The following is a 562,289-nucleotide window of genomic DNA, read 5'->3' on the forward strand; positions in this document are numbered from 1 at the left end:
TACCAACTGTTATTTTTCGAGAAAACTGAGAATGTATAGGTGGCGACATTGCATGCGCAACGGCACCGTTGCAGGGCCTACCGACGCCATCGATTGAAAAATGATTGAGCTAATAACTTTTTTTGCTCAGAGCAACCTTAATGGCATAAGCCTCGACGACTTTACTTCTTTTCTTGCTGGACGTGTGTAGAATCTCCATCCTGTCTTTTTTTTTTTCTGTTTGTCCGAATGGCGCTATTCCTACCTTATCACCAGGATCGGCCGATGGTGAGCGGTGGATGCTAAAAAAGGAATTGAATCACGCTAAAGGAATCACTACACTGTACCGGCCCTGGCTTGCACTTGTACCAATACTGCAGCGCAAATTTAAGTCTGTGTAATCAACTATCTTACTGCCAATTTATTCTCTATTTTAACATAACCGAGTTTTTAACTTTTCGAGGCTACTTCGATAATAAAACAGACAAGACTTACCAGTATCGCCTGAATTGCGAAGCAGTGGCAGCAATAGGCAATGCTGGAGAACCGCCGCCTACGCTCTTTCTTTTCCTTTGCTTCACTTCATGGCTCGAAATGTGCTTTTGGACTAATAGTTGAATGGTGCAGCATGCCAGTTGATGTTGAGGGCGCACGAGGTCACGGGTCCAATTCCCGGCCGCGGCGGCCGCATTTCGATGGAGGCGGAATGCAAAAACACCCATGTACTTGGATTTAAGGTGTGCGTTAAAGAATCTCGGGTGGTCTAAATTAATGCAGACTTACTCCCTACGGCGTACCTCAGAAGCATATCGTTGTTTTGGCACGTAAAACCCTATAATTTAAGTTGAATTTATTATTATTTCACGCCATCTCTTCGCTTTGGATCTCTAGAATACGAGAGAGATTTATTTAAGTAGGCAGTTCTGTTTCACTGCACGCGACGTTGAAAAAAACTTGTTTCTAACCTTCGATACAGTGAAACTCATGCCGCTGCAACACGTTTTTTTTTTCTTTTGCACAGTTCTCAATGAATGCAACTAGATTATACGAGGTCGTCGCCTTAGGTTTAGGTATGCCATTCAGATGTGTTTTGCATGAATAACAGACGGATACGCAGAATGCATTGTCGGTTCCGCGGCTTGTGTGTGGGCAATTAATCTTTTCCTTGTTTCCCGCACTTCTAAAACTTAAGAAGGCAAGTGCAACCTGCGAATACTACAGCCGCGCACATCCGTTCTTTATATGCAAAAATGCTCGTGCTAGGCGCATGCTTTTGAGAGTATGCTGAAGGAACCGCGCCTCAATGCGACACAATACATACTTGAAGGTATGTGTTCGCACCACCATGTTTTATTCTTTGAATGTAGAGTACATACCGTCGAACTCCGAAAAAAAAAAGACGAAATCAATTTCGGAACCGCGGTGTTCGTTATGACCAATATTCGCTGTAAAATTACAAACACTGGCACGAGTACTTAAATTTTGGGAGATTGTTTCATACCTCAAAGGGCCAAACGTATGCTCCAGATTAGCTTACTTACTTATTATCCGACTTTGTGAATCGCATGATTCAATCATACGAATGAGGGCATTTCTGAATTACATTTTCAGATGGTTTGGCCTCTTGCTGCAATTTTGGACTGCAAGCAAAGAAGAGTGCAACTACCTCTCATAGCTCTCATATTGGTGGTATGCATTTACGAAATAAAATATTTTCCCAGGAAGAGGGCCAGAATTGCACACAAGCAAAATAACTACCTTTCTGAGAAACCCTTTTTATGGTAAAATTCTAGCTTTATGTTTTTAGCAGAATGAAGCAAAGTGAGAGAGCACCTTAATTATGGTCCACAGTAGTAAAGCTGGAGAATAGGAATATGAACACGTGAAAACTGATGACATGCGTTTCACTATTTTCCTTGTTTCGACGCCTGGTGCTGCCGCATAGCGCGATAAACAGCTTCGACAGAACAGCTGCTCGATATTTTCGATGGTAGCAATTAGAGTGCGTGCTTTGGGCATTTATGTTTTAATCAAAACATGGTACTCGTCTTATTGCGGGGATCTGTCGGTTTTGGCTAGCGCTGCTAAAGAAATGTGTGGCACTCATGAGGATGTGACGTCAGCGTCGCACAGTCACACCATTGTTTCATACCAAAGGAGCCTGTTGCCAACCCCAATAAAGGTTTACGATAAAAAGAAGCTGGCGACGCCGTGCAGTAGTTACCGAACGATATTAGTTGTCAGCCTGCGCGCACGAGACGATGCTACGAGTAAGAGTGTGCGGTCGTGAGAAAGGGAGAGACATTCGGCGATATTGGCGGCAGCCAGAGCATGGTTCCTCCGACCGAGATTCGTTGCACAATGGACCATTCGACCCCAGCAACGGCTGCTCATTGTATTGGACAAGTTGGATTCTCGAAAGAGCTAGGAAAAGCAGGACGAAAGGGCTCAGAAAAAACGCACTACGCGAAAGAAAGCGTGACAGCAATGGAAGCTAGGAAATGTTGAATGGGAGAAAGGGGAGAGGTGGATGAACTTTGCAAGTCGTCGCTGCCCTCCGGCGCTGTCTGTGAGCGCGGACGGCCATTTTCTCGCGGGAAAGACCGTAGCGTCATTTCGCACAAAGCGAGAATTCCTCTGGCGCGGTGTATCCGTCGAAGACGCGTCGACGTGACCCGAACAGTTATTCTACTTGTGAGCACAACATATTTTGCCTCAGTCTAGATACTTTATTCACAAAGTGGGGGACTGTTCTTGTGCCACAGACGTAGGAAAACATTTCTCTTATTCTACACTTTAGTGGTATGATGCGCAAGGAAGGCCAGTTTCTTGTTAGCACGATTTGCTTTCCCTGTTTATTTAAGGCATAAGGTGGCTTATATTACAAAAAAATGAATGTTTTCAAAGGGATGTGAATGCCTTATACAGAATGTCCCATAGGTGAACAACGGAGGATTGTTTGTATTCCCAAATCCTCTTGAAGACCGCAAGAAACCGAGGGTCCTGACAATCACAGTACTTGCTCAGCGTATCTTGCTGGTTGAGCTTGTTGACGTTATGCAGAAAGGTTCTTGTAAGTCCAGCAGGCACTCGCAAATATCACGCAAATGAATTCAGAGGTCGCAAGGGGGCTCCACGAAAAACAAAAACAAAAAAGGAAATCGAACACAAAGCATGTCTTGATACAACTCCAATGTGAGGGGGAGGCCAAGGACACGAAAATTAGAAAGTCAAACGGGCGCTTCGCGCTTTGTTTATCCCGGGTAAACAGATGGGCGCACGAAGCAAGGAACATAAATTGTGCTTTTGAACTGAATCTCCTTTCTTTTTTAACAATGCCGGGAAAAGGGTGGGAAGCGTAAATTCACCTTCGCCTGCTCCACTTTTCCACTTGAATTCCCAGATAAAAAAAAATTAAACAAGGGGCCGTTCTCCGCGCATATCTGACGGAAGCTGCTACGAAGCACACGATAAGAAATATGTTAAAATTATTTTTGTCCTACGGCCTAACAAAACAATTCTACTAACTCTACTGTTTACGACACTATGTGAACTGTTGGTTGTACTGCAAAAAACAAAGCTAATGACCGTAAATTTAGTTCTAACATAACTATAGACTCTCAAACTTTGTCGCGGCGACTCCGGTTAAGCCTACAATGTTGATGCGAATTCAAACGCGGCAAAATCGCATCGTTTTTGATAGAATCAAGATGTTGCTTGTGTGGCGAACTTGTATACCTTGTGTGGTTGGAAGCCGTGGAGTCAGATGCAGCAGGCCAAAGTTGGACTGAATTATGCTGGTCATGGGAAATTCTGTATTGCACTGGGGGTTATTGTGAAGGTTCCAATATGCGGGCTTCATTCGGAAATTCCCGACGAACGGATAATATTCGACTGCGAGCGCGTTACGTGCCGATACACAAACACTTTCGCAGCGCATTTTATCGGCAAAGTAAAAAGAAATAACAATGAAAATAAAACTAACTTGACGACAAAAATCGTCTTCAATGTACTTAAGCTGTCATATACAAGCTCCATTCGAATGGAAACCCTCACTTCTTGTCACGGGAAAGATACTTGATCCTCAACTCGTGAGCAATAGAGGAGGAGTCGTATTGCGCTAGAGCCATTGCGTCTCCATTAAGTGGTGTTACTCTCCTGTGACCTCTTCTACATTGTAATTGGTAGCGCTTGTGATCCTTTGCAATATTAAATGATAAGAACTAACCCAACAAACTGACCATGGTTTTGAAGCCGGATGCCTGTGGAACCTTTGCCAATGGACTTTTCCTGCTAACTTAGGAGAAAGTTGACGTTAATTTGTTTGAAACAGTTGTGTTGCCACGGACGGCGAAAATCATCCATGCAGTGTGTTTCAAATGTCGCGATATGACGTCACAATCCCGGATACAACACCAACGTACCAACCCGCACTGCGATGTTACCTCTTCATCTTCATGTTCAGGTAAACAAGAGCGGTTGTTTTTAATGCAATTAGCATTATTTGTCTACTTCAGCCGTTTTGAGCCTCCCTGCCTGCCTGCCTGCCTGCCTGCCTGCCTATCTATCTATCTATCTATCTATCTATCTATCTATCTATCTATCTATCTATCTATCTATCTATCTATCTATCTATCTATCTATCTATCTATCTATCTATCTATCTGTCTATCTGTCTGTCTGTCTGTCTGTCTGTCTGTCTGTCTGTCTGTCTGCTGTCTTCTGTCTGTCTGTCTGTCTGTCTGTCTGTCTGTCTGTCTGTCTGCTGTCTGTCTGGTCTGTCTGTCTGTCTCTTTCTGTCTGTCTGTCTGTCTGTCTGTCTGTCTGGTCTGTCTGTCTGTCTGTCTGTCTGTCTGGTCTGTCTGTCTGTCTGTCTGTCTGTCTGTCTGTCTGTCTGTCTGTCTGTCTGTCTGTCTGTCTGTCTGTCTGTCTGTCTGTCTGTCCTGTCTGTCTGTCTGTCTGTCTGTCTGTCTGTCTGTCTGTCTGTCTGTCTGTCTGTCTGTCTGTCTGTCTGTCTGTCTGTCTGTCTGTCTGTCTGTCTGTCTGTCTGTCTGTCTGTCTGTCTGTCTGTCTGTCTGTCTGTCTGTCTGTCTGTCTGTCTGTCTGTCTGTCTGCTGTCTGTCTGTCTGTCTGTCTGTCTGTCTGTCTGTCTGTCTGTCTGTCTATCTATCTATCTATCTATCTATCTATCTATCTATCTATCTATATATCTATCTATCTATCTTCTTACGCCGACCAAAGAGACAGAAAGAAAGAAGAACGGCAGGGAGGTTAACCAGAAGGAGAAAGAGAGAAAATGATAAATGAAAGGCAGGGAGGTTAACCATGGAATGAGCCCAGCTTGCTACCCCACACTGGGGAAAGAAGAAAGGGGAGGGAAATATTAGGAGAAGAAGAGGAAGTCCACTGTGGATATCGTTGACGTGGTAACAGTTTTCTGCTCTATATCACTGACAGTGACTCAGTCTGGATCGACGACGGTCACTTAATCCTGTAGTATCGTAGCTACAAAATGCCACAAAAGCGCTGCTGCGATTAAAAAAAAATACGAAAGAAATCTGCGGTTTCCTACCCTGCCCGTGGGCTGGGAAAAAAGGAGGTTAGAGAGAAGGCAGGAGAGAGAGAGAGAAAAAAAAAAAAGCCGGGTACTCATCGGCAGTACCATTGCCCCGTACAATTTTACGACATCAAGGTTTTAGAAAAAAGTAAAGACAAGCTGACGCTCGAAATTTTAGAAGCCATGGCAATTGACAGAAGTGGGCAATTATACATCAGTACACCATCGATACTACTAACAGAAAAAGAAAAAAAAAGCTATTTGCGCAAAGACAATATTTCGCTCTAAGAGACGGATAATCGGCATGACAAAAGGAAGAAGCATTGGCTGTCTTGTGCTATAAAAGGTGTGGGGAACCAAGAATAAACATTTAGTTGCTAGTCCAGCGTGTGTCGTAGACCCTTTCTGTCCGTGTCAGTACGTTCTGCTGGAAACCATTTGTGCTATGTGCAACCAACGAGCTCAGACAAACACTATTCTGATCGTCAGTGTCCAAGCACGTCACTGAAAGATTAAATCACTGGGAGGACCGGCTGACTTAAAAAGCAAATTTCATCGACGCTTTCTGCGCCACCGGGATATTCCTTGTAGAAGCTTCAGCGTGCGCGATCTGTCTGCAGTGTGCATCTTAAGTGAAGTGTTTCACTTCAATGGGCGTGTCTCACGCCGTTTCTGTTCGTTGTTGCTCAGAGTGACCGGCCAAGGTCGGCCGCGGACACAAAGGCACGGTGGCGCCGCTCTGTCTAGATAGAACGACGTCTACTCCCGTCGTTTGCAGTCTCCAGCATTTCGTAGGCGCGTGCAAGTTTGCACTCGCCATCTGACGCTACTAGCGAAGACGCCTGAACAGCGCCTGAAGGAAACAGTGAAATTTAGTTACAGCCAGGCGACCATAAATCAACTACGCCCGTTAGCCCAATGCCACCCACAATGACATGAAAACCAAATATTTTGTTACGCTGTGCACTAGCTGGCAAGATTTTAGACGCTTCCAGAAAAATGCACGCGCGTCCATTGCGCTCGGCGCTATGTGTCAGTCTTGTCGAGATTACCCGCGCCGATTAGATAATTTTAAGCTCCATAGAGCCTGATACCCTCATTTTTGTGAGCAAGGCCGGCAGACAGCCCCTACAAGCTATTAAAAACATAAACAGTGCTTCAAAGCCACAAACATTTGCAATCATAACCGACCGTTTACAGCACAGCGAAAGCTTGCGATGCGCGTCTTTGAGTCCATAAAACCCCTGTCACCCCAGGTTCGGCGACGCGCTTGCGGCGCTCGTTTGGCCACCTCTCCTATCTTACCACTGTGGTCGTGGTCGTGTCATCGTCCTTATTTCAGTTTCGTTATCCGGTTGTCGTCATACTCGCGTCGTCATCCCATTGTGCTCATGTCGCCGTCGTCACGATCTCGTCATTATACCATCGTCATAATTTAAGAATCGTTATCTCATTGTCGTCATGTCGCAGTCTTCATACCGCGTTTGTTGGTCCGTCGACGTCACTCCTTCCACGTGATTCGATCGTCGTCACTGCGTCGGCGTCATGCCGCCATGCTCTTGGGCGACCTTAGTCGCCACGTGTCATAGCAAAGTGGTACGATAGCGCAGTGTGTCGCATATAGCAAAAGAAACGGGTGTCTCAGAATGAATAATACAGATGTTTAAAAAAAAAACGTTGCTTTAGGAATACGGTGTGCCGCTACATTGCTCGAATGATAATCGCATTACCGTCGACAGTCAGCGTGAAATGAGCGTTGCAATATTTTTTTTTCATGCAAACGGCGGCCAGTTATTGGTAAAGAATTCTTTGGTTATTTTTTTTAATTTCACCGGTGAGTACGAACTACTAATGCGATGTTTGAGCGCATCTGTTTAGGTGCTTTGAATTCGCGATATATTGTGGCAAAGAATTTGATTCTGAACGACAGGGTCCTCTCGGCGGCGGCACTGAGCCTCTGTTCGGGCAGCTCGTTTAGCTGCAGCGGCAGACGAAAGCATATCCACCGGTTGCGTCGCTCATTGTTCAGAAAGAAAACGTCAACACGGGAACGCGTGGCTCGCGCGGAGCCAACGCCAGCGCTTTCGGTGGATGCTATCGGTGTACGCGCTCGCCGAATGCCTAATCACCGCCGTTGAGCACGTCTCGTGCGGCACTCCGCTTCCCTCCTCACCTTTTCGCCATACTCTCCTCCTCCGCTTTCCTCCTCGTGCTCTCTTCGCTATCGCCGTCTTTCCTCCCCCACTGCGCTCCGCGCTCGCTCTTTCATCCTTCGCTGTGCTCGTTCGCTCGGTTACGCCGAGGGACGCCGACGCCGGCGCTCAACGCAGTATAGAGCGCCTAGGAGCTGCGCTCTAAGAATCCGAGGGCACCTAAGCACTTCTTATGAGTTGTGAACGTGAAATCATTAATGTCCAATTAAACGCCGCTAAGTGGTCCTTCGAGTTTTGCGCTGCGAGTAATGTACCATAGCGGTACGTGCTGCCCGCGCCAGCAATCAGCAAACGCCGCACGCCACAGACGCCATGCGCGACGAGAGACCGAGGAAGCAGCAGCGGCCACCGAGGCGAGCGAGACGGCAGCACCCGCACGCGCGCGTCACGCAGCTGACTCGCCGACGACAACCCGACTCGCCCCGCGGCGTCGCGTTGCTGTATCTGCTCCGTCGAGGCGCGCTCGTGACGTGGCGTGGCAGCCAATGGAAATTTAGGTGCCTTTTCGCTGCTACAGACGCCGGCTTTTTTGCTCAATGGGCCATTTGATGCTTTCGCATCAAAATTTAAATACATTTTGCGCGTCCCACGCGGAGCAGCACTACAACGCATAACTGGTTCCTCATGCTTAGAGTGATGTTCCGAGGATGGTTATAAGGTTTGAGGATGAATGGAAGTACCAACCCCTTAACTATACGCCTCTGCCACGGTGGTTGACTTAGCTCAAGTCAACTGTATCAAGGCAAAAAGGGGAGCAGGGGAATGCTTGCCGACTCCCATTGAGAAAACACGAGGGGAGAGGTCGCTCGCCGCTCCCCCACTTCCCTTCGCTGCCGGTCAGGGCGCGCAGTCTGCCTTACGAAATGACTCCCAAGGCCCAGAGCACCGGGTGTAGTCGCGACCTGACATCTGGGACCAATTACCTATGTTTCTTTTTCTCCTTCCGTGATTTCTGCAGATTGCCAAGCGTCGGGTAATTAGGTTTCCGCGAAGCCGGCTGTCCGCAGCGGCGGACCCAATTAGCCGCTCTGTGATTGACGCATGACAGTGCGAGGAGGGGGCTCAGCTACCTTAGGTCACCCGCTGTCCACTCGGGACGTCTACGCTATACGAAAGGGATAAGGCGTCACGGGCGAATGCTCGTCGAGTGTTACCCCAGCGCTGACCGAGAGGTCCTATAGAGAATGCGTGACTCGGCGCCCGGAGGCTCGCTTCTGAGCTCCTTCGCACGCTTCACGTGTGTACTATATGCTGCAATGGGAAGCGCGAACGAAACTGCATTTCCCTACCAAGGAGCATTGATGCGTTTCAGGCTCAGATAGCAAGGCCGAGGGTGACTGCACTTTAAGGGCATAGTGTTTCGGCGCGTATATCGCGCGTGGGGGCGGTGCCCTCTGTCACAGAAAAATTTTTACACATATGTAAAAAAATTACACGTACCTGTGAAATTATTTTTAAACACTAGTATTAAAAGGAATATACGGGGTGTTCGTTTTCAAGTTGCACGGAATTTAGGAAAATTTCTTGTGGCAGATAGCATAATTATTGTCCCTGAGCTGGATTATTCCAAGAGGGAGACATTATACTAGCACGAGAAATCGAAGCACACATTCAACACATTCAACAAATTAACGAAAAATTCACTTGTTAACTTTTCATTTAATTACTTTAGGGCACATATTGCAATTTACGAATTGTAGCCGGTGAGGTTGCAAGACGTATCCACTTGAAATTAATCTACATGCTGACACCAGTTTCGAGATATTATTTCCCAAAGTATAGGACGAAAAACATGGGCGTTCCAGTTACGTTTGTGCTTCAGTGAATACAATAGCTTTTTGTTAAAATAATACGGTGAAACAACAGTGCATTTTTACGGTCAGTTTGATGGCGCATATCTCCAAATTGGTGTTATCGTGGAAAATCATTCCAAGTGGATATGTATCGCAATGTCACCGGCTACAATTCCGAAATTATAATATCTGCTGTACAGATTTGATTAAGAAGAGAATTATTCAAAACATTTATTTTGGTTTCTTGTGCAAGTAATGTCAGCCTCTATGAATAATACAGTTCAAGGACTAGAAGCATGTTATCTGCAACTGGTGATATTTACAAACTCCAGAAAACTTAAACTATGCGCGCGCGCGCATGTGTGTGTGTGTGTGTGTGTGTGTGTGTGTGTGTGTGTGTGTGTGTGTGTGTGTGTGTGTGTGTGCGTGCGTGCGTGCGTGCGTGCGTGCGTGTGCGTGTGCGTGTGCGTGTGCGTGTGCGTGTGTGTGTGTGTGTGTGTGTGTGTGTGTGTGTGTGTGTGTGTGTGTGTGCAGACAGGCAGACCGCGTACGCGGAGTCGGTCACCAACGAACTCTTCTGAACAATTCCAAGACATCGTGAAAGAGCATAATAATCGAATGCTCAAAATATTAAGTAACCCGTTGCGTAATGGTGTGATATTTCTTATGCCATCCATCTACATTTATCACAATTGTCATAAGTGCCACAGTAATCTGGGCTGCTAGCGGGGTGTACCCGTAGATGCGTTGCCTGGCCTCATCCCCTTGGTTTGACCCGGTGTTGCAGCGCCCAATGGCACGGCTGGCCCCAGTGCCCGGGACGGCTCGCACTGCGACCTGTGCGGGTGCACACGGCCCGCGGTGCGCTGTGACAAGTGCAATCGGCAGGTGTTCTGCCTGTCGTGCGACGACATGTATCACCGGCACCCACGCCGCAAGAGCCACCTGCGGCGTGCCGTGGACAGCGTGGCCAGCGGACGCCCGGCCGCCGTCAAGCCGCCGCCCTCTGCGCAGCAACGCGTCGAGGGCGACCCTTCGCACATGCCGGTGCCGCCACCCAGGAAGAAGAAGTCGCTGTTCAGTGCCTTCGGCCGCGGCACCGCTGGCAGCCATCCAGCCGACGATCACGAGGTGAGCGCGCCTGTTCTCCCCTAAAGGGCTTCCTCTCGCTCACCGTTAGCATGGTCAAGTCCAGCTAGTGAAGTACATCCAGTAACCACGCGTGTACTCACGCTATTAGTTGCTCCGTTCTGCACTCCCCCTCCGGCTCTGTCACTTGTAATGTGACAACAGTATAGGCTATAATTTCTCCTTTTGGTGGTACCTAACAGAAGATATGGGTCGATCCCGAAGGCAGTGCAGTCTAACACAGCGTTACAAAGCGCTAGCTGCCACGAGAGAAGAATACGAGAAACTGCAGCACGTGACACATGCTCCAGATGTTCCAAAGAGCGACACGAGAGAAGCATGCGTGCGTTCCTGACCTAATGGTTAGAGCATTGGGCTGGTGGACTAGAAGACGTTTGATTCCACGATCAATCGCGGGTTTTAATGCGATAGCGTTAAGGGCCCCGTGCCGCAGAAAATCCGGCATCCGCGTAATCGCCTGCGTCGTTGGCGGAAATAATCATGCCGAACCACATCATCCCGAACCACTCCGACCGGGCAGGCCCTTGGTATGGCGCAATGCTTTAGTGAACAAAAATTGAATTTCTCAAAGTAAGATACGTCAGAATAATCGTAAAGTACGACTTAACCGCAACCTACAGAGGTGACAGCGTCGGATTGTAATTTGAATATACGGGAAAAAAGCCTGATAAGCAGCCAGGGATCTTTGAATGCTATCGCGTTCCACTCTTAAAGGCGAAGCTTAAGCGTCCTCCAATTTTTTTTAACATTGTAGGCGGACTTGACCCACTTTGGGAGTAGTTGCCAGAAAACGTGAGGTGTATTGAGCGAGTGCGCCATATTTTGCATGAAATCGCGCAAGTTTCTAAGAGATACGAGGCTTTGATTTATAAATGAGTGTGCAAGGTCGCCCGTGACGCGCGCGCACTCAGCTCTCGATACATCGCAATGTAAGTGTGCGACAGTTCTGGAATAGTTTTATTGCCTTAGCAATTACATGGACACCTCAGGCGAATTTTCGGTGTTGCCGTGATTTTCCGGATATGTATATAAATATTGAATAAATAAATAAAAATGCCAGCCGGCGGGATTCGATCACGGTACCACCAGCACAGAAGCCCGGTACTCTAACCATTACTCTATCGTAGAACATCCCTAAGGATTTGCCGCATGCAAGCCAGCGCGTGGAGACGCTTGGCGCGTTTGCCGAAAGCCGTCTGTCTCACCTCGTGCACCGTCCAAGTGCGACGCCTGCAACACCATTGGCGGCGCTATCCATGACGCCAGCGTTGTCAGATGTTTCGTAGCTGACAGGGCACTGTTATCCAACAGGATTTACCTTAAGTGCAGCGTCACGCCAAGGTGTCGCATCCGCATATACTTTGAACACCATCCGAGGAGTCTAAGCGCAACGCAGTACCTTTCTATCGCTATAGATGCTTCGTCCTTCCAGCGAAACTGACACTTTTTTATTCCATTCTATCTTGCAAGTCTCCTTCCTCCCCTTTCTTCTTCTCCATTAAATGCGGAACGCATTGACTCTCATCCGGTCATGTACATTTGCATGATACAAGGGGCAACAGCTTGCGAAGGCGCTTACGGTTCGTGCGGTGAGACTGCCGAAATCGCAGAGATGTGTTCGCCTGATATATGGATCGCGTATATACCGCGCTTTCTTCGTAACGATGAATATGAATCCATTGTCCAATTAAAATTTTTTTCCGGTGAATCATATTGTATTATTATGCTCTGTGCAGAGACACCCAGCATTGCCCAAGAAGGAGTTCTCGTGGACTGACAAGTTTGGCAGCATCAAGCGCTTCATGGCGAGCCGGCCGTTGCCCCCGGTTCCACCGGAGGACGAAGGCATGCCGCCGTCGCCGCGATACCATCGCTCTCACGTTCCGCTCAATTACGGTAAGACACTGGGCCGATGAGGCGTGGCTAAAGAGCATGAAGAAATAGGGCGATGAAGCGACAGTCTGTTTTTTCTGCTCTTCAACGAGTGAACTGCGACAAGTTCTGGTTTCTTGCACATCGAGGCAAGTTGTTGTAACGCAGATTGCGAAATAGCGAAAGGCGGAGAGTGTGGCACCCCTGGAGTTCCGCGGCCGCTGGTTGAGCTCTGGGGCAAAATGGCGACCGCATATTCGTGGAAAGGCACACTCGTAGTTATAAGACAATTATTATTCTCGTTGTAAATGAAGTCATACATTAATGTGGGTGAACACCAACGATTTAGAACACGAACTGAATACCATTAGTAAGTATCGAATATGAAATCCAATATTCAATATTCAGGCACAGACTCACAAGTTTACCGCAGCAATACTTATTTGGGTGTAATTATGTACCACTCCTGCACTGACATATAGTGCAAAAAAAAAGCAACCATCAGTGAAAAAGGATAAATTATTCACATAATATCTCTAATTTCCATTAAACATATTTGCACAAATTGCCTCTCAACAATTTCAAAATCTGGTTTCAAGGAAGCGTTTTAAGAAAGATTGGCTGCTGTATGACTAGCTTTCCAAAAACGCAAATTAAGTAGTTGCCAAAAAACAAAAGCAGAAAAACAATAAAACATCAAAAGCAAACATCAGAATTTGTACAAAAAAAAAAAAAAAAAAAAGGCACGGAAGGACTTTTGTGCCGTAGACAGACGTACAAGGACCGGTTGTAAGGAAAAAAAATCATAGGTTGTAACGTAAAAGGTGTAGCTGCAACATAAATAGGCTGCCAACAACACAAAATGACAGACTAGAAGCAAAAGTCAGAGGTTGTCATGTAGGCTTCCGCCGCGAAACCGAACACAGTTAAAGCTTGCATTACTAATTTTGTTTCTGCATTAGTCTGAAACCTTTTGTCTTTGTTCACTTCTGATAATTTGCGATACTTTGTTTAGCAGACGAAGAACAGGAAGCAGACTTTCAAATTCGGTTGTTGCCAAATATTTGGCTGGTTCGCAATATTCAAAAATGCCGAATAGTTCCTTTTGGAATACGAATACTAATAGTTACTGTGTACTATTCGATTCATATTCGAAACTTCAAATATTCGCCCACCCATAAAAATATACACTGTTTTAGAGACGAGAGAGAAAGAGGCAGACAGATATAAAGAGGCTGGAGAAGTTCACCTGGTCACGCAACTTCCACCTTGCAACTGCTATAGCGTGGACGACTCGTATGAGGCTACATGTGCAGAAAACACGAGAAAAAAGTACACAAGCTTGCTCGCTGTACATTTAATTATATACATAATGTTTGGTTAGGTCAGTGGTCCCGAAGGAAGGTCAAAGGCAAATAGATGAAAGCAACTGTAGCTATAGCGCCTCTCTCGACTATATTGCATTTCCTGTTGTCGGTCTTGCTACGTTTTCAGCCCGAAGAGCTTCTGCGGACGTGCTTCTAGTCACGTATTGTTATTATTGCGATAGCAATTATATGGACACTCAAAAGCAGATTTCTGCCGTCGGCGTCGCCGTCGCCGTCGGCGTCGCCGTCGCCGTCGCCGTCGCCGTCGCCGTCGCCGTGAGGTTCCGTATGACGTCATTTGGAGATGAAATCGTCGCCGCGCGCCGAACGCTGTATGTGCGAGTGAAAGGGCGCGAGGGGCGCGTCTTTCACGGGGAGTGAACGCACGGCGGAGAACAAACGCGCGTTCTGCGCCGTGCTCGCTTAAGGGCTGCAGAAGTAGGCGTCTCTTTTCTCCTTTACAATCACCATATATGTAGAGCAAACGCGCCTTCTTCGGACGCGCGAGAGGCCGTGGGGGAGGGGGAGGGAAGGGAGGCGACGTTTAGCTGCGGCACCAAGTGCCTATTTATATCAGAGGCTCCAGCAACAGTCACCAACGCCGCACGCATTTTGAGCTAACGCGGGCAAAACGCCGATGGCGTCGACAACAGTTCTGCGTGTTGTTGCTACCAAAGCCGCTCACCTTACTTCGTATGACATTGCTGTGTTGCTATCGCATTCATTGCTTCGCCCTTAGGGCGAAACTGTGACATTTTTTTTGTGAACATCAAGCCTTTATCCGCCAAAACTTTAGTGGGTCACGTTAAGCGCACAAGTGCTGTTGATGCTGCGGTGACACCAGTGCATTTGCACACTTTATTCAAAAGTGAGATTTATATAATGCACTACTAGGAAAGTGGTGCTTGGACTAATTGAGAATGGCCCAAGAGGATACTAAACTAACGAGTAATGCAGGCTGTGACAAAGTAGATGGTTCAAGCAGAGAAATTCTCGGTAACTTAAGCAGCAAGCCACGGAAATGAACTCTTGCACTAACGTGGCGGGAGCTTGTTTCGTGTTTATGGAAGGAGGCTTGCGAAAGAAAAGAAAACAAAGCAAAAATAATCAAGAAAGAAATGCACCACACAACATGACGTTGCTAAGTGGAAGCTGCCACTGTTACTATCTGTTCCCTCGGGAAGCAATAAAATCTATCTCACGTCTGCGTCGCAGCTAAGTCCTTGGTCGGCGTTTTGATTACGCCCATTTATTGTGAGTTGGGGACGGCAGGAGCAGCTTTGCTTACATTCAGAGAGTAACTAAGGAGATGAGAGTTCTAGCCGTGAATATTTGCCGAGTCGTACCCGGCAGGTAGCCCATCAACTGACAGTAAAAGAAGCAATTGCGCAGGCCATATAAGCCGGGGGGGGGGGGGGGGGGGGGGGGGGGGGGAAGGAAACAACTGCAAAAAAAAAAAAAAAAAAATGTGACAGAAATGTAGAGTTGTGAAAGCACAGCGAATAGTGGGGAGAAGGGGGCGGGAAGGTAAACGCCGCTGGTGGTTTCAGGTTTGCTTCCCGAATAGTAGGCTAAACCCCGCGAGCACTCATCGAATAAATTCCTTTCTTGTTGCGCTATTTCGAGCAAAAATCTTCGACTTAGTTCTTATCCGGGAGACGTTGCAGAATGAATTTGCATCTTCGTATGGTCAGACAAGGCCAGCAAGAATTTTTGATTATTGCGAAATAATATCAATTATAATTATCCATGGAAACATATAAACAACACTCAGGCGGAACGAGAAGCAGACTAGCAATTGTCTCCTGAAACGAACACCGCACCCTCCCGCTTGAAGATGAGGAAAGAAAGCAGGAAAAGAGACAGGCGGAAGAGACCGTACAGCACAGCACAGCGCACCGCGTAACGCATAAACAGAGTACGAGCACTACAGACTGTAGAGATGGATGTGGAAAAGCCTCTTGTATATAGAGAAGAATTCTTTGACAGCTTCATGGAGCGGGGCCGGGAGGGGGGGAGGGGGGGAAGGCACGTACTTAGTTGAAGCTTGACCTTTTGGGACTAACAAATCAGTGAGCGTTGTTCGTGAATGGTCAAACATGTGGAACTCGCTCAGCAGTACAGAGAGACAAGTGTTGAAAGCGGGGCATTATAAAACCAAGTGCCCAAGCATTTCACTTCTTCAAAGGACCCGAGACTCAGTAAGCGAATAAATTATTTCATAGAGAAATAAAGACGGAATGGTCGCCGACGAATGTTTTTTTAACTATATGATACATAGGAGATGTTGTCGCCTTTAATTGGCGCCGGCTACTCCTTTTTACATGGAGATATGAGAAAAATAAAAAAATAAGAAAATAAAGAAAAATTAGGATAAGAATTTACATCAACGCATTAAAACTAAAAGTCAACTCCAAATCACAATTGCATATAGTCCAGACATATAAGTGCACTAATGACATCATCAACATAGAAAGCTTATAGTTCCCATAATCTCATAGTTCGCACGGTATCAGCCTAAGAGGCCAGCGTAGTCCATGCCTCCAGAGAGGTAATGTCACGTCCCTTGTGGTTCTGTCTTACTGCCGCGAGACCGTGGCAGTCCCACACTAGGTATACTTACCATCGGACGGGCACCGGTGTCACACGTACTGCACGCTACAGGTGATGACGCTTCATCTGGCTGGAAGGTATTACTAGGTTTAGCTAGAGTATTTACGCCCTATATTTTCTGCGCCTATGCGTAGTCGACTGTTTGTAAGATGAATTCAACTTTGTAATCAACCGATCGAGTACAACTGCATGGGAAGATGAACTTTGGGTGGGGAACCAGGGCCCGTACTCACAAAAAAGTTTTGACGCCGAACTATTTTTAAGAGCAAATTCTCGCCTCTCCTAATCCTGAACATATTGTTAGAAAAGGCAGCTGGCCAATTAAAAAAAAAAAGCAGTTACGGACGAAAAGGCTTTGAATTCGACCACAGGTACTCTAGCCACTGCAACAAGGCAGTTCCGTTCAAGTGAATAAATAATGGGAGCCCGGTTATAGGAGCCCGCCGCACGTGCAGCAAGGAAACTTGTGCGCGCGCTTCGCAGAGAACTAGAGCCTTGCGTCGCACGCACTGGAACACTGCGGTCAGTGGAAATGCAGATGCGATGAGAGGCACCACTCTATATTTTACGTTTGCTTCGTGGAGGACTACATCCTGACGTTGCACGCGTTGGAACGCCATGGTCGACAGTGAAAAGGCATATTGCTTTGTGTGTGCAGCCAGATTCCTCGTGTGACGAATAATAAACGTCAAACACTTGTCAGAGGAAGTGCCAGTTAGTTAGCAGTCGCTACACATCGTAATATGGTGCCAACACTTTGTGAATGATATGAACGCATTGTCAATTACTTGCGTAAGCACATTTATGCGAGAAAATATGTGTAGTTCCTCTCGGCTACCGCCACTACATTTCGGTCGCTCTCAAAAGCGATCAGTCTCTTATTTTTTTTTTTTTTTTTGGTTGAAGAGAACAAGCTGAGCCTGTTGGTACAGTCTAAGGAAGTAAATTATACATCTTAGTAATAAAACTATCAACAGTGATCGAACAAAGAATGCCACTGGAGGCACTCGGTTTCTGCCAGGGTCCTTATCTTCGCCATGGCAGCAACTGAATGAATGATAATACGTCTAGCACTCTGTTCGTGTCAGAAGGCTTCAAAGCATTACATAAGAAAGAGCGCACGTGTACGTATACGCGCTTATCCATGCGCACAGTTGGGATCAGAGCATGAGTCTATAAACCTTGCAGTGTACTGACTTTTGGGTTGCAGTAAAACTAGCAGGACGCGCACATAGTGTGCAATCGATAATCTTTCGCTGTTGTCCCGATTAAGTGATTTAACGTATCACACGTGTAATCACTTAATCGCTTAAGACCTTAGCGACACGGCTGGAGATATGAAGACACAAAGGTGCAGAAACATTTGAAATGCGCAACTTTTTAAACACTGTCGCTGTTTTGCCACTATAATGCAGGTATAAGCCAACTTAGCGCGTTTCGAAAGAACCTGTTGCTGGATGGGACTGCAGGCGTCGTATTTTGTTCACACGTTTAAAAATAACAGACGTCTTAGCTTTAGCAGAGCAGAGGAAAAAGAGAGGTGGGGGCTGCCGCTGTACCGAAGAGAAAAAATGGCTTAGCTGTGCTTTTGTCTTCTTTCCATTCATTCTACCCAAGTATACTACTGCGGAGCACTTCCACGCAGTCGCACACCAGGCCTCTTGCACGGCTGTCGTAGTTCATTTTCATTAAGGCCACCATCTTTCTTCCGAATTCAATCAGCAAAGCTAGGCATCGCATTCGGTCTGACAATGAACACGTGCAATTTAACTACGGATGCTGACAAGAAGAGTGTTTTCAAACACCGGTATTTCGTCCGCCACAACTCTTGGTTTTCTGTCCTACGAGTTTTGACTCTTGAAAATATGGGCGCTCTTCAAAGAAAAAAAGAACAAAAAAGAACGAAAAAAAGGAAGAAAAACAAACAAAACAAAAACAAACGCTGTTTCGCTCTACTAAAGCGAATTAATGAATTTGAGTAATGTATGAAGTCAGGAGTTGGACGGAAACCCGTCTGGTCGGGAATATGCACGACAACAATTGAAACGGACGCCGACCACGAAAGTTTAAAAATATATAATAAGACGTTTCGGCTCCCGCACGGGAGCCTTGTTCACAACGAAACGCCTTATTATATATTTTTTAAACTTTCGTGGTCGGTGTCCGTTTCAGTTGATGTCTTGAGTAATATGTAGGACAGCTCCTTCAAAAGGCTTTGACGAACACCCCTTTTCTTTGTAACAAGTGCCAATGAACGCGTAATCTTCCCGCGTATTCATTTTTCGTATCGGCAACTTTTCACCACTGGTGGTCAGTACAGCCGTCGCCAAACGCGGAATAGAAGAGGGGGGGGGGGATATGGGGAAAGGCGAAGAGCATGCCGACAACAGTGCGGAATTGCGGGCCCGTATCAAGGTCTCTGCGAAGAGGGAAGCCGGCCAGTGTAGCACGAGGGCTTGTCAAAGCCGGCCTAGCGGGCGCTCGGAGGAGCGTGCCTAAGCTCAAGGGGAAGAGGATCAGCACGTCAAAATAACTCGGCCTCTCTCATCAGCCGTGGGCCCATAGGCGCGCCACTTAGCGCACGTCCGAGGTGGCACACGCGTGGGCGCCTTCATCAGAGCGAATGCAATTGGTACGCGTCGACGGAGCAGCTCAGGAGACCGCGGTTGTAGACTCCGCGCGCCCACGCACCAAGTCTTCATCCGCGTCCTTCCGCGAGGGAGCGGGAGAGCTAGGGCGTACGTTCAGGCACCGCGCTGCAATCGTTAGGCGCTTTGCAACGTGCCTTTCATTGAATCCGTGCCAAGAAGTTCGACGGAAATACTGCGCAGCCGGCTGTGGCCACACGTTGCTCCGGGGCCGAGGGCAGGGAGCGGTGGGCGGCGCTTCGCGCTTGACGCTGGGGAAGCGATGGCAGCTGCGACCTGCTCACCCGGAAAAAGCGAGCGGTCCGTGGCCGCCCCAATTAGAGATACGTCGTAAACTGCCACTCCGCCGAGTACCTTGTTTTATAAGTCAAGACACCTCGTCTTACCCGTTTGTTAGCGTTTATTCTTTACCCGCCGTGAATGGCTCAGTTAGCTATGGCGTTGCGCTGCTGAGCACGAGGTCGCGGGATCGAATCCCGGCCGCGGCGGCCGCATTTCGATGGATGCGCAATGCAATAACGCCCGTGTGCTTGCGTTATAGCGCACGTTAAAGAACCCAAGGTGGTCAAAATTAATCCGGAGCTCTCCACTACGGCGTGCCTCATAATGAGAACAGGTTTTGGCACGTAAAACCCCAGAAAGAAGAAGAAGCATTTATTCTTTCCGCGCACTTCAGTAGTATACTGACCCCCAGCATACGCTTTGGCGCGGCGTTACACCGCTGTCTCGACGCAAGCTGTTGTTTGAGCGCGCTTAGCGAACGCTTATGCCGAGGTATTATTGTCGCTTCATCGCGTGCAATATTGTCACTTTATGTGAACACACTTGTTCGTACTGTAACAGAAGTAGCAGCTAATGCTTAACAAACAGGATACACGACAATAGCGATTGCAACAGGGTCAATAGTAACGTCAGCAGCTATACTAACATAATAATCAACTACAAAGTTTGCAAGAGCAACGAAAGCGGAAACGTTCAGCACAAATTGGCAGCTTTTAAAAGATTCTCCAATATGACAATCGATCGCATTGTCATAATACACATAGGCGTATTATATATAATAATTTTTTAAGTCACAAGTTGCTCCGGGTCACTATAAGCACCTTTAACTTTTTCTAGGACCGTGTACCTAGATTTAGCTGCACGTTAAAGATCCCCCCATAATTTTCTACCTTTTCACAGCGTAAGCTGCTATGGGCTCATTCCGATAGCCGTTTCGGTTCGCGATGGTGTCCGCCGCCGCTGCCGCCGCCGCCGTTGGGGACCGTAACCGCTATCGCCGGAAAAGCGAGAAAAGTACCCGGTTCCCGCCGGGATCGAACCCGCGCCCGGTACGTGGGAGCTAGATACTCTACCACTGAGCCACGCAAGCGCTTGCTATCGTTTTGGCACGTAAAACCCCAGAAAGAAAAAGCTATCGTGCAGCGGAAAAATACGCTATAAATGCTCCCCAGGCACCCGCACAGGCGCAGACGACCCGAGCCTTCACCAGTATGGTTGCGCCATCCAGTTAAGGTGCCTGCGAACGCAGCGTGCGCATGCGCAGACAACGAGTTGCGATTCAGACGAGGCGCGCATTCAACGCGATTCCGATGTGAGGTGCGCGCCACGTACGTATTCTGGATACCTCTTCGGTACACGTTATGGCGTCTCCTCGCAAGGTACGAACCACTGCTGCAGAAGCGAATCGTAGAGCTACGTGCGCGGCTACAACCAGGCATCATCGGGCTTAGCAGACTGCTGTGCAGAGATCATTACAAGCCGCAGCTCACCGTCGACGCTGGGCGGACAGTTCAGATCGTTCTCGTCAAAACGAGGCGAAGAGACTGTCGCGAAGACCCTGGTGTGCATGGTGCTGAAATTGCAGCTACTCTTGAGCCGCTCCGCCAGCTTACGCTGTGACTGTGCTGCGCGTGCCGCGCAGGCCTGTGACTTTTTTCTATAGGATGTAGGCTGCATTGTGTGACACGAACACACAAGCAACCGCTGTGAACGCATCAGCCTGAAAGCTCCGGTCGCAGCGCGCCCTTCAGATAATTGTTTAGCCTCCTTCGCATCTGAAACGAAATAGATAATCAATTTCGCTTTCGTAGTGATGTGCAGTCGGGATTCGTCAGTACACTTGCCGAAAGAGCCCGGACGGCGTACTTTGGGCTGGAGGGGTGGCATCAACGGATAACGCATGGTTTGGGATATAGCTTGCAGGTGTATGCGCCGCCAGCGCCGGCACTGATGGGACTGTCATCTTTATCGCCTTGCCGGTCACAGTGGCTGTATTCGCGTGCGATTGCCGGCGAAGGTGCGGCAGGGCCGAGGAGCAAAAGCGGAGGTGGTGGAGGTAACACGTCTCGGCGTGCGCTGCCCTGAAAGTTTCGTTTCTTACGCCTTGTATGAGCTTCTATAGAACGCGTTCTATAGCTCGCTGACCACCGCAATGACGGCCGATACCACTCGCGACCTAGGGCTATATAACGTAAAATTATTCCAAACTGTTTTGATTCCAATTTGTGCAATCAGCCTCCACGATTGGTCAAAACATTTTCGGGCCACTCCCAACTTCGCCTGTCTGTCATGCGACGTCACGAAAACCGCGATAACTACCCATCTGATATACGTGTACACACTGATTATGCATGATTAAACCACACAAAAAGGAAAATATTCATTCCTGATTCGACGCCTTCTCAACATTAGCCAGAAAACATTGGTCCAATGTTTTCTGGCTACGCACACTTCGCCTGTCTGTCACGCGACCTCACAAAACCGGGAAAACTCACCATGTAAAAGTGACATGTACGCGAAAAAAACGCATTAATATGCCGAACAGAACTGAAAGTTTTTCTGTATAGCCACAGACTACCCCGTTCCGAAAGGAATAGAACATGGCTGCCCACCGATCGCTCAGGCCCTCGCTACTGGCACCTGCCGGTGAGCATGTATTTATTTGCGCATGATAAACCTTTTTGCGTGGCAGTAAAACGTTATCGAGCCTTTTCGGCATGCATTCGACAGCGCTCTGCCAACTCTTCCTTGATGAGGATCCGTTTTAGCGGCATTCTTATCCTTCCATTGCACGCCGCCGCGATTTTCGATCAGCCACCGCAAGCTAAGTAAGGCGAAGCGGACCAATCGGAGAAGCCGGCACCACCCTCTTCATGCGGTTATCTATTTTCGCTGTGCTGGCTCGGTCCCATCGGAACCCTCTCCAATAGAGCGTGCTCCTCGCCTCTTGTCAGCCAATTAGATAAGAAATACCGCTGAGTGTAGACAATGTTATTGGTTTTGACAGTGAACAAAGGTGACCTCCTATAAACGAGGAGAGTGTTTGATTGGGTTGTTCCGACAACGCTGCGGGTCACCGCCCGATGCTTGCGTCGGTGGTCACGTAAATTTGACGTCAGGAGTTTGGAATCAAAACAGTTTGGAATCATTTTACGTCATAGCGCCCCTGGCAGCTGCAGCTCATCATAGTGCGCTTATTTTTGACAACACGATTAACGTGGGCCTAAATGAATCGGGTTTGTCGGTGTCGTAGGTGCGAATAGCAAACGAAACACAGTACTTGCAAGCCAGCTGAGCCGCCTCGCTGAGAAGGCCGCCGGCGCTTGATGTCCGTCTGCGAGACGAAATGCCGTCGGAGCATTGCTCCCGATCACGCCAGTGATTTAGTAATGGACGCTGCTTTACGAAACACGCGCAAATTTGAGATATTTTTCTATTCAGAACAATTTAATGTGAAAAACAAGCTGTAGCCGATTTCTACGTCGCCGTGAGCGGCAATAGAAGCAATCACCTCGGTGACGGTTCAGGCGAGGTACCGGCCCTACGGCGACGCCATTTGTGTAGGCCCACGCAATCTGAGCTGTTGGCCGCGACCGTCCGATCGCTCCAACTCTGTACTAACACTGTACATTTTATTTCGCGCTAGAAATTTAACTGACACGTTTAGGCGCGTTTATGACATCCACACTGCAATTAACACAGCTGTGACCGTGCTGCCTGCGTATGTGAACGTGTAATAGGATATCTACACTGCAGGTGGCTGAATTCTTTAGATAAAAATAAAATTGAATGTGACGTGTGTGTGGGGCATCTGCTCGCTCGACCTACATTCAAGGCTAATCCTAATCTAGCTTTCCCACAGTGCGGCAAGAAATTGTAATGACACGCTAATAACGATCCTAAGATCATATATAGGTTGTCTAATGCACGCCACTCAAAATAAAAGAGAAGCTTAATTATTACGAAATGTTTTGCACGTAATGGCTGATCTGGTATCAGAATCCAATTTTCGCTTTTTACCGCGGCAACCCATTGCTTGCGACGGTTTTCATCAACAGGAAACCTATGAAAACTTTAGCCTCTTGCGTATTTCGACGCAACTCAGTTCGTCGACATACTGCGTTTCCTTCGTTGTAAAATCATAGAATAAAGACCCCACAGATGGTACCGCACAACCACCCGCGAAACCCAGTTGCTGCTGTGGTAGGCGCGAGTCCGCGCGACACGGGCGGCGGCTCGGCGGCGGAGTGCCTACCATGCGAAAATAAATTCCGACGACAGCTCCACCGCATTTTCGTGATGTAGCGCCGTGGTGTAGGTCCGTATATATAGTCACCGCCAGGCTGCTGCATTTTGATGGGGGCGAGACGCAAAAACGCCCGTGTACCAGGCATTGGGTGCACGTCAAAGAATCCCCGGTGGCCAGATGTAATACGGAGTCTCCCACTACGGCGTGCCTCAATCATTTCGGGGTTTTGGCACGTAAAACCCCAGAATATAATTAATCTAGAAGTAGCTGTCGGCTGTGCCTTATTCTCCAAGACTCGCGAGCAGCCGGCTCCACAATCTCAAATTACCGTGTATGGTGGTTCACCTAGCTAGTAGCTGACATTATCTGCATGCACAGTAACATTTCATTTAACATGATGCTTTTAAAAAGCCTGAACAACGTATTTCTTTATTCCCGCCTGGCAGACTCACCGAGTCTGGTATATGTTACTCATTCCCTCGGGCATGTCGCGTAAATGTGGCAGTCGAGTGGTCGAAATTCATGTGCGGAAATCTTGGACATTGCCCCTTTGGCTGTCTGTCGAACTTCACCGCCGTGCACGAGCGCAACTCTATGGGCAACAATAAAAGATGATATTTCAGAAGGCCGTCCTCGAGAGGGTACGCTCTTTTATTACCATGCATATTTATGGCACTTAGTCTTGACGTCCTTGCTGCGTTTAGCAACGTTTTCGTCAGGATTAAAACACTGCTATAAAGCAGCAGGAAATTAGAAATAAGTGCCGCAAGTACGCATGTTATTAGAAGGACGTAGCCTTTCGACGTTGCTAACTGAAAGTTGTTGACAATAGGGCGGCTCTTCGAGATATAATTTTAAAAATCGCTGCCCATTGAGTTACGCTGCAGCATTGCGGTCAAGTTCAACAAAAGGCCGCAGGGGCAATGCCCAAAATTCCTGGGTATGCCTTTCCACAATTGTAATGCGATAGCCGTTATGCGCTCTTCCATGGCTCGAAATTATGTGCAGCATTATGAACGTAACTGATATCCCCATGCTACAAAAAAAAAAAGAAAAAAAAAAGAACAACAAAAGGCAGGATGCATTGATATACTGTACCTACTTCACAGATTCAATGAAGTGTACAAGTTAGAACCACTAGAGCCAAAATGGCAGTCGGACATTAGTCATTCTAACATGGTGTACTGATGTAGCGGTGGTGATGCAGTTATTGGACAGTTTTAGCAGAGCGTTCACGGTCCGCTCCACTCAGACCGGATTATCCTAACGATTTGAGCGCAGCTGCTCAGCGGAACGCTGCGGTTCGCTTCGTGTGTGGCGCGCGCTGCCCAAGCTCGAGTCCAAGCGGCTCTTTACATAGTGATTCCCACCGGGAGCTGTCAGGTGACGGTCAAACCATTTGCGCGCTGATAAGACAGAGAAACAAGGCGCTGGGTTGCTGCTGCTGCCACGGTATTGGGAAAAATGAGCTCGGACACGAATTTAGATGGCAAGGATTGTTTACCGGGCTAAAGTATTTATTATCAAGTTATCATATAGAGGACGTAGTGCATGACAAAGTCGAATGGATAGCCGACGGCCCTGTCCTTGTCTCTGAGATCGCCGTCATCAGTGGTTCGCGGCTTGTTGCAGTGAACGTGGACCCACACCCGCCCGCCGTGCCTCAGCGGCCGCCCCCGCGCATCGGCTTCCCGCCGCCGCCGCCTCAACAAAAACAGCAGCAACAGCCGCAACAACACAGCCGAGACCGCCGGGAGATGGCGCACATGGGCGTTGCTGGCGCCAGGAACGATCGAATGGTGAGTGGCGCGTGATTGACCGCGATTCCCGCAGACACTGGCCTTGCCTGTACAAGAAGAAGCGAAAGGCTCTCAGGAAAAAGTGCGAACGCGCCTAGCGCTCCTGCTTGATCTGATTTGTCCAGTCCTCTTTTTTTTTTTCGTGAGTGCAGCTATATCGCCACAGTTGCCTCCGAGAGCGAGCCGCAAAGCCAAATCTGAGGCGTCGTCGTTTGCCTGTCTCTATGCTGCAAAGTGATACTGAGATTCGAGAAATCTGTGCATGCGAATGCTTTAGTATGAGCGAATTATCCCTTATCAGAAGGATAACCTGCACTGGTAGGAGACCTGCACTCCTCCAGGAGTACTCCTGAGGAGTGCAGGTCTACGATATTTGCTCCTGCAGCTCGTCGTCCGATACGTGAGAGGCGTTAATGTCTATGCCTCGGTATCTTTCGGGAAGGGCGACAATAAGCCACATTACTAATGCGAAAAAATCTACGTCGCACGGTCCTTGCATAGCGTTATTGTTTAGTCTACGGAACTCTGCCTCCACGACACGCTCTAGAATTCGCAGAGGTATACAACTGAGTACGTACAGGGTTATGAAGGGCGTTAGGATAATTATCCTGTGGCGTCTGTATCAGTCGTTTTCTTTGCTCGGGATCAGAACTTAATACCACCACACTTTAATACGATTGCCCGTGCAGTAAAGTTACCGACCCATGATTACGCCCATACATGTCAAAGGTTTTTTTCAGGTGTACAAATTGCAACCACTAGAACCAAGATGTCCTTCAGACATTAAACATTCGATGTAGTTTATTCCTAAAATTCTTTATGCCTCATCAGGCAACCATGCTTGCATGGTTCAAGGTATTTCTATTTCTAGGCCGCCATTCGTCGCCCGAGCTCTGCAGTCACCGGCAAGCTAGAGTGATATAGTTCTTAGACGTTGCGGCTCGCTCCGTCTCCGGCGCGCGCTATTCAAGCTTGTTGGCCTTTCCTTATTATTTGTACAGTCAAATTAAAGGAACAGTTGATTTCCCGTATTCTTTCCCTGGCTTCATTGTCTGCTGGCTTCAAGTTGTTTAAACTAATGAAAAAAGTCGAGCTTCTCGGTTTTTCTTATTGCTCTTGGGAGAATACTAGTTTAGTACCGGTGCGTGTTGCAGGCCTTGAGGGAAGAACCTTCATAGCCGAGATATACTACTGTATCAGGTAAGAACATGGGTTTAAAGTATAGGGAATTGTATATGTATGCTCGCGTTTGCTGTTATTTGATATTTTCCATAATTATTTACTCACTTAAATTTTTTTTTCACTTGCAAAGTACGTATGAATTTTTATAGCTTCCTGTTATTTATGCATATCCGCCGCGGTGGGGTAGTGGCTTTGGCTTTGCGCTCGTACGTCCGAGGGCGCGGGATCGAATCCCGCCCGGCCGTGGTGGCCGCATTTCAAATACGGGCTTCTTTCATGCTCGGAAAAACACTTGTATGTAGCACGTATTTAGCAACGGAAAGCTGTATCGGGAGTTTTTCATGTTGCTCTACAACTTTCTCATTGACACTTTGATAATCAGGACAGTACTTCTCGAGTTAGATAATTAATTACAATTAATTAAATCTCAGTAACGAAAAAATTACTGGCGGCTACTTCACTGTACTGGAAACAATACGCACTAGGTTGGCTTCGCGTAACGCCGTTCCTCTTTTTTTAAATCGTGCTGCGTGATAGCTGGGACACCCTGTATATATATGAATGCGATATAGACGCACACAATAATGACAAGCCGGAGATGCTAGTCTGCCTGATTGCCTTGCATGCTACTCCAGGTGTTGGGTGAGAAATATAATACGCACAGTGATCGCACGAACATACAGATGGCACCGTCTCCATAGAAACGCCCATACACAAAAACGTTATTCAAAACGTTTTGTTCAGGCCTGTAGATTTTAGAAAAACCAACAGCGCTTTCATAGCGCGGAACGCGCGGGCGTTGCTTGCAGCTTGTCCTGCTGTCCAATGTCCTTGTCTCATGTCCTGTAAGCTCGAGTCGCACGGCAAGTGTAGCACGCGGCCTTCAGAAATTGTCTCTCCGGCCAAGTAACTGCTGCAGTCACATAGAACTTGTAAGGTAAGCCCCCAGAAGCGTTATACACGGAGTACGTTGGCGAATCTGTCCGTTGAATTTGACACTTATAATGTAGTTCGTGTAGGCCACGAACGGTGCCAAGGCATGCTTTTTTTTACTTACTGAGGCCTCGCGGTATGCGAAACTCACAAGTCTTGCCGATTTTTTAGAACGGTCGGTACCTGATGGCTTGCGCCACACCAGACAAACCGCTGCCAGCGCCAAGAGACTGTGGATACCAGAGTCGCCGCGTCTTTTCTCGAGAGTGATATCTCGATCGATACTGTCAAAATGTCGTGTACTTGAACATTTCTTTGTACCCAGTGGGCGGGTAATCACTGTAACACAAGGGGCATGCAGTCGCGTTCGAACGATAGACGGATACGGAGGGAGAGGAGACGGATACGCTTTGCAGCTGTTAAACTTTTGGTGAAGCAGTCCTACATATGTGCATCAACATGGAAGTGACGCACGCAACTCAATTCGTGTGACTGTTCTCAGACGACGCTCGACGACTGGGACGACGTCGGCTCGGCCTCGGGCAGCAGTCACGGCAGCGACGACAGCTGGGGTCCCGAGGCTTACCGGCATCCCGGAGCCGAACAGCGGGACGGGCCGGCCTTCCGGAAAGTTGGCCCTCCCGGCGCACACCAAACGTTTGGGACGCTCCGCAAGCACAGCTCGCCGCACGCCTTCGCTTCAAACAAGGGGTGAGCATCCCGGACTCCGTAGCTGTCGTTTACACGTGCGAATGCGACGGCATATAACGTTCACCTCCTGTGAAAATAGGAGTCGTGGTCGCATATACGGAAAGTGACTGAGCGCGTCTTACAAGCTTCAGGTAGCGGTATTTATAGCCACTTGGATTCATAAGCAAATAGTTTATAAGCTTTCCAAAGCTCTGTCTGTGAAGTGTCTGTGAACACTAGAAGACAGTTTTCTACAGTCCAAACGTCAGATTACGAGGAATGTGATGTACATTATCCATTTTCCATTTATTTATTTATTTATTTATTTATTTATTTATTTATTTATTTATTTATTTATTTATTTATTTATTTATTTATTTATTTATTTATTTATTTATTTATTTTAAATTGGATTTGAGTGCTTCGTGTTTGGCTTCGAACTGAAATATTTCACTTCACCAATCATCACCTTTCATTCATTATATAGCAATTTATAGTTGTGAAGAAGCTGGCGACATATGATGCTTGTTACCAATATTCCAAATAAATAAATAAATAAATAAATAAATAAATAAATAAATAAATAAATATAAATAAATAAATCACGGCCAAATTAGTTATCCGAAACCAGCACAGAAAAGAAGGAACTAGAGGGCGCAGACTGCACACGCGGAAAATGTGACAACTACCAACTCTGCCAAGTTAGAGTTATTGCTGCTGTGCACGATGCAGAATAGTAGACTCGTGTAATAATTGCCCTGACGCAAAAAGGTCTGGAATTCGGAGATAATAAGCTTACTGGGGCGGGAGGTAATGAGATTTTTATCTTTCCTATGCGACGATGTACGAATCAACAGCAATTTCGGACCGCGTCGAGCGAGCTTGTGTTCGCCTGCGCTTGTTTCATAAAGTCCCCCATTTTATCTTACTGCTTTGTTGTGATATACTGTGCCCTTCGTATCCGCTTGCATTTGATGCAGGCAAGTGTTTTGACACTTCGAATAATAATAATAATAATAATAATAATAATAATAATAATAATAATAATAATAATAATAATAATAATAATAATAATAATAATAATAATAATAATAATAATAATAATAATAGCGACGATACTCGGGAACTATTGTCCTTTTTTTTTCACTTAAGGCGGCGCAATAGAGGTCGGGGTAACATAACCCAGACTTTGACACATATTCCAACGCTTCTGCCCAGACAGCCCTTCTTTAACTCCTCAATTTCGCTGACCACTGCGTCATGATCTGGTAAAATAAGAAACTGCACTACTACACGAGCTTGAATTTTGACATCGCCGCACTCTGTGAGCCGGCGGCAAATCCACGTAGCTGATCCCTATAGGTACGGGAATCTGCGGCAGAACTCGAGCGCACGTCCTCTTCTGTGGGCTCGAAATCTTACGCGAAATAGTAACGATAAACCACTTTATCTTCAGTGGTTAGCACGCTTTGGAGCACACGGAAAGAGCAAGAGTCGCAAGAACGAGACTTCAAATCGCCAAAAGTTACCGCGCGGATCGTCGCCTTGAGAACAAAGCTGGAACAACTTGTACTTAAAGCGTTCGGAAACCGCTCTTTCGTGTTGGAGCAAACTAGTCACTACGAATGTGTGGAACCGAAAAGGTAGACAATTGCAGTATTAGAATAGCCCTTCTCGTTGTACAAAACTGCCGCTGAGCGCATAAGCAGGCATTTTTTTGGTAACAGTTAACACACACACACACACACACACACACACACACACACACACACACACACACACACACACACACACACACCACACACACACACACACACACACACACACACACACACACACACACACACCACACACACACACACACACACACACACACACACACACACACACACACACACACACACACACACCACACACACTCTCTCTCTCTCTCTCTCTCTCTCTTTGTGTAACACTCTGTGGTCGGTGGACAGAAGTTGTATGACAATCGCCAATAAACCAAACACTGGGGAGCCCTCCAATTTGACAATAGGAATGAGCCGAATGAGTTTAGCTTCACGGTGCTCTTTCGACCAGGGATCGGTTTGCCCGGAGGTCGGGTAGACATTAAAGGCTCTTCCTCGACTGCTATCAGCTCCTTCTGAACCCATCTTTTGAGTTCCTCTCCCGTGAGTCGGAGAAGCGCTCATCCAGAGAAACATAAACTGGCGCAGCAAGCTTACTAGAATAAGAACTTCAAAGATTGCATTAGTGGCGTTGTAGGAACTTTTGTGGGCAATTTACTGCCCTTGCAAGTGCGAAAACATTGTCGTAAACAGCTTGTACCCTCCAGGGTCAAGCTGTTACGTCAGAAACCTATTAGACTCCAGTTGCAGTTGCTCTTTCATTCGCTTTATTGAATTAATCTGAACTCGTCGTAAGCATGAAAGTTCCAGAACAAAGTTACCCGCTGTTGCTTCTAAACCTCTGAAATTAACGCCTGTAATCTCAAGCGCAAACCGACAAGCGAGCAGTATAGATCATGCGGTGACGCTTTCAAATTGTTGACACTTATGTTCAGCCGAGAAAAAAAAAAAAAAAGCTGAAAATGCCGACAAAAGCCTGCGCGTCCTTCTCGTATAGTCACTCTCCCCGCCAGAAGAGCCGACGTCACCGGTGTGTAACGAAGGCAGAGAAAAAAAAAAAAAAAAAAAGAGAGAGAGAGAGAGAGCGGGGATGTACACGTCACGTGAATCTTGGACTCCGGTATGGAAGGCGAATGTCGCTTGCGGGCTCTGGTCGAGAGAATGGGAGGGAGTCTCTGTGGTCTGATTGGTAGCTTGCCTGTTGGTACCATTGCCTCGCAACATTTCTTTTGTTTTTATCTTCGCCATTGATTCGCCTATTGATATGAAAATCAAAGAAGTATATTTATTCCCTCTGTAATGATGACGGCTGCTCCTTTCCAGGTAATAGTACAATAATCAGAAATACATTGAAAGGTAAGGAGGAACGTCACAGAACGAAGTTAACTGCACAGGTGGACATTTTTTGTGACCGACAATTTCATTTTGGGGAAAATTTCTTCTGACAAACAATGTAAATTTGGTGAAAATTTCTTCTGACAAACAATTTAAGAGTGCAAATAAAGTCCGCATATAGTCCTAGACACGCAGGAACCTACAGAGACAAAAGGCAAGGACAAGTTGCACAAATTGCTAAAAAAAAAAAATCCTTGCGTTAGATCGCTCCCTGAATTGTGCTTTGCAACTTCCAATGTATAACCAAAATGGTGACGAGGCCTGGTGAGGGTGATGATGAGGCCTGGTTAATCGAGACCCGATGAAGTCCGGCGAATCGAACGCGTGCTGCCCATTTCCAGCTCTTAACGATTGCTCGCATTCGCTCCCTGGCTGAAGCGTACAGGAGTCATTTTCCTCTTTCGGCTACTGCACATCGTTCTGCGTAGCCATCGGGAACCCTACCGGTTTAATGCTCACACTTCCGTCAGATTTTTTTTTTGTTTTTATCATAATCTGAAAGCTGCGGTTATGTACATACTTCAAAGGCAGCCTGCTAAAACGACATGAAAGCAAACCCCCTGCACTATGTATGATCTCTTCGAATATTTCCTTGACGCAGTACTTTCTTCGCAATTCTTCTTTTATACGCAGAATTCGACAACCGTCGAATGCCCTTACTTTAAGCCTTGCAAACATTTTTACTAAAATTAAGCTGCAAAACACAGTACCACTGTATGACTGTTGTGCAAGTTAGGTTTGCAGGATCTACTTCTTCGCCCGCATTGCAGTTCGTTTCATATGTAAATATTTACAAGAGAAGGCATTCTGGCGCCTGATTAGAGCTCGCGGTCGCTAGAAGTTCTCGTTGCCAATCTCCACAACCAGAGAGTCTGAGAACAGGCAGTGTCCGATTGATTACACCCCGATGCTGGGATAAACATGCAGCAAGTTTGTTAATATGCTAATAGATGAGCAAGGAGCTGTAAGCATAGCAAGTTATCTAAGCGTGTCAAGCTGCTATAACAGAAATTTGCCGATGACGACTATTCAAGCATATCGTATGCAGCCAGTGCAAATACCAAAGGACATGTTTTGATTTCCCGAAGTATCTATTCAAATTTAAATGAGGACGTAGTCACTGTGCCAGAAGGCTTGATCTCTGAAAAAAAAAAAAAAACAAGACAGGGTAAAGTAAGGTGAATGATTCTTCGGTGGCTACAATAATGGTGGCGTATATGTAAAGAAACACACGCGGAAAAAGGTCACTTGTTTCTATATGGCAATAAATTTCATTAAGGTTTAGAAGGTTCATGATTCCACGCGGCGCTTTCACGCCCCTCCGAGTTGAGTTCAAAGCGCTCGCCATGGTCAGTAATCGCTTCTGCTTGCCATCTTGCGCAGCGGCGACTCGTCCACGTTAAACCGCCAGAGCAGCAGCATGACGGACCTCCACGGGGGGCACCCCGGTTCGGTAGCAGCGATGCTGCCCCCCGGGCCGGGCTACCCAACGCCGGGGCCCGCGTTCCGTGCACCGTTCGGCTACCCTCCGATGGCCTATCCTATGGCGTCGGCCACTCCACTTGGCTTCTACCGGCCGCCCGGCGCCTTCCTGGGTGGCTCCACGGGGTCTTGGAGTAACGTCAACTCTGCCGCCGAGGACGGCAAGGAGACGGACGACGACAAGTCTCAGCGCCATTCCACACTCGACTGCCGCCGCATCAAGCGCAGCCAGAGCTGCATGCACGACCCCATGATGCACCCCGGTGAATTTCATGACCTTCTTATTTATCGCCGAGATTGCTTTGGGGATGCGAGGCACCGGAGCCTAAGCAGTGCACGTGCAGTGCGGAGCTTCAACGTGCACACTAGAATACGGCGTTTTAGGATTGCGTTCCTATCGTAAGAAGCCCACGAATACATGCAAACTTGCCGCGCGACTGGCCACTCGAGGAACTTTGCGTGTATTCGCGGGCTTCTTTCATGCTTGGAAAAACACTTCTATCGAGCACGTATTGAGCAACATAAAGCTGTATCGGGAGTTTTCCATGCTGCTCCACAACATTCTCATTGACACTTTTTTTCTAATTATATTATTTGAGAAGTTCATTAAATAATTAACACTAATAATGTAATTAGGCGGAATGCAAAAATAATCTGAGTATCTCCAAGCAACGGCAAACAACATTACCTTGGTTCTGTCCAGCGACGTAGCATTTGCATATTTATAAAGTTTGGCTGAAGTTACGTGGGACACCCTATATATTTCATACAACGAAAAGACGCAACACACCAAGAAAAAGAGACTCGAAAAAGTTTTTTATTAGGACACCCTATATACTTGCTTTGACAGGGCACCTTGCGAATGAGAACGCGTCTCATGGATATGCTCAGCATATTGCGTGACATGAAGCACAAGACGCATTCAAAAGCAGTGATGTTACTGCTCGCGAGAAGAGGAACTTAGAGAGACCATGACATTTGATACGCATAGTGTAGAAATGTCTCAGGCTCCGCCCATGTGGGCTGGACTCGAACCATTCTGCCTATCATGGAAAGCTAATTACCGATTTGGAATAAAAACAGATTGGAATAGTTTTACATTATACCGGCCCAGGACATCAAATAATAACTGAATGACTGTCACGTGGATGCTCTCAGTCGAATATTAGGCTGGTTCTTATACATTGGTAAGGTTGCTTTTGAAGTATAGGACTGACGAAATTGTAAAGCTTTGTAACCATCTTCTAAACATGAGTGCCACGTGCCAAGCGAAATATGACGATGGCGGAAGTTATAGCTGAGGAAGTCAATCTGCGGTATCTTTTTCGTTAAAGTTATTTGCCCTTTTCAACATATTATTACGGTGTATGCGAGCTTCGACAGTGTATTTATAAACGCTGTGGCAGACAGCGTAACGCGCACACGCTTTGTAAACGCAGTCGGTCTTCTTCTCTTCGGCGTCCCGCACAGACCACACTGTGACAACATACACCACCGAAATCCAACTTTTTCCATGAAGTTCAAACCTTAGAAAAATAGGAAGAGACGCCGTTGGGGCGAGGCCATATTAAACGCGTCCGCATGTAAGATATACTAATGATTTAGAATGAAACTGCCACGAGCTTCGATGGCTTTTATAGATTCGTAGTTTTCTACGCAGTCACTATATAATGTGTCTCACGTAACCTGAGCCAAACTTTAAAACCTTCAGGCAATACAATACACGCAAAGTGCCTCGAGCGGCCAGTCGCTCGAGCCACTTTGCGTGTATTCGCGGGCTTCTTTCACGCTCGGAAAAGCACGTATTGTAGCAACAGAAAGCTGTATAGGGAGTTTTTCATGTTGCTGTACAATTTTCTCATTGATACTTTTGATCTAACTATGTAATATTTGATTCGTTGATTAATTAATTAAGACTAATTATTTCATTAGGCGGAATGCAAAAATCATTTGCGTGTCCCCAAGCGACGGCAAACGACAATGCTTTGGTTCTGTGCAGCTACGTGGCATTTGCATATTTTTAATGTTTGGCTCAACTTACGTGGGGCACCCTATATATCTCCTTTTTTATACCGGACACTGTTAAAAGCGGATTACAAATTTTCGTGCCCGCACAAGCCGATTATGAGGAGACTTCACAAGCAACACATCTGGACTAGGCGTATAAGCGGATTTCTGGTCTCCAGCAAAACGTTATAATCGGCATTTTAATGACGTGACGTAGAATCGACAGCCGTATTTCTGAAAACGGCAACAAAACAAGCGCAGCCCCACTTTGCTAGGCTCTGGCACTGCGACTAATTCCACATATATGGTGTGATGATTTTTAACTTTTACGGAATTCTTAAAAATCGCCTGTTGCAGATAGGCCAATTCTAGTCCCTAAGTTGGATTATTGAGAGAGGCGGACATTACTTACTGCGAAAAATCGAAACATATATTCAGCTGATTAAAGAAATCAGTGATTAACTTTTTAAATAATTACTTTACAGCACATTGCAATTTACGAATTGTAGCCGATGAGTTTTGCGAGGCGTATCCACTTGGAATGAATTTACAGAATGACACCAGTTCATAAAACTCGCCGTAAAAAATGCAATGTTGTTCCATTTACTTTTTTGACAAAACGCTCTTTTATGCATTGAAACACACAAGTAACTCGAACGCCCACGTATTTCGGCACACACTTTGGGAAATAATTTCTCGACATTGTCCTCATCCTGGAGATTTATTTCAATTGTATACGTCTTGCTAACTCACCGGCGATAGTTCGTAAATTGCAACATGTGCCGTAAGTGTATTAAGAATTTAATTAGGACATTTTTGTTAATTAGTTGAATATGTGTGTTGATTTCGTGTGCAAGTAATATCCGCCTCTTTGAATAATCCAGTTCAAGAAGAAGAATGCGGCTATCTGCTACAGGCGATCTTTAAAAATTGCGGAAAACTTAGAAACGATCCCCCCCCCCCCGCATAAAAATGCTGCGGCCCATTTGAAGGTTTTTTTTTTTTCTGCGACGTCATGCACTCTTGTTCTCGTTTTGTTGTTCTCCTTCTTACCTCGCTTGTTGTCAACAGCTTCACGCGACTATTTTGGTTTTCTGTTATTTTCTGAGATACGCACTGACGCCGCATAATTCAGAATCCATCTCTTTAGAAATTCACCGCGCTGTGCATTTATCCCGTCGCAAGAAAATGCGAAGAACTCAACTCGCGCTTTTAATTGCGATAAGAAATTACATGGAGACTTCAGGCGAATTTTCGCTGTCGTCGTCGCTGTCGGCGCTGCCGTGGGGTTCCCTATATACAGTCTAAGTGCGATGAGACCCTATCGCGCTTCGCACGACCTATGCTGCGGGTGCGAGGGAAAGGGAATTACTGTGAGGGTGAGACGAGAAGGATGGTGGCTTGAGGCGCACCTAATATTGAAGGTCACTTGATAAAGCACGCGCAAGGCGCGGGAGGTGAGCGGCCGTGGTTAGCCCGGCCTTTGCTTCGCATGGCCGTCCGCGTGTGTGGCTGAGCGCATACACTGCCGGTGCCCCGTCTTGGGGGTAATCTTCCGCGGGTGCAAAGCTTGGGCGATACGAGATGACTGGTAGCTGCATGTGTGGTGTCTTCCCGCGAGCCTAGTGCTGGATGTCACGTAATTTCAAGTTTTCGAGACACGTTGAGGCGAGAGGGAGCAGAAGTGCTCGCTCACAACGCGCACGTCAGAGTTGTGACAGCGAATGTTCGCGGTCATCAAGTGAGATCTGAGGGGCTATTCTGTATGAGTCCACCTAGTGGACTGTCCACTTCGGCTGTCGCCATTGGCTGCCGCTTCACGAGCGCGAAGGTGCCAGCCAGCCTCCTTCGCACTCGTGAAGCGGCAGCCAATGGTGACAGCCGAAGTGGACAGTGGACCCTTACAGAAAACCCCCACTGTTCATGTTTGCCTGTGCGCGCGTTACACTGTGCTGGTACATCTTATTAGTAAGCGAAAGTTTACTACAATTTATACGGCCGATAACACTATGAACCTTACTTTGTGTAGTTGTGCAATACTTTGTTATCGCTATCAATGCTTGCCCTTTCGGGTGAAACTGCGACTTCTTTAGTGTTGCGTTCGGCTTGAGCGTGCGATGTTGCTCATTTGGCGCACTGCGATCGGCGTTGCAGCTCCCTTCTACCCTTTCGGCTACCCGGCCTACCCCCCAATGTTCCCACCGTGGATGCGGCCTCCCTCGCCGTCCCTATCACAGCAATCGCTGCCAATGGGCGACGAGTCAGGCGAGCGGCTGCACCGGCCACACCACCGCAAGCACAAGAAGAGCCTGAGTAAGGCCGCGTCTCGGCGCCAGTCCTCGCAGGACCTGTCCTCCGAGGAGGAGAATGACCGGGACAGCCCGTCTCTGGACGAGCGCTCTTCCAGAGGTGCGCCCTGCGGCCTCCCCCCTTTTGTTTTCTTCGGTTATGCATGGGTTGCTTTGGATAGATTCAGGTAGAAAGTCCCTCGGCTACCCCATTTTCTTACGTTTCTAAAGCGAAAATAATAATAAAATAATGAAACTAGGGCTGTTCGCATAGTGAAATTTTCGAATGGAATTGAACGCGAATATTTGAGAGAAACGGCCAATGAATAACGAATGATATCTCTTGAAATTTTTGTTCATTTCTCCATGCACATTAAATATAAAGTTTGCGCGGAGTCTATTTGATAAAAAAAGAAAGAAATAAGGCTTATATGCAACGGCACATGCATATAATGTGATTACGTAACTACAGGCCTGGTCAACTGAAATGCTCGTAAATGATAAACAAGTGCTTTCAATTATCTGGAGCACCATGCATGGCAGTGACAGTAATGACACCAGGAAACATGTTACCAGGTGCACGCAGAAAGGGAGAAGTGAAATACTACAGCACCGCACATTGTTTTAAAGGGATGTAAACATGGTGGGACAGGCCAAATAATTAAATCGGAATAAATTCGTATACAGGCTGCCTAAAAGCGAGCCCTTCTTATTGAGTGACTGAAAATTATTGGGCACAAGTTGTCTGCCCCGTGTGTTCGCTCAGGAATTGGTGCCCCTGTGCGACAACCACAGCTGTGTTGCAAAGGTATCGTTCGGAACAGTCCTCACATCCATCGTTGTGTCTCCCTCGAGACTCCAATAAGTGTTTTTATTCCTTATATATAGTCGAAAGAAACGAATATTCGACAAGTCCGACTAGCGAATTCTCAAATCGAATGCGAACCAAATAGCAGGATCTATTCGATTCGTATTCAAAATTTTGAACATTCGCACACCCCTAGACAGAATAAAACAAAATAAAATAAATTATTTAAACTAACTAACTAACTAACTAACTAACTAACTAATTAACTAACTAAATAAATAAATAAAAATAACAACCAAACTTATAAAGTTAACGCCGCAACGGACACTTGACGTCGGCCCATGCCGCTAACCGAGCAATATATTCTTTTTGTAGTCCTAATCTGTTTGTGCAAGAGTCGACCGCGTACTAATTGGATGTTAGGTCAGACACACAGCTCAATTCAAGTTCAGTACACAGTAAGGAGTACTGATGATTCACTTTGCACATTAATAAAGCACCAATTAATTAAAGCTCTAATTATCATAAACGCTGATCTAACGCTGTATCCACTAGAAGAAATGAAATCGAGGGCCCGATTTTTTATTAGTCATATCATAAGAAGCCAACAGAGACACCAAGAACAGGAGAGGGGAAATTACTTGTACGTATTAATTGAATTAAAAAATGATAAATAATGGAAATGAAAGTGGACGGAAAAACGACTGGCTGCAGGTGGGGCACGAACCCACGTCTTTAACCGACGTCTAAAAGCAGAGACTTTCTCCAAAGAGGAGAAAGTCTCTCCGACTTTCTCCTCTTTGGTGACGAATTTCCTTCTTTTTCACCTTGTTCTTTGGGCAGATCGTGGGAGTCATTCGAGTGAGAAGGCAAAAAGCCGAGGCCGAACACCTTCCAGTCGAGACCGAGAGGAGGTGAAGGCACCGGACAAGGCCGAGACCCACGAGACCGCCACCGAGAGGGAACATTCCGAAGCCATCAGGCAGCAGCAGGCCCGCCTCCTCGCGGTTGTGAACCAGACTGACAAGCAGCAGCGGGCCCAGACATCCGATGAACAGTCCGGGCTTGAAAAAGCGGCGCCCTATGCCGGCCCAGAGTCGCAGCCCAAATGGGATCCAACTAAGCCTTGGCGCTGCCAGCACTGTACTTTCATCAACGAGGCCGGTTCGCGCATTTGTCTCATCTGCTGCAAGACAACGTTTCGCGAACAGTCTCCGGCTCCTGTCTCCGACGACGAGGAGCGCCAGAAGAAGAGAGCTGGCTTTCAGGACACGCTGGCAGACAAGGAGATCGAGCTGCCTGGCACCAAGATCGACGCCGATCCCCCGAAGAGCGAGTTAGTCCCTGCTGAACCCAAGCCCGAGGTCAAGCTGTGTCCCGGCACCGACGACGACAACCAGGTGAACTTCACGGACGAGTTTATTAAGGAGCAGCAAGAGGTGGAGAAGGTGAGCGGGACGTGTCGTGGCCCGCAGCTGTCGCAAAAGAGTATGGTCAAGAATCATCTTTATTAGCATAATTAGTAGCAGCAGGTAGCAGTAGCAGCAGTACCAGCAGTAGCAGCAGTAGTATCATCATCATCTACATCATCATCATCATTATCATCATCATCATCATCAGCAGCAGCAGCAGTAGCAGTATTAGTATTAGCAGTAGCAGTAGCAGTAGCAGTAGCAGTAGTAGTAGTAGTACTAGTCGCGCTCGGTCGACGCGGGATGGCTTTTCTTAGTAATGAGCCAGGAGTCGCAGAAATAGACTGGCAGTTAAAGGGCCGGCGGTCAATTTTGGAAGGCTCTATAGGCCTTCAAAAATCGATGGGAACTGGCTATACACAGATTGGCACTTGACATTCTTTTAACAGCGGAGCAGTTTAAGCCGGACGTAATGTGTCAACCGCGAACAGAAAATGGGGGCCGATCCTGGCGGTGTGCCGAAAAGGTCGATCCAAGCGCAATGGCACATACCCATGTGAAACAGCGAAGATGAGCCTGGCTAAGTTTAGCTAAGCATGGTTGGGACTACTTAAACTTAGTCAGTTGTCGATAGCCAATCGATAGCCAATAAATAGCTAATCAATAATTGATCAATAATCAATAAAATTCTGGAAGATGCTGTGGATGACTTGGTAATGCTTAGCCTCACCCAAATACGTGGCCAGTACCTTGCGATAGCCAATCAATAGTCAATCAATAGCTAATTGATAATCGATCAATAATCAAGAAATTCCGGAAAATGCTGGGGATGACCTGGTAGTGCTTAGCCTAGCCCAAATACGTGGCCAGTACCTTGCGATAGGCAATCAATAGGTAATCAATAATCGATCAATAATTAATAAATTCTGGAAAACCATACCCGCAAGGCCAGGACCAGCTAGGTGCCGATTAGCTCCGCTGTTTCTTTAGCCTTGCGCCTTTAGTGCAAGCTACGCAATTTTTTTTACAAAATGCGGATCTGTTGTTTATTCGCTACAGGTGCACTAAAAACAACTGTAAATCAATTGTTCAAGGAGGCTGCAAAAGGTTATAAAGAATCGACAGACTTCAGCTATTCTGGTGGCTGTGAACTCATTTACTGCGACAGCAGTTACTCTATTGATAGCTTTCACGTGACGTCGCGCACCCACCTCATCACCGTGTTGGGGCACCAACATGGCGACTACGAGCACTTCAGTCCAATCCCTCTTATTGAAAGCTCTCACGTGACGTTACGGACCCAGCTTATCATCGTGTCGGTGCACCAACATGGCGGCTACAATGACTTCAGTGCAAGCCATCTATAGCAAAGCCCCCAACTTTGCAAAGCCTTGCAGCAGTTTCGTGCAAAGTCGCCTAAATGTATGCCACTGTGCGATGACAATGGCGACGACGACAGAACGACATCGATGGTAGTACGACGACGTCGATGGCCTACGACGACTTCGAAGGCACGACAGTGATGGCCGTGGTGTAAGGACGTCGGCGTAACGGAAAGGACGTGTAGACGGACAAACGGACACAGCAAACACAGCTTTGACCTCTTAACTGCTGTCGTAGTAAAATTGTCCCAAGGCGCGAGTAAAGACTTCAGACAAAAAATATGCAGACAAACAAAACGAATGATCATCTGCTGCTCATCTGGACATTGCGTTTCAAGAACTTGACACAGAATAGAGAAATCTGAGTACTATGTTGTCATCGAATATTTGTCCTCCAGTCTGCAAGACTACTATGTAAGCACTGTCCTGCTTACGGAAAATTAAGTATATCTGGCAGTTTTGTTAGCGCTTGCGTATTAATACAGAATTGCTTCCCCGATTGCAAGCTATCTACGGTTGTTGCAAAGCAGCCAGGATGTCTGATAGCATTAGTATCTGAACTTGGTCTACAGAAGAGGTCTAATTATACCTGCTGATTTATTTCTGAGAACGAAAATCACATGGAAATTATGAACGCAGAAAAAGCAGCGAGTTCCGCGATAACAAAGTTGACATTGTTTGCCATTCAACTTTCTTCAGCATTATGGCCCACAATTCACTGCGCTTTCAAGCTCGAACCACTTGATCAAGCAAGCATAACTGTCGCCACCTCGTGCTGTAGATGCTCTTACAGCGAATATATTATCGCGACTAGATGAGGGGGGGGGGGGGGATAACCGCTCCATACGTTGATGAAATGTACGCAAATAATGATTTGCTAGTGCAATGACATTCATAGGGAATATTGGTCATGTATAGCGTGATAGGTAAACAAAGTTCGGAGTGTGTGTGTGTGTGTGTGTGTGTGTGTGTGTGTGTGTGTGTGTGTGTGTGTGTGTGTGTGTGTGTGTGTGTGTGTGTGTGTGTGTGTGTGTGTGTGTGTGTGTGTGTGTGTGTGTGTGTGTGTGTGTGTGTGTGTGTGTGTGTGTGAATGAATTAGTCGCGTCACTGGAGATTACCAAATTTATGTTGATTGTGCTTTGGATTGTTTTGGGGCATCGAAATAGAATGTATAGGCTAGGAGGCACATGCTGAAAAAATTCGAAAGTTGTGGGCGTATTGAAAACGCTGTAGATAATTTCCAGAGTGCTGTCGGAGTCCTTAAAACACTCCTTCGAGCAGTCAATTAAATTTTAAAACTATTCGTGTAAGCAAACCGCTCGACGTTCCTTGCTTAATGCTTTGCAAATATATGCGTGAAATCTTCCACGTCTGGAATCACATGTTGAATGTGCCTGTGTAGGTTCAAATGTATGAATTTTGGAGCGTTAATCGTAAGCGGTTGTTCGGCCAACGCTGGCGCGCACGCGACAGCTGTAGTTCGCGGTGTCGCGTCTAGACAGTGAGTGAGAAGAGTACAGGAGCACCGCGTACTTGCCAATTAAAGAAATGCACCATTAGAGAGTATTCAGGAGACTGCGGCTAACTCACAGTGGTGGCTCAGTGGCTATGGTGTTCCTCATCTGACCATTCGGTCGTGGGTGTGATTTCTAACTATGGTGGCCGCATGACGATTGGGTCGGTATGCAAAAACACTCGTGCATCTTGCCATGGGAGCAGGCTAATGAACCCTAAGTGGTAGAAATTTAGCCAGAGATACCTAATGCGGCGTAATTCAAAGCCCCATGGGCTGCTTCTGAACGTTAAGCCCATGATTTTTAGAGATTGTGCGTACTTTAATTTTGCAAAAAAATTTTGTAGATACTCATTGCTTTCAAAACACTTGCAGATTACTATAACTCACGTTATTTACCTGTGTTGTACAAATGATACCGAAGGTTTGAATTGTGTGGTCAATTGGTTGAATGTAACGGATGAATAAGCATCTGTCCTCGATGACGTGGTAAGTACTCGTTTTTATTGCTTATAAGTGCTGGCTTTCCGCAATTTGACTGAATTTAAGATGCCAGAAAAGGGAGTGCATACGCGGGGGGGGGGGGGGGGGGGTCGGCTGTATTCATGGTAGGTACGAGGAAGTAACGTAATTGCACTACTCACGTTTCAGTTTGACGTGTTCCGTGTTAATATACAGATAGTCTTAAACAGGAACGTCCACACTGGTCCACATACAAAGAACATCGGAGATCTTGTTTTTACTATCGACACGGTATTGATGTTTTATTTATTCTCTCAAACGACACGCAGGAAATTCGCCGGCGCCTCGAAATCCAGATGCGAATAGACGAAGAAAACCGCCGTATTGAGAGCGCCGGTGTGGTGGAAGAAAGCCGAACAGTGCAGCATTTCCAAGGCGACAACGCAGAGACGGAAAGCTCCAGCATGACACCACAGCAAGCCATGGCACTCGGTGCCGAAGCAGGGTCGTCGCCTTCTGCCAACGCAAATGCGATCGCCACAGGTGTGCAAGCAGCTAGTTACCAATCAAACGTCCAGCAGTGTCACTCGTCGAGCCAAACCATGTCAATGGGCAGCGAGCACAGTCCGGCCACGAGTGACTCTTTGCCGCCGGACACGGCATCGGCAGTGACTATGCAAAGTGTGAGACCTAAAGTTTTGTATAAGGCGTCAGTAGCTACAGACACTGAGGACTTCACGGACCCTTCAACGTCATCGCCGCTGTCGGATGCCCAGCAAGACAGGCAGGAGCGCCGCCGGGTCTTTGCCGAGGCCAAGGCGCAGTCCCTGGATCATTCCCGGCCGGCATTCCTGCAACCAAAGGGCGCACAAGTGGTCCCCAGGGGCACGCGCATCGGTAACCTGATCAGGTGCGCAGTGTAGGCGCTTCTGGCTGCCGTCCTGATTTTGCGTATATTGAACTAATTTCGCACTGAACCATTAACAACTGCTTAACTGCTCAGTTTTCTCGCTTCCGGAAAGCTAAGTGCTTCTGCACTAACTATGCTACGCGAGACAAAATTTAATGCTGAAATAACTACAAACGTTTCGTATTACTTGTCTGCAATTTCGTTTTAAGATCTTTCCTTATAAGAGGATGACTCCTTCCTAGTACAGCAGTTCATAGTACATGAACTTCCCGTAAACAGCTTGAACAACAGGGCGACAAGTACTGAATGTTACGCGTACAAAGTTAGTAAAGTGTATGCATGTATTTTTGGCTTAGCATAGGGGAAAAAAACGCCGGTCCTCTAAGACCAAGTTATATCAAAAGCACAAGCCACATATGAGTGACGAACGAACAGTAAATAGCGGCAACCCCGATATTATGGCGATATATATAAGCGCGATAGTCGCGTTTCAAAGAGAGAAAGCACTGTACGGGTTCACTGCAATATTAGGGCAGAGCAATGGCCTGCTGCTGAAACTGCGCTCGCACGCCTCGTGCAAGGACCCTATCGAAGACGTCTCTGCAAAACACGGAGCCCGAGGGCCGCCTGTACCGCAGCCACAGTCGGTCCTCCCTGCACAGCGATATGTCGGACGCGTCGCCGGTGCGCAGGGGCATCGCTAGGCACGGCTCGCTGGCGGAGTTCGACCGCCCGTTTGGCCTGGAGAGCAACAGGAAGGACGACGACGCGTCTTCACTCGTCGGCGCCACATCCAGTAGCTACATCTCGGAGGTACGTGCTCGGCCGGTTTTTTCTTTGGCGTGCGGGAGTTGGAACTGTGGTTACCACTATCCGCTTTGAGAAGGTCTACTTAATCTGTCATTCTGTTTGAATTTCGGAACGGATCACATAAAAATCTAACCACATCAGGTCTTCCTTTTGCTGAATTGTCTACAAAGAATCACCATCGCTATTGGCAGCCAGGCCACAAGCCAACATGATTGATGCTTTGCAGACTTATTGCGCAGCTTCATGCACAGAAACAGACAACTTCACGTATGCGTATACGCAAGTAGAGTAGTGCAGCACCTGAGTGAAGGAACTCGCGTGGTTATTCGGCGCTATATAAATGGAACTTATTGTGGAATGTCCAGAAGTGGCTAGTGGCCACGAAAGCTTCGCCTAACTGCTGCATGCGTAAGCACATTGCGGCGTTTCATCACTGCTGGACGTAACCACTTTTGAAGCGAATACTCCAACTTGTGCCCAGCTTGTGCCTGTGACTATAGGTGGCATAAGCAGAGCAATAAAGTAAAAGTAGCGGCTGCGTATGTTTTCTTTGTTCAAATGAGCCAGTGCTTCAAAGAGCAACTTGGTTTTCCTGTCTCGCTGTCTCTCTATTTTGACGGGTTTGAAATAATCTCAGATAGACAACACAGAGATGAATATTCCTGAAAATTGCCTTCTTTAATTTGCTCCCATAATAGCTGTGTCAAATTATCTGCAAATGAGCTGTAGATGCGCCATAAAAACTCCGACAGGAACAATTTAAAAGCGTCAATATAATTGCGAATGAGTTGTGTATGTCACGAAACTACGTCCGACGGCTTCCGATGCAGAAATGATAGTTTACTGCGGCGTTTCTTTGCGATGATGTCAACATGTCTTTCTAAAATAATTCCTCCATTACCCGCTTCAACTGAAGATGCTAGCAACGGTATCCGGCAGGATTTTAGCGCTGGAAACCATCTAGTATGAGCATTCGTACGGCATCATGTGTATATGTGGCGTGTGCTGCTGTTGATGATATCCGTATGCAGGGCAGGAAGCAGGACTACTACCTCAGCCTGGAGGAGCTGGTGCAGCAACGCAAGCAGGAGCAGATGCGTACGCAGGGACTCGAGTTGGTCCGCCTCATTCGGGTGCGTCGACATAAAGAGAAAAACCTTGCTAATTTCCAAAGAATATTTTCGGCAACATTTGACTGCGCTTCATAACAAAACGTCTAAAATTCGATATACTGAATTTGCTGCTTTTCTTGCTACTTTAATTTTCTTTCGCTACTGTGTGAAACAGAGTAGCCCTCAAAATTGAAAGATATGTCCTTCCTTTACTGTATATATTTCAGCAAATAAATACACACCAACAAAATGTTCCAAAGAATACAGAGACTTAATTGATCAGTAGTGAACGAACAAGGGAAGCATCAGGCTGGAGCCAACGTTACGACAAGAAGACTTGCGCCGTCAAGTCCGCTAGTCGGAACATTGGCTCCAGCCTTTCATATCGCTTGTTCATCGTCTGTTGATCCCTTCAATAAATAAAATATACTTCTAGCAAAGTTGTACAGTCCTTTACCCAAAACAGCGGCTATCTTCATGAGGTTGCTTTTCAAATGCAATGGCAGTATGCGCATTCGTACTTGTGCAATTCGAATCCATTCGAACCGCAAGCAGCGTTTACTTCCTCATTACCGTGCAGCTGTGGATACGCGAAGGCGAGCTTTCTGGTTCTTTTTTTTTTTCGTTCCCCCGCCCGGCCGGAGCTGCCGGTGCCGCAGATGCGCGGAGACCAGAGCCATCTGGTAGTGATGCAAGTCACCCAGCGGCGGTGACGCGCGCCTCTTCCGCTGTGATTGGTTGGCCTATTTGGCGATAGAGCAGCCACGCAGCTCCCACGGTCACGAATACCCGGCGATGTTCGTAAAGAAAAGCTTCACTTTTAAAACAGAAGACGTCTAACACGACAACGTCTAGGCGAACCTCTTATGAGTACTTGTAAATTGAACTTAGTTCAGTCAGTGCAGCTGTGATCCTCAGTGTTTTGCAAGTGGACTAGCGAAGGAAGAGAGCGGCCTGATGAAAGCTCGTCTTATCAAGAATATCAAGAATGATTGTGGCGTGAACGTTTTAAAAATTACATCGTTAGCGAACAACTATAATGTAAGTTAAAAAAATCTATAAAATGAACCGACAAAATGTTGCGAAGAGGCGGTAGTCAAAATGTATTTTAGTTTACTTTTCGACATATCTTTAGTGCTTTTCGGCGCCTCTGATATGAATTGCTCAATAGAATAGCTTGCATTCACCTTGACTGCTTTGGAGAGTGTCTGAAGACACTCAGCAACTATTAAGAAAAGCCAGTTTCACTACTTGTGGTCTCCGTACTATAGCCCTGCGTGGCCAAGCTACTAGCAAATCAGAAGCTTCTTGCTACACCGTATTCCCACGCTGTGAGCGTCAAGTCATAGGACTGGTGACGTCATCCATGTGTCCATTCTGTCACGCTCATGGTTATATGAAACATTCCTCGTTAGACTGCTCAGAGTTCGCGGGAAGGTGTTTCACCTCTTTCTAAGGTCCCTTAGTGATGTCGACTTCTTCAGCGAGAGGTGACATTTAGCATTACTTCCTAGAGTATTGCTTTCTAAGGCGTTTAGCCATAGAAACCCTTAGGCTAAACTGGCTTAGGCGTTTAGCCTTGGTAGAGTGGAATAAGCATCCGTACGTCTGCTCCGTCTTGGCTTTTGCGATCCTTCTGGACCTTTTCGATCTCTCTTGATAGCGTTAGTGATACGGCAAGTGATACGGCGTGTGACATAGTCGTATAAGGCGTTGGTAGTTGCCCACACACATTTACACGAGTCTATTCAGTGGAGGAATCGCGGCCATGTCGTCGCAAGGCTGCACATCCTCCTGTATCGAATACCATTCTTCTACTGCTTATCCCTTTTAACACTGTTCGCTTTTTTATTTTCCATCCCTGTCGTTAATTACGCAAGAATCCACACTAACTACATGGTAAAGCACGCAATTATTTCATGCCTTAAGGGGTTTCAAAAAGGTTTCCGTTTGTGTCTGTTCCGCCCAGGAAGCCGAACAGCGCGGCTTCACAGCCGACGACCTGCAGGTGGCAATGAACCACTGCGGCAATGACAACCCCATCAACTGGTTGCGGGACAACTGGCAGAACATGACGGAGACTGTCGTGACGCTGGCCACAAACTACGGCCACGACCGACGAGAAAATACCATCGGAATTGTGTCCGTCAGCGAGGCCCAGAACGCACTGCGTCGCCAGAAGGGCAACATTTGGGCTGCCGTCACCGAGTGCGTCGAGAACCGCCAGAGAATGGTATTACGCGTCATCTGCACTCTTCTCCCTTTGCCATTCGCTATCTTGGCGTCTGGAACGCCTCTAGTCTCTGCAGCAATGCCCATTAGCTACTAAACTTTCGATATAAAGTAGCTGCGGAGCGACAGCGGGGATTTAAAAGCGTGGTAGCGTTTCACTAAGGTTCGAGCGAGTTCCTGCCTCACAGAGATATGGTGAATATCGTTTTGAGTTGCTCTGTTATGAATGGGTTGCTGTAGAGAGACTGAGGTAGAAAATACTTCGGCTGATTCTACCTATTGTTTTATACAGCGTAAGGAGTTAATCAAGAAAGCGCTAATAAAGATAATGCTGCTAAACACCAGCATGCTACGAGAGAGCGTTCTATTAACGTCTAACTTCTGTACACGCCACTACCCCAAATGCGAGATACACTTTAGATTCTTTAATCTTTAGCGCAGGAGTCTTCAATGTGTTTAACATGGATAGTATGTCCAGATATACATACATCTCACTCAAAGTTTAGCCCGTAATACAGAACGAAAATGCCATCCCTGCATACATCGCTATGCAAACCCACTTATCACAAACACCGATCTATATATATTTTAAAAATATGCTTGGATATTGCTGCAGCAGATACCATGGCCATGGTCCAAGAGAGAGAGAGAGAGACGGGAAATAGAAGAAAAAAAGACATAACAAGATTAACTACTCTGCTCTCGGGGAAGGGGAAAGGGTAGAAAAGAAGAGGAAAAAAGATAATATATTAAGCGAACCTGTCCGCACAAGCGCAAGGAAGGCACTTGACAACGACTGCAGTTTTTCTTTCAGTCAGTATGCTAAAAAAAGCAAAAAAAAAGGGGAAGGAAAATACACCAGTGCGTTTAAAGCAACTCCAGGCTGACCTCGGCTGGCACCAGGGTTCATGAATTCCCTTTTCGTAACGCGGCAACTGTCAAGCTTGTCGAGCGTGGAAACGAGGACAATCACAGAGGAGGTGCGAAACCGCCTTTCTGCGCTCGATGGAAGTATTTTGTGTAAGGTTAAAGGGGCGCCTCTCCTGTCTTCGCAGTTTACTCACTAGTGTATTTTTTTCAACGTTTTCGATTTCATGGCCACAGCAGCCCTCAGGAAAAATAGAGCAACGTATCCCATACAGAGAGCTATTTGCATAGGCCGCTTTTTGTCTAAGCCCCGTCTCTTCGAGCTGATGCCTAGCGGCAATGTTGCCTGCCGGGCGCACCTGTTTCGCCAGCTATCTACTGCACAAAGGAAATGCGCTATTGAAGGGTTCCGAGTGATTTCTGGTCGGCCGAGGTACCTTAATGTTCACATAAACCTCTGCATTCGGGTGCTGTAATGTAATCGCTTTGTGGCCCCCACGATTGCGTTATAACGTAATCGGGGGGGGGGGGGGGGAATTGGGCACAAAGCGATTCGTATAAATACGACTGATGTACAGTGCACAATAGCGGTGGATTCCAATGCCTTGTCTGCAGAAATCTGAATCCGAGATTTTGCTTTTAGCATTAGGACGTCATGGTCACCGGACCATTGCGGTGGATACGGTGACGGACTGATAGCAGCAATCAGTACCGATGTTTGCATTTGGACTAACATTCAATGTTCAATGTAGCGCAATTATCAACGCTGCAATGAAAGAGGTACCTCGTTGGCAGCGTAATGACAGAGCAGAAAGTGCGCATTTTCTTGCAACAGTTGAACGAACATAATTCCTTTTAAAAACGAAAGCGCCACTTTGATCTCCGGTTTATCAGTTGAAGTGGGTGGGCATTAAGGGAATGTCTTGCAGTCATCTGCGCACAAGCAGTCTTGCTTTTCGAGGTCTGTCAGTATGCCTTGCGGACAGTTCCTGCGTCGCTTTCAGTTTCTGAAGAGACGATCCGCTTAGCATGGTATATCAAGATACTCGTACTGAATGAGGTTCGCTAGGAAAACACGGTTAACATTGCTGAAAGAGAAAATCGAGCGGGGCAAGTTCATCAATTTTTACTGAATACTTGGTATCCTTGCTTGTAAGTCGTTGGCCTCATTTTGAATGATTCTTGGGACTCGAAAGACGAGAGTCGTATATAAGTGACGCGTACGTTAGTTGAATGTGCAAGTCGATATAGAAATTATGGGGAGAAAGCGGAGCGGGCAGGTATTTTTCTTCCTTTCTTTCTCTTTTACCGTGAGTTTGGTTAATTTCGTCTCTGCAACGTGTTGCTGATAGCGTTAAAATTTTTTTCATCGCTTTGAAACGCGGATGTTTCAGTAAAGGCCCCCCAAAAACTATTTCCAGGGACTTCTATGACGCAGAATTTAGCAAGCTTAAATGTTACGTGGATTTTGTAGCGTAAGTAGACGGTATTTGTTTAGAAACGCTCTCGCAGGTAAATTACCAGCTAACAACTTTGAGTCCAACACTTACCCACCAGAGAAAACAAAAAAAGCGAAGGCGCGCGGACCGAAAAGAAAAAAAGTTAAGTGTTGCATGTCTTTGTCGTTGCTCTTCGTCAGTGTTTCATCTTCAGGAAAGGGCATAAAACCCCAGTAGGCCTATGAAAGCACAGCAATTTACTACTTTCGGTAAAAGTTACTATGGTGAGAAGACTTGTACGTAATCAATTACTTTTTGGTAATTTTGAAATTTAACGGTTACTTTGTTTACTCGGTATCGCTCACTGCAATATCATTACTTTTCCCGGTAATCAACTACATGCGAGCAGTTACATTTTTTACGAAACAAACTATAACAGGTGACGCAGCTTTGAGCACTTAAATTTGAGAACTCAAGATTATGAGGCCCAGTGGGCATTTTTGTTATTTAAAAATAATTTATTTAATAGAGGTACCGCCCAGAGTGGTTTCGCGCGCATTTTCATACACATAGTATAGAACCACATTACAGGAAATTGATAACACACTGCACAAACGCATGGATTGCTTGTGTGCTCTTCTCCAGATATGCTTCACAGAATGTCTTCCATTGCTCGCTCACTAATTTGTCTATGCGACGCTGAAGTTTCTTCTGAATGCGTCATGCGTCTTTGAAATCATACGTTGATGTAGTGCGTCTGTATCGTCGTTAAGCACGCCGTCAAATCACACGAAATCTTTCAAGTTCAATGTTGAGATCCGTTCGGTTTGATGACAGCGATAATGAATACTTGGCACTTTTCATTGCTTCTGCGATGGTATCGTCAATGTTGCCGGCGAAATCTCCCCGACACGCTTCTTTCATGAGCGACGTAAACACAGTTCATTCAGCTCCCTTCAAGAAGCCACTCACTTAAAGAGCAATGGACTCACTCGGTATTTTTTTTTTTTTTTTTTTACAGAAAAAGTTTTGAAGTGCGTAGGGAGTGATCTTAACCGCAAGTAAGTTAACCACAGTAATGATCCAAGTAACATTAGTATATTTAATCTGGATCTCGGTTTGTACTAACGTCTGGATGTTCGTCTGAGCTACGACGAAATTAGCGATAAGCTGTTTTACTGTTAAAAACAAAGCTGAGGTTTTCTCAACGAATGTTGCCAATATTTCCCATATCACCGAATATACCAAATAAAAGTAAGCTTCGTTTGCTTTCGACGTGCTATTACGAGTGCCGTATGTTCAACTTGCAAAAGTTTTGCGAATAGCGGATTTACGCAGTAACGCACGAGCACGCATTCCCTCGGGGGTATTTAAAACATCTCCGTGCACCGACATGATCAACACACAACATCCCTGTTTTGATTTGATTATTAGTTCTTCAAGAAAAACAAAAAGGGAAGGGTGAGGGAGGCTTCATGCAAGCTTTGTAGCTCCCTATAGGCAGGGAGCTATAGAATAACCAGGATTGCACACGGTCTGAGGTCATGCACAAGGCAGGAGAAAGAGGGCTTGTTAAAGGGAGGAGAACGAAAAACAACTATTCAAAGGCTGTCGCACTAGTTCAAGAGCGAGAGAAATGCAGTGAAGTTGACTAGACAGAAGTATTGGAGTGGACAGTTTCCTATTTTACGTGGAGGCTGAAGTTTGTGTCACTGGGTTGAAGAGCGCCAACCGCCTAGTTCACGATATGCGATGTTGATCTGGCGTTGAGAATGGTGAAAGAGAGGTGGGGGGAGGAGGAGAAGAATTCATTTAATTTTATCATCACAAAAAGACACTACACAACAAAACTGTTGGACAAATAATCCACCTCTATTAGGTTTAATTAGATTATATTAACACTGTTAGTTGAGCATTGAAATTCCATTGTTTCATTTAATCTCCACGGTGCGAAAAAAAAGTCTGAATAAGAATGAAATGAAATTTCTTGGGCCGCGATTTTGTAGCGATGTCTTTTCTGATGCTATTCCTTGTCGCGCTTTTCTCGCTTCGTTAGGGGTAAAAGCGACGCTCCGCCCGCGTTATCAGCCGGCAGTATACGGTGCATGATAATAGTGGCATAGAATTTAGCAGGACGCATCGCTACAAAAACCGCTGCCTTTGTATTGCTAAGGCTGTGTTATTTTTATGGCAACTTGCATTCATGTAGACTCGCGTGCGAAACTGTGCATCACTTGTCAAATTGGTTAGCACAAAGAATTCAGCGGAAGGTGCGAATGTGTTGAAGTGATCAGCCGCGGTGAAACAAAGGAAGCCTCCTCTCAGAGCCAACATTTCGACCAGACACCTGGCCTCAACTATATATAGCTTCGCCAAGGCATTGAGCGAGACAAGTACCTTTGTCGAAACGTTAACTCCAGATGGAAACTTCCTTTGTTCATCCAGTGTTGGTCAGTTGTTAAACTTATTGTTATATGGCCGGTTAACTAGAGGTATTCGAATGGCGCAATTTTCGAATAGAAGAGACTGCGAATGTCCGAGAAAATGTACTTTCGAATATCGGATCCAATACCGAATGCTTTCGCATTTATGAACAAAGCGAAACATAAAGATTGTGGGGAGTCCATTTGATTTAAAAAAAATGTTTATTTACATCATTTTATACATTCGATACCACTCAGAAGTAAACGTCCGGTAACCTGATTTTGTCAATGAGAAACAGCTGTAAGGTGATCGCATCGCGCCATGACAACGATGGTAATGAAATGCAGGAACAGCACGTCATAAGATACACGTAGAGTGCTGTGTTCGTCGAAGGAGCAAAGCGTAATACTGCAGCACCGCTCATCGTTTTAAAGGCATGAAAACATGACGAGGTTGTTCAAATAATAAGTGGCTTTGCCTAAACCGATAAAACAAATTCGTAAGCTGCCCAAAGGTGATGCATCCTTATTAAACGTGTGTAAATTATCTAGCTGAGGCTGGTTATACTTCAGGCGCTTGCTCCGCTTCTGGTACCTCTGCACTACCCAAGTGCAAGGTGGCAAACCGAATTCTCCGTTCAGGTTAACCTCCCTGCCTTTCTCCTTTCGTGCCTCTCTCTCTTTAACCTTGGCGCCAATGTCCAATGTTTTGACCATTCCTAAGATGCAGCTCCGGGCCACATATTTCTTCAAGGCATCACTTCAACGCATCACCTAGCCTGTTAGCACACGCCCTACGATGATGCCTTGGCTAATGGGAAAGTTGTGCTGTGTATCCTAACAATTCTGTTTCATAGATCTGTATTGTACCGTGCATTCTTTGATTGCGATATAGACACTCCAAGCAAATTTCTGCCGTCACCGTCGTCGTCGCCGTGAGGTTCCCTATAAAGTGCAACCGTGATAAAATCGTCGCCACGTGTCGTATGCTGTAGGTTATGTGCGAGTGAAAGCGCGTGAGGGAGGCGCGCTTTCACGGAGAGCGAACGCGCGGCGGTGAGCAAACGCGACTTCTTCCGTCGTGCGAAAGGACGTGGGTGGATGGGAGGGAGGAAGGGAGGGAAGGCGACGTTCATCTGCGGCACCAAATGCGTATCTTGCGACCGCGCGCAAGGGGAACTGGCGACTCAATCTCCCACGCGAAAGGAGGAAAGCGGGAAGGCAGCGCGGGAGGGAGGGGGCGCCGCTTCTACTCTGCCAGCAACTGCGTACTTGTACTTTGCGCGGCTGAGGGCTGTCGCGCGCACCGTATCTTGAAAGCGATCTCCACACGGCTGTTACATTTGTATGCACTGTGCTTTCGCCGCTCAGTTTCCGTTGAAGCGTTCAACCGCACGAACCTTCGGTCGCTGCTGCCGCCTCGCTTGCTCACGCCAGCGTTTTGACAGCGTGTTTCCGCGGTCATAGAGTGAGATGTGATCATGTTTACTTGTGCGCGCATGACACCATGCTTGTTAATTTAGGTAGTGAGGGAATGTTTACAAGTTTACTCGGCCGATAAAACTAATATCCTTACTTCGTATAGCTGTCTACTAATTTGCTATCGATGTTTCGCCTTTCGGGAGATACTGCGCCATTTTGTCCAGGTTTTTCAGGTCTTCGTTGCGAACTAGTTGCTCAATGTTGCAAAAATATTCCACCCAAAGTGTATAAAACAGCTGTCGGTATGTCTGTAAAACCATTCTTGATAACAAATTTATTTTTAACATTTACCCGAAGTCATAGAATGAGGAAAAGTCGACGAACTTTTGGAAACACGTTTTTAGAAATTACGCATTTCCAGAAGTTCGTTGTCTTTTTTTTCTGCACAGACTGATTGAGGCTCGAAAAAAAATTAAGGTAGCTTGCACTGGAAGCGCAATGCTAAAGAGACAGCGGAGCTGATGGGCACCAAGCTAGTCCTGGCTTTTGTTCTAGGCTAAGCACTACCAAGTCAACCCCAGCATTTTCCAAAATTTATTGATTATTGATCGATTATTGATTAGCTATTGATTGGCTATCGATTGACTATCGCAAAGTATTGACCACGTATTTGGGCTAGGCTAAGGACTACGAAGTCATCCCCAGCATTTCCCGGAATTTATTGATTATTGATCGATTATCGACTAGCTATTAATTGGCTATCAATTGGCTATCGCAAGGCCACATATTTGGGCTAGGCTAAGCACTACCAAGTCGTCCCCAGCATTTTCCGGATTAGCTATTGATTGGCTATTGATTGGTTATCGATGACTGACTAAGCTTAAGTAGTCCCAACCATGCTTATCTAGACTTAGCCAGGCTCCGCTAGATCACAGGGGTATGTACCATTGCGCTTGGACCCTTTCTGCACTACCGCCAGGATTGGCCCACATTTTTTGGATTCAGCAGACACATTACTCCCCGCTTAAACAGCTCCGCTGTTAAAAAAGGGCCTGGATACTTATCTGGACACTATTGCGGTAAATAGGCACATACATGTTTCGGGCGGTTGTTGTACGTTAAGTTTACACAGACGTTTTCAGTGTAACCAAGGGTAGTCACGGTGGTGGAAGTGCTACATTTCTTTCGTCGCGGGAAATTTTGACGGCGTGCTAATTATAGATTGTCGGCAGCACAAGTAAACGACGCAAGCAGTAAACTTCGTATACGATCATCTGGAGGACGCATATGTTTTACAACTTGGATTCCACTTTGCGCAGGCTACCTGCACACCGTCCTTGATCACGTGAACGCACGTGACAGGTTGCTTGTAACTCCTCTAAGTCGTAGGACATGTTCAGTAAGGATAATTTTCGTTTGAAGCATTGTAGACTTATGATTTTGGCTGATTCAGTTTAAGTGAATGAAAAGTGGAACTACATAGTTGATAAAGAACCGACATCAAATTAATCGCGTGAGGGTGCTCTTAGCATGGCGTTGTATAGCAGTAATTTATTGGTACTGGTGGCGCCTTTGCCTGTTGCATTCCTCTCTTCATTATTTTGATCTTCTACAGTTCTGTAAAGAACGTGTTTTCTGACACATCGATATATAATAACTCGAGCCTTGCCATTAGCAGTGCATGCACTGCAAAAGCTGTCAGGTTACTGTTAAGATTTTTGATCCATTGTGACACCCCCTGCACGCGTGTGCGCGGTTACGAAAATCGAAGCATTGATCCCTGGAGGCGTTGCACTATCCTTAGTCTAAAATACCTAATTATGGCAAATTTTGGTGCGGCATGTATTGAATTCATTGCAGTTTGGCCAACATTGCAGCATACTGAGTTCAATGCAGACGTGGGCACGTGAGCATTAAACATAATCGTGTTATATTGACCTCCTTTGTTTTCATGACAATGTGAGCTATGCGAATATGCTAAATAAGATGGACTTACAACACAGTACAAGAAATTGAAAGTTCTCTAGGCTCCGACAAACACTATACCACTGCTATATGCGTTGTTATCGATAATGTACTGATGCATCTTGCTGCAACGAAACGTGAGAACAATATAGACTGAGCTAGGGAGCGCATTTCCACTTCTTCGTCTGCAGTTGTGCCCAAAATTGGCTTTGTTCATCCACAGACGCTTGATTGTCGGGCTAGAGCACTTTTATTGCCCGGTTACGCTGCGATCACATCGCAATTTCAAGTAATAAATTTCAGCACGTGTTTTTTTTTTTTTTTGTTCATACACCTTCGCATTTCATTTCGTCATTACTGTACACAATGCGCAAATGATTCCAAGTGAGCAGCACGGCCGCACAGATAAAATTACAAGAAGAGGCACCGAATTTCTCTAAAATTATAACTGTACAACACTTTTGAGTAAAGGACGGCAACGTGCGGCAAATATCAGCTCCCTGAGTAATATATATATATATTATATATATATATATATATATATATATATATATATACTCGAAGCAAACCTATAGTGCGTATTGTTTCCAGTACAGTGGAGTAGCCGCCAGTAAATTTTTTCATTACTGATATTTAATTAGCTAATTGTAATTAATTATCTAACTCGAGAAGTACTGTCCCAATTATTAAAGTGTCAATGAGAAAATTGTGAAAGGAGCCAGCGAATACACGCAGACGCCCGCGAATACACGCAAAGTGCCTCGAGCGGCTAGTCGTGCGGCAATTCTGCGTGTATTCGCAGGCTTATTTCACACTCGGAAAAACACACTTATGTAGCACGTATTGAGCAACAGAAAGCTGTATCGGAATTTTTTCATGTTGCTCTACAATTTTCTCATTGACACTTTGATAATTAGGGCAGTAGTTCTCGAGTTAGATAATTAATTACAATTAGCTAATTAAATCTCAGCAACGAAAAAAGTACTGGCGGCTACTCCACTGCACTGGAAACAATAGGCACTAGGTTTGCTTCGCGTAACGCCGTTCCTCTTTTTTTAAATCGTGCTGCGTGATAGCTGGGACACCCTGTAAGTGTTTTTTCCGAGCATGAAAGAAGCCCGCCAATACACCCAAAGTGCCTCGAGCGGCTAGCCGTGCGGCATTTCTGCGTGTATTCGCGGGCGTATTTCACACTCGGAAAAACACACTTATATGTAGGACGTCTTGAGCAACAGAAAGCTGTATCGGGAGTTTTTCATGCTGCTTTACAATTTTCTCATTGACACTTTGACAATTAGGACAGTACTTCTCGAGTTAGATAATTAATTACAATTAATTAATTAAATTTCAGTAATGAAAAAATTACTGGCGGCTACTCCACTGTACTGGAAACAATACGCACTAGGCTGGCTTCGCGTGACGCCGTTCCCCTTTTTTAAAATCGTGCTGCGTGTTAGTTGGGACACCCTGTATATATATATATATATATATATATATATATATATATATATATATACATAAATTTGTCTGGGAGAAAGGTGGCGACGTCGGCCAGAGGAGCATGTCGTTGGCCTGCTGTGCTACATTGCATGGGGTAAAAAGATGCACACAACATGAACGACAGGCGATAGATAATGGATAGTAAGCTGTTGAAGATTAAATGAACGGGTGATGCCATATCTTATGTACTATCGACCAAAAAGTTTACGGACCACGGGATCTCAGAAAACGCTAAATATCCGAGCAACCTTTAAAAGTAGCCAGTGAGACCATACATCACAATCTTGTTCGCATATACCAGTAGAGTATGGAAATGGGAATACCAGGCTGCGTTTGGAGGCTGCGGAGATATTCAGCTTTTTGTCAGATACCTTGGTCCGTAAACTTTTTTGGTTGGTAGTACAGTACGCAGCGTAGTCTACTGCACTATTTAGTATAGAAAGTGGTTCATGATATTGGAGAAAATCCAGTGGTATCTCCACATGATTATTTATTCGCGCTGCTGATTTCGTCAAAAGTGTGTTTAAACCAGCACCTATATACTGCAGGATATTAAGAAGATGTCGCGGTTTCGCACGAAAAGCTGCACTGATAGTGATAGCAAAGTATTCAGACAGTTATTCGAAGTAAATCTCGTAGTTTTATAGACCGTATAAATTGCGATAAACATTGGATTACTGACTAAAGAAGCATGCTGTAACACGTGCCCAGACAAAAATAAAGAGATCTCACTGGATGACCGCGAGCATTCGCCGCCACAACACTGACGGGATGATGAGCGCCCGTCTAAAAGCGAACATTTCGTGCTGCCGCTCGCTTGACCATTTCACCTGCGCCGCGTCTCTAAAACTCCCATTACACGACCCCCAACACTAGGCACGCGGCAAGACAGCGCACATGAAGCCACCAGTAACCTCGGAGCAAGAACCGCCTATGCGCTCGGCCACGCGGACAGCCACGGGCAGCCATGCTTGGGCAAACGACGTGTCTTTTTGCGAAATGAAGCATGTCTATCGCTAATTTTGAAGAGCCGGTATTTTCAGGTGGGCACTGCTAAGGCTTCTACAAGTTTGCTTTGCCTCGGATGATTATTGCTTTCAACCTGGCGATAAAACTAAGCACCACAATGTGGGTAAATACAGCAAAACTTCTGTTAGTTTTTCTCGCTTTCGTAAAATGTATACTGATGAATTTTCATGGTATGACCAAGAGGCTGCTTTAATGAAGTTTGTGTTACTGTTGCAACGGCTTTTGGAAAGTTATTATCAGAGCTGAACTTCAACATTCCTTTGAAAATCGCCGGTTGGTATGCTGCATTATGCTCGCACATTGCACGCCTGGAGAGTTCTTGTTTTCCTTTACACTTTATTTTTAAAAAAACGTTATGCAGATTCAACACTGCAAATACAGATAAAAATATTTCGCGTGGCACCCTTACTTGATCGCTCACTGTAAGCATTTTTGTGCCGGCTGTTGTTTTGTATGCTGTTGTTTCTTAGTCATGAACGAATCACGTAAGCGACATGCCCGGGTAGCCACAGACATAGCGCAAGCAATTTTTTATTTGTGAATGTTGTTCCAATGCATTTCATTTCACCTGTTCGCAGTTCATGGAGCTGAGCTCGAGAGGGAACTTCACTCGGCAAGAGATACTGGCGGCGTTAACGGACAACCAGGGCAACATGGACATGGCGTACGCGCAGCTGACGAAGGCCACGCTCAAGCCGTTCCTCATGCGCATCTGGGGACCCGGCACGGGAGTCGACAACGACGAAGGTCGCCGACCGTCACCGCTCGGCGACAAGCGGGAGGAGAGCGTCACGGACCGAGTCAAGGACTGGCTCGAGTCCCTGGACGCCGCGTCACAGCTGCCGTCCAGTAACGCGTCCTCGCTCGAAGAGAAGCGGGCCAAGCGCCACTCGTTCCACGGCTACCGGAGCGACCAGCCGTTCTGCAGCGGCCACCGCGACCGCTCCAGCTCGCCGGCTTCGTCCTTCTCGAGTCACCGGGAAACCTCGGAAGTGAGCAGCGTCTCATCGGCCACGCACGGCACCAGCTCTCGCCTCGAGGCTATTCTCCGTCGCCGAGAAGCACAAAAAGAATTTGAAAAGGGTCGCAAGTCAAAGAAGGAAGTTCCCGCCGACGGCAGCAAGAGGCGATGGACGTTGGCTTCGGTTTTCAGTGCGAAGAAGCCCAGTCAGAACGCCAAAAAGGACGACTTCACGGGGGCAGGTTCCTCGGCTCAAAAGTCATCTTCACAGACGACGCTGGCATCTGACACGACGCAGCTTGACAGCAGTAGCAGCGGTGGGGCCACCGTATCAATGGAAACGCTGACCTCAATCGAAGCGACAGGTGCAAAGCCAAAAACGTTTCTGGGCCGTTTTGCGTCATTTAAGAATGAGAGTAGAAAGAAAGACACCAGGACTGTCGAAGCTGTCGACTCCGGTGCTACAAACACTTTAGTGAAAGGCTCCCCTATTGGTGAGAGGGCTGCAGAAAGATTGAAGGAGGACTCAAACAGCAAAACTGTGACACCCAAGGAAACAAACATAATTGAAAATCAGTCACCAAACGACTCTGAAACATTCGAAAAGGCAGACGCTACCGAAAAAAGCGCACCTTTTGCTGCAAACCGTAATGCAATTGAAAACATAAAGCAGTCTATTCACGCCGCGAAAATTTCATTCATGTCGGCAACCTCAGGACCTGCTGTCCAGCAGTTGCCAGAAGCTGCCCATGAACTTTCAACTAATGGGCCCCTGGTTGAAAACTCTGGACCCACGCAATTAGAGCTAACCCCGTTGACTGCACAAGAAGCTGATAAACCTCAAGAAAACCATTCCAGTGAGCTAGCTGTAGGCGGCAAAGTTAAAAGCGAAGTTGTAGGTATTACTTCTGAGTCCGTAGAGTCGTCAAGCGCTGATATAAATGAAAATGGGCAAGACGACCAGACGAAGCCCTCTAGTTCAAGAAAAAGCAACGACTCTTTACCGGCAAAGCAACCTAGTGCACCTACAAAGACGCAAATGGTTAGCAAAGATACCGCTTCTAGTGCGAAGGCTTCATTGCCTCTTAGCCCACCAGAAACAGTCGTCGTTAACGGAGCAGATGGGCAGCCTGTGGCCAAAGAGACGACGGCGGAAGTTTCAGAAGTATTGGTCAAAGCGGTAGCTACTCCTACAGTCGTGGTACACTGCGCTGAGAACACAGCCACAATTTTGACAGCTGGTAATTCTGACAGCAGCAGCCAGGCTGCATCCTCCGAGTGTATACCTCTGAAAGACGGCGAGCTGATCGGCGAACATGGAGGCGTGAAAGCGGCCGAAAACGTTTCAGGTGGAGAGCCGGCAAAGTGAGGCCAGTGCCGATGTTGCGAGCACAGCGATCACCGGAGGTGAGGGCTCAGCCACCACGATCACCCGAAAGCTAGGAAATCGCCTCGCGGACGCGGCAACTGTCAGGAAGCGCGAGCGCCCGCTCACGAATGGAACGGCCGAGAACGCCGAGCACGACACGCTGAGGCCGCCGCTGGCTGCGGGCAAGGGTGGCCCGCTCCGTCGGCCATCGGTGAGGCGGACCAGCCGCGAGGGCGCCGATGACTGTGTGGTCAGGGACCGTGACGGCAATGCCCTTATTGTGAAGCCCCAGAAGCCGATCGAGCGTCGCGGCAGCGTCAACGCCAGATCCGGCATGCAGATATCCAAGGCGGTGGCAGCAAACATCGCCAAACTGCGGTCAGTTCCGCCGCCAAGAAAGCGCAAGCAGGTGGTGCAGCCCAGGCCGGCCGGGAAGCTTCCCACGGAGAAACAGAAACAATACAAGGTATACCGCAGTGTCCGCCGCTTGTTTTTGTACTAAGATAGTTGAAACGTATTACGATAGTAAATAAATAAATAAATAAATAAATAAATAAATAAATAAATAAATAAATAAATAAATAAATAAATAAATAAATAAATAAATGTTTGTTTAAATGCATAAAAGTCGATTATGCATATCAATTTTTTCTGCAAGTAATGTCCGCCTCTTCGAGTAGACCAGCTCATGAACTAGAATTTAACCTTTAAGGCAACCTTTAAGAATTTTTGAAAGTGTTCGCTGAAACACCCTGTATATATATATGCACAAAGTTACAATGTGAAAAAAATAAAGAGATACAGAAAAATAAAAAGAGAAAAAGAAAAGACAAAGAAGCTTTGTTCATTTGCCTTTTATAAGTTTCGAGGAGGTTCTTTTTGCAGAAGCTGATTTTGAACTAATATTCTCAAAGAGATTATTTGTTCTTTGTTCTTATTTTCAGGCAATCTGGTGTAAGCATTCAGCTTTGTTCGACAGCAGCGATAAAAAAATGTGGTTGGTCCAGCTGCGTTACTTTTATGAATGAGCAAAATGGGGAAAAAGGGAATAAACTACATATAAGAGAATGCCTCATTTTATTCGCTGAAGTTTTTCAGTTAGTTCTCCTGGAACTAAAAAAAAAAACGCTGGTAGGTAATATAAAGTGTTCGCGAAACACCGACAGGTATTACTAAAGTGCATCCAATAGCGGCAACTCTACTACAATAACAATGAAACTGGCGAGCGTTGCAGCTGTAATAATGTTTTATTTCTGTGTTTTGTTAATTGTTTACACTGCTTTCAAGCCTGTGCGATTCGGTCGCGTCCCTCACTTTCTCGCCCCCTCTTGAAATGTTGACATGCGTGGCCCTTGATTGACACATTCGTGACACTTTAACCGCAGGCCAAAGCCGAGGAACTCGTCCAGGAAGGTCGTTGTCCGACCATGGTGCACGCGCATTTAGTGGCCGAGCTGATCGACATGAGCTTCGACGAAGAGGACGCCATCCTGGCTGCCGAACAGTGCGAAAGCATCTACCAGGCAGTCAACTTCTTGCAGCAGGAGTGTGAGCTATGCGCGGCCACCTACTCCATCAGTCAGGTCAGCAAATACAAAAAAAAGAAAAAAAGTATCCTCTACAGCCTATACCGAGCGATGAGAGGAACACTAGATTTTTTTTTTGTACTACTGAATTTTTCATCGCAGCATCTTGGTGTTTCAGAATCTTGAAATGGGCGCATGAGGGTGAGGAAGTGAGTGGCACATCGGCGATCTCATAGATAACGAATGTGACAAGTTACGCTGCAGCGTAAATTAAATACGCATGGTTTGTGACAATTTGCATAACCTCGAGTGCCTCCTCTTCTGTCTACTCCAATCTTCGATCAATAAAAAAAGCAGAAAACAGAGTAATATTCACGACATGGTGAACTTTTGTGGTGTTTGAGCCTAATTTTTAGCTCTCATACAGCTAGCCTTCAGTAAGTATATAAACTGGAACTACTGCAGGTGCACTCGCGTAGGGAAGCACAGAACCTGGTGCGGAATTCACTAAGCTGCGCTGTTCGTACGCAATTTCTTAGCCAAAAAGTTCTTACGCTGAGATAAGGGTGCAACCAAAGTGGCAGCACATTTAACTTACGGCGTCGTGTGAGAGCGAGGAGGGAGCAAAGCTCAGATAAACGACAACAAACGAAAGATGTGTGGTCAACTGATAGCATGATCGCACATGATGCATACGTAGTCGAGGCTATATTCATACGGCAAATCACTGCACACCCCTATTCGACAGCTTCCTTTTCCGGGCGTCTGCTACAGCGCCGACAAGCGCAACCGCGCTCGCCCGTTCACCGCACCGCCGTCAAAATAATTGCAGTGGAAGTGTCACGCATTCTACTCACATTTCTTCGTGGGACACGGCTGACGGTCACATGGTGATATATCTGGCACAGAAAGAGACGCTCAGTCGCAGCAATTTCCGGCCAGATGTGCCAGGCTCACCCCACCTGTATACATCGCCACCACCACCACCACCCTATTACAAAGTTACTAAATGTCGTTATTTGATACTGATTACGGAAATGAAAAAAGAACCTCTATAATATATAGGGTGTCCCAACTATCATGCACCAAGATTAAAAAATATGCAAATGCCACGTAGCTGGACAGAACCAAGGTAGTGTTGTTTGCCGTCGCTTGGAGATACTCAGATTATTTTTTTTGCATTGCGCCTAATTACATAATTAGTCTTCATTAATCAACTTCTCAAATATTACAATTAGATGAAAATTACCAATGAGAAAATTGTAGAGCAACATGAAAAACTCCCGATGCAGCTTTCTGTGCCTCAATACGTGCTATATAAACGTATTTTTCAGAGCATACGAAAAGCACAAACACACACATTACTCACACCACACTATACGCATTATATTAACAGGGACCCAGACTCCCCCGCTTGTAAGCAGTGCGAGGCCTATCCATCAAATAAACACATCTTGTGGGAGTGCCCTGAAAACGCCATCTTGAAAAAGACAATACTTTCCAAATTACCACACAACCAGCGTCCTGGCAGCTGGGAGGAGTGGCCCCCACGAAGGTTTGAAAAACTATGGTGGCCGCTTCTGGTGCAGCACGTCAAGAACGTTCTGGGCCAGGAGGCATGAGCATACCAGGAGGCCCGGACTTGGGCTTTAGTTCCTTCGGGGCTAATAAATGTTATTTCTCAGGCTTGCTCTCTCTCAGAGCATGAAAGAAGCTAGCGATTACACGCAAGATTGCCGCGCGACTGGCGCGCGACTGGCCGCTCGAGGCACTTTGCGTGGTGACCTGCCCTAGCTGATTTCAAGTTATGCCTGCAAATTTCCTGATTTCATTACCTCACCTAATTTTCCGCCGTCCTCGGCAGCGCTTCCTTTCCCCCCCAGCACCCACTCTATTTCTAATGGACCACCTATTTCCTGCCCTATAAGTTATGCGGCCTGCCTAGATATTTATTTTCATTTTAATTTCAACTACCACTACTCCTGTTTGCGCTTTGATACACACCTTTCTCTTCCTCTCTCTTAGCGTTACGCTTAAAATTTTTCGTTCCGTCACTTGTTTGAGCGGTCCTTATTCTCCTTCTTCATTGTTAACCTCGAAGTTTCTGCCTCGTATGTAGTACTTGAAGAACAGAATGATTGTACACTTTTTTTTTTCAACGACAGCGGTGAGCTCTCGGTCACGATTTGGTAATGCCGGCCGTGTGCACTGCGACCCAGTTTCATTCTTCTGTAAATTTCCGTCCGATGATAACGGTTCCCTGTGAGTAATTGACGAAGATAATCTTACGCCTGTACATACTCTAGAGCCTAACTGCAATGTGTCCCAAGCATTGCTGAACTGGACAATGCCATCGGCAAGCTGAAGGTTGTTGACATATTCGCCGTTGATCATCGCCCTCGATCCTCCTCAGTCTAATAGCTTGAATACTTCATCTAAGTATTCATTGCGGGACATATGAATACAGCACTGTGTGAGGATCGAGCATAACTGGAAAGATTGTGCCTCATTGTCTGACCATTTTCTCGATAAAAAATTTTCCACTTTTCTTGCGGCTATTTAAAACATGTGAAGCGAGGCCCGGTATTTTGTAGCGATGCCTTTCCGATGCTAATGCCTTTTCGCGCTTTTTGTGCTTGGTCAGTAGTCAGAGCGGCGGTCCGCTCACGTTATCAACGGGATCAGCCAGCCGTGAGCGGTGGATGATAAGTCTAGTATAGAATAAGGCATAAGGCATCGCTACAAAATACCGGCTCAGAACTATCACTGAGGCAGAGTCGAAGCCTGAGAAGTTGCGGATACTTGCACTGTATGTAGGTAAATATGGAAATTATACATAAATGAAATAATTATTGAGTTGTCAGTCGTATGCCTCAAGCACCACGGCCCTGATGTGAAGTTCGTCCCCAGCGTTGCTGAACAGGACAATGTCATCGGCAAGCTGAAGGTTGTTGACATATTCGCCGTTGTTCATCGCCCACGATCCTTCTCAGTCTAATAGCTTGAATACTTCTCAAATTGTTGCTGCTGCGCGCCTGCTGTTGTGCAGCAGGCGCGGAGCACCGTAAGACTGTAGGATCCTTACGATATACACTTACACCGCTAATTACATTCAAATGTCGTAGCTTTGTCCAAACCCACTGAATTAAGTGATCTAAGTGTGCGCAGCCGGGAGAGCGCACAAGGCAGCATAATGCGAGCGACGTAAATGCTGATTTTCCTGATACGACGCGTTTTAGTGACCGCGCTCAGCGTCGGGCACGCTTCACGTTGTTCACTTCGCGATACCGGGCCACTGTGACCGGCTTTTTCGTGCCGTCATCTTGACCTGACTACTGCGCAGCAGGCGCGGAGCACCGTAAGACTGTTGCCGGCTTTACGAAAATTCTTGCGCTTGATTCACAAACGCCTTTGAAGGGTTTCTTACGTGAGAAGAAGTGAGAGGAGGAAACTATAGAAAGAACATCGCACGAAGCGACTGAAAGACGCGAGTGACGTCATTTCTCCAAGGACTGATGTTAGTCTGGGGTTTAGAATATAAGCATATCCGGCCAATCATAGGAAGACGATGGCTGTGGTTTGCTGTCACTTTTTTTTTTGCCATCTGTTTTTACCATTGGCTGTTGACTGTACTGGCCTTGTGCATGCAAAACAAAAACGTAGTGGCGTCTTTATGAGCGTTATGCTGCGCGCTTTTTTTTTTTTTTTACAGAAAACGAAGTGTCTCTAGTGATGCTCGTCAGTGTGGGTATATAAATATAAACTTGTGCGTGTGTGTGTGTGTGTGTGTGTGTGTGTGTGTGTGTGTGTGTGTGTGTGTGTGTGTGTGTGTGTGTGTGTGTGTGTGTGTGTGTGTGTGTGTGTGTGTGTGTGTGTGTGTGTGTGTGTGTGTGTGTGTGTGTTGACCCATGCGACAATTGTTCGCTTCGTTCGTGAGGTGTACTTTATTTCACAGCATCATTCTTGCTCAAACAGTCCACATGATTTTCGTATCAATAGTGGTAGTGATTTTATTCGCCATTTCATTTTTTATGTCATCAATTGACGTCCCGCTTCATATCATAGACATGACTGTCATCCGTCGTACGTATATGTTGGTTCACACCGTAGGCCACAGAATGAGCAAAACCGTGGGCACAGACACTACGTCGCTTCGGCTTAGTGCTGAATTAAAACTACGAGCAATATAATAGAAGGCTGAGGCTAACAGCATGGAAGACGACAGCGAATTGTGCAACAGCAACAAGTTTTGGTAATAAGAAGGCGTTTTTTTCAATTTTCATCTAGCATGGAGAATGATAGCCTCAAAGCGTCGGAAAAAAATCATCGTCCGAAGCCCTATGAGCAAGAGAAAGCTCAAACTTGAAGAAAAAAAATACGATAGAAGTGCTAAAACACATGAATGACAAACTTGATGGTTTTCAGGGACGGACACTACACCTCTATTGCCAAAACCCCAATAGAGTGTCATGACGAGTATGAAAATTCAAGCTACAGCGCGTATACAGAAACACAGCCTATCAGACAGGCAGAAGTTCGCCGCACAGCATTAATGTTACCGCCTTCCACAGCAGCGCACACTCAATACAATTATGCACTAAAACAGCTCAAGGCACTCTGAGATGCCAAATCAGAGCCCGCCACAAAGATATAAGCACGCGCCATCTTCGGCTATCAGTTGTGGCTTCGGGCCAATCAGCCACAACAGCGTGTTCGAGCGCTTACCTGCGTCATCTCCAGCGGCGCAGATAGACATAATGATGTTCGTAAGACTGCTTCACCTCTACCGTAGAAATTTATTCTTGAGTCGTCATCTGCGACGGCTGTTTAGGTTTTGTGAATCGACTTAAGCTTACTATTGACGGAAGTGCTGAAGTTCGCACCTGTGTTACCCTTACATATACGCACTTTTTCGACTGTAGCGCTCGTCTTTGCAGCGGCGGGCATCGCCAGCTTGCTGATCTTACGAACAGTTTTAGCTTTGTGAATACGCTTTTTTCGTAAGATTTTTCTTACGCCAAAATTAGTGAGTAAATTCGCTTAGTGAATACCGCCCCAGTTTTTGTTTTCTCAATGCAAAAGCATTATATGACTCATGAAGCGGAAAATCCGGCGGAGTGGCCGGAGATGCTGCAAAAAGTCATGTGGTCACAGCCAATCAACGGGAAGCTCGCGCCACGTTGCCGCTGGGTTCCTTGAAGCTCCCCCAGATGGCGCTCACCTCCGCTCACTTCCGCGCATCGAAACTAAATAGACAACCACGAATCATCAGAAAGAAAGTGAGAAAAATAGAGACTGTGAATTGGAAAAGAATGGAAACAAAAAGGACCATGGAGATTTACCAGAATGAGAAGAAAGAAATTAGAAGGGAACATCTGTACGATAACACAAAGGGCAGTGCCTTGTTATTTGAGGCTGAAGCCGTTTGCCTAAGGACCAAAACATACCGGAGCAAGTAGATGAGGCATGTGTATGCTGCAGTAAAGGTCCGGAGACCACTCAGCCCATCCTAATGGAACGCGAAGGGATTCACCGAGCGAGAACCGTAGGTAACGTACAACTTCCAGAAGCGCTTGGGTTTAAAGTGGAAGGAAACATCAACCGATCTGCCGTAGAGATAAGCAAGAGACGATTAGAGTATTGGTGGAAAAAAAGCAGGGAAGAGATTGATACGACCTGATTTCTTAATATCATAGGTAGCGGTACGATGTAGATTTTTTGGGGAAAAAAGAAAAAGATTAATGAGCAGTATACAGAGGTGCTGGATGAAGAACATGTATGGTATGCCTGATTGAATCAGGCAGGCTGGGTGACTATTTGTCGCCGCCCCGTTTCAAAGGGGATGCCAATAAATCATCATCATCATCATCATCATCATCATCATCGTCACCGTTGCAGAAACATTGGTGAGGGGAATTATTCGTGTTTTTTTTTCTTGAAAATAGGTAGGGCATTAGGCAATATAATAACAAGAGCTTGGTGGCGCAACCCAGCACCCCTTTCCAAAGGGGACGCTGCAAGCGTTTCCCGGTAAAGATTACGGTTGCATAAGCTGCAGTTGCCGGGAAGCGGCAACTGGGTGGCCAGCGCCGCGCGGCGCTGCCAGTTGGTGTGGGGATTTCGGTGAATTCTGTCGTGCGCTCCGATGGAAGAACCTGTGACTTAGACTTCTCAGTCAGTAGCTACGCCCGGCTCCTTTGGACGCCCACGCAAGTTCTCGGACGAGGCCGAGGCGTCATCGTAAAGACGACACAAGGCTTCGCATTAATCCATGTAGGGATACCTAAGTGGCCTTGAATTTTTAAAACCTGAACTTGTAATGCGGTAGGTAAGCTTCTCCCTCACATCGTTTTGAGCCTCTTCAATAAGAAGAAAATTCAAGTTTCCTATGCTGGGGTCAAACCTCGGCCTCCCAGTCCCCAACAGCCCGATGGTCGAAGCATTCAGACATATTCGCACTAATGCATCTTTCGTGTCACCACCAACTAGCTCTTTGAGACGAGTGGTGCGTGCGCCAATCACACAGCACGAGCGAGAGCACGTGCGCACAAGCCAGCTTCTATTCGGCCGCAGTTTAAACACTGTCTTTCGCGTGCGTTACGTTGCATGTCAGCAAGTTACTTGCACTGCTTTCCCCATGTGAAAGCAGCGCCAGAGCACTCAGAATAGCGAGCGGAAGAAGTAAAATTCAAGGGACGGGTTCCAAATTCGCGATGACGCTTCGGAACGCTAATCGCGAGGCTAGGGTTGCACTCGAATTCGACAGCGCTAGGGTCACCAACCTTCGGACTTGACAAATCTGAGCGTTTAACACTCAGACAAGCGTCTCTTGGCGTTAGGAAGATTGTTTCATATTTTTCACTGCCCTAGCGGCTGGGGTACGTTCGAAAAAAAAAAAACTAATATGAAAGGGGAGAGGGGGAATGGAAAAAGGAGGTATAATTATATCCTTTCGATGATCCCGGCTTCACGGGCCAAATCCCGCAGTGAATGCAGGACCCGGGTAGCCTCCAGTCCAGGACACATCCACACACACACACACACACACACACACACACACACACACACACACACACACACACACACACACACACACACACACACACACACACACACACACACACACACACACAACACACACACACACACACACACACACACACACACACACACACACACACACACACACACACACACACACACACACACACACACACACACACACACACACACACACACACACACACACACACACGCATATATATATATATATATATATATATATATATATATATATATATGTAGCGACGAATACGAACGCCATAGCGGATCACGCTCTCCAGCCCTTTCTAGTGGGTCGATCCCTCCTGCGCTTTCCTCGAGAAACGCCGCTCGTGCTGAGAGCTCGGCCCTTTAATCAACGGACGGCCCAAAGGGCTGGTGCCGAATAAACGCATTTCCAAGTGGTGGAGCGTGCTTCTGCCTACAGCGTAAATCTTGGAGCTTCGATCCCGTACCCTACGCTCAACCATGCCTGAAGACGCATCCCAGCAAGCGCCTCCTAAGTCTGTCATGTGCTCTGGTGTGCCTCGCCACAGGTACCCTGCCATTTTCAACGGCGCGGACAAAACTAATGTGGAGGACTGGCTGACAAAGTATGAGAGGGTAAGCGCTCACAACAAATGGGACGCCCCCGCAAAGCTGAGCAATGTGATCTTCTATCTCGCGGGTGTAGCCAGTATCTGGTACAGGAACCATGAGACCGATTTTCCGACGTGGTCCTTGTTCTTTGGTGGCGGTGTTTGGTCGCCCTGCGGTGACTAGTTCAGCAGAATCGCGTTTGCGTGAACGTGCACAGCAGCCGGGTGAATCATTTACCAGCTACATTGAAGATGTTCTGGACTTGTGCAAAAGAGTCAACGTGACGATGTCGGAATCAGACAAAATACGAAATGTCATGAAAGGAATCGAAGACGATGCGTTCAACATGCTACTTGCGAAAAATCCTCAGTCCGTGTCAGACATCGTTACTCTCTGCCAAAGCTACGAGGAGCTACGAAGGCAGCACTCATTGACACGTCGCCCTTCATCGCGTAACGAACACATTGCTGGTTTGACCACCATCTCCGACCAGTCCGCACTGCTTACAGAAATGAAAGCGTTCGTTCGGGAGGAAGTTGCACGCCAGCTCTCCTTCCTGACCTTCGCTCAGCCGCCCCATGTGCAACAGCCCGCAACGAATGTTATGCCCACGCTCCGTCGCGTGATCGAGCAGGAAATCGCCGAGGTCTTGCCAGACTAGTATCAACATCTTCCTGCGACCGCTCCACTCAGCTACGCTGTTGTCGTCGCGACACCTCAACAGGTCCCGACGGTTGCACCTCTCAGCTACGGGTAAGTGGTCGCGAGAACTCAACCATGCACTCTCTCCGAGTGTGCCTCTCGGATATGCCAACGTCACGGCTAGGCCCCGACCGCAGCCCGCCATGACGTCAGACCAGCAGCCGCCCTGTACTACGCGACCTCTTACATGGATGGGACCTACGCCAGCGAACCGGTGGCGTACTTCCGACAACCGGCCGATATGCTTTATTATTAAGTACGATTATTTGTACTTAATAATTGAATTAAAGAAATGATAAATTAATGGAAATGGATGAAAAAACAACTGTCCATTGTCATTAATTTATCATTTCTTTAATTCAATTATTAAGTACAAGTAATTTTCCCCTATGTTGTCCTTGGTGTTATTGTTTGTTGGCTCATTATGATATGCTTATTAAAAATCGGGCCCCTCGGTTCCCTTTCTTCTATATATATATATATATATATATATATATATATATATATATATATATATATATGAACGAGAAGAGCCCGATTTTTATTAATGTCTGTGATTTTTATAATTTTTGTTCATTTATCATTTTCTTTAATTGAATTAGTGAGTACAAGTGATTTCCCCTATGTTGTCCTTGGTTTCATTGTTTGTTGGCTTCCTATGAAATGATTATATATAAACGTAAACCGCAAGAATACGCAAAGTATGTACATGGCGGATGCGCCATGCGGTGTGAATGATGTATGATGGCAGTGAGTGTTCAAGACACTGTTGCCCTAGGCTACCATTCTGGCATAATGCACCACCAACATTCTGAGCAGTTTAGCTCACAGGACGGAAATGCAACATATCATGTCTTTTCGTTCACTACTTTATTTAATAATTATTCCTTAGACAATAACTGAATGTTGTTAATGAAGCAATAATCTTTATTTGTATACAGTAAGTTATTCCACAACTTGGATATTGCGCAGGTTGAGATAGATTTTCCGTAATAAGTGTGAACTGTTGAAAGTAAAAAAATGTGTTAGCATAAAATCTGTTACAATTGATAGTAAGGAAATGATTAGAGTAATACATGAACCGTGGAAAGTGTGGAAAGTTGGTTTCTTATTTTATCATCTATTAAAACGATAAAAAATTAAATCGATATTTAAGATAATGCTACATCGAAGGGAATAGGTTTGGGCATGTTGGTTATTCATCGTAATACAATAGCGCAGTAAGGACGAGGGACAAATCGAGACTGGACAAGCGCTTGTCCTGTCTCTATTTGTCCCTCGTCTTAACTGTGCTATGTTAGTTGTATTACGCTACATCGAAGAACGGCCCTAGTGTTGAAATCGCAGTAGCAATCGTGGATAAATTATAAGAAACGCTTGATTTTGTATAAGCTGTATATAGAGATGAAAGATGACATGCACTTCCCCAAGACAGAATGTCGTAGTTGAAGTAGCTGTAGAGGAATGCAAAATACACTGATACATTGGCGTGGTGAGAAACACCGGACGTGCCTTATTTAATACGTGAATACCAAATGCATTCATTAAGATACTCAAGATTACAGTCTAGATACACCTAAGATTGGAGTCTAGATAAACACTAAGGAACGGCACAAAAGTTAAGAAAGGAATACAATGAGAATCCGAATTATAATTACAGATATATCGTCAGTGTATTTTTGATGCGAATTACACACCGTGAATTTGTTAGGGTTAGTCAGCAAATGGTTGTCGTACGCCACTTTGTTACTCTGGCAATAACAATATTAAGTTTCGATGTAAAATATTTCAGGAAGCAGATAGATTATCAAGAGGAAGAAGAAATAGAGGATATGAAGAGAAGGATGTTAGGGATGTTAATTATTCGGAAAGGGTCCGGTTGGACATATTACACAGGGTAACGAGCAGGACGGAATAGGAAGACGAGAGAAAAATATGGTTCTCAGAGCACATGCGTATACAACGAGAATGTCGCATGGTCAAGGGCGTTCGCACAGGCTAGTAGATATTGAAAAAAGAATCGGGGTAGCTTGCACTAGTGGCGCAAGGCTAAAGACACAGCGGAGCTGATCGGTTCCTAGCGGGTCCTGGCTATACGAAGTGATGCTAAGTTATATGAAGTAATGCCAAGTGATGCTAAGTTATGCGAAGTGTGTAAGCCTTTCCTCGTGGTCCGTGGCATCGGGGAACGCCGGGCGAAGCACTTGCAGTCCGAGCACACGTAGGGTAAGTGAGGCGAAAGCTATGCAGAGTGTACGGGCGGTGCGCAGCAGACGACACGCCTGGATGACGTCACGGCACATGCGCAGTAGCGCGCAGCTGGTGGGAGCTCGGCCGAGCCGCCGCAAGAGGTGCCTGCTGCATTCACGGACACCGCGAGCATTCGGCGCTAATGCGGGTAAACGGAGAAGCACCTCTGCGCGTTGCCTCGTTGGTGCTGCTACAATTTGTTTTTCTCTCTCTCTCGCTTTCACTTTCTCTTTCTCTCTCCCGAGCATAGCGCGCGACGCGCGCACTTTCTCTCGCTCTCATTTTCTCTTTCTCTCTCCCAAACATATTCACTGCGTTGCTAGCCAACGCAGTGGCAGGCGGCACACATTACGGGCCGGCTTAAACAGCTCCGCTGTTAAAAAAGGACACCTACTAAAGCTATCAAAGCCTTGTGCTCTGATGAATGACACCAGAGCACCGCCTTGAAGAACACACGGCGTAATCTCATGTTGAGTTGTGTAACCATCATGTTTTGACACATAGATAAATCTCGAGCGAAAACAATCATAAACAATGTTTACGCTCGGTCGCGCAGTCCTATAGGTATCGAGATGCCTTCTCGCACGTCATCTCAGGCTCCCACACGATGACGGTAATTTGCCGAGCTTGATTCCCGGGAATAGCCGCCCCGGCGGCAACGTGAGGGCCGTGGCTAGCGTAGCGGAGCTATTTTTCGTGCAAACGGTGCTTCTGCCTTCCGGAGTCGAGTCGCATGCGCGAACACAGTTTCCCGGGACGCGCCCTGATGGGCTTTCCCGTGATCGCCATCCAAGTACCCCCTCACCAATCTCCGAACTTGAAACTGCTGAGCGCTTGCTCGCAGGCGGCAGATGTTTCGTAAGCCCGCTACTATACTTGGACGTCGAACCTTTGCTCCCGAGACTTCTCCAGCGCAATGGTTCGCTACCTGGCGCAGCCCAGTAACGCGATAGCTATATGGGTGCTGGAAAAACAGTTCTGTTGGAAAACCTCAAGGGGGTTGAGGAAGGGTAATGAAAGAGAAAATATGTCATCCTCCTGAGAGTAGCGCGAAGCTAGAAAGGAAAGTTTAACAGGTTTGCCAGAAAAGCTTCGCAGTTGAAGAAAACTTCGTCTTGGTCCTATGATTCAATCCTTTCCAGGGCGGTCGCTTTACTATCTGAGCTAATCAGGAGGCTAGCCGATCACAAAGGGTGGCTGAATCAATCGACAATTCGAAGCGCAGGGACATAGAATATGGCGAATCAGTTATGCGGTAATTGGCAAGGTGGAGGAAGTTTAATGAAAAATAAACTGTACACTATTCTTCCATTTGTCGTATGCTATGTTTGGGCGCTTAGAGTTGTCGATCTATTCAGCCTCTCTCTACGATCTGCTATCCTCCTGGTTAGCTTTAATGGTAGAGCGACCACCACGGAAAGGCGTTGGTCCTGGGTTTGATCCCAGGACCAGGACGATTATTGCTTCAGTTGTGAAGCTTTCTGAGAAACCAGTGTGAGTTTGCTTCGTAGCTTCGTACTGTTTTTAGCTGAATGACATTTTCCCCTTTCACGTTTATTAGAAGGGAACATGTCAAACAGCGTAGACGGCAGGGCAGTGACATACGAGCAGGACAAGTGCGCTCGGGATATCACTGACCGCACGTATATCACTGTCTCGTAGTGTGCGCTGTTCGCTATATTGAATGTAAACGAACTATCCCAGGTTAAAACTCTTCTGAGGGTTTATAGCCACCAAGTATTTCGATAACTTGCCTAACTTCCTTTTCATCATCTCCTCCTACCTGACTTTTTTTATTGAAATGAAAATAAAAAGAAAGAGATGTAGTCACTCTATAATGGTGACGGCTACTCGTTTTCGCATTGCAGAAGTAACAATATAAAAAATATAGGTAGTGAGAAAGTGAAAAGAAACAACGTAACAGGGCCAGAAATTCCACAGCACACAGTCCTATACACCCGAAAACATACAGGTATAAAAGGCAAAGGCAAGTCGCACCACAATGAGTTTGTGACTTCACTATCGGAATCAAATGACAAATTTTCCACCCGGCCTTAAACACATTTGTCTGCCACAAATTACATAAATTTTGAAAAGATGCTGGCACGCTTTTTTTCCCCAGATGCCTTAAAATTTTACGGAAACGCGCGTTCATAGGGGACTCTACGAGATGTGCCTATGGCGCCGCCGCACATCGTATCACTTTAAATGGTTCAATAACGTCACTTCAGGATGCATGCATTATAGTTTATGGCCGCTTTCAATGCAAAGACACTTGCAGGGATAATTTCGGAAACTCGGCGGCATCGCTTGCTTCGGCTTTGAGCACGGTTTGTTCAAGAACGGCGGGTGCTTTCGGTGCTCAAACTTCAAAGGGCACAATGGAGGTCAGTCAATCCTGCGCCATGCCTCTGACCTGCATATTTTCTTGCTTCTTTTTGATACACTAAATTCGGAGACAACCTAATAGTGCAGTGGCAAATATAACTTAGTCCAACTTACTGACAGCTAGTGTATGTAAATGCATCAGCCCATTACGTTCACTCATTTCCATGACGTCACAGTGAAGGCAAAATGCAGAGATCGTGGATCTAGCTTTTAATGAATCCTTAGCTTCTCGCCGATAATAATTAGTATTATTTGTATCTTCTTGTTGCAGATGGTTTCCTTGCTCAACTGCGTACACAAGGCGTGCAAAGAGTGCCTCACAGCTTATTTTACCATCCAAATACGGGACAGAAATATCATGGAACTTCTTTGCCCATTTTGCAATGAGCCTGACTTGAGTGACGAAGACGTAGAGCTGAATTACTTTAATAACCTAGATATTCTGGTAAGTATACTGATTAGATTTACTTTTTAAGATATCCCATTTCCTATAGTTGAAGCAATAAAACAATTTTCTCACACAAACACCTAATAAAATATGGACGGCTTTGTTCGCATCCATTAACTGCAGCCGACAGCATACGACAATGTGAAGAAATTTAGATATGTTGAATATTTTGGTACCGCCAGTTCACCCTGGGCGTTGGTATTCCCTAACTTCATGTTTTTTTACTGTATTTACAGTTCGATGCCTCAAGGTTGCGCCAGCTACTCTTAATTTCTGACATGATAATTGTGATCGAAACAATGGTCATGACAGAGCAGCGATTAGAAAATGCACTGACATCATCCTTGAAGTTCACGTACTCAAAGCATCAATGTTCATTAAATATAAATTAAACAATAATTAAATATATTTAATTAAATCTAATTCATTAAACATATACATAGTGCAGCCTCATTGAGGCTGCAGTATGTATAAATAAAAAAATAAAGGTTCTCAGGCAGATGCTCTTGTTGCAAAATAGTTGGTCGTTTCGGCATTTCAACTCGACCACGCCTTCAAGGCCCTTGGTGTCTAGTGGGACCAATACGGCTAATTTATCGGTGATGTCGGTAATTATATTAAACAAGACACTCTGCTTTGTGAGGAAGGCTACTACGACAACGTAAGCGCGGTATATTTCACGAACGCCGCATTTGCACAGATGTCGCCCCTATTAGGCAGGTAAAACATGTCGAAAAAGCTCAACCAATGCGTCCAAAGACTAGACGCCTTAAACAGGATGAAAGAACATGATACATTGTTGCAGTTTGCACATGCCATCGGCAGACACATTCATGGAAGTCACTCAGTGAGAAAGCTCGAAAGCTCTCTTGGAATTGACTTTCTGCTAAATATGGAGGTAGGAAACCCAGGAGAGGCCCCGGCCAGCACGGACGTATTAGAGAAAGTGTGGCGGAAGTCACGTGCTGTTTTTCGCAAAGGAGCACTGGGACGGGTACTCCAAATGTCAACGTTGCCATCGCAACCACGCTCCTGAAGCTTCCGCTGCTGCTCTCGGTCTCTTAAGTGAGATAAGATTTTTCCGCCGGTGTCTTTCTCGCAGCACCTTTTCCTCGCGAGAAAAGCTGAGTTTGGAGTGTGGTGTGTAAGCTTGAAAGTAGTGTTTTGGGTCTGTGAGTGTGAGTGTCAGCCAGAAACAGATACAGTCAAGCGATCACGGCGCGGGTCTTCGTCGTATTCTTCAACGTGCCACGGAAAAACACAGGACCGCGTCCGCTTCACTAAAACAGGAGCTCCGTAGGCTTTGTTTTGACGCGCGTCGGCAGCACACACTTCCGGCGGCTCGTAGCAAGCAAGTTCAAAGTTCGCGTCCATCTGCTTCGGCGAGCTGCAGTCTCGTCAGAACCTCTGATTGGAGGCGCAAAAGGAGATGGCACACCAACATGGCTGCACTTCCGGCTTCAAAAACGTGACGTCAGGGCCTCTCCTGTTTTGTTTCTTTCCTCCATGCTGCTAATGAACCGCCAGTGCTGGGCCGAGTCCCATTTTCTTGAAATATGCGACAATTTCTAAAAAAAATGATTTCGGGGCTATACTGATCTATTTCCTACTTCTCGAATTTGGGAAATATAGGTTCGAAAACATAATTCCTGCTTAAACTTAGATTTCGATTGTCCAGTTTAGGTTTAATTTTTTTTTTCACAGTTAAAGGGCTTGGTGGACAACGAAGTCTACGACCTGTTTCAACAAAAGCTACGAGACCGAGCGCTAATGAAGGATCCAAACTTCCGGTGGTGTTCACAGGTTTGTAATTTTTGAACTCTAGCAAAAACTTACCAACAACTTTCGCTGTGTGGTTTCTCTCGCGGACCTGCTCCGCAATTCGTGATTGAAAAAAAAAAGACCTGAAAAGGAACGGGCGCTCGAAACTACGCCTCGCTGGGTTGTTTGTACTCTTTGGACTCCCAAGCAGGGAAGTTTCATCCCATTGAGGCGAACTTCCGCACGTTGGCACCCTGGTTGACGCACGTGAGTGTTTTAAGGGATCATGAAAGCCCCTTTCTCGCTTTTACATGTTTAAGCGCTGCTCAGCGCTTCATCTCTGCTGTTGAGGGATGTCCTCTCGTTCGTTGTAAAAGATGAAAGCCGCCTTTGGCAGGTTTCCTGTTCCAATAGAAGAGAGTGTGTTCAATAGCTCAGTGGCTAGAGAGGCACACACATCAGTGACAACATCGAAGTCACTGCATGTACGGCGCTGAACCAATCAATTACCTCCAGCGCTCTTGCCATGGACGAGATAAAAGAAAAAAGGCTCATGCGCAGGTAGTTGTAGCGACTTTGCATTTGATGAAGTTTCTTTGATGCAACTTTAATAGCGCTTCTTTCACAGTCTGCAGCATTGCATGGCACACAAGTAACGCAATGGCTACCGCAGCACGAAATAGTTACGTCGCTTTTTGAGGTTGACGCGGCATTGCCAACAAAATGTTTCCATTTCTTTCTAAAGGTATATTTTGTCTTTGCAGTGTTCTTCTGGTTTCATCACGTACCCTGATCAGATACGTCTTGTGTGCCCCGACTGCAAGGCAGTCACCTGCGCCTCTTGTCGCAAGCCTGTAAGTTCTTTGCAGAGGCGTTGTCCATGAAACATGCTGCATAACATTCATTAAAAAAAACTTTCAAGTTTCAATAACTGCGCTTTTTTGTTTGCGTGCAACTGTTACGGCATGCAAAGTTATTGTGGCATGCATACCTTGCCATGACGAGTGCAAATTGCTTCATCTTTTTCAGTGGCAAAAACAACATGAAGGCATCAGCTGCGAGCAGTTTCAACAGTGGCAACAAAACAATGACCCCGAAAGTCAGGCTGAGGGAATAACTCGCTACTTGGCTGAAAACGGAATCGGTACGTCGATCATCCTATACACAAAGACTTTAGCGGCACGTGTGTCATTTAATATGGCAACTTCACACAGCAACATGGCGTAGTGACTTGTCGTTTTTTTTTCTTTAAACCTTACGGTTTATTTGCATTCGCTGTCGTAATAATGGAATGCGAGCTGCGAGCCTTGGTGAGCAATATGTCAGTCGGAACAGCTAACTTTTGACTGGTTATTTGGCTATTGAGCTAATCTGACAAGTCTAAGCATGATGGATATTTGCTGTTATAAAATAGCAGAGCCGTCATATGTAAACTTCTCTCACTAAACCACCTGTTGTTTAATTGGTCAGAGGTAAAATAAAAAAGCGTATGTTGATGCCAACAGCTGAAGCCTAAAGGCCCGTTCACTGTCATTCATAGCAGTTACAACCTGGCAGTCGTACTCTCAGCGTACTTTTAAACCACCAAGGTGTATTAATATCCTTGTTGCCAGTCCACCACCACCACGGCCAACATTATCACGATCATCACAGTAATGATCATCACCATGTTCATTATAAGAACCGGGTACAACCAACTTAATATTAAGCATGTTTACCAATTTCTAACGCTGCGTATGCTATTTCCAACTTGCGCAAAAGACAGCAGTTTACCGTGACGTATTCTTGCACATTTGCAGATTGTCCAAACTGCAAGTTTCGGTATGCACTAGCCCGCGGCGGCTGCATGCACTTCAAGTGCTATCAGTGTGGCTTCGACTTCTGTTGCGGGTGCAATTTGCCTTTTAAAATGGGCGAGGTAAGCGAAGCAGGCGGTGCAAGCTACGTGCCTCGCCGATAGTCTGACATAATTTCACGCACCGAATGCTTCTTGCCATCTCTAGAAATGCGGCCGGTCTCCGAACTGCTCCAAACTAGGCCTACATGCCCACCACCCTAGAAACTGCCTTTTCTACCTCCGTGACAAGAATATTGAAGACTTGCAAAGGCTTTTAGAGGTGAGTATTCGTGAGAATTGGTTTCTTGGTTGAGTATATGGCCTTTGCCGGTGTAGCATTTGCATGGCGTTCAGCTATTCACTAATATTTTGTTTAACTGTCGCTTCTGAAGCAGAAAAATTATCCGAACTCTCTTGCCGCCGTAGTCACAACACATTTCAACGCACAATACGCCAACCATGCAAACTATGCAAAGAATAAATATACGGGCAAACGGGCGAACCCATTGACAGAGAGATAAGAAACAAATGAAGTGTTCATCTATATTCGCTTTTATGCATTAATCTTACTTTATAGAGTAGTTGAAGGTAAAGTAAGCCTTGTCGTAGCCGTGAATCGAACACATCTTTAATTTAATGATGACCGATGCACCAGAGGTTCTTCCTAAATTGCCTCGATTATACTTTGTAGCCACAATGTGAGCTGTAACGGAAGTACCTTGGTAGAAGAAGAAAAACATACAAGAACAAGAATTTGGGCGACTTTGTAAGACTATATGGTTGCCTAAATACTATAAAAAGCGCAAAAAAAGAAAAAAAAGCTAGCCTAGCTTGCACTGGAGGCGCAATGCTAAAGAGACAGTGGAGCTGACGGCCACCTAGCTAGTCCTGCCTTTTGGGCTAGGCTAAGCACTGCCAAGTCATCCCCAGCATTTTCCGGAATTTAATAATTATTGATCAATTATCGATTAGCTAATGACTGGCTATCTATTGGATATCGATGATTGACTAAGCTTAAGTAGTCCCAACCATGCTTAGCTAGACTTAGCCAGGCTCAGCTTCACTAGTTCACAGGGGTATGTGCCATTGCGCTTGGACCCTTTCTGCACTACCGCCAGGATCGGCCCACATTTTTTTTGTGTGGAGGACTAACGGAATAACGGCCGGCTTAAACAGCTCCGCTGTTAAAACACAAAACAAGAAGTAGGTCGGAAGAGCACTAACTTCAAACTGACGCTCACTGCAGAAGAAAAACATTTAAGATGCTGTCAAAGAACAACACAAAAGAAACTAAATGTCATTACAAAGTTATTTAAAGATTCGGAGGCATTTCAATGACCCCTTTTCCGTACCGAATTCAGCATCTGTCGTAGATATATTGAAAGATCAGAACCCTGTCTGGAGGCTGTAGGGCTTTAAAGATATATGTCGAGGAGTTGTATCATTCACTGCCACAGGACATTCTGATGCAGAGTGCCAATGAATGCATTTCTAAACAAAACGACGATGCTGCATTTAGAACCAGTTGGGGTGTATATCGGTTGATGATCTTTTAGAGTTGCTGACTTTCTATCTTTGCAGTACATTTACTTGCTTGGATAGCTAAGTTGTTCATCCAATGTCTGGTGTTTGCATCGGGCTACATTATCGTTGCATTAATTAAATTATCTTTAGCTAAGGTTGGCATAGCCCTAGAAAAGAAGCTCTGTGGCCCCACACACAAACTTGCTTGTTACGTAGATGACCACTTATTTTTTATTTTAAATATCATGAACTTGGAGTGGAACGTTGTGGATATGCTCGCGGTGTTTAGAAGCCAAGGCCTCCGCCTAGAGCGGAGTAGAGTGGCGGGCTAGTTTGTTCTGCATCTTGAAAACGGCAGAGCGTGACACATACACGACAGAGAGAGACGGCACACGGACAAGGCGCTGATAACCAGCAAAGTACAGTCGAAGGCCCAGTACATGGTGAACCTCGCTTTAACTTTTTTTCGAGACAATAAAAGAGCTTGAGACTAATTTCTTCACCTTTAGCCCGTGTTCTGAAGTACGCGCGTTTGTTGGATATTGAGTCGGCGTCAAAAATTTATGGGGCGTGACGTCGGACGAAGCTGAATATTTTCGCAGCCTGGGCATGCAGCCTGAAATTTAGATCTGCAGCCTGGACTAGCACATTCGATGAACACACTACTTTGTTATTTCACTGTTTGCAGGAAAAAACTATGCAGCAATCGGACTTTATCGCGAAATCCGCGCCCTGCAAATTTTTGACGCTGATTGTACATGCCATGGTCGGTTAAAGCCCTCCTAGGCATCCGTTCCGGCGATTGTAAACTTGGCAAGAGTAGCATCGTCTTTTCCTGCGAGCAATTCGTACACGAACATTTTGATCGCTTGCGCTAGCGAGAGGTGCCTCACAGCAGTCAAGGCAGCAGCGGAAAAAATGACGAAGGAAAGGGGTGGGTAAATAAGGTCGCCTTGCGGTAATCCCGTCGTTCATGGATTATCGCATCGACTAAGAAATGTTCCTTCCCGAGATAATGTGAACGCAGAGCTTTCGGCCCCGCACAAGCGGAGAGTGATTTACTCCGTATTATACAAGAGCCTGAGAATAAAGGCACACCTGCCTACTCCCTAATCCTTCGCAAGTTTTACGAATGAAGGTTAGTTCTACAATTTTACGAATGTTGCATCAGATTTTACTGAAAATTAGTGAAAAGTAGTGAAAATTAGTAGTGAAATTAGTGAAACGGCTTCAGTGTATCTTTCTTCTGCAATAAAAGTGATTCTGAAGTCCGCGCTCATACGGGCTACTTGCTGCCTCGTGTTACGTACCGTCTGTGTTGCGCTGTTTAGTCAGCCATAAAGTAGAAAAGGTCTCAAGTGATAATGTTTCTCAGTTATTATGTATGCGTACGTAATGCTAAAGAAGGATTTTGGTCTGCGTGGTGCATTTTGTTTAAAGTTTTCTTTCATATGCTACTCTTTCTTTCTGCCTATGCAAATTACATACAAGAGTGGTCCAAGCGTTAATCTGTGCGGTATCGCAAGGCATGAACTCATCGAGCCTCATGTACATCCAAGAAATAAAAATAAAATGAGGTTATTACATGCATCTCATTTAATACAAATGTTTCTGACATTCCTGCAGTATAACAAGCAGGTATATGCTTAAAATTATATATAAGCAAAGGGAAGTTGACTTCATGGTCTGCGATACGTATGCGTATTCCTTGTGTCTTAATGTTTCTTTCAACGAAAATGAAAACGAAAACTGCATTTGAAATTGTTACGTCAATGTTTACAAAAATTTTAAACTGAAGGTACAATATATGTAAAACGGTAACATGCGGACAAACAACGTAAAAATGAACAAACAACGTAAAAATAAGCACTTATAACGAAAAGGGTCGAAACAATCAGAGGTCTACGATCGAAGCAATACAGAAACACAGTAAAAGACGGGGCTTTTTACGCAACCAACGTGTCTAAGAAGCCAGTGAATGGCACGTTAAAGTACAAAACGGCAACCCTATTTTTATGAATATGTAAAAGATATGGTACCTCGATGCGGCGCCGGCTAATTTCTCGTTCGTGTGCCTGTTGCTCTTTGTCGCATCTTAATCTGTGCGACAAATAATACTTTGCAGGAAAGCAAGATAGTTTTTAATCGGGACTCACCTGCTCACTGGGTTAAGACATCCCGTTGCCAAGTTCCTGAGCAAAAAGAGACCAGGGATGGCTTCAAGGACGACGTGTGTGGTCGAACAGTGGAAGAAGGCACGGCAGGACTGTGCAGGTGGGCCAAATAAGAACGAATCTCACCCCCCGTGGTGGCTTACAGGCTATGGTGTTGCGCTGCTAAGCACAAGGTCGCGCGATCAAATCCCGGCCTCGGTGGTCGCATTTCGATATGGGCGAATTGCAGAAACGCCCGTGTTCGGTGCGTTGGGGGCACGTCAAAGATCCCCTGGTACTCAATATTAATCCAGAGTCCCCCACTACGGCGTGCCTCACGATCAAATCGTGGTTTTGGCACGTAAAACCCCACAATGCATTAATTCATTCAACGAACGAATCTCTGAGGCTACGCTTTATGGGCCTTTTTCGCCTGATGACGTCCTCCGCAGAAGAGTTTCGCGTTTTTTCTCTCGAATGTGCTATCAGCATCGTGCGTGGTTACGTTTTCAGGTTTGTCTTGACAATTTTTAACAGTGGCTTAATGCAGACTGCAAAATGTACACTTGGGTGTACTGTATGCTTAGAAACCGGCTGCCTGAGCATTTAGACGTTTAACTTCCATGTAATTATTCAAAACAAGTGTCCTGATCAGTTGTTTTCTGTTCGCGTTTCGAGTAATGCTGATAGTACCTGTACGCTTAACGGAACGGATTAGGTGAAGTGATAATTCGACTAATCTTCTAGCGTATAACGAATAAACTAAGCAAGCCCTTCGAAGGGCGTTTGCTCCTTCTGTCGCTTCTTGCCCTAATCAGATCACGTTACTAAGTTTTTTTATCCGTTTTTGTAATGTGTGTAATCCGCTTAACCAGTACCGAGCAATTAGTCTGGAACGTGTTCACATACGAGATAGAGAAAGACAGAAAGAGGGCCGTACACATAATTGTGCGGCGAATAAAATGTTTGAGGGAATGCAGAGCGCCAACAAAACGCAATAAATTAAGTTGCTAGGTTATTTGAAGAAGGAGATTTATTTTAAAAAAAAAACGTGAAGACGGTAGGAGCCACTGTGCTCTAGTCACCTAGTCAACGTTGGGACAAGGGCAGCAAAAGGAAAATACGAAAATGAAGATTACGAGAGAAAAGTAGATGCGTATGAATAATAATTTTAAAAATTCTGGAAGCACGTACAGAAAGCACAGGCTCTCAAAAAAAAAAAAAAAAAGCCGCAATCACTTTTATGGTCTGACACGCAGAGTATTTCGGTCACGGACCCAAAGGAAGTCTTTCAGAAAGTGACTGGTTTTCGATTCATCCCGAAATTGCAGTTACTGATTATTCCTATCGCAAGCACTGTGATCAAACGGATCACGCACAAAACACGTGATAAAAATAGCCTCCGGCACACTCCGGACTGTCTGCATGGCGAATAATATGACCATAGCCTTGAGTAAAGGCTACGCCAAATTTCAGTTAGAAGACATGCGTGGCTTTTCTGGATGTTGTGAAGTGTCGCGACATGAAGTCGGCAATGACGGTGATCTAGCTGAATCCAGTAACTTGCTGTAGTGACGGGTATGATGTGGTATAACAGAGCGTTAGCATCTGTCTTGGAAAATGGGATCGAAATTGAAATTGCGGAAGGCCAACTTTGTTCCCACGTCGTCGATCACATTTGCAACTCACTGAATTGTTATATCGTGCCCATTTCGCAAGGTGGGCTCATAAAATTTGGCCACTTCGATAATAAAATCAATAATATGTAGTGCTGGGTTAGCGCCAAAAAGACCGTTTGAGGTGGTTCCTGAGATATCAAATGAACTGCTTTTTGGATGGCAGCTACCTCCGCAGAAGCTTCGATGAAAAGACAAGGCTGGGATAGCGAAAGCAGCTGCGGAGGTAGCTGAGGATGCCGATCCATCAGTGCAGATATGCACTATAGAGGCATACGATACAGAGATCGGGCACAGCATAAGTTTATACGGAGCACATAATGTTTTGCTTAATTTTTTGTTGAGACTAGAAATTGAAAAGCACAGCAGTGGTCATGAGAGCAACCATGCTGACGTGTTTGAAACTTTAGCCAGGGCAAAACACGCAGGGGTAAATTGTTCGTGACGAGAGATAGCTCATGAAAAAATGCAGCCTGGATGCGTACAGACTCCATTTTCAGACCTATGAACAGCCATGTGAAGCTGAATATAAGCGTGGGGTAGTTGGTTATGCAATAGTCTTCTCTCCGTTTCTTCACGAAAGCATAAAAAATACAATTGTGAATTAAAAGGTGCTATATTTTGGTATTCTTCATTAGTTGCAATCCTGCAGCACAACCATACCATATGTTTAATTTTGGCTACATTAAACAACAAGCCCGATTTAATGCACTTTGAGGTCTCGATGGAACGGTGTAGGTGGGATGAATACTCGCCCTTACCATTCAAAATTTCTAGCATCATAAACTGCAGGAATAAGTCACAACTTCAGGCGCGGTAAACTATTACGAACAGCGGCAATAAAAACAAGAGGCCAGAAATAAAGTAAAAAGATTGCCCTCAGTTTTCGCCCGTAATTCGATATGTGAACATGTCAGGTTTATATTTCCCGCGCAATTCAGGCACAGCTGTTTTGTTGCTATTGTGAGGTTAACCGCAGTCGTGGTGGCATCTTGTCAGTAGTCCTCAGGAAGTTCAAAGTCACATAAAATTGTCTTTCGAATTTGAAGCATTTCAGAAGTATTAAATTCTGTTGCGACTTTTGTACTGTGCGCAAGAAGTACTCAGACCTTCTATTGCTGCCTCTTGGTGGGTGTTACAAAATTTTCCATGTTTGTAGCACGAATTCTATTCAATCGATCAGCATTCGTTCGCGTAAAGATTTGTAAAGAACGATAAAAGATACCAACGTGAAGAGAAGACTGGTGTGTGTTATTCAGGATTTAGGTACTAGATAATGTGCAGTTAATACAAGTCGTGTGCCAAAATTTGGCACAGCTGTTAAAAAAAAAACATACCTCATCGTAACCGTATGCAGACTGCAACTTTTCTATTATTTACATGTATTTGCGCGTCCATTTCTAATACAAGCTTGTGTCCCATGACTCGAGCTGGTGTGCACCTCGACTGCCACCTGATTTTCGTCATAACTGCCGAGAAAGTTTGAGTGGAGGACTGCTACACGCGCATCAAACAGGGTCATTCTGAAACCCAGCTGGCGCTTTGCTGCGTTCGTCTAACTACGGCAAGTCCCGCTACGTGTTTATCACATGGCTTTCGCTGAAAAACACTCACGAGGAGGAAGGCGAGACGGGTGCAACTCATTACAAGCGCCGTTCCACCATTCTCTTACCTCTCCACAGAATGCATTACGTGGAATACCTCGGGCAGCTGATCTTCAAGAATCACGTTGACCCCTTACCCATATTCGACGTGGACGAGTTGGAGCTGGTGCTAAAGCGCGCAAATATCCGGCTGCCATCGCGCTACAAGCTGTCGGATCGGGAATACCAGGACGCTCTCATCAAGGTAATGCACCGACAGTCGTAGCAGTAGAAGTGTAGCCCGTGGCCGCAGCAAAGTGCTCGTATAGCATCGGGGTCCCGCTGCTATCGGTCCCTGTATACGAACGGCTGCTAGCACAGGGCGGGCACCCACCGGCGCCCTTCGTGCGAAGGCAGCGTGGGTCGTTATACTTCCCCACCTCCTGAGAAGCTCGTACTTTATTATCGCCTCACTAGTGCTCGGGAAAGAAAGCACGACTCATAGAATCTGATGTTCAGCAAAGCGCGGATATTGACATTTGGGAAAGGGGACGCGGTTTTCTGCCGAACTAATTAAGACCTGAGTAAATTTCTATACCGTCAGCATGTAGACTGCAGGAGGACTTGTTGGGCTAGTTGGTTGGTTAATGACGTATTGTAGCGCGAAGTCACAAAGCTATTAGATGCGTTTCACATAAAAGAAAAGAAAGTAGTGCTTGTGTAATCCAGACTTCTGTTGTTTTGTACAATGTGGAACACACCTTATTTAGATCTTTCAAATGATCTTGCTAGTTTTGATCATCGCCCTCAGTAGTCTTTTCGAGGTGGCTGATGTGCCTGCTCTTTGGGAACAGTATATACCGGCTGTTAAAAATTAAGCTTTATGGATTTCTTAAAATTAGGCGCTGGGAGGCACTCGAAGACCACCTGTGCAATTAAGTTATGTGGCCAGGGGGACACAAAGTCAGATGATAATTATTGCTGTCAGCAGCCGAATTAACTAAAATTGAATAATTAACTTTTTATTGACTGAAGTAAGTGTGTATGTTTGTATTCAAAAGTTAGAGGCAGTCGTGTTTCTGCACAGTCTCATACCGTTCTGGAAGGCTGCTGAAAAGTTACGCCTCACATTTTGAGAGCAATATATCTCCAAGTTTCACCCCAATTACTCCTTCATACAGTGTAATTATTATGTGTTCCTTTCAGGTCATCGACGCCGATGTGCCACTAGAAAAAAGTGCCGGCTGAAGCCAATGACGCAAGGTTATATCAAAATCCAACGTCTTGGGGCCGAGGTGCAACACTTTAAGAAAATGAACTCTCAGTGTCCTGAAAAAAAAAGAACTTTCATTTTCCTTGCTTTCCTTTTTTTTTGAACATGACTGTTTCCCTCAGGATAATTTATCTTCCTCATACAAAAGCTGCATTCTGGCGTCAGTCGTCTAATTAAATTTTGGTGCTCAACATTGTTCAAAACCATGTGCTGGTGGCAACACAATTGTCTGGATTGCTTGTAAGCCTCTATGATAATTTCTCTCTCTGAAGGCACCACAATGCTCTATAGATGAATCACACTTGATTTTGGAGGCCACGATTTTGTATCAAGTGGCAGCCAAGCGAAGCCGAGCGATATCCGTGAAGAGCAGGAGTAACATCTATGACAAGCACCGTAACTCCGGAATCTTGAAAGTGGAGGAGGAAAATGAAAAGAAAAATGAACAAGATTCTACTTCTTTCGCAAGATTAGCGCCAAGGTCAGAAATCTCCGGAACAGTATCGAGGAGAATACTAACTGAAGCGCGAAATGCGTGTAGTAAAATTCTTTGGCACACGTTGAAGTCGTAAAAGAACACCGACGAAAAAAATCTTTGAAATTTCTATACAAGAACAACTGTAAAAAAGAAACATGGTGGCTGAATGCTGCAATTTCTTATGGTATTAAATATAAGTTCAACATACCCTGTTGGCATATCTATATATAGCAGGCACGTACTACTGGAAATCAATGGTCAAGAATATATCCTTTTGTCGTGCCAAAGTTTGAGGAATAGTTTTAGTGAACGATACGGGAGCGCGAGAAAGAGGGAGAGAGAAAAAATAAGAGATAAACGGCAAGAGGTAAACCAGATTAACTGTTTAGTTGGCTACTCTACTCTGGGGGGAACGGTAAAGGAAATACAATATCAGAAGAAAAAGAAAAGAAACTGTCCGCATAAACGTGATGAAAGCGACTGACAACGATTACAGTCTTTTACACAGTTCCGATGCCTTTAAAAACAGACCGTTGATTTTTCAAAGCAAGTCCGGCTGGTGTGGAATGGTACTATAGGTTCAAGAATAATACTTTCCGTAAGTTGACGGTTGTGAAGTTTGTCGAGAGTAGCACTGAGCGCTGGTGATTTGTGCACTGGAACGAGAACACTCACAAATAAGGTGCGCAATCGTCTCTTGGCACTCAGAAACTTCACATTTGGGACTTCTGATCATTCCAATTAGGAAGGATTAGGCATTTGTAATTGCTACTCGAGTATTGTCGGTGGGATGGTTGGTTCCAATTCGTGGTCAAGAAAACGAGTAGAAAAAAAACGGTGGTTTTGAAATTCAAACATTTATTCTGAAATGCACGACTTATTTGTAAGTTGAGAAATCGGTGAGCAGTCACTGCGCATGAAAAGTTATCAAACCGTATTTGAGACTCAACGGAAGTGCTGCAAGAAAACAAAAAAGCAAAAACAGTGCCTTTGAGATATTGGCTCCTTCGTGAGAGGCTCTGTCCTGTCGAGAATGGCGGCGTTATCACAGATCGTCTCATGAGAAAGGGGTAAGTAAGTCGTATGTTAATTGTCCACGGTATGGTTCAGTTACACAAGTTGGATGTTTTTACGGGCGGAGGATTTCGCATAGATGCTGTACAATGCATTGCAAGAAAAGCCACTCGCTTATGAAGAACAAAAAAATGCTGTTAGCGGAATTTCATACGATGAGGTCACCTCTGATTAGGAGCTGTCCACGACAAACTAGAAGAAAAATAATAGCGCCAGCTCTTCTTACGCAAACCAGTTATACCGGCTTTTATTTGATTTAGTATGCCAGCAGCAATAGTCGCAGCTTTCTACCGCTCAAAGCTTGGCATTCCGTATTATGCTTTGCAATAGGGCCAGGGCGATGAAAGCTGTATTTATCAAGAACTTCACTGCTGCAAGGCAAGCGCCTGAGCCAAAAATACCACAAGAGTTCGCAAGGCTTGCACGGGCTGTCAATGTGTGTCAATAAAAATGCAAAGGCCAGATTATGACATACGGCTATGAACTGTTCGTTTGCTTAAGGAGTGGGTGGTTCACGCGATATCCGAGCGTGCGATGTGTGCCCCAGTATGGGCGTTGTTCATGTCCCCGCACCAATCAATGTGGCAACGCAGCGCACCATGGATAAGAACTTAATTATAAAGGAGCATGGCCATTGCGCAAAGTGCCTTGCTTTTTGTACAAGGTCGTGACAGCAATACGGCAATAAAAACAGTTCCTGCTGCGTGCGGGCCAGATCAGTAAATCTCTGCTGTCCAGGAACATCTCCTGAGGAAAGCTGCGCCTGTAGAAAGAACGATGCTAAAGCCAGCTACAGTGCAACGCTGAAGTGTTTGTAAGGAAGCTAACAAGGTGTGTGCACTTGCCTGCATTAGCGCTGTGCACGCTGTGAATGTCGTTAAACGGGCAAAGAGCAACATTTATTGTGCTTACAGTAATCAAATATTCTTTCAAGGGCCTATGTAGTGGTACATTTGTTCTGCGGAAAAAGGTTCATCGCTAGCGATGCAAATGAACATAAAACTTTCCATTCTTCAGTTTTGCGCTTATGCCACCGGGCCAATGCGTCAGTTTGAGGCCACAGATTTCAAGCAATTATTGCGTGTTAAAGCCATTATTGTGTAGAAGTAGTGAAAGCCTGCTAGACTGAGTCTTCAGGAGGAGGAGGAGGAGGCTTACCAGAAATTGTAAGACAAACACCACTTCAGAGATATCCGGCTTTATGGTCTATTACAATATAGACTGACGTTCCAACAGTTTCCGAAAACCTTGCGCAGTTCAGAATGGTCTTGCCTGCAACGACAATGCATTCTTTTTTGCAGTATTTGGGGATGGATACCTCAAAAGTGGCGCTAGTTATAGTATTAGTATTTCTGCAACAGACATGACTTCACTAGTGCTCGGCTTCAATTTTGTAGTTGGAACATGTGCCCTAAAGTGAATAATTAAAATACTAATTGGGGAATGTTTTTAATTAACCATCTGAACAATAGTCGGACAATTAACGTCCGCCTATATTATAGTAATCCACCCGAACAGATCGAATTGCGGTATACACCTCGTGCGACTTCTAGGTATTAATTTTCAAAGTGTCCGACGAAATGCATGGGCGTTCCAGTTAACTTTTTGAGGAAAACGCTGTTTTATGCATTGAAGCACAAAGTTAACTGGAACGCCCATACATTTCGTCGGACACTTTGAAAATTGATATCTCGAAACTGGTTCAGTCCTGAGGGTTCGTTCCAAGTGGATACGCCTTGCGAACCCGGCGGCTATAATTCGTAGATTGAAAGATTTGCCGTAAAATAATTAATTAAAAAGGTAATTAGCGTAATTATGTTAATTATTCAATTAGGAGTGCATACTAGTCGCTTTTCTTGGTGTAGTTGGTTTTTCTATTGTTTGCGATTATTTTTTGTAGACTTAATATTCTTGAACACGTACCAAGGCAGCGCGAAAAAGAAGGCCGAAGAAATGTACACCCTTGCAATTTTTTAAAAATATCACACGAGCGTCGACCGGACGGCGTGTCAGCGGCCTTGTAGCAGCCAGGGATGGCGGGATTAGCAACTTTATGTGCGGTCGTGCAAGGCGAATTCTAGTGCGAATGTATTCTGCTGCGCTGTTCGCTTCAGGAGTGACCCTCACCGCTACAAGACCACTGAAAAGCCGTGCGGTCGACGCTCGCGTGATAATGATAAAAGATCACAAGGGTGTACGTACACAGGATGGGCGCAAACTTCCAACTGTATTTCAGAACATGAAAGCGAGCCTATATGAATACACATCAGGTCAACACCTGCCACACAAGTTTGATAAAGACTAAAAGCGCATCCGTGTTATCACTATCACAGACACACACCCCATCGTAAGCTTGTATAGCAAATGAATCGCGTCACTAGCATGCGCAGATAAGCAGACATGTTCCACTTCAAGTAGAAGTCCTATTCGGGTTTCCTAACCCTTCTTGGGTCCATGCAGGAAGAGTATGCAAGATCTTGAGGTGTGAAGCGTGGAGGCTGAACGATCATGTCGACTATAGTTGTGGTCTATTGCTATCCAGCTGGAAGCAAAACTTGGGCCTTTTCTCCAGTTCTTTATTCAAGTCCACTGGAACTGCAGCACCAACAAAGACCTTTAGTTAATGCTCTTGGCTATTATGGAATTTCTTGGGTGGCAATCAGAACCTTGCCATGTGCCATAGGAACTCTGTCGAACATTCAATCGACTTCCTGAGTTTGGTAAGACGAAGCGCCGCATAGTACGAATCAACATCGTCAAATACCAAAACATGAAGCCCCCCCTTCGAAAAACATTAGAGAAGCTGCCGCGCTTGCCTTCGTACTCATGTGCAACGGTCCAGAGAAATTATAGATTGCATGGTAGAGAGGAGGTAGAAAATTGGTAAAGCCAATGCCCTCACCAAAACAGGGGAATAAAAACTTTGCAACTTTACGCTTGCCGTGGCTTGTATACATGAGAGGATCACGAGAGAGGGAAACGGCGCCATCAGAAAGCATGGTAAGTTTGTGGTCTCATGATAAAGGGAACGCTACTACTAGACATGGCTGGAAAAATTGTGATTAAAGGTACGGTCCAGCACGTTTCTGTTATTTCTGAAAAATAAACACCATGCAAGTTTGTCCAAGCGGACAACTGATGCAGGGCGTGTAAACGCATTGAAGAACCGCAGTGTCAGCCGCAGTGGCAAACCAACACTTCAGCCACAATTCGATGTCCCGCGTAAGGCAATAACAATGCTAATCTTCTCGCAGCATACGAAATATGGCGCACAACTAACACGTCTCGCTGTGCGTTCTGTGCACCACGCAGACAAACGCAAGTGGTGAACGCAGGGTAACATTTACCACCACCTCACGACTGTCGTATGCCGTCAACAACACCGCCAAATATCGTCAATCAAATATCGGCAAACCGCACATGCAGAAAGCTTCGATTACATCGATTCCCACAGTGCGTGGGATCTGCATAATTTGTATTTCTTACAAGCCCTCTAATTAATACCGTTTTCCGCTTCGCTTTAAAGCAGTTTTTGTGACGGTCTGTGTTTTTCAAGTAGTTTGCTGTGACAATAAGATTACTTTTGCTAACACATTTTTTTTTTTTTTTGACAGCTGACCTGCACTGATTTATTTTTTGCTAGGCTGACCACCAGTCAGTGCACGCTGTCGGTTCAGATAGCTCTGCGTCCATTATTGTGGCCTGACAATAAAGAACTTGACTGGTTTTTTGACCCACCCGCCGCGGTGGCCCAGTCAGCTAAGGCGTTGCGCTGCTGAGCACGAGATCGCGGGATCGAATCCCGGCCGCGGCGGCCGCATCTCGATGGAGGCGAAATGCAAAAACGCCCCTGTGCTTGCGTTGTAGGGCACGTTAAAGAACCCCAGGTGGTCAATATTAAGCCGGAGCCCTCCACTACGGCGTGCCTCATAAACAGAACTGGTTTTGACACGTAAGACCCCAGGAAGAAGACTGGTTAATTGAGTGACCGATTGATTGAAGATTAAACATTAGTGTATGTCCCTGTCAGCATCGACACAAGCAGTGAAGAGAGTTTATAGAGAAGGCTATTCACATAATTTTCATGAGTCACACCTGAATATTTAGACAAATTTAGCCATCCTTAAACTTTGCGCAGCGCTAGCATTTGTGCGTATTGACGCAGCTAAAGGCGTTCCCATGACAAAAAACTGCGTGACGGCGCCCAAGCAACGATCAATACAGTATCAATTGAAGCTTCTGAAGTAGTAGAAAACTTGAAGTTTAGCTTCAACAGGCACGGAATGATACGCATAATTAAACAGTTTGTCGCCTTCAGCGTTTCCTGCGATACCAACAATTTTACTTAGGGCCCTGAAAACAAACTGCGGCCAGCTATTTTCTGTAAAATGTAACATATTTTAATTACTTTTGGGTCACTCAAACAAAAGTACCATAAACATGTCATTGTATGCTGGCGATTGTGTTTGATATCATGCGATTAATTTTGCCAACACCTAAGTGATCCATTGGCCCATTTTTGTGTCTGGTGCAAGGCTTCTGTATTTTCGCGCATTGTACTCTCCCACTCCTACTATAGTCCAGTCATGGGCAGCAGTATGTGTAAGTACATAAAAATAAATAAAGAGCCAACTTACAGTCTCCTTAGAATCGACCACACAGAAGATTTCCATGTGCTCAAACGAAGTCAGTGGTCAAAAGTAACACATGACGCTCTGCGTCCATTCATCATGTTGAATGTGAAAGACAGCAGCTGTGACGCATCTAGAGTGAGGAAATAACAAATGCGGACATCAATCCTGACAAAGTTGTTTATCCGCCAGTGTTTTTGCTTTCACTGTCACTTCAATGTAGGTGAAACAAATTTAACAAGTTCGCAAAACGATGCAAGGAGCACTCTTCTTCTCCAATCTGGCACTATCTGATTTTATTGGTTGTGGAGAGAAAAAAACACATACTATGGATGATGTAAGTGTACTTTCCACCGCGCATGGTGCAAGCGCATGGTCTAAGAGTAAAGTGAGTGGCGCAAACATAAAATTGTAGTTTCCATAAACTCCTCCATCTCATCTCTCCAGAGAGAGAAGAAATATGGCAATAAACATATATACAACGTCGAAGGGCACTTCCGACACTTCAACCATTCCACAAGGCTTTTAAAACGCTCTGCCGTCACTTACGGTCGTGCGTAAAATAAGATAAGCTTGTCGTATAGAAGTATTTTTTTTTCTTGGCTATGGTCGTTATTTTTAAAACTCCTTTCTGACAGAAAGCAGGAATCAGATGGAAAGGCAATGAATTCTTCTCGACCGTAGAAGAGAGGAAGAAAAATATACAAGAAGAAGATGGCGCATTTACTAAGGAAAACCACATGCAACCTTGAAAAACAAGAAGGCCAAGTAGGCAACGCTTTAATACAAATATTGAAAAAAGCAATAAGCTTCGACAAAAGTGGAAAGCAAACGACGAAAGAGTCGCAGTTTTTTGTGATAGCAAATTTTTAGACAAGTACGCGAAGAATTGTAGTTTTATAGGTCGTATAAACCTGTAGACATTCGCTTACTAACTAAATTCACAAGTATGGTGTCACGCGCGCACAGACAAACATGAACACATCTCCCTCGAAGACCGCGGACACTCGCTGTTAAAACACTGGCGTGTGGAAGAGCGGTGGCAGCAGCGAGCAAATGGACTTTCGTGCTGCTTCTCGCTTCAACGCGAACTAAGCGGCGAGAACACATCGCACACGATGTAATCCCTCGGCGCGTCTATAGACTCTACCCACAGCAAATCGATTTCAAGGTAGGGCCCGTGCGGCCGCGCTCCGCCACCTTCAGTGATTCTTGGGGTACTTTTATAGTTTGTTTTTCAACGTACACCGTAACTAGAACACCTGATAGTTCCGCATTACATTGTGCCCTTGCATGTCGTGATGGAGCCATGAGTTCGACGAACTAGCTTTTCACTGGCAAAATCTCGCACGAATGAACGTTTTAAGCGCACAATGTACTGCAGTGGCGGTACACGCAGAGAAGCTGTTGCGTAGGTAAATGGCTCCGCAAGGCCGCGCAAAGAAGGGATAGGCGGTTAAAGTTCGTGTGATCTCAAACGACAAATTAGTACACGCTCGTTAAATGGTTATTTAAATTTATGGCGCCTTGGAACTATAAATAAATCATCTCAATGCTTCTCTCTGTCTCGCTCTCTCTATTTGTTTTACATCCCGGATCATATTAGCTAGAAAAACCTGTATACCAGGTTTCCTACGAAACTTGAGCCAACCTCTAAAAATATCCAAATGCCACGTAGCTGGACAAAACCAAGGTAATGTTGTTTGCCGTCGCTCGGAGATACTCAGATTATTTTTCGCATTTCGCCTGACTAATCATGTAATTAAGCGGAATGCAAGAAATAACCTGAGTATCTCCAAGCAACGGTAAACAACATTACCTTGGTTCTGTCCAGCCAAGTGGCATTTGCATATTTATAAAGTTTGGCTCAACTTACGTGGGACACCCTATATAGTTGCTTCGACATTGCACCTTGTCAATGAGAAAATTTCTCCTCGATATGCTCAGCATAATGCGGGACATGAAGCACGAGATGCATTCAAAAGCAGCGATATTACTGCTCGCGAGAAGAGGAACTTAGAGAGACCATGAAATTTGATACGCATTGTGTAAAAAGGATACCCATAGTGTAGAAATGTCTGTGGTGCCCTCCCATATGGGCTGAACTTGAACCATTCTGGCCTATCATGGAGAGCTAACGGCCGATTTGGAATAAAAACAGATTGGAATAGTGTTACATTATCCGGCTCAGGACATCCAAAAATAACTGAATGACTGCCTCGTGGATGCTCTCAGCGGAATATTCGGCTGGTTGTTATGCATTAGTAATATTGGTTTTGAAGTTAGACTGACGAAATTGTGAAACTTTGTAACCATATATTAAACATGAGTGCCACGTGCTAAGCGAAATACGATGATGGCGGAAGTTATGGTTGAGGAAGTCAATCTGCGGTATCTTTCTCGCTTATGTTGTTTGCCCTTTTCAACATATTAGTACGGTGTATGCGAGCTTCGCTAGTGCATTTATAAACGCTGTGGCAGACAGCGTAACGCGCACTCGCTTTGTAAACGCAGTCCGTCTTCTTCTCTTCGGCGTCCCGGCAGAGACCACACCGTGACAATATATACCCCCGAAATCCAACTTCTTCCAAGAACGTCAAACGTTTAAAAATATCGTCGGCTTTTTCCCCCAGGAAGAGACGCCGTTGGTGCGAGGTTTCTGGTCATATTAAACGCGTTCGCATGTAAGAGGGACTAATAATTTAGCATGAAACTGCCACCAGCTTCGATGGCTTTTATGGATTGGTAGTTATCTATGCAGTCACTATACAGGGTGTCCCGCGTAACTTGAGCCAGACTTTAGAAATATGCACGCAATGTAATACACGCAAAGTGCCTCGAGCGACCAGTCGCGCGGCTATTTTCGTGTATTCGTGGGCTTCTCTCATGCTTGGAAAAACACTTTTATGTAGTGAACGATAAGAAAGCGAACCGATGGGCCCGATTTTTGTTATACATATCATAAGAAGCCAACAAACAATGACACCAAAGGTTGGTACAAAACAAACCTAGGTCCGCCCCTAGGTTTGTGAGTGGTGGCGCTGGCTAGGGTTAGTTCTAGTTGTAAAACATAAATACCTCAGAAAGCGGTTGGGAAAACGGCTCCGCGGTAGCTCAATAGTGAGAGCATCGCACGCGTAATGCGAAGAGGTGGGTTCGTTCCCCACCTGCGGACAGTAGTTCTTCATCCGTTTTCATTTCCATTAATTTATCATTTTCTTTAATTCAATTAGTAAGTACGAGTAATTTCCAATATGTTGTTCTTGGTGTCATTGTTTCTTGGCTTCTTATGATACTTTTATGTAGCACGTATGGAGCAACAGAAAGTTGCATCGGAAGTTTTAAATGCGTAAGCATTTCTATGCCTACCCAACGAGGAACCTGTCCGTCCGTCACGTAAGACGTTTGCAATGGCTCACACCCCCGGAAGCAATGGCTCATACTCTAGTAAGCGAGCAAAACAATGCAATGGCTCATACTTCTGTAAGACTGAGGCTATAAAAGCGCTCAGCGAAGTGAAACGAACAGCGCATGCATTCATTGAGATCACCCATACAATACAAAGAACAGCACACGTTTCAATAAAGAACAAGTTCAAAGCAAACATCCCAACCATCAATAAAGCATTGCATACCCCCCACCCCTCAACAGTTGTAGTGGTGGGTTCGCAACAGCTTCGCGGGACATCCCCTTTCGCAGGTTGATAACTACCGATAACGGTTGATAAGGATCGGATCGAGTTCGATAAGGATGATAACGACCCATAAGGGTTGACAAGGGTCGGATGTAGTCCGATAAGGTTCATAACGACTGATAAAGCTTGCTAAGTGTTTATGCTGGTCGGATCAAGTTTGATAAGATTGATAATGACACGGCGCTGCGTGAAGATGAGCAAGTGGCACAATGCTTACACATACTTAGACAACCCCAGTGGAGTTTCTGCGTGATTTTTTTATGTTGCTCTACAATTTTCTCATTAACACTTTTAATATAATTATAACATTTGAGAAGTTGGTTAATCAATTAGGACGTATTACGTAATTACGCAGAATGCAAAAAAATAATCTGAGTACTGTCCAAACAACGGCACACAATATTAACTTTGTTCTGTCCAGCTACGGGGCATTTGCATATCTTTAAAGTATGGCTCAAGTTACGTGGGGCACCCGGTATAGTATATTTTATGGAGTTGTTACACTTACCACAATTGACTAAAAGCAGTTCGGCATTACTATTAATTATCTGCTCTACAATGGTATTGCATGGACAAGTCGGTATTGAATTTCCCATAAAATAAAATAAAATAAACTGAAAATAAAAGAAAGCAATAAAGAAGAACAAGAGAAAGAAAGTATACTTAGATATATGACACAACGTTTATTGCAAGGGAGATGAGGTTAATGCCATATAAGGTGAAGTACTACGTATATGTGAGTGATTTATTTGGATCAAATTGTAAACGTTGGCAACTATTGTGTCGCCATCTTTCTCCACAAACAATAAATTGTTCAGTAATAAAAAGGCGATAACATATGAGGGGATATGAACAACATTCACGCAATAAAGCACATTTTGTAAACACGCTTAAAGTCAATATAGAAAAGAGGCGAGTCAACAGTCGTTGACATCGAAGAAAGACAAGATCTACCAGGCCGCATTAGTGTACCATGTGCTTTGTTGGTACACGTTTTTCCATTTTTTGTCATTCGGGAGGGAAGAGAGGCTCCCGCCAGAAGACCTCGTCTTTCTTTCTTCTATGTCGACCTCTGTTCAGTCACCTTAAAATCAGCTACCCTGCTTTAGTGCCATCTTACGCTTGCATATAGTCCTTTGCTTAACCTTCACTTTTATTTACTTACTTTCTTTGTTAGACTGCACTACCTTCGGGATCTGCCCACATTTGTATACTGCACTAACTCCGGGATCAACCCGTATTTTTCGTTGAGTAAAGCCACGCTTCCGGTTTTAGGCGCGCCCAGTTTTAACGAGCACATCTGCGTTCCATTTAGGTCTGTTTTCACTAACTACGCGTTATTAATGCTCCGTGCATAGCTCTACACTAACTTAGTGCGTCCTTTTTTGTTCCATGTGTCACTCTGACGCCTTTTTTCATGGTTCTACGTTCACTAGAAGGCCTCAAATCGTCTAATTTACGAGACGGGAGACACCAGATATCCAGCTCCCACGAATCCCAAATCGATCTGAACCCAGCAAAGATATTGTCTTCAATAACAACCACGGCACGTTCTGCGCTTTCTGCGCATAAACAAAAGCCAATCAAGCAAATGAATCGAAAATTACAAAATAAGTAAACAAACGCACAAAGACATATTATGTGTATCAATTTTAGTAAAGGACAATGACATGCGAAGTGGAAATGCAGAAATACACAGACGTGCAATATCATCGCATATAAAGAATGTTATTAACGATTTTAGAGCTGATCCTTGTAATGACGCGTTATCCCATGGGCCAAGCAATTTTTCTAGGCCGAAAGGATGATCATCAAGGTGATTCATTGCTGTCCTCAAAGCACATATTTTCTGTTCAAACTTGGGACAAATTATGAGAACTAGTTCTACGTTTTCCTATGAATAACATCACGTGCAAGAAGGCATACCTAAACAGCGTATCAATTTCTTTATTATTCAAATCAGGTCCTCTCCTTATAAGCCCCTGTATATAACCACATCTGTTCCAATTCTTTATATAGCCATATCTACGTCATTCTACTATATATATATATAGCCTTCTATGTCCTTTGCTTAGGTGTCTGCCATATTCGTATGTTTTTTTACAGAGATATGACTCTTTTAAATATATATCTGTGCAACATAAGTATATGGCAAGCGCATATAAATTTTATAGAAAGGAACTTCTAGTTCATGCTGCAGCTTCTTTTCTGGGTGTATGGGAAAATTGTAACATAGACATACTAAATGGTAAACGAATTCCGCGAGGCATTCTTGCATACATTTATTTTTTCCGCCATGAGCATCCTGTTGAGGCCGAAGTGTATACATGCATGAATAGATGTAAGCATCTTATTGTGGTCTTTCTTCCTCGAAATGGACTTTGTGCATGCACGCTACAAGGGAGCTAATGGAAAAACTCATTAACATGAATGCACAACCACAGGATTTTTAAATCACACGTGTTGAATTTCACCTCCGCTGTGCAGGCGCTGCTGAGATAGCAAAATAGCAACGGTTACACCTTTTTTTTTTTTCGACGCCTTTGTTGCTGCCAGCGTGTTCTCTTAGAATGCGCAGTTTTTGGATACGTAAGTTCGTGCGTCCTGAAATAAAAAAAAAATGTATCACTGCTCAGTAAAGACTTAAAAAGCACCATCTACAACCATTGTAGTCACCTACAGTACCTACAACATATTGATGACCTTAGTTTTCACCTGCAGCTGGTAGTGGGCTTGAATTCATTCTTTGAAGAAACCAGCCTAGGATACAACCCCCAAGAAACATCAAATATTCGCAACAAGAGAGAGGTTTACAGGAAGAAGAAGATGGCTTGAAGTGATTAACAGTGGTACAGAAGGAATGTCGCTAAAGCCAAAACTTCGACAAGGAGACTTGTCTTCGTCAGGGCAGCATCTGCTTTCCTTCGCAGCGCTTGTGTACGCATAGCTCACTCTCCTCCACTGTCAATGGGAGAGGAGGAGTGTGAATAAGATGGTGCGCCGAGTAAAGGGAAGTCAAATTGTTCAAAAAGAAAGGGGAGAAAGAAAAAGGAGGGGCGTTGTTTACTTCAAGTTGAAGTTGAATATTTACTGAAGTTTAGTGCATATGCATAAGGGTGTACATATAACATGCCGAAAGAGGCACCTGAGTGAAACACTGCAGTGGGGCCTGTAATAGTAATTAACATTGAAAGAATAAGAATGCTACTAAACAGGAAAAAATAAACAGATAACAGTAACAAAAATTATTAGAGTAAAATACCGGCAGTTGATACATTTATACAAATAATAATTGCAACATTAGTGCCTAACATAAGAATAATTCATTACCACAAAACAACAAAGCTCAGGTTATTTCACAAGTTACATATTTTATATATAAAATGTCGGTTTTCTGCTGTACAACTTTTTCAGTTGTACTTGGGTATCCGTTCTTGCCATTTTGTTGTTTTGAAATCTCCGTGTGAATAGGGTATTTTTGCGCTTTTTTTGAATCAACTTGGTGTTTCTTTTATGTATTTTCCTTGTACCGCGTCTCTTGTACCGTTACTCTGGTTTATTATTTTGCATTGTATTTCAGTTAATATGCCCCCCTCACCCAATGCTCTTCGGGGCCTCTAAGGAATAAATAAATAAATAAATAAATAAATAAATAAATAAATAAATAAATAAATAAATAAATAAATAAATAAATAAATAAATAAATAAATAAATAAATAAATAAATAAATACAATCATGCTATGTTTTGACGTTTGAATGACAACACATAAACAGGATATTTATTATGATAAGGTGAATGAGTGCACAGTTTAATTAATACAAAGCTAACTCGTTGGTTGCCATAGGTAGCGCGGCTCTTTGGAAGTAAAAATTGTTCAATAAAAATAAATACATGTAACAATTGAAATAGTAAATTTTTGCATGAGAGCCAATTTTAAACGGTTATGGTCTTTAACGGCTCGTTATGCAAATATATAAACCCTAATTTTCACAAGATTAGTCATGCAGAGTAGCTTGAGCTTATGGTACAGATCAGTAACATGAGATCGGCGATTACTCCTAGTAGGGATTTGGATGACTTGATTTTGGACGTGCTGCAAGGGAGAAAGATGGAACTGATAGTGTTATCCCAGGAAGTTATGCAATAGTTTAGATAGCTATGAATAAAGGCGTAGTATAGAATAGTCAATGTATGCAAATCAAAATAACATTTAGCTTTGAGGCGCACCATAATTACGCTAAAAGTTTTTCTTTGCAATTCTTGGATATTCAAGTTAAATTTTCAGTGGAAATCGAGCTCGAAACCAAAGGACGAGCAACACTTGGAGTGATAAATAAGCATAACAACAAAAAGTGGCAAACGTTTGTGTCATGTATAGGTTTAATATTAAAGATTGTGAGCTTGGTTGCTTAGACAATCACACGAAGATAAAAGAGTGGTATCGTCGTCATAGAAGATGCATTCCGTTGTTGCAGTTATGCAATTCAGTAGGTTGTTAATGTACCACATGATCATTTTTATTTTTTACTGAATTTTAAAAAATTCATCTATGACAGATAGCATACGTCTATTCCTTGAGCGGGAATATTCAAAGAGGTGGATATTATTTGTACCAGAAATCGAAACACACATTCAACTAATTAACTGAAGTTCACCATTTAACCTCCTAATTAATTACTTTACGGCACATATTGAAATTTACCAATTGTATCCAATGAGTATACAAGACGTATCCATTGAGAATGAGATTTCAAGATGACACCTGTTTCGAGATATTCATTGCCAAATTGTGCGACCATGGGCGTTCTGGTTACTTTTACGCTTTAAGGCATAAAAGAGCGTTTTTTTTAAAAAATAAATGGAACAACAGTGGATTTATACCGCACTTTGATGGCGCATATCTCAAAACCGTGTCATCCTCGAAATTGGTTCCTAGTGGATATGCTTTGCAATCTAACCGGCTACAATTCGTAAATTGTGATATGTGCCTTAAACTAATTAATTAAGAAGTTCAATTAGGAAATTTGCGTCAATTATTTCATTATGTGTTTCAGTTTCTCGTGCAAGTAACCTTGGCCTCTTTGAATATTCCAGATAAAGGAATGGAATTATGCTATCTGCCGCAAGGTATTTTTAAAAATTTTGTAAAACATAAAAATAATCACCCCGTATAGTAAAAATAGTGAACTTAGAATATAGCCTTGTGGGACACCGATGTTAATTATTTCTTTGAGAAAACTAATGCCGGAGATGGATACTAGTTGCTAGCGATCAGAGTCCGCAATACGCAATACCGCAATACGCAAGTTTAGTGTCGAGAATGTCATGATTAAGTGGTATCAAAAGCTTTAATAAAATAATAAAAAAGGGAACGAACGTATTTGCCTTGGTCAATTTCTATTTTGTATTTATCGATGAAGTAAATAAGAGCAAGGCTAGTCGAATAACAATGATATATGAAACAAGCAAAATTTTTCGAGATAGCTAGACAGGAGAACGTGGATAAGTTTTTTCTATTACTTTACTAAAAAAGAGCAGTGCAGAAATAGACATGTAGTCAGAAATTATTCATTATTCACCTTTTTAAAACACACGGCTAACTTTACTCGCCTATAATTCACGGGCAAATAGACCTTTCTCGAAAATCAATTGAACTATAAATGCGAACATATTCGCAATAACATCAGCAAACATGTTTATGTAATTTGCTTGAATGTTGTCCACACCTGCGCTCGAAGGTTTTATGTTGATGATACTCCTTACCTCTTCAGGTGTTGCAGGAAAAAATAATGATTGACCCGCAATGACTAAGTTGGTCTGGGGGAGCAGTTGAAACAGGTACAGTGAAGGAGTAGGTACTGAACGCGTTGGCAACGTCCACTGGAGTAGACATTTCTGATCCTTCATGAGCAATGTTATTTATAGTATGACTTATGGTCTTATTTAGTAAAGAATTGATCAAGCTCCATTGATTTTTTTATTCCAGAACCCGAACGAGTAATTTACTTACGATATAGCTCTTTTTCGAGCTTGTTACCAGTTTGCTCAAAGTGCTACACTCAGGGTACTGCTTATAGCGATCTTTTTGGAGTAGATTAAATGGTTGCTTTATTCTTTTCGTATTCACATAAGTTATCTCCCTTACGTAAGCTGTTTAGTAACCCTAGTGTTAACCATGAATTCCGTGAAAAGGATTAACTTTTATGGCACTGTACACATGTTGAGGATGAGTGTCGCAATTGGATATGTTTGCGATATCAATTCTACAAATTTAGCACGATCAAACATGTTCTTAACAACAGCCGTGTTATTAGGGCAAGAAAAGACGAGAAAGAAAGAAAGCAAGGAGAGGAATGACATGCAGGTCAACCAGACTAGCGTCTGGTTTGCTACCCTACATGGGGGTAAGGGGGAATAGAATGATAAAAATGCTGCGAGAGGGAGCACTGAGTGCACTGAGTGCACGTGAACACTTCAACTACTGAACTAGTGCGCGAATTGCTTTTGTGCCAGCGATGGATATGGCCAGGGTCCGAGTATACTTGACTGGGAGAATGATTTCGAGTTCAGTCCGTTTAATGTTGTCCGGATAGAGAGGCGTTGAACTATAGTGGGCACAGATACACAAGAGGTGTTCGATGGTTTCCCCGCACCTACAGCAGTCGCAGTTTGGGCTGTCGGGCATTCTCATAGAGTAGAAGTAAGCGTTCGTAAACGCCACTCGCAGCCCCAAGCAGAAAAGCAACGTTGCTTCGCCGCGGGAAAGGCTAGATAGCAGTTGTAATGTATAGTGGGGCGTCCAGCTTACGCAGGCGGCCATTAAAGACACTTGGTGAACTCAAGAAAACTTGCGTATTCTTGCAGGCAAGCAGACGAAGTTCCTTGGCAGCGTCCGTCCTCGCCGAAGGTATTTGAAGCGTCTGTGTGTCTTCGAGGGCAAACCGGGGAGCCCTGTCAGTAAAGTTGCTGCTTACGAGACCACAGTGAGCCGGAAGCCACTGAATGATTATGTTGTGCCCTGTTTCCAGAGCATGATGGTGTACTTACGTAATGTTGGATACCATCGCCTCATTTGTTATGTGACGTAAAGCAGGCTTGAGGCTGTGAAGGGCCACTTTAGAGTCACGAAATATGACCAATATCTGCCGACTCAAATGTAGTCATGTGTGACACTGAAATTTACTGTGACCTGCTTCGCTGGAACGCTGAAAATGGCTGCTGTGATGGTAGATGAGGTCCAATCGTTGGTATATACATACGTATATGTATGCGGTCTTGGTATGTCTGGTGCTGTATTAGCAGCGTCAGTTGCTTGAGAGCCAGGGATGGATCATTGGCCTTTTTTGTAATTCCGAAAATATCTAGGTTCACTTAAGACTGTTGTAGGCACCATTGAGGAGAGTGTATGCCGTCAGCTTGAACGCCTGCGATGAAGCCTTAATCTCATTAACGCATGGACTGTTGTGAAAGCAGAGAGCTATATTGAAATGATCCGTAATATGGCTTTGAAGAATGAATGCAGAGGGAGGAGAAAGGAGGTTGGACAGAGCATGCTCAATAAGTATTCCTGAACCGCTAATAGAGCAACAAGTAGGACGAGAGAGGAGGGATTGGAGGCTGCAACCTTGGAAACAGATTACATACTGGGGAAGGAAAAAAAGAAGAGACATCAAGTAAATTAATGTTAATGTCACCGATGAGGACAACGCAACGGACTTGTTTTCTTCGGCAATAATATCAGAACAGTATCAAGTTCACCCCGAATAGCTGGAATTGGGGATGGTGATCAATAAATGGAAATAAAGTCAGCATTATTATTATCTACGCCTAAGACAGAGTGATCAACTTCGATTCACACTGACTCACAGTGGCAGGTGTTTAGGTGAAGATCTAGCCTTCACTTGCATCTAATGCCAGACATAATATATACATATATGGCTGACCCACAATGTTGTGATCAAGTGCCGTTACAATATTCAGCATTATATGATGGAAATCAGTAGAGATTCTCATCAGAATCACTAAGCCATGTCTATGAAACATATATTATTGAAAAAGAATGTAGGCAAGAAGACAACAGCACTTGATATTCGTGAAAACGCTTGCGGAGACTACGTGCATTAAAGTGAATCACTGCATGACATCTATTCGAAAAAAATAGATTGAATATCATTAATGGAAATGTAAGACATAATGATACAAAAGAAATAAGAGTAAAATATAGAACAAGAAGCCTAGCCGATTAAGCAAGCACCCTCAAGTAGGATTTGCTATTTATACGAAAAACCGTGCAGTCTGTAGGCTGCCTCGCTATTATGACACAATCATCAGTCCAGAAAAAAAAAGGAAAAAAATATATTTTAATTTCTTGAGTTGCAAAGCCTGGTTAAACAGTTGCTTGTTCAGGAAGTGAGGTGGTCATTGACGAAAACAGGTTTGCCACGTGCATTACTGAGACTGATGTCATATGCATGTAGAAATTCTCTTCGGGCTTTGCTGATAAAGTAAAGCTGAATTCCACTGGCAGATCTGAAGCGCTCCCGGATCAAAACTTTCTGCTCTTTTTGGAGCAAGTGTGTTTGAATTGCAGATCGGGAGCTGACTTTGATCCGAGATCGCTCCGCGGAGCAGTCTAGAACGCTTCACCAAAATTGGCGGATTGCAACGTAAGTCTGGGTGACGCAGTTCCTCCAGCAGCCATTGACTGGGTCGTCTGTGTAGCAGACAGCATAAAGAAGGCAGCGCAGACAATACCAAGGCACACGCACAATTTATTGTTCTTTCGTAGCAATGGATGGAAGAGGAATTAAGCTGCATGTTCTTAGAAGAAACTGAATGCTGGGTGAATTGGTATTCCACATTGACGAAAAATGGCGCGAAAACGTTCGCGTCGTGTTCTGCCCTAGTATCGTGTTTCTTTCTCGTCCCTTGATATGGCCCATATGCTTTGGGAATGTGAAGGCCATGAGCCAGAAGCACCAAGAGGAAGGCAGAAGACATCAGGACCCTCTGAAGGCGGGCGCCTCACAGAGAGATGGCAAGCCGCCCTCCTCAGCGAGGCACCCGAAGACCAGGAGTGGGCCGTCCAGCGGGCCATGGCTATTGCCGAGGATCTCGAGAGATTTTTCTCCGGCGATGGACCCCTGGCAGCCTAGCCCCGGGCACCAACAGCCATAACCGTTGGACATATAAAGTTTATTCCTATCCTATCCTTCTCGTCCCTTGTTCTTTCACGCTATCTTTCGTCAGTAAGCTGTTCGGGAAGAAAGAAAACGTTAGCGCGATAAAGTTGACATACTTTTCCTTCTTGAGAAAATTGCGGCTCGCAAAGCAGCTTCTCAGGTTCAAGGGGTGAGGGAATTGCCTCAGACGACGACAGAGTTGCGCTTGCAAGTACTCGCAATATTACAATCTTTTCCGTTCGCCGAAGCAAGTCCCAACTAGTGAACCTTACAGCGGAGGCGGTTCTTTATATGAAGGTAAGAGAGACACAGCGCAAACGTTATCAGAGTTCGCATTCGAGTTCTTATGCACAAAAATAACTAAAGTTCTGCACGCAAACATAGCACAAGAATGCAGTAGGAACCTTTGTCATCCGCAAGAACAGAAAAGTGTCACTTCGGCGCGAGAAATGCCGGTGCTTCCGTATGCGGTTGTGCCCGTGCCATGCTCTGTTTTGGAACTCGAATGTTCTAGACGTGGATTCGGAGCGAGTGCTTTCCGCCGGAGGACGGCGCTCTGTGGCAGAGCTTCCAGACCACTCTGGATCTACCATTGAAACTCAGCATACGTCTTCAATGCTCGGGAGTGAAATCGAACCAGCAAGTTCTTTTTTGCATCCGAACCAGACGGAACACGGTAAACGATATCCACGTCACTATCAGAAACACGGATTCAATTTTAGAGGCAATAGTTTGAAGAATAGCTGCGCAGTTTTCGCTATGAGGGAACGTAACCCCTCTTGATTTCTACGTTGTTTTTTCGTGAGTATTGTTCCATGTCATTGATTCGTTTTTGCATGGATTCATTACGTGGACTCAGGAATTTGTTGATTGCATTTAATTGTTCATTTTCAAATCTGAAGGATCAATTGTCTTCTTTAAAAAATTAAGACTTTGTTTCAACCCTTAATCTCGTTCTTTAGGCTTTAATAATCAAGGTAGGCCGAGAAAGAAGCTTGGAAACAACAGTTGTCGTTGCCTGGTCGAGAACGTTGTCAAGTCTGTCTTTAAAAGCATTCTCTACCCGCCGTGGTTGCTTAGTGGCTATGCTGCGGGGCTGCTAATGAATCCCGGCCACGGCGGCCGCATTTCGATGGGGGTGAAATGCGAAAACACGTGTGTACTTAGATTTCGGTGCACGTTAAAGAACCCTAGGTGGTATCAATTATTACGAAATCCCCCCCTATGGCGTGTCTCATAATCAGATAGTGCTTGTGGCACGTAAAACCCCGTAATTGTTTTAAAGCATTCTCTAGCTGTTCCACGCGCTTTGACAGTTCGGCAGCAGTTGACATGATAAAACAGAATAAAAACACTGAAAGCAGCAGCATTGGCGGCAGATGATGTAAACTAAATAAATCTCCAACCGAATATTCAGTCAGAGCAAGTATCCGCAACACTTCTGAAGCCATGACAGCACAGTCAGATATGTAAACCCTGCCGCACTGCTGTTGAATGAAGACGAGTTGCTTCTGGAATGTTTATATAGCCATGCTGCTAGCGGTAAGCGCAAGTATGAATCCAAAGGTAGCAGTTGGCAGTCGGTAATCGCGCCAGAAGTACCTCGACGCAAGTTGTCGCCGATAAGGCTGGCTACTTGTGAGCGCTGGTGCACCAGCAGGCACAGCAAGCCGATAGTACAAACTATGAAGCCAAGAGGGCAAAGTTATTAATGCACACACTGCCGCACTGCTGCTGGTGATGAAATGCTTGTTATATTAGCTATAGAGAAGCAACATGTAGGGGTACTGCTCTTGATATAGAAGCAGAGCTCACAATAACTGAAACGGATCCACGCATTCAAGCAGGCGCTGACAATACGGTGGGCCCAGTATACTCGCAAAACAGGAAATAAAATTGTATGCTATTCGAACACGCAAAAAAAAAGAAAAAAGAAATAGAAACCGAAAACCGGTAGAAGAACCTGAGCTTCATTAAGACGTGTTAAGTTGGGAGTACAAGTACGAATAGAGATCTTTCCGAGAGCTGAGGGAGCGAGAAACACGATTGGCCAAACATAAATAAACAAATGAATAAGTTTATACTGATTTAAATAGTAAATTAGTGAAGCACGGCTTGTGATGTAAAAAATAAATATAATGGCGTAATAAATTGGGACGTTGGGTACGATCAGCTCTTGTCTAACCAGGTCTAACCAGGTCTGTCTAAACAATTAAGGGCTGCTGGTTGAATTCGTGCAATTGGTGTAACAAATGGATTCAAGCGCTCCCTTAGAAACATTTATGCCTGTTGGTTACAATGTATTGATCTTGTGGACGAGATACGACTCTGTATATTTTCTGTATTTGGGTGAACGAAAGTGTGAATGGAGGATGTGAAGTGTGAGTTCAATGAAATTGACACCTGGTAGGTTAAAATGTTGTGCGACTATTTTTGACGCTTTCTTAACCGTCTCCGTACGATGTCCGTTTGATCTAACATTGATTGACTGCTCTGTTTCGCCAATGTTTTGGTTATGGAAGAACGAACATTTCAGGAAATTAATGACATTAGAACTAGTGCAGGTAAAACTGCATTCAATTTCGGGCACATAATCACTTTCAGTGCACTTAATTTTCAAGTAAACTTTAAAATATTTACAGGTCTTACACCTGGGAGCAAACGATTCTGCGATTTCAAGGCAGAGCAAACTCTGCCTTGAAATCGCAGAAGATCAACCGTTTCTGGGGAACTTCCGGATTGATCAATTGAAGTGCTGCCCACAGGGCTGCAAGTTCGACAGCCGTCGTTGATGCCAAGTGCGAGCCTATAAATAGCGCATGGTATACCATGCACTGTAGCACCGATTGCACAGAGTCGCCCCAAGAGTTTCCGCCGACTAGTTTGAATACATGGGCTATTGCAGTCAACCGCTTCTTCAAAATAAAATGTGTGGTGTCCGAGACAAATCAGGGTCGATGATGACTCCAATGATATGGTTCTTTTTTTTATAAACGATTACTTGTACATTTTTGCGTATAACATATGGAATCATTGCTTTGCGTTTAAATGTGACTAAGCGGAACTTTTCTGAAGATAGTTCTAGTCCCTTCTTGTGCAAGTAAGAAGGCGTTTGTGTGACCGCCTTTTGCCGTCTCGCTCATATCTGCAGAATGTGTAAAGCCAGACGCCCAGATGCAGATGTCATCTGCATTGATGGATATCTGGGCCGTCCTGGCAATGATCCTACAAGGCCTAACAGTGCTACCTTGAAGAGCATGGCGCTTAACACTCCGCCTTGCGGCACACCTTTACTGATTAGACAGTGCGATGTCATTCCAACCTCGGCAAGCCCGAAGGAGGATCTGTCCTCCAAATAGCTGTGAATCCAGCGCAATGGATGGCCACCAATGCCCACATCAGTCAAAGCATTGGGGATTGCTTGATGGGCTGTATTATCATATGCGCCTTTGACATCAAGGAACATCATCACCGTTATTTGTTTCATGCTCTTTTGATGTTGAACAGATGTTACTAAATCAAGCACATTATCAATGAATGATCGACCATGCCGGAAGCCCACCATTGCATGCGGATATACCTTATTGTGTTCTAAGTACGATTCAACGCGCGTCAACACCATCGCTTTCATCAACGCAAGTGGCAAGACAGATGGGACGGTACGACGCCAAGTCTTATGAAGATTGAGAAGGTACTAGGCGAGTGACCTTCCACTCACAAGGAATCAATCCTTCGCGCCTGAAGGCTTTCTGGCCAAGGTTTGCAAGTGTATGTGACTCCTTCGGGCCCAGGCGATGACGACATCCTACAGGTGGCCAGCATAGCTTCCAGCTCCTCCAAAGAAAACATGGGATCCATGCGAGAGTCCTAGGATGCCGAAATATCGCTTGATATTGATACAGGCAGTGATGGCAAGTCAGTAATTCTTCCACAGAAGTTCTCAGCAACGTCGATATCACGTCGTACTTGATGCAGGGCAAGGGACTTAAAACGGTGGCGTGGTTGCGGAGGCGATTGTAGGCCACGCAGAGTTATCCATATATGGGACAGTGGCGTACGAGGATCCAAGGACTCGCAAAAATATTCCCACTTTTGTGATTGTGACGTATTGATGTGGCGCTGGATTTTCTTTTGGATCCGCCTCGCCTCCCTCAGATGGTGAATACATTTGGTGCGCCTGTATCTTCTTTCTGCTCCCCGGCGGATCACTCGAAGCCTTTATAATTCACCTTCATATTGTGTATACATCGGAGAAGGCCTAAAAGTGACCATAGCCTCTTGTAGTGCATTTCGAATCAGATTCTCCAGGAGTGACGGGTAGCCTTCTCGACATTCGCGCTCCATAACTGACCTGACCTTCATCCAGTCCGTTCTACAGAGGGTAGTAGATAGAGACTTGGCTACTCCCTTGATCTTCAAATAGGGAGTAACTTGATCACTTCCGTGGGTTTCTGCGTCTGCAAACCACTTTATACTGCTTTGAAGACATCCAGACCAAAGTCACGTCCAGACAGCTGCTGTAGGTCAGTCCCTGTACAAATGTCGGCTGCTGTCACTGAGACAACAAAGCTCTGGTTCCGAGGCCACTACTACTAGTTATAGTTTTCTTCCCTTGCAATCCATCTTCAAGCTCATCCCCCAAAGCACGTCATGGGCATTAAAATTTCCATTAAGAATCTAATTGGGCCAGGTGTTGCGGAAACAAAGCACCCAGTCATTGGGTGTCAAAACGGCTGCTTGGAGAAATACGAGTATATGCAGTGTAAAGAGTGAATGTAAGTTTCTTTGCTTTTACAGTTAAACGCACGTATTGGTGGTCGTCGAAAGGCAACCCTGGATGTAGCACGTGAGTTCACAATGGACATAAACGACGACCTTGCTGAGGACACTACACGTCACGGACGAGAAATCATCATTGCCTGATAGCCGGGTGGTAATTTGAAGGTTTGGCTCGCAGACGACGATGATGATAAATTATTTTTTTATCGTCTCTTCTTTTCTCATCTTTTCTGCCCTTAGCCCCTCCCCCTGAGCAGACTAGCCAACCGGACCCGTAATATGGTTACACTCTCTGCCTTTCAGTTGTTCTGTTCTCTTGCTTTCTCTTTTTGAGATATAGTGAACAAACCAAGTAATCTCCATTATAAAGCTTGAGATTAGAAACAGTGAGCAATGAGGCTTACCTGAAACGTCTATAACCACTTCTTTAATGTAGCCTCGGTCTGTCATCGAATTTGCACCTGCAAATAACTACCACGTGGCGCATTTATGCAGACGCTTGTTTTTCCCACTTTCGTTGCTCACAAACCAGCGGAGCATGGCATTCTGATGCAGCCACAGTGAAACACTTAATGAGTACACCACAGAAAAGTAACCCACTGCGAAGAAAACTGTAGGCACAGAGTGGCCTGTGTGTGATGACATGCACAAACGTCCTTAATTATGGGGTTAAAATTTAATTATGAGGTTTTACGTACCAAAAACACGATCTGATTATGAGGCACGCCGTAGTGGGGGACTCCGGAAAATTTGGACCACCTGGGGTTCTTTAACGTGCACCTAAATCTAATTACACGGGTGTTTTCGCATTTCGCTCCCATCGAAATGCGACCGCCGTGGCCGGGATTCGATCCCGCGACCTTGTGCTTAGCAGCCCAACACCATAGCCACTAAGCAACCACGGAGGCTCACAAACGTCCTTGGAGAGGACGAAAAAAAAAACAACTGACTTCGAAGCTGGTCTCGATCGCTTTCCCAGGCGCGGTAGAAAACGCGAGGAAAGCTAAGGAAGCAGGCCCGGGCTGGTCGGGTGCGCCATTCATAAGGAACAAAAGGAGCAAGTAGGAGGCCCCCTCCGACGAGAGCGACAAGACCCTGTCGGCTTGTGATAAAAGCCACCCCCCCCCCCCCCCCCCCAGAAAAAAAAAAAAAAAAATAGGAGCGAGAACACGTGGTACGCAAGAACACCGCGTACCGGATGGGCGAAAGAGCTCTCGGAAATATGCGCCTGTGGACAAGGAACAAAATCGCGACACTTTGGCCTTTCGTGTTTTCTTGCGTATAAATATTTCCATCGTGTGGCTACCTTCGTATGCAGGCACACAGAGGCTGGAATACGCGTGTTGTGGAAGCAATTTCCTGAAAAATGTAAAATATTTCACTGGAATTATGTTCACATAACAAAGACACCAAGGTTTTTTTTTCCCTACTCTTTCTTGGAAACAACGTGGACACATTGCTGAACGATGAATGCAGAGGGAATGCAAGGACTACGCACCAACCCTCTTGAGCCTACAAAAAAGAATTAAAAAAAAACAAAGAAAATTTATGACCATAAGAGCAGCACAACCAACCAATATGACCTGATCTTGTGGTATACTGCGTGTTTTAAAAGCTTACCATTGAAATTGGAGCAGGACTCTCTGATTTGGTCTTTTCCATTATATGTTTCTCACAGAGAGAGCAATTTACACTCGAACTACATGCCTGCAGCGTGTATGACCGTCCTCGCCTTTATGGTGCCTGCACCGACCTTAAGTGCGCCTCCTCATTCCAAATAACGTGGAGAAAGCTAACATGTCGTCGGTTGCTCTCAAACAGGCCACAGTATTAGTTTTACATGAGGTGTATAATGGTCGCCTACATGTTTACATCGATCGCTCAATCACGCCTAGTGCTAGGTTCAGCTGCCGCGGTTGTGTTTCCAGTAAGATCAGTAAAAATACAAATCAAAGGATCTCAGTAACATCAATTTCAGACAAGGAAAACCCTTCTTAGTGCGCAAAACGTTAAAGGAAAGACAAAAAAAAAGGAAAAGAAAACTGCAACAACAGGACAGAGCGCACACTAGCGGGCGCTCTGTTCCTGTTGCTTTTGTTATTCTTTCAATGTTTTCACTACAAAGAAACATTACTTGTGTGGAGTAATGTTTCACCAATCAGTCCAAGCAGCCACCCTTTTTCAGTAACATCAACGACAGCTGTGAAATTCGTAGCCCTCCGTGCATCTCTTCATTTCATTAATCAAGAGTCACCTAATCCATGGTCCATGTTCTGTGACTCCAAAGCAGCTCTCCAGAGTTTACTCATCGCACTATGTCACAGATCTTGATAATTAAGACAGTGATTCTCGAGGTATTTAGTTAATTACAATTACCTAAGTAAATCTCAGTAACAAAAAATTACTGGCGGCTACTCCACTGTATTGGAAATAATATACGCAAGGTTTTCTTCGAGTAACGCAGTTGCTCTTTTTTTAAATCTTGGTGCATGATAGTTGGGACGCCCTGTATATGCATATACTCTCTCGCTTTTAGTTTTGCATCATTGCAGTGTGATTATTATCCAGTGTATATAAAAAGCCAATAATGCAAATAAGGGCACAAACGAGAAGACGATGCCCCACGAAACACGCAAAGGAATGTGCTGTACATATACTGTATGGTAATATATTGCCGCATATGGACGCTTACATGCTATATAAGCAGCAAAAATATAATAAACGTACCTTAAGGCGTCATATACGGGATAATATGCTGCCAGATGTGGAATCTAACCTCACATAAGGAGCAAGGAATATAATGAACGTAAAAGGTAAGGCGTCATATATGGTTATACAATGCTAGACCTGAAACACTAAAAGTCATATAAGGAGCATGCAATATGAGAAAAACGTCGTATAAGGAGTTATATGTGGTCATATACTATGGCGCAATACGTATAAGTATGGCGCTGGCCATACCTGATCTTATATACGTATACCTTCATAACCTGATACAGGACACTATATCTGGTCTCATAGTTCATATAAGGTTCATATATAAACATATACGGGTCAGATATGGCCCGTATTTGAAATGTCTCTCAGGGAGGGGCTCAATTGCAAGTAGTGCTTTGTCCTGCGTCTAAGTGTCTTTTATTAAAGCGAAGCTCCTTTGCCTATCCTCCCGCGTATGGTGTGGCTGCTGCTGTTGTCTGATGCTGGGGTCGGTTGGTATTCGGCAGGAACGTTGGAATTGTTGGAATGTTATATACGTACGAAGGTTATATGTGCGCTGAATGCAAGTACCAATAAACGGGCTCATATGACCACTTTATGCTGACCGACAAAGTAGTGCCAGTAAGCGCACCTCTGTACTGCGTAAAATAAAAAAAAAAGTGTCTACATAAAAAGTTGTACATATAATGTCCGCTGACCAACCGCTGACGGTCACAAAAGACATGCGTTTCAGATTGCTTAAAGCTCTCTTCGTCTAAATTTTGCAAAAGAAAGGAAGATAGGTTAATCTCCACGGCGTTATACGCGGTGAGCCGACTCTGGTTCAGAGCTGAACCAGCCAGACGCTGGTTCAGAGTTGAACCTGTCTAGTATCGGCAACTCGTATTAGTGCTAACGGTTGACAGTGGCTGCCATTTATCACGAAAGATGCAATTTACCTATCACTTTATTCAAACTGCACTTGTTTTTCACAAAAACAAGTTATAAGTTACAAAAGGTGTTTAGAGCTTCGCGTTCGCCCAATGGTCCTGTAGGTAGGACCAATTCGCTCGCCTGCAGGTAATTTTTCATAGGAGAAAAACGTTCGTAACATCTCCACATTAATAAAAAGTCATTGCGACTGCTTCTCAGGTCGCAATCGCAGCGTTTGATAAAACAGCTACTCTGCTGCCTAATCTGCACATGTTTTGAGGTGCTCAGTTTTGGTCGTGTGCTGTCGCCATTGAAATCAGTTATCGCTGTCGCTGGCGTCCGTATACCGCAAGTAGAAGAGATTTTTCAGTAGAAAAATTACGTTTCAAGAAATTTCCAGATGTTTCGCGAATGAGCTGCTGCCTGCATAGATAACTCGGATGGTAGGTTTTACATCGCGCGAAGAAAAAGAAGGCGCTTGAAAATCAGTTGTCGGCCCCTTTATTATTGGGATTAACAAAATAAGTGTAATAGATACCTTGTATGCCTAAGCGCAACTGAGCGTTGGCTATGAAAGGCAGAAACGTGGAATGGTCTATGCTCTCTGGTGACGATGCAGCTGAGTAGTTCAGGGCATGTGGGGGTATCATGAAGGAGTTTGAATAGAAACAGAAGTTCTGCGGAAAGCACGACGGGAGCCAAATTATGGCCGCGACAACAATGTAAGAATGCTAGAAGAAAAATCAATGTTGCTGTTAGAAAATCGATGACTGCATATGCTGCTGTATATACATGAAACCTGTTCTATTATGTCACCGTTTCATTTGAAGAGATGATTACCGACCACCAGCGCATGTTCAAGTTGAAAAAAGGGAGATGGTTGTGCGCAACTTAAGGAAAGTAGTTGGATAATGGAATTCTCTCGTGAGTTTGCAAACTGAAGAGAAAGAGCGCAGACCCTACATTTGATTTATAGCTAAGCGTCGCTGACGGTCCGCTCATCTAATATTTGATGCGCTCAACTCTGCAGAGCACTGCGTTGATTTCGGTTTTTTCATGAGTGCGTCTTCCAGCAAGGCGCGCGACGCACAGTCAGCTTTGCTGCAAAACGACGAAGGGGCCTCGCGGACGCACCGTCACGCCCCACTCAATCGATTCGGCTTTGGATTGAAGGCAGCGTTGTACCTTCCGCTGCCGGCATAAGCATAGTGCGTATGCGCACTGACATCCCCACTAAACAAACGAAGATTCTGGGGTTTCAGTTTCAGTTTATTATTCGTTCATACATTTTGTTACAATAAATAACATACTAGTACATCCAAGGGTACCATGATCAGAGACTGCAACCGCACCCTTGATCCATTGTTACAATAACAAAAGCAGAATACAGAGCAAAAAGCATGAAAATAGAATAAGCAAATAATAAAAATCTAGGGAGAACACAAAGAACGCGAAGAAAAAAAAAAATTAGATACACAAATCAAGTTTGCAAAACAACATTAAAAGAAAGTTCATCGGAGAGCAGATAAGCATATGGTAAATTATTCCACACTTTAAGGGCGGCAGAAGAGGATGCCATTTTTGCGTAATTATTATGACATAGAGGTAACATAAAATTACCTTGTGATGCAAACCATGTGTTATTGGGATTAACAAGGAGTTAAGAGAGTTTGAATTCGTAGGAAACTTGTTTTGTTAGTGAATAGAAGAATATTGCCGCTAAACGGTCGTTGAATAAATCTGTAACTTCTAGAATCCGGCTTGTCCGTAATTGTGGGGAGGCATTAGAGGAAAATTGGCTTCGGGTTATAACGCGAATGGCCCGACATTGCATGTGGTGAATTGAGGAAAGATGACAGTGATAAGTATGACCCCAGGAATCAAGACTATAAATGATATGACTATAAATGAAAGCGAGGTATAATGATAATAGTGCTTCCTTAAAAAATGAATGCACGTGATTTGAGCAGTGTTCTTATGACAAATGCAGCTTTTTGTTTAACGAACGCAATGTGATGAGACAACCTGAGGTGGGAACCTAATTTAATGTCGAGGAAAGACACATAATCGGAGAGAGGAATGTCACTGTCTATTAAGGGTCATTGCCGGAGAGCAAGGTAGTGAGCTCTGCGATGACATAAACATAATGAATTGCGTTTTTTTTTCGGGATTTATAAGTAGAAAATTGCCACTTACACCATTCACAATTTTAGACAGGTCATTATTTACTTTCAGAAATAACGAAAGTAACGATTTATCTGATATGGCGACGGTCGTATCATTGGCATAAATAATAGGTAGTGTATAACTAAGGCATTCAGGTAAATCATTCATATAAATGCAAAATAACTGTGGATCTGAAATAGAGCCTTCCGGCAATCCTGTGTTAATAATTTGGCTTTCAGAGAAAGCACCACTAGCACGCACTGTTAGTTCTCGATTGAATGGGTAGAATTTTAACACTCTTAGTGCTGGACCAACTATTCCAATAGACGTAAGTTTGGTAAACAAAATGTTATGGTTGATTGTATTAGAACTTAAGCTTCAGTAAAGTCTAAGAAAACCGAGTCAACAAAGTAACCGAGATCAAGTGAATGTCCAATATAATCTGTCAGTGTTAGCAAAGCCAAGTTAGTCGGACTTCCTGAACGAAAACCAAACTGACAAGGTTTCAGCAAGCAAAAGTTTTTTCAGGTAGTTGTTAATACGCTTGAGTAATAGCTTTTCAACGACTTTATTAATCGAAAATAAAATACAGAAAGGACAATGATTGAAGACCTGAGTTTCATGGCCATTTTTTTTATGAACAGGGATAGACCTTCGCTTTCTTGAGACAACTAGAAAAATGTATCACAAATCAACGTACGATTGACTTAAACTGCTGAGAACGTCTGAAATAGTCGGAGCAGCAAGCTTTAAATGAAATGTGGAAATTCCATCTAGACCAGGACTTGTGCTCTTTAAGCTTGAAATATCGGCAAGAAATCTCGTCAGCGGTTACAGGAAACAGAAACCGCCGTGGTTGCTTTGTGGCTATAGTGTGGGGCTGCTAAGCACGAGGTCGCGGTATCAAATCCCGGCCACGGCGGCCGCATTTAGATAGGGGCGAAATGCGAAAACACCAGCGTGCTTAGATTTAGGTGCACGTTAAAGAACCCCAGGTGGTCCAAACTATTCCGGAGTGCCTTAAAAAATGCACGGGATTTGAGCATTGTTCTTATGACAAATGCAGCTAATTTAATCTAATTTAATGTTGAGGAAAGACACATAATTAGATCGTTGTTATGGCACGCAAAACCCCATAATCTATTTTTTTTTGCTTGGCGAAACAGAATCACCCCCATTACAGTGTTTTCCAAAAGTTGCATTGAACGAGTTTCATTCGTTTATAGTGCTCTTATGATTTGTGCATGTATGTCAATGTTTTATTTCCCACCCAGGGGCGTAGCCAGGTTGGGGGGGGGGGGGGGGGGGCTGATGGGGCTTCAGCCCCTCCTCCCAATAAAATTTTTTTCCCGGCGCCGACCAATACAACCACCGGCGCCGGGAATCATTCTGGATTTGTCTACAATGTCTTTTTTTCACGCTCGAAAAGACATTTCGGCACGAACATTGCGAACTTGGGCTGGATTTCGTGGCAACGCTTGTGCGCCTGGAGTCACGTAACGCAAGGAGCCCCATCCGAGCACAAAATTTCAAGGATTTTTCGATAGCGAGCGGGCGCGTCGGGGCATCTCGCAGCGGCCGTGGAATCTACGGAGTGCATGGATTTCAATTCTGAAACTTTGTGGCTATAAAGTTCTCATAAATTTTTGACGCGAAAGGTGCACTGACATTTCCAATGGCGTGCTTTAAATTTTCAATTCTGGAACTTTATGAGTTAATGTTCTTATAAACTTGGGCCAACAAGCGCGCACTGGAGCCCTCGTATTCACGCCGTTCCAGAAATGGAAGCACGCGCTCGCAATCTTCCATACACGAAAATACTGAATATCACCGTGACTGTCAGCTGGCAGCTGATAAATTTCTCCAAACATTTTCAGGAAGCGCACCTAATGTGACCGGTCAGCTGGACCAGGGCAGGCAAAGTAAAATGAGAGAAAACAGAAGAAAGTTAGCGGCCTATTATTGAGACACTTCTTTTTTGCGGGCAACAAAGTATGGATCTCCGTGGCCATAGGGACAGTGGTCCTATGGATTAAATCAAAGACCCGGCTGGAAATACTAGTATTTTCAATGCACTTCTTCGCATGCGAGCTGATTGTGGAGATACATATCTGAAGAACCATTTGGAAAGTTGCCCCATGAATGCCTCGCATTTAAGCCCAGATGTACAAAACCAAATTATAGAAATTTGTGGTGAAATTATCAAAGATGCAAAAGTAAACGCTGCAGCTACTTCTCCGTACTTGCTGAAGAAACGACGTATATTGCTGGAATCGAACAGCTTACTGTTTGTGCAAGGTACCTAAAGGAGGATGCCAACGACATCGAAGAAGTGTTTTTAGGTTTTAACACCGGAATAGATGCCCTCTCTTATTGCGACTGCATGTTCTATGTAAATGTGTACAAACTGCTGAAGATTCTAGTCACCCTTCTCGTGGACACTGCCAGCGCAGAGCAAATTTTTTCAAACATGAGTTTACTAAAAAACTACTTGCTCTCTACAATGTCTGAGGAACGCATGGTTAGGCTGGATCTTTTATACGGCCACAGAGACGTCGGCATCAACGTGTGCGAAGTCATCGACCGTTTCGCTAAACTTTCGCGCCGAGTAAGTTTGTCATTTAGACAGCAAAGCAGCAAAAATCAATTCAAGTAAAAAACTCTGAGCCTTCAGGTCCATAAACTCGTAATTATGAAAACGTATGACTGGTCATTAGCTTTTAAAACTGCAGACATTTTCACCATTTATTTTAACGGTTAGCATCATAATCAAAAGTATCACTGCGAATAGCGAAAATTGCGAGGACATCAATAAGCAATCTTGACCGACCTTGCTCATTGAAAGCCTGGCCTACGCGGTGTTTCCCAACAAACACACTCGGATATTGGGCAGTTCAACTTGCCGCATCATCTGTGGCTTTCGTTTGAACTTTTCTTTCCTTTTTAGCTACCTGCTTTTACCTCTTTTTTGAAGCAAAGCAATAGCCTCCTTTGATTTTGGGTGCATAATAATTGTTGCCGCTATGCAGGCAGCTAAAATGCACATTTTCGTACTGATTTCTGCACCTTCCTCTATTATTCTACCCATATGGTGCTGTCGCGACCGCAGCATGGCCCAAGTACATATCACGATTTCTGCGATCATAGTATTGTTCTTGCCTGGATCGTCTGGCTTTTTATGCGTAAAGTTTACTATCTGTGACTGAGCAACATGTTTATTTGTCTTGTTTGACGCAATATATACAGTGACGTTTGCTTAGATACATAGATTTATGACAGACTTATACGTACATTTAAATATCTTGTTGCGAGGTTTTGTGTATACAAGCAGCGAACTTTGTTTCCAGCGACACTTTTTTGCCCTTTATGAAGTTGTATCTTCGCACTTGTTGCATTCCATTCTATTTTCGCATTTCTAATGTATACTTTGCAGAACTCCTGCTTTTTATTTGTACTCACTGTTGCGACTATAATTTCGATGCAATTACTCACAATACACGACCGGTAACAGCTGCTCCTGTGCAATCCATTGCCAAGAAGGACAGCGTCATTGAGGTTTTTCCCTGGTCGTTGCCTATGTACAAAAATGTAAACAAGGTTCTTGAATGACATAGATTCATCAAAATATTTGTCCTCAACTTGTTAATTTCATGGCCTTTACGCTTTTCATATCAGCTGCATGCACTGTGTTGCTGGTTTTGAACTGATATAGCTCTAAATTTCGCGTGATAATTTCTGTACTTATTAAATAGACAAAACAAAACGCGGGAGCATTGATATCAGTTATTTCAGCCACAATCTTGGGAACATACGAATATATTTTTTATGAAAAAAAAATAAATACTTTACTTGTATTCACAGTGCGTAGCATTCAATAATTCGTTTGCAGCATCTAATATACAATGGCATTGGCAATGGCAATGCAGTTATTATTCACGTATTTGATCCCTCGACAAATTCTATAAGAAGGAGGCCGCGCTGCAACCTGAGCCCCCCCCCCCGAACAAAATTTCTGGCTACGCCACTGGTCCCACCTTGTAGTTTGTATGTAAGGTGCATATGTTCTAATGGCTTCCATGATATCTACTTCATTTTTGTACCTCGTCACTTGGGCGTTAGCCCTGACGGGCCTTCCAGTATTTACAAACAAACAACTGAATGAATGAATGAATGAATGAATGAGTTCAAAGAAAGGCGCAAAGGCTTCGTGAGAACGAAATGTAGAGTAGCTGTTTAATGAAAACTGGAGCAGCAGGCACTGAAAAACTGGAGACGCAGGTATTCGGCACGCCTAGCCTGCTACTAGGCTAGATGCCAACGGCTAGAAATGAAACGTTTTCCCTAAAGCTCTGCGGTTAACAATACCGCATATTCGCATGGCGATTGAAACACTTGTCGAATGTACCGCAAGAAATACTTACGTACAGGTATGAGCGTCCAGCTTCGTGTGCAAGGTTCGCTTATGCAGACACACTTGTGGTTTGGAGAAGAGCTTTTGATAATACTGTGCCCAAGCTCATGTTTGAAAAAAAAATGACAAAAAAAAAAACAGTGCTATAAAAAAAAACAGATAGAACAGCCTGCCATCAAAGTGTGCCAGAAAATTCACTACGCAAAATATAGGCGGACTGAGTTGTGTTCTCAAAAAGTAAAGAACCCTGTTTATTTCTCGTTACACCGAAGTGCGCTTACAAGGTCAGCTAATGGGTTTTAAGTGAGAAAGCCTTGTTTATGTAACCATAACGAGAAAAGGAGGTCGCATGCTGTTTCAAGCAGCAGCAATACGAGAAAGATTTCAACCGTTAGAATCATAAATAAGGGAAGCAGAGTGAATTGTAGGCGTTTCGTTTAGCATAGGCTAGTGTGGATGGCTGCCCTTCAAATTTATTGGCAGTAAAAATGTCGAGACTCAAAACAACGTGTACGAGAGGAAGAGCTATGCTTCCGACGTCGTGCATTACGCGAAAATTTATTCCTCTACTTGCGAAAAGGATGGGCTCTGGTGAAACAACTACCACGCGCACTCACGTGATAAACTAGCAGGCATTTCCCAAAAAGCTGTCGGCTGCGTGCAAACTGACGTTCCGCAGGCAGGTTTCGCAGCGCGTTTTTACTCTCGTTCAACAACAGCGAGGCCAAGTGTTGCAACATACTTTCTTACTCAAGCCGGAAATCTTGACGGCCTAGAAAATGCTTTTAACCTCTTACGCTCACTTTCGTTGTGTTTTTCCGGTGTTTTTTTTCTTTGTCCGGGTAATTGCATTACTTTACTTGAAATTGACGTTGCGAGAGCTTTTTGTTTACGGGCTGTTCGTTTTCTTTTTATCATTTCTGCACCTAACTAAAGAAGAAAGACAATATCAATCATGGCAGCTTCCTGCTTACCATCTGAGTGTCGACAATGGTAGCTTCAAGATAAAGAGTAATTAACATTTAGATGTCTTATTACTTGACTTCTTATTTATCTAACTTAGAGATAGAGAGAGATACATGCTGTATTGCAGGGGCGGTGCCAGAGGGGGGCACAGGGGCAGCCCCCCCAGAATTCTCGCCCCCCCCCCCCCCAAGAGCACCGAAAAGCTGACCCGAGGTAGGCGGTATGAGACAAAATGTCACTTTTGATGTCTTACAACTTGAAGGCAGATGCATGAGAGCAGCGCTGCTTACAAAGGACGGCTTTGTTTAAGCATAACAATTTATTATACAATATTTCTGATCACAAGTAATTACCCTCTCGCTTGTGATAGAATAGACGCTTAAAATACAGCGCGAACTAACGCAATAAGATAAAAATGGTTCCAACGGTTCTAAATAGATTTAAAAATAGGCTACCCTTCTTCGTTGTTCGGTCTGCTTGCGTGAACCGGCAAGTTCGTGCCTCGGATGCAATACGCTCTTTTTCAGGAGCCTTCCGCTCATACACCTCTTCGGCAGAGAATAAGCTTCGTCCTGCTGAGGTCGCATAACCACGAGTGCTGTGTAACCGAACGAAGGCAGCGCACGTATACCACGCGGGATACACGTGTCGTCTTTATGCGGTGCATAAGAAGGCAGAACACAAGCACAGCAAACAGTGTCGGCTGGAAACCATAGATGTTCACATATGGAGACGGTTTCAATACCTTGTTATGCGAACTCCGCTCGGCTACTGGGCAGAGACCGCAGTTTGTGCGGGCACCTTGACCATGCGGAGATCCCAGTCACATCGCTGAAGTGCATAAATTAACGTTCCACGAACTGCACAAGCTAGGTGTTTTCGCCGTGACGATACCGGAATCGTCATCACCTTGCGAGCGCACGTTTTGGTGCCTTCGAAGATTAAAGACTTATCCTCGCAGCAAGATGACGAATAACCGTCTGAGCGACCTAGCTGGGCTTGCGGTCGAACTATCTCTTGCCAATAAGATATATATTCAGCGTATTCTCGACATGTTTGATGCTGCGCTGAGTAATCGATGTATACGTCTGCACTAGTATGCCGGTATAATAATATCCCATCGTATCTCTGCGGCGCTTTCGCGGGAAAATTGTGCGGGCACGGGCGTAGGACCCAAACATATACCAGTATCAGAACACCCGCTTCACCATCGAATAAATCTCGGCTATGTTTTGTCTTTTACTGCCACAGCGCAGGCACTAACATCTGTGGTTGTGCCGAAACCTTCGAGCACTTCATCTGTCCCTATCCTCACTTTGAAAGACACTCCATAGGGTGCTGTCCGAGGCGACGTCTGTCCCATAGCTAGTGTAGTGAACAGTGCTAATATTTGCGTTTGTGAAACCTGCTGTAGTGCATAGCCAAAATTGACACTGGCTGGCATGCCTACGGCGTCCTCTATTTTTGCAGTTCTCTCCTCTTTTCTATTTGCTTTTGTTACTTCCAGTATATCTCCTTGTTATTATTTTCTTATTTCCAGCGTTTAGAATCACCAGCCGGCGCCACAAGGGTTTTTAATTTTTTTTTTTTGTAATCTAGCGCGTCTTTACCAAAGTTGGAACTGATATGCACATTGCTTAGTGGTGTTCTCTCTCCTGTATTGAAATTACTCTTTTAAAGCTATATCGTGATCTAGATAACTGATGTTATTTTGTTGCTGCTGGGTACCTGTTTTTTTTTTTTTTTTTCATTACCTAATACTGTGTTTTATGTGTGTGCTGCACGATGTACTTTAAAAATTTCATTTTCTTATCAGGAGCACTGCTATGTAAATGTGCTAATCTTTAATTTATATGTTACTGCGTTGCTGGAATTGCTGATTCAGGCTGATGTATTTAGACCTCCTTTAGCTCATTCAAGCTGTTGTTAAATGATTTTAGACATCGAGCAATATGTATCCGCATCACAACCCTGTTGTGCTCTCGGACGAGTGTGTTGAACATACCTAAATAAATGTTCGCTTTTTTTTCACCTGATTTCATTCTTAAATGGCGCAAAGAAAGCACGCCGGATAACTACAAAGTTCAGATAGTTCATTTAAAAAAATATAAGAAAATAAGAAACACGTTCAGAAATAGTGCGAGAAATTGTAATGCACAGAAGCGTTGGCTGAGCAATGATTGACATCTTTTGAACATGCGCAGCCTGGATATTTACTATGTTGCACTTATCTAAGCAGAACACCGTGTATGTTTATTGGAGTCTTGAGCGACTGAACGAAGCGTAGGTGCCATGTAACAAGATTTATCTCAGACTTCCGATTGATTGATTGGAACATTTATGAAATAAGAGGAAAGTAGAATGGAGTTATACATAATCAAAACACAACGCATAAGTTCCCCGCCTGCCTGCCCCCCCCCCCCCCCCCCCCCCCCCCCCCAATAAAAAAATCCCTGGCGCCGCCCCTGCTTTAATGATGTGCCGGAAGTGCTAGTCTGGCTGATCACCCGTCATGCTACTCCAGGTGCTGGATGATTAATATGTCTGCAATGATAACATAAATTCATATTCATGAAACGAGACACACACCACAACAACACCACACACACCACACACACACACACACACACACACAACACACACACACACACCACACACACACACACACACACACAACACACACACACACACGCACACGAACACACATATATATTTACAAAGTCTAAAGGCTTGTGGCCCGCAAGAACATCAGCAGCGCTTTCGTGGGGTGTAATGCGCAGGCGGTTCCTTGCCGCCTTCAGACACTGTCCCTCTGACGCGTGGCGGCAGCAGTCGCACAGATCATGTTGCCGATCTTCAGGGGCGTTGCAGGCAGTACATGGGCGAGTACGTCAATTGAATCTTGCACTTGAAGTAGCTCGTGTAGGCCAAGTTGAGTCTGATGCGGTGACTGAGGCAGGTTTGGTCTTGCTTATTGAGGCCTAGCGGCATATAAAAGTCGTAAGATAGATCAATTTTCTATAGGGGTCTGTACTTATGGCTTGCATCAGTCCAGAGAAATAGCTGTAAATGCCAAGCGTGTGCAGTTGCCAGTGTCACGGCGTCTTTTCTCGAGAGAGGTATCTGGACCATATCTTTCAAAGTGCCGCATCTAACATAGATGGATGTTGCATGCAGTTCGAGACCCAATGGCGGGGTTATAGAGGGTCTTCAAAGATGAAGGCAAAGTAATTTTAATAAAAAGCTATGCAAAATCTTCTTGCCCAGGTGGTTTCTGCGCTTTGGCGGATACAATTTTCGCCAAACTAGAGTCATCAAAGGCATAATTAACAAAAAATTCTTGATTAACTTTCTTGCTATGAAGATTACGGTATATATTTATATAATTGAAACGTCAAGTCAATTGCGTTTGACGACAACTCTACTTCAATTCTCCTGGAGATATTCGGTTCCGAGATATTCATAAACAATTTTGACACCCTGTCAGCTAATTTCGCATCCAGGGGCATGGATCTCTGCACATCGTCAAGCCGTGATGGAACGTCAACGTGAGGAAAAGTGAAAAAGTCAGTCGATGCTTGTTTTCGCCAGCCGACATCAAGAGCGCAGCAATGATCAGCTTCGCCCAGCTTGCAAATAATATGCGACATGTATTTATCTACGTCACAATAGGAGCTTAACGTTGTGTCGAGATCCATGCCATTGAATGCGAAATTAGCTAAATGGGTGTAAAGTTTGATTGTGAATATCTCGGAAGAGAAGCGCTCTAGGAGCATAAACAATGTGAAATCGTCTTCAAATACGATTGTCCTAAATTTTCAGATATAGACATATCACAATTGCGATAGCAAGATGATTAATTAAGAAGTTTTTGATAATTATGTTTTTGGTGATTCTAACTTGCTTAGAAAAATTTTGTCCGCTCAAGCGGATAAACCACCTGTCCACGCAGATTTTGCGTAGATAGCATAGCGTTTATAATAAAATCACTGTTAAACTTTGAAGACCCAGCATATCCAGACGATGAATTTCTGAATACAGAACGTTTTGGGGGAGCGAATCGAAGTTATTTCACCTTTACAGGTTCGCTGAAATAGCGTAGACTGTTCAGCCTAGCGACAGCAACGAGGCAGTGCCTTCCGCACACCTACCCTCCTTCCAAACCAGTTCCCCTCGCACATCTTCCGCCCCAGTGCATGACATTAGCAGTGACATGGTCATTCTTCCCCAGTGATGAGGTTTGCCAACTGCGAGAGGAGAACGAATGCCTTCGCAAGGACCATTCCCGAGGCGTCAAAAAACAGGCCCGAAACATCAGACCCGAAGGACAGCGATTCGTTGCCTGCGCGACGAGATGCCGCGCCGTGCGGGCCATGCGATGGAAGCCGCATGTCCACTCCACAACGCCATCTACTTTCGCCGCATCGTCCCCTAGGGTCTATGAAGATATAGCAGCTGAATGACTCGCAATGGTTTGCCGCTTCCTCTGCTGCAATAGTCCTCGAGACGGAAAATAAAAACAAAGGCCCTGCATCAATTTCAACATTTCATCAACATTTCAACGAAGTTTCTCCCCTCTGATGCCGGCGCCTTAGAACGAAGTATGACTCAAGCAGGATACTGGTTTGAGCTACTTGGTGAATCACACTTCAGGGAACAGACGGCGCACACAGAAATGTGTTCAATGTCCGCGTCGTTTTCTACGCCATTAATTTCCTGAAGTATGACTCTTATTCCTCGTTTCCACCTCACACAATAAGTGGAGGCTATATGGGCGGCCTGTTCAAGCCATTCCGTGCGCTACTGCACGCTTCTGAGCTAGCCCCCGAAGTTCAATGTAGTGGGCAGTTTGGACATCCACTAAAACGTTCATGGTCTTAAACACCAAAATTTACTTTGATGTTGTTGTTTTTTGTCTTGCTTCCATATCACTGTTATTTGCAAAATTTGGTTGTGTGGTGAAGTTCTAAACGCAGATTTCCTCTCATCGTGCTACATCTTCTGCAGTGGACGGGAATTCAGTGGATGTAAACAAAACGTTGCCTGGATGGTGATTACTGTTGATAGTTCACTGAAAGGTGTTCGGCGCAGGGACATTAAAAATATACAGAATTCGCTTTGGCTAGAAATCAGTGTAGGGTGCCGTTAAAATTTTTTAATTGGATCTTTCGATGTACTGTGTGTGTGTGTGTGTGTATTGACTACGCGTCAACACAAACCAACTTACATCGAAATACAATTACTTCAGAGAAAACAAATAAAACACCTTGTTAGACTAGAACGAGAAGAAAGGGAATCGAGGGGCCCGATTTCTATTAATCACATCATAAGAAGCCAACAAACATTAACACCAAGGACAACATAGGGGAAATTACTTGTACTTTACTAATTGAATAATAGAAATGATAAATTAATGGAAATCAAAATGGATGAAAAAACAACTGTCCGCAGGTGGGGAACGAACCCACGTCTTCGCATTACGCGTGCGATGCTCTTACCATTGAGCTACCGCGGAACCGTTTTCCCACCCACTTTTTGGGGTATTTATGTTTTACAACTAGAACTAACCCTGAGAGTGTTCGCCAGCGCCACCACTCCAAACCTAGGGGCGGATGTGGAAGCTTGTGACGCCTGCGGCAGAAAGGATGCTCCACATATGCACCCCCTAGACGTGAACCAACTCGCCCAGCAACATATTCTACTCACCTCGTTAGACCTACTGGTCTTTAATTTCCTCCAGCAGCCTAACTTGATCGGCAATAGCTGAAAGAACGTGTTAGACATCTGCCTGTAAAATGTTCGAGTTCTACGTATGTGTGTAAAGTTCTGATCTTTCTCTTGTGCGTCCCAAGAAGTCTCATCCATCACTAAAGATAACTGACTCTGTGTAAGCCATGGTGTAGAGCTCCTCAAGTGGTATCAGCAAATTCCTTCAGTTTTCAAGCGTCGTTACTGCGTTAATTTATGCGATTTCTCGTCTTCCATCGCATGGTCACTGCTTAACGACAAAGCCGATGTTGATGAGCAAGTAGATAAGCTCACGTAGCTTGCTTCGAGTGGCATGTGCAGATACATCCATCAGTACAGGAGTAAACATTCTAAATATCCCCATTAGTTCTCATCTCAACTTAAAACCGCATAAAGCATAAAGATCGTGCACACTGAAAAGCTATAGTGGAGGAAACAATTCCAATTTGTTTCGGGCTCTCTCTAAACGCCTCTATTAACGGGATAACGACTCGTATATTGCATTCCTGGAGAAGAGTGCCATTGACCAGCCGGCGGACTTATGGAAGTATGATGCTCTCAACTGAGCTTTAGTTGGCTCATACTTTCCTGGAAATTACCAGCAATTTATTTTTACAACACGGATGGAAAACGACAGGTTGTTGGACTACCAACTGAATATTTAATGACGTTCAAGCGGTATATATGAGGACCGATGGTGCTAAATTTATCTATAAGGACGATAGTGATACATGTCTCTACATAACCTGTTGTCCAATCTTGCTGCGGAGATATTCCTTTTTCTTCTTTAAATGGGTGATGGATAGAGCGCTGACACATGTTTCAGTGTTTTCTTCAATGGTGAAGACTTCCGGTATCTCCCGTGCCGTTTTATCACGGTTCTTATATAAGGAAAACATTTTTAGTGCAAGCAGGCGAGAATGGTAGGAAGACGGGAACAACACAATCCACGTCCTCCTTCAGTCCTGGTCTGCTGGCACTAAAAATGTTTTCGAAGTTAGAGTACCAACATGCATAACATACAGCAGTGCTACATCTTATATAAGACATGTGTGCCATTAAACTGTGGGCTGTATACACATTGTATCCGCAGTATCCGTAGTGACACAGCCGTAATTTATCACACCACGTCCTCAGGATGAGACTACATAAGTGCATGCCTTCGCCCGCGCTACTGTCGACAGGGAAGTGGTTCGGGCCCACTCTCACGCGTTAGCACATCCTAGTGCTCCGTGTGTCTGTGTGTCTACAAGTTTTCTAAATTAGCTTACCAAAATATGGAACGACCCAAAATAATTAACTTCTGTGCAGCAATAGAAGCAACCTGAAGAGTAAGCATGTTCTCTCATTCTCTGGCGGTCTCTGGTTGGTTTGCGGCTGAAGATTTACTCTGTGTCTACATAGAGACAATATGTACTCTTATTCTCAGTTATAACTGCGAGTTTATGCAAGTCATAATATAAACGAGAAAGGCATTCCAAGTGATAACAAACGTGAAGGGAGACTATTTAGAAAATCTATAGGTGGTGGCTGTGTCAGACAAATTGTTGGGTCTACTGAAATAGATTATACACTCAATTACTAAGATTCGCGTTTTTTGAAGACTGATTTATTTATTTATTTATTGGTTAGGCTTTTTGACGCGTATAGGTGCCAATGCAACTAGTTGCATAGGTTTAGTGAGAGTACTATGAAGCTCAATCAATGCACGTTTAATCTCCCATAGAGACACTGGTCCCAATGGGATGGTTGGTTTTTTCCGTCCGTCCGTCCGTCCGTCCGTCCGTCCGTCCGTCCGTTTGTTTGTTTGTTTGTTTGTTTGTTTGTTTGTTTGTATATTGCGTATTGTCTTGTGTTTTGTGTATGTTGTGTATCTGTGACGTGGACTGTGCATACCAGATCATCACATCCATCTGAAGTAGCATGCTGGCATGCCGCTAGGCAAACCTCTCCAGGATTTATTAAAGAGTATACAGGGATCAGCACGAAGTTCAGCAAACAAAATGGTATACGTTAATTTGAAAACTGATAAGATCTATACACGAATTATAGTGAAGCCATATAATATGCATACAGTGCAAAGTAGAAAAACATGCATATAATGTATAGAGAATTTACTATACGAAGGACAGGCATGAACCCCCTGTGGCAGGAAGTGAAAACGCAGAGTGTCTGGAATACGGAAGTTTATGTAACCATATCGAGTAATGACATAACGGCTGCGTCCGAGAGGTGGGGAAGCGAGATGAGAGACTACAGAAGGGACAATGCAAAAAAAAAAAAAAAGATCAACATTTTTTTTTTTTTTTTTTACCTCGCGTGGGATCCTGTTGTTGGCTCTTTTGTAAAGACTATGAGCCTATTGAGCCGAATATGAGAATATGGACAGGAGAAATATAAGCTGATTTAGATAAAGATTTCTGAACGATGCAACGATACAGAAGTAGGATTTATCGATAATTGTTGCACTTTTCAAGCACTATCAGTAAACATCAGTGATTCGCCTTTCCTATATTGAGAGTCAGGAAAACTTGAACATGAAGATATTGACGACCCCATAGAAACAAAAAAGAAACTGCGTTGAGGAAAATGAAGAAAACATAAACTGTTTGCATAAAGCAACAGCTAAAAGCACGACCAGTGATTCTTAGGTTACTATAACCTAATTATTGCGAACATCAATCTGAAACGCGCAACAATTATGCAGACTATATGAGCGTTTTAGTGAGCTGCCCTTACTCTAAAACCCCTTCACTCCTCAAGCTGCCGGACAAAAAAGTTGTCCGGATGGCCACGTTCAGCCCATCACTTATCTCAACTGCCCCGCCTTTTCGTGCTTCCTCGACTGCACCATCTTATGCCTGGAGTACCCGGCGTGGTTGCTTAGTGGTTACGGTGTTGGGCTACTATAAGCACGAGGTCGCGGGATCGAATCCCGGCCATGGCGGCCGCATTTCGATGGGGGCGAAATGCGAAAACACCCGTGTACTTCGATTAAGGTGCACGTTAAAGAACCCCAGGTGGTCAAAATTAATCCGGAGCCCTCCACTACGGCGTGCCTCATAATCAGATCGTGGTTTTGGCACGTAAAACACCATAATTCATTGTTTTATGCCTGGAGTGTTCGAACAGATGCATTCATTACTGCCAGGCTGCTTCTCATTATCTTAGATCCACCAGGCGCGAGAGCCCATTCTCCACTCCGGCGACTGCGCGTCGTTATGCGCAGCCAAAAGAATCATGCCGGCTCCGACCGGCGCACCAAAGAAAAATTTAGGAGGGAGCATGGCGTCAGGAAATCAACATTCGCAAGGAAACCTACTCTGACGCTGTTCCATCCCTGCCTTCCCTCGCCAAATGCGCACATGGCGCATTGAGAATCCTGGGAATAGGACGCCGTGCCCACATCACGACGTTGTTTGCTTAATAGTAGATTTTAGTACCGCTGGCTACCGGAGATACCGCTGCACCCCAGCCCGTGCCCCGCGTGTTCTTTTCGCCACATTTCAAGGCCTTCAGTTCACGGCCTTGATAACTGGAAACAATGTCGCCGTTGTAACGGCAGCGCTTGCTCCAAAGCGCCCGCATGATTATCCGCGCGTGACAACTTCCGAGTGGCGCAGCCGACGAGCAGACGACGAACCCAGCGCATGCAGCCGCGCGGGGTGAAGAGACACTACCGCTTGCTACTACGTGAGCAGTCACGGGCTTGGGCGCTTTTCCCATGAATTCTTCTTATTTTCTATGACTAGGCTTCAAAATTGTAACGTCTTGCTCCCTTGCAGCCTCTTTCCGTCCTCTAAGGGCGCACCTATGAACCGGAGCTTTCAAATTGGTTCATTTCGCCCCTCATCAGAGCCTAATAAATGTGACTCCGTAGTGAGAATAACAGGAAATGGCTCCGTTTTGGCGGCTGGACTAGACCCGTCACAACAAGGTCACAAAGGCAGCGACAAAGTAGACAGCGCAGGAGAACTCGCACAGGGGATTACACAAATTATATGTGATGATGATCATCATCATCCTATATTTATGTCCAGTGCAGGACGAAGGCCTCTCGCTGCGATCTCCAATTACCCCTGTCTTGCGCTAGCGGATTCCAACTTGCGCGTGTAAATTTCCTAACTTGATCACTCCACCTAGTTTCCTCCCGTCCTGGACTGCGCTTTCCTTCTCTTGGTATCCATTCTGTAACATTAATGGTCCACCGGTTATCCATCCTACGCATTGCATGGCCTGTCCAGCTCCATTTTCCCTCTTAATGTCAACTAGAATATCGTCTATCCCCGTTTGCTCTCTGATCCACACCACTGTCTTCTTTTATACATATATCGATATATATATATACTCGTTTATTAGATTATATATACCCCATCCCCATATCAAACTTCTCTGATCATATATATATATATATATATATATATATATATATAGGATTCTTCGATAAGATACAAAACCTTTCATTCGTTAACTCAAACTTCATTAGTATGCTGGCTAGTCAATTCAGTAGCTGCAGACCATAACGAGTGCGTGACGATGGAGTAATAAAATGTGCTGTATGTTTTGCTACGCCAGAGGTGGGAATAATTATTCAATTCGCTGAAGTGGCGGTTATTTTGAATTATTTAGTATTGTAATGAGGGTGAGGGTGGGGGGGAGGGGGAGCGTTAACAGGCGATGCTCATAAAGAGTCGCAATTTCTTTAAACTAAACCGATAATGCGAATGTGGACGAGTTTTACACGGTAACCCCCGTGGATCGCAAATCAATTTATTGTAATATATATGGCTAAATTGTCCAATGACTTCTTATCGCAAGTAACCCAAAAACAAACTGTAGTAATGCAAATGCGGAAAACTACCGGATGTTCAAAATTAGGCTTTACGGAATCTTTAAAAATAGCCTGTGGCAGGTAGCATAAGTCTTATCGTTGAGCTGGGTTATTCGAAGAGGCGGACATTGGTAGCACGAGAAATCGAAACACATATTCAACTTATTGCCAAGAAGTTTACTAATAAACTTCTTAGTTAATTACTTTACGGCATATATTGCAATTTACGAATTGTAGCCGGTCAGTTTGCAAGACACATCCCCTTGAAATGAATTTCGAGGATGACACCAGTTTCGAGACATTTCCCGCAGTGTGGGACGAAATACATGGGCGTTACATCCAGTTACTTTTGTGCGTAAATGTATAAAACAGCGCTTTGGTAAAAAAGTAAGCGGAACAACAGTGCATTTTTATGGCGAGTTTGATGGTGCATATCTCCAAACTGGTGTCATTCTGGAAATTCATTCCAAGTGGATGCGCCTGACAAGCTCACCGGCTAAAATTCGTAAATTGCAATATGTGTCGTAAAGTAAGTAACTAAGAAGTTAATAAGTCAATTTTTGTTAATTAGTTGAATATGTGTTTCGATTTCTCGTTTCAAACACGCCTCATTGAATAACGCAGCTCAATGATAAGAATTACGCTACCTGCCACAGGCGATTTTAAAAAATTCCGTAAAACACAAAAATGAACACCCTGTATATAGAACTGTATAAATATAGAGAAACTACATTCTTCCTTTTTGATTGTTTTATTTGGTATTGTTTTACTCAGTACTCATTTTTCAAATCTTTCAAGAACAAGCCAATGCCTCCACTTATGAAATTCCTTCTGGTGGAAATAAATGAAAAAAAGAGCATTGTATAACGCTACGTTTGCAGCTAGTGTGCCCAAGACTTCGCAAAGCTTATTTCTTATGTAATTGGTTGGTGTTCTCGGGATGTATACTCATGAAGCATAACACACGGTGTCCTTGCAGACACAGGATGTTGCACGTAACGATTGTTTCGAACGGACGGGTGGATGGACACGATCAATGGGCTTCTCAGCTCATAACTATGGCTGGCAATAAATTTGAGCCGTTGCTTTACGTCTCCACTGCATAGAATTCTGTGATCTAGCGAAGCCGCTGAACACGCAGAGACGGAGCTGGGGAGATAGCGTGGTAACTTGGTTCTAACGAGCCTCGTCACAATGGTACACCTGCACCTAATTGACAGAAGAGGACCAATGAACGAGCAGGCGGGTGGATGGAAGGACGAGCATGTTTAGCCCGCTTTCTAGTAATACGAGGAAAAAAAAAAGACCGCTCTCAATTAGTAAAGCCCTTCTCGCCAGCTATTTCACATCGAGATGGGAAGTGCATTCGTTGCCCTCCCGCTGCGACTCCTTCTGTATTCAGGGCTCCCAAATCCCCAGCAGCTGCGGCCCGCCGCGAAAACGATTCAGCCAGCTTGAGCAAGACCGTCTCTGCACGCTGCATTGACGACCATGAGTACAGCCTAGCATGGTGGTTTCAAACATTGAGGTGCGGAAAGGTAAGGGCTCCCTTTCTCTCAGTCGATCTCACGTTTCTAAAGCTATCCTACTTCCTAAAGCTAAACCCTAGATTAGCTAAAGTTATCCTATTTCGTTGCCTACTACCCCGGGTTTCGCGTCCTTCACTGCTATATCGCCCAGTAAACCGATTTATATAGATCGGAATTGACCCACAAAATAGTACCAGCGAGCGCACACGAATGAGCATCACATGTGACTTTTAAGACGGAGCATTCTTGGCGAGTTCAACCCGAGTGTTCTGTAACGACTGTCTGGATAATATCCTACCGCGGTCGTGTGTCGATGCCGAAGATAGCACAGTCTAAAAATGTGGGCCAATCTCGAAGGTAGTGTAGTATAAAATGTGGGCTGTTCCCATGGGTATGTGCCAGAGGGTATGTTCCCAGTGGCGTCACTAGGGAGATGGGGAGGGTCCGCCACCCCACTCGTGGCGAGCCACCACCCGGGGTGCCACTGAACCTGTACTGACGCCACTGTATGTGCCACCGGGTATGCATGGTCCGCTCTTCAGCGAACCACTTTGACGCTAACTCGGGTATGTATCACTGGGTATGTGCCACTCCTCAATGAACCTCTTTTATGACGGCGTGTGTGTGCCACTATGTCTGTGTTACTCGGTATGCGCCGGTGTTCAATGAACCGCTTTGACGCCAACTTGGAACACTGGGTGTATCACAACAACAAACAACACCATGCGCTATACACTACGCATCAGTTCACAGCACGTACCAAAGGATTAACCGTTCGTTGCAGAACAGGTAAATGATTCATCAGAACCATTCTCTGCCAAACCATGGGGAATGCTCCCACATTACGTAGATGTAAAGTGAAATTGTGTCTGTTTAACTGTTTCGGTATTCCTTCAGCCACAACAACCTGCCAACTCAACGCATAGCAAGCGACATTAGGCGATTGGCTTATGAGCTGAAATTTTCTTCTGTCAACTCGACAACGTTTCTTTATTGCGGTAGCAATTATACGGATACTCGGAGCACGTTCGCACCGTTGGCGCTGCCGCCATTGTAGCCGCCGCCGTCGCCACCGTGCTGTCACGGTATCGACGGCGCATGCGCGGCCCGCGCGCGGATGGCTAGAATGTCTTCAGAGACGCGCAGTACGTTTTATTGTAAAACCGACGCAGCCAAGTCGACGCACCATCACGCTCTGCTCAATCAGCTCGGCAGCGGAGCCAGGACCACGTTCTGGCTTCCACTGCTGGCATGAGTGTTGTGCCCCCACCTGTGCGCATACCACACCGCGATGCACATGTGGTCTGAGCGCAACGGACAGTAATCGTAAAGCTAAACCTGTTCAATCCTTTCATTGGACGCTGACAAACGGCGACGGTTTATCTCTGGTCTTATTGACCCTTTTCGCGGAGCAGTTTGTTTTAGAGAAACGAGATGGCGCTCACGGCGGCGCGCCATACCTCTCCTCAGCGACCGCGCACGAATACGAAACCATTACCGCTTTTACCTTGCTTCTGTGCGATCAGCTGTCGGAAATGCAACTGAGTTTTCCTTAACACACTGTGCTTTTATTATTATTGTTTTTTTTTGTTTCTTCTATCACCTTTCATTCCCTTTACCCCTTTCCCCAGTACAGGGTAGCAAGCCGGTATTTACACTGGCTAACCTCCTTGTCTTTCCTTCCCTTTCTTTCTCTCTCTCTCTCTGTGCTCCAATCATGCTAGATTGAAACATGTGGATTGAAGACGTGTGCAGTAGTTGGCTGCAAAAATGGTGACTGGCATGTTAAGGAATAGAATGAATCTGTGTGGCCAAGTTCGCGGACCGCGGCTGCAATTGTCCGAACGTGTTACCGGCACTTCGTGATGTACGGCTTTCCTCGAGGATACAGAAATTTGCTCATCCGTCAGCCTTGCATCGCTAACCTTCAAAGAAAGGGCTTCATCCCCAGAACGTCGGCAAGAGTGAGTACCACTCGTTAATGACAAAGGGAGTAGCGCCGCTTCCTGTCATAGTAAGTTTCGCGCACGTTATCTATACACATCTGTCCCAAATGGCAGGAAAACTTACGCCCACTCTATCGCCAACGTATGAAGAATAAGTTAATGGGCGCACACTTGAATATATGCGCACTGTATACGCACAATAAATGACGGACTACACCTATGGCGCACGAATGGTCGAAGCTGAATGTTTCGTGATGGTCCACAAGAGTAAGCGAGTTACTAGCTGTAATATATATTTGCTACAAGGTACCCAATGTACAAAACAGATACGTTTCAAGCCTCGTGCGCAGCAAGAACAAATCTATCGGAAGTGAGCACACCCGCGAGCGATTAGGCAGAAAATAATCAGAAAATAATCAGATAGTGGCCGCACCGAGGAACTTCACTGAGTCAGAAGCTGACAAGCCACTGCTTCAAAATATTTGGCGAATAAAGAACAAAGAGCAAAACACACTAATCCTGATTGAATTCATAATCGGAAAACTTGGATAGCTTGCAATAAAAAATTAAATTATGGGGTTTTACGTGCCAAAACCAGTTCTGATTATGAGGCACGCCGTAGTGGGGGACTCCGGAAATTTGGACCACCTGGGGTTCTTTAACGTGCACCTCAATCTAAGTACACGGGTGTTTTCGCATTTCGCCCCCATCGAAATGCGGCCGCCGTGGCCGGGATTCGATCCCGCGACCTCGTGCACAGCAGCCCAACACCATAGCCACTGAGCAACCACGGCGGGTAGCTTGGAATACATATATAGCCCCGCTTTTAGAACAAGCACCATATACGCTGCTTGCGCTGTTTGTACATAGCTTAATCAGCTCCGAAAGCGCTTTTGCATGTTCTCTGAAGCTGTGATCAAAGCTTCGTGTCTTCCACCTAGTCACCGTCTACGGTATCTCCGAAAACAGACGTTTTCAAAGCCGCGCCGGCGTCATACGCTTCCATTGTAAACAAGGAGGCAACGGAGGCAGTTGAGGCAAGCAATGGACGCGTCACCACGTGATCAAACATGGCAACGCCCACGGGATCGCCGCGAAAAGGGTCGATATCGTGAACCATCGAGGTGCGATGCCTCTAGGGCCGCTACCGGAGTTCATCATCGCGCTAGCGTTGTGAGACGCCTGGTATCTGCGCCTAAAGCCCATCAATGTAAAAAGTAGCGTCACGCTTTGAAGAATGCCACCTCCTCCTCGCACGCACTGTCTGAGGTCGTCGCCACGTCGGTATTGGCCTAATGGCATCACGTGGGCCGTCGCACTGCCTGGCGCTGGCTATGTTTGTTTACGATCGCACTCCATCGCCATTTTCGCCTGATAAGCGTCTACCGACTGGCGAGGAGCACATGTTGGCGCCGTTGCTCTTCCTTGTTGCTTTGGTTTCGCAACCCCTGGAACTATGTCTTGCGGCAAGTGCGACGTCGCTTCACGGCAATTTCCATCACCATGACATGCTGCGCCTTCGGATGCCAAATTAGGTGCAGCAAAGGCAAGAAGCTTAATCGTTTTGTACGCCAACAGGCTTGAATTCGCGGGCACGCGAAACTGCGTGTGAAAACGTGATTACGAAACTTTTACGATTCAGCTCAATCCTTTTGACATTGGAGGCTCGAGCATGAAAACTCATCTTAGAAAAGCAGCTCTGCCTTTTGTGGTTACTTACTAGCTTTCTTTAGAGTGAATAGCTTTGTTTTCCTCTTTTGTTCTTTTTCGTCGTTGGCGGCCACCCGGTGGATTTGCGATACAAAGACACCGATGAAAAGCGTGCGTGCTCTCCCGAAACCGAATTACGGGGTGCGTTCGTCGCCGAACGACAGCATCATAGGTCTTTGAGACGTACGTGGTTATTCGCGTGCGTTTTAAAGTGTGTGAAGGTTACGATGCGGGGGTGGAGCACTCGAAAAGAAAACATGCGGTTGCCCGCTCGTTCACTGGCTGGTTTAGTCCTCGTTAATTTAGTCGTTTGCTTGTTCGTTTAGTCGTTCGCTTGCTTGTTCGTTCAACTATTAGTTCGTACGGCCACTATGTGTCTAAGACGCACTTGCTGTAGGACACTAAGGCTGGTGCGTCCGTGCCCTCCGCCAGCCTTTGAGCGTCATAGCTTATACGCGCCGCGAATTAAAGTGGCAAGGACGGAGCGAATGATTTAGCTTACTGAGGGTTTGTTGGAAGCCAGGATGTTGGCATTCGATCGTAAACGTGTTATTTACAACCATTCGCAACAACATCTTGCGACACGCCCTTGACAAATGTAGTGCACGCGATACATTAGGAATCGTCATGGTACGGCGTTAGCGCTCGTTTAGATATTTATAAAAATAGTTATCAAAACAGGAAAAAAAAATCTGCCGTCACTGAATTTGTATATATTGTCACGTAGTAGTTGCGGTGAACAGTCGCAAAACTGTGAATGACGAAACGGACTTTTTATTGGGCGAACCTGTACCCACAAAAGCAAGTTGCACTCGAAGCACAAGGATAGCGGCGAACACAGTCGGCGATCGTCGAAATCTGATGAGCGGCGAAACGCGTCGGCTTTTCTACATGAGTCATCGAAGGTTCCAGAGTAATCCCTGGTGCCCTCATGTCTTCCAGAAAGTACTAGACAGTTCGCGTCGCTCATACAATCAGATGTCATAAGCGTCGCTGACAACAGACAACGGATATAAGCATCGACAACGTTCGAGAAACTTCCGATACATGCAGGCAGGACGCGATAATGTTAAACATTTGTTAGCCGATGAAAAGCGGTCACCAGTGAAAGATAAAAAAGCGCACGTGTCAATATATATATATATATATATATATATATATATATATATTGTAGTGAAGACGAATGCCCGGCGCTGCAGCCACATCGCCAGTCATCCGGGAAGCGCGAGCTCGAGATTGCCTGGGCTGCTCCGGTTGAGACACGCTGCGAACGCTGCCTGCTGCTCTCTTGGAATCGTTACTTACGTGTTTGCAATCGTGTTTGCATTAGATTCTGGTGGAGGTGTTGCGGTTTCCCCCAACCTGGAATTACGCACCCGAACTCTGCCGTCCGACATGCCTGACGACCCCAACCCGACATCTCCACCGGTTACTACAGCCATCGTATGTGCCGGTGCCCAGCGTCAGCGGGATCCTGACATCTTCAGCGGTACCCATGAGAAAGACGTTGAAGATTGGCTGGAATCATATGAACGCGCCAGCAACACTAACAAATGGGACGACACCCACAAGCTCAACAACGCGATGATCTATCTATCGGGCGTCGCCAAGCTGTGGTTTCGAAACCACGAAGCCGATCTCCACACTTGGGCTCGCTTGAAAACCAGCATCGCAGACGTTTTCGGCCGCCCTGGCGTGCGCAAGCTTCGCGCTGAACAACGCCTGCGCAGCCGATCCCAGCAAACTGGTGAAACGTTCACCAGCTACATAAAGGGCATCGTCGACCTCTTCTGCCGGCGTGTCAACCCGACGATGGCGGAGGTGGACAACGTACGTCATATCATGAAGGACATTTCCGACGATGCCTTTCATATGCTGCTGTCAAAAAGCCCTGACACAGTTTCTCAGGTCATTGAGCTTTGCCAGAGTTTCGACGAGATCTGCAGGCAGCGTCTTCTCACACGGCACCCACCTGTGTCCGATGAAAGCCTCGCGAGCGTGGCCGTGGCTCCTGACATGGACTCCCTGCTTTGCCAGATTAAAGAGTTCGTCCGTGCTGAGGTCGCTCGCCAGCTTTCGCTGCTGTCCTCAGCCACGTCACCACCCTCACCTTTGCCGGCCAACCTTCGCCAGGTCATCCAAGAGCAAGTTTGCGCAGCTCTCCCTTCTGTCCGCGAGACTCCACCGGTGCCGACTCCCGTTGCTTTTCCCGAGGTGACTGCACCTCTTACCTATGCCGAGGCTCTCGCACGGCCACCACCTCAGACTTTTGCGCCATTCCCATCAGCCGTGCCACTGCGTCCAGCCCCTCACTTCGTTCAGCCGCGGTACCCATACAGCAGTGGACAATGGCGCACTCCTGACAATCGCCCAATATGTTTTGCGTGTGGTCTACCTGGCCACATTCCACGATTTTGCCGTCGCCGCCCAACATCCTACCACCGTAGCTTCGACACCGAACCATACGGTTCACCATACACGTCGTCCTCCGTGCCTCAGAACCCTGGCCAGATGTCTTCTTACTCGGACCACCGCCCTCTTGTTGACCGCCGTTCGCCATCGCCCCGACGTCGCTCGCTTTCGCCGATGCGTCGTCGTCCTTCTACGCCGGAACGGGAAAACTATTCGCGTCTGTTCCAGAGGCGAGAACTGCGTCACCCACGAACAGACCAAGGCCTCTCCTTTCTCCGACTAATGTTATTGATGTATATGTGGACGGCGTCGCTGCACTCACCCTCGTTGACACTGGTGCCGCAGTTTCAGTTATTAGTGCCACACATTGCCGTTTGCTCAGGAAAGTTACGACGCCACTGTCAAACGTATCCCTTCGTACTGCCAGCGCAGACCCCATTACGCCTGCAGCTGCGTGTACTGCTCGTGTGGTGATCAACGGCCTCCTCTACATCGTCGAATTTTTAGTGATGTGTTCTTTTTCCCACGATCTTATTTTGGGCTGGGACTTCCTTTCCGATAATAAGGCCGTCATCGACTGTTCTCGTGCTGAGGTGGAATTTCAAACGCTGTGCGACGCCCCGCTCCTTGACGCTCGTGAACCTGAAGATAAAGTTTTTGTTGCCGAAGACGTTACAATTCCATCGCACTCTTCTGCCCTAGCCACAGTGTCATGCAACATTGTTGCTGATGCCAGCGCACTTTTTACGCCATCCGCCATTTTCGCTCGTCGCAAATGTTCCCCGCTGCCTTTCGCTGTTTTGGACGTTCGTGCCGGCGTCAGCAGACTGCTCGTCTCCAACCGATTGTCCTGTCCTCTCACTTTGCTTCGTGGGCAGTGCGTTGGCCGCGTCCAGTGTGTCATCATTGACATGCCAACTGGTTCCATCGCCACTCATGAGGTCGCCGGAATGACCTGTAACCCCACGCAGGAGCCGACTTCGCCCGATGTTCTGCATAGCTCCATCGCGGACACGTTGACTATTTCCCAACGCGCCCAGCTTCTACTCCTTCTCGACAAGTTCCGTTCGTCGTTCGACTGCCAGCATGTTCCCTTGGGCCGCACGTCAACTGTTTGTCATCGCATCGACACGGGTACTAGTGCACCACTGCGACAAAGACCCTATCGTGTATCAGCGACAGAGCGCCGTGTCATCGATGACAAAGTAGCTGACATGCTGAAGCGCGGCATCGTTCAGCCTTCGGATAGCTCCTGGGCATCTCCCGTTGTTCTTGTTAAGAAGAAAGACGGATCGATTCGATTCTGTGTCGATTACCGTCGTCTTAACAAAATAACTCGTAAAGATGTTTACCTTCTTCCGAGAATTGACGACGCCCTTGACTGTCTCCAAGGCCCCGGAGTTCTTCTCTTCTATCGACTTACGTAGCGGCTATTGGCAAGTCCCCATGGCACCCGAAGACCAACCTAAAATGGCCTTTGTAACACCAGATGGTGTATATGAATTTCGTGTCATGCCTTTCGGGCTTTGCAACACCCCAGAAACATTTGAGCGTATGATGGACAACCTTTTGCGTGGTCTCAAGGGGAAAACGTGCCTGTGCTACTTAGATGATGTGGTTATTTTTTCGCCCGATTTTCCCACCCATCTTTGTAGGCTGGAGGAAGTGTTACAGTGCCTAACTGCCGCCGGCCTTCAGCTCAACATGAAGAAATGCCACTTTGGCGCAAGTCAGCCCACCATCCTTGGCCATGTCGTATCTAAACACGGTATTTTTCCTGACGCCGCCAAGCTCCGTGCAGTTGCCGATTTTCCCAAACCTTCCTCCGTACGAGAACTTCACAGCTTCCTTGGCCTCCGTTCTTACTTTCGCGGCTTCATTCGGAATTTTGCGTCCATCACCGCTCCCTTGAATCAGCTTCTACGAAGCGACTTGAACAATTAGGCCTGGTCCCCTGCCTGTGACGATGCCTTCCAAGAGTTGCGTCGTCTATTAACATCGCCGACTGCGTCACTTCGACCCGAGTGCTCCGATCGAAGTACACACCGACGCCAGCGGTGTTGCGCTCGGCGCTGTGCTCGCGCAGCGCAAATCTGGGTTCGACGAGTACGTCGTTGCATACGCAAGCAGCACCCTCACTCACCAAAGCAGAGACGAATTATTCCGTTACGGAGAAGGAATGCTTGGCCATAATCTGGGCACTTGGTAAATTTCGACCCTACCTCTATGGCCGCCCCTTTGACGTAATTACAGACCACCATGCACTTTGTTGGCTGTCCACATTGAAGGACCCCTCAGGTCGATTAGCTCGCTGGGCTTTGCGGTTGCAAGATTTCGACGTGCGCGTTGTCTACAGGTCTGGCCGCCGCCACACCGACGCCGACGCGCTTTCCCGTTCGCCCGTGTCAACCGAAAGCGATGCCTGACTCCTTGCCGTTGACCAAGTACTTTCGTTCCCAGCAGGCTGCGACATGGCTTCGGAGCAACACAAGGATGCCTGGATTAGTGCTCCTATCCGCTTCCTTTCAAACCCGTCGACTGTTCCTCCACCTTCTCGAGCTTTGCGCCGTCAAGCTTCGCACTTCGAAATGCGGGATGGACTTCTCTATCGCCGGAATTGCGTTTCTGACGTCCGCAAGTGGTTGCTCGCCATACCGCGACATCTTCGTGGTGAAATATGTTCTGCCTTCCACACTCACCCGCAGTGTACACACGCGGGTGTCTTCAAGACGTACACCCGGCTTCGTTCCCGGTTTTATTGGCGTGGCATGTACACCTTTGTGTGCAAGTACATTCGGTCGTGCGCTCAGTGCCAACGCCGCAAGGTTCCTGCTCAGCATGTCTCTGGTCCACTCCAGCTAATCCCGTGTCCTGCCAGGCCCTTCGATCGCATTGGGATTGACCTGTATGGACCCCTTCCGAGCACGGCTTTCGGCAACCGCTGGATAGTCGTCGTCATCGACCACTTGACGCGATACGCAGAAACAGCCGCTCTGCCTGCTGCCACAGCTCCTGATATCGCATCCTTCCTACTGAAAAACTTTATTCTCCGTCACGGTGCACCTCGCGAACTTTTGAGCGATAGAGGACGTGTGTTGCTCTCCGAAGTGGTAAACACGCTCCTTACTGAATGTCGCATCGTTCATCGCACCACCACCGCCTACCACCCTCAAACTAATGGTCTGACGGAAAGATTTAACCGCACCCTTGGCGACATGCTCTCCAGATACGTCGCCTCTGATCACACTGATTGGGACCTCATTCTGCCATTCATCACGTTCGCCTACAACACTGCACCACAGGTGACCACAAACTTCTCCCCATTCTTCCTCTTGTATGGCCGCGAACCTTCGACTACCCTCGACACCATTCTTCCGTACAGAGTCCAGACCCGATTCATCCGAATGTACACCCATCTGTGAAGTTGCCCGCCGCGCCAAGGAATGCCGTCAACTCGCCCGTTCCTTTACAGCCGTCGACCAATGGCAACAAAAATCTCGACGTGACGATGATCACCCGCATTGTCACTTTATTCCGGACTCCCTTGTGTGGCTTTGGGTTCCTGCCGTTCCTGCTGGCCTCTCATCCAAGCTTGTATCCAAATATCAAGGACCCTACCGTGTTGTAGCGCAGACATCGCCTGTGAACTATATTGTCGAGCCTGTCACGCCACCTACGGACCAACGCTGTCGTCGTCGTGAAACCGTCCACGTACAACGCCTGAAGCCGTATTACGACCCCATGATTCTATGTTCACCATGAGTCGCCAGGATGGCTCCTTTTCCGATGGGGGGTGATTGTAGTGAAGACGAATACCCGGCGCTGCAGCCACATCGCCATTCATCCGGGAAGCGCGAGCTCGAGATTGCCTGAGCTGCTCTGGTTGAGACACGCTGCGAACGCTGCCCGCTGCTCTCTTGTCCTGTGTTCGCATTAGAGTACATATATATATATATATATATATATATATATATATATATACCCCCGCATAGAAATCCTATGGTATACACGAAGTTACTCGGAGCTAGAACGCCAACGCCAACGCTTAAAACGCACGGCATTGCTAAGCGTGCATTCACTCTGCGATAGGTCGTCTGCTACGCTCAACTGAGCGGTGTAGGCGGCGCCACGGTCGAGGAAGGAGCGCGCAAGAGAGGAGGAATGAGGAGGTGGGAAGGCGGAGGAGGAGAGAGTCGCTACTTTTTATATTGAGGGGTTTTATCTGCATGCACCAGGGCGCTGTACCTGCTGCGCAGCAGCAGTTGTCTTGCGGTGTTGCGCGGCGCCAACATGGCATCTTGGTGTATTGTTAGGACCCTGTCCGAGGAGCTCGAGAGCAACGCTGAACCTTGATATCGCTTTCGGCTTCGGGCGAAACAGTCAATTTATTTTTTCGAGGCATTCGTGAAGTGAGAAGCAACAATACCGGCCCTTACTAGCATTGAATGACCTGACCCAAACGGAAGTACGGACTTGTTCACCTTGACCAAATGTTCAGTGCACGTGATACCTAAAAACTCCAGTTGCACAATACTCTTTCCAGTACTGTCATCCGTATTCGCAGTAATCGTAGATGAACACGTTGCACGTAAGACGTAGCTTGAACACCTCATTTATATGTTCGTTCCTTTTATTATTCTGACGTCGTGGTCTTCTGTTATGCACATATTGTCGCGAAGAACGTATGCCGCGGCCGACCTTGAAGAATCCCGAAACGGGTTTGAACGAGTGTGTGCACGTGTAGCGCGGTCGCTCCACGCGCCGCTGTATCGGGGGGGGGGGGTTCATTAGGCATGGCCAAATGTGTTGTTCAAGGTCTATTGTCGCGACCATGTCTGCATGGTCGCGAAAACTCTGGCCCCTATTGGAGCACGACGGCTTGCCTCATTGGCTTGAATAGGCGATTGGTGCAGAAGCCTGCGTCTCCCACGGGTGCGCGGGCCCCTTGAATGCTGTAGAAACACATTTAAGGGAGCGGTTTTGAGTCGTTTTGGCGAGAGCAAGGACACAGCAGGCCACGGCGCCACTTCACCACTTGAGACCAGGCCCGTCAGGCAGGCCGTCGACGATCGGTATGACATCGTTTCATGTATAAATATGTCTGTGTACAGTTTTGAGGAACCAAGTTAATTCCAAGTTAAATAAATGTAGTTTCTTCAAATGTTACTTCTTGTTGTCGTCGTACCTGCCGATCTGCACCTGCCGCTGCCAGAGCTCATCCCCCTTCATCGTCGTCTCCCTGGTGAGCTGATGCGTCCGAAAACTAACTGCTGCGTCACTTCGCTACAATATCGTGACATTGTTTCGTTTTTGACCTGTTCCTAACTGTTCGGTCAACAATTTAAGTCGGTCAAAATTAGTCATGAATCTGCCCACTGAGGCTCAGTCTCAAGCGTGAGGCGGCGTCAGAATGAGACTATGTGAGTCCAAGTGAAGGTGAGTACCTCTGAGTCAGTCCAGGTGAACCCTTATGGGTGTCAGTACGACTCTGAGCAAGTTATGAATTAAAAAGAAAAAAAAAACACATTTAGCAAGTGAAACTGCCATGACGTTCCTTAATTTTCACTGACGTATGCCTACATCAGTTCCACACTTCCTCGACACTGGTGCGACTATCGGCTCATAATCCAAGATGACGACAAATCTCAGTTTGGATTAGTTGGGCAAACAAGCATGGGTAGCAGCTCCACGCTTTAATAGTGACGAATCACGGAGCAGAAATTAGCTAAGCAGCAAGAGCGCTGTAGAGAAATCTGGCCCTTCATTACAGCCAAACCGACTTCTGCATGCTTCACAAAGCGCGGCTTGGCCCCCGGCTCCTCTGTCCTTTCGAACAATGCGTTCTCCGCTGACGCTGGAGCTGTCGAAGGGAAAGCGACAGGGAATAATGGGATGAACGCGGAGTAAGCTCTCGGGGCAGCGATGACACGGAGAGAGGCACGTGGAGAAGATTATATATCACCAGCTTCATATAGCGGTCTGAAGCGATCCCAGAGAGAAAAATACTCATAACGCTGCCTTTATTGAAATACCACCTCCCGCTAAGGCAGGGCAAAGAACCTGTACGGTAGAAATGCTCTACGAAGTGGCACGCCTTTGTCTGCAGCCGCAGGAAAACAGGGCGGCGCATTGTGCCCCGATTAACGCGAGAATCCGTGAAATACGAGCTGCGGGCGTCCGTAGTGTTGACGCGTTCAAACACGTTTTCGTTCTCAGTGGGTGACCCTGAGGCGGTGTTATTACGGCGGGATACAGTCCGTACGACGCGCATTTCCTGTGTTTTCATCGCCTGCACTCCTGGAGCGAAGATTATTACGCGGATAACAATCATTCTTTAGTGCTCAACGAAATTAAATCGCATAGAAAAGGCGAACGCGAAAAGAACAACTGGAGACTATACTGATGACATACACAGGAAAGAAGCTCAGCTCACTGATAACAGTGCGTTTTGTATTTTGTTGCTTCTTGAACAGGGTTACGGACTTATGACGTGACCTCATATTTACGGCGTTGCTGGACCATTAGTGGCACTGTATAACATCAAGTGCGATAGTACAGGCGCCACTTTCTGCCGATATTGAGCTGCGAGAGAGAGAGAGAGTTTGCGTCCCAAATATGGAAATGTCCGGTTTGTACTTAAGCTACGAGCCATGCGTTATACTTAAAGTTACTGGAACCTAGTAACTACCGCAACCCTTGGAGCGCGCGTAAGAAACACTGTGCTGGTGTTGCCAGATTTGGTCCAACGCGTCTCACCGAAGAAAGCAGCGATGCTGTGTAGCTTCGCTTTTCGCGCTTATATTATCGCATATCTTTGCCTTCCTTCGCCCTTTAATTAAAAGATGAGATTCTGCATCTACGATGCATGCCGAAATGTTTTACAGGTGAGTGGAATGGTAAACTGAGAATCTTACGAAGCGAGACGGGGGGGGGGGGGGGGGGGGTGATAAGACTGCCGCTCAAACTTCACTCATATATCGCACTCGCTACTTCTCCCGAACTCTCCGGTAAGTGATGTCTTCGTTGCAACAAAATATACCTGGTAGGTACTACTTTGCTTTACCACGGCCGCTGGATTTTAAAAAAAAGCACCTTTTTTTTTTATCCAGCGGCCGTGGCTTTACACTGTGGTCAAATACGACGCATTGTTATTGTTCTAAGCATTTATATTTCACCGCGGGGAGAAGATGTGCATCATGCGCTCGTCAAGAACATGACCTGGCTCGTTGCCCACTCGTAGATGTATACTCCATGAGCAATGGAAAACGCTCCGCGTTTTTTGTACTTGCGCCGGTGAATCATAAATAATAGTCGCAGTAGGTGCTATGAATTACACGCCCGATCAAAACCGAACACGAAACCGAACGGCTGTAGCACAGGAAAGGCATGCGTAATGTGAACAATGAGGGTCGTTCGCCTTGCTTTGGGTCAGAGTAAACAACAAAACAATTAATATCCGTGAAACTCGAGAACTAAAAACATTCACCGATGATTACGATACTCCCTAATGCGAAATTTGAGCGCAGCTTTATACCTGTTTTTATTTCGAGATATATTGAGGCAACGAACTTGAGAGAGACATGTAGCAGAGTCGGCAATCGTCAAAAATCTGATCTGCGGGTCAAGCGCGTCGGCTTTTATACATGACTCGTCAAAGGTTCCACTGTAATCGCTGGTGCCATTTGGCTTCCAGAAAGTACTACGCAGTTCGCGTCGCGCATACAATCAGATCACAAAACAATCGCAAACCATGACAATCGAAACAAGCGCAAACGAGGCCAAACCGAGCAAACCAAAGAAGCGCGAGCGAAAGCTGACGCGAGCAGACGATAGTGCGAAGCAAGCGGTCCGGCTGAGACACGTCCGGGTCCGCATGAAACCAGTTTCTCGTAGGGTGCCTCGATGCGTTGGCATCGATGCATCGAGGCACCCTAGTTTCTCGCGCGCACGTCACTGAAGGAGCCGCTCTCATTGGTCGCCGCCGTTCGCGTCTCGCTCATTTAACTTTTGCTGTTGAGCTCGTTCGCTTGGTTACGCCGTTGCCGACGTTCGCCCCAGGAACGGGCCATTGAGAGCTGCGCGCTAAACACACACACACACACGCACACGCACACACATACGCGCGCGCGCGCGCGCGCGCGACAAAGGTTCACAGCCCTCCGATTCCCACGCTATACAGGCAAGACTTAAACAACTTAAAGTAACCTCAACTCACTTTTCACACTCATTAAATTTTTCGGCGTTTTCGAGCTTCAAGTACATCTTGTCATGCCACCGAAATCGACTGACTCCAGCAGTGCTCCGGCAATGAAAGAGAGAGGGTGACCCCCCGTTGAATCTACAGACCAGATGCGTGCGTGGTTGCAGGGACACTAAACAAAAATATTAAGTCGGAATAGACTAAAAGATTAGACGTCTGTAATAACGAATTCGTCATTCGTGGCGAGAACAGAGTTTTGTACGCGAGAAAATGACAAAAATGGAAATTTTCAGGGGAGCCACCTATTTTGGACTATGGCTCCTCTATGCGACGACAGCACTGGCTGATTCACACTGAGCGGCAGAGGGGGAGGTCACGGGGGGATTGCGTCAACTAGTCCGTTTTGGTGTGGGCCATTCAAATTGAGTAGCAGCAGCGGGACCTTTGGTGACAGTTTTCTTCGCAACAAAGTCATATGTTGGCACATAGAAAACGTCGATAGACTTTTTTCTTTATATTTTCCTTTATTGTCCCTTTAAGGAAATAAATTTCGAGAAAAAGAGCGCAGCAACAGGACAACTGAAAGACAAAACAACACAGGCGCTGAGTCCGTGTGCAGCAAGCACGCGAAATTGGGGAGGCGTACAACTTCAAAAAGAAAGCTTCTACATGTATTAGCACATCTTCGGTTTTCATTATTTGACAAGGACATTACATGTCTCCGACAACTAGATTTATTTGGTTCCCGCGCATCTTGTCACCCGCCGCCTCCTTTTTACCACTGTCACCTTCACTTTTGTTGTTTGTCCTTTTCAGTGCTAGCCGTTTACAACAGTTGTTTGATTGTGATAGCAATTAAATGGACACTCCAAAGCGGATTTCTGCCGTCGCCGTTGCCGTGAGGTTCCGTATGGCGTCAACGGCGATGAAATCGTCGCCGCGCTCCGGACGCTGTATGTGCGAGTGAAAGTGCGCGAGGGACGCGCGCTTTCACGGGGACCAAACGCACGTCGGAGAGCTAAGGCGCGTTCTGCGCCGTGCTCCCTGAAGGGCTGCAGAATTAAGCGTCTCTTTCCTCCTTTACAATCACCATATATATAGAGAGCAAACGCGAATTCTTCCGTCGCGCAAAGGCCGTGGGGGACCAGAGGAAGGGGAGGCGACGTTTAGCTGTGGTACCAAATGCGTATTTGTATTAAAACGTTGCGAGGCAAGAAGGTGTTAAACACTTCCGATGCTTCTCGACGAGTGTCCCGTTCTGATCTCGTCGAAAACCTCCGAGCCGCCCCCAGAGGCACCAGCAACAGTCACCAACACACACACACACACACACACACACACACACACACACACACACACACACACACACACACACACACACACACACACACACACACACACACACACACACACACACACACACACACACACACACACACACACACACACACACACACACACACACACACACACACACACACACACACACACACACACACACACACACACACACACACACACACACACACACACACACACACACACACACACACACACACACACACACACACACACACACACACACACACACACACACACACACACACACACACACACACACACACACACACACACACACACACACACACACACACACACACACACACACACACACACACACACACACGCACACACGCACGCAAATATATATATATATATATATATATACAGGGTGTCCCAGCTATCACGCAGCACGATTTAAAAAAAAAGAGGAACAGCATTACGCCAAGCCAACCTAGTACGTATTGTTTCCAGTGCAGTGGAGTAGCCGCCAGTAATTTTTCATTGCTGAGATTTATTTAGCTAATTGTAATTAATTACAATTAGCTAAACCCAAACTCCCGATACAGCTTTCTGTTGCTCAGTACGTGCTACAAAAAAGTGTTTTTCCGAGCGTGAAAGAAGCTTGGGAATACACGCAAGATACCTCGAGCGACCAGTCGCGCGGCAATTCTGCGTGTATTCGCGGGCTCCATTCACACTGGGAAAAACACATTTATGTGGCACGTATTGAGCAACAGAAAGCTGTATCGGGAGTTTTTCATGTTGCTCTACAATTTTCTCATTGACACTTTGATAATTAGGACAGTACTTCTCGAGTTATATAATTAATTACCATTAGCTAATTAAATCTCGGCAATGAAAAATTACTGGCGGCTACTCCACTGCACTGGAAACAATACGCACTAGGTTTGCGTCGCGTAACACCATTTCTCTTTTTTTAAATCATGCTGCGTGATAGCTGGGACACCCTGTATATATATATATATATATATATATATATATATATATATATATGTTTATTTAGAACTCCAAGGATTCTTTAGTGTGACGTACGTTTTCTCTACTTGGTACAGGTACTTTGAGTGATTGATGTACCTTTTCGACAGAAGACAACTAAACTAGAAAAAAACCCAACCTCGATAGCTGCTTTTTGGGTGCACTGTCGCCTAACCACAAAATAATTGAACTCTGTCAACCATACAGCGAAGTATAAGATAGTGCAAAAGCCCGTAATGTGATAGGCGCGTTCATTCAAACACTTGCGGAAAGAACTTATGAGAGCGTCTGAGTTTCAGCCCTTTGAAATAACGGAACTTACATCAGTGCGTCGTTAGAATTTAGTTGCAGGCTGTGCAGCACAAAACATCCTTTGTGAGGGCAACGCCTATGATACAGGCCTGTGTCGTTGCCAAATTATAATACGGTAGTGCTACCGTGGTCCCTCAACCTCAGCGGGCGAGGTGCACGCAGCTTGAATGCAGCATATAGGCGCAACTAAATGAAATTAAATGTGTTGTCAGAGCCTCGGGCCCTGTGGCCTTCGAAAACAAATCACAGTACGCCTGCGCGCTTCGGGGCTACACTCATAGGTCGGCAAACTCACTCATGAGTCAATTCACTCAGACTCAGACCAACCTGTGAGTCTCAGTCTGAGTGAGCCTCTGGCTGAGGATAATTTTGGTGAGTGTGAGACCAAGCGACCCCTAAGCAAAAAATATAATTTTGTGAGCGAATCTGAGTGAGTTTCGTTTATTTTGCCGAGCTTTGCTTACAGTGTATTCAGTTTCGTTCATAATATTAAAGGCACCTAAGGTACAGCGGTCCGCGTATCCACGGTAGAAAGTTCGCTCAAATACATTCGTAGGTGAGGCTGAGAAACGTGATTTTCTCATACTTTTGATTCTACTTAACGTCGAACAGTTATCGATCCGCATGAACCGGTTCAAACCGGTTGGAACCGTTATGGTTTTGCTTCGGAGCAGAACCTGAACCTAACTGGAAACAATGCAGAATGCTGAACCTGAACCTGAACCGAACCCGAAACTTTTTGGTTTCTACACCCTGCTTCTCGGGGCTAATAACTCGTCAGGCTACCATCAGCTTTAACATATCCGTCCCTAACATTCGACGTAAATTACATTCGCATTAAATGCATTGCGGTTGACCGTAGTTGAGGAACTCTCTAGTGACATCTGACATACGAGAAACGACCGCGTAACGGCCGTGTGATTGATGTACCAACCACGTCAGACATTTGCTCCACGCTCCTGTTTGCACTCGTCACCCCGCTTAATGCCGTCCCGCGTGGCTGCAGTCCATTCATTTCTACATGTAGCGAGCTGCATTTTCCCTGATCTCCTTGCCCCACCATTTGCGAAACTATCCGGAGACCCCCCCCCCCCCCCCCCCCCTTTCCACAAAATTCAGTACGCTGAGTGAACAAAAGCTTCGAGGTCAGCTGACTGTCGTGTCACGTACCTGTCGGCATAAAAACAAACCCCGACGTATCATTTTTCAAGTTGCTTACCGCCCTCCTTAACGTCCTCCATCTGGTTGTCGCAGCCAAATCAAACACTCCACAAATAAAGAAAATAAGTTGGAGGTCCACTATTCGCAAACAAAGTGTAAAGGTGCTGTATGCGCTGCCGAAGATAAATGCTGTACTCAAGTACAAAGAACAGCGGAAAGGAAGAAAATCGAACGCAACGAAGAACAACACCGGAATTTCTCGGAATAAACCAACAAATGTGAGTGATTGGGGACAATATACGCTGTGACGTCAAATATGCATATACGCCCTAGCCCGCCCAGTTCTTCGAAGCCCACTGATGTTTTAGGCAGCGTATCCGAACAAGTACTCAATGGTGGTCCAGACTGAGCCACTCGCATTCTGTAGTTTTGTTACACCCTGGTGGGCTGGAATGTAACTGCGATGAGCGTCGCTTTTATGAGCAATGTTATTGCGATGACCATTGGTCTTTTTTTTTTTTGAGCTACCGATAAGGCATAAACACCCACGGCCGGGGCCTCTATTTCCTATCTTAGATTTCTGTTTTGTTACTACATTCTTCCTTCTCTTTACGTTGAGAGTTTATGTACCATCTTTGTTTAGGACAATACGCGGTCCAAAACTTTTTTTGTTTTTATTTTTTATTGGGCAAGTACACCCTGCCGCGTAACTCAAATGCAGAGATAAGGACATGTTTGCTGGATGAAATCCAACAGCTACCGGTACACAAGGGACCATGCATTCATTAAACGAGAATGTAAAGTGGGCGAACAGAGGCTAGCATAGTGCTCTGCGTTTTTATTTTAATAACTTTAAAATTAGATATTGTGTGCATGGAGGCTTTATTATCTCACAAAAATTGCAACAAGAGCACATTTGGCCCACGTTGTTGAAGAAAGCACTTCACATATTGACTTGCCCTGCTCAACCATAAAAAGAAAAAAAAAAGAAAAGAAACAGCATTATACGCGCTCCTCGCCATTGGAGAAGCGGGCTTCTGCACTGGTTGTCTGTCCCGTCGAAACAGGTAAACAAAGACACAAGTGCATTAAACGATGCGGTCCAAGAAGGCAATATTACTGGGGGAAAATGTGGCAAGCGCAAAATCCTCTTTTCAAGCTGCTAGAGTAAAATGCGGGTAACTGTGTTTCAAGTTACGATTAGCATGCCGGACCGATGGATGGGTGGCAAGAAAGCTAACTGTCATAGAAGTTGAACGAAAGGTAAAAGGCACGAAGTGCCCAGCGAGAGCGATAGCACAGCGAAAGAAATTCAACAAGAGGGGACACACGGCAAAAACGGGCAACAGGAAACACGCCACGCTATAGTATTGATGCCGAACGTTAGCTGCCGCGAGCATCGAAAAAAAAGAAAGTGAAATTAAGTTAACAGACATTGTTTTATTCTCTTAATTCTTTGCCGCGAAAACTAAAACGTTTTGCGCATAAATGATATTAAACTTTGCGACTCATTTTTCTTGCGTTACCTAGCGACAGGCCAATGACGCGCCAGATGCATGTGTTATCCGCCAGACACTCCACCGAAGCGAGCGAGGACGAATGCGCGTTTGAGCGCTCGCCCGCGGAGACCCGTCTGTTTCCTTTTTATTTTTATTTTTTTTTTCAACGTAGCCTGGTTTCTTGGGCTCCCGGCGTATTCTTGTGTTCCTTCTGCACTGGGACCAGACACCACTGCACTATTAGACTATGGCAAGTTGAGAAATTTTGTTTCACAGTCTACGACGCAATTAGGCTTAGAGCACGGGACCGAGACTTAGACGCAGTTAGCAAAAGACAGCTCGGCAGTCCTGGCGCAGTTATTTTGAGTTAATGAATCGTGCTGGGGCATGTTTCGGATGCTTCCTAGGGGATTATTGTAACTTTTTTCGCTTCTGTTGAGGCACACTGTCCGCACAGGGCGCTGTAATGCAGTTAGCGAGAACCAACTTGGTCGTGGTGCATAATCCAGTGCATCTTGCTAGAAGTTTTTGCCGCTTTCGCTGACGCCTGACATTACTGAAAAGTAATTTCGTTACTTTTTGAGGCACGCTGGCCGCACAACGCGCTGTGACGCAGTTAGCTATAAGCAGCTCGGCCGTGGCGACAAAGTAGTTTGGCGTGTAATGAATGTTAGAGGGACAAGTTTGTGACGTTTTTTGTGGCCCCGCAACAACATAGAGACCTACACCATGTTTGTAAACAGTGGTAGGCACCGTCGATATATTTTAGCCTCTATATCGACGTCGCGTAGCCTCCGCCCACTTTCGGCGCCCCGCTTGCACGCGAGGATGGCGTTTTTTTTTTAATGGAATGGGGGTGGAGGGTGCTAAAACCACGAGTTCATTATGAAGCACATGCATGGAAGTGGGGGCGCTGGATTAATTTTGACTACGAGAGGTTCTTTAAAGTGTACCCAGGGAAACGTTCTTGCATTTCGCCCCCATCGGAATACGGCCGAACGAGACGGTAGGCTTAGCTCGCTGACCGCCGCAGTGACGGCCGACAGCGCTTGCGATCTGGCCTGCAGCTCATCATAGTGCGCTTATGTTTGACAACACGATTAACGTGGGCTTAAATTAATTGGTGCGAATAGCCAACGAATAGCAAATGGTGCCTTTGGTGCGATTAGCAAACGAAACGTAGTATACGCGTATATACTTGCAAGCCAGGTGTGCCGCCTCGCTGAGACGGCCGCTGCTTGGGTTTCCGTCCGCGAGACAGGGCGCTGCTTTACGAAACACGCGTAAATTCGAGATACTTTTTCTATTAAGAACTATTTCATGTTAAAACAAGCTGCAGCCGATTTCTACGTCGCCGTGCGCGGCGACAGAAGTGATCGCCTCGGTGATGGTAGCGGCGAGGTATATACCGTCTCGACGGCGACGCCGGCTGTGTCAGACCGCGCAGTCTGACCTGTAGGCCGCAGCCGTCCGATCGCTCCAACTCTGCACTAATCCTGTACATTTTATATCGCGCTCGAAATTTAATTGACGCATTTAGGCGTGTTTATGACATCCGTACTCCAATTAACGCAGCTGTGACTGTGCAGCCTGCGTATGTGAACGTGTGATATCTACACTGCAAGTGGCACAATTCTTTGAGATGAAAATAAATTTGAATGTGACGTGCTTTGTGGGGCATCTGCTCGCTCGACCTACGTTCAAGGCTAATCATAATCTAGCTTTCCCCACAGTGCGGCATGAAATTGTAATGACGCGCTAATAAAGATCCTAAGATCATAGGTTGGCTCATGCACACTCAAAATAAAAGAGAAGCTTAACGGTTAACGGTTACGAAATGTTTTGCGCGCAATGCATGATCTGGTATGAGAATCCAACTTTCGCTTTTTAGCGCCTAAAGCCCCTATATATAAAAAGTAGAGCCTTCTTAGATCTTGCCGCCACCGCGCTCACCCCGGCGTTTTCTCCTCGCCGCCTCCTGTCGCCCCAGCATCCTCCGCTCCCATATCGGCCAATCCGTGTCACGTGGAAGCAGGCGTTGCGCTTTTGTATATTTTTTTCTTTCCAGCGCGCTCCGACCGCCATTCTCGGGCGTGCGCGACGATAGTGTTGTACGCACAAACGGATCAAACGTGTTAGGGACAAGAACTTCGCTGTGATGGCATGCTGCTGCGCCTTAAGTTACCGCAACCGACAAGGCGAGGGCAAAGTGCTTTTTTTTTTTTTTTGTTTACCATCCGGCGACCGACCCTCCTACGTGTACCGAGCGAGATAAACTTAAGAGAGTTCAGAATATAGCAGCACGGTATGTAATAGGCAACTATGAGAGAAACTTTAGCATTACTACTGAAAAACAAACATTAAAATGGGACACTCTAGAAAAAAGAAGTCAGACATTACGCTTGAAACTTTTTCACGATATATTTTATGGCCAAATTGGAATAGACCGCAATAAGTATATTCTTCAGCCACATTATATATCCAGATGAACAGATCACGAGCTCAAGGTTAGGGAATACAGTTGTAGAACTAAGCTTTTCAAAAGCACTTTTTTCCCCAATACCATTTTAGAATGGAATCGACTGCCTGCTGCCGTGGTTGGTATACTTAATAATGAACTTTTTGCAAATGATCTTTGAAATGTTGTTCTTTATTTTACAATATATAGTGAATGTAAAGTTTGCTATCATTACATAGTGCTTTATTATTTCGTTGTATGATGCCGTTTCTTGCCTTTTTTTGTATTCTATAGTATAGTGCTGTTTGTTGTATGCCATAAGCTGTTTACATTGTTGTATGTAACCCCCCCCCCCCCCCCCCCACTGTAATGCTTAAATGGCGCTGTTAGTATGAGAGTAAATAAATAAATAAAAAGGGATTATCCACCTAGGAGGACATAACTTCTGCAACGCATGTCATGATCGAAATGACAAAGTGCTTCCTGCAAAATCATCGCACAAGAAATAATTTTGTTGTTGTTCATTTGCAGTGCCGAGAATCGTGCGAGCTATACTACGTATAAGAAACTTTGTGGCGTTATCGTTGCGCCGTCGTTATTGGTATGACGCCTACGGTGGTTTCGAAGTTGTTTTCCGCCAACCACCCGATCATTGGCGTATCTTCCATTATGGTTATGTGCCGTCTTTGAGGCTTATCATTACCATTGTGAAGACGCCTCGTTTGTGTCGCCGAGGCTGTTTTCGCGACCATGACGACTAAGAATTGCACAACGAAACACCGCTACCTTCGTAAGGACAACTTCTTTGCAATGTGCACGTCATCCTTGTCTGCTACATTATTGCCTGCTATGACATCCGTAATGCATGCCCGCACGCCACCGCTGTCAAAGTATGCGTCGAGCTGAGAATGTTTACGCGCATAACATTACGCAAATCACCAATTGCAATTGTCACGGGATAGCGTAGTGCATGGTTAGTGCTTTCGGCTCCAAGTTGCACACTGCTGCACTGATGAGTTGCAATGCCAGTGGCGGCGGTAGCGAAAGTTTTGATGAAAGTGCTCATTTTACTGCTCACTGCGTGATTTCCTCACGTTCGTAAGTAGCACCTCATGTGTTGCAAGAACTTTGGTGATCCACCTCTGTTAGGAAGCACTTGAATTAAATTATGGGGTTTTACGTGCCAAGACCACGATCTGATTATGAGGCACGCCGTAGTGGGGCACTCCGGAATAATTTGGACCACCTGGGGTTCTTTAACGTGCACCTTAGTCTAAGTACACGGGTGTTTTCGCATTTCGCCGCCATCGAAATGCGGCCGCCATGGCCGGGATTCGATCCCGCGACCTCGTTCTCAGCAGCCCAACACCATAGCCACTGAACAACCACGTCGGGTAGGAAGCACTTGAATATCACGCGCTGTTATATTAGCACTCTACGTGCCCTAGAGATTCCCATGAGCCTACCAATATTCGCAGCTATTATATCATGATTTATTGTTTGATTACGCAGATTTGACATTCGCTCACTGGACACCACTGTGTGGGTAGAAATTTCGTTCTATATAAGCCGGTCTGCTGGGGTCTAGATTATCTGTAGCGCAAGCAATTTTCTAGTCGTGGTGGACAGATTCTTGGTTGTCTTTCTTGCCTTAAGGCGGTGGTGAACGAAGTGGCCTCAACACGTCATAATAACGTTGATGACGACAATGGTCGTCGTAAGCGTAACGGAACGAACGAAAAAACAAACAAACATTGGATGTAAAACGTAAAGATATTCTAATCTGTTTCTATTCCATTTCTGCCACTAGCCCTCCATGACTGGCCAAACATTTATCGGGCCACCCCCACTTCGGCTGTCTGTCACGCGATGGCCAAAAACCACAAAAACTCCTCATTTGATGTAAAGTGTACACACTGATTATGCATGATTCAGGCGAACAAAATAAAATTAATTCTTCCTGATTCTACACGTTTTTCGACAATAGCCTTCCGCTGCTGATAAAAAATTTTTGGGCTATGCCCGCTTCGCCTGTATGTTACGCGACGTGAAAAAAACCACGAAAACCCACCACGTCAGAGACGTATGCGCACTCAAGATGCACTGATAGTACCTCGAGCGGCCAGTCGCGCGGCAATTTTGAGTGTATTTACGGGATTCTTTCAAGCTCGGAAAAAACACTTTTATGTACCCGTATTGAGCGACAAAAAGCTGCATCGGGAGTTTCTCATGTTGCTCTACATTTTTCTCATTGACACTTTTATCTAATCGTAATATTTGAGAAATTGATCAACTAAGACTAATTATGTAATTAGGCGGAATGCAAAAAATAATTTGAGTATCTCCAAGTGAGGGCAAACATTACCTTGGTTCTGTCCAGCGACGTGGCATTTGCATGTTTTTCAAGTTTGGCTCAAGTTACATTGGACATCCGGTATACATACGAACGTACCGCAAAGTGCGGCGAAGAGCCATGGAAAGCTATCGCTTAAATAGCGAAATCAATACAGTTCTCCACATCCACCTAAATCAATACAGTTCTCTAATTCACCTAAGTGCGTGAAATGTGAGCGGGGCGGAGCGCACGCGACGCTCTGCTAAAAATGTCTATTATGTGATACCGCATGTTGGGACGCAGACTGGACCTTTCTTTCGCTCTTGAGAAAGAAAGAGTGCTGGAGCAAACTGGGAACCTACAAGCGACGCCGAAACGGGCCATTAAGTGCAACATGATCACAGCTACAGTTAATGCCAAAGTTGGGCGCGGGTACTTGCGAAGCAACGACCGGCATGTCAGGGGACGCGACATTTTAGACTTCTGAAGAGGTGCGTTGCCCCTGCAGAAAGAGAAGAAAGCAAAAGATGCTAATTTCATTTTTGTGACTGCATCGCACGACCATTCAGCGAGAATACAAATGCTCGATAGGTTGCAGCTTCTTACATGTTTAAACTGCTTCACTTACACTTTTTTTTTTTGTACCCAAGGCACGCTATTTACCAAATGACTGCGCTCACTGAAGCTCTATTCTACGAAAAGAAGAAAAAAAAACTAAAAACGATGCGCTTTTATGACATTGAGAACAGAGGTGTGTTGCGAGAAAAAGAAAAGTTATTAGAAACCGCACGGCTGCAGTGTGCGTCGTAATGGAAAGAGGTGATGTTTTCGCTCCTGGCAGGCGCTGATAAAGCCGCAGCTACCATCGTCATGCAGTTGCCGTCAGAGTATCAAACCGGATGGAACTGAACCGAAAACCAAAAACCGGGAGAAAAAAAAAACGTTATTTTTTGCGCGAACCGGAACTGAACGATATCATTTTTGGCGAAACCAAAAGGAAGAAAATAACGATTTGCTATTCACGTGAGACACATAACCTGGAGCTTTGCACCCATGCATTGCCTGCACTTGTGGCACAACTATAGTGTATGCTACGGCATTTGTAAATGCACTCGAGCTCAGTCCAGTGATTTTAGATTGTGCAGCATCGTAGGACTGTTTTCAGCGTGTCATTTCCGTAGGCAGGCATGTCAGCGCTACATTCGTGAGCGCTTGAAAATGGTGACTGTCAAATAAGTGAAGTTTTTCTGTGAAGTTTCTTCCTTCGTGGCCTTGTACATTACTGGAAACGTGCGCGACGCAGGGACGCGGGTAGCCTGCTTATGACGTCGCATCGGTGCTACGTAAAAGCTATGCACTCCCACACGACGTGGAAAACGTCGGCTTGCTATCCAGTTTTTCACCTCAAACAACTAACTCTAGATGTGTCTGGTCCGCCAGTAAAAAAAAAAAAAAAAAAAAAAAAAAGAAAAAAAAACTAACAGTGCCGGCCTCACAGGTTTCAGATCCGTGCCCGTCCTTTCTCCCATCCTTAAGCACACTTTGGCCGCTTGGCCGTATTCTTGCAGAATACGATACGCTCTACTGGTTAGTTCTCCAATTTTCCAAGTTTCCTAATTTTCCACTTTTCCAAGTTATTCGTACTGATATTCTTCCTCTTCATCTTCAACAAAATACGTATATGCTGTTTTACTCCATTTATTTTTTGGTTACACAAACGAACATGAACCAGATCAAACCGTACGTGTTGAACCTGTATTTTTTCGCTCCGGAGTTGAACCTGTACTGCACCGTTTTCACTGAACAGGAACGAAAACCATTATAAAGAGTTATAAAAAGTTAGCCTAGCATACATAGCCGGCAATTGTTCCGCCTGATCCTCCTTTGAGTTGAGATCAGGGGTGTGTCACCAGGTGCGGATGAGCCCCGTGTCTCGCAGGAAGGCTATCAGCAGTCGTTGCGCTCTCCCTGATTGCCATGGGCCCTCCGGGGAAAACGACGTCTTCAAAGGTCCTGTGCGCAAGACCGCTCTTTTGCAGGCTGTCGACCATCGCTTTTCTTTCTGTGTCAAACGGTGGGCATAGTCAAATGAAATGTTCGATGTCGCCAATGTAACCGCAGAAGGCACAGAACTGGAAGGTGCAACGCCCAGATTTGAATACCCAAGCTGGGGTGTATGCGGAGTCGGTTTTGATGCGGTGCAACAGCGTCGCTTCTTCGCGAATAAATCCATGAGTCACACAGGTTTAGTGTGGAGTCTTGTGGATCGTCCTAAAATGAAAGCGGATTGCATCTTTAGGGTTCTGAAAAGTTTTTGGAGCTTTCATTTTTAGACACATGTCAGCGCTAGGCGTGCAAGGGCATCAGCTTTTTCATTTCCATCAATTCCTACGTGGGATGGTATCCATTGAAAGCCTTACGTTAAATTGTTTGCTCGTTAGGTCGTTAATCAGTGCCAGAGATTGCCTTGTAAATTTCTCTCAAAGTAGGCCACGATGTCATCTCACTAACGCTGACTTGTAGTCCGTCAGCACCACATCTCGCGCAGAAAAGGCCCTTAGTTTCCGCAAAGCCGCGATAATTGCGACGCTTCCTACTGTTGTACAGGAAACCACGCGATCCAGGCAGCCAGACCATGACACATCAAGGGAGGGTGTGCAGAATGCCACTGCACAGCTATCTGTTTGTGCGCACACCCACCCGTCTGTGTACACAGACGGCTCGGTGTACACAGACGGGTCACACAGACGGGTACACAGACGCCGACCTGTGGCGTTGAAACGCCGTGCTCAAGTGGCCCAGCACAAGAAACTTTGCTGCAGCAGTTGAAATGGTGCGTTTCGCCGGTAGGTGGGGTACACTGAGGTTGCAGGTAAAATTAGTTTTGAAGAAAGGCTCAGGAACATGGATGAGAATAAATGGGCGGCTAAAGTGCACAATTATCTGTACATGAAAAGCGTGGGCACAGAATGGAGGAAGAGGTGATGGAAATTAGGAACCAATTGTACAGGATAATCTAAACTGTAAATAGACAACCAGGAGTCATCAGAAAGAAAGTGAGAGAAATAGAGACCGTGAATTGGATGCAAAGAATGGGAACAATACGGAGCATGGAGATTTACAAGAATGCGAAGAAAGAAATTAGGGAAAATCTGTACGATAACACAAAGGGCAGTGCCTTGCTATTTGAGGCTCGAGTCGGTTGCCTAAGCACCAAAACCTGCTGGAGCAAATATTCGGAACTAGATGAGGCATGTGTATGCTAATGGAATGTGACGGGATCCGTGCACCCAGCGAGAACCGTAGGTAACGTGCAACTCCCAGAAGCACTTGAGTTTAAAGTGGAAGGAAACATCAACAGATCAGCCGTAGAGATAAGCAAGAGACGATTAGAGTACTGGTGGAAAAAAAGCAGGGAAAAGATTGATACGACCTGATCTCTTAAAATCATAGGTAGTGGTACAAGGTAAATTTGTGAGAAAAAAAATGAAGAAGATTAAAGAGAGGTTTACAAAAATGCCAGATAAAGAACATGTATAATATACCTGATTATATCAAGCAGGCTAGGTGACCATTTGTCGCCACCCCGTTTCAAAGGGGATGCCAATAAATCATCATCATCGGTAACGTCCCAAAAAGACCATGGTGGGTTAAGGCGACTACGTTAAACCATTCCAATCCGGAAAATCGGAAGGTGTTCAGCGCCGCATGGAAATGGGAGCGAGTTCCTGCTCTTAGCCGCCGGAGAAGCGCTGTGCCTGCGCGGGAGCGCGTAAGTGGGTTCACTGTGAGTCGATCGGGGCTTCCGGCGTTCGGTTCGTGGAAGCAGTGCCGTGGCTTTGCAGCCAACCCCTCGTTGCTGGACCACACCCGTGCCGAGACATTCCGCGAATGGACCAGATGCCCCAACGTGCGTGGGAGTGTTCTCTTTGGGAGGCTGTGTCTTGCGAGGTTGTGAGGCAAGAGACGCATTGTACTGCAAAAGATTTGTGACAACGGCCTTGACATAATAGACTCCGGATACTGTCACCCTGGGGCCCCGTTGTGTGCGCACCGCGCGCGCCGCAGTGTGATTGGACGAAAGATGGGGCGAGGGTGATGTTGGGGATGCCTTTAGGTACGTGCGGGGCCGTTGGAGGGGATTCGGTGGAGATTCGGCTAAGAAAGAAGACCAAAATTGTAAACTGATGATAACCTTTGACTCGTAGTCTTTTGATGTCTGTGTAAATAGTTTCCTTCGATCGCTTGCTATTCCATCTTAATAAACATTTAACCCCTTGCAGTCAGCGTCACAGCCTTGCCTACTGTAATGTGACTTCGCGACATCCACAGCACCTTCAAGTTTCCCTCACCGACATCAAGGTGAACATGAACTCCAGGAATCGAAGATTTTTTGTACGAAGAATTGGATGGCCTCTGATATTCAGCGTCAGGCGTGTTGACAGCCATTAACAGGAAGTTTTAGCAGCGCACTCCTTTCCAAATATAAGGGAGCGGAAAAATCATTTTTGTCAACAACTACTGCGCAAATATTAATGTGTTCTATTGCACTGAAAAGAAAATATAGAAATCTAGTTACTGTAGGAAGCAGATACCTTATTTAAGCTGTCAATTTTTTAGAAGCAATCTTGAAAATTGCAAGATTTTGGAAAGCCCAACATCAAGTTTACAACTCCGTAACTCCGCAATGCAAAATGATTTCACAAACTGCCCCTCCCAATCTACCTAGAGCAGACAAAATTGATGTATTATACACCGCTCTGAAATATACCCCTAATTTGTGAATAGGAATTGTAACAATTGTACACTCTAATTTTACCACTGTAACAATTTCACGTAAGCTCTTAATTGATATTTGACATTCGTCCGCTTTAGATGCTCTAACGAAAGCATTTAGAAAACTGCTATATCTGTTTTTGGTGCACAGATTGTAATTGTATATCTGTTTTGGTGCACAGAATTTGTAAACTTCGTGCTTCAATGTTTCTGAAATTTCCCAATCTTTGGGAATTTTCGTAAAAGATTCCAGACCATTCAAATTAATTTATCCTTCATAGACTCACTAGAACTTTCTCTTAAATCCAAGAACTTTCATTAAAATCGGTTCCGTGGTTGTCTCATATAAGCATTTCTGCGTTTTACATGTATTTGAGCAGACAGGGTCGGAGTTGGCTTCAATCTAAAGCTTGCTCTTAATAGCCAGGCTCCTCTCTCGCGATTAATGATGATGATTTCTTGGCATCCCCTTTGAAACGGGGCGGAGACAAATAGTTACCTATACCTGCTTGAGTCAATCAGGTATGCTATACATGCTTTTCATTGCAGTATTTTTGTATACATCTCCTTAACCTTTTTATCTTCCTCGAATTTTTTCTGTCTACCCTGTACCGCTACCTATGCCTGTAACAGATCCGGTCGCATCAATCTCTTCCCTGCTTCTTTTCCTCCAATACTCTAATGGTCTCTTGTTCATCTCGACTGCTGACCGGTTGATGCTTCCGTCCAATTTAAATCTAAGTGCTTCTGGTCTCACTGGGTGAATCCCTTCGCATTCCATTAGGATATGTTTCCGTCAGGCGATCTAGCGCCGCCGCCGCGAAGTCCCCGCGCAATCTTTTGCGTTGCGTCCGAGATCGCGTGACCTCCGAAATTGTACAAGTGGCGCACCGGTGTGCACCAGTGGCACATTCCCTGTGTGTCGCCCCCTAACTACTGCACTGCCCGCAGAGTTAAGACCAATTCTACTGGGGTGTATATACGGGGTGATTATTTTTAAGTTTTAAGGAATGTTTTTAAATCGCCTGTGGCAGATTGCACGATTCTCGTCTTTGAGCTGGATTACTTGAAGAGGCGGACATTAGTAGCCCGGGAAATCGAAAACATATTCAACTAATTAACAAAAAATCACTAATAACCTTCTTAATTACTTTACGACACATATTGAAATTTAGGAATTGTAGCCGCTGAGCTTGCAAAACGTATCCGCTTGAAATTAATTTCGAGGATGACACCAATTTCGAGATATTTCCCAAAGTATAGAACGAAATACACGGGCGTTTCAGTTTATTTTGTATTTTAGTGCATAAAAGAGTGGTTTGTTTTAAAAGTGGAACAGTGCATTATTACGGCGAGTCTGATGGCGCATATCTCGAAACTGGTGTGATCCTGGAACTTCATTCCAAGTAGATGCGCCTTAGGAACTACCTGCTACAATTCGTAAATTTTAAATAAGTTTATTAAAGAATTAAAAAAAAATATTTGAATATGCGTTTCAGTTTCTCGTACTTGTAATGTCCGCCTCTCTGCATAATCCAGCTCAAGGACTAGAATTAGGTGTTTTTCAAAAATTCCGAAGAACTTTAATAATCAATCCGTTAAAAAAAAGATGCCTTTTGTCAGGACCATGTGAAGCCTATTTTCATCGGCGCAATTAAATCACAGTGTATGGCCTTCGTGAGTGCAGACCAATGGTTCTTGATAAAGGTCACAGACCCCACACGCCGTACAGCCAATCTCGGCTGCCTTTTTGTGGCCTATGAATAATAGTGCGCGTTACGGAAAGTCATTTTCGCAGCGAATTTCGTAACTTCGAAGTTTCTCAAGTGTTGCCAATTGTTCTATCATGTCGCTAAATAAAGTCTCCGATCGCTAAATAAGAAGATAAGAAGAAATAAGAAGAATGGCAACACTTCCCACACGCAGCTATAGTGAAAATGTGGAGATGCGCTTGCCTCTGGTCTATCATTGTATATGGTCGCTTATTAGCATATTTTTGCATGCTCGTCCCTTCACAAGTTACTACGGCAAATCTCTCCATAGGGCGGGTCAACAAAACGGGACGAAACGTCAAAATGACGGCGACAAAGGCCATTGCTGTGACATTACTTGTCTGGTGCTTCTCCAGCTAATCGAAAGTCAACCTGACGGATATCACGTTTATTAACTTAATGGGATCTATTTTGGGTATTTGTGGATAGCCGTTCGTTCGTATATCTTATCTGAAGCTTGCGCATTTAGTCAATGACAACAGCAGTAATCTGAGAACTTCGCAGTGTTTTCGCGTTCGTGCAAATCTGTCACGAACGGTCACGCCTGTGCGTGACCGTTCAGTTTATCTTTTCTGCACGAACAAGGCAATGCAACTAGCACGAACCTGAAAATATTTCTTTGTAAAATGTACCTCTTAGCGTCGCTTTTCATAGTCAGGACGAAAGCGCAGAAACGCTTTTGCGATGTTTTCGTTTCCTGACAAGCTGAAACCCCATCGCTTGAAAGTATAGTCCCAAAACTTCGCAATACCGCCCCTGGCGATTGCGACTAGCTGTAGTCGTTCGGGACACAGTTTATCCGACCGAAGGCCTAAACGCAAGGTGAGAGCTTGCGGAGCGGCGAGGATTACCCGGTGATGACATCGTGGGAATGTAGGCCACTAAAAGCGGGCAGCATCCGCCAGCCCGCGGTCAGCAAGCGCGCGGTGACAGCGAGGAACATGGAGCAGCAGCGCGCTGGCTGTCCGCTGCTGGGTGACGTGCACATATAACCTGAATGTCGTCTCGAGCGGCGCTGCTTTGCGCTAGCTGCAACAGCTCCCAGTTTCGGTGTCGTGCGCTCTCGTAGCCGAAAGTTGTCGTGCCACAGTTCCGTGAGTAATCGCATTTTTCCATATCCAAACGCTGATACGGCTTGTACGGAGAGGTCGCTTCAATTTCCCAATTACGATGAGCCCACTGAAACTTATTATTTTATTTATTATTATTTTATTGCGATTGCAATTATATGGACACTCCAAGCGCATTTTTGCCGTCGCCGTCGTCGTGATGTTCCGTATAAAGTCCAATGGCGATAAAATCGTCGCCGCGCGCCGTGCGTTGTGTGTGCGAGTGAAAGCGTGTGAGGGTGAGCCGGCAACCGCAGCTTAATCTCGCGCACGCAAGAGAGGAAGGCGGCCGGAAGCGCACGGTCTTCGTTCACGCGCGAGGCACGGGGAGAAGGCGACGGAGACGGGAGGGGGGGGGGGGGGGGGTGCGTTCTGCTTACGCGGCTGCTGCTCACGGAGCTATCTTGAAAGCGTTCTGCGACGCGGCCGAAGTGTGTGGCCGCGGGCGCCTCATCTTCAAAGCGATCTGCGATGGGCCAAAGTGCATTCGCTGAGTGCCGGTAGCTTCGTATGCGCTGCGCTTTCGACGTTTAGTTCGCGTTGACGCAAGAGCCAAGAGCCCCTGGGGCGCTTTCTCACTCCAGCGTTTTGTCGAGCGAGACGTGTTCATGTTTACCTGTGTGCGCGTGACACCATGCTTGTTTATTTAGTAAGCGAATGTTTACAACTTTATACGGCTGATAAAACTGCTGTCCTTATTTCGTATAACTGTCTACTAATTTGCTATCGCAATCGATGCTTCGCCTTTCGGGCGAAACTGCGACATTTTTTTTCATTATTTATTTTTATTATTTTTTAATTTTATCGACTAATTACCACGCATCACCCATCCCACCGTGGTCACCACCACTGACGGCATGCCTCCGAAGGAACCGATATTTTATTTCAAGACGTTCGTTTTTAAATAATACTTAAGGTCCTCGTAGAAACGCTTTGTATATAAATACAGGGAATTTTGCCTTCAGGGTTTAGGGGCAATTGAAGAAAGTGTCTATGTTGGCATGTTGGCGGTGATGCTCGCCACCTGAAATCATGGGTTCGCGGAACTGAAATATTTCTATCTCGGCTATTAGCGAACCAATTTGAAAAATTATTGCGGTAGAACACTTCCTAGAGGGCACGTAACAACTTCCAGCGTATAACAAAATTTTCTATATGCGGTTTTGTGAGGGGCTCTAAAAGGCGCATTCACACGACGGACGATGGAAAGGAGCAGGTATTTTCGCAGCAGACAGCGTATCATGCGACACGTGCGCCATCATCACAACACACTGCCATGGTCAAGTTCCGCTTTCTCTAATGGCAGTCTAGATGGAAAATGCGGGGCGCCATTTCTGTCTGTCCATTAGGCGGTCCTCTGTCGGCTGTCTAGACTATTCAGCGTCGATTCTGTCAACATGGGCTAAATTGGCCTGACACACTGGATTAGCTGTCTGGTTTGGAATCAAGCTTTAGATCGCAATGGGGAGTTTTAATGCGATTAGCAATCTTGGACTACACTTGACGCAGCTCTTGTTCTGCGACCAATTAGGTATTTAATCGTTTTTCGCAATCTCTTCAACGTTAATGCGATTAGCATTGAAGCAATGTTGCGACACACCGCATAGCCAACGCCGAAACGAATATGCAGCCGGGCTACTCTCTCGCGCTTCCCACTGCAGACGCTTCGCCAATAGGTGCGCCGCCGTAAGGACCACGCATGGCGCGGGTTGAATTCCTCATAGACTTGCAGGAATTTATTGGATCATTTTTGTTATTGTAGAGTGGCCCTTAGTTACCTAGTTACCTAGTAGAGTGATACCTAGTTACCCAAGCTGGCGTCAAAGAGGTTCGTTGTAGAGCGGTACTCACTGTTAGATAAGGCGCGCCGAGTGCGTGATGCCGCGGCTTGGTGCTGTTAAGCCTGGCGGTCCTTCTGGACAAAGGGTGCTTCACCGACAAGCGTGCAGCTATGGAATGCCATGCATGCTTCATCGTCGTGCAAAGAGCAAGCGACGAAACCAGAGTCACCTCAAGATAATTGACGAGAGATTATGTGTCGCGTTTTAGTCTGTTCGACGACCCAGAGGTGACGAACGAGACAAGTTCTTGGACCACAAACTGCAATGGGTCATATCGGCCATGTGCGTCTCTAAACGGCAACGCCAGTCTTTGTATGCTTCACTCGAAGCACCAGCGCACGCCTGTACAACGACGGGGCCTGGCATAGACTATTAACAGACAGGCAAAGAAACTTCCTTCATGGTGAATACAACCGCCGCATTCTTTGGAAACGATGGCGACAGTCAAGCCCACAAAGAACCAACTCTGTCCATTTCCGTGGAACATCGTCGACTCCTGTTTCACCTGAAATTGCCTTTTCATTGTATCGAGGGTGAATCGAAGGTTGGGCACCAGAGGCGGAGTACGGCGAGGTGGTACGACACCATGGGTGGGATTTTGCGGACTGTGCTGCAATTCCCATTGGCCGAGAGGAGGACATTGAATTCCGTCGTTGAGCTAAAGAGGGAAAATAACTTCATAACAAGTCGCAGCGCGGAGGTATGATAAAGGCCATTCCTGAGGCTTTTCAAGCCAGCGCACGTTTTGCTGTCGTCTCATGTTTAGTTTCAGATTTATTTTTCTTCTTGGCCTAATGCCGGCAATAAATTCGAAATAAATCAAGTTAATGGTTCCTTCGCCAAGCGTCGGCCACATCATCTCTGGCCGGAGAGCGTTGAAGGTTTCCGGACACCGACCTGACACAGGGAACTGCTGGGCGTCCCGGAGGAAACTTGCAACTTCGGAAACCCAACAGCACCTACTGGAACGTATCATGACCCAAGTTGGTATCAAAGAGGTTCACTGAAGAGCACCGACCGAGTGGCACATACTCAGTGCTCCAATTTGGGTGCCACGGGTGCAGCGAGGCACGCCCAGCATTCATACCGGGTGACGTGAGGCCGTGTTACGCCACTTGTACCCGTCACCCAAATTGACATCAAAGAGGTTTATTGAAGAAAGAGCACATATCCAGTAACACAAGTTGGCGCGAAACGGGCAACCTCATGAGCGGCACATACGCACTGTCACACCCCCGTGACCCAAGTTGCTCCGACAATTGGTTTAGAACCCGGTTCTATCATTACAGCAGCTTGATGCCCTAACCGTTAGAGAATGGATCGACTACCCAGTGACCCAAGTGGGCGGGAAAATGGTTAGAGGCACCGACATACCGGCAGCCCCCGGAAAGTGTGTAAAGTACCCTAAGTACCCTAATCACATAAAAAATAAGACTTTAAAATTTTATCCCGTGCTGGGAGGAATCGAGCTCACGTCACACCGGTTCCTGAAGAATAGCCGGACGCTTTAGTAAGCTGCGCAACGAAGGCACTGCATATGTTCTGCACTTCAATGAATCTAGGTTCATTGAATAGCACCAATCCCCAGCCACAGCGCAAATGTCAAACATAAACGTAGACAAGACAAGGACAATCTAATGGATCACCGACTAGTCCAATCAGCCACCCTGCATGTCATATACAGCAACCGAACTCCTGCCTCGCGCTTTTCTCGGGACACACTGCACCGCGTAGCGGCGCTACCGAAAAGTCAGCGTGTGACTTCCTAGATGCGTACGCACCGGCACGGCACCCATCTCGACAAAAAATATCCAATATATATCCACAAATATATCCCACAAGATATTGAGAGACCCGGCAGACAGCCATGGGGGTGCCAAACCAGGGAGTGCAAGCAAAGAAAGCTTCGCTTTAAAAAAGTCACAGTTTCGCCCGAAAGGCGAAGCATTGATTGCGATAGCAAATTATTACATAGCTATATGAAGGAAGTTTAGCAGGAAATGCTGCAAACAATCGCTTACTAACTAAATTAACAAGCACGGTATCATGCGCGCACAGGCAAACATAAACACATCTCGCTCGATGATCGTGGACACACGCTGTCAGTGAATTCATATTCGTGCTGCCTCTGTGGCACTTCAAAGCGATCTAGGTGCGCGAGTACACAGCGCACACGACACCATCTGCTATCTCGGGTCCGCTAGGCTTCGAACTTACCGCAGATTGCCTCCAACAAAATAGAACGTGCGCGGCCGCGGCCGGAGTACAAGCGGAAACGTGCGCTACCCTGCCCACCTCAGTGTCATTCGCAGGCTGCCACTTGGAAACGCTTAGTGACACTCACTGCAGAGCGCACTCGCCAGCGAGTGTGTTCGGCGAACACACTTCGCGGCGGCCAAGTGTATAGCCTCGTTAGCAATGGGTAAAAGATAAGTAACGTAATACTGAAAGAAGAGTCAGGAGTAATTGTTAATAATATTGTTTTAAATTGCGAACCTTACAAGATAATAAAATGTTCCACACCACAAAACACCACCACCACCACCACCACCACCACCACCACCACCACCACCACCAACAACAACAACAACAACAACAACAACAACAACAACAACAACAACAACAACAACAACAACAACAACAACAACAACAACAACAACAACAACAACAACAGCACAAGTTGGCACTCGGTCACGCAAAGCTCAGGCACAGCGAAGCTTACTGGCTGCTACTGCTAGGTATGAACTTGGTTGCTGCTAGGTCTTAACTTGGTTTAACTTAACTACGCGTGTAGGGAAGGTATTCTCGAGCGATCATTTTCGGAGGTACCTTCCCTTTCGCGACATTTCGCGTGACTAGCGCTGGATGCGTGAGCGCCTACGAGCGATAGCGCTGCTGGCATGCCACAAACGCAGGCAGGCTAACAAAGTTTGGTACAGTGCCAAGAACGCTGTCGCTTGGCGACGCCGAACGCGTTGGCGATGTTTCGCGTGACTAGCGCTGGACGCGTCGGTGCCTACAAGCGACAGCGTTCCTGGCATGTCACAAACGCAGGCAGGCTAACCAAGGTTGGCACAGTGCCAAGAACGCTGCTGCTTGCCGACGCCGAACGCGTTGGAGGCTAGCCGCTCGATATCAATCGGCCAGCTTCGCTGTGTCTTGAGCTTTGCGCGGCCTAGTGCAAGCTTTCGCCTTTTTTTTTTTTTTTTTTTTCTCTCCTGGCTCAGCGCGCCGCGGAAAGAAGAGAGGCAGGGGTCGGGAAGGCAGCGAGCTGACGAGCAGGAGACCGCGTGCATGCACACGCGGTCTACTCCTCCTCCTACGGGTTGTCATGGCTACCACGGCTACGCACCACAAATTACGGCTGGCCTAAACAGCTTCACTGTTAAAACTACTCTCGATCCCGGGCTGTTCATGACCACGCCGGGTAATGGCTGCACAGTTGTTTGGCGGATCGAGTCGTTTTGACTGTAACTTGTCAAGTTGCCGGCGCTTGTAAAGGTGGATTGTAAATGTTGTTTCTAACAATAATTAACTGTTTTCGTGCACACATTTTTATATTAACTCTAATATGAATACAGGACAAGAGAACAGCAGGCAGCGTGTCTCAACCAGAGTAGCTCAGGCAATCTTGAGCTCGCGCCTCCCGGACGACTGGCGATGTGGCTGCAGCGCCGGGCATTCCTCTTCACTACAATCGCCCCCAATCGGAAAAGGAGCCATCCTGGCGACTCATGGTGAACATAGAATCATTGGATCGTAATACGGCTTCAGGCGTTGTACGTGGACGGTTTCACGCCAATGACAGCGTTGGTCCGTAGGTGGCGTGACAGGCTCGACAATATAATTCACAGGCAATGTCTGCGCTACAACATGGTAGGGTCCTTGATATTTTGAAAACAAGCTTGGATGAGAGTCCAGCAGGAACGGCAGGAACCCAAAGCCACACAAGGGAGTCCGGTAGAAAGTGACAATGCGGGTGATCATCGTCACGTCGAGATTTTTGTTGCCATTGGTCAACGGCTGTAAAAGAACGGGCGAGCTGACGGCATTCCTCTGCGCGGTGAGCAGCTTCAGAGATGGGCGTACATTCGGATGAGTCGGGTCTGTACGGAAGAATGGTGTCGAGGGTAGTCGAAGGTTCGCGGCCATACAAGAGGAAGAATGGGGAGAAGTTCGTGGTCACCTGTGGTGCAGTGTTGTAGGCGAACGTGATGAATGGCAAAATGAGGTCCCAATCAGTGTGATCATAGGCGACGTATTTCGAGAGCATGTCGCCAATGGTGCGGTTAAATCTTCCCGTCAAACAATTAGTTTGAGGATGATAGGCGGTGGTGGTGCCATGAACGATGCGACATTCAGCAAGGAGCGTGTTTACGACTTCGTAGAGGAAGACACGTCCTCTATCACTCAAAAGTTCGCGAGGTGCACCGTGACGGAGAATGAAGTTTTTCAGGAGGAAGGATGCTATATGACGAGCGGTGGCAGCAGGCAGAGCGGCTATTTCTGCGTATCGCGTCAAACGGTTCATGACGACGACTATCCAGCGGTTTCCGGAAGCCGTGCTCGGAAGGGGTCCATACAGGTCAATGCCAATGCGATCGAAGGGCCTGGCCGGACACGGGATTGGCTTGAGTGGACCAGAGACATGCAGAGCAGGAACCTTGCGACGTTGGCACTGAGGGCACGACCGAATGTACTTGCACACAAAGGTGTACATGCCACGCCACTAAAACCTGGAGCGAAGCCGGGTGTACGTCTTGAAGACACCCGCATGTGCACACTGCGGGTCAGTATGGAAGGCAGAACATATTTCACCACGAAGATGTCGAGGTATGACCAGCAACCACTTGCGGACGTCAGAGACGTAATTCCGGCGATACAGAAGTCCATCCCGAATTTCGAAGTGAGATGCTTGACGGCGCAAAGCTCGAGAAGGTGGAGGAACAGTCGGAGGGTTTGAAAGGAAGCGGATAGGAGCACTAATCCAGGCATCCTTGTGTTGCTCCGAAGCCATGTCGCAGCCTGCTGGGAACGAAAGCACTTGGTAAACGGCAGAGAGGCAGATATCGCTTTCGGTTGAGACGGGCGAACGGGAAAGCACGTCGGCATTGGTGTGGCGGTGGCCAGGCCTGTAGACAACGCGCACGTCAAAATCTTGCAACCGCAAAGCCTAGCGAGCTAATCGACCTGAGGGGTCCTTCAACGTGGACAGCCAACAAAGTGCATGGTAACAAATATATGCTTTCCCGTCTGACTCCCGATCGCCATGGCCATCAATTTGAAATAACACTTTTCATTCTCGTGTAGCAGCGCGCCGCCAAAGTGACACTCAGCGCGCTGAAGTGCACTTGCTCAAAGTGCACTTCAGTTTGCCCGTGTGACACGGGTATTAGTGTAAGGCTGCTGAAGCACTGTCAAGCCGATGCTTGGAGCGGAGGCCGCTCACTTCGCCACGGTCTGCGCGCACACTTAATTCGTCTGCTGAAAACACGGTTGAGATGAGCGCTGCAATACGATAGCGAATGAGCGCAGTCACGTGTTTTTGTTGTTTTTTTTCTTGCTTTGGTTAAATTCTGCCAGATTCTTAATTTTTATTTCTTTTTATCTTCGTTCATGTGATTTTTACATTCATACCCGCAACACGCTGTCAACGCGGGGTCGTTGGCTGTGCTTGTCAAGTAAGCAACCTTTATCAAGAAACATTAAGCCGAAATAACAATCTCAGACGGAACAGTCATCCCTTGAGATAACAGCGATCGCCTCATCTTAAGGTGAACCTTCACGGGCACTTAGGCCAATGTCCTCGGTTTTGTTGGGATAATGGTTGACCGTTGGGCTTATTCCCTTATGACAGAGAGAAATGTTAATGGGGATTTACCTTATTTTTACTCGGGTGACAATGCCGACGCGCTACTTGTCAGGTGAGCGTCGAAACGTGGGTAAAACCGTGTTAGTAAAATGCGTTAATAGCAGCATGTTGATGCCGCCATTCACTCGTTCAGACGCGACGGAACAGGGATGGAAGCTGCATGCTGGCGGTGAGCGGCGAAGAGCGCACGGGAAATGGTTCGGCGACACTCAGCAGATACAAGCCGCAAGGCCCAAAAACGCATTACACCGTCTCCACGTTATGTTAAAGACTACTTTCTAAATTTAACATATGCAGCACAAGCCAGACCTAAGTCAATCCTTTGGTATCCGCTGGCGACGCCTATACTCGGAACATTCGGAAGCATGAAACTGCTAACATCTCCATCAGCGACGGGAGCCAACGTGCTGAGCGATGCCGTCCCTCACCGGAGAGAGAGAGACAGAAGGGGAAGGGCAGGGAGGTTAACCAGATGGGGGAACATCCGGTTAGCTACCCTACGCTGGGGAGAGATGGGAGGGGTATGCAAAGTGACAGGAAAGTAGAGATAGAGAAAGAAAGGAGCACAGACACAATCACAATCAGTCACTGTCACCGCATACTGTCCCCGCACAGCACAGTAGCACTTGCAGCACTATAAATATCTGTTCAGGCTACAGCCGCTTGGCCAAGTCTGTTGTCCGTAAAAGTGCAACCGCGCCCTTGTCGCCCTCCGCTGCGATGGCTTGTGATGTCGGCATTCTAAAACAGGTTCTTCTATTAGAGGTTGTCGGTTAAAGCGCGCTATGGCGATGGCTAGCGATTGTCTGTGTAAATTGTAGAGACTTCCGTCACAGAGAAGGTGATGAAGAGTCTCTTCGCTACCACAGTCACCACACAAGGCATCGTCGGCCCATCCAATTCGGAATGCAAAAAACTTCGTAAAGGTCAATCCTAGCCATATTATACAAAGCAGGGTAGCGTCGCGTCGGCCGAGTCCAGCTGGGATGAGAAGGCGTAGAGAAGAGTCTAGGTGGTGCAGCCGGTTGCATTGACAACTTTGTGTGTTTCAAGTGGATAACGTGATATCCCAGGCGAGCATTCGAGCTTTTCTAGCGACATCTGTCCTTGATCACGGCATCGACTCCTCTTTGTAGCCTTGAAGAGCCGACCGAGCAGCGTTACTGGCGTGTTCGTTCCCTACCACGCCGCAGTGACTTGGAAGCCACGGAAATATCACGTGGTGTCCTTTCTCAGTCAAGCTATGGATTAGTTCTCCGATATCGAATACCAGTTGTTCGTGTGATCCCCGCCGCAGGGCTGATAGCAAAGACTGCAGTGCTGCCTTCGAGTCACTGAATATTGACCCTTGGCGGACGAGACGAAGTGCAGCGCGAAGAGCTGAATGTTCCGCTTCCGTCGATGTCGATGGCTGACACGTTCGGAAACTGATGGTGGTGGCTCTCGCTGGGATAAACACGGCTCCAGAGGAACACTGGAGAGTTGCTGATCTATCAGCATAAATATATACTTGGTTGGCGTACCTCTCGTGCAAAAGGAACAGCGTTAGGTGATGACAGCTCAGATCATTTTCTGAGCTGAGAATTGCTGAAAATTGCACTACTATAGTGAGGTACGTTCTCCATCAACTATTTTATTGCGATAGAAATTATATGTACACTTCAACCGGATTTCTGCCGTCGGCGTCGCCGTCGCCGTGAGGTTCCGTATAAAGTCCAAGGGCGATAAAGTCGTCGCCGCGCGCCGTATTCCCCCGCGCACTATCACGGAGAGCGAACGCACGGCGGAAAGCAAACGCGACCGTCGCGCGAAAGGCCATAGGGGTATGGGAGGGAGGGAGGCGGGGCGACGCTGTGCTTCGGCACGAAATGCGTATCTTGCAACCACGGTGTAAGAATAAGCAAGAGAGGTGCTGACACTCTCCCCACAACGCGCGCGAAAGCGCCGCCCGCTCGCGTCCAGATTATGTTCGGCTCGCTAACAGCTCGGTCGGCGCCATCGTAGAGGGCGCTGCGGAATGCGGTCCCAGCCTCGGCGGCAAGGCGCGTGCTGCCGCTGCTGCGTCTTCCTGCTTGCATGCAGAAACCCGCGAATACACGCAAAATTTCCGGGCGACTGGCCGCTCGAGGCACTTTGCGTGTATTCGTGGGCTTCTTTCACGCTCGGAAAAACACTTCTACGTAGCGCGTATTGAGCAATAGAAAGCTGTATCGGGAGTCCTTCATGTTGCTCTACAATTTTCTCATTAGCACTTTTAATTTTATTATATTTTAAAAGTTGATTAATTAATTAAGACTAAAAAATGTCACAGTTTCGCCATAAGGGCGAAGCAATGAATGCGATAGCAACACAGCAATGTCATACGAAGTAAGGTGAGCGGCTTTGTTAGCAATATGAATTGTAGTAAACATGAGCTGATTAAGTAAGCAGGTGTGCTGCGGCGTAAGTAGACCGACATGAAGAGAGACTCGATGACCACGAGAAGGCGCGTGTGAAACGGTAGTGTTGATGAGAAGCGCTTCCCGTGGGTAGCGCGTGCGAAGGGACACACCTGTAGCGCTGCACTGCCGATCCGGGCAGCATTGCATGTGTAGCGTGCGTTGGAAAATGTGGCACGACTATTACTAACTGAATGAACAAGTGTGGTGTGAGCGCGCACAAACAAACATGAATAGATCACACTGAATGACTGCAGACAACGACTGCCAAAACGCTGGCAGCAAGCGCATACGCCGCAGCGGGCGAAGGTACGTGCGGTCTATCGCTTCAACGGAAACTGCGCGGCGAATGCACAGCCCATACAAAGGTCAGAGCCGTGTGGAGATAAGAGACGGTGCGGGCGAGCGACGAGCGCGGTTGTTGGCAGAGTAAAAGTGCGCCCCCCCCCCCCCCCCCCCCGCTCCCTCCGGCGCTCGCTTCGCGCTTCCTTGCTTGCGCGTGGGAGATTGAGTGCGTTCGCTCTCCGTGATAGCGTGCGTCCCCGCACGCTTCCGCTCGGGCATACGGCGCGCGGCGAAGATTTTATCTATACGGAACCTCATGGCGACGGCGACGACGACGGCAACGGCAGAAATCCGGTTGAAGTGTCCATATAATTGCTATCGCAATAAAATGTAATAGGCGGAATGTAAAAAATAATCTGAGTATCTCGAAGGGACGGCAACAACATTACTATGGTTCTGTCCAGCTACGTGACATTTCCATATTTTTAAGTCTTTGTGCACCCTGTATAATACTGCTGTTTTCTGTGCAGATGTGTGCCTGATTTTCTAATTTGTTGCATCCTGGCTACTGAATTTTTTTACAATGCATGTGCGGTGTATATTACGCGCTTGCATGTTTTTATTCAACATTTTTCCATTGTGGGAGTGCATGAGAGCGTAAGCTTCTGGGATTGTCATCCCTTATTAACATCATCGAGCTGCTTCATTTTCATCCCAGTATGGGCATTGACTTGTGCACGTACCGCGCCAGAATAGGTTGCTTTATTGCGCATAGTAATGCGCGTTGCGTTTATTCGCCTGTCTGGTTTCAACCAAATGCATCACTGGGATGCTGGAGTGGGACAGGCCGACTGCTTGTAATTCTTTTCTTTGTCGCGCATCTGCTTATTTGCGCTGGTGATGTTGAAATGAACCCCGGCCCTGAGAAGATTGAACAGGTCATTGCCCTCGTGAAAGAACTTACATTTTCAAACGAAAAATTTCAAAAAGAGACATCAAGCAAACTAAAAGATATCCAGACAAATGTGACAGAAATTAAAAGGCGGCTTTCCAAACTGGAAGACAAGTTGCAAGCTGTCGACAACTTGCGCCAAGATGTCACGAGCGTGAACGCTACACTGCAGGAATCGCATGCCCAGCTAAAGAGCATTGAATCAATGCAGTCTGAACAAGCAAACATTGTCGTTGACGATTTAAATAATCGAATGCGTCGCAACAACTTGATCTTCAAAGCTATCCCAGAACAGCAGACAGAAAAATGGACAGATACGGAAAAACTGATTGGTGATTTTGTGGCGAAAAACCTTGGCGTTCAAGCAGGTGAAATAGAACGAGCGCACCGAATAGGACAGAAAAAGTCGGGCTATGACCTCCCTATCATTGCTAAATTTCTAAGTTTGAAGAGACAAAACTAACATTTTGAAAAAATGCATTTAAGCTAAAAGACCTGGAATCACCTCGTGTCTGGATCGAGGAGGACTTTTCGCCTCGAATTCAAATGATCAGAAAAAAACTCAGAGATTTTGTACGCAGTGAACGGAAACCCGGGGAGAAGTACAAATTACTGTTTGATAAACTTGTTATTGGTAATAAAATCTATAAATTTGATAGTTCAACTCAAGGGGTCGTCTCGCTTCCAGTTCATGAGGCAATCAATAGTTCAAATTGACGCGCGAAGCATTTTACCAATAAGAAACTGTCATTCATCGTGTCTAATTTTCGTAGTTAGCCAAGCAAGCAGGACAGCCTTACCGCACTCATCGAATGCTGTGAAGCAGACATTGTCTTAGGAACGGAAACATGGCTGTATCCCGATATTGACGATAATGAACTATCTATGTCTCGTAACTTTTCTGTATTTAGGAAGGATAGGTGTACCTCACGTGGCGGTGGCGTCATTATAGCTGCACAAAAACACCTACAAGCTAGACTACTTGACAATCCGTCACGCATAGAAATTATTTGGATTTCATTACAGCTGTCCGATTTTGTAACCTGTATCGTCGGCGTATGTTATCGTCCGCCAGATTCGCCTGATGATTTCATCGGAAACCTGAACGAATCACTCAATTTCATTCACGATAAGCATCCAGCATCAGCAACAATTCTTGCTGGCGACTTTAACTACCCAGGCATAAATTGGCGGAAGTGCACTGCCGAAGGCGATACTAGGAAAAACGAATGTAAGGAATTCATCGATCTGCTTTCCCAGTTTGGTTTATCACAAATGGTTTCTGCGCCGAGACGTGGAAAGTCGATTATAGACCTTGTGTTGACAACCCATTCTGAAAATATGACTGTGCACATTTTAGACTGTCTTAGTGATCACAATGCTCTGCATTGTGAATACGTGTTAAATAGTAACAAACCAGAAGCACCAAGGAAAACTATCTACGACTACGCACGTGCTAACGTTGATCGACTGAACAGTGAATTGTCATTATTCTGCGAGCAGTTTTTGGATTCTGTATCAAGTCGCTGTACGAATGATAACTGGACTCTACTTAACGCCAAACTGACTGAGCTAAAAGAAAGGAACATTCCAAATATCACACTCACGACGCCATCCCAAAACATGTGGTTTACAAGACACATAAAGCGATGCATCAGGAAGAAGAAGCGCCTTTACGTTAAGGCAAAACGATCGGCCTCCGAGGACGATTGGAAACGTTACGGCGAACAGTCAATACTATGTCAAGCAGAAATTGAAACAGCGAAAGATAAATTTTTTAACCACGATATTTCAACGTTACTGAGAACCAACTCTCAAAAATTCTGGAAAGGAATCAATCCTAAGCTCTCTACAGCTAGTCTGATATCTGTAGTAAATAATGGTGAGATCCTTTTGCCCCCACAGGTCGCCACAGAATTTAATCTATTTTTTAGCTCAGTGTTTACCGATGAACTCCCAATCCCGCCAAGTGCGCAGGCTGGTTCTATAAATGCCACCATGGACGACATTCTGGTTACTCACGAAGGAATAGAAAAAGCTATTGACCGTTTGCCAAATAATTCAAGTCCTGGTCCTGACGGTATTTGCCCCAAACTGCTCAAACTAACTAAATCAACAATAGCCCGCATTTTCACTGCATTATTTCAGCACTCTATTGACACAAGTTGCGTGCCTGATGCATGGAAAATTGCTCGCCTTATACCTATATTTAAATCTGGAGACCGTTCTGCCCTCACAAATTACAGACCTATCTCATTAACAAGCATACCATGTAAAATACTTGAACACATAATTTCATCTGCAATAATGAAGTACTTAGACCAGCACAACTTCTTTTTCCAAAACCAGCACGGTTCTTGCGTGGGCGTTCCTGCGAATCACAGTTATTTGAACTGACGACTGACCTTCACGACACTTTACACAACCTAATTAGAATAGACGTTGTATTCATCGACTTCGCAAAGGCGTTTGATTAGGTGGCTCATAATCGTCCTATACTGAAACTGAATAACCTTAATATAAGCAGGAATGTGATGAACTGGATCGTCAGTTTTCTAGCTAACCGACAGCAGTTTGTTTCTGCAAATGAACATTGCTCCACACTAATACCTGTAAAATCTGGCGTGCCTCAGGGATCGGTGCTTGGACCAGCACTGTTCCTTATCTACATTAATGATTTAAGCAATAACCTTACTTCCACTGTTCGGTTATTTGCTGACGACTGTGTTATTTATAGAAAGATTAATAACTCTGATGACACTAATTTGCTGCAGTCGGACCTTGATGAAATCGCTAAGTGGCGTGAAAAATGGCAGATGGGGATAAACATCTCCAAAACAAAAGCAATGACATTTACCAAAACCAGTGTACCCCATACTTGCTCTTACACTATTACTAACGCGGCCATTGAAAAAGTGTCCACAGTGAAATATTTAGGCGTTCACATTTGTTCAGACCTGACGTAGCACCAGCACATCGATTACATAAGTAGCAAAGCGTCCAAAACCCTCGGCTTTGTCAGGCGCCACCTGTATTCCGCAAACCAGGCGACCAAGCTTTTAGCATACATTACTTTAGTTAGACCGCAATTGGAATATGCCGCTATCATTTGGAATCTGGATCAATACCTCAACAACAAACTCGAATCGCTACAGAATAAGGCTGCTAGATTTGTCATGATAAAATATTCTCGTTACTACAGCGTAACTGATATGAAATTATCTCTAAATTTATGCATGCTCAAAAAAAGACTAGTTGCACAGCTATCTCACTTTCACCGACTATATCATAATCCCTCGGCATTCACAAAAGCTCATATCAAACGGGCCCTTCGCGTCTTTCCCCGATTAGATCACCCTTTTAAAGTGCAACCAAAGTTCGCTCGTACTAAACTTATGCATCAGTCACCACTATTCCTTGCCATCTATCATTGGAACAGACTGCCAGCTGAAATCGCTTCCGAGACCAATCACGATGCTTTTGTTAGTAAACTGAAGTGCTGGATGCATACTGATAAATAAAAAGCCTTTCCACGACCTATATGTTTAGCTTCTAATTCAAACCTGTATTTGTGTATTTCAATCTTGTATTTGTATATCTCAATCTTGTAGTATTTGTGATCATGTATCTTGCATTCCGTGTAGGATTTCTTCCTTTTACTTGCGGTGCTGTGTATAATGTTCATTATTTGTTGCTGTTTTTCTCAACCCCCTATGTAATGCCTGTAAAAGGGACTTTAGGGTACATGAATAAAAATTTTTTTTTCGTATTGTGTCTTTGCAAAAAAAAAAATAATAAAAGGTCTATGAGATTATTGCGTGGTGGGTGTAAGTGTATTTGTGGCCAGGTTGTAGCATGCATTGTCAAATACGCTTACATTGGCACATTCTCATATGCAATTTAAAAACCGAGAAAGTCACCTCTTTATTTAGATATTGCACGAGCCACTCAGTCCTCAATGGACGAAAGCCAAATGAATAATATACATGGTCTATGTTAAGTGGAATTGGAATAAAAAAGGCATTTGCTCAGGTTTTTATCAGTAAACTGTATTAGTGATGCTGTAATCCAAGATAAGACGCCTGCTTTCGTCCAGCCTAATAAATTCCCATTTGAAAGAGTTTTTACATAGCTGATGTGCATTCTCATCATAAGTTCTAGCCATCAACAGTCACTTTGCTCTAGTTCGTTGCATATCGCAAGCTTGAGCCGTTTCATTTCTCAATTTATATCGCGGCCACACTGAATTCGCGCAACGATGCTTGAACGGTTTTCTGAGTGTGAATGGAAGCAGGGATAAGCATGAAATACAACATTTTCCGGTACAGTCACTATTTTCTTCTGATCGAGGAATAGCACATGGGCTAACGCTTTAATTTTTTTATGCTTGGATGAACTGCTATACCGGACGAAAGAAATTGTGCGTGCGAGCGTAACTTGAGTGGGTTTTGAGTGCTGCCCGATCGATCCGTGTTCACGTCATTCACACCCTGCACAAGGAACTTTCATGTTAGCGCAACATTAAGCCTGGTATACTTGTCCTTCAATCTGAAAAGCGAATTTACTTCGCGCTTTGAGTTTTACTCACTCCACTATGAATGAAAATTTAGGGGAGGCAGAGCAATGTCAAGCCGCCGGCGCTGCTAAGCTGGGACCGCTGACCGCGGCGCCATCTATCGGCTCGCAACTGAGCTACTCAGTGCGCCCGCGCACTGCCCAACATAATCTGGACGCTCTCGCGCGCGCAGTGTCAACACCTAAATGTTCTTACACCATGCTTGCAACCGATCGCAAGGGGAACTGGCCACTCAATCTCCCACGCGAAAGCAAGAAAGCGGGAAGGCAGCGCGGGAGGGAGGGGGGGGGGCAGCTTCTACTCTGCCAACAACTGCGTTTGTACTTTGCCCGTCTGTGGCGGTCGCTCGCACCGTCTCTTATCTCCACACGGCTCTAACCTTTGTATGCTCTGTGCATTCGCCGCTCAGTTTCCGTTCAAGCGATAGACCGCACGAACCTTCGCCCGCTGCGGCGGCTGCGCTTGCTGCCAATGTTTTGACAGTCGTTGTCTGCGGTCATTAAGTGGGATCTATTCATGTTTGCTTGTGCGCGCTGACACCACGCTTGTTAATTCAGTTAGTAAGCGAATGTGTCCAAGTTTATGAAGCCGATAAAACTACTACCCCTATTACGAATAACTCTCTACTAATTTGCTATCGCAATTGATGCTTCGCCTTTCGGGTGAAGCTGCGACATTTTTTATATGCATGCGCCTTCGCTGTAGAGGTGCTTACTCGAACTAAATCTCGCTGACATTGACTGTGCTATAACTTCATTTTTATTTGTATTCTGCTTTTACCTGCTGTCATTACTTGCTGTTCTATGTGTGCCGTGATGGACAGCGTGCTTAATTGAACGTTGTGCGAACTATGCATGAGCACAATATTTTATTAGTGTTAGTTTTCTTGAATCGGCCTAAATTTAATATGTACTATTTGAACATGTAAGGAGACACAGCCAGCATCACCCATGATACCGAACTCTCTTATATATAAACATATCATAAAGAAAAACTGCAATCACACAGCTACACGTCGAGCGTGCTACATTCTAACAGGCTCGTTTGACAGATAAGACCTAGGTGCCAAGTTAGATTAGGTAGGCGTCTTAGCCACTGACAAACCCAAAACCAGGTTAATGTGGGCTCGCCTACGAAGCGCCCAAGTACATGCACGGCCGCTGTAGTTATAATAATGCGCTTAATGCTTGATTATTACTATCTTTTACATTATTGTGAATCATGTTAGTTTATATTGAACTGGTTTTGATCAATTCTGCACTAGTTTTGACCCTGTTTTTGCGCGTGACCACGATGACATAACATCCCATTACACGCCAACAGCCCGGGCCCGTAAAGTGCTTCGCACTTAATGATGATTTGAATTGCAAGCGAACGCGATAATAAATGTTCTTCACCGTGTGGCAGGCATGACATGGAGAGGGTCAGCTTCATCACTGCTAAATGCAAATAATGTGCTTAATGATCAAACGATAGCATACCCTTTACCAGTTGTGCGTTACCTCTCTTGCTCACCTGGGGAATGGCTTCAAAGCTTAATAGTTCGGAGCCTTCGAGTATGCTAAGACATTCCTTGGGCAAGCTCGAGATTCTTCATAATTGCAGAGGCACGTCAACCTCCATTTATTGTTACGAGGACGGTCGAAATCTGCTGACACTTATTTCGCGTTTTGGTACAACGTGAAATACATTCGCCAACTATTGCACTTAATGAAAGAGACAGTGTTTAACTAATATTGGGATTGAGGAGCGAGGAGACCTTCTACTAAAACGCTCATTTTTGAGCGCAGATATCTCTTACGCGCAATGGCGACTCGTTGCCTCGAACATAGAGCTTTCAACTGAAGGAATAATTCGCAAAAAAAAAAAGACACACATGTTTATGTTTGACGCCCAGCAACTGGTGTTATACCTGGCACACGTATATACCCGAGTTACATTCAAGCGTAGGTCGATGATTCTTCTTAAGCTAATTCTTAAACGTCCGCATTGGTATTTCCTTTCATAATCAACATCGTATGTTGTCGTGTTCACGTCTTAACTCTGCAGCGTTGTACACCAATTGTACTCGGACCATGTCCACATCCGTCGCTTGCGCGAAGGGCTTTCGGTGCACTGGTGCAGCTCTTGAAGTGCACCAGCCTGAGTGACCATTTAGTATAGTTCTGTGAATCATCCCGTGTCCGCACAATGTTCGTTCTGTCCCTCGTTCTTTTTTCGTCTTTCTATTTTCTCTTTTTCCTTACCTCCAGTATAGGGTAGCAAACCGGACTCTCATCTGGTTGACCTTCCAACCTTTCATCTCCTTGCTTTTCTCTCTCTCTCTCTGACAAGCAGTTGTAAAGAAACGTCAGATGACAAATTTTCCTTCGAGTTTCTAATTCTTGTATAGCATTAACTTTCATCAGAAGAGATGGTGATATAATCTTTTTATACTTGCCGAATATGAATCTTGTTGCCTTGCGCTGAACATGCTCCAGCTGCACAACGTTCTTTGTAATCCTCTGTGGTTCTCATAGGCAGCATGGTCATCCCTCGATCATGTTGCTAAAACTAAGAGCATGAAAAACACAGACAGAGCGTCGCAGTCACTGAAGTTTAAGTCACTGAGAGCTATAGAGCACCACTGCATTCTATAGTTCTGTGATAGAGCGTTTTGGTGTTCAGCTTTGCGTCTGTGTTTTTCGGGCTCTTGGATTTAGCCCTGCAATAGCAACCAGCCCAAGTATCCACTCTTGATAATGTCACAGAAATGCGCAGTACACGGCTTTAGTTTATGAAATCCTAAAAAAAAAAACTTTTCAAAAAGTGAAAAAAAAAATCACATAAAAATGTTCCACTGCATACCAGGCCATTGGAGTAACCCTGGATGTTTTGCAGCTGACGACACACAATCAGAAGTGCATCTCAACAGCGTAACATTAGGACTTCTTATATGATATGGCGAATTGTTACACATTGAGACAGTGCGACGTGGTTGAATCGAAATTCAATATAGTCCCAACTACTTTGAATAGACCTTTCACTCGAATTCGATATTTAGTGCACTTTGGATACAAGCAGTTCTATTGAAATGCAAGTTCAGCATTTGCGGTTTGACCAATGCAGCGTTCAGAAAACGTTCTTTGCATAAAATTTCCAGCGCTGATTTTTCGCATTTCACTCGTGGCCACGCACATTTGGATATAAATATTTAAAAAAAAGCTGTGCTGGGTGTTATGGTAATCCATAATTGAAACTTCAGCGCGTAAACTACAACGGAAAAAATATATGGGTGCAGCATAGAGCACAGGGACGAATATGCCCCGTGTAATCAGGGTGTTTATGACACCCCCCTGTCTTGTGGAAAGCGCTACATCAGCTAGACCGAACGGTGCGTGAACAGTCATCTGAAGGAACACAAGGTCGCCTTGAAAAGCCATTTATGATCGTATTTATCCTTGCATTTTAAAGAATTCAGCTGCGCTCCAAGTCTTTCGGACACCAAGGTATTATCTAAATACAGGGATAGGACAGCACAGAGATAGCGGAAGCTCACTACATGCAGAAGGAAGGCGATACATTATGTCCTGAGGCCAGCTGTCATGCTATATACACAGGTTGAAAATAGATTACTTTGATGATAATCTTTAGGAAGTGTGGTGTTATTCCACTCCTTGTCACGTTAACTTTTACGGCTATTTATTCATGCGTTTTCAATAAAAGCTTCTGTTGATAGCTCAGAGCCTTGTCCCTCGTGTATTCTTATCGTCCCGTGTAGTTCTAGCGCTGAAGTTTCAAATGTACACCTTATTCTAGAATGTCTGCGACAGGACACTGAAAGGCGACACTTGATGCGTCATGTAATAACATTGAACCGCAGGCCCCTCAGGCCTCAAAGAGGCCCTGGTTCCTATGGCAAACGTATTCATTGCAAAGACGAACGCTAATGGCCCTACAGAGATTCATGGAAGCGAGCGATATACTCGTAGAATATGTAGTAGAGTTTCTATGATACATTTAAGCTAACTGTATGTGTCATATACTGCATATGACCTCATTTCACGTTCCATTCTGTGGCTGCTGTCATGTGCTTTTCTGTAATCGTACTTCGTATTTATGTGACTGGACTTCTCGTTTCAGTGTGTTCTATGGGTTCTATGTGGCAGTTGTTGTGGACTGTCTTTAGTGTATTTACGCGACTCGAATTTAACATTTACTTCATTTTAAGATTGAGTGAGGTTGACTTAATTATGCGAGTTGACTTGAAGTGTTTCATGTGACTTTTCTATTTCCGTGGCCTTCTATTACTAGGGTGAAATTCTTTGTGAAAGGGAGTAGCTGGGGCCACTTAATGGCGCCAACATTCTGGAATAAAAAAAAATCTTCACTGTGAGAGTGGAGCGGTAAACTCGTTTTGTTCTTCAGAGCGCTGATCTGTCGCGTCCATCTTGAAGAATATTCCAGGTGCCAGCACAGCGTGATCCTCCTCCCGTGCCGCTCCTTCTTCGTCTTCTTTTACCCGCGGATAACTTAATAAACATCTCCTAAAAATGATGCAATAAAAAGGACTATAATTTTAAATTTGACTCATTTATGAATCAATACATACATATTTATGAATCACATGTCATGTATTATTTACATCGATTGTGTATGCACGAATTAAAACTTCGAAAGCTAGAAAAGTCAAGCTTTGATGAATACGCCGCGATGCATTTCAGTTGCGTCAGATGATACACGTAGCCACGTTGCATCGACCGCTGCGCGAATGATCAATACTTGAACAAATAAACTTACACAGTCATTCAAAAAGTTGTGCACAAGCGGCTCGCCCAACCTCGTGCCTCTTACTCCTTTAGACGCTCATTTCGCATTCGAGTATAAATATTTATATTAAATTGATCTACGTTATCGTCATCCCTCACTTTGTTGTCCTTGCCGTAATGCGCTATTTTAACGTCCCTAGTGCAGGGAGAAGTTTCCATAACGGAAGCTCCAGATGCGTGGGCGAGACGTCTGAGGCAGCGGAGTACGATGATTTCTCACGGAGTCTCGCACGGGGAGCATTATTCGCTAGATATTTTGCGATAAAAAAAAACGAAAATAGGCGCGGTGGGAGGTATCTTATGTTCATTCGTCTAGGAACTGTCGAGCAGAACTCACCAAGGCACGTCAGCAGCCGTTATCTGGTGAGAAAAGAGTATGCGCTTTATATTGCAGCGCGCGAAATCCTCTCGGAGTATTCTTGACTCGGTAACCATGCGCCACCGCACCACTTCGGTATGCGAAAAAAATAGCATGCCTTCAAAAATTACTACAAAAAAATTGTCCGGCTGTACACCCTCATAATTTACCTAACCAGAACGTGCGAGTGTCGACCGCATGGCATGTCAGCGCTTATAACAGCGAGAAGCAGCGAGATAAGTGACAGCGCAGCGCACGAAAGCCGAGTGTGTGCACTCCGTTAGCGAACAGCGTAGCCGATGGCATTCGAACTGGAAATTGCTTTTCGCGCTGGCGCATGCACTATCGCCGATTTCGCCGTTACTCGCCTTTATAAGGCGCTGACATGTCGTGCGGTCGATGCTAGCGCGTTCCGGTTGAACAAATGGCAAGGGCGTACTTTCAAGCACGGCAAGAAATTTATCCAGTTGCTGTTAGGCTATTATCTGCATGATTCCACAAATCCGATGCCACTTCCAATCGAAACGTACGTCGCTGTTCATTTTATAGAGTATATATGTTCATCGTATTCACGGAATTTGCCATGATCACCATGCCCATTGTCTTCACAAAACGTTTATATAAGTTATCGTCACCCATCAACACTGTCTTTATTAGCTAGCATTGCGGCCTCAATTCCTTGTAGTAGCTTCCAGCTTCCCTCCCTTCAATTGCTCACGTGCGCGGTCTGCCACGCATGCGCAGCTGATGGTAGCGGTAGCGGAAGAACAGTAACGCTACTTTAAGTACTCTTGAATTATTACTATTAATAGTAGTATTTGATCTGCACACATACACACACAAGGACACGAAGGAAATAGGGAGGGAGCAAGCTGACAACCGCCACCGAGAGGGGCACAACGCCTGCCTACTCTTTCCGGAGGAGGTAATATAGGAAATGAAAATAGGAGGAAAGAAAAGAGGAAATCACGTATGGAAATCACCCCCCCCCCCCCCCCCCCCCCACCACCACGCGTGCAGCCCCACCAGTCCAACGTGTACCTTCAGTGCTCTGTTCACATTGGCATTACAATTCAGGAGGTGGATTGAGGTCGAATTTGCCTGATTAACAAAAACACTACCACTGTCTGGTATAATTATTCATTCACTCGTGAATTAATTTGAGTAAAGCGCTGAAGAAATCAACATTCCTTGGTGTAATTATATTATTATAACTATTGGGAATCTTATTTGCTGTTGGATTCCTCTGACTAAAGCAAGAAAATTGCAGATGTTGCAAAGTGCTTGCTTCCCCCCCCCCCCCCCCCCCCACGACAAGAATTCAAACCCCCCCTAGCAGAGATCCTGGGTGCGCTACTGCAACGAAGGCGCCATGCCGACGATGGCTTGACGACGACCGCAATACCGCAATTTTGTGACACGACTGTACTATGACGATGGCTTGATGATGACAGCTTGACGAGAATCGAATGACGAAGCTGGAGTGACGACAATAGATCGACCACGACGGCATCACGAGAACGGTATGACACCGAATGCACGAAACATTTTGACGACAATAGCGTGCTGACGACGGCATGACGAGAATCGCATGGCGAAGCTGGAATAAAGGCGACAAGCATGACGAGAGTTGCATGATGACGCTCGAGTGACGACGATGCAAGCACCATGACGGCATCGCAACCGAGAGCACATACCTAGTGGCCCAACATAACAGACAACTGGGTTGGCGCCGCGAAAATCGTAAAGACGGCGGCATGACGACAGTCAGATGACGAAGCTCGAATGACGACTATGGAATGACAACGATGCCATCACGACGACGGTAGGACAAGTAATGCATGACGACTGTACGAAGACGACCGTATCAAGAAGAACACAAGAATAAAACATGCATGTGTGTCACGCAATCATCGGGCGGCACTTAACGCCCGGCAAATAATCCACCAATTAGTACCAGAATCGGGTAAGGTGGTAGTCTATAATCGAGAGTCTAGATTTGTCGCCCTGATAGAAGGCTCGATATGACAGAAGGCTCGATACCTTTGCCGTGGTATCACTCAAGCTCAATATGCGATTAAAAAAAAACACAAACAGAAAAGAGTGAGAGCAATTTGACTTGTTCGCAAGACTTTGCGTGAATAGAGGTTGTAAGGCGGCGACCCCAAGAAACTCATTTCAGACGCATTTTCGCCGTGGCGCTTTCCAACGTTTGCGTGTCCGTTTCGTGCTACAGGATAATCCCCCTGTTATCGCGTGCGAAATGCCTGCCGGGGTCCATCGGATTTAACCCGAGATCACGCAGTACACAATGCTGCCGGTTTAGCAGCGCGAGCTTAGTGCAGTGTGATATGGACGTGCCGATGCTGAGCCTCGCTACATCGAATGTGCGATTTCTAATTCGTTTAGATTATGAAGTGAACGAAAGTGCTCAGAATCGGTGTCTAGATATATGACGTCGTTTTCAGAGAGTTACAAGCTTTCCCCCACCCTTAGACAAGTACTCCACTCATCTTTCCCCTTAAGCCTGGAGTAAATGGAGCGAACTACCGGCGTCAAAGCGACCAACTTTGTCCGATGGCGAACGTGAGACGCCCGGCGTCAACAACGTTGACGCCGGTCATCAGTCTCACCTGGCCAGATATCTTCGTCGTGCGAACGCCGCCGCTGGAGGTGTCCAACACGCAGCGACGAGCATGGGATAATCCGCGCGCAGATTTGCTCCTATGCCGTCATACTTTGGAATCCAGTTCGTCTGCTTGTAATCGCGGATAGTTTGCAAGGCGACACAAGAGATGAAGAGAAATTGATGATTGCTGTCTAAATGCACGCATCGTATGGCTCCAACTGACTTGTTTTTGGGTAAGTGTGGCCTCATCTTGGATCTGTGCAACTATATGTGAATGTAGTGTCCGAAATAAAAAAAGAAACGTGGCGATGGGTGGCGTGCTACAGCAGCTAGAACTTCACATAAAGTGATATTGGGATGCTGCTTTCTCGAAAGTGTAAAAAAAAAAAAAAAAAAAAAAAAAACACGCGCAACCAACGCGATTTTCCAAACTAAATGACGCGAAGCGTGTCTAAGTCAGTGATGTAGCCACAGTAGCGGATGGCACAGTAGCTGTAGCTGTTGGCTGTCTGCGTCACGAAGGCGATGTATTTATTTTTATTTATTCAAAATACCCCTATAAAGGCCCTCAAAGAGGGTATTACATAGGGGAAGGGGTGGAGAAGTACTACAATGACATAGGAACCAGAATAGTTACGCATTAATAGTGTGACTTAAATACGAACAAAAACAGAATTAGAAACAGTGAGCGATTAACAGCGGGAGAAGAGGGATAGGAAGAAATCAATAACCGCAACACCACAACATATTTTGGAGTAGAATTCATACATCCGTTATAGTACTAGTGGCAATGCGCAATATAGAAGGAAAGCCTAATAAATACAGCGCATGTAAAAAATGCTCACAAAGTGGAACAGGAGAAAAAATTAAGATGTTATCGGTACAATACATCTTAATGTGTAAGAAACTGAGAAAACAAAACGCGTGAAAAGTGAACACAAATCAGGTCAAGCAGTGCGGTCAGGCAGTGTGCTCAGTGTGTAGCAGCTCCTGGAATTTCGCAGCGTTTCCTTCAGCGTATTCGGTATGGTGCGTTTCGAGCGAACAATGGTGATGATAAGTGCTCGCACTGAGAAGTACCACACATATCTAAATACGTTTGCGTCTCCTCACCGCTTGTGTCACAGCAGCATCCATGCTAGGGGATTGCCCAAGAATTGTCACATAACGAGAAGCTCACACCCAGTTGCACATACCCAGTGCCAAAGTAACACAATAGCCCAAGTTGTCTGCGCGGCAAGACAGTAGCCAGCACATATACTCAGCGCCCCAAGTTGTTTATATATGGGCACAAGTATGTCCGACGAGGAAACGACGACGAACGCCAAACCCTGGGGAAAAGCAAAGAAATCTTCGCTTTAAAAACAGACTCAGCCAATCAATAAATTGAATTCTGGGGGCTTACGTGCCATAACCACGATATAAGTATGAGGCACGCCGTGTATAGTGGGGGACGCTGGATTAATTTTGGCCACCTAGGGTTCTTTAACGCGCACCCAATGCTGACGACTCGCACTGACCGTAGCAATGGAAGGTGCAAGGACGTTGTTAATACACTCAGATTATTTAAAGTTATTTAGACATTATCAAACAAATTTGAAAGCTACAATAAACAGATACTTTATCTATTCCGTTATTACCAAAATGATTTTATCCGTTCTGTTCACTCTGACAGTGACAAAGCGAACGCACGGCGACGTCCATCTCCTTTTCGCTCCACGTATAGCGTGATCCAGCGAACATTCTGCATCGTGCCTCTGCTAGTTTAGCCGACATACGGAGCTCGTCGCGAAAATTCGCTCCGTGTACTGTAGGCTATTTATGCGACCAATCGGGACAACTTGAAGAGGCAGCGAGCATTGGTGCTGAAAGACGTCAGTAAGATTGAATAGTAATGGATTGGGCTAGTGGCGGATGGTGACACCTCGATAAATATATTTTATCACCCTTCACTAATCCTCAAGCTTTCTAAAAAAAAGCATGGTTTGGTTTTACGAACAAAACCACGATATCATTATGAGGCACACTGTGTTGCGGGACTCCAGATAAATTTAGACCGCCTGGGGTTCTTTATGTGGGCCCAATGCACGGTACACGGCCGTTTCTGCATTTCGCCTCCATCGAAATGCGGCCGCCGCGGCCGGGATTTAATCACATGCCACACGGCTTAGCAGCCCAACGCCATAGACGCTACGCCACCACGGCGAGTCTCAAGCTTTCTCTCGATACAAGATATTCAAATATTCAAAATATTATTCAAGTAAGAGTGGAGGAATCGACGCTCGCGCGCGTTCTGTGAAGTGAGGGTATTCAAGTTGCTCACAAGTCTTTCGCTACGCTTGGGCGTCTCCTTCCCAGGCTAAAGAACTGGCGGCCCCTTGAGAAGTCAAAGAAGGTCGTTTACAGAGTCTTCTGCAATGATTTCCCGGCGTCATGTCTGGACTAGACTAAAGACCTGCCCAAACGACTGCGGCAACACAGAAACGACCTCCGCCTCTTGGACCATCAGCGCAGTGCCGTCGCCGAACACTGCCAGTCAATGGAGAATAGAAGTGATATTGATGGCGCCGTAGTCCTTGAGACTTAGCAGAATCTGCGGAAGCGACTTTATCTTCAGTCCTGGCACATCCAAGCCGCCACCGCGGCAATAAATCGCTCACTGGAAGCGTTGCCCCCTACCTACATGCAGGGCCTTCGCAGTGTCACCTCTCGAGGGAAATACCGCCAGATCCCGCAATCCGAACGCACACCTAAAGCTCGCAGTTTAACACTGCTTTTAGACAGTGCGTAGTAATGCGCACTCCGCTTTTGATATTCAGCGGTAAGCAACTACTTTTATTTAAATAAACCAACGTTTGAGGCAAAGAAAAGTGTAAAGCCTCGCTCCCATGCTCGTCCCTTATGACGACAAGGCTGCCTTCCATAGGACTGCCCTTTCACCCAAGGCAAGTTGTTGAAACGCACCTTGGCTTTTTCTCATATTTATGTTTTCCTTATCCTTATGACTGTGCGCCTTATAGCGTTAAGTTAAGGTTGGTTTGTGAATACGGGCCAGAGTCTTTATTCAATACTAATATTGCTCTGCACTTCTCTGACTTCAAAAGAACCCCAACCAATGACGTCCTGCGCGGCCTCACGTGTGGTTTTACCATGGGCTTTCAACGCCAATCAGCCCACCGGCATTTGATTAACTTCCAACCCCGACAAATCTCCTGCTTTAAGCACAGAATGTAATTTTCTAAGGTCAGAGCTAGAACCATTACTTGTTTTCAGATCACTCATGCCCTCATAATTATTGCAGCCTCAAAGTGCTCTATCTTTCATTATAGCTGCATTCCGCTTCCCCCTTCAGTCTCACACTGTTTTGGTGGGCATCTGATTAGGTCTTTCCTGCGTTGATGTATGCACCCCGGTATTTATATTGCTTGACTGTGGGTGTGGCATACTCTTGAATTTATACCACGTAATTACTTGTTTCTTTTTTAAATATGATACTTCTCCATTTTTCTGCGCTAAACTTGTGTCGCTTCATCGCCACACGGATTCGCAAGTTTCTGTAAATCTCTTGCATTGTACGCTGGTATAGCGCTATGTCATCCATATACATCAACCCAGAGACCCTCTGTTGCACACTTTGCCCATTACAGGTGTAACATCAATCAAAACCGTATTCACTGCTTTCTGCGAGGTGCCTACACCCTGTCTTCGAGGACGTTGGCCCGGCGCTGCCTACCTGAAAAGCCACCGCATAAAAATAAGATCTCTCGAAAAAGTATACGCTTTTATCAAGTAGAATGTGATTGATATTTAAAAAAAAGGTCAATTCGGGAACACTTTCGGAAAGTTTCAGCACTGTAGGAAAAAAGTCTGCGTTCCTGAGCAGTTTAATTATTTCAATGAGGTCCTTCTATAATAGTCAAACTGCTCTGGAGCGTAGAATGTTATTACTACAGAGCTCAAAATGTTCGAAGATGTTCCCAAACGGGTCGTTTTCAAATAATAATCACATTCTAATTGATAACTTCGTTTATTAAAGAGATTCAATTTTTTAAACTTCGGCGCCATTCAGTCAAGCAGCGCCGAGAGGACGCCCACCAGGATAGGGTGCAAGGCGTCTCGCGCGCCTCATATCCCGCATTCCTGGCTATATAGCAAGCGACAATTGTGGCGACACATTCCGACAAATATTAGTGCCCCAGAAACGGGCTTTTGAGACAAGGCAATGGCCAAATTGCTGGCCAAAGTTCATGCTGGACCCGAACGCACCCTGAACGCAGTTTTGCTTTTCCTACGAACAACGCTGGAGATTTCTGGTTGGGATTCCATGAATGGAGTGCTAGCTTGAAGGACTTCTAAACCACTCCCAGCTAGAAAAAATTTACATAGTGGCAGCTGTGTACCATTCTGCAATCAGTCGCAAGAATTGTTTAAATGATGCCCTAATAGCAATGTTACAGGCGTTTGATGAACGTCTACACGGTCTCCGCAGTTTCTCACTCGCCTTCGCTACCCTCCACACAGGCGCGTTGTTCTCCTCACCGCGTAATCTCGCCAACTCCACGCAATGCAGTGAAAGCAACGGGTCGAGCCAACACATCAGAAGAAAGGCTCCTCCCTAATCGCCCTCGAAATGACGTCGACTGAATGGAAGCGTCATAAAAGGTTCAATGACGCACAATGGGCGAGGCCCCCTCCATTCTCAGAACGCACAGCGGGCTGTGCTCATGTTGGCACTGTCGTCTCTCACCGACTGACCAATAGACAGATTTTACCCTGGTGACGACGCGCGCAGCACCCTGATGGCGTCACGAGTGCGAAGAAGTGACCGGAAAAGCCCGGAGAGGAGTTGTGGATTATTTTTTGAATTCGTGACTTCCCCGCGGCGTGCAGCGATGCCATGTTCGCGAAAGATGGTCGTCATGTTACGCTGTACGCGATGCACATACTTATTTAAAATTTGTGAAAAAAATGTCAAAGGTGCATGGTTTAGGGACCCCTTTCTGTTTTCCTTCCAAAGAAGCCCGCGTTTGCTCTTTACAGCCTGCGTTTCCTTTTTCTTCAATTATGCAGATCTACCGCACATCTCAGAATCAACGTGAAGCGGTTGAATAAATGCGCTGCAACTAAATGTTATGCGTACATCTGTGTTTATTTCCACCCTATGCAACGTGTAATCGCATGCAATTTTTACGTTTATGCACCCCAGAAATCACACTGAGGTCGAAAAAAAAAATTGCGATCTGTGTGGTGTGTCACCCCTCCTGTTTGAAGTCCTTCTTGCTTCTGTGCAAAACAACGCGTTTCTCCAAAACAGGGTTAGACACCGTACCAGACCATGCAGTTTGCTGGCTAAAGCCGCGCACAGATATTCAGTTTGTATTTTAGTGGTTTGACAACACTTTTCATTATCAGATGCACACAAAACTTGACGTCTGTTCGAAAGCTTGACGATAACATGCACTTGTGCAGAACCGAGAGCTGCTAAGTTTCAGGGCCCTACAGTACGGTGTCATTGATGACGGACACATCACAAGCGGCCTCTCTGCCTCGTTGTTCACATACCGCCATTTTATACGCCACCTATGTTTAAAATACGGCGATGGGCCAAGTACGTGCCACCGAAGTAATAGCTCTCGCACAAAATCTCTCCTTAACCTGCATCTCAGCACAACGTATGCAAAAACGCGTCCTCTGCTATGGAACATGTGTGTGCTACACGCGGGGAGTTTTCGATGCCTCGAAGCAAGTAGCAGTTTCGCCCGAAAGGCGTAGCATTGATAGCAATAGCAAAGCATTAGACAACTACATGGAGTAAAGTTCGTAGTTTTATCGGCCTTATAAATTGCAGTAAGTATTCGCGTACTAAAAAAATGAGAAAGATAGTGCCATTCGCGCACAGGCAAACATGAAAAGATCTCTCTCGATGTCCGAGAACACTCGCTGTCATAACACTGGCGTGACGATGCGAAGAGCGCAAAAAGAGGGAAGCGAACGGCCTCTCGCTTCAACGCGTCTTCGAAACTTTATATTACGAGACCTCCAGCCACGTGAAATCAGCACGAAGTACGCGGAAAAACAGCGCACATGCCGCCACCACCTGCCGGAGATAACCTCCAAGGTAGTAAACGGGCGATGTAAGCGCTCAGCCGCGCGGACGGCATGCGCCGCCACGGCCTGGTTAGAACAGGAGACGCACGCTCATGCTGTCTCCCCCCGCCCGACATCTCCGCCTTACGGGTGCTTCCTCACGTGACCTCCAACATTGGGCGCGCATCAAGCCTCCATTCTTCTTGGCTTACCCTCGCACGCTTTACCTCGCACCCACAGCATGTCACGCGCATGTTGCAATATATAGGATCTTATCGCGCTTGAGCATTATACGGAATCTCAAGCCGACGGCGAAAGTTCACCGACAGAGTGTCCATATATTTGCTATCGCAATAAATGACGAAGTATTCCATCTCTCACTAGAGTGCGTCAAGTATAGAGTACACGTGTATTTTATTCTTCAATACGCCAGACGAAAGGTAAAGTGAACATAGTGAGAAAAGTGAGCATAACTTTGAGAAAATATGGCTTACACTCATTGTGAGAGGACGAATGAAACGTCTTACATATCTGGCCGCAGAGACCATGTTTGTAAGATTCAGGAGTATCTCACCGAGACAGATCTTTTTAAATTTTCTTTCTTTCTCAGGACCATATCGGAATGAAATTTGTTACCGACGGAACTCGTGAGCCGAAACTCTGCTGATTTGTCTTACACTGCTCTATGACACCTGCAATAATGTCTGTTGGCGCTGCGGGATTCGTTTGAATAAAAAAGAAAGAATGATTGAGCTGTAGTAGGAAAGAAAAACACCGACGACGAAGGAGAGAGGGTGCTAGAAACTAATAAAAATAAAGAAGCTAAGAATCCAGTGGTTAATTAAGCTGATAGACGTTTTAATGCGTAGCGTCACTGTCCGGGCAGAACGAAAGCGCGCCGTCTTAGGTTAACATTAATTCACTTAAGAATGGTAGACGAGACCACACAAAAAGCCAATTTCGTCAGTAATAAATTGCCATAAAAGGCGAGACATGCACGCGCTCTAAAATGTGCTCCAATCCTGGCGCCATAATATTACTGTCTGTAACTTTATAAACTTTATAAACTTACCTTCAGTTACGAGTGTTCGAGAAAATAGTCGATTATTGTAATTTAGCTTAGTCACTGGGTTTGTCACAGGCCACAGCATTCTGTAATTATTCCATAGAGAGGCGAAATTATGATAAAAGCCATAGCAGTAATTCGCAAGCAGGCGTTTCGTGGTGCCAATAATTCCGCCTGCTGTATTTTGTGGGCCTGCCAACTTCGACCGAGAGTGCGACCATCGCGACTTCGCCAAGAAATATATGATTCGCAGCAGATATTCACGATCATTCGCTACGCGGCGCCGAGCGTTGCACAGGGCACAACGAATGGTTGAGCTCTCTGTATTACTTTAGCTGCTGAAATACATGCGCCCATTTAACAAAGTTATTAATTTTCATTCTCGTTAACGTCATCTTCAACAAGCTGGCTTTCGCGGTTACTTCACGTGATAAGGCAAGCACTGTGTTAAAGTAAATTCGCATTTTGCTAAACAAAGGGAAATCGCAGTAATAGTAGGCAATTAAGTAAAATATGATGGAAAATAAAGCCCCCGAAAAACATACATATCTATAGAAATAACCTGCCATTTGCAAAATATTGTCACGGTAATAACAGCGCACGCAACAACCGGTCACACAGCAGAACAGCTCCGATCAAGCAGCACGTCTTCGTCGTCGCCTTCGTCTGTCCCCGTCGAATCGTCCGCGGTGCGCAAATTTAAATAAAGCGCACAACACACGGAAATGTACTCAATTGACGTGTCATTATTCCCCCCCTTGAAAAGCATCGGCTCGATGCTTTCGAAGTAGGGAAGGTAGGTGGTCAGCGTGCGTATTATGGCTTCATCCTAGCCACGTGGACGATGTCCGGTTGTGGTGTACGGCGGGAGCTTCGCGTTGTGCTCTCTGGAACAACTATGTAGTTGACGTCATTGAGGCGTTGAAGAACCCAGTGAGGCCCGAAATAACGCCGGAGAAGTTTCTCCGACCTCCCGCGCTGGCGGACGGGACTCCAGATCCATACTTCGTCTCCGAGGCGGTATGTAACTTCTCTGCGGCGAGAGTGTACCTGTGAGCATTGTAGTGTTGCTGAGAGCGAATGCGTAGGCGAGCTAGCTGACGAGCTTCCTCGGCACACTAAGCATATTGGGCAGCATTCACTGTGGTAGATGCGAAGGCGTCGGGCAGAAGCATTACGTCTAACACTGTGGTAACCTCGCGGCCGTGAAACAAGCGGAAAGGAGTAAATCCTGTGGTTTCTTGAACAGCGGTATTATAGGCGAAGGTTACGAAAGGCAGGACGCTGTCCCAGTTCTTGTGATCCACGTCAACATACATTGAAAGCACGTCAGCGATGGTCTTGTTGAGCCGTTCGGTTAGGCCGTTCGTCTGTGGATGGTAAGCTGTTGGCCGACGATGAACAGTGCCGCTGAGGGTCATCACTTCTTCCAGGAGTTGGGCTGTGAAAGCGGTCCCTCGATCGGTAATAACCACTGCTGGTGCACCATGGCGGAGGACGATAGCATGAATGAAGAAATTGGCGACGTCGTTAGCAGTAGCTCGTTGAAGTGGTCTTGTTTCACAGTAACGAGTGAGATAATCTGTCGCAACTATTATCCATCGGTTGCCAGCCGAAGATTTAGGAAAGGGTCCAAGCAAGTCCATTCCGACTTGTTGAAAGGATGCCCGAGGTGTTTCGACAGGTTGTAACAAGCCAGCTGGTTTTATGGGCGGCGTCTTACGCCGCTGGCAGTCTCGGCAAGTATTCACGTAGTGCTTAACGGTATGGGGCAGTTTAGGCCAATAGTACTTGTGGCGGATACGTGCGAGAGTGCGCGTGAACCCCAAATGGCCAGAAGACGGTTCGTCGTGACAAGCATGCAGGATCTCTTCTCGCATTGCAGATGGCACCACCAGAAGATCGGCTTGAGAGTTGGAGTCAAAGCTTTGCTTGTACAAGACGTTGTTGCGGAGAAAAAACGACGAAATTATGCGTCGGAATGTACGTGGTGGCTGGGTAAGTTGGCCCTCAAGGTAGTCGATGAGCGGGCGAAGCTCCAGGTCATCACGCTGTTGCTGAGCCAAGTCAGACGCTGTGACGGCGCAGAGGAAACTGTCGTCTTCAGTTAGTGCAGGCGAAATCGTTTCTACAGGAGCGCGGGACAGACAGTCGGCATCTGTGGGCTTGCGTCCAGACTTATAAACAACCGTAACGTCGAACTTCTGAACGCGAAGACTCCATTGAGGAAGGCGGCCTGAGGGGTCTTTGAGACCGGCAAGCCAACACAACGAATGGTGGTCACTGACTACTTTGAAAGGTCTTCCGTACAAATATGGTCGGAACTTGGATATCGCCCACACAACAGCTAGGCATTCTTTTTCTGTAGTCGAGTAGTTCGATTCGGCCGATGACAAGGTACGACTAGCGTAGGCGATCACTCTTTCTATACCTTCTTGCCGCTGCACAAGGACGGCGCCGAGACCGACATTGCTTGCGTCTGTGTGTACTTCAGTGTCGGCGTCTTCGTCGAAGTGACCTAGGATTGGAGGAGTTTGAAGTCGTTGTTGTAGGTCACAAAAAGCGTGGTGTTGCTCGGGGCTACAAACGAAAGCGACATTGTCTCTTGTGAGATAATGCAAGGGCTCAGCTATTTTCGAAAAATTTGGTACGAAGCGACGGTAATACGCGCAAAGTCCCCAAAAACGGCGAACCTCGCGTTTGTTCGTAGGAGTTGGGAAGGCTGCAGCAGCTCGCGCTTTTTCAGGATCCGGGCGAATTCCATCGCAGCTTATGACATGACCAAGGAATTTGAGCTCCTCGTAACCGAAGTGGCATTTTTTGGGCTTGAGTGACAGGCCAGCAGCTCGGAGCGCATCAAGCACTGCACGAAGATGGTGGAGATGCTGCTCGAAAGTCTCCGAAAAAACGACGACGTCGTCCAAATAAACAAAACACGTTTGCCACTTAAGACCGGACAAAACAGTATCCATCATCCTTTGAAAAGTCTCAGAAGCTGAGCACAGGCCAAAATGAAGAACCTTGAATTCAAAGAGTCCGTCAGGAGTAATAAATGCGGTCTTTTCCCGGTCACGGTCATCGACCTCGATTTGCCAATAACCACTACGCAGATCCATGGATGAAAAATATCTGGAGTGTCGAAGTCGATCAGCGAGTCGTCGATGCGAGAAAGCGGATAGGCGTCTTTCTTTGTGACGTTGTTGAGTTTGCGATAATCAACGCAGAAACGCAGTGTGCCGTCTTTCTTTTTAACTAGCACCATGGGTGACGCCCATGGGCTTGTAGATGGCTGAATGATATCGTCAGCAAGCATTTGTTTGACTTCTTCACGAATGGCGCCTTGTTCTCTTCGAGACACACGGTAGGCATGCTGTCGGATGGGTCTTTCGGCGGGTTCGGTTATAATTCTATGCTTCGCAACGGGTGTCTGCTTGATTTTTGACCTTGTGGCAAAGCAGTCGCTAAAGGAAAGCAAGAAGTGAAGACTATCTTGCTGTTGAGCCGATAGCTTGGAATTCACATCGAGTTGAATTGTAAACTGATTCTCATCGTGTGGGAGGGAGGAAAGTTCTGCGAGTGATGGGCTGGTTCTCGCGTCACCGATTTCTTCGAAGTAAGCGAAAGCAGCGTGCCTTGTGAAGTGCTGGTATTCGCGACTGAAGTTCGTGATTAGGATTTCAGCAGGCTGCTTGGTCAGTTCGAGGAGACTACGGGCAACGCATACTTGACGAGAGAAGAGTATGGACACATTGGTTTCAGCAACTCCGAGGTCAGTTCGGCCCTTGTCGCTCACTACGGTAACCAGTACACTGGAACGAGGTGGTATGGTCACGGAATCATCAGATACGCAATGATCTCTTGTGCGATTCGCATTCGTGCGAGCTTGCGTTACGTTAAAATGTTACCAACAGCTCTCGAAGATTTATAATGGCCCATATTCTCTAAGAAAGTCAATTCCTAAGATGAGTTGCCTGGAGCATTCCCGCAGTACGACGAAAGATCCGATGAAGGCAGAGCCGCAGATATGCACTCGGGCAGTGCACCTCCCAACTGGCGTCACGAGATGACCACCCGCAGTATGGAGTTGGGGACCATTCCATGGTGTGGTCACCTTTCGGAGAGTAGCCACCAATTCACCACTCATAACGGAGTAGTCGGCGCCGGTATCAACGAGGGCGGTGACCTGGTAATTGTCGACGGTTACGGTAATATCGGCGGAAAGTCCTGCGTCGTTATCAGAACATGGCGTGGCAGATAAATCGTCGTCGTGAACTTGTCATGTCGGAGGGTGTTTTTCAGGACGATTAGCAGCGCCCCCACCCGCGGAGGGCACTGTCCTCAGTTTTTCTGACGTGGGCGTGGACTTGGGGACCTGTTGCGAACATCCGAAAACGTGGAGTAACGGCTAGACGAGATGATGCGCCGAGGAGATGGTGAACGTGATTTGCGTCTTTGTGCGGGAGAACACGGCTGTTGAGAGGCCAGGAACTGCTCAATCTCGCGTGGGCGCTCACCATTGCTTGGTCGACGCGCGTTAGGGTGAAATCCCTGAAGGCCCATCCTTCGATAAGGGCACTGATGATACAGATGGCCCGCTTCGCCGCAGTGGTAGCAAAGTGGCCGATTATCCTCGGTGCGCCACACGTTTGATTTCCGTGTGATATCTCGCGGGCCTACGTACTCATACGAGTTTACATTTGTAGCGGTAAATTGATGTGGTAGAGCTGAAACAGGGGAAGGCAAACGTCGTCTCGTAGATGGTTGAGGGCTCCGTAAGGCTTCGGCATATGTCAGCACTGGGGCTTCCGCTCGCGTTGGTGCCAATGGTTGGGTCACGGTCCTGATTTCGTCACGAATGATGTCACCAAGCGCAGTAACAGTCGGCTGACAAGTAGTATTGCGAACTTCCTCAAGCTCTTCGTGCACAACGCTTCGCACAAGCTCTCGGAGTGCTGCTAAATCATGTCCGCGGGTGAAACATGACACGGCAGCGACGGTGCTTTGGCGATCGTACTGTTGGGATCGTTGCTGCAGCGCTCGGTCCATTGTCGTCTCTTTAGTTATGAACTCAGCGACGGTAGCTGGAGGGGTGCGCATGAGTCCAGCGAAGAGTTATTCTTTCACCCCTCGCATTAAGAGGCGAACTTTCTTTGTCTCCGCCATACCTGGATCAGCACGTCGGAACAAGCGGGACATGTCCTCGACAAACATGGCCACACTTTCATTTGGCTTCTGAAACCGACTCTGCAGAACCTGTTCGGCCTTTTCTTTCCTTTTGGGGCTGCTGTATGTCTCGCGAAGCTGTCGTCGCAATTCTTGCCAGCTAGGGATGGAGCCCTCATGATTCTCGAACCACGTGCGGGCGTAGTCTTCAAGGGCAACGTATACGTAGCGCAGTTTCTTAGAGTCGTCCCATTCATTGACTGCAGCGACTCGGTCGAAGTGCTCAAGCCAATCCTCCACGTCCTCGAACACGTCACCATGAAATGACTTCGAAAAGCGCACTGCATGAACTACACTCGGGGTAGATGTGGATTGGACTGTGTCGCTCTCTTGCGTCTGACTCGTACTTGCCCCTGTGGTTGACATTCTTACTGGGCTCAATGGGCCGTATTCAGGATGTGGTCCTTGCAAGCGGCGGCTGTGGCGAAATGCCCGGTTTTCCTCCGGAATCGTGGGAATGGGGGTAGGGACTTGAAGCGTCGGGAGGTCAAATTAGGGCATAAGATGATACCCAGCACCTCCACCAATTTGTCACCGTAATAACAGCGCACGCAACAATCGGTCACACAGCAGAACAGCTCCGATCAAGCAGCATGTCTTCTTCGTCGTCCTCGTCTCTCCCCACCGAATCCTCCGCGGCGCGCAAAATAAAGCGCAAGCAAACTGGAACTGCACAACACACGTAAATGTACTGAAATGATGTGTCAATATATTGCAGTCTGCCCACATGCAATGATACATTGAAGCCCCTCTTATTGTTGCAGAATTCGTTGTCAAGCGGCAGCGTTCAGAAAAACAGAAACACAAACACACAAACGCATTCACACATACATACACACACACACAGACACACACAAGCACACACACAAACACATGGACGAACGCACACGCACGAACGCCCACACAATTTTTGTCCTCTACTGGTGTTTTATTGTTTCTTTGCACTGTCGATATTTTTATTATTTTCATACACTGCGTGAGAACACTTCCTTAAGCATCAAATGCAATGATTGTCCGTCATAAACGTTCACATACTGTTTTTTAGTTCTTATGTGAGATAAGAAAATAAAAGTAAAGGATGGGTCAAGGCGGAAGCTGTAACCTTGAGTTGCAGATTTCCTTGCTCATGGCATGCATAATATTGCTGCTTAGAAAGAGCCCGCAAAGACAAATAAAGGACTTCGCCGCGCGTCATAGAATAACACATTTCTTGCGTTCATGCTCTTTGCTAAATGTCCATTGCCGCAATTTATATGTATTTAATTGCCCTCTTTCCCAGCGCCTTATATCAGAAAGGACAAGAAAAGCAAGGCTGAAATGTGAATGCACCGACAAAATGTGGATGGGGCAGAAATAAACACTTCCTGGTCTGGCCCTCATTGTGGCTCTCCAAAGCTCTTTCGAAGGTTTTGGTATAAAGAAAACATAGTATTGAAACCCAGCGGATGTGAGAAAGGATACGGCTGCAAACTGCGAATAGACCCTGCATGAAAGTGTGCTTAGGAGTGCAAATTCCCCGTTCAACGAGCGGCTGTCCATCCACATTTCATTGGGACATACAGCGCAACTCTGAAGCTGTATCCTTAGCAATTTTTGTCTCGTCTTTCTTTTTAATCGAGCAAGAGAGCTGCCGTCAAGTACAGCTCGCATATTGTCATCGGAATTTTCAAGAGTTTTGTTAAGTGCGCTCGATCTCCCATCCGACGTGGCAGCTGTAAACACACTGGCGCAACAGCTTTGACGGCACTGCCAAACTATTTCTGTCTTACTAAAGTGACTGCTTGATATGGCTTCGAGGCGGGTGGATGAGTAGATTATCTTTTGTGCATTTAGGGCCTGTCTGCTAAAGGCGTATACAGCAGGAAATCCAGAGTTGATGAATATAAAATGCATTTGATGTATCATGCCCCTTCGTGCTCAAGATAAATTCCCATGACCGTGAAAACTAGAACCCCTTTTTTTTTTACCAGGGGGTTGACGACACAGAGCAATTCTAGCGAACAATTCTAGCATTAGAGATTTTTTGTGAATACAAATTAAAAATCCAGGTATATAATATATATATGCATTCGTATTCCCCCAAAAATCTCTAACGCTAGTATACAGGGTGTCCCTATACTATCATGCACCAAGATTTAAAAATATGCAAATACCCCGTAGCTGGACAGAACCAAGGTAATGTTTTTTTGCCGTCACTTGGAGATACTCAGATTAATTTTTTCATTCCGCCTAGCTTAATTACATAATCAATCCGTATAAATTCATAAATTTCTCAAATATTATAATTAGTAGAGGCCGGATCTTTAGGCATTAAAAAAGCGCGTTTTAGGCGCCAAAAATAGGCAGGCAAAACAATATTTTAGGCCTCCGACGTCGTAAATATAGGCACAATAAAATTTTACGTAAATACAAATAATTTCAAACCAAGACGTGCGCGGCCTATATCTACGATAGGAAAACAAGAAATGTTATTGTCTACGATGGCACAAAGGCGCCAACAGTTGAACATAGCCGTGCAATTCTCCCATAACACTGCTGAACTAATGACGATCAATTGGATTAATTCAATAAGCACACTGCTCATATTCATGTTCAATGGCCACTGTACTCGAGCGTCGCATATAGTGAAACAGGCATGAAAAAGAATACTTGAAAGCTGGGAATACTGATTAAAAAAAGCGATACTTTATGTCTGCCGGACGCAATTAAATTAAGACACAACAAAAACAGACAAATAACAAATGCAAGAGAGACTACGATTTATTAAGAAATTAGCACGTTCTTACATGAGGACTGTTAGTTACAACTCTTGGCAATTTTCTCATATACAATGATATTATCCGAATTGTACTGGCAAGACGTCCCAACACTGCCAAATACACTTCCGCCCATTTGAAGTGCACATGTTTGAAGAAATCTGTTTGGAGAGCACGCGGAACGTGGTCTAAGAATCACTCTGAAGATTGTGGAAACAATAGCAAACTACTACCATCTCCAGATTTTTGGATTCAAAATTGTGCCTCTTGTCACTGAGAATGACCTCATACGCTGAGAAGGAACGCCCGACGGTGGTGAACACCTTAAAAAAATGTCACAGTTTCGCCCTAAGGGCGAAGCAATGAATGCGATAGCAACACAGCAATGTCATACGAAGTAAGGTGAGCGGCTTTGGTAGCAATATGAATTGTAGTAAACATGAGCTGATTAAGTAAGCAGGTGTGCTGCGGCGTAAGTAGACCGACATGAAGAGAGACTCGATGACCATGAGAAGACGCGTGTGAAACGGTGGTGTTGATGAGAAGCGCTTCCCGTGGGCAGCGCGTGCGAAGGGACACACCTGTAGCGCTGCACTGCCGATCCGGGCAGCATTTCATGTGTAGCGTGCGTTGGGAAATGTCGCCCGACTAGTACTAACTGAACGAACAAGCGTGGTGTGAGCGCGCACAAACAAACACGAATAGATCACACTGAATGACTGCAGACAACGACTGTCAAAACGCTGGCAGCAAGCATACGCCGCAGCGGGCGAAGGTACGTGCGGTCTATCGCTTCAACGGAAACTGAGCGGCGAATGCACGGCGCATAAAGGTCAGAGCCGTGTGGAGATAAGAGACGGTGCGGACGAGCGACGAGCGCGGTTGTTGGCAGAGTAGAAGCGCCCCCCCCCCCCCCCCCTTTGCTTCCTCCGGCGCTGGCTTCCTGCTTCCTTGCTTGCGCGTGGGAGATGAGTGCGTTCGCTCTCCGTGATAGCGCGCGTCCCCGCACGCTTCCGCTCGGGCATACGGCGCGCGGCGAAGATTTTATCTATACGGAACCTCACGGCGACGGCGACGACGACGGCGACGCCGACGGCAGAAATCCGGTTGAAGTGTCCATATAATTGCTATCGCAATAAAAGTAAATTAGAAACGAAACAAAAGCCGCATGCACATCACATTTTTCTTCTTTTGCTCTTCACTTTCCATTCCCCTGACGGCTCTCCGCGGTTTCGCATTCGCCAACCGCTCGCGCAATGTCAGCGCGGCGGCGTATGCTGGCCGGTGCGTCCCACTTCAATGCTGCTAGCAGTTGTTTTCCGGGAGTTGGTTCAACTAAAGGACTAGGTTGAACCCCATAGAGTTCTGAACAGTCAATGTTGCCCGGTAACGTGAATAACTGTCTCTAACTGCACTCGAAAGCGAAACTTGAGGCTAAGTAGTGTTAATATAGGCGCCGATATTGAAAATAGGCATTTATAGGCATTTAGGCACAAACGCTAAAATAGGCATTTATAGGCACTATAATAACACTATAAAAGCCCTTCATAACCTCTAATTCATGCTCATATATCAAAGTTGGGCGATAGGAGCGCAAGGAACAAAAAGGCATTTACCTAAAATCCGGTCTCTAATAATTAGATGAAAAGTGTCAATGAGAAAATTGTAGAGCAACATGAAAAACTCCCGATACAGCTTTCTGTTGCTCAATACGTGCTACATAAAAGTGTTTTTCTGAGTTTCAAAGAATCCCACAAATACACAGTGCCTCGAGTGGCCAGTCGTGCGGCAATTGTCGTGTGACAACTCGCTGCCTTCGAAGTTCGTGCGTAACTCTGCCACAGAGCAATGACGACAGACCCTGTGGTCGGGTTTCGGGTGACCAGCAACTGGAAGCCGTCGTCCTCAATTCCCTTGAGGATATGCCTGATCTTGTCGGCTTCTGGCATCGTTGCGTCGACTCTGTTGCACAGATTAACTAAGTCTTCGATGTAGCTAGTGAAATTCTCACCTGGTTTCTGGGCGCGTCTGCGCAGGCATTGTTCGGCCTGAAGTTTTCGGACAGCAGGACGACCAAAGACGTCCATGAAGTTGGTCTTGAACACCGACCATGTACGGATGTCGGATTCATGGTTGCGATACCACAAATGTGCAACGTTGCTCAAGTAGAAAATTACATTGTTGACAAGTGTGGCGAGATGGGCTTGTTGGACATTGTTGAGCTTTGCCGTATTGTCCCAGCGGTTGTGCGCGCTGACTCTTTCGTACGAGACGAGCGTGATCACCGGTCACCGGTACCCTCGACGTCGTGATCACCGGCACCCGCGGAAATCGCAAGATCCCACTGACGCTGCACGCCAGGACAGATGACAGGTGGCGCCGTGGCTGCAGCTTGTTGGGCTGGATCGTCAGGCATGGTTCGAGAAGGCCGAGATGGTTGAATGGTTCGGCTTCGAAGTTCCAGCGTTGATGAAGTCGTACCCCGCAGCCTTCACCAATTGTCAAGGCATTTCTTGAAAGGGTACGCAGGCTGTGGGATGTAGAACTCGGTGCGGCAGTCAGAACCCCGCGAGCAGTGAGAGCCGGTCCCGTGCGTAAAGCGCTGGTGATGCCCCTGGCTAACCGGCAGTTCTTCTTCGTTACAAAATAAATAAATAAATAAATAAATAAATAAATAAATAAATAAATAAATAAATAAATACCAATCTTGTGGATAAATGCGGCAAACCAGCAAGCGAACAAGTGACCAAGCGACAAAACAATCCAATTAGAATGCAATAAGTGTGTTAACTGGGCCAAAGAGAACATGAAAGGACGGCAAAAAGAAAGATTGATAGAGAAAAAAGCCAAGAAAGAACAACAATGTTACTTTTCTATTAGTTTTCAAGGACATCGCGATGTGCTGACACAAGCGTAGTTAGGACCTACTGTCTTCCTGTCTCCAAGTCCGACGTGCACACAAATTCTCACAGTGCACCTTCGCATGTTCACGTAGCGACATGCTGAAGAAGCGTCAAGCTGAAAAAGAATGCGTGTACTAATTGCTCTCACGTCTAATTCGATACTTACACCACGGTTGCTACCGCCATCGCTTTATGTATAGCGAAATGCGAGGAGCAGCGAAGTTCGTGTGCGATGTAGCAGCGACGCAAGAAGTTTTGGGGGGAGGCGGTGCCGCGCGGCTCTCTCGACCCGAGTCAGCGCGAAAGGGGTGCGCGCAGCGGGCCCGGAGGAGGGACACTTGTTGCGAGCGCGACGAGGGAAGGGGGGCGTTTGAAGCGCGGCGCTGCGATCGGCGCTGGTATAGGCGCCTGCGGTTCCGCTCCGGGGTTCAGATCAACGTCCAAGCTCGCGATGACGGGGCGGCGAGCGACTACGCTGCTTGCTCTGCTGCTGCTGCCGGCGTTATTGGCTTCGGCGCTGGGCGGCCCATGGCCGGCGGCTGGAACCCAGCTGCCCGTACCCTTCACCGAGACGGCAGCGACCGAGGGCTGTCACTGCTGGGCCCAGGGGACCGAGTGCCGCTGCTTCGGTGACAGCGTGCACCAGGTGCCCGCTCGTCTGGCTGACCAGGTCGAGAAGCTGTGAGTGAAGCGTGATAACACGCCTAGTAGACTCTAGTTCCGCTGACCACACGCCCCGCTGGACCGACTCCGTCCATGGTTAGCGCTCCAGCGGGGCGCCCAACTGCGGCTTGGCACCCCGACCTAACAGCTGACTCTGGAAGAGAGCGCGCGCACACGCACGCACGCACGCACGCACGCACACGCGCAGACACACACACACACACACACACACACACACACTGCTCGTATGCGGGATGGTGATTTCGTCGTTTGTGCGTGCTGATACAACACCTGAACGAATGGGAAGGCCGTGGTGGATGGCTAAAACACTTTAGTAGGTCACGGTTTCATAAGGTGCACCGAAAGATGAATGCGCTGGTGGATTGTGGTTCATGCGCACTGTTCTCCCCTTACACCTACAAGAAGGAAACAAGTTGTAGCTGGTGTTGTAGATGTCATAGCTGAGGACACGTTTCACAACTTGCTGAGTTTAAGCAAGTTGAACAAATGTTCATAATATCGTTGAGTTACTTGTTAACGGCTGAATGTGGTATTAGACAAGTTGACCACCAGCTTTAAGAAATAATAATATAAGGGAGCTTTTTCTTTTTTTAAGCATGAAAAAAGGTACAAATGAATGCCTTTTATTACTGCCCGTTATTTGTAACAAACCAGAACAGACCTTCGATGGTTTTTTGTTTTCTCTTCTTGTTTGGGAGTGAGACTAATAGGTATGAAATATTCGAAACAATGACAGGTAGAAAATGTGCCCAAGTGAGATTTAGCAAAATAGAGCAACACACACATACGCATGCATAATGCAGGCGTGTTAAAACTACATACAAATGTTTTTTTTTCTAACATGTACATGCCTCACCACGAGCAGGAAAAGGGGAAAAATTGAACTACTTTAGACTTTAGTAACCAAGCAAACAATTTTATAAACTGAGAACTATTTTGTAATTAAGAAAAACGGGGTCCCGATGAAAATTATGAAATGAAATAATTTCTGATGTCACTGCTTCTTATACGAGAAGCGGGAAAACGCAGTGCTATTTGCATGTAATAAGGATCGGTGGTGGGTTAACATCAATAAGTAATGTACTTCAGAAACCACAAATATTCGCAATCGTAATGACGGTTATGTCCACTGACTTAGTTTTCATTGATCTAGTACAATTTAATTTTTTTCCCTATATCCACCGACAGTTTATGAGTAATGTTCAGTACGTTGTTAGTGAGAAACGGGACATAGTGAAAAAAAAATGCATTTACTCTCTCGAAACACAAAACACCATGTAACGTGTGCCAAATACCACATGCGAGAAGATTTAGTCCGCGCTGAGAGGCCATTCGCATTTAACACACCTATGCATGTCCGCAGAAATCAAATTTGAGAGCTGGAGACAAATTACCTCAGCTCCGGTTTTGTTCTGGACTCAACTGTTTAAGCCAACATACACAATTATTAGATCGCCCTATTCAAGCGAAATAATAATTGGCTTAACTAACTCGAACAATTAAGACGAGCGAATAACATTCTCATGCTTGTTGCTCTTGTTCTTGTATTTTTTTTTTTCGCCGCTGATATACGCTGTGGTATGTGTGTCAGTATTCACATCGAGTTCTAAACCTTCATTCCACTGTGTTTTTGAGCCAATTTGTTTTATTTGGCTATTTTAAATAGTGTTATAATATTGGTTCGAGGCTCTCCGCGGACAATGTACCCAGACTTAATTTTTCGTCCTTTTGGTGTGGTCACATTCCGCAGAATTTCGAAGTTGGTATTCGAATTTGTGTCATTTTCTCCCCGCCGTTGCTTTTAGTTGTGGGCCATTCCCCACATTCTACTATTCGACTCATGAACACGATATCAAGATATTTTATCCAAGAAACTGGTTGCGGCAACATAAAAGTTCTGCGTTTGTCTGGTCACGAGAACCTCATTGTTCATTTTGAATACTCTAAACTATATTCAATCAGCATAAAAATGCATCAAAGACGATAGGCGCGCACTATTTATGCGCAAGGCACTACGCGCAACGCTTTACTTCCTTCAAAAATGTCTTAATTAACACTGTGTCACAAACAATTTTTCTGGTTGAGTCGCATATCTTGGCTCCAACAGCGTATATCATAGGGTTAGCCGCGGTTCTCACCCTGCAATAAGTCAGGCCATCGTTAGCACCCCTGTGTTCCTCCTTCTCATCTCTTAATTCTGATATAGCGCAATTAAGGAAAGAAATTGCAAGTCCAACGCCCATGTTGCAATCTATGTAAAGTGAAGCTTTAGTAGCGGGGTTCATTAAATGCTTACAAGTAACAGCGATGCGCGCAATTTTGTTTATTTTCATCCTATGCTAAGAGTCATGGAATGGAATGTTATGTTCCATGGAAGAGTCATGGAATGTTTATGTTTATCCACCGCAAAGGTTACAACGTTATTGTCGTGCAATTTGCATGTTTACGCAGAGCATCGTTCACGAACTATGTCGAAAAGCAAACTACAATTTACGTGGATGCACAGTGTGAGACGTATACGCAGCGATGTCACAAGGGAGGAAGGCGATGTGTGATGCTTGTGCAGAGAACGGTGATGACAGTTGTAGGGACAAAGCACGACACGTGTCAGGCAACCTTTAGGGATTTTGGACCTCTTGTGTCACAGTGGGGCATACCTATTCTGGACGATTGGCCAAGAACTAGCACACCCCCAGTATAGAACATCGACAATATAGGCCAAGAATGAGGTGGGTCAAATATAAGAAAATCAAGAAAATCCAAGAATCCGTAGAACGTTTTGCGCTATTCCCTTTATATGTCAGTGTGCTTTAAAGATATCTATAAGTCGACATTGTAGGTACGGCTTTTATGGAGGGTCGTCATGACGTCGTCGTCACGGCAATGGGATGGCGACGCTCTAGTGACGACGACGGAATTATCATAATGGCACCACGACGGCCTGGCATGACAACAACGGAATGAAGACAGCTGCACGACGATGACGGCACGCCGACGACTGCGTGATAACGAGAGGGTGAAGACGGCATAATGGTGATGATGACACGACAACGAGGAAGTGACGACGATGGCATGTGACTAACGAATGACGACGATAGGGTGACGACAACAGAGCAGCGACAAGGGAATGACGGCGGCGGAAATGAAGGCGATGAAGTGATGACGAAGGAACGACGGCGGCGACGTGATAACGAAAGTGTGTTTGTGTTGGCGGTCACGTTTCGGGCAGTCTCACTTTGCACCCCATTCGGTACTGGCCTGCACTATACCCGGGGCGGCAATCATGCAGGACAGCAGCCAGCACCCGTCACATAACCAGTGGCATGGTTGAAGTTGTTGAATCGGCAAGAAAGCAGCGGGCAGCAAAGTGCAGTGAAGAGGCGAAGAAAGTTTCGCTTTAAAAATGGCGTTACTGCGCCATTGGTCGTCTGGGTGGCAGTGCATTCCTTCGTGTTCCTATAAGGAGGCTAGTCACGCGTGTATGTAGGTTTTCTATGTTCCGAAATAAGGAAGCCCGCATGCCCATTCAAAAGAAAAAGAAAAGAAAGAAAGAAAAAAAAAAGACATGGCATGTAGACGGTACGTCAGCACTACCCACCGCGGTAGCCCATCTATGACGTTGCGCTACGGAGGTCGCGGGTACAATAACGACCACGCAGGCCGAATTCCTACGGCGGCCGAATGCAAAAACGCCTTTGTACCGCCTAATCGGGCGCGCGTTGAAGAACCCCAGGTAGTTAAAATTAATCCGGAGTCCCCCACTACGGCGTGTCTCATGTTCCGATCATGGTTGTGGCACGTAAAACCCCAGAATTTTTTTTTTTTGAAGCAAAGCTTTATAGGCTCACAAGTTTCGGCGGCGGCGGTGGTGGTGTCACGCTGAAAAGTGGGCCGATCCTGGTGATAGTGCAGAAAGGGTCCAAGCTAATGGCACATACCCCTGTGTGCTCAGGGACCTGTAACGCGCCCTTGAACTACCCTTGTCCCACCTGGGACCCAAAGAGCCACAATCACCAACCCTTTTCGAGAAAGGGCGGGGGGGGGGGGGGGGGGGGGGGTGTAAGCGAAGCTTGTCCGATTCTAGCATGAGGGCTTCCGAAGCCCAGGCGAGACGTCAATGAAGAGCCGAGGACTGCGAGTTGCGGGAGCGCGATGTTGACTCCAAACATCAGCGAAGAGCCTCCGACCCGGAGTTTAGCGCAAACGAAGCCAAACGCCTGCGTTGGCGTCGTCTTGCCACAAGCTTCACTTACCCCCATTTTCTCGACAGGGGAAGGGCTTTGATTTTTTTTTTATTTTGTCAGCACTACTTACAGCACCTTCGTTGTGAAGATAAAAATGCGTCACGCTCCTAAATAATAAGTAATAATCCGGTGATCAACACGGATTCGAAAACACTCGTTGGCTTCGTTCTTAATATTTCACGATTTGAAAGCCCTGTCACCCAGAGGCGCAAGAGTGCAGTGACATCACTGTAGTAATGAGAAACGTTAGTTTGATTACTGCTAATGATGTCCCTGCACTCTTGCGCATCAGGATGATTTCATTACTACAATTACAGACCGTGGGTGTGAGGGCCACCAATAGAAGCACCGGTGTGAAAATTATCGCAGTTGCGTTTCACAGATAAAGTTCTTTTCTTTTCTTTTCTTTCCTTTTCTTTCTTTCTTTCTTTCTTTCTTTTTACTCACGTGCCAACATATGGAAGCATACTATATATCAATGGATGTATACGTGCAAATGGAAGTAGATTATCTGAATGAAAGTATATGCCTGATTGCAGCCGTACTTGAAATGAAAGTCACATTCGTTAGTAACAAAGGGAGTGGTCCTAGGTTTAACTCTCGAAACAAGACAAATTTGCCTACAATAGACTTCCTTTTAGAGGAACGGATATAGAATTGGTTTCTAGCTCTATGCTAAATCCACGAGGAGGGAGAAATAGTTTTTTTCGGCAACCATAGCACCAATTTTGATTAGGGTTGTTGCATTTAAAAGAAAACGTTACAACCTAGTAGCTGCAGCGATGAATTTTTAATTTTGCGCCGCAAATGTTTTACAAAAAATTCTAGAAAATTGCTAAAAGAAAAAGAAAACTCCAGTATCATGTTTACAACTCTAACACGCAATAAGTATCATAATTCTGTACACTGCACCTAATAATACATCTAAAGCAGATAAAATTGTATTATTAATCGCTCTGAAGCATACCCCTAATTTGTAAGTAGAACTTTTTCAAAATCCTCGTTAACATTGTAACACATTCATGTAAGCTACATATTCATTTACCAAATTTATCTGCTTTAGATGCGCTAACATATGCAGTTGACAGATCATGCGATGTCTGTTCTTGGTGCAGAGTTGCAAATTTGTAAACTTCGGGGTTGTTCTTTGAAACTTGCCGATTTTCGGCAATTTCAAAATATTTATTCCTAGTGTTACTAGAATTAAGCTTGCTCTCCCAAATGCAACAAATTTCATTCAAATCGGACAACAGGTTATCCCATAAAACCATTTCTGGGGTTTAACATGTATTTGAAAAGTAAAACTGGGGTTGCCCCGAGAGCTAAAGCTTCCTTTTAAGATTTTTTTGGCAATTAAAACGTAGTCAAAAGTTGCAGGTTTCTTTGTTTCTTTCCTAATGAAAGATGGAGTCGTTTTGACAGAACGCAGCAATACTAGAAGTCATGCCATTAAATGGTAATAAAAGTGACCTAGTTCACTAATAAGTTACCATCTGCGAGTGACATGTCATTGCAGTTCTCATGAATGCGCATGTTTCCAGGTCCCGCCACCTGAAGAATGTATTTAGACTGATGCATGCCGGTAAGAAACAGAGCCCGCATTCACAAAGCAGTTTGTACGCTATAATGGTTCTTTAGAACAAGTGCCGGTGCATGCTTATAGCGAAAAGATTACTAGCTAGAACCATCGGACAATGGACAAATAGCACAAACGGGCTTGTGAATTAGGCTCCAGTTTTCTTGTGTATGAAATAACTAAAAGCGTCTTTTTCGGGGCGCCTAGACCACAATCAACACCAAAAATGAAACAGGGCTTTACACTTCACTCAAGTGAGCGGTAACAGTGAGCACAAGAGTGTAAGCTGCTGCGTATAGCGCCACTAAAGCCTAATAGCCAAAAAAATTAAGAATAAAAAATTCGACGAAAAATTCGACGCTTTTGTGAAAAATTGAACTGAAGGAAGATGCTATGGGACCAAAGTCCCCAACTCAGAAATCAATAAAGAGTAACGGCTGCTTTTCGATAGGTCGGTCATTTTTCTTGCATCTCATTGCAAGCCTGAACGATGTCCAAGTTTCCGTAGGCGAGCGTGGAAACTCTTTTGCCGTCGCTCCTCTTTCCTGAAAAATTGCTGCGTTGATTGAAAAAAAACAACGCTTCAGGTGTTTTGACTTTGTGTGACGTCTGATTAAATATGCTTTGTGATCGGTGCGCTAGGGCTTTGTGTGATGAAGTACTGTAGATTTAATCAAGTAGTGTGATTCGGTCACACGCGTTTCATGTAACAAGCTACGGCGACATTCGAGAGCTGCTGGTCAGCTACTGAAATGAAAACTACAGGAACGCGGATTACTCCAAACTAATTACATTTTCCGTACTAAAAAAAAAAACAGCTCGAAAGTTGTGCAAGTGGAGAAATAATTTACGAAGAGCTCAGGTTGTTTCAACTAGTATACTTGATTTCCCTGATGATTAAGCTCGCTGTAAAGCAAAACTTGAAACTATAGGTATGCGGCGGCGAAACAAATCACAAAGAAGAAACAAATCGGCAAGAGACATGGACGCACATCAAACCCGAGGTCCACACAAGAACATAGGTTCGCTGTCACAGCGGCACCTCTGAGACCGACCCTCATGAATAAATCATTTATCCCAGGCATCGACTTCCCGAGGTCGATGCATGATGTCGTCACTACCAACTGCGTTTTAACTGAACCCTTCGCACGCATTGCCGAGTGAGAGAGAGAAAACGAAACGTTGCGTTACACACAGTGGTTGACTCGGCCGTCTAAATGGCAATGACCATCATGAGATAGTAATGGGGATGGCTTCTCAGCAAAGTTTTTTACTAAATCACCCAGGAACCCATTGGTAGTACTGGTACTGCCGTACGGGAGAGCCAATGCGCTATAAAGCACCAAAAACAAGTAATAGCCTCAAAGGGCAAGCAAAACGAGTATCTATTAGAGGCTATAACCCATATATACAGAAGAGACGGTATATGACGACATGCCTACGCAATAACGAAAATGCAGGCAAAAGAACTGGGCCAACATTAATAAAGCTTGTCGTTCGCAAGTGTTCCTTGCAATTGGCTGGTCGCATTCATTAATAATATGTCCAACATCAGGATTGGCTTGACTTTTTTCTTACGAACGACTCTAGCGTATACTTATATAGTCAACCATAACCACGGAAGCGTGCTCGTCTTCAACCCCGAAGGCCCGGGCTCGATTCCTACCCACACTGAAAAATGTGCCGAATTTTCTTTTCAATTCCATTAATTTACTTTCTTTCCAGAAACCTGCCTGACATATTTGACGTCAATGCGAGCATTTTTTACGTGTTTTACTCTTCGCGCCGTCGGCCTATTTTGGTACCATCTTTCGGTCACGCCGCCGATGACAACGCCGGATTTTCGCATAACGGGGTGTATAATGTTTTCGCATTAAAAAGATATACGGCTCATGAATACCGACAGGTGTACATTCACCCCCCCCCCCCCCTCAAAAAAAAATAAGAGAGAAAACAAAGCGTAAGGCAGCCTATGAATACAAACAGGCGCACTTTCAGTGGCCTCCACAAGGCGTTCGAAATACCAGATGGAAAGACTCAGCCAGAGGAGTGCAGGGGAGATGAGTCGCATGTTAGCATAGAGCATGCCAGGTGTCGCAGCTACCAGAAGAGTGTTTCTCTTGTTCTTTGTTCGATGTTACTGTAACTTTTGTGAGACCACGAAAACGATCAAATACACCCCCACCTGGTTATATGACACCCATACTGTGACCTCCAATAACCTCTGAGTTCCAGGAATTGCATTCTTTGCACAGGTGGTATCTTTTGGGATTGTGGTCAAACTGGTTTTGATACAAAGTATATGTGTGTATAAAAAATAAAATAAATGTTAAATGAAAACGTATATGACAATGACAAAGTGAAGTAATAAACATCAACCTAACAGAAGGGCGAGAGGACTCTGTAATAAATGATGATAATAATATACATATAGCTTCTTAAATATCCTATATATTATATACCTTATATAACCGTTAGTAAGTGCATAAAACAGACAGTAAAATATTCATTGGTGCAGCAAACATGTCGGAAATGTTTGATCTTCGCCTCTGTGGTCTCACAAGAGTTGCAGTAACTTCAAACAAATTACAAGAGAAACACTATTCTGGTAGCTGCGAGCCCTCGCATGCTCTATGTTAACATGCGACTCATCTCCCCTGCATTCCACTGACTGCGTATTTCCATCTTATATTTCTCACGCCTTGTAGAGGCCACTGAATGTACGCGTGTTTTTATTCATAGGCTACGTAAGTTTTTCTTTTTGTTTTTTTTTCTTTTTTGACTTGAATGAATGTACGCGTGTTGGTATTCAGGACGCCACTGAATGTACATATGTTTGCATTCATAGACTGCCTGCGCCTTCTTTTCCTTTTTTACTTGGGTGAATGTACGCGTGTTGAAGCCTTACGTTCTTTTTCTCCTTCCTTTCTTTCAATTTGATTCACTCTTACAGAGAAAATGTATAAATTGAGCTTTGGGTGCTTGCAACTGCACTCTCGATGAAGGCTGGATCCCAGCCGAAACGGCGAAATTAAATGTTTGTTATTGCTTTTCTACGTGCGCCTGCACTTTTTCAATATATATATATATATATATATATATATATATATATTAAACCCGTAGTGGTGGACTACGGGGTTAATTTTGGCCCCCTGGGTTTTTTTAACATGCACCCAATGCACGGTACACGGGCGTTGTTGCATTTCGCCCCCATAGCAATGCGGCAGTCACGGCCGGGATTCGATCCCGCGCCCTCGGGCTCAGCAGCGCAACGCGAAAGTCACTACGCTACCACGGCGGGTAGGGACCATTTGTGCATCCCCGAATATGATGCATTTTGCGTTTCGCATACAGCATAGTTCCTTTTTACTTCAGGAAAACTATGCGGTTAATGACATTTCTGCCCACCAAGGATACTGCAGGATCTTGGTCCACAGTAATTGCCAGAAACAAAATATTCGCTCACGACTGGTGGTTAAATTTCCGCTCTCGATGCTCTTGTAAAGTGCTGCTGCACACGCGAAGTTTTCAACAGTGCCTTCAAAGAAATCTAAGCAGAGTTACGCTCGTTCTGATAAGCAAAACATTTAATTACGTTCTGTCTGCAACGCCGTTGCACAGCTGCATTTCTATAGTCTATTTTTACCCCTGGTACCGCACAAGCGACATACTGTAAATACCTGGCGTTTCACGTAACCTGAGCCCAAATGCTACACACTGAATAAAAATGACCTACCGCGGTAGCTCAGTGGCTATGGGGTTACGCTTCTGAGCAAGAGATCGCGGCGGCCGCATTGAGATGGGGTGGTAATGCAATATCGCTCGTGTACGATGCATTGGGTGCACGTTAAGGAATCCCAGGGGACCCAGATTAACCCAGAGTCCCTCTGTATGGTGTGCCTTTTAATCAGGTCGTTGTATTGGCACGTAAAACCCCACATTTTTTTTTATTACTCAGAATGGTGCTTATCGAATAAGACCAACCGCATGTTTTTCATAGCCGTTTGGAGTTATTCAGACTGTTGCTTTTCCTTTTATTTTATTTCTTTTGTAGTCCGATAAGGTAGCTAGTTAGTTAAGTTTGATTACGAAAATTTTTAAACATATTTCGCTTTAGGGCATAAACTGAGTTGGAAAAGTTGCATTGCGTTCTCAGAAATATGCAATGAAGTTGTTTTCCTGATGCCATCTTTATCTGCTTTTTCTTCCTGATTCTAAATAAAGAAGGTGGCATTAAAAATAATGTACATGCGTGCCTGGATTGCAACGCTCTCAATCGTGTGCGTAAATGGAAGGGGCTGGGCAATCTCTGACAATCCGTTAGGGATGGCCCAGAACCTTGATCAGCCCCGTGACTGATCTATGATCAGGCATTACTACGTCCCCCTCTACAGCGCCTTTTAGATGAAATTGCTCATTGCTGCTGCCTCGTGAATTCTGAAATACGCGAGAAGTGGAACAAGAGAGCACAGTATGAAAAAAATTCAATTTTGTTGCGTTAAAGAAGCGTTAGTAAACATGTCCCATAAGATATCCTTTCGCCACAAGCTCAAAGATCATCGCGGAACTTGAGATCAAAATCACAACTGCGTTTTTAGAGAATACTTCGTGGAAACGTGAATGGGTGGATCGCTATAAAAATGACATGGCGGAGAATGCGCTCATCTTGAGGAAACCCAGCTTGCAAGCGAAAGTTTTGGAACTCTAGCACCGGTTTCAGCCACAATCCATCAACAAGAATGTTGCTGAAAGAAGTTTGTTAATGCCACAGCTGTCTCAACTTTCAATTTAGAAATGACCCAGAAAAAATTATGTCCTGCATGAGTGCATGACACATGGGTCCTGGGGAGCGCCCACGTACAGCAGGCAGCTACAGTATCCGTAGCAGCAAGGAGTGTAGTGTAGTCTCATTTGTAGATAGCTAAGCACTTTCCTGTCATTTTCATTGAAGCTTTACAGAAGGACCACAATAGCCGTAGCCGTAGCCGATCGATGTATAAGTCTTTCTTTGTCCTGTGTTACAGTTCTTTGTCTGAGAACATCTTTATTACGTTTGTTTACCGGATACATCTGCTCTGTACTACTCGTCGTACACTGGAATAGAATGGGAAGCAGGGTGTCAGAGTGGGATGCCTATTGGTGGTAGAGTGACAAAGAACTGAGATTCCTCTGCTGTTGGCCTGATGGTGATGGGACTGTTTTACCCGCTCGAAATCCCACAAGGATAACCACATGGCAATCAGGATTTTTGATACAACTAAGGAGGGCCGGTCATCTCACTATGAATGTTTTGATACTACATCAATTTGCAAATAAGCTCAACGCACAGCACAAAGTGCGAACTATAGCCGAGCCTAACTTTCATGGTATTAATCAGCGTAAAATCGTGAAAATACTTTTTTTCTGCACCGCGTCTTAGAAGTTTGCTCACAAAAGCAATCGCACCAACAGCGAAGACGACGACCGAAATAACGACGACGATGACTACGAGGATGACGACTACAACATACAGTTGTGTTTTCATGCAAGACACGAGGCAGTCAACGAGCTGAAGCTTAATTTATAATATGCAAGAACGCCACGGCAAAGTTCACTCGCACGTGAAATCTTCACTTGCTTCAGGTACACTCCTAATTTCCTGTGTCTTTGATAAAACGAATACGGCGTCCGGCAGGCTTAAACACGACTTCATTGCGGCAAGATGTAAGTATGTTCTTTTTTCTCTTGTTTTTAAACAGCTTGCCATCATCGATGTTTATCGCTTTTCAGCTGCGCAAAGAACGTAAGAAAGAAACGTCTGTTTGTGCTCATTCTCCGTAAAGGAAAGACGACGCGAAAGTCCGAACGTATCAACAAATTATTTTTGCATGTGTTTGAATAAAATATCCGCTTACGAAGAAAACTGCGTTTCTCCTCTTCATACACACTGTTACGAAGTAGAAACAAAAATGGCATACCACGCTAATTATGCTTGCGCCGACTGCTTGAATATTCATGATCATCCGTTGATGTTGTTGTTTTTTCTATAAAGGATCACCCTAAACCTAGGTTTGTTTAGAACGTAAATAAATCGGCTGCTCGTGCGCAATTACCGTTTCCATACATCATGTTTGAACACTTAAAAAGAATAAGCTAAATTTTAAGCACAAAGAAACGCTTACGCATCATTCATTTTCCAAAGTTTCAATTAAAGGAGGTGATAAAAAATCTAATCTCTTTCAAGTTACTCGCTTTTCAACGCAACAAGCTGTACTTCCTTCTAGTCACGACTGGAAAATAAAGTTGTATTCTGACTTTCAATGTCGTCGAGCGAAAGGATAACAGTGACTTCTCGGGTGGAGAAGCAGCAAATATAGTTATGCATATTTTTAGGCTTTACTGCATTTTTTAAAAACTGCCTATTGCAGATAACATAATTCTTGCCGATGAGCTCTATTATTCAGAGGCGGATATTACTCGCACGATAAATCAAAACACATATGCAACTAATTAACAAAAGACCACTTAGCTTCTTAATTACTTTGTGGCACATACGGCAATTTACGAAATCTAGCCGGTGAGCTTGCAAGGCGTATCCACTTGGGATGGATTTCCAGAATGACACCAGTTTGGAGATATGCAGCATCAAACTCTCCGTAAGAATGCACTGTTCTCCCGCTTACTTTTTTAACAAAACGCCCTTTTATGCATGGAAGCACGAAACTGGAATGCACATGTATTCCTTCCGACATTTTGGCAAACAATACCACGAAACTGGTGTCCTCCTGAAAATTAATTTCAAGTGGATGCGCCTTGCAAGCTCACCGGCTGCAATTCTTAAATTGCAATATGTGCCGTAAAGTAAATAATTAGGAAGTTAATTGGTACAGTTTGTTAATTAGTTGGATATGTGTTTTGATTTTTCGTGCTAGTAATGTCCGCCTCTTGTAATATTCCAGCTCAAGGTCAAGGGTCATGCTATCTGCCACAGGCAATTTTTCTAAATTCTGTAAAACATAAAAATGACCACCCTGTATGTATGAATTCTACGAACGTATAACAAGTATTTGCATGAACGTTATCTGTAATATTAAGCCATGTACAGGAAATATTTAAAAAACGCCAGATTTGGGCAAACTAGCAAAATCAGAACTCTAGTTCCAGTGAAGCAATGTTCCAGGCAGAGACCGCGGCGCCCAATGCTCTCCTCTTACAGCCTCGGACTGCTTTCCGGGCAAAGAGGTCGTTTCCGGTTCAGATGGAACATATTATCAGCCGTTGCACAATTCTAAACTGTGAGAGCTTGACGCTAACTATGTCATCACTTTATATATTTTGGCTCATTTAAATGGTACGCGAAACTTAAACTGAGCGTGCTTTTCAGGCGTATTAGGGGAACGCCCCCTGCTGGCCCATTCGTCCTGTGGCGCACCAAAACCCGCATTCACACACACACACACACACACACACACACACACACACACACACACACACACACACACACACACACACACACACACACACACACACACACACACACACACACACACACACACACACACACACACACACACACACACACACACACACACACACACACACACACACACACAAACACGCGCGCGCGCGCGCGCGCGCACACAAATGTTATTACGCTAAAGCTGTTTGTAAGAGCAGGTGCCATGACCAATCGTGATGTCGGACATATCATTAGCGGATGTGGCTTCGCTTTAAACGTGCTGCAGAGCTCTTGTGGCCTTCTGTATACGGTTGACTGGCCGATTTCATGGTCCCAATATATTTTCTTCCGTAATCGGCTTAGAGCAGCCCGCAAAGTCTGTCTTTCGCCATCAAAAGAAGGGCAGTAGATGAGGATATCGTCTCGCCGCAGTCGCAATAGATGCAAGAGGCGCTGTTCACCATCGTTACAATTTGGGCTTGTTTTTATGCCGTCACTAAGAGAGAGAGAGAGAGAGAAAATGATTTAATGAAAGGCAGGGAGGTTAACCAGGACTGAGCCCGGCTGGCTTTGTCTTGGTTAATCTCCTTGCCTTTCATTAAATAATTTTCTCTCACTAAGATGTTCGCAGAGCGCTATTCTGTTGATGCGCAAACAGGGCCGCTATAATGTAAGGATTCCTTTCGCTCGATTTTATTCCTTTCTTGTCGCCCACCATTCACAGCCGGCCGATTTCGCTGACAAAGTTGGAGAAGCGCCGCTTGGGCAACTTACACCCTGATCATGAGAAGGAAAGTTACAGAAGAATCAAAATGCGTTGGAGTGCATACGGCCGGCATTGCCAAATCCTGACTGGGAGCTTACCACTGTCGTTGAAAAGAAAAGTGTGCAATCATTGCATTCTACCGGTGCTAACATATGGGGCAGAAACTTGGAGGTTAACAAAGAAGCTCGAGAACAAGTTAAGGACCGCACAAAGAGCGATGGAACGAAAAGAGCGGTGTGGATCAGAGAGCAAACGGGGATAGCCGATATTCTAGTTGACATTCAGAGGAAAAAATGGAGCTGAGCAGGCCATGCAATGCGTAGGATGGATAACCGGTGCATCATTAGAGTTACAGACTGGATACCAAGAGAAGAGAAGCGCAGTCGAGAACGGCAGAAAACTAGGTGGGTTGATGAAGGTTAGAAAATTTGCAGGCGCAAGTTGGAATACGCTAGCGCAAGACAGGGGTAATTGGAGATCGCAGGGAGAGGCCTTCGTCCTGCAGTGGTCATAAATATAAGCTGATGATGATGTACTTTTATAAAGCTCTCAATATAATGGCTAACGCTCACGTATTTTACTCGTTCTGTTTGTAGTGATTTTCGGAAGCCTCTTTCGAAATACCCTGACGTGTTTCAGCGAACTCTTTCCATGTCACGTTTAAAAGCAGAGCGGTATAAGATACGCATGCAGTATATTTCTTCTTTGTCAAGCCATTATTCGTAGCAATACGCGTTATAAATTGAGCGCAAAGTACCTAAACGTTGTTTAAGCAACTATAATATTTTTAATTACACTGGCTATTTCAGAAAAAACCTTGAGTAATTCTTTTAGGCCAAGCTTTCTTTGCCGACCTCCCCGTGGTTTCGCGTAGCTGGGTTTCTCGCTGAGTAAGCTGGGCCGTTCTCGGAGATTGCGTAATCAAAGGTGGTGGCTTAGTGGGCGGATCGTGGCACCAGTGCGGGACATGTGTCCTCGCAAGAGTTTTAATGTGGTTTCCTACGTGGGTCGATCCCGCAGGCAGTGCAATCAAACGCGGGCATGGCACGATCCTGTTAACGCTGTCGCATTACAGTCGCTCAGGTAGCACGTGTGGGCCTAGCTTCTTCGCCTTTCTGCGCGTATGCAAGTCGGTGTCTCGCCATGTAAGGCAGTGGTGGGCCTCCCACAAAGCTGAATACGCGAAAAGGGAAAGCGCGAAGAACAGGCGGGACGTTAGCGTGTACACGAGTGGAAACGAAGCTCTTACATAATGGCGCTGGTTTACATGCTCCAAAGGGTGTGCGCATGGTTTAATATGACCACCCAAAACATATTTGCCAATGTCTCGATTGGAAGGCGTTACTGGTCATGTCTTTGCAAGGGGTGCAGACGCGTTAGAGGACGAGTGTTGCGTTTCGTATTTTTTAGTACCTAAATATTATTTACAATTCTACCTGCCGCGCGAGCCCAACAGATTCTCGCTATTGAGAGCATAGTAAGGTATGATGGAAGCCGTGGCACCCATTTGCTGGGTCTTCCACGTAACTTCAGCCAAGGATTTTTAAAAAGCGGTAAACCGCAGCTGAATGAAACCTACGACATATTGTTTGCCGTCGTGAAGCACTTTTGAGAGTATTTTGTACCATTCCGCTCAATTAGTTAACTAATATGAATTATATAAAAAAAGAAAAACATTTTACCTTCACTTGATGTCCAAGTGTGGTTTGTTACGTTGTAGAGAGGATACAGAAACAACCAATACAGGGGCCGAATTCGCAAAGCGTTTCGTTCGTAAGGGCTCTTTGCCATTTGCCGGCCGCCTTAGATAATAATATGTCTTGCATCAGGATTGGGTGAAAGTTTCTCTTACGAACAATTAGAGCGTAAGGAGTTTTTGTGAATATGGGTCCCGTTTATTTTTTTGTGTGTTTTTTTGTGTTTTTTTGTGGCAGCGTATCTCCTGCGTGATGCTTTTTTCCAGAATTTAAAGAAAGCCCACAAAATACGAAAAAAAAGAACACGTGACTGCTCATTCACGTTTCTACCAAGTTTCTACCAGACGCGAAAGCTAAGCAACAAGAAGTGGGCCAACCGCAGACGCTGACACCACCCACACCGGGTTATCTTCTTTCACTGCGCTTGCCCGGCCATACCGAAGCCCTCTCCACTTCTGCATGCTCCTCGCCTCTGGTGAGCCAATTATATAAGACAAACCTGTCAAGTAACGGAATGCTATTTGCTTTGAAAGAAAACAAACGTGACCTCCTCTAAACGAGGAGAGCGTTTCACTGGCCCGTTCAAACAACACTGCTAGTCGCCGTCTGATGCTTGCGTCAGTGGTACTTAAATTTGATGTCAGGAGATTGGAATAAAAACAGATTGGAATAGTTTTACGTTATAGGGCCCCAGCCTTTTATCATTAAATGCATTCAGTGCATCAACGATTCCTACAACCCTAAGTATGGCGCGTGGAGCAAATGATCTTTGCCGTAAAGGACAAGAAACCGAAGATGCCCGGGCGATGCTCGCAGCACATTCAGGGCGCCCGGAGAGGAAGGAAGCCAGGCGAAGGAGCTCCTCTGCGTCAGTGGCCGGACCACTTTGGGATGTTCGATAATACGCCATTGCCTCAGGGATGGCATCGTGTTGCCCGAGGTTCCAAGCTCAAAAGCAGGCAATGCCAGCGCCACCACAACTACAGAAACGTGATGCTTCTCTCCTCGCCCGACAAGCCAACAACAAAACTCTTCAAGAAGGAGGAAAGGTGCTGATCACGTTGCGAAAGGAAGAACAGCAGTATACTGAGTACAAAAAAAGAAGAAAAAAGTGTGTGTGTGTGTGTGTGGGGGGGGGGGGGGGGGGGGGGAGGTGCTTTCTCTTCTTAGATTGGGCAGTCGCACATCTGCAGGGAGGAAGCCATAACGGAGTGGAACTGTGAGCGGAATAAAAGAACGCATTTTCTCTCTGCAACTTTAACGCCACTGCCATGTGACAGTGGCACAATTTTAGGAGGACAGGCGAAAGAAACATGGTTTGGTGTGATCATATATGCATTTCACGGAGAAAGCGTAGGCGACGCCCTTCAGTGTTGGCGTCGTGGCATCTTAGTTTAAATTCATGGCTTAAATGTCGTAGAAATTGAATAGTTCGAAGGTCCTTGTGTTCAAAGTTTCATTACAGGCAACGTTTGCGCTAGAAATCGCGAGAATGAAGTCATAACGCTGCTCTTTTTTTTTACGATGAAGGAGATAATTTGTGAGAAAGCGCGATTTAATGATTAGAAGTAGAACAAGGAAGAAATTGAGACGAAGGCTCAAAAAGAAGGATGCAAAAACGCACCTAGAAACTAGCGGTGAAAACGCCCTGCCTAAATATTGGCTATAGTGACTTGCGCTCCTCGCACATCCCACCACGGCACGTTACGCCCTTGGCGAGATCTTCGCTTCGATCTTTGTACCCCGCTAACCAGGCTTTAGTACCCGAGTAATTGGGTAAAAGCGCACCCTACATCGCCTGCCCAGGCAGCATATCTGACTCCTTTTGCACACGAAACGCAGTTACCGTGTTTGCACCGACGGCTCAATCGAGCGGGCCAACCTACGGTGGCTGTAGTCATCCCGGAAAACGCCAGGTGCCCCGATCAATTTGAAAGCATAGTACGTTACACCGTTGACGGCTGTCGCATTCCCGGTTCTTAGTAGGCTCCTTGGAAAAGGTTCGTGAGCAGCATTCTGAAGTTATTATGTGCTCAGTGCCTGCACACCAACTTTCTACCCGTACGTGTGCGCCTGCTGGCAATGCGAATAAAAGATCATACCCCCCGCCCTGCGCTCGTCGGTGGTTACCGAGCCACCGCGGCACCATTTGTAAAGAGCTGCGTTAATGGAGCTGCTTCATCAGCCCATAAGAATTCCAATGTGTGTCGCTATTACTCTCAAGGACAAGATGCAGCAAGAAGACTTTGCGCGCTTTATCGCAAGGAGAAATTGCGCCTTGACAAGACGTTGCAGAATTACAATCCCCGAGAGCCTATTGTTAGGACTTCGTTTTCAAATACGCTAAAAAAAAAGATATGCGTACCGTAATTTATACCAGCAAGCGAAAGCGCAATTCAGCGTAGCGTAAAATATACCTGCAATTTCACTCAGATTTCTGAAGATTATTGTAAATATTAAGCGTGGATGTCTGCATGCAGCGGCAGACTGTTCGCGATAAATGCCGCGTTCGCTTTCATCCGAGCTCATGACGCCGCAGGCGCGCTTACAAGAACACGTGTGCGAGCCCTTATAAATGAGGGCTGCAGCTTAGCATCGTGAAATCAAGCTTGTTGCTTGATTGAGTTTTCGAGAACCGGTATACTTTAGGCCCCCGATTTCAAAGCATTTCATTGCATTTGGATGGTCTTATGCCCGACAAGTTCACAGTATTTGCTAGGTTGAGCCTCTAGTTGTTTCAGACCGCAGTTACTTCAGAACGGGCCCAGATGAGGCTGCAGTGTTATACGCTTACTTTGGCGTCAGGAAATGAGGCGCAGCGTAGCTGTTGAAGAATGCTGGACGGAATTGCCAGTCTCGCATGTCATGTTTGTGCAATCCCTCAGCTCGCGTGCACCTCCGCAATCGATGAAGGCACGGAAAGGATTAGCAAGGAATACGGGCGCACACCCAGTGACACATACCACATGGATAAATCATGAGAAAATTGCAAATCAGTGAAGCCGCTGAATATAATTCGCTATTCCATTAAGAGCTCTGTGTGATTTAGAATAAAATTAAATTACATTCGCGGGTTTTACGTGCCCAAACCACGATAAGATTATAAGGCGCGCTGTAGAGCAGGACTCCGGATCATTTTGATCACCTGGTGTCCTTTAACATGCACCTAAATCTAGGTGCACGAATTGTTTCGCAATTCCCCCCATCGACATGCTGCCGCCGCGGCGGGGATCAAACGCGCGACCGCGAGCTCAGCAGCGCAATGCTAGGTGAGCTTTAAAGACGCCTATAAGCCGACATTGTTTGTTGAGGATTTATATATGAGTTTTTTTTTTTTAATTGCACAGAACAAAGGTGCGTTTGCTGCGACTACTTTGATGGTCAGCATACAACGTCAATATAATGTCGTTTGCTGGTACCTACATTCGGAGTTCAGCGCAACGCGGGACTAGTCAGCCTATCAGCCAAGTCGCAGACCTCCTTGCTCTATCAGTATGTAAAGACGTTGGCACAATGGACCCAGTAAACAGAAAACGTTCTCATCTTTCCGCATCTGAGATCGATGGATCTGGAAGCTCGAAGTAGTACAGCTAGTGTCAAAAAGTCGCTCATACGAGACTCCTAGAAGCCTCATACATAAATTGTACGAAATTATATATACATTTATATATCTGCCTACCTATAAAATTATATATACATTTATATATCTGCCTACCTATAAAATTATATATATATATATATATATATATATATATATATATATATAACTTTTTTTGTTTAATGAGGGTTCCACACTTTGCTCGTGCGCAATATGCAGGCATTCACTTCCTGCAGGAGGGGATATTTTCACGCTCCACAGTCTACTAACGTTGGCGAAACTTACTTACTTGGTGAATGCGGCATTACAAACATTTCTAGAATGGACTAAAATAAACTGCTTAGAAATTAATGCCACCAAAGCTAAAGCGGCTTGTTTACCCCTGTGGAAAAAGTTGTCAATCACAAACTATGTCAGTACTTAGGGACAGAAAATATACAACTTGAAAAAGTGAATGCATTAGGCCTGCCTTCCAGCCAGCAGATGAGATGGAGCGCAGATGTCGACCGTATGGCGCAATGTTTGGCAAAGTCTTGTGGCATACTATGTCACTTTCGGCAGGTACTTCTACCTAAGGTTAAATTGTTACTTCATAAATCAATATTTGCCCCTCATATATATTACAGAAACCATGTACGGGGGAAACATATCTAAAATCAATATTAGCATACCCCATTTACTACAAAAAAAAAACAGTCATTCATCGTGTTGGAAGCGCCTCTCATGAGCGGCTTTGGACATCTTTCATAGCCTGTGTGTTGCTTTGGGAGGTTAAAGCCCCCCAATTTAATTATACAGTTTTTATGTAGTAAATAACCAATCTACTTGATTCAGAGGACACTGTAATACATTTCTATTCGATTATAGGCAGCCCTTACGTACACGTACGACACACGACATTAAAACAAAACTGCCAGTGCACTCGCCAAAGACCAAACATTATCCTGTTGTTTTTATTGGCATCATGTAATAGGAGAGGTAGGCGCCTTTAAGTGGCGCCTACCTCTCCTCGTCGCTGGCAAAGAAAAACATTGTCACAAAGTGTGTAACCAAATGCTGTACAATAGTATTACAACAGACTTCAGTTAGCAATATCACAAAGTTCTGTACATGAGTCCAGGGACCCACAGAAGGTGAACATGTATACAGTTGCACACGTATGTAAACACATGTGTTTCGTATTGTCCGAGAACACATAAAGAAGTTCAATTTCACAGACGAGTACACAGACCGAGTGCCTTGGGCCCTCGAGAAGGAGGTAGTGCCATCTTCGTCTGGGTGGCCACGCGAGCACTGCAAACTAGAGAGAGAGAGAGAGCAAGGAGAGGAAAGGCAGGGAGGTCAACCGGACGAGCGTCCGGTTTGCTACCCTATACTAGGGGTAAGGGAAAGGGGGAATAGAAACAGGAAAAGAGGGAGAGAGTGAGTACTGAGTACACGTGGGATGATGTACAAGTACGCTATAAGCGGTCTCTTAAACCGGTGCACTTCAAATACCGTACTAAATGCACGAATCGCTTTTTGTGCCAGTGGCGGGTGTAGCCAGGGTCCGAGTATCTTTGACTTAGAGAATGATCTCGAGTCCAGTCGGTTTAGAGTTGTCCTGAGAGAGAGGCGTTGTACGCCGTAGCGAGGACAGGTACACAACAGGTGCTCGATGGTTTCCTCGCACCTACAGGAGTCGCACATCGGGCTCTCGGCCATTCCCATACGATATGAGTAAGCGTTAATGAACGCCAATCCCAACCACAAGCGGCACAGCAAGGTTGTTTCGCCGCGGGAAAGGCTAGATGGCAGTTGTAGCCGTAGTAAGGGGTCCAACTTATACAATCGGCAATTGAAGGCACTTGAACTCCAGGGGCACGTTTCATCTTGCACAAAAAGCACCGCGTATATGCTGTAACAAGTCGCAGGCGGTGCAGTAATGTCTCAAATTTTCTGTTATCCCACAACTCTGGCGTAATTGACAATTTCATAAAAGGGCCTATAAAAAGCTTAGGCACAGCGAAACTTACTGGCTGCTACTGCTAGGTATTATCTTGGTTGCTGCTAGGTCTTAACTTGGTTTAATTTAACTACGCATGTGGGAAGGTATTCTCGAGCGATCATTTTCAGAGATACCTTTACTTTCGCGACATTTCGCGTTAATAGCGCTGGACGCGTCGGCGCCTACGAGCGAAAGCGTTCCTGGCATGCCACAAACGCAGGCAGGCTAACCAAGGTTGGCACAGTGCCAAGAACGCTGCTGCTTGCCGACGCCGAACGCGTTGGAGACTAGCCGCTCGATATCAATCGGCCAGCTTCGCTGTGTCTTGAGCTTTGCGCTGCCTAGTGCAAGCTTTCGCTTTTTTTTTTTTCTAACGCTAAAACACGTCATAGCTGCGCCGAGAACGTGTTCAGCAGAGTCATGTGACCACGCTAATGAAAGCGTGCGCGCGCCGGCACCCGGGCATTTCTCCGCTCTACCGAGATATGGCTCGACCTAAGCTCACCTTGACGCCGCAGGAAGAGGCTGCCCAACGAGAGAAGCGCCTTCAAGCCACGCGGGAAAGGAATCACCGTCTTCGTGCCGATCCAGCCTACCTTGCCAACAAAGCCGCCGATATGCGACGTCGCCGAGCCGATCCGGAATACCGCGAAGGCGAGAATCAAGCCAAACGTCAACGCCTAGCCTTGCCATGATATCCTAGCCTTGCCCTGATAGCCCAACCTTGCCTAGAAAAAGCCAAGTTAGGCCACGTTAAGCCTACATCAACTATAGTTGCCAAGGAACGTCGCCCAGCTCCGCTGTTTCTTCAGACTTGGCACCGCTAGTGTCAAGCTGGCCGCATTTTTTTTAGACTGTTGATCAAAACAGGTATTTTTGCTGAGACGGCCAGATAACTGTACCAGGAGCAAGCGGACTTCGCTGCGTGAAAGAGGAAGGTTTAATTGTTTTTCGTCATTGTGCGCCCGATTCGCAGCTGCGTCCGCTGCAGTGTTTCCGGGAATATTGAAATGACCTGGTATCCACTGCAACACTCTAGCGTCATTCTTCGCACTTGCTTTTGGGAGCTGTTTCATCGTTTCGTACAATAAATATGTATTCAAAAATTTTTGTGTGCGCTTTTCAGTGAGGCGAGTGCGGCTTGAGAATCACTGAAGATTACCCATTTTCGCGCATTCTTTACTGATGCTATGAAGCGCAACGCCGATAGTAAAGCAAAAAGTTCAGCGATGGTGGAAGATGCCAGCCTGGGATAATTTATATCTTTATTGTAACATCACATGTGGTATGACGCCTTCTCATGCAGAGGAATTATTATAGCACGATCTGTTTGTATATACGTGGATATCTGACACACGCTTCACCGTACACGGGACTGTTGTTTTCGTGATCAGTGCGGAAGTGTGCTGCCTGGAAAATTTTTTATATATTTGGTTGTTTACCAAATGGCGCTCTTTGGTCATCCCTGGCCCTTGCGCCAATAAAATATATATGTCGTCATCATCATTGGTTGTTGACCACACAAGGAGCAAACCAGTCTTCCTTAAGAATGCGAGAAGGTGACGTGAGCAACTGACCCTTCTGGAAATACAATATGTTACAGGCACGCATGTAGAAAGTACTTCTTTTTGGGGTTCTCAAGAAGAGTGTCTCGTTCATCGCACTAGTTCTGGCAGCACCAATGAAAGTGTTATATGTCTCCTGTCTCGTCGCATGAAGTACAATGCAGAGAATCTGTACGCCCTTTTTTAAATAGCCACGCTGGCGTATGGGCAGACCCTAAGGCCGAGACGCGCGAAAAGAACTTATCATCATCATCAGTAATAAGATGAAAAGTTCGCGCGCACTTCCGGAAAATGCTGGGATACGATCGCCCAGCTTCGCTGTTTCAAGCGTTGCGCGGCCGAGTGCAAGGTTAAGCGTTTTTTTTTTTTTTTTTCATTCGTTGACCAATAAGGTGAAATTACATTTAGCTAGTACTCCAGTTTCTTACAAAGGCTGATTGATCATGAACAGTTCAAAGCTCATGCCTGTTTACAGAATCTTTGAAGACCGCACTAGACTTGCAGCGCGACTTGCGCTTGGAGCTGCGGCACATTCTCGCCCGTGGAAAAGCATCACCTGCTCGTAGCGTGCTATACGAAAGCATGGCTGGTGTTTCTTAGGTGCACAGAGATTTTTATTCAACACCACCAAAAAAGAAGGTGGAGGAGAGGAGAGAGAGGGAGAGAGCGAGAGAAAAGAAAATGTAGGGAGGTCAACTTGACGTGCGTCCGGTTTGCTAGCTCTTGAACGTGAACTTGGTGATGATTGAGTAGCATTGAGCTTCAAAGAGGTCTTTCAAGTGCGGCACTTTTTTACGTTCATTCTTTTGATAATATTCTATATAATAAATACAAAATATATAAAAAGATATAAAAATATATAAAAAGATTTCCCAAGCAGCGCACTTCTGCACTGATCACGAAAACAACATTCCGTGGACGGATGAAGCGTGTGTCAGATATCCACGTGTATATAGACAAATCGGGCCATAATAATAATTATAATAACACGCCAGAGTGTTTCAGTGGATACCAGGTCATTGAAATATTCCTGGAAACACTGCAGCGGATGCAGCTGCGAGTCGGGCGTACAATTACTAAAACGATTAAACCTTCCTATTTCACCTAGCGAATTCCGCGTGCTCCTGAGACAGTTATCTGGTCGTCTCAGCAAGAATACCTGGTTTGATCAACAGTTTAAAAATGCCGAGTTATTGTTTGTAGGCCCATGTATAAAATTGTCAATTACGCCAAAGCTGTGAGATAACAGAAAATTCGAGACATTACTGCACCACCTGCGACTTGGTACAGCATATACGCGGCCCTTTTTGTGCAGGATTAAACGTGCCCCTAGTCCGCAGTGCTCGTGTGGCCACCCAGACGAAGATGTGCACTACCTCATTCTCGAGTGCCCAAGGCACGAAACTTTATGACGAAATTTGAGGGCAGATCTAATGCTATTAGATCGACGAGCACTCACATTAAAAAATAATATTTGGTCCTTGGCCAATAGTGGGGCTTCAGAGAAAAGCGCTTGTCGCTTTAAATGTTTTCTTAGAAAACACCAGTATCTTAGATGTATATTAAGTTTCAGTGTCCGCTGAAACATACATGTGTGATGCAAGTCTATGCTTGTTTGTCAAAATTTTATGTAGTATGTTATGTGTGGGTATACTTGCGGTCTGTGTACTCGTCTCTGAAACTGAACTTCGTTATGTGTTCTCGGAAAATACGAAGCACATGTGTTTACATACGTATGCAACTGTATACATGTTCACCTTCCGTGGGTCCCTGGACTCATCATGTACACAACTTTGTCATATTACTAACTGAATGCTGTTGTAATACTTTTGTGCCGCATTTGGTTACAAACTTTGTGACAATGTTTTTCTTTGCCAAAGTGACGAAGGGTATTCGGAGGGAACTTTGGCGAGTGCACTGGCAGTTTTGTTTAAACCTCGTGTGTCGTAGGTGTACGTAAGAGACGCCTATAATTGAATAGAAATGTAGTACAGTGTCCTCTGAGTCAAGTAGATTGGTTATATACTACATAAAAAAGTCTAATTAAATTGGGGGGCCTTAATCTCCCAAAATATTATTGGCCTTAGTGAGGTTAGAGAAACTGGTGTGGCTTATACAGTGCTGACTAACGGCCACATATTCTGCTACAGAGGTCTTCCAGATAAGACAGAATTCGGAGTAGGATTTCTAGTCCATAAGGACATAGCGGGCAACATTGATGTATTCTACAGCCTTAATGAGAGGGTAGCAGTCGTTGTATTGAAGCTGAATTGGAGGTATAGAATGAAAGTAGTACAAGCCTACGCCCCAACCTCCAGTCATGATGATGAAGAAATAGAGTAGCTTTAAGAATATGCTGAATTAGCAATTAGAAAGTTGCTAACTCAGTATACTGTAGTCATGGACGACTTGAATGCAAAAATGGGGAAAAAGCAGGCTGGTGAGCAAGCAATTGGCAACTATGGCATCGATTCTAAGAATACTAGCGGAAAGATGTTGGTAGAATTAGCGGAAAGGAATAGGCTCCGAATAATGAATACCTTCTTCAGGAAGCGCAGCAACAGGAAGTGGACCTGGAAAAGCCCTAATGCAGAAACAAGGAATGAAATAGAGTTCACACTATCTGACGATCCCAGCATAGTGCAGGCTGTAGAAATGTTAGGTAGGGTAAACTGCAGTGACCATAGGTTAGTGAGGTCTAGGATTTCTCTCAATTTGAAGAGAGAAATAATAAAATTAGTCAAGAAAGAATAGGCCAACCTATAGACGCAGTAAGGGTAACAGCAGACCAATTCAGGCTGGTGCTCGCAAACAAATATGCAGCTTTAGAACAGGCAGATGAAGGCAACATAGAGGTAATGAATAAAACCGTGACTAGGCTGATCCCAGAAGCAGCAACTTAAGTGGGAGGTAAGGCACCAAGGCAACCAGTAGGTAAGCTCTCCCAAGTAACAAATGACCTAATAAAGAAACGGCAAAAGATGAATGTGTCAAACTTGAGAGATCAGATAGAATTCGCTGAACTATCGAAACTGATTAACAAGAAGAAAGTAAGGGATATCCGAAATTATAACGTGGAAAAGATTGAGGGAGCAGTAAAAAATGGACGCAGCATGTAATCAGTGAGAAGAAAACTAGGCATAGGACAAGGCAAAATGTATGCTCTGAAAGATAAGCAGGGTAATGTCATGAGCAATTTCGATGACATAGTAAAAGCAGCGGAAGAATTCTATACTGACCTGTGTAGTGCCCAGCGCAGCCAAGCTACTTTCATTCGAAGTAGTGATGAACAGGATACAGAGGCTCCTTTCTATAACTAGCGATGAAGTTAGAAGGGCATTGAAAGACATGACCAGGAGAAAAGCTGCTGGTGAAGATGGAATAACAGACGATTTAATCAAAGATGGAGGAGATATCATGCTTGAAAAGCTTGTGGCCCTATATACGCAATGCCTCACGACTTCAAGTGTACCAGAAAGGTGGAAGAACGCCAACATTATACTCATCCATAAGAAGGGAGACGTTAAAGAATTGAAGAATTATAGACCCATTAGTTTGCTTTCAGTATTGTATAAAATATTCACCAAGGTAATTTCCAATAGAGTCAGGGCAACACGACTTCAGCCAACCAAGAGAACAGGCTAGCTTCAGGAAGGGATATTCTACGATGGGTCATATCCATATCATCAATCAGGTAATAGAGAAATCTGCGGAGCACAATAAACCTCTCTATATGGCTTTCATAGATTATGAAAAAATCACAGCATATCCACGAAGTGAATGATGATGAGTGGGCGAAGCACCGGGGGATCATTCGGGTAAACCACAGCTACGGACTAGAGATAAAGAGAGCGCGCGTCGGGAACGAGAGAGCAAATTACACCATCTTCCCGTACGGGAACCCTGAGTAGTATGCGAAGCAGCCATGGGGTCGACTCAAGGTAGTTTTATCAGCTGTATAAACTTGGACATGCAGCAGCACCAGCAACGCGCAGAACTGTTGTCGACGCCGTCGGCGTTTTGCCCGCGTCCGAACGCGCGCAAAGTGGAACCGGAACCGGAAGTGGAACCGGAAGTGGAAGCGGAACCGGAACGCCATCTAGTGAACACTTCATAAAACTACAGGTGGACACACAACGCCATCTATTGAGCAATTCATAAACTAGAGGTGGCTACATACTACTACTACTACAGAGGAGGAGGAAACGACCCACACCCTAAGAAGCTTCGCCCCTAAAAAGCATTTGATTCAGTAGAGATACCAGCAGTCATAGAGGCATTCCGTAATCAAGGAGTACAGGAGGCATACGTGAATATATTGGCAAATATCTACAAGGATTGCACAGCAACCTTGGTTCTCCACAAGAAAAGTAGAAAGATACCTATCAAGAAAGGGATCAGGCAAGGAGACACAATCTCTACAATGCTATTCACTGCATGCTAAGAACAAGTATTCAAGCTCTTAGATTGGGAAGGCTTAGGAGTGGGGGTCAACGGCGAATATTTCAGCAGCAATGGGGACAAATTGCAGCAAATGATTGGGGACCTTAACCGAGAAAGTGTAAGAGTGGGTTGAAATTGAATATGCAGAAGACAAAGATAATGTTCAGTAGCCTGGCAAGGGAACAAGAATTCAGGATCGCCAGTCAGCCTCTAGAGTCTGTAAAGGAGTACGTTTATCTTGGTCAAAAACTCACAGGTGACCCTGATCATGAGAAAGAAATTTACAGAAGAATAAAATTGGGTTGGAGTGCACACGGCAAGCATTGCCAAATCCTCACTGTGAGCTTACCACTGTCGTTGAAAAGAAAAGTGTACAATCATTGCATTCTACCGGTGCTAACATATGGGGCAGAAACTTGGAGGTTAACAAAGAATCTCAAGAACAAGTTAAGGACCGCACAAAGAGCGATGGAACGAAAAATGTTAGGCCTAACGTTAAGAGACAGGAAGACAGTGGTGCGGATCAGACAACAAACGGGGATTGCCGATATTCTAGTTGAGATTAAGCTTAAAAAGTGGAGCTGGGCAGGCCAAGTAATGCGTAGGATGGATAACCGGTGGACCATTAAAATTGCAGAATGGATACCAAGAGAAGGGAAGCGCAGTCAAGGACGGCAGAAAACTAGGTGGGGTGATGAAGTTAGGAAATTTGCAGGCGCAAGTTAGGATCAGCTAGCGCAAGACAGGGGTAATTGGAGATCACGGGGAGACGCCTTGGTCCTACAGTGGACATAAATATAAACTGATGATGATGATGAACCTCCCAAAGCTACACAAAGGCTGTGAGATATGTCGTATGCCGCTCCGTAATAATTTCGACCACCTGGGGTTCTTTGACGCACGCCTAAATCTAAGTACAGAGCGTTCTTGCTGTCCTCAATCATTGGAATGCGACTCGTGACGCCTCAAATTGAGCCCGCGACCTAGCGCTCAGCAACGCAACATCATAGCTACCATGCTACCGTGGCGGTTCATGTTCGCTGCTTGAAAAATTATCTGTATAAAAGTTGCATCTGTGACATGAGTAGCAGACGGCAGTCTGGAGGAGAAACGGTCAGGGTACAATTGTTTTGCCGTGGTGTTTTTTTTAATATTTACAATTCTTAAGCGACGTTTTGAACTAGACACATTAATATATGATGCTGCCACAATGGATGAAGTAGCGTGTGATTTAAAGACGCCGTGAACGCTTGCTTCAAAAGACAAGAACAAAACTTAATAATAAAAATGCAGGAACATATAAATACGTAATCCAAAGAGGTACGGTTATACAAAAACAATCAAGAGATACAAAACTGCGCGTAGGCGTACCATTGCTAGCGAGTAATAGTTACCAACGGTTAAGACCTTTCAGTTCTCAAGGATGAGGCCGGAATTGGTGAAGTTGAGCGACTTCTCCTCTCTTCCTCTATCTGCATAACCATTCTTGCATCCCACAACAGAATTTGCTTTAACATCGTATGTCAACGTATAGTCACGGTACATCGGAGATCAGGGCCAAAAGCAGCTATCAGAACGTGACTGCAAAGTGATAAGCATACGATTTGCTGAAGCACCCTGGAGAAATCAAAATGAACCAACTAGCCCCATTCATTGATTTGTTTTTAAGGACCACTCCAGGAAATCAGGAAGGTTGGATGTAGGTTGGATTCAGGAACGAATATTGAATGTAGAGACGCACCAGGGAACAGCAGAATTAAAACACAATGATTTAAGAAACGATGCACGAAATAATTATAGATGCCGTACAATTTGTTACATAAACATGCCGAGCGGGAAATTCAAACGCAGCAGAATGACGAAGCTTTCAGCGTGTACGCGTTTATTGAAAAGCGTCTACGAGAATTGCAGCAGCCACCTTTTATTGACGATTTTGTATTTGAAAGGTGCAACAGAATGACTGAGCCAAGGAAAGGCGTAGGTGTAGTCATACTTATTAGGGGAGGTATGAAGTGGCAAAGGTTAAAGAGACATGCAAGTAGCAATAATGGATTAGTGGCACATGTGAACGAAAAAAAAAAGACGGGACTGGGAGTAGTTTACCTATGGTCAGATAGTGATAGTAGAGATCGAAAGAAAAAAGGATTGACGGTATTAGAGATGGTATTATTAAGTTCAGAAAGTTAGGCCGGGTGAAATTAGTAGGAGAAATGAATGCGCACATCAAGCATCTAGCCGGAGGTACTGATTAGAATGCTACTCTAGTGCTGAATCTGTGTTAAGAACAGAACTTTAATTGTAGTAGCTAACAGGGAGCAAAAGTGTCATGGAAAGATAACGTGACAATGCAGACGTAGGCAGTCATGTATCGATTACGCCTAATTCCAGAAGCGGTTTACGAACGACTAGACAAAATGACGATAGTTAAACAAAAAAATGTTAGCTTGGGTGGTGATCATAAACTTATTAGGAAGCAACAGCAGTAGAATACTTAAATATGAATGAAAAACAAATAGCAGACATCGTAAAAAACATGCAGAAAAAAATGTAGGCCCTTCCTACAGCAGTCTGGGTTTACAAAGAGCTGGCAGACGTCCTGCAGCAGGAGATAAGACAAACACGGCTAAAAATTGCTGTAATGGAAAGAGGAAACCACATAAGGGGTCAAACAAAGAAATAAATGAAGCTATATAGAAGAGCGTAAGCAGGTGTCTTCAGATTATTGAGAAGAGAAAAGGTTGGGATTACACGAAGACGAGGTATTGCTTAGATGGAACAAATACCGCGAAAGTGAATTTGTACAGTGGACGTTGGGTGCATGTCATGCGCAAAAGAAATGAAGGCCCACCGAAAAGATTCAGGAACCATGTAAGGGCACTAGCAGCGCCAACTAAAATTCACAAACGTTTATAAGGGATGAAAACGATAATATTAAAAGGAAACGATGCACTGCGTTACACTAGGGACGTTATTAGGGATAACTTCGGCAAGAAAGAAAGCGTAGTCCAGACTCAGAGAGATCCAGTAAAACACAAGTCTGAGAGCGCAAAATTTAACGTTGAAAGCTTTAACTTGAAAAAAGGCAGAAGAAAAAATTGTTTTCGCTAACATTGCAGCCGGACCAGATGAAATCTCAATACAGCTGTTCAAACAGCTGGGTCCAAAGAGCAAGGTACAGCTGACTTGTGCCATCGAGCAAATGATTAAAACAACGGAAGTTGCAATTGGGTGGCGCGAAATGAGAATGAACCTTATTCATAAATGCAAATTTGATAAGGATAAGAAGAGCTCGTGCAGACTAGTTACAGTGACGTCGATGATGTATACGTACAATGGCAATGCAAGCCATAAAATTAGAGTTGTCGGAGTGAGCAGAGCAAAATGACATACTGCGGGAATTAGAGAATGGGTTCAGGCTAAGCAGACTCTTAGAGTATTATATCTTTGTACTGACTCAGTCCATAGAGATTTCAATAGCTCAGAATATATCTTTAAGGATAGCATTTCTAGATATTAAGGGAGCTTACGACAATGTAGACAGTGAATTGCTATGGGATATTCTCAAGCCCAAGGGTATAGTTGACGATTTCGCGATGCTCACAGAGATATATAGAGTCAACCGAGTACAAATTGCATGGGATGGCCGGAAATGCACAGAAGTAGTGGAAGTTCACCGAGGACTGAGGCAAGGATTCCCCTTGTCTCCATAGTTGTTCGCGCTTTATTACAAGAGCGTATAAAAACGACTGTAAAACAGTGAATTGAGTTTTTATTTATCTTAAATCCGTAATGAGCAGAGGGTACAACATATGGTCCCGGGGCTGATGTATGCGGAAGATGTAGAGCAGAGAATGCCGCATATTTACACAGAGACTTGCGAATACATGTGGCAATGAAGCTACATATCTAGGCCTTAATTTTAGCATATAGAAACCGGGAATTGCAATCTTTCATGAAGACACGAGTAATGCTGTATTATCAATTTAACAGTAAGTTCTACCCCTGGTAATTATAGGCCGTGATATCCAGCTACAGGTGGCATCACCGATGCCATGTTAGTGTGGATAGGGCATCTGTGACGTAGCGATAACGCTGTGCAAAGCCACGCACACGCTCAAGTGCAGCAACATACGCTCCCTTGCTCGGGGCTATATAATCTGCGGCTTTCTGGAATAAACGTTCTTTCCCACACCCGCACCCGTCTCGAGCGTGCTACATGGTGGCAGCGGCAGCGGTAGTCATGACCGGCAGCAGCGAGGCAAGCGCATAGCAGGCCATCCCGGACCGTTTCCAGCTTCAAAGGACTGCCAGCATGCCAGACATGGAACCAGCGCCTTCCCGCCAGCAAAGTGCCCCGGTCACCACGCTACTGCCGCACCCAAGGTCCTTGGACACCAGAGGCGACGTTTGGCAGAGCTGGAGAACATGGAGGCAAGAATTCAACCTCTACGCCACGGCTACCTACCTCAGTCAACAGCCAAAAGAGGTACAAGCTGCTACTTTTCTTATGGTCATAGGAGAGGACGCGCGCAGGACTTGCAACACTTTTGTCTTCAATGACGGGGAAGATAAGTCAGACATTGAAGTCCTTAAACAGAAATTCGAGTCCTTCTACAAACCATCGTTGAACCTAGCTTATCATGAATTCCGTTTCGGCTCGCGTGACCAGAAGGAAGGAAGAAAGCTCTAAAGTTTGCACATTGAGTACCCCTTTTGGCCGGTACAGATTCCTGCGTATGCCGTTCGGAATAGCGTCGGCGCCAGAAATTTTCCAGCGAGCAATGCACAAAGTAATGGAAGGCCTCGAGGGAACTTCCGTTGTGATGGATGATATTCTCGTGTGGGGCAGGTCAAAGGAAGAGCACGACCGCAACCTTGTCAACGTGCTAAACCGATGCCGAGAGTACAACTTGAAGTTGAACCGCGCAAAATGTCATTTTTTGCAAAAATCTGTCAAGTACCTTGGTCATGTTCTGACGCCTGAGGGACTCAGTCTGGATCAAAAACGGGTCACAGACATACTTCAAGTTCCACCTCCAGGCAACAAGAAGGAACTGCAAACGTTCCTAGGTATGGTCACCTTTGTCTCCCGTTTCATTCCACATATGTCTGAAACCACAGCTCCACTCCGCGAACTTCTGAAGAAGGACGCAGCATGGGTCTGGGAAGACGGACACCAGGCTAGTTTCGAAGCTCTTCGTGAAGCTTTAGCAAAAGCACCCGTTCTCGCATACTACCAGAAGAACAAGCCCATCACGCTTTCGGTAGATGCCAGCCAGAACGGGATCGGTGCAGTTATAATCCAAAACGGTCACCCACTAGCATACTCGTCGCGCTCTCTCTCGAAAACGCAACAGAGATACGCGCAGATAGAAAAAGAAATGCTGGCGATCGTACATGGTTGTGAAAAGTTTCAGGACTACTTGTTTGGGCAGCCGGAGGTCACAGTGGAGTCTGATCACAAACCACTTGAGATGATCTTCAAGAAACCTTTGTGCCAATGCCCACTTCGACTTCAGCGCATGCGCCTCAATCTGCAGAAATATCGCCTAACAGTGAAATATACGCCGGGAAAAGAGCTTTTTATTGCCGACGCATTATCCCGCTTCCCAAGTCCAACAGTTTTGAGTGAATACGGCGAGCATTTTCATGTCAATTCAATCGCCTATCTTCCAGTTTCAGACAAACGCCTGAACCAAGTATTGCAAGAAACTGATAAAGACCCGACGATGCGTCAAATTCGTGAGTACGCAAGCACAAGCTGGCCCGAGAGCAAGGATGACGTCACTCCGGAGTTGCGCAGCTACTGGAACATTCGTGACGAACTACACACAGAAAATGGCATGGTGCTTCGCAGCAACAGGCTCGTTATCCCTCCAAAGATGCGTGGTGACATTCTTTCTTGTCTGCATGCTGCGCACGTGGGAGGAGAAAAAATGAAAGCACGTGCTCGTTTATGTCTTTTTTGGCCCAGCATGAACAGTGACATGGAAGAAACAGCGCGACGCTGTCAATTGTGCGAGCGGCATAAACCTAAAAATGCCAGAATGCCATTGCACAGCCATTATACGCCAAGTTTACAGTGGGAAGTGATTGGTGCAGACCTTTGCTACCATAACGGAAATGAGTACTTGGTCGTTGTCGACTTTTACTCTTTTTTTCTTTGAAATCGTGGCTGTTCAGTCTTCATCAGCGAGCAAAGTGATATCTGCCTTCACGAATATCTTTGCTACGCATGGTTTCCCAAGCCGACTCGTCACAGACAATGGGCCGCCGTTCAGCAGTCAACAGTTTCAAGACTTCATCAGTAAAATTGGGTCAAACCATGTTCGATCAAGTCCGTACCATCCTCGCTCGAATGGCATGGCCGAGCGAGCAGTGCAGGAGGCTAAAAAACTCCTAAAGAAGTATCGCTTTGGCTCTGTTGACTTCTGTGCCGCCTTGTTAGAGTGGCGGAACTCTCCGCGTGATGATTGTTTAAAGTCCCCTTCGCAGCGGCTCATGGGACGGCTGACCAGGACCCTTCTACCGGTTCCGGCTACTCACCTGCAGCCTCGGACGGTACAACCAAAGGACGTCCAGCAGCGACTGCTAGACATCCGTCGTAAGCAACGGACCTACTACAACAGGAGTACCAAGCCTCTACCTGAGCTACCACTGGGCGCCAGGGTCACTGTGTATAACGTGCCCTCGGGAACATGGTCGCCCGCTACAATAATCCAAAGAGGTGACAGCCCGCGCTCCTACATACGTAAAGGCGAAGATGGACGACAGTTCCAGCGGACGAGAGAACATCTCAGGCCATCCTACACACCCATCGGGCAAGATGCAGTGGCACCTGGGAGATGTGACGTAGCGATAACGCTGTGCAAAGCCACGCACACGCTCAAGTGCAGCAACATACGCCCCCTTGCTCGGGGCTATATAATCTGCGGCTTTCTGCAATAAACGTTCTTTCCCGCACCCGTCTCGAGCGTGCTACAGCATCGGTGGCACGCATTGAAAAGTACACGGCGGCGGCCTGCTGCGAACAAATTCGACCAATTTCTTGGTGATGAAACGCGCAGACTGTAGTTAACTGATAATGTGTTGCCCCCTAGTGCCACATTTGTGCTGGAAACGCCCATAACGCTCCTGCTATACCTGAAAGAAGCGTAAAGCATAGTTTCAATTCCGGTACACTTCCTTGGTACTTTTCCTGCGTGTTCGACTTGCGTTCAGCCTACTCTGTTGGCACTGCTGTTGCCCAACCCAACTTTCTGTTATTCTTGAGCTGGTTATAAAAATGCCCGCATTCCTGTACAATGAAGTTAAACTAGCTATAGAGAATGTGTACTCTACTTCCCCGCTTGTAGGCGCACTTAACCGCCTTATATTTCTTTTTCAGTTCTCTGCCAAATACAAAGTAGTTATTAAGCTTTTGTGTATAAGAGTGATGCGAGAACGTTCTATTTATCTTAAGAGCCAAACTTCTGGTGTTTTTTTTTTTATTGAAGCACATAATGGCCGCTTCCTTCCGTCTATCTAGCGCCACGTAAAGAGCACATTACAATAGTCGCCAGTAACTCAGTGTTATCATGTCTTGCGTCTAACGACTGAAATGTTACACATGATCATCCTGTAAAGCTCTAATTCCGCTTTCATTTTCTAGCACAGAATCAAAGTACCCGAGCGCAAAATTTCACTTGCGATGCAAAATTGTTTCTGCGCAGTGGGATGTCACATAAAGGCAGGACAAGGAACAGCTAAGAATGGTCGCGCATCCACTAAGCCAGTCATGTAATTATGAGCCTAAGATCAAGTCAAACCTGCGATATCGTATGCGTCCTTAAGATACTTGTTTCCTACTGCTGAGTGATCATTAAGCCACCTCGTTCGTGGTTCGTGGTGTCACAAGTATTGCGGAATGATCAACACATCGCAAAAAAAGAATCGCTAAAGCGCTGCATTCCGGTCTCGCAGTGATCATTTGTTTAGAACTTCACCAAATGCCTATTTTGATGTGCTTAAAACACAATGAGTCTATTAAATTGAAATTATTTTAACGAACGGAGGGCGCGACGCGCTCGACACGTGCAGTCACAGATCTGATTACAGCGCGTAGACAACAGTGCAACGGTAAATCCTCCCCTACTTCGTCAAAAAATGCATACCAGCATTCACGACTGCGCAACAACCATGCAACAAACAGTCTTTAAAGGATATGCATGCCGCAAGCACACATGTAAACAGGCGGTGTCTAGCAGACGATGCGACTCGCCATCCACGCTATGCGTAGTTCAGCCTGTGTCCGCCAGGAAGCGACTCCGCTAAATATCGTGGCCAATACAATATATAGAGGCAATAGAGGCACAGGTAACTGTACAATATATAGATAGAGCTTTTAACACAGAAAAACAAGATCAAAGAGAACTAGGCAAAATGCCAGACTGCAAGAGATGCATAACATAAATAGCTCAATCAGGCTAAGGGGCTATTTGTCGCTGCTCCGTTTCGAAAGGGATGCCATAAAAAATCATCATCATGACAATCATCACCAGCGCCACGAGCAGCTGCACGACGCCTGTAGTTTTGTCGCAACCGCAAGTGTAGCACATGACACTGTCATTCATCTAAATCAGGAACGGAAAGCACAAGTGGTGGCGATGTCAAGCTAAAAGGAAAAGTTATGTGGCTTCGCTGCGTGAGGTTCCGAGCAGCAATTGAAGTCGGAATACAAGGTTGAGTGAGTGCAATCACGTAATAGTAAACCGAGCTGCATCACATATATAGCGTAGCGGATGTATGCACACGCTAGTTCCTGTTGGTGGGCGGACCACGACAGTTTCATCGGCGGTGTCGTCACCAGCGATGCCGCAATGTTCCGGAATCTAAGGAAATGGCGTGCCCACATTCAACGGCACAGCCACTAAATTCTGTAATTCGAAAAGTCGTGGAGCTCGTGAGAGCCACGGCGCAGAGCGCCTTTGACATGAAAGAAATATGTGATCCATCACTTAGGTGTCTGCTTTTGCTAGGATACATAATCGATAGCACTTCGGGGTGTAGCAACGTCTGATTGTGTCTATGTCACCATGGGTGGTATTTAATATATAAAACTGATTTTCTTCACAGTATTACTATTTGCACGGCAGAAGCTTTAGCAGTAGAGGGCTTCAAGTAGACCTGGATGTCGCAATAGCATGACTGGGACAAGAAAAAGAAAGCAAAATGACTGCTTGCAAAGACAGTTGTGACATTTTATCTTTCTTGACGATGTCGGGAACGCAGCGATGCACAAACGATCTGCTTAGGAACTGCAAAGCAGACTACGGTCGGGCAGTGGCTGTGAAGCTGGATATAAGGGAGGTGTAATGAGCAATGGCAACACTGCGGTCTTCGCACTTACAGGCAAGTTGAACGGTGAAATTGCGTCTGGAAAAGGTAGCGAACGTGAGTATATAACAGGTGAATGGGCATGCACCGAGCGATATTGGGCCGCGGCAACCGTTGCGGCAGTTGAAGGGCATCGCGGAAGCCCGAGGCATGTCTGTGGCACTTGGACATGTATGCTTTGTATCCTGCGAAGACTGGCCTTGTATGTTTTGGGCAATCCGGGAAAGCTGAAGGGGAGAAGCCCCACAGAGGGCGCAGCTGCCACGGAGAATGCATAAATGGTCCCTACGTTTTTTACACGGTGTACTTGAGCAGGTAAACGATGCAAATCAGCTGCTTGGAATAGCAACATGAGGACTACGTGACAGAGTACATTAAATATTTGCACCAAAAATTGGTGTATTTTCCTGAAATTCATTGCTTGGCCGTTAATGAATTGGGCGTACTACGTCTTAGATTTGCGACAAGAGCGTATGTTTCCTCTTATCTTAGTCCTAGATACATCTGTGTCGCCGTAATCACCTTCTGCAGTATTGGGCCCACCAGTGGGTATTCTACAGTTGATGCCGACACATGCAGATGTCATCCCCGTAAAGCTTTTAGCCTGTGGCATGGCTGCGCATTTTACTGTGGAGATGAGTTCGTCCTCCAAGTGTTTTCATTTCACCAGAGTAGAGCATTAGTTACATCTCAAATGTCGGTATACACAATGTCCATGGGCGATGCGCAATAGCCAACTATAGAAATCAGAGCACAAATGGCCCAAAACAGAAGCGTTACGCGAGGTGCACGCATTGCGGTCGTCTAATTAACTCACGCCTAAATTACTATACTCCCTTTAATTCTGAATCTGGTCCTCAACCAACATACTACGCAAAGATGACTTCGGTCGGCTTACTGTAACGCATTATACGGCTTAATATTTGATTCAATTTCGTGATCTCCCTTGCTAACATTCTTTATGCGCTTAATTGTAAGTGAAATCAACCAATAAACAACCGCCTCGGCAGCCTAATGACTATGGTGTTGCGCTGCTTAGCTCTACGTAGTGGGTTTGATCCCGGCCGCAGCGACTGCCTTTTCGTTGGGGTGAAATGCAAAAACGCTCGTGTTCATTGAGTTAGGCGCCCGGTAAAGGTGCCCAGGTGGTCAAAATTATTCCGGAGTCCCCCATTACGGCGTGACTCATAATCAGATAGTAGTTTTGGCACGTAAAACCTCAGAATTATTTTTTTTTCAACCATTAAACCTTACCTTCCCTCACCTAAACGACAATTATTTATTAATTAGCATGCAGCTTGCATGCTGCATGCTTCAACAAAATTGGCCATGTCGTCATGTTTCAAGTTCCCAGATTTCCAGAAACGGTGCTAAGATGTGTGCTCAGGAAGATCATTATGCCCTATCTATGATATATTTCGTAAACAGAAGAAATGCCTCGTTGAGAATGCCGCCAAACACTCATAAACTTGAAGTGCGTAGTTAAGTAACTGGAGCCCAATTCACAAAACTTTTCTTTCGTAAGTACTCTTTGCCATTTGCCCGCTGGCTTTGTTAATAATATGTGCAGCATCAGGATTGGCAAAATTTTCTTTCTTACGAACAATTTTAGCGTAAGAACGCTTTGTGAATGCGGGCCCTGTTTCGTTGCGTGCCTCCACACAAGTTTTGCCGACATCCGCGTTTTTCACTGAAAGATCTCTTAGCCAGAGCTCCAATGAGCCGCTATAGCTCCCTAAGGAGATAATTATTTGCAACATTGAATTGTATTGGGCACCACTGCACCAACCCCGCGTTGTGAAGGTACTGTACCCCACAAACATTTTAGCTTTCGTTTGAACGGTCTTGCACTTCGCCATGGCTTCCCGGCTGATTACAAGATGAATGAATATGCCAAAACCACATTTGAATAACAAATGCCCAATTTGCAAGACCGTTGGAATACGCACGTCTCACCAACCTTGGCCGAAAAGCATACCACAAAGAAGCCAAACATACAATCGCAGCAACAGACAACGCAAGGACAAACGAACCTAAATGGCCATGCTTTTTATGATAATCTTATCTGGACTGCATTCACAGGCAGTAAAAATCAGCACTTAAGCTTCGCCGTTCGAGGTATTCGCACGCACGCACGCACGCACGCACGCACGCACGCACGCACACAAAGTCATAGCCAAACTACATAGAAATACCTGTCTGTACTGTGCGTAAAAATACATTCTGACTTAAACATACAACGCATAAAGGAAGATAAACAGTCTGGGCAGCCGAATCATGCTCTAAAACGAAGCTTTCTTTGCCTACCTGGCGTGCCTTGGCATGCCTTCTTGGTATTCGTCGTCTGTCTTGCCGAGTAGGTGCTGTTGCTCAAGGAAAAGAAAACTACATGTTCAACGGCGAGTTTGGAACCCGGTTCCATCAGCGCAGCAGCACGACGCTCTACCATTCAACCCATCAGGCTACGGATGCGCACCTGCAAAAAGCGAATAACACACCTGTTAGCTACCCTCGTGCACGCTAGCGCTTTGAGACGCTTGGCGCGTGTACGTAGCGTCGCATAACAATAATTTGCTGACAAATGTGACATAGCGCGCTCTTCTATTTGACAATAAATATAGAAGTTTCACGCCTGAAAAAGCAGCTCATGTAGACGCGCCAGCTGCGCCATCATTCATTCGAAGTCAAATTCCACAGTGTCCGCAAGACAGAACTAGCTGCGGTTGGGAGACCGTGTTTAGTGAAGCTTTCTTATGGCGTCCGAAGGTTTAGACGGTGTGGTCTGTGGTAGCGCTGTGGCATGTTTCCACAACCGTGTCATGTTTCAACATATTTTAATGCTAAATAAAACTTGCGCTTGTTCTGCTAGGTCCGCCACCTAGGCTGAAGACGATTACGGGGCGCGTCGCCGAAATCCGCTGGGCGTCTCTCATCGTGATGAGCAGCTTTGTCTTGCCGGTTCACCTTAGCTTCGCTTACACCAATTTCCAGAGTGCGTGGGATCTGCATATTATTATATGTATCGAAATCTATTCCGCACTTACTGTCGTGACCAATTGCGACATGTTCCACCTGTTCCAATATGTTAAAAAATTTCCACCTGTTCCTCAGTGTCCTATGTATGAATACAAATATCTGATTTCGTGATGACACACAGGCCAGGCACCAACACAAAATGTTTCGGCTTTGAATTGTAAAATAAACACTGTGTAATATTACACAGTATTTATATTCAAGAACAGATTGATGGTCATATCACGCTTACATATGACATACAGGGTGTTTTTTTAGCTGCACCAAATTTTTAAATTAGAAAAATAAAAATCTTGGTCACGTTATGTTACCATTCGAGTGTACGGATTGACGGCCTCTAGATACAGAGCAATTTCCGGACTTAAGTGCGTAATTAGCGAAGTTATGGTAATTAACTTTGTAATTATCAACAATAGGTGGCTACAGCAAATGATTACTTTGGGGCCCGTCCTCGACACTACCTATCCCAACGATCAAATTTTTAATAGCGGAGTTCATGTGGGAGCTACGCGAATGATTACTTCCCCTTGGCAGGCTCCTTGAAACCGTTCCCCAACGAATAAGAAAAGGTTAAGTGACTCCATGAACAGGCTCATTCAATAAAGAGAAGACATTTATACAAAATTGCTGTGATCATTATTTTTATCGACAGCGGCTGCATTGCAGAAGTTTATGGAGGGTTGATAATATTAACACGTGTACACCATTTTGCTTTTTGCTGTTATTCCTGGCGGCTTAGTGTATTTTGCATGAAGTATTTCCGCTTGTCTGGAAATGCAATGTTTTCCTTAGTTGAAAATGGACAACCGCGTAATACGCATTAAAATTCTGCACCAACGTTCGTCTAATCCGGCCTGATATGCAGGCCATTCACATACTAGTGGATTACCGCAAAATGTATAATTTCTAAGCAGGCAGTCAAAATTGAAGCAGCTTGCCTGGTCATGAACGGGATGCTCATTCTCCATTTTCAGTCACCCTCGTCGTCCTCACTTGCGTGGGCCGAGTTCGCGAAAAGTTTCTTTTCTGTCACATCGTGCCCTTTTTTTTTTGTTAAGCTGCACAATAAAGCGATAGTTTATTGAATAAAAGTGCCAGAAACATAATGATTCACACCATGTACTCCGCTAAATAAGAGAGCCCACCGGCTAGTGTGGGAGATAGCAGGGGTTGAGTATAAGGCACAGCACAATTTCCAAGAAGTGCCTCGCACACGCAGCATAAAAGTTGGCGGCCTGCCAGATCGATATATCTCTGAGGGTGTAAACATACAGTACTTTGGGAGCACATACATTTTTTTTCGTGCTATTCTTGTCAACAATTCCTCTTTTCTTGTTTTACCACCAAATGATTTATAGATATATTGAAATAAGTAGTATTTTGTGTGCTCAGCACCTCTTGAGTCATGTAACACTTTTAAAGCCTTGTCACCTAAAAAATAACTCTAAGGTTATGAGGTGAAGTGCTTTAAGTAAATTTGCGGCGCTCTCTAAAGTAAACACTTCTGCCTTTGTCAGCAACTTACGTTGAAAGTGCACAGCCCCAAGATAATCTTTTTGATCGCATTCGCCTGATGGCACTTCGTGAAGGTGTCGTTACGGCTACATTAGTGACGCCTCCTAAATAACAGAAGGCCTTCGTGGCTTTAGTTGTGTGACGAAGCCTATTCATAAACATGATTCAGGAAGAAGATGATCGAGAAACGCGTCGTCCGTGTCCTCAATTCAAATGTATGGGTCTTCATCCTTACGTGAGGTCACATTTCAGAGTCCACAAGCCTTCTTTTAAGTAGGAGGTGATCCAAGAGCCCTTCTGACTACCACTACATGCTGTCACAAAGTATCGAGAGATAGAGAGAGATAGAGAAGATAATTTATTAGAAGAAACGCAGAGAGAGGTTATCTTGAGGTAACAGTCCTCTAACCTGCTACTCCCTCAGAAGTAAGGGGAAGAGGAGAAAAAAAAGGGTAAGGGGAATGATGATGAGTAGGACACGTTCGTGTCCGAAGGGCTCGTTCACAGTCTTGAATCTAAGCCTGTGTCAGCTAAATATTGTATATGAGTATCGAAGTTGACGTGCTGCTAATAGCTGTGCTGGACCCGACTTTACAAAGCCGTCCGTATACTCACGAGCAGGTCGCAAGAACTGAGCCTGTCCAATCACGACCCTGAAAAATGCGGTAACTGATCGACAGTTATTTGCAGTGAAAACCTTCGTGAAGTGAGCCCATGATCTATCCCACTGTTTTATCCTACCATTGAGGTGCACTACCCGCTGTGTCATATTTCATCGGTGATTTCGGTCCTACTGTTCAATCACTACCGATGCACTGATGTTTTACCATACGTGCAGGGTACTGAAATGCCAGCACATGCCCTTGAATACGCTAACCATGTGGAGCGAAATGGCAATAAAGCTAACGAGAGCATAATGGGAAATTCACTTTCTTTCACTAATAGGCGGGTGCACGTATGAAGGATAGTCACGTTTGTGATAATTTCGAATGTTTAGTAAATAAAAAAAATAAAAGTGGAATACACGATCACTGACGGCCGGCGCAAGCCGAACCTACATATATAAATAAAAAAATAACAAAATGAAGGCTAAATTTGGTACACATACACGCAAATACCTATGAAAGATGACAGCTGTCGTGTTTTCGTCGGGCGGAAACCGCAGACGAAGGAAGAAGGCGTAAGCAAAACCAAACGTGGTTTATTTCATGACGCCTCGTAGTGGAATGCAGCTCGGTGGCCACATGACTGGGTTAATATAACAAGCTGTCGCGATAGTCGCGCCGCCGCTATCGCTCTAGCGGTGATGATAACACAACACTCATCCCTTTTATTTTAGAGGGTGCACTTGTATCCTTATACAATAGTTAAAGAACGGGATTCGTATCGCTCGGGTGGACGGCGTTGTCTTGACGGGTAGCGCCTTTGAGGAGCTGATGTCTCTGATGGAGGAGCGGGCGCTGGAGGGACAGACTCCACGGGCACCGGCTCTTCTAACGTTGGCTGGTCACCAGTGTGGCTTTGAGGGAAGGCCAGGAACCCCTCCATGAAGTCTGAGTCGGATGCCCTTGGTGTCAACGTAGGGCCTGCGCCAGCCAGCAGCTGGTCGAGATGTCGACTCCATTCTTGCCTCGGGGTGTGGTTACCATGACTTTGTAAGAGACTGGTCCAGTCCTCTTCAGAACGTTTCCACGAACCTACTTCGTTGAGCCGCTGTAATTTCGAACTAGAACACTGTCATTAACACAAAAACAGTCTCTGTTGCTCCTTCGCTGGTGCATTTGGGTGAACTGACTGTGCATCACCTTCCCCTCCACTGTAGGCTTCATTGCACCCGGCCTGGTGCGCAATCTTCTACCCATCAACAGGTTAGCTCGAGCTTCTCCAGTCGTAGGGTGAGGCGTATTTCGGTACGCCAATAAGTTGTGAAGTGTTTCTTTGACAGACTCACCGGAGGTGACTTGCGTAGAGCAGACTTCAACGTTTGCACGAAACACTCCGCCAGACCATTTGTGCTTGGGTGATAAGGGGCGCTCACGACATGTCTGGCCCCGACGTCCCGCATAAACGCCTTGAACTCTTCGGACACCAGTTGTGGTCCATTGTCGGACACCACCGTCTCCGGCACTCCGAATCTGCAGAAAATTTCACGCAAGCAGGCAACAGTACGCTCGGACGTTGTGCTTCGCATAACGAACACTTTCGGCCACTTCGAGTGCGGATCTACAACCACTAAAAACAGAGTTCCTTGGAAAGGTCCCGCGAAGTCCGAGTGAATTCGCCTTCACGGTACGGTCGGCCATACCCAAGGATGCAGAGGTGCCTTAAATGTATCATTCCGTTGTTCCTGCCAGGCTCAGCAACTTCGTACCTTTGTCTCTGAGTCTGCATCAATTGACGGCCACCACACATAGCTGCGAGCCAGCTCCTTGCTCCGGACAATGCCGGGATGACCTAATTGCAGTTCGTCGAGCACGGATTCCCTAAGAGGGGACGGAATAACAACCTTCAGGCCATACATGAGGCACCCTTGATGCACGCTGATCTGCAAACGTCTGTCGAAAAATGATTTTAAGCTCGCATCTCGCAAGTACAATGGCCAGCCTATGCTTGTAAGCTGGACCACTTTACTGAGCACCGGATCACGTGCTGTAGCGAGCGCAATCTGTTTGGTGGACACAGGCATGGAGTCCAGACGCAAGACATAAAACGATTCCTCGCCTTCGGACATGCCGTCTTCAGGACCCTGGAGCGGAAACCTTGAAAAAAAAATCTGCTTCAGCGTTGTCATTGGACTTTTTGTACATGAGCGAGTACTTTAAGCGGACAACGTGTCCGCCCATCGCTGTAAGCATGCTGCTGCAATTGGTGGAATGCCTGTTTTTAACACAACAGCCACCTCCATAGTTGAATTGGTAGAACAGGGCACGCGTCATGCGGAAGTTCTCAGTTCGGCTCCCGCTGGTGGGAAGTAGTCTTTCATCAACTTTTATTTCTGTCTTCCTTAATTTTTATCACACATTTTACCTTTCAATTTATTATTTTGTGTCAATCCAAAAAATGTATTACTTCTTTTGTGCTCTCGTCGCTTTCATTGTCCATTGGCTCGATATGGTTGGTACTAAAATCGAGACCCTCAGTCCTCCTGGTTCTTCTTGTCTAATAAACTAAATTATTCACTCCACCACTCAGAAGCATCAGGACCCTTACTAACGAAACAACTCTTACGCTTTGGTGGCTCGTAGGAAGAGACATCGGTCGATCGTGAATAACGAAGTGACCAACTAATCTAAAAACACCTTTTAAAATCTAAGAGCTTCACAAATTCCGTCCACGTTTCCCCGCGGTCGTATTTGCGGTGCGCACTTTTGAAGACTCCTTGAGAATAGTATATTTTGCATGAGAATTGTGGCTGCAAGAAAACGTGGTGCATTGATTTCTATTCATTTATTTGTAATAGTATTTATTGTGCGAAACAAGCTATAAAAAACTTTTGGGTGATCCCTGTTTCATAGGAATCGGTACAACACGAAAGTGAAATGTGTCTTCACAGAAGCTGTTGCATGTTTGCTTCGTGAACTCACTGTCCGCAGCAGCGAAAGGAGCGCGATTTGCGGGTCGACAACTGTGTTACAGGTTTGCTTGGCGCGCGGCGTCCTGCATGGTGAGCAACGTCCAGCGGCCGAGTCACTTCGGTGACGGTACGAGCCTTTTGGTCCAACTCCGTAGTGTCTTTGGCAGCAAGTTCAGTTGTGACGTGCTCAGCTTCAGGAATGTAAGCGGCAGAGTTCGCAGCGTGCGCCGCTAACGCGCGAAGGCGTTCTGCTTTACGCAGGCGTGTCTCTCGGCGGACCAAAGCGAGATTCGCCGGTCGACGCCGTTGCCTTTCTGCGCCACTTAGCGCAGCAGTTTTCTTAGTTGTGGCCATCGCAAGCGAATCAGTAGGCGGCGTGTAAGCACTGCTGATGCATGTTGACGCTGCACTCCGTAGGTGACGAGGTGCCACATGCTAATCCGACGCGAAAGACAAACCATGTGCGGAAAGTGCCAACACCAGGCTAGACCACGCTGGAGCCTCCACGAACGCCGCTGCGCTGTGACTACGGAAGCGCTCCCGGATGGCGCTCGTTAGTGTCCCGATGCAGTACTTCGCTTCACCGCTCCTAGATGGTGGCGCTATCCCTGTCAACAAAACATATTTTACTCGTTGGCGCCGAACGTCACATACGTTACATCCGTAACGGAAGTTCATCGCTGACCGCGGCATAAAACACTTTCGTGTTAAAAAATCATGAGCCATTCCACTCTGTGAAAGGGGTGACTAGCGAAGCTGTTTTGCACGCGACACAGAGGTGACACAGAATTCTGAACAAAGGTACGAACACATTTTCATCGGTGGTGTTTGGCGCCCGCCGGCGACGATTGCATTCTCGTCTCTGTCCCTGCCGTCGCTCTTCGTAAGCACGTTGCTCCTCCGGAGTCTGGACTATACGCGGCCTCCCCATTACGACGACAGAAGAGAAGTGAAATTCAAAATGAAGAACGGCAACTTGTCTTTCTGGTTTTTCATACACATTCGCGTGGCCGACGAGACCACCGCCCCGAGGAGCCGGAGGAAACTCGACACGCGTGACGTTTCGAAGGCACCGCCTCCACGGGAGAGCGGAAGGAAAAGAAACTAAATGCGCAAGCGCTTGGAACGCCGACAAAGAGAGGGCGGTGCGAACGTAGACATGGCCGACACGGGTCGCACAGCGGCACATCTTTGAGAAACCTTTATTATCTACCTGGGAGTCTACTGATCTTGAAAATGGTGCCTATTGATAACTAATCTACTCAATATGAATATCCGATGGACGCCGAAGACCCAGCTGAGGAAGAAGACGACGACGAAGACGCGAGCAGTAGCACGAGCGCGTTCGCGTGGGACCTGACGAGGCCGTATTCCACCCCTAAATTTTTATCTACACAGGTCTAGTCTGGCGATGTCCCCTCTATGTCATTTCTGTAATGAACCTGAAACCATTGATCATTATTTATTAAACTGCCGCCGATTCGCAATCCAGAGAAAGAAATACTTCGAAATTCCGTTCCGAAAATTAGGCATCGCTATAAACACTGAAAATATTCTATCTTTCGGGGCATATACACTGGGTTTTAGCCACAGGAACGTATGCAGGGCCGTATGTGAGTTCCTCGGTGACACAAGGAGAATACCAAGTTAACTTAATGATATATTGTTTATTATTATTTTACACCATTCAATTTATGTTAATTTACTGATTGATTATTTATTAATTTCGAAAATTCCAATTAAACTGATTGAAATTTATTACCTTCTACATTGATCTCCTTCCAAAAAGCACACTAATTCCCTATAAGATAAAATAAAATACGGCTCTAACATCAGTTAGTTTCATTGCATAATTTCAACCCACCTATTTAACCGCCGGCTTCTTGGCCAATCCCCCGTGGTGGGTATGCGCCATGGCATAGGAAGCAAGCAAGAAAGCAAGCAAGCAAGTTTTTGCACACTCAGAACAAAAATGCATGCAAACCCAGCCATAAACAGCTTCGCTGTAATGATAAAATAAGCCACGTATGTATGCAATAAGTGCTTCGTAAGTGTTATTTTTAGAGCGAACCTGTTTATGGCCAGGCTTCCGGGCACTTTTCGTGTGCATGTGCAAAAATCTGGGCCGATCCTGGTTGTGCAGAAAGGATCCAAGGGCAGTGGAACATACTCCTGTGGACTTCGGGTGGTGGGCTCCGGGACCTGCAACGCACCCTTGAACTGCCTTGTCACACCTGGGAGCCAAAGAGGTCACAGGAACAAGGATCGGATCTTAGCCCAAAAGGCCAACCCGCGTAGGCCATGTCCACGTTCGCACCACCCTCCCTTCGTTGGCGTTCCAACCGCTTGCGTGCCTAGTTTCCTGCCGCTCTCCCGTGGCAGCGGCACCGCCGCGCGTGTATATAGGACAAGGTGTATATAAGACCGCTCTCCTAATTTCGAATTTCACTTCTTTGCTCTCGTCGTAATGCGCACTCCCGGCGACAATTGCATTCTTGTTCTTGCTGTCGCTCTTCGTAGGCACGTTGCTCCTCGGGAGTCCGGACTATACGCGGCCTCCCCATTCTGTGTCACCTCTGTGTCGTGCGCTGAACAGCTTCGCTGGTCATCCACCTTCACAGAGTGGAATGGCTCATGATGTTGTTGTTTTTTTTTTCATTCTTAGCGTGTTGTGGTCAAGAATAGCACTTAGCAGGGTGTTATGAGTATCGGTGGAAACCACGAGTACATCGTGATCATGACACGTGCGTCTGGCAAAGGCGTGACCTAACTCTATTTTGTATCGTCGATGCTCTGAAGGAGCTCGTACAAATGTCCACTTTTTTCTTATCGCATTAACCGATAGTCCAGAATGGGAAGTTCGTGGATGCAAACAGACGTTGGCGCACCTTCTTTGTGATTGTCCTCGCTTAAGGGGGCAAAGAACAATGTTGTTCGCGGCAAGTAGCATACTTTTTTATACCTTTTCCCCTTCCCTCAGTGCAGACTAGCCAATTGAACATTTGTTGGGGTTCACGCTCCCTGTCTTTTCTCGCTTTACGAGTAGCAGGAGAGGATGGATTTCTTACTAACAAAGTATTCCGGCAGAACCCATTGCATTGAAGCAATTTTGCTACACACCGTATTGCAACCGCCGAAATGCGTCATGTATGAGGCGCGTATACCGCGGGGCTCCTCTCTCGCGCAGTTCTATAGACTATTAGACATGATTTTTCTGAATATATATATGACGCGGGTTTGATTTCGCCCAGCACCGAATAAACTTTGAAGGATTTTTTTTTTTCGTTGAAGTGACCCAAGTTTGCGTCAAATAGATTCATTGACGCGCGGCACATATCCACTGGCATATTCCCAACGACCCAAGTTGCGTGAACGGTGTTAGATACAAACACACCGCAAGCTGAGTGAAGTTCCTAAAGAATGCTGATCGCATTATTTCACTGCCGAGCGAATTCACTCCAACTGGTTAGGAACTATATGCAGAGAGGTGAAATAAGCAGCCATGCCGGACAATCAAGCTTCGTTTTCCTGCCTTCAACGCGCTGACGGAAACAATAATCCGACTTTTCATTTTAAACAAAATAACAAGGAAAGCACTGCACAGTCACCGGAATGTTTACTGAGGACTTCTAAGAACCAAATTTTCTGCACGCGCAAAGACAACCTGGAACATTTGAGCAGCGCTGAGAGAAATTGACAATTGACAAGAACCATGGCCACCACGGGCTCGCGAAGGTTGAAGGACACTGCCGAGGAAAAACAATACGCAACTGTTCCTGTATTTGCGGAGAAGCCGTTTTCTCACCATTTCTGTTTCTTTTTGCTTCGGGTTCAACTATTTTGTGCACTAAAAAAATCCACGATTGTCATCTCAAACAGCCCTGAGATCTAAAGCTTCTCGGCCTCACCGAGCTTATTGCAAACATGAGTTGTCGGTTCAGAACATACGGTGTTTAGTTTTTGTGATTAAAACTGTGAATGCGAGCTTTGCAGGTTTTTGCAAAAGTAATTTAGGTCGCTTTTTTCTCTATAACATGGCCGGAACTTTTTTTTGTTATCAGGCACGAGTGTGCTGTACGAAAACAACTTCCTCTGCAGCAATATTAAAAGAATTAATGCATTATGTAAGACCCAATTTCCCCGTCTCAAGTTCTAGAGCTTATCGTTTATTTTTTTAGGCGCTCCGGATTTGTCTAGGTCTTCCTCGAAGTGCGTCAACGGCGGCAACTATTGCAATCGCCAGAGACCACCTCATAAAGACCCACATCGCAGTTGCAGCAATAAGAATACACGTAATGCACCTTGCCCGAACTCCTTGCCACCACCTAGCCTCTCTGTCTGTGGAGAGATCACGGCCTCGTTCTGCCGAACGGTATCCGCACATCGTGAGGCTATACCATCTTGCTTCACACCTGCTGCGAGACCTTCCACTCCTCCTTGGTGCCTCATTCATCCAACGATCAACCTGACAGTACCTGGCGTCCGGAAAAAAAAAAGTAGGTATGTCATCTCCGGCTCTTAAACAGCTGACGTTACTCCTATTATATATCAGAAGTACCGGAATTACACCCGCATATACACCGACAGCTCCATCCTGCAGAACAGCTCTACCGCAGCTGTCGTTACTCCAGAAAAAAACACCATTATCAAGATGAAAACATCTCACTTGACAACGTCGACGGCAGTAGAACTCGCTGCGTCTAGAGTCTCACTACACTTAATTAATGATGAACCAACACACAAATGGTCTGTTTTCTGCGACTAGAAGACGCACTGCAGAGTTTACTGTCAGCCTTACGGCGCGGTCCACAGGAACAACTGGTTTTCGAAATCGCAGAGGCCACACACCACCTGACTGAGAAAGGACACGAAATAATCTTTCAGTGGCTGCCAAGTCACTGTGGAATTATTCGCCATGAACGTGCCGATCAAGCTGCTCGTTCAGCTCATGAACAAGACAACCGCCTATCGATCCCGCTGTCTAGGACAAATGCTGCAAGGATGCTCCGCCTACTTGCACGCCAATGCACTTCATCAGATCGGAATAAACCACATTTTATGCACGCCCGATTATACACCTTGGATCCAACCTTAAGCCTTCGACTTCCAACAAGACTTCCCCGAAGAGATGCGACCCTTCTGTGTAGGCTATGGTTGGGCGTCGCGTTCACCAATGCCTACGCGTTCCGCATAGGGATGGCCGACAGTGCAGCATGTGACAATTGTGGAGACGCGGAAACGATTCGCCATGTTCTTTGTCAGTGCCCACAATACAGTCTGCAGAGACAATCGCTCTCCGTCGTGCTGAACCAGTTGGACGACCAGCCGTTATCGGAAGAAAGAATTCTGCAACATCGACGCGACTCAACATCGCATCAGAAGGCCGTGCAAGCGCTCCTGCGGTTCCTGAAGTCCACTGGCCTGTGTGAACGTCTGTGATTGGAACGCCTCCTTTGTTGCCTATGCCTGTGTCTTTTTTTGTGTGTTTTTTTTTCGCTCTCTCTCTCTCTCTCTCTTTGCACTCTCTCCAACCCCATTATCCCCCACCCCAGTGTAGGGTAGCAAACCAGAAACTGACTTCTGGTTAACCTCCCTGCCTTTCCTCTCTCGCTTGCTCTCTCTCTCTCTCTCTCTTATTTCTTCTTTTTCTTTTTTACAGTTTTTTATGCTTGGTTACAGTATACGCTTGAATAGGAAACGCAGTAGCCTACGTCAAATGAAAGATTCAGTGTTGACGTCGTTAGTTGCCGGTTTATCAGCTTTTCACTACTCGTTTAGGGGCGCCAGAAAAAAGAAACAATTTCTTCTTTTAGAGGGTGGAAAAAGCTCTCCATTGAGAGCAACCATTGCCCCGAAGTCAAGCCGTGTTTCCTGTAATAAATACGTTTGCGCAGGCACTTCAGAACACGATTATGTCATTTACGATATACTGACAGTCTAGAGACTGCTCACTCATTGATATTCCCTTTGACTAGAGTTTGAAGTTTATTATTTATCAGACGAAGAATTCGACTTCGTCTGATCAATAGCACATGCAGAGACTTGCACTTGCAGTACTTGCATAGTGCTTGCAGAATGCTTGCAGAGCCAAACTCTAGTCCTCTAGGAAGCAGACTTAAAGTGGTGTATCTCATCACAGATATGGTTTCATTGTCAGGCATAAAGTTTCAGCGAGCAACGCTAAATTCGAGCGATCCGCGTAGCATGTGTGAATTGGTGCGTTTCATTGCCTCGCCTCATGTGCGTTGAGCTACATGGCATGCTCCTATAGACTAATATTCAGTTAGTTCAACGAACTGATGTACTACCGGGGTTATAACGCCTAGGTTGCAACCCAAGTTCATGAATTTGAGAACCACCACTAGCCCTCCCTGAGGTCGGACAATCATTTTTTTTTTCTAAAAGGTGTAATTTTTTTTCTTATGACACCCCGACAAGCGGAACTTTGCAATCACTTGTTTCAGACCTGCAGAATGGTTATCGCCATTAAAATGTGACCATAATTGACAGAGTAAAGAGGCGACGAATGACCCAGTCAGTGCCAGAAGCTGCCTGTCTGCACGTGCAACGGCAATTGCTCTAGTCCTCCGATTTCGCTATTTACACCAACAAAGGTGGAGTGGTTGCCTTGATAACATGACTAACGTTCCGTGCTTAACGAGCCTAGGAAAACGTGATGGCTTCTAACAATAAGTGATCGCAACAGTTGGAACAGGTAAATGACAGAAAATAACGTGACATGTTGTTACTCCTCTTTAACCACATGAGTTTGCTTTTCCGCGACGTATAAAAAGGGTGTGCATTGTCTTCGGCCATGGTCACTTTCAATATGGGGCTACATGCGCCTCGCGCATAGATTCTTTGCTCTCATCGAAACGGCTGGACTTCTTTCACTCGAGCCAAAGTATCAGCACGCGGAAGTTTTTGCCTCTCGACTCCGACGGAATCCGCTCGCCACAGACCAGGAAGCTAGTGAACCTATGCTTAGCAGCAGTGCGCTTCTACCGCTCATCCACCACAGCGGGTTACTTCATCTCGAAGTTGCCGCTGTTAAAGCCACACAGAAAAGCAAGACAGCAAGGTTTGTTTTCTTTAAAGACCCGATAAACAGTTAGGAATAACTTCCCCTCTTGTTGTCATGCCGCTGAACCTTTGCGCTCACTTATTGGCACGCGGTACGGCAGCCCATTCCGCGGAGCCTTTTGTTAACGTGGCACGTATCTTTCACTCTCCGCCACAGCCGCAAGCCGTGTTGTTATTAGGAGCCAAGTGCACGGATCCAAAAGAGCTGGCCCTTAACGGCGACGAAACACTCGCCAGCAGACGCCTTCCTGCTCCTAAATCTACGCATACCAGCTGCCTGGCGTCCCTGGTCACTCGAGTCCCGTGCCTTTCGTCCATGTGCCTCTTGCATTTCCAGCAAATGAATGCTGCAGCATTTCGCTGTGCTAGTGAAAAAAAAAAAAAAAGACTGAAACGCTGCAGGTAGAGCAACAGGACGATTGTCATCGACTGTTTGGTCGCCGTTGTGATCAGGTCTGATGTGATGGCGCATTCTGGTTTATAATTATGTAGTAATGATTTCACTACGAAACATGATCATCAATTTTACGTTATTTCAGAATGGGGTTATACCAAGCAAACAAACAGAACGCACCTGGAAGACTGGTCTACTCATTGACTCAATTGATGGTTATCCCGTTGTTTGTGGATAGTCCTAACTATGCTCGTTTGCCGAGCCGAACTGAGGACGTAATGTTAAATTTTGAACAAAAAAAAAAAACATGCCAGGTCATCGCGTATTTACATCACGCCATATAGTTGAATCAACAATTTTCGCTTAATGCAGTAGGCGCTCAACAGAAGCGACGCTTCAAAACCCACTCGAGCTGAAATGTTGCACTGGAAAACTAGCAAGTCATCAAACTTTGATATATTAGGTGCCGTAGTCAGGTTAGTCCTCGTATTTATAACCCAAATTAGATAAGGTCGTCGTTAACCCAAACCGGTAACCAAAATTCTATAATTTCATCAGTAAATTCGTCAACAAATTAGGTGTCTGTCACAGGGTGCTATTATTCGGTAGCGACCATGCTTTTGTAAGATTTCTTGCTCTTTCATGTTCGTTTGTAGATCCACGTAGCTGAGCCTCTGGGCGAAGAAAAGACAGCTTTACATGGGCAAAGCAGTTCTGTGAAAATGTGCAAGGTCGATGAAGTCCTTTTGAAGGGAAAAAAGTTCCATACCTCCGAGAATAATTCGGCTTTGCGCCAGCGCGTGCTAGGCTTCTGGTTAGCTCAGACAGTATAGGGACCCACCAGAAAGGCATTAGTCCCATATTTGATCCTCGGGTCATGGCAAATTTTTCTTCAAGTCGGATACTCTCGTTCTAAGAAATACGCATCCGTGTCCTTTTGTAACATAGTGACACACGGGTGGATGAAAATTTTTCCCTTCCATTGAAAACGGGCTTTGCTGCATTAAGTTTTTTTTTTTTCTTTCTAAAACGAAACCTTAAGTTTTTTTTTCTTTCTAAAACGAAAAACGTGAGCCTCTGCATTCACACTTCTCGCGAGCCCTCTGGACCAGTATGATTGAGTGAACAAGTAACTTGGAGCAATAGAAAAAAAACAGACATATTGCCAGGGAAGTATTGTACATATATATATATATATATATATATATATATATATATAGTAGCTGGATTTTTGTAATGGGCGAAGCGTATTTAGAAAAATGAGAAGCACAACTTCGTGGTTATCTTAGGTTTATTTAGCCAACAGTTTCGGTCGGTGGACCGCCCTTTTTCAAGGGATATATATATATATATATATATATATATATATATATATATATATATAACCTCTTGTCACACAGGCGCATACCGAACAATAAGAACGGGCACGTGTACATCAAAGGCGGTTGCGCCAGAAGTCAAATTCAGCATCAAGTAAAAAGATAGATGGCTCACTTATACACCAATCTCTATTCTTCTTGATAAAGAAGGCCTCCAGTGCAAGTCGAGAGGAGGTATTGCCTCTCCTGCCCAGAATGGAAGTCTCATAAAATCGAGCGTCAGACCCACACGTGGTAACATGGGACACCAAATGTGGGCCATTATCCTCCTTTTTGTAAATTTTTTGCGCATGTTCCCTTGAAATTTTTATTGCACCAACTATTTTTTATTGCGCCAAATTACTTGTTCAGTTATGGGAAACCAACTAGCCCAACAATTAACTATCCTACACTATGATTGAGAATGTACGCACAATCTGTCGGATATCAGCGCGTCAGTGGCACGCCCACCACACTTTTTTTTTTTACTTGGTAACCTCGGGAAATCGTTTACATAATTTGACGTTCCGGAGATGAATAAAAAAAGAAGACTGCAGCAGAAGTGCGAAGGTTTAAGCTGGTGTCGCACCCGCAAGGCTCCGTAGCCACCTGTTTCCTCTGAGCACTGATGCTTCGCATTAAGGTTTACAAGAGGCCCCTTAGCAATCTGCGCCGTTCTAGGGTTCAGCGCGTGTTCGATGCAACCGACAAGTTGCTTCATTTTTATAAATTTCATTGAAGAGAAGTTTTTGTGCACCTCCGTTCACGCTCATGACAGGGCCTCAACCAAGCACTATGGTTGCCTGTTGGTGTGTGCGCTTCTGCTCTTTGTATACGTGTGAACTATGTATGGATGGGTCATTTCGTTTATCATTCTGGTCTTCTAGTGTAGTATGCTAGGCATATCAAAACATGCCCAGCATAAATTTGTCTCTCTTTAGCTCTTCACCTTAGCGTTGGTGTGTAGCTCAATTAAAAAGGACTAGTCTATAGCTAATGTAAAAAACCGTGTGAGTTACGCACCTTCTGCATCTGGTTGAACTTCTTTATGCTTTTGTACAGCCTCTCAATCGACAGCTTTGGCGAACGTAAAAAATATTTCCGTTCATAACAAATGACACGTTAGATAAACTACTGCTACCTCCATACAGTAGCAAACAGCAGCAAAAAGTGTCGTGAAAACATGATGATATTTAGGTTCCATGGAGTTCACTGGAACAGCGGAAAAATCAGACGAAGGACAAAGAACGCACACTGCGCTGACTGTCCCGTCTGGGGGGTTGTATTGTATTATTTTATATATATACACTTTATCAACAAACGTAAATCCCTCCATTTTCCATACTTACCGTATTGCTTCCTTATATGTGTTGAGGTTCTTATCATAGGGTAACTAACATCTGTTCTGCATAGTTCAAAGCTCGCTAATATTGTGATATGGTTCTGAGCGACCATGCGAATTTCACCTTTTAGACTGCAGCTCTTAGGTGGCCGTTCCTGCGTCGAGCGTTGGCGTGGTGAGAGCGAAGACAGCGCGAGGTGGAAAGCGTAGGAGGAGGGTGCAGCGGAAGCATGAGGCGGAAAGCGGAGGAGGAAGGCATGGCGAAAGCGTGAGAAGAAAACCGTAGTGCTGCGCAAGACGTGCACTGCGGCGAGGATCGCTACGAAATGGCGCCAGAGTTGCGCGCGTCGTCTGGGAGGTCGGTCGGCTGCTCCTGCTGTAAATGGTTGCCTGAATGAAGTTTATGCTGACGATACTAGTTTGTTTTTTTTTAGGATCAGATTTATCGGAAATTCAAACCAGAGCAAATAACGTACTCGCGAAACTGCATACCTGGAGTTTAAACAACTCGGTAACTATAAATACGTCAAAAACAAAAGCGGTTTTATTTAGAGCTAAAAGCAAGAAAGTCAACTTTGATTTAGCGCTTTTTCTTGGTCCATCAAAAATTGAGGTGGTTCCTGCTTTGGAATGTCTTGGTGTACTCTTTAATGAAAACATGTCCTGGGATTTGCAGTCTGATTCTGTTTCTTCCAGTCTTTCTCGCAGGGTTGGTATATTATCGCGCACACGTTTTCTTTTGCCTGAGAAAGTAAAACTGTTATTGTATAACTCACTTTTCCTTTAAAAACTGTGCTATTGCTACCTAGTCTGGGGAAACACCACAATTTCCAACATTCTGAGGATTTCTAGATTACAAAAAAGGGCTGTTCGTTTGATTGTCAATGCTCCGTATAACGCGCACACAAGGCCCCTGTGTAAAAATCTAAACGTAATACCTGTTGACGACTTGTACGAATCTTTACTAATGAAACGCTACAAACAAGGCATTAAAACAAACAATCTGTGCTTGAAAGAACTTGCTAATTTGACTGAAAGATTGCATGTTTATGACACGCGCGGAATCACTTTTTGGTGTACGCCACGGACCCGTACTAATTATGGCCGACAAATGATCGCATATACATTGCCTACTCTTTTAAACAACCAGCATTGTTTTTTGTAATGCTGCTGCTATCAAGTTTTGATTTTGTACTGGAAAGTTTCTCCAAGTTTTCATAAATTTTGATGTCGTGCAGAAAAGTGTATATTTGCTTTTCAATGTTAATTTTAACACTGTTAGTTTTATTTTCCGATGTATAGTTTTGCCATTGTAAGCTTGTCGCATAGGAACTTTTTTTGTTGTTGTTGTTGTTGCCCCTGTCAAAATGCAATTATCGGGTACAGACCCCGTCAAGCCTTTTTTTGGCTTTTAGTCTGTGCCCCCAGCATTTTGTACATGTTATAATGTACCATAATGCCGAAATAAAATGAATGAATGAATCACGCTAACGCATCACTCATGCGCTGTTTCTCGCGATCTCCAGATTATCGGGGTAGCCGCGCCAGACTTCGCTCCGTTTGCAACGTGCCGCACGAAACAGATTGTCCGCGCCCGCAAATATGTAGCGAAATGAAAACATGTATAGACCTGCGCTCAAATTTCGAATTAGGGAGTCTATATCATAATCATAGTCTCTTAAGGTTGGTCCGAGTTCGTGTCACTTCAGTAAGTGATGAGATGGAGTGTGGACTGCAATAGACTATCCGTCCTTAAATTTACTCAACTTTTTGAAATCACCACGTACGGTACATGAGGAACCCTGATAAATATAAACCTAGACCTCTCTCGCACCCGAACATTTTTGTGCACACTGCTCCAGCTGTGCCCCACAAAGCCGCTTTGTACGGTGGCACTCAAGTGCCCCTGAAAACTCTTTCCCCTGCTTCAGCTTTTCTCCTCCTGTGACAGGTAATTCCGCAATCTTAGGGTCGCCTAATTTTTCACAGGGAGTACGCATACCTGTACATTGTACACACTGTCTCGTCTGCTTTTCTTTTCTGATCCTTTTTTTTTTCAAGTATTCTTGTCAAACGCAGCGCTCCTCTCCGCTTCGCCGCTGTTTTTGTTCTTTCCACAGCAAATGGAACGTGGCCACGAACGGGGATTGGACAGGCTTTCGTGGAGAATGTTGAATTTGGCCACGTGAAGAATTGAAACTATAAAAACAATCGTTCTGATTCGAAATAATTTTTTTTCTCACTCATGAGCAAAATATTCCAACAGAATGGCTGATAGAGACGGAATAAAAAGAGGGAAAGATTTGCAAACAACGCTAACAAGGAGGACTTCCAATGACGACAACATTGTCCTGCAGGCATGCACACAATTCCTTCCGAGCATATTGCATGTTTTTCGCGTTCTACCAAAAGTCGTCCAAAATAGAAACATTGAGACCCCACTCTAGTAACGGGTGATTTGCACATAAGTACTTTCATTACACGCAAATCGCCAGCAAGCAGGAAATCGTAGTTCTGAAATCCAACAACACCACATGAACCTCAACGTTTCGGTGATAGGGTAAAACACTTGCTCACCAAATCCTATATGCAAAGACGCTTCGTATTGCACGGTGAGGAACATAGCACAACGCTCCACTGGTACTCGGGTTAGTGGTAATAGCTTGCTGTAAGCAGGCGCTCATGATTTCAGCTTAGGAGTGGTGATGACCACTCACAGAATTTGGTCACTACCAAGTTATGAATAAGGAAAGCCTTGATCTCGCTAAAGGTCGAATGCTTCTTTATAGTAAATACCAGAATGTCCGGGTACACATAAGGGGTGGAATTAACTTATGGGTGAAGAAACTAAAAACACAACAACAACGTAAACTGCACGAGAATTAATTGCGCCACTTTTCTTGTGATACCAGAATAGCGTAAGGCCATACGCTGTTTAAAACTTTATTGGTGGAGAGAGAAAGAGTGAGAGGTTCTGCAATCGATACCATTGTATAATTAGGAATTTTTAGAGATTAGCGTCATTAATGTTACCGAGAGTAGATAAGAGAAGCCGACGTCTCACTGCTCTATAAGAAACGCTCTTAGAAGCAACCCTAAAACATCACAGTCTCTCCAAGAAATCGTAAAAACGTCCGTTTATTGCTTATATGATGCCACCCCTTTGTGTTTTAAAACATGTAATTAAGATGACAATGAACACTTGAGCTCACAGAGCTGACCCTTTGTAACATGTTCAGGCTGGCATGAAGTTCCTTGGGAGGATGCAATTGGAAACATGCGGAGGTGACCCTAGCGCTTTTTTTCTAAATTTTTGTTCTCGACCAGTTCATTTCATCGCTACTTCTTGTCTGCTGTATTGTCGTCTCTGTGGGAAAAATTCAGTCACTGGGAGCTTTAGGGCAAAGAAAACCTTGATTTAATCAACTCAACAGCATAGACGTAGTAAACTGCAACGGATGTGACGCGGTCGGAATATTAACGCAAACAAAAGCTTGATTTAAATAGCTGCAGAAGGCTCGATCCCCCTGCGACGGTATCGTATTGTCGTCAATTTACAGTACTTCAGGGACAGAGACATATATTTGCACTTCGAAAGAGCGTCGGTAACTTGAGAATCAAGTTTGCAGCGCGGTTGTGCGTTTTTTTTTTTTTTTTTTTTCCACTTTCAAGTGGCGTCTCTTGCGAGATACGTATTGGCGCTCTCTGAATTTGTGCTTTGTAATTTTTGTGCGCGTCTGTGCATATTTTCATGATGACAACTAATGCAAAATTTCATCGCCATTGTGGTGGCGCCGTAGCTATTGAGCCTGAGGTAACGAGTTCAATTCCCGACCGCTGTTCCAATACGGCGCTTTTATTTATTTATTTATTTATTTATTTATTTATTTATTTATTTATTTATTTATTTATTTATTTATTTATTTATTTATTTATTTATTTATTTATTTATTTATTTATTTATTTATTTATTTATAAATGTCAGCCTGACTATCAAGCCTTATGCAGAAAGGGATGATAGCTATGCCATCAAAAAAAATTATAGTGACGTATCACTTCGTGAACGATTGTTACGCGCAAGCATATGGGTGCTGTGCCCTCTCCCAGCTCAGCTCACTTGTCTCTCCCAGCTCGGTGGCCCCCGACTTAAGTCTCGCCGATTTCACATACGGGGCATGTGCGCTTGCGCGAAAAAAGAGCACCTGCAAGGAGAATTCAATACAGACACTGTAATTGGAACATTTAAAACATAAGAACCAAAACACAACAAATAATAACCTTCAATTTAGAATAATATACAAAAACATCAGAAGTAGGACTCACTGCTACACTTTCAGGTATGGCGTTCCATTAGTGAATATACGTACTATAGAGGGGAAAATGAATGTTTGAATAAACTGATTGGACACGAATATTCAATTAGTCTCATGGAATGAGAAGGACTCGTCGGGCGCCTGTTGTAGTGTCCTATTAGCCACAATTTGTCTATCTTTATTTGGTCCCGATGAATCACGATTAAGTACAACATTCTCGTGTTACCTATCTCGACATCGCCTTGATTCCAATGTTTCGAGGTTCGCAGCCTGTAGATGTGTACATTCTTATGTGGGACGTCGATAGGAATTAAAAATGAATCTCATAAATTTTATTTTTACATTTTTGACCCTAATGATATTTGATAGGGAGTACGGGTCCGAGGAGCAGCGTATTTAGTAGAGGCCTTATAAATGTGTTGTAAGCTAATAATTTGATGTCACTTGAAAACTTAACCAATGTTCTCCTCAAGTAGCCAAGTTTGTTTATTACCATATTTTTAAGCGCAAGATGTGGTTATGTACTTACCGACGTCACCACGACTCCAAGGTATTTGTACTCAGAGACAGAGGATAAACGAGTAAAGTAAGTTAATTTGGGATTTATTGGCGCAGCAGCTGGTTCAGTCTATAATGCGCCAAGAACAGGGTGACTGTGTTATAGAACAGAAGGGTTTGTAACCAAGTATCAAAGGCCTTATTTGTCATTGGTCTAAATGGAGCTAAATCTGTTTCAGAATTGTTATTGTTTGCAAATATTTGAAAGTGTTTTCCAATGGAACTTCAAATGAACTAATGAAAATATATTGGTAGTTTTCTTCCAATAAACTTCACTTGACAGTCAGCGCATTATTTTCCCCCTTATATTCCTGTTGTAGCTACCAATAAGCGCTGTAGCTACCATGAAGCTTCACCAACTCGCGCAATTTTTCATCTTATTAAATACAGCTAAAGGTTCGTCTCCTATAGTAAAAGTGCTGGACGTAGTGGTATCGAATATGTGTAAATTGTAGTAAAGCAGTTTCGTCTTTTCATTTCATGCTGTGGGAAATAAATGAAAATGTGGAGAATTGGTAATAGTTCTTGGAATGTAGGCATATAGGTTTTAGTTCATTTAATGGAAGAAAACTGAGGGTTAGGCTTGTGTGTTCTATTCTAAGACGACAGAAGAAAACTTCATCGAAGCGGTTCCTGTGCCTACAGCTTCTCCATTCTCTTAATACGTGCTTGACAATGTGGAGTTTCTTGTTCGCCTGTTCATCCCAGTCAAGTTGACAAGATTTGCGTATATTCGCCTTTCAGTGTTTTTTGTTGTCTTGGTAGGATGAGCAAGGAAAGTTAATGGTGTATACGTATAGGACACTGGTTTCTTTCTCCGCGTTATTGTAATGAACAATGTTTTCTTTAAGTTAATAGGCAATTGCCACTCTAGGCACCACGCCTGTATAACGGATGAGGATGAGCTCAAAGCAGCCTAATATGTCTCATTTTGAATTTCTTGTGATTCAGTGCAGTCATACGCAAACCGTATGTTGGTGGCTGAACAACTGTATGAAAAATGTCGTTGAACATAGACTTATGTGGACGATACAGATGTCCAGAGGTATTCAAAATGGGTAACTAAACACGGTCAAATGTAATCCGGATGCCTATATTGCGGCACCTCCAAAACCACTGTGTAGCTTTGGCATGTGAAACTATTATTCCTGATCACACGAACAAGTGTAAACATGAAGAAATTATTTAAAAACAGTCTGGAAACTGCATCCGGAAGAGGCCGAGGGGCCCGACCTACTCCCGCACGAAAGGGGAGACTATGGAAAATATATTGGAAATCAGACAAAGAAACGCAAAACGTATAAATTTGAAGAGAAGGGATAAATATTCGAGTGCGCCGTCAATTCATGTAAAATCATTTGTCCCACTGTTTCGAGGATGTATCTATGCGATAGGTAGGTTACCACTTGGTTATTTGACAAAGTCTTCAAGATATTGGTCCTCGGAAGAGCACAAGCTGTGTTCGAACCTCAGCTGTAACCATAGTCTCCTTTTAATTGTGAGTCTGTCCTTGTTTTCCGCTCTCGGTTCAAGTACATAATGTGACTGACAGAACATTATTTTTGAATCTCCTATTCTTATGGTTCTTCACCGTCATCACCGTCATTTTTACAGCTTATCTTATCAGTCCTCGAACGTTAATATTCCCTAAATATTGTCTTGAGTATTTTCGTGGATAGAAGTTTATACGCTGTGTATAGGATTGGCTTAGTCGAAAATATGTTGCATTAGACCCCTCCGTAACTCGCGCGCGGTCTAGATAGGAAAGAGCAGCATCTCTTCAACAGTCCCGGTAAAGCGAGATAGCCGGTGTTTTAACCCAGTATATTGAGAGTAATTCGCCAGAAATGGAACATTTTAATTAGGCAGTATTGTTATGGCCGCGATGAAGTTGGTGGCATATTTGTTTTGAATTTTCACGTGCATATACTCTGCAACAAATATTAAGAAACTCAGGGGGCCAAATTCGCAAAGCTTTTCCTTTATAAGAGCGATTTGCCATTGGCGGGCTGCCTTCACTAAGAACTTCTTTCTTAATACCGGACCACATTTCTACGGGGGCTCATCTCGTTCAAAAAAAAAAAAAAGAAGAAGGCAACACAAGCTGAGAAATACCTTTCAGTGCTCATTCATATTTATTTTGCCATGCACGACTAACGCGAATGCAAGTGCTATTTCTGTGAATCATTAATAGTAGTTTATTAATAGATGACAGCTTATTAAATATTTGAAACATGATGCACAAATTCTTTTCCTGTGCAAGAAATTTTCGGATCAGCAGTTATATCATGAGCCCTTCAGCGACCTTTCTTACTCCAAAAATTTGACAACAAACCCATTCTTGTGGTGGTATCCTGAGTAAGAACAAAGAGTATGTGACTCCATTTAGCAGTCAAAATGTATAGACCATTTTCGGCCCGTATCACTGTGTTTTACCACCATTTAGTCATATCGTCTTTCTGTGCAGAGTGCCACTGGACCAAAACCAAATTTTCAAAGCAGTGGCACCTGATACGGTAGGACACGCTGCGTCTAAATCAATAGTATCAAACAGGGAAAACGGGGCAAGAAAAACTGGAAAGAAACACTTCATGGAACTTAGGCGACTCAATTTGCTGAAGCCTCGAGATGTACAAATGAGAAGCGGATTCAAGCAGAAAGTCGTCTTACGTACGTCAGAACTTTGCAATACCGGAGGGGTTGCAAGAGTGTTTGGGAGAAAAGTAGCGTCGGAAGTAAGGTGGTATGAGAGGTAGGAGAAATAGCCGCCGCTTCAGTTTTCTCAATCATTACCGCTTGTGCACTCCGGCCAGGCAATGCCGGGACGAGCCGGAGACACGACCTCCCCACTTCGCATGCCCTCCCCTGTCCTTTTTAATGATGCACTCCCAACACCCCTGCGGGAAATAAGGTTTTGGGAGAAATTTCGTATAGAACCTGGGAAAATAGAGCGTCGGAGGTGAAACGAGGATGCCGTCGAGGCAGTGCGAAAAAAGAAACTGACAAGAACAATGCCCGGTGGCGCGAATGTGCCATGTGGCATGAAACTTTATAAAATGAAGAACAAGAAACTAAATTAGGAAGACACGTGGGTGGAAGCCAAGGCGTTTCAAGGATTGTACCATAGTCTGAAAACAAGCATCATCCCGTAGCTTAGCGAGTTGGCGGCGCCTTGGGAGGGGGGGGGGGGGGGGGGGGGGGGGATTTGCTGTTGCGTGCGAAAGTCGTCGCAAAACTTGGTGACGAGCACATATTATTAATTGCTATGCCTTACGACTCGCATAGATTGACGTGTGATGCCAGTGTTCTCATTATAGCTTAAATATCGCATTTATCTAAGCAATATCATTGCTCCCATGATAAGCGTGATGTCTCCCCCACCCTCCCCCCTTCCCCCCTCCACAACAATTGAGGCCATTCGCCGGTGCTCAAAGCTGTTTTAGACGATACCCGGAACCCGGATGGGCGCATTAGGCGACAATGGCAATTTGCAAAAAACCCTCAAAGCACCTTTTACAGACCAGGTCTGTGAAATCACGCAAGGCGTTCTGTAGCCTTGCGTGATTTTATTTTTCTGCTACTTAGATTTGGCTGCTTAGGTGTCGCCTCGTTCTTTGTGTGATGTCGTACATCTCGCTGATTCAAAGCTCTCGCTTAAGTTCATTAGTTTAAAAAATAAATGTAAAAGTGAATCAAGTAGTGAAACAAAACGACGCTCCCTGGTACAGACGAAAACAGCCTTTCTTTTCTTCGCCCTAAACCTCAGGTATCTTGTTCATTAAATTAGAGTATTTCCGTGGACTAATTATGAATATCGACTCCTACATGAATACGCGAATGGTATTTTTTTTCAACTTTTTTTCTATATTGCATTGTCCAACTTGATTTTAACCTTAACGCAGCAATTTGTAGACATTGGACACATTAACGGCCTGTATGCGTTACACGAAGGCCGAAAAACAGCGCGAAGCTGGCACACTGTGGAAGAGGGGCAGACAATGTACTGTGTTTTCGCCGTTCGCCTTTTTTCAGTCCATAGAGCTTTGCTTTGTTTGTTTTTGCCTCCACACGTTTTTGACCAGATAAGCGCTACCCCAAGGAGATTAACCCTGAAAACGGAAGAAAACTTGCGGTAATGAAAAAAGTATTCGGGAAATGGTATAGTCGTGGATTGGTAGACGACTATCCTTTCTCTCGAAGTGCGGACGGTGTCAGCGGAGCGCACAGTGTAACAGAGGTGAAGCTTTCAAACAATAACGTTTCATTCGTTCAGAACTGTACAATGCAAAGGAACCACGCGATCGCATGGCTCGCTATTTGCTGGTGCGCCAGCTGTTGGTACCGGCACAAATCCAGGCGCACAGAAAGGAACAAAAGCCACTGCCGCAAGTCGTTTGTTGCAAAGCCGGATGTTTTCAGCCTTGCTGCGAAAGTACGTTCGCTCGTTTCACGTGTTTTCGTTTTCACTTAAGCAGTGGACCGCATTGTACGTAGAGCAATAAATGTGTGCAGCATACGCATCTTCCGAACTAATGTGGAGCTACCTAACCAAGGCGAAGTAGAACAGTTAGACACGAGAAAGGATGAAGACTAAGAGGCGACAGATCAGATATTAGCCAACGAATTGGCAGAAATTCGCTGTATTCTATGATGTGAGCACTCACGTGGCCAAAAATCATTCAAGGACGAAGAATGAATCGCCGAAGTGTGACATTGTTGTGTTTTAGTAGTAGAGAAAGATTGTAACGATGGTAACATTGCTCTTGGCAAAAAGTCGCCGATGAAATAATTGCACAATGAAAAGCAGTCCCACCGCTCGTGAAACCTGGGAAACCTCTTGACGAACTTAAAAATTTCTCCTCCAGACATCCCCCCTGGATTCGCGAATGTCCATAGTGCAGCGTATCTTTTTAAGTCCTATCAAGTAACCAGATAGCACCTTCGTGTTTTCACACCACAATAATTCATGAGTAGTGACATAATTCGAGTAAATTATGTAGGATTTAAAAAGTATTCGAAGTAAGAAAAAAAGACAAACTCTATATGTTTCGAGCATGGAAAATTGTGTGTAAACGGAACATTAAGATGCACATGCGTATTTGTGCCATCTGAAGAATACAAGATTTATCTCAATGAAGTTTAACTTCTACGCTTTAAACATCGATTCAGGGTAAGGTACGCTATAAATCTACCATGACAATTTCATGAAGAGAACAAAACCAGTTATAGATCCCTATAACGTAAAAATATTCCAATCTCCAGATGTCAAGTTTACGTAACCACCGACGCAAGCATGGGGCGGTAACCCGCAGTGTTGTTTGAAGAGCCCAATCAAATTAACGCTCTACTCGTTTATAGGAGGTCACTTTTGTTTGGTTTCAAAGCAGATAGCATTGCCTACATTGAGCCGTTTCTCTTGTGTAATTGGCTAACAAATAGGGAGGAGCACGCTGAAATGGAGATAGTTTCGGTGGTGCCGAGCGCAGTGAATTGGCACGCTCTCCTTAGCTTCCGGTGGCTGGTCAAAAATCGCGGCGGCGTGCAACGGAAGGTTAAAAATTCCGCTAAAACTGATCCTCAGCGAAGAAAAGTTTTGAAAAACTATGTCGTAGACGTGCCAAAAGGGTTCGATAACGTTACACTGCCACGCAAAAAAAAAGTTTTATTATACTAAAATACATCCATGTTCCCCGGCAGCTCCGAGCAGCCATTGCCAGAGCGATCAGCGGGCAGCCATCTTCTATTCCTTTCGGAAAGGAACAGTCTCCGGTTATTCAGAAAAAAATTCACTTTTTAGGCATAATAATGCGTCTCTAAAGCGTACACGTCAATTTGACGTGAAGAATTTTCGCCGTTTTGTGACGTCACGTGACAGCCATGCGAAGTTGGCGCAGCCCAAAAACTTTTGACCAATAGCACAGGGCTGATGGCGTACAGTCAGGAATGGATGGATGGATGGGATGGATGGATGGATGGATGGATGGAAAACTTTAATGAACGTCCTGAGGTACGCGACAGTCAGGAATAATTAGTTTATTTTGTTCAGTCTAGTCATGCATAATCAGTGTGTACAGGTCATATCAGACGGGCAGTTTTCGTGGTTTTCGTGACGTCACGTGAGAGACAGGCGAAGTTGGCGCAGCCCGAAAACTTTTGACCAATAGCAGAGGGCTCTAGTGTCAAAAAAGAGGTACAGGGTCGACCACATCTAAGGTGAACACCTCATTAGTATTCAAGCCGGTACAGCGTTTATTCTACTTCACCAGTGAAATGTTCGTTATACGATGTGTAATCATTGTGTCGACAAACGCAATAATTTTTCGAATTGTATACTGAACATCAGCTTCTATGATGCCTTGAATACTAATGAGGTCTTCACCTTAGATGTGGTCGACCCTGTACAATCAAAAATAATTATTTTTCTTTTGTTCAGTCTAGTCATGCATAATCATATCAGATGGGCAGTTTTCGCGGTTTTCATGATGTCGCGTGACAGACAGGCGAAGTGGGCGCAGCCCGAAAACTTTTGACCAGTAGTAGAGGGGTCTAGTGTCGAAAAAGGCTTACAATCAAAAATAATTATTTTTCTTTTCTTCAGTTTAGTCATTCATAATCAGTGTGCACAGGTCATATCAGATGGGCATTTTCGCGGTTTTCGTGACGTCGCGTGACCGACAGGCGCAGTGGGGGTGGCCCGAAAATTTTTGGCCAATCGTGGAAGGCTGATTGCAGAATTGTAATAGAAACAGTTTGGAATAGCTTTATTTTATAGCGGCCATGCTGCGTGGTGTGGCGAATTACTGCTATCTGTAGAGCGAAGGCTTCACTTCTTTTTGTTCTGCGGTTAACGACCCGCATAGTACCTTTCCTCCCGAGTTAGAAAGTTATTTAGGAAGCACGAGAAATAGGAGCAAGGCGGGTACGTACAAGCTATAGTCATTCATAATCGCTGGAGCAGAAACAGCACCACCCCCGGGGTCGGCACATCTAGAACAAGATTTGCTGCGCGCGACTAGAGAAATGCCCATCTGCATATTCATGAGGCCACTATCAAGACGGAAGCCGTCTCTGAGTGAGTAATGTTTCATGGTGTTTTCATTACGCCATAGGATTTTCTTACAGTCAGCGGTGTAAATAACGTCTCCTGAATCCCAGTGAAATGAGACTGCTTTCGCACAACAAAAGAGTTCTAAGGCGAGGTCATGGTTCAGGCTCTGTCGTAATCGTGGTCGCAAACACTGGTATTATCTCAAGCTCAACAGCGAACGGCCACAGCTGCAGGAGCATGGTGCCTAACTTGGCAATGTCATTAACCTCTGTTCACCCGTGCCTCTTCTAATTTTCTCAGGCGAAATCGCCTCTTCGGAAGGTTAGCAAAGGAATGCGCTCACTCTTGTTTCCTTTTCATTTGAAACTTTCATGTTCGCACCAATCCATCGCACCATTTTCGTTCCCATCGTTCTCGTGTTTGGGGCAGACTTAGAAGCCAAACTGATGCCACTTTGTTTTTGCACCCAGAGTCTTATTCAAGCAGAATGCGTGCCATTGATTCGACGTGTGCAAGCGCTAAGTGCTTCTATCACAAGCCACAGTTGTAAATGCAAGAAGAGTCATTTATAGTCTACTGTGTTATGATCTGGTTGTATATCAAACGCGGCACACGAATTCGCTTCGCACGTCCACGCCGTATATTCCAAACGAAACCCTCCTTACAGCATGTGGACTTTCTTTATTGAAAACGTGACGAGGGAAACGGGGCCAAGGTAATGAAAATTTAAATCACGGCCTTTAAGGCATCGGAGAAAGCGTCGGTGCCTGAGGCTATTCGTAAAGCGTGTCTCCGAAGCTTTGTCGCTGTATACGTGCCTCCGTTTCTGATGGCCCATTCGCCCAACATTTGCATTTTTTTTCTGAGTCAGCATGACATGTGTTAAAATTTTTGTATTTGTGTTTCAGAAAGCATTTCAGCTTTTTTGCCGTTCTATTTGTCCTGTCATGGTGGCTATCTACTGAGGAATGAACGTGACTTCGTCTGAGTTCTCACTCATACTTAACAATTAAAAAAAAACTAATATTTATATTTTCGCTCGAAATTGAAAAAAAAAATGAAATGTTGCTGGATGCACTATAAGCTTAGTAAACACTGTGTAAATGGTATTTTGTTGTGTGACCCTTGCTTGTTATCTGGCGCAACCTACCCCACTGCTCAAATGTCTTTTAACCTAATGGTTATTCGTAAGTCAGATAAATGCGGGACATATCCGTTCACGAGTGACTGAATCACCCTCCGCGGTGACTTAGCGGCTATGGCGTTGCGCTGCTACGCACAAAGTCGTGGGTTCAATTCCCGAACGTGGCAGTCGCATTTCGATGGGCGCGAAATGCAAAAATGCTCGTGTACTTAGATTTAGGTGCCCGATAAAGAACCCCAGGAGGTCCAAATGAATCCGGAGTCCTCCAATACGGCGTGCCTCATAATCATGTCGTGGTTCTGGCACGTAAAACCACAGAAGTCCTTTTTTTTTTTTGCGAACGGTTGAATCAGTTCGCTTTTGCGTGTTTTTCTTTTTCACGTGTGCGTGAAACTATAGTGCTCTTTAACTCCCTGTTTTTTTTTTTCGTCCATTTATCCCCTTCCCCAAGTGTAGGGAGCAAACGGAACGTGCATCGGGTTAACCATCCTGGCTTTCCTTCTTTTCTCTCTCTCTCTCTTGTTCTTGAAATTAGAAAATATCGGCACATGGTGAAGGTCCTATTACAACATTACAGGCATCACTGCAATATGATCGCCCACAATTTTTATATGTACGCTGTATCAAAAGTAGTAACATTGCACAATAAGATTGAGGCCAACCTAACGAGCCGCGAATAAATCCTGTGCTAGCTCGTTTGCTCTTACTATATGTTCTTTACATTCATGACGAACATCTGCACTGCACGAGGGCAGGAGCGTCGGTATAGTGCTTGATAGCTCTGAGGGCAGGGACATGAGGATTACCGCAACTGCATGTGCATACATACAATAACTGCCAACAGCAACATGCATCAGGGCGTTGTTGTTCACAGCTGTGAAACCCGTACGCTGTTTTCTGAAGTCTGCTGCCTGTACCAGTGGAGAACGCATTCGCTGAAATAAGATTCAGCTACAGAGAATGGAAAAAAAGCAACCTACAGTAATAAAACGTTTTTGACAATGACAGATACTCGTGTTCTAAGGTTGTTGGTATTTTTTAAACTGTACACAAATGGGAACGTAAGCTACATTGCAGTCAGCCTACATGACCCAGTTCAGAAAACAACACTAGGCCTTCCTCAACGTAACACGCGCACGCACATGGCAGACACAAAGAAAATGAGCCAAGAGAAAAATAAAAAGAAGTCAAAACAAAAAAAAAATAAAGCCTACCAGAGTGGAACATGCTTAAGTAAACCTTGAAGGAACACTCACCGCAAGCAAAGTTCACAACGAAAGCGACAAACGCAAATAAAAGAAAATTAATTAGGTTGCCCTCCACAAGGAAATCCCATAGGACAGTTAAACCACATCTCTGACTAGTTGGCCATGATGATTGGCCAAGTTCTCTGGCTAGAGGAAAAGCACGTCTGCCCAAATGGTTCAATCTCTCGCGTAAATGGGCTCGCTATTTATTATATTGCGCAAAGTTCCTTAAAAAGAGCTCCACAGAATAGGCTGGGATCTGGCAGTCTGGGTAGGTTGGAGGCTGTCTTCTTTCTCACGTGGTGCAAAAGACGAAGTCTGTCAGCCATGTCCAGTCGTAAATATTGCAGAAGTGTATCCAATGTACGGCCAATAGATCGGTAATCAGAGGCGGGGTATTCGCAGACGCAATCACGTCGCAGACAGGGGCAAATGTCTCTCCTTGACAGAAGCTGGAGAACAAATCCGTCTGAAGCGGAAGGGTATCGCATGCGTAAAGCACAACTATCAGCAGCCCGTGCACAAAGTTAGAAGCCGCAACGATTATTCGTTGGTGCTGGCGTGACCGCCAACATTCTCTGCTGGAAATAGACGCTTATATTCTCTGTGTTACTGCAAAGATAGAGTGCAGCCAGCGCATCCTTTCTCTAGATAAGAAGGGCGCTGCTCAGCGTAAGAATTGTCTTCAGCGAGCTTACATACCCCCGAAAACTTCCCTTTGTGTGCTTCACAAAACGAGTTTATCTTATTGCCCCTTTTTTGAATCACCAAGTTAATTTTAATCGGTTCAAATTTAACATGATTATGACCAGTAGATAAATATACCGGTGGCCATTTCGTACCACAAAAACAATAAACAAATGTTCGTGCATAAAATCAGTCTGACGTGCTAAGTAAGGGGTGACCAAATTCAAAAAAAACTTCAAACGGCCCACTGGGAGATTTCTGGCCCCCTTAGCTTGCTGACATGAATCGGATGGTGTTGAAGTCTTGCGCGCGATAGTTTTGAAATGTGAAGCAGAATATTTGCCACTTTGACAGTATCTATCTATCTATCTATCTATCTATCTATCTATCTATCTATCTATCTATCTATCTATCTATCTATCTAGCCGCCTACGTCTTTATGCTCTCATGGTCGTTTTATTAACGTGGTATGTACCAAAATTGGCACAGTATGACAAGAGTGTATGATGAACATAAATGATAGGTCATGACATGTGTGTCATGTAGGTCATGAAACAGCCGCTTACGTCTTGGTGCTCTCACGGTCGTTTCGTTAACTTGGTAGGTACCAAAATTGGCATAGTATGACAAGAGTGTATGACGAATATAAATGATAGGTCATGACATAAATGTCATAACATGCGTGTCATGTAGGTCATGACAATGACCCCGCGAAAAAAGCTGAACACTCAAAAACCGCTGAAATGGGTTCAGACGTGGGTACTATGTGAAGGAAACACTAAAGAATGATGGTAGAAGTCATATTCATGAGCATGACTCAGCAAAAATGACAATGACTCAGCGAAGAAATATTAACGCAAAAAGACCAATGGAAGGGGTTCGGATGTGGTACTAAGTGAAGGAAAAGGCTTAGGTTTGATGGTGGAAGTCATAGTCATGAGCATGACTAAGCCTTTCGCCTTAAGGTCTCTTCAGCGTAGCTATAATGACTCCTGCGGACTCATGACATGCGTGTCATGTAGGTCATGAAACAGCCGCCTACGTTTTGGCGCTCTCATGGTCGTTTCGTTAACTTGGTAGGCTTCCCCGCACACTGCTTCGCATAACATCGATGCTATCTTATGTGCCGTGATTTTAGTATAATTACGTGACCGGACTTTGTGTTTACTTTAGTGCAGTTATGTGACTGAACTTTGTGTGCCCTTTTTCTGAGTGGACTTTCAGTTTTAGTGTGACATTAGTGTACTTATGTGACTGGATTTTGTGTTTAACTTAATGCGCCGTTGTGACTGAACTTTGTGTTGCTGTGTTTCTGAGTTGACTTTCAGCATTAGTGCACTTATGTGACTGGACTTTGTGTTATTGTGATTTGGAGTTGACATTTAATTTTAATGCGTGTAGGTTCATTCTTTTTTTTTCTTTTTTTTTCTTTCATACCTCTATGTGAAAAGGAGTAGCCGGCGCCAATTAAAGGCGCCAACATCTCCTAAATACCATATAATAAAAAAAAATTATGCCCACAGGGCGTGGGATCTGCCGTCTGTTTTTTTTTTTTTATTATTATTGAACTGAAATTCTTAGAACAGATTGTTTCGGCGATTCCTTCATGAATTCATAATTCCAAATTCTGATACATTGTCAGTTAACTGAAGCTATTTTTTTCCGTGTTAACGTAGGCAATAGATATTTCCGATATCTTGATCATGCCGTCAAGAACCCCTGTTTCGCAAGCTGCCGCTTCGCTTTCAGGACAGCATATCGTTATACTATATAGGACCCGTATTCGTGACAGTCTTTATTATTACGTGCCGAAGCTAGACGGACATTACGCTAATCGAAATAAATTATGTTTGACGTCCCGAAGCGGGGACAGTGTATTATTATCAGGGAAGCTCATGTCGAGGCCGCCGGATAAATTTTTGCGACCTAAGGTTCATTAATGTGTAGCCAAAGCACGCTACATGCGCGTTTCTGCATGCCACCCCCATCGGAATGCAGCCGCTGTGCCCGGGAGTCGAAGCCGCGACTTCGGGCACAGCAGCAGAATGTCAAAGCCACTGAGCCACTGCGGCGGGTATGCGTTAAAAATAATATGCACATAATCTTTAAAAAATGCGTATTATGTGAGAAGACATGTTGCATGAGATACTTACCCCTGCCGCAAAAAGTGCATACAACCTAGTTTTGAACGGAAGAGTTCAGCTTCCCTACGTGGACAGCGTAATAAGAACGACTGCATGGTCTTTTCCAGGATTTTGAATTTGCAAAAGCAAATTTGTACCTCACGCTATTTGTTAACTATTTTTTTTACATCTGTTCGGCAAGGACTGCCAAAGGACGGTATCCGATGCCGGCTCAACGATAACATTCGAACACTAGGAACGTTGCTTCTACAAGTGAACAACCTATTGTGTAAGGATACGGGAAAACGTCTCACGCGGCCTATCGCCAGAAGAAATCTACCATCGTACTCATCACCCTCTCGAAAGACATTTAATTCACTGATTAGTGATAGACAGTGGGGATTCATTCAAATGCAAACCGCTCGGGCAAGTCAAGTTTTAGGAACTTCCAAGGCTATCGGTGCGTCTGCAGCTATCCAACAACTTTGTAACCACAAGGCCTTACTTTAATAGGCATTACCTTTTAGTTTCTCAGCACCACAGATGACATCATAAACTTGTTTCAAAGATTCACATCACTCCTGCGTGGTCGACAAGGTGGCGTTCAGCTTCTTCAGTGAACACCAGGTCGCCCGAACAGGATAAGCTGACTCATGAGATAACATCGACTAAATTGAGCAGGTCTGCTACGGCAGGAATCGCCGTTCCTGTACCGTCTGTGGCTCGGCTTGGTGTTCGCATGTCGTGGTTGTAAATATTGTGACTACGATCAGATTATCGCGCTTCACACCGTTGATTTCCCTCGGTTTCGTGGCGACGGACAAGCAAGCGCCTGGTGCATCTGGGATGCATTGCCACAATAACACTGCTCAGTTCTGTTGTTCTTTTTTTCTTTGTTTTTTTTTTCTCTTCTTTTTTTTAGTGCGAAGCACTACTTGTCTGATATCAGGCACGTTGCGGTTTGTATATGCTAGCTCTCCTCGTTTCGAGGCCTCTTCATTACATAGGAAGAAACACGTGTCCATTCGGGGGATCAAATTAGACAGGGCAGCCCAGCACAAAAGCCTGATGCTCTACCTATTAGGATGTGATGCATACTTTCCTCATGCCAACATGAACTTTCTCTCTGAGACGATCGGCGCGGGCACCACGACGCCTATAGCAACAATTTACTTTAAAAATGACAGTGCTTCTAAAAGAGAGAGCACCAGTTTCCCCCATTCTACCCTAGTGGCAGCTAGAGCTTTTGAGGCACTGTGTTAGAGTGCTCCCCCGCCTTCGGATCGGCCCACATTCCCCAGTCTTTTCCTCGCTGCAGTTAGCGCTTTGTAGACGCTGTGCGACATTAAAAAAATTAAATTATGGGGTTTTACTTGCAAAACCACGATCTGATTATAAAGCACGCCGTAGTGGGGGACTCCGGAAATTTGAACCACCTGGGGTTCCTTAGCGTGCACCTAAATCTAAGCACACGGGTGTTTTCGCATTTCGCCCCCATCGAAATGTGGCCGCCATGGCCGGGATTCGATCCCGCGACCTCGTTCTCAGCAGCCCAACACCATAGCCACTGAGCAACCACGCCGGGTGTGTGCGACATTGTACCGCCTTTCCAGATCGACCTAAGTCGTAACGGACAAAAGTTGCAGCGTTTCTTCGCCGGAGCACAAAACTCAGTCGTCATGTCATCGCTGTCGCCGATCACATTATCGTCGTCACCGTCGTTGTCGCCTGATGGCTGTTGTCGTCACAGACACGCTCTCCTCACACACACAATTTCTCGTCATACACAATAATGTTCCATTTGGTAACGCTTTGTAAGAGCTCAAACGATGCTGGATTGCCAGCTACCTGGAAGATTCCCACAGTGCGTGGGATCTGTATGTATATAGTACGTTCACCGGCTAAGAAATATTAAACGTTATGGCTCGGCGCAGGATGTGTCTGCATGTCTCGGCAGTGCCTCGAATGTTATCGATGGTTTCTTCCGTTGCCTGTCTTCACCGAGCCTTGGGTAATCTGATTGTATGCAAGACGCGAATGGTGTAGTACTTTCTGGAAGCCACGCAGGCACCAGCGATTTCGCCAGGACCTTTCGACGAGTCACGTATAAAAGTCGACGCGCTCGGCCCGCAGATCAGATTTTCAACGATCGCCGACTGTGTTCGCCGCTATCGTTGTGCTTTGAATGTCGCTTGCTTTTAGGGGCACAAGTTCGCCCAATAAAGAGTAAGTTTTGTGATACACAGTTTTTTGCTACTGTGTTCATTCTTAACCCTCACTACTACGTGGCAATATATATATATATATATATATATATATATATATATATATATATATATATATTGAGCATTGCGGGACGCGTTCGTCGCCGAAGCCCACGGCGCGTCGCTTCGCTTAGACTGACTCCCACGTTGCACAGGATCTTCCTGATTTTAGAGCGTATGAGGGGAGGACATGTGGTCTCCGTGAGGTGAACGAGTGCAGAAGAAAGTACAAGTGCGCAGCCGTAGCCACGCCATCGGCGTCACGTTGCCGTACGAGATTCCGCAGTCGTCGAGTAGCGCTGCTGAGCTCGACGTCACCGGTTCCTATCGCGGTCGCGGCCGCCGCATTTCGATGGGGAGGTTACCATGCCCCATAATTTTTCTAAAAAATAACGCAAAAATAAATAAATAAATAAATAGGACCAAAATAATGCAAGATCGCAGAAATCACTGCAAATCATTGTCCCGGTTGTCGGAACTGTATAGAGCACAATTGCAATGAGCTACGATACGCAACGTCTCATGAGCGGTATTTGTGGGAGGCCATATATTTGATGGACCTTATCATTTCTACACTTGGAGCAGCACTTCGCAGCACGCTTCCTAACAAATGGCACGCTAATCCGCCCCTAACACTTTTTGATTAGGTTTATGTTTGTTTTGCAAACATAGTTACGGTAATTGTGCTGTCTAATAAATAAACAACTACGTATATTGAATGGGTGCATTCCTTTTCTTGTTATAGCTGTATACTACCAGCCAAGAACAGTGGCAGCAGTTCCCCATGGCCACTACTAAACCCTATTTCCTTCTCTCTCCCTTTCGTCTTCCGCCTCCGCGAGGCCCTGCCGCAGATCAATACGGTGACCTTCATCACCTGCTGCTAGCGAAAAAGCTCTTTCGTGTCCAAATAATCCTTATCGCGCCTGGCAGCCGATGCCCAAGACCTCTTTCTCCGAGATCTGCTTATGGTTTACCGCCAGCGGCGTCGTATTGCTGATGGTTTCGCGCGTGGTTTCCGACTTCAGTATCTGTGAGCTGTGCAGTACATCGAACGTGTTGTCAGAGGAACTGAGGTTGAGGAGTAACAATTGCTCGAAGTTGAGTGTGTGTCTTTTTTTTTTTGTCTTCTTCTTGACCGGGCTCTAGTTAACATCACAGCACGCAAGCATGAGGATGCATATAATTCGCATGGAACAGAAGTACACTGCAAATAAAGTAATAACGCAAATTCTGCATCATATATAGAACGCCATAAAGCAAGATGACGTTGAGAAGAACAATAAAAAACAGCATCATTCGCGCACTTTTAATGTGCCGCTGATGATGATGTATGGTGTTTAACGGCGCAAGGGCCAAGTATGGCCAAAGAGCGCCAATGTGCCGCTGAAAACTATGCAGAAATAAAAAAAATCAGTCATAAAGTTTCTGCATTTTTCGCACAGTTCGCTCTTTTCCGTAACCTACACCTAACGTACCAGATAGCGAGCTATGTCGAATGTCTTTTGGTATTATGGAAATATAATAACATCTGTATATATGATGTAGACAGTGTCGTAAACTGTTCTATGGACCACTTAATTAGCATTCCAACACTAATTGTACTATACCTCAGATTTCACAAGAAGGCCTGCATGACATTTGTTGTAAGTAGACCTCTGGGCCTAACACGTCAGATCGGCTCCGTTCGCCATTTAAATTTTAACAGCGGAGTTGTTTAAGGTCGAGGTTGATCCCTACGGAGCGATGGTGTTTGCAGTGTCGAGCGAAGTGGAGAGAGTGTAAGATGAGGAGAGGAGGTGCAGCGAGAGAAAGAAAGAGAGACAGACAGAGAGTGAGATAAAAAAAATTATGGTTAATCCCTCTTTCACAGGAATTGGTAGAACACGAAAGTGAAACGTGTCTTCACAGAAGCTGTTGCATGTTTTCTTCATGAACTCACAGTTCGCTCCGGCAAAAGGCGCACGATGTGCGGGACGGCGACCATGTTGCATGTTTGCTTCGCGCGCTGCATCATGTTGGCGAACGGAGTTGAAACTAACCAGCCGTCTCAACGCGCTGACTTGCCCGCGTGAAATTGATAAGGGCGTTCTACGCCGCGTGCCAGTGCATGTGGCCATGGCGTAATGGTTTCAGTGGCGGGCTTCTGTACTAGAGGGCGTGGGCTCGAATCCTGCGGTCGGACACCTTTAATAATGGTTATTTTATTATTTGTTACACAGTACTTCGTTGAAAATGACGAGTTTACAAAGTCACGAAGCCGTTTACACTTGGTTCTTTATTTTATGGCTACACCGCGTTGGACCCTCCGCTGTGCTGTGACTACCGAAGCGCTCCCTGTCGGCGCTCGTTAGTGTCACAATGCAGTGCTTCGCTTCACCGCTCCTAGATGGCGACTGTCACATCCGTTACCAAGCATGATGTACAGAAGGCAATGGAAGAAAGACTCCGAGCAGCCGAGGAAAAACTGAACAGGGCCGCCATTACGAACGAAAATGGTAATGACGATGAAACGCCGGCTCCCGGCGGGACAGGACAGGAAGGGCCCACAAAGCGCACAGAATGCGTGGAACATGCCGGGTGGGCAGCTGGTGGGGAGGGTCACCTATCTTGAAGCTGCCTCGAAGGGAAAGCAGGAACGCAGGGTTCAATGCCCTGTGTCAAATCCGAATCACGCGGACAAGGAGGACAAAGGGAAGCAGGGTGAGACCTCGTCAGGAGGGGGGAGTGAAGAAAGGTCATAATCACGGGTGATTCAAATTTGTCTAGGTGCTTGAGAGACAATTGTGGAGAGGGCGAAAGGCGACAAAAGAGTGGCGGTAGGGACATTTACAGGGAGGAGATTGGGCGATGTCATGGAGCGAGCTAGAGAAAAGCTCGCGGAGAATGCACCGGCACGCAACCTTGTTAATAGTAGTAGGCGGCCTAAATGACGTGCTGAGGAGGAAAAGGGCGGGACTATTCCAGCGTTTGGCGAAGGGTGTAGACGACTTACGCGAGGTGTCTCCTCGGGTGCAGATTGTGGTTATGCACTGTGCCGGAGGTACTTGTACGTGACATTAACGTACAAAGAGCAGTTGCGGCCACTAATGAGGCGATTTGGAAAGTAAGCCGAGAGAAAGGCTTCGAGGTTGGGGAAGTCAACAGCGAAGTGAGAAGGTATGGTGGTTTTCAAAGAGACGGAATCCATTTTGATCACAGGCTTGGACGTGAAGTGGGCTTGCGACTCGCTGGTCGTGCAGTTCCTTTTTTTGGGAGGCCCACGGGCGCTCAGGAGGCCAAGGTAAGTATTAATGAAGAAGGTCCCTTAGAGGAACCTCTGACTAGCATCCCCGAGAACAGAAAAACGAGAAAGAAAAGAGCTCACTATGCAATAGGTTACATAAACTTGAGGGTAGTAGGAAAAAAGAAAAATGGTTCGAGATTAAGGAGCAGTTTAATAGAGAACAAATAGGTGTGTACGCGGTTACAGAAACGCACCTTACAGACTTGGAAAAGTCACCACTGATTGATAATTATGTTCGGAAAGGGTGCAACCGAACCAAATTGGAAAGAAAGGGGAGGGGGAGTCGGAATGCTTATACATCAGGGGGCCAAATGAGAGACAGTAGATTCAAAGTGTCAAGAGCATCTTTGGCTATCAGGCACAGTCAGTGGTAAGAAAACTTGGCTGGGCGCGACGTATTTATGGGCAGGGAATAATTGCAAAGAAAAGAATCAAGAGTTGGTGGAATGCCTAAGTGTGGACCTTAAGAGTTTCGGGAGTGAGGGCGAATTTATCCTGTTGGATGACATGAATTCCCACATACAGGATCTAGACGGTTATACTTACAACAACGGGAGGTTAATGCTTGATCTCTGTGAGCAACGTACCCTCGTTATTATGAATACGGGGCCTAATTGTGACGCCCAGATCACATGGGAAGGCGGAAATAGACAATCAGCCATCAATTACTGTCTGATGACAGAAGGAATTCCTGTTAAATTGAAAGAAATGGCAATTGACGAGGAAGGGTATAGCAGCATAAGGAGTGACCATACACGCATCATTTTGAAAATGGAATATGTAGTTGCGAAAGAGACCAAGGATCGAAGAATGACCAGTCGAAATTTGAACGCTGACCAAATAGCAAATATAGTTACAAGAGCCGAGAAAGAACTTAAAAATGGCCAAGCAAGGAGTGGGAATATAGTGAGCTTGTAAGTGTAATGGCGAGAGAAGTCAGGAAAGAGAAGCAACGTGCTTGTTGGAAAGGAAAAGGGAAGCCGAAAAGCTGGTGCAACAGCGAGATACGGGAGGCTATCGACGAACGAAAGAAAGCATCACGAGAACATAGGCAGCCCAAAAAGCACTGTTGCCGCAGGATGAAATTGACAGAAAATGGGAAATATACCGCGGGAAAAAAACCATGGTTCAAGCAAAGATTAAAGGTGAAAGTGGACGTTGGCTGTCAGAAATACGTGAGAAAAAGAAGGCCGCGCCTAGAATATTTTGGAACCACATTAACTTATTAGGCAGGAAGTCGGGAACAGTACAGCAACATATCCTTGACGAAGATGGAAACAAACTGGAAGGGGACGCGGCATTAAATTACATTAAAAAAATAACTGCCGAGTCATTCCAAGGCAATGGCGAGGTGGTCTCTGAGGAGAAAAAAAGAATGAACGAGAACCAAGCGGAAAATGAGTTGGTGCTGAGTAATTTCAACTGGAAGAAAGCTGAAGAGAAAATTCCTAAACGCACAGCCACAGGTTTAGAGGAGGTTCCCGTTAGGCTGATTAATGAGCTAGGACCAAAAACTAAGGAAGCTCTGTTGAAAACAGTAGAAAAAGGCTTACAAGATAGGCGAATACCAGACAGTTGGCGACAAAGTAGAATGAATTTAATTTATAAAGGTAAGGGGGGAAAAGGTGTAATTCACTCGTATAGACCGTTGACCATTACACCGGTAATATACAGGTTAGCAATGCAGGCGAATAAATTGAAGCTGCAAGCATGGGCAGAGAATAATGGCATATTGGGAGTACCTCAGAATGGTTTCAGAATTGGTAGGCGTCTGGATGACAACTTATTCGTCCTTACTCAATGTATTGAAACATCCAGAGAAGAAAGGGGACCGCTATATGTGGCTTTTTTGGACATTACCGGAGCGTATGACAACGTAGACCACAATGTGTTGTGGGATATTCTGGAAGGGGAACGTATTGGCAACGACTGTATACTGCTATTCAGGGAGATTTACCGAGAAAATACCGTTTGTGTTGAATGGGAAGGGATGAGGAGCGAGGACAAAGTCCATATCAACAAGGGACTGAGACAGGGTTGCCCTTTATCCCCGCTGCTGTTTATGATGTACATGGTAAGGATGGAAAGGGCGCTAGAAGGAATCAATATCGGGTTTAACCTCTCATACAAAGAAGCCGGCACAATAGTTGAGCAGCAGCTTCCAGGTTTATTTTATGCGGACGACATTGTGTTGCTTGATAACAAGCAAAGTGACATGCAACATCTGCCTGATATCTGTGGAGAAGATTGTGAGAAGTTAGGATTAAAATTTAGCGTTAAAATCAGGTTTTATGGTATTCAATGAAAACAGTGAGCAGACAGTGTTGATACAGGGCCAGGGAATACCTCGGGTAAACGAATACAAATACCTTGGTGTACGCATAAACGAAGGAGATAGATATCTGGAGACACAGGGAAAAAACAATAATAGCAAAAGGGAAGCGAAATGCGGCCATAATGAAGCACAGAGCGCTATGGGGATACAATAGGTACGAGGTGCTCCGAGGTATGTGGAAGGGTGTAATGGGTCCAGGGCTAACATTTGGAAATGCGGTTGTTTGCTTGAATTCAGGGGTACAATCAGGATTCGATGGCAACCAAATGTCAGTGGGAGGCCTCGCATTGGGCGCTCACGGGAAGACTACTAATGAAGCTGTGCAGGGTGATATGGGCTGGACAAATTTTGAAGTAAGGGAGGCTCAGAGTAAAATTGATTTTGAAGAACGACTGAGGAATATGGAAGAAAGTAGATGGGGTGCAAGAGGGTGTTCAGATATTTGTACAGGCAAAACATTGACTCACAGTGGAGCAAAAGAACTAGGAAGCTTACCAGCAAGTATGCGACCGTTATGGTCAGCAACACGGTAACAAAGAACGTCAAGCGCAAAGTGAGAGAGGCTGAGACAATGTCATGGAAGGCGGCAATGTAAAAGAAACCTGCTATGACTAACTACCTCATGGGGAAAAAAACAAAATCAGGAAAGAAACAATTTATGATAACTCAAAGGGAAGCTCCTTACTTTTCGAAGCGAGATCAGGATGGCTTAGAACGCGTAGTTATAAAGCGAAGTACACCAAGGATGGAGACGCATGTGCTTGCTACGGTAAAGCTAGGGAAACGATGGACCATGTTTTATTGGAATGCGAAGAAATTTATCCAGCTGTCAGTTTAGGCTCCTCTGACGTCCTTGAAACCCTTGGGTTCCGGGATAGCGGGGGGGGGGGGGGGGAAGTAAACATGTACGCTATAGAGATTAGTAACAGGCGGTTGGAGGTTTGGTGGTGGCAGGAAAGTACGGAGACCTCGAACAGCGGAAACGTACAGAAACAGAGTTCCCAGTAATGGTTCAAAAAGTTTGATGCTTGGAATTCTTTGTAGTTCTATGTTTTCTCAAAAATAAAGGTAGAACATTAGGCAAGATACTAACAAGAGCTTGGTGGCGCAACCCACCACACCGTTTCAAACTGGACGCTCATAGCATCCATCCATCCATCCACCGGAAATCAGTCGTGAAACCCGGGATAAAACACTTTCGGGCTAGAAAAAAAAAGAAAACAAACTTTCTAGGGGAGGCGAGATTCGAGCCCGGGTACCCACGGTCCGTAGGCGAGCGTCATAACCACTAGATGATTATATGGTTCCCATAAATGCATGCTCTACAAGCGTGCGTGTCTACACACGCACGCTTGCAGAACATGCATTTATGGGAACCATATGATTGCGTTGTACCGACGATTCTAACACCGTTGTACCGACGATTGCTATGGGCGAGAGAAAGAGTAAATGAGAGCGAGAGAGAAAAGCAAAGAGTGAGAAAGAAAGAGAGAGGGGCGGGATTTGAACCCGGGTACTCACGGTCGGACGGCGAGCGTCATACCCACTTGCACACCCACGCTTGCATAGCTCTGCTGTTTCATCAGATTTCACAGGCGTGGAACTGGCTTAATTCTTTAGTAATGGTTTCAACATTATTCAGATGTTCTCTTAAAGAGTGTATGTACTGTACGCCTGCGTGCGAATGTTTTGAGAAGATGTAAACTTCGATAATGATTGATTCATGACCTAATTAGCATTCTGCCTGGAGTCGAGAGGTGCACTACGTAGATTCTACATTCACTTAGGTGCAGAATTCACCACCATATTACAGCCAGCATGCTTAGCCCCCGGTGCACTGGCGCTTCTGCGCAGTTCCTTACACCGAAAGCCTTTGTGAGTAGTATTGCAGAAGTTTTAATGAGGGAGGCAAACTATATAGACTCAACAAGGAAAATTTGGAATTTAAAACATCGTCTCCCCTTCAATGCTCAACTTTGGCCATACAAACTTTTCGTCGTATGCGTTTCTACCAGTTCAGAGAACTAATGAGGATAGGCGAGCGGGTAGGTGACGGCGGCCTTCCCATTGTCACCGTCCTCTCCGTTGTTAAGTTAGAATACGCTTTTTTTACTTACGATTTTTATTGGCGCAATACCAAGAACACGGTATTCCGCTCAGTTTGGCATTATTATTGAACGTAATATGCACAGAGCTGCAAGAAGCTACCACACCTGTGTTGATGAACAAAATGCTAAAGCATTGTTCGTTTTCAAGAAGGTCCTTCCATGCTTCCCCACGGACAGCCCGTGGAAAGCGCGCCCCATCTAATAGGCCTATAAGAACTGTAGAACGCAGCCCGCCTCGTTTTCGAAAACAAATGCGGCAACGCTGCCTGCGAACGAGATTATACCGTTGCAGCCGAGTTATGCAGAGCAATGGACCACAGAATTTTGTAAACAATCGACTTTTTATTTATTTATTTATTTATTTATTATTATTTATTTATTATTTATTTATTTATTTATTATTTATTTATTATTTATTTATTTATTATTATTTATTTATTTATTTATTTGGGCTTCGAATTGATGAACCAGCAGGAAGTCCATTTGTGCATACGAATGAGGCATGAAGATGTGGGATAATGTGATTCAGGAGCACGGCCACATCGCGATATTGCAGTCGCACGAAACAGACAGCGCCATTTCGCCACACTACAAGGGTCAGAACCGTTTTCTAGGAACCGCGCCACCGTGATTACCTTATTTTTTTTTTTACTGCCACTGCCTCGCGAAACCTGCCGCACAGAGTGAGGCGGCGAAGACGCAGAGCTACACACTGCTACTTGTTTATACGTCTTCAGCAAGGGCACAAGGCAAGCACGACGCTACAAATGGATACCAACCAGAGCAGATGCAGACTTCGATGAAACGTAAAAGAAAAATCGAGGTTCATTGTATTCAGAACTTCCGGAACGTCTATTTCCATTACACGCTGCGCTGCGCATGCGCTTTCGTGTGGTTGTCGCTTAATGCGTACTAACCCTACCTCTACTTCGGGCGCTCTGTAAACACCCTTTCGGGTGCTCGCAATCGCGGACGGGCTTGCTGGTTCCTTCGTGGTTCCCTGCAGTGCTCATGTTTGCGGGCCCAACGCCTGCAGCCGCCAATCCATCAGCTCCGAGCCGCCAGGGCAGGGCTCTGGGAACACCGAGAGAGAACATGCATAGCACACGCAATCCTCCTCCCCCCCCCCCCCCCCCAAGCTGTATTCCTGACGTAGACCGGCATTCGAATTGACCTTAATGTATGCAGCGCCCCGAATTTCTCAAAAGACCTACGGCCAAGGCCCTTCTTCCGTCATCTAGCATAGAGCTGAGCCATCGCGTTTATTTACCCGACGCGCTGGATCAAAATATTCAGCGAATCTTTTCGTATTGTCGCGTGTCAGCGTGCAGTCGAGTGGCGTCGCCAATCGATAGCGCCTTCGCAAGCCTATTTCTGAACCAGCCCGCTTCTCAATCCATTGGGCCTTTTGTGTATACGGAATTTCGGGGTGTTTTTCGTTGCCTTGAAAGGAAGCACATGGCATGCATACGTTCCTACTCCCTATTCCCGGTCTGTGTAAGCAGAGCGCTGGACAAAGAAGCCGGTCGCCGAGAAAGTCGGCCTGTATCGGGTGAACTGCTGTCATGCCTGGGCGACACAACACACTACCCAGACGCTCCTTTTGGCGTACATTTTTCGCCTTCTTGTTGTTGCTAACTGCTGTGTGGACACTAGTCGCTAAAATGATGGATTGCTTGCGATACTAAAGATTGACCAACAGGGAGGGACGTGGACTGATTAAAATAAATACGAGACATCATTCCTTTCTATCTCATCTTTGTAGCCTTTCCTCCCTCGCTTTCTCCTTTTTTTTTTCTTTGTTTCATACGAAAAAAGCGAGCGCTCCATCGCGATCGCAAGCTTTCAGTGCTTTCCTCGTCACCATTGAATTGGCGAATTGCGTGCCCGAGCTTCCAAACACCGACAGACGCGCCGATATATTTAGGCATAGAGCTCAGCATCCTTGTTGGTGCAATCGTGAACTACCCGGACGGTTGATATCGACTTCCTATACGAGCTCTTTCCCCGAAGTTTTCATTAGGAAACATGGCATGAGCGGTCACTCAGAAAGTGTCCCAACACCCATCACCGCCCACACGCGCATTTCTCCCGACGGAAACATTCTGTGGGAATAAGTAAGCTTCCTGAATAGCACATGAACGTGGTGTTAAGAAATGCTATGAGAACTTAGGATCCGACTAGGATATGGCCAAAGAAAGAACACACCAATCTAACCTGCCAATGATACGTATACTCGATTTTATACAAATCATGGTTTCTGGTACGTTATTGTTTTCGAAAGTTTTTTTCGGTGCTTTTCTTGAGATCGATGTTTATCTTTTTATGGCCTCAGCCAAATCGAGGTCTTGTGCATCCTGTGACACCTAACTACTAATATAATTTTCTTTTCAACAGGAAACTGCGCCTAGAATATTCCGCTGATTACGAAGAATATCCTAGCTAATAAATAAATAAATAAATAAATAAATAAATAAATAAATAAATAAATAAATAAATAAATAACTTGAGCAGTTACCGCGGTTTACTGGCACTCGCCGCTCAGGAAGGCTAAAGCTTGTCTTGTCCTCTTATTTACCCTTTTCCTCTTCTTCCTACTCTTGCCTACCGTCCTTAAGTTTTAACGCAAAGCAGTTTTTGCCTAATATCAGGCGCTTTGCTGTAGGTAGGTTCTTGTCTCGCCTCGTTTGGGCATCTTCACAATAAAAGATGATGCGTGCGATCGAACCTCAGTCTCCCAGCAGAGCAGTCCGATGCTCTAACCAGTAGGCCACCATAGTTTCTTCTTCTTTTTTTTTTCTTTTCTTTTTTTCGAGTAAGTCACAGTTCCATGCACACTTCTTTCATGACAACGCCACCTAGATTCTTGAGGTGATAATAGGCACGCGCGTGCGTTACGTCGCACAGCACGAGCTAGAGCACGTGAAAACTAGGCACGAGACGCGGGAATGAAACACGCGAATCATCGTCAACCTTGCCGCTATCTTTCTCGTGCAGCACGTCGCAAAGCAACAAGTTCCATACAAACGCGAGAGCGTGCTAATTTCTCCTATTCTTCCCTATTGACAGCAAGCATTTTGAAACGCTGTGTTAGACTGCACCGCCTTCGGAATCGGCCCACAGTCCGTAGTTCTTTCCTGGTAAAACGTAACGCTACGACATTGCGAGACATTAGAGTGTTTTAGCTGAGCGCTTGCTGTCCGCTCCGCTCAGACCGGCATATGCTAGCAAATGCCACACAACTACTTAGCGGGAACGCTAGTGCGCTTGCGCACAACGCTCATACCGTCAGCGGAACGAAGATCGCATCCCTCGCTCCGCTACAAAGCCGACTGAGCGGAGCGTGACAGCGTGTCTACTTGGCGTCTTCGTCGTTTTGCAGCCGAGTTGATAGCGCGTCGCTCGCGTCTCGGCAAGACGCGCTTATCAAATGCGAAATCTACGCAGTTCCCTGTAGTATCTCAGAGCATGAAATCTGAGCGGAGCGGAGCGTAAGCGGCGCTCTGCTAAAGCTGTATTGTAACGCTTTTGGGAATCGATGAAGGTCGTAACGTAACAGATTGGGAAGTTTCTAGGCCGGAGTACAAAAAACAGTACTCCTGCCATCGTCGTTATAGTATCGTCGTCGCCGTCCTGTTGCTCTACCTGTCACACACATGCTTGCGTCACGCACACTATTGCTCCCCTTACGCAAACATGCTGGTCCATCTGGTAACGCTTTGCAGAACCGCAAACGGCGCTGGATAGCCAGCAACCTGCTAAATGCTTAGCATAACACTGATTCCCACAGTGCGTATAAATCACATAAATTGAGGTTTATATTACAAATAATTGGCAAGTACTATAGCATCATCTGACTGTTATAGAGAGCATACGTTTGATAGATGAGTGATCATTGCATTTCATTATCTGATAGCAAGAAGGGGCAAGTTGCCTTACTAACCTGGGCGTAGATGACCTTGTGTAAATGAAATCTTCGGGCGAAGTGTGAGCCACGGCCATTTTCTATCGATGAAAGAAGGTGGTCGTTTTGGTTCTTCTGCCCCTTCCATGTCTCCATGAGAAGGATTTCAAAGCTACATATTTCACAGGGCTTGCGGTGTTGTATAAGTAATAAAAAAAATTTTGTCAGCGCAAATTACAACATAAATGACGAGTAGGAAAGCGGACGTCATCAAGCGCAAGGCTGCTTTCAATTAGAGAAATGAAATATAATTTATTTTTGTAAATATACACAAACCCCATTCCTTATAGCCTTTCCTTTGTTCCTTCATTTAATTAAAGTGAAAGAACCCATAGCATTTATGGGATGTAATAGACCCGCCGTAAATCATAAAAATAATGATGGTGATGATGACCTAAGGAACTGTGCCACATACCGAACGGAGGCTCGGTAACATAACGGGCGGCGAGATAGAAGATATCAGGGCTCTTGCATTCAAATGAATGTGGCAAAACTTTAACAGAAGAAAAATAAATATTTATGCTAAGAAAAGCTGACGGCATCAAGCGCAAGGCTTCTTTCCATTAGAGAATTAAAATATCATTGCTTTTTGTAAATTCTACACAAAGCACATTTGTTATAGGCATGTCTCCATGCGAAGGATATCAAGCTACAGCCATCACAGGGATCACAGGGCTGGCGGTGTTCTATAAGTAATCAAAAGTTTTGTGTCAGCGCAAGTTACAACATAAATGATGAGCAGAAAAGTTGACGTCATCAAGCGCATGGCTGCTTTCCATTTAAGAATTAAAATATCATTGCTTTTTGTAAGTTATACACAAAACCCATTCCGCCTTTCCTTTGTTCTTTCATTTAATTAAAATGAAAGAACTTGAAGCATTTATAGGATGCAATGGTTATAGGATGCAGTAGATTATAAGAATGATGATGATGATGATGATGATGATGATGATGATGATGATGATGATGACCTATAAAACTGCGCCACATGCTGAACGGGGAATCGGTAACGTATCGGGCGGCGAAGACTTTGACAGAAGAAAAATAAATCTTTATGCTGAAGGCAGTCAGACTCACATGTGCAGGAGAAAAGATAAAAATACGGAAAAATATAACAAGGAACGTGACAGAAGGAGAGAAAAAACATAAGATTACGCTGATAAACGGCGAGATTGAACAAGTAAATATTCTATCGGTCTATAAACATTTATGTGCATCGTCACAAAATTAAAAGTCGTCATCCTTGACATCTGAGTAGGTCAATGTTGTTAAAAGATGAAATCAGACAGAAAATGTGCATGAGTCCTTGAGATTGCCGTGGATTTCATTAAATACAACTTGAATCATAATATTTCAGCGTAAGAAGTTAGACACGAGGCGAGGTAGACAGAAGCGCTGTCGCTCAAATGAAACTCAAACTCCACCCGCTCACGGTTCCTTTACGGTACTGTGTTTCAACAACGCTACGCCGAGCGATGAATTTACGTACTTTTCATTGTATATCAACTCAAAGATGTCGCAGAAGTTTCTGTGTAGAGCAGCCGTCAAGCCATGCTACCACAAGCAAGGAGGCCAAAGCGAGTATGTTTAATAATACTCTTAATAAAAATATAAGCTCAGCGTTGAAAGAAATTTGCCTATTTGTTGCTTGAAATATACGGTTATGCACTGAATTCAAAGTGGTGCAACTCCTTTGTTACTTCGCACCGCACGACCAGTTATCAGATAAATGCGCCATCAAAAAATTAATAGGCGTTGTATTGCTTAAACACACGCCCTCGGAAAAAAAGGCAGTGGTTGTCATTAGCGTACATGATTCAGCGAAAAAAGCATATTATTACTTGAACGCTATCGCATCAAGAGGTTTCACGGTGCCGAAAAGCTTCACGCTCTTCGCTGTTTTCTATGAGCCAGTTTGCTTTTCTTCCTGCGTGAGCTAAAAATAATTGTGCATCGTGAACCACTGTACTTTCCTTCGGTTCTCAGATTATGATCTTTCTACACATTGAAGTGTGCTTGTGATCTCGCAAGCGCATTACGTAGAGCAGGCTTTCATATATAGTAAGTACATTAGATGCATAGCTTCGCTAGGTGAAGCCGGACATATGTGGTATGAGCCATCGTTTCACATCGTTGTGAGAGGTGATTGCAACAAGTTTTCAAAATTGCATTGTCAGTAAACAATAATCAGTCTGCCTTAATTTTGTCAATAATATCATTCGCTGTGAAGTGGTTACGCAGCTACCCATGTTCAACATCAGGGGCCAAATTCACAAAGCTTTTCTTTCTTAAGTTCGCTTTGCCATTGGCTGGCCATCTTCGCTGATGATATGTCTGGCATCCGGATTGGCTAAAATTGTTTCTTACGAAAAATTCTAGCGTAAGAAGTGTTTGTGAATTCGGGCCCAGTTTCTTAAATTTGATTGATAATTAACAATGTTTATAAAAAAATGGCATCGTCTTATAACATGTCGATTCGGTCACCTAGGGCTACAGGGCGACGCGAAATGTCATATTTCCATGTTTGTTTGTTTTATTAGTTTTTTTTTCCTTATACCTCGCTTGGTGTATCGAATACAGTGTTTTTGCGATTTGGCGTCTATCATAGCTCCAATAAATGCAAATTTTCTTAAGTGGTGGTCAGGATTTCTGGATGAAACGCTGTCCGCACTGGATCTCTCGGAAACCCGGAAGCTGTCGTCAATACGGGGTTCATTGGTTTTAATTGGGCGAACAATAGGAGCAGTTCTGCGGCAAAACATATCCTGAAATTAACTTGTCTCCGGAAACACAGCACATAAGCGACGTTAACAGAGACGTGAATGGCACAATAATTTCAACTGAAAATTTATTTTAGAATTTGGCATACTCGTAAAAGCCTTCAACAATGCCAACAACCCATGGAATAAGATACGGCTAGCGCCCGCTTTTTTTTTTCTATCGAAGTGGCTTCCAAGATCGCCCGCGTGTCTTTATCAACATTGTTCTACCCACCCAGCACTCATTAAAAAAAATGTCACAGTTTCGCCCTAAGGGCGAAGCAATGAATGCGATAGCAACACAGCAATGTCATACGAAGTAAGGTGAGCGGCTTTCGGTAGCAATATGAATTGTAGTAAACATGAGCTGATTAAGTAAGCAGGTGTGCTGCGGCGTAGTAGACCTACATGAAGAGAGACTCGATGACCACGAGAAGGCGCGTGTGAAACGGTGCTGTTGATGAGAAGCGCTTCCCGTGTGCAGCGCGTGCGAAGGGACACACCTGTAGCGCTGCACTGCCGACCCGGGCAGCATTGCATGTGTAGCGTGCGTTGGAAAATGTGGCCCGACTATTACTAACTGATTGAACAAGCGTGGTGTGAGCGCGCACAAACAAACATGAATAGATCACACTGAATGACTGCAGACAACGACTGTCAAAACGCTGGAAGCAAGCGCATACGCCGCACCAACGGGCGAAGGTACGTGCGGTCTATCGCTTCAACGGAAACTGAGCGGCGAATGCACGGCGCATTAAGGTCAGAGCCGTGTGGAGATAAGCGACGGTGCGAGCGAGCGAGTAGTAGTAGTAGTAGAAAACGTTTATTCACACAGAGAAAATAAATACGGAGGAAAATGTACATCGAGTGGAGTCTTCATTTCAAGACCCCAGTGGCCTTGGCTGCCGCTCTCGCCTGGATTACCAGTCCGCGCTGGGTCGCTAGGTCGGGGCTGGACAGAGTGGCCTCCCACTGCTCCTCCGGTTGTTGTGTTTGTATGTCTGGGGGTTTGGGGCCTGTACACCCCCACGTGACGTGGTAGGCGGTGGGTCGTTCGTGGGACCATGGGCATGCGTCTTTGTAGTGTTCTGAGAAGATAATGCTGTATTTGTGTAAGTTGGGAAAGGTGTTGGTCTGGAGCTGTCTCCAGTCCCGTGCTTCCTGTGCATTTAGCCCCTTGTGTGGTGGGGGGTAAAGCTGACGTTGTTTGCGCAGGTGTTGAAGTCGCGCGCCGTAAGCTGCGGGTACGGGGAGGGTAGTAGTGGGATCGAGGATTGTGGCCACTCGGTTTGTGTGACCTCGAGCTAGCCTGTCCGCGGCCTCGTTACCCTCCAGCCCCGAGTGTCCCGGAGCCCACGTGATCTGATGTTTGAGCGATGAATTTCTAGCCAATGGATTAGTCGTGAATCTATCTAATTTCTGAGGTATTCTGCCTGCAAGAAGGAGCCGACACGCCGCTTGGGAGTCGGTTATTACTTGAAGTTCTTGGTTGGTCGCGTCCCCGTACTGAACGGCCAGCACGATCGCTGCAGCTTCCGCTTCTGTGACGGTGCAGTGCGGGATGGAGATGCTGGAGACTTCTTCGTAAGAAGAGTCCACCACCACGGCTGCTGCTGCGTTCGATGTATTCTTATATAGGGCGGCGTCCACGTACACCGTCCTCGGGCTCCGTCCCACTGTGCGTTTGAGGTAGTCCACTCGGGCGTTTCTTCTGCCTTCGTTGTGGGATTGTGACATGTTTTTTGGGAGCGGGGCCACGTGTACTCTGGCCCGGTACGATGTCGGAATGTTTGTGGTCGACTGGATGGCGTCAAGGTCCGCCGGGTAGCCGATGCGCTTTAGGATGTGTCGGCCTGTCGCTGTGGACAGGAGGCGTTCTCTCTGGGTCAGGAGGACCGCCTCCTGAATTTCCTCGAACGTGTTATTTAGTCCCAAAGCTTCCAAGCTGACGTTGGATGTGTACGGTGGGAGACCGAGGGCGTTCTTGTAGGCTACGCGTATCATCGCATTGGCTTTGTTGAAGTCTGCTCGGAGCAGGGTGAGGTAAGGGAGCCCGTAGGAAAGGCGGCTGATGACCAGTGCCTGCACCAAACGGATCGTGTCCTCCTCCCGCATGCCTTTTCTGTTTCTGGCCACCCGGCGGATCATCTTAGAGATCTGCTGTGTTGTAGTCTTGAGCAGTTGGAGTGGAGTGTGTGGTTGGCCTTTCCGTCGCTCTGCAGCCAGAGGCCCAGGATCCGGATGAGTGGTACCTCCCGGATTGGGACCCCATGTAGGAGGATGTTTAGGTTGCCTGGCGATTTGTAGTGGTGTCCCTGTATGCGGATCACTTCGGATTTGTCGGGGGAGCAGTGGAGTCCGCATCGAATGGCCTCTGTTTCGACGCAGATTGCTGCCGCTTGGAGTGTGTCTTCCTTCTCGGCTAGAGAGCCGGTGTTTGTCCAGATCGTAATGTCGTCCGCATACAGGGTGTATCCGATGTTAGGAACCTGCTGCAGAGCCCTTGCGACGCCGATCATGGCGACGTTGAATAGGAGCGGGGAGATGATCGATCCCTGGGCATGTCTTGAGGGTCCGATCTCGTGTCACCCATTCCTATTGTTGCCGTTCGGTTGGACAGAAACGTCTTGACATATTGGAAGGTGCGCTCGCCACAGTTGAGATTGCTGAGCTCGGAGAGTACTGCCTCGTGAGACACGTTATCAAACGCGCTTTTGAGATCCAGCGCCATAATGAGGTGTTCGCCACCCCTCGGGATGTTAGAGAGTACTTCCTCCTTCAGGAGAAGGAAGGCGTCTTGTGTCGACAGGCCCGACCGGAAGCCAATCATGGATGGATGAAAAAGGTCGTTATCTTCTATGTAGTGTTGAAGGCGCGTCTGGGCGACTCGCTCGTAGAGCTTGCCCAGGCACGATGTGAGAGATATAGGTCGTAGAGCTTCCACTGCCGGCTTCTTGCCCGGTTTCGGGATTACTATGATTTCCGAGTGTTTCCACTCGGAGGGAATTTCATTCTTCTCCCAGAGCGAGTCGTTCAGGTACTTGGTGAGGTCCCTGATCTGTGCCTTGCTCAGGTTGCGGATCATGGCGTTGTTAATTTTGTCCGCTCCAGCCGCAGTATTTCGGGTGCACGATCGTACTGCGGCGTACACCTCGGCTTCGGAGATGGGAGCGTCGAGTGCCGGATTTTCCTCACCCTGATAGGTCGCAGAGCAGGGTGGCGCGGTGCTGGTGCCGATGTATTTGTCCCTTAGAGCCAGAAGTAGGGCTACGTTGTCTCCCGGAAAGAGGTGAGCAATACGCTTCAGGGTGCGTGTAGATTCAGATTTTGATTTAGAGGGGTCGATGAGGTTCCGCAGGATTGCCCACGTACGGGAGGTTCCCAGCGTTCTCCGCAGTGACTCACAAAACTGTTGCCAGTTTTGCTGTGCTAGGTTGGTGGCGTATGTCTGAGCGCCCTCTGTGAGCTGTGCAATCCGCAGGCGGAGGGATCTGTTTAGCCGTTGCCTTTTCCATCTTCCCACGAGCCGGCTGCGCTTTTCCCATAGCTTGAGAAGGTGGCGGTCTACCTCTGGGGCTTCCGGTGTGCGGTGTATTGTTTCTGTGGCTGTCTTGTATGCCTGTCTGATGTCCTCGCTCCAGACGTGTATCGACTGGATTGGACCTGACGGGACGGGTGCATTGCGGAATTTAGGCCAGTCAGTGATATGGGCGGCACCCAGATGTCTTCTAATTTTGCTAGATGATATGGACGTGCTGAGTATACAGTGGTCGCTGCCCAGGGTTTCTCCTAGGTTCTTCCACGTGGCCTCGGCGACGTTCTTGATCAGGGTGAGGTCGGGGCAGGAGTCACGGGTGACACTGTTGCCTACCCTGGTTGGATATAGAGGGTCGGTAAGGAGTTCCATACTCCTCTTGCTGAGTTTGACTGGTACCCCCAGTCCCGGTGAGGGGAATTGAAGTCCCCGACTACAATAAGCTGGTTTGCTTGCGCCAGTCGACTGGCTTCGGAAAGGAGGTTGGTGAAATCGGCCTTCGCCGGCCTTGGTGGCTTGTACGTGTTAACCACGAACGTGCTCTTTCGGCCTCGTTTGTTGGGCACGATCTCTATGGTTAAGTGCTCAACCTCCGGTTCTGACAACGAGTGCTCGATAACAGTGATGTCTTTTGCGACGAGGATTGCAACCTTCGCCATGTGGGGTTTGTGGATCGTGTAGTAGCCGGCTAGCGTAGGGGTTCTGTCGGCTCCTATCTCTTGCAGGCAGATAATGTCAGGTCTTACGGGGGTGGTTCAGAGGTATTGCTTCAGGAGACCCTGTTTTCTTCTGAAACCTCTGCAGTTCCACTGCCATACTTCGATGTGTTCAGTAGTGTTTGGCTTATGGTTTGGGGCCATATTGGGGGACTAGGTGGGCTGGCGGGCTTGAATCGCTCCCGATGGAACTGGCACGGCTGCGATTGCGGGATGGGCCTTGTTCGCATGACGAGGCGTGTTTTCGGCGTTGAGTCTGGAGCGCCTGTATGGAGTTGGAGTGTTGGTTCTGTGTAGCAGTTACCTGCGTGAGGTTGGTAGCTATGTTCTCGATTTTTGCTTGAAGCGCGCTGAACAGTTGGGTGACATTTTCGATGAGAGAGCTGACTAGTGTCTTCTCCATGTCCTGTAGTGTTCGCTGTAGCGTTTGGTGTGTCACTACTTCATTGGGTTGCTGTGGGGGTGTGGCTGGTGGCGGCGCGGTGTTGTGTTTAATTACTTGTTCAAGTTTGGCCATAAGCGCTGTGAGCTTCGCGTCTTGTTCTGCTATCTTAGCATTTTGCGCTTTTATAATAGCTTGTAATTTAGGGATTCGGGGGTCTGTTTGAGGAGCAGGGGAGTCCTTGCCCTTGCCTTCCCAGCTCACCTGTTTCGTTGTGTCTTGGGCGGGTTGCTGCTGCTTCTTCTTCCTCGGCATCGGTGTGGGCGGTGTCCGAATTTGTGGTGGTTGTGCCTGTTGTTGCCGGGCTCGGGTTCCGGACCCAGACCGGCTCCTGGACTGGCTGCGGCTCGCTGAGTCACTGTCCTCGGAGTATAACCAGCGATTATTGTAGATCTTGGGGAGGCCGTCCAATCGAGACGGCCTCTTCTCTGCGTTGTTGCGGGCGGGTGGCGGCTGAAGCATCCTTGCTGGTTTCAGTCTTTTGGGGCATTCCTTGGTGCCGGTTTCGTGCTGACCACCGCAGAGTCCGCATTTCGGCTCACAGACGTGGGTGGGGGGTGGGTTCTGCATGCCGCACTGGCGGCAAACCGGTGTGTTGGGGTTTGGGCACACGTCCGGACGATGTCCCGACTGCATACACATCTGGCAGAACTGCCGGGCCGGCCTAAACTGGTGGCATGGGTATTCACACCCGCCGTGATAGACCAGCTTGGGCAGGTGGGGCCCGTCTATGGTGAGCAGTGCCGTTGTAGATGTGCCCAAGATGCGGGCGTCCAGGATCTTGATGCGGGTGTCCCGCACCCACAGTCCTTTCATGAGGGTTTCTCTTGTGTTGTCGAGTCCGTGAATGACACCTCTGATGGTTTGCGGTGAGAACGGCACGTACGCTCTCACCGGGTGGGCTTGGTTGGCCAGCTTCAGGTGGGTAAGTTGGCAGATCTCGTCAGCAGTTTCCTCGTGCGGGGTGCTGACTATCAGGATGTTTGAGCCCTTGTGGGGGCGCACGACGTATTTCCCCTCCACACGGGCGGGGGTCTGGCAGGACATGACAATTGCTGCCGAGATAGCGTGGTTGGGGTATTGCTTGAGGGCTAGGCCTCTTGTCGGCCGGATAACTACCTTCAGATCTCCCTTTGGAAGGGGTGGAAGTCTAGGGCGACGAGGACCGGGCTTTCGGGTTATGTCTGGGGACGGGACGTTGACATTGGACGGAGTGCCACTCACGGAATTAGCTGCACCCAATGATGAGGAGATCTGAGCTACCCGGGCGGCCCTGCGGAGCTTCTTCGCCCGATGCTTGCTGAGAGAGTATTCCCACGCAGGCCCGTGGGAAGGGGAGCTCGCAGCAGGATCGGACGACGACGTCAGGAGGCCTGGATCTTGGGAGGAATATTCACGCGAATCCATATCGGAGTCTTCATCAGGGAGGTTGACCATCGATGGTGTCAGTTGGTGATCGCTGGAAGGGCCCGCATCATTGGGCGAATTTCCGGCGGCCATTTCAGTAGTCGGGGCGGCGGTTGACAGTCGGAGAGCCTGACGCGGCAGGGCCGCGCAGGCAGAGTCCGACTCGAAACCGGTTTAGCGGCTGGGCTCAGGAGCGGCGGGCCAGAAAGCGTAGGAGTATCTACACGCAGGCGGCGGCGAACCCGTCGGGCCGTTCGGCATGAGGCGCCCAAGGCAGCCGGAGGTGCGATAGCAACCGGCGTTGGCGGAGAAGGACGACTCGCAGCTTATCGGGGTGGAGCAGGAGCCCATCCGCAACACGTCTGCTCCGGTAGGCTGTCGCGGAGCGAGTCCCCCGAGCGAGCGAGCGACGAGCGCGGTTGTTGGCAGAGTGGTAGTGCGCCCCCCCACCCCCCTCCGCTCCCTCCGGCGCTGGCTTCCCGCTTCCTTGCTTGCGCGTGGGGGATTGAGTGCGTTCGCTCTCCGTGATAGCGCGCGTCCCCGCACGCTTCGGCTGGGCATACGGCGCGCGGCGAAGATTTTATCTATAGGGAACCTCACGGCGACGGCGACGACGATGGCGACGGTGACGGCAGAAATCCGGTTGAAGTGTCCATATAATTGCTATCGCAATAAAATGGTTCACAACTATAGTCATTACAGTGCACAGACAGATGCCCAACCCGGTATCGGAGTACATTTACCTTCTACAATACCAAAAAAAAAAAAAAAGAAGAATGCCACTCTTATCACGAGAAGAGGCTTATGGCATCCTCGACAAATCGCACCGGTGACCACTGGGACGCCGTCATGCACCGTTTCATCCAATTATCATCGCACCAGGGCGGCCCGGTGAGCACCCGTGCGATTTTGTCGAATTCGCCATTAGTTAGTCAGAAAAGGCACCAGAACGTAAGACGGTCGCCGACGCCGCCTTTAAGTTGCCGCACTAGATCGTCATGACGTCATGGTTTTTGACGGTGTCTGCTTGGGCCTAGGTAATTTTTTTAAATTTATAAATGTACTACACTGTATTATAAAATATGGAAACACCGAACTTGGCAAATGTCGAGATCGTTTACGCAGCCACAATAACCCAAATTCCAAGAAAATACATTCAAATCCGTGAGGTCATACTGACGTACCGGCATTGGGGTTTCCGCGCGAAATTCAAGATATGGAAAACTCTGACCTTCATTTTCTCGTCTAATAATGGACATGTTACCTCGAAATTAACGAAAACAGAGTTTTCAAAGAATACTTTTTCAGTCTAAACTGATTTAGTGTTCCTCTTTAGTGTATATTTAACATATCATTTAAGCGCCTCTCGGTCTGTCGTATATGTTTTACCACATGAGAATACATGGGTTGTTTGTGGTAATGAGGACATCTACAAATATGTCACATTCAACAAAATGTTCATTTGAATATATTGCATCGCTAATGTCTGCCTTTCGGTGTCCGCGTGACGTAAATGTTCTGCATTCAGTGTCAGGCGAACTAGCCAAAAGGTATGTTCTCATGAGTTGTCTGTATTTTTATATTCTTCTATGTTTATTACTTTGTCTTCACAAAACCTATTGCTCCTTTTTGAGTTTCCCCCGGCGCAGTTCGGCAGAGTAGCATGGAATCCAGCAAAAGCTGCACTGGAGTCAGTATTGGTTTTATGCCTATTCTTGGTCGCTACAGTACGCGGTCGCAGAGACACTGACCATCGCTTAACATTCCCAGTTAACTTTCAGTGGATTCCCAGTCATATTAGTACAACAGGAAATAAGTATGCTCACTCCTTGAATGCAATGACTCACTTGGAATTCGTTCAATTGGACGCCAAAAGCGTTCTACGCAAGCTGCGTAGGACCCAATCCGAAGATATGTGGTTTAACGAGCAAAGAAAGACGTCACTGCTGTATTGAGTCGATCCTACTCTACGGTGAACATAAAAATTGACCGTACAATAAATACCCCTCTGCACCATTTACGACTGGACGTGGCCTACACAAGTCGTTTTTTGCCCCGAATAAAAAGGAGGACAAGCACCAACTGCGTCCACTGTAACACCCCAAACGCCTCGCTAGAGCAATTGCGCATAGATCGTCCACGGTATGACCAACAGCGAGTCAATTTCCGAAATAAGTTAAGCCACTTGGAGAGATGTGAATTTTCCATTACGGAAGCACTTGGTCCATGGTCATGCCCTGCGCACCAGAGGTGTGCTTTGACAACCCTACGGAATTTTCTGGTAGTCAGCAATCTTATTCGTTTGCTTTCAATTGTAGATATCTATGAACTCTATGTGAATTGAATGTTTGATGCCTTGACACTTGAAAAATTACAATCATGTGTTATGTGTCTAGTAGCGCTATTATTCTACAGTGTACACGAACTCTTACTAACGCGGGTGCATATGGGTCGCTTTTCAAGGTTTAGTTTGTTTTTCTCTTGTTTACAATTATATTTGTAGAATTATTATGTTTGTGTGTGTGTTGCATTTGTTTGCGTATTTCTCAACTGTGTATTAGGATAGGCGGCTCTTATGTAACCTACCTTCCCATCGGCAAGAAGTTAATAAACAAACAAGCAAACAAAGTAAGCAAAGGAATTTAGCTCCAGGTAGATCTCTCTGCCATTTCTTCAATAAATTTCATTTCATTTGCTCCATCTCCTTAGTAACAGAATATTTGTTTGTTTAAAATATATTGTCCTAAAATACAAATGATGTGCCAAGCACCAACCAGAACCTAGTGAAATATAAACTTTTTACAAGCCTGAAAACGTGAATATGTTGTCTTCCTAGGCAATTCGAAACAAAGGGCTTTTGAATATGTGTATTAGTTCGTCGTATGGAACAGTGTATGACTTTATCGTTCGCTTGTGGCCGACCAGAGAATGAGGGAAAGTGTGTGTATCTTCGCTGTAATTGCAAGCGCAGAGTAATATATCACAATTTGCCAAAGCTAGCCAGGCTGACTGTTCCGTTGCAACTACTCCTATATGCCAGCTGGTTTCCTCCTATAATGCATTATGCATATTATCCTTACATTGTAGTTGGCAGTTTGACTGTGACTTTCTGTCAGCAATGCAAATGCTAATAACTTCAAAGAGAAAAAAATTCACCGACGATTACGATACTCCCTAATGCGATATTTGAACGCCGCTCTATACGTGTTTTCATTTCACGATATACTGGCTGGCGCGGACAATCTGTCTCGTGTGGCATGCTGCAAACGGAGCGAAGTCTGGCGCGACTGCCTCGCTAATCTGGAGATCGCGAGAGCTAGCGCGTGGGTGGCGCGGGGGCGCGATTCACAGCGGCCGCCGCCGATAGACCTCCCAGACGACGCGTGCTACTCTGGCGCCATCTCGTAGCCATCGTCGCCGCACAACGCTTTTCTTGTCACGCTTTCGCCATACCCTCCTCCGCTTACCGCCTAATTGTTCCGCTGCACCATCCTCTCCACTTTCCTCCTCGCGTCTTTCATTCTTCGCTGCGCTCGTTCGCTCGGTTACGAGTGACAACGCCGTCGCTCGCCGCAGGAGGGGACGCGCTGCGCTCTAAAAAAATCAAGACCGAAGGCATATTCGAATACTTGTGTGTGCGACAATGATGCTACCTTGATTGACTACCTTGATTGACCATTATCACGCAGAGCCTCAGGATACCGTCCATTAGACGCTGTAGAGTATACAGAGCAAATTCCTGTTCCAAATCAGCCGAACCAGACTAGGGGACAGTTCTCTGATGGATTAATTCAATGTCTTCTTTTTCCCTCTTTTTTTAATTGCACTGCCACATTGTTTCGTGCCTGTTTCAAAGAGTAGTGGCCTCCGGTAGATTACGCTAATGCTGTACACCCTGCATGCTTTCCTGCCATATAGCGTCGGACAGCGGAGAATTGGCGAGAAAAATTACGCATAGCACAGGAAAGCAATGTACAAAGTACGTATATGCTCTGTGCTATTAAGTGCAAATGAGCAAACTGCTGGCAACGACTTCTAATGCAAATGAGGTATAACGCTGCATTCATTATAACGAGTATATGCTGCTCAAAAGTGTCGGTTCGCTGAACATTGTCCCATGACACTAATGGCTCAAATGTTGCGCGGCGCATGCTCTCTGCATAAATTTCTAGGCAGTGCTATTATGCACCGGCGCCTGCATTCACCATTAAGGCGTTTAAAATGCGCGCGCGTTTTAGAGCTGCTTTTAACGCCCTTAAGATATACAGGGTAATTTGCAAATTGCGAAGGAGAAATGTACGAGTATTGTTGACACCACGTTGTTGGTTCATTTACAAATGCGCTTTATGGGATGTATCGGGGTGCCCGAAGATGCAATACCAGAAAAGGCATTTGCACTTTTCAGTATACTCGTGGCCAAGAAAACAAAGTAACGCACCACGAGAGATGCGATATCAGCAAATAAATTCCGAACAAACGCCATGAGCATTCAGGCATATGTTTGCAATTGTAACGCAGCAGAGAGAAAGCCGAGGCAAGCAGGTAGGCAAAGGAGGTTGGAAACCAACGAAGGGAAAGCGTAACGTGGGCACAAGACAAGCACAAGCGGAAGCGTGCTCGTACCGTGGTTGAGTTGCCTAAGGCATCTGCATCTAGATGAGATTTTGAATCACGCTACTAAGTACGCTTCGTGGACACAATACCTGGCACGAGCGTATACTTTCCTTGCAGTCTCATCTGTTTCGACAAGCTGCATCACCGGTTAAAAAAGCATAATGCCTTCAACGAAAGCAGGCTTGAACAGGTTACAACCTACTGTCAAAGTGCACAATTCTATAGGATTATGTAGGTGAGAAATTCCTGAATAGGGCACAATGCGAAGCGCTAAAGAAACAGGAAGACATGTTTATATGGCAATCATGCCTGATTGTCGCCTACGCAAAAGCAATAAAGAAGCATTTAACATGCTTCACTCACAAAAAAGAATACAGGCTAAAGCAGTGATATAATAGCACCTGCCGGGAACAATACTTTTCACTAAATTTCGCAGCGTTTTTTAAAATGTTTTTAATTATTATTCTTCGAATCACTGCATCGAGTACAATCAGGTTGAAGAACGCTGTAAGGAAAGCAGGGAAGGACAGGACAATATGAAGTCTCAACATATGCACCCACGAACGCGAACAGAACACAGGTCATACAAAATATGTAGACTAGTGTGCAAGAGAAACAATAGTAATTTCAATTACGAAAGCTTCGAGTACCCTAAAGAAATGCACAGCGATCACGCGGCTTAAACTGCAGTTGCTGCTGTTTACTCTGTTATTGAAAACATTGGCTGAGTGGCACTCGCAAGAATACAGACGCGGTTTTAAAGTCAATTGGTGTAGTTTGAAGGCATCAGAGGCACAATCGCGCTTATAGCACGTACACAATAAATCCCTACGGGCAGCATGCAAGAAATCGTCGATCCTAGCTCTGCGGAACAAACGACAGAAGGCAAAAAAAAAAGAAATTTTAAAGGGTGCTGTCAAGCTCATTGCTGCATGAGCGAAAATAATAAATATTTGCAGATCCAACGCCTATGTCAGAATTTATGTGAAGCGAAACTTTAGTGAAGCGGTTAATTAAATACCACAGAAGTAAGGGTGATCCGTACAATTCTGTTTATTTTCTTCAGAAGCAACGTGTAATCTCTTGCAACGTCTATGGTTAGGTTATGCACGCAAAGGTCACAACTTCAATCGCGTACAATTTTCATGTTTATGGACTACATCGATGACAAGCTAAGCCGAAATTGAAACACCAAATCAGGCTAATGCACATTGTGAGACGTCTACGCAGCCATGTATGTGTGATGCTTGTATATGTGATGCTTGTGTGATGATTATATAGGTATGTGTGATGCTTGTATAGAGGGAAGAATGGAGTTGACAGGTGTATGCATACGACATATAACTAGGTATATTTAAGTACATCTAAGTATGCCTTGTGTCATGCTGGCACATGCTCATTCTGGAGGACTGGCCGAGAGTGGTCACACACCACTTGTCCAAATCAAAGAAGCCGTTGATTATTGTGCGCTATTGTATTAAGAATTCTCTGTACTTTAGAGATACCCATCATCCGACATTATATAGGGTGTCCCTGATAACGTTACCCAGGCTGTTAAAAAAAAAAAAAAAAAAAAAAAAAAAAAAAACACGGTGCAAGAGACGACTATGAGATCTACGGTGTTTGGTCGTCCGACCTCTGACGACCGAACACTGCAGGTCTTGTAATCCTATATTGCGCCCAGTATTTTTTTTTAATTTTAATAGATTGGTTAACGTTAGCTGGGTCACACCGTATCTGCATGTTTTATATTGTGATTTATTTGATTATGCAGAATACAGATCCACTAACTGGCACTACTTCCTCGTCGAGCATACAGAACTAATATAAGCTCGTTCGCTACAGCTTGCATTCGGCACGCATACTTTGCCTCTGCAGGTTGATATGAAGAATCGCAAAAGGTGGGCGTGAACGCTGCAGTGTGCGGAGCTCGCACTTAACAGTAAACGGAGGTTGGCGCCACCGGACTCGGAATATTCCGACCTAAAATGCATACACTACGTTATATATATATATATATATATATATATATATATATATATATATATATATCAAAATCATATCACCCAAAAAGATCACGTGCTCGTGACGCCTGCGGCAGAAAGGATGTTCCGCATCCGCCCCTAGGTTTGTGAGGGGTGGCGCTGGCTAACACTCCCAGAGTTAGTACTAGTCGTAAAACATAAATACCCCAGAAAGTGGAAGCCGCCAGGGGGCCAGGGAGTGCGGACGTGGTTCAAGTCGGCTCCGTGAAAAGTTGCTTGGTCTGGTGGAAACAGTGCCGATTCATAGAAATAAGTGATGTGATCGCCTATCGGAAGTCCCAAGGATCACCTGGACTTCAATTTTATGACTGTAAGTGGACTTTTGGATATTTTACGGCCACTTTTATGTCGACCGCATCTCGCGCCTAGCGAAGGCAAACGATAGCCTTGAACAAACGCGGCGGCTCGGCGGCGGCCGTTGCCCCCGGCGCCCGCTGCGGAACTCCGCTGTGGAGGCACGATGACCATGGAGGTGACCGTAGAGGGTACCGAAATTACCCCCGAAGAATTGAGAACAGCGGAGTGGATCACGAAAGTGGGAAAACATGTCAAAGAGCTGCAGGACCTTGCGAGAGACGAACGGCGAGAAAGCCAGAATAACGGCGAGCGGGCGGAACGCGGTGGCGAGTCCGGGGAGGGCAAGAAGGCGGCAGCGGCGAACGCCGCGTATAAGAAGCTGGGGCAGAAGATCGCGGAGCGCTCAGTTGCGTCGCACCTCCCACGATTACCGGCGAACGACTACAAAATAATCCTTCGGCCGAAGAACGGGCTGGCGCTCGCAAAAGTTCCAACTACCAGGCTGAGTGCTGCGGTGCGCATGGCAGCGCAAATTCCGTGGGTTAAGGGGCAAGAAAAGGACGTGATGATTGTCAACGACAAGCAAGGCACTCTGATTTTCAGCACCCCAGACATGGACACTGTTTGGAAGGTGACCAAGATTAAGTCTATCAAGATCGAAAACAAGGACTACGAAGTCACGGCGTACCTCGCGCCGCACGAAGACAACGGGCGGGGTGTGGTGCACGGAATCGACCCGAGATTGACAATAGAGGAACTGACAGAGGCCTTCGGTAACCCGAGGAACCCACCGATACTTGGCGTTAGGAAGATTGGATACTCCAGCTCGGCAATCGTCACCTTCAAAAACGAGACAGTGCCGAGGTGGATGTACTGTTATGGCGTACCTCTGAAGTGTGTGCTCTACAAGAAACGCTACGAGGTGTGCTACCAATGTGGCGAGCTAGGACACAGATCGGACGTATGTGTCAGCGAACAAGTTCAATGTCGGGGATGCGGAATGACGTCTCCACCTGAGGATCACGCATGTGAGCCCAAGTGTAAGTTGTGCGGCAAAGGACATTTCACAGCGGACCGGAAATGCAAGGAAGCTTTCAGGACCCCTTACACGATAAAGAAGAGGCAATGGGAGGCTAAGCTGCGCTTGGAGGAGGAAGAGCGTAAGGCGAAGGAGGCCGAAGTAGGAAGGAGCAGATGGGAAAACAATCAAGGGAGATCCAGGAGTCCGTCAAGACAGCGGAGCATGTCGAGAGGGAGGTCGGATTCCTTCCCACGACTGCCGCAACGGCAGGAAGGGGAGAAGCAACAGAATGCGGGGACCTCCGGCGGCGCTGTCGTCAACAATCCATTGAGAGCCCCGTCGCCGAACAGAAAGGTGGGTTGGGCCGGCAAGGCCTCCCAGGATAAACGCGATGAGGAAATGTTTCAGATTAAGGAAGAGAATCGCATGCTTAAAGAACAGCTAGCGGCGATGAGTAGGCAAATTGAGGAGCTTAAAATAGCTCTTAAACCTAATACAGCACCGGTTAAACAACCGCAAGTGTCTCAAAAGCCAAATGTAGAAGGATCAGAGGAACAGATGGCGGCTCCGCCCCCTGCTAAGAAGAGGGCGAAGGAAATGGAGAAGCCCATAATAGATAAGGACATAGAGACAGTGATAGACATTAAAATAGCGAAACTGGAGGAAACATTTGAGACCAAATCTAGTCAGGACGATGAATGGCGCAAGGCCTTCGAGGAACGCATGTTGGGGATGTTCCAAAATCTGACACAGCAGTTGCATCAGCGAGATAACAATCTCACAGAGCGACTGCATCAGAGGGATAATAAACTCACTGAAGAACTTAAGGCAGAATTTGCGAAGAGGGATCGGGCATATGAAGAGCTCACCCAGCAAGTATTAGGAAGTCAGATGAATCAGCTAGTTGGGAGTCATGGCTCATAGATCCAATAAAAACACCGTTTGGCAATGGAACTGTAGAGGCTTCACGCGCAAGCGTGCGGTCCTACAGGAATTCCTGAGGAACGGGGATCGACCGGAGCTAATAGCACTACAGGAATGCGGCAGAAAGGCAAAATTGTCGGGGTACAAATCCTATGTAGGCGAGGGCGAAAACACGCAGGTGGCCACCGTAGTCAGACGAAACGTCACGGCGGTGCAGCATGACACTGGGAGTGCACAAATCGACCACGTTCTCGTAGAACTGATACCGCGAAGAAAGAGAGACAGTAGCTTGTTTGTATTAAATGTCTACAGCTCTCCCAGACAAAGAAAATGCGACTTCGGGGATCTCTTCGCGACGAAGCGACGTATGATTAAGAACAACTCGCTGTTGATTGTGGGGGACTTTAATGCTCACCACACGGCATGGGGATATAAGCAGACTGCGATCAAGGGCAGGAAATTGTGGGACGACATACAAACTCATAATCTGGATTTAATAACCGACCCGATGCAGCCTACGAGGAAGGGAACTAGTGTCGCGTGTGACACGACACCCGACCTCACTTTGACGGGGAGCGGCACTAGAGCCACGTGGTGCAATACAAAGGAGGACTTGGGCAGCGATCACAAAATCATAGAAGTGGTGGTAGAGGGAGGCCCGGCAACCCCCCGGAAACGGAGGGTAGAGGCCGTAAATTGGGACTTTTTCAGGGCACTCAGGGACGACCCGTCTCCCATCTCTGATATTGCGGAGTGGAGCGATGGCGTAGTGCGCACTGTGAAAGAAGCCACCGAAGCGGTGGAAATTGAGGGGGACAACAAAGCGCTAGACAGGAGATTAGTTAACCTCTGGAGGAAAAAGAAAAGGCTTGAGGACCGACTTCGACAGAAGAGATGGGCTCGAAATATCAGGAAACAGATAGCGGCTTTAAACAAGGAAATTGAAGAGCACGCAATCACGCTCACGAAGCAAAATTGGGGGAACGTCTGCGATCAGATGGAGAGGAATATGAGTACCGCGGGAACGTGGCGACTTCTTCGTCACCTCTTAGATCCGGATAGCACAAAGTCAGCGTCCACACAACAGCTGGAAAGAATGGCGCATCAATTTGATGGCACTAAGAAAGAACTCTTAGAAGAAGTTAGGAATAGGTACATCAATCCCGCCGGACTTGAACCCCTCCCGGCCTACGGAGGAGGAGAGAATTCGGAATTAGACGCCCCGATCTCCCTGGCTGAGGTCAGAGCAGAGATTAATCAGCTAAGGACTAAGGCAGCGGCAGGGCTGGACAGAGTGAGCAACAAAATGCTCTGTAACTTAGACGACAGCTCAATCGCCAACCTCGCAACGTACATGCAGGAGTGCTGGGAGAAGGGGACGATACCGCAGGAGTGGAAACTCGCCGACCTCATTTTCATTCCCAAGCCGGGTAAAAAACTGGGCTTCGAGAACCTCAGGCCTATATCGCTCACCTCCTGCGTGGGTAAGCTTATGGAGCACGTCGTTCAGACGCGGCTCAATAGGTACATGGAGGAAAATGGACTGTATCCGGACACCATGATCGGTTTTCGACCAAAGCTGTCGGCATGCGACGTGATGCTGCAGCTCAAGGATGAAATTATAGACAAGCAAACGCGAGACACGAAAGTGATCGTGGGGTTAGATGTGGCAAAGGCATTTGACAACGTGAGGCACGTGTCTATCTTGGAGAATTTGAACTCACTCAATGTCGGGGAGAAAGTGTACCATTACATCAAGGACTTTCTTACCAACAGGAAAGCCACTCTCAAGATAGGGGAAGAATCTATAGAGAACATTGAACTGGGTAACGTGGGGACGCCGCAGGGCTCGGTTTTATCACCTACCCTCTTCAACATTGCGATGTTGAGACTCCCCGAACAGTTGGGGGAAATTGAGAATCTAAACCACACCATATATGCGGATGACTTAACATTATGGATGAACAAGGGCGGTGATGGGCAAATAGAAAGTTCCCTGCAAATTGCAATTGACATCATCGAGGAGTACCTGAAACCCAAAGGACTTAGATGTTCGGCCGAAAAGTCGGAAGTACTGTTCCTAATGCCCCCCGGAAAACGACGGCTTCACCAAAAGCGCGAGGCTGGCATCCACCTGTACGTCAACGGTGCAGAGATCCCCGCGGTCGACAGTATCCGCGTCCTCGGGCTGAGGATTCAGGCAAACCGGAAGAACTATGAAACGCTTGCTAGGTTAGAAGCCAGTTCAAATCAGACGTGTCGTCTCATCAGACGAATAGCGAACAGGCACGCTGGGATGAAGGAGGCGAATCTCCTGAGGCTAGCGCAAGCCTTCGTAATCAGTAGGATAGTGTACGTGGCACCCTACCTCAAGCTCAGTGGAGCAGAACGGAACAAACTCGAAATCATTATTAGGAAAAGTGTCAAGGTCGCGCTCGGACTCCCCCAGAACACGTCCACCGACAAACTGATGAGGCTAGGGGTATCGAACACTCTCGAGGAACTGATTGAGGCTGCCCTTACCGCGCAGCATCAAAGGCTACTTGGATCTAAAACGGGGAGGAAAATTTTAGAGAAATTGGGCTACGAGCCCAAACATGAGCAAGTGCGCTCAAGAGACATCCCCAGACAGATCAGGGACAAGATAAAAATACCTCCGCTACCCAGAAACATGAACCCTGCCTTTCACGACGGCAGACGTAAAGACAGGGCAGAGGCATTACAAACTAGGTATACTGGTAGACAGGACGTCCTATATACGGACGCTGCAGAATATGACAGCAAAGCGGCATATGCGGCCGTGGCGGTTAGAGAAGATGGAACACCAATGGCGTGCTGCACAGTCAGTGGCGTCGAGACGGTTGAAGCTGAGGAAGTGGCTATAGCCTTGGCCGTCAGCCAAAGGGGGGCAAAGGTGGTCATCAGCGACTCCAAAAACGCCGTGAGAAATTACGAATCGGGGAGGGTGACGGAGACTGCCATCCGTATATTAAACAGGGACGGGGGACCCAGACAGCTTGTTCTGCTCGTTTGGGCACCAGCTCACCAGGGACTTAGAGGGAACGAGGAGGCTCATTCGGTCGCCCGAGGTCTCACTTACCGGTCGACCCCCGGAACCTCCCAAGTCACCGAAACTATAAACAGAAGAGAGGATATGCGCGCATACCAGGAAATCACAGTATACTACAGACTAAATCGACAAATTTACCCGGCAGCGGACAGAACACTCAGTAAGAAAGATGAGGTTATGTGGAGGAAATTACAGACGGGGGTTTTTCCAAACCCCGTACTCTACAGCAAGTGGCATCCAAGAGTATTCGATTCAAAGTGCAAATTCTGTGATGAGGCAGCAAATGTGGTTCACATGGTGTGGACATGTCCGTATAAGCATAATAGCTCGCGCACTCTAGAATCCTGGGAGGCTTTGCTCCGCAGCCCAGACCCCAACGTCCAGCAGGACATCATCGGTCAAGCCCTTGCTGCTGCTGTGTCTCAAGGTATTCCGGCCGACGGCTAGGGGCGACGGTGGAGAAGGATTTCTCTCCCGACGTTGACTGGTGTTTTTTAATAAAGTTGTTCCTCCTCCTCCTCCCCCAGAAAGTGGATGGGAAAACGGCTCCGCGGTTGCTCAATGGTGAGAGCATCGCACGTGTAATGCGAAGACGTGGGTTCGTTCCCCACCTGCGGACAGTTGTTTTTTCATCCGTTTTCATTTCCATTAATTTATCACACTTCTTTAATTCAATCAGTAAGTAGAAGTAATTTCGCCTATGTTGTCCTTGGTATGGTTGTCCTTCTTATGATATGATTAATAAAAATCGGGCAACTCGGTTCCCTTTCTTCTCGTTCATATATATATATATATATATATATATATATATATATATATATATATATACCGTAGTGTATGCATATGGATTATGTACGAGCACAAACTACGCATATATATATATATGCGTGCGTGCCGGCTGGTGAACCAGCCTTTGTCAAAGGTTACTTTGTCAGAATACAATAGTCTTCGGTGTAATTAGTGCCTCATTCGCGCAACAAGTGGGTGTAAAGGCGGTGTATCAATCCCCGTACCTCTCGTTGCTAGGTATTACCGAGGCAATAATAACTTCCTTAAGGATAACTTATTCCACCACAAACAGCATGGTTATTATAGAGGACTATCTGCCGTAATTATTATTATTACTATTATTTGGTTTGTACACATATACACACACGGACACGAAGGAAATAGGGAGGGAGCAAGCTGACAACTGCCACGGAGAGGGGCACAACGCTTGCCTACTCTTTCAGGAGGAGGGAATAGAGGAAATGAAAATAAAAGGAAAGAAAGAAAAGAGGAAATAAAGAAATGACGGAGACACAGACAGAACAAAACAAAAACACAAATGTCTATAAACGGGAAGCCATGGCAATATCATTGAGAAATGTTAGCAGGGCTCGATGGGCCTGGTCACGTCGAGCAGCGCACCCCCTTAGAAACAAGGAATCGTTAAGGGTCGCACATTGTAGTTCAATAAGTCTATATTCCTTAATTAGCAATGCGCGCTGCGCAACAAATGCGGGACGCTCTAAATCGAGATGTTCAAGTGTCTCACAAGAGCCACAAAACGTGCACGACGGGTTGTCCACACGTTCGTGCCAGTATAGGCGTTCGCACACCAACACAGATCCAACCCTTCACTTATATAACAGTGCTCTAGCACGACGGGGCAAGCCTCAACCAAGAACATGGGGAAGGGAACGATCCGTCTGCAACATGCCGGTCTGGGTGCTGCTTTAGGAGGTGTCGGCGTGTCAGAAGACGAGCGTTTTACTTCATACAGGAAATGTCAGGGCAGTCACATTCGTGGTGGGCACAACTTGAAGTGAGGCCATCAGCCTCTTCATTTCCAGCGATGCCCACGTGCGAGGGTATCCACTGGGCAATGAGGGACACTCCACGCGAAGTAATTTTGGTGGCAGATTCTTGGATACTGCATAAAATTGGGCTATCGGCATCTTGTCTCAGTCTGCTGAGGGCAGCACGGGAGTCTGTAAGAATGACGACCTTCAATGCCTTTAATTCTTCGTCTATGTACTTCAGAGCAACATGAATCACTGCCAGTTCTGCAGTTGTTGATGAGGTTGGATCACGGTTTAAGACATATACTTCAGGTGTTGACACTCCGCCGAACGGCGCGGATAGATCATGTTCGCTGTAGCCACGCCCCATCGGCTCCAGAGCTTTACCTCAACTTATGAAAATAACACATGACTTTGCAGCTGTAATTATTGCCGTTATCAAGCCACTGCAATATTTATAGATTTTGTGAGAGCATTTGACTGTGTTTACACTGCAAGCTAATTGATATCGATTTCTTGAAGTTCATTTTAAATTAGAGTGTTGGGTAGGTGCTTATCTTTCAGTTAGCAGTGGGCATGTTGCTGTAGAAAAGGGGTCTGATCAACTCAACGCCTACACAGGAGTACTATAAGAATCAGTTATAGGCCCTACATTATTTCTTATATATGTCGATATTTTTACTTTCATCGAGCCTGGCGATGAAATAAGAGTCTTCGTAAATCATACTGTGATTTATACAACGGTCCATGCAACTGGCGATCGGTTAAGCCTCAAGACGTTCTTGGGAAGTATTGCTCACTTATGTGAAACTTTGTGCACTTCCATTCATGACGTCATGCTATACCTTGCCCGACTGCCATAGAATCTGATGAGGATGCTCCTGAGTAAGCCGCGGTACTTTTGACTACACTGCTTTCGTCACGCTGGGCTTGCTAGTGAAAATCTCGGTCCAAATAGCATGACGTCATAAAGGAGAGAGCACAGACCTGCTATCTAGGAGGCGTTGGCCCGGCTCGCCATGCACCTGCAGCCACGTCACCCATAAAGGCCAATCAGACCACACTGTTGTTCTCAGCAAGCGGGCTCGTCGCGGCACCCCGCGGCAGCCGCGGCATCTACGCTACGCAGCAGACGCAGCTAGATGTAACTGTGCCTAACTGCAAGTATAGAGCGTATAGCCAGTATAGGGGAACGTTTGCTATGTGCACGACAGGGCTGGAGTATGCGCTCGCGCTCATGTGCTCCAGTCTGGCCTTGCGCTACTTGGTGCGGACCGGGTTTGTCCTGCATCAACTTGACCGATAGCAGTAGCGCACGCAGGATCTCTGCCAGGGGGCGGGTGTTGACAGTTCGCCAATACCATCTAAACAGCACTAATTTCAATTTCTTCACGGGAAATTGTCAAAAAAATGCGCTTTTTGCGAATGTGCAGACGATTGTGCGTCTTACATCTTAGTTGCAGCACTCAAATGCGCAAAGAAAGAAAAGGGGTTAAACAAAACGGTGGGTTAAATCGGCCTCAGGGGGGGGGGGGGGGGGTTACAACCCCCGAACCCCCCCCCCCCCTCCCGTCGATGCGCCTATGACCGATAGATAGTAGCCACTTCCAAATTGCGCATTTTTAAGCGCTATCATGGTTCAATACTAAGCGACGTCTGCCAAAGCGTCTAGCCAGGAGAGGCCAGGAGTGAGCGCGCGCTGGCAAGCGTACGTGTGGTCCGACCATTAAGTATCGCGTGGTACGAGGCTAGTTGAGTCTTCAAAATTAATAGAAACTAGCGACACTCGATGGCTGCGGCGCCAATACGCAGTGCATGTGGCCAAAGATTCATCACTACGTGGGCGTGCGCGGTCGAGTCTTAGCGAACGATAGTCGGCTTCTTCTGGTAGTAAAGAAATGTTATCAAAATTTGAAACGCAGATTTTTCGTTTCCTTCAGCCTGTTTATTAACTGTGTCAGTAAATGCACACAGTAGCAGTAGGAAGAAGCGCACTGATCCAAACACCCTTCTTGATTGACGTCTGCTACCGGCCAGTAGCAGATCTCTTTGGGAATCTGCCCGCTAGCTGCCGTCAAGGGGCAGCCGCCGGCATCCCCGAAATGGTTGAGGTGAAGGTCTCTGACGAAAAGAGTGTTTGCTAAAAAGGTGAATTCACGGTCCGCTTTTGAGCCCCACGCGTCGAAGACAAATGCATAATTTGGTGGCTGAGATGATAGTAGCAGTGTGTGCTACCCGCGGAATGTCTATTTTTACCACTGCCGTGAGGTTTTTCAGGGCTCCTTGAAGCTTACTTCCGCCTTTGTGAACAGGTATTACTTTTTCGAGGAGCCAGTCGTCTTTAGAGAAGCGTTTCGAGGAGCGTAGACGTCTGGAGTGAGCAGACAAAAATAGAATATCGGAAAGTAGTAACCGGCTCTGCGTGCTGTCTTAGAAACACATTAGATATACCGGGTGTTCAAAATTGAGCTTTATGGTTTTCTTAAAATTAGGCACTGGGAGGCACGTGAAGACCACCTGTGCAAATAAGTTATGTGACCAGGGGGAGACAAAGTGAGATGATCATTATCGCTGTCAGCAGCCGAATTAACTGATATTGAATAACTAACTTTTATTAACTGCAGTAAGTGTGTACTCGTACGTGTGTATTCGAAAGTTAGAGGCAGTCGTGTTTCTACACAGTTTCACTTGGAAGAATTCTTCTAGCATGTCTGTGCTCCGTGATATCCGACTGCAAGTTTTAATTGTCGTTCGCATGATTACGCATGCAAGAGAGTGAAAATCGGCGGAAAGCTCCTCCCCGATGGGACGCGGCTGTTGCGTGTGGCGTTTAGTCTGACTGCAGGACGGAGGCATAGGCAACAAATGTCGCAGTTTCGCCCGAAAGGCGAAGCATCAATTGCGATAGCAAATTAGTAGAGAGCTATTCGGAGTAGGGATAGTAGTTTTATCAGCTGCATAAACTTGGACACATTTGCACTAACTGAATTAACAAGCGTGGTGTAGGCGCGCACAAGCAAACATAAATAGATCACACCGAATGACCGCAGACAACGACTGTCAAAACGCTGGCAGCAAGCGCAGCCGCCGCAGCGGGCGAATTGTTCGCGCGGTCAATCCCTTCAACGGAAACTGAGCGGCGAATGCACCGCGCATACAAAGGTCAGAGTCGTGTGGAGATAAGAGACGGTGCGGGCGACCGCCAGCGCCGGGCAAAATGCAGAGGAGTTGTGCAGAGAAGTTGTTGGCAGAGGAGAAGCTGCTCCACCCTCCCTCCCGCGCTGCCTTCCGCTTTCTTGCTTTCGCGTGGGAGATTGAGTGGCCAGTTCCCCTTGCGCCCGGTTGCAAGATAAGCATTTGGTGAAGCAGCACAGCGTACCCACTTACTGCAGTAAACAAAAAGTTTATTATTAAATTTTAGTTAATTCGGCTGCTGACAGCGATAATTATGATGTCACATTGTGCCCCCCTGGCCACATAACTTATCTGCACAGGTGGTCTTCACGTGCCTCCCAGTGCCGAATTTTAAGAAAACCATAAAGCTTAATTTTGAACACCCTGTATTATAAGGACGTGGGCTTTTGTTTGTGTCAATCTGTAAAAGTAAATTTATATTCTGTTCTGACTACATCAGACATCCCGCACTGTTGTCTTAGTAAGCACGGATTTCGCGCATGCTTGTGCGTGTAAACATGACCGGAAATATTAATATAATGAATTAGCAAGAAACATTGAGTCTTCCACAACACTGCCACCTATTTCTGGTTTCCTAAGGCTGTTCTGGCTATGATAGATATCGCTAAAAATTTCGTGGTTTATTTTTTACAAAATTAAATAATTGTTTAGGAAAAAATTGTTTCTGCCTAGTCTAATACCAGTCATTAATTTTTCGCAAGTGGGCTAATAACTGAAGGCTTATTTTTGCCATTTCTTTACTTTACTTAGTTTTCCGCCCACTTTCATTTCCCTTTACCTTATTTCTACATTTCAGTTAAACAAAACAATTATATTCCTCTATTCTCTCTCAGGTATCATTGCTTGCTTCTATTTAAGGTCGGGACAATAAAAAAAATCGAGTCCCTCGGATCTGCTCAGTTTTCTCACTCATTACTTAGCTTGAGCGTTCTATAAACACGCTATCGTGCAAATTAAGATGACTCGTATGTCAAGAACCTTCAGATACGAGTGCGACTTGCAATCGGCAGAAATAGGGAGAGATTCGCTGTATACCACGACTTCGTAATACTCTACGCAGGGGTTACCAGCGGAAGGTATAATGCGGAGTATCTCTCGGCATGAGGTAATGCCACAGTTATACTGGTGGTCGCTGTCGGTTGAAGAAGCTAAAAGCACGAGTTCCCTCCCCCCCCCCCCCCCTTTTTTTTTCTCAATAGCCAAGTATTGTCTTCCTCCTTCCGGCCTGTATTGATCTTGGCACAAGTTTAAAGTAAATACCCATTTTATTCTGCAATACATTTATTTATTTCTATTTCTTCCCACTTCGATCTTTCTGCAGGCTCTTACGGGTAGTGGCTACTGATACAATGCAACGACCACAACATGAATTAGAAGAAAAGTATCCAAAAGAAAATACCTATTAGGCGCGAACAGATGCTTGCGACCACAAAGCCACTTCTGATGTGCACATCGTAGTCCCGTAGTAACATGACGGCAAAATCGTGGCCCATTACAGCTCTGCGATCCATGGTGCAAAATAATAACATCATAGTTCACGCTGCGATTGATAATTGACACAAATTGCCACAACTAACGCGAACGCATCAATATTATAGGAGCGTTAACGAAATTATTTGGCAAAGTTATCCACATCTCTATTCGCTTATTCGCTTATGGAATATATCGCAGCACATGATAAAGTGTAAAATACGTTTGTGATAATTCTTCGTTCTTGAATGCCTGTGCGGTGGCTTACGGCAGAATTCCTTCTTTGCCATGTTCAAGTAAAAAAAGAAAAAAAGAAAAAAAAAACACCGGCTTAGGCGATTGTGTCATTGACTTCCTATTACTTCAGTTTTTCTACCCGCGTTACACTACAATTTAATAACCGGTAACTAAATGGGACTCCTTTCTAAGCAACAATTAAGGATGACCTTCTGCCGTACTAATGTTAACTAACATGTACCAAATCGCCATATGAGTAAATGCTATTAGTGAAGCACCATGCTTGTTCTGTTCCTCAGCGTTACGCACAGTCGTCTAGATCACGCGATCACCGGTGACTAATTGAATTTTAGCAGCAAAATCAACCCATAAACTAATGCCATTAACATATATGAGAGCAAACAGGGGATCCTGAACAAATTATTGTGGAGCCTCCAATGAAACATTAAGATGGATAGAATAAACATCCCTCACTGATATATATTGCATCTGATAGATAAGATCTAACCCATTGGAACATCTTACGATCAATGTTTGTTGCTTTAAGATTCTGAATTAACTTGGAGTGTAGGACTCGGTAAGAAGCCTTTGTGAAATAAATAAATATTGTGTAGACCTAATGACAAGAATTAATTACCAAGGAGAAATCATCCGTTATTTGTAGCAGTTGCGTTACCGAGGACAACCCTTTACGGAAGCTGGATTGTGCACCGTAAAGCGAGCTGTATTCCTCTAAGTTATAGCTGCTTTATTAATCATGGGCTGCAATATTTTGCAGCAACAACTTGCCAAATATATCGACCGGTAAATGTCTACCAAAAGACTATTCCCGCCTTTATGAATTGGTATTACCTTTGCCAAATCAGTTCTGCGGAAATCTGCAAGGTGGAGGAAGGTTAATGGATGGAAAAATTGACATCCACCCGAATGTAGCATGCAGCTAAAAACGGAACCCACACGGATTTCTCAGAAAGAAAGCTTCGTAGTCGATGAAAAACTTGTTCTGGTCCAGGATTACCTTCGCACAGAGTTAATACATGGGAAAAGTACTCGTATCTAACGACAGAGTAGAGTAAACATTGCATGCCGAAATTGTAATAGCTGACAATATAAACTAGCAGTGAATAAATACTGCATATGTAGCGGCTGATAGACATGGTAATAGCTAACAGAATTCTAGCTTGAAGAAGGGTAGCTTTTCGTCAAACTATGCTTGGGCTCCTCTAAGCCAAATTTAAGTACGTTGGACGTTGAGTAAGACTAGTCCTCAAGTGCGGGAACTCAGTATTGTTTATGCTGCCAACAGAATCAGCGGATCTTCTGAGTAACTTGACTTTGCTTCCCGTACACCTTCACGCACCACAGACCGCTTAACGGCACCCAAACTGATGTCTGGCCCATGTAGTCCAGCGTTCAAGCTTCAAAGAAGGGCGCATTGTCTCGAATCAGGACAGCCTTGCCGTTTTGTTTCGCATTCATGAAATGAAACAGAAAGATGGTCTGGTCTCTGTTTTTCCTTCTTTCATCTTTTTCTTCTTTTCTTAATCTGTTTTCTTTTCTTTTCTTTCTTTCCAGTAAAGTTCGTGAGTGCACCCAATGCCCCCCGCGTCTTAGTGAACTTACTGTGCTCACTGCTTGTAGGTGTTTTGGGTGCTCGTCAAAGGGCATTTTTCTGGGACACTTGTGCTTGGGTTTCGACGACGGGGACAGAAAAGTAAACGTGAAATGAAAAAGGGCAGCGCTCTGCTGTCCGGCCACAGTGGGACCATGTAATGTTTTCGCCGTCGAGATGATGGGCCGCGGGCGTGACGGCACAGCGCGACGCAGCGCAGCCACCAGTGTCCACTGAAAGCTGAATCAGAGAGTGCGGACTCGACTCGGCTTCGCTGAGGGTTTTGTGTCCTGAAAGGCTATTATGCCTTCATCTTTCACTCTCGCTGCCCCCATTCGTCCCTAAGGTCCTTTGTGCGACTCGGAAGACGTCAAGGCAGGTTGAAAAAACACACAAGAGCAGTAATGGTGCATCCGTACGAGGACTTTTCAGCGAAAAGCGTCCACATATGGAGAAAGAGAAGCACTGGTTTGTGTCTCTTTTCTACTTGAGTGAAGTCTTAAGTGCAGACAGCGCAAGACTCTCACCAGCAGAAATATAATGTCCCCATTGCAGCTTGATTAGATTTAGATGCCGCGACACTGGCATAAAACGGCTTTTCTCTGTACTTCTCAATTAAAACTCCAAGGCCAGCGATAGTGAGCATGCAGTGGGTTAAAGTTGCAGTTTTTCTCAGCGTGGGATATTCAGTTGGATTGATAAAAAGCTACCCAGAAACATCACATGAATAAAACATGCTTATCATAACTGGTTGAAGACCCTTCTATTCTAAGCGCACAAAAGGTCATCTTTTTTTCAAGCGTAGCACTTTATTAATTCGGTATGTGTTCTCGCTCCCTTTATCCCAGAAAACACATGAAACATATTACTTAACTCTTGAAAATAACTTAAGAACAAGAGCTACGTTACAGTGTTTATGCAGATCTAACATGTGATTTTTACTTTGTAGAGATGCGCTAAAGGACGTGAACTACGAGTAAGGCGGACACAAATACACATATGGAAGCGCAACTAGCAACAGAAGCTTATTGCTTATCACGTGTTCATATAAGTACACCCGTGAGCAAAAGTATACGGACCACAGGGTTGCCGAAAAAACTTGATTTCTTCGTAATTAACAAGCATAAACTGGAATTGACGAGTACACTGAAAAGTTCCAAATGATAAGTTTGGAGTGCAGCCCTCAATTTAAAGTTGCGTTCACGGGCCGAGGAAAAAATGAGCTTTATCGCGCAACCCCTGGCCCGTATACGGGTGTACATCATCGCAAAGCCATGCCGCAATCACTATTTGTCTTACTGCTAAGTTTTGGAAGCATATTTCTTTAACTTGTCAGCTTGTTTGCACTGGCTTTACTCAACAAAATTTAGAAAACATGTTTCACAACCTATTCGGCAGGCATCATCAAACAAAACATGGATGTATTGCTTTAATTTTTATTGCGTAAAGCCAGTGCCAACAAGTTGACAAATATGCGTCCCTCTGGCTTTTGGAACATTCTTTCGCATACTTCTTCATGCAACCAATAAAATAGATAGTGTACGGATACGTATCTAACCCTCGCTGACTATATCTTTGGCTTAGATAATCTCTCGCGAAAAATTTTAGTTCTAGAGATGATTATGCCGCACTTTAAAATACACGGAACACGTCCACAGTCATTCACAAGAGCCGACAGGTGCCCGTCTCTACACATTGTAACGCGTACCGCGTTGTTTATGCTTCTTTAGCCAATCATTTATACAACGGCCTGGCTGTCGGATATATTTTCACCCAGAGGATAGAAGCACACTGTATACTAGTGCCACCGCACAATGTATAAACGTGTTCTGGTGCTTTTTAAAAGACAATGCCTATAATCTTAACGAGTTACCTCTACTTTTCACTACCGAGTATTTGTGTTTCTAGCCTTTTTCATGGCCCGATCCTGAAGATAGTGGCGTCTAAAATGCGGGACCGATCTCGAAGCTCGTGCAGTCTAAAAATGTGGGCCGTTCCCCTGGGTATGTGCTGTCTAAGAGTGTGGGCCAACGCAGAATATAGTGCAGTCTAAAAATTAAAGCCGTCCGACACTCCTCCTACACGCGATAGAGTGCCGTGTGCAGTGCCTCCGACACATTCTCACCCCCAATTCGCTCAGGAAGAAAATGTGTGATTTTCTTTTCTTTCCTTTCTTTACTTATTTTTCTCTCTTTCCTGTCGCATCCCTTTACCCATCCCCTGGTACAGGGTAGCCAACTGGAGATAATCTCTGGTTAACCTCCCTGTCTTTCCTTTACGTTTTTTTTTCTCTCTTTTGTCAATGATAGAGTTCAACTGGAGGTTGAATCGCCTTACAGCTTTGTATCTAGAACCCTTTTTACTTTTCACGGTATCGATCAGCTCCGAAACAAAGGCAGTTGAGCTTTTCTAGTACGATGTGACTGGTGACTCTTCTAACCCGCATGAAGCCTTATGTAAATATGAAATGTCTCCTCCTCGATATATATATATATATATATATATATATATATATTGTAATGAACGTATACAGAGACAGCACCCGTTCCTGGGCCGGCTGTTCTATATTCTGCCTCGTCGTCTTCTTCTCCCTCCGCGCCCGCGTTGCAAGCGCCCGAGGCCAAGTTCACTTCATCTTCACACTCGGCCACGCTGCGAGTTTCCGGCGCGCTTGCAACCAGGCAACTTGTCCAGGTAGTGAGGTCGTCGTTGAGTGAGCCGTCCAGCGCGCAACCAGCTTCTCTGGCGGGCGGCACTGACTGCAGTGCGCTGGTCGCAGGTCTCGCCGACGATTATTCAGTTGCAGATTTGCACGTACGGCAGCAGGTTCTGGGCGATGAACATCTGCTCTGCTCAGCTGTCGCGTGCGTATTTTCCGTGTTGCCGCTGAGTGACGACGTTTCGTCTGTGCGCTTGGATCAGCCGCGCTAGACGAAAAACCGCGAGCGTTGCGCGACTGGCCTTTTGCGCGTCTCTTTCGGCGTGTTGCGCGTCTTGCGCGTGCGGGCAGGTCATTGATAAGGATGACCTTCAGCCAGGCCTCCCTCCGTGCGCTGTGAATGGCCGCGAACTCGGCCAATGACTGCGGGGACATGCAGCGATGTGGCTCCGACGAGTCAGGAATCACGTCCCTGCTACGGTCCGCGGACAGGCCGGGTGCCTGGAGTGGTCGCGCCGGCGCCTCCATGCGCCCCGGCGTTGTAGTGTTCGAGAGCCGTTTCACTGACTGCAGTGGACCGACAGTGGTCTCGGTCTCTGGAAGTGATGGTCTGGTGTCGGAAGTCGACGCAGAGTCCGAGACCCGTGGTGCTAAAAATGGCTCGAATTCTGGGTCTACAGCGGGGTATACATGGCGAGGCGACCTGCTAAAACCTTTCCGGGTGCAGCTATACAGCGGCGAGATGCTGCGGATTCCTAGCTCCGCAGGGTTTTCGTCGCAGCAGCTCAGCTGGCGTAGACTGCCACGTGAAAGTAGCAGCGGTGACTTGCTGCGTGTTCAGAGCTTGTGGTGGAGCCGGTGGTGTCGGTTTTTGATGCGCCGCCCAGGCCGACGCAGGAGCGATGGTCGCCATGCGCTTCCCACCGTCTGGAGTGGAGCCGGTGTCTGCGGTGGGGCAGCCTGCGGACCTCTCTGTCCAGGCGTTGCTGGGAACTACTGCCGCGTCAAGGTGGTGCTCCTCAGGAGCTTCGGCCGCAGACCAGTGCTGGACGGGCTCGTCGCACGCACACGTGAGCGGGGCGAAAGCAACGATCAGAGCTGCACTCCATTCAGGCTAGGACCGCTGCTTGATGCCGTCGTAGTTTTCCCACGCCTTGGCGGCACCTCGAAGTCGCCCCGCGGCAACCAGCCATGTCGTGTTGTCGGGCCAGGCATGGCGTGCCCCGAGCGCGTTGGCCGCTTGCACCCACAGAATAGGGTCACTCGGAAATCCGTAGAATTCCGGTAGTTCCGATGCAGCAGGCACTCAGGATGGCGAGAATCCATGTCCAAGGCAGCGTGAACGGCGTGCCTTGGCAGCTCGGGGATCAAGGTAGTCCTGGGTACGGCAGCCGTGCCAAGGAAGCGTTGACGGCGTTCCCTCGCCAGACGGACCCTGGACGGCGAGATGCCGGAGGACGAAAGGCCTCCGCTGCACGGTGCTGAAGGCTGGAGCGCCTTAAGACTGGGCTTTCGTCGGCTGCGCCAATGTAATGAACGGATACAGAGACAGCACCCGTTCCTGGGCCGGCTGTTCTATATTCTGCCTCGTCGTCTTCTTCTCCCTCCGCGCCCGCTTTGCAAGCGCCCGAGGCCAAGTTCACTTCATCTTCACAATATATATATATATAGTGTTTCATTTTAGCTGCACCAAATTCTTTTAAAAATGCCTGTTTCAGATAGCACAATTATAATCCTTGATCTAAGCTACTCATTTTGTACATTTTGTAAACTACAAATTTGTCAAACGTTGGTGTTGTGGTCAAATTTACCGTGATTATTATCCCGAATAATAATAATAATATCGTCAACGTACCTAAGCATTCCTGAAGTATTAAAACCTTTCGGGTGGTTTGTTAATTCAGCTTTGGTAGGTAACTTAGTACCGTTACCAAGCAAGACCCGATACAGACACCTAATCTTTCAAAGGACACTTTTCCAGGTTTATTCAACGTACGTTGAACCAAGGTAAAGGTATACAAGAAACTCAGTCAGATTCTAACTCGTTTTGTCTTGAAATGCCGAAGCCATCAATGTACTTTTCTTCTCAGGGTCGCATTACTGACATTAATTATTACACTTCTCACTTTCGTTAATTGATTTCTCCCGGCAATTGCCAGCATACTGTTGTCGTCATGCCATCGTCGCCATCTCATCGTCGTCACGTCATCGTCGATCTACCAGCATCACAATTTAAAAATATGCATCTTATTGTAGTCATGCCGTGGTTGTTACGCCTTTGTTGTTCCATCGATCTCATTCCTTCTTCATCAATCTATCGTCAACTGCACCGGCGTCATACAGTCGTTGTCACGTCTCCATGCTCATGATCAACCTTGGAAAGGTTGTGCAAAGTGGGACTACATATATGAGCATGCGTCATATAGCCTATGCAACGAAAATCTCAGAATTACTAGTACATGTGTAAAATGAACGTGACTTCTGGAATATAGTCTGTCGCTACATTTCTCGATTGCTATTCGCATTACCGTCGACAGTAATTGTAAGATGAGTCTCTGCCGTAATTTTTTCCTAAGAGAAAACTTCAGCAAGTCGTTAGGCTGGACACATTTTTAGCGAAAGCAGCCGGCCAACGGCAAAGAACACTTATGAACGAATAGCTTTGTGAATTTGGTCCCTGGGGAGTGTTACAGGCGGAACGCAAATGGCCTTTTGCCGCCACTATAAAAAAGTATCGGTCGAAAATGGGGCTAGTTTACGGATTTCTACTCAGTGTACAGACGTGAGCGTGTGCCGCACGCTACGCGCATATCATGGCCAGCGGCTAGCGCACTCTCATAGTTTGCAGGTTTAGTGGATGCTCTCCCTGATCGCGCTAGCGTATCGTCTGCTACAGTCTACTGCAAGACAGTAATCAATGCGCATTTGCATAAGACCGCATGTTCCGTCTTTACTCTATAGATGTCATGCGACGCAGTGGTGGTAGCAGACGACCCGCGAGGGTCGTTGGGAGTGTGTGCGCTAGCCGCTCGTCAGTGCGCTCTGCATGTACCGTGCGGCATGCGCTCCCGTGTCCTAGATCACAAAGCTTGTGACTCTATACATGCCTGGAGCACTGACAGGCTTCAGTTACACAATTTAAACATGCTCCCTAAATTTATTAGATGCATTATTCCGCGTGCTTCTATTAAATCTTTAATTTTACATTGATCAAAAGTGGGCGATTCAGATTTTTTTTCTTCCTACGATCCCTTCGTCATTATTTTATTCAACATTGTGATTTGTCCCTGCAAGTAATATCGCCCCTTCAGCTAATCCAGCCCAAGTGGCGGTGTTGTGCTACCAACCACAGGCGATTATAAAAAATTCGATAAAGCCTGTAACGAGCAGCAGGTATAGTTACTCGCTTGCCAAGTGTGCAGCACCCTTTACGCATCATGAAATCATCCATCTTCTCCAGTTATATAGAATTTCAATAACACCTACGAAGCAAAAGCATTAATCAGTAATTTATTTTTTAAGGAGAAACAGTGTTATCTAGAGCAAGAAAATTCCATGTATATATGGTGTACTGGTCTTTCTCGAAGGACACGTACATTGGTGCGAAGTCGTAGTACACGTTATTGCGACCCGGGGTCGAGGACGAGAGACGGACTCTTGGAGCAGACGAAGAGGAGACGAGCAGAGAGAGAGAGAAACAAGGAAAGGCAGGGAGGTTAACGAGACGCACGTCCGGTTTGCTACCCTGCACTGGGGGAAGGAGGTATAGGGATGAAAAGAGAAAGGAGATAGAGAGAGCACAGCTTCGCGCACATTTGAAGCTTCGCACCAATTCTACACATGGTCGCCAAGACCTGTCCGCTTGAGGTATTTTAACAACATTTTCCTGGCTTTCTGTGCCATCGACGAATACGGCCATGGTCCAAGGATCTTCATTTCCGAAAGTGGTCTAGAGTCGAGCCGGTCCAATGCTGTCCGGAGGGCTTCACGCTCGACGTCGAACTAAGGACAGAGACATAAGACGTGTTCAATCGTTGCTCTGATTCCACAAGATTCGCACATGGGCGTATCCCCCATTCCAATGCGGAACGAGTAGGCCTTTGTAAATGCCACCCCGAGCCAGAGGCGGCACAATACTGTCGCCTCAGAGCGGGAACTGTTTGATGGCACTTGTAACTTCAAGGATGGGTCAATTTTGTGAAGATGACACTAGAGCACTGCACGGGCCGATTTTTTCAGCCCGGGCCCGGCCCGGGCCCGTTTTTACGTTGGGCGGCCCGCCCGAGCCCGATCAAAACTTTTATGGCGAGACCCGGAAATAATCTATGTTACCCGCCCGGCCCGGCCCGCCACCCCTTTACCTTAGGCCCGAGCCCGACCCGAGCCCGACACGAAACCGGCCCGAACCCGACCCGAGACCGAAAAATAATGTTTTTCAGAGTTGAGAGGCCCGAGAATAACCCGCTGCACGTTACATGCACACCACCAGAAAGCCCGAGCCCGGCCCGGGCCCGCGTCAAAAAACCCGAGCCCGGCCCGGGCCCGCGTCAAAAAGCACACGCCGTGCCCGAGCCCGGCCCGAGCCCGTGAAAAAATTGTTCTACCCGGCCCGGCCCGGCCCACGGGCCGGGCCGGGCCCGGGCTTTCGGGTAAGCCCGAGCCCGTGCAGTGCTCTAGATGACACTTCGGGAGGTTAAGAGATGACCAATATTTTCGTGTCATAGCTGTAGCCGCGATATGAAGCTTTCCTGCAGAGTCAGTCCTGGACAAGGGGATTGGGACTGGTCGGCCTTACAGATGAGCAGACCGGGCGGCTTCGTCGGCGAGGTCATTACCAGGAATGCTGGTATGCCCAGGTAGCCACTGAAATATAATTTCATACATTTTAGCGAAAGCTTGATGGTGGTCTTCTCTTATCTCATATGCCAGCTGCATTATACAATATGTACAGACATAGCAGTTAATAGCAGGTAATAGCAGGTAAATTCGCAATGCACACCGACTATAGGTGGCGCCCTAGGTGATCCATGATGGCGGACAGAGAGAGTATCAGAATTCTCGACTGCGCTACCGTAACGGCGCGTCCGCGTCGTAGCACGCCGGGCTTTTTCTAATCCTGCTCGTAACACACCGAGTGTATTATTTTTTAGAGTTTATTCTCATCGGCTGGGGAAATGCCGCTGCCTTTTACAAAACATCTATCTCTAGGAGAGATTATGGGACACCTTGAATCGTAAGAAAAAACGATCCGGTGTCTAATCGAAGGCGAAGAGATTTTCAACGCTGGCCGTTTAATTTGTTGCGGCGTCAAGACGTGCAGTGCTCACGCTGTTACAATTCAAGAACTGTGTGTGCAGACGTCCAACGTTCGAGGGACGTCCCACGTCCAAGCTATTTGTTGTGTATTGCAGCCGCAGTGCGCGCCCCGTAAATATAAATCAGCATTGAATGTAATAATTAACGCCCCGCGTAAATATAGATGACTAGCGTGCATAACCAGAAATATACGTGCGTGCTTGTTATTTTACGGCGAATGACGCCCTTGACCTTACAGATGTATGCGACGCAAAGCGAATCTAGAACGAAAGCTTAGGCTAGAGTGCAGCGTTATCGGTTTGAGCCAGAAAAAGTACGCCGATCTTGTTTTCAAATTCTGTTTTAATCCAAAAGGGTCAGTGCAAGCAAATTTGCCACAGACCTAGTGATCGGCGCGCAGCTGCGAACGTAGTTATGCACCGATGCAACGAGCCTGGCGAGGTCGAGGACGCGCTTCAGCGTGCCGCCCAAATTTATTGTTTGCTGCCGTTTTGCCTGCCACTGAGTCAAAAGCGAAGATTGGTGTGTGTTTGGGAGGGGAGGGGGGACATGGAGAGGTTTGCAGCGCAAACTACGGCGGCAAAACGTGCGCTGCAAACCTTCACTGGCGGCGCCTCAGGCTTGCCGATCCGTACTTCACCGCCGACTCCTTTTATTGCGATACAATTATATGGGCACTTCAACCGGATTTCTGCCGTCGCCGTCGTCGTCGCCGTCGCCGTGAGGTTCCCTACAGATAAAATCTTCGCCGCGCGCCGTATGCCCGAGCGGAAGCGTGCGGGGACGCGCGCTATCACGGAGAGCGAACGCACTCAATCTTCCACGCGCAAGCAAGGAAGCCGGAAGCCAGCGCCGGAGGGAGCGGGGTGGGGGGGGGGGGGGCGCACTTCTACTCTGCCAACAACCGCGCTCGTCGCTCGCCCGCACCGTCTCTTATCTCCACACGGCTCTGACCTTTATGCGCCGTGCATTCGCCGCTCAGTTTCCGTTGAAGCGATAGACCGCACGTACCTTGGCCCGCTGCGGCGTGTGCGCTTGCTGCCAGCGTTTTGACAGTCGTTGTCTGCAGTCATTCAGTGTGATCTATTCATGTTTGTGCGCGCTCACACCACGCTCGTTCATTCAGTTAGTAATAGCCGGGCCACATTTTCCAACGCACGCTACACATGCAATGCTGCCCGGATCGGCAGTGCAGCGCTACAGGTGTGTCCCTTCGCACGTGCTGCCCACGGGAAGCGCTTCTCATCAACAGCACCGTTTCACACGCGCCTTCTCGTGGTCATCGAGTCTCTCTTCATGTCGGTCTACTTACGCCGCAGCACACCTGCTTATTTAATCAGCTCATGTTTACTACAATTCATATTGCTACCAAAGCCGCTCACCTTACTTCGTATGACATTGGTGTGTTGCTATCACATTCATTGCTTCGCCCTTAGGGCGAAACTGTGATATTTTTTAAGACACGCGTCCAGTGGAAAAGAATCAACCTTATCTCATCCTTCGCCGCTCGGTTGGTGCACTGAGGCACGCAACACATCCCGTTGCTTTTAATATTTTTTCCATGGCGTAAATAGAAGCTGTTAACAAAACAGAAACGCGTCCGTGAATACCGAGTCACACGGTAACACCGTGCAGATACTCTTTGAAATATTTCTCTCGCTGGCCACTACGCGGCGCGACAGTCTGTGTGCATTGCGAATAGCATACACGTAGCAGTAAGAGCGCACCAGACCGACGGGGTGGCTGGTGGCGACTCTCTCTCTCTTTCACAATGCGCCGGATCGGCCTTAAATCCCTTTTACGGCTCCTCACCGGCAGGAACGAGACGGGGCGGTGCTGACGTCACCCGCGTCGCATTTATCTTTCGCCGCGGAGAAGGCCTGGTGCTGCTTGAAGACACCTGCGAATAATTCTTGATTCGTCGCGGAGATGGCCCGGTGCCGCAGGACGTCATCCGAGTTACATTCCTGTTTCGTCGCGGGATTAGTCTCAGTGCTCAGAAGAACGCAGGGGGGGAGCGCTCGTCAGCTCGATGTAGGCACGCGGTGTGGCACAATAACGTGCAGTCTGGCGCTGCTAAGGTGAATTCACCACCTTTCAGCCTTTCACTACAAGCTGCAATGCTGCATTCTCTCGTTTCTTTAAATAAATTCCTAGCACCAGAGAGTCTGAACGAGCACGTTGTCGCGACCTCGAAATTGTGTATCTAGCGAAAGAAAAAGGAAGAAAAAAAAAAACGTGCTGCTTGGCACATCTGCGATGAGGAAGAGGCGAGACGTATTAACACAGGGTAGAAAAGAAACCTTTGTGTGCGTGTATGCAATTTTGCGCGGCAAATATGAATGCAAGCTAACCTCACAGAAAAGTTCTGGTTCATTTCCCTGCATAACAATGTGCACAAGATTGAATATAAATTAAGGATGCGTGCGATGGTAAACGGCTGCTCTTCTTCGCTCGGAAATGCGTAAATAAAGAATAAATGAGAAAAACAAGCGCCTAGTAGAGAAATTAAGTTTCAGGAAGCTGAAGGCTACATAGAAAGTACACAACAGACATGAATTAAAGCATGCGCACGCACAAGAAAACGAAGGCATGCCAAGCTTACAACCCTAAGGCATCACTGAGGACTCTTTCTTTTTTAATGAGAGGGTACATATCAGAATAAGTAGCACAAGGCACAATGTCACACAGGTCACGCGTATATATACATAGAGTGCCGAAGTGGACTAGCAGGGCTATCGATCGACTAAGTTTTTAATTAGTCGGCTCAGGCCTTGAATGTGATTAAGTCATTAATAGTTTAATCTGATGGAGAAACACGAGCCCTGTAATCCAAGCGTGGTGCCAAGCTCCTGTGTTGAGCAATCCGTATTCAATTCCAGCAGTACACCAAGTGCTATTATCTTTGATCGCTGGTACAGCGCTCAGGGAACGTAAAATGAAAATTCTCAGGCGGAGCTAATCGAATGTAAGGCAAGAAGGTGGTAGTTTCGCGAGCACCTACAGATTATTTAGTGGCAGCGTTGCATTGCCGCCATCAATGGCTGCTTACACGTTTCCTTGCCATATAACAAGAACCAATGCTTGATACTATACAGTAGATCCTTATACGGTAAAATGGCTCTACAGACACTTTTGCCAACTGAGGACCCTCAGGGTCGCGGACCAGAGTAGTTTTGGCTTTTTATAAACTATGGGCATAAATGGGCACAGCGGGGATATCAGCAAATTAGTCTATTACAGGCTTAAAATTAATAGGCCCCGACTATGAAATACGTCCAGCCCCCCCCCCCCCCCCCCCCGCTCCCTTTTACATCTAGTATAAACCAGATCGTCCACAACGTTTCGGAACCTATCATTACGCGCCATTAATGTCGCTGTCCTCCAGAAACTGTTAAACCACGTTTGGCCTCTTCTGCTCAGTAGCTTTTGATAGCCATAGGACTAACAGTTTCGCCAGTAACAGAAGCCGCTGTGGGTCAAGTGCGCTAATTTCTCGCTCCAGGCTCGGTCGCGAACATTATAGTTGGTGGTTGGCGTGCTCGTCATAATAATCGTATGGAAGGCCAGCCGGGAACAATACGCGCTTGATGGCGTCGATCCGTTTAACGCAGGCCACTCCGGGACGCAACCGATGCGGAAGACTGTTGGTGCCCCCTTGTAAGTGGGAAGTGTGACGAGTACAGCCTAGATGTTGCCTTGTTTAATAAAGAGAAAATTCCTTCGTAGTTCCCGTGACTTGGCTTAATGTGCACAATTTGCTTTGTGATGCTCTCAAGACACCGTCGTTCATCGGTGTAGGACTGCAGAATTACAAGAAGTTCCTATTTCCATGTACCAGCTCTTCCAGCAAGCCAACAGCAACATCGTTTCCTGTAATATTAACATTCATTAACAGCCACTAGAATACCACTTCTTGATTATGTCCCGCTTTCTGTATCTGAGATGGAAAATGCCCTCTTCAGACTACATAAAATGTGGATCCCCGCACAATTCGGTAGATCACATTTTCATCGAATGCCCAAAATTTGACGAACATTGGCAAATACTTCGTCTCCGTCCTAATGGAATAGACAGGCGTCCTTAATTCGCGTGTAAGTAAATTGCTCGGGCTCCAGTCATGTCTCTTAAAAAAGGAGGAGCTGTAAAAACGCTGCGCAACCATTTTTTTTTGTCACTGTAATCTCGTTAGTTTCTTGTGAATAGTGCTGTTTTTGTGGCGTAAGATTTATCGCACGGTAACATAATGATGATTCTCGTGCCATTGACATTTTTAGTGCCTATCATCCGGTGTTCTGTTTTTCTCTTTTCCGCGTAAGCAACTTCTTATGCGCTTTGCTGTGAACTTTAATATTTCAGCATGAGTAAAGACTACTCATGCTTGTCACAAGTGGTTCGTTCACTCTGCATTACGCGTGATATGCATATATTGTCGAAATATATGCATGTCACGCGGGTTGCCAAAATAATTGTTCGCTGATTCTCCAGACAGTGTGAGCCAACTATCTCAGCTGAGAAGCATCGTATCTATATTCGCAACTTAATATCAAATTGCAAATATATTATATACGATGGTATACGACAGTGTGACTAGGCGGTTGGGAACGGTTTATTATTTATAGTTCTTTCATCTATATTATTCTCTCGTTTGTGGTATTTTTAATGCTAGAATTTCAGGATAGCGGGCTCTTCGTTGCCAAAATTTTCATTTTGTCGCAGTTAATAATGAAGAAGTTGTTAATTTTGCTCTTCAGCTCAGCGCGACATTTATCTTACGCCTGCGTTAAATCGAGCACTGAGCCGCAGTCCATCCTTTTTTTCTGTTTTGCATACGACAGCATATAAGCGACACCCACTCGCACAATAGAAACGCACGATTCCATCGTTCTGCAAGACTATTGTTGGCAACAGACCAGTGTGTCGAGCTGGGCCGGCACGTACGTAAACTAAGCCACCTTATGTATATTCGTCGAGTGACAATTCCAAGCCCGCGATGCCAACAAAACAATTGTTTCCGCCCTCGCCTGACAGCGCCTGCTGCGAACACATGCCTTCAATGCTTTTTTGCATTTCCTTTTTCCTGCATTCTTTCGGGCGCGTGCTAAGAAGAAATCGTAGAGAGCTCTTGTTTGTCTGTTTTTCGTCTGTCTGTTCGCTTGAATGATTCTCTGTTTCTACTGGGCTCGCGTTTGACAGCCCCTAATTCGGTGCTGCTCTACGTTTCCCTTCGGGCTCTCGTGCTCGCTCTGGGTGCCTGCCTTGCTACCGTGTTGCCGATCGGCCATTCCTTCTAGTCTCACCTTTTGTCTTCCCTTCTCATCTCCCTTATAGGCACTGAGCCGTGCTCCGTGCAGGTAGCAGAAATTGAGCCTTTTTTCCTCTATGCAGCCTGTCTCCCTCTCGCTCCCTGTCTCCCAATTTTTTCTACTTTTTTTTATTTCTTCTCTCTCTTATCACAGTGCTTCAGCGTGTACAGTGACACCAAACTGCCACCCCCCCCCCTTTTTTTTTTTTAACTGCGACGCTACACGGCTACAGCGCAGGGGTTATATGAGACCAGAGTTCTCGTCATGGCTCACCAACAAGCAAATAGAGTGAAGCAGTATGATGTAAATATGAAGTATGAAGTATGAAGTAAATAGAGTGAAGCTTACATAGAGCGTGTTCATTTGGGTTGGTTGGTACATATTGCAAAGAACAGCTTTAAACAGCGTGACACGGACACCACAAAATAACCATAGGACAGAGCGCTGTCCTGCGGTTCTTTTGCTGTGTCTTGTGTGGCGCTGTTTCAGCTGTTTCTTACATACATTTGGAGCCTCAATAGAATTTCAGACTTAATTTACACACTGAAGCGTACCAAATAATAACAAATGTGCAGAGTAGCATAATTTATAGCGTGCTTTTATAGCTCCCGAAAAAGAATTTCGACCAACTAGGGTTCTTTAACGGGCACTCAAAGCACAATATCACCATTTATTCATTTGGCCAACTACGTCAGGGCCTTCTGTGAACATTCTCGACAATCAGGGGCTACATTCACAAAACTGTGTTCGCAAATGATATCTACCATTTGTTAGTCGTGTGTTTGTAAGTGATATCTACCATTTGCCAGTGACTCTAAAGCAGCTTTTCACAGTCTAACGTCTGCCTTACATCACAGAACATTCCAGCAGATTGTGTCCGACATTAGGTAAATACACCATCGTGCTCTGGAAACAGAGCACAATAAAATCTTTCAGTGGACTCCGGCTTCCTCTGGCATCACCAGCAACGACTTTGCTGGCTGGGCTGCCAGGTCTGCCCCCGAAGACCCCCAAACGCGTCCAATACCTTCGGCGAGGACAGACGCTGCCAGGAAACTACGTCGGCTTGCCCACAAAAAGACACAAGTGCCCTGGATTTCGCCAAGCGCTTTCAATTCCCCACTGCGTAAACTGGACCTGTTGCTACGGCTACAACTGCCATCTAGCCTTTCTCCCGCGGCGAAGCGACGTTGCTGTGCCGCTTGTGGCTGGGGGTGGCGTTTGCCAAGGCTTAGTCGTACCGTGTGCTAATAGCTGGTAGCCCAAAGTGCGACTCCTGTAGGTGCGAGGAAACCATCGAGCATCTATTGTGTTTCTATTCTCGCTACGACGTCCGACGCCTCTCTCTCCGGACAACTTCAAACCAACTGGACTCGAGACCATTCTCCGAGTCAAATATGGCTCATCCTTCGCTGGCACAAAAAAGTGATTCGTGCACTAGTGCAGCACCTGAAGTGCACTGGCCTGAGGAACCGCTTATAGTGATCTTCCGCATTCTCCCACATGTCCTCAGTGCTCACTCTCTTCCTCTTTCTCTTCTCCCTTTTCCGTACTCCAGTGCAGGGTAGAAAATCGACACTCGTCTGGTTGACCTTCCTGGTAACCTCCCTGGTCAACCAGACGAGGTTGACCTCGTCTGGTTTGAGAGGGCGGGGGGGGGTCAGCCAACCTCCCTGCCTTTTCTCTCCTTCCTTTCTGTATCTCGTGCCAGCCGCCTCAGCTAATAATATGCCGGACATACTAGTGTAAACGCTTTTTGTCAATATATCGGCAAATTTAGGTATGGTATTTAAATTCCCTTGAGTTCTCTCAAGTGACATATCTGCTCGACGTCGACCTGTTAATTTTCATGTTTTTTTTTTTTCAGTGCCACCTTTTAAACCCTTGTATACGTTCCGATGTGCCGAATGTACTTCTCTTTTTTTCAATAAACCCATAGTTTGCAGTCAGCGCTTCTCTCGTTTATACTTTCGTGTTCGTGCCCTTGTTTTCTTTTATTATTTTTTTAGCTGTTTTCAGACCGTCATGCGTGTGTTGATACAAACACTCCCAACTCGCCACTTTGTTTCACCTGCTGACTCCTTAGGCTATAATATAAAATGCCGGCATTGGCTACTTCCTACCATTCAGCACTCAGTATGTCATGCAACCAGACTACCGACTGAGGGACAGTCAAAATGTGGTCGTATTACAAAATAAATGCTTTAGAAGCCGAAAAAAAAAGCAACAGTCCATGATACATAACAATTTTATTCACACTGTTTCGTAGTTGAGGGGAGAACTTTTATTAATATTTCATTTATGGTCATGATATGCAGTGAAGGTGATATAGGGAAAGGGTCCAATCGACGTTGTGAATCATGAAAACAAAATATTTGCAGGGTGAATAGACAGCCAACCGAGGCACACTAACAACGCACATGGGCACTGTGAACGTCAATGTCAAAGAAGAAAGGGAATTACTGATTTTATGATGGTGACGGCTACACGTTTTTACATAATAGTAATAATAGAAAAACGTTCTAAGATAAATTAGCTGTAGCAATTCAAAGCCTTTAATCAATTTGATCAATAACTAAAGACCCATCATCTATACATTTTGAAAAATAAGTTTCAGGGTGGTGGGCAGAACAACGTTCAAAACATATGTAAGCGCTACGTCTACTTTCAGTCTTGATTCCAAAATTAAAACAGCTCTCACGAGTTCAAAATCCTTGTGCTGCTAACACGTTTTTAAGGACGGTTTTGCAAAGAATGCGTGATAGTCCACAAAACACGTCGTGCACTTCACATGGAATAACCTCTCTATAATACTGCGCTTGGTTTCGTGGTTGTGTTGTAAAACGAGCAATTTTGGAACAACTTGTTGGGCATTTCGAGACGAGCTCTTGCAACGAGCTGAAAACGAGGTCTTCGCGAACTTGTTAAAACCCGTGTAACATTCCAATCTACTCCAAAGATCCTTCAAAAAACGTTTTTCTGTGCGCAGAAACAGAATTCGGACAGCTCCTATAGACAACGATACATCAAACTTCGCATGCCATTCGGAACAGATTTTCCGTAACGAGAAAAGACGAGAACAAGCGATGCCACTCGTGCTTCGGGTGTAGTCAGGCTTGCAACATCTATTCTCCAGAAATTGTTCGCCTCGTCACATCGGTTTATTTGCGAAACAAGACACTCTCGCATATAAATCGCGCTTGGTTCAGATCGTCACTGCTATAGGAGCGCTTGTTGTGATATGGATACACATTCAGGTTTCGATTAGCAGACAATCAGGAAGGCTGGCGCCAAGGTTTCAGATTATCGACGCTGTTTTTTATGATAAGCATAATAAGCATGAAAAGGAGGCTATAGAGGCAGGTAACCTTGCTTATAAACTTTCGTGTAAACAGGGTGGCGTGCTGTGCGAGCTATACATTTAGGGTTTAATGTATGCAGATGAGATTCTTCTGTTAGCGAATAATGAGAGAGGCATTCAGCTTCTGGAAGACATTTGATGAAAGGAGGGCGAAACTCAAGGTTTCAAGTTCGGTAGATAGGATCAAGCTCCATGGTGTTTGATCTGAGCAGGCGGTGACAGTACAGGAACAGAGAAGCGAGTTTCCAATGATCGAAGAAATCAAAAACATAGGACTGTCCATGGATTAAAATAATGTAAAGAATGTCATGAGGTGCATTGCACAAAATATTGCATGAAGGAACTTACTCTATGTTAAATGCCAGAGAAACGCGGCTATAATGGAACACAGCTTTCTATGGGAACGCAACAATGAGGTATAGTAGTACTAGGCTTCTAGAAAGGAGTCTTGGTTCAGTAACTTACGTATATATATATATAAACTTAATGTTCTGTGTCAAAATTTTCATTTCAGTTGGGACGAAATATTCATCAAGGAACTGTTCGAACACTAGTTATAGGTACGCATCGCACCCAAAGCTTGGGTAATGAAGATTATAGTAGAAGAAACGTGAATAAATCTGGCAGGGGAGAATAGCGACAGACGACTAGTGGATTGGTGATGTAAAGTCATGGAACGCCCAGAATGAAAAGAAAATTAATGTTTTAGGGCAATAAAATAAAGTTAAGATCAGACTTGAAGGGCCGAGAATAAACTCAGCAGAAAGGTAAAAATAACGGGCTTGGCGGCACCAGACATGCCCTCGTTTCAAAAGGAATGCTCATGAAATACATCAATCAACCCTAATTACAGCATTTTATTGCGATAGCAATTAAATGGACTCTTCAAGCGAATTTCTGCCGTCGGCGTCGCCGTCGTCGTTGTCATCGCCGTGAGGTTCCGTATAAAGTCCAAGGGCGATAAAATCGTCGCCGCGCGCTGTATGCTGTGTGTGCGAGTGAAAGCGCGCGAGGGACGCGCGCTTTCACGGAGAGCGACCGCACGGCGGAGAGCAAACGCGACCGTCGCGGTCACCCGCAACTGCATACTTGTAGTTTTCCCGGCTGCGGCGGTCGTCCACACCGTATCTTGAAAGCGATGTGCAGACGGCTCATAGCTTTGTAAGCGCTGTGCGTTCGCCGCTCAGTTTCCGCTGAAGCGATAGACCGCACAATCATTCGCTCACTGCTGCTGCTGCGCTTGCTCCTGCCAGCGTTTTCACAGCGGTTGTCTGGAGTCGTCGAGTCGGATCTATTCTTGTTTGCTTGTGCGCGCTGACACCATGCTTGTTAATCCAGTTAGTAAGCGAATGTGTCCAAGTTTATACAGCCGATAAAGCTACTGTCCTTACTCTGTATAGCTCTCTACTATTCAAGATGCTACCAGTTAGTAGCATTGAAAGAAACGTTTTCATTGCAGTGAAATACTTTTTGTAAATGCGGATGTGTGCTCGGAATACGATGGACGATATTGGTGTTGTTGCCTCAGAACATCTTTACGCAGTGACTCGCCTTAGTTGTTGACGTTTCTTCTTTCTTTTATTGCGATAGCAATTATATGGACACTCCTCCAAGCGCATTTCTGCCGTCGGCGTCGATGTCGTCGACGGTGTCGTCGTCGCCGTCGCCGTGAGGTTCCGTATGAAGCCCAACGGCGATAAAATTGTCGTCGCGCGCCGTACGCTGTGTGCGTGAGTGAAAGCGTACGAAGGTGAGTCGGCAATCGCCGCGGCTCAATGTAGCGCACGCGAGGGAGGAAGGCAGGCCGGAAGCGCGCGTTCTTTCGCGCGCGAGGCACGGGGGCGAGGCTACGGGGAGGGATAGTGAGGGGGGGGGGGGGGTGCGTTCTGCTCCTTCGGCTGCTGCTCACACCGCGGCATCCGTATCCTGGAAGCCATCTGCGATGTGGGCGAAGTGCGCGCCCGCGCGGGCCTCATCTTCAAAGCGATCTGCGATGGGGACAAAGTGCATGCGCCGAGTGCCGGTGGCTTCGTATCACTGTGCTTACGACGTTTAGTTCGTGTTGTAGCGAGACGAGAGACAGCGCGAAGGTCAATTTGCTTGCTGCTATTGGCGCGCTTTCTCAATCCGGCGTTTTCACAGCGAGTTTCCGAGGTCATCGAGCGAGATGTGTTTATGTTTACGTGTGGGCGCGAGACACCGTGCTTGTCTATTTAGCGAACGTTTACAACTTTATACGGTCCATTAAAACACTATCCTTGCTTCGTATAGCTATATACTAATTTGCCATCGCAATCGATGCTTCGCCTTTTGGGAGGAACCACGACTTTTTTTCTTTCCCTCTTGTATTTATGAGGGTTTGAAGGTGCTAAAGTGTCCTGTTGGTTATCATTCTTGAAAGATGTATGTTAAAGAAATTTTATTTTATTGCGATAGCAATTATATGGACAATCCAAAGCAGATTTCTGCCATCGGCGTCGCCGTGAGGTTCCGTATGACGTCAATGGAGATGAAATCGTCGCCGCGCGCTGAACGCTGTATGTGTGAGTGAAAGGGCGCGAGGGACGCGCGCTTTCACGGGGAGTGAACCCACGGCGGAGAACAAACGCGCGTTCTGCGCCGTGCTCCCTTAAAGGCTGCAGAAGTAGGCGTCTCTTTCCTCCTTTACAATCACCATATATATGTAGAGCAAACGCGCCTTCTTCCGACGCGCGAAAGGCCGTGGGGGGGGGGGGGGGGGGGGGGGAGGCAACGTTTAGCTGCGGCACCAAGTGCCTATTTATATCAGAGGCTCCGGCAACAGTCACCAACGCCGCACGCATTTTGTACGAACGCGGGCGGCGTTCGTACAAAACATCGACAACAGTTGTGCGTGTTGCCGGTGCTGCTGCATGTCCAAGTTTATACAGCTGATAAAGCTACTATCATTACTCCGTATAGCTCTCTACAAATTTGCTATTGCAATTGATGCCTCGCCTTTCAGGTGAAACTGCGACAACTTTTTTATTTTTTATTTTTTAAACTTTTTTTTTTGCATGGTAGTGAAATGGAGCAGCCGGAGGCATACTGCTTCGAACCTTTCCAGTTAGACCCCCAATTTAAGCCTATACCTACATAACTACTTCGAATGAAATATGGCGCACTTGCATAGGCCTTTTTTTTTGCAGGCGTGAATCTTTATTTTAATTGCCAGATGGAAGAGCGTGCATTCTCACTTTTATCAGTAAATTATTGCCATGCGATGCGACTCACGTGTCAAGTGCCTGAAAGCGCTACCTTGCATAATTGAAGCTGGTAAGGGGGTAACGCGCGATTTCGGGCTTTCGACTATGGTCTAAGGGGTAGAGCATCGGGTTGCTGCGCTGACGGAGCCAGGTTCGAAACCAACTGTCGAGCATGGTCTTTTTTTATTTTTTAGCGAGTCATTCGATAGCGGTTAGATATCGTCTCATTAATGATGGGATTGGTATGACTAAGAATGCTAGTTACATAAATATTTGCGCTACAACTGTTCGAAGGAGGAGATACCAGTCAATTGTGATGTTGCGCATATTATTAGCTCAGACTGTCCCCCATGGCAAACAGTCCTTATGAACGAAAACATTTGGGATATGGTCCCAGCTTAGCAGGTTAGATAGCGCTACTTTTACGTATTTTGAACCCCGAGGACATGTAGAGCACAGCATACGGAATTTGAGAGAGATCACGGCATGACAAGCACCGTGCAAAGCACAGTATTAGTCCTTGTAAAAGTGAGCATTTCTTATTTCTTTATGTTCCATGAAGGCAAACTCAGAGCTGCCTATTCTCACATTCCACTACATCAAGCAGCATGGAAATGTGCGCTGGTCAACAAGCAGCTGCCATTGGCTAGCGCTGCTGGCGGTGGATTCGTATTCTTCATTATATGCTCAAGCACCTAAGGTGACTATTTGTCCCTGCGCCATTTGAAAAGTGAGATAATCACTAACGATGAAGTGGAGAAATCATCATCATCATCGTTATCATGGTTGGCAACAAATTTGAATCACGCGAATTTTCTTGTCTTTCATTCTTGACCGAGTAATATATTTGAGACCTTGGGATAGCCGCCTCTGTTGAAGCGTACGTTTCCTGTTCTCTGAATTCAAAATAAAAAAAAAATAACGTAGAACATTCTTTATTTGAATAGAGATGAATCTCCATATAACTATTTTATTCTTTTGTTGTGCAGGTCACTGGAGCGAATTTCACTGGAAGTGCTGCGGAACGGATCCCTCGATGGTTACGCAGACACGCTGAGAGCTCTGTAAGTCCATGTTGTTAGAGCAATGCATACACTTGTGTGCTATTCTTTAAATCGTGTGTTTGAAAATGTGTGTTATCTCCCCACAAATGTATAAGTCGCCCATGCATCGCCTGAATCTTCAGTTTGCATGCTTTAACTAATTGTTTCCTTTTTTTTAAGAAATTGTTATTCTTCCGTCCAGTGTATTTTGAATAATATAGGGTTCACAAGAGAAACGGTCCCTGTCACAGTTATTCGAGAGGGAGGAATGTATATACAGGGTGTTTCAGAAAATACGTTAGAGAGAGAGAGAGAGAAAGGGTGCATAGAAAGGCAGGGAGGTTAACCAGATGTAGTTCCGGTTGGCTACCCTGCATGGGGGGACGGGGTAGAGGGATAAAAAGATAAAGAGAGTGGATGGGGGGGGAGAGAGAGAAATTTCTGATATATGCATAGGGAAGATGCGATGATTAAGCGATTTTCTCGGGTTGCTTTTGTCACAGAGATATACACTTTCAAATAACTCGAGGTAATAATTAGGGAAGTAATTATGAAAATTAGATTACCTTTATACAAAAATTCAGACGACATCCTTGTTCTAATGCAAGACTTGGAGCCCGCTATCCGAAAAGTTCATAACAGGTTCTAGAGATGCAATACCCTGACAACTCAAACTTTTGCAACGCAATAACTTCTGGCCAATTTCAGCGAGAAAACCGAAACTGAACAACTGTCACGCCTTGAGTTGGCGCCCATGAGTGACGTGCTGTTTAAGCCTCACAGTCTGGGGCGCGTGAAGCGAGCGAGATTGCGGCTTGATCAGAACGCTCGCTGGCTTCATGTTTGCGCGACGGTGAAGCGTAAACAGCGACGTCGCTTAAGGGCGTTTACTAAGGGCGTGCTAGTTGCGCTGTTCGGTAGTTGACTTTAGGTTCTCTGGGTGAAATTGGCCGGAATTCATCACGCTGCAAAAAATTTGCAGTGTCGACTTTGTCATCTCAGCAACTGGAATTTCCTTCATCAAGATTTGAGGGTCTCCTCTCGTCTCATGTATCAACTGCTCAAGTGCCCTGTGATGTGGGGCAAATTTCAAGCTCTGAAGGGCTGTCTTATGGAATTTTCGGCTTGTCGTTTCTGAGCGCTCTAGACCACAGTGTTGTCTTTGACCGGTCGAAAAAGAGCGTGCGCCTTGTGTTCGGCTGGTTCTTTTCAATCACTATCCTCCCGTGTCGAACACTCTCAGGCACCTCAAACCTTGTCGTTGGAAAAGTCGCTGAGATTGAGAGCATTGCCCGTCACGTGATAACAGCACAGTGCCGTGCATGGCGTCACCGTTATTGGCGACGGTCCACCATGACCCAGGTCACTGCATGCTGCTGTCTCAACAAACCCCCGTCCTATCGGCGAGTCCACCGTCTTTCGTGGCAGCGTCGGAAGCTTTGGCTATGCTTCGACGCGAAATCGGACTTTTGTTGTAGGCACGTAGTTTCGCTTCTGCCGAGAGCAAGTCACACGTTCAGCTTGCGGGCTTGTCTTCTGCCTCTGAGTTCAAAGAACGCCGGATTCGCTCGATTCTGAGCCATATGAGGGAGGCGACAAGTCTAAGGTGTCATTAGAGTCACAAAATATAACTTACTTGCGAGGTCGATTTTAACTAGCCTACCCGGAATGGCAAGGACACGTGTAGAATTGGTAGACGAAAACTACCGATTGCCATAGATGTGCCTTAGGTCTCCATATGTCTCACTCAATAAACGTTGACAGCCACTTTAGCATACGCTAAAGAAGATGAAGGCGAAAGCCTGCGCGCTCACGAAACATTAATTAAATTACTTGATATTTTCATTCGAATGCGTTGTTACTTCCTATTACCTGTTTTCTCCCACCAAAGGTACTGGGCTCGAGTGTCATAATTAAATGTGCCTTAATTAACTTTTCCTTAAATAACAACAAAAGGGGTGGGTTTGAGTGTCTTAATTAACTCTAGGAGGTCCTATTTCAGTTTATAACTACGGGACCTCCGTCTGTATACACTTATCATGTAATTATCCCTTTTTTGTCTTGAATAAACTGATTCTGATCTTAATTAAGATAGAGCTAATTAAGGCGCTTGAACTCACGACCTTTGTTGGTGGCAACATGGTGGCACCATGAAAATTGGTGCCATAACGCCGGACATCGGATTTTTCGACCCATTAGCCATCTAAGGCTTTCGCCTTAATAGCACGGCCGCCTGTTTCAGATTCATTCTTGGAAGATTGGCCTTCTTCGTAATCCGCGGAATCGTAAGGCGCACTTGGAAGGCTGAATTGTTAGCTTAATAATATGGATTAGTTTGTGTATATGGTCGGGGCATACACAGTACCTCTAATGTCTAGCTAGAGAAATGCATCTCAGGTTGAGCTCTCTGTCGTTCTACCAAAAAAAACTTTTTCTGGCCAACATTCTGAAAGGCCGACTAACGTTACTAGCGTCACTGCTGTTGAGGTACTCCCGCAATTAGTTTCCTTTATGTTTTTCATGATTGAATTCAGTTACATTCCGCGTTAGCATTGTCCTTGTTATGTTCACTTTTGCTATAATTCTATAACAATCACCAAAGAAGAAGACAGCGAGAGGGGCGAAACAAAAGAAAAAAGTGGGTGGGGAAGTTAACCAGAACAACAAATCCTGTTTCTTATTCGACAATGAAAGCCGGGGGGGGGGGGGGGGGTAGAACAATAGGAAGGAAATGGTGAGAGAGACAGAGTACAGACGCGATCCCATCCGGTCACATCCTGTCAGGAAAGGAGTTAGCACTAGTCGTTGCAAAAGTCTCTCACGCAGGCTTGTTCACCTTAAACGTTGTAGCGGTGCTTTCGTAACCATAATCTGCGACCGCTTATGAGGTCGGTATTTGAATAGGATCTGTTCTGACAATGGTCTGTCATCATCGCGTGCTTGCCCAGTCACGGGCGGTTGTCTCTCTACACTGCACTAAAGACATTGACACAAAACATGTTCAATGGTCTCCTCGCGACCACACGCGGAGCATCCCCGGCCGATACAATGCGAAAAACAAAAGACTTTGTAGAGGCCTCTCCTAGCAATAACTGACAAATCAGGTTAGCCTTGCGTCGACGGAGTCCAGTTGGGATGCGAAGGTGGAGCGAAGAGTCGATTATTTTGAAACTTCGCGTTTTCCACGCGGAGAACGAGAATATAATGTGCCAGCATACGAAGTATTCTAGCTGCACGGGACCGTGACAACAGAATAAGTTCTCGCGTGCTGTCTTCAAGAGCTGATTGAGCAGGCTTATCGCCGTGCTCGCTAACTATATGTCCTCAGTGACTTGGAAGTCACTGAAATATGACGTGGTATCCCTTGTCGGTCGACCAGTTCGTAGTGGAGGACTCAGTTTTAATTTTCACCATCTGTGGTTCTTTACCGTGCACTTAAGTCTAAGTACACGAGTTTTTCTGCCTTTCTCCCCCATTGAAATGCGGCCGCCGCCGCCGTCATGGAACACACGACCTCAAGCTTAGTAGCGCAACGCTATAGTCACTAAGCTACAGCGCCGGGTAGGGATCGACGCGATTCAGCTCCGCTATAACGCTCCTGGGCATTTAGAAGTTTGGGCGTTGGACCGGGAAAAACACAGCCTTTAACACACAGGCAAGCTTGTCTTGGCGTTTGGAAGGCCGTTTCATTTTTTTCGCAACCTAAGCGGCAGCGTCGGCGACACTGGTAGGATAAATGGAAGAGTCGCGGCGTCCGTTGGCCCCTGCAATGTGCCTATAAATATGGACCTGGTCGGTGTATTTCTTATGCAAAAGAAGCAGATACACCTGTTTAAAATCAGACGACAACAGCTCAGGTTCTTTGTTTTTCCTTCTAATTACTGGTATGGTCCAACGCCGGGTCGTACCTGACAGCAAGGAGGAATTGATGGTTTAGTTGCCGGAGTGAAGCTTGATGGAAGGCTGGTGCAACAAGCCGAAATTGTAGCACAAAATTATGCCTGCGACCTCTGTGAAGGTAGTGAGACAAGATGGGGGGAATGGACTCAGGCAAGTTGCCTAGTATGCACTCTCAGCACTTCCATGGAAATGTCAATTTGTATTGGACGGTCCTGTATCATTGCAATAATGGCTGCTCTTGATGCATATTTTGGGAAACAGAGACAAACGCTGAGAGCCCGAGCTTGAACAGACTGTTATGCGCGAAGTGGATGTGTGTCAAGGTGACCTCAAACACATCGAATTATGGTGCACGCAACAAATGGCTAATGTCTTTAAATACTAAAAAATTCGGCAGAGACATTTAAGACTGCTTACGTGTGGAAATGAGAAAGGATTACAGTCCCCTTGGTGAAATGTTTTTTTTTTTTCGCGCGTTCCTCTCTCTCACGCAAGCTGTCGCCTGCGTTCTAAGTCAAGGCATTGTCTAAGTGTGCCTTGTTTAGGCCAAATCAAAATGCGCCAAGCGTTTCAACGCGCTCGCTTGCCCGCGAGGAGTTGATAACTCGAAGGAACGCTCAGCGGCGTTCAATTGGACATTAATGCTGTTTATTTTATACACTCATTTTACACACTCATGACGTGGCGCCACCTCCTCTCCATTGGCTGCGCCGTCACGTACCAAATGACGCACGCACTATAGGTCACACCTTTAGTCAGTCAAGTGGCTGCGACGTGACGTGTGCAATGATGCACGCGCTAGGCGCACCTTTAGTCAATCAGAACCGTGGAGTGAAAGTTCCGGCAATAAGGAAAGAAAAAAGCCTACGGAGCACCGGGGAAGCGAGCTCTTCTCGCACTCTGAAGGCCCGGGTTTGATTCCCACCCAGACCGAAATTTACCAGATTTTCTTTTCGAAGCCATTGATTAACTTTGTTTACAGGAACCTCGATGAAAAATTTGACGTCAATCCCAGCATGTTTGATGTGTTTTTACTCTTTGCGCCGTCGGCCATTTTTGGTATACCATCGCTCGGTGGCGACGCCGACGACGTCGGATTTTCGCTTAATGGGGCATATAATGCTTTCGCATTTAAAAAGCTCACTAGTTTCTTTCCATGGCATACAGCATCATCAATCAGGGAAGTACACCATATACGGCCCCGAAATCTCATGCGTTGAACCATATAAATACCAGGGAATTAACCTTTTCAACTATCCTGCAGCCGGTTTATTTACTCTGAATATTCTTATTATGCAAGCGTTTGTGAACTAAGAACTCGTGTCAGTCTTACTAATTTAGAATCCCGACGTCATATCTCCAGACTGTGTCTTTTTCACAAATTCTATCATGCGTCACCTCAAATTTCCGCTATATTACCAGCTCATCGCCAGTCCAGCCGCATTAACCACAGAAAAGCCGTGTATACTCGCCCGGCGCAGACTACCTCCCATCTAGGCTCATTTTTTTTTTTTTTTTGTGAAAACATCAAGGTACTGGAACGGTCTGTCTGCCAGCGCCACGCATCACTCCAACCCACATCACTTCAAGGCTGTTCTCGAGTCACTGTTCTGTTAAACTCAGCCCAACTCTCGTGTAATACCCCATCTGTGGGGCTTTTGAGGCATAATAAATGAAAAAAAAAAAAGCGATGAAGTTAGAAGGACCTTGAAAGACATGACCAGGGGAAAAGCAGCTGGAGAAGAGGGAATAACAGTCGATTTAATCAAATATGGAAGAGATATCATGCTTGAAAAGCTTGCGGCCCTTTATACCCAATGCCTCACAACTTCAAGTCTACCAGAAAGCTGGAAGAACGCCAACATTATAGTCATCCATAAGAAGGGAGACGTTAAAGAATTGAAGAATTATAGACCCATTAGTTTGCTTTCAGTATTGTATAAAATATTCACCAAGGTAATTTCCAATAGAATCAAGGCAACACTTGACTTCAGCCAACCAAAAGAACAGGCTGGCTTCAGGGAGGGATTTTATACGTTGGATCATATCCATGTCATAAATCGGGTAATAGAGAAATCTTCGGAGTACAATCAACTTCTCTATATGGCTTTCATAGATTATGAAAAAGCATTTGATTCAGTAAAGATATCAGCAGTCATAGAGGCATCGCGTAATCAAGGAGTACAGGAGGCATACATGAATATCTAGGCAAATATCTACAAGGATTGCACAGCAACCTTGGTTCTCTACAAGAAACGTAGAAAGATACCTATCAAGAAAGGGGTCAGGCAATGAGACACAATCTCCCCAATGCATGCTTAGAAGAAGTATTCAAGCTCTTAGACTGGGAAGGCTTAGGAGTGAGGAGCAATGGCGAATATCTCAGCAACCTTCGGTTGGCAGATGACATTGTCCTATTCAGCAACAATGGGGACGAATTACAACAAATGATTGAGGACCTTAACCGAGAAAGTGTAAGAGTGGGGTTGAAGATTATTATGCAGAAGACAAACATATTGTTTAATAGCCTGGCAAGGGAACAAGAATTCAGGATCGCCAGTCAACCTCTAGAGTATGTAAAGGAGTACGTTTATCTAGGTCAATTACTCACAGGGGACCCTGATCATGAGAAAGAAATTTACAGAAGAATAAAATTGGGTTGGAGTTCATACGGCTGGTATTGCCAAATCCTGACTGGGAGCTTAACACTGTCGTTGAAAAGTGTACAATCATTGTATTCTACCAGCGCTAACATATGGGGCAGAAACTTGGAGTTTAACAAAGAAGCTCGAGAACAAGTTAAGGACCGCACAAAGAGCAATGGAACGAAAAATGTGAGGCCTAACGTTGAGAGACAGAAAGAGAGTGGTGGAGATCAGAGAACAAACGGAGATAGCCGATATTCTAGTTGACATTAAGCGGAAGAAATGGAGCTGATCAGGCTATGTAATGCGTAGGATGGATAACCGGTGGACCATTAGAGTTACAGAATGGATACCAAGAGAAGGGAAGCGCAATCGAGGACGGCAGAAAACTAGGTGGGGTGATGAAGTTAGGAAACTTTCAGGTGCCAGTTGTAATCACGCCCACCCCCCCCCCCCTTACACACACACACACACACTTTTGCCCCCCAAAAAATTCAACAGATGGGAAGTAGCTGTCAGGCACTGTTTCGTGAATAGGCCTTATGAAGGTTGCAGGAGAGGCCTCAATCAATCAGTGAGGCCTTGCATAGGAACTGATACGTCCGTTGATGGAGACGCCGTGAGTTGTCAGCTGTTTGCGAGTAAACGCCACCAGTGCACGTTTAGCCAGAAACAGTAGGCCTCCTCCCATCTGTCTTTGTAAAAGTACTTGAAAGCGAAAGTGGTTCCGTCAGCCATAACTTCAACCTTTAAAAATGCGTAATAGCTGCTTCTTTTCGGCCCCAGAGTGGCTTTTGGGGGCTGAAATATATATAGCTGGCTAGCCTCCGCAGAAGGAACGCTTTACTAGAGAAAAACAGAGATTTCTTGACAAAAACTGGAGCTTACTAACTTTCTGCGCAGAATGCTTACCCAATTCATTTATCCTGCAACCAAACTGGCCAAACAGATGTAGGACGTATATATAGTGCATGATCGCTGTGTCGCCGCTCACTTTGAGGTAGATGGCAGCCTATTAAAGTTATTCGAAATAAAATTAGCATTGCGAAAGTAACGTGGTAGACTGTAGAAAGCACATGAAGTAATAAAGTGAAGGGCCGTGCGCTTGAGTACTGCAGCGTCGAAAAAGGGCATGCGTTTGAGAGACCAAGTATCAGAGTACAAGCCAATTAACGTGTCTGTTTGTAGTTACATATTTGTATCTCGAAGTGTCCAGATATAACCTTTACAGCATGCCTGCTGTACGATACGAGTGGCCAGGCGCGGACAGGTTTAAGTGAGCTGCTGAATATCGCAGCAATCTATTTGGCCCCCATATTTGCGCATGCTAGCGTTCCGAACTCGAGGCGTAATTACGCAAGTAGCCATTAGCGCCCTATGAAAGCGAGCAACAACGAAATGGAAAGTTCGGGCAGTGAACATTCACGGGTGCCTTGAGGCATTGCATCGCCAATAAAATGGCAATGTTAATTCTGCCCAATTTGCATGCAGGCACGCACTCGCGGCCTTTGACCTTCAGCGTCTCCGCCAAGGGCTTGTACAGGCTGTTCAACGAACAGAGCTGGCCACGTGTCAAAGCGATGGAAATACAAAATGTCTAATGAGGGATGTTCTGCTTCTTCCACGTGTCGCTTCGTTACTGCAAGCGGTATTGAGGGTGCTCGTGAAAAGTATCATAACCAATTTCTAACTCGGCAACATGAGCGTAGGCATCTGCCCCTTCTTCCTCCGGCTTTCTCCTCTGTACATCATTATCACGCTCCTATACGTAAAATATACCCTTAATGAGTCCGGCCAGGCTCTAGGAACCACGCTACTAAAAGGCGGGAGAAGTATTCGCGAGACTTCTACGATTGTGGAGCAAGCAGTACAAAGGCGGCGTTTTAAAGGACCGTTCATTTTGAAATGCGCCATTTTTAACTCTAAGCGATTATCCTCTAAATGAAACAGCCTCACATCGCCTTTTAAGAAAAAAAAATATAAATACTGATTGCCTCTATGACGATGACACTGCTGAGCGAAAACACCGGTAGGGCGCTAATTACAAATAAGATCACCATATATATATATATATATATATATATATTCTCCCGGCGTACGACTTCATTAAGGTCCTCGAGAGGCTAGTCGCACGGCAATTTTGCGTGTATTCGCGGGCTTCTTTCACGCTCGGAAAAACACTTTTCTGTAGGCCGTATTGAGCAACAGAAAGCTGTATCGAGAGTTTTTCATCTTGGTCTACAATTGTCTCATTGACACTTTTCATGCAAGTTTAATATTTGAGAAGTTGATTAATTAATTAAAACGAATTATGTATTTACGCGGAATGCAGATGGTTAACCAGCGAAGCTGAAACGTGCGGCCCCGGTGTTTAGCAGTGGGTTAATCCCGACGCTGTATTGAAGCGTTTCTCAATTATTGGTTACATGTTTGTGTTTCTAGTGGAACGCAAGCGCCAATGGCGGGCGGATGCTGCTAACCACGACGCCGAGCTAACTCGAGATATCGAACGCATGCGACAACCGCGAGCCGAGAAGGCGGCGTTGCGGTGTTGTGTTTCTAGTGGAACGCAAGCGCCAATGGCGGGCGGGTGCTGCTAACTACGACGCCGAGCTAACTCGAGATATCGAACGCATGCAACAACGGCGAGCCGAGGAACCGGCGCTGCGGGCAGAGCAGGTACGACGCAGAGAACGACTTATAACTAATGGCGCTGCCAATGGCGCGCGCGCTTGGGTGTGACGTAGAGAACGAGGTAACTGACGGCGCAGCCAATGGAGACGTTTATCGAAACACGGGACGAACGGTTTTACGTTTCGCCTAGCCATATACAGCTTTTGCTGTAATAATCTGAGTATCTCCAAGCGACGGCAAACAATACCTTGGTTCTGTCCAGCTACGTGGCCATATTGCATATTTTTAAAGTTGGGTGCAATTTACATGGGACACCCTGTATTATATATATATATATATATATATATATATATATATATATATATATATGTGTGTGTGTGTGTGTGTGTGTGTGTGTGTGTGTGTGTGTGTGTGTGTGTGTGTGTGTGTGTGTAATTTCTTTGTATTAGCCGTTTTTTGTTTGCCAGACTAGTCGTGGGGACAGAGTAGAGGCTGTTTCCGCCAGACTGTTTCTTAGTGTCGCTGACAGAGTTAACCACAACCGATCCAACCATCTCTTCATCGCAGCACGTCGTACCGTATCCGAGTGAAATCCCAGATGCGGCCTTCCGCCGTCGCGACAGAGCAGAGGTCAGTAAAGCTGCACTCCGGACGAGGCCACACTGGTGGTCTGCACTCAGAGGCTCGCAGGGGCGCGGCCGCCTTCACCCAGCGCGCCGTCCACCGGTGGCAGTCGGCGCGGCCGGGGCTTCATAAACAACCGCTAATCCCAGAGTACACGCGGCGATAAAGATGCGTCGGGCCCAATAGGCGCCATCTCGCGCGCTGCGGGCAGTGCGGGAGCTTTCCAGGGATGTCACGTTGTGGTCACGCGGAGCCCCTCCATCAACTTTCATTTCTTCGCTCGCGCGCTGCGGCAGGCAGAGCCGGGCTTTTCTTCAATACCGCTGCCCGAACCCCTCCCTCCCCGCTAACATCTCCCTGCGCAGCGGTCTCAGTTTCGTTGGCATTCTGCCCCGGCGAAGCCCAGGGGCGCGTGAACGGCCTCCAGATTGGGGCGGCGCGCGGGTCGTGGACGCGCCGTGATCGCGCACCGGACTCCACTTTATGGGACGGCGGCCGTCGCAAGCACCGACGACGCCCTCGTCTCGCTGCCCCCCCCCCCCCCCCCCTTCCTATTCTGTCCCTGCGCTCGATCAGCTATCGCCTTCCTTGCTTCACTCAAGTCTTGTGCGCGAACATCCCGAGTTTGCTATCCGCCCTTCATGACTGCCTCTGCGAAAGCCTTTTATTCATCCCTCTGTTTTGTCTTTCATCCCCTCTGTATATATTCTGGTCTTGTATGTCCATAAACCAATATTTTTCTCTCTCTTGGAGCAGAGCCAACTTCCTAGTGCGCCCTCATGGACATATTGCGCTTTACTCTCATGCATTTTGGAACCCTCGAAAGTGCTTGCATTGAAGAGTTTATAAAATTCGTTTCATGATTAAATACACGGCAGGCTATAGAAACACTTCGTGAACATAAGGAAAACAATTTTTATCTTTTTGAACTTCATGCTTGAGTAATTTGATCGACGGCGTTATTGGATAAATCTACTTTATTGAAGTTTTAGCGAAAGAACTCGAAGCGACTGTCATTGCTGTGAGCAATTTTGGCCCCACCACAACAGCATTAGCTGACCCCAACGTGCGGCTTGTAGCGCAATGAATAAATCAAAACGAGAAGACGCGTGTTCGGGACAGTTAAAATTGCTTAGAGCGAAAGCTAAGATTTTCTTTGAGTGACCCTTGTTAAACTTTATTCGATTCAATATTGTTGGGTACAAAAGCACTTTCAAACAATACACATTACTGATCAGGACTTTGTTAACTTTAGTGTTTTTAGAATATTCTGGGGTTTTACGTGTCAAACCAAGATATAATTGTGAGGCACACCGTAGTGGGAAACTCCGGAAACTGGAATCCGAGCGATGGAGAAAGTATTGTGAGTCCCTTGACCCCCGCAAGCCACCATCTCAAACATGGAGAACTGCGAGAGGCCTGCGATCAATTCCAGAACAACGCTTTCCATTCAAGGCACTAGCACTTTTCCAACGCCGACAAGACCTCGACGTAACGGAAGATTTCTGTGCTATGATAGCGGGCCAGTCAACGGGCTAAAGTTCCCTTGCCTTTGACTGCGTCCCGGACACACGGGACTCACGCATGGATCTGCCGTTCACCACTCAAGAGCTCGACGCGGCACTTGCGTTATGTAATCCGTCGTCGTCACCTGGCCGAAATGGTATTTCTTGCCTTATATTGGGCCACCTCGGTGAACAATCGCGAAGTGCCCTGTTGAACATCTTCAATGAGTCCTGGGAGAATGGAAACGTTCCTCAAGAATGGAAGACCAGCCGCCTGGTACCACTCCTCAAACCTGGCAAGTCTCCTCTAGAGATTACTTCATACCGACCAATCGCGCTGGCTATTGTTGCATTGGGAAGGTGACGGAACGAATGATCCACTCCAGACTTGAATGGTACCTGGGACGCTACGAAGTTTACCCAGACGCAATGGCTAGCTTTCGACGTCACCGATGCTCCATTGGCAACGTCATCGATTTGGTTACTAACGTTCAACGTCAAAATGCGTGTTAGCGATTATCTGTCGCCATGTTCCTCGACATCAAAGGAGCATATGACGATGTTCTTCATGAGGATATATTTATGGCTCTGGAAATGGTTGGCCTCGGCGGTCGCCTTTACACTCTAAGAAAAAAAAAGGCCGAAATGGGGTATCGAGGTTAGTCCTTTTGGGGAGTAACTGACTTCCCACAACCATTCGTCCTTTTGTGAAGTAAATGCGAGGGGATGAACTGTTAATCTCCATGCGGTTACTCCATCAAGGACTAACAGTTGCTCTTTTCCGATGCTCCTCAAGCGAGTAACGGTCATTTTTTCCGATGCTCCGTAAGGACGGAATTAACGAAAATTAACGAAATTAACCATTTATACGCTGATAAGAAAAAACTATTGAGGTGACAAAAAAAGAAAAATAAAGCGCTCCAAAGCAGGATTCAAACTCACGTCCTCGCGCTCACAAGTCCGGCTGCTCGCATAACGAGACAAGGTACTGAGACATGGTTAAGCGTCTAAACGCAGGTGCGGCAATGCAAGAGACTCGGCATTTTGTGTATACTTTGCGGGGAGAGTCTAACGCTGCGTGTACTTGCAACCATGCGACTGCAAAAAGAAAGTTGCCTGATTACGCGATGAGACATTACGCGATGTACGTACGTGTAGCGAGCGCATACGGGGCACGCAAGACGACCGAGAAGGCGAACTTATTTGTCGCTTAGTGTGCCCCGTTTAAGCTACATATCGCTTCACTTAAGTTTGCAATCTCCTTGGAACGGATGGAACTTAGGTACTATTGACCAAGAACATGTGCAGTCCATCAATGATTTCCGCGTTTATTGTGTATCGTTCACTTATGGCTTGCACATGACTTGCATGGTCCTTCACACTCCACTTTTTAAATCTCACGCAATTTTCTCACGAATAGACAAAGTGCTGCTTTGCATGAATGTTCAATAGACAGTACACGAACTTCAAATTATTCACGATTTATAGACCATACCGGTTTCGGCGCACCGCTCCACGACACGGACAAAAACAGCAAAGTGCATGGGGAGTAACTGTTGCCGTTCGTCCTGCCGTTGCTTTCTTTTCGACCAGGGACTAAACACTTAAGGCCCATTGACACTTGCGACTAGGCGAGGTCGCACGACCAAGTTGGTCGCAAAGCGACCAGTCGCAAGTAGTCACAAATGGTCGCTTTTCTCGAAATGCGACCATTTCGGGCCAGCCGCTCACTGCTCGATTTTTCAGTCGCGCGACCGCAGTCGCAGAACAGCTGAACCAATCAGATGCGAAGGAAAAGGACGTCCGTATACGCTGACGCTTATTTTACGCGGCGATGACATTTCAAGCAGACGTGAACGGCATATCGTGATACATTTCGGTTTAGCGACTCGTCGGTCGCATTTGTAAGCGTGAACATCGTTCGTCTTAAGTAGTTTTCTGGTCGCCAGTCGCAATTGGTCGCGCGACCTCGCCTAGTCGCAAGTGTGAATGGGCCCTTAGTCCCCAAAATTTGCACACGACACGCACACTTCTGCAGTTAGTCCCTTGAGGGACGAAAGTGCCGTTTTTAGGACCAACAACCCAGTTACTCATTTTTCTTAGAGTGTATCGTTGGATACGCAGTTATTTACATACGGTCTCTATTTCTAAATACCGAAAACGACACAACTTCTCAACACTATACACACCGTGGAGTACCACAGGGTGCTGTGTTGAGCCCAACACTCTTTAACCTTGTGCTTATTGCTCTCACAGAATGTCTACCAAATACGGTGAAGTTGTCAATATATGCCGATGAGATATGCGTCTGGGCATCTGGCGTGACGCGTCCTCAAGTGCGTGCAAGGCTGCAAAAATCTGCGACGTTGATAACGACGTACCTTAGCGAACAAGGCCTCAAGATTTCCCCAGAAAAATGTGCATTGGTCGCGTTTAGCCGGAAACCAATGGCTTCATACGCCATATCCGTCGACGGACAAAATATCTCTTACTTCAGGACGCATAGGTTCTTAGGGGTAATCACCGATTGTGATCTCTATTGGAGTCCCCATGTCACCTACCTAAAGAAGCGTCTGACAGCCATCTCTTATCTCTTCAAGTTTCTTGGAGGAAAATCCTGGGGTACTTCAGTACACGCGATGATGCAACTCTACAGGGCGCTGTTTCTCGGGTATCTGAGGTACAGCTTGGCAGTGCTGACAAATACATGTAGAACTAACATCCGTACAATCAAAAGTGCTCAGGCACAGGCGCTTAGGGTCTGTCCAGGGTTGCCACGATGTACATCAACATCAGAAACCATTGCCATTGCGCATGACGACCCAGCCAAGATTCACATTATTATGGAAGCGCTCAGAGCACACGCCAGGCACCTTGCTCGCGCCCCTTCCCACTATCTAGCCTCACTGCCAGAAGACCGACCACGCACCTCTTTTTGTCAGACGATACTGCCTTATCGTGTATACCTTGCATCAGATTACACGGCTGCAGCGAGAGTTTTGTTTCCCCCTTGGTGCTTGGCTCAGCCACAAGTTCGACTGACAGTGCCAGGAATTCGAACGAAGGCCCAACTCTCGTCACCAGCCCTCAAACAACATTCGCTGATCTTGCTGTACGAAAAATACAGTGATCATACCCATCTATACACTGATGGTTCAACCACCATGGACAGTTCTGCAGGATCAGTGTTTTTTCCTGCGAAAGACTCCACCTTGAAGTTCAAGACATCACACCAGACGACATCGACAGCCGCGGAGCTTGCTGCTCTTCGTAAAGCACTTCGCATAATTTGTGAGGAACCACCTAACAAATGGAGTGCTTTCAGTGACTCCAAGGCATTGCTTGCTTTCCGCCTTACGCCGTGGACCCTAAGAACAACTAGTCCTAGAAATCCGAGAACTCCTTCATCGCCTCGTCGAGCAAGGACACGACGTCACCTTTCAGTGGCTCCCTAGCCACTGTGGCACAATGGGCCATGAACATGCCGATGAAGGTGCTCGATCTCCTCATGAAGATGGTGTGCAGGAACCAATCCCGCTGTCAAGAACAGATGTAGCAGCGAAACATCGAGTGTTTGCAAACGATGCCACAGAATCGTTGCGGAACACACCTATAGTTTGTAGCACACACGTCATCATCGACTGGACCAATGTCTTCGACTTCGATCTCCACCTGGACTATCCCAACCAGAAACAACGGTACTTTGCCGATTGTGGCTTGGCGTCGCATTTACAAAGTCGTTTGCTTTCCGCATCGGATCGGAGGATAGTGCTGCGTGTGACCACTGCGGCGACCAGGAAACTATCGAACACGTACTTTGCCATTGTCCCCGATACAGCGCAAATAGGCAGTCACTCGGGACCGCGCTAGCGTCTTGACGACCGGCCGCTTTCGGAGCAGACAGTCCTGGAACACCGGCCTATACAGCCGTCACACAAGTCAGTCAAGGCACTCTTGAAGTTTGTGCGTTCGAGTGGACTATCTGACAGACTTTAGTTCTCACAGACGTTTGCAACCTCCTCTATTTTTTATTCTTTTTATTTATTTTTTTCGTGACTGCTCTTTCTCCCCCCTATTCTTTTAGCCTTTCATTTCCCCTTCCCTTTCCCCCAGTGCAAGGTAGCAAACCAGAATCTGTTCGGGTTAACCCCACCCCGTTTCTCTCTCTCTCTCTCTCTCTCCGGATTAGTTTTGTCCACCTGGGGTTCTTTAACTTGCACCCAATGCAAAGTACAAGGGCGTTTTTTTTTTTTTTTTTTTTTAGATGTCGCCCCCAACGAAATGCGGCCGCCGAGGCCGGCATTTGATACCGCCTCCTCGGGCTTAGCAGCGCCACGCCAAGGCTCCTACGCCTCCACGGCAGGGTAACTTTAGCGTTAGAATACCATACACAGCTTACCATATATCAACCGAGCCCTTCTCCGTTAATATATTTGTAGATTGCGTATCGAATTATCGTAACCAGATATGTCAGTATCACTGACTAGCGGTTAACAAAAATACTGTTCAACTTTATTTAAATGTTGTAGAGAAATTACTTTGCATCGAACATTAGCAGTTGACAGTTTTCCACATGCCAAGAATCCAGGCTCAAAGTCCGCTTGTGGCCACGAATCCAACGGAGAACAGACGAAGGAGCCGTTATTTTTCACCAACAAGCTCTCCTGACCTTTTAAACCGCGCTCTCGCGACCTACATCTGCACTGCTGACAGATCTCTTTCAGAAAATATAACGCGCACGTACGACCTACGTCGCGTTTCACGGTACTGTCGCGACGTTTGACCATGCCAGTGGCAGTATATAGCCGACACATCTTTTAGCCCTACCATATCGCGATTTACAAGAAAGGTGCAGTAGTTAACAGGTTAACACGGCTACCAATATGCATGCACTGTAAATGTTTAGGGCCTCCAACAGAACAAGAACGACGACAAAAACAAATCCCCCTTTATGTTTATGACAATGCAACAGGGGACAAAAGTGCAGAATGTGCAATCAAGCGTCAGGCCTTATAAATAGGAAATTTGGTTTATTGATTGTCTTTAAGTGGAAAAAATGCATTTGCAAAATGCAATTTGGCCGTCCCGACTGGCTCAAGTCGGGACTCAGAACTTTTATTCAGAAGTCGGGACTGTCCCGCTAAACTCGGGATGGTTGGCAACCCTAAGTTTGCCACGCACCTGAAGCCCCGTGACTAGTAGTGACCAATCAGGGCACGCGGCTGTCCGAGCGTCTCGCCAGCAACGGGTAGCGCTGCGGAGGCCACTGCAGCCACACAGCTACGGCGTGGTGTTACGGCCTTGCTCCTTCATTGGCTGAAATTACATTATGTGAACAACCACCTTCTTTTTTAAAGCAAAGCTTTCGATGTCTCACTGATTCGTCCGTGAGCGCCGAAAACGCATTGCAGGAAAGCCAACTTAAACAATGGAACTATCTGCGCATCTGCACACACTATAAACAACGGCGCACGATATACATATCGTAGAACACCACAGTTTACATTCGCCCGATAAGAACAATGTCATCTGCAATGCCACTCTACCCAGACGAACTGTATACATCTGCATTGCATTACGCGCGTCACGCAATGCATTCGCGGCTGTCACCATGGGTATATCGCGGGTGCAGCGCACAGCAGAAGAGGCTGCCGCACGCGAACGTAAACGCGAGCGCGATCGTGCCCGTAAGGCCGATCCCTTGTATCTGCAACGGTCTACCACAGCGATCTCAAGGCAATACTGTGCAAGTGCAGAGTCGTCCGTGAAAGTGTGAGTGTGTGCGTCTAATGAATGGATACATGATCTAAAATAAAGACTATGCAACTTAACGAAATGTGTCTTCATTCAACTTCAACGTTCAAAAAATACAATCCTAAACAAGCAATCAAATCCCATATGCATCGCATCGGGTCGCTCAGCATTTCTTGGGTTCGTTGCGTGGTCATTGGCTTTAGACTTTGACTTTGATTCAGTTTGCATGGGAGAAAGCTTTGCGTTCAACCATCTTCCTTTAAGAAAGGGGCTTTGATTTTTCTTTAAAACAATAGCTTTATTTGCATCTTTATCCCGTTATCGTGGTTGGGGGTCGGTGGTAGGTGGTCGGTGGTCGTACTTGCGATAAAGCACCGGTGCAAAGGCCTCGTGCTCTCTCGCAGCAGAGTTACGGGGCGCTTTCGTAACCGAAGGTCAACTTTATAGCTCTTTGATACGCAGTGCTATTGCACGTGAGCTTTGACGTGTCTGAAGGTTTAGATGCGGCAGTGGAGCGGCCGGCAAGGAAAACACTCGCTTGCTCGTTCGGGCCTTTCGTTTACATCCGCAATCACCGTCGGTGGTGTCTGCACAACTTTTTACGGTAATTTTACAACACCAAATAAAAACGAATACATGGTGTGATGGGACTGGGCAGTATTGAAGATCATCATTATCACCAGCCTATTTTTTTTTATGTCCACTGCAGGACGGAGGCCTCTCCCTGCGACCACCACTTACCCCTGTCTTGCGCTAGCTGATTCCAACTTGCGCCTGCAAGTTTCCTTACTTCATTTCCCCACCTATTTCAAGTGCTGAAGATACATGCATCTTAAATACTATCTTAAGATGCTCTTTGGGTATCTTATATCTGTATAATGATACATTCGGCAAGACATGTATCAGTATCTGTATTTTCGATACATCATACGAAGTATCGTGTATCTTAGGCTACAAGATACACCTGTGGCAAAATGCATAAAGACACCCGGAGTCATTGACAGCAGATAAAATTTATTCTGAGGTGACACTTTTATGGTAATTCATTTTTCTAATAACCAAATACGATCGAGAAAATCGAATGCTGCGCGGCCCTAGCATTAACCGTGAATAAAGTTTTAGTAATTAATTTTTATTATAGTTGCTGGGTAGAGTGTTCAAACCGCACAATGGAAGTCAAGCCGGTGCTTATAGTAGACTATTTTGCTAGAAACATTGTGCCTGCAGCGGAGGCCAGAACTGGCTCCGGTAGAACAGACTAACTGGAGCGTGAATGCTCGTCCACTTGGCTTCATCGCTTTCGGAACAAAGCACACTGCGATTCTCTGGAGACCTTCTAACCGTGCACACACAGACCACTCATGCGTCGTCAATAGCAGGACAACACGACAACGGCGATGGAGCAAATGCGCCTCGAGCATTAGTATAATTGATACAAAAAAGTAAGCAAGTGTTACACGTTTGTAAAACGTTAATTAAGGCGAAAGCCAGATTGCACACTTAGCACACTTTCTGTCACGATTAAGATACGTTCATGAAGAATTGTGGCAACAGTCCATCGGAGCGCACGACAGAACTCACGGAAATCACCGCACCTACTGGTAGTAGGCCAGTGCCGTCAGCGCCTTTGCAGAGGGAGGAGCAGTATGGGAACGCTGGCAGGATGAGCGGCATCGGAGCCAGCTGTGGAAGACGACGATGACGAACGCGTGAGCAGTCTTTGTGACCACGTGACGTGTGCAATCAGTTACGCACTAGGCACACCATTAGTAAGTCAGAACCGCGAAGCAGCCGCGGCTTCAGGGAAGCGAGCTCGTCTCGCACCCAGACCGAAATGTACCAAATTGCCGGGAACGCGTGGCACTCCGCCGTCTACGAACCGGCACGGCAGTCACGCCTGCGTTCAAAGCCCAATACATTGACAAGTCGCTTGACCCCGCCTGTGGAACTTGCACCACGGGTGCGCCAGCCACAAACACCACCTGCTTTGGACATGTACTGGCCTATCCTCACTGCGAAGAATCTGCTTTGTTGGGCTACAGAGCTCAGTCGTCACACTAAATGACTGAATCCTTCCAAGAGGGACCCTTGAACACCGCAAAGCTATATATGACAGCTTGCTGATCTACCTTATAAGGAGTGAAACAATTAGCCTAATCTAGGCACCTCACCGGAAAAACCACTGGAGTTGCCTTTTAATACGTGTACATTTTTTTACTTAATGAACGTCTTTCTCTCTCTCTCTGCCACTAATTTACTTTGTTTGCAGGAACCACTCTGAGAAATGACATGAATTCAGGCATTTGTATACGTGATTTTACTTTTTGCGGCGTCGGCCATTTTTTGTCACGGCACAGTTTCGCCAAGGTCATCGCCAGCATAGACACCTAAGGCTTTCGCCTTAATAACATAGAGCCTTTTTTTTTTTATTGAACTTATTCTGCTCGCTGCAATCGCCCGGTCGCCGCTGTCGCACATCTCCCACCCCGTCGGCCTGCAGCTTGAAGTCACGTGGTCTAAAAAACACTATTTCGTCATGGCTAAATTTTTCCCTAAAGCACAGCCGTTCAGAGAATCACATGGGTTCGAACAGCAGTGCCGCAGCGCTTTGAAATGTCACAAAAGTTATCTCTTGATTTATATTTTTGGTGTTCGATATACAGGGTGTTTCAGCGAACACTTTCAAAAATTTTTAAAGGTTGCCTGTGGCAGATAACACAATTCTATTTCACGATTTGGTCTACTCGAAGAGGCGGACATTACTTCCCTCCAAAATTTAAATGCATAATTGACTAATTAAAAATTTACTAATAAGGTTTTAAGTAATTACCTTATGGCGCACATTGTAATTTGCAAATTGCAGCCGTGGAGCTCGCAAGGCGGATCCCCTTGAAACAAATTCTCACAATGACACCAGTCTCGAGATATTAATTCCAGAACTTTGCGGAGAAATGCATTGACGTTTCAGTTACTTTCTTAACAAAACGCCGTTTTATGCATTCAAGCACAAAGTAAGTGGAACGCCAATGCATTTTCCCGCAAAGTTCGGGAATTATTATCTCGAAACTGGTTTCATCCCGAGAATTCGTTCCAAGTGGATCCGCCTTGCGAACTCCACGCTACAATTTGTAAATTGCAATGTGGGCCATAAGGTAATTACTTAAAACCTTAATTAGTGAATTTTTTAATTAGTCGATTACGCATTTCAATTTTGAGCGGAAGTAATGTCCATCAGATAGAATTCGCTGAACTGTCAAAACTGATCAACAAGAAGAAAGTAAGGGATATTCGAAACTATAACGTGGGAAAAATTGAGGAAGCCGTAAAATATGGACGCAGCATGAAATCAGTAAGAAGAAAACTAGGCATAGGACAAGGCAAGATGTATGCACTGAAAGATAAGCATGGTAATATCATCAGCAATTTCGATGACATAGTAAAAGCAGCAGAAGAATTCTATACTTGTCTGTACAGTAGCCAAAACAGCCAAGCTACTTCCATTCGAAATAGCGATGAACTGGGTACAGAAGCTCCTTCTATAACTAGCGATGAAGTTAGAAGGGCCTTGAAAGACATGACCAGGAGAAAAGCGCCTGGAGAAGATGGAATAACAGTAGATTTAATCAAAGATGGAGGAGATATCATGCTTGAAAAGCTTGCGGCCCTTTATACGCAATGCCTCACAACTTCAAGTGTACCAGAGAGCTGGAAGAACGCCAACATTATACTTATCCATAAGAAGGGAGACGTTAAAGAATTGAAGAATTACAGACCCATTAGCTTGCTTTCAGTATTGTATAAAATATTCACCAAGATAATTTCCAATAGAATCAGGACAACACTTGACTTCAGTCAACCAAGAAAACAGGCTGGCTTCAGGAAGGGATATTCTACGATGGACCATATCCATGCCATCAATCAGGTAATCGAGAAATCTGCGGAGTACAATCAACCTCTCTATATGGCTTTCATAGATTATGTAAAGGCATTCGATTCAGTAGAGATATCAGCAGTCATAGAGGCATTGCGTAACCAAGGAGTGGAGGAAGCATACGTGAATATCTTGGCAAATATCTACAAGGATTCCACAGCTACCTTGGTTCTCCACAAGAAAAGTAGAAAGATACCTATCAAGAAAGGGGTCAGGCAAGGAGACACAATCTCTCCAATGCTATTCACTGCATGCTTAGAAGAAGTATTCAAGCTCTTAGACTGGGAAGGATTAGGAGTGAGGATCGATGGCGAATATCTCAGCAACCTTCGGTTTGCAGATGACATTGTCCTATTGAGCAACAATGGAGAGGAACTACAACAAATGATTGAGGACCTTCATCGAGAAAGTGCAAGAATTGGGTTGAAGATGAATATGCAGAAGACAAAGATAATGTTCAATAGCCTGGCAAGGGAACAAGAATTCAGGATCGCCAGTCAGCCTCTAGAGTCTGTAAAGGAATATGTTTATCTAGGTCAATTACTCACAGGGGACCCTGATCATGAGAAAGAAATTTACAGAAGAATAAAATTGGGTTGGAGTGCATATGGCAGGCATTGCCAAATCCTGACTGGGAGCTTACCACTGTCGTTGAAAAGAAAAGTGTACAATCATTGCATTCTACCGGTGCTAACATACGGGGCAGAAACTTGGAGGTTAACAAAGAAGCTCGAGGACAAGTTAAGGACCGCACAAAGAGCAATGGAACGAAAAATCTTAGGAGTAACGTTAAGAGACAGGAAGAGAGCGGTGTGGATCAGAGAACAAACGGGGGTAGACGATATTCTAGTTGACATTAAGCGGAAGAAATGGAGCTCGGCAGGCCATGTAATGCGTAGGATGCATAACCGGTGGGCCATTAGGGTTACAGAATGGATACCAAGAGAAGGGAAGCGCAGTCGAGGACGGCAGAAAGTCAGGTGGGATTATGAGGTTAGGAAATTCGCAGGCGCAAGTTGGAATACGCTAGCGCAAGACAGGGGTAATTGGAGATCGCAGGGAGAGGCCTTCGTCCTGGAGTGGACATAAATACAGGCTAATGATGATGATGATGATGATGATGATGATGAATGTCCACCTCTTCGAGTAGACCAGCTTATCTGCCACAGGCAAACTTTAAAATTTTTTGAAAGTGTTCGCTGAAACAGCCGGTAGTTCCATAGCTGGGTTCTCCATCGGTCTCGGGTTTTCTACCACTGTCGACGCGTCCGTTTATGTTATATTAGCTGGTTAGTTTCGTGGCACACTTGCACATTTTCTACATCGTGAGTGAATGTTTTTCAAAAGTTGCCGACATTTTTCTGTTTTTTCAATGCCCCTTAATGAGAATGAGAAACATGAATTTGTTGCTAAATGCAAGCGATCGCCGAAATCTCCCGCACCCGTTTCCGAGCATATTTTCTGGAATATTCTGCCGAAAACCTGAGTGCTGCTAATGATAGTTGGCATGTTATCTTATATTGAACATTATCTACTGCTATATTATCTACCGGTGCTTCGTCTCACTGGTACAAATTAAAAATGAGATGCACATTTTGCAAGACCATCATCAGCGGCGTGTGCTGCTCCAGCTTGATTATACACAAAGAAATACATTTTCGTCAGCAGCTTCGAGTAGCCAGTGCCGGAGCTATTCCAAAATAAGAACACTTTTGTTCGGCATACTAATGGCTTTGTAGTGCGTACACGTCACTCTGACGTGTAGTTTCTGCGGTTTTGGGACGTTGCGTGACAGACAGGTGAAATAAGCGCGGCCCAAAAAAAATTTACCAATCGCGGGAAGGCTAATGGTGACAAGGCTTGAAATAGTAAAAAAAAAAAGATGTCTTTATTCGGCCCAGTCATGCATAATCAGTGCGTACACGTCATCTTGAGATGGGGAACTTTCGCATTTTTCGAGACAGGCGAAATGGACGTGGCGCCAAAAAAAATGTTTGGCTAATCGTGGAGGGCTAACGAAGAAAATGGAATAGAAACAGATTGGAATAGGTTTACGTTATAGTACCCCTGTACACTCGCGGCACATGTTTATAGTTCTCATGCCTAAAAGTCGTTAGCGCGCATGGCCCGTACCGTATATAATAGCAAGCGACTCCACGGTCGAAGACTGCGAAAGTCGTGCATACCTTGCCAACGACTCGACAAAACAAATAGGCTGCCCACGACGTGCTGTTTGGGACGCCTTTTTGTTCGGTGACGGACTAAGCATCGTACTAGAGCTTTCGAAACGATTGTAATTTGAACAACTCTTGCGAAAAAAGAAATTTGAACCAAAATTTGCGGTAAATGTAAGGTCAGACATAGTGCAAACGCCCTTTGTGCAATTCGCTTGTTCTGAGGAAATACGCAACGTGAGAACTACAGCTTTTTCGCCCTGATGCAAGCGGCTCTTGCTTTGACGAGTGCGACCATTCTCCGCTTGGACTCCGTTTGGGAGCGCCGGCCAAAAACGTAGCGCCAGCCCCAGAGCCGCAAGTTGAGCTTGCCGTCTGGCTCTATGCAGCGGCCCGTGTTGTTTTGGTATACACAGGCTTCCTGTTGCCCTTATAGCTCTAAACTTTCTAACCTTCACAGAATGTCATCATTTAATAAATAACAGCGTAGTTCGTTGAGTTTCACACTGATGTAGGCACTTCGTTCAAATGAACTTGCTTTGAAACACCAGCAGGCCTATCCGTCGAAATTCAAGACCTCCAAAGACGAAACAGACTGGCAGAGATGTCGACAAAAGCAACCCCTCGTGCTTAAATGAAAGGCAGCAGTATCAAATATCATTCGAGCTCCGATGGCTTGGCCGCCGCCTTTTGTTCATTTATCCTGCAGGCATTTAGTTGAATTGAATTGAATTTTTATTCCGCAACAAGAAAAAGTTACGAGGAGGGCAGGTAAAAGCTGTAAGAACAGCTTGAGGTGCCCTGACCCCCCTAGCACACGGGAAGGCATAAAAGCGTGCGGCTAAGGAAGTACAACCTACTAAGGAAACACAAAAGATATAAAACGTCACTTGAAAAGGGGATTACGAAGCAGTCATAAAGAACAAGGAAATCGTCGTATCACATCATTATACAAACATTAAACGCAGTTGTTTTGGTGATGTACTAGATATGTCAATGTTATTTTCTTTTATTATGTGGTTTAGAAGTGTAGGCAATTGAAATTTTAACATTTGATTTCCGTAATTAGTTCTACATTTCGCGACATACCACACTTCAGGATGGCGTACATTATAAGCATGAATGTTTTTCTCTAGCCTTGCTAGGCTTGTCATGTCATCATTATTTTTCAGCAAACCGAGTTTATATAAACGGCATAGCTTGTAATCATACATTGATGTAACCTGAATGATGTGGTACTGCTTAAACAAGTCTGCAGTGTGGTAGCGATATGGAACTTTACAGGCTAGGCGTAGAGCACTTTTTTGCAGGACGGTAAGTTTGCTAATGTTTCCAGCTGTTGTTGTTGACCATACAAGAAACGCGTAATTTAATAGAGACAAAAATAAAGAGTTATATATGAGTATGTTAACAAAGGTAGGAAAATTGTAGCAGTGGCGGCGCATAATGCCTGTTGTCCTAGATAGTTTATTAATAATGTAGTTCACGTGATCATCCCATGTCATGTTTTGTGAAAAATACACGCCCAATGATTTGAAGCTTTTTACCACTTCAATTTTAGAGTTTAACAAAATGGTGGGTAACTGGACATATGCGTGGCGGGGGTGAAATAAAACTGCCTTCGTTTTATTAATGTTTAGTTTTAGGGAGTTCATTTGGGCCCATGCATTAATTTCAGACAGTGCGCTATTCACTCGACTACCCAAATCGGCACATGTTTTGCCCGAAAAGAATAAACTCGTGTCATCAGCATAGATTATATAATGCGCTGTTTTATCAATGTGGACAATCTCATTAATATAAAGTATGAACAGAAACGGTCCCAGGATGGTTCCCTGAGGGACGCCTGTTTTAATGCATTTTATTGAAGAATGATTTCCTTCGATGGCAACAAATTGAGTACGGTATAGTAAATACGACTTGATTAGTTTGTGCGTGACACCTCTTATGCCATAGTGATCCATTTTTTGAAGCAGAATATCATGATTAATGAGGTCGAAGGCTTTTGAAAAGTCTAAAAAAAGCCCAAGCACCATATTTCTACACTCGAAATTTTCTAGAATGAATTCCTTTTGGGCCAGTAGTGCGAGCTCTGTAGACTTGTTTCTGCGAAAGCCATACTGTGCAGAGCTTATCAAGTTGAAGCGGTCGGTGAAAGAGGTCGGGCGTTTCAAAATTATTTTCTCCAAACCTTTGGAAAATACAGGCAGAACTGAGATAGGACGGTAGTTGGACATATCATTTCTATTACCCTTTTTATATACAACTGTAACTTTTGCTATCTGCATATCTCGAGGGAAAATTCCTGTAGACAAACACATATTAAATATGTAGGTAAGGCATGGTGCTAGTATGTCAATGACATGTTTTACAGGTTTTGTTTGAATATTGTCCGCATCAGTGGCTTTGCTATTGCTGAGGGTTAGAAATGTGGCTACAAGCTCACCATCTGAAACTGGCTTTAAAAATATGGTTTGGTTAGTTCGGTCATTCATATATCTTAGGTCAGCGCTGCTGGTGGTAGCGTCACCAACTGATAGGAAGAAATCGTTAAATGCATTAGCTAGCTCAGAGCCTTGAACTTCTATTCCGTCTTTTACAATTTTAGTTACTGCCTCAGATGCACTACCAATTACAGTGTTTAATGCCTTGTTTATCAGTTATGGCGTTGTTTATCAGTTAAACAAAATATATTTTCTCATGGCTTTTTTTTTTTTTTTAACAGCGAAGCTGCTTAAGCCAGCCGTAGAGAGTAGAGCGCCCGCCTCGGCTGCGGGAGGCTATGGGTTCGATTCCCACCGCCGCCGGTTACCCACTGGTTCAAATGGGTACAATCGTGCCCCGGCCTGGCGTTCGGCTTTCTTCAGGGGTGATGCGCTTGGGAAAGGAGCCTGCGCCCTGAATTCCCGTCGAAACCAGCGTGAACCGCAGCGATGGCCTAGTGGTAGAGCATCCGCCTCGTATGCGGGAGGTACCGAGTTCAAATCCCGGTGCCGCCGGGAACCCACCGGTTTTTCTCATGGGTAGAGATGTCCCCTGGCCTGGTGCTCGGCTGTCGTGGGGGTCCACATCTCGAAAGAGGGCCCAATAAAGATTTCAGTTGTTGTCTCTGGGCGCCTCTTGTCCAACCACAGACGGCCTTGTAGACGAGCATCCGCCGCGGCTGTGGTAGGCAAGTGCTGCCGCCGGGTACCTACCTGTAAAATAGGTACAAGCGTGCTCCCGGTCTGGTGCTCGGCCATTATGGGCCCTCAACGCTTGGAAGGGGGTGTTTGACCTCAAGGCGCCCCCACCTCAATAGGTGCTTGGGGCGCCGCATGGGAAATGACCGGCATGGGAGCGGCCCAGTCATCACTTGTTTTCCGTGCTCACGCTGGTTTCGACGGGAATTCAGGGCGCAGGCTCCTTTCTCAAGCGCATCACCCCAGAAGAAAGCCGAACGCCAGGCCGGGGCACGCTTGTACCCATTTTAACCAGTGGGTGCCCGGCGGTGGTGGGAATCGAACCCGCAGCCTCCCGCAGCCGAGGCGGGCGCTCTATTTGTGGTGCGTAGCCATGGCAACCCGGAGGAGGAGGAGACCGCGTGCATGCGCACGCGGTCTCCTCCTTGCCAGCTTCCTGCCATTTCGACCCCTGCCTCTCTTCTCTCCGCGGCGCGCTGAGCCAGGCGTATATATGTAAGCGTATATATGGTCGACGTACACTGTTAATCGTCCGTGCTTGGCAGCATCGAGGAATATTTTAGAGTTTATTTGCGCACAGATAAAGTAGACAACGAAGTGTATGAGCAATTCTACCAATCCTGTGAGTTTAGCTTCTCGATGCTGGTAACTAATGGTACCAGCCTTTTCGGTGGATATCCGAAAGAAAAAAAAAACACTTGATTATGCATCACTACGATCATTATTTTTCTTCCTGATGAATTCCTACATATACTGAACCTTGCTACAAGCCCTCGGGCGTTGTTATCAGTTAAGGGAAAAGAAAAAAGAAATATTTCACAAGATGCTTTATTTATTTTGTTTCAGCCACCTCAACTCGTTGCTGAAATTGTGCTATATCGAACCAGGAGTCTTTGACAACTTGCACGAGCTGCGGGAAATGTGAGTACAAAATCTTTTCGTTAACACGCAAGCTGCATGAATCATTGTCACAATTAAAGCGCACAATCCAGGCCCCCTATGTCTTTCTCTCAACAACCTGTCTTTCTTCATCTCTTTATTCCAGCTCTATACAGAAGTCCATATTGTTGCAATCAGTCCCACCAGGAGTCTTAAGAGGTCTTCCTAAACTGAGTGTATTGTAAGTACTGCTTTAATTTGTTCTTCTTTAACAGGTTACGTCTATAGTTAAGAAGAAGAAGAATGTTTAGTGCATAAAAATGCATGCAACATGATTGCGAGACCACCTGGACCAACATCCGATTTGACTAGTTGAGATTCCATTACAAGAAAGCTGTGTAAGTACATGAATTAGCAAGTACAATATTGGTGTGAAAAGTACAGCATCTGTGACAAGTACAATATCAGTAGGAATCTGCGAGTACAACATACGTATGGTGACTGGTAGTTCGCTGAAAGAATGACTATCTTGAGCGACGGGGCAATAATTGGCGGTGGTGCCATACATTAAGCAAGTTTTCTTTGGGATAACCTCGTACGGAAATAGAGTTTAATGGTGGATTTGAATCGAGGAAACAGAGCTTTCTGCGCTTAGGAAGTTTGAGGTTAGCTGTTGTAGATTTTTCGCAATGAACACTTCAGGTGTTCAACCGCTTCAACTACCCTTCTGGAGCCTTATCTTAGGTTCAGCTATTGCCAACCGGTCAGCGTAGCAACGAGGCTACCCTGTTCAATCCCGGAACAAAAGAGAAGTGCCGACCTCGTTGACACCCGGCTAGAGATTGTCCAAGTATAGCTCACGCCACAACTTAAACTTAGCTCTTTAGGGAGCTGCAGACGCTAATTCAAAACCGTTCCACTGGCAAAACCACAAAATTCGACCGTGCTGGAGGCACCGCTGCCTCTGTTATGCTACAGTGCCTCCCAAAGTTATCGACCAAACGCGGTGCCAAAACCTTACAATGACAGGAGCGCAAACGCTCTCACTTTGGGTTTCCCGTCCTCGCCCTCAGCTTCGTAATTTTGCACTCACTTCGCCGTCACCTTCACATTCGGAAAAATAATCTTCTGCCCCGTATGAATATAACTTACCTAGTCTACTCTATATTTACTCTATCCTCTCTGCTATCCTATTTCCCTGTCCTACTCCTAGCCCCCCCCCCCCCCCTTTCACCCGTCCTACCCCTCCTCCTTTTGCTGACAAGCGGTTCAGATGTCTGCAGACTGTGCTAGACGGTTACTGCGGTCAGAGTAATTTTCTTCCCTTCCTTTTTTATTTATTTATTTATTTATTTATTTATTTATTTATTTATTTATTTATTTATTTAAATAACCGACCAACACATGAAGACTTATGCAATCTATCAAAAAATGCTTTACTCATGTTGTTCTTGGGAGTTTCTATGACAATTTGCGGAATTTTTTAAGTTAGAATACATTATAGTCAAACTGCTGTTACGCAGCTTTTTTCCCATCATCCCCACCACGTAAATGTACCTTCGTGGTCAAATAAAACGCTTTACTCTGCGCCACTCACCTAAATATCAGACTGAAAACCTAGCACAAGAATTTGGGACTTCGACCACTATCGGTATATCTGGAAAGCGGGTGCAAAGAAGTCGCGTCACTCAATGAAGGACGTCTATTAAAAATTGACTACAGCGCAACGCTTTTTGATGCACTCACTGAAATGACATAACTTGTACGATACCCTTTCACGATGAGCCAAGTCTGGCTTTATTCCGGAAACTATACTGTGTTCCACGGCGGCTTTTGTGGACCCGTAGAACCTCCATAGAGATGCGTTTAGAAAGTTTGATACCAAATAAATGCGGCTTCATCCGCTCAAGCCATTTTATACTGTCGCAACCACTAGGGCACACTCTTGCTATACACGACAAGTTTGGCTTCATTCCGTGCGGTCCTTCAGCTTCCTGGCGTCCTTTTGTAAAGCACTTATACAGCTAACCTACACGGCATCCAAATAGTGTGTGATAGCCGGTCACCAGAGGACACAGCATATATGCAGAGCTGTCACGTAAAGCAGATTTTCTGGAAGGCTGGAAAGAGCAGGCTGCCTATACTGCAATATCATGCAGTCTATTTCAATCAAGAACTCAATATCAAAGTTCTCGTGTAGTGTTTGTACAGAAATTATTTTCTTCAAAATTCTGCTTCCCCTGGGATTTTAAGTGTGAATAGGGCGGCTCCAAAAAGCGGAAGCAGGTTTGGTTTGAAAATAACGCGAAAAATGTACACTGAAAGGTCCTTTTTCAGCTAAACAACAAAAATCATGGTCCTCTGTAGCAGAGTGTGAAAGAGAGCAACAGCATTCATTGACCGTCACAGAGCTCTAGAAACTTAGGGACCACAACCACACGGTGGGTCACTTATAAATCAGCGTGCCCTGCAAGCACACATGATAAAAGGTAGGTGCTAAGTGGCCTACCTTTTTTTTTTCTTAGAATGCAAGAATATCTCTAAAACTCTGCCTTTCTGTGAAATTGACACTCGCCGCTGCGACTATCGATATACAAATGACAGGTGCTGTGTACGGTAAAAAATCAAATGCTTTACACTAAGAGCGGTGCTCTCCTTCTCTACGTGTAAAATAACCGTTCATTGTGGTGAGCTCTGAAGCTATGAATGAAAAGTAATCTCCAACTTGGACCAAAGCAGAAGCTTGTCTACTAAGTACAATACATTAACATAGAGCAACACATAGGGTTGAGGGTGAAGTGAGTTTCTTTAAAAATAACGAAATGAAGAGGAAGGAAATCTCCTCGCAAGAGACATTAGAGAAGCGCGATGACTACTACTACTGAGGCGAGAAAAACAGAGCTGAATGACAGATCGAGGTGGGACAGAGGAAATAAACTTGATGTCCAAAATTTTTAGATATGGCCGAGAAAAAACAAATCTTATTTCATTCGCCCTTCCCGCTATGCCTTTTCATCTGCACAGTGCACTTTATTAAAAACAACATCTGCACCTTGCAGTATATGGGCCTCTGCCGGCCAATTTAGTTGTCTAATGATTCATAAGTTATTTCCTAAAGACAGCAAAATTAAACAAAATATGCAGATTCAACACGCATGTTGCAACATATGTGAAGCAAAGCTACCGTGAAGCGGCTAATTATGTGTTATTCAACTAAATACGATGAATACAATTGTACTTATTTTCATTTTACCCAACGTGTTATCTCATTCGATGTTTAGGCATTGAACAGGTCACAACTTAATACATGAAATGTTTATGTTTATGTCCTACACCATTCGCAAGCTATACCCAAATGCCAACTCAAGTTCATGCGGATGCACACGGTGCGACGCTGATGCAGTGATATAACGTAGACCAAGGCGACGTTTGATCCTTGTCAGGCGAAGAATGACGAGGAGAAATGTATGCAGAGAGAAGAGTGACGCATATATAGTATAATATCTGTCTTGTGTCACAATACAAGCATGTAGGTACGTTAAAGGCTTCTGTAGAGCTCGCGTATCAGTGGCTCATACCCTTCCTAGGAGATCGGTCAGGAATGGGCACATACGCAGTGGCTTATACGCTGCGGTTCGAGAATGGAGGGAGGCCTAATATAAGAAATTTCAAAGAAGCTGTCGAATATCATGCGCGATTAGATTAAGAAATCTGTGCATTCTCAATACCTGAGAACATGTCTACCAACTCTCCCGGAGGAGGAGGAATCAACGTTTAGTGTTAGAAACCGCGAGAAAGTGTTCTTTCCTCGCCCTAGGTGGGCGGCTCTCTCAGTCCAGAAAGAGGTTTTTTTTTTTTTTTTTTTTTTTTTTTAACTTTACGAATTGGGGATTGTTTTACGTTTTTACTAACGTTGCATCAAGTTTTATGAAAAAAGCTGTTCGGGAAAAATTTTCGCTCGTCAGTATCCGAACCTCGCGTTTGAAGTTTTCCTATGATGAACGGGTGCAAGAGGGGTGCTTTCTTCCAGCAATTTGATACAGACAAGTACCTGAAACAGGCGAAATCTGCAACAGCAAAGTCGCTGAAAGACTTGCTGTGATATGGAAAAAAAAATGCGCTGCTTTTCAGTCTAGGCTGTTTCAACTGCGTCAATGCTGTTTCTGCGCTACGTGTAAAGTTTACCCATCGTCAATTAAAGGAGAACTGACACAAAAATTTTCGACCTTGTTTTTTCTGCTGTAAGAAGTAGCTAATGACCCAGTAATCACGGCAGGAAACCCCATTTGCTTCAGAGCGCGACAGGTAATTATTTGGAGTCTTGTTTGTAGCAACCAGTCCAAGTTTCGGTTTCAGAGAGCAAAGAGGTGGGAAAAGAGGGATTGTAAACACAGTGGGCACGTGATCGCACAAAACTGTGACGTGCGCAAGCCAGCGCGCTCACCAGCGCGCGAGCTTCGTGTTGCTAGTTCGTCTGCTACGCCTGCGCGTGCTTTGCGACGTCGTCGCCGTCCTCGTTTTCGTCGTCCAGGCGTCTATTTCCTCCAGGCGGGAATCGCTACCGTATTAGACGTGGCCAACCACTTTGGATTCAATCCACTACGAAGCAGCGACTCGGAAAGTGCGGTCATGCGACAGCTATATGAATATGCGTGTACGCACCGCTACAAGCAGTAGGAACCATTCGTCGAAGGCGCTTTGGGAATGAAGCATATGCTTGAGCAGGACACAAGGTGGGGTAAAAGTCGGCACAGCATCAGGCTTGGGGCAACGTAGTCTTGGTGGAAGATCATCGGACTGCTCTAAGCTCGGCGCGCCTCGAAATGAAGCGAACAAATCTGGCTGCTCTTCAACGAGGTCCATTCTAAGCGTCCAGTAGCGCGCACGAACTGGGACCACTTCTGCCGCTTATACGGTAGCGAACGAGCATGCCAGGCGAGCTGGTGATCGCTGGGAAACGGTGTAGGCCTAGCTCGCTGGCCGTCTGATCCGGGGCCGACGGCCCTTGCGATCCGTCCGCAGCTCGGAATGAAGCACCTGTATTCGTCAACACAATCAACGTCTGAACATTTATGTCGCTCATAAGTGACGGTGCTATTAGTTTTGACGACGCGGTTGGTAGCGATGACAAAACACGTTAGCAAGGCGAGCCGCGTCGTAGAGACGATTGCTGCGGCGGCTGCGCTGACCGCTTGCGAGCCGAAATCACGCCAACGATTTACTATATCGTACAACGTTTTATAACATGCACACTTTCGAGGTCACTTTACTCTGAGGGTTATCGCGTGTCAGAAACAAATTAAGTCGATTTTTGTGCTGCCGTCAGCGGCGAAAGAGGCCAGCGTCTCGACCAGGGAGAGAAAAAAAAAAAAAAAAAGGCACCGGGACGACCGGAGCGGCAAGATACTTGCTCGCCGGCCCCGCGCCCCGACGGCAGCGCAAACTCGTGACGTAGCGTTTTCTCGGTTATTTACAATCCTTCCTTGATGTCAATGTCGCGAGGTGCTGCGCTTTGGGGGTGGTCGCGTGCATGTACTTTTAAAATTGATTTTAAATATGATGTTCTAAGCTATATTCGCCGCTAATATTTTGTAGACGATGTGTGTGTGTTCACCTAAATCGATCTCACTAATTATCTCGACTTCAAATTTTTGTGTCAGTACTCCTTTAATACAGTACCTATCCCACAAAAGGAACGCTTTAAATGAATACGTGCTACCTCCCTTCACTCACCCCCCCCCCCTCACCCTCGTTCTCTCGTGCCCCCAAAATTTTTAGTTTTTACGAAAGTTAACGTTCGCAAGTTGTCAGGTATGCCTATGAGGCGACATTGTATGTACATGTTTTATGTCGTGATTTATGGTTTGATTACGCACAACAGAGGTGCGTTCACGGGTACTACTTTGGTGCTACTATGATCAATATGCAACACCAACAACTAGCCCAGCAGTTTACAGTTCTAAACAACTTTGCAGGTCGACATGCATTGCTTATATAGGCCCGTTTGCGAGAGCCGTTGTTGGCTAGGGAAAGAAGCTTCGCTTAACAAACACTAGACTAAATTCTGCGCTTACGCACGTTCTGTTCTTGATATCACGTTTGACTGTCTGCGTACATAAATGAGGACATCAGTCGGTTTTCAGACTCTGGCTTCTGAGGCGGATTCATATATATTGCAGTTTGTAATGCTGTTATTGTTTTGTATTGTCTTTACCTCTGCAGCCCTATTTTGCACACACGTCTTCTTTATTTCCTCCCCCTCCGTCGCGGCCCTTTTTTCCTTCTTTTCATTTTTCAGAAACATTGCAACAGCAGGTTCTCAAACCGCGATGGCTGCGATTTCCGCATTGGCGAACACCTTGTGGAAGACTCTATAATTTTTGGCGTAGATTAATATCATTGCGTTTCGGTGAAAACAACGTAAAGCATCACAGATTGCTTTCGTAAAACTTCCTCGTGCATGAATCTATTCTTCTACCAAAACAAAAAGTTAGCAGGCAGGCCCCCGTGGCCTCCTCGGACAAAGCCGCCTTGTTATCGGTTCCCCGTTCACGCCGCACAAGCGTTCACAAGGAAGTTCAGCAACTCCGAGCACTGGAAAATTGCACGCATGAAGGGGCAGGCAGCTCATTTGCCGCACCGGCGACGTCGCATGCGTGAAATTGCTAGCAAAACTACGCCATGTGAAACGGGCTCATCTTTGATACCCCTATGCTACTTTTTCAAATCCTTACCAGGGATTTCAGTACTTATAGATAACTAAATAAATAAATTGTGAAACCGTCCAGTTTTAGGCCTACCAAATCTCAGAATTGACGACTAGTCTCAATAAAACCGGCAAAATATCGTTCATCTTTGAAGTTTTATTGAGGTGAGAGACAGCGACAGTCTGCGTCGTCATTCGTTGCTCGCGAACTTTACTAGAAGCGGAGGTATCTGGTCGGATTAGATGCCAGGGTAAAAAGCCTTCGCTTCGTTTGGTGCCGCGCCTTATTTTTTGACACAAAGTACCCGCTGCGGTGTCTCAGTTGCTTTGTCGTTGCACTGCTAAGCACGAGGTCACGGGTTCAATTCGGGCCGCGGCGGCCGCATTTCGATGGCGGTGGCACGTAAAAACGCTCGCCTACTGCACCTTAAAGAACCCCGGGTGTTTTTTTTTCTTTGGATTCTCTTTCGAATTCGGATTCTGCCACAACGGTGTGCCTCATAACCACATCATAGTGTGCGTACGTCAAACCCCAGAATTTATTTAGTTAATTGACGCGAAGCTTTTGGACTAGACATACGGGTTCGCCGCTACATTCTTGCGCATGCTCAGTTGCGACGGCACTACTTTTTTTTTGGTGGTGGGGGGGGGGGGGGGGGGGCTACTATGGACTTCCTAATAAACACTCCAAGCTTGGGGGCAATCTGTCCGACACGCGAGTACAGTAGCTAGCTGGGCGAGTCGGTACAACTGCGTCTTTACTTACAGTGCGAACGAACCAACAGGTACAAAGAAGAAGGACGTAACACGAGCGCTCACTCACGACTGAAAGTTTACTTCTTACACACACCACAAAAATAGGGAAACTCACGCATGCGTACACCCGCAAAACCAGCCGTTACGCTCAACGAAAGCGCCAAACATGACAGAAGACAGGCATACACAAAATAGTGGGATTTAACGGTTACATACCTCCAGAAATATTTTTTCTTTGTTGTGTAGCGCAAGTGACGCCATCATGACGCACCTGTCACTACATTTACTGATTCAGGTAAGCCTCTGAAATTAGGCGAACTTTTTCTTTATTTCTACAGAGTACGCGTGTGCAATCAAATGTGGGCGTGCAACCATAAGCTGCGCAATGGGTTGCCAAATGTGACAGGTCTGCGTTATTTATTCTGGAAGAATGTTCTTGCAGCCTTTTGTTTATACACCGATGTAAGAAGATCTGCATGACAAGGGAATTTTGTATACGACATTGTGGGGGCACTTGCGCTAAACAGCAAACAAAAAATATTTCTGGATGTATGTAAGCGTTAAATCCCTCTATTTTGTGTATGCCGGTCTTGTGCCATGTTTTGCGCTTCGGTTGAGGGTAACGGCTGGTGTGCCGGTATACGCATGCGTGAGTTTTCCTGTTTATGTGGTGTGCGTAAGAAGTAAGCTTTCAGTCGTGAGTCAGCGCTCGTGTTACTTCTTTCTTTTTTGTACCTGTTGGTGCGTTCGCGCTGTAAGTATAGGCACGCGAGAGCAAACTTCCTTTTCCAAGCAAGATTCCTTTTTCGAGACTTCTGCTAGTGCCCATTCAAGATCACTGACATTTAAGGCAACGCGTAATGGTATTAAACACCGTAACGACACGATCCGGGACTTCCTTCATTACCCTCACCTTGACCTCCCTCACCGCAGTACCTTCACCTTCCCTTTGCCTTGTGCTCAAAAAATGTTTCAATGCAATCTCCTACGTCACTCTCACATAACTGCGCGGCACTCTAACGTAACTGCTGGGCCAATAGCCCAAGGCCCATTGTGGATATTTCATACGGCAGTAAACGTACAGTTCTAGTAAAATTGAGAAGACACTTAAGACTACTTACGTGTGGGAATGTGAAGGTACTGCAGTCGTTTCGGTGAAATGTTTTCGATGGAAGTTTTCGATTGATGTTTTCGAAATGCATTAAATTCTTTCCGCTGATTCGGTGTGGATGTTTGCGTACACGTTGACCACAGACCGGAAACATTCCGACCATTTTGCTGCAGAACAGTGAATTTTATTTCCAGCTATGCGATCCTCAATGTCTAATGGTAGGTCTGTCGTGATTATGTCATCTTCACGTTTTACAGCTGCCGCTGAGTTAGGAGCTTCATAGTCCATTGCAGTAGGCACATCACCGATGAAATCCGATAAGCAAGTGACGTGCTGGAGGCAGCGCGCTGATTTTAAACACTCATGACGTGGCGCCACCTCCTTCTCCCCATTCGCTGCGCCCTCAAGTGGGCAATGACGCAAGCGCTATAGGCCAGACCTTTAGTCAGCCAGAACTGTGGAGTCGCCGTGGCATCGAGGGAGGGTTGAGAGGAAGGAATAATGAGGGCGTGCTTCCGGATCCATGTCTGCCGCAATGCAGTCAGTCTCAATTGATTTGTCCTGAGACACGGATCCTTCATATCGTTCGTTGGTTCGTTCGTTTGTTTGTTTGTTTGTTTCGAGTAATCCGTGGTTGCGCTATCGTACTTTCGCCTAAACAAAAGGCGTTTTGAATTGCGATCGGGATGGGCTGAAAGGACAAGGCGGTGTTTGCCACCGCTTCGCATTCGAGTTTGCAGCCGCCAGTGGGATTAAATCCTGAAGGCTCCTTTAAAAAATTTGGCGTTTTCTACGTAGTAATGCAATAGACGACGTCGATTACCGCGCGTCGTTTACGCAGCGAATGCAAGAAAGTCAACCCATGACGTTGTTTTTTTTTTTTTTTTTTTTCAACTGCTCCGAAGGCACGTTTTGACCCTTCGGAGCTGCGTGCGCTTATCCTAGGAAACCGACCTGCACGTCCGCCATTGATTCGCTTCCCCGCGCTGCCCGGTTTGCGAGCGGAGGCACTACGCACACATTTGGCAAGAAATCCCCAAACACTTACCGAGCGACAGGTTGGACGTATCTTCTATTTTTCGCACAACCGATTCTGTTGCACGTCAAGCGCCGCCGGCAGGGTAGCTAACGTCAGTACGCCTAGCTTGAAAGGACTGGCGTGGCGGGACGCCATTTTCTGGGGACTTACTTTACGGAAGGAGAGAAACAGCTCAAGTAACGTGGACTTGGTGAAAGGAAGATGCTGTAGAAGAGGCATATCAGACAGCTGTGCTGTGTCGCCGTTTTGCTCGGTCCATGTGATGTCTGCGTTGTTCATCCCCTTTTTGTGAAGAAGAAGCTACTATAGGCCAGCGTCCGACCTTTTGGCAGTACCACCGTGGTTAGAGAAGCAAAGAAAAGCTGATGCGGTGTGTGAATGCAATTTTCATAAACATTGTAACAAATGTTACTTCTGTCACTGTTCTCATGAAGACGCAGTTAGCATTTCTTTCCTCTAATAAAACTGCGCGAAAGGAATTCTGTGGGAGACTCCGCACATTTGTTTTCTCGGGGAAGAAAGGAAGGGCTTTAATTAACCCCTAGCAAAAAAAAAAAAAAAAAAGACGCCTGAACATTTTGACCGGTTTTTTTACTAAATAACATGGAGGGGAAAACAGTATTGGTAAGTCGGGTTCTAACTACGAAAGGTGTTCTTGCCCCAAGTTCTCCTCTCTAACGGCGCCGTCACACTTGGAGCATCTGACCCTGGTTGACACAATGTCACTAAGCCAAAAACGAAACGCGTACGCAAGTGCATCTTATTTCCATGTATAGCATTAAACTTTTAAAGAGTACCACAACTAATCTGCTTTTTTTTTTTTTTTTGCTGCTGATATTTTTTTTATTTACTCACTTTTATTTTTATTTTTTTTTGTTTTCCTGCAAGGCGTGCGCTTGCCGGTTTTTATGCGACCTAGGTAAACAAGCGGGAAATCGGTTACGTCCTGTCATGTTGCCTGGTCAACAATCACAAGGGCTTCCAAGAGAATTGAGAAGCGCAACGTATCCTCATTAAGGAATTCTGGTAACTAGCACATTTGTCCATGAACGTGCTCCTGCAGCGACATAATTTTCCCAACGAAACAAAAAAGACACAATAGAAGAAAGATTCTGAGGCTTTACGTGCCAAAACCACGATCTCATTATGAGGCACGCCGTAGTGCCTCGAGGGGGGGGGGGGGGGGCGGATCCGGAAGAATTTTCACCACCTGGCAATAGCAAGCCCATTAGCGACAAAAAAATTCTACATGAAATGCCGACAGCATGATCCATATTTGAAAGGTGCCGCCTGTAAAATAATCATTCAAGCCTATGAAGTTGTTCGTCCACAGATTCACATATCTGCATGCGTCGGTTTACTCAAGAATCAAAGCGGCCAGCACACAGGTTCGCATAATAGCGAAGGCGCCAGCAAACAAGGAACGAATTTCATATACCGAAACCCTAACGTAGAATACAGGAGCATATGAATTCTATATCCACATGTTATGCGTCAACGAACGCGCTGAAGTGTGCAGAACATCCGTGCCTATTTCTACTGTTGAGCCGTTGTGTTATGAAGATGTGCATTAAAACACTGAGGCTTTGATAAGGTTGCCAATTCGTTTCTTGAGGAAAAAAGAACAATGTACAAATGCCAGAATTGTTTAACGCCTTGTGTAGTGGAAGTCACATTTCTATCCATTTAATGCTGCAAATTACATCTATGACAGCGCGGCGTTTGCCAGTTTGATCGTGTTTCTATACACACATGCAAGTCGCAGTTCAGCCGCAGGCAATGGTTCGTCCTAAGTAACTTTACACAACGTCACGTTAATTATGCGTTAACGAAGACTTATAAGGGCGCCACTCAACTCCTGCCGAGACAGAGGCGCGTTATGCGCACACGCCCGTGAGTCTTCTTTTAAGGGGAAACGTGCCTCTGGCCTTCTGTCTTCAACAGGCAATGAGGAGAGCGACGGCGCAGAGCTCTCACTTTGCCGTGTCCTTGTTACGCCACAGAAATGGAGCCGCGTGAGAGGTTGCGCAACGCAGCCTGTCCAGCACCACGCATTGGCCGAAATAATGACTCCTCAAACGACCTTTTCGTCCTGTATAGGATGCGTGACGTTCCACCATCGTGGCGCTAAAAGTCGCGACAGCGGGAGACTCCTAAGAGAACCGCCTGCCCCTAACGCTAACGGCGTCACGTGATTAAGGACCAGGAGAAAGGACTAGCAAGCGGAGAATAAAGTGAGCCCTGCCGCAAAAAGATAAACGGGTCGCAGTTCGGAGGCGGGGATCAGGTGGCCTGCGGGCGTTCATGTTAAATGGGAAGGGGGTGCGAGAAAGACCGCTCTGCCCGCGCGCTGAGTAACGATCTTGAGCGCGCTCCTGCCCCGGCTATTTTTTGAATGGGTTCCTACGAAGTCACAATATTCTTATCGACGCAGCGCACTTGCGCAGAAAGTGACTCGCGTGAAATGTGTTTAATAAATTCCGACTCCTTGATTTGTGCACCTGGATAACAGCATAAATGCATGGATCAAATTGAATTATTTAAACTTCTTTTAAGTGCATTACACTTGAGCTCCATTGAGGGTCAGCGTGGACGGAGTAACGAGACTTGATCGTTTGGCGCTATAGATACAATAACTTAGAACGGTCATGCAGCCCGCGCGCCGGTACCAGCGCGCGTGCGCTGAAACTATCCAAATGATATACAGAACGGGGTGCCCTCTTCTATCATGCAGAGGAATAAATGCGAAGAAGGTGGAATTGCAGAGACAGAGTGCCCTCTATAGTTGATGCACGGATTGAGAGCGGAAGAAAGACACCACTCACTAATATGTAAGTGGATTAGTGGCAAGGTCCCTGCAACGGCCATAGTAAGTTCCCACTCCACGCTCTCTTCCCCCGTCCGAGTGCACTGAGTACGATACGTCCCTCAATGATCCAATGGTAGAGAGAAGGCCATTCGGGTGCGTAGGTGTTCATTTTGTGCGCCGAGTCAGTGGCGTATCTCCAGTATATATAATTGAATAGGCGCGGGGATGCTAAGGAACCTTAAGGCATGGAAATGACGTGGACGCCTGAAAGTCATGGCATTCATGGTTTCTACCGTGGATAGCCAGGAAATGTAAATTGCCATTCACCTGAATTTACCTTAATGAAGAGAGAACAGAGGCGAAAGAAAATTGAACAAAGGCAGGGAGGTTAAGAACAAAAATCTGGTTTCCTACCCAACACTGGGGAACAGGACAGGGGGGAAGTAGAAAAAAAAATGTCACAGTTTCGCCCTAAGGGCGAAGCAATGAATGCGATAGCAACACAGCAATGTCATACGAAGTAAGGTGAGCGGCTTTGGTAGCAATATGAATTGTAGTAAACATGAGCTGATTAAGTAAGCAGGTGTGCTGCGGCGTAAGTAGACCGACATGAAGAGAGTCTCGATGACCACGAGAAGGCGCGTGTAAAACGGTGGTGTTGATGAGAAGCGCTTCCCGTGGGCAGCGCGTACGAAGGGACACACCTGTAGCGCTGCACTGCCGATCCGGGCAGCATTGCATGTGTAGCGTGCGTTGGAAAATGTGGCCCGACTATTACTAACTGAATGAACAAGCGTGGTGTGAGCGCGCACAAACAACCATGAATAGATCACACTGAATGACTGCAGACAACGACTGTCAAAACGCTGGCAGCAAGCGCATACGCCTCAGCGGGCGAAGGTACGTGCGGTCTATCGCTTCAACGGAAACTGAGCGGCGAATGCACAGCGCTTAGAAAGGTCAGAGCCATGTGGAGATAAGAGACGGTGCGGCGGAGCGACGAGCGCGGTTGTTGGCAGAGTAGAAGTGCGCCCCCCCCCCCCCCCCCCCCCGCTCCCTCCGGCGCTGGCTTCCCGCTTCCTTGCTTGCGCGTGGGAGATTGAGTGCGTTCGCTCTCCGTGATAGCGCGCGTCCCCGCACGCTTCCGCTCGGGCATACGGCGCGCGGCAAAGATTTTATCTATACGGAACCTCATGGCGACGCCGACGACGACGCCGACGGCAGAAATCCGGTTGAAGTGTCCATGTAATTGCTATCGCAATAATAGGGAGAGGGAGAGAAACAGAGCACATGCACACAATCATTACTGCTCACATCAAGGATAACAGATAACAGTCTCTTGGGCAGTCTTCCTGTCCGTAAGAATGGCAATGCACCTTGTAGCCCTTTATTGTGGCGGCTTCTATAAGGCCGGTATGTCAAAAAATTTGTTCTCAGAATGATGTCAATACGAGCTAGGGCAGTCGCAAACGGCTCTCTGTACACTGTATTGAGGACAGTCGCGCAAAACGTGTTCGAGTGTCTCCTCGCTACCGCACTCATCACAAGCAGTGTTTTCAGCCATTCCAACATGAAAGACAAAGGATTTTGTAAAGGCTACTGAGGCATAGCCGCCAAAGTAGGGTAGCATCGCGTCGGCGGAGTCCTGGTCGGGTGCAAAGGCGCCGCGAAGAGTGCATATGGTGCAGTCAGTTGTTTTCAAAGCTTCGTATGTTCCACATAAAAAGCGTGATGTCTCGTGCCATCACGTGAAGTATTCTAGAGTCTGCATCTGATCGTGACAGCAGTAATAATTCCCCTGCGCTGTCTTCAAGAACTGTCTGAGCAGCATTATCGGCGTGCACGTTACCCATGATGCCGCAGTGACCTGGAAGCTATGGAAACGTGACCTTGTGCCCGTTCTTTCTCAAGGAATGAATGAGTTGTTCATCAGCTGTTCGTGCGGACCGCGCCGCAGGGCTGATAGTAAAGACTGCAGCACCGCCTTCAAATCGCTGAATACAGACCATCTTTGAGGATGTTCTTGGCTAATGAGAAGAAGTTCAGCGCGAAAACCTGCAAGTTCTGCAGCCGTCGATGTCGTCAGGGATTCTCGCCGAGAAAGCGACGGCTCCGGCAGAACCATCGAGATTGGACGTCCCATCAGCATAAATGTGGACGTGGTCGATATACCTCTCGTGCAAAAAGATGAAACTTAGCTGCGACGCGGCGTCTCTTTGTGTCTGTTTTGAGTCGACTTCGCTTGCCTTTTGCGCTGTTGACCTTGCTCGTGTACTTCAACATAGTGTAGGGTTCAGTTCTCACCAATAAGCGACCTTTATAAACCATTTCAATTCAAGGCTATATTGGGCGCGAACATTTCCTTATATGACAAAAAATAGCGGAGAGGAATCAATCGAACACCAACGCCGTCTTTTCTTTTTTTCTTTTTTGATGCTGGAACAATAAGACAACATAGCAGGTGACTCGACTCAGCAGCGACTTGGTCGGTTGTGAATGTTGGCACTGTGAGGCTCCTGACGAACGACATTAATGAGCGTGTAAGTCGAGACAAATATGCAGCTTCCCAGCATTCTAGGGACACGTGGTCTCGCGCTATTTTCGCTACATTTAGAGCTCTTCGTAATGTTTGTTTAGAAGGTCAGAATGACCTGGCCACAAATATTGGGGTTGGTGGTAAATAAAGTATGTTATGACCTTGTTCTCTGAAAACAACAATATATACTAATATTTTTTTCTCCAGTAAGTGTAAAGTTGGACAGTACCCGAAAAAAAATACACTAGAACTAGGGCAATAAACGCTTCCGCAATGCATGAGGACAAGGAAAAAATAATACTTTTTTTTAGACACAAGCATTCTAAACAAAAATTCCAGGAACCACTGCAATGATCCTTGTTCAACTTTATGCTTACCTTCCGAATTCGTCTCCATTAACACAAACTACCGTAATTCACAAATACATAAAGCATCCGTTACACGAACGTTGACATCTGATAGTGACATGCTTTAGAAGTATTTCTGAAAAATGTGCCGCTAGCACACGGGGAAGAACACAAGAGACACGGAGACACAGTCACTTGTGTCTCCATATCTCCTTTTTCTCGCGTCCCGTGTCTTAGCGGTATACATTCACCGAGCTTCCACGAACATACATTGAATTACATCATTTTTCTGTACATACGTAATGCCTTTCACCATGCTTCCACATCAACCAGCTCAGCAATCAGTGGATTGTTGCAGAGTATTGAAAAGGACCCCTGCACTCCAAAGATACGGTGCAGGGCCTCATCGCCAGCATATTGGCGCCAGATATCGCCGTCGTACTGCATCAAATCCTGACCAAGTATAGGACCATGACAAAAAAGCTCGGGCATCCCCTCTTTCCACACGCCAAGAAGAGCCCAGTTATAGACGAATGTATTAAAGGATATGACACCTACGTAACCTTGTCATCGTCATCCTTTGGTAAAGCTTCAACTGCTCCAGAGCGACTCCCCGCCACAGTCTCAAGAAGGTGCCTAGCTTCACCGGTATTGTCACAAGGAAAGAAAGAAAGTAGTAATTAACTAGGCCGTGCTTGAAGAGCTATTAAATCCAGTGCCCGCACGAGAAATTCCGTCTCACCGTCGGATGAGCATAAAGCGAAAGAGATTATGTTGAATGTTGGGGGAGTTGGTATAGCATACTTATCGAAAGAGATCTCTAGATTGATAGGAACGCTCGCTTATGCTGGCCACATAGTGAGGCGGTAACCATCACGTCATTCATGGGCCTCTGCTATGGGCATGGTAGCTGCGTTCTTCGGCACTTCGTTTTTGTTTGTGTTGGTAAAATGAGCAGGGAATTAATTAGTGCGAAGAAATTAGCCATCTCAGAATTTTGTAGGTCTGGAAGTGGTTATGAACTTTTCGGACGAAGCATTTCAATACACAAATTAGTGTTGATCGTCTAACTCTTTCGGTTAAAGTGTTATTAGTAAACTTTTATGATTAGTACCTACTTGTACTCTCGGATTATTTTTCAGATCATTTTGTAAAAAAAGAAAGAAACAGAAGAAAAAAAAAACAGTCGCGAGAAAATCGCATGCGTATCCCAATGCCTAAATGCGTATATATGCTTAAGACATGTTGAACGTACGACGTTCTGGAGCACTTCTAAGATTTCAAAAGAGGATGACGTGTCTTTTTGCAGCATATTTATCGGACTGCAACAACAACGCTCTGTCATTCAGTTCTACATTATTTCGCCTATTTTTTTCTATTGATTTCGATGCAAGGGACCGCTACCAGCCTGTCTCCTATGGAAAAGCAGCCCCATGCGCGTCCTCATGACTCAGCAGCGTCCGCAGTGGCCGCCTACAGGAAGCAGAACAGCGACGAAAGCAACGCTTACGCCGACGACAACATGAGCTATTTCTATGACAGTGACGAATCGTCTAACGACAGCTTCGAGGTTGTACCGAGCCGCTGAGCGAAGAAGGGATTGCTCAGCGCGTCATCCCGTTCGAGTACGTCCACTGCAAGGGCTACGCGAACGCCTGAGGCATTCAACATAATTTTCGTGCCTGTACTCGCCACACGCAACATGAAAACATCTCAACAGGCAAAGTGTGCCTATGCACCTCGAAGAGATGGTGACAAATGAGGTTAACGACATCACAGTCAACACCTGCAAGAAAATTCCAAAGCCATTTCCGACGCTCATTTGACGATACATGATAAAGCAGCTACAGATGGAGCTGATATCGTACACATTTCTCGCATCGGCAAGTCACGCTATGTGAAAGTTATATTTAACGGTGAACTGCTTCCGTAACACGTAAAGGTGGGCGCTTTTTGGGATGTAGCTCGTTCTTTCATACCAAGACCACTCCTATGCAGAAAATGCATGAATCTGGGACACGTGAGCAATGTGTGCGTAAACGCGACAACGTGTTCCCCCGATACGCCAAGACCCACAGCACTGACAGCTACAAGGCGACCACTCTGAAGTGCTCTAACTGTCTCAGACCTCACAATACCTCTTCCCAGAAATGTGCACTCATTCATAAAGAATGGTCATCGTGAAATAGACGGCGAGTGACCACTCCTCTCATCGGAAAGCTACCGACATTATTAGAAAACGGCGCCAGCGACGCCCATGTTGCCGATGTTTTTCAAGGACAACCGCAGCTTCTATGACGCGCATGCCACGTCCGTCATCAACACTTCCTTTGCCACCCAAGACAAGCATACTTTCCTCAAGAAAAGGAAGCCTAGGGAAGAGAAGCTGTGGAGAGTGCGACCTGCCTAATCTGCGCTACCATGCGCCATCCACTCTCTGGTGCAAGGTGCACCATCGAACGCGCCACCTGTTCCCGAGAAATTGCCAGACGAAGACCGCCAGGTCATCTTCATCGAATGCTCTTGACTAAGCTGCCGACACCGTCTGCTCGAAGCACCTTACAGGCGCTTGCAAGCCTTCTGTAGGCACCATGACGCACCAGTAGTCATAATATCGAAGTGCAGGAATGCTGGAGGCCTCACATCTTGTATTTCAGCCTTACTTCACTTCACTTTCCCTTCACTTTTATTTCCTTAAAGACCCCTCACTGGGGGTATTACCTAATCGGTGGGGCTTACAAATATTGATTGTTCTAATTAGTGGCCACATGTGTTCAATGAAGAATGTAGGTATTAAGCTTATCAGCAAATGTCGATGAGCAGGTGATTTCGGCGATGTGATGAGGCAGGCCGTTCCAGTCGGTGTATGATAGGCAAAATAAAGATGCAGAGAAGGTTGTGGTATGGCTGCGTGGACGCGTTACCTGCAAGTGGTGCTCTGTACGCAGGAAATGGCAAGGGGGAGGGGCCAACACATATTGTGCATGACGAAGCGAGCTGTAATAAAACTTACGAAAAAGGATTAACGAATCAATGCGATGCCGGGATGATAGCGTGTTTAAGGCAGACTGTGCCTTTAGTAGTGATACGCAGCTGTTATAAGAATACGTTGAATGAATGAACCTTGCCGTACGATTCTGAATCCTTTCGAGTGCATTGATAAGGTGAGTGTGATGTGGCGACCAGATGGGGGAAGCGTATTCGAGCTTCGGACGTACTAGTGTCTTGAATGCTAGTAATTTAACGTGATGCGGTGCATGACGGGCATATGGCGTTTCAGGAATCCCAGTGTTTGGTTAGCGGAAGCAGTAATGCGCGTTACATGAGCAGACCACTCTAAGTCGTATGAAAGGTGACTCCGAGGTATTTAAATGTGTCCACGTTTTCTAAGGTGGTATTAGTAATATTATACGGTAGATATAAGGGCTGATGCCGGCGTGTGAAGCACATTACTTTACATTTAATGGGGTTAATGGTCATTAACCAGTCGTTGCACCAGTCTTGCACATTGTGGTCAGAGTGGTTAGTAATTATATGGTAGATAACACAATCGTCAGCAAACATACGGATTTGAGAGGAAACATGGAGAGGAAGGTCGTTAATATAAATAACAAAAAGTAGGGGGCCTACAACGCTACCTTGTGGGACGCCAGATGTTACAGGGAGGGGCGCGGAAGTGTAATCATTGACTTGTACTGACTGTGATCGGTTAGTGAGAAATTCACTAATCCAATTTAAGATGTCGGGGTGCAGGTTCAGCTGGGATAGTTTCAGTAATAGCCGTTGATGGGGTAATTTGTCAAATGCTTTAGCATAATCTAGAAAAATAGCACCGATTTGGGTGTTAGCATCGAGGTTAACATGTAAGTCATGGACGAACATAGCAAGTTGCGTTTCGCATGAAAGGCCCTTGCGGAAGCCGTGCTGGGATGGACAGAAGAATTTGTTAGTGTCAAGAAAGTGCATGATATGGGTGAAAATTACGTGCTCCATTATGTTGCAGGGTACGCTAGTTAGGGAAATCGGTCTGTAGTTAAGAAGGGAGTTTTTATTAGCTGATTTGTAGATTGGAACGACCTGCCCTTTCTTCCAGGTGACGGGATGCTATACATGAGGATAGAGTGCGTGAAGATTCATTTGAAGTACGCTGCGCAGATGTGCTTAGTATTTTTTAACAGTTTAGAGTTGATGCCGTCCGCCCCTGACGATTATGAAAGTTTTGGCTTGTCAATTCTTACCGTTATGCCATATTCAGTGAATTCGATGGGTGACATAACAGATTGCACGGGTAATGGTGGTATAGGTAACGGAGCATCAGGTTCAGTGGTGAATACCGATGAAAACGCAAGGTTAAATGCATCGGCGCTCTCTTGTTCGGGGATCACTATATCGTTATGATCGGCGATAATGATAGCGTCCGGTGGCTTGGGGTTTAGAAATTGCCAGAATTTCTGTGGGTTACTGCTTAGTACACGAGACAACGTATCACGGAAAAAGGAGTGCTTTTCGCGGCGTATAGCTTAGAGATAAGCTTTCTCTGCCTCGTAATATTTTTCCCAGGCCACAGGACAGTTATTTCGCTTTGCGGAACGAAAGAATGTTTTTTCTTGTTTTCTAGAGTTGTTATTTTTTTGTGAACCAAGGTTTATTGCTGTTAATCCGTACTGGAATAACTGGAATGTGGTTAGTAGCAAGCTGGGCGATTTTTTTGTTGATAGATCGACCAATGTGCTTGAAGTGTGCGGTTGTGGAATTCAAAAAAAAAAAAAAATACGTCGTTTTACGTTCCAAAACCACGATCTGATTATGAGGCACGCCGTAGTGAGGAACTCTGGAAATTTTGACCGCCTGGGGTTCTTTAACGTGCACCTAAATGTAAGCACATGGGTGTTTTCGCATTTCGCCCCCATCGAAATGCGGCCGCCGTGGCCCGAATTCGATGCCGCGACCTCGTGCTCAGCAGCCCAACGCCATAGCCACTGAGCAACCACGGCGATGGCGGGTGGTTTGGGAATTCAGCAGTGAAATCAGGGTAGAAAGACATAAGTTCGTTGTTAATCGCATCGTAGTTGCCTTTATCGTATAATCATAATATTTTATTCCATGATCCTCATTTTTAAAGACAGTGTGAATTACTTTATGGTCGCTAATTTTCTGGAGATAAGACATCGAAGACAGGCTAGACGGATTGTTAGTTAATATAAGATCTAAAATGCTGCCGCAGTCCTGCACCACGCGTGTTGGTTCTAAAACTAGCTAGGTTAAGTTGAAATTAAAGCATACTTCGAGGAAATCATTTTCAGGTTCTACTATGTGATGAAGGTGGATAGCTATCCCAGTTAATATGAGGGAAATTAAAGTCTCCGAAGAGCAAAATCTGAGCGTTAGTACTTTTTTAATTAGTACGTCTAGGTCGCAGTTGAGCTTATTAGCAAAAACAGCGTCTGCTCGCGGGGGGCGGTAGCCAACACCGAGTAAGATAGTTAGCGAGGTTGCACGAAAGAGTAGCTATAACATTTCAAGGTCACTTGGGTTGTGAACAGCGGAGCAGGGTATCGTATTACTAACGGCAATGAGCACCCCGCCGCCTCTAGAGTGCTGGTGATCGTTACGAAAAACATGGAAACCTGTTAGGTCATCCATGACTTCCGCGTCGGATACGTCCGCGGTCAGCCAGGTTTCGGTAAGTATCAACAAGTTACATCCAGATCATAGAACCAGATATTATACGACGTCTCGTTTTAGAAGGAAAGTACGTATGCTAGAATAAATTGCTGAGATCGTAGTGTTAGGGCGAGTTGTTATCGAACGTTGTGTTGATGGACGGGGATGTAGCGATTCCTATTGGACTTCTTATACAGATTTCGTAGTTTCGTCGTACATGTGCTTAGCAGGTCCTATGAACAGAGTTTTTGAGCGTAATGAAAATGGAACTGATTTGGCCCGCGCAAGAGGCAAAAGATGTTTACGATTGTTTTGTACAGTACGAGAGAAGTATTCGCCAATGCTGTAGTTAGTCCCTTTCAACTTGCATCAGTTAGACAAGATTTTTTCTTGTGTTTTAAGAGGCAATTTTACAATTATAGGGCGGTTTCGGTTATTGGAATGGCGGCCGAGACGATGCGCACGTTCAATCTCCTCGGGATTCACGGTCATGTTTAATTGCTCTGCGCAAAGCCGAATGATTTTTTCCTCTGCCTGAGTGGCAGATTCTGATGCACTTGGGTCGGGGATACCGATGAAGATTAAATTGTTGCTGCGGGCTTGATTTTCTGCGTCATCGATCCGCGCTTCTATATCGGAGATTGCCCGTGTCGTCTCGGATGCAGTAGACTTAAAGGTTTCAACCTGCCGCTGCAGGTCCTCTATGTCTTGACAGTGGCTCTCGGTGGTATGCATTCTTCTGTTCAGTTCGGCTATTAAACTGTTAGTCTCGACTAGTTCGCTCTTTAAACCTTTGATCTTTGATCTATTGATTTTTTATTATTAAACCATAAAGATCTCGTAAATTAACTGCGATTGTCCAGCAGACAGCTTCTGTAGTTCAGCGTTAAAGTCAGGACCAGGGTTAGTTTCTATGTCACCCGACAGCAGAAGCAAAGAACGCGTTACATGAATACAATCCAAAGCAATGGCAAACACTGGGGGCTCGGCAGCAGTACCAAAACATAGCCGCTTGACTTCTTAGCGTAGAGACTATAACATTGACTAACCTGCATATTGAACAGTAGCAGCTTAGCGGACTGTTTCGTGGCACAGCCACCGAGCCCACAGGTTGGCGCGCGAGGGTGTTGCTCTTTTAAAGCCGACCCGGCGACGGGTGTTGCTGACGTAGGCACCTCCCAGGTGGCAAGGTTGGTCGCGCTCCTCACCGGTGGCGCTGATAGAAGCGTTGGGGTGGTCAGCGTGGCTGGACGAAAGGCAGCCGGGATGCAGTCAAGGCACGGTTCCACGCAGTTTCAGAGGTGCGTGCGGGACAGCCGAAATGGTTGCGGGCAGAACTGCGCCGATCAATGCGATGACGAACACCTCCATATTGAACGGAAGCAGCTTAGCGACTGTTTCGTGGCACAGCCTCCGAGCCCACCTGATTTATGAGACTATATGGCTACCCATCTATCAACAATTAAAAGCAAAGCATTGCTTCACACCAAATGGACTATATCCGCGTGGACCTCACGCATGCTCACCATGCGTACCTCATGACGAAAACATATACGCGGTGCTCAGAATCGCTACAGTTCCTGAAGTAGGCAGACCTCAGTGACCAGCTGTAGCCTCCATGTGCACCGGACGAAGCGACATCCTCAGTGCCTTCTCTCCATTCCCTTATTTCGTTTGTGTAGAGTAGCAAATCGGACGTGCTTCTGATTCACGTCCCTGTCTTTCCTTTCCGTCTCGCTCTATCTCTCTCTGTTTCTCCTGAACGCACTTTTTCTGAGGCAATCTTTGTACTTGTACAGTGCATTATGACCTTTATATAAGTTCATACTATAGGAGTTTCTCCCCCTCCGCTCTTTCTTTGCCACTGTGAAAGGTGTTTGTTATTTCTTTCTTTGTATATTTTTCACTTTACAGCTTTGTTACTAGCTACGATTTTGGAATGAACGACAACATGGCCTATAGTAATTTGTACTTTCCTACTCCTGCTTCTAAAACAGGTTTTCCAGTCTTCGGCATTCGAGCTTTTTTATTCTAGTCTGTATGCATTCACACGCCTTCAAAATGTTTACTTGGTTTCATTATCGGTGAAACTGCTTATTAGTTTACGGCATGAATGTCACCTACTGTCACCGGCATAAACTGTTGGGTAATTTATTCCCGAAAGAATGCGTGTTCCAAATATTCGGCTTGTTCGTTTCAGCGATCGCAATAACGCCCCTATCAAGAGATCGCGAGGAGCGGCTGGCCATGTGCGTGCTCAATATCTTAGCTAATGATCTTAGGCATCAATAAGGTATAGTTAGTCAGTGTATATATGGTCGGCGTAATTAGCCGGAAAATACGTGCCTGATTAAAGCAAAAAAAAAGTATCGCTAAGAGAAGCATTACAGCAAACAAGAAGGCTGGTAATTGTAGCGGTTGTTTTCTATATTAGCAAATCCTTGGTAGTTTTACCGGCGCAGTGCGACGCAGAATACGTGTATCTGTAGCGTTGTCTGGGTGAGAGATGGCTGTAAGCCGGCAGAGACACTCCCGATATTTGTGCAGACGTCAAACCGAAAGACATCCGGCGTCTTCTACATAAATAGCCGAGGTGTACGCGTGTCTCTCCGTCTATAACGAAGCAAAGCTCACTCGAGAAGGCAATGTACATAGTGCTGCTCGCTCCTATAGAGTTCTCTGCGCCGCTATCCACGGAGAAAGGACCCCGCTCTTTTCCGAAACATGATCGGTCGTCATGGAAGTGTGTCACGTTTCTTGCAGGAACGCATGGGTCGCACGTATGCACGAGGCTTCTCTCGTTGAGCAGCCAGCCTGCTCGTAGGCCGATTCAGGGCGCATTTGTTATAGAAGAGTCTCTTTCCGCGTTGAAAGATCTTCGTTGGCACGGGTTGAATACGAAAATGCACTGAGTATGCGGAGAGCTTGCGTGAAAGCAACTGTTTTCAGTGGAATTAATTGTTCGAACCTTTCACAACTCCTTACCCAGAGAGAGTGTACATAGACAGGACAGAAAGAAAAAGGGAGAAAAAAACTTATTTGAAGGCAGAGAGGCTGCCCTGAGAGATTAATTGATGTGTATAGGTTATCATACCGGTGCCCATATTAACACAATACTAGAGGTAAGCAGAGCGCTAGCGTCTGCGTCCGTAGCAATTATGGCAGCTGAACTTTTAGCAGTACATCATGTTCAAACATCGTTTTTTCTGTCATGGACCGTCCCTGTGGATTCTTAAGGTACCTGAATACCGGAAGTGATTATAATTTCAAAAAGAGTCTCTCCTTGATGAGGGTTGCTGTTCAAGTGTCATCAAGACTGAACGACACGCGTAACGACACACGGTGAAAATTACGTCAGCAAAATGAATTACCTATTGTATAAAAACCCTGCACTGTTTCATATACATATTCCGAGGCACGCACACTACACGACTTAGCCGCAGCGTGCTTTTTAATGAAGCCGTGATAAATGGCACAAAGGTCTTTGTATGGCTTATTATTTTCACGGTGGTTGAACGATTACTGCAGCCGGTTTCCCTTTTGTGCTTTTAATTTTGGGCTTTGTGGGAATAAAGAGACTGAATGAGAAGAGGAAAAAGAAAAGAATGCATGCAGAATGAGGAGTATGCAAGAGCTGTCGTAACATGTAACGGAATCTGCAGTCTCCAGTGATATACGAACGCCGTATTTATTTATTTATTTATTTATTTATTTATTTATTTATTTATCTATCTATCTATCTATCTATCTATCTATCTATCTATCTATCTATCTATTTATTTATTTATTGATTTATTTATTATACATACTTTCAAGGCTTAGTAGGCACAACAGAAAGGAGTGGTGAAAATATACATTATTTGCAGTACAGAACAAGAACAGAAAAATTAAACTACAAGGCACTTTGAACGGCAATCTTGAAGTTAGTGGCGTCATAAATGGAGACTGTAGAGGCGGGAAGGCAGTTCTATTCATTGGCGGTTCTTGGCAAGAAGGAAAAATGGTACAAATTAGTTCTACAAGATGGCGCTTCAATTTTGTGTTGATGGTCGATACGAGATGATATGTAACTGGGTGTGGTGAAAAGGTTTTCTTTAAGAGAAGGGTTAAGGTAATATATTCTATGAAAAAGAGAGACGAGAATACTTGCGACGTAATGAGAGGTCAGGTAGATCTAGCATTCTTTTCATGGACGTGACGCTAGAATGACGTGAATAATTTGAGAGAATAAAACGGGCGGCGCGGTTCAGAATGCTTTCAAGGGAAATGACGAGACCGGTATGAGCAGGGTCCCATATGGCACAAGCATATTCTATTTTCGGGCGGACGAGAGTTTTATATAGAGGAGGAGGATCCTCCTCCTCTATATAAAACTGCCTTCTCTTTCTCTCGAGAGAAAGAGAAGGCAGGGATGTTAACCAGAAATGCGTCTGGTTGGCTACCCTACTCTAGGGGACGGGAAAGAGGGAATAGAAAAGAGTTTTATATAGAGTAAGCTTTAGTGAGGCGGGTGCTGATGCAAAGTTACGTCTCAAATAGCCTAAGGTTCAGTTAGCATTGTTAGTGACATAGTCAACATGCATGTTCCATGAAAGGTTGTTAGTGATATACAGGCCAAGATACTTATGTGAGTTCACAACCGACAGGGCAGTGCCATTAATAGAGTATGGGAATATATAAGAGGGCGTAAACCTAGAGGAGACGCGCATACTTTTGCATTTAGTTATGTTAAGCTGCATTTGCCATTTGATGCACCAGTTGGATACACTATCTAGGTCGTCCGGTAGCTTACGAGAACCACTAAGGTTAGTTGTCTTGCGATAGATGACACAATCCTCCGCGAACAGCCTAATGGTTGAATTAGAGATACAGTTAGGAAGGTCATTAATGTAGATGAGAAAAAGCAGGAGACCGAGTACCGATCCTTGTGGTACACCGGATGTTACGGAACAAGGTCTGGATGTATATTCGTTAGCGGTGACATACTGGGTCCTCTTAGAGAGGAAATTTTTTAGCCATGCAAACACCTTGGGGTCAATATTAAAGGGAAAGTTTGAAAATCTGTAAATCGTGAGAAACAGAATCGAAAGCTCGCGAGAAATCTAGAAATATGCAGTCGCTGTTGAATTTCTGGTCCGCATTATTAAACAACTCGTTCGTAAAAGAAAGCAGTTGCGTATCACAGAAAAAAAAATTTCGAAAGTCATGCTGTGCATTGTTAAAGAAAGAATTGGTCTCGACAAAACTAATAAGATGTGAATAAATTATATGCTCTAACATTTTGCTTCGAATGCATGTTAATGAAATTGGTCGGTAATTATTAGCGGAATGAATGTCACCTGATTTATGAACCGGAACCACCTTTCCCACCTACCAATCTTTGGGCAGGGCAGCAAGCTGTAAGGACTGGTCAAAAATCTTTGATAAAATAATGGATGAAAACAATTCGGTGCATTTTAGCATTTTTGAGTTAATGGAGTCAGGGCCACCAAGACGAGGAAATATTAGATTGCTGATCAGTTTGCCAACGCCAACCCAGTCAAAAAAGATAGAATCCATAGGCGGAAAACTTGCATCTGATAAAAGAGGCACAGCTGTTGCAAGCGACTGCTGAAAAAATGAGGAGAAGGTATCATTCAAGATATCGCAGCACTCGTGGGGCAAAACAGGCACATCAGACCGCACTAACTGCAGGGCATTCTTTTTAGTACCTCTGATAACAGGCCAAAACTTCCGTGGGTTTGAAACCAGAAATGATGTAAGAATATTGCTCAAAAAAGTTTGTTTGGCATTAGCTAATGTTGAACAAAATTCATCGGCAATGTGGCGATAATGAGACTAATGATCGGGATGATTTGTAACTTTGGCGCGGCGAAACACCCGCTTTTTTTTTTTCGCAGGCGCTTTAGCGAATTGTTAAACCACGGTGAACGGGGATTAGAAGGGACCCTTATTTTAGGCATATAGCGTTCAATTAAAGATAGAAGGTTGTTTTTATACAGAAACCCGTTTTCATCTACAGTTCGCTGTGAAAAATTCACGAGGTAGTTTCCAATGAAAGACTCAAACTCGGAAGTTATTGAAGAAACATCGGCTCTTTTGTAATCTACTATAAATTTTGAGCTTTTTTTAATGCTAACATGCGCCTTAAGTGTGAAGGGGATCATTAAATGGTCACTTATTCACTGCAGGAACGTTAGAGGAGAAACCAAGTTGGGTACAGTGGTAAGAATAATATCCAATGTGTTGGCTGAAGTCGGCGTAGAACGCGTGGGGCAGTGCACAAGTTGGATCAGGTTAAAATCGTGGCAGAGGTTCCAAAATTTTCAAAATTGGGGAGAACTTTGTTTTACAGCAACGGAATCATTCGACCAGATAACATTTGGAAAATTGAAGTCCCTAAGTAGTAACAAAGGTAAGGTAGGGTATCTAATAATAAGATGATTATTTACATCATGAAGTTCGTGACAAAACGAAATAGAAGCAGCAGGCCAAAATCATCATCATCATCAGTCTATGTTTATGTCCACTGCAAGACGAAGGCCTCTCCCTGCAATCTCGAATTACCCCTGTCTTGCACTAGCTGATTCCAACTTGCGCCAGCAAATTTCCTAACTCATCACCCCACCTAGTTTTCTGCCGTCCTCGATTGCGCTTCACTTCTCTGGTATCCATTCTGTAACTCTAATGATCCACCGGTTATCCATCCTACGCATTACAGGGCCTGCCCAGCTCCATTTATTTTCTCCTAATGTCAGTTAGAACATCGGCTATCCCCGTTTGCTCTCTGATCCACACCGCTCTCTTCCTGTCTCTTAACGTTAGGCCTAATATTTTTCGCTCCATCGCTCTTTGTGCGGTCCGTAACTAGTTCTCGAGCTTCTTTGTTAACCTCGAAGTTTCTGCCTCATATGTTAGCACCGGTAGAATGCAATGATTGTATACATTTCCTTTCAGCGACCGTGGTAAGCTAAGAGTAAGGACCTGGTAATGCCTGCCGTATTCACTCCAACCCAGTTTTATTCTTCTGTAAATTTCCTTCTCGTGATCAGGGTCCCCTGCGAGTAATTGACCTAGATAAACGTACTCTTTTACAGATTCCAGAGGCTGACTGGCGATCCTGAATGCTTGTTCCCTTGGCAGGCTATTGAACATTATATTTGTCTTCTGCATATTAAACTTTAACCCCACTCTTACACTTTCTCGGTTAAGGTCCTCAATCATTTGTTGTAATACCTCCCCATTGTTGCTGAACAGGGCAATGTCATTCGGTAGCTGAGATATTCGCCGTTGATCCTCACTCCTAAGCCTTCCCAGTCTAAGAGTTTCAATACTTCTTATAAGGATGCAGTGGAGAAATTGGAGAGATTTCATTGGAGAAATTGTGTCTCCTTGCCTGACCCCTTTCTTGATAGGTAACTTTCTACTTTTCTTGTGGAGAAACAATGTAGCTGTGCAATCCTTGTAGATATTTGCCAAGATATTCACGTATACATCCTGTACTCCTTGGTTGCTTAATGCCTCTATGACTGCTGGTATCTCTACTGAATCAAATGCTTTTTCATAATCTATGAAAGCCATATAGAGAGGTTGATTGTACTCCGCAGATTTCTCTATTACCTGGTTGATTACATGGATATGATCCATCGTAGAATATCCCTTTCTGAAGCCAGCTTGTATTCTTGGTTGATTGAAGTCGAGTGTTGGCCTGATTCTATTGGAAATCATCTATTATCTTGGTGAATATTTTATACAATACTGAAAGCAAGCTAATGGGCCTATAATTTTTCAATTCTCTAACATCTCCCTTCTTATTAATTATTATAATGTTGGCATTCTTCCAGTTCTCTGGTGCAGAATGCTGTATCAGTGCTGTATTTACCTTGGACTCTATACAGACGTGAGAGCGAAACTGTGGTCTCCTGTGCCCAAATTCACACAGATATCGGTATGAAATAGCCGCTAGTTTGAACAGGTTCCAGTGATTTGAATGAAAGTTCGTGTGCCACAGTGCAAGAGCAACCTGCTTACTTTGAAGCTTTCATTCCAAAAACAGACCGAGACAGGAATCGCCTTCTCACTTCCATCGTCTCCATCACTGATTTAGTGGTCTTCAAGTCAGCTGTCGGTTACTGTATGCTGTTTTGTTAGAGTTGTTTATTTGTTCTGTTGCCTCTCCTCTTTGTAATGACTGTACGACCCTGAAAGTAAATAAATGAAATGAAATGAGACGATGGCGAAGGTGCCGCCCAGTAGCAACCATTTTATTTATTTATTTTTATTACCCTCAAGGAACATGTGTGTACATTATAGAAGGGAGGGGCCCAAAGCGAAAGCTACACGGAAAATAAAATGGCCAGTATAGCACATTAACAAGAATGGATATTTAGAAACAGTAGACTTTTTGATGAATTGACAAAAATGCACAAAAAGAAACATTAAAACTACATAAGATATGGTGAAAAGATAAACAGGCCTGATTAAAAATCACCAAAACAATAACATACTTTTATGCAAAAACAAAGGCAGAATTGCAGTGTTACGTAATGTTATTCAATGCATTTTTAGAAAGAAGGGGGTTTAAAATGGTAATTATTGATACGGAGAGAGTATTCCATTGATCGGATGTTCGTGAAAAAAAATGAGTGAAAAAAAATGAAAAAGAAAAATGAAAAGAAAAAAATAATATAACCAGGGAAATCCGAGAGGCTTTAGAAATAGAAAAAGAAAATGACAACTGCGTGAGCACGCCTTCAGTCATGCTAACTAAAGCTGAAATCACTTACGCAAAGAACGCATACACACACAGAATGCACCGATAGACTAATAACAACCAGAAACGTGAGAACGCGATCTGAGAGTATCTGCCATATAACTATAGCTCACGCAGTCGCAATACGTCGTTGTGTGCTTTAAATACTGTGGTATGATCTGACAATAAACCTGTTGGTAGTTGGCGCTCCCCTGTGTCACTTCGTGTCCGCTTCATATCCAGTGTTCGTTTCGTGCCTGTTGCATCCTATAGATCTTAGCGCAAGAAAAATGAATGCACACCAACTAGCCCAATTCGTAGCTCTTCTAAACATAATTATTGTAATCAACACTCCAATGTTCACGCGCAAGATAACTCAGTGTTTATTTTGGTAGGATGCCCGAATCGAAAGACCACTTTGAGCCAAGAGAATTTCGCGAATTGTTCAAAGAGAAAGGACGATGGGTGGCGGCAGCGTTAGTTTGCTGTTTTTTCTTGCATTGTTCACCAAATGCCGCGGCACGTACTGTTAATGGCAGCGCGCAGGGACCCAGCCGCTCGACAAACTTTGTCGGCGCAGTTCACTTCGGCGCTTAATAACGTAGCCAAAATATCGGACAGTCCTGAGCTTGCTTTTCCAATAACCTGCTTTTTGTGTGCTCTTGTTCGCTACGGGCACACCAGTGGCACGAGGACGTCGCCAGCACCTGTCGGTGATCGCGAGCTTCCAACAGAACTCGCCGTCTAAGCGTCAGCTGCAGTGTTATTGAGCCGCCTATCCTGTTCAACCTTATGCCTTTCACTTTTATCAGTATCCTAAAAGCAAGTTTGCAGGAAGCTGACAGAGCAATGTGTGTTCTCCACAGCACGTTTTAAGTTAAGAATTGACAAATGTAAATTTAAAAACTGTCAGCCCTTCCACTGGGGTGGAGATGGAAGACCAGCAAAGCTGTACTATGGTGGGGATTATGTATTTCCAATTATGACTATTAAGATGTGATGGTGTAATTGGTTATTTTAGCTATTAAAGAATGGGGAATATAGATGTGACCGGTGGTTTTCATTTATTTAGTGACCACAGGGACCATGGCCTTATGGTCGCTACAGTACACCGCCATAGTGTGTACGGCAAAAGTTGGCACGTTCTTCATAAACACGTCACCAACGTCGCGCGCGTTCGGTGCGAACGCGGGCAAAACGCCGCCACCGTCGACAACAGTTGCGCGCGTTGTTTGTGTGAGCGCACACAACCGCTGTTAGGGGAGGTAGGGGAGAGGCGGGTGAGAGCCCAGAGAGAGTCGGCGGCACAGGAGGCAGAGGCCGGCAGGGCGGCGCCCATGCACCGCAGTGGGAGAGCGCGCACGCACACGCACAGTCTAGGGTGCCTCGATGCCCTCCTCGCCCACCGCTCCTCTTCCACTGGGAAGTCGCGCTTGCTCTCCGCCGTGCGTTCGCTCCCCGTGAAAGCGCGCGTCCCTCGCCTTCGTGCGCTTTCGCTCGCGCATAAGTCGCGCTTGCTCTCCGCAGTGCGTTTGCTACCCCTGAAAGCTCGCGTCCCTCGCCCTCGCGCACTTTTACTCGCACATACAGCATACGACCAATGAGAGTTTTTTTCTATGGCCGGACGCGACCATCGAAGAGTGAGTCCTTGACAGCTTCGCTGTAAAAAATCTGTATGAAGTTGGCAAACTGGGCAGCTGCTTTGTTTAGTGAGGGATGACACATTTTCACAACTTTCACAGAGCTGTAACTTAGCAAAAGAATGCCTAATTAATTTTTCATACAGGTAAATGAATATAATATAAATCTGAATGATGGTTATCTGAGGAAAATCAATTTTGTCGTATTCTTCGAACGCGTGCACCTGCTTCAAGAGACTGCTAGATATAAAACTTGAAATTGCTGGGCCCGAATTCAGAAAAGTTTCTTATGCTACAATTTTTCAGAAGAAAGAATTTTATCCAATCCGGATGCCAGACATATCATTAGCGAAGGCGGCCAGCCAATGGCAAAGCAAACTTACGAAAGAAAAGCTTTGTGAATCTGGCCCCTGAACTGCAAAGCGACATTCTGTCTTGCGGTTAACACGGGCACCTCCAGCATTTTAATCTTGCACAAAGTGTGGGGTTGAGGCAATCCCGAATACTGTTTCATGACTGCTTTGCTCTGTCTACACATCCAGAATCAGCGTAATTAACCTTACGTCCTCTGAAATTAACACGCCTCTTGAAAGTGAACGCTTCTCACTGATTATCACTGCACGTTTCCAATCATTTAAACATGTTAAAGCGAAACTTTCGTTTCGACCCCTCTCGGGCTTAACTGACTGTGCCTTGCCCAATAGCTTAGTACAGGACAGCACATATATATCTGTGCTACCCCTACGTTGTGTCAGCGTCCGGCTCTGTTATCTGCGTAATTAGGCAATGAAACAACACACGGTACGTAAACATGTATATCCTTACTACGACATACCGGGTGTTTCAGCGAACACTTCCAAAAATGTTATAAGGTTGCATGTACCAGATAGCACATTTCTATTTCATGAGCTGGTCTACTCAAAGAGGCGGACATTACTTGCACAAAAAATTGAAATGCATAATCGACTAATTAACAAAAATGCGCTAATTAAGTTTTTAACTAATTACCTTGCCTGATTGACGTTCCAGTTACTTTCGTGCTTGAATGCATAAAACGACGTTTTGTTAAGAAAGTACAAATTTGAAGAACGCCATGCATTTCTACGCAAAGTTTGGGAATTAATATCTCGAAACTGGTGTCATCCTGAGAATTCGTTCCAAGTGGCTCCGGAGGCCTTGCGAACTCCACGGCTATAATTTGTAAATTGCAATATGGGCCATAAGGTTTTCAGTTAAAAACTTAATTAGTGGATTTTTGCTATTTCTCGATTGTGCATTTCAATTTCTTGTGCAAGTAATGTCCGCCTCTTCGATTAGACCAGCTCATGAACCAGAATTGTGCTATCTGCCACAGGCAACCTTTAAACATTTTTGAAAGTGTTCGCTGAAATACCCTGCATACACACCATCAAGCGCATAACTCCTTTACTAAAGCGAACTTTATTTTCCTCCCTCCACGAAGTTTGGCACCTCTGCTCGGTCTGTTTCTCGCCCAATAAAGCGGGCATAATCAAAACTGGACCGATCCCGGAGATGGTGCAATCCATCGTCATGAGGGTCAGGCGCGTCGCGTGGTGGTGGTATCCGCGTCAAGCCATCCTGCTAGGCATGCACGTATTCGCCATGCTGGAAAACGCAGTGCCCAACACGAAAAGTTATACGCGCGCGTAACCGCGAAGCCAAATAACCGAAAACTTCTGGGATAGGATTAAAACGTGAAGAGTTGCTTGGGACGTTTTTGGACATCATATAAAATTGCATGCATCATGTGTGTGTTGGCACAGCATTTAACTGAAATGTTTCAATCAGCGTTTCAAGCTTCGCTCTACGTTGATCCCAATGAGTACGTTGGATCTGCCATAATTTTTTTGTATTATCTCCTGTGTCATGGTGCTGTTCCTTAATTAAGTATTGTTGTCGCGGTACTCTTCTAAAAATATAACGCAGTCCGGCATTTAGGTGTTGCAATCTTATATAATTACGTCATTTTACGGTATGTATTGCGTGAAAGAACATTCTGCTTCCTATCAACGTGGATGCCTGAAGCATTCTCGATCCGTAATATCGCGGCCTCCCTGTTTTTTTTTTTTTTTTTTTTTTTTTTTTTTTTGTGAACGCAAGAAATGGAATGAACGAATGAAAATAATAATTAATATTAATGAAATGTCGGTCATGAAAGGTTGCGTCCGCTTCGCTTCATTTCGGGATGCCGCGCTGCCAGTGCTTACTTCCTTTCTTACTGGTAAAAACACCAGCAGCACCTCGCTTATGTGCGTTGATCAAGGCGCGGATGATCAATTAAGAATTCGGTTTGAAGAATTCGCCATGATGTTGTGGATTCAAGCTCATTTTCCTGTCTCTCTCGCTCTACCCTCTCTCTGTTTCTAGTATTTTTTTATGTCGCGGCATTACTGTTAAGTGTACTCTGCGTAAATATTGGCTCATTCGGTTGAGATTTCGATAAATATATACCACTACAAATGTTTTCAAATGGACTTAGCGATCACACAGCATTCTAGTATGTCTAGCCGAAATCGTCTGTATCACTCTATGGTTCAAAGAACATTTTGTTTATGAGGGCAAGACAAACACAACGCAATCCATAAAATTTATATTGTTCAGGCGTTCTTTTAAGGTAACGTCTGTAAGTGCATACAAAAATCACAAGTCCTTTCTGCTCAGACAAATGGTACCAATGCAATGAGAAATATGCTGTTCAAACAGCGGGAAACGCGTATTGCAAACAAATATTGAGAAGCATGGGGACACTCGGAGGGTGGACGCTAAAATTTGTAAGAACGCACAGTAAAAATGCGGATAACTCCGGTGAAAAAAGTCGCCTTGAGTGTACAAGCAAGTGCGTGACAGTATCTATCTGTCTAGCCGCCTACATCTTCGTGCTCTCATGGCCGTTTCGTTAACTTGGTAGGTGCCAAAATTGGCATAGTATGACAAGAGTGTATGACGAACATAAATGATAGGTCATGACATGAATTTCATGACACACATGTCATGTAGGTCATGAAACATCCGCCTAAAATGACTATGATCCCGCGAAAAAAGATTAACACTGAAAAACCACTGAAATGGGTTTGGACGTGGGTAGTATAAGTGAAGGAAACACTAAAGGATGGTGGTAGAAGTCACAGTCATGACCATGACTCAGCAAAAATGACAATGACTCAGCGAAAAAAGATTAACAGTTAAAACCAATGGAATGGGTTCGGATGTGGTACTAAGTGAATGAAAAGGCTAAAGGTTAATGGTCGAAGTGATAGTCATGACCATGACTCAGCAAGAATGACTGACTCAGCGAAAAAAGATTAACACTCAAAAACCACTGAAATGGGTTATAACGTGGGTACTACGTGAAGGAAACACTAAAGGATGGTAGAAGTCATAGTCATGACCATGACTCAGCAAAAATTACAATGACTCAGCGAAAAAGATTAACACTCAAAAACCACTGAAATTGGTTCGGACGTAGGTACTGTTTATTTATTTATTTATTTATTTATTTATTTATTTATTTATTTATTTATTTATTTATTTATTGAGTACCTGCTTCGCCATTCAGGCATTACCACAGAGAGGGTACCACTCATATAAACAAACACACAAAATGCATTCATAAAGCATGGAAGAAATCATAATTTGAACAAATACAGAGAGTGTCAGGTGGTAGAGTATTCCAATGCCTTATAGTACGAGCAAAGAAAGAGTAGCGGAAAGCGTCACTCTTAAAAGGAATCTCACGTATTTTTTATTTGTGATCTCGCCTTTAGAAACATATGTGGGCGGCTGAAAATACAATTCCGTAGCTATCCCCGTTTTAGAGAAGTATATGTTATGAAGAAATCTTAATCTGAGACTTCGACGACGGTGTTCAAGAAGATGCCAATTTATTGCTTTTTTTGGTTTCTGTCATGCTAAGCATCCTGTCATAATTGCCAAGGACAAACCGAACTGCATGCCCAGTTCTGCACTTTTTCTAGCTTATCTACAAGTTCTGTAGTATATGGATCCCAGCAAACACACGCATACTCCAGTGTACTGCGGACATGTATGAAATACAGCTGCTCCCTAAGTTTCTGTGGAAAACTACTAAAGTTACGTTTCAAAAAACCCAATGTTCCAACAGCCTTGTTCCTAACATGAGAACATGTCTGTTCTCAAGGATCAGCAATAAAAAATACACCTAAATATGTATATTCTGTCACTTGTGCAAGAGTAGCATTATTTATAGTGTAATGATTGCTGTCGCTTGAGCGCTTCCTGGTAAAGTTGACGTGGACACTTTTTTTCACATTCAGCGACATTTTCCATTTTTCACACCATGTGGCAATCAAATCCAAATCATGTTGTAGTGCTTGTTGGTCAGATTCGCTGTTGATGACCCTGTATACTATACAGTCATCTGCAAACATTCTAAATGATGATGTAATGCCCAAAGTGATGTCATTAATGAACAACAAAAATAGTAGTGGACCTAAAACTGATCCCTGGGGTACACCAGAAGTCACAGAAACATATTCAGAGGAACATCCGTTGAGAGCCACAGACATTTGTCTTGAGCGTAAATACTCAGCAATCCATGCGATAACCTTGTAATCCAATTTGTAAAGTCGAAGTTTAGCGATCAGTAGACTATGCGTAACGACGTCAAAAGCTTTATTGAAATGCCGCAATATACAGTCAACAATTTGTTTCTTGTCGACTGCTCCCCGGCATCATGAGTGAATGCAATTGACCAATGGTGTCGTACACGAAAAACCCTGCCGACACCCATGCTGACTAGGATGAAGAAGGTTATTGTTACCAAGATGAAACATGATGCAGCTATAAATCGCATGTTCCATAACCTTACATACAATGCTAGTTAGGGATAATGGTCTGTAATTCTCAACTCTGTCCTTCTGTCCACTCTTATCAACTGGCACCACTCGCGCTAGTTTCGAATCACCAGGAACAATGCTGTTATTTAAGGAATTTTGAAATAAGCGACACATGTACTGTTATGATCGGCTTGGAACTGCACCTCTCAAATGTGGGAAACAAGCGCGAGCGCCTTTCCCGTGACGAGATAATCCTCTTTCATCCCCGAGGAAGCGTCACAGCTCTACGACCTGAGTAGACGCAAAGGGCGAGCTACCAAAGAAGAGGACCCGCAGGGGAGGAGGTCGTCAACTTGACCGCCCGACAGAAGACTGACACTTCCACAGGTTCCCCGAAGGAGACATCGGCAGGTTATGATCTTCCTGGAAACTGTATCTCTCAAATGTGGGAAGCAAGCCCGAGTGCTTTTCCCGTGACGAGATAATCCCCTTCATCCCCGAGAAAGCGTCTCACCTCTACGACCGGAGCAGAAGAAAACGGCGAGCTACCAAGAAGGAGGGCCCGAGGGAGAGGAGGTCGTCGACTTGACCACCGGAGAGAGTACTTCCCCGAAGGAGACCTCGGCCACCACGAGGGGTTATTTAAGGCCGTCCTGGCCCCCGTGTTAAACAGAACCGCTCGAGACTCGGATAGAGTCAAAACCATGTACCAATGAAGTGAATACAATCTTTTCTATTTTTCATCATCACGATGCCCGCCTTCATCGTCGTCTCCTGATTCCTGCGGTGACGACCCACCTCACCCGGTCGAGATTATATCAGTACCAACATAAAATGCCCGAGCAATTTATAAGGAATGATGCAGGGATATCATCCAGACCATACCCTTTCGTTGGTTGGAAACACTAATAGTCGCTCGATGCCCGTCACACTAAACGCAACCTCAGACATTTCGTCAGCTTCGACCGGAAAATCAACACTCTTAACCCCACTAATATTTGAATGAGTAGACTGAAATACTGATGAAAATTAATGTTTAAAAAATCGACCTTACTTGATTCATCCTTAACAATTCTGTCGGACCAGTGCAAGGGTGGAACAGAAGTGTCATCCTTACCGTTTCTCTTAACATATTTCCAAAATTCCTTAGGATCGTCCACTAACCTCTGCCCAAAGTTCGCAAAGTATGTGCGTTTAGCAGATCCAGCGAGCTCTCTAAAGCTACGTTTCAACTCAACTAACTGTATGTGACGATTATCCGATTTCTTAGTTTTATACTGCCGATAGATTGTTCTAATTTTTCGTAATAAGGAACGGAGTCGACGGTGAAACCATGGTTTATCTTTTGTATGTTTGGAAGACAGAGTTCGAAGGGGAACAAAGTCATCTCGCAATTCGAAAAGCTTGTTTTTAAGTGCCCCCCATAACTCTTCCACGTTTAATTCATCGGCCAGTGTGTCAAAAGTAGGAAATAAGATTCAAGCGCTAAATTTAGTGCAAGTTAGCCCTATTATATGCATACACATAGGAGGTTTTTATATAGGAGGTTTTATACACATAGGAGGTTTTATATGCATACATAGGAGGTTTTTTTTTATATACACACATTTCGAAAGATATTGTCGGCTACAATAACATTATGATCACTTATACCAGGCAAAGCACGTACATTTGATGCAATGCTTGGTGCATCACAAAACAACAGATCAATCACATTACCAGTGTCATCATTACGCGAAAGGTCCCTTAAGAACTGATGGAGCATATTTTCGTGCAGAAACTCAAATAAAGCTGTATATAAACTGCCTGTAGCAGTACGTGTAAGCATATTGCCCGATCCCCAATCTATACCGGGAAGATTAAAATCTCCTCCCAATATAATGTCATCCCTTTGAACTCTCTCAAGAAAAGCAGTCATTTGTGCAAACTCATGATAAGAAGCACCAGGGGGTCGGTAATACGATACAATAAGAAAACCTTTGCCATTTTCGGCCCGCAACTTGCAAAATACAGATTCACATTCCAAATCAGAATTAACTCGAGCACAGGGTAAGTCGGATCTTACAAGAATGAATACGCCTCCTCCCCTTGATTCACGGTCCCGCCTAAAACAGTGGTAACCAAGAGGTAACATTTCTCTACCGAGAACCGTAGAATCGAGCCATGATTCAGTTCCTAAAACCACTGTAGGCTCAACAGAATTTAATAGTAAATGAAAATCATCAACTTTATTTCTAAGGTTTTTACAATTGACTATCAGGAGTCTGAGCTGATGCGTCACCACAGATTGCGACAACGTTCATGTTTCGACTACGTCACCAGTTGTGCTTTCGATTCGATATCCTTTATCACCCAGGTATAAGGTATCAAATCTTAGAACCGGTTTCACTCCTTCCTTCCTATTTCCTTTTGCAAATGCCCAAAGCTTCTTTCTTTTTTCTCGGACTGTACGTGAAAAATCTTAAGATGGGCTTTACGCCATTCCCTTTAGGTTTTAAGCTTTCGTCAAGATCTGCTGTCGCGTCTTGAAGGAAGCAAATCGGACGATTACTGGCCGTGTTTTATTTGCATGATACCGCCCTATTTTGTGGACATGCTCAATATTTACGGAAGGGAGCCCAAGTTTCGCGCGGCACAAATTAAGAATCAAATCTTCAGCTTGAGCACTAGCCTCGCCGGCCACTGATCCTCTAATCCGTAGAAGACCAAATTCATACGCCTTTCCCGGTTTTCACGGTCATCTAATTTCCCGAGAACGAGGGACATCGCATCTTGGTCTCGTTGCTGTTCTGTTATATTATCTATTACTGTTCGCATTTCCTCTATGTTCGGGACATTTATTTCTAACGAAGCCTGATGTTTTCAATTCAGTTATATCAGCATTGGTTCGCCTTTGGGTATCTTCAATTGCCCACAATTTAGAAATAATTGTAGCCTGCCCTTCGAGCAACTGTTCAATGTGCGCAGTAGAAGGTTCTGAGTTTCTCTCAACGTCTCCCCCGCACAATAGCAAAATAATCAAATAAAAGGCAGCGCTCCGAAACACCAAGAACTGCCGTCTGCGAATTACTATGCGTAGCATTTCGCGATAATAGCACTTCAATGATAAAAAAAAAACGGAACACTGGGGTGGAACCGGCATGATGAAATGGTACCATTTGAAAATATGGGACGAAAAACCAACCTGCGTAAGCAGCAAGAAAGAGATAAGGACCACTGCTATGTCGCCGGTCCCATGGCCCGTTGGCAAAGTGCCGCTGCGGTCAATTTGTAGCCGAAGGCCAGCAGCTGTGCCAGTGCCGCCAGCGTCCATTGTTGGCAGTTGAAGAGCGACAAAAAGTCAGATTCCGTTAGTGCCGATTTCGTTAGTGTTTCCTTCAGTAAGTGAAGGAAACACTAAAGGATGGTGAGAGAAGTCACAGTCATGACCATCACTCAGCAAAAATGACAATGACTTATCGAAAAAAAGACTAACACTGAAAAAAGAATGGAGTGGATTCAGATGTCGTACTAAGTGAAGGAAAAGGCTAAAGGTTAATGGTCGAAGTCATAGTCATGACCATGACTCAGCAAAAATGACAGTGACTCAGCGAAAAAAGATTAACACTCAAAAACCAATGGAATGAGTTCGGATGTGGTACTAAGTGAAGGAAAAGGCTAAATGTTGATGGTCGAAGTCCTTGTTATGTGCATGACTGAGGCCTTAAGGTCTCTTAGGCATAGCTAAAGGGACTCCTGAGGACTCATGACAGGAATTTATTGACATGCGTGTCATGTAGGTCATGAAACAGCCGCCTACGTCTTGGTGCTCTCATGGTCGTTTCGTTAACTTGGTACGCTCCCCGCACACTGCTTCGCATAACATCGATTCCCACAGGGCGTGGGATCTGCCGGTTTTGGATTTTTTTTTTTTTTTTTTTTTTGCCATTGCGTTTCCCTCTTCTTCTGTTCTCTGCCAGAATAATCTTGCTATAATAGGTCCTGAGAACGCAATTTTTTTCTTTCTATCTTCTTTTTTATGTTATTTTTGAAAACAGTTTTTTTTTTTTTTTTTTAGATTGTAACCAGCGTTGAAGTTCATCATGCACTGCGTGGTGTTACAGAAAGAGAGATAGAAGCTCTCTATTGGAAGGCAGAGATCTTTGCCAGCGTGCGTGGGACCACTTAAGTGTTACTCTGCATCGAAAGGGGAAAGGATACCAAGAAAGTCTAGAGGAAAGCGGGAAAAAAAGTAGAATAAAGAACAGAAATGTGTTAGTAAATGTGATAATGGTATTTACAGGCGAGGCAATGACGAAAAATTCCGGCCTTTCTATATCACGAAGAGAATTTTGGCTACAGCTTTCCGTGAAGGCCAGTCAGAGAAATTATAGCGTGAGCTTCGAATGAACGTAGCATTCGCGGACAGTGTAACATAGGGCGAACCACCTTTGTCTTGAGCGCTAAATTGATATGATTTGCTACTCTCCGCCATGGCCATACCTGGCACCTTAGGTACTATGCCGGGCCTTTCAATACAGCGACGGGCCTTGGAGTCATTGTTCAATTACCTTTCAAAAACTGTCGCAGAAAAAAAAACTACCATTCGCACAAATAGCATTGTCGGTGCTATGGCCCCTGGTCAAGATAGTAACTTCCAATGCACATTAAGTTTATTTGCATTTTATGGCCGCCATATAACTTATTAGTTTATTTAGAATTTATCTTCCTTCGCCTCTCTAAGTCAAAATCGCAGTCCTTCTCTTTTTCAATGACGCAATTCCTAACAAAATTTATGTTACAGCACATGCTCAGTTATCAGTGGAGTTATTCAACGCACAAGTGGGATACGTACTGTCCTAGGGAAATACTGCGCGAATGTAAAGAAATTAAAGGACACCGCACAAGAAGACACAGAAACAGTTTAAGCGCGGCGCTGCGCTGAAACCGTCTTGCATTTACAATAAAAGGCGTTCATTCTATGTGTATTTTTGTGTAGTGCACCTTTCCTTGTATTCGCGCAGTAATTCCCTACGATAATATTGAACCATCATAATCGTAACCCCTCAAGATGTTCTTCGCAAATATGAGACAAATGAGAACAGCACACTGCACTGAAGGCAGGCAGACGCATTAGTTGCTGACTAAACAGGGAAGCTTGCATGATTTCGTGAGAATGAGTATAATTTGTCCTGCTTTAAAATTCAAACGCAGCTAAACAAACTCCGGCATGGAATATTCGGTAATTTGACAGCCGTCTATGAGAACTGCTTGCTGCATCTAAAGCATCATTCTGCTAATCAAAAATCTACATTGTGAAAACGATAACGGCATGCCGTATCCGTTCTTTTGTGCTGTTATCTCAAATTATCTTTATGTTTACATTTCGGCTCATTTTACTTCAGCAATTGTGCCTTACCAAAAAAAAATTACTTTGTTTGTTTTGTGCTTTGACCTGACAGCATCTTGCAAAACTTTCCTCATCGCAGGCGCATCACGCACTCTGGACTACGGGAAGTTCCGTACATGCACGACTTGAACCCGTCCACGTACATCGGAATGCTGTGAGTACGCACGCACGTGCTATTCCAACGGTCAACAGACGATCAAATAAGGGGCAGAAGAAGAAGAAAAAAACAGCGCTCCGCGTGTCGTTATGTGTGTACTGTTGTGCTCTCTTCGCAACGCCTCCGCGCGCGCGTCAGAGGCTATCCTTTCTGGCGTGCTGTTGACTCGGTCAGCGCCGAGAGAAAGAGGCGGGTGGCGGAAGCAAATCAGGAGGCAAGGGCGCTGAGAGCACGCTTTGTTTGCCAGGAGGGCACCATAAAGGAAGGCGTTGAAGCAAGTGCGCCCTTCTTCGACGCCGTGTCTCGTGCATTCCGACCTTGCTGGGCCCACGCTTCGGTATGGGCCGACACGCCCGGGTAGATATCGACCATCCCGAGCTAAGACAAAACGTACGCTGGGCCAGTCTGTGGGCGCCCTTTTCATCTAACCTTCCCGAGCACTGCGGCTCGCCCTTCTGAGACGGTTGAGTCCTTAGCACTTCGCCTGCGCATTGTTAGTCGGTTCGACCACCCCTAAATAGTTGGCCAGCGAGGAAGAAACGAGGTAATGAGAGCGACAAGAAAATGTCCCGGAAAACCAAAGCACCAAAGATACTAATTGCGTTATAAAAGAGACCGATTGCATTTCATAGCGCCAACGGGTATTGGGCGCGGTTGTAGTTGACAGCGCTTTTATTTCGCCTAACAAAATTATTACGATGCTTTCAACGCCATTGTTATTATCATCAGCCTATTTTATATACACTACAGAAGGAACGCCTTTCCAAACGATCTCCAATTGCACCTGTATTGAGTCAACCGACTCCATTTTATGCCTTCCGATTTCCTAATCGTATCACACAACCTCACCAATCTCTCACATGCCGCGACTGGAGCGAAAGAAATCGATGCGATCGCACGCGTCGCAATGCGATTTTTTGAGGGCTTAATTCACATGATTACGATTTCAACAACGGGACTGATGCGACGTTCAGGATTGCTTCCTGCCAGGTTTTGTCATACACGCCGCATAATTCTTTTAACGTAATAAAGAAATACGTGTGCGTTAGAAGATAATTGACCTCTCTTTATTAGGACCAAATAATACGTGTGTTTTGTAATTTAAAAACATTTTTGAAGTTTGTGGTTGTTTTGGAGTGCGCAACGGCGGTTCCTACGGATGACGTACGTAAACAGCTGTTCCCAGCTGGTTGTTCAGCGCTTTCTGTTGTCTCATGTGCCTTCTATGTGTCACTCTGCCTGCGTTACAAGAAATTGCAAAATGATCAACCATACAACTACCCTCACCGCATATGCAGTGTTCGGAATTCGGCAGCAGCGACGTCGTCATGTCAACGCAACGAGATCCTCGCGCTACCCGTGCTCAGCGTCAGCTACTGGAGAATGGAGTATTCAAAAACAAATTGACTCTGTTTATTCAGGCCACGGAGTTAAATATGCTATCGTAGAAAATTCATTATGATAACCTGCACGCTTCGCATGTCCAATTTAATAAGCAAGTGAGGTAAGATAACCTTTCAAGATGCATTGGGAAAGTTACGCGTGTGGAAAACCGACAGGAAAAAAATGCATCTAAATGGTCGCGCGTTCAGCGCAACGTTGAACTTCGGGTACTTTGCTGCCGTGTCATTTCCCCTTGCAGAGGTTGCAATTATTTAAACTGGTCCGTACGCGCGATTTTTGTAGGCTGTTCAACAAATTAAAATTATGACGACCCCAAAAGGCCATGTTGTCTCGTGGGGATCAAACACCTCGTAGTATTGGGAACTCACATAAGTGTGGCGACAGCAGACGAAGCAAAAGTGAAAATGCACTTCGTTTGCTACGTAGCGCGTCAACGAACCCATAGAAATGGGAGAATGGAATCTGCGGCACACGTTTTTTTATTCTCCCTTCGCGTACGTACCGGATTCAGCAATCCACCTCCGCGCGCATTGCACTTCTTGAGCGATGCGCCGTTTTCCAAAACAGACCGCGAAATAGCTCTCGGCACAATTTCGACGGAAAATCGCAGCGATCTCTGCGACGTTGCGACGCTGCGACCAACCGGTTGGTCGCAGCCGGAAATCGCAGAGTCGGCACTGCGACTGCGATTTTCTTCACATGCGACGGAAATGGCACTTCCGGTGCGATGAAAATCGCATCACGTGAAACAGCCTTTTAGTTTAATAGACCACCGTTATCTGATATAGGTACTATATAAAGTGTCCCAGCTAACTTTAGCCAAGCTGTTCAACGAAAAAAACTGATTAAAAAGACATGATGCAAGATACAGTTATGTAATTGCTCAGGTATTCTTGAGCAATTATAAAACGTACGGTGTACGTTCGGTCGTCAGACCTATCCCGACCGAACACCATAGGGCTTATAATTGTATCTTGCACCGTGTTTTTTAAATCTTTCTTTTTTAGTTCAACAGCTTGGTTAAAGTTACCTGGGACACACGGTATATGACCTGCCCAACTCCCCTTCTACATCTTGTCTCAATTAGCTTATCAGCTACAGCCGTCTGCTCTCTGATCCGTACCGACGTCTTCCTGTCTCTAAACGTTATGCCTATCATTTTTCGTTTCATCACTCGTTGGGCAGCCCTTAGCCCCTTCTCAAGCTTCTTTGTTACCCTCCATGTTTCAGCCAAATAGGTTAGTACTGGGAGGAGGAGCAGGAGAAAAAGAACGAAAGAAATGCAAGGAGGAGGTCAACCTGACGCGCGTCCTGTTTGCTATACCCAACGCAGGGGGAAGGGGAAGTACTGGGAGTGTGCACTTAAGTATCGGGGGCGAGAGCCACCACTGGAAAGACTGCCGCTGCCGTCAGGTGATGTAGCCCGACGGATCACGTGGACACAGCTGGCGCGTCGGCTGCGTAGCAGCTAAAGGAGCGGAACTGAGAACGAATGTTTTTAACAACGCCATGTGAGCCTTAGCGACTCTGTGGCTCGCAGCGTAGCTATAATAATATAACATTCAAGGATTCGGAGAAATGATGGTTCATTGAGAAGGGTTGTCGCAGGTACCCGTGCGCGACGAAGTTCCCATAAAAGGCATAACGAAAGTTTGACTTGCTCCAGGAAGTTTCGGGCAACTATGATTCCTTGAGTCGTTTGAAATGATCACATGCTGTCACTTAAAGCACACATCATGGCGCAATTATGTACAGTGCTCAGCTATTCAAACGCGATACTCCTATGGCATGGCGGCCGGTGCTTTAAGCGCCATCGGAGAGTGCTTCGGGGATCGCTGCGGGGCCAAATGCAGCCACAATGCGTCACAAAGGCCGTCGCCTTTATCGTATACGACGGTGCATCAGAACCATTTCCCCAGCGCTGAGCGGTGGCGCAAGAGCCAGCATCCATTCGCTCAGAGCATCGCGTTTCAGTCGCTGTGCACTGCGTGTTCCGTATATACCGCATTCATCATGCGCACGAAACAGGGAAAGAGAGGACAGAACTGCGCTTTGTCCTGTCAGCTCCTTATTGTCTCGCTTTTCTTGCTGTTTTTCAGGCATGACGTCTTTGCAACGATATCAAATTCAGGCGATTTTGCAATTACCGTATTGTATGTATATTTTCTAAGTACAGAACACGATTTTTTTAAGAATCGCCTGTGAAAGCGCCATTCAGCCGGTTCAAGTGGGTTACCTGAGTATGGGGACAATACCTACACGACACATCGCAATGTACAGTTAGCTAATTAAATAATTAAAAATAATTAGCCATTCAGTCAACCAAATTCAGTGGCAGAGACTTCACATATTCATCGCGAAAATTTGCTACGAAATATGTTGTTGGTGTTCCTGTTAAATGGCCCCTCACGAGGTTTGGCCACTTTAAACTAACAAGTCTAGCGTATATGTCACGCGCTTACAATCGTGTCTGCAAAGTATTACCGTATTACACCACTGCGTCCCGCCCCAAAACGGCCGAAATTTCAACTCCCACGATCTCCCTCTTGAGGGAGTCCGAGACCTCTTCAACACGATCTCCCTCTCGAGGGAGTCCGAGACCCAGCCTGCTTCTAAAGCAATTGCTTCTAAAGCAATTGCTTTAGAAGATGCTCACAGCCTACGTTTCGTCACGTCTACCGACTGTTTCATTGCCGCGGGCAATGAGCCTATATTTAACGCTGGCTTCTGATACTATTGTTAATGGTGATGTGTTCCTTGCACCGAGCAGTCGTTGCATTTCTGGTGGGCTTAGCATTACTCCTAGTCTGGTGCGGTTTCAGGACGGTAGAGCGTTCGTCGCTATTCATAACCCTACTTCTTCGGCAGTTGCGCTCTCCCAGGGCACCACTGTGATTTGCTTTACTGACAGCGAACCTCTGTCGCTGGTACCCCTTCACACCAAATCACCACCTTTGTCTACCACAACTGATGATCATGCTGCTGCCGCTGCTTTACAGGACGCGATACATCCCGGTCTGACTGCTGCACGGAAAGAAGACCTTTTCGCCCTAGAGCTAAAACACAGCGCCTTATTTGACGTTAACTCCAAGCCTCTGGGACGCACTTCCGTCGCAGTGCATCGCATCGAAACCGACGGCAGTTCGATTGTACGCCGCCGCCCGTATCGCGTGTCTTCCGCAAAACGGAAAATCATTGCGGACAACGTTGACGACATGCTTAAAAGAGACATCATTTGGCCATCGTCCAGTTCATGGTCGTCTCCTGTTGTGTTGGTCCGCAAGAAAGACGGCTCTGTACGATTTTGCGTCCATTATCGAGCACTTATTAAGATCACGCGCAAAGACGTATATCCGATGCCAAGAATCGACGATGCCATTGACTCCCTCCAGGGCGCTGAATATTTCTCAAGTCTAGACCTTCGATCCCCGTACTGGCAAATACCCATGCACGAAGCGAACAAGGACAAGACAGCCTTTGCAACACCAGACGAAATTTACGAGTTCAATGTCATGCCCTTCGGTTTATGTAATGCTCCTGCAACATTTGAAGGCATGATCGATACAGTTTTACGCGGCCTTAGGTGGAAGACCTGTCTGTGTTATTTAAATGACATCTTTATTTTTTCTACAACTTTTCGTCAGCACTTTGAGCGTTTGGACGAAGTTTTCACATGCATTTCCGATGCTGGACTCCAACTCAACGCAAAGAAATGTCATTTTGCCCGAAAGAACATCAAAGTATTGGGCCACCTTATCAGTAAAGATGGCGTTCGACCAGATCCCGACAAGGTTGCTGCCGTGCTTCGCTTCCCTCGCCCCGAAAATCAACAACATTTAAGAAGCTTCTTGGTCCTGGCATCCTACTTCCGCCGTTTCATCAGTCATTTTGCTGCCATGGCGTTGCCGCTGCACAAGTTGCTGACGTCGGGCACTGCTCTCCTTTGGACAGACGACTGCGAACTTTCTTTCCAAGCCCTCAAGCAAGCCTTAACAACCGACCCTGTCCTCTGTCACTTCGATGAGAACGCACCAACTTGTTTGCACACCGACGCTAGTGGCCATGGGATCAGTGCTCTCCTTCTACAGCGGGATACCACTACACGAGAGAGAGTTGTTGCTTATGCCAGTCGCGCCATTAACGGCTGCCGAAAAGAACTACTCAATAACAGAGCATGAATGACTCGCAGTAGTTTGGGCCATACAAAAGCTTCGGCCATATCTTTGTGGACGCCACTTCACAGTCATAACCGACCACCACGCCTTAAGCTGGTTTCGTCAATGAAAAATTTGTCTGGACGCCTTGGTCACTGGGTGGTCTGATTACAAGAGTACGATTTTGACGTTGTCTACAAGTCTGGGAAAAAGCATCAAGATGCCAACGCTCTGTCTCGCTGCCCCCTGCCACTATTATCTTCGAGCACGCCTCTACATTGCTGGCCACTTAATAATGAGACTAAGACTGCACTTACGTTATTACCTCAAGCGGTTACTGGCACGTTGTCTTCCAATCGCGTCCCTCAGTTCGCCTCGTGTCAACGTTCTGATCCCTACTGCAATAGCATTATCCATCGCATGTGCGGGACTGCTTGTGTGCCAAATTGCGTCGACAACTGCGACTATTTAAGCTCGACAACGATGTGCTGCACCGCTACATTTACAACTCCGACGGCCACCACTGGGTACCTGTCCTTCCACGGTCGCTGCGCACACAAGTCCTTGAAGCCTTTCACGACGACCCATTTGCTGGAAATTTGGGTTTGCACAATACCACCGCCTTACGAACCGTTTCTTTTGGCCAGGCATGTCTACCTTTGTGGCCAAGTACGTCGCTTCTTGCGTCCAGTGTCAACGGCGGAAACGACCAACTTCGCCTCCTGCTGGCCTTTTACAGCCCATCCCATGTCCCGAGACACCTTTTGCCATCGTTGGGATAGACCTAGTCGGCCCTCTGCTCATAACGCCGGCAGGTCATCGATGGGTCGTCACAGCTGTTGACCATCTCACACGTTACGCAGAGACCGCTCCTCTACGCTCTAGTTCTGCCTCAGACGTTGCCGACTTCTTTCTGGATGCCGTTGTGCTGCGTCATGGTGCACCTCGTGTACTGTTGCGTGATAGCGCAAAGATTTTCATGTCAACAATGATCGAAGAAGTACTCAGGGCTTGTGGCACAGTGCATAAGACTACATCCACATACCACCCTCAAACAAATGGCTTAACACAGCGATTTCATCGCACACTAATAGATATGATATCAAGGTATATCGGGCCAAACCACGATAACTGGGACAAGCTTTTACCTTTTGTGACGTTTGCTCACAACACCGCTATCCAACAAACTACGGGGTACTCATCTTTCTACCTAGTTTACGGCCGTTCGCCGACATTCACCATCGACGCCTTTTTCTTCAATGCCCCAACTAACACCTCGGCCAATATACCTGAACAGCTCGTCTCGAGACTTGACAAATGTCGTCAACGTGCTCGCTTCAACACAGAAGTCAGTCAGCTAGACCGCAAGCAACGTTACTACAACTGTCGTCGAGACGTCTCCTTTCGTCCTGGAGAGGAAGTGCTCCTTTGGACGCCCATCCGTACAACCGGTTTATGTGAGAAGTTTGAATCCCGCTTCCTTGGACCCTACATTATTAATGAACAAACATCCCCCGTGAACTATCGCGTTACTCCCGTCGAGGTTTCTTCGGACCATCGTTATCGTGGTTCGGAGATCGTTCACGTTTCGCGTCTCAAACGATTCGTTCGGCGCCTCCCTGCTAAGTCGCGGCCTGGCTGGCCGCTTGCGCGCGCGGGGAAATTAGTGTGAGCATTAATCATACGCTTAATATTCTCATCTCTACATACTCATCATCACCGTTTTGGGGCCTGGTGGTGGGGCTCTCGCTCGAGAGAATAAAAGAGAGTCTGACTGCCTAAACTTTGTCTCACAGGATATATATATATATATATATATATATATATAGAGAGAGAGAGAGAGAGAGAGAGAGAGAGAGAGCAGACACCTTTAGACAGGACAAGATTTTAAGGAGGGGTGGTCGAAGCGAGTGAGCTGCGCCTTCCACTGCTCCATTGTGTTACTGTTATTTGGCCTATGGGGGTGCTTAGAGAACTCCCAGGTTACATGAATTAGGGTGGGTAGGCCACCCCACCAAGGGCAGTTGGCCCTATAGCGAGTGGGATACATGGCGTTTAGCATATTTAGATGGAGTAATACCCTGGTATGTATTAAAAAAAGTAAATTATGGGGTTTTACGTGCCAAAACCACGATCTGATTATCAGGCACGCCGTAGTGGGGGACTCCGGAATTTTGGACCACCTGGGGTTCTTTAACGTGCACCTAAATCTAAGTACACCGGTATTTTCGCATTTCGCCCCCATATAAATACGACCGCCGTGGCCGGGATTCGATCACGCGACCTCGTGCTCAGCAGCCCAACACCATAGCCACTGGGCAACCACGGCGGGTTGGTCTGTATTTCGCGCCAATTGGCGGCCTCATCCCCGCTAACTTTTCGGTGAGCTGCCGTGTATTTTCTGCGGACTCCGCGCTGATGAGCAAGGATATCTGTGGCATTTAAATTGATGGGATCTTGTGAGGGTTGGAGCGAGGGGTTGGGGTTAGAAGAGGACGCCGTCGCTCGGTTAGTAGACCCTCGAGCTACGCGTTAGCCCGCTCGTTTTCCTGTACCCCCGTGTGTCCCGAGCACCAGAGTAGGCGATGACGGTGGTTCAAGGATTGGGGGATTATCGCGAGGCTAGTCGCAGTCACGTGCCCCTTGAGAAACATGCGACATGTCTCCCGAGAGGCCGTGACCACGACCGAGTCGCATTGCGTACGCTCCGCGTGAGCGAGGGCGATCGCCACTGCTCACATTTCGGCCGAGGGGGCGGGGGGGGATCCCGCCGTGGCCGACGTGGTTATTCGCTGCTGGCAGACAGCGTTCACGACTACCAGGGTGTACCTCCATTGGTAGCGCTGCCCGGTCGCCTCTGCACACGCAGCTGCGTCCGTGTAGTAGGTATTGTACCTAGGGTTATTGGAGTACTTAGATTGAATATGTTGTGCGCGTGTTTTGCGCATTTCCTTGTTGTACTCGGGATGCATGTTCTTGGGTATTGGAGCTACTGTATTTTGAATCTCATCGTTCGGTAAGACAAATGGGTTACGCTGAAATATTGAGTCAAGCCAATATTTGCCCTACCAGTTTTTGTGAAGTTGAGGCATTCCCGCTGTTGCATCAGAGTGACCTCCATCAGTTCGTCGAAAGTATTGTGCACTCCTTATAAGCTAGCGTGCGCTCCGTGGAGGTACATTTAGGCACGCCCACAGCCGCCTTGGCAGAGGTACGGATTATTGTGTTGGCCGGCCTTTCCTCCTCCCTGTTCAGGATTTGGTAAGGTAAGCCGAACGTGATTGGACTAGCCACTAAGGCCTGTACGAGCCTTTGCGTATCGTCTCTCCGCATTCCTCCTTTCGATACGTCACTCGACGTATCATTTGGACTATGTTGTGGGGTTTTGAGCGTCTGTGCTGCTCTCCCGTCGCTCTGAAGCCACAAACCCAGGACTCGCATCGTGGGTACCTCTCGGTCCGGTTGACTCTCCAGGCTTCACCACGATGTTAGTCGACCCTCTGGATTTGTAGTCTTTCACGTGTATCTAGACGGTCTCAGATTTTTCGGGTGCACACTTCAGCCCGCTCCCTCGAGAAAATTTTTCCACTACTAATACCGCGGTTTGAGCGTATATTCTTTATACTCTAGAGAATATCTGTTCGCCCACAGCGTGATGTCGTCTGCGTAGAGCGTATAACCTATGGGTCGGGTATCCGATCCAGATCCCGCGCGAGGCGACACATCGCCATGTTGAAGAGCAGAGAGAATATTATCGCTCCTTGAGATTTTGCTTTTATTAGACATTTTAAATATCTCCGATGTTATTTGGCGAATACTGATGCTCACCTCGCGGTCGGAAAGAAACGCCCTTACTTAAACGCCCAGCTCTGCCAGTTCATTTCATCGATTTCAGCCTTAAAGACCTGAAGGCATTAGGTAAGGGTGGGGCTTCAATAGGGTCGTGCAACGTATTAGAAAGGGAACACCAATGGCACAAGAGAAATGCGTTAGAAATATATGAAAAACGTTAACAGTTAATAAACCCGCAACCACAACCCGCCACTACGGGCTTATTAACTTTCCAGATTACCTTACCGTTCCTTTTTATACTATTTCACTTATACTTGTTTCTGTAATTGCATAATAATGAAATGATTTCCAAATATCCCTAACGCATTTCTCTCGCGCCATTGATGTTCCTTTTCTAATATTTTGTACCACGTACGCAATTGCAGCCCCTGCCTTACCTAATGCTTTCGGGCCTTTAAGGCCGAAATCGATTAAATGAACTGACATTGCTGGGAGATGCCTTCGTCCTGGAATGTATACACAATATGGACTGATTATGTCAAATAATTTCTGCAGAGTCCGCGAGGCCGAAGAAGTTTCAAGAAAGGGAAAATTGCCATCTATACCCGAAAGTACCACGAAGCTACAAATGAAGCGCAATACGGGCTTCTCAGGAAAAAAATCTTCGCAGTAGAAGAAAAATTCGGCCCGGCCGAGGGATTGAATTTGGGACCAACTAACCAGCTATCCAGGAGGCTATCAGATCGCAGAGTGAGACCGAATTAATCAACTCGAAGCTGAGAGACACTGATTCTGTCAAATCAGTCCTGAGGAATCCGCAAAGTGAAGGGAGTTTCATGAAAAGCAAGGAAAAGTAGTAGCGGACGCCAATAGAGATGTCAACACATTCCAAGCAGATATTTAACAAACAAAAAAGGGCCGTTGGATATTCCTCCTGCGAAGCTTTGCTTCTGAAAAACTCATATTGGGAATTTTTTTTTTTTCGTAGCTGCGTGCCACTGTCGTGTGGATGGAACATTCTTTTTCTTTTCATAAGAGAGGGATGACGACGACGATGGTTAGCGCATTTTAATTTGCTGACATTTATGTTTATTTCAGACCTTGATTTTTATCAAGATAACATGCGAAATGACGGCCGGACCCCGGCCGAAACGTCAGTAAAGTCTTGTTATGTTTTTCCTACGAGCTTCTATTTCTTCAACTACTTCTGTGCCGGCTCCGGTTACTGTTTACTTCACTGATATATATATATATATATATATATATATATATATATATATATATACGTGTGTGTGTGTGGTGATTTTTACACTACAGATGCCTTATGTCATTATTAGCAGATGAGTTGTAACGCGAGGCGAATATACTTTGCCGCTAATAACGTGAGTTTCAGAAGGTTGATTAGCAAAGATTCGTTAAAGATCGTTTTTTGTTAAAACCTTTGGGGCAGTGCCTTATAGGCTAAATTTGGAGGCAGTTGCATTTTAATACACCCCCATTTTTCGTAACATTGAAAATCGCAGGTTATTCGAGATATTTATTATTGGATTTCAGAGCTCAGTCCAGGCAGTATCGAACCGAGAGCGCAGGGAGGGCAGAAAAAACAGCCTCGCTACTGCGTCAAACGACAACTGTCCTGCGTTCTTGATGAAGTTTGAATGGTGGCATATCACGACAAATACTGAGATGACATGTCGTGGCAGATGCTTACTAGGCAAAACGTGCCGTATCAGCATCCGCGGCTACGTTCAGATTACCAAGCAAATATTTTACGCAGAAAGAAAACAACAAAACAAAGCGTTTGTCGTTTTCTTTTCTTCTTTTTGAACATAATTACAGCACATTATTTCCCCAGCGTTAGGCAATGCCTGTTTACTATAGAGCAGTCAGCGTCGGAACAGATAAAGCTCTGTTCTCAAATATGTATTTTTCATCCAAAAGCAATTTCTCTAAACAACTGGCTTTGTTTTCATTAAGCAAAACCAACCCTCTGCGTGCATTTAAATTCTAAAACATCGTTCTCGCATTTTTTGTTTGCTTTCAGGGACTTCGACAGCAACCGCATCGCTGAGCTTACAGCCTATTCTATCCAGGTCAAGGCAGGAACACTGTAAGCCACAAGAGAAGCGATTATCTTGTTTATATTACTTTACCGGTGACGGCAGCGATAACGAGCTCAATAGACAGCCGCGTACAAATTGTTAACACCGGCAGTTACAACGTTTTCTCGATTTCTTTTCAGAATCCTCAATCACAACGCCATTGCAGCCATACGTGCAGCGGCATTTGACGGCTCCAAGATTGCTGAAGTGTAAGTATCGGAAGTCAGAATTCTTAGAGCCTGCAGTGTAGACGAGAAAGTTTAGTCGGGGGAAGCATTCGTGCTCTGTAATTCTGACTTTATTTCTCAGCGTATTGCATTACAAATCAACTTGTTTTTGCCATGCATGTACTGTGCCATGCATTTAGTAGTGTCTCCACTAAATGCATAGACAAACCAGTTACGTGCCACGCGCCTTCTGGCAAGCACATATCTAAAAAGCAAAGTGGCTTATAGTGAGGCATTGTAGGCGACGTACCTCTTTGTTTACAAGTTTAAACGATCAGGGCTCTAATACCAATTATTTATTTGCAGGAGGCTGCGCGGAAATCGAAAGCTGACGGTGGTTGAAGACGATGCCTTCTACGGACTCTCGAACCTCAGTCATCTGTAAGAAAGCAACACAATTTGCAGCCGTTCTTTTTTTTTCGTTGTTGTTGTTGTTGTTGTTGTTGTTGTTGTTGTTGTTGTTGTTGTTGTTGTTGTTGTTGTTGTTGTTGTTGTTGTTGTTGTTGTTGTTGTTGTTGTTGTTGTTGTTGTTGTTGTTGTTGTTGTTGTTGTTGTTGTTGTTGTTGTTGTTGTTGTTGCTTTTCCCTTCTAAAGCTCGGTTCAGAATTTTTGTCATTCAATATAAGTAGAGTCATGAGTAAAAGCACATGGACCACATGCTCGGCGAAAAAAAAAAACTGAATTTAATCGTGATTCAGATGTACAAACTGAAATTGACGAGTGCAATGGAAAGTTTGGAATGCCAAATTATGGCTGAAGTCCTCAATTTCAAGTTACATTCATAGGCGGAGAAGAAAATCGGCTTTATCTTGGAATACCAGGATCGTATTGGATAATTGGCTCAAGAATGGCTCCGGCATTGGAATGACTCAGGGGAGTACATCAATCATACTCCCGTTATCCAGTAATAATAATATGCAAAATACATGCGCTTCTCGCGTTCATTTTATGTGTATAAGTAACGTCGGAAATTACCGCGCAGCTTTGCCGGATTAATTACTGTAATTGCGGAGTTAATTACTGTAACTGAAAGTAGTTACTGAATGTACTGTAACCACACCGTTGTACTTGTGCTTATTAACGAATAATCGTGCCTATTCTTTGATCCCGCAATAAAGCATGTATAGCTTCAGAATTTTACTACTCTTTCGTGCACCTAAGGAGCCGAAATAATCAAGAAAGGGTTCCCTGGCGTTTTTCCGGAAAATCATTTTATTTTTCCGCAGCTTCAGTTCTTATAATTTCACCCACATTTTTTATCAATAGGGGTGTCAAGACTGCGAAATTGTGTTAAGCGAAGACGGTACAATGCATTTCATAGAATAAAATGGAACTCCAAGTTCACTTTCATAGCGTTCCTGCCATCCTGCGCGACGAATGGCCGATCCCGGTGATAATGAACCTGTGCCCGCCACTGCCTAAGGGTGAATAAAATCCTTTTGAAGATGCACTGGATTGGAAATGTATAATTCCGCGCCGAAGGTTCATCTCAGTTCTTGAATTATTTTTTTTTTTATTTCTTCCGATGGAGAAGAAATTGCCGGACATAGTCTTTCCTCGCATGTGGGCATATTTTACGCTCCTTCTTTCTGTCTACTTTTACCTTCATGTCCTTATCTCTTTGACCTTCATCCCGTGAAGGGTACCCAGCCGGGATAAATGTTGCTCGTTTCCGTGTTGTTAATCTAATCTTTTCTTCTGAGAGATTGCTTTTTCTTTTTTCTCTCTCTCTCTCTCTCTCTCTCTCTCTCTTGTAAAAATGTCTCACAACTCATCGCAGGTGCTCCAATCTGGTTTAATGTGCAGTGAAGGCTGTCAAGGCCCCCTTCGCTTGATAGGCAGAACCACCGATCTTATCGGCCGAAATGTGCTCGTCACTCTCTGTCAAAAACCCGCTGTCATCTCAGTGCCTTCCCGAAGCGAGTTTTCAACTTTAGTGTGTTTTAGGCCCCACGCCCGCAGGCACATATCATCAGGAAGTATTGAAACCTGGAATTGCTTAGTTTCATTGCGGGGGGAAGTTCTATGTCACTAGCAGTAGTGCGTAGCAATGGGCACGCATTCATGAATGCGCTTAGCCCGAGGAACAGCACTGCGCGCTCTCCGCAGAAGAAAGGCAAGAAAAGAAAAAAATAGAAGGAGAGGGAGAGAGCACGATGCGCCTTGCCGCACTTTCACGCCCTATGACTATTGTTGTTTTCCTTCAAATGTTCTTCTATCAGGAAAGCTGCTTTCGATTTGCATCGCGCGAAGTTTCCTAAACGAAGTGCGAATCTAGCAACTTTTTTTTGTATTTGACTTTCCATTCGCTCCTGCTCCGTATGCAGAGAGTTTCAATCGACCTTTTGCAAAATTCTGTCACGTGGGTGCTCTGCAAAGCTATACTCTTTAACCAGAGGACCCCAGACGCTGCTCTCGCATTTCTTTTCAACAAGGTGAGCAATGGGCATCCTGGTCCCTGCACCCCCAAAACTTGGTGCCCGTCTCCAACTACATAGGCTCTAGACAATCACGGGCTTGGCTATATACCCAAGGCCCCGCATGAAAAAGACTCTCTTAAGGGGAAAATCATGTCCTTTCTTCGGCAAGCCAGCCCTTCGAAAGGAGCTTCGCCTAGAGAAGTAAAATACGTCGCGGACAGCCAGCGCAAAAAAAAAAGAAAAAGAAACGGAACTAACCACTCTGAAAAAGGACGTAGGCATAGCGCTGTCCTCGAAGAAATCTTTATTTGCATCAGTCACACAATCAGTCACGTTGAAGGAGTGAAAAAGTAAAAGCGCTCGAGTGCTTAAGAAATAAAACCAATGAGCAAGAAAACTGTAGCTATGCACCAGCTTGTGTAAAGGAAATGTAGCACACAGTCACGTATGTCGTACCCAAGTGTTCTAAAAAGTAATGCGAGCTCTTCGTCAGTAAGGCGTACTGCCGCCACGGTTACGCATGAATAAGCATGTTTCCTGCGCACAAGCTTATTTCATCAGAAAATAAAGGCGAAGTAGTACTGCAGCATCTGTATGGAGTTTCTAAAACATGCCTAATAAAATAAAATGTGGTCCTGGTGTGCGTGCATGCTTTCTTTTGCGGCGCGCGAGTGATTGAACGGTAGGAAATACAAACATTTTCTCGGTTCCATTGATGGCCTTTCGCACAATGGAAGTACGGCTGTATAGATAGATGCCCTTTCAGCAACAATATCTACCACCATACATTACTAACACTATTATGATCTGTGTAGAAATTTTACCAGTATAAACGTTCAATTCACTTCACATCGTATGTGAAACGCGGCAAAGTTTAAAGGTTGCAGGCCTTCGCTGGTAAATTGTGATCTTCTCATTGCTTACTGCCGATGGCATCACTGAACCACCATCACGAGTTCCTGTACAACTGCGGGGCAATAACTCAAGAAAACCACGTTACGAAAAACTCGGGATATCGAGTCAGCTCAACGAAAGAAAGTGAAACTCGCGGAGCCGGAATGGAAATGCCTAGTACAGCAACCATCAACAAAAACACATTCCAAGCCTGCACTTCGCATTGCTTCCAAGTTTGTTGAATGACTACAGCGCTAGGTTTATTTATATTGTTATAAGTCTGCATCAAAGTCTGCCACGACAACGCGCAATTCTTTCATTTAAAAAATCCTGAAAATCAAGAAAACAGAGTGAACGACCAACGCTTTTCCATTTCGCCGTATCCCTTTGCTCCAAGAGAGGCGCAGAAAAAAGCCTGTGAACGATGCTTGGTCATTAGGTTCTAGCGTTGCGCAGCAGGTCATTTACAGAATATTGCAAATAATATATAATTTGGAAGCTCAGCTCCGCATTCGTAGCCTTTGTCACGACGGATGCCCTGACTAAGTGCCTCTTAAAGGAATTCCTATTTCAGTGCTGCTTGCAGTATAAAAGCCTATGCTTCGTAAATTTTCTTTCTCTCTCTTTGTTGTCCTTTTCTTAAAAGTTTATCGATTATTTAAATATAATCAAATAATATACACTAGGGAACGTACTCTTTTGCGTACTGCTGATAATGTTCATTTAGTTGCCTCTCTGTGAATATCTTTGATAATATAAAATAAGCAACAACTATCGCCACGGCCATCAAATGGCGGCAAAGTGTGCGACACATTAAGTTAGAAAACAGCAAGGGACACGCAGAAGACTCTGCTGCCGCTTTATGGCAACGGCTTTTCCGCTTGACTTGTCATCAAAATAATGAGACCACGTCTTTAACAAAAAGTACCAAAAATCACCGCACGCTTGGGTATTCCGTATTAGTCAGTGTTGGACAGAAATAATTGCAGGCCTGTTTCGCTTCTAGGAACGCATATCAAAGTGTTCTAGAACACGAATATTCATTAATAAAGTCTGGATGTTGTCTAAAAAATGAAAACCAAGCAAAAATAATAATAAATAGAACAATAAATTTCTTATCATGCATCGAACCGAATGACCGAACCCTGCTATAACGTGGGCGCATCTTCTAGCGAGACCAATGACAAGTCAGAAAATATTAGAAAATTAAAACAATATCGCATACAAAATATGGCCCCTGAGTGGGTTGAAGAGTTGCAAGGAGACGATCCCGAGTTAAGGACAAACAACCAAATTTGCATGTATATCATCAATCAAATAATTTATTTTTTGTTGCGTAACATTTTTGTCACCCCACATAATACCACCCCATGGTATACCGCTAGGGAGGTTGACTTGAGATCCGAAAAAAAAAAAACGTTTGTGCTTATAACGCCAGCCAACCGCAGCCACAGCAAGGGGCGCCAGTAAACTAAAATGACAACCACAAACACTTATTTAAGACGGATGCCTGCAGGCTCTTGGTTCATTCCTTCTTTTCCTGTTATTTTCTTTCTTATGACACGTGAACGGTGAGTTTTAAGAAGTTGGGTCCCCTATGTAACCTGGCATTTTTGTAGCCGTCACACCCTGATGCGCCACTTTGCATTTAAAGTGTGTATACGCTTTAAAGTATACGCTTACGATATAGCACGCGGGGCTTAGGGTTGGGTTTTTTCCGTCGTTCAGGAGTGTGGTAGGTGAACCCGTTAGCACAGACAAAAAAATATCGCGTTATATTCGTACCGCGATTCGGAATATATCGCCGAGCGTACTTTCCGAGTGAGAAGTACCGAGAAAAAAAGATCGGACGCTATATTTGTGCAAATGCGCCACAATAGTGCGCGATGTGGGTTTAATGAGAGTTCAGATTGATTTTCGGCAGCCATAATCTTACTGCAACAAGACTTGGCAGAGAATAACCTGCGTATTGCTAAGCACGAGGTTGCGGGATCGAATACCGGCCACGGCGGCCGCATTTCGATGGGGGCAAAATCGCGAAAACACCCGTGTACTTAGATATAGGTGCGCGTTAAAGAACCCCAGGTGGTCCAAATTATTCCGGAGTCCCCCACTACAGCGTGCCTCATAATCAGATCGTGCTTTTGGCACGCAAAACTCATAATTAAATTTTTTATCATCCTACGTATTAACTGTGACAAGGACAGCTACGACAGAGAAAAATATATCCCGTACTTTGTCCATCCGTGAATTGGCCACGCGGAAAGCTGGGGCATCTTCTTGCGCCAGAGAAAGTGTCCACCGGCAAATTATGTCATCATCGCTATCATCATCAGCATATTCATGTGGAGTGCAGGACGAAGGCTTCTACCAACAAACTCCAATTACCCATGTCTTGGGTCAGCCGACTCCCCACTAGTATGTCTCCAAGTTTCCTAATCTCAACACACCCTCCAAATCCTTGGCATCCTCGACTGCGTTTCCCTTCCGTTGGAACCCATTCTGTTACGCTAATGACCCACCGGTTATCTTTGTGCTAAGTGCGGATGGCCGAACCGTTCACCATTACACCGGCCGTGGCGTCCCGCAGGACGGGGTTCTCAGCCCCGCTTTGTTCCACCTAACGATATTGGACTTGCCGAAGTTCTACCACAGACAGCCTACCTTTCCGTATATGCTGACAATATATGCATCTGAGCCTCGGCACTAACACGTCCCCAGGTGCGTGCACGGCACCAAAAAAGAAGAGACCCTGACATCGGCGTACGTCCGTGCTGGAGGCCTCAGCATTTCGACCCACAAGCCCATGACCTGGTACCCCGGTTCTATTGACCACAAAACAGTTTAATATACCAAATCTCACCGATCCCTAGGCATTATCATAAACAGGCACCCCTCGTAGAGCCTCCACATCTTGAAGAATGAGCTCTTTTGTCTCCCTTATACTAAGGTTTCTCGCCGATAAAACGTGGGGCACATCCGTGGCATCTATGCTTAAACTAGACAGGACTCAGCTTCATAGGATACTTGCAACTATACCACACCAGTGCTGCCCAACGCTGGTAAAGCTAACATCCTCTGTCCTACAGAGTCTTCAAGGCTAAGCCCTTCGAACAAGACGGGGGCGACCTCGGTATTCTTCCGCAGCAACGATTGCCCCATCGCCAGAAATCACCCACTAACGACATATACGGGGTGTCCCAACTATCATGCACCAAGGTTCAAAAATATACAAATGCCACGTAGCTGGACAGAACAAAGATAATGTTTGCCGTAGCTTGGAGATACTCAGATTGTTTTTTTTTGTTTTTTTTTTTGCATTCCGCTACATAATTTGTCTTAAATATTAATCAACTTTGCAATTATTCTAATAAGATGAAAAGTGTCAATGAGAAAATTGTAAAGCAACATGAACCATTCCAGATAGAGCTTTCTGTTGCTCAGTACGTGCTACATAAAAGTGTTTTCCGGAGCCTGAAAGAAGCCAGCGAATACACGCAAAATTGCCGCGCGACTGGCCGCTCAAGGCACCAGTTACTTTTGTCCAATGCATGAAACGACGCTTTGTTGAGAAAGTAAGTAGAAAGACAGTGCATTTCTCCGCCATGTTCAGGAATTATTGTCTCGAAACTTGTGTTATCCTGAGAATACATTCCAAGTGGATCCGCCTTGTGAACTCCATGGCTAGAATTTGTAAATTGCAATATGGCCCATAAGGTAATTAGTTAAAAACCTAATTAGTGAAGTTTTGTTAATTAGTCGATTATGCATTTGAATTTTTGTGCAAGTAATGTCCGCCTCTTCGAGTAGACCAGTTCATGGACTAGAATTGTGCTATCTACAACAGGCAACCTTTAAACATTTTTGAAGATATTAGCTGAAACGCCCTGTATTATAAGTCATATCATAAGAAGCCAACAAACAATGACACCAAGGAGAGCATAGGGAAAATTATTCGCAGTTCTTAATTGAATTGAAGTAATGATAAATAAATTAAAATGGATGAAGAAACAACTGGCCGCAGGTGGGATACGGAACCAGGTCTTTGCATTACGCGTGCGATGCTCTTACCAGTTGAGCTATCGTGGCGCCGTTTTCCCATCCACTTTCTGGAGTATTTATGTTTATCTACTAGAACTAACCCTGGAAGTGTTAGCCAGCGCCACCACTCACAGCTTTGAAGTGTGGATCTAGAACAACCGGTCTGCCGCAGGCGTCACGTCCTACGTGAACTTTGTTTCGGTGAAGGCAACTGGTCAATAAACTCATGCATGCTACCTGAAGACATCAAAGCTGCCGGATTCGAGACCCTCGCTATGTAATGAGCGCAAAGAAAAGAAGCCCATTGGTTCTAGTAGATAAACATAAATACCCCCAGAAAGTGGCTAGGAAAACGGTGCCGTGATAACTCAATTGGTAAGAGCATCGCACGCGTAATGCAAAGGCGTGGGTTCGTATCCCACCTGCGGCCAGTTGTTTTTTCATCGATATTCATTTTGCATGTATTTTTCGTTTCTTTATTCAATTAAGAACTGCAGATAATTTGCCCTATGCTGGTGTCATTGTTTCTTGGCTTCTTATTCCAATGAGGAACGAGTAGGCCTTTGTAAATGCCACCTTGAGTCAGAGGCGGCACAATACTGTGGCCTCAGAGCGGAAAACGTTTGATGGCACTTGTAACTTTAAGGATGGGTCAGTTTTGTGAAGATGACACTTCTGGAGGTTGAGAGAAGACAAATATTTGTATGTCATAGCTTTAGCCACGATATGAAGCTTTCTTGCAGCGTCAGTCCTGGATACGCCCATGTGCGACTCTTGTGGAGTCAGAGAAACGATTGAACACGTCTTATGTCTCTGTCCCCAGTACGACGTCGAGCGTGAAGCTCTCCTGACAGCATTGAAACGGCTCGACTCTAGACCATTTTCGGAAATGAAGATCCTTGGACCATGGCCGTATGCGTCGATGGCATAGAAAGCCACGAAAGCGTTGTTACAATACCTCAAGTCGACAGGTCTTGGCGACCATGTGTAGACTCGGTTCGAAGCTTCAAATGTGTGCGAAACTGTGCTCTCTCTATCTCATTTGTCTCTGTTTGTTTTCATCCCTATACCCCCTTTCTTGAGTGCAGGGTAGCAAACCGGACGTGCTTCTGGTGAAACTCCCATGCCTTTCCTCTCTTCTATTTCTCTCTCTCTCTCTCTCTCTTGGCTTTTTATGATATGACTTATAAAAATCGGGCCCCTCTCTTCCCGTTCATATATATATATATATATATATATATATATATATATACTCACAGCGCCTGTGGCACATAGCACAATTCCAACCCTTGAACGGAATTACTCGATGAGGTGGCACTACTTTCACGCGCAATCAAATGCGTAATTGGAAAATTAACCAAATCTCAATAATTAAGTTTGTGCTAATAAATTCACCACACATATTGCAATTTACGAATTATAGCTAGTGAGTTTGCAAGGCTTAGAACGAATTCTGTAAATTGTGCCGGTTTTGAGATATGCGCCGTCAAACTTGCGGCAAAAATGCACTAATGTTCCACTTTTTTTAGGAAAAAGCTGTTTTATGAACTGAAGCACAAAATTATTTGGAATGCCAATGTATTTCGGCGCACACTTTGAAAATTAATATTCCGAAACTGCGGTCGTCCTGAGAATTCCCCTTAAGTGGATACGCCTTGCGAACTCGCCGGCTACAATTAGTAAATTGTAATATGTGCCGCACTATAATAAATTAGCAAGTTATTAGCATAAGTATGTTAATTATTCAATTAAGCATCTAGATTTTTCGTAGAAGTGACGCCCACCTCAACAATTAATTTAGTTCAAGTGTTAGAATTGTTCTATCTGCCACAGGTGATTTTTATAAATTCGGTGCACATGGTGTACATGCTCTTTAGGTGTGGGACAAGTCGCAACAAATGCCGCGGTGACCGCGTCCAGATGATTTCTCTTCACACTTCCCTTAAATAGACCGATGATCACAGCGTCATCCAGTGAAAAAATCGGCGCAACATACCACCGAAAAGTACAACGAAAGGAAAAGGTCTCGTCGCCATGGCAACTGACGGGCGTAGCAATGTCCGCTCGCTTATCACGCACAGGACCGGCGCGACTCTTTCTGCCTTTTCAGTGGCAGGGTGTTAATGGTTACTCGCGCGATGTGTTTGAATAGCGCCCCAAAAGTATGTCTTTTTAGTAGCTCCTAAAAAAGGGGAGTCCTTTCAGTGATTTCGCACGAAACCGTGCGCAAGCGACGAGGCTTTATTGACACAGAACACAGTCATGTCATTTTATTCGTTGCAGAAAACAAGAGCGTGCAGCAAACGATGTCAAAACAGCGGTTATTACCATAGAAAAGCATTGCCGCCTCTCACGTGACAGACCTATTCTGGGAGAGTCATCTCATCGCGCTGTGTCGTAATAGGGGGCATTATCAGCCCTTCCTGCAAGGCGCGCTGTCCATACCTAAAGAGTATATATTACCGCGCGCATGAAGGCGTTAAGTGCTCGGTTGTAGATATGCTGCACCTTGAGTAGTGCGTGTGAATAATCTGGACTCGGTGTCTTCTATCTCTCTATCTCTATTTGACTCCCCTTCCCCTCCCATTATGAAGAGTAACAAACTGGACTAAGTCTAGTTAACATTCCTGCCTTTCCTTCTCTCTCGCTCTCTTTTATACCTAAATGACATAAATACACAAAAAATAATGCTCATTAAGCCTTGGCATCCGTGTTACGAAGGAAAGCAGCGAAGTAATGTTGTGTCACGTCCTGCGGAGACACGTCACAAATAAGTCTTATTTCCCTTCTGCTAACATAACACTCAAAGACAAATGCACGGGTAATGTGCTCCTTCGTCGAGTCGTATATAAAACCTTGGAAACGATACGCCAGTGCGCGTTGAAATTTAGTCAATTTAATTATAGTTTTCCATATTGATATCTTGAAGCAGGTGTCTGTTATACGAGAGCTTTGCAAACAGTAGTAGTCTTGTAAGTACTCTTCTATTTCCTCTAACGAAATTATGAAACATGAAATAATTACCATACAAAATTAAATTATTATGTTGTATAATTTCATACTTTATACTGCGGTGGGTGTAAACATATATCTAAATGCCATGGCTTTAGATATATGTTTACACCCGCCAGTGATAGCCCAGAGGCTATCGTGTTGCGCTGCTAAGCTCGAGGTCACGGGTTCAATCCCGACAAACAGGTGGCCTCATTTCGATGGGGGCACAATGCAAAAACGATCGTGTACTTAGATTTAGGTGCACGTTAAAGAACCCCAGGTGGTCAAGATTAATCCGGACTCCACCACCATCGCGTGCCTCACAATCATAGTATGGCTCTGGCACCTTTAATGTATTTTTTATTTGTTTTGTTGCATTTTTTTCTCATTATTATAAATTTACACCTTAAGGTGACGGAGATTGTATAGTCTACTCTGCTTTGCGAAATACTAATCAGTATTGTTTTCCTGAAACGTTAATTTTTCAAGAGACATGCCCCGCTGTCGGAAGTGTTTCTTTTTTTTTCCCCCTAATGAAAGACCTTTAACAACGTTTTGTTGTGTACCCTACAAACTACTATAGTAAACGCCGACGGCTCCCGTATTCATAGAAGATATTCGTCGGTGTTCCTGAACCCAGGGATAAGGAAAGTGCTCATATATAGGCTACCGCATCCATCGTCTTCGGCGACATCTAAGTTGCAAGCTATATGTTTGAAGCAGTGTGCTTCGTAAGCACATGAATACCGACATGAAAGTGGGTCAGCCTTAGAACGACCGAATACGCCTTTTGAGTGATCAGGAGCAGACAGGCCAAATGCAAAAGATGACGAACAAGCACGTGGCATATCGGGAAGCTTTTCAAGAGTCATCAGCGCGAGGCGGTAGTGTATAGTGTGTGAGTGAGCGCCAAGTCATCTCACACATAGCATTAAAGCTTGTATACCTATCTCTCTCTCTCTCTCTCTCTGAGCACCAAGTCACGTCCGACTAAGTCACGACGAGGGGACGCGCTGTCTAGCCAGGAAGACCTTCAACGAGGTTGATCCAACATGGAATTCCAAACTCTGGCATGAATATCGGTCATTTACTGAGACAAACATGCCCCTACCGCTAAGTTCCGCCATGGATCGATCGTGGCGCAGCCACAGCAATCATAACGCAATCACTAGTTCCGCCACACTGCCATTGATGAGTTGCGATAATTTTCAATCACTTTCGTCTGGAAGTGGCACTTAAAATAATTTGTGTTTTGTGCGCTAAGTATTTGACGCTGTCGACAAGGGGTCTTCGGATAAAACACTACTGAACGCAAACCAATTAACCTTCATTTTTCCTGGGACAGAGTACGTCTAAGCGTTGAGCACATAAAAATATTTTGTATTAAGGATCATATTAAGAAATAAACGAATAGCGTCAACGAGACACCAAAAACGGCATGGAGGTAAGTCATATCTAACGCATTTTGCTAGTACTACGTCGGACGCACCCAGCAAGATAGAAAAAGCAATGACGCAATTACTTTGTCTGCCTGGTTGCTTGAAGCCTCCCTAATATCCTTCATATTTACTATGGCACTGCTTTTATTAATTTGGCATTGCGTTGGAGTTTAGTTTTACAAACAATTCTAGCGCAAATTATTGCTATGATAACGGGCCCAGGACAGTGTTTACAAAAGAGTTCTTATGGTGGTATAGCAGGCAAAGAATTAGCGGACTCGCTCGCAAAACCGGTCCATAAAGATGCTGAAATTCACCTCATACTGTTATCACTGATACATACGTGATGTATATTAAGAGTAGTAAATAACAAATTGTTTATGTCCGACTATTTTACGGAAATTACTAAGGAATCGATCCTTTACGAAGGGGAGCCTTATCTGAACAACAGTTAGATTTAGGCTTTTCAAGAAGTACCAAGACACTAATTCATCGAGCATGGTACGACTTGAAGCAGCCTAGACAAAACATTTTCTATACCGCATAAAACAGACGGCATCTCCAACTTGCTCCTGTGGCAAGGACAATGAGTACGTTCTTCATCTAACCCATGAATGCGCAAGACACGCTACCTGCCCCCCCCCCCCCCTCCCCTCATAGGCGACAACTACAAATCAAAATACACACAACTGATCCCCACCGACATTTCACGCTCATAAAATTGCTCTGCCGTTGGCCATCGAAAAGTACACAGCAAAATACTACGCTGAACGCACTTGAACATTTATTTGAAGAAACGGGAATAGTAAACGTATACTACGGATTGCCGCATTCGGAACAGTTATGTAAACGCAACCGACTTCCATCTTTTATATTAATATGTGTTTGTAGCAGGTTCCCCCGACAGTTGTTACTTCGGGACCTCCGAATGTGAACGTATATCCATGTTGTACTTGATTTCGTCGTCAAATAAATATTGATTGATTGATTGTCTAAGTAAATCATACTCATCTTTGTGCGCCTTGTGTGATGAAACCCGCTTTTCGCATGTTGCGTCTTTGCGTACGTATTATGTCATCTGTATATTTTCTCATTTGCATGACTGTTCATCTTGGACCACATCGCGGCCTCGTATATAGATATACGTGTTCGGAACTCATTATGCGCGTATGCGTCGTGATTCAGTATAGTATGCACTTGCGTCCATCAACCCTGTCCTCGTCGTTAGCTTTTGTATATTTCAGTGCGTCTATGACTAATATGGTGGCTAGGAATATTATCGCTGCCACATCGTCTGAGTGTCCGGGGTCGTTAGCCATAAAAAAGTCCTTACGCCAAAAGTTTCTGTAACAGCATGTGCCAGTCAGTCGTGGTGACATATTATTAGCGTAGGGGGCCGACCAATGGTAAACAGCTTTGTGGATTAGGTACAAGAAGTTTCTTTCAACGGTCTGAAACTTGGGAGGTAGGCTAGAAGAATTACGCATTTACACATGCCTCCTTCTTGTATTTTAGTGTTATATAATGCAGCCAACGAAAGTTAGATTTTGTTTTACTTTTGGAATATTAATTACAACCGCAGTATTAGCTTATAGGATGCACTTGACTGTGTGTGGGAGCTGTGTTTGCTAAACTCAGTCAAACTGAGTTCTCACGCGTTAAATTTAATTCCACAGTAGCCATCCCAATACGTAATCCCTCTTCTTGCCATTTTGTTTTTCCGATCTAAGATATCGAGTGCCGTGGTGGCAAAGATACCTTTGAATTTTTTTAACGCCACTGCCCTACTCGATCAGCGTTAAGAAAAGCAGAATCAAAGTACGAACCTTGTGAGTTGAAAATGCCGGCGAAACGTTTGAAGGAGCGGAACCCCGCAACAAAACGACAAGCATAACGACGATGAAAATATGTTTTTTTATAGAAATGTGTGACCGGAGTCGTGTGGGACTTGAACGTCTTCGCAGCAACGCACTCATTGTCTCTGTTGTCGCCCGCTTTCTTTTTCGCAGAGACCTTTCCGAGACGAGCCTTACGAAAACTACCCACCCGTGGACTGGAGTCCCTAGAAGTGCTCGAGCTCCGCGACGCGCCAGCGCTGCGCGAGTTCCCTTCTGTCTACCACTTCCGGTTCATAAGGGTGGCTCACCTCACTTACCCTTACCACTGCTGTGCCTTCCAGTTCCCGGAAACTCACGACCCGGAGGAGCATAGCAGGCGGGTACTATCCTCGTCTAAGAAAGACCGCTTCCGGTCGTTTGGCTGAGCTAGCCGAGTGGAAGAAATCTTGCCAATTTTCTCTTTCGCTACAGCAAGAAACGTTTGCTGCCGCTATTAGTGCAATGATGCCGTTGGTTACACGTACTCGTGTTCCTCCTTTCACACAAGACCCCTTGCTCTCTTTGTGTCGCTAAACTTTGTTCTGCTTTTTTTTTCTATTTAGCTACTTAACTACTGCAAGAACCAATGCATTCTTCATTACCAGTTCTTACTTTTATCTTTTATTTATGTAACCAAGTGAAAACGAATAGCCGCCGCTAGTATATGGTGACGATGACTCCTCCAATTATTCCCATCTCAATAAAAAGAAAAAAAGACTGCATTTGTATAAAAATGCGGAGGCCACTTGATCTGCGTGTGCTCGACTGCAGGCTAGGTACTTAGATGGAAAATTTAGTGAGACGTTCCAATATTCAAAAGCTGCTTTGTTGTCGTTCCTACTTTGACGGGGATTCCGATAGCGGCAACAGCGCTACAACACACAGCCTAGCGAGTGGAGGGATCAAAATGAGACGGGCGTGCTGGGCATGAACTTTTCAGTCGCACGACACGGGAGTCCGAGTTCTGCAAAAAAAAAAAGGAGATGAAGAGAAACCAAGGGATCCAGTTTTTGTTGGTCACAATTACATGAAGCCAACAGACAATGAAACGAAGGAAAGCGTAGGGTAAATTGCTTGTTTTAATTGAAATGTAGAAATTGTGATGTAAAACGAAATGAAAGTGGGCAAAAGAACAACTTGCTTCAAGTGGGAAAACTTGCCACCTGCAGCAGGTTGTTTTTTCGTCCACTTTCATTTCCCTTTACTTTATCATTTCTACATTTCAATCAAAACAAGTCATTTACCCTGCGCCTTTCTTGGTTTCATTGTCTGTTGGCTTCATCTGATCGAGTTCGGCAAATGTGCGCAATATGCGTGCATTTGCCGTCTGCGTAAATATGCGCCCTGCGTAACCAGGCTGTTTCATCGAGAGAAAGCCTCGCAACTGCGTCGGGTTGGGACGTGGTCTGCCTATAAGCCAGCATGGTTATTCAAGACAGGGCATACCAATTTTCCGCTCTGTACTTGATGCAACGAGAGAGGAGACATTGAACACGTTCTGTAGTTGTGCCAAAGTTACTGCGATGAAAGCAACGCTTTTATTATTTTTTTAGAATTTGGAGTAGAAATGTCTTTTACGTGCGTGCCTGCACGTGAGCCTCTGTGTTTCCAGAAGGGTCCCTCATACCCCACAATGCTGCTTCACGCCTTCTCACATTTCTGAGAGTCACTTATCTGCTGGACACGTGTAATAAATACCCTAATGAGTCATGACATTGCAAGCCAAGCTCAGGTGGCGCATTTGTCGGCCTCGGTTGGCAGGCCAAACGCCATCTGCTGCAATCCACTACCCCCACGCTGTCTGTTCAGTGCAAAGTGGCAAAGTGCCCAAGAGGCGTCCGAACAACTCTCCAGCGCCCGACCGGCGCGATAGTGCTGCTGCGCCACCTTCTGATAACGACAAGCGTTATCAGAGATATATGCGCCACCAGATCCGTGCGCCGGATTTGACGGCGAATGCCGTCCGACACTCGGAGCAGTGGTGCTCTTCGGTTATACCAATGAACGGGCATGAAGCCGGACGCGAAGCACGGCTAGCGCACGCGGAGGCTCCATCGAAACGGAGCCGTGGTGGCACGTGAGAAAAATGAGACCTGTCACATCGGTTTCTCGTACCGCAGCGCGTACCACACTTTGCATAGGACCTCGATTCTACTTCAGAGAGATCAAAATATGCCGTTTGTTATGCGGGTGATGTTGGGCCGATGTGTTGAAACGACAATATATAGATGCCGTCCCGTGACTCCAAGCACAATGCACGCTTTCTGCTCAGAAGTGGAGGGCTCGGTAGCATACCAGAAAGGCGATCGCCTGCTGTTTCACTGTATAGTTATCATGCTATAGACACAACAAAAGGCAAATGGCAAACTACTGCCGTTGCGCGAGGCTACTGTCCCTGGGAGAAAAAAGAGGAACGTTTTGGTTTTCTTTTAGATCGCAATGACTGAGGTCTGCAACTTCGAAGAGCCGCCTTTGCCGGCTGATCTCTGTTGATTTATGTTTGAACGATTCTCCGCATTCTATTCATCTGGCCACCTGACCGACAGCCGCTTCCTTTTCACCCATATTCAGCCTACGCTGACGTTTCTGCTCTGCCCGCTTGCTCTCTTGCACCACAACTTATTTCACCGTCATCTGCACCAATAAATAACAATAAAGAATTCTGGAACCTGTAGAATAAAATAATACTAGGCATTGACTTTGCGATACTCTGTAGTAAACCCATAAGAGATAAAGCTGCCATATATTTGTATCACTTTGCCAGGAAAAAGAAAATTGCAATAATATCTGTACCGAAGTTAATCTGGGTTTATCCCCCAAGAGAGAATAACACCGACGTTTTCTCAGAAAACTGGGAAGGAGACTAGTGGAGAAGAAAAATTAACTCTGGTACAGGAATCGAAGTCGGGAGCATTGTATTAACGGGGAGATCACTATATCAACTCGGTTTAACAGGAACCTAGCAGCGGCGGGCAGCACAAGTAGGATTATAGGAAGGTGAGACAAAGCCCAACGTAAAATTTGCGAATAAGCGCCTTTTCTAATGGTGACCTAACTACAAGAGAAAATTAAATGGGATGGTTATTTCCCCACCGTGACAGTCAGCACAGAAAGTACACAAAGCCAATGTAAAGTAGAACAAACAGAAATACGCCAAAATGAAAATGTCATAAATGTCCCGTATTGCCCTATCCCAGCAATAAAATGCGGCGTTCTTGTGCAGAATAAAGTGTGGCATTCGCATTCCGTTTTCAGTCTGTGTGTCCAGACTATAAGTAACCATAAGAAAATAGCTCACACAAAACAGTCCCAATCCTTCTCGATGTCTTTTGTTGTTGTTGTTTTTTTCGGCAAGATGGCTCTAGCAATCGTCACTATTTCCAGTTGACTAAAATCAGGCATATGATGGCACATCTTGGTTAAATGTGCAATCGAACACTTTACTCCTGACGGAAATAGGTGCGGCTAACAGCAGAGGCGTCGCGTTCTGCCCCGCAGTCAACCGAGAAAATTGTTTTCCTTACTTAAACAAAGAAAAAAGGTAGCCGCCAGAAATCATTCACATTTCTAGGCAAGTAGTCAGTGACGACAAATAAAGGCATGTTTTGACTGACGGTGTTATTGCTGCAACGTTTCATACTAAATCGCGCGCGCATTTTCGCGCCTTTCCGGTTGTCTTCAACTTCACCCACAGGAGATGTTTCTTTCTCCGGAAAAATTTCCCCAATCTTAATTATCTTTAATTCATTACGTGCAGACGTCAACGAAATTTGGTGACTAATTGTGGAAATAATTGCTTGAATTCTTGGGGGACAGCTGGCACCGATAACAGAAGCGTCGCGCTTTGCACCCACCTTATACGTGTATAGCTGTATCTTGATCTCAAAGCACTTGAAGCCGGAAAATTGAGTTGTAAAATGAATTTTGTGGAAATCCGCAATGTAGAAGTATACATTAATGAAAGGGCAAGTTGGCATCCACCAGATTGTCGCATAAGGCTACTTTATCGACTTCTTGCAATATTCGTTGAATATTATTCTATGTTTGCCAGTCACATATATACACCGAACTAGTCTCACCTCCTCGTTAGACCAGTTATCGTAAATCAATACTAATATTGATTGAGGTCATGTTCTGAAATAGAGAAGTGGTGAACAAAAAAGAAGTCAAATGTAATCCAGCGTGGGTTATTTTCGTATAGTCATAGTCACTCGACATTCCAATCAGTATTGGGTCTATCTACCATTAAGTACTTACATTAAACAAATCTCCACGTACAAAGTGAGCCAGCATTTAACGAGCTCTTACGGTATTCATGGGTTCTTGAGCTAGGCCATCTTTTCTCAGCGCCAAGCTTTCCACAAGGTCGCGCATTTAAAGCATTCTTCGTCTTCCAATGTCGTGGCTAATTTTTGTTCATTTGTGCTGTTTTCTTTCATGCGTACGGCGCCTTTTAACAATAACAGACAGGATATGCTCATAAAATTATAGCAGCTTTCTTATAGAGACAACGTCAAAGCGAACTTTTAGAGTTAATTTCCCGCCCGCGGGTTCTCACCCAGCATGCACGACCGACATAGCTCGGCCCGACGCTGGTAAGGGAACAGAGTTAGATGGGAGGGGGGGGGGGGGGGGGGAGGAAAAAAAAGACCATTGGGAACGCCGGGCCGCTATATTTAGACATGAATTAATCGAGATGCTTGTACTCTCCATTTGTGCAGGTTTTTCTTAACGGAATGCGTTTCTCGCCCTCCCTACGCCACGGGGCATGTCAGAAGTCTCGCTTATTACCCCCCCCCCCTCCCGGAACACTTAATTACTAATTGATGCGCTAGTCTTTCTTTTTTCCTCTACTAAGCCTACAATGACTGGCGTCGTTATCAAATAAACGGCCTATCGATCATATTGGATCATATTGGCACTTCGCGAACCGGCGGGACTGCATAAAGACTGAGTGAAAAACAGCGTCTTCACCTGCCTCCCCTATTTAGAGGAGACTGTACAAACAGCGTATAGTCGTCGCGTCGTCCTATCTCCTCTAACAAGTCAAGGAGGGGGGGGGGGGGGGGGGGGGGGGAGGGGGCTTCACATTGGTTGCCAGGCCGCAATGTGGTGTTGGGTTCCTGCCGGCTATCCTTCCTCCCGCACAGGTCATCTCTTCCTCCGGAAAACGCAGACTACGCCAGAGCTCTGGGCATACACAGCGGAACACAGGAAGCCGTCTTGTAGCATAATTGCGCTTGATAAGGTGCTATGCAGCGGAAATAGACGCAAATAAGCAGCTATAGCCGGAAATCGTTCGTAGGAACAGACATCAAGACGTGCTGTTGGGCGAGTTAGTGCTTGCTACACGACATATACCGAAAGGCGCAGAAGACAGCAGAACGAGGCGCCTTCTCTGTCTTTCAATATGTCGCGTAGCGAGAGGCAGCAGCGGATATAGATACTTCCCTGTCTTAAAAATTCAGGCAGAACTTATTTACGATTACTTTCCAACTTATCCGAAGTGCGTCATGTATGAGGTGTATACTGCAGTCGGGCTTCTCTCTCGCGCTTCCTTTGGACACACGGCGCCATCTAGCGGCATGCCCGCGAAGTCCAGGCATGACCTCCGAGATGCGTGGCGTGCCAGTGTGTGCGAACTCTGAAAATGAATATCGCCCAGTGTGGACCTGAAAGGTCGCTGGTTCACTGTCGTTTGTTGCTCCTGCTCCTTATACTTCGGGAACTGTGTCGTGGGCTTTAAAACTGAGCGGCGGATGAGTCTCTCGTGTTTTCTGCGTTCAGGTTCCAGAAGCACTGCAACTCGGACGAGGAAGCGTCGATGAGCCGGCGCCAGAACCGACCACCTGTGGTCGGCGAGGAGCACGACTTCCAGCTACTTGAGCGCTTCTTTGTGGTCCAGCTGAACACCAAACAGACCACGACGCCGCCAACCAGGAGGTTCGTTCGCCATGTGTTCAGCGAATTCGGCACCATACATGGTAAGCACAGCATGGCCTTAAGGGCTACTTGAGAACGGAGAACAGGGCTAAGAATGGGGTGAAAATTATCTTGTTTCAATTGTACACCTTCAGTGAGAAAAAAATGATTACAAGGAATTGATACTTATCAATTTAGCAAGGACGCGGCAGTAAAATAAAATCAAGAAAAATTGAGTATGTGTGCTTGCATCGCATGGCACACACGGCGCCGACCTTCAGAGTTACTTTGTGCTTTTATACTATCTTGGTTCCCTACCGTTTTGTTTGTGACAAATTGGTTACAGACTAAAATATGTGCTGTTTTGTTTATTGCGTGATTATGTTCGCTATTAGATTCGTAGGTATCTCATAAGTACGGGCACCAAATGTCAGTCTACGAGCCATCTTTTGTCTTCTACCGTGAACAGCGAGCGTTGAGCATGCGTGTTTAATGAGACGTTTCCTTTTTTACCTAAGCAAAACGCAGCTACGGTGATGGCAGATAGATATGTAAGCCGCATACAAAGAAAATAAAAATTAAATTCTGGGGTTTTTAGGCGCCAAAACCACGATCTGATTATGCGGCACGCAGAAGTGTGGAGCCTTCGGATTAATTTTGACCACATAGGCCGCGATTTTGTAGCGATGCCTTTAATGTCATAATGCCTTTTCGCGCTTATCGCGCTTTGTCAGTGGTCAGAGCGACGGTCCGCTCGCGTTATCAACGTTGATATCGGGAGCGGACCGTCGCTCTGACCACTGACAGAGCGCGATAAGCGCGAAAAGTCATCATTACTTTAAAGGCATCGCTACAAAATAGCGGTCCTGGGGTTCTTTAACGTGCACACAATACATGGTACACGGCCGCTATTGCATTTTGCCCCCATTGGACTGCGGCCACCGCGGCCGGGATTTGATCCCGCGACCTCGGGCTTAGCAGCACAACGCCAAAGCCACTGAGCTTCCGGGCGGGTCGTAAGCGTCGTAAACGCTATCTCTAAAGTGGTCTCGAAATAGCGGCAAGGGGAAAGGAAGTGTACTGTCCTTGCTGCGTCGAAACAGTGGGAAGCCAAAAAGCGACTCCTTTCAGTGCATGGAAAACAGCTTGAGAGGCAGAGATACTTAAACTAGAGGAAATACTGTCAACAGGCTACTGTATACACTAAGAAGAAAGTAAATCGGACACACGAATCAATAGCGCGGCGTCGGCCGCTCTCACCTTCTTGCGCCGTGAGCGAAATCGCCTCCCGACCAGTCTGAGACACACTTCACTCTGATTAAAATCCGCTGCGGCTGCTTTACGTAATCATCCCTCAAAAAGTTTTAATTACGTCGCTCTTGTGCCTCTAAGCAGCTCCTCGGTGTTGTGCACCACTCAATTCTTTTGGGAAGTGTTTTTTGGTGTAACGTTGTCCTCACACCTAGCATGTTTTCTATTTTTCGTGAAATAGATCTTGCGGCTTGCTCTTCAGCACAACTAAAGAATTACTTTGGTTTAACGACAAAGTTGATCTTAGTGAGCTACCACCACTTTTCCGTACCGGGTATGTTTCTGTCTTTCGCGGGCCGATCACGGAAATAGTGCAACCTAAAAACGTGGGTCCATATTTGCTATTGGATATGTACCCTCGGAACCACTGGTCGACGCGTGATATACCAGATATGTATGTATACAGGGTGTCTAACTATCATGCACCAATATTTAAAAATATGCAAATGGGACATAGTTGGACAGAACCAAGGCAATGTTGTTTCCCGTCGCTTGGAGATACTCAGATTACTTTTACAGCGAAGCTGTATGTGGCTAGCCGATTCGTCTGTCTGTCGCCTGTACGCCGAGAACTATGATCATCAGCAACCGTTCGAGCGTCGTCGTTGTCGTCGTCTTCCACAGCTGGCTCGTTGGCGCCCCTGCGTAATCACGCGAACGTGCTCGTGCCATTGCTTCCGCGTTCGTCATCGTCTTCTTCCGCAGCTGGCTCCATTGCCGCTCATCATTCCACTTCTCTTCTGTCGTCGTAAGCTATTGCTTAAGGGGGTATGAGCCATTCATTGTCTTACGTCACGGACCGATTTAATTTTGAAGCAATTTAATTTTGAAGAATTGCAAGTGGCAATGGCGACAACGGCGGACTGCAGACATACCACCAGTGATGCTTTCTCCGTTGCAGCCGAATATGTGTAACCTCATTAAGAAACACAAAGACATAACCAATAATTGAGAAAGAGTTTATAGTACCATCGGGATGAACCCAGTGATAAACACCGGAGCCGGACGTTTCAGCTTCGCTGGTTAACCATCTCCGCGGAATGCTTGGGCAGTGATTTTTTTCATTCCGCGTATTTACATAATTAGTCTTAATTAACTGATGAACTTCTCAAATAATTTCATTAGAAAAAAAAGTGTCAATGAGAAAATTGCAGAGCAACATGAAAAACTCCCGATACAGCTTTCTGTTGCTCAATACGTGCTACATAAAATTGTTTTTCCGAGCATGAAGAAGCCCGCGAATACACGCAAAATTTTCCCTGTAAGTGCTGCTCCGTGTATGCCTCCGTGTAAGTGCTGTTTTCGAACGTTTACCGGACAACTGACACCACGTCAGCTCGCGCAGATTCCTAGCAGGAGAAATAAGTCACTCGGAAGGACTAATTGAGTGGCAGGGCGAAGGAAGCTGGATTTATTCGTTTTTCTGCTCGCCTCCTGAAGCGCACGCGGAAGAAGCAGCAAGCAGAGACCTGCAGCGTCTCAATTATCGAGTAGAGAGCATGTATCCGCACTCCCCTTTCTCAATGCATATTCCGGAGGCACGTCAGCCGCCCCGGACATTCATTAATTCCATTAGCGCGCGTTCCAAATTTATGGATGAAAAGAGATTCTCTCTGCTCGTGTGCACGGGTGTGTTAGAACGAGATTGCAAGAAGACGATGTTCACGTGTTCAAAGGAGTCACCAGGCAGTCGAACGTGCCTGAAGAAGGCCAAATTCGGGAGACTTTTCACATGCGCGCGGGGTTTTGTTGAACCGCTGGCGAAAAGGTGTCTCTGTTTGTCCGGTATATTCCTGCTCACACACCTGACATAGATTTTTCCACGCGACGTTACTGGAATCGCAATCAATATTTTCGTTAGTTTTATATACAGAGACCAAATTCGATGCTTCGGATGTGTCTGCTGTTATGGGATGACAAATCTTGCAGCGAGGTTTTCCACACGGTTGACAACCCTTGAGCACGTTGGGCTTCAGTGTCCTCGCCCTGACCAACAAATCTCCCAAAGTTTTGCTTCTCCTATATTCTACATGAGGCGGCCGCTGGAAGATAGTAACGAGTCGGCTGCACTGTTTGACGATGTTAAAATGGCGGTCGAGAATGTCATTGACCCGTGAAGCACCGGTAGTGTATGTGAGGACCAAGTTCGGATCAGATTGGGTATTTATTTTGTTAACCATTTCTTCCAATGTATTTATTTATTTATTTATTTATTTATTTATTTATTTATTTATTTATTTATTTATTTATTTATTTATTTATTTTATATACCCTCAGGGCCAAATCATTACAGAGGGGAGTAGGAAACAAGAAATACAAAGAGAAAATAGATAAAGAAAAGGAGCATGTGAAGCATAACAAATCAAGCATAATTAACATAATTATTATAAAAGTAGCAGGTACAAAAAGGGCTCTGTTTATAGAATATTAGCTATGACGTTTTTAAAGAGTTCATGATTTAGAATTGTAGCAACATTTTCGGGAATGTGATTCCACTCGTCAGATGTGCGTGGGAGAAATGAAAGTGAAAGAGAAATTAGTTCTGAAAGAAGGTATGCCGACCTTGTCAATATGATCTAATCTTCGGGATATGTATCGTGGTGACTGAAGCAGTTCTTTGTGTAATTCGGGGTGATGAAAGATTCAAACTTGATTTCACGGTGGTTATGCTTGCAGTTCTGTTATAATTAGACAGGATAAAACAGACTGCGTTTTTCTGGGCCATTTTAAGGGAATGTATCATGTTTTTATGGCCTAGATCCCAAATAGTCGCGCCGTATTCCAATTTTGGACGTATTAGTGTTTTATAGAGCATCAGTTTCAAGGCAGATGGGAAGAGCGAAAGGTTACGATGAAGAAAGGCCAAAGGTATGTTAGCGTTATGACGTAAGCGCAGTGAGTAGTCGAGGCAATGTTGCTGCTAATATGTACACCAAGGTATTTGTCGCTAGACACGGGGTCTAGGGGAACGTTGTTAAGAAAGCAAGTGTGTGGGGCTTGATTGTTTCGTGATACACGCATGAAATTACACTTTTGACGTTTAGTTTCATACACCATGTCTTGCACCAAATTGAAACAGCGTTAAGATCAGTCTGTAGAATGATTATATCGCTCGCTGTTGTTATTTCCCGAACGATTACACAGTCGTGAGCAAACAAATGAATTTGAGAGGAAACGCAGGATGACAAATCATTAATGTAAATAAGAAAGAAAAGAGGGCCAAGTACCAAGCCTTGTGGTACACCAGAGTGAATGCCGCTAAGCTCTGAGTCAGTGTTGTTGATCGAAACGTACTGGGAGCGGTTAGTTAAAAAACACTCAATCCACATAAGTAACTTGCTATCTATGTTTAGAAGACGAAGCTTATGTAGTAGAAGCTTATGGCATACCTTGTCAAATGATTTTGGAAATTCTAGAAATATGTTAGTTGCGAAGGAGGATCGACCAAAAATGATACTCAGTTTATGCGTGAATAACACTTGTTGTGTTTCACAAGAGTATGTCTTTCTGAAGCCGTGTTGCACGCGAGGAAAAAAAAGAGTTCGATGCAAGGAAGTTAGCGAGACCAGAAAACAAGATGTGTTCTAAAATTTTACAGGGAATACTATAGTAAGTGAAACTGGACGGCATTTAAGTGGGGAATGCTTATTACCTGATTTGTGTAGTGGAATCACCTTGCCAGCTTTCCACTCAGCCGGTAGAGAACCTGTGTCAAGCGACTGTTCAAAATTATTTGTTAGTATTATTGAGGAGTAGGCAGCAGTGCTTTTCAAGAACTTTGGGCTTATGAAATCGCAGCCCGGGGATGACGAAAGTTTAATTCGGTTAATTATGCTCTCTACACCAGCTGTGTCAATTATTATCCGAAACATTACGGGATGGTTGTAAAATTTCGCGGCAAGTAGAGGAACATTAGAAGTGCCAGAAAAAATTTTAAATAAAAGGCATCGTTCAGGACAGATGCGCATTTGCTTGATGGAACGGCGTGCCCTGCGTAATCCATTAAGCTTACGTCACCCTTGTCGCTGGGGTTTATATTGCGCCAGATTTTCTTAGTATCTGTTTTTCGCATTGATCGCAGAGTATTAGAATGAAAGTTGTCCTTGGCGTTTTTAAACGCGCTTGTGTATTGCTCTGAAGCAACTTCATAAGCTCTACACCGAGTGACATTCGAACTTGTTTTGGCTGATCTATACAGACGTTTGTTTGAGAGGCGTTTAATATGGGTGTTGTACCATGACTCGTAGCGATTAGAGGTGACTGTGCGTAAGGAAATGTATGTGTTTGTAAGTTCATTAACCTTAGAAAGGAACATGTTCCAATTCGTTTGAGCATCTCACTTGAGAAAATCTTTCAAAATTGTGTCAAGAAATATGCACAGGTCACCGTTTATAGCATTAAAGTTAGCTTTCTTGAAGTTGCGAAAGGTTTTAGATTTCTTTTCAGCTTTTGAAAACCGGAGAATAATCTTAAACGATAGTAAGCTGTGATCGCTGAAAGCAGGCATGTGGGTGATATCTGATATACGAGGTTAGGACGAGACGGTCCGCAACAGGTCGAGCATGTTAGCGCTAGATGAAGATGTCCTTGTAGGCTCTGTTATTATCTGCGTAAGGGAAAATACTGAGCAGAAATCAAGGAATTCTTTGGCTAAGGTTGAAAATGGCTGTTAGAAATCGGGGATCAAATTTCCAGCCAATTTTTGGAACATTAAAATCACCTAGCAAAAACAAAGGCAAGGCTGGGTGGCGTAACGAAACAAAGTTACATCGCGAAGATCATCAATAAACCTGCATGAGCAATCAGGTGCGCGATAGCAGACACCGACTATCAATTTTTTATTCGTTAACAGAAGAATTATCCAAAGTATGTCTAAGCTAGTGTATATTTGAATAAATTGTGACGGGATATTCTTACGTACAGAGACCAATACACCACCACCATTCCTTGCGGTCCGATCACAGTGGTAAAAAGAAAAATTTTGGGAGGTTAAAAGTAATTCATGATCGGAAATGTCAGGATGCAGCCAGATTTCGGTTAACACAATTAGGTCAGCATTACACGTATCAATTGCATTTGCAAGAGAGTTCCGTTTATTAAAAATGCTGCGCATATTAGTAAAAAGAACTGAAATTCCTTATCGCATACTCCTACTGCCCCTCGCACATTCATATGACGTGGTGCCCCAGTGTGAAGCTAATTACGGCTGTCAGTTCCATACCTTGGGGTGCATTCTTTTACGTAACCGCTTTTAGGTTTCTACTCGTAGTGCTTTTTGGTGAAGAACACTTTTTTTTTTTTGTATCTGAGTTGATATGGCGGCGCGCCTGGTTGGTTTTTAGCAAATTCTACAAGTTTCTTCCGGGCTTGGCGTGTGGCAAATGAAAAATCTGCAGTAACGGAAACATTTATTATTTTCAGTTTACTTCGTGCACTAAGTATCTTATCGTTTGTCTTATACGAGGAAAATTTAACAATTATGGGCCTGTGTTTGTTGGCCTTGAAGGTTACAAGGCGATGAGCGCGCTCAATTGAGTTATCATGGAATACATAAATAATCCCAGCTAATACCGTTCTTATACTGGCATCAGATTGCTCCCAGGTCTCTTTGGAATCAGCAATGCAATGAAAAAGCTGGTTATCGCGCCGTGAGTGATCATCCACTTCGTCAAGACGTAAATGCAAGTGATCGTGCCGGACCATACCACAGCCACGTCTTAGTCGATGCGGTCAAGCCTACTTGTTTCCCTTTCGAGCTCGTTTACCCTTATCTGAATTCCTTCAATTTTATTTTCCATGCTCTTTTGACTGGCCTTGATCGCGGTTATATCAGCGACCAGCTCATCTTGACCCTTTGCGGGTTGAACCGAGAGCGCGTGTACATCTTTGAGCAAATGAAAAAGCACATTCATCTTTTCAGATGGGTCCTCAGGTAAAGATTCGGCATCTAGCAAAGCTCTGAGACGTGTATCAGGCCCAGATTCATTTCCCCGTCACTACAACGTAATAGCAAAAGGATCACACAAAGACATAGGTGCTCGGTCTAAGCTGCGAGTGCACTTAATCACATTGCCTACTACTTGCGGAGGATATTTTTACGTACAAAAGCGGACTGCAGGTCTCCCGCGTGCTCTCAAAATTAGGCACATTCGGAACAGATTCTTCTGTATCTGAGAGCTTGGAAGTAAATGATGCTTGCTTTGCAGTGGTGGGGTGGACTAGTATCTAAGTGCAGGTATTGCTGACGATCTGTCGGCTTTTTGTACAGGGACGTGGAAATGCGAACTCCACTCTGACAAAGTGAGGCGGGTGCAATTATTTGAAATTGAAAATTAAGTGCAAGATATTTTTTTCACTGCCAGCCCACACAAGGAACATATCCAGGATTCCCTTGTAGAATATTGGTTTTATGGCCGAATTTCTGAGGAAGTAAATTTCTAACGACGTCAGGAAGATATTAGCATAGTTTGGCGCCATCTTCGTTCCAATGGCGGTCCCGTTGATTTTCAGATAATGCTTGTTGTCGAACTCGAAGTGATTATATTTAAGTACTAAATTTAGAAGAGTCTCAATTGTATCTTTCTCTAAATGACTAGGATGGCTGCAGTCAGCGTAGACTCAACCTGTGAAAGCTAGACCCTCGGTTTGGGGTATGTTTGTGTACAAAGATGCGACATCCATAGTGACCAAGTAACTCCTCGCTGCTACCGTCAAGTTTCGTACTTCCCGAAGGAAGTGATTTGTGTCTTTAATGTATGAGGGAATTGAACATGGCATGTTCTCAATGAGAATGTCAATAAAGCTGGATATTTTCTTAGTCACTGTTCAATTGCTGGAAACGACAGGCCGGCCGGGATTGTTTATATTGTGAATTTTTGGTAGCACGTAGAAATGTGCGGGACTTGAGTTTCTCGGCATCAAGGCTGTGATTGTCGCATCGGTTATCTTCCCAGCCTTGAGCCGGATGGCGAGAGCGTCCTTTATCTCCCTTTCAAATTTCTCTGTAGGATTGCTTGGGAGCTCTGTATGAAAATTATAGTTGCACAATTGAGAGAACCCTTCTGCTAACAGTTCTTAGTGACTTACCTTTATATTCTCAGTGCCCAAACAGGTGAATTAAACGCGGTCGATAGAAGCCTGATAACTGAGTAGATAATTTCTTTTGCACATGTTATTTCATTTCCTAACTTGTTTGCTGCTTTTTATGGTGCTGTATATCTGTGTCCACACTGTAGTCATGGTATTCGCGTCATCTTTAAGGTTCTGTTTTTTCCAGAGGCTCCGAAACCTCGAGTGCAGAACACCTCTTCCAGCCCATGGAACATCTTCCACTCTCGAGGAATGGAGGGAACCTTCCACCCTGAAGTGCGGCTGCAAGAAGAGCAATGGGTATTGTTTCCGAACTCCATCTTGCACGCACGACATGCATTTTTTTTTTCGAATGGGCACAATAAATCGCCATTTAAAAAAAAGAAGAAGAAATAACTCGCAGAGAAAAAGAATGGAAACCGATTTGGGTGCCTATTCAATTAAACGGACAACTAATTGAAAAGTTATTTCAGCTTTATTAGTAAAGCATCCGTCTACCATACCAAAATGTCACTCCTACCGTGAGAAGACACTTAATAAGCCAGAACATGCTCAAAATTGAAACACAGGTGGAGCCGCCGCACTGAAGTTCCCGCACGAGCTCGCAGTCACGTCATAGATTTTGCCGCCGTCTTGAATTTGTATCGGTAAATATAGACTACGTACGTTTGGTTCTAAAAGCGCCAAAGGACGAACTCCACCAAGTTTTGAGAAATTTCCTAAGCCACAATGCCCCTAACACAAGCAAATACTTTGACATCCGTGACGTTAGAGTGACGCTCCGGCGCTGGGGTTCCTGCGCGACATTAAAAAAATGCTTAATTTTTCTGTTGTAGTAATTACACTTTTACCGCAAAATTAACGAAAATAGAATTTTGATAGAATACGTTATCAGTCTAAACTAATTTAGTGTTCTTTTTCTTTTGTGTCCCTTTTAACGTTATAATGCAGCGGAGTGTTTAAATAGCGAAAATATTACATGTTATTAAAGCATGTACAGCCATATAAATTTCTAGTGAGACGCACTACCATTTTTGATGTTTTCAAGGTTGTTTTAATTGGCTTGTAAAAAACGGAAGGTATATTTAATTTCAAGATGATGGCCTCTTGGTCTAGAGGAACAGGGGCAAAATGGAGCATCATAATAATCTTTACAGTAACTCCCACAAGGACAGCAACGCCCACCACGGGTCGGCTGTTGTATACACTTAGTTATTCGGCACATTTATTTATTTATTTATTTATTTATTTATTTATTTATTATTTATTTATTATTTATTTATTATTTATTTATTTATTTATTTATTTATTTATTTGATGGATAACATAAGCCGTGTTTTCTTTGTTTTGATTATCCGAAGTCTGTTAGAAAAGTATCCGACCTTTGGCCGAAGAAAAAAAACTGGCATAACTGGAGCGTTGCAAACCTAATCACCCTCAAAGTAGTCTCCTTGGGATTCCAAACACTTCTCCCAGCGGTGCTGCCATTGTTGGAAGCATTTCGAGAAGGCCTCTTTTGGAATGGAGTTTAGCTCAGCTGTTATTGCAGCCATAATGTCCTCTCTTGTCTGAAATCGCGCTCCTTTCAATGGCCTCTTGATTTTGGGAAACAGCCAGAAGTCGCAGGGGGCCATATCAGGAGAGTAAGGAGACTGTTGAACTACAGGAGTCTGGTTTTTCGCCAAAAAAAGTCTGAATCAAGTGCGAGGAATGTGCAGTACATTGTCGTGATTGATGCGCCAATTTCCTCTTGACCACAACTCCGGTCCCTTGCGCCGCACAGCATCACGTAGACGACGGAGGACATCCCTCTAGTACTCTTTAGTGGTTTTCACCCTGTGGTGCGTACTTGTGGTGTACCACACCGCGGGAGTCAAAGCAGTCAGCATCACTTTGGCGTTGCTGCGCACTTGGCGGGCTTTCCTTGGTCTTGGTGACGTGGAATGCTTCCGCTGTGACGACTGGGATTTGGTTTCCGGGTCGTACCCGTACACCCAAGACTCGTCACCCGTGATTATGGTGTTCATGTAGTCGGGGTCACTGTTTGGGGAATCCAGCATGTCCTGTGAGACTTCAACACGAAGTTGCTTTTGCTCCACCGTGAGCAGCTTCGGCACGAATTTCACCGCAACTCTCTTCATGGCCAAATCTTCGGTCATAATGGAATGTGCAGAAAAAGGGCTGATGCCCACCTCTTCTGCAATTTCTCGGATAGTCACACTCACACGACGGTCCCGCATCACCACAGCGTTCACTTCACCAATGACCTGCTCATTTCGGCATGTTGATGGCCGACCGGAGCGTGGCTCGCTCTCCACCGATGTGCAGCCGTCTTTAAACCGGTTGTACCACTCCTTAATTTGTGTACTGCTCGTAGCATCGTCACCGAAAGCCGTCTGAATCTTCCGAATGGTTTCCACTTGGCTGTCGCCCAGTTTCTGGCAAAATTTGATGTAGTAGTACTGCTCCAGTCGCTCCGTCATTTTCCTTGCAATAAAAAAACCGACTAGCACACTGCGCACTACCTCACTCGAACGATGCGTCCCAGCGACTGATGCTATCGGTAGGCGGGAAATAATTCGCGCATGCGCAGGAAGGTTCAAGGTCGGCTGATGCAAACGCGTTTGTTTCATATCCATGAGGTGTTCGCAAAAAATAAGGTCAGATACTTTTCTAACAGACCTCGTATATTATCACAGTCTATAGAAACGACTCAGCCTCACGACGCACGCTTTGCGACGACAAAGCCGGTCCATCCAACTGGTCCGTCTCTTGGAAACCGGCGTCATCATTTCGTTTACTATGTAGCACACAGATGCCTGTGAAAGGCAATACGCAACCGTGCCACATAGTTTGGTGATTTCAAGAGCGCTGAACGGTCGACCAAGCTCAGCTTTCCTGGCCGGGTAAAATGAGACGGAAATGTGCACATTTACGTTAATTTTTGTTTTAAGGATAACTGTGAGAAAATGCAATGACAACCTTCCTTGGGTAATTGTCGTCCTGGGCTGAGAAAATAATGGCACTGCAATTAATCGAAGTATTAAATAAATATGTTTTACAGAGTAACAGAGCAAGGAGAGGAAACGCATGCAGGGAGGTCAACCAGACGAGCGATCGGTTTGCTACCCTACACTGGGGGTAAGGGAAAGAGGTATAGAAAGAGGAAAAGAGGGTGAGAGTGAGCACTGAGTGCTTGTGGGGGGAAGCAAACGTGTCATTTTGACCGGGGGGTCGGGGGAAATGAGACAGGTCGAAAGAGCAAGATGAGACAATCCCAAAAATTAACGTCATTTATTACATACAAACGAGGCACTTGTAGGTGGTCACGCGAACCACCGAGCTGGCTTCGTGATCTCACTCGCAGCGACTTTTGCACAGAATGCTCACAGAGCCTGGTGCTTTCTTGCTAGACAATTTCTCGCAAACCAAACTCTGCCAGTTCCCTTTGGTTCGAGTCGCGTCGCTGGCATAACACTTTTTCTTGGCCTGCTTGCATGCTGAGTGGATACTTTTGCCCTTCGCTTCCTTCAACCTTCCTCTACGATTTCTACATTTTGGGGAAGACTGCGCGCATTCTAGCAGCATTTGCAAACAACCTGGCTTTGCGGGTACATGAGGTGAGAATTTGGCTCAACTCTGCATTCTCTCCTTCAGCTTTCATTGTCCTTGGCAGCTTTTCTGCCGAGGCTACAGTTGCTCATTGCATGTAATTTCTAGCCAATGCAGCAGTGGCTTTCGTTCTCTTGTGCGTCTGGACTGTCCTAGACAACAGTACGGAACTTGTATACAGCGGTAACAAACAATGTGTTCCATAAAAATTATTGTAAGGCTGCTTCGCGAGTTCTTTTGTGTGTGTGTGTGTGTGTGTGTGTGTGTGTGTGTGTGTGTGTGTGTGCGTGCGTGCGTGCGTGCGTGCGTGCGTGCGTGCGTGCGTGCGTGCGTGCGTGCGTGCGTGCGTGCGTGCGTGCGTGCGTGCGTGCGTGCGTGCGTGCGTGCGTGCGTGCGTGCGTGCGTGCGTGCGTGCGTGCGTGCGTGCGTGCGTGCGTGCGTGCGTGCGTGCGTGCGTGTGTGTGTGTGTGTGTGTGTGTGTGTGTGTGTGTGTGTGTGTGTGTGTGTGTGTGTGTGTGTGTGTGTGTGTGTGTGTGTGTGTGTGTGTGTGTGTGTGTGTGTGTGTGTGTGTGTGTGTGTGTGTGTGTGTGTGTGTGTGTGTGTGTGTGTGTGTGTTTTGCATTAGAATATTGCATTAGAAGAGGTGTAGCCAGTGAAGGGCACAAATTAAATAAAAAGTGGGAAGGCGATCCCATATCTAGTTGAATTCAATCGAAGACAATGTCTTCCTGGGTGAGTCGATGGTGAGAATAGGGCAGAGTCACTGCGCACGGCACTCTATCATGTCATCCCTCGCGAGAGGGGATCGATTAGGAGGAGCTTTCATGAATGCGGTTCACGAGCGGTAGGCTGCCGCAAGACTGCGTACCTGATATCCTGTAGCATACTTCCCACCACTGCCATGATTGACGGTGTTGAGATGCAAACACTCATTGACAGTGGTGTCTGCGTGTCCATCATAAGCAAGAAGAGATACCAGTCGCCTCCATAGTGGGAGAGCCCTGCCGGTCCAGGGTTACAATGTGGCAGCGAATTTCCCACAATGAGCAGGCAAAAGTAGTGATTGAATTTAAGGACATTGCGCCACAACTGACGCGTTGGCAGTAACAAACGCATTCAACTACTTCCATCTATCTCGCTCTGACATAAAAAAGTTAACACAAACCTTTATTGGGACGACAAGGTTTCTTTTTCAGGACACTGAACTAACGAAATGCGCCAAGGCACGAATCCCATTGCATTTAGATTAAGATGAACAAGACATTAAAACGAAGCACACAGAGCCCGTCCGCATAGAAAACTGTCATCTGACAGCAAAATCACGTGAAGGTATCTGTGGGTTCGCACACAAAACAGTGGTTTGGAAAGCCCCGTACAATTGGCCAGAAAACAAGTTCACTGCTGATTTCGTGCTAAATGTGAGAGAAATGCGGCAGCATTGCGTCGCACCTCTTTCAGGTTCCGGATCCATGATTGAAGCCGCGTTCACTACATTGCGAAGTGTTGTTCAGGAGCTCACTCAACACACGCCCTGCCTCTTCGAGGAGCGAAGTGCAGACCACCGTCAGTTGCGCTATATATATATATATATATATATATATATATATATATATATATACCTTTTTTCACTAAACACTCCTAATGCTAACGCATTAAAAAAAAGGCGTCGTGATGCCGACATCACTGACCGTCAGTTTCACTGTTTGCTTCGCCTATAACCATCACCCCTAGAGACGATGGGACGTTTCGTCTTCGTATTGATTGCAGGATTATAAACCACCAGACAGAGTTAATGCCATTTCCAATGCCGAACATTTATGCTATTAGCTACGAAATCGATGGCTGCCACTAGTTTTCGCGGATCGATCTCGGCAAAGGCTTTTGGCAAATTCCATTGATCGAGAAAACCGAAAAGTGCACAGCATTTGTTTCGCCCCAGCACAGTTCGAAAAGACCATGAATGACATCCTGAAACCATACTTGGCCAGCTTTTGCAACGTTTATATAGACGTCGTAATAGTTCTTTCAAAGACAAAATAAGAGCACGAAAGACGTATTTTCCACGTTCTCTAAGCTCTTCGCCTCACTAAGCCCAAAGTATAAATTTTAAGAAAAGCGCGTTCTTCCAATGGAAAGCCGTTTTTCTCGGCACGGTCCTCGACGGCTGCACTAAAAGCATAAAGCAAGTATCCGGTAAAAGAACTTCCAATTGGCGAAGCCTTAAGACGTGTATATCCTGGGTGTCCTTTTAGGTTTTTATTGGCACTTTAGGGACGTTATAAGAGACTGTACATTCAATACGAAATGTCTCACACGAACAGTGCAGAAAGACATGTCATGTCAGTGGAAGGATGAGTGTGAAAGCGCCTATTGCGAACTTCTAATGCGGGCATCATCAGATCATATTCTGCGCATTCCGGACTTCTCTTTACCGTTTGGGTTTAACACTGATGCATCGCATTATGCAAATGGTGAAATGCTTCATCAGAAGCCATCATACCGTCCTGACAACACGATGTACTATGTGAGAGGTTATTACATCTACACATTGAAGCTTGCAGAAGTTAATTACAACATGCCAGAAAATTAAAGAAGCAATGGCTTTCTTGAAAGCTGTACAGCGTTTTCGAACTGACCTAGAAATAGCGAATTCCACACTTTAATTGACCATCAAGCACTGACACATCTTCATATGGTACAACCCCGAAGATTCCATTTCAAAATTGGCTAACTACCTTCATCAATTCGATTTCGTATTTCGCACCGCCTTAGTCCGCTGCTCACCGATGCAGACGCATTGTCTTGGTTACTTGTCTATGAAACAAGCGAACATCCCGAACAAATTCTTAACACAAAACTATGGAAAAGCATGAAATACATTGATGGAAAGTACCACGTAGTACCGACAATTGTTTAGAAAAATCCTTCATATTTACTATGATTGCAGTCAGGTGGACATAATCGATTTCGGCGCTCATACAAGAAGCAACTGAAGCAATTTACATGGTCAGTTATAAAACAAGGCATCAGCAAGTTCTTATGCGCTTTGCTTTGAAGTGAACTATTTAAACATGCGTAGATACTACTCCTACTTGTCACTGCAGGTCATGTTTCGACTCTGTATTAGACATTATTTGTATAGATGTGCAACTTTATGTCAATCATGAACAGTGGAAGGACAGGAAATGTCGCTGGAGCTAACGTTTCAACAAGGGGACTTCGTCAGGGCAGCACTTGCTTTCCTTCATGCCAAGTTGTTCGTCTAGTGTTTTTTTTTTTTTATGTGTATCTATGACTACAATTTTGGGATAGCGGGCTCGTCAGCAGCCAAACTTTCCACACTATCGCAGTTATTAAACATCAACCAACTAGATACGGACGTGCCACATATGTAAAGTAAGCAAAGTGCAGTTCAGACAGCCGATAGACATCCTGATAATCCCGTAACGCTCGTGAGTCCCCTTTGAAGTAGTTCACTTGGATATTGCGGAGCTAAAAAAAACGCCGCGAAGGCGTCAGGAAAACTCAAGCTTTCCTTATTTCCGTATACAAATGCACGAGAATGATCACGACCAAGGCAGGACAGGAAGACGCCAGCAGTGTCATCGGTCTTCTTCAAGTAGAATGGTTTAGACACACAGAGACTATAGTGTGCGACAATGGACCCGCTTTCTGAAGTGCTATGCAAGCGAACTGGACAAGAGATCACGGCATTACTAGCTCGATCTATCATACTGCAAAATGGCATTGTGGAGCGGGCCCTTTGAGATCTGAAGCAATATAATACATATATTGCTTAAGATATATTCCCATGCATTCCAATATATTGCAACAAAGATGGACAAAAGTTTGCAGGTGGATGGAAATGCTGCCTAGAGGCTGCTGTGAGTCACCATAGCGGTTTTCTATGCAGGTTGTTTGGACTAGCTGTAGTCTTCTTTTTTCCGCCTCAGGAGTCCCGCCGACAATTCCTGCGGATCACAAACTGCACCTCCGTGCATGGTAAGATTGAACTACGCGAAACAAAGAAAAGTGTGTAAAAAGCAGATATCTACAGATAACGCATGAAGAGAAGCTTTGACAGGAGACAAGACAACAAAATACCACACTATACATGTGGATGACGAGGTCCTAATAATGAAAGGAATTGTGACTTCGAGCGGGAAATTTCACTGACCATTACAATGGGGAAGACTGCATCTCAGCTCGGAATATCGAAGACAATATGGTATCTGGTAAGGAAGAGAGTACCTCTATCAGAATGTTTTCAGGAACTACGCCAAGAGATGTGAAAAAAAAACCTGGGAGGGTCCGCGTGTTTCGCTTAACCAACGAAATAAAAGCACGAGGGGGACGGATAATGAAGAAGACAGGGCAGCCCTGTGGGGACGGAATCTGATGGCGGAATACATACGCTTTTATTAGACTATCGGGTTCCTTTAGTTGTACGTCTTATTCTGCAACACAAACCAATGCATTTTCCTCCGATGTCCTTAATCTCGTATTCACCACCATATGCGCGCCATAACCTGCGCATAGGGCGCAGGAACAAAGCACATGTGTTAGCAAGCCATACGTTGCCCTTTCGGGCAACGAACTGACTTATTTGGAGGAAGGCATTCTGCACACGTCGGAAGCAATCGCGTGCGTGCGTGCGTGCGTGCGTGCGTGTGTGCGTGCGTGCGTGCGTGCGTGCGTGCGTGCGTGCGTGCGTGCGTGCGTGCGTGCGTGCGTGCGTGGGGCGTGCGTGCGTGCGTGCGTGCGTGTGTGTGTGCGTGCTGCTGTGTGTGTGTGTGGTGTGTGTGTGTGTGTGTGTGTGTGTGTGTGGTGTGTGTGTGTGTGTGTGTGTGGTGTGTGTGTGTGTGTGTGTGTGGTGTGTGTGTGTGTGTGTGTGTGGTGTGTGTGTGTGTGTGTGTGTGTGTGTGTGTGTGTGTGTGTGGTGTGTGTGTGTGTGTGTGTGTGTGTGCTGTGTGCGTGTGCGTGTGTGTGTGTGTGGTGTGTGTGTGTGTGTGTGTGTGTGTGTGTGTGTGTGTGTGTGTGTGTTCGGCGACTTCATTGTCACTAGAAATGTATCTGCGATACATGTTGCAAACGGATTGTATAAACTCGGTGCACTTAGTAGTAAAGCCTCAACTGGAAATCAGCGCTAGTCTTCGTTCCGCTTATGCCCTTGTCCGTCTTTGCGCTGCTCACTTACTATAAGATAAACCATGGATGGCGACTGGGGGTTCGAAATTATCTTTCGCTGTAGTATCAAAAATTCGACTGAGGAATTTCTTTTTGTTTTTATAAATACGCTAGGGGCCGGATTCACAAAAACGTTCTTACGCTAAAAATGTTCGTAGAAGCAGGGGTCAGTCAATGGTGGCGCTGGACATATCATTAGCGAAGGCGGCTGGCCAATGGCAAGCAGCACTTACGAACGAAAAGCTTTGTGAATTTCGGCCCCAGGTTTTCTTGACTGTGCTCGGACAATTATTGCTCCTGTGTTCAAGAAGAAACGATTCCACCTATCCTCACCGATCTTAAATCTGCTCGACTACAGTCGTAAGTTATTTGGTTTGTTGCCACATAAAATAACTTCTTTGATGGTGAAGTGAATCAAAAGAGTGATCGCTTATGCCAAGAAGGTTAGCGAAGGAAGCGAGAGAGAGACAAAAAGAGAAAAACATAAATGAAAGGTAGGATCTGGGGCGACAGGGACTGAGCCCGTTAGGCTACCCATCACTGAGGAAGGGGAAATGGGAGTAAAAGATTAAGAGAAGGAGTCGCCGACGTAACGAAAATTCTCAACGCTGTCTCGCAGTCGGTTGCTCAGTCCAGTTTCCTTCACGAGTCGTAGCAGCCTCCTACAGCTGTGGCCTTCCACGGCTGTGATATGCGAGATCATGGTCCCGTGATTTTGGGCCAACAATACAAGGTAAGGGGGGTTACTAGGCCAGGCATGGTAGTGAATAGGAGATTAAATATATACTGAAGGAAAATGCAGCGGTTTATGTTAGTTTGGCGAACACGTTGAGCAGGGTTAAAGTCATTACTAAGGAGCTGTAATTAAACACATTTAGAAGACTGCTTTTCAGGAATAGTAGACTGATTACTCCACACTATACAGAGGTGTTCGAAATAGCGTGAGAGAAACAAATGCGTATTGGGGAGTACAGTAATCACGCCTGTTAAGAACATCATTATTTCATCGCAAAACAATGAGTGGGAGGCTGATAACACGAGCAAAAGATGAAGCTTGTACACTCACAATGCGATAGATATAGGAGAAGAAAACGAAAACTTCTTAATAATTTGTATTGTTTTCTTGGCATTAAAATTACCTAATCTGTGGGCTCTGCAAATGTAGCCCTTTGCATACATGTCTGTCTGACGGAGCCCAGTATTCCGACGGAATGTCTGGGCTCGTTGCGCGTTAATTCAGTGTTCATCTGTGGCATCTATATAGTAATTCAATAGACGCTTGAACAACCGCTACTCGGTCTGCTAAGTCGGATACCTTTGACGCAAGTGCCAGCGCTTCTTAATTTTTTTTATTTAATGGAGAGCATTCATTCTTGTTGTATCTCTTGAGTTAAATTTAGAGGAAAACGCTGCTGAAAGCCTATCATTTTACTTATTACTTGGATCCAATCTTAGGAGCCCAGGACTGAGCTTGACGTCACCCCACATTAGTAAACTTCTCGCGACGGATACACATTCATTCAAAGCCACAAGCCGTATACTTGTATACCTGTGAACACGGAAGGAGCAGCAAGCAAACATCACTTGTTTGCTTAGAATACACGGAAGTAGCATTACTAGCCGCCACAAAAACGAAGAGAGCATTCGTGAGCAACGAGCGCACAGACAGCAAGCGTGCTCTGCAGTTGTCGCAGCCGCGGGTTCCTTCGGAGAAGTGTACACAATGTTAGTTACGCCTTCTTAAAGAACTGCGTCACCCCGCGTTTACTATAGTGCTTCAATGGCTCTCCTTGCATGTACGCGTAACAGAAAACAAAGTGGCTGATAGACTTTCTCGCGATGCAGTAGGCCAACAAAGAAGGCTCCTAGAGAACCTTGACATCTTCTAAAGCAAGCCACCGCCAGTCATTTTCCGTCTTTATGGTCCCCACATTATCAGTCCTGTGTGACGAAGGGACTGAGCAAGCCAGAAGCCTCCCTGGTGTATCGCGTCTACACGACTCGAAGACGCGTACTCCTACATGGCTAAACAAGATCGTTCGTCGCCCTTGTGTACATGTAAGGCTCAAGGAGACGTTGAACATTATATGTTACAGCGTCCTAGACTCGCTACAGACCGCAATTCTTTGTTTGAAGCACTTCAGCGTCGGGGCGCCCAACATGCTAACGCATGACGTGCTTTCTGAACACTGAGCATTCAGACAAGAGATGCTCCGGCGCCTACTGAAGTTTTCAGGTGACGTGGACTTATATTGTGATTGGTAACGTTTAGTAGACTCATTTCTGGGCATTCTGTCGTGAGGTTGCGCGGGGCGGTGCAGCTTCGTGCGCTGGATGGCTCACAAGCTATACGGCTTGCGTTCTGTTCGGCACGGCTGTACGCGTCACCCGGTTCGCCCGTCTCGCGATGCGCTTTGTATAAGGAAGCAGTGAACGGCGCACCTGTACATTGTAGGTTTTTTAAGCTCTACTGAAAGGCTGTACTGTGCCCTTGCCGGCAATTCCAGTAAGGCTATAGATCTGCCTGCAGAACATTCTCATCCTCTTCTGCTTCTTTTCCTTCTTCCTCTTCTTCTCCTTGTGAAATTGATCACGTATATCAACGCACCCTACGTTCGCACAAACCACTAAAACTTTTATGTGCTGCTGTTCTTCAAGCGTGCAGTCAGCATGCCAGCTTCCATACCCTAAAATAAAAAAGTAGCATTCACAGTCGGCAGTTGAAAATTCTGAATGTCCCTAAGAATATGTGAGTGATTGAAAAATTTGAGGTTATGGTTACAGTGTAAATGTCTTGCTGTAACTGTGGAGGAAACGCCTTCGTGCATGAACCCCCGTAGCAGTTCATTTTATTTCGATATGCTATAGCATTTTTGGATAGTGTTCCAATGTTTCAGAAGTTCCAATGTTCCAATGTTTCCGAATAAAAGTTTTCACTTTTTTTCACGGCTTAGAAATAGTCAGAAATGTTTTCATTTTTACATTTCAGGCGCATACGTGCCAGCCGCTGAATGTCGAAGTTTTCTTGTCTGCTCTGTCCATCTCATTAGTTGACAAGACCCTCTGGCAAACTGCACATCAGAGATCCCAGAGGATTATAATGCTGACTGGGTGAAAGAGGAAGAGGAGCAATACGGCAGGCCGGCACGTACGCCGAATTCTGCAACCGCATGGCAGTGGCCTTCGGGTTTTCCGTTTCCATAATTACGAGCCTTTGATAACATTCACGACAGATACATTCAATTGCACAAGCATCGCAAAATACTGAAATTGTTCTAATCAGCTTACAAGAGTGCTCTTGAATACGGAGTACTAACAAGGATGAACAGTTTCACTTATTATGAGCAGATTTGCGCTTGTTCCCTTCGACGAGCCGCTTATAAAATTTTCAGTCGCTTGTCGGGGTTATTTCTCTTCTTCGATAAGGGTGTGTGCACGGTAAGAGCAAGGATGGTGCTGCCTGCTGCTCGAGCTTCTTAAGTAAAAGGCTGTACGCTATTATTCTCGCATTCAAGAGCTCTTTCGCATGGTCAAATGTCCGAATTGGCCCATTCTGAACAATCATTCAGCTCGTTGGAAACGTCAATGCTTTCTACAAATTCAGACATGTCTCGAAATCCATATTAAAATATTGTAATGCTCAAATTGTATTTTTGACACAAGCGAGCTGGACTTCTAAAGAGGCTTTTGAATAAACTTTTCTGCTGCTGTAGTGTTAGTTTTCGGCAAGCCTTGCCGCTTATTTGGTTCTGTTCTAAAATAAGTACCATCTTGTTCCCTCGAATCCAGCCCATTAGCACGATAATAACGTGCCTTTTAGCTGGTATCATTTATGAACAACTCGAATTTGCTATTATATATAGTTTGTGACAGTTACGTCAAATATATGTTTGGGGAAAGCAACACTGAAGACGGGGGGGGGGGGGGGGGGGGGGAGGGCATTCGCATGCGGGACCATTACCTGTAATGATAGAAATGGAGAGTTCGTCTTGTAGCCGAAAGTTGATCAAAGTACGCAATACATATTCGAGACCAGTTTATGGGCTTTTCTGCCAAGGTCATAGACGCTTATTATTGCACTGTGCAAAACGATCTAGCCGTGGACATATTAGAGCCGACTTTCTGCATCAATGGTCAGTTGCGTGCTATTTTTCTTTAAAGAGAACCTTTCTTTGACTCCCCCCGTCACACAGTTTGCGGCTGCTGGCTGCTGTTGTTTTGCAAAATTGACCGGTACCGGGCATAGTGCAAACCGGCACTGAATATAGTGCGAACCGAGGCGGCCGGGGGCGGCAAGTGATGTACTCCCGTGAGCAAAAGTATGCAGACCACAGGATTACCGAAAAAACTGAATTGTTTCGTAACTAACATGCTTAACCTAAAATTGACGAGTGCATTGGAAAGATCGCAATGCCATGTTTGAACTGCAGTCCTCAATTTCAAGTTGCATTCATTGGAGAAGGAAAAAAAATCAGTTTTATCGCGCAGTCCCGTTTCATGGGTGCACGTAATCGCGGACGTGAGCTCCAACACAAACGAAGCGTCATCGTCATGCCTCATTATCATTCCTTCGTCGTCATTTCTAGTCCTTCATTCCGTTGTGTTGATTCCTTCGTTGTCATGCCGGCGTCATCATTCCGCTGTCTTCCCTATAGGTCGTCATTATTGCGTTGTCATCTCATAACCATGCCGCCATCGTCACGAAATATAATATTACAATATTACAATATGTGTTACCGGCGCCACCTTATCTACCTTTGTGATCATTAATCTTGTTGGTTTGCTGCTCGTGGTGCCCGTTGTCGGCTTTATAGACGCCTCCATAGGGGGATCCGATCCCGCGTTCACCAGCGTCGATCGCAACGTGACTGCCATGCGAGTCACCGACCGACAGTTGCGTTGGGACGCGGCTTTACACGCCAGCCTGAGCATACACAATACTACAGTCAGAACATTGTGTCCAGTCGACAAAAAAAAAAGGTTCGAGTGGACTTGTCAGACTGGAAATTGGCTCTCATACTCATCTGGACGCTGGACGGTCAGTCTAAAAGAGTGCTGGATTCGGGTTCTTGCACAGGGTATGAGTGATTAAGCTCGACCAACTTGGCAAAACATTTTTAAACGCATACAGGGGGCAGATTGAAGGAAGCATTTTACGCGTCGCTAAGTTTGTCCGCCTTTAAAAAAGTCCTCGTCTGTAACAGAAAGCTGTCGCCCATCAAATTGTCGGAGAAGAAGCTTCATTGAAGCGAAGATTCTTTGCTTTTGTTATTCGATAACTTACCGTGCGCAACTTACTGTCACCGTGACTTAGTCAGTGTAGAGATGTAAAATTTCATCAAATTTTGAGGGGCGGGAAAGAAACTGGTTTCTTTCATGTTTTTTCAGAAAATTGCCAAAAATTGAAAAAGAAAGAGGATTGCGCACAGTGCTATGAAAAACCCGACACATTTATTTCTCTAACACTGAAGAGAATATAATTGTTACATTAATGCATCACAAAAGTCCCAACAGCTTCCATGTTCAAAATCGAGGCACGATTTCACGTCAAGGCATTGATTTCACATCAGAGCGTCAAGACCGACATCTTTATCAATCTGTGTCTAATTCATTTCCACTTGACAGGTCAACGCTTTTCTGTGCAGCGGACGAAGCCTTCCGGACATTAAGGTTCCAGTGCACGTACACAAGTTTTTGTACGCGATCCCCTGCGATTCTTTTGCATAGCTTGGTGTGCACATTTCCAAACTCAGACCAGTTTATTTTACGTGCCGCAGAAGAAGGGGGAATCTGCATACAGTACGCGATAGGCAAGAGGTCTCAAGGGTTGGTTTTAGCAAAGTCCTTGCCACCACGTGGATGGATCCAGGTGCTTCGCAGACTCCCGAATTCCTTCTTTTGACCAAATTCTCTAGCAGGTTCTGTATTCTGCGACGTAACACGCATTTTTTTTTTCAATTTCATCCTGGTTGAAAATAACAAAAAAGAAACCTTTTTTTTTTTCGAAATATTGAATGTTTTTTTTTCGACCGCTTACATCTCTAAGTCAATGACGCTGCTCTTGTGATGTCGAACTACCCGACGACAACTTACGAGTACAGCTTCTTCAGTCCTGACGATGAAAAACCCCTTCCCTGGATGCGTATGAACGCCGATTCAGAGCTTCATTGAAAATCTTGAGTAAAGCAAAGCACACAACATCACAGGGACTTGAATAAAGATACTTCTAACATGTAGTATTTTGCCTACATGCATTTTTTTTTCAAAAATAAAGAAATTACGCGTATTACACCTTCAAATGCCTTAAGAATTCACTGGCTATAAGTAATACGGTGTTTTGTTAGTCTGCTGCTGAATCTATTTTGCGTGAAGGAGGAGAAGGAATAAGAGAGGGAGATTAGCCAATGTAAAATGCTGGCTGGTTATCCTGTGCTGTAGAAAGGTGTAAAGTGAATGAAAAGTGATAGAAGGGGAGAAGGGAACTTTGCGCTAAAATCAAAAGGTAAACTAATAAGAACAACATGACCTTGACCAAAACCTGCTACTGACGCGAATGCTACTGTGTAATACACCAAGAAATTGACGAAGAAGCTTGCAGGCAATGAAGATTTCCCGAAAGGTTCTCTGCCACCAGCGCAAGTGATATTTTTCAATCTGACTTCGTTTCAGACTATACATACAAAGAAAGAAAGGCGAACGACCAAAACAGACATACTCGGAATCCGATCGCAGCTTCCAGTCTAAGTTCATAAAAAAAATAAAGAACATAAAGGTCTGACATATGGGCGGAGCAACAATCTGCAAAATTGTATTTCGCGCGGCGCAGCTTTCCCTTTTCCAAAGCGCGAACTATTTCTTCGCATAGTTTTGAGCTTTCGTTATTGGAATGACAACGAATAAAGGTAGGTGTTGCCCCTTATGTGTGATGGCGATGGTTTCAGGTTAGTGAAGCGTGTGAGCTTCATATATAGTTCAGCTTTCTGCATTTTAAGTCAACATGTTTGCTGTTCTTTACAATGTGACTGGTAACGATAGGTACGGTCTAGACGGAAGCTTCGAAACACGCAAGCGGCGATAAACCCATCGCTATGTAATGTTTCGTAAGTTCTATGAACCAGGGACCATCAAAAAACGCAACTCATTGTTTGTGGCTTGGAAACCCAGCGAAACGTTTACATAGAATAGTGCAGGGTACGCCTCAGCCGGCTGTCTCGCACCTGTTGCGTCGTCAATAAGTAAACATCACAAGTTTCCTTCTATGACTCTCTCGCTCTCTTTCATACTATGCTATATAGTTTCAGCGCCGGTTGCGCTTGGCACCTTTCCTATACAAATGACTTGTCAGTGCAAATGGTTCACTTCGTTCAGCTATTCACCTAATTTCCGCCTTCGACGATACTCGCAAAAGTGGAGTGCATCAACTCTGGAAGAATCTTGTAATGAGGTCGTTAAAATAATCCGTTGGGAAACCGCGGCCACTGACGCACGGGCGCAAACATTCTTTTTTTCCTTGGGGATTCGGTTATGCTTTGTTCGCGCCCTTGCACGAGAAAGCTTTCCGACCCTTGGTTGCTTTATTGACTTTAACGTTTGACTTTGGTGCTAGGCTGAAATGGTAAATATAACAGCGCATAATGACGAAGGTGCCACAAAAGAAAGCATTTTCTGAGTCGTGTCTTAATACTCTGTCCTTGCCTTAAAGCTATGCTTTACGTAATGAGTGTGAGTGATATATTCTGATGACATTGGAAATACATGTTGGCAACTGTTATGTCGAAGGCTTCTCCATAAACAATAGATTATCTAATGAGCAAATAATGATAATATGAGGCGATATGAAAAACAAAAACCAATAAACAATCCGGCAAAAAAGTACATTTCGTAAACATGCTTAAACAAGAACAGTCAATGTAGAAAAGAACAGCACACTTGTCAATCTATAACCCACACAGAATGCTGCGACATAACAATAACACACAATGACATAAAAGAGTGAATACGTAGATACAATGTCACTTTCAGTAAAGAAGGTTATTATAATTTTCAAAGCTGATCGCTGTAATATAATGCGTTATTCCATGGCCCAAGCAACTTTTCCGTACTGAAAGGACGATTATCAAGGGTCATCAAAGTTGCCTTCAAGCACATCTTTGCTGTTCAAACTTAGGACAGCTTAACATAACATGTTCTGCGTTCTCCCACGAATGGCCGCACGTGCAATAAGGCACAGCTGAACGACGTATACGATACAAACAGCTACCTGTGAACGCCACTTCTAACCTGATGCGACGAATGAGATGTCACGGCCAGCACCAGCAGGGATTGGAAACTGTAGTGGGGGTCAACTCTATACAGATTTTTGCACGACTGTTCATAGAATTGGCGTCAATTTATAGACTTGCATAATTGTTTTGTTCTAAGGTTAGCATCAGCCCTCGTGATTTTAGTTACTGAGACAGAAGCGGAATTACATGCTTCTCTAGTCATCTTGCGGACTGTAGTCCACGTCGATTTGTTCTTTTGACAGGTCTAACATGGTGAGTAAGCCGACCTGAATAATAGCCACTATAGCGACCGTGTTCCCCCTGGGCATGTAGTGCTCCAAAATTACCTTTTTCTAATCCCAGAATATAATAACCATTGTGTTTCCTACAAATAGCTGTGTCCAAAACGTTTTCTTTTTTTTCTGTTATTAGTTTTGGCTTTGGGGATGAATAATGACGACATTCCATGCTCACTAACTTGTCGTGAATTCCTCTTGTAGACTGGGAGCAAGTTTTTGTTGTTCCGCGACGAAGAATCCGTATTCCTCCAGTATGCTTTGGAGAGGTTCCCGCCTGTCCTGTGTACTTCTGTGTCTTGTGCTGCCGTTATTTGTGCGCTGCTTTTACTATGAAGGGCACGCGTGTTCCACTGGTCGTTTCGGATCGACTCACTTTGTGGAAGAGCGCTCTCTCTTGCTCCGCCGTAGAGGTACGGATTCTGCCGGAACTTCAAGGGTGCGTCGCACGTCACTTCCGCCTACTGATGGAAGTGGGAGCGACATCGGGAGTTTTGGTTTGGCGGTAGCGGCGCCTGCGCGCGATAGCGGCGATAGTTCCAAACGTCACAGAGACGTACATTCGGCCTGACATCCATGGTAGCGTTCATGCTGATTCTTGCGAATTCAACACCAAAGTCGAGCACAGGCAGGCCACAGCTCACGCATTCAAAACACACGCTCTGGGACAGCGAGTTCGCTAACCATGGGAACACACCGAGCGAAAGCGAGACCCTGGGGCCAGATTCACAAAGCTTTTCTTTCGTAAGTTCGCATGGTCATTGGCTGGCTGCCTTCACTAATGATGTGTCTGGCATCTGGATTGGCTAAAATTATTTCTTACGAAAAACTCTAGCGTAAGAAGTTTTTGTGAATTCTGGCCCTGTTTCCGTAACCTGTCGCCCGCAATAGTTTTCGCTGCGATCCGGCGAGGAGCAGTTTGTTCTCATCCGCCAAATTTAGATTTGTGAGCCAATTAGCGCTAATCAACGCAAACACTAAAAAACAGCTTTGTTTAAACTGATCCCCACAGTGCGTGGGATCCGCATGGCAGTTTTAATCAACAGTTACTTGGTTTACTTATTACCGCTTCGACAACTCTTGCGTCACAACTCGATGTGCTTGACCCTGGCGAGAAGTGTCTTTCGCAGGTGCCGCACCTTTTGTGAATTTTCTAAAGCACTCGTACGTTTGCTCCCGTGACAAACATGCCTTAACATACTAGCTTTTATTCTACGATTACTTTATTAGCATCAGTTCATCACTTTAAAAATTTGATAGCATTAAGTTGTTCTTTGTTGCATCCCTCAAGTATAAGGTGGCCATTTTTACAATGATACTACGGTGACTTTTGTTCAACTGCAGTTTTCTGCCACATTCTGGACTTGTTTTACACTGCTAGCAATATTTATATCAGCTCACAGAACAATGGCGCGAAATTTGAATTTTATTGCGACTTACGGTTTTCATTTGACTGATCTTTACAAGAAACCACTATTTTTTCATTGCTTATTAGCTGTACTTGGCTTTCGCAAGCGGATAAAGCTCCTAACAGAAACGCGGTCATTGGTCAATAAGCCTAGTTACGATAAATACATTTCTTTTACGGCTGTCGTTGATTAGCTTTATATTACAGTACGGTAGCTATCTTTCCTAGGGGCCGCTTACGCGAAGAATTTCATGCGTTGTCGCACAGTGAGTTGTCTAGTGACCCTTGCGCCCATTTCTATCTTTGTTGCTCAACTTTATCCTGTGCGGCACTTTAGGTGGCGGTAAACTTATCCATGGGCGAAATTCCCTATGCAAGCAGCACCAGGACCAAACGATTCTTTTAAACTAGCTTGATGGGCGCACGTTTCGTAATGGTTCTTTTCGAAGTTACAATTCAGCTCCCCTCTTTAAGATAAGCCAGTGCAAGGTCTCTCCACGCGCTGGTGAGTAATGCTTATTTCCTTATTTTATTGTAGCCCATCCTTCCGACAAGCCAATACACCAGCTACAATGCGTGAACAAATTGTATTGCATGCAATGGAAAACGATGGACAACCTCTCTACACCATTTAAAAATGCAGCCAAAGCAGCGCACTCGGGTGTTTAAACAGACGCGGATTGTGTTTACATGTCGTATTAGCTGTTTTGGTCAGTGTATTTGCTTGTTTTATTGAAAAAAATGTCGCAGTTTCGCCCGAAAGGCGAAGCATCAATTGCGATAGCAAATTAGTAGAGAGCTATTCGGAGTAGCGATAGTAGTTTTATCGGCTGCATAAACTTGGACACATTCGCTCACTAACTGAAATAATAAGCGTGGCGTCAGCGCGCACAAGCAAACATGAATAGATCACACTGAATGACCGCAGACGACTGTCAAAACACTGGCAGCAAGCGCAGCCGCCGCAGCGGGTGAAGGTTCGTGCGGTCTATCGCTTCGACGGAAACTGAGCGGAGAATGCACAGCGCATACAAAGATCAGCGCCGTGTGGAGATAAGAGACGGTGCGGGCGACCGCCACAGCCGGGCAAAGTACGATCGCAGTTGTTGGCAGAGTAGAAGCTGCGCCCTCCCTCCATCCCGCGCTGCCTTCCCGCTTTCTTGTTTTCACGTGGGAGATTGAGTGGCAAGTTCCCCTTACGCCCGGTTGCAAGATACGCCTTTGGTGCCGGAGCACAGCGTCGCCCCGCCTCCCTCCCTCCCTCCCTCCCTCTCATACTCCCACGGCCTTTCGCGCGACGGTCGTGTTTCCTTTCCGCCGTGCGTTCGCTCTCTGTGATAGCGCGCGTCCCCCGCGCGCTTTCGCTCGCGCATACGGCGCGCGGCAACGATTTTATCGCCCTTGGGCTTTATACGGAACCTCACGGCGATGGTGACGGCAACGCCGACGACAGAAATCCGGTTGAAGTATCCATATAATTGCTATCGCAATAATAACGTGACTTGATATGCAAAATATATTCGCTTTATGACGTGTTTGTTAGTTGTCGCTTAACACTTTCGTAGTGAACTGTCCACGTGACCATTTTGTTGATGTTTGCCCAATTTTACCCTCGTGCTCCACAGAAAGCAATGAATGACGAAAAGTGAAAAGAAACCTGATGAAAGCCTTTTGGAATGATGAAAAGAAAACAAGAAATTGTGTACATTCTGCTAAAGCCTATTTAACCCTTGTGGTAAACGTAGAAACACAACAGCGTTCTTTTTTTTTCTTTATGTGCTTTTGTCTTTGACGTATAGTGCTCACGGATATGAAATGTGTAAATCTAGGGCTTACTAATGCGCATGCATTCGTTTCCACCGCTTGGAGTCCATGTGACGCCGACGTAATTTTGACTCCTACATTTAGAACATCTAAATCAAAGTCGGCATCACCTTTAGTGACCAGGGGCGCTATAACGTAAAATTATTCCAAACTGTTTTGATTCCAAACTCCTGACGTCAACTTTACGTAACCAACGACGCAAGCATCGGGCGGTGACCCGCAGCGTTGTCTGAATAGCCCAATCAAACACTCTCCTAGTTTATAGGAGGTCACCTTTGTTCGCTTTCGACAAGAGGCGAGGAGCACGCTCTAGTGGAGAGGGTTTCGATGGGACCAAGCCAGCACAGTGAAAATAGATAACCGCATGAAGAGGGTGGTGCCGGCTTCTCCGATTGGTCAGCTTCGCCTTACTTAGCTTGCGGTGGCTGGTCGAAAATCGCGGCGGCGTGCAACGGAAGGATAAGGATGCCGCTAACACGGATCCTCAGCAAGAAAAAGTTGGCAAAGCGATGTCCTATATATGCCGAAAGGGTTCGATAACGTTTTACTGCCACGCAAAAAGGTTTATCATGCGCAAATAAATACATGCTCACTGGCAGGTGCGAGTAGCGAGGGCCTGAGCGATCGGCGGGCAGCCATCTTCTATTCCTTTCGGAACGGGGCAGTCTGTGGCTATTCAGATAATTTTTCAGTTTTGTTCGGCATATTAATGCATTTTTGCGTACATGTAACTTTGACGTGGTGAGTTCTCGCAGTTTTGTAAGGTCGCGTAACAGACAGGCGAAGTGGGCGTAGCCAGAAAACATTGGACCAATAGCAGAGGGCTAATGGTGAAAAGGCGTCAAATCAGGAATGATTATTTTTCCTTTGTGCGGTTTAATCATGCATAATCAGTGTGCAACGTTATATCAGATGAAGAGCTATCACGGTTTTCGTGATGTCGCGTGACAGACAGGCGAAGTTGGGAGTGGCCCGAAATTGTTTTGACCAATCGTGGAGGCTGATTGCAGAAATTCGAATCAAAACAGCTTGGAATCATTTTACGTTACAGCGCCCCAGGGCCCGAATTCACAAAAACTTCTTACGCTAGAATTTTTCGTAAGAAAGAATTTTAGCCAATCCGGATGCCAGACATATCATTACCAAAGACAGTCAGCCAATAGTAAACCGAACTTATGAAAGAAAAGCTTTGTGAACCTTGTCCCAGATTCATAGCGACATGACGTGGTACTCTCGAGTAATCGCACATATGGGGTGTTGTAGCTTGTAGTACATTAAATTGTATTGCCAACAATCTGAACCTAAAATATTCTTTATGTCGTATCAGCGACAAAAGAAATCATAACCCTGAAATTCTTTTCTTATAACGAGAAGTGCAAACAATATTTTTTTTCCTTGGATGATGCTATAGTACCAACCATTGTTTTGGGGTTATGTTTAAAGGTGGAAATATATAGCTGCCATTTCTATGTCAATATATACCTGCCATTTAAAAGGGTCATCATTTCGATACCTTAAGGTGATCGCTTGTGGAACTCATCAGAAACAATTGTTTTTGTTGTGTAAGTGAACTTTAGAACTGTTGTTACTGTATGCTTATCTCTATACTTTGTTTGACATTTTTATACGTTATTTATGAATTAAGAGAAGTAGCCGGCGCCGTCTAACATGCACCAACATCTCCTCGCATACAATAAATTAAAAGTATCTTTCTTTTTTTCCCAAGCGATGGAAATGTTCTTAGAATTTCGCATCTACTACCTCGTTAGCGTGCCAAACATAATATCGCCAGCTTCGTTTTCAAGCAGAATTGACGAAATTTTATACGTATTCAAGAACAAAGCGCCATACCCTATGTTGACAGCTTCGATTCGTTATAATTTATAAATTGTGTAGCTTGCAGTATTCGAATAACAATTCTAAAACGAACATTTCATGATCGTAAAATGAAAACATTTTCTCCCGAATCACTGCCGATGAAAAGCACTGTATTAGGTTGCCTGCCGTTGAAGTGTTTTTTTTTTTTTCATAGTCTTACCTCTATAATATCATTATGACCCTCTTATCTTGCTTGATTTTCTTTCTCACACTCCTCCTGTGACACTCCTATGGCGCTTCTGGCTCCACTCAACATCTTAGCGCACTGTCTTAGCGCACAGTCTAAGGCTATGCGCTCAGAATAGGCAAGAATATTTGCGTGCCACTTAAGATTTTTTTCTATTTCTCTCTCTCTTCCCCTCTCGCATTAACTTTCAAGCGTAATGTTAAGCATCTAAAAAATACATTGCAATAATAAAGCGCGTGTAACGTTCCTTCAAAAGGGCAGTTGTTTTGTGAAATAGAGCGTACGTTTCTGGGGTGCACATGTGGGCAACTCACATCCACACATACTACTTTGTACGAAAAGTGAGGTAAAAAAATACAGGGTCCCGGAATCCTTGAAGAACTCGTTATATTTAACATGGAGTTGGGTCACATCAATATAATTCCAGACATGGGAGAATGGAGACATTTCGGGCAGAGGAAAGACAAGTCTATTCCAGTGTTTTGAAAGAAAATCGACTGCATGAAGGTTATAAAGTCAGTTTTCAAGACATTGTCCTAACTTTGGTCACCAAAATTACCTACCCAACTACCGAAGGCAGTGACCAAGCGTTTCCGTAGTAGATTGCTATCGCGGGTCTCACCGCTTTCGCATGTTGAAACATGGTTTTGTAATTAAATGTTACACGGATTTTTTTAATGCTACATCACTTCTAGTTGTCTTATTGTTAGTAGTGCTCTCTTCTACAACGTTTCGCTCCCTTTTTTTAATGGCACCGCTATTACTGTCACTACACCACTTAATTAACCGCTGAAAAACACCTATTGCCTGCGACTTTCCTTACTATACGACAAGTCCATATGTCCACCGGTAGACTACCGCACTGAATATTGGCCGGGTACACACTACAACGACGGTGTGCCGGCAGCTAGTGCAGTGTGGTACCAACGTGGCACCAACACCGGCGTGTTGTGCATCGCAGGTGACGTGCGGCAAGCTAGCCAGCCGGCGGGTGCAGTGTCTTCCGGCGCCGGATGCGTTCAATCCATGCGAGGACGTTATGGGCACCATGGTGCTGCGCGTAGCCGTCTGGTTCGTGCTTGTAGCCGCCGTGTTCGGAAACCTGGCCGTGCTTCTGGTGCTGCTCAGCGGTCGTCTGACTGTGTCCAAGTTCCTGATGTGCAACCTCGCCTTCGCCGACCTCTGCATGGGCGCCTACCTGCTGGTCATCGCCGCCGAGGACCTGCACACGCGCGGCCGGTACTTCAGCCACGCCATCCTGTGGCAGCACGGTACGCTCGACCTTCATCCATCGGTCGTGCCACTAATTAGGCGTTGACGGCACGCGAGCACGAGAGCCGGCTCGGCTAACACGCAGCGCGTTTACGCTATTCACGAAGCTCAAATGTGGGTGGTGAATGTCGCGCCGGTTCTAAAACTCACACCCCGGTGTCATTCCTCATACTGCTTCATCGCTGAAACGAATTTTGATGGCACGCCTTCTCTACCGCTATCACTTGCACCCCGCACATCATCGGTATTCATTCAGCGTGGCACCAACCCTAATCGTTTCTTTATGGTGGTTGCATTCTTCCCTAGAGACAGCAGAATATTAAGCTGTGGCAAAAGCTTTTGCGTGTCACCGGAAAACCGCGCAGTTTTCAAACTTTTTAGGCACTGCGCGCGGCTGCAGCTGGCTGCACGAACGCGGGAACGCAGCTTCCTTTCAGCCGGTGTCCCATCGGAAAGCCGAGACCATTTTGGCGTCTCGTTTCAGTATGCAGTGAGCAGCTCTCATTTTCTAACGCTGGCCTGAATGCAGCTCAGGGTAAACAACCGCCATGTAAATAGTCAACAAAAAGTCTGCAGTACAGTAAGAGAACTGAATTCAACTTACCCGATAGAACAAGAACCAATGTTTCTTGCACGCGAAGCGCATACGCAACGCCAGTGTAAAGAATTCGTGGAAAGAAAACGAGGAAAGACGATCGTCGCGCGCATTTTCGCTTTCAAGACGCGACCCTTTGGGAAAAAATAGGTGCTTTCATTGCTGTCGTAATAACCTGCTCATCGCGTATTAGCCCCTTTAATACATATGCTATAGGCGGTCTTAATTTTATATTTCCGAGGCACTGGGCTAAAGTAATAGCGGTAAGCGAAGTGCTGTTTGGGCGTTGCCATATTATGTGCCATTTGTGTTCCAGCGCGATTCAAACTATGTTTATTCACAACCGCAGCAATTTGGGTCTGTTGGTATACCATGGTAAAAGATTTTGAATAGCACAAGGATGAGGGAAGAAAAAACAACGTCTTTCGTTGTTTTGTTTTTCTTCCCTGGTCCTTGCGCTATTCAAAATCGTTTACTATGTTTATTCGCTGTCACTGTACGATGCGCACGTTTCGTTGAACGCAGGTGCCGGCTGCAAAGTGGCTGGCTTCCTGACCGTGTTCGCGTCCGAGCTTTCAATCTACACGCTCACAGTGATCACCCTCGAGCGCTGGTACGCCATCACGTACGCCGTGCACCTGAACAGGAGGCTACGGCTGCGCACCGCCGCGCGCATCATGGCGTGCGGCTGGGGCTACGCGCTGCTGGCGGCCTCCCTGCCACTCCTCGGCATCAGCAGCTACAGCAAGACGTCCATATGCCTTCCCATGGAGAACAGCACGGTTGCTGACCTTCTCTACCTTCTCACCCTGCTGTCGATGAACGGCCTCGCCTTCCTGCTCATATGCGCCTGCTACGCCAAGATGTACCTGGCCATATCGGGCCAGCGACCGCGTTCCCACTGCGGCAACAAGGACACGTCGGTGGCCAAGCGCATGGCCATGCTCGTATTCACCGACTTCGCCTGCTGGGCGCCCATCGCTTTCTTTGGGCTGACGGCCGTGGCCGGCTACCCACTCATCGACGTGCCAAAGTCCAAGATCCTGCTTGTCTTCTTCTACCCCCTCAACTCGTGCGCCAACCCGTTCCTCTACGCCATCCTGACCAAACAGTACCGGCGCGACCTGTCGGCGCTGCTGTCCACGCGGGGCGTTTGCACGCGCCGCATGCTCAAGTACACCTCGTCCTGGCATACGACGCCCACCAACCGCCTGCTGCGCAACAAGGACAACAGCAGCACGTCGCGCCAGACCACCGAGCTGTCGAACCGCACACAGAAGGGCTCGCCGCACCCAATCAAGAACAACTTCACTAAGCTGGGCCTGCACGAGGAGTTCCTGAGACGCCAGAGCCTGCTGTGCGAGCACCTCGATACTCCCATTTGACTCCGATCGACAGCGGCTCCCGCGCACTCATCGCGCCGCCGCCACCGGACCACCGAACGCCGGCCAGAACTTCTCGGCAAGGTGCCATCTTGTTTCACGGTGGACTCGTTCTTCGAGGCGCCGAGTGTCTCGAGCGAAACCACGGCAACCACGTGCACACGAGCCTCGCCGAGAGCTTGGCACAGAACGATGTAATCGATGCAGGCTGCCGCACTAATTGCATTTGCTTCGGGGCAGAGTCCCGGCAGACGCATCTGCCAAAGAAAGCAAAAGTACTTCACTTCAAAGCATCCTTTCAGCTGTTCCGACACTGGGCGAACTAGAGCAGGCTGGTATGGTTCACAGCTGTCATGAAGCAAAGACAACTCATTGCTTTTTTAACACCAGCACACTATGATTTGTCAATATTCATGGGTTATATGCATTTTGTTCGCGAGTGCCGAAACTTTGGCTGTCATTAGTTCCCTGTGCAAGAGCGCTGGTTGAACACGGTGTGCTCTTACGTGAGATTGTTTCCTGTTTTGCTCACTTTCTACTACTAAAGGGCGTACCTTCAAACTAAATTGGAGTGGTCAAAGGCTGCAAGGAACCTTAGGACGGCAATACGCCAGTGTCAGTTTTCGCTAGGAATTTTTCGCGGCATGGCCTCGTCTTCCGGGAGCTATTATAGTCGTGCTACTACATTTAGTTTCTTTAGTCCTGACCTCAGACAACACAAATGAATGCGCCGCGTTGAAATTGCGTTAGGCAATAACATTCAACTCATGCTATACCAGTTGTACAGTCAGCCAAAAAGAAGACGAGATTAAAACTGCAGGTGAAAAGCCGCATTGTCCACGCTATGCCTACGCTATATGGCCACCAGGGCCGTTGGCAAATTCTTCGTCGTTGGAGAGGCGAGGGGCCCTGCAGCACACACTTGGACGCCACTTCGTTTATCAAGCAAAGTTCCGTTATCTGTAGGCTCGCCGAGAAAGCCCTCTAGCGCACATTTTTTTTCATAAATGTGAGACCTGAATTTTACCGCCAGCCGTATACAGTAAGCGCGTCTGAATAATAATAATAGCATGATTTTGGTACTTGCAGCACGCCTCCAAACCTGTCGCTTGGTGCTTGCGTGCGCAGCTCGCTAAAGAGCGATCGTCAAAGCTGCCCTCTCCACAATAAGGGAACTTGTGAGAAGAAGCCTGCTTCCAAACATTTATTTCGCGTAACAGGGGGTAGCGCCCATAGAGGGAGCATTTGCAAGTGTATGTAACCGACTACGTTGCTGTGGCAATGATCAGCCAGTGTTGAAACTGAATCCTCTAGTTTCTGAGACAGGCGCACAACCGATCCCACCGTCAGGACATCGGGTGCCTGCATTCGCAAAGAAAACCTGTTGCACCGCAGCGTGCGGTGCTTGCGATACAAGCTGAATGCTGATACCGATCACTGGGGCGTTCAATAACCAGGTAGTCACATGGCAACGTGGGAGCAAACAGTGCTATAGTGAATTAATACAAACGACATTCGCATATGTATTCGAATCCGAGCGACTCATACATGTGACAGCGAAGCTAGCTGTTTAAGGGGGTTCTCACACCTTTTCTAGGGTTCTGATTTTACAATGCCGAAATTTACCCAAGACTTTGAAAGACCCAATCCAGTGCAATTCTTTCGCGATACCCAAGTCTTATAAATTTAAAAAAAAGTAAATTCTGAAGTTTTACGCACCAAAACAACAATTATGAGGCACGCCGTAGTGGGGGACTGCGAGTTAATTTTGACCACTTGGGGTTCTTAAACGTGCACCGCAATGCACGGTACACGAGCATTTTTGCATTCCGCCCCCATCGGAATGCAGCCTCCGCGGCCAGGATCGAACCCACGACCTCGTGCCCAGCAGCGCAACGCCATGGCCACGGAGCTACGACGGCGAGTCCCAAGTGTTTTCAAACATTTCAGTATATCCGCGCTTAGTAGTAGTGTACTATCCGTTATATCCGACGCATGTTCCTGTATGCTGCACTGGCTCTTTTACGCCAGTGCCTCCTCGATAAGACCACACCTCCGCCGCCCGAAAACCGCTGTGGAACTCCCTCATGCATTGCAGTAGCGTACGCATTTGCGCTGGTTGGTGCGTGACTCGAGCGGAAACAGCGCAAAATAACAGAACGTGAGGAAAGGACAGACAACAGCGCTGTTGTGTGTCCTTTACTCCCGTCCTTCTATTTTGCGCTGTTTCCGCTCAAGTCCATTATGCAGTTTCGCTGTGACACGCATGGCTGTAGCCTATAACACTTCAGGCTGAGATTACAGCAACAAAATCCACAATATTTTTGGCCGACTGTACATTCTGCCCAGCTTGTAGTCGAAACGCTTCGTTCTTGCGCCTCTCAGGCAATGTTTTGTATGCGTGGGCCTGCCTGGAAAGCCCCTACAATTTTTGTAATAATTTCCGAGAGGTTCAGCAATAATAAGTAAAGGCTGTGGCGTCTTGCATGTCGTCATGACAACTGACACTTCCCACATGCGAGAGCTCTCACAGGTGGAAGCTTTCAGGCTATGTTCGTGAATCGTGTCGGACGTAATACGAAAATAACGAAGTTGCTTATACTTTCTCTTAAACGAACGTGGGTCAAATGTTGCGTGCAAATGAGTTTATTGATTTCACTAGTATACGACGAGTCCCCGTGGCGGTTACGCATGATTAGCTTCCCCTCCCGTTTCTCTCCATTTTTTTTTCTCTACATTCTGTGCCGAGTAAGGGGCAAGAGATGCAAGAAAAAAAAAGAGACAGGAAAGCGAGCGAGGTTCTCGAAGACTTTTCACATTACGTTTAGTGCGCCTAGTTTTCTGACTTCCTGTTCTTTCTTTGCGGGAAAATATTCACTGGGTCACATCATAGGAGGACTAGGGTGTTGTTGGCTGCAGACGGTGCGAGACTTACCGGCAATTGAGGCACTTCAGCGTCGAGGCACTCCATATAGTAACTATATTGTAGGTGACGGAGTCTTTACGTCATACTCATGTTTCCATTCCATTAAGAAAACTTGAAGCATACTTTTCATGGAGTATAGCAAACTCTTTTTTGCACTGTGACGTTAGAAACTGACACATAGCCGGTGCTAATGCAAACTGCGTTTTCGCCTTGCGATTCTAAAGACAGTATCTGCGGCCAGCGCCACGTCTAATTCGTTTACAAAGGTGAATCAAACGTCCAACGTTGTAGGCATGCTTTGCCAGGGTGAGTTGAGTAATGAAGGCAGTCCATTTCACAGAACAAACTAATTTCGCTCCATCTACGGGAACCATAGAGCGCGTTGCACTGATCTTTATTTTTATTCTTACTTTCACATCATCCAGAACGAAAACACGTAATCGTGACCTAATACAGTGACCAATTCGCCTTCTTCTTGCTTGACAAAAAAAAAACAATTGTAACGCTACTTCTACATTTGCCTAAGGTTTCTCTCTCTAAATGACACAGCCAATGTAAATTAAGAATAGTTGACAGAAAGTCTACTTATCTTTTTTCTCTGTACCTCGTGCAGTCAGCAGCCTCTTCCTTACACCCCCCTCCACCACTTATATTTTATCTTCTTTCGCCGTGGTGTAATCTCGCATAGAGGAGTAGATAGAGGAAAGGCTTATCGTACGTTCTCTTGATATTCTCCAGCCAGAGCAAGACGAGGGCGGGCGCACATTATAATCTGCCTAGCCGCTAGGCACGTTATGTCCGCCTGGCCTTTATTACCTTCCACTGCGCGGCCAGCGACGCATGCGCCAAATGGTGGCCCGGGCTGGGTGACGCTGTCCACGCAAGTTCAACAAGTAAAAGAAAAGCAGCCAGTGTGCATCCCGTACACAAGTCGTTACCGCGCTTCCATGCGCAGAAACGCTGTGCCAGCACCCGACGTCACACATTTCAGTCGGGCCTCTAGGCCACTCAGCATAAAATGCGTCTGCAGTGCCCCGCGTGGGTCCGGTGTCTTTCGCCTACGATGCTTCCGCTGAAGTGTATTATAACATCTATGTACGCGGTACTGTGTATATATATATATATAAATATATCAATGTTTGTGAGCAGCACGGGGCTGTGATGGTGACGTTGTAAGGCCACGTGAAACTATGATAAAATATTGCACCTCTTGTCAAAGCAGTTGCGGATAGTACAAACAAAAAAGTCATTGACCTGAGAAAGATTCCGCCTCGGTGGTAGCGGTTTGCTTGTTGGTTTGTAAGAGAGAAGGGCACGTCACCGGGAATGTGCAGTGTGGGAATAACCTTGAGTTTCTTTTTCCCTTCCTTTTTTTATTGTCAAACTCGGGACCATGTCCAAGAACCTTTTCTCTGCGTTACCATGAACAGAAATTTTACGTTGAATTAAATTCTGGGGCTTTACATGTCAAACCCAAAATACTGTTACGTGTGGAAGGCCACAGACGAAAGAGACTATTTACAGGCTATTTACACTGGAGCCAGACAGCCAGGCCCACACTCGCTCGCACCAAGAGCACAGACACACTTCATCGTCTTTCTCGCGGCGGCTCGTCTCTTGAACATCTTTCGATATCGTAACACTACCCCCCCCCCCCCCCCCCCCGGCGGCTAAAGCGCCGTCACGGTGCTGTTAAATATCCAATGCGCTTGGAGAGTTGTAGGGTTTGAGTCGGGCGACGTGGACCGTATCACTGGCGGTCACAGCGGAGGACGTATAGTGGGCGTGGATAGAACGATTTCGTAGGTGACATCGATCACTTGGCGGAACACGCGATATGGGCCTGTGTAATAGGAGAGCAGTTTTTCACAAAGGCCAACTTTACGCGATGGTGACCAAAGCAACACGAGGGTGCCGGGCGCAAAATGCACATCACGGTGACGGAGGCCGTAGCGTTGTTTCTGTTTTTCTTGAGACACTTGCAATATAGTTATGAGGCTCGCCGTAATGAGGGACTTTCGACCACCTGGAGATCTTTACCGTGCCCTCAATGCACGGGACACGGGCGTTGTTGCATTTCGCCCCCATCTAAATCCGGCCGCCGCGGCCGAGATTTGATCCCGCGACCTCGTGTTTAGCAGCGCAACACCAGAGCCGCTAAGCAACCAAGGCGGGTAACAGAAATTGAACGCCCTCTAATATACCCAGTGTACTGTGCTTATAAATAAAACAGCAGCGTTAACACAACTTTCAACAGATGAGCTTGTCACAGCGCACCAAGTTTCTCATTCTGTTACGAGTTGTTGCCGCACGTGCCGTAAACGTTGTCTGCAATGGTACATAGACCAAAAACAAAGCATTCGGACTGTATTCTTGGGTGAGTTACAGGACACGCCTGTGGTGCAAGTTGCTGGGCGTAGAGAAATAAACAAGAACACAATCACGTTTGGATTACACGGAAACTCAATTAAAGCCCTCTGCGAACACCTGTCAGATTAACTACCTTTTTTAACTGCCTTGCACTCTGTTCCGAACCTAATAGTTGTCACTCGATGTTTAAAGTTCCAGAATAGAAAGTCTGACACGCACGATGCGTACGGAGCGAGGCACGAAACTGTGACGTCGAATCAGGGCTCGAGCACAGCGTGTCGGATAGATTGCTTCAGTGATGCGACATTGGAAGTTTTTGCAACCATAAAGGCGTATTTCAAAATTGGGCAGCTCAGAAACGATATCCGCAAGCGCGAGCTACTTCAATTATATATAGCAAGATAAACGCGGGACAGAAAAAGAACTTGCATGAGTGATGAAGAGATTTATTAAAAAGAAAGCGGTCGGACCAGACTTGGATCTAGCGAAACAATTTGGTACACCAGGCGTACGCCGCTGTGAGGCGAATATATCTTGACAAAAGAATGACTACACTAACCAGAAGGTGTCCTAAAAGGGGTTAAATTGTACTTTTTTGTACTTCCTGCAGGATTGCTTTGTAACGTAACACCATGCTCGGTGCGGGCACCAAAACTCTCACTCCCAATTTTTCTACCAAAGCGGAGTTCTCTAGCACAAACTGAGGCCACAAAACGAGCTTTTCCCCCCCCCCCTCCCCCCCCGTCCCCCGCCGGTTGCAGCGCGAAAGCTGGGGATCCAATGTGTTGCCTCTTTATCAAGAGCAGAACGCTTTAAATCTGTTCTTAGCAAACTTCTGAACAATAAAGGGACAAAACCACATTTCCCAGTAATTACAAAATCTGAAAGTTCAAAATTATGCAAAAGTCTTCCATTTTCATGCCCAGAAGATGGATGAAAGAAATGAAGTTCAAGAAAGACGGCCGCGCAGGCTCTCCCAAAATAAACTTAGTACTATTTGAATAGCGCGCGGAAAGCAAAAGTAGTTACTGCGCGCACACACATGGCTTTCCTCATTTCGCTTGCCTTAACTTCCCTCTGCTCTTCAGGAAGAAAATACTGGTGGTTTGTCTCAAACACCAATAGTCTTCTTACAAACAATCCAATTTCATCACTAAAATATGAGATTTAAGGGTAGATGTGGGTCGAAAATGTTTGTCTTTCTTTAAAAAATACCTTTTCTTTAGATTTTGGTTGCAAAATTATGCTTCAACACTTTATTCTTGTGTATAAAGAAATATCAAGACGTTTGTCCAACCAGACGACGACAAAACATGTTTAATGGAGGCATGTTAGCCGCATTATTATTATTATTATTATTATTATTATTATTATTATTATTATTATTATTATTATTATTATTATTATTATTATTATTATTATTATTATTATTATTATTATTATTATTATTATTATTATTATTATTATTTGGTTTGAATACATATATACATTTTACATGAAAGTTAAAGCGAGGAGCAGGCTGGCAACTGCCACCGGAAGGGCAGTTGCCAGCCTTTAGAAAAGAGACAGAAACCGAGAAATTGAACATAGGAAGGAGGGGAGGAAAGAGCAAAGAAAGAGCAAGATGACAAATCTCAGAGAATAAAGTGGAACACACACAGTACAGTTCACGCACAGTATAGCCGGTCACTGCAGGTCATGCTACTAAAGAATGTCAAATAGATGAAATCGTCTCCGAGTTACAAACGTGAACCTAAGTTCACGTTTGTAACCCAAGTTCAGAATTCTAGAAAAGTAAGGTTTCATTTTTTCATTCATGTTTGACTAATGAGGCTCACAACCAGAAATCTTGCTTTAAGATGGTGAGCTTTCTTCGCGTAAGCACAAGCGAGCACTGTGGCCAAGCCGGCACCAGCTCATTCTTCAATCTTCACCAGTATTGCTGAACCGAAAGCCCGGCTTCCTGTTTATGAGAAGCTGGCGCATGAATAGCTCTTATCTCGCTGTGTTCATGGCAAAACCCAAAACGCGACTAAGTCTCAACAGCAAGATTTGGTTGCTGTGCCACCAAAAAAATAATATTTTGCATGGCTACAGAAGTAGCCCTACTGTGCTTAAACAATGCCCACGAAAAATTTGAGGAGGTGCTACTGGAGTTGGGCGTCCTTCCAACTCGGAAGTTGATCGCTCTGATCAACCGGAGAGATCAGAGAAGAACAAAAAGAATATCTGGAAAATAGACAGCTGGAGCTAAATTTCATCGTCGTAGTGCAGCAATTAAAGACCGCCTTGAGGAGGTAGCTCACAGGGGTTCTGAGAGTAGGACTTACGCAGCAGGAGAATTTTGAAGTGTTTCACTTCTTCTGGAAAGACTGGTCTGCATTCCGGCCCAATTTCATGCAAATTGATCATCTGCAATAGTAATAAGCATTATAGAAATTTTCAATATAGCTTTTTCCTGCTTTTTCAGTTTTAGGCTTTTTTTCTTGCTTATGCACAAACATTATTGTGCTTAATGTGACTCATTATCAGCCAAGAGAGAGAAAGGATGCAAGAAAAACAGGGACGTTAACCAGAGGTCGTTCCGGTTGGCAACCCTGCACGGGGGGAATGAGCAGGGGAATAATAGGAGAGTGGAAGATCATGCATGCGCACGCACAAGGACATGTAAAATGCAAATATCTAGGTCCAATTGTAATCAAAAGCAATTTTGGTCATGCGCATTTTAGGAAACTCACCAAGAGAGAGAGAGAAAAAAATGGGAAGAAAGACAAGGAGGTTAGCCAGTGTAAATACTGGCTGGCTACCCTGTACTGGGGAAGGGGGTAAAGGGAATAAAAGGGGATAGAAGAAAGAAATAAAAAAAAGTGAAGAAAATTCGCGCAATAACGCGACCCTATGCGCTACAGCGTTCAAAGCCGGTCGCACAATTCACAAGCGCTTAATGTTCTCAATAATGATACTTGAGATTAAATTTTGTGTTTAAACATTAACATTAAACGAAAATTAATATTTGAGTTAATCAAAATGTCTTGAGAGGCTTGTTGGTTCATTCTAATGACTGATTGCTTAATGCGCAAAATTGGGAAACAGGACACCACATAAGATGAGATGTGCGTGTGTCTCTTTCCGTGTTTCTCTTCTTATGTGGTGTCCTGTTTCCCAATTTTGCAAATTTAGCAATCAGTCATTAATTTTTCAGCTTATTTGCAAACTTGTCTACAAGAAGCAATATAGGCTATTTTGTAACACTCCTAGGCTTGGTCCAAAGCCCAGATCCACTTCTAAGAAGCACAAAAAGACAACCGGATAATATATTACGAAACAAAGCATTTCAAAATAGCAGATTAGGTTTCATATTCTGCGTAAATTTCATCCAGGCAGCTTTATACTAACTAAAATGGATCTCTGAGAAGCACCTCCCTTAATTTCGAGGTGTTTTCTTCAAGCCGCCACCCAAGTAATGCTATTCATCACCCATACTAAGCCGTTGCAAACGGCAAATGGACAATTCCACGTTTGGCAAGATTCCTTATCCCTTTTGCGGCCGAACTGAGCTGTCCAATCCAGCGCAGCGGCGCTGTCATGTAGTAATCTGCATACGTTTGTCACCCAGAAAGACCTCTCATCAAAGACGCTGTTTCTTTGTCTCCAAGGTTTTCCCACGCCATCTCGTCATTGCCGAGCGCTCAGGATAACACAACATCCATACAGTCCGCGCAACGCCTGCGAATCCAGCGAGTCACGTGCAACCACGCTGACACTTTTTCGTGTGCTCGTTTGAGCCAATAAGCATACGCCCGTGATCTATTTACCCGCACAAAAACGACATGACAATGCCAAATGTGTGGCTTGTCTCGTGTTCAGTGACGCAACATTAAATATATTGTGTTCTCAATGAAAGTAATGAAATCTTGGTAAAGAATTACGAAAGACAAGAAACACGAGGATTATAGAGAGGGACGGAGTGCTTGCACAGTCTGTGCCCAACTTGCAATTTTCGCAGCTTTAATTACTATTCGTGAAACTTCGCCTCTGTGCACACTATGTCACCAGCTTTTCGGAGCGTTACAAGGACAGCGAGCACGCGCTTCCGAAAACAACTTACTACCGAAGGTGGTATGCGTTTAACTACAAACGTCAGTGAATCTTTAGGGGCGGGCGACGATAGAATTCTGCACCGCACAACGCTTCGGTACAGGGGCTCGATTGGTGAGGAGTTTCTACACTAATGTAACGCTTAAACTATGTTTCCAGGCGCTTTTAAGAAATTATTCGGAGGAGTATACTGCAAAAACATCCCCTTTGTATTGAACACTTTTCAAGATTACAATGGCTTCAATTTTTAATTCGCAGCAGTATTACGGGGGAGAAAACGTGAAGTGCGAAAAAAATATTTCGGAGAACAGAATATACAACTGCTATTCACCAGCTTTGTTTTGTACATCGGCTCATGTACCAACTCTCGTTTCATGTAAGATAGGCAGAGAGAGAGAGAGAGAGAGAAAGGTAAATGAAAGACAGGGAGGTTAACCAGACACTATCTCCGGTTGGCTACCCTGTACCGGGGGAGGGGTAAAGGGATTCGACAGGAGAGAGAGAGAAAAAATAAGTACAGAAAAGGGGGGAAAAAAGGAAAGAAAAAATCACACACACACACACACACAAAACAGAACTGTTTCTGTGGGCATTGTCACGCAGTCTGCGAAGGCATTCTAGTGTTGCATAGTGTCAACGTCCCATCCTACGTCACACAGTGTAGAGTCACAATTTTGTCACTGAGTTCGGTGTCTTTTAAATAACGCAGCAGTGCCTTCAAGGTGGCTCGCGCTGTTGTTCGTGTAGGCCAGTTTCCAAGGATATTGATTTGCGTTATGAAGCGTTTGTCCAGTTGACCTATCGTGGCTGAGAGAGCTGCTCTCTGCGGGTTAAAACGAGGGCACTCACAAAGAAGGTGTGCGATTGTTTCGTTGCACCGGAAGAGCGTTCTAATCACAGTCGGTCAGATAGGCCGGTGGCTCGCAAGAAGCGCAGAAGCGCCTGCACGGCCTTCTTCTGTGACGTTAAGTCCAGTCTGTGGTGGAGAATAAGATAGGCAACGTGCGGCAGCAGATCGACTTTGACGGTACACGAAAAGATGGATAATTTAGGCTAACCGTAAATAATAAAATGCTGACATAAATCAATTCATAGATGTTTGCCGAGAGTTCCGAGCGTGATCTAATTGAGCGAATAAATCAAATTATGAGAAGTCCAGTCAGTAAAAGACTACTGCACATTGCTTCCGACAAGTTCAGTGCACGGTAAAGCTGTAGCGTACGCAAGTGTCATGGTGGCTGAATGTGGATATGAGAATGCTGTATCTGATCCGTTGCAGCTTTTTTACTGGAGTGTTGAAGCGCAAGATTACGGTTAGCCAAAAATAGCTTTGTCTAAAGTGAAGAGATATCTAACAGGCAAGAAAAAATAAGGGTAAGGTTCAACTGCATCTCACCAAGGCCACGATTTTGCAGCGATGCCTTTCCGGTGCTAATGCATTTTCGCGCTTATCGCGCTTTGTCAGTGATCAGAGCGACGGTCCGCTCGCGTTATCAACGGGATCAGCCGGCCGTGAGCGGTGGATGATAAGACTAGTATAGAATAAGTCGTAAGGCATCGCTACAAAATACCGGCCCAAGTCTGCACTGCGTCTCACCAAAGCTGCCTTGCGGCAGTCTTTTTTTTTTTATTATTTGTCTCGTAAACGCGGTTTCATTTGTCGGAATGGCTTGTTACAAAATGGACACCGAGCAAGCTCTGTTGGACACCAGTCAAATGTTTTCTGTGGCTTTACGCTCATAATCATTTGCCCTGATGTCGCACTTTTTCGTACATTTCATGTCATTCATATCATAACAGATATCCTGTATATACAAGCCTGTATATTTTTGCGGTCTGCGTTGAAGGAGCGCTGTACTACTCCCAATCGACTGCGCCTCACAAATTCCGTGCAGTGGTATATGTTGTATAAAGGTGCCGAATGTTCAACCTGAAGGAAGAACACGCTAAGCCTTGTGTATCAACCCTCTATTTCACTTTTTTTCCCGCTCTTTCGTACGCTGCTTGTTTCGGAGATGCTTGCAGAGGAACCGCTTTAAGAAATGTTATGACACGCACGGAGGAATGCCCCTGTCATAAGGACATTATAACGTTATACATTCCTCTAGCGATCAACAGCTGACGTGCATGTCATGATCTGCGTTTCCACTCTACTGCACGGAATTTGCGAGGCGGAGCATATATAGTTAAAGATTGCGCCTTCAAGAAACGGGAATTGTTTGTGCACAGCGTATTTTTGTTGTACTTGAGCGAGCAAAGTGAAGAGTCGCCGTCATAGTGGCTATACTTCGGGCTCATGTGCGCGCATGCGGAACCAGAGTGCAGAAGCTTTAATCATGTCAAAGGTTCGTGCGCCGCTCTTCGCGAGTCTGTGCTCACCACACGACGCCTTGCTCGAGGAATGCCTAGCGAAGGTACTAACATGGTAATCGTTCATTTGAATAATTTCTGTCCAGCCTTCAAATATACAGGTGCCGGAAAGAATTTCGTGCTCCCCAGTTTTCTACGGTAAGCAAACATATTGACACTAACAACGTAACCATTGCGATGTGTAAGCACCAGGTCATCACACGTGGTAAAAAAAAAAGTAATTTTTTAAGAGCCTGAACTCACGCGAGAACATTAATTACTGTTGCAAGCAAATCACTAGCAAAATAAAGCTTTTAGAAAGTGTTTTTTCGCTGAAAATTATGTGTGTAGAATCGGGGAGCATACGTTTGGTTCGATGGATCCTATGCGACAATTAATAGAATTGTGACTGCGTACAGTCGCCGTCAAAAGTTTACTGGGCGCGGGATCTGTGAAAAAGGTAAGCATTTCCTGAACCTTGGCCCGCAACGCTTGTATTTGAGCTTTTGCTACTTGTATACGAGTGTACGCGACCAATTTAGGGCTGTGCTAATTCTCTGGCTGCATGCTAAATTTCCGCTGACATTCGGCATCCTCACAAAACCTGCATCCTGCAAATTTTGACGCCGACTGCACACTTTCGCGGCAAATTCGTTCATTTCAATGTTTCTTTATCCATGAAAGTGCAGCTGGCAAGTCAGTACTACTCTTCTGGATGACTGCATGGACAAGCCGACTCTTTTATAGTTCCTTGTCTCTTCCGAATTTATCGATATGTGTAATCAGAATATTTGCAATAAAGTATACGATTTGTGAGCGTACGGCTGAATGTCGTCTCATGTATATCTGCAAGTACAATTCAACGCCGAAAAAAAATAATAAGCAAGGCTAAAACCCATACAATTCGCAGCAACATCCAGCAGTTATATTTTTTATTCCATTTCATTGAAAAGCACGGCACACGGCATATCACACACTCCAAAGCTATCACAGTTAGAAAAGCATTATTTGTGAGCTCGCTCTTCTTCCCCTGATTTATGCCGGAAGTGGCAGAGCCTGGGCCACAACCTGAAAAAAAGAACAGAGTAAACTAAAAAATCGGTCTTATCACTACCGTCCTCACATGCAAGCGGCAATGTCCGCAAGCGCTAAGCATTATCTAATAGAGAGTTTTAGGTTAGGGTGGCCAAACGTATTGGGGCACTCTGGAGCTTGGCTACGACTGCGGTAGCGTACCCTAGGCAGGAAAACAGCAGTTTTACGTCCCGAAACGCAACGCGCACACGCTCGCAGCGCCTTCAAGATGAACCCACGGTTGCACTTGCATTTCTTGAAATATAAAACCAACCATGAAAAGCCAAATGACGAAACACTTTTTCATAAAATATATTTAATTTACACGCCAGGGGGTCTCCGTCGAGAAGTAACAATGTATACGTGCGTGAGTTGCCGAGCCGAAGCAATCTGGTTTCTTCAAGAACTCAACAGGCGCGTCTCAACAGCGTAACGACATCGCACCGCACAATCTTACAAAATAGTGCACGTAAACTTGAAGGAAAGGCGACGAGTTCGGCGTTTAAAGTGGAAGCTTATGCTAATTATTTCTCTCAAAACGAAAGACGCACAGCAGAGCATTTTACTGAGCGAAAATGCGACAGAGACTGTTCCACAAACCATCTCGTCTGTTCCATGGTGCAAGACAGCGGGCCGAAAATTTGGAAGAAAGTACGCTAAGGTGCACAACAGCTGATTCGACGAAAGTTAAGGAGTGCGTGGGGAAAATAGACCACGCTCGGGCGTTCTCGACGGGTTTTGAGGTGAGAGTGCCGGCAACTCCAATAACCGCGGTTCTAAGCGCACGTGATGCTTTAAAGATTCTGTCAACCTGGGTCAGGCGCGTCAGCCTTTCCCCACGTTTCAAGGCAACGCATTTGAAGCGAAGAACAACGCGCGCAGTAGCATAAAATCACCCGTTGCTTCCTACGTACCTCCATGCCTGTGACAGCAGGCGCCACAAAAAGTTACCACGTACCAAACAATCTCGAATGGTCCGGCAACCACGTGGGCCGAATCCTACCCAGGAGAGCGGGAAGGGCGGCATCAGATGAGGCTGGCTTGCCGAGGCTAGCGGAATCAGTTTGGTTTTTTTTCTCCATGGGTACAGCATATTCGCTGCAAACGTCCATTGTCATCGGCTTTCATTGTGGTCGGCGGTTTGCAGCCCTCACTTTCCAGAGGAAAATTAAAAAATTAAACTATGGGGTTTTACGTGCCAAAACCACGATTTGATTATGAGGCACGCCGTAGTGGGGGGCTCCGGAATAATTTGGACCACCTGGGATTCTTTAACGTGCACCTAAATCTAAGTACACGGGTGTTTAACGCGTTTCACTCCCACTGAAATGCGGCCGCCGTGGCGGATGACGTCAACATTCACTATGAAATCGCGGCGCCGCCGTGTTCCACGTTCAACACCACCACCTATTGTACTTTCTCTGAAGGCTTGTCTTGGCGAGGCTCGTCTCAGTACGCTTAGCGGCGGTAGCCGTTATGGCAAGAGCAACGAGACATCTTTGAGGCAGCGATGCTTATTACGAGCCGGGGTCCCCAAGGACCCAAGCACACGTCTGGTTCTGTGCATGTGCAGTTCCGCCGCCCCTATTTTTTGCGTATATGCGCGAGCAGCTTGCAATTCCTAATCTTAAATTCTCTAATAATTGGTCTGATTCCTCCTGGGCTACCTATTACAGTCATCGTAAAGGATGTTATGAAACTGCCCACACTGTTCGTGTGTACCCTTATCTCAAAACAAATGCCTGCAGTGCTGTACTAATGGTTCACTACAGCCACCACGAGTGAGTGGCGGTTCTTTTAAATAGTACTATTTCACAAAGTCTGTCAACTACTTCTCACAAAGTCTACTACTTTCATAAAGTATATGCCATTTACATCAGCCGATTGAATTGTTTACGCAGAGTCGTGTGGCCCCACTGAAACATTCTACACTATAAGCAACGGCACACCACCAATTAGCATGCTGACACCAACATTATTTTTAAAAGAAGGAGACATGACAGATACTTCTCTTCTTCACGTATATTATCATAACTACCAGCTTCACATTTCGATGACATGTAGTAGTCAGAGCAACGAGGAGTATTTAGCGCTTTTTTATTCACACGCAACAAACGGCCTATAAAGCAGCCATTTTGTTTAGGCCGACCAGATTTAAGTCTCACGTCAAGCAAGCGTGTATACGGTTCGTATATGGAGTTCAATCTTCGTGCCAACGAAACTGGACCTGGAAATTACTCCATAACCCGCTTCCACTTGGCGTTATGTTTGTTCTTCACAACGCTATATTAACAATCCATATTGGGTGTTAGATTGTTAACATGGGTGTTACCCCACGTTAACTATACTGATGCAGCTTCCAATGTTTGCTTTTAAATTCCAACAAAGACACATAGCGTACACACACGTCTTGCAGGCAGTTGCAGATGTTGACTTACTTACAATCGTTCCTTGAGCATCTTTCGTCTTTAATACAAAGAAATGACTGACGAAACGTGTACTTAGTGCAATGAGTACGATCGACTTACACCGCAAAAGTAATTTTAAGGCGAGCATGAAAAATTTAAATCGATTTCGACGTCTAAAGCTTATATTGAACCGCTTTATCGTTCATTCATCCGGAACTAAACTAAAGCAAAACAAACATTGCAGCTGCTGTGCAACACTTATTAGACACAAGTTTGGAAAGTGACGTGGCACCTGCCAACGCTTGCTTGCGGCCACACCAGTCAGACGACTTACCTCGCGGAGGTGTTCTAATTTTTCTTCTTGACCAAGTGTCGGAGCGAACTCAGGAACCTCTTTGTCGTGTTTCCGGAGTTCGTTTGCCAGCTTCTCTATGGTCATAGCCTTCAGAACGTCTACGCGATTGCGGAAAATCAAATCGCATAGATACTCCTTGTAGTGTTTCCTGTCAAGAGAAGCAGCGAAAGTATAGAATGAATCGTCGAGCACTATTCAGGTCTGTGAAAGGTTTCAGGGCCTTATAGAAGTCGCTGAGTCTTATGGAAAACCCAGGCTGAAAGCAGATTATGTATAATTATATGACGGGGCTACATTGTTTAATAATAACGCCGTACAGAATGCAATGTTACTAAAGCGAAAGAAACAATGCGTTGGTCTAGCTTCGCGCGTACACGCAACGTCCTTCTATAGTACTTATTAAACCCTATGCGGCGTTGTTTCGTTTTAGTGCAGGTACTCTATTCGGCAATGCGAAACGCGAATTTAACAGAGACGCGAGACACCCCAGAAACGAAAAGAAATTAATCGTTTCTTAAAAATTATCGAGATGCGAATATTCGAAATTATCAAAGACGAGTCGAATGCCATTTTCAATATATAGGCCTTTGATTTGAAGCCGCATGTCTGCAACAGTTCCAAATAATTAGCAAAAAGAATATTCGAGAGAGCACTGAGCGACCCCTTTCCTTTTTCTTGGCAATGCTCACCGGCATAACAGCATGGCGGCTTCATTTACCATAGAGTATCTTACAAAAATTACTAGAGGGAACTCTGGCCCTGATGTCTACAGGCGCTGAAAGCAGGACGGTTCTGCCAACAGTGTGTAGCAGTACACTCGCGTTAAGACGAAGCCGGTTAGGCCGAACTTCCGCAATCACCATTCGTGCCTGCTACTCGGCTCGCCGAGAGGCTTGGTTCGGCTGACTTGGAGCAGATAGCTCTGCTAGCCACTCGAGATGCAAAGGGCGTTTCTGAGGACAAGCATCTACGCCAGCTACAACGATGACACGGAAGCTTGCAGAGCTCGTAGCATACAAACAGTGTTTAGCAATGTTTTCGAGGCGACTCTGCAGGCTGATAACTATGGCAAGGACACTGCCCAAGAACTACGAGAACCAGCTGCGTTTACACATGATGCAGGCTGACAACGCCTTGAATACCTTGGTCCATCTTTTTTTTTAACCACATGAAGGCACCGAAGCATTGAACCTAGGTGAAATACGAGCATTTCTAACAGCGCACACGAGGTTTGCGGAGAACCGGAGAGCAACACGTATTCAATAAAAAGAGCATCAAGCAATACTTTGCATCATTCAAATCTAATTACTGTTTTCACATCTGATTTTCTTAGTTTTAAAGTTGTTTCATTTATTATTTTTGTAATGGATGTTTGGGTACAGCGGGAATAGCAGCCTTCGAGTTTTTAGGATCAATTATGTTCGGACAAGCTTCTGATAAGGCGAGCCGATTTTCACGGACCCTTCGAGCTCGTCTTAGCGAGAATCTATTGTACAGATATTTTGAGGATCAATTGGTAGAATAAGAAGTATTCAGGTATGTTTGGGTGTTCTATGGCGTGAAGCACAGTTTCCCAAGAAAGCGCAATGCGCAGCCCGTTTTCAGATTAAAAAATGGGCTATAGTAAATCGCATGCGCGTACGAAGTGCATAAGAACATCCTCCTCAGCCGTCGCCTGCGCATGCGCACCAATGAGCAGCCTGCAGCGCATGTGCGGCGTTTTCACCCGTCACGACGGCTGAACAAGTACCGTTCGGCACCAAGTGTTATGTGCGGCAGTGTTGCCAGAGAGTTTCATTGAAAAACTTTTGTAGCAAACTCTAGGCAAGCTCAGCCAGCATGCTATTTAGACAGCATGCTGGCTGGAAGTGGCCAAATTTGCAGGAACACGAAAGGTCGCACGTGCACTGTGCCATGTGTCGAAGCCAGGAGCTTGTTCTGTTAGAGCGTGCAAGAATGCAATTTGGCATAAGCCCCCTGAACAAGCATTCAGATGGCTTAGTTCGGCATAGAGTCTCGCAGATCCCGCACAATTTGGATTCCGTCTGTGCCGAGTCACGTAATATTCCAAGCGCCACTTGCACGATGCAAACCTGTTTTAGGAGCGACTGCACGAACCCAAAGTATGTGGCAAAATGAGCACCTCTTCGAGGCTATATAGCTGTCTTGCGCAGGTAAAAAAAAAAGAAATAACAAAGAAATATCTATACATACTCGCACTTTCCGGCCTTCAGTACTTGGACTGCACATGGTGAGTCATGATAGTCATCATTGGTGATACTGACAGAGCATATGGCCGTTGAATCTTGCGGGACCGTTTCCTCGACAGCAACGTTCGAGTCCTGGAAATATCCAGTACCAGATAGTTCAGTAACGCAAATCTAACGCACAGGCTTTTCTGTGCATTCAAGTATTCGAAGTACTGAACACTTCACAGTCATACGTAATTATATTACGCAACTTTTGTCAGCGTGATTGATGCCGGCGGCTATAGGTCTGGTTCAGTGTTTTCGGTTTAAACTGAAAAGCGTATGCTTAATTATGAGTCGACATGAGCTCCGATGCAAGTAGCCTAGCGAGGTCAAGCTCACGCGTCAGCCTGCCGTTCAAGCAATCGTTACATAATTATTGGTCCAGGTGCAGCGCAGCGTTAACTGCACGCGTTTCATGCAGCGGCCACTGCGGCGGGCGAATTGGGCAAGTTCAGGGATGGTAACGTGGGGTCTTATCTGCCTAGTCATTGTTTTTCTGTTGGAGCTCTGTATCCGCATAATGTTACAAATAAAGACTCATTCATTTCGTGGTCGAATATCAAATTCACTCACTTAACCCGTGCATAGTCACATCTACGTATGCAATTGTGCCGTTAGTAGGCTGCTTCTGGAATACTTTATTATTCCGTGTGTAGGATACAACTAAAGTGTTGAATTACAATATCCGCGGTCACACAACACGTTTCAATGTCAACGAAATTAGTGAACAAGTCCAAGGTCGGGGAGTCGGAGAGGGAGACGCTCTTTTGCATGTTTTTACCTTCGCGAGGGGAATGTCATCTTCGCGTGTTGGATACCTTTTCCTTTTCCCACGAGTGCAGGGGAAGGGCGCGCGCGTCGCAAGAGCGACGGAAAAAAATTGGAGGACGCTTAAGCGTCGCCTTTAAGAGTGCAACGTGATATCATTCAAAGATTCCTGAATGTCTGCCAGGCTTGCCGGCAACTTCAGCTTCCTTTTTCTCCAGCTTTGCCTCTGCGCGCCGCTACCGTTTTATGCTGCCGAGGAGACGAGCTCCATCTGTTCTCGCAAGTAAAATACCCGGGCGCGCCGCTGTTGGTATGGTAGAAATGCTGGAAAGGGGGTTTGTGTTTGAGTTTCCTTGTAACAGAATTACGTTTTCTCGTACATTCAAATTACAATCCGACGCTATCATGTCTGTAGGTGGTAGTTGAGTCATACTTTACGATTTTTCTGACGGATTTTACTTAGAGAAATTCAATTTTGTTCCCTAACGCCTTTGCGCCACGCGGAGGGCCTGCGTGTGCGGGGTTATTTTCTCCGCCACGGATGCCGGCGCTTACGCCGACGCCGGAATTTCTGCGACACGGGGCCGTTAACGCTCTCGCGTTAAAACCGGGGAGGGCGTAGTGCGCATTTCCCGTGCCTGCCGGCCGGCTTTCGACACGTCCGCAACGTCCGATCACGCCGACGCCGGGAGTACGCAGGAAGAAGTGAGCGCGCGTGCACCCCACAACATTAATATGTTGCCCCTATATATAATTTAGCACTACTGCGTTGGAAGCATTGGCCGCATATAACGCTAACCAACACTTGAGGAATTTTTACGAAGGCGGTAATTCATACACGCACATTTTACGAAAAATTATCCACCGAAAAAAAGCGGTGGCAATTCGTGACACTCGCGGGAGAAAAAAAAAACCGACTAACAGCAACTTCTTTTCATTACCGAAGATCGTGGAGAACCAGCGCGAGCGCACGAAAGCGTTGAGCACGAAGCGGCGCAGCCTATGGCTGGCGCGCACTAAACGTGCCAACTTAGACATCGAGAACCGCAACCTGCGAGTATGCGGCGCACACTTCATTGCGGCGCACAAGGCCGCGCGGGAGGGAGGGAGGGAGGGGGGGGGGGCAGCTTCTACTCTACCAACAACTGCGTTTGTACTTTGCCCGGCTGTGGCGGTCGCCCGCACCGTCTCTTATCTCCACACGGCTCTGACCTTTGTATGCGCTGTGCATTCGCCGCTCAGTTTCCGTTGAAGCTATATACCGCGCGAACTTGCGCTTGCTGCCAGCGTATTGACAGTCGTTGGCTGCGGTCATTCATTGTGATCTATTCATGTTTGCTTGTGCACGCTGACACCACGCTTGTTAATTCAGCTAGTAAGCGAATGTGTCCAAGTTTATGCAGCCGATAGAACTACCATCCCTACTCCGAATAGCTCTCTACTAATTTGCTATGGCAATTGATGCTTCGCCTTTCGGGCGAAACAGCGACATTTTTTTAATCAAAAGAATATTTGGTCACCCTGTAATATAGTGACGGCTACTACTCCTTTTGGCATATTAATCGTAATGCAAATATTCTTAATTCAGAAGAAACGTAACGGGTTCGGCTCTTACTGTACAACACAATTAAAACAAGATAATGTTCGGAAGACCCGCTTTCCAGAGGCCGCGCCCACAAAAATGCCGTTGAGCATCACACAGCCAGAAATGATCATCAGTTTGTCAAACCGCAGCAAACAACACTTTCGTGAAAAAAGGCAGGCAATGTGTAGTTTAAAAGCAGATAATTGTTTTAGGTGACTAAGATATATTTTAATAAACAATCTGTTCCGAAGATATATACCTTAAGGAGTTGAAGCAGCTCTTCATGTGAGTAATCTCTAGTGTAGAAGAAGCAATTCCTTGGGTGGTGACCGTGCATGCCTTTGTTCTTGCAAGCTTCGTTACCGCATGCCTGTCGAAGAAAAAAATCCCACCAGCGATGAGAACCAAATTCGGGAATGATATAAAAGTGCAACGAAGTCTAGAGAAGGCTAGACAAGGTAGTCTAGAACGTACGAAGTCTAGAGATGAGTAATATAGAAGCAAGAGAGGAAAAAAAAGCAAGAAAAAAACGAAAAGCAGGGTTGTTTGCTGGGGCGGTATTCTGTAAGAGTCCAATTAGTGGACTGTCCATTTCGGCTGTCGCTGATTGGCTGCTGCTTCACGTGCAGGAAGGTGCCAGCCAGTCTCCTTCCTGCACGTGAAGCAGCAGCCGAAATGGACAGTCCACTAATTGGACTGTTACAGAATACCGCCCCTTATGTGCTGTACACGGTTAAAGGAGGGCAGAAGAGAGAAATTATCAACAGAGAAAAAGAGAAATATAACCAGAGAAGCATCCAATTGCCTAGCCTACTCAGCAGAATTAGGAAAATAGATGTATGAAAGATATGGTTCCCTGAACACATGCGAGCACAACGAAAAAGTGCAGTTGTAAAATGCAGTCCCACAGGCCAGTCAATTTTCAGAGCCGTCAGAGACTCGCGCGACTATGAAAAGCGAGGTCGGTGTTACATTACTTCGTCTGTAGACAAAGGCCGGTGGTCCAATCATGCTAATGCGATGGAAAACGAGTGTCTTAGCATTCAAGTGAAGACAGTCACGCAATAGGTGATGGATGGTCCCTATGCAACCAGACAGCGCACGGAGCACTGTCAGCTACTTCGATGCTAGTGGAGTAGGCGTCCATAAACGCAACTACGAGTCAAAGCCTACACATCAGAGTTGCCTCTGGTCTAGAAGGTCATCACTCATCAAGCATACATTACGATTTAAATCTTACCTATAACTCAGTGCTGCAATTCAACTACTCAGTTTATTCCATTTTTATTGAAAGTACAGTGACCACACGCACATCTGTATCGACGGATCTTATACAAAGGTCAGCCGGCACTGTGGTTGACCCTACAAGATCATAGACAATACGAGTTATCATTTCACATGCTGCGTACGAGGTGGACAAGTGCGGGAATCGGGACTTCATTTTATTGATCGAAAACGTTCGAAGCAATGGGTCATATTTTGAAATTCTAAACCAGTTGTACATACGCCTAAAGCCAGCTCTTCGACGCGGATGGCAAGATTAGTTTATAGAAATAATGGAACTGTATCACCGCGTGAAACGAGGAGGCCCCGAAACTGTCTCTTAGTGGATGTCCGCCCAGTGCTGAATATTTGGCAGTGGTCGAGATCGAGAAGATCAGAATCTTGAGCATCACATGACGAGGATAACTGTATTCCTACCGCACTTCCAAAGATACACGTCTAGGCTCGTTCGCGAAGAAGGACAAGAGGCACAAAATGCATTGTGAGGAGGCAAGAGAACCGATAGTTCATGCGCAAGGGAGAACCCAGAGCATGCCTTAATCGCCCATGTACAAGCCTGTTGACTTCAGACACGTCAATAACGCCAGCGTAGCGTTCTCGTATGACGATTAGTAAGGGTACAACAAGCCTAGGGCAAAACAAAAACTCGTCACTATGCAGTGGTAAATTCGGCGGTAATGCAGCTCCACTCAACGTAAAAGCTGGAGAAGTGTGGAGCAGTGATCCGCCAGTGTTTCCATTGTGTTTTCCTTGTGTTTATCTTGTTTTTTATCCTCTGTTTATTTTGTGTTTAGCTATTCTTTTCACGATGTTGGGATTAGCTTTCCTGCGCTGGCGGGCAACTTAAACTTCTCCGGTGTGCACCACTTGATCAGCCCTGCGTCGGCGCTGTCTTTCACGGGCGAGCGTCCGCTGTCGCTCCAAGCGTGCTTGCTGCTCGGCGCCCATGGCGGGAAAGAGCATCCAGGAGTACCGGCGACTTTACAATTGCTAGTAGATACAGCGGGGGCGTGCCACTGCGGGTCCCGTGACTTCCGCTTGGAGCGACCGCCAGTAGTTTGTGCGCAGGCGCGAGTAAAAGCGAGTGCGAGAGAGAAAATCTGGAAGCTTTTGCTCCTTGAATTCTGACTTTGCCTAGGTACTACGGCGGAGAACATTCTTTGGTCCTTTTGTACAACTGTGGCTGCTGTTAAGGGATCGATGTTATTCCTAACTAAACGCATCACTGTACTGATGATCCAAATATAATCTCACTATCAGGGAGGGAGCAGTCTACCTGACTGGAGCAGTACCACCGCTTCGCGTCGGCGCCCGGCACCGGGGCACAAACGAGAGCAGTATCCGCTTGCGCAGACAGAGCCACCTACAGGGTGCTAAACGTGTTTCAACACGTAGAAGTGCTTTCGTTCATGGGAATCTCCTGAAGGGTTCAGTATGCACTGATAACTAATACATGAGCACGGAGTACTTTGGAATTAAAGTTATCCGATTCGTCGTCAATCTCACAGGTTCAATGATCCCCTCGCGACTATCGCACGATTTCCTATATTACCATTGCAACAAAAAACGCAACAAACTCAGCAGAAACATCGTAGTGGAAGGGGGTTTATTAACGTCGGACGGCAGGCGGAAGTATTGCACGGCGGGCACAAAGACAGTCTCAGCCGGCGTCAGCAGCTCGCGATCTACGCTCGCACCTCCAGCCAAGACGAAGTCCCACTGCTGCGTCCGTTGCTTCATCATCACTACAGTACCCCGGCGGCGAAGGGAAGCCATCCTGGCGACTCAAGGGGACGTGAGAACAAGGGGGTCATGATATGGCTTTAGGCGGCTCACGTGGACCACCTGGCGGCCAAGACGGCGCTTGTCGGAGGTTGGGTTGACCAGCTCAATAACATAGGTGACGGGAAGATAGGCACTCGATGACGCGATAAGGGCCTTGGTACTTGGGGGCAAACTTAGGTGTCAGGCCAGGGGAATGAAACGGTATGCGGAGCCATACGAGGGAGCCGACGACGAAAGCTTGCTCAGTCAGATTGCGCTCATGGCGATCTTTCTGGAGGGCTTGGTTGTCCGAAGTAAATGAACGGACCAGCTGACGACACTCTTCAGCATCTTGAGCCGTTTCAGAAACTGGGCTGAATTCGGAGACATCCGGATGATACGGCAAAACGGTGTCGAGAGGGGTGCTTGGTTCGCGGCCATATAAAATAAAGAATGGGGAAAAGCCGGTGGTCGACTGTGTCGCGGTATTATGCGTGTAAGTGACGAACGAAAGAACGACATCCCAGTTAAAGTGGTCAGAAGCAATGTACATGGACAGCATGTCTCCCAGCGTTCGGTTGAAGCGTTCTGTTAGTCCGTTGGTCTGTGGGTGGTAGGCTGTAGACGCTTAGGCGGAACGTTTTAATTCTACCGGGGGGGGGGGGGGGGGGGGAAGAGGGGGGGGGGGGCCTGACCAGCTTTGGGGCCTGACCCATACCGTGTATGCATATATATATATATATATATATATATATATATATATTACCCTTAATAAAAATTACTGGAAACATCGTGTGACCTCGAAAGATTGTTCACTGAATTGGCGACCTTATGAGTATTTCAGTTTTACAGCCTGAGTCCCCTGTTACCACCAAGAGAGTGGCATCTCTCGGATGAGCCATGCGACAAGCGGATTCAGTTAAACACGTTAGAGCGTTATATGTGTTTTGTGCGCATTACGTCGCACAAATACACATTAATTAAAAAAGCCATGTAGCACCTTGTAAATGTTTTAATACAAAAGATACAATCAAGAAATCTTTTCCTGACGAAAAGTCAGTTATTGAGAAGATAACATATATAAAAATTCAACCATATATAGCAATTTCTGAACACAACTTATGACGAATTATTAGCAAAAGTATAATGTGATTCCATAACGCAATAGTTTCATTATTTGTCAAAGCATGCCTCATGCCACTGGATTCGTTTATTTTTCAGAGGCAGAATGAAGGATCAGGTTCCCAAGTAAACAAACATATTAACAAATAAATAAATAAGACAGCGACATCTCAAAAGCGCAGAAAGGACTCGATAGCAAATATAAGAACAGCGTGGATTGTGTTATTGAGCGGCAAATGCAGCATATGACGAATAAAAATTAATAGGGAAAATGCACAGATAGACTAGGGAGTTCTCAAAATAGCGCAACCACGCGTCTTTTCTTACCCAAATGGCCTCAGTCTGCTTGCGCTGCTATGTACCCCATTTTCGTTCTTTTGTATAACTTTTTGCGTTGTTTTCTAAGCCAAGTCAATGGTTTGCTTTGACTGTAAGTCGGTGCCTTTCTCTCTCCTATTAAAGACATCAGTTCGTTGTCTGGTGCGACGATTTCACCATCATTGAAAAAGTGTTCGTTCAGGCACTTGATCTGGAAATGAAGTCGTCGGCAATCTTATTCAAATTGATTTTGCGGGAGAGTTCTTTGTGGGCGTGCAAAATTGCCAGATGGTTCAAACGGGCCTGTCCAGTCGTCGACCGCAAGTACATTTTCAGCCGCCGAAGGCTACAAAAGGACCTCTTAGATGTGGTCGACCAGACCGGTATGCCCAACACAATTTTTTAGCTTGGTCATTTCCGGAAAAAGGTTTCGCAGGTGTTCGCCCTTGCCCCCAGTAAACATGTGCACGACGTTCTCGAATGTGTGCAATGATGCCAACCTTTGCTGGCTTAAAATGTCAATCAGCATATCTCTGTGCAAAATCGGCATCCTGGTTCAACGTAGTCACCGTAGAACGCTATCACCCTAGAACTTCCCTATGGCAAGCTGCTCAATGCGGGACTTATGCTTCCACATATCAGGTGGATACCTGTTGTTTAACGAAGACAGCACTGTCAAGTACTTCATAGAACCTCTGGCGGTACATGCCACTCGGAATCTTCTTGATAGCGGCGTGGAGTCTTCTTTTGCCCAGCAGCTATAACACACGGGTCCATCAACTCCTACTTTTCCTGCCTCTGCCATACATACGCGGGTACACGCGCTTTATTTTGGAGTTTATGTGCGTCGAGTTCAAGCTTGGGCCACCCGAAATGGCTGGTCCCTTCGCGTGCACTGTCTCCCCGCGCGCCTAGTGTTACGTTTCCGCTGGTGCTTATAGGGTGGAAAATACGCTTCCTTTTCAGCATCAGACAGGTTCTGGCGAAGTACCGATAAGCGAGGTGTGCCCACTGTTGGTTTTGTCGTTGGTGCTCATGCTGTGTTTGTAGCAGGTGCACATTGCAACATCCGCAGCCGCGGTAGAAACGTGCTCGACGCCTGCTTTCTATTGCTCCTTTTATCGACACTCAAGGCAAAGTATCGCTGTCGTCGTCGCCGTAATATTCCGTATAAAGTCCAAAAGTCATATGAGTGAGCGACCCATACACTGTGGGTGCGAGAAAAAACGCGTAACACTGAGCCGGGAAGGATGGCGGCTTCATCGGCATTATCTTCCCACGCGGTCAATATTCGGCTTAGTTGGAGGTCACGTGATCAAATGCGCGCATGGGGAGGAGAGCACGTGTGTTCTCATCTAGCCTTGTTGCAGCTGCGCGGTTGACGCTTACGCGGCCCGCGTGCCGTATCCAATTTTTGGTAATCATTGGGGGGTGCAATGATCAAGGGCGAGCAGGTATGGCTGCTTACTTCATGCGCGCTGTCTTCCTTCTTAAGCTGTTTTTCCACGCCCCAAGTGGTGCAGATCGCATAGCCTAAGTTAAGAAACAGGAGCAATTAGAGATTGCTGACAGAGGCCGTCCTGTAGTGGACATAAAAATATGCAGATGATGATGATGAATCTAATTTTCGGAGTCGCGGTTAATTGCATGGCTGTACGAACCGTTCGTCCCCGCTGCCGGCGTTCTTCATAATGCCAGCGTTGTGATAGCGACTGCTCGTGGTCATCCAGCGAGATATTTACACGTTTACATAGTCGGTGCCTTCCACGGTGTTTGCTATTTTAATTAGTAAGTAAATGTTACTACAATTCATATAGACTTTTTCATCGGGCGAGGAGGAAAGGGCGCGCGACGAGCCTTTCCTCCTCTCTGGCTTGTGCGAGCCGGCGCGGCGCGGCTTGAATGTGTTGCCGGTCGTGCGCTGCGGAACGATTCGGAGGTGTTTTAGCTAGTTCTGAGTGCAATTTACGGGATGTCAGTTCTTACGAGTCGTCGAACAACCACTGTGTAGCCTTTAGGTGCAGCAGTGGCCACAGTATCTGGGAATTTCTCTTGGATGTGCAAAAATGCGACGCGCATCATCAGCCGCGATGTGTGTATGTGTTGTGAACTATGTTGGATGTATCGGTTTTCACTCAATGAAGAGTTGTAAAACATTTGCATCAGCCACCGGCAACGTTCTCACGCATTTTAAGTCTAGTAGACTTCAAATCACTATGTCTACGCTAGCCTCCTGCAAGAGTCCGAAGGCTTTGCTCAACACAGCGAGCACTGCGATTGGCAAACCAACATGATACAAACAATTGCTTCGTGCTTAGATCGGCATTGCCTTTTTTGCCCTGTAAGGCACGTACAAAGGGGATATCGCATAAAGAGAATCCAACAGCTATTTGTAGGGACACAACTTCCGTAACGTGGGTGAATGCGTCGTAAATGAGTGAACTTAGGAGACTGAAAAAAAAACAAAAAGAGAGAGTCGTATGTCCTTCTTTTGCGGCAAAATAAAACAGAACACGGGATAACGACGCAATAAGACTCCGCATGGTCGTGCCTCATATTTGGACCACTTGGACCATACGCTATATAGAACAAACAGATCTATAACACAGCATTTAGTACTGCCTCGGGCGCTCGCACAGTCTGCAGCTGGTCGTTCGACCACTCGAAAAGTTTGATTCACACTGTACGGTATGCGGTTATTATTAACCAAACTATTTTATTTGTAGGCGGAAACCTTGCCCAGCAAACAAGGCAATCGCCCAGTGTATCTACACATAACTTGAACGCTTGTCAAAGTAAACAGCACGACTTATTCTCCAGCAGAACGGTACTCACGCTGTTAGGATCGTCAAATGTTTCGTAACTACTCGTTGCAGCTAAACCAGAGCTTAGAATTACAGTGCTGAGAATGCTGCAGTAAGGTAACATTCGTGAAACGAATTTTCATAAATACCTAACTGATATCCGAGGCTGATTGTAAGCTCAAGCAAACACGTGCACCTCGCGCTGGGTGCTCCGTCCACCCTAACACCAGCAGCTACTCGATCCAGCCGCTTAATTACTTCAGACTTAAATTCCTTCACTATGCCTCACAGGACAATTCCCCACATAGAAGACAGCATTTCATGCTAAATAGACCGCGCGAGTGCAAAAAAATCCATCAGAAACTGCCGCCGAGCGTATACCACAGCATACAACACGGGCGTTCGCCCAAGCCAGCATGCCAACTGCCCATAGATGGCGCCACTGCCTACGCAATGGCGGCGCCCATGAAAAAAACGGTCTATAGGCGATATAACCAACATACAGACTCATGTGAGGGCCGCACTTTTTTGCCGCAATTTTGACGAGCCTTACATGGGACCGGGCCATTTTATCTAATTTTTACAACTACGAGTATGAAATCCGCCGTAAACCTCCGCGATCGCCTCCTCTCGCCATCTATAGTCGTGTACAACTTTAGAAGGCAGCGACATTTGCCCCTCAAAGGCGGATGCACACGAGCATCCACCAATGGACGCGCACTCTAGACTGACGTCATGAGCCGGACGGCCGGTGATCCCACCGACAGAGGACATGGCAGCCCGCGCTTCCAGTTGGGCCGAGTCACGTCAGCGGGACTATTTCTTTAGTCGCGGTGGCCATCGGCTGCTGCGCTTCAGTGATCAGTGCGGGGCGCCTCTCCTGTCTTCTTAAGTTGCAACCGACTTTTTTTTATAGTTGCGACGCGCGAAAGTACGCTGCGCGTGAAAATTCGCAGTGGAGCGCGATAGGAGTCAGCGGTGAACGGGAGTGCTTCTCGGTTGGATTAAAAAAAAACAAAAAAAGACATTTGCTTTCAAGTTGAGGGTGCGGCTCTTAGACGGATTTATAAGGGAAGAATCTTCCTTCGTGTATACATAACTGTCTTGTGCTTCGCTATCACTAATACTGCTTCGCCTTTACGGCGAAACTGCAGCCTCTCTCTCTCTTTTTTTTTTTTATTATTCTGAGTCCCAGTAAAAGCTCCGCTGCGCATGACGGCTATCGATTCTGATTTCGAGTGAATCCGGCTTGGCGTCACTTCGGTTACTAAGTTAATTATATATATTTATGACCTCTGCATGCACGTTGTGATGTTTCCATCCCCAATAAATTTTTTTTTTACAACAATAATTTTTTTTTTTCATGAGTCGCTAGCATTACCTACTGGAAAGAGAAGCAGTGCTGAGACACATATCATTCACGTGCATTTCACACACCGTTGATAAAAGACTCTGCCGAAGGGATCACTGAAGTCTGCAGGTCTTTTTCAGTGTCAAAAAAGCGCGCAAAGCAATTTGTAGCGAGTTGAACATACAGCAACATCTTCATTCTCTAGACATAGGCTATTCATATCGTTAGAAATAATTGTTCGTTGGCTACCTCTTTCTCTTTGAAAATGTAATAAACTTTGTCCTGTATACACATTGCGATATAATGTGTCCGTGCATGGTGTTCGCACTGGAAATTAAAATAACATGAAGTGAAAAAATACGGATGATGCAGCCGCCATTGATGCTTTTAATGCGCTTCTTTTCCTATTGTCCGGATTTTCAGAAATACAGCGAAAGTATGAATAAAAGCCGTGCACGTCCGCGTCAACAATGATGCAATTAGCTTTTAGCCACATTAACCTTTTAAGGGAAAAGGTAGAGGCAACTCAAAAGAAACCATAAATGATTTGGGTAACAGGACTCTTGTAATGACATTTCAAGAGTTGAGGTGGGGGAGGGGGCTTCGGCATCGCGCACCCCCCCCCCCCCAAAAAAAAAAAAAAAATCTCTACAGCGGACATGTTTACTTCGCCCGTGCTATCCCTGAACCCAAGGACTGCAAGGAGGTCAGAGGAGCCTAGACCTGCAGCTGGGTAGATTTCTTCCCATTCCAATAAAACATGTTCCCCCATTTCTCTAGCTTTACCACAGCAAGCACATGCGGCTTCGTCCTTGGTGTACTTCGCTTTACAAGTGCTTGTGAGGCTGTGGCGTCCACTTGTGAGGCTGTGGCACCCTCTCTCGACTAGTTTCGGTATCAGCTTGGCTTTTTCGATCGAGTTTTCATTAATTTGGGTTAATGAATGCGTTAATTAATTATGTTTTGCTTATTTTATATTTTATACTTATTTGGTTTAATTTTATCTATATTTATGGGAATTTTATAGGAATTTTATGTCTTACGAAGACCTTGTGTTGTGCGTGACACCCACCGACGAGGGACATTCCGGCGCCCTAAAGTGCTCCGCACTTAAAACAATGCTACTGATACTAACAAGGAATGCCGTCAGAATTTCGATTAGAAGAGTTTCATGGAACCCACAAAAATCAAGTGCACAAGCGTGGCGGTTTAGTCGAGTCAATTCATGCTATAAACCTTACCGCAAAGTAAATGCGGACGAATAAAACACGCACACACTAGACGGAGGTAGTTCCAAGTGCGTTATTTGTGACACTGAGATAATTTTTGTACCAAACAGACAACGGCCCGAGCACCAGTGGGAAAAACAAAACGCTGAAAAACAAGTTACAAGCTCATTTTTGAATTGTTTCTTTTTCCTCAATTTTTTTTTCAATGTTATTGATCGCTGATAGTGACATTGCTTTCGTTTTCTTTTTAGTATATAGTAGCCTCAGCTAACAAAGTAACCACATGTGTGTGTGCGCGTTTTGTTCATTGTCCGCGTCCTTATGCTAATCGTTACAATTAACCCAGGAAAATAGTGCAATTATCAAAAGAAATTCCCAATCCAAACAAGAAGCCAAAATCTGAATACCAGGGTTCATGCCCCTGTCGGGCCTGATGTCGCCAAGGAACACTTTTCAAACGTGACGACATGGTGGTCATAGCGCAGCGTGAAATAGACGCGCAAATGCTTGGCAACGCCGCGCTGTTGTGTACTAGAATAGAATAATTTATTCTAGTGCACTCTAGCTGCGCCCAGAAGACGTCGGAGATGCGCGTACGCCATGTGACTGCCGCTAATTAATGCACCAGCTTCTACCTTTCTTCTCGTTGGTCGGTCTTTATTATTGCGATAGTAATTATGTGGACACTCCATGCGCATTTTTTGGCGTCGAAGTCGTCGTCGCCGTGATGTTCCGTATGAAGTCCAACGATGACAAAATCGTCGCCGCGCGCCGTGCGTTGTGTGTGCGAGTGAAAGCGTGCGAGGGTGAGCCGGCAACCGCAGCTTAATCTCGCGCACGCGATAGGGGAAGGCGGCCGGAAGCGCACGGTCTTCGTTCACGCGCGAGGCACGGGGAGGAGGCGACAGAGACGGGAGAAGGTGGGGGGGAGGGTGCTTACTGCTTCCGCGGCTGCTGCTCACGGAGCTATCTTGAAAGCGATCTGCGACGCGGCTGAGTGTGCGCTGTTGAGACTCGGGTAGCGTTTAGGCTGGTGATCTTTCAGCCAAAGGGATGAGTACGTCCGGGAGTAAAAGCGATAGAAAAAAGGGTTTATTCTACATATTTACAATGGCTCCAAATATGGAAGCCCACTCCATGGGGGGAGCACTTTGAAAGTCTCAGCTCACTACATGTCTGAGCACATATCAGAACACGTCAGGACACACCACTGCACGCAAGGTGTCTCCTTATAAAACATTCGTCTTCCCTAGTTGACCCGACTATGACCTTGATGCGGCCAATCAGAGGGGTCGTATTGTTCTCTGAACTCCGCCTCTAATGTTGCACCTTCGAAGCAAGGACGAGGCAATCCGGAAACAGGGGGTTCACCCTCCTTCCACGAAATTCGGTGACTTCGTTTTTTGCCCTCCGACGGTCATCTTGCCAGGGTCGGGAGAATCGCCTTCACGCTAATCCCCGCTTCTAACGAAGGGTGGCGGTTGTGGTCGGTCCCTTTTAAGTGAGCTTCTTTGCCCGAACGTCACTGCCGGTGTCGGGCAGCGTCGCCAGGTAGGCGGCCGCTGATGAAGGGGGTGGAATCGGGGGAAGCACCCAAAGAATGCGCACTGACGAGTTGGGGCGCTTGTTTTCCCGTCTCGTCGGTGTCGGGGACTGTCGCCGTCTGGGCGACGCCGATGAAAGGGCCTGCCTCGATGGGAAATAATCAAAGAATGCGCCCGGCCGATTCGGGACGCAACAGCGCCCGCGGCGGCCTCATCTTCAAAGCGATCAGCGATGGGCCAAATGGCATTCGCCGAGTGCCGGTAGCTTCGTATGCGCTGCGCTTTCGACGTTTAGTTCGCGTTGAAGCCAGAGCAAGCGCGAAGGTCAGTTTGCTCACTGCCGCTGGCGCGATTTCTCACTCCAGCGTTTTGACGAGCTTCCGCGGTCATCGAGCGAGATGTGTTCATGTTTACCTGGGCGCGCGTGACACTGTGCTTATTTATTTAGTTATTAAGCCATTATTTACAACTTTATATGGCCGATAAAACTACTATCCCTACTTCGTATAGCTGTCGACTAATTTGCTAACGCAATCGATGCTTCGCCTTTCGGGCGAAACTGCGACTTTTTCAGCCGCTCGAGGGTGCCGTCACCGGCACGAAGCCAACCCCTTTGTTTCGTCGAAAGCACGCGCCGTCTATACCGCTGGTGCCATGCGCTCGTCGCACACGCAGCCTCTTTCATTCTCACTGGCACACTTCTGCAGTGCGTCTTTCATTTCGTCAGTGATGTTATCGGTGGTCTTGATTACAGGAACGCTGCCTGCATGCGGTAACGAAGTAACGCGCCATCGCTTAATCCCACAGTTCTTTCCAATTTTATTGCGATAGCAATTACATGGACACTCCAGGCGAATTTTCACCGTCTTCGTCAGCATTGCCGCGATGTTCCGTATACATTCCAAGTGAGATAAGATCGCGACCGCGCGCCGTATTATTTAGGTGCGAGGGAAAGCATCTCGAAAGCATCCGTAATCGACATCATGGCAAACACTGTCCCAAAAACAGTACCGCCCCCTAGCGGCCGCGGCCACTCAGACAGACCTCAAATGGCAGCTGGAAAAGGGGGCGTATATGGGCTGACGCTACTAGACAGAGCGACCTTGCAGTTGGCGGTGCGTGGATTGACGTCAATCGGCGCAACCCAATGGCAGATGACGGGGGCCTTTTCAAGCAGAAGTAGCCTAGCAACGGATTGCAGTGTCGTTGCGGCTGCGCTGTGGGTAGGCCACGTATACGTAGGTCTGCTGAAGAGCAGCGTGAGCACGAACAGCGGTAGAGGGAAAGAAACGGCAGTACGATCAGCAGCAGTGTGCTGCCAAACTCGAGGAACTTCGTGCGCAAGGGGCCCAACGCAAGCGACGAGCCCGGCAAGACGACGAGGAGCGACGACCTCAGCAGTCTGTGGTTGTCTATCGTCGCTTGTAGTGGTGCTTGCCTAACGTCGTCTAACGTCATGTGGGTCAGTTGGGGTGGTGGAACTTGTCTAACGTCGGCTGTGCTTGCCTAACGTCGGCAACAGCTTCGCTGTACATCCACTTTCACAGGGTGGAATCGAGGCGGATTTTTTTTTTCGTGCATTTCTTTTCGAGCATGCGCTCAAGAATGCTCGGGAGCGTATCAGAAACTAATTGAAATATCGAGATCCCATTGAATCGCCATTCTTAGTGACGCCGACAAGCTGCTTAAGTCCCAGGCAAAAATGAACGCTGCTTCGCGTAGTCTCTTTTCAAAAAATACATACCTTCCTTGCTTCCTTTCTCCGCTGAAGATTTTTATCGTATATAACCAACACACCACAAATTTCACATTCGTTATATCTGAGTTTGCCTATATCTAATTACCTGATATATCGAGCTATCCTTAGCGCATAAACATGTTCGGTATAAACTGGTTCAACTTTAACAACATTTTCAATGGTTACACCAGTTTCTCAGCTGGGAAAGCAAGAAATTATAGTGTCTTGAAAATTGGGTACACGCAAAAAATTACCTAGTATGCTCGCTATACAGCGCGTAAAATACCAGGCGCATCAAAGATTTTTTTTTAACCTTTGTCAAGCTTATGTGTTATATTGCTAACAAGCTCTGCTATTCAATGCGCTTTAGCACTGAGCCCATCGATTAACAGCAACGTGCAAAATTCGGCGTGCGAATACAACCTGTTCAAGGCACTTTATGGAAATAGCCTTGCCAGATGAATCACGCGCACGATCTTCCTTCATACGAAACTGGATTCGTACTCTTCTGGGGCGCTTCTAGAAGTTTTTCGTTGAATAAACTTTTAAAACTTTCCCAATAGAGCTACTACGCTATCTCGGCGCCATCAAATCAAAATGCAGCCATAAAATGCGATCAATGTACTCTCACGTTAAAAAACTATGATGAATACGATACTATTGTGCTCAAGAATCGCATAAACGCATAGCCACAAAAAAAAGAAAAAAAAGCAATGCTCTCTCACCTGTCCCTTCCAGAATTCTGTCTTGCAGCATTCGCAAAACTCTTTCTTGCACGTCCCGCACGTGAAGTGGGCACAGCCACCTCTGGCTTTAAAGTACGGCGTTTTGCAATTAGGGCACACTGAAATCGTGGGCGAGAAAAAAGGTGATGCTGGCTGTTTATTTTATTTCATTGCACACTGACAACAAATTAACAAGTGTGCACCTCCATGGAGGTTTATAATTCGTGCCAAGACTCCACAAAGGGAATGGGAGATGCACTCAAGAAGACAGAGTTATAAGAACATACTATTAGGAGAGTTGGCTTTTAAACAATTTCAACCACTGGGGATGCTTTAACGTGCCCCTAAATTAAGTAAACGAGCGCTTTTTGTACTCCACCCCCAACGGAATGCAGCCGCCAGGATCAAGAATCGAACCCGCAACCTCGTCGTAGCGAGCACAAAAAGTGCATTGAAGAAACAGACAAGACATACTGTCTCTTCGCGTTCCTTCTTGTCTTGTTTTCGCATGTTGGTCTCGCCACATTCAGCCACCGTTTAACTTAGAAGTTGCATCCGTTCGCATTTCCCGCCCGAGAGTACTCGCAAATTCAGCGGACTATATGTACCAAAGTGTTACGAGTCTGAATTTCAATTATAACAACCTGAATCGAAGTCCAGCGAATAAAATAAGGCTTCCGATTTCCACCTCGTAACGACGAATTAGGTTTGACAGGATGAAAAGATTTTTAAATCAGTAGATTGCAGCGACGCCCCGGCTCTGAAATCATTTACTTGGAGAGCAACAGACAAGCACAGCTGCTACCGCCAATTAACGTCTCATGCGATGCGCACAACGTCGTCTTAGTCCACTACAGTGTGCCTTCTGTGGCCTCCAACCTACATGTTCAGGTGCCTGCGAGGTGCACAAATTAACGAGCGAAAGCTGAGTGCCTTATAGCACGGTCCAACTCCCAACTGCATACTGCCGCAAGGTCACGAGTTCGATCTTCAGTAGCGCTGCTGGTCGGCAAACTTTTGGTTTCATCTTCCCCACGACGAGAGCGTAGCTGAAGAGGTGGCACGTAGAAGATGGCGTAACAAACCATACTGACGGACGGACGCAGAAATCTCAGCATCGAGCTGTAAGTCGCAGTAAAGAAACGCGCGCGCACACGCGAGGAAGCTAACATCATTACGCGCGGACAAAAAAAAGCTGAACATTCGGAACAATCCAACTTGTTTGTTGACCTAAGAGTACAAAACATGTCATCCAACGTCTTAAAAGTTTCTTGCAATAATGAAACTCAAAGTAACCAGATTTTTTATTTTCATTTTTTTTTTTGCGACTAAGCATCGTTCAAGAATCATCAGTCACAGTGGCGCAGCGATTATGGTATTCTGCTGCTAAACACGAGGGTTCGATCATGGGTTCGATTCCAGGCAACGGCGGCCCCATTCTAACGCGCAGAGTATGCAAAAATGTCTGCGTACTGAGCTTATATGGTACAGCGTCCTACCCAAGGGCGTAGCTCACAGCTGACATGCAGCTTTGTCACCTAAAAGCCCTGGCAAGTGCAACCCGCCTCCCCCCCCCCCCCCTCGACCCCCCGCAGTGCAAATACCATGCATTTAGCTGCGTTTCTGTCCCGCTTGCACGCCACAAAATAGAACAAAATCACTCTCTATTCGAATACTCTCTGCGTGTATAAAAGCCGGCTGTCATTTGTTACAGTCTGACTTCGCTTTCACACGGTAAAATTGTTTTAGTGTTCGCTAAAGTTTGTTTGCTCGGTAAATCTTAACGTCTTGGCGTTTTTTTTTTTTTTAGTACTTAATAACTTATCATGAGAAACTATACTAAGGATGTACATCCTATCACGTCTTCAGAATAGTTTTTTTTCTTTTTTTTTCTTTTTTTTTTTAAGCAGAGAACAGCTATTTCCTGTGGTGAACCTGTGTGCCTTGCGTCTCTACTCGCTCACTTTTTTTTTTTATTTATCAGACACACATCTCGCGTTACTTCTGCACAACTTTGTTTTTATTTTTACAATAGGATATGGCAGCTGTGTGATCATGCGATTTTAGGTGGCTAAGAAACCGCATGCAGCCATATGAATAATTTGATAGGGATCTAGCCAGTCTTGCTTCACGTTATTATTTCACGCGGATAGCTTAGGGGAGGCAGGAAAAAACAGAGTAAAGAAAAAACAGTTTAGCCAGAGTAAAACCAGCTGGGCTATCATGTACCTGAATAAGAGGTAGAGGGAGTTAAAGATGTTAGGAGACTTGAAGTAAATTAAAAAAGAAAGAAGTAAAGGAGAGAAAGTTGTGCACACAACTAGATTCAGCAAAGAACCAACGTTTTCGTCAAGGTGAGTGCTTACTGATGGCAGTCTTCCTGATCAAATCTTGCGACTGAAACTCGGGATCGTTCGGGTCATTCTCGCTTTTCCACTTCTTGAAATCTTCGCACGATCTGTTCTCGTGCTCCTTGCGCCACTGAAAAAAATCACGAAGATGAATAAACGTCAAATTGGCATGCGCTTCAATCTGTGTTCCTACAATACAGACGAATACAGCAAACCAACTCTGATAAATAGTTGTCAGAGTCGACTCCAAAGGAATGCTCGGTGCCATGGCGTCTAAGGATATGTTCAGGGTAGTCTAAGCAGACGAAAGTGCTTGACTGACGCAACTAATGCCGAGTCGCGTATTCCTTAATTAGCATGTTGAATGGAATCACTTTCTGCAAATGTTGCTACAGTTGGCATCACTGCTTGAGCCTTGCCTCAAAGACAAACTCGCAACAATCAATTGCACGTTCCTCCGAGTCGTATTCCCCTTTCGTTTCTTTTGTGTTTGCAAAAGGGTTTATGTTGTTTACTTACTAGCTCATTGCAAAGTACTTTCCCGCAGCCATCAAGCTTCTAGAAAATTTATCTCAAGCCACAGTGCCCCCCTATTTAACGTAAGCTATAGCATTGCGTTACAGAATGTTTTCAAAAGACCCTCAGCTATTTAGAGCACTGTGTTCCACAGCACGTAAAATTTTTTAACACTACGTACGCCCCAGATGCATGTCAGCGTTACCTTTTTCGAAAATTAGGATCACTGCGAATGAATTTGGCGCATTGGCGAGTAGAATTTCTTTTAGGGCAGTCCTCAAGGGTAGCAAGCATTTTTCTTTTCTCCTCATATGCGGATCAAAATAAGACCCTACCTAACGAAACGATTTCCTTTCAAGTTAAGGTTCCATCTTCAACCTCGAGGCAAAAAAGGTTCAGACGAGAGCCATATATTTCTGAAGTAACAATAATGCTAGCTCAAAATGCTTCGCGCTATACCGTAACGCAGCGCGACATGAAGAACCTTGTAAAAAAAATCTAGGGTTTTACGTGTCAAAGCCACTATATGATTATGAGGCACGCCGCAGTGGGGGACTCTGGATTGATTTTGACCACCTGAGGTTCTGTAACGTGCACCTAATGCACGGTAAACTGGCGTTTTTACATTTATCCTCCATCGAAATGCGGCCGCCGCGGCCGGAATTTCATCCTGCGCCCTCTTAGAAGCGCAACGCCAAAGCCACTACGCCCTCACAGCGGGTAGAAAAAACCCTGTAGTTCAGCGCAATCATATAAGTTAAACCTGGATATAACAAAATTGACAAAATCCCGAAAAACTTCGTTATAAAGAGGATTTCGTTATATGCAGGTTCGGCACGAAAATTCGACAAAGAAGCACTTACCGTACGCACTATCGCTCAAGATTTACTCCCAATACACTAAAGTTGCGATGAACAAAAAAGTCCCAGTTTCGCCCGAAAGACGAAGCATCGATTGCGACAGCGAATTAGCAGGCAGCTATACGAAGTAAGGATAGTACAGTCAAACCTCGTTAATACGTACCGGCTTAATGCGTAATTGCGGTTGAAACGTAGTCGCGAAGATTCCCCCACCCAGTCCCCAGCCCAGCTGACCGCTTAAGCCGTAGTCGCTCATTGCCCACCAAACGGTTAGTGCGTACTATTTTCCTTGTTCTACACGCACAGGCACAAAATCGGCAAAATCTCCTGTGCGCAGACGTTCCATTCTCGAGTTGCGACGCCCGGACGACAGTCGCCAGCGATAGTGGACTTACAACATGACCACCATGACGTTTTCTTGCTCGTACAGCTGTTGCCAATTGACGCGCACAAAAGCATGGCCTTCGAGATAAGTTCCCGGTAACGCGGAGAAGCTGCCGGTAGGGGGTGCGAATTCGCTGTCGCCGTCGGAGTAGTAACCGCGCAGAAGCACACTTTATTGCGAAGCGCATTTGTGTTGTGCCGTCACCGTGGACGTCGCTTTGAGGTTCTGTGTAAAGTCCAAACACGGCAACATCGCCGCCGCGCGCCGTACGCTGTGTGTGCGAGTGAAAGCTTGCGGGGGTCAGCCGACTCAATCTCGCGCGCGCGAGGGAGAAGGGGGAGGCGAGAAAGGGAGGCCCTTACTTGGCGGCGGCAGCCGTATCGTGAAAGCGATCTGCGATGTGGAAAAAGTATGAGCCCGCGCGGGCTTATCTTCAAAGCGAACTGCAGACAAGGTCAATATCTTGCGTTTCCTCGTCGAAGCAGTCATCCTTGGAATGTCACACTAGGTACTGGATGCGTGGAAGCGTGTCGTTTCGCACAAGCGCGAGGCGTCGGAAACGAAGAGCGAGCGACACGATGGCGTCGTAGCGTCGTATAGTGTCGCCTAGTGTCAGGTTAGTGAAGTAAAGCGCAGAGACTTGCGCAGTAACCAAAGAGTGGCGCTGCCAGCGCACTGAAAAAAAAGAACGTTTTTTTTTTCCCCTTCGGCAACATCAACAGGAAAATTGTGCCGGCTTTGCGGGCTAGGCCAGCTGCAGCAAGCGGAGGGATCAGGTTTGAATGAAGGGAGGGGGAAAGGTCACGCCCGCGACGGCAAGATCGCCGGGTCGAGGGATGCAGGCCCGCCTCGCGCACGCACACGTGCCCTCGCTCTCGCCTCGCAGTCGCCGTGAATTCGAGCGCGCCAAGCGCGACGCCGCCGCTTAGCATTCCGTCGCGGCGGAGACGGAATGCTTCCGGTTGCTGCACGCGCAATAATGACAAAATTTGTGGCGAAATCTTTAGGTTGTCGGCGGGAAAATTCCGTTGTCGGCGAGGGGATCTCCCGCTGCCACTTCGTTACGTAGAGGTCTCAAATACATGTGCTTCTATGGAGTAACGACGGGGATAGAAAAACTTCGTTGTATCCAGGAATTCGTTATATGGAGGTTCGTTAATAGGCCTTCAAGCCCAATGCGGCTTTGACAGGCCTGTCATGTATTGATTCCAATGAAAGTCTGCTAATAAAGTATTATTATTAGCATGTTATAAGCAGGTTTAACCGTAAGACCACTTTTCGTACATTTGCTCCAACTTTCCACTGTGAGGAAAATTTACCCTTACCGCAGAAAGTCGCTGGCGAGCAGCGAACTTACGTGTCATGTACATGTGTAATTATGTGTCATGTACATTCCCTTATTACTCTTTATTTCCTCTCTTTTTACCGAGGTCAGATCTAAGGCCTATATCCTGTGTCGGCGGCGCCATTCATGTAGAGAAGAACTACGAATATCGCTACAACTTGCGCCGTCGACCCGCCTTGCGCGCACCTGCGGCATCGTAAACCGACCCAACCAACGAATGAACGTATATCACAAACAATAACGCATGGCTGAGCAGCCAAAGAATTGATGGCTTTCGTTACTACAGCCGCATAACTGCAACCAGAGTATATCGATCCCTTAGAGAAGATACACTGTTCGGACCCTGCCACTGGTACGCGCAAGTGCGGATCCGTTGATGAAGTGGCCCACACAACGAGAAATAGCATCATATCAACGTTGAACGTAGACTGCAAAGCACGTTAAATCTTCGTGCTTGAAGGGATTCGCCAGAGCTCGCGTCGTTTGAGCAGCATAGTACGCGAACAGTATACGCTACAAACGTTGAGCTAAACCAGGTTCTTTAGCTGCTTCTCCCGGCCAGCTGAGCGGACAATCGTGAGCGGAGAGCAGGAAACGATCTAAAGAAGTTACGAAGAACCAACCGTGGTTGCTATCCAAATATGCGTGTAGCATGCTTTAGGACGTGGTTATTTGTGGCGCTATATCTGTTACAGGAGGCGCTCCCCTTACCACCGTGCCTTATCCGTACGCGGGAGCGAGCTGATACTTCGAGCGCAACTTCCTCAAGGACCAGTTCAAAATCCCGTGCAACGTCTTAAACAACAGCGCCTGCGTCTACTACCAAAAAAAATCGCAAGTTTCGCCCGAAAGGCGAAGCATCTATTGTGGTAGCAAACTATTAGACAGCTCTACGAAGTAAGGATAGTAGCATTATCGGCCGTATAAACTTGTAAACATTCCCTTACTAACTGAATTAACAAGCATGGTGTCACGCACGCACAGGCAAACATCAACGCATCTCACTCGAAGACCGCGGACACTCGCTGTCAGAACGCTGGCGTGAGGAAGAGAGGCTGCAGTAGCAAACGAATTGACCTTCGTGCTCCCTCTCGCTTCAACGCCAACTAAGCGGCTAGAACCCAGCGCACACCAAGCTATCAGTCCTCGGCGCACCTACACTCTGTACCATAGCAGATCGCTTTCAAGAGAGGGCCTGCGCGGCTGCGCCACTCAGACGCGCCATACGTAACAAGCACAAAGACACAAGAAGCGCTCGGTTGTCTTCTCACAGCTTGCCGAGCCTCAAAATGGCCCTTTCCAATGAGGAACGAGTAAGCTTTCGTCAAAGCCACCCCTATATAGTAAGAAGCGACAAGAAAACTACGAAACGTCTCCCTACAAATGAATGGCCCCTGCTTTCTAGTACACGGCCTATAGAGGAGCAGCAGCAGGTGCCGCATTCAGTACAGCAAGCTGCTCCATCGGATGACGTGCGACATACAGATCAGCAGGCGGTATCTCGACTGCGATCCTTAATGAATGACATTCGCGTGTTGCTGAACATGCACACAATGTCAGCCAGAAGTGCGCTGCAAGTACTGAACAAAATAAGTCCGGTGCTGGCAGCGCTTGAGTAAACCATGGATTGCACACCAGCAACGAACTTTTTCGGGAGGAGGTCCGAAAAGCCGCAATTTTCCAGTAGAACGCCCAGGGACTCCGATCGCGCATCGCCGATTTCAGACGGTTCGTGTACGCCAAGTTTCCCACCATCATCATCTGTGAGCCGAACTAATCGAACTCAATCAGGCTATGAATCATTAATGTCGTCAACTATTGTTGAAAACAGCAAGGTTATGGAGTTTATTCACCGTGACCTCACTTACATTCTTCAGCCTGTGCCGCGCCATGACGATAACCAGTACGTATGCTTAACAGTAAAGGAGAAAAGACTTGCCGTCACTGTTGTGGGTGCCTCCCTGTCACCGTCAAGTAGATTTGATCACAAAAGATTACAAGACATCCTGTCAACATCTCCTGATCCATGGATTATCATCGGGGACTTCAACGCTCATCATACACTCTGGGGAAGTACGAAAATCAACGGGAAAGGCAGACAGAGCCTTGGTATCATCCGCCTCCGACAGCGAACTCAGGGTTTTAAATGACGGCAGTCCTACATTTTTACGCGGCTCCACATACAGCAGCTGTCTTGACTTGGCCTTCGTCTCAAGAAGTTTCGTCAAGCGTACTGGGGCGGAATCTTATAACGGTTCGAAATGCGATTTCGCTTCGTCGCTTACGTCACTAAATAGGCCATTCCCAAGCCGGAGGTGGAAGACTGGGAGGACGCGACCAATAAAAGAGAGGGTGCCGCCTCGGAAATGTACGTCATCATACGACGAGTTAACCGAGGAATTGCGGAATGTTTCTTCTTGCTCAATAAATATGAACTATTATTTAAATATTAATTGTCCTTGAAAGTTTTCAATTATCGCCGCGTTTGACATATTCTTTTATTGTACATTAGGCAATATAATATTACCAGTTTTTAACTGTTCGTCGCCAGGTGGTAATCCACGCGTTCAAAATTGTTACCACTCGAATCAAAGGAAATAGCCACATCACCATCAGCTGTGCGGAAATTTTTAAAGTTGGTTCTTTATTATATGTCGCACAGCCATCGAACGGTTCCCTTTGACAGACGATAACCACGCCGAAACTCCTCATCTGTTAGCTCTGAAAACGCGTCTAGCCCCTCCAGTCGTTGACGGGTCCGGGAGGGCAATCCGAGGCAAAGAATCAGGGGCGCCGCCATATTTTCATGTGTACCCAGTCATACCTTAGAGATAATCAACGCGCGCGCACCGCCCGCGAGGCGGCACGGCCCGCGCGCGTGGCCAAGGTCGCAAGCAAACAGTCAAGCCATAGCAACGGAACCCAAAGCGGACTACCTCTTCGCCGGTTCTACTCATGGCCGACGACGGGTTCGCTTTTAACGTGATTAACAGATGCGTGACGTGTTCAAAATTTGCGGTACCGCCCCGCTGTCTCTGACGGCCGCTGACGCAACCATAATTCTGAGCAATCACGCGAGGGCAAGCGAACCGGTTTCTTTCGGAACCGTTATAAGATTCCGACCCTGGGTGGTTTACGGACATTGAAACAAACGGTAGTGACCATATTGTCACGTAGTATCGACGGTGAAGAAAACAGCCGTAAAACTGTGTATGACGAAACTGATTCCTCATTGGGCGAACCTGTGCCCACAAAAGCAAGCTACACTCGAAGCACAACAATAGCGGCGAACACAGTCGGCGATCGTCGAAATCTGATCAGCGGCGAAACGCGTCGGCTTTTATACACGAGTCATCGAAGGTTCCAGAGTAATCCCTGGTGCCTGCGTGTCTTCCAGAAAGTACTAGACAATTCGCGTCGCTCATATACAATCAGATTACATAAGCATCGGTGACGACCGACAACGGATAGAAGCATCGATAACGTTCGAGAAACTTCCGATACATGCAAGCGCGTCCTGCGCCGAGCGATAACGTTTAACATTTGTTAGCCGGTAAAACTAAAGTCCCTATATAAGAAAAGTACCGCCATCCTTTGATAAACGCCGCTTCTCTCTCTCCTGTATCTCCGATTGGACGATGATAGCGAGCGCTTTTCACTTCTTTATATTTTCTTTTTTTCCGCCTCAGAGCCATGTTGAAAGTCCTCTGCGCAGCCGCAGTCGCCGGCGGCGGCGGCCCGCGCCCGGCCTGAAGCTTCAACGTGGACTTTCTAGGTGCGCCACCGTCGACTTGGCTTTCGCAAGCAAAAAGTAAAGAAAAAAGCAAGCGCTTTAGGGGAGGAGGAAGCGGCGGAGGAAAGAGCAGATGGCGGTACTTTTCTTATATAGGGACTTTAGTTAAAACGAGGTCACCGGTGAAAGATAAACAAGTACACGTGTCAATATTCCCATGTATGTCAAGATCAGAGGACTGTCCTCTTCCAAGTCAAGTGACACAATACAAAGAGTGGACTGGCCCGAATTCCATTCTGGTGTGGAATACCTATGTCAAGGTAATTTATTAAATAATTTGGAAGACATAATCAAGAGCACAGTGCAAGACAATACGCGTACTCTAATGCGCTCTTCGAAATTCACGGAATTTGGAATGGTCCTTGTCGTCAATGCAGCCTCACCTCCCGGAGCTGCACTGGCTAGTTTCCCGGGTGGTGTCCAGAGGAAGCCGGAGAAGGAGAGCGACGGCGTTGAGGGGAGCGCGACTGGCGACTTTGAGGTGACGGCGATCGGCTGGACCAGTGTCCTTGTGCGGCAATATCGGCGTAGGTCGATTCTGAGCGCGAAGAAAGACGGTGAGGATCACGGGCCGGGAGTTGGTCGTCAAGAAAAGATGTGCTGTAGTACGGGCCACGATCTTGGCGGCGGTCACCGGGGAAACTTGGTCGGTAATTCCGACGATTGCGGCAGTGGCGTGAAATGTGGCCGACGCGAGAGCAAGAAAAACAGATTGGGCGATCGTCAGGCGTCCTCCACTCAGAAGGGTTGCGGTAGCGGGGTGTGAACCGGGGAGCGGAAGCGGCAGCAGCAACAATTGGGGCGGTGTGGTGTTCAGTGGGAGGACCGGAAGCGCACATGGGCGGAGGGGCGTAACTGGGGCTTGTGGAAATACGACGCCCATATTGGCAACCTCCTGACGTACGACGGCCTGAATGAGAGATATTGTCGCCAAATGGTCGTGAGCAGGTGCCTGATAAGCGGCTGGAGCCATGGCTTCGAGCTCCTGGCGAACAATCCTAGCCAAGTTGTTAGGCGGCGAGAACGGAGGGGGCGTCACGGGATCATCGCACGAGGATGTCGCAGCTGTATTCGGGAGTCTGTTAAAGCGCTGAGTAATCCGCCTGCTTTTGGCTTGTTCAAACCGCCGGCATTCAGTGATAATGGAGTCAACCGTGGTGCAGTTCTTACACATGAGGATGTTGAAGGCATCGTCAGCTATGCCTTTCAACACGTGGCCAACCTTGTCCGTCTCTGGCATGTCTTTGTCAATGGTACGGCACAAGGCTAGTACGTCTTGAATGTATGCGACGTACGACTCCGTGGACGTCTGAGCTCTGGCCGCCAGCTCGTGCCGGGCTGTCATTTGGCGCGCGGCCGATCGGCCAAACAATGCACGCATCTTCTCCTTGCATAGGTCCCAACTTGTAAGTTCTTCTTCGTGCGTGTTAAACCACACCCGAGCCGTGCCCCGTAGGTAGAAAATGACGTTGGCAAGCATTAGAGTCTCATCCCACCTGTGGTGCTTGCTGACGCGCTCGTACAATAGGAGCCAATCGTCGACGTCTTTGTTGTCCGTGCCGCAAAACGTGCCGGGGTCGAGGGGCTGCGAAAGGACCACGGTCGGCGGCGCCGCAGGCGCGGGCTGCGATGACTGCGTACTGTCTTCGGCCATGGAGGCGGGAGAAACGTGGCGTCCGCTCCGAAGATCCAGGGCCGGGTGGAATAGAGCCCGCAACCTCCACCAAAAAGATGTTACGGGGAGTATTTAATTAACCGTGAACGGCTAGCGCTTGCCTAGTCAAGACTGCACAGGGCGCACAGGTTCCAGCAGGTTTTCAGTCCGACAAGAGAGCCTCTGACCCAGCCCCACTACAATGTCTTTGTCTTTGCCATTGCTCGTGACAATATTATTAGAATGACTTCGAGCAATCCGGCGGCGTGCCTAACGTAGATACCGACGCATGAAGTCAATGGACAGTCTACGGACGACTAGACGCCTACAAAAGATCCAGCGCCGGTTAGATAAGCTCGAGTCACAACGCTGGACTGCTTTCTGTGAATCACTAGACCCCCGTAAGCCCCTATCGCACTTATAGAGGACGATGCGAGGGATGAGCACGCCACCCGTACAGCGGTCTCCATTCAAGGCACTTCTGCGCCAGATTATCCGGGCCACTCAGAGCTTCCAACAACTTATCACGTACCATCAGCTTCCCGCTACCACGTGACCCCCGCATGGATCTACCATTTTCCATCCATGAACTAAAGGCGGCGCTAGCTTTTTGCAGACGTACGTCACCACCAGGACCTGACAGAATTTCTTACAGAGCTCTGCGTCATCTGGCGTAGCGGGCGAGGAGTGTTCTTCTTGAAATGCACAATGAATCCTGACGAGCTGGCACACTTCACACAAGCTGGAAGACTAGTCACGTAGTTCTGTTATTGAAGCCTGGCAAGTGTCTGTTAGACCTTTCATCGTATCACCCGATTGCATTGGCGAGCTGTGTGGGCAAAGTGATGGAGAGGATGATCCTCGGACGCCTGGAGTGGTACTTGGAATACCACGACGTCTACCCAGATGCCATGGCAGGCTTCCGACGCGGCCGCTCATCGACTGATAATGTCGTCGACCTGGTGACCTATGTTCAGCACCAAAAAGGATGTAAACGTACGCCTCTGCGCTTCTTTGTTCCTCGATGTCAAAGAGGCGTATGACAACGTTACACACGAAGCCATCCTCGCCGCTCTCGAAGAGATAGGCCTCGGTGGTCTGATGTTTCGATGGATATATAGCTATCTCTCTATGCGATCTTTCTTTGTGAGAACCGAGGACGGCCGCACTTCTTTACATTACACCTACTGTAGCGTCCCCCAGGGTGGCGTACTGAGCCCTGCGTTGTTTAACCTCACGCTGATTGGTCTCCTTGATCACCTTCCAAGCACATTTAAATTATCAATGTACGAGGACGACATATGCGTTTGGGCGTCCGGAGTGACACGCTTACAGGTGCGCGCAAGGCTCCAAAAAGCTGAAACTCAGGCTACACTCTATCTCCGCAATCAAGGCCTGGAGATTTCGTCTGAAAAATGTGCACTTGTGGCATTTAGGCGTAAGCCCATGACGCACTGCCGTATATTAATCAATGGGCAGATAATACCATTTGTACGGGCATACAAATTATTGGGTATCATATTTGACAGACATCTCATGGAGTCCCCACGTATTGTACACGAAAGAGCGGTTGACAGGCATCTGTCACCTTTTGAATTTCTTCACTGGAAAGACCGGGGGAATGTCCACAAGCGCTATTCTTCAACTATATAAGGTACTTTTTCTCGGATTTTTGCGGTACAGCTTGCCAGCATTAACTAATGCAAGTAAAACCAGCCTACGTACTATGCAAAGTGTTCAGGCCCAGGCGCTGCGGATTTGTCTATAGGTCTTCCTCGAAGAACGTCAACGGCGGCAACTATTGCAATCGCCAGAGACCACCTCATCAAGACCCACATCAGGGTTTAAGCACTAAGAATGGACCTAGGGAACTTTGCCCGAACTCCTTGCCACCACCTAGCCTCTCTGTCTGCGAAGAGATCACGTGCCTCGTTCTGCCGAACGGTATCCGCACATCGTGAGGCTATACCATCTTGCTTCACACCTGCCGCGAGACCTTCGACTCTTCCTTGGTGCCTCATTCAGCCAAAGACCAACCTGGCAATAGCTGGTGTCCGGAAAAAAGCAGATATGCCATCGCCGGCTGTCAAACAGCTTACTTTACTCCCCTTATATGAGAAGTATCGGAATTGCACCCATATATACACAGACGGCTCCGTCCTGCCGAACAGCTCTACCGCAGCTATCGTCATTCACGCTACCCGTATAACTACTGCAAATTAGTACGCGCTCATTTGAAAACGCGTAATTATCAAAGCAATTGTAGTATCAGTGTCTGAAGGAAATTGGCAGTTCAGAGGCGAACACAGTTTTGGCCACTTAAAATGCAGGATACGTCAATTATAGAATAACATATAAAATTAGACTCATTCATCATGCAGTAGCTGATTTAACATTAATTTATACAGAAACATTTGTTTTATTTCATTAGTTTACACCGCAGCCATAAGCGACATGGTCGTAGACAGCGGGGAGTAATCAATCATGGTCAGGCCACGCACCACAAGCCATACCTGCACATGGTGCGCAAATGTGTTTTTATTGTAGTAACTTATTTATCGTTTTGTTCTCTACGAGAAAAACAATGCGCCAACTACTGCAATAACTACAGCTAAGCCAAGCAGCTGTCACGTTGGGCAAATATTGAATGTAAAATAGATGACAGGAACACAAAAGTAGCGGGAAAGGTTCGCCACAGATTTGTAATGCATGCTCGCGATAAAGTGAAAAACTTGATTTTAGGTGGACTGTAAAGAGCGTGCAGAGTTTGCGCCTTCGCCAAACGAAAATGTGTTAGGGCAACAACAATGAAAAAGTGCGCGCCGGCTGCGAATGTACAGCGGCAAAAGCTGATCGAGCAAGTCGGTGCGCTGTTGTGGACCATGTTAAACGTGCCAAATTGAGCAGGTTGTAAGTTTTCGGTAATCATGGCGAGGCCAGCGTGACGTATCCAACTTCGCCGGCCGCTGTCTCGCACGCTCGAAACGCCGGACTATCTCTCCGCGCCTTAACAGTGAATCAAAGCAGCAGAAACGTGCTTGTGCTTTTCCAACAATCCAGCAGTACACGAGTACTTCGGTTCCACGACCAGTGGGTTCAAGAATACATCGGTGATTTTCATCAGAATCTCGTGCGGGTCAGCTGTCACGCCAGATGTTTGCCCACACCGTGCGACCACTTCAGTCTCATTACCCACTGTGCCTCTCTCAGATCTGCTAAAATGATGTGGTCGGCGTAAGAAACTCACTTTCCTTCCATAAAACAGCGCAAACTGGCATCACACTGCACGAAAATCAGCAAACACAGCTGCTGCAGCAACGCGGGGACCTCCTTATGTATCCGCCATGTTGCACAGTGTAGCCAGACGCGACCAGTTTTTGCAGCGCCCCCTGCAGTTCATTTGAGTTGCGAATTACGAACTTGCAATTTCGTGCACACTGTGACGCACTCGCGTACACTCAACACACCTCGAATTTCCTGCTACATACCTCCAAAACGGGCGAAGTCAACGCCTCCTAGATAGCAGACCTGCGCACTCTGCCTTATCACGTGATGCTACTTGGACCGAAATTTCCATTGACAGCCCGATGTGAAGCGGTAACGTCAAAACCACCGCGGCTTACTCGGCAGCATCCCCATTAGATTCTACGGCAGTCGAGCAAGGTAGCATGATGTCATGGATCGAAATGCACCGGCCTTGTGCTATCCAGGAGGCGCTGGCGAAGTCCGCCTATAACGCAATAAAGAAATGCGTGACCGATGATGGGATCGAACCTGTCTTCCAACACAGCAGCCTAATGCTCTAATCATTAGGTCACGATCGCACGCACGCACGCTCCTCTCGTGCCAAAGTCTCCATCGGAAACGTCTCGCGCGTGCGTCACGTGCCAGTTTCTCGCATTCTTCCCTCGGGACAGCGAGCGATTTGAGACGCTGTGCTAGAATACACTACCTACAGGATCGGCCCATATTTTCGGTTAGAAGTGGGTGAATTCCGCCTATAATGCATTAAAATAGGGCACTCACTTCACTCCCGCACGTCGCACACGCAAGTGTTTTGCAGACAGGGCAATGCATCTTCCTCAGGTCTCTCGGCACGCTCAAGCAGACTCCACACTGCAATTATGAGATTATGCGGAAAAAAACAAGAAAATCAGCGTTAAAACAAACCTTCTCGCAAGTATAAAGAAAAACAAAATGCACGAAATCAGAAATCGTTCTTTAAGTACAACTTTTCTTTTATGTTTCCGATGTCGGCAAAGGATTCTATTCATTCGCGTCCCTACTTGTGAATACGTACGATGGTTCAATTACCAGAAAAAAAACATTATGGGGTTTTACGTGCCAAAACCAGTTCTGATTATGAGGCACGCCGTAGTGGGGGACTCCGGAAATTTGGACCACCTGGGGTTCTTTAACGTGCACCTAAATCTAAGTACACGGGTGTTTTCGCATTTCGCCCCCATCGAAATGCGGCCGCCGTGGCCGGGATTCGATCCCGCGACCTCGTGCTCAGCAGCCCAACACCATAGCCACTGAGCAACCACGGCGGGTGGTTCAATTACCAGGACGTTGTTCTTTGTCGTATTTAGCGTTACAGTGGTTCGCATACCAAGTGAGTCATCCATGACCACTCGATCTAAATATCAGATGTCACGAGCCCTGACAGAGAAAAGTAGCGTACGAGGGGCGCAACAGGATTCGCTAGTTTGGCATGACATGCAAAATTATTGTAGCAGAGCTTGTAATTTTTTGTGAACTTTTTTTATGATTATTTCGCGGAAACAAACCGGGCGTTACGGAGTAAAGGGTGCATATTGTTGACAAAGTGCCAGCCCCCATACCATTCAGCGGCGAGTGCGAAAAAGCTTCCACCCGCAGGCAAGAACAACATGTGAAAAAGAAAGAAATATAGCCAAGCATTAAACAAAACACCACCATTTCTGTTCTATCATTCGCGCTTTCACTTACAATGGAAAGGATAAAGGACAGGTGGGAAGGTTAACCAGGAATGAGCATAGTTATACGTTTACATTAACCCTACGCGACAGGGTCGAGTCACAAATCTTGCTGGCTGAGCCCGACATGACTGCGTTTACATGAAATCGCTTCTGACGGGTCTGGGCAATGGCGGCACGCAGCGTCGGGAGAAGGCAACATCGGCTTCAAAAAAAAAACTATTCACCGACGATTACGATACTACCTAATGCGAAAGTTGATCGCAGCTGTATACGTGTTTTCATTTCGAGATATATTGGCTCGCGCGGACAATGTCTCGTGCGGCACGTAACAAACGGAGAGAAGTGTGGCGCGAATGCCTTGCTAATTGGGAGATCGCGAGAGGCAGCGCGTGGGTGAGGCGTGGGCGCGATTCATAGCAGCCGCCGCAGACAGACCTTTGCTGATGAAGCGCCTTGTTTCCATACAGAGACGCGCGCTACTCTGGCTCCATCTGGTAGCCATCGTCGCCACAAAGCCTGTCTTGCGCGGCACTACGCTTTCATTCTCACGCTTTCGCCATACCCTCCTCCTCCGCTTTCCGCCTCACGGTTCCGCTGCACCCTCCTCCTGCGCTTTCCTCCTCGCGTTTTCTTCGCTATTGCTGTCTTTCATCTGCCGCTGCGCTCCGCGTTCATCCTTTGCTGTGTTCGTTCGCTCGGTTACGAGAGACAACGCCGACGCAGGAACGGGCGCCTAAGAGTTGCGTTCTAAGAAAAATTCGTCGGCCCTTCCACTCCGTGGAGATGGTTAACCAGCGAAGCTGAAACGTGCGGCCCCGCTGTTTATCACTGGGTTAATTCCGAGTGTTCATTAAAGTATTTCTCAATTATGAGGTTACAAAGACGTTCGGCTGCGACGGAGAGAACGACGTCACTGGCGGTATGCCCGCAGTCCGCCGTTGTCGCTTGCGTTCGATGACTCGAGTTTGCTCGGCGGCGTGGTTAGCAGCATTCGCCCGCCATTGCCGCTTGCGATTCTTCAAAGTTAAATCTTTCGTTTAAATTCAATCTTCCGTTACGTAAGAGAATGGCTCATACCCCTGTAAACGCGGCCTCCCCATTACGACGCCAGAAGTGAAATTCCAGACTGGTATGATGAGCGGCAACGCCGCCAGCTGTGGAAAAAGACGACGACGAACGCGGGAGCAGTGGCACGAGGGCGTGCCGAACACGAGCCCGATCGCAACCCGAGGGGCGCCAACGAGCCAGCTGCGGAAGAAGACGACGCTCGAGCCAGTGCTGATGATAGTTTTCTGTACACCAACGTTGCTGTACACAGGCGATTTCGCCCAGCCATATTGACCCTTTTCCCAGCGCTCCTGCGGGCGCTGCCATTGTTGATCACGTGGTGGCGTGTCCATTACTTGTATCAGCTGCCTCCGTTGCCTCCGTGTTTACAATGCAAGCGCGTGACGCCGGTGCGGCGCAGCAAACCTCCGTTTCGACGCATATCGTAGACGGTGACTGTGTGGACGACACGAAGCTTTTGCCACAGCTTTAGGGACATGTAAGTGCTTTCAGATCCTTGTCCAAACGGCGTGAGCCGCGCATACGATGCTTGTACTAAAAGCGGGGTTAGAAATGTTTTACAAGCTGTCCAAACTTTCAGCTTATGAATTAAATCAGGATCAGTGTGCCCTTCGTTATTTATTTGGCAAACATTTTGAAGCAGCGGCTTGTCATGTTTCTGACTCCGTAAAGTTCCTCGGTGCGGCCACTATCTGATTGTTTTTTTTTTTTTTTTTTTTTTTTAAGGCTAATCGCTCGCGGGTGTGCTCTGCTGCGATAGATTTATTCTTGCTGCGCACAAAGCTTGGAATGTAAATGTTCTGTACTTTGTGGTAGCTTGCAGCAAAGACGTATTATCGCTGGTGCCTCGCTTACTCTGTGGACCGTTACGAAACGTTCACCTTCCAACATTCGTGTCTGGTCGGTGTAGTCGCCGTCACTCATGCTTCGGCACATTGATTCACTTGTGCGCCCTTTCACTTATTGATACGTTGGCGATAGGATGGGCACAAGTTTGCGTGCGAGTAGGGTGGATGTGTTTAGATAACGTGCGAGAAACTTACTATGCCAGTAAGTGGCGCTACTTCCTTTTGTAACGAGCGGTACTCACTCTTACGTGCCGACGTTCCGGTGTTGAAGTCCTTTCTTTGGAGGTTAGCTATACAGCGCTAGCGGATGAATTATCTTTTTTTTTTTATCCTCGAGGAAAACCGTGCATCGTGAAGGGCCGGCAACACAGGCAGTCCTTATCTAGCAGCGGCGACACAGGTTGATTGGAATCCTTGATATGCGAGTCATTATTTTTGCAGTTACCTGCCGCACACGTCTTCCCTCTGTCGTTACACATTTCGCAGCAAGAACACGACAGACTGCATTAGCTAACACCCAGCTACATTTCCGACAGCTGATCGCACAGTAGCAGGGAAGAAGCAGTAATGGTTACGTATTCGCGCGCATTAGCTGAGGCAACGTATGGCGCGCCGTCGAAAGCGCCATCTCGTTCCTCTAGAGTAAACTGCTGCGCGAAAAGGGTCAATACAGTTCCGCTTTAAAAGCTTCCAGTTCCCGCAGCCATCTGCAACAGCTTTACTTGATGTCTCTAAATGTTAGAATGAGGCTGCACTGCACATTGGCTGTCTCTGCCTTGTCCTGATACTATTCTCGCTGCCGGCGCATAACACGCTGACGTCTCAATGGTCCCGCGCCAGTCTCAGCGCTGCCCGCGGCACGATCCGTCCGCGTTTACATGCACGCTGCAAGAGGGTCGGGCTGTGTCAACCTACCCCATGCATGTCGGGCTGACTCAGCCCGACTCGACGCTTGTCCAGCCCGACCGGCCAGCGTTTGCAGGAACTCAACAAGCCAATTCCAGCCCGACAAGTCGACTCGACCCTCTTCTTTCGGGTTCATGTACACGCCCTGATAGTTAGTCGTATACGCGGGCGGAAAGGAAAGCGAAATGAGAGAAGGCAAATGAGAGTGGGTCACGCCACATCCATTCGCGCTACCGCAAGGGCGTTTATGCGGGACAGAGGACAAGGCTCTTCTCCCGAGCAGAAACGGCCCAAGGGAAAACGAAGTAAGAAAGGGACAGACAACGGCGCTTCCCTTTCTTACGTCCTGTTATGCGGAATTTCAGCTCAAGTTATGGGCCAACCAGCCCAATTGCGTACGTTTCTGAAGTCTTTTATCGCCATTGCAAGAGTACTTTTTTTTTCAGTTGTGGGGTTTTCCATGCACGATTTGATTATGAGGCACGCCGTAGTGGGGGACTCCGGATTAATTTGGACCTCCTGGGGTTCTTTAACGTGCACTAAATCTAAGTACACCGGTGTTTTCGCATTTCGCCCTCATCGAAATGCGGCCGCCGTGGCCGGGATTTGATCCCGCGACCTCGTGCTTAGCAGCCCAACACCATAGCAAGCAACCACGGCAGGTGAAAGCACCTTATGTGGAGTCGGCATCTGACCGAGTGGCAGTGACCGCCACTTAAGAACAGGCGTTGGCGAACGCAGAGCCGAGCCACGGGCGACCAAGTATGGCCACACTGTTTGTTAAACGATACAATCCTGGAAGGATATGCAATCAGAGTTTTTGCCCAACTTGCGTAGTTGGGCTAAAGAGTAAAAACAACAGCCAGAGAGAATGGCATATTCCATTCTAAGAACAATGATGATGATGATGACGAGGAAAGCAGAAAAATTAAAACAAACCTTTTTGTTTGGGCAGTACTTGAGCTCTTCGTCATGTTCCAAGCCATGGCGAAACAAAGTCTCATCAAACGAAGCATAATCTTCCTCGAAGATGCGTTTCAGCTGTTGAAAAAGGACAAAACAGTTAGTTTCTTTACCATCTGCAAGTTACACCTGTTGTTATCTGCAGAAGTAATGTCGCTGATCTGTTGAGAAGCTGAGGTGCATCCAGGAAAAAAAAATTTCGCAGTCGAAAACTAGCCCGTGTTAGCACTTGTTCAGCATCCCGCGTAGTTTCTCCACACTAAAGGATTACACCCTAGTGAGCGTATTTGATCATAGGAACACGCTTTCTACAACCGTACTTTTTCTTAAATGCTAAAGTAGCGGTACTCGTTAGCAGAACACCCTCATTGCAGCCCGTATATATATAACCGGATTTTTAAATGGGCCAAGCGTATTGAGAAAAATGAGAAGCACAACTTCGCGGTTATCTGAGGTTTATTTACCCAACAGTTTCGTTGGGTAAATACAAACAGTTTTCGTTGGGTAAACGTTGGGTAAATACAAACAAACTGTTGGGTAAATAAACCTAAGCTAACCGCGAAGTTGTTCTCATTATATATATATATATATATATATATATATATATATATATTATATATACGGGGGTGCTTAATAGGTGTTATGTGCAAAAGATAAGATACAAATAACGGAATTAGCGGGTTCTCTGATTTTTCAAGCAAGTAAAAAGCCGTACGCGCTTCCTTCCCAACGGTTTGAGCCAAGTCATCAGAGAGTCATAGCTGAGCGAGTTTGCGGGCCAGCGGTACGAGCGGAGACGGTAGCGTAGCGCCACATAAATTTCAACACAACCGCGTAGCGAGAACGCTGGTGCGTCTGCGCACAACGCTCATACCGGCTACGGAACGAAAATGGCTTCCCTTGCTCCGCTTACAAAGCCGACTGTCGCTTTGCAGCCGGGCTGATAGCGCGTCACTCGCGTCTCGGCAAGACGCGCTTATCAAATGCGAAAACTACGCAGTTCCCTGCAGTGCTTCAGCGAGAAAATTCTTAGCGGATCGGAACTTAAGCGGCGCTCAACTAAACCTGCCTATTGTTCGAGCACGTCATAAGGTCACAGTAGGCGCGCATGTCATGTTGATGCTTCATGTATGTGGCGTCCCCGGTGTTGTAGAGAGACAGGCTTTTTATTTTATTTCCTAACTTGCCTTTCGCTTTTTACCGCTAGCTTCGCGGAAGTTCTTTCAACTCCGTGTCCTTGTATAGATCAGCTGCTAAGCGTCAGCGAATCGTAGCGTGTCATCCAATCATAGTTCTTCAGGTGGATGTCCTTTCTGTTGTAGCATCGGCAGTGGCGTAATACTATGCACGCAGTGAGTCTTGCACTTTTTTTATGTAGTGACAACTGTAGTAAACATTCGCTTGTGCATGCGGTGCAACCTCTCGCCGATAAGAACACAGCATCTATTGTGGAGGTGGCGCGCCCTGGGGCGCGATCTTGTACGCGTTCCAAAATGGAACGGAGGCGTTCCATTCCATCGAGCCGCACACGATTGGTCAATTTGAACGTCGCGGTTGAAATTGGCCAATCGTGTGCGGCTCGATGGAACGGAACGCCTTCGTTCCATTTTGGAACGCGTACAAGATCGCGCCCCTGGTCGCAAAGCGGGGAGACAACTATTTTGTCCTCATCTCTCCTGTCTATAAGATCGTACTACTAGCTTCGCTTAAATTGTTTCACATTGGTGCTGGTTAGTGAATAAGCTGGAGAGCGTAGCGTCAGCCTATCATAGCAGCTATAGACGCCATAGCGCTCTCGAGGTGCTGTATTATTCAATAAGGTAGCATCGGTGCAGTGGCTCAGAGGTAACGCTTTGAACTAGCAATGTGTAGGTCCGCAGTTTGAATCCAGGCAGGGTATATATAGTGTGCGGCTATTTTTTATTTTTTTTTTCTAGAAACGTCACGCAGTGGACAAACGTCTTCCAGAGGACTTGGGCATTCTTTTGACGGACACCGACGCCACGCATACATCCAAACGACTCGCGGGAAGAGGATAACGTATATCGCTGCAAAAAGGGGGCAACGTAGGGCGTAACTCCAACAAAACAGCCTTTCATAGGGGTGTATTAGCTCACTCAAACACCCTTTTCTCTGGGTGTAAGAAAGTGAGTTATAGAACACACCCTTAAGGGTGCAATTTTTTTTTTTTTTTTTTTTTTTTTTTTTTTTTTTTTTTTTTTTTTTTTTTACTGTGTGTACTTTACGCAACACCCGCACACTGATGCAATCGAATTGGTGCAGTGAAATCAACCATTCAAAAATTGGCAAACGCGCCAAGGTGAAACATTGGCGAAAAGAATTGAAACATGCCGGTCGTACTCTAGCAGTATGAAAATGGACATACGTAACGCGTACGTGCACATGCGCATGCTGTACGTGCACGTATCAGTATGGTGCGTTGCTGTACGCACAAGAAATGTTAAAACTGTGCTGAAATATAAAGTGTTGCGTTTAGCGTTGAGGGCGTGAGAGAAGTTTAGTGCAAGCAAGTGCATCGCAAATTTTTGCGAAAATATAAATTGGCACGTAGCACCTCCTTGGTGATGTCGACATACGTACACAGTTTGTAATCGTTACAAGAAGTTGGACACGATACGTTCAAGTTGATTTTCTTTTTTTTTTTTTCTTCTTCTTCTTTTGTCGCCGAACAACGTAACGTGGGACGGAAAGCACTCGTCCTTTCAGTCCTTTCGCGCGAATCCGGCGTGCCACATCTCCTCTATGACGTTGTATGCAGCACCCGTACCACTCATCCCCCCCCCCGCCCCCTTAATTCATCAATAGGATAAAGCGCATCCCTCTCAAATAAAGTTTCTTCATTACCTTTCATGTCCCTCCCTCGTACGTTGATCGGCGCCAAACAAAGGCGTGTTTATACGTAAAGCGTTTCGACAAATGTGGTGGGCGACGCCGGGAGGCTAATGAAAAAGAAAATCAAAGTGAAAGGAGGCTGTCCCTAACATTCTCCTCGCGGGTTTCTTATTTGCCTCGCAGCACACAAATGTACCGACTTCGTGTTTGGCTGGTTTCGCATGGGTTGCACATGGAATAACATACTGAATGATGAGGCAGAATGTCATGCACTGGTTTCACCTGTTCGCCGTCATCGCTGTGCACACGTAAAATGTCGTAATAGAACAGCGAATTGTTAGCGATTACATACAATTTTGAGCAGAAAAAAAAAAAAAGGGGGGGGGGGGGGGGGGGAAACCGCCGAACGGGCAAAGCCCGTGTTTTGTGTACGTACTTACCAAAGCAAAATTGATGGACTGCGGAATCTCTTCCGTGCATTCCACGCATGTCAGTTTTCCTCTAAATGATTCGCTCCTAAAATGCGTCTTCAAGCAATTCGTGCAGGCAGCGTGCCCACACGGTTTCAATTTATTTTGAGACAAGTCCTGAAAGTATAGGCGGCAGTGTGAGCCAGGACGTACCGCCAGAAGCACCTAAGACTCTTACATATATCGCTGCACGGGGAACCACGGCCGACTGTCAGGCACGAAAAATAAATACTGTTCCCAACTATTGGGAAAAATAAGTTTCCAAGCGACAGACAAGACCACAATGAACGATGATCTCCAGCTTTCGCTGCTTTCTTACGCAGTTGCGAGGCCAGTGGCCAAAAAGGTGGAACGCGTTTGTGACAAATTAGTATGCACGCGAGAGCAAAGGACCGTGGAATTGTACAGGGTGATGAAAGTTAAGTCGACAGGTCTTTTTTTTTTTTAATTAGGCGCTTAGATGCACGTGAAGACCACCTCTACAGTAAGGTTATGCGCCCAGGGGGACACAGAATGAGGTGGAAATTATTGATGTCGGTGGCTTAATTAACTAAAATTTAATAATTAACTTTTTAGTGGCTCAATTATTCTAGGGCATCCGTACTCCGAGATATCGAACTGCGAAGTTTAATTGTCGTTCACAAGATTACGCATGCAAAACAGTTCGGACCGGCGCAAAGCTGCTCCCTTTTGTGACGCTGCTGTTGCCTGCGGCGTTCGCGATGTCATATCTTGATTTCCGCAGCCGAGAGGGGAAGGGGGGCAGTTATCTTTGGCAATGCATCCGCCCCGTTGTCAGACTAAGCGCCGCACGCAACAGCTGCGTCACATCAGGGAGGAGCTTTGCGCCGATCCTAACTCTCTTGCGTGCGTAATCATGCGAACGACAATTAAAATTTGGAGGTGGATATCTCGGAGCACAGACACGCTAGAAGCATTCTTCCAACTGATACTGTGTAGTTAATTATTCAATTTTAGTTAATTAAGCCACCGACAAAAATAATTACCACCTCATTCTGTGTCCCCCTGGGCGCATAGCCTTACGGTAAAGATCTTCACGCGTACATCTAAGCGTCTAATTAAAAAAAAACTGTCGACTTAACTTTGATCACCCTGTATAACACCGTGTATATACGAGTATACGGTCTCGACTGAAAATAGCCAAAGATGACGCGGGCCAGACACAAACTGCTGGTTAGCGCAGTTTCATGGCGTACCGAACAACTGCACACATACAGTGGAATCTCGTTGATACGATATTTACAGGAACCTGAAAATAAAACGTGTCATCCGAATATCGTATTATCAAAAGCAAGTTCCAAAAAGTATGAAAAGTGGCGTACTCGGTGACAAACTCAATAGCAAAGGTTTTTGTGGGGTGGAGTGTTACTGCTCCGCATAACACGTTATACGGAGCAGCATCACTCGACGCCGCACGAACCGAAACCAACGCAATTTTATTCAGCAACGTTGAACCAGCTCGTCAGTTTGCGCTAAACTTTCTTCTTTTCAATTTCTGTAAAAAAGTTCTTCTGGAAGTTAAAAGAAGCCGCCATTTCCTCACTCAACTGAGCAGCGGCGCACCACCAGTCGGTGGGTGTGGCCGCACTGCCGCAGCAGCGTTTTGCAGTGTTTTTAGTGGGTCGTTGGAATGTTATTTAAGCTAATACACTGGAATATTAAGCTATTATGTTTAGAAATACCAGCAAACACTCACTTCTATAGTCGTATTATCCAATTTCCAGTGAAAACGCGACCGCAATAACCGCATGAAAATACATTGCTCCTATGGGACGTTGGCCGGAAAAACAGGGAAAAGACGTATTATCCTAAGAAACGTATTATGCAGAATCGTATCAACGAGATTCCACTGCATATGTGTCAAAATTTAGGCAAGGCGAAAGAAGCGGAATAATTCAGTATTCGACAGACAAGAGTCAGCTCTGGCACGAGGGCTTGTTAAAAAAAAAGCCGGTACGCCCGTCGTCGCAAGGTATGGCAAAAAGAAAAGCAAGCTCTTACACTTTCCAGAAAGCTGACACTGCACACCGAACAATCGACGAACACAGCAGCTGTCAGGAGTGACAACGCGCTCCTGATCGACTTCTCCTTTTTGGCAGCAAACAGCGCTATGTCTTCATCCCAGCCCATTTTCATCAGCAGAACTGCCAAGATGCCATCGACAATGCAGCCCACTTTTCCATCGTTGGTCAACTTTCGAGCATTTTCCTGCAAGAATTTTTGGTATATAATTATGCTTAGGCGCGCTTAATGCCACGAAGTAAGTACAAATCAATGACCTTTTTTTTATTTTTTTTTTCTCTCACCGTAATTATTCCCGCCATGCGCTTCACTTGTGCCTGCAAGAAGAAAAAGCACACTTTTGCTATCAAATCGGCGATATGACAAGCGTGAACAAGGTCGCGAACGAGTTTTCTTGTTAGAGAAGAAAATATACTTGGCTTCTTAAACTCTCTTATATAAAACCTCAAGCAATTTAACAGTGCGAAGAGACGAGTGAATGGAAAGACAAGTTGCACGAAGAGCGCAGAGAATGTCGGCAATTTGCCACCTGCTCCTCGGTTTGAAAGACAACCCTCGTGAGTAGCGGCAGCTACGCGAACAAGTAACCGCGTATACATTACGGAGCCCAGTCTTTCGAACCTCACAGACATCCTGCAGCGCAGCACTCTGTGGGCGCGCCATATATCTCGCAAATTGGCAGTAGTGCAAGTGTCACAAAAGAGCGCGTAATCAAAGCGCGCGCCGTGTGTCACGCAAGCCAGCGAAAGAAGCACGCCGGCCCCGCGGCAGCTTCAACAGAGGGGGAGAGCGCATACGCCTCAAACAGGCGACGCGACCGACGGAATCTAGAAGCGACGGTAACGAGAGAGAGAGCGCACGCCGAGACACTTTCTCACCCGGCGAGTCGAGAGAGAGATTACTACAGCGCGAGCGTGTACCTACAGATGAGTCACCACCCCCTCCTCGACGACGCCACGACGGCGGCGGTCGAAGCTGCGAGTTTTGACTAGAAGATTCCCAGGCTATGGCCATGCTACGGGATGCCAACTTTGACCGAAGGTTTCAGAGCCCCCGGCGTGCGGGAATCAGAAGGGGGATCAGACCGCGCCGGTGAAGACATGAGACGTGAAGACTGACCGTCTGCGGAAGAATGGGTTTCCCCGGCAAGCTAACTTACGAGTTCACCGAGCGTCTGCATTTCCGGAAGAAGTTTCTTCGAGATTTGCCTCGAGCTACGCCGAAATCGTCCGGCTCAAGACCAGCAGGGTTGAATAAGATTGGACACTTAGTGTTCCTATTCATTTGTACTTTACGTGTTGGACTCTTAGTGGTTGTCGTTAATTATTGTCCTGTGTTTTGTGAATACCCATCTGAATTGTATTGTGATGTGTCTAGCCTAAGTGTGCACGTGTGTGCGTAACTGCCTTGTGCGAAGATTATATTTTGTTGTGTTTTCACAACTCTGGGCTCTGACTCGGTCTTTGGACAGCAACCGCGGCGTTCGCTGGCGCACCAGAGGGTCCCTTACTTGCTTTCCTTGCTTTCGTGGGATTACTTTCGGAAGCTGATAAGTCGGCTTTGGAATTTGGTGCGGCGTTGGCGCCTCGTTCACGGGGTCTGTGACAATATTTCTGGCGGCCGCGGCAGGACCTTTCTGGTGCAAATTGTGTGTCCATAGTAGGGAGAAACAGCCTACGGTCGTTTACATTGCCATCGTAAACGATTGTGTTTCACCACGTTTGGTTAACTTGTGTGCAGAGAGCACTTCGATAGTTCAAATCTAGGCAGATATTTTTTTGCACGTGGCTAGATTTTTAAAGGGCATCATGGATCTCGAGAAATTAGTTGCCCTTGGTGAGAAAATGGGTCTTTCCGGAGCTGAACTGCGTATGTGGGGGTCTGTGACAGCAAGATGCATTCTATTGGATGCATGCTGTTGCAATTCGTACTTCAATAGAGAAACACGTCTAAGAAAATGTTTACCGACTGCTGACGACGACCTAGAAGCCGCGCGCAACAGGGAGGAACGCACATGCGGGATGAATGAGAGGGAGCAAAAGTCGGGAACCTCTGCGGTCCAAACACTCGCCGATAGCAAGCGTGTCTTACCTGTACGGGGTGTTCCATTTTAAGTTTTCCGGAATTTATAGAATTCGCATGTGACAGATGGCAAAATTTTTTGTCCTTGAGCTGGATTATTCGAAGAGGCACGATAAATCGAAACACATTTTCAACTAATTAACAAAAATCCCCTAATTACCGTCCTAATTACTTTACGGCACATAATACAATTTACGAATTGTATTCGGTGAGTTTGCAAGACGTATCCACTTGAAATGAATCTGGCACCACTTGCCCTCGCGTCGGCTCGGACGTGCTGTTCCAGCTGACAGCGCTTATCGCGCTCGGCTATAAGCTTGCCATCTTCGCACAGTGCTAAAACCGCTTTCGGCCATCTACTTCAACGCGTCCGGTTACGAGACACGCGAAATCTCGCGAAAGTGATAATATTAGCAGTATAATAGCGGACGCCGCGAGAATCGAAACGACAGGCATCGAGCAGCCGCGACAGCAGATAGGCACGCTGCATGAAGCAAGCCGATGTGTTTTGGCACGCTTATCAGCCAAGTAATTTTTTTTTTTTTTGCATCGAATGAGGCTTTCCTAGGCAGAATTTTGTCTTTACAACGGCATCGGTTCTACGACCACGATAAAACCTCATAGCCGCGCACAAGCGACCGTATCAGGAGTCTAAACCAGATGCAAGGACCAAGAGTTCAAGAAAGATGACTGGTGGAAAGTGATTTACTTCCTTTAGTCCTGTTCCGCGGTCATTCCCACCATTTGATTAATGCCGTCCGCGCGTGCTGTCATTGTGGCGTTGACAAGCGATAATTGTCGCATTTTGCTTCTCCGTGGGAATGAAACTTATCAAATTCCGAAGGACCATATATACTAAACCATACCTCTCTCTAGTTTCTTGCTCAATTTGAGAGAACGTACTCGAAAGGCTACGAACGCTCCACTGGGCTGAACAAAGCTGAAACACCTCTGCGCTGAATATTGTCTGAGATAGAGAGAGAGGAAAGACGGGAAGGCTAACCAGAGGCGAGCTTCCGGTTTGCTACCCGCAATGGGGTGAGGGATATAGGGGTTGGAAAGATGGCAAAGGGAAGGGGAGAAGAAAAAAACAAGAACATGAACAGATAACATAAAAGGCATTCCAGTTACAGGCGTTCACACAGGCCCGTCGATCTCAAGATGCCAAGTAGAGCCTGGTCGTCCAACCGATTGAGCACGAAGGAAAGCGATTGTCGCTGCACACTGTACTGCGGGCACTGGCATAGAGCATGAATTGTCTCCTCGTCGTCGCAATCACCGGAATATTGTCTGTATGGTCAAAGTATTAATGTTCTACATACAATAAACGCGCGCGCACGTAGAGTCCAAAAATTAGGCTAAATTGGCTAAGCGAGGCCAGTGATTAGCACAGAGCAATACAATCTGTTTTCAACAGACCCACACATGCACAAAGTGCAGCTATAACTGATCGCTCGTTCACGTGAGCCACTCCACACCAAACAATCAACTCGCTATGGTCGCACCACGCATGAAATGATCCTCGCCCATCCGTATATAAGCAAGAGGAACCCCAACCTCGCGGGTGCCCGCACGAACGCATGCGCGGGATTTGATCAAGGTACCGAATGCTGACAAGAGAGAATGGTAGACGCGGTAATTCGGCTATAGGCTATAAGCTTGTTGGAGATAAGGAGCTTGAAGAAGGCGAAACGGACACTCTGGCGTATTTTACAGCGAAGCCTTCTGCTCCTCCTTTTCCGTGGCGTTTGCTTCGTTGGTGCGCCGTTCACAGTAGACTGTTTATATATAGCACGAAATATTGACCAACAAAATATTTCCAGTGAGCGCACCTCTGTTCTGCCTAGTAAAACATAAAAACTGTGCATATGAAGCACGCAGTTCTCCTAATGAAATAGCGCATTTTATTCAACGGCTTCTTTAGTTTTCTTAAATTTCTTATACCCGGGCTACTCGAGCCAGTGGGTATGCGCCATGAGTAATGTGTCAACCGGCATAAGTGGTCCTGATTCTCGTGTGGGTATGCTTCTGGGATTTCGAGCGGAGAAAATATAGCCCCATCACCAGCAGGGCAACAGCAGAGAATCCTAACTCCTACCACGTATATACCTACCCCACCTTTGACACCCAACTTTCCATTCCCTTCCGGCGGAGGGCGAATATTTCACAGCGGACGGATTCTTTAAAACGACGTAATAAACACGTTCTCAAACAAATAAACTTATTATTGGCCAATCCTCAAGAATAAGTATGTGCCATTGTGACACAAGGGGTAAAAAAATATTTAGATATGTGTAGTATATGTATACTTCTCTGTGCAGCGCCTTTCATCGCCAAACTTCTATCGACAAAACCATAATACATCGCTGCAACCACGTTTCCCAGTGTTCATCCGCCTGATTTGGTGCTTGCACTTCGGCATACCTTGTGAACGGCGTAATGCGTAAATATAAACATTGCATAATAATAAAGTTCTAACTCGTGTGGTACGTAAACAAACATTGCAGGAGAGCTTTGTGCGATTGTAAATTTTAAGGGAACGTTTAGCTGGGCTAGTTGGTTCCTACTTAAGTTTAACAAGAGCACACCTGTGTCTCCTTTCTTTTGTGCAGCCTCTTGAGCTGTACGTTTGTTAAATCTGCATGAATGTGCCCTGCAACTATAGCGTCGCAGCGAGTACGGTTTACATCCGACGTCTGCGCAACAACAGTGTGGCATCACGCTGATACATCGGCAAAGCTAAATGTTCAGACATTTTTAAAAGCAAGAATACTTAGCAGAGGTCCAAATGTTAGTGTCATAGTTGCTGCGCAGTGGCAGATGTTGCGCCACAGCTTTAAGCGACTGTGTCGAAGGCATTCAGCGGGAAGGGAAAAAAAAAACGCAATCAAAGTTTTGATGTATCTGCTCTTTTTTTATGTCCACGTGACTCAGTCGTGCATCGATCGCCGTTCGCTTTCCCCTTTACAGCGAAAAAAAAAAAAGAAAAAGAAGAAAATATATTTGACCTGCCTGTTCAGTGGTGCAAACGCCTTCACATTTAACTCACTGCGGTTCCGTTTCAAATATGTTATGTTCAAAGCATTCCAAGTGACAGAAATAGCTTGGCGCACGTGAACAATGAATTCTAGAGACAAGCACAATACAAATAGAACAATCACTGCAGGTGTACAGCGATCGCGGATCGAATATTGCTGATTCCGCGTACCTTTCGTAACAAAGCGCGACATGGCAAGCATGTTCCTTGGAGAAGAAAAGTGCCACAGATTCGCTTACGCTAAACGACATTGCTTCTTTAGTCTGGGGTTTTACGTGTCAAAACCAGTTTTGATTATGAGGCACGCCGTAGCGGAGGGCTCCGGATTAATTTTGACCGCCTGGGGTTCTTTAACGTGCACTACAACGCAAGCACACGGACGTTCGCTGACTGCACTGAAGAGGCAAGGCGCAATCAAAGATAAAAATATCGAGCGTTCCTAACTGGCCACACAAGGAAAAACCTTTCCAGCGATATGACTGCCCTGAACGTTGAGCGGCGGCTTGGGGTTAGTCGTTGTGGCGGTGTACTGATCGAACGTCAAAACGCGCTTCCCAATTTCTGGGGGAAAAAAAAAAAAAGCACATCGGTGAGGTGTGCAGACGTCTTACCTCTTTTAGTGGGATTTTTGCATTAATCAGTGTGGGGAAACCACTGAAAGGCCGACATTATTTTCCCTCCTGTATACATCCATCATTTGTCACGGTTTTTGTAACATAATGGCGTTTAACAGATTAGCTAGAAATCTGTCTATTGGTTGAAAAAGTTCCCCGATAAAACTATTCATACTTATAATGCAAATCCGGGTTTGTTTGTTTTCATTTTTTTTTTGTTTTTTTTCACTTTAGCCATCAGATCAGATCGTCTGAAATCACACATACAATTCTTTTGACGTTGCGCGCTCAACTGAATACATCCTTCGAGTAACACAATGAATCGGTAAAGCATGGTAAACTATACAGTCGTGAAATCTGTTCCCGTAACGGTTCGGGAAGAGGGGAGCACTGAAAATGTGCGCTAGTTCGACATCCACGGATAACAACTGTTCAGCACACCATAATCACTTTCGTATGTGGAAGAGCCGCACAGTTTGAACTATGACGCAGTTGCAGTAAACGCGCGAATGCTTCTTGTAAGGTATAGTTTCGGATGCATTCAAAGCAAGCCTCGACAAGAATTTCGCCAAACTGATAAAACATTTCCGCCTTTGCGAGCTGTCAGTGCCTCGTGTTCAACAGTGCAACCACCTACCGTCGAAAACGAATTAATTTTGGAAGACACGTATTAAAGCAGATTTGCACCCCATTAACAAGCAGCCGAATTCCCGAAACAACAGCCATAGTATGCACCTTACGCGAATGTCAAGACTAAGAAAATAAAAAACGGACTATGTGCTGGAGTCATGCGGCAGACTGTTCTTTGAACAGCCGAACCCCAAACAGTAGGCAATATGGCGAGAAAGAAATAAAGAGGCCACGCTCACATTTGAAGGCTCCATCTTGCTTGCTGCGAATACGAACGCTTCCCGAAGCAGGGCGACAACGCTCGCGGCCAGAGGAAGGCAATGACGCCCATGCCCTACGTCAGACGGCGCGGATAAGATAAGCCGGCTCGCGGCAGGGAGCAGCCGCCGCCGCCGCCGCTTGGAACGCGACGTGCAGATACGGAGCTGCGGTGCATCTCCGCAGGCATGCTTGTGGGCTGTTGTGGCGTAACAACTCGCGAAGCGCGACAAGTTGATCGCACCGCCAAGCACCACTCCCAAAGTAGCGTGCAATGTGTTGATGTATGTACAGCGCGCACAGACGAAGGGCGAGAATGACATGGGACACAGCGCTACAGTAATAGGTGGAGCAAAATGACGATGTCGTCAGCTAGCGACTTCCGATTCGCGGGTTAGCGCTTCTGTTGCTTCGTTCAGCCTTGTCAGCAGTTTCTACAGTGCGATCTCCCGCTGTTCGCGAAGAAAACACGCTTCAGCAACGTGATTATGGTTGGCTACTCGGCATTAGGGTGCGCGAACTCTTCCGTGAAAGGAAAAAAAAAAGTGTTTCGTTTTCCATGGAATGAAGCGCACAAACGTAAATGGGCAGTTGCCGACAAACGAGCGACCGTGAACGGCGAGCTGTGGGTACCGAACGTAGGAGCCAGAAAATGTGAAGATCATTTCGCCACAGGCAAGTGTTTTGGCGAATAACTTCGTCTACTAACGTTTTAGTACAAATACCCCCCTTTTAACAATCAGTTAAATAACACAGGTGCACCCAGCAAGGATCCTCAGCGCATTGATTATGTGCCGTCTTCATTCCGGTACAACGAAAAGGCTACTGAGGCTGCACGAAAAAGGGAGGAGAGGTAACGTCAAAATAATTCGTGCACTTTTGAGATACTTAAATCAGTGCTTTCTCTCTGCAGTTATACACGACATGCGTCTCTTGACAAAAACGGGAGACTGCGAAGGCACAGCAGCCGACGACATGGCGCGCGCTGGGCACCGCTGCAGACAAAACAGCGGACGAGGCGATCGACTGTACCGTTTGTTATGGGAAGCGTTACCAACAGCCACTTATTAGGTTGACTTACCACTTATTAAAAACTACTTCTAGTTAACGAACCTTTATATCCGCTCGACAAACGTTATGACTATTTGACGCAACACAAACACGTTAGGGCATGAAATGCCTGCCACATAAAAATACACGAGTCTAGCGACAAGCGACGCGATGGAGATGGCTGTCGCGTTCACTCGTCGCCGACAAGTCGTACCGCATGCGAGCGAAGAGACGAGCGACGAATTTGAGCGACGTCTCCCCGGTGTTGCCGGTATGAAGGTAGCAAATACTCGCCGAAACTGGCTTTACGCGTGCTTTATTAATTTAAGTTGACGTGTTTTAGTGTAAAGAGTAGCATTAATATTTCTAAAGGTCTTGCACTACGTTATTATCCTTGCATGTACCAAAATCTAGTCGTTTGCTCGTTCCGTGCGACAATCGGTAGTACTTGACTGATGTATATCCAGTTCCGATTTCGCGCTATTGGCTAGTCGCTCATAGCACTTCCGAGCGACGAGCGACGAATTCTAGATTTTCAGAACCGAGCGATCGAGCGACAAGAACAAGCGATCTGTTCGCGCGACGGACCGTTTCGTCGCTCGAAGTCGTCGCTCGTCGCCGTCGCGCACAAAATCGCTCTCATGCGGTTTGGGCTTAAGCCAACATAAGTACGAAGGAGCGATAGCTCACACCTACGTTTTAGAACTGCCCAACGGTGGTTATATCGTGGTTTTTCACCAAAGTTCCGCACTATATAAAAGACAAAGCGCGTGAAGCATGGGCATGAAGTGACGTGGTCTCGAACCGGAATTTGTAGCAGAATTTTTTTAAACATGAATAAATCACACCCAATGACCGCAGACAACCACTGTCAAAACGCTAGCAGCAAGCGCAGCCGCCGCAGCGAGCGAGAAAGTTCGTGCGTTCTATTGCTTCAACGGAAACTGAGCGGCGAATGTACAGCGCATACAAAGGTCAGAGCCGTGTGGAGATCGCTTTTAAGATACGGTGCGGGCGACCGCCGCAGCCGGGAAAAGTACATGCGCAGTTGTTGGCAGAGTAGAAGCAGCCCCCTCCCCTCCCTCACGCGCTGCCTTCCCGCTTTCCTCCTTTCACGTGGAAGATTGAGTGGCTAGTTCCCCTTGCGCCCGGTTGCAAGATACGCATTTGGTGTCGCAGCACAGCGTCGCCCCGCCCCGCCTCCCTCCCTCCCATACCCCCACGGCCTTTCGTGCGACGGAAGACGCGTTTGTTTTCCGCCGTGCGTTCGCTCTCTGTGATAGCGCGCGTCCCCCGCGCGCTTTCACTCGCGCATACGGCGCGCGGCGACGATTTTATCGCCCTTGGACTTTACACGGCTACGGAACCTCACGGCTACGGCGACGACGACGCCGACGGCAGAAATCCGCTTGAAGTGTCCATATAATTGCTATCGCAATAAAAGCGACGCAAAGCATGTGTTCCACGCCGCGGAACGTCTAGAAGCAAGGCGCTGACAGTTGGGCGCTCCCAGCGCTGCCAGTACAAATCAAGTGTTTTTGTCACGATATGACGATATCATCACTCTGGCGATTCCATGGCAACTGCAGAAGTGGCACCTTGTGCTCTCGACCGCGTTCCGGTGCGTGCGCGGTTGAAGCGACCGAATGAGCAGGCTGTCAAGTAAAAATGGAAGCGCGTGCGCAGTACGCGCTCTCGAACTTAGGCGCGCAGCCGTCCGAAGGCGCAGCGGTGCAGTGTAGTCGCTGCTTCCGTGTTCTCTAAAACTTTGCACTCGACTGTACGTTCGCAATGCGCGACGGAGACTGACGTGGGAGTAGATACACGATAAAACAGGCGCTTTGGAGTGACCTGGGACTTTTTTTAACGGTACATTTCATTTGTACTACCGACCAAAAAATGTCGCAGTTTCGCCCGAAAGGCGAAGCATCAATTGCGATAGCAAATTAGTAGAGCTATTCGGAGTAGGGATAGTAGTTTTATCGGCTGCATAAACTTGGACACATTCGCTTACTAACTGAATTAACAAGCGTGGTGTCAGCACGCAAAAGCAAACATGAATAGATCACACTGAATGACCGCAGACGACTGTCAAAACGCTGGCAGCAAGCGCAGCCGCCGCAGCGGGCGAAGGTTCGTGCGGTCTATCGCTTCAACGGAAACTGAGCGGCGAACGCACAGCGAATACAAAGGTCAGAGACGTGTGGAGATAACAGACGGTGCGGGCGACCGCCACAGCCGGGCAAAGTACAAACGCAGTTGTTGGTACAGTAGAAGCTGCCCCCCCATCCCTCCCGCGCTGCCCTCCCGCTTTCTTGCTTTCGCGTGGGATATTGAGTGGCCAGTTCCTTTGCGCCCGGTTGTAAGATACGCATTTGGTGCCGCAGCACAGCGTCGCCCCGCCTCCCTCCCTCTCATACACCCACGGCCTTTCGCGCGACTGTCGCGTTTGCTTTCCGCCGTGCGTTCGCTCTCCATGATAGCGCGCGGGGAATACGGCGCGCGGCGACGCTTTTATCGCCCTTGGACTCTATACGGAACCTCACGGCGACGGCGACGCCGACGGCAGAAATCCGGTTGAAGTGTTCATATAATTGCTATCGCAATAAAAATATAGAAAAGCGCAACGCGTGCTTCCACGTGGCACGGATTGACCAATGGGGGAGCGGAGGAGGCTGGGGCGACAGGAGGTGGCGAGGAGGAAACACCGGGGCGAGCGTGGTGGCGTCAAGATGGAAGAATAGCGCTACTTTGGATGATTGAGGATAGAGTGTACTCTCTAATTGAGGGGCTTTAGTGGTTCATGGGGCTTAGCGCCATCTGTGTGAGGAGGGAACACTTCGGCGGAAGAAAAATGTGACGTCATATCCGTTAAAAACACAAGTGACGTCATTTTGTTCTCAAAGGCGCGAAAATTGTTTTCGGAGGTCTGCCATTAGAGCTGTATATTCAAATGCCCTGCCATTCAACTTGATGGGCGTTCCGAGCTTTCAGCGCGGAAAGCGATGCAGGAAAAGGTCAGTCGTACGGGTGTCAAAATCGCACCGCTACACAGAACATACTTTCTTTGGAGGCCGACGAACGCTTTGGGCGTTGAGTGCTCGTCCTTTCGTCGGGAACAAGCGAGAAACGAGAAACAACACGTACAGCTCTTCTTACTGGCATGCAGACAGTCTTCGTGACGTCTGCTCATAAAAATATTTGCGAACAGCGGGAGAAGCAGTGACGGGTACAGAGCTAGAGGTCCTAGAAGATAGTGGAGCCTCGAAAAAAGCAAACATGCTATCTTCATGCGACTGGAGGTAGGATAAAGACGATTTGAAGAATACAACGTGAGTCCAGAGAAAAGCCGACAGAGAAGCTTTTACGATACCGTTTCGAGCACTTTCAGGCGTGTTTGCTGAGAGAGCATACATTGGAAATCCTGAGCTAGCGAGTGTTATTATCTATAAATGTCCAAAAAATGTCCTGGAATTGAGAATATATATATATATTCCCTGTCGTGGATATGTAGGCACACATAATGTAATAAATCGAAGTTCATGACAAGGACCGCTTGTCGCAGCCCTCTAATGAGTAAAAAAGAAACTCGATAAAGATGTATCAACAATTAACGCATGCCCGATTGAGGCCTAGGATAAGAGAGGATAATTTATTTCAGGAAACGCGGAAAGGACTCTTCTACTCTTCTCATAGGGAAAAGGAGAAAAAGAGGGGTATGAGGAGTGATGGAGGTTATATAGTAGGATGCGATCGACTATACACGTAAGCTTGCGTTACTGAAAATTTCTAAGAGAGCCTCGATGGTTCGCTTCGCTGATGACGTCCGGCCAAGAGCCGTAACACTTTTCACTCAGCGGCCTGTTGTTAACTCTTTCTGGTCCTAATTTTAATTTTGGCGTAGCAAATATATATGTAAAGGATGTTGACAAACTCGAAAGGCCCTCAAAAGTAATTTCGCCCCAGAAACGTGGAAGGTCGCCGTTTCGAGCCTCGCAGAATGCAAAACCAGCGGGGGGCTTTGTTAGTGGGCCAGGAGGCACTCTTCGGCCGCAGAGAACCCGCGTCGCCAGCCCAGTGCATCGCAAAATGGTGCACGCCAAGTCTCAAGACGCAGGGGAGGGGGTGGCGTGTTTGGCTCGGCCCAAACGGAAGCGCGAACGGGTGCCCTCTCGCGCGCTGCGAGAACCACCTGCAAGACGTCATTAGGGTGTCAATGGGCATGCCTCGGTTGCAAAGAAGGGCATGCCTCGGTTGCAATGGGCATGCCTCGGTTAACCCCGCCCCTGGGGCCGAGTTAACCCCCCCCCCCCCCGCCCTTTGTTTAACCCTTTTCTTTCCTTGCGCCTTTGTGTACTGCAACTAAGATGTAAGACGCGCAATCGTCTGCACACTCGCAAACTTGCGCAAAAATCGAAGTGTTTGACAATTTACCGTGAAGAAATTGAAATTAGTGCTGTTTAGATGGTACTGGCAAACTGTCAACCCCCCCCCCCCCCCCTGTTAGAGATTTTGGGTGCGCGACTGGATAAGGTACGCGTACGCATTAGTAAAAGCCACTCCAGGCCATAGGCGAGAAATGAGAGTTACCTCCCGACGTGGTAAGCCATGTGGAAAGGCGGAGCTTCAGGTGAGGATCCAGGGAACAACGGCGCTGGTTTTAAGAGTCTGTCGCATTTCATTGGACCAACGTAAGATCGCACGCAAGCGCACGGAGCTTTTCCGCTGCGTGTGTTCTTGACATCGGGATAGCGACACCATCGCCACTGTTATTAGAAGATCGAGCGGCTGCGTCTGCTTGCTCGTTTCCAAGGATACCACAATGACTTGACAACCAGCATAGACGTATTTGCCGGACACTTGTCCCCCCCTGCTTTACTGTCAGAAGTGGAGGGGCAAATGGCACCACTTCTGAAAGCGGTCACTTTTGGCTCTACGCTGGAAAATTTAACAAAGCAACAGCTGAGGCCCAATTTTCTTTGTGAATGCATTCGGCAGGCAATTAAGGTGGAGGTATCACTGTCGCCATCTTGCGTGTAGTTCAGATTCTCCCACCAGGCGACGCCACTCAGTCATGTTTGGAAAAAGCGAAAAAAAAAAATCTGCTCTTCGCCGCCGCAGCATGCCCCGGGATGGCCCTCTTGCGACGCGGCGACAGGTGATTCGCCGAATTGAGGAAAAGTCCCCCTCCCCCCTTCTTTTCACGAGTTGTCCCTCGCACCATTGTTGTTTTGTTGCTGCGCGTGGTGGCTTTCCCCCCACTGATACTTTCAACAATAGCTCGCTCAAACTTTGTAAAATCGTCAATGCCACTTTTTATGTGGCCGTCCGGTGAGTGCAGGCCGCTGCTTCGAAAGCCGTCCCGGCAGATGGCCTGCAGACCAGTGTCTGCAGGCCATCTTGAGTGTCGTTGATCGTCAACACGTTTTGTTTCTTTCTCTTCCAAGTGTATTTCTTTAGCATTTTTCAAAGTGCGGACGCGCTAAACGAAGGCTCTAGGCTTGAAATGGTCACTGTTGCTTTGTGCCTATAAAGATAAATAAAGGAAAGGGAAGGACATTGCTACGGACCGCAGTAACTGTCTAGCGTAAGCCCTGTTTACATGAATGCGACAGTGTCGCATCGCATTGCATTTCTAGCGCATCCCATTCATGTAAACAGCGGTAATGCAATGTGCCAGGCGAGGGTAGATATACGGGCGCTAGTCGACTCTCGGGGAGCATGTAAACGCAGGGCGCCTAACAAGACCTTCGATGACAACCGTGAAGCTAATGAGGCGACGCTCCTGAGAGGGGAGAACCGAGGCGAGGGCGCCTAACAATACCTTCGGTGACAACCGCGAAGACGCTACCGAGAAACAAGCGAGAGCCGAGGGGGGCCTCTAAATACCACCGTGCCCCGTGTCCCCGACCCGACAGTGGCCACTGCGCTCTCTCCACGGCTCTAGCCACTATAGTCATTCATGTGGCGCTACGTTCTCTGCGCTTCATGTAAAAGGCGTCGCATCGCCTTTCCCAAATGCGCTTGGAAATGCGATGCGCCACTTTCGCATTCATGTAAACGGGGCTGTAGTCTGCTGACGCCTGAACGGCGGTCAGCAGTGGAGGAGAGGTGGCGGTAAAAGAGTAGGGGTAAAGGTTGGTATAGAGTAACAACGAAATATTTAGCTTTCACTCGCACATACAGCATAGAAAGTGAAAGCGCGCGAGGGGAGCCGCCGATCACGGCTCAATCTGGCGCCCGCAAAAGAGGGAAGCTAAGAGGAAGCCGCCTTCCGTTGCGCGAAAGGCCGTGCAGGGATGGGAGGGCGGCGTTGCTCTCCGACAGCGCATTTCGTGACTGCGCGCATGGGGAACCGACATCCGAACACTAGCTCAGGGCCCGTAGTTTGTAGCGATGCCTTATGACTTATGACGATGCCTTATGACGCATAAAAGTGAAATCAGCGTTTCATGTGTACCTACCGCCTAACACAGCATGCTATTCTAATTCATGAAGAATTCGACAAGCGAACACGAAGCAATCAATGCAACCCGAAGAATACTGCTTGGGTGTCACTGTACCCTCTGCAGGAGCAAAAATGTATTCTCTGCAGGAGTAAACACAGAAGTAAAAGAAGGCATTATGATTGGACTGATAACTTCATTCAGTGACACGATGAATATGCGTATGTGCGTACATGCAATGTTTTTTTTTTTTTTTTTATTGTTATATGCGTTTGTTGTAACCCTTGCCATCTGCAGTTGCTGATGTCCTCTTGTTTGCTTGTTTCCCCAAATATACTGTAGTCATCAAGCCCGTAGCCAGGAATTTTTTTCGGGAGAGGGGGGGGGGGGGGGGAGACTTACTGAAAGCCTTGACTATTTGAGGAAAGCACATATTTTGCAGCAACTATTTTCGGTAAAGACGACAATTGCGGGGGAGGGAGGGGCCTAGGGCTCCCCCCCCCCCCCCCCCCCCGGCTACGGGCCTGGTAGTCGTTACAACTCTGTCACGACTCACGGGACAGCAGCTATAAATTTGTAAGTTGCAGGTGCACAGTGGAGATAAGTTTTCCGGAAAGGAAATACTAGTAGGGGTGTGCGAATATTCATTACTTTGGACGAATCAAATGATGTACTGTTCAATTCGGTTTTCGAATCGCATAGTCATTATTCGATTCGATTCGGTGACAAAAGTTATTATTCCAGGGCCCCTATCAAATCGACAGCATAGTACACGTGGCTAGGCTGCTTTATTGGGGTAGAAATTACGTGCATAATTGCGCGGTCACGGGTTCGGTGGCACACTCGGTAGATTCCGCGCGAATAGTTTTAGAGATCACGTCATTCGAGTTCCAGAGCCGCAGTACAGTGGAATGGTAAATGAAGCTGTTGCACAGAACGTTTGCGTTAGGAAATTCACACGCGCTCACCGCTGCTAGCGCTCATCGCGCCAGCGTTATGATTACGATGGACATCGCAAGCACTCGCGCACAGCCTTGCACGCAGCCCTCAGAAGTTGTGCATGTTTCGCCGACAGCCGTTTTCGTGACACAGGCGTTCAATACCAAGTCCTCACATTAGCCTATGGCATAAGATCACATGATCTACACAAGCAGGGACTGCATAAACAAATTATTTGCGAGAAGTACTTCTTATAATAGTCATCGAACTATATAGTGTAAATTGTGCACGTTTTTGTCTGCCTTTTTTGCGCTGTCCGTGCTTTAATTTATCTCTCTCTCTTTCAACTTTTGACTGCTGAATTCGGAGACTTTCGAGCGCATGTGAGATTGTATTCTGTTGTGCACACTGTTGTGCACACTGTTGTGCATGCAATGGCGGAACAGTCTGCTCGGTCGGCTGCCATGTCACCATAACAAGCAAACTGCAGTCACTACAGTGATTTTCAAGGGTACGATGATCACTCAAAAAAGTAAGTGGGGGTGGGACCACTATGCGAGTGCGATGACTACGCGGATAAATACGATATATCTTTCAACGAGAAAAGCACCTACTGGAAATCACGTGTTTCAAAACTTCACTGGGCGTCGGAACACGTGACATTTGTTTAGTAGCACGCGGCTTGGAATGCAGCAGGTCGCGCACCTAAAGCACTTTTCGCTGCAGTCTGTAAGGCTCGCTCATTGTTTGCTGCTAATCCTATCGTTCCACCGGCGTCGCGTACAATAGTCAAACATAGTACCCTGCCACACACATCGCACCTCATCGCATGGGGAAAGCAAGTTTCCCGATATCCTCGTACAAGCCTGCAAAATAGAGGGGGCGAGGGCAATTTGCAATTCTCCTTGGCACAATGGCCTAACCTGCTGGCGATCTGGCATGCACTCATGATGTACCGTGCATGGCGCTTTCTTTTTTTTTTTTTTTATTTTTCTCCCCGCAGCCACAAGTTAGTGAACTCATGTAGGACTACATTGAAGGCGTGGTTGCAGACACGTGTGCTTGAAGGAAGTGGGGGAGGCGCCGTGACTAGACTGAGCCAAACACTCAAACCTGGAGAAAGAATTCCCTCCGCGTTTTGCCCGCTTTGTAATGTTTAGTGGCGCCACATTTGACAAACGTTGGAACTGACATGAAACAGCTTGATATCTTTTTGCACAGATGGCGCCACCACCAAAAATCGCCTGTGAGACTTACATATTGAAAATCTTCTGTTTCAAGCACTGCTTATTAAAACTCGTGAGTGCTAGTAATTACAAGACACTGTATGGTCATAGTAATGTGCAATAATTGTTGTGAATTAGCGTTTACATGAAAAAGAATGTCAATTTGCACGGACTTGGTAAGCAGATAAATTAGCTAAATTCACTACTCCCCTGTAGATTCCCTAATTAACATAAGCCAATTTTCTCTTCATAGAAATTGAGATAAGGGCTTGCTGCTTGATTATTGAAAATTTCAGAGTTTCAGCTCGAATAGTTTTGTCCCGTCGCCGGTAATGCGTGACCAAGTATAGTCATAAATTGCCAAATGTAAGTAATAATACCTCACAAACTGTTCATTAGAACACAAAACAACTTTGCATAGATGATAAGTACACTGTAGCCTACAAAACCACTAAATATTGTTGTCCTGAGTTTAAAAGGAAAAAAGATATTAATTGATAAACTTTTGTAGTTTTGCCCATTTTTATTGGCGCCTATATAAATTTCTAATTGCTTTACACACAATTTCTCTTCATAGAAACCTTGTATAATATTTCATTTAAAGACACAGCAAATTTCATTTTGTTATGTTGAACAGTTTAGTCGGAATGGCAGTACAGCGGAGACTAGTACAGCAAAAACGCCGTTTTTTTGCTCCCACTGTTCTGACTGCGGTTAGGTGACGCTTCAGGATAGGCGATAATACTGGGTATCATTGGAAAGCGCAGAAAGTAAGCTTTTTAACGCAATAAAGCTCACATTTGTCCAATGAGCGCAGGAAGCACAGTGCGTCCGCAAACAATGACTAAAATGCCGAGAGCGTGCCGCCGGAGTGGGACCGCCACCTTAATGTTTTTCTTTTTATTACGTATCCCCTCTTTGGGCAGTGAAGGTTGTCTTTCCTGCCTCGCCGCGAAGATCTGTAGCAGATGACGAACGGGGTGCGCCATACACGCTGGCATCGTATATAGAAGGCTGGTGCTGGGCAGTTCCCGCCATAACAAATTTCACGTTGCGCTCCTTCCTTCATTCCCAATTTTTTGTGACCGCCCAATCATATTTGAAAACATAAAGTCAGCTTGCAATATTTAACCTAAGAGCGAGGGGTTATAAAGTATTATAATCGTCTGCGCCCAACGATGGCGTGCCTTATGGCATGAAATTGTTGGATTATCAAATACGGTAACTATTGAATCTATATACAGGGTGTCCCAGCTATCACGCAGCACAATTTAAACAAAGAGGAACGGCGTTACGCGTAGCAAACCTAGTGCGTATTGTTTCCAGTACAGTGGAGTAGCCGCCAGTAATTTTTTTAGTTACTGAGATTTAATTAATTAATTGTAATTAATTATCTAACTCGAGAAGTACTGTCCTAATTATCAAAGTGTCAATGAGAAAGTTGTAGAGAAACATTAAAAACTCCAGATACAGCTTTTTGTTGCTCAATACGTGCTACATAAATGTGTTTTTCCTAGTGTGAAAGCAGCCCGCGAATACACGCAGAATTGCCGCACGACGGGCCGCTCGAGGCACTTTGCGTGTATTCGCGGGCTTCTTTCATGCTCGGAAAAACATTTTTATGTAGCACGCATTGAGCAACAGGAAGCTGTATCGGGAGTTTATCATGTTGCTCTACAACTTTCTCATTGACACTTTGATAATTAGGACAGTACTTCTCGAGTTAGATAATTAATTACTATATTTAATTAAATCTCAGTAACGAGAAAAATACTGGCGGCTACTCCACTGTACTGGAAACAATACGCACTAGGTTTGCTTCGCGTAACGCCCTTCCTCTTTTTTTAAATCGTGCTCCGTGATAGCTGGAACACCCTGTATATATGTCCAGAGGTTGTCGAGTTTCATTGTAAAATCACCACGTATCCTAGATATGTTGGTGAAAACGACCTTCAGAAATGTTGCCAAGTGGGCGAGTTGGTGACCAATAATTTTGGCAGAGGTTGTCCTGTAAACGGTCTTTCTGCTTTTTTTATGATTTTGTTTTGAGCTTTATGCGTAAAGAGAAAACAACACTTCCGAACGTGGAGAGCCATTACAATACCATTACAACATTGCCTTGATTTTTTTCTATCGGCATGTGTCACTTCTGACGTTGTCTGTTAATTTTATTTTTAAGCTTTTTCAACATAAAAGTCACACTAGTACACGTTGACTTGGCAGAAGCAAGAAAGATACGTAGATATTTTGTATTTTGAAGAAATGGCGGTCACTTTTTGGTGATATACATATCCCGAAAGCTTGAACTGTGCATGTTACTTTTTTGCTCTGAATATAGTTGATAAATACCTGCTTTCTCCCAAATTTTATATGTTTTACAAGGCATTTAGTTGCTTTTCCATTCCTAGGTAAGCTTTGTGAATCCCGGTGTTTATATATATTGCTCCTACTTTCGCCGCTTTGTTCTCAACTTCGCGGACATTGCTCGACCCCTCATGGACCTACTCAAAAAGGATGCGGCCTTTTCTTGGGGCGCGGACCAAGCGTCTTCCTTTGCGTCGTTGATTTCTGCCCTCACTACACCACCTGTGCTGGCTCATTTTGACCCGGCTGCTAGAACAGAACTTCGCACTGACGCAAGTGGCCATGGCATTGTTGCTATCCTCGCCCAAACACAGAACGGAGCCAACCGTGTGATAGCGTATGCTAGTCGTCTTCTGTCACAGTCGGAGAAGAATTACACAATTACTGAGCGGGAGTGCTTAGCTCTCGTCTGGGCTGTCGCGAAATTCCGTCCGTACCTATATGGACGGCCGTTCGTGGTCATAACAGATCATCATGCGCTCTGCTGGCTTTCAACACTCAAAGACCCCACAGGGAGGCTCGGCCGTTGGGCATTACGATTACAGGAGTACACGTTCTCGGTAGTGTACAAATCTGGCAAGTTACACAATGACGCCGATTGCCTCTCCCGCCATCCCGTTGACATTGTAATGGCTCTCCACGTTCGGAAGTGTTGTTTTCTCTTTACGCATAAAGCTCAAAACAAAATCATAAAAAAAGCAGAAAGACCGGTCGCTCATGAGTCGCGGGCGAGTTTCCGTGGGTTGGACCTCGGCTACGGTGGTGGAGGACGTGCACGTACCTACGTGCACGTTCTGCGCTACCTATGGTCACGGCCGCCGTTCGTGCCCTGTTCGGCAGCATCCTGAGAGGGCGGTGTGCACGCGCTGCGCGGGCCCGCACCTCGGTGAGCAGTGTACGGTGCGCCTGGGGGATGCTGCTGTGTGCTGCAACGAGTGTCGCCGCGCGGGCCACCCCAGTTCTCACCCGACTGGGGATAAGGCCTGCCCTCTCCTGATGGCCAGGGTCGCGCGGTTGCGCGCTCGTACTGACTATGGTTAGTTTGCTTGTCCCGGCTTCTGTGGTGCGGCGCGGCGGTCTCCTCGCCCTCGCGGCTGCCGGGGGTATTGGGTCGCGCATTCGGCCCTACAGGAGTCTCCCCTTGGCGCCGTGGGGGTGTTGGGGATCGCCGCGCCTTCTTCCCCGTTTTTATCTCGGTGTTCCTCCTTCTTTCCTTCTTCTCCCTCTTGGGTGTTCTCGCACCTCCTTCTGCCTCCTTCGTTTCACCTTTCTCATTCTTTCTGCCTGGGTGGGCTGTGCGGCTGGGATTTGTTGGGTTGCGGCCGGGGTTGATTGGCATCGCGGGGTGGCTTGTCCTGTTTCGGTGTGTGCGCCGGCACTCCCTCGTTCTTGCTTCTCACCTGTCGGCACCACGTTCGTTGCCCTCAGCCATGGCTGACGCCTCGCCGCTTCGCTTCCTACAGGCAAACCTCGCCAACACGCGTGATGCTACACGGCTGTTGGTGCAGCACATGGTTGAGGGTGACTTTTCGTTTGCACTGGTGTCTGACCCGCACACCCGCGACCACAAGATTCCCCACGTGCCCCGTGATATTACAATGTTTCACTCGCGGGAGCACCCGCGTGTTGCTCTCCTTGCGCGGGCCCCTACATTCGATCTATTTCCCATATACGTATCGCAACTGGTCGTGGCCGTCAGGTGCGAGCGAGCCGCACTTTCGTTCGTCCTCGTTGCTATTTATGCGCCGCCCCATCGCCCTCTCGATCCCTTCTTGGACGAACTGTGGCAGGTATTTTCTGATGGCTCAGTGCGATCGTATATTATGGGGGGCGACTTCAATGCGAAGCATGCGCTGTGGGGGCCCGGGCCCGGAGATGTGCGCGGCACGCAGCTCGTGCAGTTTGCCAACGCTAACGCCCTGCAAATTCTCAACAGCCCCGCGTCACTGCCCACTTTTGAGACGCCGTACGCTCGCTCATGGATCGACGTCACGTTGGCGTCTGTCTCTCTTGCGAGCGCGGGTTTTACTTGGCAGGTCTCCGACCGCGATAATCTTTCCGATCACCGTTACATCGAATTTACTCTCTTTGCTGCAACGAGACGTCTGGAGCGTGTCCTTACGAACTACGCACGAGCCCAGATCCTCGAATCCCTACGATTACATCCGTGGTTCGAGAGAGTTCAATACGCCTCTTTATCCTCTGGGCATGCGCTTGATAGCGCGGTCGGGGATTTTTATGAGTTATATGAGGGGCTCCGTCGCCGCTACCTGCGTAAAGCTAAACCGCGTGGCGGCAAGGCAAATGCGTGGTGGAGCCCTCAGCTCGCTGAGGAGCGCCTGCGTGTGCGCGCGATGCGTCGTCGCTTTCAACGGGCCCGCGACCCTGATCTGCGCTCGTTTTACCGGACGCAATATGCGTCGGCTTTCGCTGTCTACAAGCAGCACATTCGTAGGGCCAAAGACGCGGCGGATCGCACGCTTTGCCAGGATATGACGGCTCGCAACCTTTATGGTTCGCCGTTCAAACTGGCGTTTGCGAAGTTACACTCCGCGACGCTCCTCCCACCGCTTGAGACCTCGCCCAACGTCCTCACGTCATCGGTGTTGGCGTCTGCTTCACTGCTGTTGAGTGAGCATGTCGCGACGGATGACCCGGGTTGTGATACCCCCTTTCACGCACGCCTTCGCACGCTCGCGTGCTCTGATTACCCTCCCGTGCCTGACGATCACGCCTTTACGCTCCCGGAGATCGAGCATGCGCTGTTTCAGGGCAACTTACGTTCGGCGCCGGGGTTGGACGGGCTCACCGGCATGTTTGTTCGGAACCTTTTTCGTATTCACCCTTCCTTTTTTCTTCTTTTATTTAATGCGGCCCTCCGCCTGGGACACTTCCCTACGTCCTGGAAAGAGGGACGCGTTATTTTCATTCCAAAACCTGGCCGGCCGCCTCATTTACCCTCAGCTTATCGTCCTATCGTGATGAACTCCTTATTCGGCAAAGTACTGGAACGTTTACTAAATTCCCGGCTCTACTTTTTTCTAAATTCTCATCACCTCCTTCACGATTCCCAATTTGGCTTTACACATGCCCGGAGTGCCCCTCTCGCCCTGTATGTCCTGAAGCAGCGCCTGCTCTCGCTCAAGGCATCAAAAACGCCCGCCGTTCTGATCTCCCTCGATTTTCAGGGCGCTTTCGATAGCGTGTGGCACGCAGCGGTGCTGTTCTTTTTGCGCAGACACCGCTGTCCGGCCAACCTGTACCACCTCTTGTGCTCTTTCCTCTCGGGACGGCGGGTGGTGTTCCGGGCGCGTGCGGGTGAGGTATCGGCTAGCCCGACGATCGGCAGTCCGCAGGGCTCCCCCATCAGCCCCTTACTGTGGAATTTGATCGTCCACTCCCTGCTCAGCCTTCCCATGCCGGACGGCGTGCACTTACAGGCGTACGCGGACGACACCATTGTGCTGCTGTCTGGCACCTCGCGCCTGCAGCTGCAGGGTCTGGCAGAATCTGTCTTGTCCTTGATTTGCAATTGGGCCCGGCAAAACAAGGTCAAAATTAGTCCGTCAAAATCTTTCTTTGTCTTCTTCAACAATGGGCATATTGGCACTTCCAAGAGGCGTCCGTCTATTCGTCTAGACGGCGCTTTTCTAAAACATCAAGATCACATTAAACTTCTCGGCGTGGTCTTTGATGATAAGCTTAATTTTCACGCCCATGTTGACTTTATCAAGACTAAAGCCGAGGTATTGGTTACTCGCTTGCTGAATTTCGTACGTCTGCATTACAGGCTACGTCCCGTCCTTTTACGACGCCTTTATAGACAGGTTCTGCTCCCTGCTGTTGCATACGCATCGCCGGTGTGGTGGCCCGCTTTCCCTACCTCGCACCTCACTGCCCGTGTGCAGTCGGTTCAGCGCTCGCTTCTGGTGGCGTTGACGGGCGCCTTCCACACGACTCGTACTTCGGCATTGCAGATCCTGGCCAACTGCCCACCACTCCCATTGGAGCTGGATCGCCTCAATGCCGAATTCTCACTTTTCGTGTTGCGCCAGGTGACTCATTTCGCCAACGAGTCGTTTGACCCCCGCAACCTGGAACGCCCGTTCGACCCGTGGTCGCGCCATCCGCGGGAGCTGTACCGATTGCGGTTCTACCGCTTAACGCCCCAACAGGCCTCACGTGTGTGTGCCACACCTGCATACCACGTGTTCACGGACGGTTCATTTACGAGCGTGTCTGCGGGCGCCGCTTTCGTGGCTTTTAACCCACGTGGTCATCTATGCGCTGTCCGCAAATACAAGGTCGTAAACGCGTCAGGCGCCTACAGCGCGGAGGTGGTCGCCTTCACTGAGGCGCTCCATTACCTCACCTCGCTGCAAACATCCTCGCCGGTGCACATATACACGGATTGCCTATCTTTACTCCTTGCCCTCTCAAACATCCGTGACGTTGACGCTCGTGTTGTCTATTGCAAGCGCGCGTTAGCGTCGCAGAGCGCTGCCGGGCGCCATGTCTGCTTGTACCACGTCCCGGGTCACCGTGGCGTTCTCGGAAACGAGCTCGCGGATTCCGCTGCTTCTTCTGCGGCCACCACGGGTCTCTTGCGGGAAGTGCGTATCTCAGTACGTTCGGTCCGGGCGCGTCTCCATCGCTTGTCCCGGAATGTATGGCATGGCGTCTGGCAACGCGAGGGCGCAGGCACATCCCTGTATCAATGGCTCCCCAGCGTTCACGATATCCCTGAGTGGTGTCCCCCTCACCGCTCGCTGGTGCATCTCCTCTGGGTCA

At 46.0% G+C, this 562,289-nt stretch overlaps 3 protein-coding genes and 1 non-coding gene across 5 annotated transcripts in view; 3 read left to right on the plus strand and 1 right to left on the minus strand.

The window, feature by feature from the left end:
• Positions 1-87,707, plus strand: part of LOC119464444 (E3 ubiquitin-protein ligase lubel-like) — a 163,731-nt gene extending 76,024 nt beyond the window's left edge. Inside the window, 23 exon segments of the mRNA XM_037725423.2 lie at positions 10,330-10,673; positions 12,428-12,587; positions 25,355-25,521; positions 28,139-28,347; positions 32,730-33,091; positions 36,990-37,244; positions 38,775-39,379; positions 43,030-43,610; positions 44,192-44,423; positions 45,452-45,553; positions 47,502-47,765; positions 58,988-60,715; positions 60,717-61,205; positions 62,125-62,322; positions 75,518-75,691; positions 77,399-77,497; positions 78,220-78,309; positions 78,485-78,599; positions 79,255-79,373; positions 79,459-79,572; positions 82,942-83,090; positions 86,328-86,493; positions 87,435-87,707. Coding sequence (XP_037581351.2) covers positions 10,330-10,673; positions 12,428-12,587; positions 25,355-25,521; positions 28,139-28,347; positions 32,730-33,091; positions 36,990-37,244; positions 38,775-39,379; positions 43,030-43,610; positions 44,192-44,423; positions 45,452-45,553; positions 47,502-47,765; positions 58,988-60,715; positions 60,717-61,205; positions 62,125-62,322; positions 75,518-75,691; positions 77,399-77,497; positions 78,220-78,309; positions 78,485-78,599; positions 79,255-79,373; positions 79,459-79,572; positions 82,942-83,090; positions 86,328-86,493; positions 87,435-87,476 — 6,764 coding nt within the window. The 3' untranslated portion in view covers positions 87,477-87,707.
• A 121,190-nt stretch (positions 87,708-208,897) lies between these two features.
• Positions 208,898-484,325, plus strand: LOC119443058 (follicle-stimulating hormone receptor-like). The gene is given in 14 exon segments (XM_049662908.1): positions 208,898-209,127; positions 345,179-345,253; positions 372,428-372,502; positions 372,627-372,701; positions 414,124-414,198; positions 425,596-425,661; positions 425,794-425,862; positions 426,187-426,261; positions 439,678-439,702; positions 439,704-439,882; positions 445,333-445,529; positions 454,055-454,167; positions 477,485-477,794; positions 478,916-484,325. Coding segments are annotated over 14 exon segments (2,424 nt in total). The 3' UTR covers positions 479,776-484,325.
• Trnat-ugu (transfer RNA threonine (anticodon UGU)) lies at positions 316,573-316,644 on the plus strand. The gene has a single exon. It is a non-coding gene; the product is annotated as a tRNA-Thr (tRNA).
• Positions 484,326-492,418: 8,093 nt separating the features above from the next.
• On the minus strand, positions 492,419-545,581 carry LOC119464451 (E3 ubiquitin-protein ligase RNF31). Of its 2 annotated transcripts, XM_049668734.1 has the most exons (13): positions 545,455-545,530; positions 544,462-544,532; positions 539,137-539,169; positions 538,832-539,038; positions 536,780-536,926; positions 533,463-533,564; positions 528,767-528,856; positions 516,203-516,317; positions 513,837-513,955; positions 500,217-500,327; positions 497,567-497,694; positions 495,332-495,500; positions 492,419-492,583 (listed from the first exon to the last, which is right to left on the minus strand). In XM_049668734.1, exons 3-13 carry the CDS (start codon positions 539,152-539,154, stop codon positions 492,551-492,553), a joined length of 1,239 nt encoding a protein of 412 aa, XP_049524691.1. In that variant the 5' UTR covers positions 539,155-539,169; positions 544,462-544,532; positions 545,455-545,530; the 3' UTR covers positions 492,419-492,550. The 2 variants fall into 2 exon arrangements, with proteins under 2 accessions (XP_049524691.1, XP_037581364.1); XM_037725436.2 differs by lacking the exon at positions 544,462-544,532 and having other exon boundaries at positions 545,455-545,581.
• Between the last annotated feature and the right edge of the window lie 16,708 nt (positions 545,582-562,289).

Source organism: Dermacentor silvarum, chromosome 1 (genome assembly GCF_013339745.2).
Source record: "Dermacentor silvarum isolate Dsil-2018 chromosome 1, BIME_Dsil_1.4, whole genome shotgun sequence".
Taxonomy (NCBI): domain Eukaryota; kingdom Metazoa; phylum Arthropoda; class Arachnida; order Ixodida; family Ixodidae; genus Dermacentor; species Dermacentor silvarum.

Bases quoted from the DNA above. Each gene is read 5' to 3' on its own strand.
- LOC119464451 (XM_037725436.2), bottom strand. The intron at 533,565-536,779 runs GTAAGTACGTAC...CTTTTTCAACAG, and splicing joins AGTCCATCAATTTTGCTTTG to CTGAAACGCATCTTCGAGGA. The intron at 516,318-528,766 runs GTGAGTGCCCTA...GATTTTTTTCAG, and splicing joins GTGCGACGTGCGGGAGTGAA to TGGCGCAAGGAGCACGAGAA.